At 47.6% G+C, this 576,716-nt stretch overlaps 2 protein-coding genes across 12 annotated transcripts; both read right to left on the bottom strand.

Moving 5' to 3' along the window:
• Positions 1 to 19,521: 19,521 nt before the first annotated feature.
• Positions 19,522 to 86,104, bottom strand: LOC140388082 (troponin T, slow skeletal muscle-like). 3 transcript variants are annotated; one of them, XM_072471702.1, is made up of 16 exons: positions 85,901 to 86,104; positions 80,554 to 80,609; positions 80,446 to 80,459; positions 80,330 to 80,350; positions 75,594 to 75,632; positions 68,285 to 68,296; positions 67,507 to 67,524; positions 65,821 to 65,842; positions 60,565 to 60,622; positions 56,148 to 56,264; positions 53,002 to 53,079; positions 50,278 to 50,391; positions 47,969 to 48,081; positions 47,458 to 47,548; positions 41,102 to 41,145; positions 19,522 to 20,216 (listed from the first exon to the last, which is right to left on the bottom strand). In XM_072471702.1, exons 1-16 carry the CDS (start codon positions 86,087 to 86,089, stop codon positions 20,165 to 20,167), a joined length of 1,038 nt encoding a protein of 345 aa, XP_072327803.1. In that variant the 5' UTR covers positions 86,090 to 86,104; the 3' UTR covers positions 19,522 to 20,164. The 3 variants fall into 3 exon arrangements, with proteins under 3 accessions (XP_072327803.1, XP_072327805.1, XP_072327804.1); XM_072471704.1 differs by lacking the exon at positions 85,901 to 86,104 and adding an exon at positions 84,134 to 84,230; XM_072471703.1 differs by lacking the exon at positions 68,285 to 68,296.
• A 45,311-nt stretch (positions 86,105 to 131,415) lies between these two features.
• Positions 131,416 to 409,086, bottom strand: LOC140388081 (non-muscle caldesmon-like). Of its 9 annotated transcripts, none has more exons than XM_072471693.1 (15): positions 408,916 to 409,066; positions 342,416 to 342,528; positions 304,548 to 304,663; positions 235,017 to 235,145; positions 192,319 to 192,730; positions 186,291 to 186,421; positions 171,763 to 172,018; positions 169,002 to 169,142; positions 162,143 to 162,186; positions 161,970 to 162,051; positions 157,850 to 157,993; positions 155,743 to 155,838; positions 143,583 to 143,672; positions 139,669 to 139,729; positions 131,416 to 132,732 (listed from the first exon to the last, which is right to left on the bottom strand). In XM_072471693.1, exons 3-15 carry the CDS (start codon positions 304,622 to 304,624, stop codon positions 132,701 to 132,703), a joined length of 1,695 nt encoding a protein of 564 aa, XP_072327794.1. In that variant the 5' UTR covers positions 304,625 to 304,663; positions 342,416 to 342,528; positions 408,916 to 409,066; the 3' UTR covers positions 131,416 to 132,700. The 9 variants fall into 9 exon arrangements, 8 of the variants coding, with proteins under 8 accessions (XP_072327794.1, XP_072327798.1, XP_072327795.1 ...); XM_072471697.1 differs by having other exon boundaries at positions 131,416 to 132,729; XM_072471694.1 differs by lacking the exon at positions 342,416 to 342,528 and having other exon boundaries at positions 408,916 to 409,086.
• Positions 409,087 to 576,716: the final 167,630 nt, after the last annotated feature.

The following is a 576,716-nucleotide window of genomic DNA, read 5'->3' as shown; positions in this document are numbered from 1 at the left end:
AGTGAATTTTGGTAAATTATCACTAGTGCATTTGCAATTTCCCTAGCCATCTCTTTTAGCACTCTGGGATGCATTCCATCAGAGCCAGGAGACTTGTCTACCTTTAGCCCCATTAGCTTGCCCATCACTACCTCCTTGGTGATATCAACCCTCTCAAGGTCCTCACCTGTCATAGCCTCATTTCCATCAGTCACTGGCATGTTATTTGTGTCTTCCACTGTGAAGACCGACCCAAAAAACCTGTTCAGTTCCTCAGCCATTTCCTCATCTCCCATTATTAAATCTCCCTTCTCATCCTCTAAAGAACCAATATTTACCTTAGCCACTCTTTTTTGTTTTATGTATTTGTAGAATATACTCACTATACAAAAAAGTTACAAGACTCTGTTTTATGTATTATTGCTGGACAGCACACTGACCCATTCTGACTTGGAAGGAGGATGTCAAGCAGGATACCTTCTCTTTTCCTTCTTTGGAAGTGCACCATTTTTTCAACTATGTTCTGCCTCAGATTTTTGATGCAGCAAGAAAAATATTCTTTAAGAGGTGAGGAGTGCTGGATATTCCACCCTTCACTTCGGCCACTCAGTGGGAAGGAAGTCTAATCCAGGCTAGCAGATCATTCTGCCCGCATATCAGACTCAAGCGAGGACAAGGACCTGTATTTTCACTCTCATGTCGGGAGCTCGGAAAAATTCCTGACGCTGCAAGCCCAGCTCCCGAGAAACTGCTCCCAATGTTCAGATTTTAGTTTTGGATGGGAAGGTGGAGGCAGAGGGAGTGGAAGTGGGATCAATGAAAGACAACCCTCAGTGATCTCAGACTTGTAAGGAAATTAATAAAGCAAAGAGCAGACTGCTAACACCCATTGTGCCCTACACGTACACTCCCCATGCCACCTCTTGCCACCTCATGCCCCCATCCATTTCTCATGACACTCAGATCTCCGTATCAATCTGTGCCCCTCTACCCATCCCTACGGCCCTTTATAGCCACTATGCCAACTTCACCTCAATTCATGTCAACCCATGCCCCCAACTACGACCATTTTCTCTTACACCCTCCTGCCAACTCATCCAGTATCTACCATGGGCAGACCCCAGGAAACATGCTAAGATGAAATTAATTTATAAATCTATTGAAGACTTAATTAATTTTAAAAAACACTCATTCATAAGAATCTCTTCACTACATTTAAATCCCTTCAACTACTCATTCCCTTATGAAAGCAAACATTTCATTCAAATACTTAATCCCTTATAAAAACAAAGAAATGTATTCATAGCCCCAGACCAAAGACCAGGTAAGCACAGAACTGTCAATCCAATTGTGAACCAACAGGCACACGACTGTGATTCTCATAAGTTGAGAAATCAGTCATACAGCACAAATTATATAATTATAACCCTCATGTTTATGTCAGCAGACAGAGTGAAAGAGCAAGGATTGACTTTTTTAACTGATTTTTTTTTCAATTTAAAAGCCAGGAGATTTAAATGGTTTTAAAGCTAGACAGTTACAATCTGTTTATCCACTTTTTATGCACATTCTTGTCTAATTTTAACAATCCCAAAGGGCATTTGACCTCTTTCAAATGTGCCCCTGGGCCTAACGAAAAGGGTACCTTGCTCTGCTAAAAGGATACTCTCCCCACCTCCAAAGTAATGTGGTGAGTTTAAATCTTCTCTTGAAAAGTGTAAATCTCACAGTTCATGGCCAGGATTCTCCCCTACCCAGCGGGGCGGGGGTCCCGGCGGGATGGAGTGACGTGAACCACGGATCGGTGGGCCAGGCAACTGTGGGGGCACCTCCTGGGGCCAGATCGCCCTGCGCCAGGCAACTGTGGGGGCACCCTCTGGGGCCAGATCGCCCTGCGCACCCCCCCCCCAGGAGCTCGGAGCCCGCCCGCACCAGCAGTCCCACCGATAAGGTAGGTGGTTTGATTCACGTCGGCGGGACTTTCATGACAGCAGCGGGACTTCGGCCCATCGCGGGCCGGAGAATCGCCGGGGGCACGATTCCCGTCCCCTCCGAATTTTTGGTGCTGGGGAATTCGGCGGCCGGCGATTCTCCGTCCCGGCAGGGGGGGGCAGAGAATCCCGCCCATTTTTTAGACATCTCACTAACAAAGGATTGGATCTGTTGAAGGCAGCTGTACTTTTGCATGTGCAGCTGTCTATGTGAATCATGGATGTGCAAATTGTGACCCACCACCATTCCCCGCACCCATTCAGCACCAGAGAATCTGCCTCATTATGTGTTTGCGCAAAAAGGACAACTTTCTACTAATTCTGATGAAAGGTCATCAACTCTGCTTCTCCCTCCGCAAATTAATTCACTGTCCCCTAGTTCTGAACAGTCAAATGTTAAAGTGTTTATTTGAGAGAAAAAGAGGCCTTTCGTTTGTGTAAGTTACTGACCCCATGGGCGCAATTCTCCCATTGGGAGACTAAGTGCCGACGCCGGAGTGAAAACCGGAGTGTTTCACTCCGGCGTCGGAGGCCGCTCCCAGCCCCCTATTCTCCCGCCCCCGGGGGTCGAGGAGCAGCGCCGCGTCATTTACGCGCACCGGGCCTTGGCGCCGCATAAAAGCGGTGCCGCGTAAATAACGCGGCCGGCGTCATGTAAATGACATCATCTGTGCATGCGCAGGCTGACCGCACCAACCCGCGCATGCGCGGTTGCCGTCCTCCCCGCGGCCGCCCCGCAAGAAGATGTCGGATGGATCTTGCGGAGCGGCGGAGGAAAGGAGCTCCTCCTTCAGAGAGGCCGACCTGCCGATCGGTGGGCACCGATCGCGGGCCAGACCCCTTTTGAGGCCCCACCCCGGGGCAGGAACCTCCCTCCCTCCCCCACAGGCCGCCCCCCAGCGTTCCTGCGCTGTTCCCGCCGGCAGCGACCAGGTGTGGACGGCGCTGGCGGGAACCTGTCATGTTGAGCAGGCCGCTCGGGCCATCCCATCGCCCGTTGCAAACGGTGAGCGGCGATTCTCCCAGCGGCCAGCTGTGATTCTCGCCGCGCCGGCTTGGGGGGGGTGGGAGAATCGTGTGCGGGTGTCGGGGTGGTGTGGCGGGACTCGCGCGGCACCCGGGCGATTCTCCCTCCCGGTGTGGGGGGGGGAGAATTCCGCCCCATATTCCTTTTTTTATAAGAAATTTAGAGTACCCAATATTTTCCAATTAAGGGGAAAATTAGCGTGGCCAATCCACCTACTCTGCACAGCTTTGGGTTGTGGGGGCGAAACCCACGCAAACGCGGGGAGAATGTGCAAACTCCACACGGATAGTGGCCCAGAGCCGTGATCAAACCTGGGACCTTGGCGCCGTGAGGCAGCAGTGCTAACCACTGCACCACCGTGCTGCCCCAACCCCATATTTCTAACGGGGAATGGTACAAACAGTACAAGCATATGATGGAGAATTAGCACAGTTGTAGACCTGTCTCTGACCTTTGCTCCCTTTGAATGTGGCTTCATACTGGGAGTGTTAAATGTGCCTAGTATTCAAAACTATGAAATCTAAGGAAATAGCATTTCAGTGACTAGTTTTGGAAAATAGCTTCTGGATTAAATATTTAGAGAAATAGAAGGCATAATAAAGCAAATATTGTAGCAATCATTCAATCAACTTGATGTGGACCTGCTAAAATTCTACAAGTAAAGTGGCCTCATTTGCACTGGTTATAAAATATCACAGTTAATCTGTGTCCCAGCTGTTACCCATCTGAAAGTCCGAACAATACTTGACTTTTTCAGCATTAATAAATTGTGTTTTTAATACATACAGATCAGTAAAGTGAGGACAGGAAGCATTAATTTCATCTCTCCCCCAAATCCAATGAAAATATTTAAACAGCAGGCACTGTTTTGATTTCCATTTGTCTGACAGGCACGTTTTTAAAATGTGGAAGGGAAATACTTTTGTAAATAATTTACCCCTCCTTGGTCTCGCTTCTGTTCAAGAAACACTGGTAGATTGTTAGAACGATGGAATTTACAGTGTAGAAGGAGGCCATCTGTCCCATTAAGTCTGCAACGTTCCTTGGAAGGAGCCCCCTACCCAAGCTCACGCCTTCACCCTATCCCCTTAACCCAGTAACCCTACCTAACCTTTTTAGACACTAAGGGGAAATTTAGCACGGCCAATCCACCTAACCTGCACATCTTTGGGCTGTGGGAGGAAACCGGAGCACTGGAGGAAATCCACGCATACACAGTGCGAACGTATAAACTCCACACAGTCCCCGAGGCCGGAATTGAACCCGGGATGCTGGAGCTGTGAGGCAGCAGTGCGAACCACTGTGCCACCATGCCGCCCTACAAGTAGGCTAATATTAACACTGCATGAAGTTACTTTGAAAATCCCCAGGTCGCCACACTACAGCGCCTGTTGAGCTATTATATTTTGCCTGATCAGAGAATGCCAGCAATAAGAAAGTTTCCGTTACTGAGATGGATTTACTTCAGGCAGGTGCAGTTGTTCTATATTCAAATTAATATATCCTCACAAGATCACTCAGTAAAAGCAATTTTATTGTTGCTTTTGCTGTTATATACAAACTCTTGCTCAGGTGTGTAAATTAACCAGATTTTAAAATTGCTTATTCATCTTTATGACTGAAGTGTTCCAAACTACAGCCCTTCCAACTGGTCATTTAGGTTTCACAGGGAAGAAGGTAATTTGACCCATTGCATCTCTAGCGACTCTTTGGAAGTGTTAGTCATTTTCCATATGTTTACCCCATTTATCTTGTATGTTCTTCTCATTTAAATGCTATCCATTTGCTTTTTAAAAGCATTGTGAGTTCTGCATCCTCTCTTGTATAAGGTCGGGCACCTTCATTGTAAAAACCCTCCATGTGAAAATAATCTACTCTAGCTTCGCGCTCCATTTTACATTTATGCCCTCTAGCCATTAATTTCTTGACCTGTGGGGGTGTGGGGGGAATAAACGTACCTATTTTGAAAAAGCAAAGCTGTTACGAGAATGGCGTTTTGCTTTGGTAATTTTCCCTTTTACTTTGATAATTTTGCTGTTTATTAACTGAAGACTGATATGGGAAATAACTGGTGGAGTTTGCAGAATTAACTTCCTGTTATCATAATAAAAAGCAGAACATTCAAAGAAAGGAAGCATTTTCATGCCCCAGGATGTCTCAAAAGTGCTTTACAATCAATGACACAAAGTGTCAGCATTGTTGTTATGTAGCTTCACCATGGAGACCTTAAAGATCATTGGTTGATAGTGAAACTTAAGAATACGATTCATATGTGTTTGTTTCAATTTTTGATGGGCTAAGTCATGTGTCCATTCATTTATTATCATTCTACATCCAGCACAAGGAGCAGAATCACTTTTAGCTGGCAGCATTTGGTTGATAACCATCACTCCTTCTGGAGATTTCACCCTTATTTGCCAGCTGCTCTGATTATCATATTGCCAAACCTCCCAGCACTTGTGATGTTTTCAGAGTGACACACCAACTTTTGTCGAAAAAGGTGGATCATGTCACAGTTTTAGAAATGTGAGATTTAGAATCCGCTCTGTATGATTCAACACGTACTCGAGAGTTCTGAGTCAGCTTCTGAAAGGGCATCTTTTGATTGCCCTAATTAAGAGTCGCTGGTATCTTTACTTTCAACACATGAAATACATGGAGACCCAGAAGATTCAGGAAACAGCTGGTTTCCTGTGGATTATTTTTCATTCAGTGACTGAATTGGGCAGGGTTCTCGCCTCTGAGGTAGAAGGATGCGGATTCAAGATTCATTCCAGGATGTGAGCACAGAAATTGAGGCTGGCTGAGCGAGTCCTGCACTGCTGGAAGTTGTGTCTTTCAGATGAGACCTTAAACCAAAGCCCTGTCTGCCTTCTCCTGTGGATGTGTGGTAAACCACTGTTGCACCTGTATTAGGTGATGTACGGTAGGACCTGTACTACAGGTTCGCCGGTAGTCCCTGCTTGTATAAATATGCGTGTCCTCCAGCCAGCAGCCATTTCGCCAGCTGCTGTGGGAGGCCACACATCTGATAGCAATAAAGCCTCAGTTGGATTCAACTATTGTCTTTGTCCAATTGACCGTGCCTCAATTTATTGCTCTCTCATACGCCAGCGACTCCTAGAAGACCTCTCAGAGACTAAAACGCTAGAGCTCTCCATGACGGTCGCCCTGCGCAACGTCCAGTCCTACACCTCCAGCCGCGCGGCCCACCCCTCCTACGCTTCGTGGACCCCACAGACAGCCGCCCCAGCGGGGGCGCTGCCCACCCAATACGCCTGCGCTGCAAGCCAGCCAGCGAACCCCGGGGGCCCTCGATGCTATTTTTGCGGCCAACAGAAGCACCCCCACCACGCTGCCCGGCCCACGCTGCCCTTTGCAAAGCCTGTGGGAAGAAGGGCCACTTTGCTGCGGTGTGCCAGGCGCGCTCAATAGCCGCTATCGCCCCCACCCCCCTCGGTCACGGACAATGGGTGGCGCCATCCCCCCCAGACCACATATTGCCAAGGCCACAATGGACGCTGTAGATGAGACACTGCCCTTCCAAGTAGAAAGCGACGCATCAGACGTCGCTCTTGCCGCCACCCTCAATCAGGCAGGCAGGCCCGTGGCATTCTTTTCCCGCACCCTTCATGCCTCAGAAATTCGGCACTCATCCTTCGAAAAGGAGGCCCAGGCTCGTTGAAGCTGTGCGGCATTAGAGGCATTACCTGGCCGGTAAGAGATTCACCCTCCTCACTGACCAACGGTCGGTTGCCTTCATGTTCAACAACACACAGCGGGGCAAGATCAAAAATGATAAAATCTTGCGGGGAGAATCGAGCTCTCCACCTACAATTACGAGATTATGTATCGCCCCGGCAAACTCAACGAAACTCCAGACGGCCTATCACGAGGTACATGTGCCAGCGCACAGGTAGACCGACTCCGGGCCCTGCACGACAGCCTTTGTCACCCAGGAGTCGTGCCTTCATTAAGGCACGAAATCTGCCCTACTCCATCGAGGAAGTAAGGACAATCAACAGGGACTGCCAGGTCTGTGCGGAGTGCAAGCCGCACTTCTACCAGCTGGACCAGGCGTGCCTGGTGAAGGCCTCCCGCCCCTTTGAACGCCTCAGCGTGGACTTCAAAGGCCCCCTCCCCTCCACGATTAATTGGACAAAGACGGTAGTTGAATCCAACTGAGGCTTTATTGCTACCAGATGTGTGGCCTCCCACAGCAGCTAGCGAAATGGCTGCTGGCTGGAGGACACGCATATTTATACAGGCAGGGACTACCGGCGAACCGTCACACATATTTTCTCAGTCTGATCGACGAATACTCCAGATTCCCGTTTGCCATCCCATGCCCCGACATGATGTCTGCCGCCGTCATTAAAGCCCTCAACACAATCTTCACTCTGTTCGGTTTCTCCGCCTACATCCACAGTGACAGGGGATCCTCATTCATGAGTGATGAGCTGCGTCAGTTCCTGCTCAGCAGGGGTATCACCTCCAGCAGAACGACTAGCTATAACCCCCGGGAAACGGACAGGTAGAAAGGGAGAATGGGACGGTATGGAGGACCGTCCAGCTGGCCCTACGGTCCAGAAACCTCCTGGCCTCCCGCTGGCTGGAGGTCCTCCCTGATGCACTCCACTCCATTCGCTCATTACTCTGCACTGCCACGCCACGAACAATACACCCCATGAACGTCTTTTTGCCTTCCCCAGGAAGTCCACATCCGGGGTGTCGCTCCCGGCTTGGCTCGCAGCTCCGGGAACCGTGCTTCTCCGTAAGCACGCCCGACTCCACAAGGCAGACCCGTTGGTGGAGAGGGTGCACTTGCTCCACGCAAACCCCCAGTACGCCTACTTGGCATTCCCCGAATGCCGCCAGGAAACTGTCTCCCTCAGTGACCTGGCACCAGCAGGTTCCACCCCCACACCCCCTCCACCCCCTGCGCCACCCTCCCCTCTCCCATCGCTCCCAACAGCACCCCCCCAAGGACCATCTGTCCCCCCCGCCCACGCCCGATGATGAAGAGGATTTTGGCACGCTTCCAGAATCACCATCGACCAGATAAGCACCAACATCGCCGACACTACTGCGTCGCTCCCAGAGGAACATCAAGGCCCCCGACCGGCTAAACCTCTGACCGGTCCACCAGACATCAAAGGACATTTGTTTGCTCAAATCTTGTAAATATTAACTCATTGGTGTATATAGTTATCCACCACCCCTGCCGGACTCAATTTCTAACAGGGGGTGAATGTGGTAAACCACTGTTGCACCTGTATTAGGTGATGTATGGTAGGACCTGTACTACAGGTTCGCCGGTAGTCCCTGCCTGTATAAATATGTGTGTCCTCCAGCCAGCAGCCATTTCGCTAGCTGCTGTGGGAGGCCACACATCTGGTAGCAATAAAGCCTCAGTTGGATTCAACTATCGTCTTTGTCCAATTAATCGTGCCTCAGGATGTAAAAGAGCCTGTGTCACTATTTCGAAAATGAGCAAGGTGGTTATCGCGGGTGTCTTGGCCAACATTTATCCCCCAGCCACGATCTCTCTGAGGGCCGGATTCTTCTGCCCCGCCTGTCGCATGACTGCCACGGGCGGGATGCAGATCATGTAAAGGCCCATTGACCTCGGGCAGGAATTTCTGGTCGCCGGGCGGACACGGCCGGAGAATCCCGTCGTGAATACCTGGTCAAAATCACATTTCTATTTGTGGGAACTTGCTCTGAGCATGTTGGCTGTTGTGTCCCCTACATTATAACGACAGTTCAAAAAGACTTGATTGACTGTAAAGCTCTTTGAAAGGCCCGGTGCGAGTGAAGGGTGCGATGCAAATACAAGTTTAATTCTTTCTCATTTCAGCAAAAATTACAAGGGAAGCAAAACAAACCAGAACACAGAAATCAGAAATCATATTGGATTCAACCACTCATTTTCTATGATCCTTTCAGCCTACTCGAGGTGGCTATGTTCCTTTTACCAGTTTAACTCCATATGGTGTAAAGGAATAGAGGAATAATATGCTGTTCTCCAATAAAGTATATCTAAGGCTTTTTCCTGCTCTAAATCTAAATATCAGCCATGACACGAAAATAAAGGTAAGGATCACCAAGAGAAATGACAGCTGAATTGATCTGTTGCAGAATTCAGCCCATCCAGTATTCTTCCACCCTTTTGCATGACTCAGGCCATCGGGCTCTTGTTGCAGCTTCGCTCGCTCATGGTTACGCTGATCTAACTCATAATTTATTTTCTCATCAAGCTCATGATTTTTCCCACCTCGCTTCCCAAGTCGCCACAGCAGCAAATGATTCAGTCTACTTGGTGCACAATTTGACCAATCTAATTTCTTAGCTGTCCATCTGGCTCACAATTTGGTTCATCTAATGCAGAGGTTGTCTTGCTTTTGAAATCATTGTGCAGCCTTTTGGTCTAAAGTTCTTCCATTCTGTAACTTCTTTTTTCAAAACATCAAGGGCAGGATTTACCAAGCAACCCGTGGCCTGTTTTGCGGCGACAGGTGGCAGCCCGCCCACATTGGCTGGTGGTGGGATCTACTGGCCCTGCCGTTGTCAAAAGAGTTTCCCATTGAATGCGCCCCTCGAAACCCATGGCGGGGAGTGGGGATTGGGGGGGGGGGGGGGGTGGCAGGACTGTAAGACCCTACTGCCATGAATGGCCTGAAAATCTTGCCCAAATTTCTTATTATTTGCTTTTATCATGCCCATCAAGATTTGGGACAACAACACAATATACTTTTCTTGGTGCTCAGGACCAGCAATAATATACTAAGCTGAATATGAAGCTTCTTTCACTCTGCTTAGCTAGGTACCTGCATATAGCTGAGGGTGACACAGTGGCAATGTCACTGGACAGGTTATCCAGAGGCCTACGCTAATGCTCTGGGGATATGGGTTCAAATAAAGCTAATTTGGGGAATGGTGACCATGAAACCGCCATTGATTGTTGTAAAAAAAACATATATTTCACTAATATCCTCTAGGGAAGGAAATCTGCTGTCTTTACCTGGTCTGGCCTACATGTAACTCCTGATGCACAGCAATGTGGTTGACTCTTATGTCCTCTGAAAAGGCCTAGCATGCCATTCAGTTCAAGAGCAGTTAGGGAGAGGGTAACAAGTGCTGGCCTTGCCAGATATGCCCATATCCTATGAAAATACAGTGGCACAGTGGTGAGCACTGCTGCCTCACAGTACCAGGGACCCGGGTTCGATTCCAGTCTTGGGTGACTGAGTGGAGTTTGCACGTTCTCCACGTGTCAACCTGGTTTACTCTAGGTGCTCCAATTTCCTCCCACAGTCCAAAGATCTGCAGGTTGGATGGATTGGGTATGCTAAATTGTCCCTTAGTGTCCAAAGATGTGCAGGTTTGATGGATTAGCAGTGCAAGTGGCAAAGAGTGCAGAGCGATTTGAATATCGCATTCCCGGAGGGTGGCACTCGATCCCACTGCCTCGGGTACAGTCTGCGTGGGTCTCACTCCCACAACCGTAGTTGGATCAGCCATACTCTAAATTTATATTTAAAAAAAAGAAAACCAGCTTATACCAATATGTCCCATGGTCTCCTCAAGGAGCTTGTTCAGGACAGAATGAGATGTTTAATCTCCATTCCAGATGAAGCTAAACAGTCTGGTGCATGTTAGTGGCCACGATGAGGCAAAAGAAAGTTTGTTTCCGTCTGTGTGTTTGTGTGAAATTTGAAGAGTCAACTAACTAGTGAAGTATCCAAGATATTAACAAGGAAAGACAGGGTAGATAAAGATAAACTATTTCCACTGGTTGGAGATTCTAAAACTAAGGGGCACGGTCCAAAAATTAGGGCTAGACCATTCAGGAGAGATGTTCGGAAGGACTTCTTCACTCAAAGGGCGGTAGAGTTTGGAACTCTCTCCCACAAACAGCAGTTGAAGCTAGATCAGTTGTTAATTTTAAATTTGAAATAGATATATTTTTGTTGAGTAAAAATATTAAAGGATTCGGGCCAAAGGCAGGTGTATGAGGTTAGGTCACAGATCAGCCATGATCTCATTGAATGGTGGTACAGGCTTGAGGAGCTGAATGATCTACTTCTGTTCCTATGTTCCTATGGTGCCAGCTTCTGTTGCACCTGGACTTGGTGTCCATGGCCACTTTGCACCACCTTATCCTCCTGGTCCTGTCAGGTGCTGCCTGGTTCCTTCAGCAGGGTAGTAGCAGCTCCCAACATGGCCACTATCTGCCTTTGCTGTGAGCCAGACAAACAGCTCCCACCTCCTGGAGGCGTTCGGCACCTCCAATTTGGCAGCTTGTCTCCTGCCCAGCCAGGCCATTTACATTTGAAAATAGTGCCAAAGGAGCGATTCCATTCAAGCAAATCGAATGTTGGCCTTTAGTTCAAAAGGAATAGAATATAAAAATAGGGAAGTCTTGCTAAAACTATACCAGGCACCAGTTGGATCACACCTGGGAAACTGAACAGTTTTGACCCATTTATTTAAGGAAAGATATACTCGCATTAGAGGCAGTCCAGAGAAGGTTCACTAGATTGATCCTGATTATGGAGGGATTCACTTATGAGGACAAGTTGAGTAGGTTGGGCTTGTACTCATTGGAGTTTAGAAGAATGCGAGTTAGCCTTATCAGGACAAATAGCATTCTCAGCTAACTTGACAGGGTAGCTGCTGAGAGGTTGCTTTCCCTTGTGGGAGAGTCAGAGGGCATAATCTGAGAGCAAGGGGTCTCCATTAAAGCAGAGAGGAGGAGGAATTTCTTGTCTCACAGGGTAATGAATCTGTGGAATTCTTTACCACAGAGGGCTGTAAAGCTGGGTCGTTCAGTATATTCAAGGCTGAGATAGACAGATTGTAAATCAAGGGTTATGGGGATGCGGCAGGAAAGTGTAGTTGACGATTTGCATATCAGATATTTCATGATCTCATTGAATGACGGAGCAGAATCGATGGGCCGAATGGCATACCTCTGCTCCTAAGTCTTATGGTCTTAAAGCACAGAGTTGGGACCTCGCATTCATCCGATATCAGATTCTCAACTCAGTTTTGAAAAATCTGGCCTCTACTGTCATAACCACAACCACAATCTCAGTACACCCTGCTCGCATCAGATGCAATTCTATTTTTTTCCTTATGAGATGACATTTTACTGATGTGTACTCTTGTTGCAGTAATGGGATTGAAAATTGTGATCTCTGGGGCAAGAGAACAGCACACCTCAATCATTGCCTGAATGATTTTCCATCCTTTGAAAATTTTTGTAGCCTAAAAAAGAACCTGAATTTCTGATATTTGAAACTGCAAGAAGATCAAATGCTTGAAAAATTACTCTTAAGTAGTCATTGATATGGCATCTTGGAGTCCGATTCCTTATTCTTGTGAGGTTTTGCTAAGGATGGAGAATCGCCCATGGATCCTTGCACCCAAAGGTGAAGTCAAGGTGAATCAATCCGGGCTGGATTTCAATTAATTATTCCATCCAATCGTTTCCTTTGATTTTCTGAATTTATTTACTTGTTGTACTATTTTAATAATGATTTTTTATCCTCCATTTATTTATTTTAGTGTCATTGATTTAACCTTTTTTGCTTTATTGTTGAAGATAAAATTTTAAAAGCAAGATGTTTCTGCTTTGTTTCTACGTCATTCTTTTGCTTTGAATAATAATTTTAATTAACGGCAGATACAAAAAAAACCTCTCCCAATGCAGAACCTTGCGCATCATGCGGACATATTTGGAATTTGAGCATGGTGAACATAAGACCATAAGACATAGGAGTAGAATTAGGCCACTCGGCCCATTGAGTCTGCTCCGCCATTCAATCATGGCTGATATTTTTCACATCCCCATTCTCCTGCCTTCTCCCCATAACCCCTGATCCCCTTATTAATCAAGAACCTACCTATCTCTATCTTAAAGACACTCAGTCATTTGGCCACCACAGTCCTCTGGCTGACAACATTTTAAAGGATCGTCCCTTCAGTCTAAGGTGGTACCCTCTGGTTCTGTTTTTTTCTACTCGTGGAAATATCCTCTCCACGCCCACTCTATCCAGGACTCTCAGTATCTTGTCAGTTTCGATAAGATTCCCCCCTCATCCTTCTAAATTCCAACGAGTGCAGACCCAGAGTCCTCAACTATTCCTCATACGACAAGCTCTTCACTCATGGGACCATTCTTGTGAACCTCCTCTGGACCCTTCCCAGGCCAGCACATCCTTCCTTGAGTATGGGGCCCAAAACTGCTCATAATACTCCAAATGGGGTCTGACCAGAGCCTTATTCAGCCTCAGAAATACATCCCTGCTCTTGTATTCTAACCCTCTCGACATGAATGCTGACATTGCATTTGCCTTCCTAACTGCCAACTGAACCTGCACGTTAACCTTAAGAGAATCTTAAACTAGAAATCCTAAGTCCCATTGTGCTTCTGATTTCCTAAGTCTTTTTCCATGGCTTTTCCCATTTCGGTCTTTTGAATATTGTGCTGTTGCCAATTGCCACCAGAGTCACCAATAATGTTGCCAATTAATAATGATGCTCTTTAGAGTCGCCAGGTATCAAATGATACCACTACAAGGCTTTATCGGATATCGATCAAAGGACCACACAACCAGTTAGTCAGTTCAAGTTCAAAGGTGGTTTATTTACACACAAGGATTACTTCGACATGCAACACAAAACATTACAAGTTAAACTACACCTAACAACTACAATAACGTATACTTAACTTCAGGGTAACCGGCTCCATGCAGATGGTCAAGGCCTTTGTCCAGATCTTGCGTGGCTGGGTGGAAGACGTGGCTCTGTTTCTGCTGGGCTCATCCGTCTGGTAGCGATCGTTGGTCTTGAACTTGTCTGTCTGGTCGTTATGCTGCACTTGGGTTGGCATAGGCCGGATCCAAGAGAGATCGAGCACATGGCTGTGTCTCTTCTTATCCCTCTGGGATTTCACGCTATTTGGGGCAGTCCTTAACTTGCACCCAATAATTCGGCAGGCTTCGATCACTGCCTTCGAATTTGGCCAATAAAGGGGCGGGTGCCTTGATGGCTGGGTGTGTCCTGAGCGGTCATTGACCTTGGCTGTTTGGGCTCCCTGAGTAAAGGGAGTGGCGCCGATTAGTCTGTATCTGTATCGGTTACCTGAGTACAGTTCTTTTGTTCTGGGGAAATGGGCCATTAGAATGCAAACGAATGGAGGTTTCGATCGCATCTAGCTATCTGGGTTGCAAATACACACACAAGGTCTGAGTCCTGCGTTGGCCATAATTCCCATGGTCCTTTGCAGGTGGCCATCTAAGATGGCTACAGTGCCCAAATCCCTGATATAGAACTTGTATGCACCTTGTTCTGTATGCGAGTGCTAAATCAGATAATCAACCCCACGAACTGCAGTCTCATCCTCACCTGCTTCATTTAATATTACTCTAAATCAATGTGCTGAGTAACTATAACTGGAAAAAAATAGCTTTCAATTCTCTTTGTTGAAGACTTTCTATATTAGGTTATTGTGCTCAATGATAATTAAAATGTCATATTAAAAAAAAGCATGTGACACAATCTTAAACTGTATGTTGCTAAACGCACGTATATCTCCATTTTTGTTCATAGAATCCCTACAGTGCAGAGCACCTATCCTAGGCCCACTCCCCTGCCCTATCCCGGTAACCCTGCGCATTGTTCATGGCCAACCCACCTAACCTGCACATCTTTCGACTCTAAGGCTCAATTTAGCATGACCAATCCACCCAACATGCACATCTTTCACTTGACCAGTTATCAGAAGTTCACGTGTTTCCAATATTTTCTGCAATTTGTTCCAATTTCTTTATGAAATATTATTTATTATTTATAACAGATTAAACAGACATCAATACAGACAGAATCTGCATATTTTTCCTTGTCAAAGTCATCTAACTGAATGGAAGGCCAGGATGTCAAACTCACATTCTATATTTAACTCAAGCTAAAATAATCCAGAGAGAATTTGTACGTAAATCAAATTTAAAATGTATTAATTTGTTCTATTTTTGTTGGTTTTATTGACTCATCTCAAATTTCCCAAATCTTTCAAAATGTTTGAATTTGTAAAGTAAATGGAGAGAATTCTGTATTCTATATTCAAGAAAAGTTAGAACATATTTAATGTTGCATTTAATTATAAGGCTTGCATAATTGGATCTCACATTACTGGCCTGAATCTTCCGATGTCTAACGGTACAAAATCTGGATTTCAGTCTGTGTTTGCACATCGGAGCGCTGCAGAGGTCCTAGTACATATGCATGCGCTGTAAATGCCCAGGAAGTTTAGCTTTCCAAGGCTGCTCAGGATACTATCCTTACACTGGAAATGTTCAACTATTTAACCTCTGGTGTAACTGAGTGATGAGTCAACTTTACTGATCACCACACCAGACTCTCCCAATCACCATCTGGACCCAACCCAGCCACCCCAGCGATCTAAGCTAACCAGGCCTCCAACTGACTACCCTGCCAAACCCACCTGAGCCCACATTTCCCACCCACCCAGCAACCTGACTGCCCAATCACTACCCACACACACATCCACTCATCAACCCACTCACTCATCAAAAGACTTGAGATCTTTCAAAACTTAGCTGAATATGGCAGCCACTGTAGTAAATGGGAGGAAGCCCTCGAGTGATCCAAACCTGCCTCGGAGAGGCTGTGCTGGCTCATTTCCACTGCAGCAAGGATTGGAGGTCTGGCTGAAAATGTACAATATAGTCTGGGAGCAGAAAACTTGTGGGCAGCGACAATGCGCCCGGAATTATGGCTGAGTGGAAGCTCTGGGCCATTATTTATTGTGATTGTGACTAATGTGAGAACCATAGGAGGAGTCAATCAATACTGAGCCAAGGCTGTGGCAATAGAAAATAAAGGTAACACAAGTGAATCAAATGATGAGTTGATATTTGTATCATTGCAACAGTTCAGGTGTGGTAGTGGAGCAGAGCTGTTCAGCTCCAGTGAAATAATTTAAAAAGGTGTGTCAAATTGCATCAGTTTGAAACACTCTCACCTCCAAGTTGCAGGTCAGACTGTGCTTTAAGACAGAAATGCAGTCTAGCTGGCAACATTTGCAAATACTTGTTGGTAAGGTTGTCCTTTGGATGATATATTGAGCAAAGTCCATGTTTACCTGTTCAGGTAAATATATAAAATGGCATTGCACATAGAACACAATGGAAGTTTTCACTGCTTGTCAACATTTCTGTCTCAGCCAATACCAATACCAATTAGCTGGTCAATCATCTCATCTGATGGGTGCGAAGTTTACTGCAAAGGTAACAGTGATTTAAAAAAAAATTCATTTATGGGATGTTGGCATCACTGGTTAGGCCTGTATTTATTGCCCATCCCCAGTTGCCTTTGAGGACATTGTGGTGAGCTGGATTCTTAAACTGCTGCAGTCCCTGAGGTGTAGGTACGTCCATGGTGCTGTTAGGGAGGGAGTCCAGGAATTTGGCAGTGAAGCAATGGCAATATATTTCCAAATCAGGATGGTGAGTGACTTGGAGAGGAACTTCCAAGTTGTAGTGTTCCCAGGTATCTGCTGCTCTTGCCCTTCTAGATGATAGTGGTTGTGGGTTTGGAAGTTACTGCCTAAGGAGCCTTGGTGAGTTCCTGCAGTGTATTTTGCAGATGGTACATACTGTTCATTGATGGTGGAGGGAATGAATGTTTATGGAAGGGGTACCAATAAAACAAGCTGCTTTGTCTGGAATGAGGTTGTGCTTCTTGAGTGTTGTTGGAGCTGCACTCAACTAGGCAAGTGGGGAGTACTCCATCACACCTCCTGATTTGTGCCTTGTAGGTGGTGGACAGATTTTGAGGAGTCAGAAGGGGATACCCACCGCAGGATTCCTAGCCTCTGACCTGCTCTTTTAGCCACAGTATTTATACAGCTAATCCAGTTCAGTTTGTGGTCAATGGTAACTCCCAGGATGTTGATAGTGAGTGGTTCAATGATGGAAATGCCATTGAATGTCAAGGGCCAATGGTTTGATTCTCTCTTATTGGAGATGGTTATTGCCTTCCACTTATGTGGCACAAATGTGACTTGCCACTTGTCAGCAAAAATCTGGATATTGTTCAGGTCTTGCTGCATTTGCACGTGGACTGCTTCAGTATCTGAGGAATTGTGAACGGTGAACTTTGTGCAGTCATCAGTGAACATCCCCACATCTAGCCTTTTGTTGGAAGGAACATAGAACAGTACAGCACAGAACAGGCCCTTCGGCCCTCGATGTTGTGCCGAGCTTTGTCCGAAACCACGGTCAAACTATCCCACTCCGTCATTCTGGTGTGCTCCACGTGCCTGTCCAATAACCGCTCGAAAGTTCCTAAAGTGTCCGACTCCACTATCACAGCAGGCAGTCCATTCCACATTCTAACTACTCTCTGAGTAAAGAACCTACCTCGGACATCCCTCCTATATCTCCCACCCCGAACCTTAGTTATGTCACCTTGTAACAGCTACATCCACCTGAGGAAATAGTCTCTGAATGTCCACTCTATCTATCCCCCTCATCATCTTATAAACCTCTATTAAATCATCTCTCATCCTCCTTCGCTCCAATGAGAAAAGCCCTAGGAAGGTCATTGGTAAAGCAGCTGAAGATAATTGGACCCAGGACATTACCCTGAGGAACTCCGACAGTGATGTCCCAACACCGAGATGCCTTACCTCCAACAGCCACAACCATCTTCCTTTATGATAGGTATGACTCCCAACTAGTAGAGAGTGTTCCCCTTGAATCCCATTGACTCCAGTTTAGCTAGGGCTCCTTGATGCCATTCTCAGTCAAATGCTGTCTTGATATCAAGGGCAGCCACTCTCATCTCACCTCTGGAGTTCAGCTCTTTTGTCTATGTTTGAACCAAGGCTATAATGAGGTCAGGAGCTGTGTGACCCTAGCAGAAACTGGGTTTGAATTCCATCATGGCAGGTGGGTAGAATTTGAATTCAATAAAAACAAATCTGAAATTAAAAGTCTAATGATTACCATGAAACCATTGTTGTCAACGTCCATCTGGTTCACCAATGTCCTTTAGGGAAGGAAATCTGCTATTCTTACTTGGTTTAGCCTACATGTGACTACAGGCCCAATACAATGCAGTTGTCTTGGAATTATATCATGCCACCAACTTCTCAAGGGCAATTAGGGATGGGCAATAAAAGCTGGTCTTGCCAATGAAGCCCACATTCCTTGAATTAATATTTTTAAAAATTTCTTATGCACCATTTTACATTTAACGCTGGAAAATCAATTACCTAAGCAAAAGGATGGTGAGGATTGTTTGGATCCAGGAGATAGGTGTCAACACCCTGCAATTAGACACCTTTTCCTACAACTTTCACAACTCTCCAGAACCTTACTGCGAGGCCTTTGATCTCTCCTCTTTCCCCATCCCGAGGCCTCCAACCTTATCCTGGGCATATCAAGCCCTTGTCCAAATTCCCATTGTGCAATTGTGGCCAATATGAGCAGAAGGGTATTTATAGTGAACTGACCTGTCTGTCTAAATCGATGATATGCACTGCAAGTATGCAGAGTTTCAATTTGCAAAATTCATCCCATTATGTGCTGAGTGTTTAAGTAGGCATCTCAATTCATACCCTGTGTGTATTTGGTCAGTTCTTGTCATGTTAGATCATAGACACTGTCACACCTACAGCAGAACCATGCACAAATAACACTGATAATAATCCTCAAATGATCAAATTTTGAAAAAAAAATCATGATTACTAGTTTTAAAGGTGAAACTATTTGGAAGTAAAACAAAAGTGCAAATGCTCGAGGGAGGCATTTGCCCATTGACAGATCTTGCTCGCTTCCAAACTATTGGTGGGAGATCCAAGGTATTTCAAGCACTCAGCCTATGATACCATGCCAATGGTGAGCTGCATGCCTCAAACGGGTGTCTACTGCAAATCTCCAACCAAACGCTGAAAGTTGACCTGGTCAGCACTAAAGTAGGTCAATGGAAGGGGGTGAGGGCTGGAGCCTGGGGCTTTATTGGCCCATATTACTCTTGTGGAACAGCAGAGCACCCCTAGCTCCACAAAAATAATTTCAAGTTTTACCAATCTTTCCCTTGACTTAAGGATTTGACGCAGTGGACCATCCATTGTGCACAATCTGCTTATTAGTCTCTCACAGCACTCATTTCTTTTAGACAAATGTCTCAGACAGGCATCTGAGCCACAAATACTAAGCCAGAGTTAAAATGGAACAGGAACAGGCTGGCAAAGTTGATGGTCTTGATTATAAAAAAGCCACTGTCCCATTTCCATGGAGAGGAGCGAGTTTTTAAAAAAAAAACTCTGGTTAATTCTTTCACACAGTTCAAATAGTGAGCACAGGTTGTGGGCAACATGTTGATCTTGCCTCATAGCCTTTATGTAGATCCATTTACCAGAAGACTTGCAGTCTTTTATATGGTAGAATACTTTTAAAACAAATTTCTCATTGAATAGATTCTGCGCCATTGTAAATTTTGTAAATAATGTTTTAATGTGCACATTTACAATTTTTTTCCCCCACTGATATCAATGGGCTGGATTCTCCGCTGTTGGAATTCTCCACTGCGCTGGCAGCCCGGTGATTTGCTAACGGCGTGGGGCTGCCCACACTGGGAAACCCCATTGGCCAGCTGGCAGGAGAATCCCACCCATTATTTTCAAACATGGTGACTTTGAAATACATATTCAGGGAATCCATTCATATTTCTGGGGATAAAATGGGCAATTTTCTCCGGTTCCCCAGCTGCATGTTTCTGGGTCACGCGCTGGTGGCAGGATTCTACCTTCCCGCCACTTGTCAATGGGATTTCCCATTATAACTTGCCCAGGCCACCAGGAAACCTGCTGGCAGTGGTCATGCTGCCAGCGGGAAAAGTGAATCCTGACAAATAGAGAATTCCAGCCAATATTTTAGACACCACAGAGACCGAGATAAGTAATAATGAATGCAGTCAGACTATTATTTATTTAATTCTCCATATTAAAAAGTGAACTTTAGTATTTTGTGATTATTTTAATATTTAACATTTCTTTCCCCCTCAGATTCCAGTCTAGAAGTGGGAGATAACAGAAGATGGTGCTTCCTTTGTTGATGCGCCCAATCCATCATTACTTCCAACGACCACTCACCTTACCCTTGCCACGAGCTCCTTTTGCACTGCTGTAAGTTTGCAAACAAAAATATTGTTCATTAATATATAATTTAAAATATTTTTTGAAACATTATCTATTACCTAGTTCCCAATCGGTAACTCTCACAAACATGAAAAAGTAAGCCATTTTATCTATTTGTATTGTATTAAATATGATATAAATTAAATGTGCGATTGAAGATTAATAGCCCTGTTTACAGTTTCCTGCTGAGCAAGAATTTAACAGGCCTGCAGTAATTTGATGGAAACAGTCTAAAGACCATAGGGCTACACTAGCAGAGCAGCAAAAACACCACCTTGTAGCTGAATAGTTCATTATTCGACTTGAAACAATCTAATAATCTTGAATTAATATCACAAGTAGGCTTACATTAACACTGCAATGAAGTTAGTGAAAATCCCCTATTCGCCACATTTCGGCACCTGTTTGGGTACACTGAGAGAGACTTCAGGATTCCAAATGACCTAACAGCACCTATTTCGGAACTTGTGGGAGGAAATCGGAGCACCAGAGGGAACCCGCGCAGACATGGGGAGAACGTGCAGATGACTCCGCACACAGTGACCCAAACCGGGAATTGAAATTGGGACCCTGGGGCTATCAAGCAACAGTACGAGGGGGTGGGGGTTGGTTAACGATTGTTTTAAAGGCAAAAAACAAACAACTTGCAACCTTAAAAGGTGATCGGAGATTAAGGATACATGAAGAGGTCATGCTTATACTACTTTTTACATCTACATTATACTACATCTAACAGGTAAGAACTTGTCATATTGTAGATTGTGTGTTGCTTGTGGGACCATAAACAATACCAGCCCCTTGAGGCTGCTGTTTATTAGACATCGTTATTAGCAACAAGAGTTTTTCACTAGGTATATAGTAAATAAAGATAGCTGTTGGAACACAGCAAGTCCTCATGAGGACTTCTGTCACATTGGAATGTTTTATAGGCTGTTAACCTTTTATAGGATACAAACATTATTGCAGCTGAAAGTAAGAATTTCAATTATAAAACAGTGGAAAATAGAAGCTGAAAGATAGGATCTAGCAGTTGTTGGGTGGTAGAGAGCTGCACAATGTAAATGTCAATGACTGAGTCACCTGTTCATGTCCTGATCACCAATGAATAGTCAATGCTCCAGCTTCCCCTTTCCTAATTGGCCAGGATTTTCTGCTCCCGTTCGTGTCAGGCAACAGGAGAGGAATATATTGAGAGAAGTTGTGAGATCAATGTAAATGCATGATGTGATTGCCCCCTCCATCCCATCAGTGATGGGCCGCATTCAATGTCGGGAACATAATTTGGATAGATTACCTTATTATCAGGCCCCTATCTCAGAATCATTCCCCCGGTGTCATAAAATCCATGTATGGCGGCGTGATGACAGAACGGTGCGAATCACGACTGGTTTTCCAAAGTGTGTACCTGGTGAACAGACCTCCCGGGGAACACAAGTGAGTGCAGAGCTCTGGGAGCGAAGAGGATCATGCTGGTAAAAGGGGTGCCAGGATGAACTGCGGCTTTGCTTCCTCCGCGCTGGGACAGCCTTTAAAAATGGCACCCCAATCCTCAGCTTTCTAAGTTGCTGGAGGGGCAGACTAATCAGAGGCTGCCCCGCCAGCAATATGTCATGGCATCTGATTATTGAATGAATTTTTTCTCTCAAAATCCTGGACTATAGGCGGAGAAAGCCACCACTGCTGTCAGGATGGCTTCACCGTCCCATCAACCACTGCCACTTGCTGAGAAAATCCCAGTCCCTGAATTTTATGATCAGTAAAGATGCCATAAAGTTAAAAGAAATAAACTTGCATCAATTGTTAACCTACAATGACATTAGGACATCCCAACAACCAATGAAATACTTTTTGAAGTGCATTCGCTTTCACAATGTGAAATTGTAAACTTGGCAGCCAATTTGCCCACAGAAATAACTGGGTACATGGAGTGTTCTTGTTCAAATTGTGTCTTGGGTTTTTTTTCCATCACACTAAAAGGGCAGACGAGTTCTCAGTTTAAAGTCTTAGGCTGTACTTTGTGCATAGTTGTGAGTGCCAACGAGATTATATGCTCAAATTTCTGGCTTCAACCCATAACCTTCTGACTCCGAGACAAGAATGCCTACAGCAAATGATGGCATCTAGCAAGGTTTCATTTCAATTATTTCTGCTCCACTTTTGAAAATTCTTCAACCTATCTTCTCAACAGCACAATATAAAAACACTCCCACCATAATAAAATAAGAGACATCCACAAGCGAGGAGGAAGAAAGAACACCAGACATCAGGCTGCCATTTAACGCAGAGACACAAAATTCTCTTAAAACACAATTATAGCTCTGATCAATGGTGTTTAAGTGTATTGGCTTGCCCGAAACGTTTCCTGCATTAATTGCTGACTGCCAAACAAAGTTTGTTAATGGAATGTTTAATTAGATAAATATTTGAAACATATACGAGATGGAACAGGGAAAGTGAGTAACGTTGAGCATTAAATTCGTTCTTCTAGTGGTTTTATACAGGCCTACTTGCAGATTTGTAGTGTGGGAGGTGCTGATGGGTCGCTTCCCACATGCCCCATATCAAACCGTAATGCCTGTTGCTGAATGTGCATGATCATGTAATCAATGGGTTGATTTGATCAACACAATTAGTCAACAAATGTGCAAGGAATGCCTCCCTTATGCACTCCAGAAACAAGTGCAAGAAGAAAAATGGGTCCTGCTCTGGGGCTGATTGAAAAGGCCAACCAATTTAGGTACTTTTGACTGATGCAGAGATTAAATTGATGGAAGGACTATGTTGAGTTGCTGGAGGAATCTGGGCTTTTTTCTGATCAAAGAAAGCAGAAATTGATGTTACCTTGTGGCTGCAATGCCACTTACACTGCAGCATGAAGACAGGCAAAGGAGAGTGGACAAGGAGGGCTCTTCTCATAACATCCAAACCAGAGGTAGTCTTATAGATACACAACTCAAATTTTAATGAGCAAGGAATGCTGCCTCTGGAGGTTTTATTTCACTCTGGTGCCACCCACTCACTTTGGAGGCTTAGTTGGGAGGGCTTCCTGATCTCTGCCAGAAACGTGACCTCCTTTGTGGCTAGTACCTCGTCCATGGTAGCATCACTAAAGTGGAGAGTGCTGTAATATGCCTTTATGGGATAGCAGGATGACAATACCAGAAGGAAAATGTGTTTCTTATGTGATCAAGTCTTAGTTTCATTGTTGCTCTGTGCAAAGCAGACACACAGCTCTGATGTGGTAGTAGCTAGACGAAGTACAGATATAATGTGGTGAACAGCCTTAGGTCATGCAGCATGGCAAGAGACAACCAGTGTGTGAGTGTTGAAAACGCAGCATGGTGATTGTGAAGAAAAGCTTTGGAGATATCATACTCCAATAAAGCAAACAGGTCTCTCGGTGAGATTGCAGTACATATTTCTGTCCATTTTGAGAATGTGACAGCACATTAAAAAGGACTAGCGCTAGGTTAGCTCAGGCAGGAAAGGAAAGTGACCAGGGCATGAGCCAACTCGATAGTAGGGGGCAGTCAAGCAAAACAATACGTCATAAAAATCGGCCCAGAGAAGGTCGCGATTATGTCACGTGGCTTCATGAGTTGCTGACAAATAAATGGAATAAAAAACAAAAATCTCATTATTTCATGGTATTTCGGCCACAACTCATCTTTCATGGACAAAGCAGCTACTGTGACACTCAATGCAGGTACTACGAAAAAAGGAAAGTCAAAAGGAGATTGTTAAAATGTCCATAAAACTCCTCAGTTTGAATCAAGATGCAGCTGACCTACTCTCTTGAATTCAAAATGTTTAAACAGTGTGTCATGGTTCAGGTGTGTCTGAACCAGACAAACAAAACAAGCCCAAAAATCATAGAATTGAAGAGCTACTCAAGGATTGATACAAATGTGAAGCAATCCTCAAAGGTCAACAGCACGTAGAAGTCCAACATACAACCCTAATTGTTGATGCATCACTAGAACACCCAACCCTAGCTAGGCACGTGGAAAATTAGGCCTTCTGAATGTACCGGGGAAGTGTTCAGTTTTTCATCAATTTTGCCAGGCTTGTGGCAGAAAGGGTCATTGGCAGTGGAGGTGCACAGAGTAAAGGCGTATGTAGCTACAAAGAGCCATGCACTGATCCAAACAGATCGCACACAATGGGTAACTTCAAGCAAAAAAATGGCCAACTGGTGTCCCATCAGAAACATACACATGAGAGATGCACTATCAATTATCACGAGACGAGAATGGTGGAACAGTCGAGGCTTTATTGAGCAAGATGTTGTGCCTCCTGCAGCTGGAACCAGAATGGCTGCAGCATCGGAGAGCGCACACTTTTATACGCTGCCTGCTGGGTGGAGCCAGCAGGCAGGGCTTTATCGTTGTACCCTTATTATATGTATTACGGCACTGCCCGTATATTATGCCACTAGTGGTGACTACCACATTCAAAAGAGTCCAGCGGTGGTGGAAAACATTCTAAATTAAGTCTGTCGGGGGCCTTGACCCTCCTCTGTGATCGCCTCAGTCCTGGTGGTGATGTGGGCGCTGACTGGGTCACCTGCGACTCCGGGAGCGCGTTGTCCTCGTCTTCGTCACCCGAGTGGATCCAGTGGGAGGACGGATCCTGCTGGGGTGGGGGCTGCGGTGAGGTTCGCTGGAGGGAGGGCGAGGCAGGGGTGAATGAGGCAACCGGGGAGGGGCGGTGTCAGGTCGGTGGTCGTGGGTGGGGATCCAGCGGGTGCCAGGTCCCGGAGGGAGACTGTGCCTTGGCACCCGTCGGGGTGTGCCACGTAGGCGTACTGCGGGTTTGCATGCAAGAGGTGGACCTTTTCGACCAAGGGGTCCGACTTATGGGCCCGCACATGCTTCCAGAGGAGGATGGGTCCAGGAACTGTCAGCCATGTTGGGAGCGAGACCCCGGAGGTGGACTTCCTGGGGAAGGCAAACACACGTTCGTGAGGGGTCTCGTTAGTCGCGGTGCAGACTATTGGCTGGAGTGGAGCGCGTCGGGGTGGGGGGGGGGGGGGGGGGGAGAAAGAGAGAGACTGGGAGATTTGTAGACCGCAGGGCCAGCAGGACGGCCTTCCAGACCGTCCCGTTCTCTCTCTCCACCTGCCCGTTTCCCCGGGGGTCGTAGCTGGTCGTCCTGCTCGAGGAGATGCTCTTGCTGAGCAGGAACTGATGCAGCTCATCGCTCATGAATAGAGTGAAGATGCTTTTATTACCGTGGCAGAAGTTATATCGGGGCATGGGATGGCGAAAGGGAACCGGGAGTACTCAATCACGTTCAGAAAGTACGTGTTGCGGTCGGTGGAGGGGCCCTTTGAAGTCCATGCTGAGGGGCAGGAGGCCTTCACCAGGTGCACTCTATCTGGCCGGTAGAAGTGCGGCTTGCACTCCGCGCAGACTTGGCAGTCTCTGGTGACAGTCCTGACCTCCTCACTGGAGTAGGGCAGGTTGCGGGCCTTGATAAAATGGAAAAATTGGGTGACCCCCGGGTGGCAGAGGCCGTAGTGGAGAGCCTGGAGTCGGTCCATTTGTGCGCTGGCACATGTACCGCAGGATAGGGCATCAGGGGGTTCATTGAGCTTACCCGGGCGATACAAGATATCAATTATAGGTGAAGCTCGATCCTCCACCTCAAGATCTTGTCATTTTTGATCTTGCCCCGCTGTGTATTATTGAACATAAAGGCAACCGACTGTTGGTCAGTGAGGAGAGTGAATCTCTAATGGCCAGGCAATGCATCCAATGTCACACAGCTTCCACAATGGCTTGGGCCTCCTTTTCGATGAGGAGTGCCGAATTTCTGAGGCACGGAGGGTGCGGGAAAAGAAGGCCATGGGCCTGCCTGCCTTGTTGAGGGTGGCGGCCAGAGCTACGTCTGATGCATCGCTCGCTACCTGAAAGGAGGAGGCGTCGTCGACCGTGTGCATTGTGGCCTTGGCGATGTCTGCCTTGATGCAGTTGAAGGCCTGGCGGGCCTCAGCCGCCAGGGGGAAAACTGTGGACTGAATGAGTGGGCGGGCCTTGTCTGCATAATTAGGGACCCACAGGGCGTAGTTGGAGAAAAGCCCCAGGCCCTCGTTACAGGGCCTTGGGGCTGTGGAGGAGAGGGAGTTCCATGAGGGGGCGCATGCGGTCGGGGTCAGGCTCTAGGACTCCATTTTCCACGACATAGCCAAGGATGGCTAAGTGGTTGGTGCGGAACACGCATTTCTCCTTATTGTACGTGAGATTAAAGAGTTTGGCGGTCTGGAGGTCCTGCTGATTGTAGCCGCAGATTGTGACATTATCTAGGTACGGGAAGGTGGCCCACACTCCCTACCAGTCAACCATTCGGTCCATCTCTCACTGGAAGACCAAGACCCCATTAGTGACACCGAAGGGAACCCTAAGGAAATGATAGAGGCGGCCATCTGCTTCGAACGCAGTGTACTGGCGGTCCTCCGGACTGATGGGGAGCTGGGGGACTTCAGGTCCATTGTGGAAAAGACTCGATACTGCGCAATCTGATTGACCATGTCAGATATGTGCGGGAGGGGGTACGCGTCGAGCTGCGTGTACCGATTGATGGTCTGACTGTAGTCAATGACCATCCGGTGCTTCTCACCAGTCTTTACTACTACCACTTGAGCTCTCCAGAGGCTGTTGCTGGCCTCAATGACCCCTTCCCGCAGGAGCCGTTGGACCTCCGACCTGATTAAGGTCCTGTCCTGGGCACTGTACTGTCTGCTCCAAGTGGCGACGGGTTTGCAATCCGGGGTGAGGTTCGCAAACGGGGAAGGTGGATCGACCTTAAGAGTCGTGAGGCTGCAGACGGCGAGGGGAGGGTAGGGGTCCACTGAATTTAGGCTTTGGAGATGGCACTGAAAGTCCAGGCCGAGTAACAGGGCAGCACAGAGGTGGGGAGGACGTAGAGTCAGAAGTTGCTGAACTCTATGCCTTGGACGGTGAGGGTCGCGATGCAGTACCCCTGGATTTCCACGGAATGGGATCTGGAGGCCAGGGAGATTTTCTGGGTGATGGGGTGTACCGGGAGTGAGCAGCACCTTACCATAGTGGGGTGGATGAAGCTCTCGGTGCTCCCGGAGTCAAAGTAGCAGGTTGTCTCGTGCCCATCGATCTTCACCGTCGTCACCGCGGTCGCGAGGCCCGACTGGGCCTGGCAAACAGAAACAAAGTGTCCCTTCTTCCCACATCCGTTGTAGGTCGCGCTCCGCACCGGGCAGCGCTGCCTGGGGTGTTTGTTTTGCCCGCAAAAATAACACTTGGGGGCCCCCCAGAGTTGGCTGGCTGCCGCGCGGCGCAGGCTTGTGGTGAGCTGGAGTCGGCAGCTGGTAGGGCCCACGATGCCCAAGAGGGTACCACGCGGTCGGGGGCATAGGACTGAATGTTACAGGAGGCCACTTCGAACGAATTAGCGAGCTGCCTAGTTCCCGCAAGATCAAGCGTACCCCCTTCCAGTAGCCGCTGGCGGACGTACGCAGACTTCATGCCCGTGACACAAGCGTCTCGAATTAAAGGTTCGGCGTGCGGACTGCCGAAGCTGCCTGGCAGTCACAGTTCCTACCTAGGATGTGCAGGGCATGCCAGAAATCCCCCAGAGACTCCCCGGGGAATTGCTGTCTCATGGCCAGAAGGTGCCTGGCGTATACGTGGTTCACTGGTCGAACATAATGTCCCTTCAGGAGCTCCTTCGCTTCGGAGTAGGTGGGCGCATGCCGGATGAGGGGAAAAATGTCAGGGGTCACCCGTGAGTAGAGGACATGGGGCTTCTGCGAGTCCGAGGGTTCCTCAGCGGCGGTTCGGAGGTAGCTTTCGAAGCAGGCTAGCCAGTGGTTAAAGGCAGACGTAGCGTTGGCTGCTCGAGGGCGCAGCTGCAGGCCATCAGGCTTGATGCGGAGATCCAGCGTTTAAAAAAAATCTTGCTCAATAAATTGATGCACTATCAATTACCACAAAGGCAAGAATAGTGGAACAATCGAGGCTTTATTGAGCAAGATGTTGTGCCTCCTGCAGCTGGAACCAGAATGGCTGCAGCACCGGAGAGCACACACTTTTATACACCGCCTGCTGGGTGGAGCCAGCAGGCAGGGCTTTACCGTTGTACCCTTAATATACAGGCAGTGCCGTAATATATATAATATGCCACTAGTGGAGAGTACCACAATGAGCTGATGGACAAAGCAGAAAAGGACAGTGATGTCAACAAGAAGACCGGAGAATGCACATGTCATAGGGCGGTGCCACACCATCCAAAGTGGTTGCCAAAATTTGAATTATACACCAAAAAGTTGGCAACTCTGTTAAATTGCCTAGATTGACACTGCGGTAAGTGCCAATAAACTACCTCTGCAAATTTTTAAAAGACATGAATTCACAGATGCGTAAGACCATAGAGAAACCAACTACTGTGAAACTTTCAGTGCACATCCATACTCCTGATGTGCAAGTACAATCAATCTTCCAAGATGTCGCATCGATGTTCTACATTGTGAAAACGAATGCTCAGTGATTGAAGGTCTACAAGCATGTTGCGACCTCACACTAGTAACAATCCATGCATTCAGTAGATGTCATAAGGCAGATCAACCGCAGAAATTCCCTCCATCTCATCACCTCACACCAAAATATCCTGAACGTTGCAACAAATTTGTCAGTTTCAAGGAAACTACATTACAGCAGTAGAATGCATGTCTGTCAACTGATCCACCATGTTAAGTACAAGATCCATATATTGAAGATGAAACTAGACAAAATGGAGAAAGGGCATCATTAGAAGAGTACAAGAGCAGGCAGATAGCAGCAGCTCAATCGTGTCAGAAAGATGGATGGATCATTAAGAGCATGGCATGATCCATGACTTTTAAATACAGCTTTGAAACACTGTCCTTATAAAAGGACAGGGGGTAGCACGGTAGCATAGTGAATAGCACAATTGCTTCACAGCTCCAGGGTCCCAAGTTCGATTCCCGGCTTGGGTCACTGTGCGGAGTCCGCACATTCTCCCAGTGTCTGCGTGGGTTTCCTCCGGGTGCTTCGGTTTCCTCCCACAGACCAAAGATGTGCAGGTTAGGTGGATTGGCCATGCTAAATTGTCCTCAGTGAAGTGTTGGGCACTCTGCTACGCAGACGAACCAACATGATTGCGAATGGTACAACGCAGTTTTATTTCAAACATCTATTTACACTGGTAAACTGTTTACTGAGGTTTGATCATGACCCTTGATTCTGTCAACCTATTCCTAATTATATCTTGTAGTGGCACTCAGCGCATGGTGGATGTCTGAAGTGTCGTGTTCCCTGTTTTGTACTGTGTATGCTCTTGCCTGTGATTGGCTGTAGTGTTGTGTGTGTTGATTGGTCCGTTGATCTGTCCATCAGTATGTATGTATGTATGTATGTATGTGCTATGATGTTTACCTGAATATCATGACACTTAGTGTCCAAAATTGCCCTTAGTGTTCGGTGGGATTACTGGGTTATGGGGATGGGGTGGAGGTGTGGGCTTCGGCAGGGTGCTCTTTTCAAGAGCCGGTGCAGACTCGATGGGCCGAATGGCCTCCTTCTGCACTGTAAATTCTATGAAATCTATGAAAATACCCTCAATAGAAAAAGTTAAATCTGAGATTCACAGGTGCATATTTCTTCTTGAAGCTCGATGCCAAGTCTGGTTACTGGTCAATACATGTCATGGAGAAGTCCCAAGAGTCATTATATTCCGTATCCCATTTGGACGATATGGTTTTCAACTGCTTTCTTTCATACTATTACCCAGGATCTCTTTCAAGCCCACATGGACCACATTAAATGCATTGCACCAGCATGCATCTGTATCACAGATGATATAGCTGTTGCGAGAAGAACAATGCAAGAATATGACCATAATCTGCACTTATTGATGCAAGCGACAATGAAGGATTGGTGTTAAACAGTCTGAAATGCGACATCAACGTGCAATTTCTTCTGTTCTATTTATTCCAATGTTGGCATATGGCCCGATCCAAGTTAAAAAAATGGGATTTTAAAGTCCATGCCAATTCTTTGAAGGTGTCTAGGTCTCTTTTCTTGTCTCATATATTCCCAATTTCACTCAAAAATCCTCATTGCTCAGGAAATTATTGAGAAATGATATGCCTTTCCAGTGGCACAAAGACCATCAATACTTCTTCAAAGCACTGAAACACTCAGTCATTGCAATCATATGATCCTAGGGAGAAAAACACCCTGAAGATATATGCCTCTCAGACAAATCTGGTAGTGTGCATACCACAAAAAGGCAAGCCCAATGCATTTGCTTCAAAACCTCTGTCTGTAACACAATAAGCAGGAAACATTAGATTTTATATTTCGAATTATGCATCTTCATACCCTATCTATTTGGAAAATAGAGGTATTACGGTACCTTGTAATGCTGGAACAGCATTGGTAGATATTGTGCGTTTCCTATTGGTCAAGCTGTATGGTAGCTCCGCCCTGCAAGGCGGGGTATAAGAGCCCGTGCCGCCCCAGCAGCCTTCTTTCTGTACCTGAGCTGCTGGGGGAAACATCTAGCTTATTAAAGCCTTCAGTTGGACTACAACCTCACTTTAGTGGTCATTGATCGTGCACCAATTTAATAAGCTAGATTTAAAAGGATGGAGCTGCGAATCAAGCCGGCGTGTCTGCAACTCAGCCCCCATGCGGCGAACTCAGCGGCAACCTTCAAGCACTGGCTGGCATGTTTTAAAGGATATCTCGGAACGGCCGAAAACACACCCACAGGAGAATTGCAAGTCCTGCACTCAAGGATGAACCCGGAAATTTACACCATCATCGAGGATGCGGACAACTTTGATGCAGCAATGGTGCTGCTAAAAGGAGATTATATTCGCCCGGTGAATGCGGACAGCCACCACAAACCTCATCACAGTCCCCGTGCGGCCATCGGGCGCCGCCATCTTCCTCCTCCAGGGCCGCGTGCGGCCCCCGGGCGCCACCATCTTGTCCCGCGGACGCCACGTTCGATGGATGGGCGCCGCCATTTTGTGCGTCCCCAGCCATGTGTGACCAATGGGAGCCACCATCTTGGATGGACTCCCAGGACCCCAGCTCGGCTGATCGCACACGGCCCAAAGAGAACACTCAACTGCTTTGATTAGCCTCGGTGACCCTGGATCAGTCCCGGCCTCGAACACTCAACTGCTACAACAGTCCTAATCTAACGTCCTAGTAGACCAAAAGATCCGCACAATGAGTTCTCCAATTCTCAAATGTAGACAGACCAAGCAAGATCTACACATTGCAATATTACATCGGAGAGCGACATCTTTAAGTGCAACTATTCCATTACCGGCTGAACTAGTGTTTTATTACCCATTCCACTCCCTCAGAAACTAGAGAGAAATTCCCTTAAAGCTACAAGAGAAGATCACCAATGTGCACAATAAAAATACAAGTACAGAGTAGCTGGGTTTACAGTTGGGACAACAAGTTCACATCCAAGATCCCACATAAGGCAAACAGTTGAGGTGACTAGGGTTTGTTCAGAACCAATGGTCCTATGAAGTCCTTACACAGAATGGTGTAATAGTGAGACATAACCATGAACAAATCAGATCCATTCCAGCATATCATCACCGTATTGTCCTGGTACATCCAGGACAAGATCTCAAATGCAACCAGGAACAACATTCAAGAACGACAATGCCACAGATCACTGAACTATTAAAGAAACCTCCAGACAAGGCTATCAGTACAAGATTTGGATATACTAGCAGATTACTTTTACATTTTAGATTCTCACAGATTCATCAATTCTATGCAATTATGTAATGGTAATGAAACATGAATACGTATTTTAAATAATTATACTTTTTTGAAAAGGGAAGAGATTGTCTTTAAAAAAGGCGAGATGTTGTAATATGCCTTTATGGGTTAGCAGCACGGCATCAGCAGAATCATAGAATTTACAGTGCAGAAGGAGGCCATTCTGCCCATCGAGTCTGTACTGGCTCTTGGAAAGAGCACCCTACCCAATGCCACACCTCCCCCCTATTCCCATAACCCAGTAACCCCACCCAACACTAAGGACAATTTTGGACACTAAGGGCAATTTAGCATGGCCAATCTGCCTAACCTGCACATCTTTGGACTGTAGGAGGAAACCGGAGCACCTGGGGGAAACCCACGCACACACGGGGAGAACATGCAGACTCCGCACAGTGACCCAAGCCGGGAATCGAACCAGGGACCCTGGAGCGGTGAAGCAATTGTGCTAACCACTATGCTACATGTGATACAGTTTGACTTTGGCTTTGAGCAGAACACACGCACAGCTCCGATGTGTTCAAGCTTTAGACCGGTGCACATCTGTCCTCATGGCCATAGTTTATTAAAAGAATCCACAACATATTTACCCTATTTCAGATGAGGGATTGGTGCCTGGTTTCTAACATGACGGGGAGCCCTTTCCTTCCCCTGGTGTGTCAGAGCTTGGCCGTCAAGGGCAAATATAGATTATCCAGCAGCTTGCAGTGCTTTGCTGCAACTTTCCTTGCATAAGGAGTATTCCTTTTAAAAGGGAAGGCTACCCAGAACAATGTTACTGAATCCCCTGTAGTGTCCCGAGGGAGTCAGCAGAGAAAGAGTCTGGAGCTGCACTGGAGCTATTCCTGGCCATGCCACTACAAGGGGAATGTGGTGGGTAGATGAATTCTGAGTCTTTCCCACCTGATTGAGCAGATGTGGGCACCTCGTGAATTGTGAGCCACATGCCCAAACCTTGGGGTCAATGGATTTCATACCTATTGTGTTTTCTGGACTGAGAGTTATTACAATAGTATTAATAAAATAATATTCATGTGAAATCCAAGAAATATAGTCTGTTAGTCTAAAAGTTAGCATTGCCCAAGCAAACATCTACACAGGATCCACAGGAACCCCAAAAAACTTCTGTTATCCTGTGAACTTCTTCCAAACATAACTCAATGTCTTTGGAATCACAGTTCAAATGATATTCATCTCTGGATGCTTATCCGTGATAATGTTAAGGCAACTCTGAACTTGAACAACCTGCAGAAATACCTCTGCCTACATGGAAACCACAGGGTCAGGTTTAAGCACGAAAAAGATTAACACAGAGGACCAGTTGTAGGGTACTCGGTGCACACTAAAGTAAGTAAAGTCGCCATAGCCCCAGATGACCATTAAGCTGCTTTCCCCTTTGAAGGAGAGAGCGGACTGGTGGTGATTTAACCAGAGGATCACCACACCTCAGGCGAGGGGCAAGGTTGAGAAGACCTTCATGAATGACCTCAGCTGGGTATTGGACCCGTGTGCTGCTGGCCACGCTCTGCATCATAAATCAGCTGTCCAGTCAACTGAGCTAAACCGGCCCCCATGCATCTGTTTATTCAGGCTGTGAATTGTTGAATATTTTTTAAATGTCATTTAAAAAAATTCTTACTTTTCCTTTGCCTCTATTTTCCTTTTCTTATAATCAATCACTCATTCATTTCCTCCTTTTATTTCTCTTTCCTTTCCCAATTTGACTTTGAATTCACCAACTCTAATTTGCCTTGCTTCTTAGTCCTTCCTCTGTATATTTCTTAATGGTTTAAGGCAATCCACTATTGGTCCTGTTGTTCAGTAAGGATGGCCTGTTTCCCCCTTGCTGACGTTTTATCAGCTGCCACCTTACAGCAACACAAATGTAAAAATCTAAACATGCACAAACAAGTCTAACTGGGCACACTCCAGCAATAACTTTCCCAATTAATGGGTACACTCATATTATAATAATGGGATCTTTATTAGTTTCTTGAGAATACAACAATAGTGTCCTACATGCCTAGTGGTTTTGATTTAGTTTTTATTAAAAAAAGGTTGGAAAATTCAAACTTGTACTAACGTGTTAAGCTCTTCAAGAACACATGGTTAACTGGAAGCCAGCAGAATTTGCGCTTTGCTATTGCTTCCATTTAGAAAATGTTACATACCAATGAATATGCAGGTTAATACTGATCAAGATTTTTGATTTTCAACAAATATTATTTAACTTTAAACATATATTTCTCTGGGAACAGAGAAGAAAATGCATATAATAAAATAACAAAAGGATTCTTCATCGCTGGGTCAAAATCCTAAGCTCCCTTCCTAACAACACTGTGGGTGTACCTACACCATGTGGACTGCAGTGGTTCACCACCACATTCTCAAGGGCAATAGGAATAGACAATAAATGCTGGTTCCTGGTTACCTTACCCGCTCCTCTCTTCATTCGCAGTGTTACATTTCCTAACTTTCCAAACTTTGGGACTGTTCCAGAATGTAGGAAATTTTAGGCGGGGGAAAAAAAAATTAGAAACAGCACCTCCACTATTTTAGAAGCTATATTGTTAAGAGTCAGAGGATGATTTCAAGAAGTATGAAAATAGCAGCAATGCAGGTGGAATTGTTTTCTCTTTGGAGAACACGGATCTACAGCTGACACATCAGATTAATAGGATTATCAGAATTAACGGAGGTACTTTTTGAAAGCACACCATTTGCAAAATATAACACTCTAGTCCGAACTCTGTAGGAGTTCTTGATTATACCTCTGCTGATGTGGTCAGCTACATGGTCACCCATACCAATTGACTGGGATCTCACTTTTTCATAGTCATATTTTTACTCATCAGCATTGTTGAGCTGTTGGTTTATGTATTTTACACTGCTGTATTCACAATTACATGGATTTGTGCCATAATGGTGATGAGAAAATGATAATCACAAGGCAACCTATCTTAAAAGTTACATTTTCTACATGCGCCAAGTGTTAGGAAATAAGCGATAGTTTTAAGTACGATATATTTTTATTTGAGTGCTTGAGGAATAAGCTTAACGCCAAACTGCAGAAATATAAATGAAGAACTTTAGGTTTTAGTTTCACTTTAAAAAAGTTGTCTGCAAGTCTAAATTTGTTTACATGCCTGCATATTTAATGTGGCTTTCTGACATTTAAAGTAGGAAAACTATACTGTTGCCTAGCAACAAGAGAAATGCTGTATTCAGTTCATTTGGAAGCAGCATTCCACAGTAACTGCTGGAACAGACAGGAACATGCAAGAGGATAGAAAACACATCCCATACTAAAGAACAGAAACTTCCAAAACCAGGGAACAACAGGAAAAAGTCCCAACATGCCACTTAAGACAAAGAACAAGGGCAGAGATTGCAGACAGATCCTGTTCAGTGAAGATCAGAGTGAGGAGTAGAAGAAAAAAGGGTTCCAAGGTAAAAGGCTCGATCTAACCAAATTGCAACAAAATCCCATGACGAGCGTGTTTAGCTGGGTATTTCTGACACTTACCATGCTATCGGGACGTGGTTGCAATCCGGGGCCTTAGCGGGGAATGGCCCGCCGAAGCCACACTTCGTCCCGTTTCCCGCTGTAAGGAGCTCTGCTCGCCAGAAGACCTCAGCGCAGGAAGAGATCAGGATGCCATTTTTAAATGGCGTCCTGATCTCTGGGCCACCCCGATGTGACCACCTGTAAGGGGACCCTCGGGCCCTCCCGCACCCCACATGGGCAGGACACCCCCCACTCCCAATCCCCCGTGTGGGGAAAATGCCAGTATAGCACCTTGCCCCTGCCAGCTGGTAGTGCCAACTGAGCACCTTGGCATAGCCAGTGCCCAAAGGTGCCACCCTGCCAAGAGGGCAACCGCCTGGGGCCTCCGATCCCCTGGGAGACCCCCACCATATACCGTTCCATCTGGTCCCCATTTGTGGGGACCAGCACGGAACAGCGCTCACCTGAGGTCTCAGAGGCGAAGGGGTTATGGGGAGAAGGCAGGAAAATGGAGATGAGAAAAATATCAGCCATGATTGAATGGTAGAGCAGACTCGATGGGCTGAGTGGCCTATTTTTGCTCCTATGTCTTATGCTCTTATGGGTTAGATCCCAGGGCCTCGATAGATCAGGCGAGCTGTATTTCAGAGACTAGCTGTCTCGCTCCAAGATGTAGATTTGCCAGATAGTGATCACGCCCACAATCGGCAGGATTCAGATCACGATGTCTCGTGAGATCGTGTCAGGTCTCGCAAGGGCTCACCAAGCAGGCTAGATCCCAAGAGGGATCTCCCAGCAACATTCCACCAATGTTTGGGTGCAACGCTGCCAGTAGATAGTGTCCAAAGTTGCAGAAAGCAGATGTAAAGCAACATGGATCTCTGACTTTTCATGAGTCTAAGGAGAACCATGTGACCTATTACTATGGGTCTGTGAAGCAGTAATGTTCTGTTGGCATGGCTGGGCATCTGAGAGATTGTGTGGAAGGCAAAGCTTCAACATACGTGGAAATCGAGGGATGGGGAACATCAGAAGGAGAGGTTGAAACACTGGAGGTGGATCCTTGGTGAAGACAGTGAGAAATTGCTGTTTGGGAGACGACACCAACATGTTCCTGGAGAGAGAGATATTAAAAACTTCAATGTGAAAAGACAAGAGTGACAGTGATACCAGTTGGCTCTCAGTGTGACAAGTGTCTGGGGGAAATGGAGAAATCCATAGGAGTTGTTTTGGGTGACATCTGCCACTTGGCTTTGGAGTCTGGGGTGTCTGACCACATTTTGCCTATTTGTTGACATGGGCTATGTACTTACTGTGAACAATGGAGCAGAGATTTTCAAACTCAGGTCCATGACTCTCGGGTTTTCGGAGAGTTGCGCTGCTTGGTCGCGGCGTTCCTGATTGTGGACGGAGCATCCAACAGCTGTGACCAGCTTTTTAAAATGCTTGACACGACGGACTTTTGAGATTGCTGGCCAACCTCCAGTGGGGGGGGGGGGGATTTCCACCCACATTTGTCATGAGCGGAAATCTTGCGAGCTGCAAGAAGAGCTGGAAAACGAGGATCTCGCCGGCGAGGTCACATTTTCATATTCTCTCCCCCCCCACCCAACCACCATCAGTGACATAATGGGGTTCCCACCCAGGAAGTTCAGGGAACTAATAATACGGTACCATCTCATTAACAGGCTACAAAGAACAGTACAGCACAGGGACAGGCCCTTCGGCCCTCCAAGCCTGCGTCGACCATGCTGCCAGTCTAAACTAAAGTATTCTACACTTCAGAGGTCCGTATCCATTTATTCCCCTCCTATTTATTTGTCAAGATGCCCCTTAAACATCACTATCGTCCCTGCTTCCTTGAAACAGGCAAAGAGAACCTGGTAAGTATAGCCCCAGAGGTAAGAGGGACATGGCAGGCAATACCCTGGCACTGCCGTTCCAGGGAAGGGGGGCTTCAGTTCGGGGAGGTTCATGTGGAAGGTCCCAGTGTCCCGGGATGGTCCTGTGTGGGGAAGTGTGGTTCCATGAGAGAGTGAGCATGTGTTGGGGGTGTGGGGGGTATCTTTTAAAAAGGAAAATTGAGATCAGGGTGCCCTTGGCTGATGTTGCCGGCTCTATCAGAACACTATTCCGGTGCCGGGGAGCGGAGAATCCAGCGCAAGATCTATCAAGCCTAGTTCCACCCTTGGGTCTGACTGGGCCAGTGTTAACATCAGCTGGGAGCAATAGAATCAATAATACTTTAGGATCCTCTGTTAATCATAAAAAAGAAGCCACTGTATCATGACATAGTGGATAGTAGCAGGGTTAGCAATACTGATGTCATTTTATACAGAAATATGTTCTACTGCTCAAGATCATTCTTCTTGAATTACCATTAGAGTTATTAATATACTCCTTGGAATTATTGTTGTTCACAATTTACATAAATGATTTCGACTTGGGAAATTGAAGTATAATTTCAAAATTTGTGGGCCTTCTTTTCCTGCAAGAGGGGAGGCAGCATGTCAGTGATTGTGCTGTGTTGGGATGACGAATATACCACAGCTGAAGGTACTTGAAGCCAATGAGAGATGGGCGGGAGGTTTGCAGGCTTGATAAGTGTGTGTGATGGGGAAGTAGAGTAATTGGATGTTAGTCACGTATACCATTGAATAGAGCTGGGTGAGTGGTGGGGGTGCGGTGCATTGAGCAGCACGAGGTTATCCATGTGGTGTGCAGCTCATGTCATCTGAAGATTCATTCACTGACCTGGAGCACCCAAATGTAGTCATTGGGCTTCTTGTGGGATTACTGCAGGATCCTCAGATCCAGACTCTTGGAATTGAGCTCCACAGCCACCTCCACCCACTCCCTTCGGAGGGTGTTCATTGAGGGTCACTTGGCCTCCTGTGGAACCATGAAATTTCTTTCCCCCCCCCCCCTAATGGCTTCAGTACTGTGTCCGTCACCCCGAAACCCTATTTCTCTGTCCTCGTGTTCCATTTTCCAGGTTTTAAATGTGCTTTCAAAGGGCCAGAAAGCCTTTAAGATGAGCAGACTGGCTCTTAGGCACCCTGTTGAGCAAGGAGGCAGCTGGAAACATGATGAGGTAGATTACAGCCAGGAGGATATTCAGCCCCACACTACTGTCATGGAAATGAAGTGCGAGCACTAAACTTCCATGCTACTCCCGTCAAGGAAATTGTGAGCAGATCAGCATTGTGACCCAAAATATGGAACAAATGAATTTTTAGCCCATTATTAAATAAATTTGGTGCTCACCTGTGCAGTAAAAGGCACATATAGGGCAAAGGATTTAAAATAAATGAAAATTAGATTTAAAATAGGAAAATATTATCAAGAGGTCTAATGATAAAGAGAAGACTTGCCTTTACAACCTTTCACACCACTCCGATATCCAACAATACTTTATAGCTCAAAAAATAACTTTGGAAGTGTAGCCTCTGTCATAATGCAAGAAATAGAGCAGCCAATATGCACTTGGCAATATCACATTGTTACCTGTGAGATCATGACCAGATACACTGCGGTGTTAAGGGATAGATATTGGGCAGGTCAATAGTGACATGGGATCTGGTACATCAATTCCAGAGGACCAACAGTTTAAACATCTCGTCTGAATGGTGGCACCTCCCACAGTGAAGCACTTCCTCAGTACTGCACGCTGTTGTCAATCTTTATATTTTCTGAACAGATGTCTGGAGAGGGTCTTTAACCTGCAAGTTTCTGATGCAGAGGCATCAGTTACAGCTGACACTGAACTTATTATACATACAGAGTCATTATTTAAGTGGTGGCGATAGAATTGAGAGCAACTTTAAGAGGGGGTTTGTTCTGGTTGCTATGTAGTAACGGGAAGACAACAAGAACATAAAACATAGAAAAAGGAGGCCGTATGGCCCCTTGCATCGGCTCCAACATTCAATATGATGATTAATCTTCCATCTTAACTCCACTTTTCTACCCGATCACCATATCGCAATTCACAAAATCAATCCACCTCGAGTCTTGGACATATGCAGGTAGCATCACTCCACTGCTCTCTGCGATAGAGGATTCCAGCGATTCACAAAGTTCTGAGTGAAGAAATATCTCCTCACCTCAGAAATGGCCAACACCTTATCCTGAGACCTTGTTCTAGGGAGCCTAACCAGTGGAAATAGCCTCATAGCATTGATCCTTCAGGCCTTCTCAAAACTTTATATTTCCATAAACATAGATCATTCAAATGCATGCAAGGTGATTTCTTCCTGCTGATATTTCAGGCAAGATCACAAACACACTCACCTGCAATTCTTCCAAAATTCCAACCAATGGAAATCTTCACAATTCTATTTACAATGTCACCTTTATATACGAGTTTCAGCTATTCTCAAAGCAAGTTAAAGGGGACGGATATTAGGATGGCTGGGAATTGGAGGGGGTGGGCAGGGTGGTAAATCAATTCCAATATTAACAACTAGGGCAGAGATTTTGCAGCCATAATGGGATTTGCGCCTGCGCCAAACAAGGGCAGAAAATCGCACCGCCCCCTAGAATTTAATTTGCTTCAAATAACTGATTATAGTTTTGACCTGGCTAATTTGTGGGATTAACGGAGCTCATTTTTGATGATAAAGTCTGAACACTGGTGTACATTATTTAATACATCATCAGAATTGCATAACCATTGGAAATGCTTTTTTGTTTCAACTTTGGTATCTAAAGATAAATGATTTGATCTGCACTGTTATTTAAAAGAATCTAAACTCTCAAGTTAAAAAATTAGGTGATTTGAAACCTACTGGGTGGGATTTTCCAGCCCCATCTGCCATTGGGATCATCCAGTCCCACCAAAAAGATGGCACAGTGGCACAAGTGATTAGCACTGCTGCCTCACAGCGGCAGGGACTCTGGTTCGATTCTGGCCTAGTGTGGAGTTTGCACGCTCTCTGAGTGTCTGTGTGGATTACCTCCGGGTGCTCCAGTTTTCTCCCACAGTCCATATATGTGCAGGTTAGTTGGATTGGCTATACTAATTTGCCCCTTGGGTGTCCAAAGATGTGCAATTTAGATTGCAGGGTTATGGGGATAGGGAGGAATGGCCGGAGTGGACCTAGGCGGGCTACTCTTTCAGAGGGTCGCTGCAGACTCGATGGGCCGAATGGCCTCCTTCTGTACTGTAGGGATTCTATGTTTCTATGATCCAGTCCTGCCGAAAGTCAATGGACTTTTCGCTGTGCCACCAAATCTCCCGCAGCAGATGCCACCACAAAGGGGCAGATCTCTGCCACTGTGTTGTCTGTAAACAACACATATGGAAGTCAGATTCAGCAAATTTATGTACAAATGAGCACCTCCAGTCGATGGATAAAATAAGAGTCTATGTCCTGACTTATGTCCTCGCGGCAGGATTTCTACAGTTTTCAATTTGTTGCTGTTTATTGGGTCTTTTTATTAATAGGAATGACTCGTATTAATTCCCTGTATACAAAACAGAAAGGTACTGGACTGTGGTTCCTATGACAGAAGAAAATGTCTTAAAATTTTTTTACTTACAATTTTCCCATTTGCTCGTGGACTCGAATCTGCAGCAGGTTGATCTGGAAACAATAATATTTGTAGCAAGATTATTGTCCTGTCTGTAAATAAATAGTGAGTTTGAGACCGACTAAAGTGAACAGGTAAACTGCATCAAAAAACAACAAGCTGTATGCCTTAGTGTAGTCCTGCTTCTAACTTAACGACAGAATCTTCTATAAAGCCTAATACACTCCCAAAATGAACATTGCGCAGGGCTCGCTTCTGGTTATTTTTTTTCTCCCCAATTGTTAATCCACGAGATAAACAGGCACAGATCATTACCAGAATAGAAGAGAGAAAAAACTAATATGCCAAAATGAACTCATCAGCATCCCAATCGATATTCGAAAAGCTTGCATTTATGTAACACCTTCCCTAGCATCAGGATATCCCAAAGTGCTTCACAACCAATGAATACTTTTTGAAGTGCCCCAGAGGAAGGAAATGTGGCCAACCTGTACCCAGCAAGACCTCACAAATTGAGGAATAAATGGTCAGATCATTACTATAACCGGCAGCCATTTATGCTATTCTCAGAACATGATCCATAAATATAGTCAAATATCTTTATTTATTTCTTCCACAGTTTTCTTATGCAAATGGAGTGTGAAGGGACACGGTTTAGTGGTCTCCCATTTAAGACACAGATGAGGAGTATATTTTCCTCTTAGATGATCGTCAGCCTATGGAATTCTCTTCCCCAGTGAACAGTGGAGACTGGGTTGCCGAATATTTTTCAGGTCGAAGTGGATAGACCAGATCGAAGGGGTAGTTAGGAAAGTCGAGTTGAGGCCACCATCAAATGAGCCAAGGGACCGGATGACCTACTCTTGCTCCTAATTCATATACGAGCCAGCCATGGTCTCTCCACATTATCCAAGTTCACACTGCTGCTCTGCATATGCCGTTACAAAACATGCTCATTATGGGGAAAGATGCACAAATTATAATTTTTTTTCAATCCAGTTGACAAGAATGGGAAAAAAAATACTCTTGCTCAGTTCAATGCAGCTGATGCTGTAATGATTAGCTTTGAGTTGATAAAAGCTTGGACTGTGACCAGATGTCTAGTAAATATATAAAATAAACATCTGCCCCAGAATTTCTCACCCAGGGTTTATTAATTTCAAGTTGGAATCTATAATTTCCACCACAGCTCTTATTCAAAGTAACTCTTTTGGCTGGAGAATTCCTAGTGCGTACACAAATCTTTGACGGTGGCAGGGGAAAAGGAGGAGGTTGTTCCAGGAACCCCAGGAACTTGGGCTTAGAATAGAGGCACAAGAATGCAAAAGCAAAGACCTCCTGCTGAACCTTTATAAAATCACCTCAGCTAGAATTCATATAGGACCCTGGCATCAGGAAGGATGCCAAGTCCAGGACAAGGGTGCAGAGGTGATTTACCAATGAGTATTCCTTTTATTGGAATGTGAGCATTGCTGATAAGGCTATCCAACTGCCCTCGAATTATAACAATCATATCAGGAATATGAAGGCTTCCAGTTCAGTGGAGAGATTAGAAAAGCTGGAACTTTTCTTTGGGCAGAGAAAAATAAGGGGAGATTTAATCAAGGTGTTCAAAATATGCTGGGTCTTGGTGATGTTTTTTTTCTATTTTAATGTTTCTGTGGCAGAGGAATTGGATTCAAGGTAACTGGCAAGAGAAACAAAAGGGGAGACCAGAGGAATCGCATCTACACAGCAGGTTGTTACGAATTGAAATGCACTGCCAGAAAGGGTAGATGAAGCAGATTAATTCTGTAGTTCCTTACAAAAGGGAATTATATACACAAGCACAGCGATACATCTACTTGAAACAGAATAGTTTGCAGGGCTATAAGAGCAAATGACTAGAACTAATTGGATAACTCTTTCAAAGGATTGGCACATCCATGATTGGTTGAATGGTCTCTTTCCGTGTTGTATGATTCTAATGCTTCAATAATGCTCAGATTTAAATACTGAATAAAACTAGATTTTACATTTATCTAATAAGAAATCCATCTCACAGAACATTATCGATAGCAAATCTGCCACTGGAGGGCTAACAGCAACATAGTCAATGCTTCCTTCGCCAAAATATAATTCTCATTACATACTTAGCAGTTGCAGAAGTGATTATGTTGGAGAGACTGTACAATTAGCAGGGATTAGTTTGGTTAGTTAATGGAGCATGTAAGGTGGTCTATACCAGTGTAAAACAGGCTCAAATGGATCAGCTTGTATTTCCTTGTCTGTTATGTTCATACAATAGAGTGGTTGGGCGATTTAAGCTTCATTCAGTTACTCTACTAGACTTGAATCAGCGACTAAGGAACTGTGACGTGAATACAATACTATCTAAGCTGTGAATAGATAGGTTTTAAAAGTCAATCGAGCTGAATTCCAAATCGGTGTAAAAACTCCATAATCTGGTTGGATTGGCTAGCACCCAAAAGCATTTAACTTTTTTTCTTTGCTTTCCTGGCAGGCATATTATGATGCCACACAATGAGGGAAATACATAGTGCAGGCATTTTTGCCCTTGCCATAATGGGTCAAATGTGCCACTAGACTCTAGCATTGCCATGGGCTTCTGGGTGTGGGGGATTGTACTTTTCCAACAATTAATTAGCAACAGGAGGAAACTTCACAACTAACAAGACTGTAGCAAATTTCCTTTAGTTCCGTCAAATGAGGTAGGTGTCATGTTGGGTGCTCTGCTACATAGATGAACCAACATGGTTGCGGATGGTACAACTCAGTTTTCTCACTAACAATAACAACATCTGTAAACTGGTTACTGTGATTCGTTCATTACCCTCTAACCTGTGGACCTAGCCCTAACACTATCTTGGAGAAGCACTCAGCACATGGTGAATGTCTGAGTGGCTTGCTGTGAGCTCTGTGCCCTTAGATGTCGCCTGCTGGAATGAGCGGGAAGTGTCACGTTCCCCGTTTTATAGTGTGTATGCTCTTGCCTGTGATGTGTGTGTATTGATTGGTCCGTTGATCTGTCCAGTGTATATGTATGTTTGCACCATGATGTTTCTCTGAATATCATGCCATCCCCCTTTTTTACAAGAATATGTGCCTCTGTGGTAATAAATATAGATGTGTACTGAGCGCAGCTGAATGGGTGCGCGCAATATCTACAACATGTACATGAGGCTAAACTATATACATAGGAAGGTGTCAGGTGCAACATAGCAACAAGGTTGTACCATAAACAAAACACATGTAAACATCAAGCTCAAAACAAACTCCTGTAATGACAAAAAGAGAAACATATTAACATTGTGGCATAATACGTCAGTGAGTTCAATGTTCAAACAGGCTCATAAGTCCAGCCTAGTAGGTGGGCGACGAATTTGGGTTGACCGTTAGGGTGGCACACAATTCATCGCCCGGATTGACACTGTTCACTGGCATCGGCTGGTGGGTCCTGCTTGGAGACATCCGGTTCCTGTCAATGACCGCAACGCGGAAGGCTTCCCAGTCGTCTGTATCACCGGTTTGCATATCGTCCGGGTATGACTCGGAGTACAGAAGCTGAATGGTCCGCACGTCCCTGCGAGGCTGTCGGAATTGGGGAGCGTTGGCAGGTTGAGCTGCTCGACAGCAGGCAGCGTAGTGGCCCACCTTGCCACAGCGGAGGCATTGTCGGTTCTTTGCCGGACATTGCAGCTTTAAATATGCGGATCCACAGTTGCCGCACGACGTGACGTCATTGCGTTCGTTGCGCCATCGCGCATGCGCAGTTCGGTCCTGCGTAGAGCGCGCCTGTGCGTCACGTCCCTCTGCTTCAACGTCTCTTTTGACGCGTACAAGCGCGGGAGACCGCGGAAAGCGCGCAAAATGGCCGCCCTCATCCGGGCCGCGGGCCGGAGGAACTCGATCGCCTGGACCCGCTCGGCCTCGTAGGACCCCTGACTTGCCGATTCGGCCGCGTAGGACCCCTGCTGTGCCGATTCGGCCGCTTGGAATTGGGAGTAGCGGCTGGTCGCGTTTTCATGGAGGATCCAGGCTTCGATGGCGGTGGCTAGGGTGAGGCTTTAAATTTTGAGGAGCTGCTGGCGTAGGGTGCCCAAGGTGACCCCAAAAACAATCTGGTCCCGAATCATGGAATCGGAGGTGGCCTCATACCCGCAGGACTGCACGAGGATACAGAGGTGTGTTAGGAAAGATTGAAAGGGCTCATCCTTACCCTGCAGGCGCTGCTGGAAGGGATACCTCTCGAAACTCTCATTTACCTCGACGCTGAAGTGTTGCTCGAATTTGAGATAGACCGTCTTGTACTTCGTCTTGTCCTCACCTTCCGCGAACACCAGGGAGTTGTATATGTGGATGGCGTGTTGCCCTGCCGTGGAGGAGGAGGGCGATTTTCCTGGTGTCGGAAGCATTCTCCCCTTCTGTGGCTTCTAGGAAAAACTGGAAGCGCTGTTTAAACAGCTTCCAGTTGACGCCGAGTTTACCAGCGATTTGGAGCGGCTGCAGCGGGCTGATGGTGTCCATGGCACAGGATGGCGGATTCCTGAAGATGTGTAGGTAGGTCTCACAGTTACTGGGTTCCAATCCTGGTACTATGTCGTGTTGGGTGCTCTGCTACATAGACGAACCAACACGGTTGCGGATGGTACAACTCAGTTTTATCACTAACAATAACAACATCTGTGAACTGGTTACTGTGGTTCGTTCATTACCCTCAAACCTGTGGACCCAGCCCTAACACGGTCTTGGAGAAGCACTCAGCACATGGTGAATGTCTGAGTGGCTTGCTGTGAGCTCTGTGCCCCGAGCTGTCTCCTGCTGGAATGAGCAGGAAGTGTTGTGTTCCCCGTTTTATAGTGTGTATGCTCTTGCCTGTGATGTTTTGTGTGTATTGATTGGTCCGTTGATCTGTCCATCAGTGTGTATGTATGTTTGCACCATGATGTTTATCTGAATATCATGACAGTAGGGTCCCCAGTTGTGCCTGACAATAGAATACAAATGCCTGAAGGAAACTTCACAACTAACAAGACTGTAGCAAATTTCCTTTAGTTCTGTCAAATGAGGTAGGGTCCCCAGTTGTGCCTGACAATAGAATGCAAATGCCTGACCCTGGAATTTTGAATGGGTTCAAGGGTACAACTATGGAGTGGACAGAATTTCCAGCCAAGCTACACAAACCCAATCCACTGACAGAAAACGGCTTGCAGAATTTCTGGAGAACTATGGGCGTGATTTAACTAAATGGGGAAAAACGTCCCATAACGAGCGCGTCTAGCTGTGTGTTTTCAGGTGCTCGCAACGCTGAGAAACACCCTATTTAACACGCCCCCGGTTGGATCAGGGGCGTCAGCGGGGAACATGTAGCCTCGTTTTCAGCACAGAGGAGCTCCGCTCGCCGGAACTCCTCAGTGTAGAGAGAAAAAGAGAGCGCGCGAGAGAGCGCCCCAACAAGACCCAACTCGAGAGGAGGGAATCCCCGGCCCCCCCCACTGCACCCCCCGCAACACACCGGCCTACAGTGTCAACCTGGGAGTGCTAGACTGGCACCCACAAGGCACCAGTGCCAGGGTACCACCCTTCCCAGAGGGCATGCACCTGGGTGCCTCCGATCCCCTGGGAGAGCCCCCCCCCCACAAGTTCCATTCCGCCTGGTCCAATTTTGTGGCGGCAGTACCGAATGGCGTTCACCCGAGGTCTCCGAGGCGATGAGGATAGATCCCAACACCTCGGCTAACTGCATATTAGAGCGCGACTACCTGTCCTGCACTAATATGTAGATTTGCCAAAAGGTGATCCCACCCACAATGGGCAGGATTCTCATTGCAAATCTCGCGAGATCGCACGAGGCATTGAGAGCTGGGTAGATCCAGGAGCAGGGTCTCCAGGCTGCTATCGGCCATGTTGCGCAATGGTGTGCTGCTTTTCAGGTGCACGCCATTCGATCGCGGCCTACATCTTAAAAACCCACAACTGCAATTATTTCCTTGCAGCTTACTAGGATAGTACATTACTGCTCTTGTAATCATTCATTTTTAGGCAATGTATGCACTGTTTATGGGCAACAAGACAATTTATATTTGTGGATAGTGGTAGGGATATTAGGGAGATAGGTGGGCTGAATGATTCAAACCTAGGTATAATAGAGCAGCATTTTCACAACAACCAGAAATTGAGCTTATTTGCTCCTTCGATGACTCAAATAATTGGGCAAGAGATGTGTCAAATGGAATATTTTAAATGAGCACAATAATAGCTTTTTCTGAGATGCAGCATTGACAAAGTGGGATGAATCGCCTCCGACTGTGCTGTAAAATTCTGTGAATAGATATCAGAACAAAACATGTTAGAACTCTACATACTTCGTATTTCTGCTTCTTCAGTTTATCAGATAGATCAAACTTCTCTCCCTCGAGTTGCAACAGCCAATCTGCTAGTTCCTGTGCCTTCTCCCTAAATGTGACAGATAATGGAATAAGCACATCTGTCATATATTCTCATATTCCCACATAGACATACAAGTGTACATGTATCAATGCCCTAATTCAACAAATTGCTCCACATCTTTGCTCAGAACGGTTGTAAGAAATTCCTCAAAAAGGTTGTATTACAATAGCTTTTAGTTTGGAAGAAGGGGGACCATAAACATGTTATTCTTGTTGCTTGATATTAGATAGCTGATCCAAGTATATAATGTGTATACAGCTGGCAGTCTAAACATAGAGGGCCGAAGAACACATTAACAAGATCAACCCACATTTGTCACAGTTAACAAACTGATAAAAGGTTAGCGGGTCCTGGCAGCACTTGTACAATTTATCACCATGACAACTACTTTTGCAGCTACTGTAGATTTTACTTGCAAGCTCTTACTGGAGTTTATTGTCACCAAGGTGCTCTGTATTAAGAGGTTTGCGTCTGTCTGCAAGAATCTTCTTTTTCTTTTCTCTCTCAGTTTGCTTCTTGCCACCTCTACGGTTTTCAGTCTATCAAAACAACAATTTAGCTGCAAGTATTTTGCCATCACATCATACTCACTTCAGACTGCATAAATAAAATCTTTAATTATCTACCAAATTATAGAAAACAATGATTCACTTCAGCATAACTACATCCAAGCATATGAATCCATAGGATATGTACATCAATGAGATGTTGGGTAGAAAATACAATTGAGAACCAGGCTGAATACGGAAGGTTGGGGGGGGGGGGGGGTGAAAAGGCAAATAAGCAAAGACAGAACATGAAAAAGAGACAGGCAGTTGACATAAAATGCAATCTCAAAGTCTGCTATAGGCATATAAATAGTAAAAGGCTGGTAAGAGGAGTAGGGGTGATTAGAGAGAAAAAAAGCCATTTATGCATGTAGGCAGAGGACATAGTCAAGATGTCAACTGAATATTTTGTCCCCGTCTTTACTTATGAAGCCAATGCTACTCAGACCATAAATCATTAGGCAATTCAGAGACTAGGAAGTATTTGAAATTGGTAAGGAGGTGATGTTGGACAGGCTGCAATTCCTTGGATAAGGAGCCAGGACTGAATGAGAGGCATCCAAGGATACTGAGGGAACAGAGGGTGGAAATTGAGGAGGCATTGGCCATTATTTTTTAGTCTTCCTTAGACTTGCATTGGTGCCAGATTGAAAAATTGCAACAACAATATGGTGTAAAAGTCCAGCAACCACAGGCCAGTCAACTTTTAACTTCAGTCAGTGGTGGGTAAATTTCCAAAAACAATAATTTGGGACAATATTTATAATCACATTGAGAAATGCAAATCAATTAAAAGAATTCCAGCATTGCTTTCCAAAGGGAAAAACTGTGTTTAACTAATTTGGAGCTTTTTGAATAGGTAACAGAGGGCTGATGAGGGCAATGCAGTTGATGTGGTGTACATTGGCTTCCAAAAGGCATTTGTGCCACACAACAGACTTGTGGGTAAAGCTGTAGTTCACAGAATAAAAAGGGACTATAGCAGCTTGGATAGGGAATTGGCTGAGTGACAAGAAATGGGGTTGTGGGTGTATTTTTGGCTTGGAGGAAGGTTTTATAGTGGAATACCCCAGGGTCAGTCATTTGCTTTTTCTGATATAAATTCATAGACCTCGAGAAGGCACAATTTCAAAATTTTTAGATGATAGAAAACGTGGAAGGATTGTGAACTGTGAGGAGGATAGTGTCGAACTTAAAAAGGAAACAAGTTGGCGGAATGCTTGGATGGAAGGCAGATGGAGCTCAATGTGGAGAAATGGGAAACGATTCATTTTGGCAGGAATAATGTGAAGAAACAATATAATATAAAGGGTACAGCTCTAAAGTGGTGCAGGAGCAGAGGGACCTTGGTGTACATGTGCATAAATCACAAAGTGGCAGGACAGGTTGAGAGAGCAGTTAATAAAGAAGGCAGAAGCTTTACTAATAGTGGCCTAAAATACAAAGGGCTGGATTTCCTGGTCCTCCAGCCACTTGTTTCTCAACGACGAACCATTCACTGACAGCGGGATTCTCTCTTCCCACCGCTTGTCAATGCGATTTCCTATTGAAGCCACCCCATGCCGCGGGAACCCCGTGGGCAGGGGTGCATTGTCAACGGGAAGAGAGAATCCCGATGACTGTAGATTTCCGGCCAAGATCAAGGAGGATGTGTCAATCTGGTGTAGGATGCTAGCTTGGCCTCAATTGGAGAACTGCGTTCAGTTTTTGAGGGCCACCTTTGAAGGCATGGAGTGCAGAAAATATGCACAAGAATTGTTCTCATGATAAGGAATTTGGGTTATGAAGGTAAGATTGGACTGTTTTCCTTGGAGAAAAGGCTGAAGGGAGATTTTATAAAAAGTATTCAAAATCATGAGGGATCTGGAGAGAATAGACTGGGAGAAACTGTTCCCACTCTGGAATGATCGAGTACAAGAAACAGACTTAAAGCAACCTGTAAAAGAAGCAAAAGCAACAAGCGGGAAAACATTTACACGCAGTGAGTCGTTAAGGTGGAGGCAGGTTCAATCAAAGCATTTGAAAGGGAATCAGATAAATATCTAAAGAGGAGGGATGTGCAGGGTTATAGGGAAGAGTGCAGGAGTGTACCATTGAGCGAGTTGCTAGTTTGGAGTACCAGACAAACCTGGTGACCTCCTTCTGTCCTATAACAATTCTGTGATGAGTGTTAAGACACTGAAGTACCTTTTGTAGGTAGCCGCCATAGTGCTGTGACATATTAGACAGAACCTTTCTCTTCTTGACATCCTCTTCTACTTTTTTCCGAACTTCCTCCTCTTCTTTTCTTATCTTTTCCTCCTATGGAGGAGTCAATTTCAAATGTTAAAAAACATTGTGGGGTTAGATTTTGGTTGTTTCATTGCAGACCAGACAATTCCCGAAATGTGCTACCAGCGTATAAGGTTTTAGTCTGAAAATAGTTTGATTGTGTTGTGTGGTTTGAACTTACGACATCTGGCTTAGCAATAGAATACTATAACCACCAGGCTACCGTAGCTCCTATTGTCTGGAAACATTAAAGATGAAACTTTCCTGAGTAATCAACTTTTGCAATGCTCTTCCTTTGTTGGTTTTCAGTGTTAATATACTTCCAATTTCATTCATCATCCTATCACTTTTCTCAAATCAGAATTAGCACTGCACAAGATGGCCTGTTCTCCTCAGCTGCTCTTCATGGACCAAACCCATCCTCGGAGTTCCTTTGATGTTGTTTCTAATTTTTACATTGAGCTCACAATCTGAATCCATTGAGTACACATTGTACAGCCTCAAGAGTCTCAATAAATTAATTAGTACCCAACCATTCAGGGTTTGTTTACAGTGTAACATCGGACATTTTGGTTTTAAATTTTGTAATATGTAGAAACCTTGGTATGTACATATAGTAAGCCAGGACATGACAGTAAGGACCATATGTGTTACAACTGGTGAAAGTTTAAGAAAGTTTAAGGCAGAAGTCAGGAAGCATCTTTATGTACAAGAAGCAAGAAAAATCTTCAAAATGGTATTATTGATAGGGTAGAGAAGGAAGATTTGTTCAAAATAGTTAGACCAGGTTCTGGATAAGTATTTTTGACGATTAAAACATTTCTGGCCCCTATCCATTTATAATATCTATCTCACAAAATCATGAATTGTACAGCATTTATAGATACCCGAAGTAAATCATGATTTTGCCACTTCCTTCTTGTTTCTTTTCTCAAAATAGTGATTTTTCAGCATGAATTTGGAAGTGATAGAATACGGTTAGCGCCATTGGAATTTGGATGTTTTACGTTATGTTAAAAATTATTTGGGCTGCAATTTGCTTCTCATTCATGTATTGGTTGGAAAATTCTTCCTTGCAATCTTGGAGAGGTGCTACTTTCTCGCTTATATTTTTCAGCTGCCATTTTCATTAAATGGTTAAATATTAGGCAGTTCATCCGTATCCATTTCCAGTGTGGTTTCTTATTACTATCACAATTCCGTCCAAACTTCAGGGAGAAGATTTCGTCCTGGTACACACCAGGTGTGTGCAAGTTCAATATCCCCACAACAAAAAGGTGAAAAGCAAGGGAAGATTTATTGTCAAAAAGTTAAAAAATATAAAGTATTAATTAAATTTTAAGAATAATTTCAGTCTGATGTATTTTTGCTTTAAAATGATGAAAATACAATTGTTGCCATACAGATATTAAACTGCAATGATCTGCTAGACAAAAGCCAGAAACCTTGAAGATTGCAGGCAGGGGGTAGTAGAGCAAGGTTCAGAAATCTAATAACATTTATTTGCATTGAGCATAAATTTAAAAAAAGCTTTCCACATATTCCCCTTAGCTTCAAGCATCTAAAAGTTAATAAAGTAATTTGAGAGCAAAAAAGTGAACAAAATCTCTCAGAAAAACCTGAGAAGCCAGGGCTGCGAATATTTGTATAGAAATTCTGGGTGGTGAGATATGTCAAAGTAAATAAACATGTGGACTTAAACTGCATTGTTTGGAGGTAAATCTGATATATAAAATGTACACAAAACCCAGAGTACACTCCACTCATATGTGATTTCCAAATATTTAATGATGTATATAATTGTATAACGTGGCAATCCCTTCAATTTAGATTGATTTGTATTATCACAGGTACTTCAAGGTATATAGTTTGCATTATCAAACTTGGTATGGCTCCCCCACATTAGTCCTATTCCTCCAAGCCACTGTTTATTCTAGGGTACATCTCCTACAGAAAATTGCAAGGCTACAAGGGAAGAGTGGGAGTAAATTGATAGCTCTTCCATATAGGCCTCCTTCTGTAGATTCTATGATACTTCCCTCAAGTGGCCATGCCAGAGGATGATCAGCGAGTCATGTGCATAAGGCAGCCAACATATTAGTATAATACTGCTCTTCCAAAACATTCATCCAAGGGGCATCTTTCACAGCTTGCACCAAATGCTGATGAGTGAACATCAAGAACCTATGCCAAATGTTGCCGTTCCTTGCAATCGGACTGTGTTTTTAAGGTGAGACAACACATCAATAATTGAATCCAAGGCACCTGGTCTCTGTGCACTGATCCACATAACTTCCACACAGTTAGGGGGAGGTGGTGGTGTAGTGGCATTGCCACTGGACTAGTGATCTAGAGACCCAGAGTACTCTGGGGTCCCAGGTTCAAATCCTGCCACTGCAGATGGTGAAATTTGAATTCAATAAAAATCTAAAGTGGACCATGAAACCATTGTCAATTGTTGTAAAAATCCATCTGTTTCACTAATGTCCTTAAATCTGCCATCCTTACCTGGTCTGGCCTACATGTGACTCCAGATCCACAGCAAATGTGGTTGACTCTTAACTGCCCCTCAAGAGCAATTAGGGATGGGCAATAAATGCTGGAACAACCACGTCCCATGAACGAATAAAAAGTACTTACAGCCACTCGATTCAGTCGTTCCTTCTCCTTTTCAGCTCGAATTCTCTGTTGCTCAGACCTCTCCGCCCTACGCTTTTCCTGTGAAGATAGCAACAATGACAAAAAAAAAAGGATTGGGTACAAGGATGCTTCGTAAGTTGTAACATAGCAAAAGTATTTACTGGTCACCACAACAGTCACCGGATTTAATTAACTGGAAGTAGCAGAGGATGTGACTGGGTGCTACATGAATGCAAGTCTTTCCTTCTATAGAAGGACTGCCAATGAGATATGGAAAATATCTCCACAGGAGCTGTCAAGTAGCTTTAAGGGCACACCGCTGACATGGTTATCGGCACATGACTTTCTAATGTAGTCCGACACACTAGCTTCTGCAACAGGGTCCCAGACACCCCCAATTTGGTAATTCCTGGGAATTTATTGCCGCCATCTTGAAAATGCACACGCTCAGTGGAATCGCATGCATCCCCTTGTGCAGAGTTTGGCGATATGGGGGTGTGACATCATAGAAATGTTCAGTATACAAAGAGATTTTTTATAATATAAATTTAGCATACCCAATTCATTGTTTCCAATTAAGGGGCAATTTAGCGTGGCCAATCCACCTACCACGCACATTCTCTTTTAGGTTGTGGGGGTGAAACCCATGCATAAACGGGGAGAATGTGCAAACTCCACAGACAGTGACCCAGAGCCAGGATCAAACCTGGGACCCTAGTGCCGTGAGGCAGCAGTGCTACTCACTGCGCAGTATACAAAGAGTTAATGTCATGTTACAATTAACCACTAGACGGAGGACTATATAAAGCACTGACACAGACTTCTGGGAGAGAGAGTGAAAGCTGGAGTAGAGTGCATAAGAGAGAGCAAGAGAGGATAGAGTACAGTTAGAGTTAGGAGTCTAAAGACTAGTGTTCGTAGAGTGTAGATTACTATAATTATTGTTTACTATAGGAGTAAGTGGTCGAGTTTAATTTAAGTAGTGTAAATAAATGTTAGCCTTGTTAATGAACTTGGCTTCTGTGGTCTTTGTGAACACTAGGACATCCATCCTGAAAGGAGCATCACAAAGAACACCACACGGAGAATATTTCATCAGCTGGGAGGGTGGTGTAGGACTCCATAGTCTTTCCACCACCATCCTGATTAAGTCCAGGGAGGGAAGGCTTGTGTGCGACTTTTCCACCCCACCAACGGAGGCCCTTAAGTGAAAAATGTACGCTTACTCAAGGGCCTCATCCCACTACCCCTGGCAGCAGGCTGGGAAGAATGACAAGCAAAGCCCCGAGGGGCTGCTTTCAGGCTCTTGGTCTGACTGGCCAGCAGTTCTGTAGGCAGGGCTTCTCCCAGCAGCCCTTGAGCACAAGACAAATCCTGTTGCTGTCCTGTCAAGTGCCCGAGTGAAACAAGGTCCAGCAGGTCGGGTGGCACAGTGGATAGCATTGCTGCCTCATGGTGCCGAGGACCTGGGTGTGATCCTGGCCCCGGGTCACTGTCCGTGTGGAGTTTGCACATTCTCCCAGTGTCTGCGTGGGTCTCAGCCCCGCCCCACAACCCAAATGATGTGTAGGGTAGGTGGATTGGCTATGCTAAATTGTCCCTTAATTGGAAAAACTAAAAACGAAAGATCCAGCAGGTCTTCCCAAAGAGGGGACGAGGGGCTTCTATCATTCTCCAGGCAGCAGACGAGAACCCCCCCCCCCCCCATCTCCAAAAGACTCCACATCTAACGTTCTAGTTTCAAGAGTGAGTTGTCGATAATTGTTTTGTTTTTAAAACTGGTTGTAAAGTTTAACATTGATGAAAGTTGCTATTTTAACTCTGAGATACCCTGCATGTGCTCATCATTGTGCACAGTAGCTAATGAACATGTGTTTCGGAAACAAAGCACAGAGTTAGTTATTGATTAAATTACTGCTTATAAAATATACCAGAATGTTAACACAGATCGGTCAGGCAAGAATTGATTTATGTGAGGGTGGTTGACAAAGTTTCTGAAGCTTTTTTTTTTACATCTGGCACCTGCAATAGGAGAGTTGAGACTGCTGGCTAAAACATTCCTGTTTTACTCTATTTCAGGCACATTTTTTGGAGAGGAAATAAAGAGGACATTTCAACCCAGCTCTTTTAATAAGAGTGGGTCCACAGCACCAAACTGTGATGTAGTTTTGGATCTTCAGATAATGATTCATGCTGTTAGTACTGAGATTGCCAAGACATTTGTGAGAATGATCAAAAGCTAAACGCTGCTGCCATCTGCCTTAGCATGCTGTAGGTTTTCTTACAACCTAAAAAGTTGAATATAAAATACACTGTTTAAACCTTGCAAAAAAAAAAAAAAAAGTCTTACTTGATGGGTGCACCAGTCAGAGAATTGGACAGTGTCCAGGGTCTAGCGGTAGCCCCTTCACACTCAATTCTCTGATCTCTGCTGACACTGGGAAGACTCTGGAAATTAAGTTTCAGGTCTTTTAGACAAAACCAGGGCTTAAAACGGTGCACATTTAAATGACAACTTGAAATGTCACTCTGACTAATTCAGCATGCTCGAGTGTGACATTATGTAAAATGTCTAGTATATAAAGAGTTAATGTAATATCCTAATTGACCATTAGATGGAGCTATGTATAGAACTATACAAAGCACTGACTCTCGGGCTTCTGCAAGAGGGCTGCAGAGAGTGCAGAGGAAAAGTCTAGAGTGCAGAGTACAGTTATAGATGGTGTAGAGACTAGCGTTAGTAGAATGTAGAATAATAGATTATTGCTTGCTATAGGAGTAAGTGGTCGAGCTTTAATAAGTAGTGTAGAAAATGTTAGCTTTGTTATTGAACTTAGCTTCTGTGGTCTTTGTGAATATTACGACATCCATCCTGATAACAAGAATCACAAAGAACACCACATCGAGGACTGTTGTTCTTTGCAAACATACAAAAAATATATAGCAGCACAGTTATAGATTTCTAAACACGGAGGCACATCATAATTCCAAATTTTATGAGATAGCTGTTCTGAAATTTCTAGGAAACAGATATCATACAAGCTCAACACTTCAATAATTATATACACTTAGAGCAATAATTTCAAAAAGTAGCATTATTAGGCATTAGCTTTATTATAGATTCTATCCTTTGAACCAAACCGTACAATTCTCTCTTTTAAAGCAATGAGATCGTCTTCTTCCTTTTTTCTCCTCTCAAAATGAGCTTCAATGAGAGTTTGCAATTCCAATAGATCCTTTTCCATACGCTTTCTCTGAATGTCCTAGAGGTAAAACCAAAAGAGACATAACACTACTGATGGCGAAGAGTATGGATTTATTATATCAGCAATGCAAGTCATTTGTACCTTTATAGACTCTGGGCGTGGTCTAATGGAAAGGTGCAATTTCAGGCAGGTCTGGCTGGAGGTTTCTCCCCGACTCAACGGAGAGTTCCCCCCCCCCGCTATCTAACCTCACTTCGTCACTGTTTCTGGCACTGGGGAATTTCGCTCCGGGCTAGCCCACAATTGGGGCACAATCTAAAACAAATGGGAACTTTGTCCTATAGCGAGCACGTTCAGCTGCGTGTTTCCTGGTGCTTGCAGCACCGAGAAACAACGCTATCTAACTTGACTCTGATTAAATGCGGGGTCTCAGCATTCCCATTTCCTGCACGGAGGGGATCCGCTCGGCAAAACTCATCAGTGCAGGGAAAGATCAGGACAGCATTTAAAAATGGCGGCCCAATCACCGGCACGCAATCAAAAATGGCAGCTTGACAGGTGGCACTGCCAGGGGGCCAGCTGGTATTAGCAGTGCAAGGATACCAGCCTGTCCAAAGGGCATGCACCTGGGGGCCTTCAATCCCCTGGAAGACCCCCACGAGTGCTATTCCATCTGGTCCACATTGGTGGAGACCAGTATTGAACAGAACACGCCCAAGGTATTCATGGCGAAGTGGATAGATCCCAACACCTTGGTTAGATCACAGGAATGCATATGTGTGAGACTAGCTATCTCACTAATATGCAGATTTGCTAAAAAGTGATCCCGCCCACAATGGGTGGGCTTCACATTGTGACAATTAGCGGGATCATGCTAGATCTCACGAGTCATGGAAAGCCAGGTAGACCCTGGGATCAGGGTCTCCCAGCAGTTACTGGCCATGTTGCACCATGGTGTGCTGCTTTTTGAGTACAGCATGGCTGGTAGATCGCGCCCTTGGAATTTTATTCATCACTGGGGAGCTGAGATCACTGGCCAGACCGGCTCCTCAGAGAAAGGGTGCCCTGATCTCCAAGTGAGCTTGAGGGTCCCTCACAACACCCCCTCCCAAATTCTCTGGAGACCCCTTCACCCCCCCCCCCCCACCCTTCAGAGGGGCACCACAGTAGCAGTGGTTAGCACTGTGGCTTCTCAGCACCAGGGTCCCAGGTTAGATTCCCAGCTTGAGTCACTGCCTGTGCGTTCTCCCAGTGTCTGCATGGGTTTCCACCAGGTGCTCCGGTTTCCTCCCACAAGTCTTGAAAGACGTCCTGATTGGTAATTTGGACCTTCTGAATTTTCCCTCCATGTACCTGAACAGGTGCCGGAATGTGGTGACTAAGGGCTTTTCACAGGAACTTCATTGCAGTGTTAATGTATGCCTACTTGTGACAATAAAGATCATATCCCCCTCATCCCTCCTTTCATGGGCATGGCCCCCCCTCAGGCCTGACCTTTGGCAGTGCCATTCTGACACCCAGGCACTGCCAAGGTGCCCTGGAGAGAGCCAGGGAGCCACTCTGCCTTGTCCCCGATCACCTAATGGCCTGGGAGACCCACCAGGTGCCGTTCCACATTTGTGTGGACCAGTACTAATCGGTGCCCGGCTGGGGTCTCCCTGAAGAGGCCAGGAGGGGGTTGGTCTCGTGTCAGCACGGTTAAGTGGGTTCTCAAATCCACTTAGCCAAGCGAGTCTAGGTTCCACCCACATCATGATACCTCAAAATATGGATACATCTCGCAAAGTGCATTGGCCGTCCGGAAGCCTGGGGGAGGCCTCCCCCGGCTGCGCTGCGCCCCTGATCAGGCGGGATATGGCCGGTGGATCACGCCCCGTGTCTTGGTTGTGCATTATAGGGATAATTCTACAAAACGATGCACTGGAGTTATGCCCAACAAGAGGGCCTGTTGGTAACTGAGACACAACCGCAATGGATGGAAAATCATGGCCAAAACTCCTGCTAAGCGTTCCTAATGAGTTCAGAGTATGATTTTGTAAAGTTCTCTTTCAGATTCCTTTTCCAGCAAGAACAGATATGGTACAACATGACGTAATGTGGTTTTCTACCTAAAGCAACTGTCTCCATTAGAATTTATTCTTGTACGACTATTTGGATAGAAGGGAAACGAGAAAATGTGACATCAATTAATATGATGCCTTTTGCTGGCGATAGTTCTTTTGTTCCAAGGAAACTTGGTATTTTAGGCTATCTTTAAATTGCATTACCTAGTCATGAATCAAGGTACAAAATAGGTTCTGCTTTGAAATTAATGAGATTTAATTAAAGGTTTGGTCAAATTTGATGCAAACATGTGTTGCTAATTTAATTTGGTTTCTTTTATGCTCCTGGAAGAGAAGAATAATGTTACGACAGAAAGAAAATGCTGCAGATGCTAGAAATCTGAAACAAAAACAGAAAATGCAGGAAACATTTAGCTGATCTAGTGGCAACAGTGGAGAGGAACAGAGTTCCTATGTCGAATCTTACCATCTTAGTTTTCCCATCAGCAGTTGAGTCCATTTCCAGATGGTATTTAAGGACTGCCACTTGTATGTATGATCATACTGGAGGTGGCCACTTAACAGGCCATTGCCAGGGGCCCTGTCCAATTAAAGGACAGAGGATAGGCTCAATAGCGAAGAGGACCAATGGTAGAACCGGAGGTTGAGAGTGTTCAGCAGACCCACCAGGAAAGGCACTGCTGCTGTAGGAGGGAGACAGTGGGGGCACATCAAATTGAACACAACAAAATGTATAATAATAAATGCGGCTACATCTGCACACAAGACGGCCCGTGGTGGTTCCTGTGGCCTTCTGCCAAATGTGATTCTGGGGAGATGGGCAAGAGAGACATAACAAAATCCCTTTCTCTTTCTCACCCAAGGGCCATCTCCAGCTACGTGCCGGGCCTCAGCCACAGATGGGAGGATTTTTGTAGCATTGCCAATATGTCGACAAGAAGCCACTTAAATGCCACCAATTGGCAGCAGCAGGTAGTCATCAGCTGGACGGTGAAAGTCTGACCCTGCCTCTGGCGAGATTGCTTGGTGGAGAGTGTGTGTGTGTGTGTGTGTGTGTGTGTGTGTGTGTGTGTGTGTGTGGAGAATCGGATCTTGTTGGGTAGCCGACCTGATGCGTTACTTCATTAAATTCCTTCATCTTCAAAGCCGCTTCCATGCAGCTGATAAGAGTCTGTCCAATGATTCAGGTTGATGATCTCTTGTCAAAACTTCAAATTGTTAGATATGCCCCAGTTTTAAATAAAGACAGAGGTAGGGATAGAGGGGGAATGGGAAAAGAGCAAAGGCACGCTCTGTGATAGGATGCAAGACAGGGGACATTAATGACAAAAGGGATGAAGGCAAGGCAAAAGAAGATCGAGATGGAACAAGGAAAGAATAATGGTTCTAGAGCAGGTGTAACAGCACCTACAGAACTTTATTTGTGCTGCCAATTTGGTTCTGTTGGTAGCACTCATGCTTATGGAGCCCCAGTCCTAGAAAAAACCGTACCAGCGTGAGATTGTTGGATAAGAGATTTTTAGATAGCTCACAAATTCAAGTGTTCAGCATTTCTCCCACTCAAATAAAACACCAAAAAAGTTGCCAGTTGTTAATTTATCCATTCTGGTGTTTGAGACACTTTGCCAGGTACAATTAGTTGCCATAGCTGCAGACATAATGGCAAGATTGCATTCGAAAAGTCATTAATGTGGGTTTTTAAAATAATAATTTTTAGACACTCAAAAAGAAAGCCAGTGATCTACAAGTTATTTGTAAATGTTTAATTATACTATTTTTTAAAAGTATCTTTGAATGTTGCAGTTATAGGGCAGGATTCACCGGTTTTTCACACTGGCCGTATATTCCGTGAGTCCCACACTGGTGCACGGGTTTCCCGGCGGCAAGGGGTGCTGTCACGTTGACATCACCGGGACTGGTAGATCCCGCTAGCGGGCCTTATTCCTGCCAAAATACACGTGGCGGAATGGTTGGCAAATCCCATCCACTGTATTCAAAAATCTTAGTGATATCAGATTTAAAGATTAAAGCATAATACAACATCATTAGAGTAAATTATAAGTTCTTCCAGCTAAATCGGAGTCTCACTTGACCGGATTACAAGCTGAGGAATTAAGCGCAGAGGTTAGCACTCCCAATTCTCACCCAGACTGGAAAATTGGGAGCACTGGAATTCATCCAGACAGACACCAATGCTAAATTTTCCTGATCTATGCTCTTGGAAAAGGAAGAACCACACAGGCAATATCAATCGGAATATGTATCCACATGAATCAAGGAAGAAATATACTTGCATCAAAGTCAACTTTTTCACCATCAGGAATTTTGGGAGCAAGACTGGGTATAAATAACCTGAGAGAGAGAGAGAGAGAGAGAGAGAGAGAGAGAGAGAGAGAGAGAGAGAGAGAGAGAGAGAGAGAATTAAATATTGATTCTGAATTTCTGCATTAATAATATATTGGGAGCCATAAAAGATGTAATATGAAGGCGAGTCTGTCACTAATACTGCAATGCACAATGACTGCAACAGGCACTTCTATAGCATTTTTAACACTGCAAAACAATTAGTGTCATAACAAAAATGGACATTGAACCAAAGAAAGACAAATGCAAAACAAAATAAAAAAGAGAGATGGAGGGTACAATTTACCAGCCGCATACTGCTCGAATGGGGCAGGACGCAGCCGGTAGATCCCAGGAGAGGCCTCTCCCAGGATTCCCAATGGTGCTTACGCCTACGAGATCTCGCGGGACGTCGCAATCTGGATCCCAGCAATAATGGGTGGGACCCAGTCTCGCAGAGTTACATTAGTTTAGAAATCCACTTAACTCTGCTGACGCCGGAACGAACGGCCACCCGGCATCCACCGGCCTCCCTGAGGAGACCCCAACCTGGTGCCATTCAGCATTGGTTCCCACAAGCGGGGCCAGAAAGGGTGGTTCCCAGGTGATCAGAGGCCCCAAGTGGTTGTCCTCTGGGCATGGTGGCACCCTGGCATTGCTAGTGCCACATGAGCACATTCACATCCCCAGGGTGCCAGAATGGCATTTTGCCTGTGCCAGGGATCAGGCCCGGGGTTGCCCTGACCATGTGAGGTGGGGTGCGGGACAACACAGAGGGCCCCCTTATGGGTGAGTCAGGTGTTTGGGGAGGGGGGGGGGGGGGGGGGGGAAAGAGAAATCTGGGGGTTGAGAGATGGGGTGCCATTTAAAAATAGCCTCCCAATCTCTTGCTGCACGGAGGAGCTCTGCTTGTTGGAGTGCAGGTAATGATGCAAAGTGCAACCTGGGGTTGGTGGGCAGGGGGGGGGGGGGTGGCTTCCGCACGGGGCTCCTAAATAGCAACAGAGTGCCATTAAATAACAGGGTCATCCCGGGCACTACATGTGCAGAGAATAAACAATCTCGCTAATCCCGCCCAGGACGGACCAGATCGCACCCGGAGGAATTGAGACTTCTTGGAAAGTTGAACATTAAAGATACAGAGGGGTGAAGTCATGGAAGATTTGGATATGGGGATAAGAATTTTAAAATTACAGCCTTTGAAAATTGGAAACCAATGTTAACCAATGAGATCAGGGTGGGACTTGGTGGAGTTTCAACAAAAGATGGACTGAGGCAAAAGGTGAAGATGGATGAGAGAGTGGGCACTCTTTATTCTTTAATGGGATCTGGCAGTCGCTGGCAAGGCCAGCATTTATTGTCCATCCTAATTACCCTCGAGAAAGTGGTGGTTAGCCACCTTCTTGAACTGCTGCAACCCATGTGGCGCAAGGACACTCAAGGGACCTCCAGGATTTTGGCACCAACAGTAAAAGTGCAACAATACATTTCAAGTCAGGATGGTTGAGGGTTGGAGGAGGTGATGGTGTAACCATTTATCTGCTGCACATGAACTTCTAGGAGCCTTGGCAAGTTGCTACAATGCATCTTCTAGACAGTATACAATGCAGGTCTGTGGTGGAGGGAGTGAACGTTTAAGGTTGTGGAAGGACTGGCAATCAAGCGGGTTGTTTTGTCTTGGATCATGTTGAGCTTCTTGAGTGTTTTTGGAACTGCACTCATCCAAGCAAGTGAAGAGCATTCCAGACCACTCCTGAGTTGTGCCTTGTTGATGGTGGTCGGACTTTACTGACTCAGGAGGGGAATTATCTATCTCAGAATTACCAGCCTCGGTCATCCTTCCCACAGTAATTATAAGACTAGTCCAGTTCAGTTTCTGGTCAATTAAAATCCCCAGGATGTTGATAGTGGGGCATTCAGTGATGGTAATGCCATTGAAATGTCATATCTTAGTGATGGAGAGGATGAGTTCAGAATCTCAACTCAGGGTCAAATAGGATGCTGAGCTGTGAACACTGTCTGGTTCAGCCTGAAACAGTGGTCAGGCAGAGGGATAGAATTACTTGCGAGGGAATGTACCTTGAGACTGGGACTAAAGATAATGGGTGCAATCCAATGGTCAAGCTGCTAAGAAAAGCAGCTTGCTGCAGCACAGCGTGGCCAATGAAAGCCAGGAGACCTCGCTCCAGGGATCTACATGGCTCACCACACCTCGCGAGATCCAAGGTGATCTCATGAGGCGTTGCGATGTAAATGCTGCCAAATGTGGGCGGGATCACTTTTTGGCAAATCTGCATATTAGAGCAAGGCAGTAATCCTCACTCTAATTTGAAGCTTCCGGAGGCACCCAAGACTTTATTCATCCCCTTCGCCTCAGAGACCTTAGGCAAGCGCCGTTCAGCACTGGTCCCCACAAACAGGGACCAAACAGAACGGCAGTCGTGGGGGTCTCCCAGGGGATCGCCCTTTAGGCAGGATGGTGCCCTGGCACTGCTGGTGCTACCTGGGCACTTTGGCAATACCACCTGGGTGCCAGCCTGGCACTGCCAAGGCACTAAGCTGGCATTTGCTGCACGTGCAATCAGGCCGTGGACTCGCCTATAGTGCGTTCATCTGTAGGGGAGGGAGTGTTGGGGATCATTTTGGGGGCCTCAAATGGCGTCCCAATCTCTCGTTATACTGGGGAGTTAGTCGAGGGCGCTCCCTACTACACAAAACGGGGCTGTGTGCGGCATCGCCACGCATTCCCCGTTCAGGCCCCTTATACAACGCATCAGGAAACACGTGGCTAAACGTGCTTGCTAGGGGACATTGTTCTCTTTTGGGAGAATCACGTCCAATGTGTTTGAACTTCTCAGTTTGTGCGGAGGAATTTTTGGCTAAAGAGTATTGGATGTTGGATAAGCAGTCTGAAAACACAGGAGTAGCGGAGGATTCAATCATGAAATTTAAATGAATGTTATCAGGATACATGGACGAGTTTTTGAAAGACTTCATTGAGTGTCAACACATTGATGGGAAATGGGAGGGGATCAAGAACAGATCCTTGGAGGGGCAGCACGGTAGCATTGTGGATAACACAAATGCTTCACAGCTCCAGGGTCCCAGGTTCGATTCCGGATTGGGTCACTGTCTGTGCGGAGTCTGCACATCCTCCCAGTGTGTGCGTGGGTTTCCTCCGGGTGCTCCGGTTTCCTCCCACAGTCCAAAAGATGTGCGGGTTAGGTGGATTGACCATGCTAAATTGCCCATAGTGTCCAAAATTGCCCTTAGTGTTGGGTGGGGTTACTGGGTTATGGGGATAGGGTGGAGGTGTGGCCCTTGGGTAGGGTGCTCTTTCCAAGAGCCGGTGCAGACTCGATGGGCCGAATGGCCTCCTTCTGCACAGTAAATTCTATGAAATTCAGCAATAATCATATGGGATTGGGAGGAGAAGGCATTGCACATGATTCTCTGGCTACTACTGAATGGATAAGAGTGGAACCAGGTGAGAACACTCAGATGGACAATGGAGGAGATACATTGGAGGAGATGCTGTTATCAACTGTGCCAATGGGTTGCAGAGAAGTCTAGAAGGGATTGTTCACCACTATCACAGTCATGTGCAGATCCAATGTGTTTGACTCTTAACTGCCTTATGAAATCGTCTGGCAATTCTTACAAAGGGCAATAAAGGATGGGCCACATCTGCTGTCCCTGCTGGTGACACCCAAACCCCATTAAAGAATACATTTTTAAAAGCCAGCTCATAAAGATGTTGAGGATCATGTCGGCCTGCTGTATTAAATGGCACAGTGAAGGGACATTCATATGCAAGGACTAGAGGCAGCAACGTAGGCTACTTATCAGAGAATTATGTAAGGGAAGAGGAGGAGGACCCTCTACTCTCAGAGAGAGAGACCACTGAGGAGGAAGGTGACAAAGGAAGACATTCCAAGGAGCAGACTCGGATACTCATGACAAGATCCATACAGGACACCATTGCAGGACACTTACTTCCAAGAAGGTTCACCCAAGGAGGTTTGAAGATCTCACTTTATCTTCAGCACCAACTGCCTGGCACATCATTGACAGATAGCGAAATGTGCAAAACCATTAGCACACCACTTCTTCCAGGAGATCCCCATCTCCAATGAGGCAATGTCAAGCGCAGTTGTGGACAATTGTTGGTATTACAATAGCATAATCCCACACCATTAGCACCCCAGGTTAACCGGTGTTCAGGGATTGACCTTGAGATGCCCTGTGACAGAGGGAGCTGCAAGTGCACGTTGGGGTTGGCAATTACTCAAACAATACAACCTTAGGTCTAGCCAAAGCCTGCCCATTAGGTCAAGAATGCATCTGAGCAATGCAAGTTGAGATTTGCAGATAGGATTGCTGGGCCAACAAAAAGGCACTAACTCAACACCGTACACAGTAAAGTCGCACCAGAGATTTCCACACCATCCATCGGGTTTCAGTCAAATCACTGGTGCACAGTAACAACAGTGTGCCCCATTCACAACATGTGCTAATGATCTTTAGATAGCCTAGAAATATTCTGCTAATCTGATGACATTTGGTGTATTATACAGTTATATCAATAATAAGGGAATGCTACCTCAAAATCCAGATACCCGAAAATCAGACTTTAAAAAAAAATGGGCATAGAAGGATTTTGATTGCTATTAAATGAGTGAATAAAACGTACTGCCTTATTTAAGGAGTTGCTGCATCGACGTAGTGCCTTCTGAGCTTTGAACATCAGTTGTTTCCATGCTCAAGTGGTCAGAACAACTTGACCCCCATCTGACCTCGAAGGTGGAGTGGAGTTGCACCTCTCTGTACAACTTCCATCCAGAGCGTGTCTCTGGTGCTCCAGTGGCCCAAAATGAACAATGTTTGTTGCGGCCTCACCAAAGCAAATCCAGCTTCAGTGTGGCTAATGGTTAGACACGATCACTGTCAATCTTTATCTAATTACACTACTGGAACTGTGAAATGCCTCTGGACCTTTTCATGAAAACCAGCAGGATCTGAAATCTGGTATGGACTCGGTTTTGAGATCCTCTGAATTGTATTTTGAATCAGGACATTCAGATAACAAAGGGGTGGCTGGGCATTTACAATTCTCTGCCTGGACCAGCTTCCTTTCTGACAGATGTCACAGGACATTCTAATACTGTGTAGTTTATCTTCTATCAATAACCACATTTATGACTTACTTTGGTTTAGGCTTTGCCTCTTCTGTAACAAAGAAAGAAAAACAACATTAGAAAATGCACGATGATGGACGATCATAAAGAAAATCTAGGCTAGAATTCTCGGTTCCAGCTGGCAGCCCACCCTGCCCGCGGGTTTTCCGGCGGTGTGGGGTGGCTTCAATGGGAAGTCCCATTGACAAGCAGCAAGAGTGGAGTATCCCAGCAAACAGCACAGCAAGAAACACGCGGCTGGGGAACTGAAGAATCTAGCCCCTAGTTTTGGCAAATTCCAAATGTATGCAGAATTAGCCAACTACTTGATCTCAAAATTTTACGAAATCACAGATTTTAAATTTAGTGACATTAAATGCTAATTATTCAAAAATTATACACAGGTTATGATCATGTAGTGGTTAAATTGCAGGACTGGTTGTAATTCAGAAGTCTAGACTAATAATCCAGTGAACAACTTCAAATCCCGCCATGGTAGTCTGAGAATTTTTTAAACTCTGGAATTAAGTAGAAAACTGGAAATCAGTAGATTGTTGGAAAAACCCAACTCATTCCCCCTTTGGCCCTATTCATAGACCAGATGTTGACTTTTCTTTGTCAGAAGTCAAAGAAGCCATCAATTCTTTCTGCCAAATTATTTCCAAAAATGTGTGTTTTCCAGCTTCGCCTGCTGTCAGAATAGTCCTGTCCCACCCAAGTCAATGGAACATTGGGTGCCAGAACAAGTTGTAAATTTATATCCTTTGTCCTTAATTGCAATCTTAAAAGACAGGTTTAGGTTAGGTGGAAGGTTAAAGACTGAAAGGCAGACCCAAGCATACTTCTAATTCGCCAATTCCCAGCATCAACTGAGATCAGAAGGTGGATGGGTGACCAACCTGACTGGAGGGTGTGGTTTCAATAGGATAACGAGAATGCAAGCAACACTGTCATTCTGATTTGTGACTTTGGCTTTAGTTGACAGGGTCCCCCAAGCATTATAAAACCTGGCAACTTGACCAAGGTCTTTACAACTAGCTTCCAAACCTGGGCATCATTCAGAAGAGTTTCCCAGTAACCTTCCCACAAGGCTTCCAGTCCCATCATTAGGTCTCTGACCAGCACCCCCGCCCCCTTCCTGGCCCACCCACCAGGGCAAAATTGCGATTGCTCTATCATAAACCTCCAATCTCCCCATCCCCAGTCATCGGCCACCTGAAGACCCATGTTAAGTATAATTCAGATATGTATTAAGCATCCTTCTTTTCTGTGCAACAACACACCAACACACAACTCTCCAACTTCAAAAGTATCCCAATTACATTACATAATTTTTACAGTTTGTACTGTCGACGTATTTCACTCGGAATTGTTCAAAGCTATTTCATATGCGACCTCGGCACTCAGCAGACAGAGGAGGAATGTCCCCATCAGTATTAGCTGGATTTTCACTCAGGTTCTCGGTGGTGCCCAAACAAGTGTGTCACTCTGAAACAAACAAGTTTGTTCGACCAGATGAGGTTTAATGCTCAATTCCTAGATCATTCCTTCCATACTCTGCAGCCAAGTGAAAGCAAAAAATTTGGTTTGATTTTCATTTACAGAAGTCTTTCAATTGTCTACAACTACTTGTCACCTATAGGTCATTAAACAGGTGCCCACAGTCCATGCAAATGATGAAACAAAAAAAAAAAAAGTCATTAAAATTTAACATACCTTCTTCTGCTTCTCCTGCTGAAAGAGCGAGCCAGAGGAGAGAGAAAAAAAACAATTGGAAATCGGCAAAAATAATTGGGCAATCTCAAATTTTAATCATTGGGCAATTGGGAATTAGTTGCCAATTTTACACTGCTTCCCATTAAGTCAATGGAAAAGGTGATCGGGTGGGGTACAAAACGTCCACTAGATTTTCTACCACCCGACAATAACTTTAAAATTACCCCCATTGCATCCAGGACAGATGTACTAGGATTTTAAGTCTCCGCCAGCGGGTCCCCCCCACGGCGGATGCGGCGAGCCATTCAAATGTCCGATGACTTTGGTGACTCTAGGAATTTTTTGTCTGGTTGGAAAAATGACATTTTAACACCGAAAAACACAAATGGTAATATTGTTCCAAATTACCAGGCTTGGCAGATCCAAATGTTGCATGTAAATCAATTTTAGTAATAATTCTAAACATTATTATAATTTGCTACAACCCAGGAGGGAGCTGCACTCCAAAAGGGAGAATGGTTTGGTTTTAGCACTTCTGCACTATAACCCCGATCCTCCTAACCAGTTAACCACATCTTACTGGCAGTGAGAGAGGGCAATGTTCATCCTGCAATTTTCCAATTAACTATACAGCTGTAGTTAACCCATACATGGCTGGTTTTGCTGCTGAGGAACAGAGTTCCTGTGTGGTTTAAAAAAGATTGGATTATCCTGGTTCATTATTTGGGCCAAGCAGAAAGGTAATTAACTGGAATTCAGAAAATAAATAATAACCTACCTTGGGGAGCTTCTTCAAAGTGGATGAAAATTGAAGAATTAAAAGAAAAAAGAATGGAGTTAAACAAAGGCTACATCATAGTTTCTTAAAATTTAATTTATTGGATATGAGTATTGCTGGCTATACCAGCATTTATTGCCCATCCCCAGTTTCCCTTGAACTGAGCGGCTTACTCCATTTCCAGAGGGCATTTTAAGAGTTAACCACATTGCTGTGGATCTAGAGTCACATGTAGGCCAGGCCAGATAAGGGTGGCAGATTTCCTTCCCTAAAGGACAGTAGTGAAAATGGAAATGTGAATTTGTAGGGTGACTTCAATGCAAACACACTCCCACATGGAATCTCGCTTGCTAAAATTGCCCACATTTTCATCTAATCCTCGTCTAGGCTCCTGCTCCGAGCAAATTCCATACAGGATTTGACCTGACTGAATCTATTGTTCATGAGGGTCGAATAGTATTTTCTGCTGTGCTTAAAAAAAAAAAAAAAAAAAAAAAAAAAGAGTAAACATAAATGCGCTTGAAATTTGCTCATCAGGCTTTGTATGTAAAGTAATCTCAGTTTGCAGATTAAAATTACTGTTTGGAGATGCAATCAGAGCCCTGAGTTTTGAACTTGCAAGTCAGCAAATTTGAGGGCACGGTCCTCAAAATCCCATCTATGTAAAACTAAAAGGAAGGAATTAATGTATCAAGTGCTGCAACTTCAAGTATTCATGGTTGGCAGACAAGACCTCTTGCAAACTCTGCCAAAATGTGTGTTGCGGGCAGAGGGGTTGGAAATCGGCTCTGCAGAATTATAATAGTAGATAGATTTCAACCTAGGTATAATAGCCTATTAATAACCAAACATCCTAGGTTAACTAGGCCAAAAACGTGCAAGGTAATCAGAGCAGTTTGCGACATCCAAAATCCAGTTGTTGACAGCATCTTTAGAATCTTCTGTAAATTTCCCATAGGATATAGCAGGCCCCTTTTGCCACTCACATTTAAATTAAAAATTGTAGAGAAATATCTGAAAACCCAGTCTACCAGAAGGATGTGGAGGCTTTGGAGAGAGCGCAGAAAAGGTTTACCAGGATGTTGCCTGGATTGGAGGCTATTAGCTATGTGGAGAGATTGAATAAGCTGGGATTGTTCTCTCTAGAGAGAAGGAGGCTGAGGGACAACCTGATAGAAGTTTATAAAATTATTAGGGGTATAGATAGGGTGAACAGTTGGAGGCTTTTTACCAGGGCAAAAATTACAATTACAAGAGGGCACAGGTTCAAGGTGAAGGAGGAAAGGTTCAGTGGAGATGTGCAGGGGAAGTTTTTTTATTTGTTTTTGTTTTTTGTTTTTACACAGAGGGTGGTGGTGGCCTGGAATGCACTGCCAAGTGAACTGGTTGAAGGAGATATGTTAGCAACCTTTAAGACTTATCTGGATAGGCACATGAACAGACGGGTATAGAAGGATACAGGAGGTTGGTCTAGATAGGGCATGTGATCAGCGCGGGCTTGGAGGGCCGAAGGACCTGTTCCTGTGCTGTTTTGTTCTTTGGTACAGGTGGGGAGAGGCGCCGACCGGCGCCTTGGCCTTTTGACTCCCTGATAGCCCAGAGATGGATTTTGTTGTGTTGGCAGTGTGTTGATATGCCTGTGAATAATATTGTATATAGCTATCATTGCGACTTCCTACCAGCTGGTGGCGTCAGACGTCAGTCATGTGCCATCCGAGTCTCAGCAGTTGGTTGCAAGATGTACAACAGGACAGTCGCACATAGGGTAGTTTCAGGAGAGTTCACAAAACTCAAATAGTAACTTAGTCTGTATAGTATTCAGTTTGTTAACTTTCCACATGTTAATCAATAAATCATCATTCTAGTTCAAGTCACCAGCAGTTCTGTGTGAATGATTGCAACGACAAGGTCACAGAACACAACAGGTGGGATTCGCAGCTGCCGAAGATAGGGGTACGGGTGAGTGATTTGCAGAATTCTTCCATTTGGAAAAGATCCAAGTTCACAATTCGAGGGGTGGAGGAGGGATTCACCTCGAGATGGAAGCTGTTTATTGACTTCAAGGAATTGTGACAGTGAAGGTTAACAGGATGGAGAGCAGGAACGTCAACATATATAAAAATTTGTTCCTGGGTAATATGAGAAGGCTGAATGATTACAGAAGGGAGAGTAATGATGAGGTGGTGATTGCGGAAGAAGATGGGGAGAAACTTGGTAGGTAACGAGGAGCGGGTAGAAGGTGTTTTGATATGCTGACAAACCTCAAACTCACTTCGGAGGCTCTCAAGGTTGTTGCAGTTTATAAAACCTCCCAAGAATTCAATATGGAGGAGTCTTAGAAGGAGTGGGAGGAAACAATGGGCTGACCATGATGGCAAGTTTCTGTGGGCAGGAGTCACATCTGGACGTGCGTCAATGGCGGACTCCCTCCCCCACCATAGTAGCACCTAATGTATAGTACAATCATCCATCTAATTGATAGCTTTCAGCCTTCAATGTAATTGCCTGACCAATCTGGAGACGTTGGGTGCAATTTCTGGCTGTTGAATTCACAGGTCGTGGCCTGGAAAGACGAACCTGGCAGAGGACAATGTCAGGTGACCAAGCAATTTACTGCAGTCAAAAGCCAAAGAGGTTTTTGATTTCTGCAAGATTTTCAAACAATGTCTTGGGTCAATATTATTAAATAACAGAATAATGTTAATGTTAGAAATTCTGCAGGGGCTGTTTGAACACCTATGGCCTGCATCCTATCTATATAATGTCAAGATCTAATCTTGAGCAGCTGATCTCATTCCAACATGTTTTCCCCCATGGATGGTTGAAAGAAGAGCGAGTGGAAAGGGACCTGATAAGGTCCTGAATCATGCTGCATTTCATTGGCAACTGCCTGAGCCCTTCTCCCGGCTGTGTCCACCAGGCGTGAAGTCATAATGCCAGCAAACAGAAGAGACCTCCCTGAAGCAGCCGACTGCCAGGACTGAAGTTAGCACTGGTGCCTCAGAGCTGGAGGCATTGCAGGAAGATGCTAAATGACTGAGATGTGCAAAGGCAAGTCGTCAGCCTGTGTGTTGATGAACATGGAAAGTATAGAAAACAAGACAGCATTATGCACCAATTACATTACTCATTGCCCCGATGCCCTTGGAAGTGGGTGGCGATATGCCTTAGACTTCAGGAAAGGTACATAGTATGTTGGTTGCTGATCATTGTACAGATTATACATTCTCACGAGGCCTGGCATGGCGACAGGAATTGTACGGTTTATGCATTCAAAGGCTGGGAAGCTTCCAGTTTGAAACCGTGGGAGCTTAAGTGCTTTACTGTTGAAAGGTATCATATCTCAATCTAATTAGTGCCAAAGGTGTGGAATATAAAGGTCGTGAAAGGCCAATTAACATTGTCTTCAGTGTGTCCTACACAGGTGAACAATCTTTTGCTGACCGCACCTGCCCAGAGGGATGATATTTTTCCAGAATCGGGATGCCAACGGCAGAATTCTCTGTTCCTGAGACTAAGTGTTGATGCCAGGACAGGGTTGGTGGACGTCTATGACAGCAAAACTGGCGCCACACGGACTGATTCAGCTGCCATTGAGGGGCGAGCACCGGCACGTGGAACTCGATTCCAATGGAAAATGGTGCAGGATTTGCCGGGTCCGTGAATGTCAGGAGGCTGACAAGCTGCAGTTGCATACACATGTATGGGCAGCAGAGTAGCACAGTGGATAGCACTGTTGCTTCACAACGCCAGGGTCCCAGGTTCGGTTCCCGGCTTGGGTCACTGTTTATGCAAAGTCTGCATGCTCTCCCCGAGTGTGTGGGATTCTCCCAGGTGCTCCGGTTTCCTCCCACAACCCTCCCCTGTAGGTGCTAGGTTGTGCAGGGCCAATTGTGCAGATACCAACAATCCAGGATACATTCTGAGAATATTGGAAAACAAAGAATCTGAACCTCCATCCCTCGGAACAAAGGAGGAGGAGGCGGCTACGCTCCATGGCAGAACAGATCATGGCTGATCAATGTGCTGTTAGGTAATTTGGACATTCTGAATTCTCCCTCCGTGTACCCGAACAGGCACCAAAATGTGGTGACAAGGAGCTTTTTACAGTAACTTCATTGCAGTGTTAATGTAAGCCTACTTGTGACAATAAAGATTATGATTGCACTCCCCACACACTCATCCCAGCTAACAAGATGGCACTGGAGCATGCCCATCCCATTGATAGCTCAGCTGGGGCCAGAGGGCATCTAGGGAGGGGTGGCCTGCAAGGACACCCATATCACCCATGGACCCAAGTTCACAGTAGACAGACAGTGCTGTGCGCAGTTGCATGGCTGCCTTGCAGGCTGCAGCAATGGTGTTCTGCCTGTCCACCCCGATCCCACAGCCCACCTCCTGCCGCCCCCCCCCCCCCCCCACAAGACCCTGGCAGAAGCCCCCCGGCCAGCGGCACAACTGTCAGCAAACTATGGCAATGTTGGACACTTTCCGTATCCTCTCTCTCTCTCCCTAGTCAGCCCTTTGGCCCCAGAGCTCAAGTCTCAGAATAAAGCAACAGCGCATTTAGAACTGAGCCAAGAGGAAATTCCTTCACGGAGGGTGGTTAACCTTTTGAATGGTCTACTCCAGAGGGCTGTGAAAGATCAATTTTTGACCTTGTGTATGTTCAAGACAGAAATCATTAGCAAAGGATATGGGGAACATGTTTGATCAGCCATGATCTGTCCAAATGGCAAAGCGGGCAAAGAGCTCTTTGAGGCAGTACCAGATAGATGGTATACAGGCAGGAGCAGCAGAACACAATTAGGCTCAAAATTACCGCTCCATGCAGGATGAGAGCACTTTTGTCTCTGGGTCACCACTAGCATAAATCCAGATCCTTTGATATCTTTATCATGCCGAGACTTTGAGGTAACTTTGTAATTCACACATCAAGTGCCTCACCACCATGTGTTGCTGAGGTACAGCTGCTCAAGGTGCTCCAATGGCAGAGATCCCCCACAAGTCTCATTCCCAGGTGGCCTTAGCATTAGTGACTGTGACCCATCATTGTGGACACCCCAGCCATTGTCAACTTCTTTGCTTCAGGGATCCCGAGCTTCTGATGCTTCACCATGTATAGCCTCAGTTTGCAGCAGACCAGTTTTACCCACTCTTCCCTTGAACACCAAAACCTGATCCTTCAGTGATGCCCAATGCACATTGGCTGCAAGCCCTTTGTGAAGTCTACAGCCACGTTTTGACAAGGAGACCAGCAGGTCGAACAAATCACCTTGTGAATTCTGACAGAGGGCTGTGTAGTTGCCTGAAGCCACTAAATTCTGACACTCAAATCCCTCTTGTAGCCTAGGGTAACATGCCTGCTGCCTCCTTCCTTTCTGTTAGCTCAAAATTACAAATCACCAAGGGAGCCATTCACGACTGAATGTGCCCACCACAGCTTCCTCCAGACATCTGGAGCAACCTCCATCATCCTCTAGTTTTCTACTGTTGAGCCAACTGTGAAGAGCAGGCTTGTCCAACACACTGTCCAGATGTAGCTTGGAAAGTCATTTTAGGTGGGCCCCAGGGCCACTGTTTATGCCAGTAAGATGTGCAAGTGAAGTTGAAGGAGGGAACAGTGTGACTGGAGATGCAGCATACACCAGTGTGGAGACTATGCAGAGGAAAAATAGAGCACGAGCGTCTGCGAGACAGACAGAGGAAACAAGTCTGGCTCACTCCCCAGTCCGAGAATTCTTACTCAGCCTCACCACCTAACCCCCTAAACACACGCTACCCGTGGAAGACGGCAAATGAACAGCCCGAGCACCAGCTAGATGGTCATCTTTATTAATTACCCGTTGCAAAATTTGGCATCGCTTCCTTCCCCCCCAACCCACCCACACCAGTTGTTTTCCTCCATATCTCAACTTTTTGAAATTCATGTGTAATGTTACATTAAACCTCATCCTTTTGAAATTCGCTCCTTGGGCGAGAAAACAGTGGAAATGTCCCCTTCCACCCCCACAAAGATGATTGGGCAGGTCCCAGTGCAGAGCTCTTCTCAGCCTTGAAACAGCAGCATCTACAATGTTATTTGACACTGCAGATTCAACTCTCCATCTACCCACATCTCACAGCAGCAGATGATCTCAATTAACGCATTTTCAGAGATCACAAAATGGTGAGCTGCAAGTAATGGTTTGCATGACTCGTGGTCAGACAACTGACATTCAGCATAGAATTGACAGTGCTGAAGGAGGCCATTTGGCCCATCGAGACTGCACGGCCCTTAGAAAGAGCACCCTACCCAAGCCCACCCTATCCCCGTAACCCAGGAATCCCACTTAACCTTTTTTGGACACCAAGGGGTAATTTAGCATGGCCAATCCACCTAACCCATACATCTTTGGACTGTGGGAGGAAACCGGAGCATCTGGAGGAAACCCACGCACACACGGGGTGAACGTGCAGACTCTGCACAGACAGTGACCCAAGCTGGGAATCGAACCTGGGACCCTGGAGCATGAAGCAACTGTGCTAATCACTATGCTACCGTGCTGCCCTACTCAATAATCCCACATGTGCATGATTAATCACTATGTTGATAATATGGGACAGTTAAATATAAGGGAAGTTATCAGAATCCAATCAGAGAGGGGGGCCCGGTTCCAGACTAATGCCTGCAACTACTGAAGCAACATGGAATCCAGGAGACTGCCAAAACAGTGAAAGGGAACATATTATTTGCAAATTTCAAATCTACACGTATCGAGTGTACGTCCATGTTACCAGTGTGCTTTCATTATGTCTTATAATTTAAATGTTCCTATTTATATGTCTAGGTGCCAGTGCGACATTTGCAGTACAGGTGGAGGCAGCCTGCCGACTGCTATGCCGTGTTGACTGTGCAGACTTTGGCAGGCGTCCTCTGGTGGTCTGAGGTCCCACGATCCCTGGCCTGCTAAGGATCTCCTGATGTGCCCCCTCCTTGACATGACCAACTGCAGATGAGGAGGTCACTGGCAGCCATGGGGCCTTGAACATACTATAGGAAAAGGCTGACAAAGACCCTCATTTAATGCTGTATCTGTCAGAGATCACATCTGAAAATACAATACCCATTTCTGCATAAGGTTTGAGTAAAGGTTGCCACCAACTGAACCAAGTGGTGTTGGTGAGAACCAATTTTTAAAATCCACCAACCTGAGCCCAATGTTCCTGGTGGATAAGGTCCTGCACAGGAAGTACCCATGAGAAAGTTGACCTTATAAAGTAGAACAGACATAGATGGTGACCCCAAGAACGTAGACAGCAATATTACCTTCTTCCAATTTGACATCTTCCTTTACTTCTTCTTCATCTATGAGAAAAGTTTTAAATAGAAAGTTGAACAGCAACCACATTTTGATTTTGTGCAGAAATTCATGCAATGCCATCAATGAATCAGCTAGTCAACCCAGGTGCTTGGAAGGTCAGATAAACCTCAAAATTAGTACCTGGCCTGTGATGGCACAATTGCCCAATGCATCAATCACCTAGAAAAGGCAAAACCTTTTGTGCCTGTACACGATTTGATTAAACTTGGTGAGCTGTTGATGCTTCTTGTGCTGTTCACTGGCAAACTGTATAATTGTGGGGGTGGCGACAAACAATGTCATTTAAAGGCAGTTTGTAATTCTTAAACTCTTAACACACTGGTGCATCTTCCTGCCTCCCCTAAAGCCTGTCCACCATTTACAAGGCTGAAGTCAGGATTGTGATGAAATATTCACATCTGCATGGGGACGAGTATAGGTCCAACACAAGAAGCTTATCACCATCCAGGAAAATCCATATCCCAACCCACCACCATAAACATTCACCACCTCCTTCCATTACCAGCTCAGTGACAATGGCAAGATTCACTGCAGTAACTCACCAAGGCTCGATCACCAGCACCTTCCAAACCTATGCCTTCTGATGCATCGGAGCACCACCACATCCAAGGTCCTTCCAAACCACACACCATCCTGACTTTGAACTTGCTGGGTCAAAGTACTGCTCCCTCTCCAACAGTATTGAGGGTGTACCTACACTACCGGGGTCAAGGAGTCACCTTCTCAAGGTAATGAGTGATGAGCAATAAATGTTGGCCTGCCTAATGATGCTCACAATGGCACAGAGAAAGCATTGAAGCCCCAAACCGCAAGACTGTTTCAAAGGTTTCTGGTCAAGACGGAAGCACTCCTCCACAGCAAAGGAAAGAAAATTCTCCAGACTAGCTGCCTGACACCAAGGGGATGAAGGTTGACGATGGAAGCCAGTTGTAATGACAGAAGTAGTGTAAAGATCTGAGCATTGCTGTTGAGGCAAGTCTCCTAACTCGCATCATGCCCTTCTCCACTGAACCTGAAGCACCGGTACTCTTAATCTCCCAGTAATGGAAGATCAGGGAGGGAACAACTGCACAGAAGGGCAGAGCGATCGGACAACCCAGAAAGCAGCTTACCGGAAGGAGGTATCTGTCACCAAAACAGCTTGCAATGTCCCAAAAACATAGGATCCCAGCTCCAACTTGCAGAAGTCTTCACGTGTGGCACCAGAACTCTTCAGTCAACCATAGCAGTCAGATAAACAAACATTGCAGTGGGGCAACAACCAATGGAGGAAAACCACCAACAGGAATGAAAACTGCTGCTATATTAGCTTTGTGTTCATATATTTCCTCCATCTTTTAAAACCTGAATGTGTAAAATGCCTTCAGGAGGATCACATCATTGTTATGGTTTTCATGTAGAGCTGTGGGGAGTGCTGAGATCAGCAATGGCACCAAATGAATCAGGTACATGCAGCAACTCAGCATGACAGACACATGCTCCTCCCCCAGGCCCTCTGCACCATTGTTGGCTCCAGACATTCCCAAATAATGGCAAGCGGCAACAGAATGTCATCTCATCTCCTTGGAGGTCACCCACTGAGGGTGCCTCATGCACCCTAAGAACCACCTCATCAGAGCAACAGGACAGAGGCTGCAGCATTGGGCTTCCAATAGGCCGTGCTGATCTTTTCAGCACCTTTAGCTTGAAATTGGCCAACTACCATTAAAGATGGAGGAATTTTATGCACAAACTGAGTGTCTGCAGCTTTTTGCAGTCCTTTGATATAAACATGACAAATTAGAAACTAGTCCCATCCATACCATGGTGCCACTCCCATGCCAAATCAAACTGAGATTTTGCTAATTAATGTCAGTTTGTGCAACTTTGTGGAGGCTCTTAAAATTAAGGGGGTGGGGGGGGGGGGGGGGTGGGGGGAAACATAATAGACATTGATAATTGTTTTTGGCAAGAAACAGACTAAATGCATCCAATGTAACTGGCAAAATGATTCTGTACAATTTTAAAACCCTTTAATTTAAAAAAAATCTCGTTATTCTCAAGATAATGATTAAAAATTCTTGGGATAAAACATATTTACACCTGTATTAATAAACTGCTCAAGGTCACCACTCTTTAATATAACACATTTTTTAAAGTGTAAACGTTAATAAAAATACATTCTAAAACACTATCCAATGCATTGGTTCCCAGTAGTTTTTTTTTTAAGTTCAGCCATAAAAATTGGATTGTACCTAAAGAAAAATCTACAACCTTGCACAATTCAGTGCAATTCGCACCAATATTGCCGCTAAGTCCCGTGTGCAGAGACTTAGTCTCAGGTTTTGCATAAAAAGTGGTTCTTAATGTTCACTATGACATAGAAGTCTGATAAATCAAACGCGGCTAACCTTTTTCTTTACGTTATTCTTGGCATGAAATATTCTTCATAACTAAGAAAGCATACCCTTAGGCGGCATTCATGTGGGTGTGAAGATCTTGCTTTAGGGATTGCATAGTGGTAACAAAAATGTGGCAGCTGGTGGGTGGTGATAATCCTGCTTCTTCATTGGCACTCGGATTCCTGATCCTGCTACTGCCAACTCCACTTCTTCCTTCTACTGGGTCTACGGGTTAGTCCCTTCACAGTGCAGAATAATGGGAGTATGAAGCACAAAGGTAGACCCAGAGAATCTATTGGGATAGTAGTGAAGATCACCTTCAGACCGGCGCAGGCACTTGGGCGTATCGGCACCACGTGGACTACAGCAGTTTCAAATTAGCTCACCATCATCACCCTAGAGGGCAATTCAGGAAGGGCAAATAAATGCTGGCATAGCCCATTTCCCAGGAACCAATAAAAAAAAAAAAACAATCATTGTAGTTCTGCTTCAGAAGGCTGATGGTTTGTTTAGAGCCCCAGTAGAGTCATCACTGACTCAGTTCAGTGCTCAGGTTCCTGACAGGGGGCATGGGCCAGAGGGTTAAATAACAATAACAATCTTTATTATTGTTACAAGTAGGCTTACATTAACACTGCAATGAAGCTACTGTGAAAATCCCCTAGTCGCCACACCCTGAGATTACCCCTTGTCGCCAAGCAGTCCTGACACCCACTGTACTGGAAGAAGAGTGGGTGATTAAGGACTGGTGAAGGATAAAAGCATCATAACTACTGCCAGGAAAGCAGGCACAAATATGCATAATGCAGGACATGTTGTGCACATTCAGGGAGTGAATTCTTTGCTGTTAACATTTGTATATTCAGCACAGCCAGCGTGAAAAGGTAGTTATCCTTGGAAAATTCCCAGCGCTTTGTTACTTTGCTGCCTCAATTAGTGCTCGTGTCTCAATGACAACATCAGTTGTGAAACTGATGCACTATCCCTTAGTGAGGCTCAGATAGGACATGTGGTGCCTGAAAACCAGTATGGTGTGTGGCCCCTGTGCTGCCTTCTTTCACCATGTTTTAGGAGAATGGCCTGGTCTTTGCAGATATATTTCTTGAAGCTGTTCCTCCTCATCCTCAGGTACCAACTGGGTCCAGCATAACATAAAACTGTGCTGAAAGTATAGGAAACCTCCTAAACCATGAAGATTGATTCAGAAAAAAGTCAGTGCTGCTACTGTGGCCAGCCAACAAAGTCCGAAAAGAAAAGCCCACTCATGGTCCACAAAAATTTAACCAGAATCCTTTTAAATAATAGCACTGAAGGCTGTTTCTTGCCATTTGCTAGATGGGCTGAAGAAGGTAATGAATCAAGGAATGCTACAAAGCAATATCACAATTGAGAAGGAATTCCAATGCTTCTTGGGCTGCTCAAGGTTCACGCATACACAAACTTACGTAAATAAATATAGTCAAGTTCAACAAAACAGGACTAATTCAGTCTAAATCAGGAAAAGGGCACCAATTAGTTTGGGTTAACATAGTTTTGTAAACTCTTTGCATATCCCAGGCGGGCCGAAAATGTTGCCTAAAAACCATGCCGTCTGCTAATTGAGTGAATGTCCAGTAAAAGGGAGGCCTGCCTGAATTCCCAGCTCTCAGTGCCAGTGAGACCAATCTTGCCAACTGGTAAATAGGCTCTCATGCTCAAGAATGGTTACCATAGAAAACAAAAGGATATACAAAGTTAAATTAGTTTGCTCAATCAGCAAAAACCCTCAGTGGACAGGAGCTCAGGTTGGGGACACCATCACCAAATTCTGAATGTAAATTGGAGACAGGGCTTCAACATTAGTGCTCTGAGTGCATGCCTTTTCCCTGGGTGCACATGCCAGTGCATCAGCAATTCATATGAGCCTCGAGCCTGTTCTGCCATTCATTAAGATCATGGCTGATCTGTTTAAAAGAATGGAAACTCCTGGGTTACATGTTAGCGAATTCCCAATACATAGTCCAGTTTGCCTTCTCTGAACAGAGGCTTGATAAAGTGGAAGTAGTAGTAATCTTTTTTTCCCAATTGATTACTCCAGGAACTGGCAGTTCACTAGATATCACAAATTGCTCTTGCATCAGTGGCTGTCCAAAAATTGCAATCTATTTCGCCTGGCTTAATCCAAATACTTTTACACCCACACAATCAACATGCTGCATAACTTGGGAGTTTAAATGAACACCATCTCCAAGTAGAGACATTTTGTTTTATCACAAAATATTGTTAACAAAAAAAAATGTTGGAAAATATATATCTCGTACCTTCTATGGCTGGTGTTTCCTCTGTAGAAAAGAAAAAGTTGTAAAAAAAAAGTTGACAGTCTTTGAAATATCAAAGTAAATTTAAAAAATCTTCTGTAGCATCATGAATGTCTTACCTTCTACTTCCTCCCTGTTAGCAAGAGAAAAATTGCAAATTATATTCAAATGAACAAAGTAAACCCAGTATACTTGTATCTATTTTCTAACTGTTATGTTATACTTACTGCACCTCTTCCAAGACTTCTTCAACGTCTGCCATCACTGCACAATAGTGATGTATCTAGCAAAAATATAATGGGACATGTTTAAATTTATGATAGCTAAACCTTTCAAAAGAAAATCTGCTGCAGCCAAAGCCCATGTTTTACTGACAAGCTGGCAATAGCATTGTGTGTCCAAAAGGGCAATTTATTTCAGGACTCTGCTCTCCCCACAAAAACAGCAAAGATATTTTAAAAAATTATTTCATGGGATGTGAATGTTGCTGGCAAGCCAGCATTTATTGACCATTCCTAATTGCCCTGAAGATGCTGGTGAACTACCTTCTAGTGTGCTGCAGTCCCATCTAGTGCAGGTACACCCACATTGCTGTTAAGAAATGAGTTCCAAGGCTTTGACCCAATTACAGTGAAGGAACGGCGATATAGTTCCAAATCAGGCTTCTGTGGAGCTTGGGAGAGGTGGAGGAGTGCCCATGCATCTGCTGCCCTCGTCTTTAGAGATGGTAGATGTATGGCTATGTTATTGTGGGTTTTTTGTGTATGTTGGATCTTTGTTTAAAAGTGCTAAATATTATAAATGCTGTAATAAAATATTTTTTTTAAAAAAGAGATGATAAATGTCACAGGTTTGGAAGGTGCTGCCAAAGGAGCCTTGGTGAGTTGCTCCAATGCATCTGGGGCATCTGCTACATGGCACACAGTGGTAGCAGTGCACGCTGGTGGAGGAGGAAATTAATGTTAAAGTTGGTGCAGAAGATGCAAATCAAGTGCGCTGTTTTGTCCCGGTTGGTGTCAAGCTTCTGGAATGTTTTATTGGAGCTGCTCTCATCCAGGGAAGTGGGAGTATTTCAACACACTCCTGACTTGTATGCATACAAGGGGATAAGTTACTCAGCTTAGAATTCCTAGGCTCTGACCAACTCTTGAGCCATACAGTGTATGACTGGTCCAGTTCAGTAACACCCATTGATAGTAGGGACTCAGCAAAACAATGCCATTGAATGTAGAGAGTAGATGGTTAGATTCAGTCTGGTCCGAGATGGTTATTGTCTACCATGAATGCTATTTTCCATTAAATGTTACGCAGATCTTATCGCAAGTAGACACAATACTTCAGTATCTGAGAAGTTGCAAATGGTACTCAACATTGCTTATTTAGTAGATACCACCATATCAATCAGCATGCTTCTGATTTTTAGGCTACAAAGAAAAATACAATTAGGAAACTTACTTCTCCCACCTTCAAAGTAACAACTGGAAGAAATATGATAGAGCAAAAGATTTTTTTTAAAATAAAAGGATCAGAACTTTCAAGAAGTTGCAATCGCAGTCAAATTGATAAATTGTTTTTATGCCAACTGTTTTGCATTTCTGGCCAAGTTCAATTTCAAACCATTAAATCTCAAGTATAATAAATCTGCAAAGTCTTTAAATTTGATTCACTACATGCCATTTCCTCAACAAAGCAAAATATTGTACTTGGGATTTACTGAAGCTACAAACTAAATGCTGAAAACACTCAACAATATCTGAGGAGAGAATAAATCAATGTCCATAGCCAGGATTTGCCCAGCAGTTTCAGGACCCCAAGGTCAGGGCCAATAAGAGGCCTTCCAGCACTAAAGCAGCAGCAGGCTGACTTTTAAGGTAATTCCTGTATTCTTCCACATGGCTGTCTCTGGGTGTAGCTAAACCCAGACACAAGGGAGATTCTCAAAAGCTGCATTCCCCCCCCCCCCCCCCCCTTCGTCCATTGCATCTTGTTTGACACCATAAGGGCATCTCCGGGCAGCTAACAATGTACCCACAGCCTAGCGGCCAACTAGAAATTTCCAATTGGCATAGTGGCCTTTGAATTGTCTACATATACCACCTGCGCTACCTGCTACCCACTTCCTACCCACATCCATCCCACCTCAGGAAAATAACTCGGGGGTGATGGTACCAGAAAGCGAGCATGGCACCATGTGGCAGGAAATCATCCATCGCCATGCTCACTCCCCTCATTGGTCTAAAAATCCAAACCAAATGTTTTATTGCCAAAAAAGGTCACAGATCCGAATTAACCCCAAAATATGGGTGGGCTTTGTTCAGGGAGGAGGTTAAAAAATTCAAATATTAAAAACAGAAACCCAAACGGTCTTGAACCCATCCACTCCCAGCTTTAACAAAAATGTTTGGGTGGCGGGTCTGCAATCCACTTACAGAAGGCAAATCTGGCATTCAAAGCCTTTAAAAGGAGGCTGTGCCTTCATTTTAAGAATGTTCTATTTTTAACCACGGCCAGCCAGTCTAGGGGACCTTGGGAAAGTGATAAAAACTTTTGGGGAAGGAGGAGCTGAATGTTTCCACTCGGGCCCTGAACTTACTTCTAAAACCCCCAGCTACCCACGATCGGACCACAATCATATAACTTGTTCTCCACGAATTGTTTCCCCCTCACAAAGCAAGCCCTCGCCTGTTGCAATTGAACTTCACGTGATGAATATAGAAGTTTCAGATACATTGCAATATATGTATCTGGTGCAGTAGGGGTCAGTGTGTGACTGCTGCACTAATGTGTCTTTAAAAATCCTGGTTTCCAGAGAGTCAGGCTTTTTGGCAGAGGTGCAATTAAAACATTGTAAAAGTTGGGCTAATGGATTTGTTATATAATTGGCGAGTAGATAATTATATAATTGTGGAGTAGATAATTAGAGGCATTGAGTGTGCACAGTTCACGCAAAAAAGGACTAAGTGCCATTGTGGGAGAGTTTGGCGATGTGTTTCCTGCTGATGTTTTGGGCGAGAGCCTGATCTGGGTTTACCAACATTTAAGTTGTTTTTCTGAGCCTTGGGGAGTTTCTCCCCAGTCTAGCCCACATTTAAACATTTTCAGCGGTGGGGAGCTGAACTCACTGTTGAGACTTGCTCCTCAGAGATCAGGGTGCCATTATGAAAGGGTGTCCGCTCTCTCAATGAGCTTGTGGGCCCCCTACCCCCGGGCAGTGCCACCTCCACATTCATGGGCATTACCACCTGCCCCAAGTGAGGACACCCGCCATAGGGTCGCTGAGGTCCCGCCCTTCAGGGCCACCCACCCTCTCTTTCAAGACATCCCCCTTTAAGGATCCCCCCCTACCTTTATGAAGCCCATTCGTGCCCCCCCCTCATGGCCCACCTCAGGCCCCAACCGCTGGCAGTGTCAATCAGGCATCTCTACACTGTCAGGGTGCCCGGGAGCCAGGGTACTGCCCTTCCTTGTCCCAGACTACCTGTGGGGTTCTAATGGTCTCCAAGACCTCAGAGTAGCTATCACGCCTTGTCTCCATTTGTGGAGACCAGTACTAATCGGTGCCCGGGTTCGGCCTCACTGGTGCAGCCTGTGAATGTGGCCTCAACTAGGCTGTGCATATTTAAGTGAGCCTAATAGTCAATTTAAATAGGATTCTCTGGATCATTTCCAGCATGATCACATCAGGTGCTTGAGCGAGGTTTTGCACCTGGACCCAAGTCCAGTTTGGGCCTCCCCCATGGTGCACCCAGCGTTCCCAGATCAACACTGGCCACATCATAGTGGTAGAATCGTATCCATTGTGTTTACCTTTAGTAAGGTGATGTAGTCAATGGGAGGAACCAGCGGTTGATGCAATTGGTGTTGAGTCAGGTTTTGGAGTTCAGCTAAAGATTGCCTGTGAATATGCCTGTGAACAGGACAGGAGCAGTTTCTAAAAAGGCTGGCAGGTTAAACAATAGGATGACACAGACAAGCTGCAGCTGTTTCCTTAACTGATTTCTTCCCCTCTCCATAGTCTTTTAAAAAGGAACTTTATTCAATAGTACAGCAAGTACTCCTGGGTCTGCTAATATTTAAAAATGGATTTTGACCCAAGATGGGTTTTGCTTGTGGAGATAAAAGATAGTTAGGATTTTGTGTTTCATTTCATTGTTAAGCATTGTTCAATAGGTTATTGTAAGTTTTTATTTATGATGTTAAAGTTGTTTTAATCCTGTGTTAATATACACCATAGTTCTATTTGTGCACGGAATAACTCCTGGAGTGACGCGTCTTACAAATTAAATAAAGTATTGGGGTTTATGTCCAGTTTCCTAGCAACTGTTGGGGTCTGGTATAGGCTTGTAATACTACCACCTTACTCAATGCCAGTACTACCAGCTGCTCTCCTCCACCACAATATCTTCCCCTTCACCCTCACTAGAACCCCCAAGGGTCTCTCTTTAATGTTGCTCAGCTGTGTCCTTCTGGTGCAGGTTTGCTCCCCACAAAAGCTTTGTCAATCACACTGGCTATCCAGAACCCTAGAAAAACCTTTTTCAAAATACGCATAGCTTTTGGGAAACCTGCACTGTTGGCACTTTTAAAATTAAATATTTTACTGTTGTGTGAACAGGCGTGCAGGTGGAACTTTATTATGTGCCTTTTGGAAATCTAGGCAAACCATCTCAGTGCACTTGAATGGTCTCTCCTCCATAAGCAGTCCAAGAAGTTTGATAGTTGGGGTCTTACAATTCTGGAGCCATATCGACTTCGGTTTACAAGATTTGCCACCTTTTTAAAAAATTTGGGCAGGCATAGTAGCCTAACAACACCACCCCCCCACCCCCACCCAAATGATATTGTCACTACCTCACAAATCTCTTCTCTAATCTCCCTTACTCTATTGGCATAAAGGCCATCAACACCTGGGTTTTTATTAAAATTAGTTGAGGTCTTGAAGCCAACTTGGGACTTCCATCGTATCAAACATCAGGGGCAATGCTCCGAAAGCTAGTGTTTGAAACAAACCTGTTGGACTTTAACCCGATGTTGTAAGACTTCTTATTGTGCCCACCCAAGTCCAACGCCAGCATCCCCACATCATGTCAGTCATCACACCATGAGGCATTTGACCAATTTCATACTCAGGGTAGTCAATTTCAAAACATGTATCATCAACATGATCCCACAACAGGTGCTTGAACAATCAGTTGCTTATGGGAGAAAAGAAAACGGAAACATGCATTTAAAAAAAAAACTCCTCTACAAAAGAAAAATGAAAGTCATTAAATCTCAAGCTGACGTTTCGACTTGAACCTGCGATTATATGGCTGCAGGTTGCCCTGTCTCAACAGGGGCTCCCAATGACTGGCTGTATGCATCTATTAAAACTAGTCAGCCTGAATGAAGGCATGATGTGATGAATCATAAACGGTGCAGACATTTCCCTTTCAGGTAAAAAGTTGCAGAAAATGTCCTACATGCTTTTTCCTTCCACGCTGGCTTCATATTCTTACCGTTTCAACACATTTCAATAACGACACGCAGCACCTGAAAGTAGTCAGGCATGCAATGCAGATTTGGCTGTCTTACCTGAGCCGGGGCGGCTGCGGCTGCTAACTCTGCCGCTCTCGCCCGAACACCTGGCGAACTGCGCGCGCCCTCCGCGTGACCACATTTAGCGCGCGCCGGGGCGGCTCGTGACCGCGCCGCGGGTATCCCATTGGCTGAGAGGACATATCCTTGTGGAAAGGGGTGAGTGAAGTTGACCCCTTCTCCCATTCATTGATTTATGAGGAGAAGTTGGATGGTTGGAGATCTATTTGGGATCTATCATGTCGAATACTTTGCGTAGGAAGGCTGCATGAGCAGGTGTTAGTTTTATGATAGGGGGCGAGGGACTGTGGACAGTCATTGAGTTAAAGTTAGCTGGGAGGCAACTTGCACTTTGTGTTACATTCCAGATCTGATTTAAATTCCACTGGAAGTTAGCACCAGCTGTACTGTTATTTATACACTCAACCATACATGTTTATAGCACAGTAGGAGGCCATTCATTGCATTTTGTTTGTTTTTTACTCGAGGAATCAAAACTAATCCCACTGCTCTACACTCTCTCAACAGCCCAACATAGACTTCTGCTTCTAATTGGTCCCTGGCCCAACCACTCATTGAGAAACACCCACTCTTCAACAAGCTCCGATTTTCTTTAACCGTCTCACTCCCTATTTGAATTGATGATCACTGACCATCGATCACAGGGAAAGTCAGGATCGATAAAGATAAACTATTTCCATTGGTTGGAGATTTTAAAACTAGGGGGCATAGTCTACAACTTAGGGCTAGGCTGTTCAGGACAGATTTTAGGAAGCACTTCTTCACTCAGAGGGCGGTAAAGGTTTGGAACTCTCTTCCTCAAACAGCGGTTAAAGCTCAGTCAGTTGTTAATTTGAAATCTGAGATAGAAAGATCTTTGTTCAGCAAAGATCTTAAGGGATGTGGGCCAAAGGCAGATATATGGAGTTAGGTCACAGATCAGACATGATCTCATTGATTGGCGGAGCAGACTCGAGGGGCTGAATGGCCTACTCCTGTCCAATGATCACCTAACCAAAGCAAATGGTCTTTTCTTATTCATTTTTAGAAAATCCTCTGGACTTTCTCCATTACAGTGAAAGAAACTTAGGACAGTCTCTCACACTTGTAGTTGCCCATATCTGAAACAAGCTTGATGAATACAAAAGCTGTGCTTTAAGGTCCCATTTGTAAAATACAAAATTTTAACTTTTTAAATGCCTTTACCTTCCTGATCAAACACTTGTGGCCTTGAAATTGGTTGACACCAATCTTTTTGCAGATGCTTAAGCACCTTGTAACAGCAAGTACCACAGACAAAATCAGTCCACTGGGTTAAATAATTGCTGAGTTCTGTTTTTGACCTCACATTTGATTTTTAATATTTGCATGCTCCTATGGAACAACAATAATCAACGGGTGCAATAAGAATAATGGTGATAAGAATCATGTGACATGAGGGGCCGAACAATGTATCAATGCTGCAAAGATTTCAAACTAAATTCACCAATCCTCTGGTGAGAAAGGGCTAAAAAGGAGTGGTGCCAACCAATCGCTAGGCCACAGCTCTTTGGAAGTGTTAGCTCAGTTAAGTAAAGGCATCACACAAAGTTAATATTTTAATTAGGAACCTTAAGTACAGTTTTTATATTCATTAGGATTATGTCAGGCGTGAGCAACTTCAGTGATGAGGAGAGTCTGGCATTATTTTCACTGGAGTAGAGAAAGCTGAGAAGGAGGTTCAATTGAATTTTTTGAAATGATTCGGAAAATATGATTTCCTTTGGTTAGATGATCAACGGCGAGAATTATGTCCCCATAAACGGGATCCCTTGGTCAGAATTCAGAACTGGTGAATTTACCCTTTCATTTTTCAGTGCTTATATAATCTGATGCATCAATGAAAATGCTGAGATAACAGTGTTGTTTGAGGTGAGCATTTTCAATACCACTGAGGTTAAGGGGGAACGTTTATAATGGCTGCTTTGATGTGACCATAAGCCAGTGTTGCTCACTCAGCTAGGCCACAATCAGAACAAATGAGTTATTGGCCATTCGATACTCTCTAGCCAGTATCAACAAGAACTTAAAAAAAAGAACTACAAACCTACCACAGGAAATAAGCAGGAGATAACTATTTTTTAAAATGCAAACAATTAAGACTCTAATGAAGGAGAACAGAAGAAAAAAATACATAAAGTATTTGAATCACAAGCAGATCTATTGTGGGAGGTAAAGTAAAAACCTTAGAATCAATGTTTTTGGGAAAGCAAAGAATAAGGTGACTTACACGGTAAGCAAGTTTTGCAAGATGGGTAAATTAGTATTGTAAATGCAATATCTGCACACATTATGTTGTAAATATGTTATCAGTATGGCATTACTTTTATCTTGACTCATTCACACAATCTATTTCATCAACAAATATTCTGCACCTGTTGCTTTTGTTACAGCAGACCTACTATAGACATCAGAGCCGACACACTAGATCACAGGCTACCCATAAACAGCGTTATCAGGATTCTGCTAGAGGACTTAAAACAGTGCTGAAAAGGTGTTTATCTCAAAGCTAAATTTAAAGATAATTTGGCAAGTAAGCACCAACTGTATTATCAAATAACGGAAGAACATATTTTGCAGAATCCATCATGGATCCATCTCCTCTCTCATAAACCAGAAGACCTATGAAAAATTGACATTCAGGATGAATTTGCCAGTGAGTAAGCCCCCCGAAAGTCATGCAATTTACCATGAAACAGTTTGTGAACATAGATTAGCAATTGTTAACAGTGACATGTTGGAATATGTTTCTGAATTGGTTGAGAAAGTAACAATTAAGGCTGTTAAAAGGTAAGCACACCCAATTAAATGGAGCCAGCTTGCTTTTCCCAATTACTTAATGGGTTTACTATTGACATTGAGCTGAGCTCAGAACCGCAATTGACTGAAGACTTTGCCAAACCCAGAGAGAGGACAGCAATATTACAAGCCGAGAATATTGAAAGAGCTGCATGTAAAATGGTTGAGATTCCCCAGGGAGCCTATTAATGAAGTGTGGCAGACAATGCACAGGTGTTGAGCATGATAAGGTATGTTCCATCTGCGAAGGTCACAGCTGCGGTGAATCTTTTTACTAATTGTTTATTCCAGTTACCGGAGGAAGGGTGGTTGATTTTGCAGGCAAAGACCTGTATTCAGAAGCATTTAATGCATGCGTCACTATCTTATAGGCATTAAAGATTTATGCATTTCCACAAAAAGGAAGATAGCACATTTGCAAAAAGTACTTTAAAGAAATAAATCTTGTCATAGGAAAATGAGGGGGTGATTTCTGGTCATCTTATCGTTTATAAAAAGGTAACTTTTGCTCCCTGATTCTCACAGTTGATAGGAATGGCAGCACCAAGGATAAGGTTAACCTAATTCTTCTCTTCACGCATAAAGCCATGCTTTACATGCAAAGTTACTTTTTAAATGTATGGTGATGAATGACAAGAGACAGTGTGAAAAGGAAAGCTATCAATATCTCTAAATACTCTTGGAATATTGATTTTGACTTTGAAGAAAGCTGTCCACAAGATCTAGCAATCTCTGTGGCATTGATTTCCCCTTTCCTTATGTCAGTTTGCATCTGGCACTAAGGCCCGGGGATCTCCAGGCATCCAGCTGCAATGATTCCTGCATGCAGGATATGTAACGAATCACCTTGAAGTATTCTCATAGAAAGAAAGCTAGGAAGTAAAATGCACTTTTTTAAACTTTTAGTTTGAATTTTACAGAGAGACAGAGAAATAGATTGGGATGTATAGACATATACATGAGATTGAGAGACAAGCTGTATATAAGTAACATTATTTTTAATCATAATGTAGAAATTTGTCACTGCAGAAATGTAAGAGTTTTCAGGGCCACTGGGGCTGTTCAGTAATAATTATGAAGTTAGTGTTCTGTTAAAATACCATTACACCTCATTCATCAAATTGTAACTTTTTCATGGGTTCTTACCCAAAGGGCGCGATTCTCTGTAAAGATTTCAAATTGTGGCAGCGAGCGGGAACTGATGCGAGCGTCCGGGCGCTCGGCCTAGTGAGACCGGCAAAGCTATTCAATGTTAATTAGTCCACTTAACGAGGCCACACGGGCTTATTGCTGCAAATTAAGGCTCGCCAGCTGATTCACCAGGACCACGCTCGTCAGCCCCCCGCTAACAATGTCGAACAGCACTTAGGCTGTACTTGCTCAGCCAACCCCAGCCAGATCACAACAATGGCGCCGAGTAGACCGGCCCCAAGATTCGCGGATGCTGATCTGGGCAGGCTCCTGGATGCAGTGTAGGCCAGGAGAGATGTCCTGTTCCCCTGAGGGTCCCGGAGGCTGAGCCACAGGGCAGCAAGTGCTGCCTGGGACGAGCTGGTGGCAATGGTAAGCTCCAGGAGTGTGACCAGGAGGACTGTCCTCCAGTGCCAAAAAAGGGTCAATGACCTACACCGGGCAGCATTAATGAATAGACCCAACGCCCCCCCCCCCCCAACCAAAGAACTTTCCGATCCCACGCGAGCAACCACCTCCCCAACCCTCCCTTTAACCCCTTTCTCCCTTCAACCCTTCCTTCACACCACCCCATCACACCAATGTGAACCTCGCGTGTGGCTGATGATGCCCCCTCTGTGTCGCCTCAGGGAAAGCTCTCCCACAGCCTTCGGCAGAGGGCCCAGACTGGGGGAGCCGTGCAAAATATAAGAATCCTCACCTCCTTCGAGGGGCGGGCCCTGAAGGTTGTTGCCTTTGTCTCCGAGTAACAGAGTCACTTCTAATCAAGATCCCACCAGAGTCGCCAATAAATGTTGCCTTTGTATTTACCCTTTAGGTGAACCACAAGCTGTTTCTTATATTGACCAAATGACTACACAACCAGTATGTTAGCTCAGAGACACAGTTTATTATTAACACATGACTTGTATCTCTATGCAATAATACACACAGCTCCATTCTAAACTACACCTAACAACTAAGATGACCTTTACTTAACTTTAAGTGACCGGCACTGTGCGAGATAAGGCCTTTACCTGGGTCCACATGGTCGGTTGTAAGTTGTTGGGTTCATCTCAGCTGGGCTCATCCTTCAGAAATGGTCGCGGGTCCTTGAACCTGGTTGTTCTGCTACAGTTGGTCACGCACCGGCCAGTCCCAAAAGAGGCCGATCTCAATTGCACAGGGCTTTTTATCCTTTGTCTCTTTCGCGCCCTCTTGGGCAGTCCTTACTCCAGGTCTGTTGTCTTTTTTACCTACTATAAATAAAGCCATCAATAAGGTTGTCCTTCTTTCTTTGGATATCGATATTATATTGCTCAGAGTCGCCAGGTATCCAATGATACCATCACAAGGTTCAACCGGATATCGATCAAAGAGCCAAACACCAGTTAGTTAGTTCAAGATCAATGATACTTTATTTACACGCACAATTAATCATGCAACATAGACATTACTAGTTAAACTACACCTATCAACTATGACAACCTGTACTTAACTTCAGGCACCCGGCTTAGGTCAGAGGAACAGTGGCCATTGTTCGAATCTGGGTCTATCGGGTCTGTAGAAGTAACTGCTGCTCAGCTGGGCTCGTCCGTCTGGTAGCGGGCATTGAACTTAAACTTGTTTCTGGTGGTGCTGCAATTGGAAGTAGACTTTGCCGGAGCGCCAGGTCCAAGAGAGACCGAACACATGGTGGGCTCTCTTTTTATCCTTGGGGGTTTCTGCGCTTTTTTGGGCGGTCCTTCGGTTTGGACCCCACTAATTGAGTAACTCTTGATCACTGTGTTCGATTTGAGCCAATAAAGGGGCGGGTGCCTTGATGGCTGGGCGTGTCTTAAGCGATCATTGACCTTATTGTTTACGCTTCCTGAGTACAGGGAGTGGCGCCAAAATGTCTGGGATTGTATCGGCTGCTCAAGTATCAGTCTTTTGTCTGACAGAGATGGGCCATCAAAATTTTAATCGGTTGGGGGTTTTGATACCATCTGGATTCTTCGCTCACAAATATACATTCAGGCTTTGAGCGTGCTTGAAACTTGCATTGTCCATTTTTCAAGTTATGCTTTGCGACCGTCCATGTTCCTTATTATAAGTGGCCATCCCAGATCCCCTTGATCCTCAACGCAAAGCGTGAAGGATCACACTACTGAATCTTCTCCTGGTCTCTGACATGCCCTCAATCAAGGACAGGTTCTATCCTACTCTGCCCTGTGGGTCAAAACATTTACCTAAGTTTTCCCTAATACAACGCATATCTCTAAAGATTCTAAGGGGGCACTATAACATTCAAACATACATTTCAGTCTCTTTGCACAAAAAGGGGAACCTCTAACTGTCCTTAACTAAACTACACTCATGCTGCTATCTAATAACCAAAGAACTTATATTACAGTACAAAATAAACAATAGCAGCATCACATTCCTACTTAACACTAGTTTCAATTTACAGAGAAAGTAACTTTATTGAAAAAACCAAACTGTGGAATTTATTAGGGAGGAAAAGTTCAAAAAGAGTGTGGGGTTTGCTGGAATCCAAGGAAAGGGGCTCTGAGTGTGTATACTGGAGGGCGGGAGGCTCTCCTTCGACTTTTCCGAAGTCTGATCGTCTGGATGACACTGCAAAGTATAGCTAACCAATAGGGCTTCTACTGTGTGCGAAAGGGAGTACCATTTTATAATATTATCACACCATGTGGGGTATCAGTGGCTGTGTCTATGTGTGGTGTAGTGTCCGGGCTAGGGGTGTCTTGTTGGGTGGTCATATTTAGGGCCTGGGTGGTGATGGGTGTAGGGGCGGGTAACGCGCGCAACTGTATTGATCCAACAATGATCATGATGCAGATCATCAGGTTCGTCTTCATCTTGTCTGTATCTTCCTCTGTCTTGTGGTATATTTGTGTCTTCCTGGGGGTACAAGCATAATATCTGTTATCTTGTTGTTTAATATCTTGTTTGTCTGTCTGTTGCTCCTTAACATCAATTTCCCATTTAGAATCGTCACCATATGTGACTCCCTCATTTTTTTTTAAACAACCATTTGGGAGACAAGACATCCGAAAAATAATTCTGTCACAGTGCGAGCACTCTCGCAGCCTGTGTTTGATGGGCTGAGTGGGCGGACAATTTCCCCGTCCAGTGCAAATTTGTTTCAACCAAGTGTTTTAACATGTAAATAGCAGGTGGGGGATAGCAACCGAAGGGTCGTCGGAAAGGAAACAAAAGTTGTGGCAATGTGCATTCTTTAAACCACATTTTTCTAAAGGAACAGCAAAAGAGTTTCGAAAAGAATTTTCCGAATGGGGTGCGTATGAGCCACGGCAGGGCAAGAATGGGTGGAATCCCCGGGTAGGGTGGTGATCAGTGCCGTTGCTCCACTACCCGAGCTTGGCTGACCAAATACATAGGGGGTCCTCAGACAGGGCGGGGATCAGTGCCGTTACTCCACTGCCTGAGTGACCTTCTAAGAAGGGTAAGAATTTGAATATTTATGGACTTTCAGCAAACCTGTGCCTTTAACTGCCATGTAGCGTCAGAGGAGTAGTCATAACTGTATCAAGAAATGTGTCTGAGATCGACACACAAAGTCGTACAAGAGAGAGAACATTCAACATTAAAATTAAACTAAAGAAGAAAGCGGGCAGGTTCCATCAGGGAGTAGGACACCGTAAATCGCAATCGGTTCCTTTCTCTCATCATCTGGACACCTCAAGGTTCCATTCCAAAAAGGGTCTCAAAGGGGTTAGCATGGTGGGAGTCAGATTCTGAGTCATCACCATCTCCTGGGTGTCAAACCCATGCTTGGAGTTTCAATGCCAATGCGGCATGGGTCGATGTGGGATCCATCTCGTTGTTCCTTGTCAGAGGACAAGAATTGTCGCGGTGCCATTGTTTCGTATTCTGTAGGGCGGTAGGGGCAAGGGGGGGTATCGTTATCGTCGGGTGGTGGGTCAGGGTCTGATAATGGTAAATAAATTGTGTCTGAGGGGCCGAACATATCATGGTCGATGTCACTGGGGCGGTAGTGACTGGGGCCTGGTCTGTTTTTCCATTGGTCTGGAGTACCAAGGGTGTCAGTTGTGCTTTTGATGTCGCTATCGCTAGCGGCCGAATCAAGTGTGAGGGTGAAATTGGACTCTGGGGGCAGAGTCAAGGTCGTGTCTGTGGATGTGCTGTCCTGGCTGGGGGAGGGCTGGATTGGGTTGTCAGTAGGCGGGTCTTCGTTGTCTGCCATTGCCTGTGAGAGGTGGTGTGAGTGGCTGAACTGCAGTCCATAAACCTTAAGCTGGTTTATAAGGAACCATCCTGATTTCCCATTAGGATATGTGATCTTGTAAACTGAGGGGCTTACTTTATCGGAAATTGAGTAGGGTCCTGCAAATTTAGGGGAGAGGAATGAACTAGGATTGTACAGGGAGATACAGGGTTCCTGCATATTGTAAATTGTCGGCCAGAAACGTGTGCGTCTTTGTCCGTTTTACCGTAATGTCGCGTCCTTGTAGGAGTAGGGTCCAGCGCGCTGCTCGAATTTGGCTTACTGTGCCGTCTTTTAGTCTACCATCTAATAGTAGCTGTGTCGGGGTGTGCTCGGTCAGAATGGTTACGGGGTTGAGTCCTGTTATGTATGAGAAGTATTGTACAGTCCAAAAAACTGCGAGCAAGTGCCTTTCGTAGGCTGAAAATCCCTGCTCTACTGGATCTAAAACTCGTGAGGCATAGGCTACGGGTCCTAAACGATCGTGCCTTTCCTGTAGGAGTACGACCGAAAGGGTTCGGTCAGTGGTCGCTACCTCTATCACGTATGGGGAGTGTGGGTCTGGGGCCTGCAAAGCGGGGGCTGTGCTTAGGGCGCGTTTCAACGCATCTATGGCATCCGTGTGCTGTGGAAGCCATTTCCATGGGGCCTGTTTCTTAAGGAGCTTGGAAAGTGGGGCTGCTTTTGTGGCGAAACAGTCTATGTGGTTCCTGCAGTAACCGACCAGTCCTAAAAATGACCGGAGTGCTGAAACATTATGGGGCAAGGGCAATTTTACAATGGAATCAATCCGTTTCTGTTCTATCTCACGCTTACCATGCATGATGACCGTACCTAAATAAGTGACCGTTTCCTGGAGAATTTGTGCTTTTCTGGAGTTAATTTTGCATCCAATTTCTGTTAGGAGTCTTAATAGTTCCGAAAGAAGCGAAATGTGCTCTTCCTTGGTGTCAGTCTGTAGGAGCAAGTCGTCCACATACTGAATGAGGCATTAAGGTTGGGAAAAGTTTGCTAATCCATTCGTCAATTGTCTGTGAAAAATGGAGGGGGAGTTGTGGAAGCCTTGCGGAGGCATATCCACGTGTACTGCTGCCCCTGGAGAGTGAACGCAAATTTGTACTGGAAATGTGTGACTGAAGTCCCTGTTTTAACATGGTCTCGGGACTGGTGGCAACGGCGGGGTCTGCTAACTGAGTTACTTTGTTTAATTCCCTTTAATCGATGGTCAGTCGCCATGAACCATCTGGTTTTCTTACGGGCCAAATCGGGGCATTGTTCATTGAGGCTACGGGCCGAATTACTCCTTGGTCCAATAAACTCTGGATTACTTTACTTTGGCTATCTCTCCCTCGGCTTGCTTTGGAAAACCGTATTGTTTCTGGGGCTTAGGATCGGGACCTGTAATGTTGACTACTCCTGGGATTTTGCCGCAGTCGTGCTTTTGCTGGGCAAAATATGCTTTATGTCTCTTCAAGACTTCTCTAACTGTTTTGTCTGTGGTAATGGTTTGTGGATCAAACAGTACTCTCCCACCGAGCTAATCCTGTGTGCGTAGTCTCCTACTGTGAGCGTGGTGGGGGCTCTAGCTGCTCTAGCCATTTTACACACACATTTATTTACGGGATCGAAAGAAAGGTTGTGTGAGCTCATAAAATCCAATTCCAAGATGTGTTCTGCTGTCTGGGGTAAATCTACCAGAACGACTGAGTGCTTAGTTTTAATATTACCGATCTGGATATCCACAGGGGCTGTAATGTGTCCCTGCTGGAGGTGACCTGTAAAGCCACTAAGAGTAATGGTGTCTGTAGTGGGCCATATATCTCGCTGGTACATCGTGGAGGAGTTTAACGTGGTTCGGGACCCTCCTGTGTCCCAAAGGAACTCTACTGGGTGTCCCTGGACTGTGCCTGCAACTACCGGTCTTCTGGACTTATCCCAAAATGTGTCGCAGACCCAAGTTGGGGAGTCCGAACACCATCAATCGGTGCATTTATGGCCAAATTATCTGCCCGGGCGCTAACACTGTGGATGGGTCTGGCATTGTTCCTAGGGGGGGCATTTGTGGGCTGATTCCGTTGCTGTTTCGGGGGGGGGGCTTGGCATTCTCGGGTGTAATGTCCCTTCTGTCCAGAATTGTAGCATTTTCTGCACTTTAGGGCGCTGTGTGTTACTTCTGCCTTCATTTACCCATGCGGGGTCGTGGTGTGCCCTTACTGGATTCAGGCTGGCATCTACTCTTTCCTGGTCTGTCTTTTTCTGTAGGGACTGTTCCCAAGCTCTACATAATCGCTTCAGTTCCCACACTTTATTGTGTGCCGGGTCTGAGGGGTCGTAATTTGCGCAAGCCTTTTGTCCTGCCTCCGTGGCTTGGGAGACTAGAATACGGGTCCATATGGTCGTATTGTCTACAGATAAATGGGCACGGGCTAAATCACTGAATACTGCGGTGAAGTGGATCCAGAGGCATCCAGCAAATGCTATTGGATGTTCTCCCTTTTTCTGCCTACACCGGTTGAGTCCTTCTATGGGATCTCCTCTATTGTAGCCAATGGCATCTAAAATGGCTGTTTTGACCACCCAGTAGCTGTTTTCATATCTTGGAGGCTACCTCCTCCTACATTTTGTGGGTCGGGAAGGGCTGAACTAACCGACCGGTCAAGGCACATTACAATGAGCTTTACTTCTTCCTGCTTGTCCAGGCCGTACATGACGGTCTGTTGCCTAACTCGTTCGAAAAAGTGGTGTGGGTCTGACGTGGGGTGTACCAGCGAGATATATGGGGTGAAAAGTCTCAATTTTATCACCGACATCTCTTAACTGGGTGATGGTTAGTGGGGTGGTGTACGCAAAATTGGGTTGGTCATCTGTTGTTACCCTACGCTGCATGGTGATGGGATTCATTGGGTTGGGTGCTGCCTGTACAGTTGGTGGTGCGGGTGCTTTCCTTTTCGGGGCCTGTGGGGCTCTATTCTGACTTCTGTCTCGTTCACGTATCGTTGGGCCATTTCATTAAGTTCCTGCCAATCGGGGCCATCTTCCTGATCTAACTGTGGGCCAAAGATATCTCTGAAGCATCCAGCAGAGGGCAGTAGAGCGGAGATGCTGATTGGCTGTTGCAGGGAAAATTTGCCTGTGTCCGGTGCGGTCGCTCTAACTTGAAGGTGTACCTGTGCAAGATGCCCTAGCTGTTCAAGTGAAGACAAGCATCCAGCAGAGGGCAGTAGAGCGGAGCTGCTGATTAACTGTTGCGGGAAGATCTGCATACGCCCGGTGTGGTCACTCTAACTTGAAGGTGGTTTGTGGAGGAGCTGTTGTCAAGTGACACTTAAACCTGAAACACTTCTTCAGTGTTTCCCTCCCCCTCCTCTAACCAAAAAAAACTCAATCGCTGTAAAGAGCAAGAGGAAGGCTCGTGGGCACAGCCTGCAGGTAAGGGATTGGCTGGTGACTGGTAAGTAGTTTTTCTTTTATTTTCCCTCAGGTGTTATCGTGCAGGGTGCAGAGTTTGCTGAGTGAGTGCTTGCTGAGAAGGGAAGTGATAACAGGTAAGCTATTTCTTTCTTTTTCTTTTTTTATCTAGAGGGGATGGCAGGGAAGATAGTGCAATGTTCCTCCTGCAGAATGTTTGAGGTGAGGAATGCCGTCAGTGTCCCTGCTGATTTCATCTGTGGGAAGTGCACACATCTCCAGCTCCTCAGAAACCGCATGCTGGAGCTGGATGAACTTCGGATCATTCGTGAGGCAGAGGCTGTCATAGATAGAAGCTTCAGGGATGTAGTTACTCCGAAGAATAAAGATAGATGGGTGACAGTGAGAGGGGCTGGGAGGAAGTAGTCAGTACAGGGATCTCCAGTGGTCGTTCCCCTTAGTAACAAGTATACCGCTTTGGATACTGTTGGGGGGGGGGGGGGAATTACCAGGGGTAAGCCATGGGGTACAGGTCTCTGGCACAGAGTCTGTCCCTGTTGCTCAGAAGGGCAGGGGGGAGAGTAGCAAAGCATTAGTCATTGGAGACTCCATAGTTAGGGGGATAGATAGGATATTCTGTGGGAACGAGAGAGACTCACGGTTGGTGTGTTGCCTCCCAGGTGCCAGGGTCCGTGATGTCTCAGATCGTGTTTTCGGGATCCTTAAGGGGGAGGGGAAGTAGCCCCAAGTCGTGGTCCACATAGGTACCAACGACATCGGTAGGAAAAGAGATAGGGATGTAAGGCAGGAATTCAGGGAGCTAGGGTGGAAATTTAGATCTAGGACAAACAGAGTTATTATCTCTGGGTTGTTACCCGTGCCACGTGCTAGCGAGACGAGGAATAGGGAGAGAGAGGAGTTGAACGCGTGGCTACAGGGATGGTGCAGGAGGGAGGGGTTCAGATTTCTGGATAATTGGGGCTCATTCTGGGGTCGGTGAGACCTCTACAAACGGGATGGTCTACACCTGGACCAGAGGCGTACCAAAATCCTGGGGGGGAAATTTGCTAATGCTCTTCGGGAGGCTTTAAACTAGTTCAGCAGGGGCTTGGGAACCTGAATTGTAGCTCCAGTATACAGGAGGTTGAGAGTAGTGAGGTCATGAGTAAGGTTTCAAAGTTGCAGGAGTGTACCGGGTGCAGGCAGGAAGGTGGTTTAAAGTGTGTCTTCTTCAATGCCAGGAGCATCCGGAATAAGGTGGGTGAACCTGCGGCATGGGTTGGTACCTGGGACTTCGATGTTGTGGCCATTTCGGAGACATGGATAGAGCAGGGACAGGAATGGTTGTTGCAGATGCTGGGGTTTAGATATTTCAGTAAGCTCAGGGAAGGTGGCAAAAGAGGAGGAGGGGTGGCATTGTTAGTCAAGGACAGTATTACGGCGGCAGAAAGGACGTTTGATGAGGACTCGTCAATTGAGGTAGTATGGGCTGAGGTTAGAAACGGGAAAGGAGAGGTCACCCTGTTAGGGGTTTTCTATAGGCCTCCGAAAAGTTCCAGAGATGTAGAGGAAAGGATTGCAAAGATGCTTCTGGATAGGAGCGAAAGCAACAGGGTAGTTGTTATGGGGGACATTAACTTTCCAAATATTGACTGGAAACGCTATAGTTCGAGTACTTTAGATGGGTCCGTTTTTGTCCAATGTGTGCAGGAGGGTTTCCTGACACAGTATGTAGATAGGCCAACGAGAGGCGTGGCCAATTTGGATTTGGTACTGGGTAATGAACCAGAAGAGGTGTTAGATTTGGAGGTAGGTGAGCATTTTGGTGATAGTGACCACAATTCGATTACGTTTACTTTAGTGATGGAAAGGGATAGGTATATACCGCAGGATGGGGAACAGGCGATGAGGCAAGACTTAGGATGCATCGGATGGAGAGGAAAACTGCAGGGGATGGGCACAATGGAAATGTGGAGCTTGTTCAAGGAACAGCTACTGCGTGTCCTTGATAAGTATGTACCTGTCAGGCAGGGAGGAAGTGGTCAAGCAAGGGAACCGTGGTTTACTAAAGCAGTCGAAACACTTGTCAAGCGGAAGAAGGAGGCTTATGTAAAGATGAGACATGAAGTTTCAGTTAGGGCGCTCGAGAGTTACAAATTAGCTAGGAAGGACCTAAAGAGAGAGCTAAGAAGAGTCAGGAGGGGACGTGAGAAGTCTTTGGCAGGTAGGATCAAGGATAACCCTAAAGCTTTCTATAGATATGTTAGGAATAAAAGAATGACTAGGGTAAGAGTAGGGCCAGTCAAGGACAGTAGCGGGAAGTTGTGCGTGGAGTCCGAGGAGATAGGAGAGGTGCTAAATGAATATTTTTTGTCTGTATTCACACAGGAAAAAGATAATGTTGTCGAGGAGAATACTGAGATTCAGGCTACTAGACTAGAAGGGCTTGAGGTTCATAAGGTGGAGGTGTTAGCAATTCTGGAAAGTGTGAAAATAGATAAGTCCCCTGGGCCGGATGGGATTTATCCTAGGATTCTCTGGGAAGCTAGGGAGGAGATTGCTCAGCCTTTGGCTTTGATCTTTAAGTCATCTTTGTCTCCAGGAATAGTGCCAGAAGACTGGAGGATAGCAAATGTTGTCCCCTTGTTCAAGAAGGGAAGTAGAGACAACCCTGGTAACTATAGACCAGTGAGCCTTACTTCTGTTGTGGGCAAAATCTTGGAAAGGTTTATAAGAGATAGGATGTATAATCATCTGGAAAGGAATAATTTGATTAGAGATAGTCAACACAGTTTTGTGAAGGGTAGGTCGTGCCTCACAAACTTTATTGAGTTCTTTGAGAAGGCGACCAAACAGGTGGATGAGGGTAAAGCAGTTGAGGTGGTGTATATGGATTTCAGTAAAGCATTTGATAAGGTTCCCCATGGTAGGCTACTGAAGAAAATACGGAGGCATGGGATTCAGGGTGATTTAGCAATTTGGATCAGAAATTGGCTAGCTGGAAGAAGACAAAGGGTGGTGGTTGATGGGAAATGTTCAGACTGGAGTCCAGTTACTAGTGGTGTACCACAAGGATCTGTTTTGGGGCCACTGCTGTTTGTAATTTTTATAAATGACCTGGAGGAGGGCGTAGAAGGATGGGTGAGTGAATTTGCAGATGACACGAAAGTCGGTGGAGTTGTGGACAGTGCGGAAGGATGTTACAAGTTACAGAGGGACATAGATAAGCTGCAGCGCTGGGCTGAGAGGTGGCAAATGGAGTTTAATGCAGAAAAGTGTGAGGTGATTCATTTTGGAAGGAATAACAGGAAGACAGAGTACTGGGCTAATGGTAAGATTCTTGGCAGTGTGGATGAGCAGAGAGATCTCGGTGTACATAGATCCCTGAAAGTTGCCACCCAGATTGAGAGGGTTGTTAAGAAGGCGTATGGTGTGTTAACTTTTGTTGGCAGAGGGATTGAGTTTCGGAGCCATGAGGTCATGCTGCAGCTGTACAAAACTCTGGTGCGGCCGCATTTGGAGTATTGCGTGCAATTCTGGTCGCCGCATTATAGGAAGGATGTGGAAGCATTGGAAAGGGTGCAGAGGAGATTTACCAAAATGTTGCCTGGTATGGAGGGAAGATCTTATGAGGAAAGGCTGAGGGACTTGAGACTGTTTTCGTTAGAGAGAAGAAGGTTAAGAGGTGACTTAATTGAGGCATACACGATGATCAGAGGATTGTGTAGGGTGGACAATGAGAGCCTTTTTCCTCGGATGGTGATGTCCAGCATGAGGGGACATACCTTTAAATTGAGGGGAGATAGATATAGGACAGATGTCAGAGGTAGGTTCTTTACTCAGAGAGTAGTAAGGGCGTGGAATGCCCTGCCTGCAACAGTAGTGGACTCGCCAACACTAAGGGCATTCAAATCGTCATTGGATAGACATATGGATAAGGGAATAGTGTAAATGGGCTTTTGAGTGGTTTCACAGGTCGGCGCAACATCGAGGGCTGTAATGTTCTATTTTCTATGTTCTATGAATCCGTTCTGAACGGATAGCAGTGATTGCAATCTTGCAATTTGCTGCCTGAACTTGGCATGATCCACTGAACTCTGCCTCTGTTCCGTGGTGGAACTGTGGAGTGCTCGTAGGGCTGCCTTGAAATCATCGCATTGTTTTCTCAACTGTTCTGCTTGGTTTTCCGTTTCCTCTCTTACCAAAGCTCCACATTGCGTGTCCTGGTAGGCCTCATCGTATTGAATCTGAAAGTTACTTAGGTGAGCGAGACAAGATTGGTGTGCCCGTTTGACATCAGCCATCTCCTTGTCCTTCGCCGCAAGCTGCTCTCTCACACTCGCTAACATTTCTCCTGAAGCTGTCTACGGAGTGTCCTCATGACCTCCTCTGTGCCTCGCAATTGTGCCAAGCAGGACACGATTGCCATCGGCTTACAAACTCTACTCACATTCTTCTTGTGGATCTCAGTCAGGTTATCCCACCAAGTTTGTCCTATGCTACCAGGACCTGTTTCCTCATTCGCACAAACTTCAGACCATAGGGGCCATCCTTTAGGTATTTCCTAATCTCTTCTTCACATATTGGACACTGTTCTGCTCTGTTGGTCGCTGCGATCTCGGGCTCTTGTGGATGCATACGGCATTCCATTGCCTTCATTGCCATCTCTATGATTATCTCTGTTTCTACCGGGAATTTGGGACAAGGGGGAACAAAGCGGTGGTGCAAACATGGGTATGGCTCAAGCTATTTTCCGGTTTACGCAACTCCCGAAAGTTTCACGCAACAAAATCTATTGAGGTTAACTTATATCCCTTGTTAGTACGCATGCAAATTGCACTTCCGAATCTTGGAGGTTTGATCGATACTGGTCTTACGCTTGTGGTTTCTTTTACTTTGCCAATTTGGATTTCTAATTCAAACGTTTTTATGGGTTCTCTCTGAGTGACACGGTCACTTCTGGGTCGAATCCCGTCAGATGTCGCCAATAACTGTTGCCTTTTTTACCTACTATAAATAAAGCCATCAATAAGGTTGTCCTTCTTTCTTTGGATATCGATATTATATTGCTCAGAGTCGCCAGGTATCAAATGATACCATCACAAGGTTCAACCGGATATCGATCAAAGAGCCAAACACCAGTTAGTTAGTTCAAGATCAAGGGTACTTTATTTACACACACAATTAATCATGCAACTTAGACACTACTAGTTAAACTACACCTATCGACTATGACAATTGTACTTAAGTTCAGGCACCCGGCTTAGGTCAGAGGAACAGTGGCCATTGTTCGAATCTGGGTCTATCGGGTCTGTAGAAGTAACTGCTGCTCAGCTGGGCTCGTCCGTCTGGTAGTGGGCATTGAACTTGAACTTGTTTCTGGTGGTGCTGCAATTGGAAGTAGACGTTGCCGGAGCGCCAGGTCCAAGAGAGGCTGAACACGTGGTTCTTTTGGGTGGTCCTTCGGTTGGACCCCACTAATTTTAAAAAAATGCATATTTACTAAAGTTTCTTAACAGCACAATTTTTTCCCCTTACAAACAATAACCCCCCCCCTCGTAACAAAATAACACAAAATCGCACTGAGCAAAATATATACATGGCAAAATGGTATATTTACATAGCTTTATACACTGGCTCTCGCCCGCACGTGTCAGTTTCCCCCACCCTCCATGTTATCTGCTGCTCCTCCATCCCCTCAAACAATCTCTCGTTCCCCCCGCCCCCCCCCCCCCCCCGCCCCAGGGTTGCTACTGCTGCTGACCGACCTTCCTCTAACTCTCCGCGAGATAGTCTAGGAACGGTTGCCACCGCCTGTAGAACCCCTGCGCAGACCCTCTCAAGGCAAACTTAATCCTCTCCAGCTTTATGAACCCAGCCATGTCGTTTATCCAGGCCTCCAGGCTGGGGGGCTTCGCCTCCTTCCACAATAGCAAGATCCTTCGCCGGGCTACTAGGGACGCAAAGGCCAGAATTCTGGCCTCTTTCGCCTCCTGCACTCCCGGCTCATCCACTACTCCGAATATTGCTAGCCCCCAGCTTGGCTTGACCCGGACTTTCACCACCTGAGATATTGCTCCCGCCACTCCTCTCCAGAACCCCTCCAGTGCTGGGCATGACCAAAACATGTGAACATGGTTCGCCGGACTCCCTGAACACCTTCCACATCTGTCCTCTACCCCAAAGAACCTACTCAACCTCGCCCCCGTCAAGTGCGCTCTGTGAACCACCTTAAATTGTATCAGGCTGAGCCTGGCACATGAGGAGGAGGAATTAACCCTACCCAGGGCCTCAGCCCACAAACCTTCCTCGATCTCCTCCCCCAGCTCCTTCTCCCATTTACCCTTCAACTCTTCTGCTCGGGCTTCCCCCTCTTCTTTCATCTTTTGGTGTATTGCCGAAACCTTACCCTCCCCGACCCATACACCCGAGATCACCCTGTCCTGAATTTCTTGTGCCGGGAGCAACGGGAATTCCCTGACCTGTCGCCTCACAAAAGCCCTCACCTGCATATATCTAAATGCATTTCCCGGGGTAACTCAAACTTCTCCTCCAGTGCCCCTAGGCTCGCAAATGTCCCGTCAATGAACAGGTCCCCCATTCTTCTAATCCCCGCCCGATGCCAGCCCTGGAACCCCCCCGTCCATCTTCCCCGGGACAAACCGGTGGTTACCCCTGATCGGGGACCACACCTAGGCTCCCACTGCACCCCTGTGCCGTCTCCACTGGCCCCAGATCCTTAACGTTGCCGCCACCACCGGGCTCATGGTATACTTTGATGGCGAGAACGGCAGCGGTGCCATCACCAACGCCCCCAAGCTCGTTCCTTTACAGGACGCCATCTCCATCCTCTTACATGCCGCCCCCTCTCCCTCCATAACCCACTGTGGATCATCGCCACATTTGCTGCCCTGTAGTAGCTCCCTAGGTTTGGCAGCGCCAGCCCTCCTCGGTCCCTACTGCGTTCCAGGAACCCTCTCCTTACCCTCGGGGTCTTATTAGCCCACACAAACCCCATAATACTCCGACCTACTCTCTTGAAAAAGCCTTGGTGATCACGATGGGAAAGCACTGAAACACAAACAAAAACCTCGGAAGGACCACCATTTTGACCGAGTGCACGCTACCCGCCAACGAGAGCGGCAACATGTCCCATCTTTTGAAGTCCACCTCCATTTGGTCCACAAACCTCATCAGATTCAATTTGTGCAGGGCCCCCCAACTCCTGGCTATGTGTATCCCCAGATACTGAAAACTCCCCACCGCCCTCCTCAGCGGTAGGTCCCCCTAACCCTCTTTCTTGGTCCCCTGCCTGTAATACAAAAAGCTCACTCTTCCCTACATTGAGCTTATAGCCCGAGAACTCCCCAAACTCCCTCAGAGTCTGCATAACCTCCACCATCCCCTCCATTGGGTCCGCCACATACAGCAGCAGGTCATCCGCATATAGCGACACCCATTGCTCTTCTCCCCCGCGGACCACCCCCCTCCATTTATCAGACTCCCTCAGTGATATGGCCAAGGGTTCGATTGCCAATGCAAACAACAGGGGGGACAGGGGGCACCCCTGCCTCGTTCCTCGGTACAGCCGAAAGTACTCCGACCTCCGCCGGTTCGTCACCACACTCGCCATGGGGGCGCTGTAAAGGAGCTTAACCCAGCTAATAAACCCTCCCCCGAACCCAAACCTACGCAACACCTCCCAGAGGTACTCCCACTCTACTCGGTCAAAGGCCTTTTCCACGTCCATAGCTGCCACTATCTCCGCCTCTCCCTCCTCCGATGTCATCATTATCACGTTTAAGAGCCGCCACACATTAGTATTTAATTGCCTGCCCTTTACGAATCCCGTGTGGTCCACATGAAACACCCCGGGACACAGTCTTCAATCCTCGTGGCCAGCACTTTTGCCAATAACTTAGCGTCCACATTGAGGAGCGAAATCGGCCTGTACGATCCACATTCAGAATCGCTTTAGAATCAAGGAAATTGTCGCCTCCGACATTGTCGGGGGCAGGGTCCCCTCCTCTCATGCCTCGTTAAAGGTCCTCACTAGTAGCGGGACCAACAGGTCCATATACTTTCAATAGAACTCCACCGGGAACCCGTCCGGCCCTGGGACCTTTCCCGCCTGCATACTCCCCAAATCCTTACTCAGCTCCTCCAACCCGCTTGGTGCCCCCAAACCAGCCGCCTCTTGCTCCTCCACACTCGGGAACCGCAGTTGGCCTAGGAATCGTGTCATCCCCTCTTCCCCCCCAGGGGGCTGGGATCTGTACAGCTCTTCATAGAAGGCATTGAATACCTTGTTTATTTTCATTGCACTCTGAACCGTGGCTCCCCCTCCATCTTGGATTCCCCTATTTCCCTCGTTGCCGTCCACTTGCGGAGCTGGTGTGCCAGCATCCGACTGGCCTTTTCCCCATACTCGTAGGTCGCCCCCTGCGCCTTCCTCCACTGTGCCTCCGCCTTCCCCGTGGTCAACAGGTCAAACTCCGTCTGGGGCCGTCGCCTTTCCCCAAGTAATCTTTCCTCCGGGGCCTCTGCGTATCTCCTGTCCACTCGCAAAATCTCCCCAACTAACCTCTCCCTTTCCATGCCCTCTGTCTTCCCCCTGTGAGCCCTGATGGAGATTAGCTCTCCCCTGACCACCGCCTTCAACGTCTCCCATACCACTCACACTCGCACCTCCCCGTTGTCGTTGGCCTCCAAGTACCTTTCGATACACCCCCTCACCTTCCCACATACCACCTCATCTGCCAGCAGTCCCACATCCAGCCGCCACAGCGGGCGTTGGTCCCTCTCCTCTCCCAGCCCCATTTCCACCCAGTGCGGGGCATGGTCCGAAACGGCTATGGCCGAATACTCCGTCCCCTCCACCCTCGGAATGAGCGCCCTGCCCAGAACAAAGAAATCTATCCAGGAGTAGGCCTTGTGCACGTGGGAAAAGAAAGAAAATTCCCTGGCCTGCGGTCTTGCAAACCTTCATGCGTCCACTCCCCCCATCTGATCCATAAACCCCCTGAGCACCTTGGCCGCCGCCGGCCTCTTTCCCGTCCTTGATCTGGAGGGGTCCAGTGCTGGATCCAACACTGTATTGAAGTCCCCTCCCATTATCAGTCCTCCTATCTCCAGATCCGGAATGTGCCCCAACATGCGCTTCATGAATCCAGCATCATCCCAGTTTGGGGCGTATACATTTACCAACACCACCCACGTCCCTTGCAACCTACCACTCACCATCACTTATCTCCCTCCTTTATCCACTACGATACTCTTGGCCTCAAATGACACATGCTTTCCCAGCAGAATTGCCACCCCTCTATTTTTCGCGTCCAGTCCCGAGTGAAATACCTGTCCTACCCATCCCCTTCTTAACCTAACCTGGTCCGCCACCTTCAGGTGTGTCTCTTGGAGCATAGCCACGTCTTCCTTCAGTCCCTTCAAGTGCGCGAACACTTGAACCCTCTTCACCGGCCCATTCAGGCCCCTCACATTCCACGTTATTAGCCGGATTGGAGGGGCTCTCACACCCCCCCCCCCCCCCCCCCCGCCGCCGACTAGCCATCTCCTTTTCTGGGCCAATCCCGTGTCCGCGTCTCCCTCACCCTCCAGTTCCCCAGCCGGGGGACCTCCGTCCCGACCACCTCTTCTGTGTCCCATTCCCTTTCGACCAGTGCAGCAGCAACCCTTTTTCCCCCCCTTCCCCCCCCCCTGCTAGATCCCTGTCTAGCTTTTTTGCTCCCTCCATATCACTCCCGTAAGTCAGCTGACACCTGCTGACCCGGCTTGGACCCCACTAATTGAGTAACTCTTGATCACTGTGTTCGATTTGAGCCAATAATGGGGCGGGTGATTTGATGGCTGGGCATGTCTTAAGCGATCATTGATCTTGTTTTTTACACTTCCTAAGTACAGGGGGCACGATTCTCCACTCCCACGCCGGTTGGGAGAATCGCCTGGGCCGCCAAAATTTCCGGGGACGCTGGTCCGACGCCCTCCCGCGATTCTCCCAAGCGGCGGGAACGGCTCGGTCGAGTTCCGCGGGCCGCAGGCCGGAGAATCACCAGAGACACCCAAAATGGCGATTCTCCGGCACCTCCGCAATTCTGAGGCCCGGATGGGCCGAGCAGCCAGGCCAAAACGGCGGGTTCCCCCCGGCGCCGTCCACACCTGGTCGCTGCAGTCGTGGGCGGTGCGTGAACGCTGGGGGGGCGGCCTGTGGGGGGCGAAGGGGGATCCTGCACCGGGCTTCACCTGGAATGTGGGGTGGCCCGCGATTGGTGCCCACCGATCGTCGGGTCATCCTCTCTGAAGGAGGACCTCCTTCCTTCCGCGGACCCGCAAGATCCGTCCCCCATCTTCTTGCGGGGCGGATTTAGACAGGACAACCACGCGTGTGCAGGATGGCGCCGGCCTACCCGCGCATGCGCGGATGACGTCCGTTATGCGGCGCCGGCCGCGTCATCTATGCGGCGCCACTTTTACGCGGGCGACAAGGCCGGGGGCGTGTAGATGACTCGGCCCCGATACTGGCCCATTGTCAGGGCCTGAATCGGTCGGGACCGGGGCCGAGGTTCACGGCGGCGTTCACGACGGCGCGGCCACTTCGGCGTGGGAGTGGAGAATCCCGCCCAGGGAGTGGCGCCGAAATGTCTGGGATTGTATCGGTTGCTCAAGTATCAGTCTTTTGTCTGACGGAGATGGGCCATCAAAATGCTAATCAGTTGGTGGTTTCGATACCGTCTGGATTCTTCGCTCACAAATATACATTCAGGCTCTGAGCCTGCCTGAACCTTGCATTGTCCATTTTTCCCATTATGTTTTGCGACCGTCCATGTTCCTTATTGTAATTGGCCATCCCAGATGGCTACAGGTCCAATGGATCGATAGGGTTTCAATCACCTTCATCATTATTAGCCAATTAGGGGGCGGATGCCTCGATGGCTGGGCGGTCCTAGCTATCATTGTCCCAGGATGTGGAGATGCCGGCGCTGGACTGGGGTGAGCACAGTACGAAGTCTTACAACAGCAGGTTAAAGTCCAACAGGTTTGTTTCGATGTCACTAGCTTTCGGAGCGCTGCTCCTTCCTCAGGTGAACGAAGAGGTATGTTCCAGAAACACATATATAGACAAATTCAAAGATGCCAAACAATACTTGGAATGCGACCATTAGCAGGTGATTAAATCTTTACAGATCCAGAGATGGGGTAACCCCAGGTTAAAGAGGTGTGAATTGCATCAAGCCAGGACAGTTGGTAGGATTTCGCAGGCCAGATGGTGGGGGTTGAATGTAATGTGACATGAATCCCAGGTCCCGGTTGAGGCCGCACTCATATGTGCGGAACTTGGCTGTAAGTTTCTGGTCGGCGATTCTGCGTTGTCGCGCGTCCTGAAGGCCGCCTTGGAGAACGCTTACCCGGAGATCAGAGGCTGAATGCCCTTGACTGCTGAAGTGTCCTCCGACTGGAAGGGAACATTCCTGCCTGGTGATTGTTGCGCGATGTCCGTTCATTCGTTGTCGCAGCGTCTGCATGGTCTCGCCAATGTACCACGCTTCGGGACATCCTTTCCTGCAGCGTATGAGGTAGACAACGTTGGCCGAGTCGCACGAGTATGTACCGCGTACCTGGTGGGTGGTGTTCTCACGTATAATAGTGGTATCCATGTCGATGATCTGGCACGTCTTGCAGAGATTGCCATGGCAGGGTTGTGTGGTGTCGTGGTCACTGTTCTGAAGACTGGGTAGTTTGCTGCAAACAATGGTTCGTTTGAGGTTGCGCGGTTGTTTGAAGGCAAGTAGTGGGGGTGTGGGGATGACCTTGGCAAGATGTTCATCGTCATCAATGACGTGTTGAAGGCTGTGAAGAAGATGTCGTAGTTTCTCCGCTCCGGGGAAGTACTCGACGACGAAGGGTATTCTGTCGGTTGTGTCCCATGTTTGTCTTCTGAGGAGGTCGGTGCGGTTTTTCGCTGTGGCGCTTTGGAACTGTCGATCGATAAGTCGAGTGCCATATCCCGTTCGTACGAGGGCATCTTTCAACGTCTGTAGATGTCTGTTACGCTCCTCCTCGTCTGAGCAGATCCTGTGTATACGGAGCGCTTGTCCATAGGGGATGGCTTCTTTAATGTGTTTAGGGTGGAAGCTGGAGAAGTGGAGCATCATGAGGTTATCCGTGGGTTTGCGGTAAAGCGAAGTGCTGAGGTGACCGTCCTTGATGGAGACGAGTGTGTCCAAGAATGCAACTGATTTTGGAGAGTAGTCCATGGTGAGTCTGATGGTTGGATGGAACTTATTAATGTCATCGTGTAGTCGTTTCAGTGATTCTTCGCCGTGGGTCCAAAGGAAAAAAATGTCATCTATGTATCTGGTGTATAACGTCGGTTGAAAGTCCTGTGCGGTGAGTAGGTCCTGTTCAAACTTGTGCATGAAGATGTTGGCGTATTGGGGTGCGAATTTGGTCCCCATGGCTGTTCCGTGCGTCTGGATGAAGAACTTGTTGTCGAAGGTGAAGACGTTGTGATCCAGAATGAAGCGGATGAGTTGCAGAATTGCGTCTGGAGATTGGCAGTTGTCGGTGTTGAGTACTGAGGCTGTTGCAGCAATGCCGTCGTCATGGGGGATGCTGGTGTAGAGTGCCGAGACGTCCATTGTGACGAGGAATGTTCCTGGTTCAACTGGTCTATGGGTGCTGAGTTTCTGTAGGAAGTCCGTCGTGTCGCGACAGAAGCTGGGCGTACCTTGTACGATGGGTTTCAAGATGCCCTCGATGTAGCCAGAGAGGTTCTCACACAAAGTCCCATTGCCTGAAACGATAGGGCGGCCTGGTGTGTTGGCCTTATGTATTTTTGGGACCAGTGCCAATCTCCAGACGCAATTCTGCAACTCATCCGCTTCATTCTGGATCACAACGTCTTCACCTTCGACAACAAGTTCTTCATCCAGACGCACGGAACAGCCATGGGGACCAAATTCGCACCCCAATACGCCAACATCTTCATGCACAAGTTTGAACACGACCTACTCACCGCACAGGTCTTTCAACCGACGTTATACACCAGATACATCAATGACATTTTTTTCCTTTGGACCCACGGCGAAGAATCACTGAAACGACTACACGATGACATTAATAAGTTCCATCCAACCATCAGACTCACCATGGACTACTCTCCAAAATCAGTTGCATTCTTGGACACACTCGTCTCCATCAAGGACGGTCACCTCAGCACTTCGCTTTACCGCAAACCCACGGATAACCACATGATGCTCCACTTCTCCAGCTTCCACCCTAAACACATTAAAGAAGCCATCCCCTATGGACAAGCGCTCCGTATACACAGGATCTGCTCAGACGAGGAGGAGCGTAACAGACATCTACAGACGTTGAAAGATGCCCTCGTACGAACGGGATATGCCACTCAACTCATCGATCGACAGTTCCAAAGCGCCACAGCGAAAAACCGCACCGACCTCCTCAGAAGACAAACATGGGACACAACCGACAGAATACCCTTCGTCGTCGAGTACTTCCCCGGAGCGGAGAAACTACGACATCTTCTTTACAGCCTTCAACACGTCATTGATGACGATGAACATCTTGCCAAGGTCATCCCCACACCCCCACTACTTGCCTTCAAACAACCGCGCAACCTCAAACGAACCATTGTTTGCAGCAAACTACCCAGTCTTCAAAACAGTGACCACGACACCACACAACCCTGCCATGGCAATCTCTGCAAGACGTGCCAGATCATCGACATGGATACCACTATTACACGTGAGAACACCACCCACCAGGTACGCGGTACATACTCGTGCGACTCGGCCAACGTTGTCTACCTCATACGCTGCAGGAAAGGATGTCCCGAAGCGTGGTACATTGGCGAGACCATGCAGACGCTGCGACAACGAATGAACGGACATCGCGCAACAATCACCAGGCAGGAATGTTCCCTTCCAGTCGGAGAACACTTCAGCAGTCAAGGGCATTCAGCCTCTGATCTCCGGGTAAGCGTTCTCCAAGGCGGCCTTCAGGACGCGCGACAACGCAGAATCGCCGAGCAGAAACTTACAGCCAAGTTCCGCACACATGAGTGCGGCCTCAACCTGGACCTGGGATTCATGTCACATTACATTCATCCCCCACCATCTGGCCTGCAAAATCCTACCAACTGTCCTGGCTTGATGCAATTCACACCTCTTTAACCTAGGGTTACCCCATCTCTGGATCTGTAAAGATTTAATCACCTGCTAATGGTCACATTCCAAGCATTGTTTGGCATCTTTGAATTTGTCTATATATGTGTTTCTGGAACATACCTCTTCGTTCACCTGAGGAAGGAGCAGCGCTCCGAAAGCTAGTGACATCGAAACAAACCTGTTGGACTTTAACCCGGTGTTGTAAGACTTTGTACCGTGATCATTGTCCCAGGCAAGTAGGCATTTCCAAATAAGGGGGGGGGGGGGGGCGGGGGCACCGGTTAGTCTGCTATCGTTGATGGTCCTTAATGCGAATGCTATTGTCTTGGGGAAAATGGTGATCGATCTTTAATGAACTGGAGGTTTCTTACCAGGTCTGGTTTCTTTGCATAATACACAGAGACTATGTACCTGTCTGTGTCCCAAATTGACCATAATTCCCATAGTCCTTTGCAGGTGGCCATTTTAAATGGCTAAATTGTGACTGGGGTGGCCGACGACACAGTGATCACCTATGCGAGGTTAGCAGACGCTGCAGAGGTGAGGAACCACCGGGCCCCACCCGGAGGACCTGTCAAACATAAGTTGTTAGTGCCTTACTGACTGACCCATCCCTTCCATTAACCACATGTCCATTCTACAGCAGGTCCTTCAGACGACGGCACCGGCCAATCCCGGGTGGCCTCCTCTCCAGTCTCCCAGGAGAGCACCTTGGAGGGGAACTCTGAGGAAGACATGATCAAGGCGTTGCAGCTGCCATCCCCACCTTACACCAGTGCAGTTGCATGCACCATGGTGGGAAAGTTAGTGGTCAGGCTTCTGAGGCACAATCTGGTGAGCTCCACACAGCTGCTGATGTACATCAGGCGGAGGCAGGAACCCCCAGGCGAGACAGCAGTCTCAGGACCCAGCGGGGTCCCAGCCTGATGCTGAGCCTCTGGTACAGGGTTACCCAGAGCTGATGGAGACATTAGAATGCAGTCAGGACATTCAGAGGGAGATGTCAGCGACACTCCAACAGGTCCACAGCCGATTGGAGGAGTCCCAGAGGCTTCAGTTGCTGGAGATGTTGCCGGCAATGCATGGCACCGAGGCCAACACTGTTAGGGATGCGACTGCAGTGGAGCACCTGGTGCACGACATCAGCACCATTAGTGGAGGTGTCCAAGGCATTACACAGTTGGTGACAGCCATGGCTGAGGGCCTCGGCTGTATGACTGCCTCGCTGGGGGTTGTCACCCAGTACCAGGCTGACCTTGATGAGGTGCTGCGGGATATGTCCCGCTCTCAACTGGGAATGGATGAGGTGCTGCGGAGCTTGGCCCAGTCACAAGTGGGCATTGCTGAGGCGCTGCAGAGAATGGCACAATCACTGAGGTGCATCACCGAGGGCATCGTCATGATGATGCAGGCATCCGGGAGCCGCCAGGACTGGCAGAGCCAGATGATGCAGGGGCAGCCGGGGCTCGAACCAGCAGCCCATCCGTCCCAAGGTGAAACCCAGAGCCCAATGGGCACCGACCGGTAGAAGGGGCCGCTGGGTGCCATCCCATGGAGTGGCGACGGTGGCCACCAGCTCCTCTGAGTTCCACCCTTCTGATGAGGCCACATCTCACAGTCCGCACACAGAACAGGACGGCACGGCTGTGCATGTGCCACTAACAAATGCACCGGGGCCCTCCAGCCCCAGAGGGCGCCCCCCAGGGGCATCAAAAGCCATGGGACTAGGTAAACAGCTGGCTAACTCCTTTGATGTGTACCTCGTCATAGCGAAAGAGCTAGGAAGGCCAAGCATATTGAGGATCACTGAGGGGGGCACCGGGGGAGTCAGGTGTGGGTTGGGAGTGAGGAGGGAGTGGGCGGGGGGGGGGGGGGCAGCACCCTCAGGAGAGTGGGGAATTGTGTAACCCATTAAACACTCTTGAGCACAACCAGTATGAAGCCTCTTTCACTTTCTTCTGCAATGTGGGCTGACCTCCGAACACTTGGCCCCTATCTCCAGGCATCTCGCGAGAGCGAGAGCGTAACGAGGTTGGAGAATCACGCCCTAATCGTGTAAAATGGCAAGGTTATATCAGTTCAGTGACTTATATTTAATAGCACTCTGAGGAGATTTCAACAGCACCCCTAATGAGGAGAAATAGAATCACTGACAGAAACTTATGGATTTCTGTGTTTAACTGAGCACGTAAAAACTCAGAAGTTGCTGTCTTTTTCAGAGCAGCAATGAAAGCAGAATCTGACAGCTGCACTGTCGATACTAACATCAATCTGGGCCATCATTGTTATATTACCCTTGGTGGTAATATGTCGTTGTTCTTTGCCTTTTGATCCAGAATGGTCCGTTGAGTTGATGACAAAGAAATCGCCAATCATTAGATTGAAACAAATCTAATTTATTGGATAACCATTAATTAAATGAAGTTCGCACACACTACTGAGCTATAGTTAATAATAAAGTAATATTGAATCTGTCTAGCAGTAATCAATAATATAGTAATATCCTCGTGTTAACTCTCTCTAATCTAATCTACTCCTCGTGCTGTTCTCTTGCTTTCTCCTTTGCTAACTACTCAGCATTCCCTGAGGTCTGATACATATACTGAGAACTGGTGGTGCCCTCTAGTCCTTGAATTAAACTGAGATGTAATAATTAACCCTTCACTGGTTTGCCTATATACATATCATTGACAGGCACAGTAGGTCTTTCAAATTCAGTATGTGGTCTCCAAAATGCCAAATAGATGAGTAAATGTCCTCTTGCTCATTCGTGCAAAACGTACAATAGTGTATCGGCAGTCTGCTTTACACTTCGCTGGTTGATGTCAATGTGATTGAAAATTGAGGGAGGTACAGAGTGCAAGATGAGCTGATTCATTACCGCCTGTTCTGCATGAACCCCTACGAAGAATTAGTCCACAAGACTCTGAATGCATTGATTTCTAAATTGAAATCTAAATATTTTTCTCGGTGACATGTAATGATTTATTGTAATCATACAACTGAACTGGCATTAAAAGGCTCCAATACCGATTCCTGGTATACAGACAGCGTGCAATGTACACAATAGCTGAACATACTGGACAATCTCAACAGGTCTGACAGCATCTGTAGAGAGAGAAGGGAGCTAACATTTTGAGGCTGGATGACACTTTGTCAAAGCCCATAGACTTTGCCTATTCTTTGACAAAGGGTGCACGGTGAGTGTTTAGGATCTGGGATGCACTTCCTGAGGATCAATGATGGCTTTCAAAAGAGAATTAAACCAGAATCTGAAGAGAAAAAAGAATGAAGGGCTACTGAAAAGGGCTGGGGAGTGGGGCTAACTGATTTGCCCCTGCATCATGCTGACATGGACACACCTTACCAATGTCCTTCTCTGCTGTGACTAAATTCAGCGATTCTATATATGAACAGTTTAATTATGTTTCCAACTAAAAATGGTATTGGTTTTCTTACTTCAGTAGGAACCCCCCAGATGACCATAGGCTGCTTTCCCCTGTAAGGGGGAGAGCTGTCTGGTGGTGATTTAACCTGAGAATCATCACACCTCAGACGAGGGGAAAGTTTGAGAAGGCGGGGTCTTCATGAATGACCTCAGCCGGTACGGGAATTGAACCCACGCTGTTGGCCTCGCTCTGCATCGCGAACCAGCTGTCCAGCCAACTGAGCTAAACCGGCCCCCTATTTTGTTGGAACAAGGGGGAGTTGGTGGCGTAGTGGTCCTGTCACTGATTTAGTAATCTAAAGGCCCAGGCTAATATCCTGAGGGCATGGGTTCAAATCGCAACAGAGCATCCAGTGGAATTAAAGTTTAATGATTACATTTGAATTTATAGTGGTGATCAAGAAACTATCATTAGTTGTTGTAAAAACCTATCTGGTTCACTAATATCCTTAGGGAAGGGGATTTACCACCCTATGCGTAACTCCAGTGTCAAGTAATGTGATTGGCTTTTAACTGTCCTTTGAAATGGCCTAATAAGCCACTAATTTCTAGGACAATTAGTGATGGGAAACAAATGCTGGCCAAATCCCATGAAAGAATAAAGGAAGATGCACATTAAGAAAATAATTTTAATATGAAACTGTTATTGTGTGAGTACACAAAGGATAGTACGAGTGTTGGCTCTAACCTGAGGCATCTTGATTGTACATTCTCTTTGTGACGTATTCTGAATCTTAATAAAATGTAGATGTAATTTTTTGATAGAGTACTGCATGTTGTTTTGAAATAAGAACATTGGACCATTAGGAACATAAGCCCCTGTTTTCAATTCTTTAATCAATCTGTTTTTCACTCGCCATTGTCTCCCGCACCCCTACCTACTTGAGCCATCTGTTCCCTGTTCCTAGTTGTCCTTTGACGACTGCTTACCTTTGTTCTGCCATTAGCAAGTTCTGTGTTAAGTAATAGGTTAAGAGACATTGCAATTCGTTGTCTCATTTATGTTAAGTATCCATTAATTGACACTGATATGTTCAGGGGCTTCAGGTGGCCTCTGTCAGGTGATGTACAGTGAGAGTTTTGTGCAAAGGCTGTTGGAAGGAAATAAATGTGTGTTTGTGAAAAAGGAACAGAACTTTAGACTCTTCATATCACACCAACTAAAACGTCGAACAATTGGTAGCAGAGGATGGTTGCTGTGAAAATGTGAAGGGTTGAAAGATAGAACTTTGCCAAGGAGTGAGTGAGAAAAGAAAAAAAAAAAAGGTATATATGGCTGAACCAAGGATAAAGATGGCTGGATATGGCTATCCTCCCTTATTTTCTGAATAGGAATTGTACGGCCAATGGAGAAGTGCAGTAGTTATGTGGACTAAGGTAACTGCTTTGGGAAAGAGAAAACAAGGCATGGCATTGGCTTGTTCTCTACCATATGGAAGTAAAATCCGAAACAAAGTGCTTTCTGAGCTGGAATTGGAAGAGTTAGACTCAGAAGAAGGTCTGGAGACTTTATTACATTATATGGATAAGATTTATAAGAAAGATGACTTGTTAAGTGCGTATGAAGCATGGTCGGATTTTGATAAGTTCCGGAAAATGGAGGATATCTCCATGGAAGACTATGTAATGGAATTTGGCAGACTATATAAAAGACTGCAGAAACACAAACTGGAATTTCCACAGTCTGTGTTGGCCTTTAAATTACTTGACTGTGCTAAGAGTGAGCAACATTGATAGGCTCCTGGTTTTGACAGGAGTTCAGTTTACTGATAAGGATACCTTATTCGAACAGATGACAAAAGCTTTACAAAAGTTTCTGGGGAAACATTCGCTTCCGATGGCTCTGATGATCCAACTAGGTCAGCCTGCAATAAGGCAGAATATGAAAGACACACTACTAACAGGATGGCGAAATTGTATGGCTACGAACAGGGCTCAAGACTATAGAAGGAGACTGAGACAAGGAAATTATGAAGACAGAAACCCAGTTAGAACCTACAATAGGAAGATGAACCCCAGAAATGCACGGGGCATGATAAATCGATGTGACTCTCAATACCATTATGCTTTCTACTGTCCAATTCGTTATGATAGGAGAGTGTTTGAAGCGATACATGACACGGAAGAGTCAGAAGAGGAAAAAGATAGTGACCAGAAAGAAGGCATTGTCCTATTGACAAGCAGTTTTACGCCGGTAATGAGGGTGTTGGTTGCAGAATCCTTCAACTGTGCTGTATTGGACAGTGGCTGCACATCTACTGTGTGTGAAGTGACTGGTTAAAATGTTACCTGGACTCTTTGAGTGCTGAATATCGTAACAAGGTTAAGGAATTTGAAAGTTCCGTAAGTTTCAGGTTTGGGGATGATAATACTCTGAAGTCGCTGAAAAGAGTGGTGATCCCTTGCAATATTGCCGGAGTGAATCATTTCATTAGCACGGATGTTGTATCAAGTGAGATACCTTTGCTTCTGAGCAGACCGTCGATGAAGAAAGCACACATGAAACTGGATATGGAACACGATAAGGCAACAGTTTTTGGAAAGACGGTGGACTTACAATTTACACAGTCGGGACACTATTGTATTCCATTACTGACAAATAATATTTCAAGTAGAGTGGTTAAGGATGTGTTAATGGCAGTTGAAAATGGGACTTTAGCTGATAAAAAGCTTGTGGTATTAAAACTGCATAGGCAATTTGCACATCCGTCTCCTCGGAGGCTGAAAAATTTATTAAAGGATGCAGGAGTAAGGGATGACGACTATACTAAACTGATAGAACAGGTTAGTGACTGCTGTGAAGTTTGTAGGAAGTACAGAAGGACACCAGCACGACCGATAGTAACCCTACCTTTGGCCAGGGATTTTAACGACATTGTGGCCATGGACCTTAAGATCTGGGATAAAGCAAATAATATATTTATTTTGCATTTTGTAGATTTAGCAACCAGATTTAGTCAATCAACGATTGTAAAAAGTAAAGAAAAGAGAGTAATTCTGGATCAAATCGTGGAAAAATGGATAGGGACAGGAATGAGTCCACCGGCAAAATTCCTTACGGACAATGGCAGAGAATCTGCTAATGATGAGTTTAGGGATATGTGTGAAAACATGAGTATCAGAGTTATGAATACGGCTGCAGAAAGCCCATTTAGTAATGGTGTCTGTGAAAGAAATCATGCTGTCAGCGATGACATGCTTCAGAAGGTTTTGGCAGATCGACCAAATTGCAGGCTAAATTCAGCTTTAGCATGGGCAGTACATGCAAATAATTCATTGCAGATGGTTGGGGGCTATAGTCCTTATTAATTAGTGTTTGGTAGAAATCCTAAAATTCCGTCCATTTTGGATGACCAGCTTCCAGCTTGGGAGGGGACTACAATTAGCTCTGTTTTTGCTGAACATTTAAATGCATTACATCGCAGTAGAAAAGCTTTTTTGGAAGCAGAAGTCTCTGAAAGAATTCGCAGAGCTTTAAGACATAACGTACAGCCATCAGATGCCGTTTTTCAGCAAGGAGGCATGGTATACGATAAGAGAGACAATTCTAATGAATGGAAAGGCCCAGGTAAGATTATAGGCATAGATGGCAAAACAATTATTTTGCAACATGGTAATCAAACTTTAGGGTACATTCATCAAGGATAATGGGTACAGATTACAAATTTTCAAACTTAGAGCAGACAGACATGACGAGGAACGAGAGTCATCTGGTACGCATGTGTTACAGAACTATGAGGACCAGTTAACTGATATAGACAAGGGTTCACCAGGCGGTGGCAACCGTTCGTCGACTACCTCACAGAAAGATAGAGGGAATGGAAAAGAAGAAGACAACAGCAGCAACCCAGGGGGGAGGGAGGAATCGGATGGACTCTCAGGGATGTTATTGTATATGTATAGGCACTTGTTTTAAGTAATGTATATTGGACTGTTGGATTGTATCTTTGGAGAGTATTTATGTTTGACCAGGCAGTTGCCATTTAGTTTGGTTTTTGTTTCTGTTCATATATTATTTATTTATTTGTTTAAAACTGGCCACTGTTATTTATATTGCTTTATTGTTGTTTAAAAGAAACACTACGAACTGTTATGTTTGGCCAAAAAATCTTGAATAAAATATATATTTTTTTAAAAACTGATATAGCCAGGGTTTCTGTGGAGGAACACAAACACTTCTGATGAATTAGAACAGGCCATTTTTCCGAAAGGGCAACTGCCAAAAGTTGGTACAAAAGTGACATACTTGCCTGAAGGGTCTAGTCAATGGAAGGATGCAACTGTTATTAGTAGGGCAGGGAAGGCCACTGGAAAGTATAAATATTGGTCGAATGTACAGCATTCAGGGGAAGGAGTCAAGACAATGGATTGGGAAAACGAAGTTCGAAAATGGAGGGCACAGAAACGCAGTGCCAGTTCACATAGTACATCGGATAGTGAACAGGTCCACAGGAAAAGGTCGAGAACTATTGAAAGGACATCCCACAGCAGAAGGGAAAGATCAAGCAGTAGCAGTACAGAACGAGATACCAGGCGGGAGAGGGGACGTAGTTTATCAAGATCTCGGAACAGGAGTAAGACTACGAATACTAATAGGAGTAGAAGCCCACATGCACGTGAGATTTTGGTGGCTTCAAATAAATTAAATGAAAAAGTTATCAAAGAAGCTAAACAGCAAGTATTGCGTAGTTGGGAGTGAATTTGGGTTATACACGGAAGTACCGGATAGGGGACAAAGAGCTCTATCCCACAGATGGATTTGCACGGAAAAGGTTCTTCTGGATGGAACTTAAGGCAAAGGCCAGGCTTGTGGCAAGGGGATTTGAAGAAAACTTAGAAGATCAGGATTTAAGGGTAGATTCACCTACAGCAGGAAAGGTTATTTTAAAGATCTTCTTGGCTCTATTAGCCACAAAGGCATGGGAATGCAAATCTAAAGATATAAAAGCTGCCTTTTTGCAGGGGCATCAGCTCCAGAGAGACATTTTTCTCCGTCCTCCTAAAGCAGCAGCTAACACAGAAGGGGTACTCTGGAAGTTGAACAAATGTGTATATGGATTAAATGATGCATCTAGAGTCTGGTATTTTTTGGTAAGGTCAGTTTTGTTAAAGTTAGGCTGTTGCCAGTTGAAAGCAGATCCTGCAATGTTTTACTGGCACTGGCACGGTCAATAGAGAATTAAAGGTGCTATATTTAAATACGCGCAGTGTACGGAACAAGGTAGATGAGCTTGTGGCCCAGATTGTGACTGGCACGTATGATGTAGTAGGCATCATAGACGTGGATGCAGGGGGTTCAGGACTCGCATTCAAACATCCAGAGATTCACAACCTATCAAAAAGACAGAGAGATAGGCAGAGGGGGTGGGGTTGCCTTGTTAATTAGGAATGAAATTAAATCAATAGCATTAAACGACATAGGGTCAGATGATGTGGAGTCTGTGTGGGTAGAGTTGAGGAAAACCACAAAGGCAAAAAAACATAATGGGAGTTATGTACAGGCCTCCTAACAGTGGTCAGGACCAGGGGCACAAAATGCACCATGAAATAGAAAGTGCATGTCAGAAAGGCAAGGTCACAGTGATCATGGGGGACTTCAATATGCAGGTGGACTGGGTAAATAATGCTGCCAGTGGACCCAAGGAAAGGGAATTCATTGAATGTTTACAGGAGGGCTTTTTGGAACAGCTTGTGATGGAGCCCACGAGGGAACAGGCCATTCTGGACTTAGTGTTATGTAATGAGCCAGACTTGATTAAAGATCTTAAAGTAAGGGAACACTTAGGAGGCAGTGATCATAATATGGTAGAATTCAATCTGCAATTTGAAAGAAAGAAGGTAGAATCAGATGTAAAGGTGTTACAGTTAAATAAAGGTAACTACAGGGGCATGGGTGAGGAACTGACGAAAATCGACTGGGAGCAGAGCCTCCTGGGAAAGACAGTAGAACAGCAATGGCAGGAGTTTCTAGGAGTAATTGAGAACACAGTACAGAGGTTCATCCCAAAAAAAAGAAAGGTTATCAGAGGGGGGATTAGGCAGCCATGGCTGGCAAAGGAAGTTAAGGGATGCATCAAAGCAAAATAGAAAGCCTATAATGTGGCAAAGAGTAGTAGGAAGTCAGAAGATTGGGAAGGCTACAAAAACAAACAGAGGATAACAAAGAGAGAAATAAGGAAAGAGAGGATCAAATATGAAGGTAGGCTAGCCAGTAACATTAGGAATGACAGTAAAAGTTTCTTTAAAAACAAACGGGAGACAAAAGTAGACATTGGGCCGCTCCAAAATGACGCTGGTAATCTAGTGATGGGAGACAAGGAAATAGCTGAGGAACTAAATAAGTACTTTGCATCAGTCTTCATAGTAGAAAACATGAGTAATATCCCAACAATACAGGAGAGTCAGGGGGCAGAGTTGAATATGGTAGCCATCACAAAGGAGAAAGTGCTAGAGAAACTAAGAGGTCTAAAAATTGATCAATCTCCAGGCCCAAATGGGCTACATCCTAGAGTTCTAAAGGAGATAGCTGAAGAAATAGTGGAGGCGTTAGTTATGATCTTTCAAAAATCACTGGAGTCAGGGAAAGTCCCAGAGGATTGGAAAATCGCTGTTGTAACCCCCCTGTTCAAGAAGGGAACAAGGAAAAGATGGAAAATTATAGGCCAATTAGCCTAACCTTGGTTGTTGGCAAGATTCTAGAATCCATTGTTAAGGATGAGATTTCTAAATTCTTGGAAGTGCAGGGTCGGATTAGGACAAGTCAGCATGGATTTAGTAAGGGGAGGTCATGCCTGACAAACCTGTTTGAGTTCGTTGAAGAGATAACAAATAGGTTAGACCAAGGAGAGCCAATGGATGTTATCTATCTTGACTTCCAAAAGGCCTTTGATAAGGTGCCTCACGGGAGACTGTTGAGTAAAATAAGGGCCCATGGTATTCGAGGCAAGGTACTAACATGGATTGACGATTGGCTGTCAGGCAGAAGGCAGAGAGTTGGGATAAAAGGTTCTTTTTCGGAATGGCAACCGGTGACGAGTGGTGTCCCGCAGGGTTCAGTGTTGGGGCCACAGCTGTTCTCTTTATATATTAACGATCTAGATGACGGGACTGGGGGCATTCTGGCTAAGTTTGCCGATGATACAAAGATCGGTGGAGGGGCAGGTAGTATTGAGGAGGTGGGGAGGCTGCAGGAAGATTTAGACAGTTTAGGAGAGTGGTCCAAGAAATGGCTGATGAAATTCAACGTGGGCAAGTGCGAGGTCTTGCACTTTGGAAAAAAGAATAGAGGCATGGACTATTTTCTAAACGGTGACAAAATTCATAATGCTGAAGTGCAAAGGGACTCGGGAGTCCTAGTCCAGGATTCTCTAAACGTAAACTTGCAGGTTGAGTCCGTAATTAAGAAAGCAAATGCAATGTTGTCATTTATCTCAAGAGGCTTGGAATATAAAAGCAGGGATGTACTTCTGGAGCTTTATAAAGCATTAGTTAGGCCCCATTTAGAATACTGTGAGCAATTTTGGGCCCCACACCTCAGGAAGGACATACTGGCACTGGAGCGGGTCCAGCGGAGATTCACACGGATGATCCCAGAAATGGTAGGCCTAACATACGATGAACATCTGAGGATCCTGGGATTATATTCATTGGAGTTTAGGAGGTTGAGGGGAGATCTAATAGAAACTTACAAGATAATGAATGGCTTAGATAGGGTGGACGTAGGGAAGTTGTTTCCATTAGCAGGGGAGACTAGGACCCGGGGGTACAGCCTTAGAATAAAAGGGAGTCACTTTAGAACTGAGATGAGGAGAAATTTCTTCAGCCAGAGAGTGGTGGGTCTGTGGAATTCATTGCCACAGAGGGCGGTGGAGGCCGGGACGTTGAGTGTCTTTAAGACAGAAGTTGATAAATTCTTGATTTCTCGAGGAATTAAGGGCTATGGAGAGCGGGTAAACGGAGTTGAAATCAGCCATGATTGAATGGTGGAGTGGACTCGATGGGTCGAATGGCCTTACTTCCGCTCCTATGTCTTATGGTCTTATATGATGCATTTCGATGATTTTTTGTGGGGTGGGACTAGTGATTTTGAAGCTATTGTAATCTCTGGTTTGAGGAAAGAATTCAAGGTTGGAAGTCAGGCCTCCGGTGCATTTAAATATATTGGACTGGAAATTGGACAGACTAAGTTAGGGGCAACTTTACATCAGCAATCTTATTTGGAAAGCATCAACCCAATAGCAATTAGTCATGGCCGAGTTTCACAAAAAGGCGCAATGGTTTCAAAGATAGAAAAAGAGCAACTGCGAAGTTTAATTGAGCAACTGAACTGGTTAAGTAGACAGACTAGACCGGACGTGAGTTTTGATGTCTTAGAGTTGAGTACAAAAATGAATGATCCCAAAGTGGAAGACATAATAAGAGCAAATAAAGCGTTGGCCAAACTAAAAATGCAGGAGTGTGTTTTGAAGTTCCCAGTTTTAGGTGACCGTAGGCACTTGAAACTCATAGTTTATAGTGATGCGTCCTACCAAATTTATGTGATGGGGTTTCAAGCGCAGGAGGTTTTATAATTTTCCTTTTGGGGAACAATGGTAAATGTTGCCCACTTGTGTGGGAAACAAAGAAAATGAGAGTGGTAAAAAGCACTTTGGCTGCTGAGATATTCAGCCTTGTAGAGGTGGTGGATATGGCCTTTTATATAAGTATGATATTGACAGAAATTTTGGGATTAGGGGATTTGGGTAATATACCTATTTACTGTCACATTGACAATAAATCCCTGTGGGAAAATGTGCACTCTACAAAAAGTGTCAATGAAAAGAGGTTACGGATAGACATCGCAAGTTTGAAGCAGATGTTGGACAGAGGGGAAATAACAAAAATTAAATGGGTCAACAGGAACTATCAACTGTCAGACTGTTTTACGAAAAGAGAGGCGAGTTCACAGAAACTTTTGGATATTGTTAATGAAGGGCACTTGTTTCTGCGACTGTTTTTTTTTCTCTTTCTCGTCCAAACAAAAAAAAATAAAAAGGGGGGGGGGAAATCATGGGCGAAATTCTCCATCCCGCCGTGCCACATTTCTGCCCCGACCCGCCGGCGGGATGCTCCGTTACACCGGCCGGTCAATGGGGTTTCCCATTATGGGGCAGCCCAACACCGTCGGGAAACCCCCGGGCGCCGGCAAAACAGAGACTCCCGCCGGCGGAGAATGACGCCCCCGGTGTGTGTTTTTGAGTTTCTTGAAATTTTGTTTTCACCTAATTTTTTTTCTCCAAGGATGGGGAGACTGTTAAGTAATGGGTTAAGAGACATTGCAACTAGTTGTCTCATTTATGTTAAGTATCCAATAATTGACACTGATATGTAAAGGGGCTTCAGGTGGCCTCTGTCAGGTGATGTACAGTGAGAGTTTTGTGCAAAGGCTGTTGGAAGGAAATAAATGTGTGTTTGTGAAAAAGGAACAGAACTTTAGACTCTTCATATCACAGCAACTAAAATCTTTGCCCCTCTCCCTTTTTGAATAGTGGCGTCACATTAGCATGTTTCCAATCCACCGGGACCTTTCCAGAATCCAGGAAATTTTGAAATATCATAACCATGATATTGTTTGCTATCTAAACTCAACAGTTTACTATCTATTCAATGTGGAGGAGTACTGATTCATCAGCTAAGGGGGGTTGCGGTATGTGGTGATCAGAAAGGGGTTTCCTTGCCCATTTTTGACCTGATGCCATAAGACTTCATGTGGTCTGGAGTCAATATTAAGGACTCCCAGGTCAACTCTCTCCCAACTGTATACAACTCTGCTAGGGCTGTCTTGCTGGTGGGACAGGACATACCAGTTAACAGTGAGCTTTGCACATGAGCAGTGGAAGAAAACACTTCCTGAGTAAGACACAGCCAGAGTGAGTGTGGGTATTGGGAATTTGGAGCACAGTGGGAATTCAGTACAGAAGAGAAAGAGGTGCATTTTTTCTCTTTGCTTTCTAACTTTTAAATCTTCAGAGTGGTCTTGCCCTGCTGCAGCAGTCGAGGTTACAGGGGGAGAGCTGATTGGTAAGTAATGTGCAAGGGCAGGTAAGCATTTACACATTTTATCACTTATAGTCTGTATGGTCTTTTCTGGTTTATAGTTTGAAAGCGCTATATTCTACATTAGCAAGGACCAGGGAAGAAGGGCCCCAGAGAACTGGATATAATTTGATATTTAGCTTCTTCTAAAGGTTTAATTTTAAGGGGTAGATCATGGCAAGAGAGCTCCAAGCCATGGTGTACTCCTTGTCCTGCATGTGGAAGTTGGGAACATTTCCAGTTCACGGGGCCAGCATGTGTACAGGAAGTGTCTCCAGCTGCAGCTCCTGGAAGTCCTGGTTTTGGAACTGGAGCGGTGCCTGGGAACACTGTGGAGCATGTGCAAGACGGAGAGTATCATGGATAGTACGCATAGAGAGGTGGTCACGCCACAGGTTGAGTCCACAGACAGGGAGGAAATGGGTGACCACTAGGCAGAGCAAGAGGATTAGGCAGGCAGTGCAGGAATCACCTATGGCTATTCTCCTGCAAAACAGATATACCACTTTGGATACTGTTGGGGGGAATGGCCCCTCAGAAGAAAGCGGCAAGTCAATTTTGTTGGCTCTGTTCCCTAGAGGGGTAGGGGGAGTAAAAAGTGTGGGAATGCAATAGTTTCAGGGGATTCAATTGTAAGGGGAATAAATAGGCCTTTCTGTGGCCACAGATGAGACTCTAGGATGGCATGTTGCCGCCTTGGTCAAGGATGTCTCAAGAGCAGCTATAGGGCATTCTGGAGGGGGGAGGGTGAACAGCCAGTGGTCATGGTACATATCTGTACCAATGACAAAGGTTTAAAAAAAAAAGGGATAGGGCCCTAAAAGCCAAATATAGGGAGTTAGGAACCAAGTTGAAAAGTAGGATTTTAAAGGTGGTGATCTCGGGACTACTACCAGTGCCACATGCTGGTCAGAGTAGAAATAGCAGGTTATATCGGATGAATACGTGACTGGAAAGATGGCGCAAGGGGGAGGGTTTCAGGTTACTGGGATAAGTTCTGGGGAGGTGGGACCAGTACAAACTGGACAGGTTGCACCTAGGCAGGACTGGGACTGATGTCTTAGGAACCAGAAACCCTTAATGCACAAAGCATTCTGAATAAGGTTGATGGACAACATTCCAGGACACATCAAAACCAATTAAGGACTGCACCTTGATTAGAGGACATGACAGAACATTCTGGAAAATACCAGTAAGTTATATATTCTAGAAGCTGACCTTCAATCTCTCTCTCTCTCATTCATTCCATCGACCACGAAACCTACACCCAAGACTGAGGGACACTCTACCTAGAGTGTCGACTATGGTAGAGAGAGAGAGAGAGAGAGAACGAAACAAACTTCTACATCCTGCCAACTTTGCCAGAACCTTACAAGTTTGTGCACAACACGGGAAGTATTACTGGGAAGGTATTGGGCAGATAGGCAGAAGTATTGTCATCAATGTTAAATGATTTTACATTCTTTAGCTATTTGATTAATAAAGTTGCAACTGTTTCATCAGAATCCAGTGTGTGTGGTTTCTTGTTGATTTCAATATGGCAGAGTACTTGCATAAATGTCTTTAAGCAACACATCAGTGGAAGTGTGTGACTGCAGGCGTTTTGAAATGGTCTACACCCCCATAAATGAGTGTCCTGCTTGGAGGCCAGAGAGCAGTCCAGACAGAGACAGTGAAATAAATCACTGCTTTAAAACTCACCTGTGCCCTACACTTGCTGGCTCAGACAAGGAAACCAGAAGCTGTAAATTCTTAGAAAGCAAAAACCACAACTTAAACCCCCTCAGATCTTTGATCTGCAAGGTCTTCTTTCACATTAATGGGAAATTGCTTGTATTTGGCTGTGATTGACAGCTTGCACAGACAGCTGTCTGGATTGTTTAATTTCATGCCCATTCATGCTTGGATGGATCTCAAGCACCTTGCCATTTAACTAACCAATGGTTATAAACATCTAGCTATGATTGACAGCTCTTGACCACATCAAAAGCAGTAAATTACTTTCTGCCCAGAAAAAGAGTAAGAAAGAGTACTTTACTGTTTTTGATGTCCTCAAGAGCTGGTGCGCGTGGGGTAGGCAGGATTTACATTGTGGGTTTAAGGGGTGGCCTTCCGGTGGGTTTTGGTGGCAGCCACCTTGAAGACTTTCCCCCTTGGCCCACCACGAGGTGCACCGCACCAGGGCTATTCTGGGAAATAACTACACCAATCCATGCCCACTTGAATCCCAGCCTAGAGGGCCAGAAAATCACGGAGGCGAGAATCCAATGCCCAGTCCATTAATAGGATGCAAATGGGTCAATTTGACTTATTTGCATCCTCGCACTAGCACAGGACCTGAACCTCGATGCCACCACTGGCGTGGGATCAGAGCATCGGAAACTTCCGCCAATCCTGTTTCTTTCCCCAATGTTGGATTCTCCATATTGGGAACTCCGTTACCGGCGGTTGAGAATGCAGTCCATTATTTAATCGGAGGCAGTACAGATATCCCCGATACGGAGGAATTGTTAAATGAGCAAAGGTTAAACTGGTTGGGTCTCTTACTTACTAAAATTTAGGAGAATGAGAGGTGATCTCATTGAAACATATGGGATTCTTAAGGGGCTTGACAGGGTAAATACTGAAAGGATGTTTCCTCTCCTGGGAGCATAGTCTCAGAATAAAGGGGGGGGGGGAAATTTAAGACTGAGATGAAGAGGAATTTCTTCTCTGAGGGTTGTGAGTCTTTGGCACTCCTTGCCACAGAGAGCTGTCGGAGGCAGAGTCCGAGTGCATATTTAAGGCTGCAGCAGAAAAGATTCTCGGTCAGGAAGGGTATCAAGGGTAACTGGGAAAAGGCAGGAAAGTGGAGATGAGGAATGTTGTAAAAACCATGGCCGGGATTTTCCAAGCCCGCGCCGGTCGGAGAATCGCTGGGGGGGGGGGGGGCACGAGAATCCCGCCACACCGCTCTGCCGCCGATTCTTGGCGTTCTGGCTGCGGGGGCCATCCTGGTAAAGGGGGGGGGGGATGATCTGACGCCAAGGGGATCTGACTTGACTCCAGTGGGGCCTCCACAGTGGCCAGGCCTGCGATCGGGGGCTACCAATCAGTGGGCACACGCATTCCCGGGGGGCCTATGTTGCTCCGTGCCGGGTCCTTGTAGGAATGAAAACGGGCGGACCACCCAGAATCGACCAAGACGACGAGAGACCTGGCAGAGTTCTCCACCCCAACATCGAGGGGCCAAAATTGGAAGAGTTATCTCCGGACTAGTCAAGCAACAGCCTGATCTAGTCATACTTACAGAATCATACCTTATATGAGGCCCAGACACCACCATCACCACACTAGGTAGACCATAAGACTACAAGAAATAGGAACAGGAGTAGGACATTTGTTGAACATTGGAACCTGCTCCGCTATTCAATAGGATCATGGGCTGGGATTCTTATTGACTTGCTTGGCAATTTCAGAGGGCATTTAAGAATGAATCACATCACTATACATTGACAGGGTAAGGAGTAATGAACCAAAAGGGTTATTACGGCAATCAACAATAGTTTCAGGGTCATCATTAGACTTTTAATTCCAGATATTTATTTCATTCAAATTTGTCTACCTGCCATAGTGGAATTTGAACCCAGGCCCCCAGAGCATTACCCTGGGTCTCTGATTTCTAGTCCAGTGTCAATGCCACTATGCCACCACTTCCCCCAGAAGTACAGTGTATTCTTGTGGTTCATTTCATAGTTTTATGATATCTATCTTATTAAGCTAATAATTTTCTGTTCAGGGGAAGACTGGAATTGTACGTTTGTAAGCGTCTGCTTGCATGTAGCACACTCGATTACTGGAAGGAAATTGCTGCTCAGATATGCCACTGATTGACACTGTATAAATAAATAGATTTACAAACATGATACCAGAAATGTCAGGGTATATGCATCAGAAAAGATTTAACAGGCAGGGCCTCATTGCTCTTCAACTCCCACCCACGAGGAACTCCCATCCACGAGGAGACAGAGTTGCTGTGGCAATATGTACTACATCCCTGGAGATAGAGATAGTGAGCACAGAGGTCCTATATCTCTGACCAAGAATCTCTCCTGCTCATACCATCTGTCATTATTTTGGATTTACAAGTTTGATGCTCAACCTGTTTGCCCACGTCATGAACGCTGCTTCCTTGGCCAGCATGTCCTGGAGTGGGACTTGAACCTGGAGCTTCTGGCTCAGAGGCAGGGATGCTACTCACTGTACCACAAGACCTCCTTGGTGACCTAAATTTTTTAAAATTATGATAAATACATCCCCGCAGATTCTGGCTGACCGATTACCATTTTACATTAAAATGATTATTAATAGGCAGTAGGAGGGACTTCAGCCCCTCACTCGGAAGTGGACAGCTGCCCAATCTGATTGGTTGGCAGCAACAGCGCTGCTGTGGCCAGACGAGGAACTATACCAGTAGGCCTGAAACCAAATCTGGGAACTCAAGGAAGTGTCAGGTGTTCCAGGTGGGATGATCTTTGGGGGGGGGGGGGGGGGGAGAGGACAGGGAACGAGGTCTGGCGGTCATCGGGCCTTCGGGGAATTGACCACCCCTTAGTCAGAAGGATGTCTTCCCAACCCAGATCTAAGTTGGATTATTTCTGACCTTCCCCCATGGATCTTCAATCTGCTGGCCAGCCTAGAAATTGAGGCTAGTTGGCAAATAATTGGCCACTTCAGGGCCTCAATTTGGTCAATGGTGGTGAGGTCGAGCAGGCAGGCAGGAACCAGGAGGGGATCCCATCCCTGCAATTTCACACTCAATGTCCACCTAAAAACCCACCAGAGGGAGGGGGAGCGTAAAATCTTGGCTCATGATAACCAATGATTAATCTGAGGCATCGTGCAGTGTTAGTTGTGCAAAAATGAAACATATTGGTGCTGTGTAGCTGTCCTGCAAAACAAAAGGTTACACAGATATCACTTTAAAAAGTCTAAAAAGGGTTTAAAAATTTTTTTAAATTTAAAGTACCCAATTCTTTTTCCAATTAAGGGACAATTTAGCATGCCAATCCACCTACCCTGCACATCTTTTGGTTGTGGGGTTGGGAACCCACGCAGACACTGGGAGAATGTGCAAACTCCACATGGACAGTGACCCAGGCCAGGATCGAACCCGGTCCTCGGCACCATGAGGTAGCAGTGCTAACCATTGCTCCACCATGCTGCCCTGCCTAAAAAGGGTTTGGGTGTTTCAGAGTGTGTCAGGGGACAGATGCAGACTTATGTAGGAAAATGCTGTCCAGCACAACGTGGAAAGCTCAACTCAAAAAGCATTTATTGAACCTACTCGGACACAGTCACACCTTTCTGCAGCAGAGATGCTTGAAGAGCTGCTACCAAGATAGCACATTCTTACACATAGTTAGATAAAGCTCCAACATCTAACTGTTTCAGTCACCAGTTTGATCGTACCCTTCATAATCATCTTGGCCCTCCTCGACAAAGAACTGAGAGTTAATGGCTATCTCACCAGAGACAGAGAATTTCCCCATCATACCACCCGTTTTCCTGACATAATGCACAGATTGGTGCGGCTGTACATTTCGCTGTTCACAATAAGAAGGCAGTACCTCCATGCTCTGTGATGCATAACCATCTCCACAATTGTGTTCACAAAATACTTGCAAGAGATATGTTAATCTCATCACACAGATGTGTTTTTGGAACTAGGATGATCTCGAATCCCTTCCTAGCCAGTATCAGCATCCCCAGTCACGCTTCAATGCCTCTATAAAAGGGAAGCAAGCCAGTACAACCAGAACATCACAAGAGATAAGTACCTGTATTCCACACACTGCAACAAAAGATGAATACCCACTTGACCAGCTTTCTGTTTCCCATTCCAGAGTAATATTTATTTGTCTACTCCAACCTCTTTCAAGCATAGAATCCAACATGTTGAAACTATTTTTAGTCAGTTTAAAATGTACTTGTTTTCCAGCAAAGTCAGTTTATAGAAATATTCTATTTATTGTGAATTGCCACTTTCATAACACATCGTTTTAAACATTTTTAATGAAAAATACAGTTGCCTAAAACTATTTGTGGTGCTCACAAAATGGCAGAAAGCAGGCAATTTAAGATAAAAGTTGCATAGTTTTATTTCCAGACCTATACAATAATTGAGTGCATTTGCATTTCATGTTATATGTAAACCAAAAGAAATACAAAATGGTTAACGTTTTGTAGCGAAGCTGTTGTAGCATATCTTTGGATCGATTTTTCACCTTCGTTTAACTTTACGCAGAGATGACTAACGTACACAAGGAGTGATGAAAGCCTATTTTCCTATTCAATCCCAAAATTAAACTGCTCCAGTCTAACACGTATTCAAACTTTCAAGTTCCTTCAAAAATCAGGAATTCGAACTCTTTGTGTATTTGCCATGTATGCAGGTTAAGATGTGAATAAAAGTGCGATACATCAGAAGGTATGCGGTACAACTCCTGTGACATGCATAGTGGAAGTTCAGTGTTTTAGAGAACTCATAACCCTTTTTTAAAAATCTCCTAATACCACATCCTATTGTCCTATTTCCTTGCAGACACACACATCAACACAGACACACACTCGTTCACACCTTAAAATATATTGAGTTTTTTTTTAATAATTTTGAGGCAGATTCAGTATTTTTTTTGTTTGTTTGAGTACTCACTTTGAACATCTAAGGCCAGTTATGATGGAGCTAACTTTTATGAGAAAATGTGATTATTTCAAAAGCACTGTGATTTTGGCTGCTAACTGGTTTATTACGGAATAAATGATCTAGCATTTCAAGCTAGTTAAAAGCATTCTATCTTTAATCAAACTACAAAGCTAGAAGTTGTGAACGTTATCTGTGATAAACCACTATTGCTCCATTTTCTCCATTCAAAGCAAAATGAAACAATCATTAATCAGTACCAATATTACAAATCAAATTTTAAATCCATTTAAACATATTTAACAAAAATGTAAAAATTATAACATTATTAGGCAGAGCATTTTAAAGTGAGCAGAAAGTCATAATTCAAAATCTTAATGGTTTTTATCATTTAATCCATCAATGAATTCATGATCAAAATGTTCCTTTTGCTATATCTAATTTTATTCTATAGTAGATGACGTGTTATCAATATTCTAAATCTTCAAATTTCACAGCACATTTCTCTTTCAAAATAAGGGTCTCAGTGATCTGTAAAAAGGTGGTAAACCTGTGAAGATCAATTGCAAATGTGTGGATTTGTAATACAGTGCTAATACACAAGGCTTTGACTGGGATAATGTGAACCAATTTGTTAATAAAATATTATATAAATATTTAAAAAAAGCTCATCGAGGCATCTCAGAAACATATGGACTGGAATTCTGTGAAGATCTCTTTAGGGTTCGTTTTCATAATGTACCATCCCTGCTGATAAAAAGAGAGAGAAATTGAGTGAGTCCATGCAGATGAGTAAAGCAAGAAATAAAATAAACAAAATAATGTACACCATTTCTTTGTGTGGCAAAATATGTTGCATACGAGATGTGACTAATTTAGAATAAAATATGCCCTCTATTGCAGTGGGGTGTCACTTTAAAATGTCACATTATTCATTGAAATGTGTAAAGAAAATTAAAAATACCACAATGAGTTTTATGTTATTAGTATTAAGCATGCATCAGAATTAATGTTGCATGAGGCCGGGGGAAAAAAATCAATTTCATCAATCCAGCTGTCCAAAAAATGGAACACAACTGAAGTACCATGTCCAGCCCTGCCCCATTCACACAATCATTAAGGAAACACAGACAACAGTAGCCAATTTAGAGAGACTTTGGAGAGTTATTTTCCATCCCCACTAAAGTAATTAGGCAAAACTGCAGGAGGACAGCACGATAACCCATAAATCCTCTAGTCCCAGGTAACCCCAATTTACCCTCTATAACAATTTGAAAGGCATGCTTATCAAAAACAATGAACTATTAAAGTATGTACATGTGGCTCCGATTTAGTGGCTCTGATATAGTATTTAACTGATTATATGGGTTGGTAACATAAGCAACAGGCCCCTTATTTTCCTGATTAGAAAGTGGTAAGCTTAACGACTTGGTTGTCACTCAAATCTGCCGGCTGAATTTTCAATTTCCTGACCTGCAGCTGAATGACTCAGACATTCCTACCAAAAATCACAGACACATGCTAACCCCCTCCAGGACCACCATGAATCTAATGTATGTCTGTCCGTCTCACCAGACAAGCATGAATTCTACGGTAATTTCCTGTGGCCCCCTTTAAGAATTGGGACTGGAAACATCCCAAAAATGAAACAATTTACCATTTCCCTCATAATCTAACAAGTATTACATATATAATTGGTCCAAGGGATAAAAATGCAAAACATCTTTGGAATGAGAAACCCCCATTCCAGTCAATAGCGCTGACAGCAATGTACAAACAATGGCCACTTTGTGGATCTATAACTTAATGTCAAAAGTGAAGATTGTGCAAAATGCTTTAAAAAGTTTACAAAACCCCAAATGCCTGTCTACAACTCCATCCTTCCACTCTAGCCAGCTGCCATTAGTTTCTTCATCTTCACTTGTTCTTCATTTCCGCTTCTGTTCTTTTCCTGGCCTTTTGAAGGAATTAAATATGACATTGAAGACTCTGCATTGGAATGTCTATTCAGTAGTCACTAAGTCAATGAATAATTTCTTCCAATCTCTATTCTCATTCGAGACCTCCAAATATCCAAATTGCGTCCTTGAGTTCTGCACTCACCTTCTAAAATAGTCTCCGTGTGACTCCGCATTCTAAATTCTCATCTCTCACGTTTATTTCACCAATAAAAAGCAGTTGACTTTGGTGTCTTTTTCCCTCCTTGTGGAATCGTAAATCCAGCCATGACCAATGTTGCTGCTCTCTCGGGGGGGCGGGGGGATGCTGATTTACAACTGCTCTTCTGACAAACAAACTCCTCGTACCAGTCTCCCCGAACCGGCGCCGGAATGTGGCGACTAGGGGCTTTTCATAGTAACTTTATTTAAAGCCTACTTGTGACAATAAGCGATTTTCAATGGTAGTTGGATGGACACACAGCAATATAGGTGGACACCTGCACAACTGAATCCAAGGCTTATTAAATGGGTTTTTCAGAATGGATCCAAAGTAAGATAATATTGACAGATTAACATCAGAACGCAATGTGCACAACTCAAGAAACAAATTAAGGGACCTAGACACAAAAATTATCCTTAAAAGATATAATGCTCTGGACATCATTACATAAAAGGGCAGGATTAGAAGTGAAATATTCCAGTCCATTTGTTGTTCAAAGAATGCAGAGAACATGAAAAAGGAGTAGCAGTATAAAATAAAGAAGCAATTCCATCAGCAGAAATAAAGGATAACAGTAACAGCGTTCAGGCAGAGGAAACATTTTGGATAGCATCGAGGAACAGAAAAGAATGCAAGATTCTGATATACTGCTCAAACTGGGGTTCAGGCCCCTGGGTGTCTGTGGAGATTTTCCAAGAGGTCCACGGAAATGATATGAGAGTGCTGTTGTCAAGTGTAAGTAAACGCATGGGCAACCAGAGATGTGCTCCTGCTCCCCCCCGCCCCCCTCCACGCTCCAGTCTTCCCCACTGCGCTTGTATTTTCTCCATAATCTCCTGTCCCCATGATCCTGCTCTCTCCAAGTTCTGCTTCAGAACACCACCTGATATCTGGAAGTAATAACGGTTTTCTTAAAAGATTTATTACAGAATTTTTTTGCATACAGTGCTTTGATATTAGTATTGTATAATATAACCTGTATATTGGGGGGCGGGGGGGGGGTGATTACTTCCTACACTGAGTAGTTTTGGCTTCCTTGCTTCAGGAGGTACACTTGCTTTAGAAGCAGTTTAGAGAAGGTTCACTGTGTTGATTCCTGGAATGAAGGGGTTTGTTTTATGAGAAAGGACTGACCAGGTTAGGCCAATACTCATTGGAGTTTAGAGGGATGAGAGGTGATCTTATTGAAATATGTACGATTCTGAGAGTGTTTGACAGGGTCGATGCTGATGCTTCACCTCATGGGGAAAATCTAGGGGTGCGATTCTCTTGCCATGTTGCGCTTAAGCGAGAACACAACATGACAGGAGTATTCCGGGAGAGCCCTCGCTTGGGTCTCCCAACAGCCTCCGCGTCGCGTGGATTTACCCAAGTCCCGCAAGATGTCAGGGTCAGAATCCTGCCCAAAAGGAGGGACTAAAAGATGCTCACGGAAGTAGGTCTTAAACCTACCTGCCCGGGATCCACCGACCTCTCTCCCCGGGAGGCTGCATCCGGGCACCGTTCATCACTGGTTCACACAAACGTGAACCAGGCGTAACGCCACCCGGGGTCTCCCTGGCCATCGGAGACCCCTGGGTGGTCAGGGTCAGTGCAGGATGGCTCCCTCGTCCACCCCCTGGAACATGGCACCTTGGCACTGCCCAGCTGGCCCGAATGGCACTGCCAAGCTGGCAGGAGCACTGCTTAGGTGCCAGAGTGGCAGTGCAAGGGTGCCCTGGTGCCACGTCAGGGCCCGAGTGGGGGGACCATGTCCAGGAAAGGAGGGTGGAGGGAGGATTTGAAGGGTGGGGGTGTATAATACATAAAGTAGGGGCCGCCAGGAGGTTGGGGGGTGACGGGTGGGAGTCCTGGAAGCGAGGGGTGCTGTATGGGGGCTTGAAGAGGGGGGCCCCCAGGGACCACATAGTGGGGTCTCCTCACTTAGTGGTGTGGGGTAGTGCCTATGTATATGGGGGGTGACATTGCCCATGGGTGGGGGACCCACAAGCTCACTTAGAGATCGGGGCACCCTCTCAAAATGGGGGCTCGACTTCGGAGTTCAGCTTCCCATTGCTAAAAAAAATTCCAAGGGCGCGATCTTCCCAAAAGAGAACAAAGTCCCCAAACGAGTGTGTTTAGCCATGTGTTTCCCAGCACTCGCAGTGCCGAGAAACATATGGCTATTCAACGCGGCTCGCTTTGAATAAGGGGCTTGAACTGGTAACGCGCGGCCAAGGCCGCACATAGCCCCGTTTTTTTTACAATGGGGAGCTCTGCTCGTCGAAACTCTCCATTGTAGCGAGAGATCGGGACGGCATTTTTAAATGCCGTCCCGATCGGAGTCCCTGAAAAGAATTTCCAACCCTCCCACCATCCCGAAAGCAACATGGGAGGGTCCCCTGGCCCCCACAACACCCAAGGTGGCCAATCCTGGCCTGATCGTGCGTGCGCACAAAAAATGCAAGCTTGGCAATGCCAACCAGGGCACCTTGACAGTGCCAGGCTGGCACCCCGGTGGCACTGCCAGGGTACCCAGGTGGTACCAGCAATGCCCAGGTACCACCCTGCCCAAAGGGCATGCAGTTAGGGGCCTCAGATTCCCTTGGAGACGCCCACGAGCGCCGTTCCGTTTAGTCCCCGTTTGTGGGGACCAGTACCAAACAGCGCTCTCCTGAGGTCCCTGAGGTGAAGGGATTGAATCCCAAAGCCTCAAGCTACCTCGGGAATCTACACATTAGAGTAGAGCTTAATGCCTCGCTCTAATATGCAGATTTACTGAAATGTGATCCCACCCATTGTGAGCTGGATTCCCCTTGCAACGTCTCACAAGATTTTGTTGAATCTCGAGAGGCGCAGCGAGCTAGGTAAATCCCGGGAGCAGGGTCTCCTGGCTTTCACTGGTCATGCTGCACCGCGGCGAGATGCTTTTCCGGCACAGTGTGGTCGGACGATCGCGCCCTAAGTGTGGGCTAAGCCAGTGAGAAGCTCCCCAGGGCCCCCAAAAAATTACTACGTGTCATTGATTAGCGGTGGGAAACTCGCTGGCGGGAAACACCCTGAAAAGCCCGCTACACATGAACTTAGACATTTCTCCAGAGAATCGCACCCTAGAACTCGGGGACACAGTTTAAAAATGATGGGTCTCCCAATTAAGATGGAGGAAGAGGAGGAATTTCTTCTCTCAGAGGGTCGTGAGTCTGTGGAATTCTCTTCCCCAGAGAGCAGTAGAGGCTGGGTTATTGAATATATTCAGGGCTGACATATTCAGATTATTTGCTGAACAAGCAAGTCAAGAGTTACAGGGACAAGCAGGAAAGTGGAGTTAGGCCACAATAAGATCAGCCATGACCTTATAGGATGGTGGAGCAGGCTCGATGGGCTGAAAGGTCTACTCTTGCTCCTATTTCTTGTCATCTTATGATCTTAAGTCATTTGAAATGTGATCCTTCAATGGAAAAGATTTGAGAACCACCTCCTGATTATAGTGGTGCAGTATGTGTAAATATGGAAATTGGAAAAGCATTTAGTAAAGACACCATGGGCTGGATTCTCTGCACCCCGACGCCGAAATCGCGGCTGGCTCCACTGGGGAGTACGCCGCACCGCCGGTGGGCCATTGCCAGAGGCGCGCTCAGCAATCCTCCGCCCCCGACTGGCCGGGTTCCCGACGGCGTGGAACTAATCTGCTATTGGCGGTGGGGATGCGGACTCAGTCCGCGGCCGCCCTGGTCGGGGGCGGGCGGATCGGAGACCGGGGCGGGGCAGAGAATTAATGTGCGGGGTTTGAGGGTCGATCGGAGGGTCTCTTTCTTGGGTCTGGCTCCGCGGTCCGAGTCAGCCATGGAGCACGGCGCCATGGAGGCCGTCGCCATGCGCAGCCTCTGATGTGGAAGTGCAGTTTTCTGTCCATGGTTCTTTGCACTGCCTTCCATTCATCGGGCAGGACTAAGAGGTAGACCCAAGTCTACCTCAGCTGGAATGGGAATCGAGCCCACGACTGTTGGTTATTCTGAACCACACTCTACACACCCTTGCAACATAGAAACTGAGCTAATCAGTCCCTATCTTGGGAATACGGACTATAATATGATTGAGTTTTATACTTGATTTAAAAGGGCACAAACCAGGGTTCTAAATTTAATAAACATTTCTAAAGAATGAGGAATTAATTTCTGGGCTGAACTGTTGGTGAGTAAATGGGGAAAATAAACAATGGGAAAGGTTTGAAATATATGGTACAATACAAAACCAATGCATATCCCGAAACAGATTGGAAATATAACTCTTTCTTTCTCCAGGGATACTGCCAGATCTGCTGCAGAGTACACCCAGCATGTTATGGAGAGATGTGATGGCCAGTCAATTTTGAGTGTCATGCTTGAACCTTGATTAAAAACTGCTCGGCTGGAATTTTCTATCCCTCTCCCCGTTGCGGTGGGTATTCCCAAGCTGGAGGTGGCTCGCCATTGGCTGCCAGCAGGATCTTCAGCTTCCTCCAAAACCAATGGCAATTTGCATGGCTCGTCCGTCCTGCCGCCGGGGAATCCACGGCAGTGGGTCAACTTCGGCACGACTGGAAGATCCCGCGGGAAGGAAGAACAAGGAAGTTTTGCCGTAAGGTCTGGCATCGTTCACTCTGATGAAACGCCAGCGCCCCTGGAATATGGACTCAGTTTATCTCTCCACAGATGCTGCCTCACCTGTTGAGTATTTGTAGCACTTTGTGATTTTATTTAAAAATCTGTAGGCAAAACGTAGCCTGTAGTGACTTAGTTCATGTAGAATGAAAGTCAAATCTGTATCAAATTGTTAGCTTCAGGTTTTCTTTTGAACAGATCCCACAATGTGCCTTACTTAACACCCTTGCCATTCAAATTCAGATCAGCCCTGTCCGACTATCATGTGCCTGACAAGTTGTTAACCTTGCTTACTATGTACAATAACCAGGAATAATACCCAGCTGTTGTGAGGTAAAATGATCTGACTCGTGTTTCTCCTTGGTTTCCTTTGTTAAGGTATTTTTAAATCCCAGCGCTGCTAATGAGTGATTAATGGTCAAATCTAACATGCTCATTTTAACAGCACACAACCCAACGTGTGATGCAGCATGCATGGTTTAGATTCCTATGCCTATGTAAATTTAGACAATACGATGCAAACCAGCCATCTAACATTTTAAAACATTCTCAGCATGGAATAAACACATGATTTATCACTGTTTCTGTAAATATAGCGATTGGTAATTTAACAGGGACCTAAATGTTGAACAGACACATGGCTAGCCATTTATCACAATGACATTTTGCTAGTTTCCCCAAGAAGAGCAAGTGTACAGTTTGTTCTAAACTGTCACTTACTTAGTTTTATGGTTTTGCAGCCTCTCTGTTGACGCATGTTGAAGACATTTTAAAAATCGAGTGTTCAGCTGCTAGCATTCATTAGTAATAACTGTCTGTGAAGCTCGAAATAGTACAGTGAACAAGTCCAGAAGTATCTGGCCATAATGTTAATTTTCCATTTGAAGTGTTTCTGAAAGTCACTTACCATTAGCGTAACCACAGTGATCGCCTGCTGAGCCTGACTTGTACTTACTTCCAGCTGTAATCTAGGTGTAACAAAGGAAAGACGGTCATCATTTTTCTAGTGCTTAAATTATACTGTTCTGAGCCCAAATCCTCCTCCCAGGCAATACTACCCTTTTTGTTTAAATAATTCAATTATTTCTCTTCAGTTTGCCCATCAAACCTCTGCACCACATCTATGAAGGACTCGCACCAAAGAACAGATAGTAAGAAGTTACAAGCATCCATGCCAAACGTTGGCCAACAGCCTCAGAAATATTGGCACAATCTCAAAAGACTGGCGACTCAAGAAAGGTCCTGACATGTATCGGCAACCAGAATGTGTGTCCAGGATTTCTGTGCTTGCACTGGAGGGGAGAAAGAAGAAATACAAATCTGCAAGCTTCAAGAAGGAATCCAAACTTGGGAATACAACTTTGGAGTGTGTTTCATGCAAAAAGATAGAGGCATGGTCCTCTGGAAGATAAAAACCATCAGTGAACCATCATCACTGGGAGAACTGCAACAAGCAATCAAATGGATGAACAACAACAACAAAGCCTGATGGTATTCCAGCTGAGGTTTTCAAAGCTGGTGGGTTTTTGCTCACATCAGAATTCCATGCATTCGTTCTATAGATTTGAGAGGAAAAAGAACAATCCCTCCCCCACATCCTCTCGATTCAATCGGAGGACCATCCAGCAAACACTAGTGCTCTTCTGGAAGCTGTCTCCACAAGCATTCAGGCAAAACTCCTGCAAAACCAACTTCAATGGACTTGACACTGTGTCTCGATAGTCAAAAGGGCATCGCCCTTTGAGTCACGATGTCTTGACGATGAGGCAGATTGGCAGCAGAGAAGGAAAAAAAAGGAAGCAAATCTTGTACTCCAGATACCACAAGTGGGATGTCCTGCCCCATGTGCTCATAAATTTGCAGGTTTAGAATTAGCCTCTTCATGAAGACCCATGGCAGAAACTTGCAACCCTTAGGTGTTATCCTCGAAGCAAGGGACAGCTGATGATGAATCCAAACCTCCCTGCTTAGTTCCTATTGGCACTCTTAACTGATCTACAACTTCCCACCCTTTCAGAGGGACACTTGAGGTAGATGCTCCTCATCAGCATCAGGATCAAGTGCGAAGCAGGGTAGCAGCCCTTATTGCAAAATTGTGCATAAGCTTTTCAAGATGTAAGGAGTCAGGAGATGAGCTATTCATTGTAGAGTCACCTGTCTTTGCCTTGCTCTGGTCGTCATAGTATTGATCAGGCTGATCTAGTGACTTTTGGTCAATGGTGACTCTCAAGATACTGATGGTGGTAAATTCAGCACTCGTGGTGCCATTTAGGTCAGATGACATATCTTAGCATTTTCTAGTTGCAAAGAATGTACAAATGTTACCCTCCACAGTTAATCATCCAGGTTCCTCTAAGTTGGCATGGACTATTTCATAGAGGTGTGTGAATGGAGTTAAGTACTAGGCAATTATCAGTCGACTGCCCCTGTCCTGACCTTATGACAAATAGAAGGGAATTCAACCCAGTTGCGTGGATTACGTGGCTGCTGTTTATTTGTGAACAGAACATGAGAGAAATTTTCACATTGCCAGGTAAATGTGATCACCAGAATTGCACTAGAACAGCTGGACAGAGCTTTCTTCAGAAGTACAGGTTAGGACATCGTTAGGGCCTTTGTTTTATCCAATGTATTGAGTCCCTCAATACAACATAGAGGGAAACCAAATGGTTGGACTTTATTATTGTGAGGTCCTCCAGGAAAGCCAAGTAGGATTGTCCACTTGGCATTTTCTGCTGCACATGCACTGAGTCCCAGATGTTAGTAAAGAGGACTTTATGGAGTCAAGTGGGCTTAATTCTTTTTACCTGAGTTTTGTAAATTTCTTACAATAATGGCATTCTCGGCAATTACAGAAGATTTGCCAGTTTTCTTTGAATCGGTTAGGTTTTAATGTAGTCTGTAGTTTTAGTGGTCAATTTCCCAGGGGCTAACACACATTGCTCTGGTGAGATTTGACTTTGCTAGTTCATGCAATCACCATTGTGTTACAACACCCCTCGTATCCCCCCCCCAAACACTTCTCCTGTCTTCTCATCCACACACACCCTTGGCAAAAGGTCTGCTTCCAGTTTCTGCCACTTCATTACCATCTACATCCACTTCATTACTATCTACGTCCCCCTTCCCTCTATTGCCAGATGTTTCCCTCCACCTCCATTTACTTTTTCCTGTTACTGTGGATTCACATCTTCCTTCATTACCCTTTCCCGCTCTCCTCTCTTGCTTCATTTCCCCTTTTATTTTTCTATCATATGTTTCCTTTTTCTGCCAACCACTCTACTCAACCTATGCTAGGCAATCTACCCTAATTCCCTCCTGTTCATACATTCTGCTCTTTCCCATGCCAATCATTTCCTGCTTTTCTCCCTTTGCCACTCCATTTTCCCTTTCCCATGACAACAATTTTGTCCTTTCCTTTCGCAAGTAATTTCCTCTCACCTTTCCTAGCCAACCGTACCCCCCTCCCTCCTTTGTCATCAGTTCTGCCCACTCCCCTATTCAAATGCATCCTCCTCATTCCTTGCCAACATTTAATAATCTCGTTACCAATCACACCCAACCATTTACCTCCAATTTCACTGGTAACTGAGTTCAGTGGTTAATGAAATGAAATGAAAATTGCTTATTGTCACAAGTAGGCTTCAAATGAAGTTACTGTGAAAAGCCCCTAGTCGCCACATTCCGGCGCCTGTTCGGGGAGGCTGTTAAGGGAATGCTTCCCCTACAACAAACTCCCAACGCTCGTGGCAGATATTCCTTTATGTGCATGATGATGATGTACTTGGGAATTCCTGTTACCACAGTGATACAACCTATGATAACAATTGGGTCTTTTGCATTGGGAGTATGCTTACAGAAGAAGTGGGCTCATCCAGTGTGTAAATTGCAACTGGGTGGGTGGGAGTAGAAAGGAGTCAGATTGCATTAATTTGTGCCTGCAAAAGCTGACCACTGACAAATCCTTCAAAACTGCAAAATACTGATGGTTGGTAAGTAGGCATACAGTTGATGAAGAATTTACACAGCATGGTAGAGCATCAAAATGTAACGTAGACAGTGGCAGATGCTCATTTATATGATACTATTGGATCCCTGATCTCCGTCATATTCTGGGCAGAGCCCAGGCACAGTTCTCCAGAGCAAGGGAAGACTAAAGAGTAAGAAGTCCATCTCCAGGCTGCTCACTTGCACCTTGCATTAGTTGGAACTGAGCAGTGCAGGCTAGGAGTGGACTACAATCTTGGCCCAAGTCAGCAGGCGGCCTTAGAAAACTGGGTAGAAAGCAGAGGGCCGCGACCCTTTGAACGAATTGTGATTGTTTTGACCTAGAACACATTGCACTTAGTGCGATAGTAGTTCAGCGGAATGTGTTTTATGATTTGGCTGCTTTCAAACTAGTTGCACTCACCAATATAGAGCAGCCAAATTGAAGGAACAGTCAAAGGTGTGATTTCAATTCAGCTTCTCTGAATGAATCAGGTGTTCTAGAATTAATAGCAACACCAGTTTTAGTGAATGGAAATTTTAACTTTGGAAAATCCATTTTGATACCAATTTCTCTCCTGCTCTTTACTCTTTGACAACCAGGTTTCGCTTATTCATCTTAGACACTAACTACCAATCAGAATTTTGCATTTTTTGATAAGTTACAAGAACAGCATCAACAATTTCAGCATAGTATTTGGATATCAACTAATAACATTTAAATAGCTCCCTGGTGGATATTGCTGTTTCGTACAGTCACCCCGGGGATGTAACAGTTTATATCTGAACGTAATGTGTATGACTATAGATGTATGTCTCCTATCCAATGATGACCTTAGATGGGGTGGCTGACTTTCCATTGGAAGAATCAGTCTTATTCTCCCAGAGGTTCCGCTTGCTTGATACATCTCCTGGCTTCACATCCTGGAATTAGAAATATAAAGAAGTGTAAGGCGTTTTTAAAAAGAAAATTACAGATTAATTAAAATAATAAAGGAACCGAAACACTGTGCACTTTTTCAGTATTTGGTGATGGTGACTAGCATTCTGCTTACACTACCATTTTGCATTTAATGTGCATGTAAAGCAAGAGAAGAGAAAACAAGGTGAAGTGTGCTTCTATTAACCTGGCACCTTTATGAATTTGAGACCAGTCTCTTTAAACAAAAATCAGATAATTTGAAAGTAGTATTAAAATCCATCAATATATCAGAGTAACAATAGTATCTAATGGGAAACTTGCACAGATGTCAATGTCCCTCGAAATTCATTTTCTGCAATCTTCACGGTCTTATTGTGCGTATATATATTAAGAGGAGGGCGAATAAGTTCCAGCATCAAGGCAGTTTATTTCCTACAATGCTGTTTTGGATTTACTGCTACAACAGTAAATCAGTTCAGAGAGCTTAAACCTTGTTGTGAATCAGGTACCTTTTATGTTTAAATCAGTGGAAATGAAAACCAGACGATCTACAATGTTAGGCAGCAAGTTGAAAATCGATCTTGATGTTTTTTAAAATTAAAATGCACTAATAGGTAAAAGGACAGTCGGCAATTTAGGTTTTGCAATTGAAAACGTATGCAGATAAGAGAAATGCTCTTTATCAGAACCAGCTTCAAGGAATAGAAGTTAACGGGAAACGGTAGTGAACTTTCAGAAAGATATATACAAACATACATGTGAGGAGCAGTCTGCAATAGTGACTAAATTATACAGGACAGTCACTTTTTCTCATTTATGTATTACATAACACAGAAGGAAAACTAATTTCATTGGATTGTGTGTGTTTGCTACGAGTTTCATTAACGAACACACAATACCACATTTACAATGCTTCCTCCCTCCCCCCCCCAGAAGCTATCAGACTATTTACATATGTCAACCATGGTTCATTTGGTAACACCATGGGCGAGATTCTCCGACCCCCCCCCCCCCGCCAGGTCAGAGAATCGCCGGGGGCTGGCGTGAATCCCGCCCCCGACCGGTTGCCGCATTCTCCACCACCGGATATTCGGCGATGGCGGAAATCGTGCCGCGCCGGTTGGCGAGCCCCCCCCCCCCCCCCGCACGATTCTCCGGCCCGGATGGGCCGAAGTCCCGTCGCTAAAATGCCTGTCCCGCCGGCGTAGATTAAACTACCTACCTTACCGGTGGGACAAGGCGGCGCGGGCGGGCTCCGGGGGGGGGGGGGGGCGCGGGGCGATCTGGCCCCGTGGGGTGCCCCCACGGTGGCCTGGCCCGCGATCGGGGCCCACCGATCCGCGGGCGGGCCTGTGCCGTGGGGGCACTCTTTCCCTTCCGCCTTCGCCACGGTCTCCACCATGGCGAAGGGGGAAGAGACTCCCTCCACTGCGCATGCGCGGGAATGCCGTCAGCGATCGCTGACACTCCCGCGCATGCGCCGCCCGGCGATGTCATTTCCGCGCCAGCTGGTGGGGCACCAAAGGCCTTTTCCGCCAGCTGGCGGGGTGGAAATCTGTCCGGCGCAGGCCTAGTCCCTTAAGGCTGGGGCTCGGCCCCCAAAGATGCGGAGCATTCCGCACCTTTGGGGAGGCGCGATGCCCGACTGATTTGCGCCGTTTTGGGCGCCAGTCGGCGGACATCGCACCGTTTCCGGAGAATTTCGCCCCATGTCTCCCAGTCCGAAGGTTATGGGTTCAAGTGCTATGCCAGGACTTGGGCACTAAAATCAAGGCGGGTAGGCAGGCCAGTGAAACATGGAGCTCTGCACCATTGGAGGTGCTGTCTTTCAGATGAGATGTTAAACTGAGGTCTCATTTGCCCTCTCAGGTGGGTGTAAAATTCCCATGGCAATATTTCGAAGAGGAATAGGCAAACTGTCCTGGCCAATATTTATCTCTTAATCAATGTCACTAAAACAGATTAACTGGTCATTATCAGATTGCGCTTTGTGGGAGCTTGGTGTCTGCAAATTAGCTACCGCCTTTCCTACATTTCACCAGTGACGACATTGCAAAAGTACTTTGTTGTAAAGGGCTTTCGGATTGCTGTGAAAGGTGCAAGATAAATGCGAGTTTTTGTTTCTAAATCAGTGTACAGCATGATTTACGAGTGCACCAAAGTAGGTACTTACAGCCAAATGTCTCAAAAGGGCAAGCACTGTTACATCTGGAACCTATTTACCAATCACTTTATCCTTAAGAACGTCAAAAAGAACAATATGTGAATTGCAGGATTTCGATGTTATTGATTAAAAGGAAATCTCTTTTTCAAAAGAGATCAGGACTGGATGGGAAAGCAGATGGGCAACATTTTTCTTCCACCTCAGGGATCTTGCTTTAAACTTAGCTCTGGCTGACATGCTGAGGGTGGACTACAAAAGGTGATTTAGATTGGCTATCTTTAAGTTCCCATTTTACGTTTGTTTTTCTTCTCCCCTCTCCAGGATTCTCTTTCAGCACAGAATGTTCTCCAGGGCCGACAGGCGGGCCTCAGTTTTCAGGCCTCTGTTGTTACCCTCCCTGGGCTGCTCACTCGAAATCCAGGCTGAGGTGACTCTCACCTTTCTGATGTGGCCTGCTTGGTGAATACTGCTGACAAAGCAACTGACTTTCAATGTTTTACATAGTCAGACATTGCTATCCAATGGGACTGTAAGTGGATCATTAAAGTGCCACTCACCTTGATGCATTCTGTAGCTTGGGAGATTCTGGAGTGTTGGAAAAGATCACTAACTTATAGATTTTCTTATTTCTTTTTGTGTTAAGAGAAGTGCTGAAGAATAGAATTGTTTTGCATCCTACAGAACATTGGATTTTAATTGGAAGTACTTTACCCCAATCTATAGATTCAAAGATTCTCAGTAAAATGCAATTTACCTACATCAATTACGATGTCTCAGGGGCGATTTTTCCTACAGTGGTACAGCGTCAGTTGCATTTTGGCCAACACCAATTTATACAACTGGTTATGCAGCAGGGCATTTAGCTTTCATTCTGGCATCACGGTTGCTACGGGAGGATATCACAGCAAAACGGAAAGGGAGGCATCAATAGCTTCGGGTTCAGTTATTTAGAAGCAATGATGTGTTGCATGAACTTGTTTATGGCAAAAAAAATAAAATCACATTTTGTAGCACTCAATAAAATTGTAGCCCTGGATGAACGATAAAGCCATCAATGCAGGTTTACCTGATTGTTCACAAGATTCCCCTGACCTCCCGGAAGTAGAAGAAAGAAAGTAGAAGAAGCTACGCCAAGCCGAGAGAAATGAATGAAGGCATGAAGAAGGGAATTGGAGGAACCAACTAGTCAAGAGAACAGGAGAGGTCAATAGTTATTAACTTCACACAAACTGTTGGTGCTTTATATAAGTGTAACACTGTTGGAGATAAGAATGGAGATTTGTAAGGTAGATACATATGAAGCACAGAAACAAGGTTATAACCATGGAATTGGCCACAAGTAAGCATAAACCTTTAAGCTCCTCGCAAAGTCCAATTCACATTCCTTAGAGGGGTGTTGCCTCCCTCTTGTGGAGAATTCAATAACAACCTCTGGAACATGCATTATACGGACGTCCAGTCGTTTCAATGTTTGTTGTTTCATTATCCCCCAGTGTTACAGAAAAAAGCAGCACAAACTAAACATGCACAATTGGCCATGAGTAAGCATAAACCTTTAAGCTCCTCACAAAGTCAAATTCAAATTCCTTAGAGGTGTGTTGCCTCCCTCTTGTGGAGAATTCAATAACAACCTCTGGAACATGCATTATACTGACGTCCAGTCGTTTCAATGTTTGCTGTTTCATTATGCCCGTGTTACAGAAAAAAGCAGCACAAACTAAACATGCACAATTTCAAAACAAAAAGAGTTCCACGTTACAGCTCTCACATCCTTGTTCCACCACAGCGCTTATTCGAGATGAACAAATGAAATTCAGCTGAGCTCTTGACAACCTACAGGTCCATTTGAGTGGTTAATAATGCACTGACTTCTCCAAGACAGGACTGATTCTATGAGATTTTAACCCCCCCCCCCCACCGGCTTTCTCTCCAACGTTTTATCGCTGCCAATTGCGAACTGGAAAATCAGAGACAATTAGGACAGTTGAGTTTGAATCTCAGTTGAAGCTAGGATTCAAACTCCTGACCCCCTGATTTCAGTCTGAGTTGTTTTCTTCAGAGCTAAATGTCTCCTCCACCAGTTGCAACAAAAGATTGCACACACATAAGCTTCACATAGGTACTTTATAACCAAATTCAATTTAACCCCTTCTTTGACCAAAACTATTATACAATAATTTTTACTGTCACAAGTAGGCTTACGTTAACACTGCAATGAAGTTACTGTGAAAAGCCCCTAGTTGCCACATTCCGGCGCCTGTTCAGATACACTGAGGGAGAATTCAGAATGTCCAATTCACCTAACAGCACGTCTTTTGGGACTTGTGGGAGGAAATCGGAGCACCCGGAGAACACGCATGCAGACACAGGGAGAACTGGAATCGAACCTGGGACCCTGGCGCTGTGAAGCAACAGTGCTAACTACTGTGCTACCGTGCTTAGATAGAAGCAAAATACTGCAATGTTGGAAATCTGAAATAAAAACAGAAAATGCTGGATAAACTCAGCAAGACTGGCAGCATCTGTGGAGAGAGAAACAGTTAACTTTTCAAGTCCGTATGAACTTGCCGCACTTCATTCAAACCCGCCGACAAGTTATCTGGCTAACTGACCTTTATCTTGCACAGGCAGAGCGCCAGCTCTCAGACACTTCCTCCTACCAACCCTTGGACCATGACCCCACCGCCGAACATAAAAATTGTTTCCAAGACTGTCGCTGACTTCATCGCCGCTGGAGGACTTCCCTCATCAGCTTCCAACCTCAGTTCCCCAACCCTGTACTGGCCAATTCTATCTGCGTCCCAAAATCCACAAACAGGACTAACCAGGTGGACCCATTGTATCAGCCTGTTCCTACCCAATTGAACCAATTTCTTCCTATCTCAACTCCATTCTCACTCCTTGTCCAGTCCCTTCCTACCTACATTCGCTATTCCTCTGATGCCCTATGTCAAATCAATAATTTCCAGTTTCCTGGCCCTAACTACTTCCTCTTCACTATAGATGTCAATTCCCAAAACACAACCATCCCCCACCAGGAGGGTCTCACTTCTTCCTCAAGCAGCAGCCCGAACAATCCCCATACACCACTACTCTCCCCCGTCGAGCTGAACTCGTTCTCTCACTTAACAATTTCTCCTTCAACTTGGCTCACTTCCTGCAAATAAAAGATGTGGCTACAGGCACCCTCATGGGTCCCAGTTATGCCCGTCTTTTTGAGGGGTATGTGGAACATTCCATGTTCCAGTCTTACTCAGGCCCTCTCCCAGAACCTTTTCTGTTACATCGATGACTGTATCGGTGCCGCTTCATGCTCTCGATTGAGCCTGGAAAGATTTATTGGCGCGACTCAACAAACATAAAATAAAGTCTGCTTTTGGGCATGTTTGGCCGCACCGAGATTCACCCTGCTTTTCACCAACACTTTGCTGTTATTTTGGGCCTCACAACGTTTCTGAGGCTACACTTTAGTTGACTTCCTGCACGGAACCGGCTACACAGATCCAGACACCATTTTGACCAGCTGCCCCGATCTCTACACCCCCCTCCCCTTTTCAAGATCGTGGCCCCTGAAACCACCCCCTCTAAAGGGCAAGACCCCCCTTCCCCCAGTGTCTTACCCCTGGCAGTGCCAACATGGGTGGCAGTCAGGATGCCAAGGTGGCATTGCCATGTACAACCTATCCTGTCCCCGACCAACCTTGGGGGTCTCTTAATGCCCTGTGAATGCCCTGCCCCCCCCCCCCCCACCCCACCCCATACCTGATTGCGGAAACTAGTGCTAAGCGGCACCCGGTCGATGTCTTGCTGGCGCAGCCGTTGACTCCGTGAGTCCAGGTATTTTAACAAGCCTAATGTCTCATTTAAACATCATTATCTTGATCACGACCAGCCGACACTGACCGAGACCGGTATGACACAGACCGAGTTGGGGGACTCGCAATTGACCACCCGGTACCTGGCGTGGAGTCCGATTTGGGGCTCTCGCAGGATTCACCCGTTGTGCGTGGCTCCGCACCAGGCACAACACGGTGCCTGAATTGCGTCTACCGATTTTGCTTCCAATTTCCACCCCTCTCGTACCTTCACATAGTATATCTCTGACACTTTGCTTTCCTTCCTTGACCTCGGTCTCCATTTGTGGCGATAGACTGACCACCAATATTCATTACAAATCTATTGACTCCCAAAGCTACCACACCCAGCTCCCTGTGAGGATTTCATCCCATTCTCCCAGTTTCTCCATCTCCGTTGTATCTGTTCCGGTGACGCCCCTTCGATAACAGCGCTTCGGAAATGTCTGTCTTATTCCTCAATCGAGCACTCATCTGTTTTCTTATTAACACATTGTGCTAACCTACCTTTGCCACTAAAGATAAAAAGCAATTCTGTAGAAGGCTCATGCCGACTTGAAACATTAACTCTGTTTCTCTTTTCACAGATGCTGCCAGACCTGCTGGGTTTATCCAGCATTTTCTGTTTTTATTCATTATACTTGTATACTTAGTACAGTTGTACGCAAGACTGGTTATTTGGGACATAAACTATGTGCACATGCTGCATTTTTATTATTCCCTTGGAGTGAGTACTGCAGAAGACTAAGTGGCATGTAAAGGTCTTCACTATGGTCTGGTAACTAGTTTTCAAAGAATAAAATGAGCCAACCCCAGAACAAAGACTGCTCACTGCCATGTCAGAGCACCAGTCACTGCCTGCACAGAAACACTGAAGCCATTGTTCTTTTCATCGTTAAAATGGAGGTCAAAAGTCTAATGAATCCATTGACTGTAATCTTTAGAGATGTAAAGGTAAGCAGTACAGTCTTGAGAGTGCACTGTCTTCAGCTTCCATCAAGCATTTGGAAGCACTCTAGCGCACTTCTGGGACCTGAGAGCAATCCCTCAACTGTCATCAGTATTTCCTCTTGTGAAGCTGTTTGGCTGGCTGATGCCTCTGCTCTTTCCCTCCCTTCCCCTAGCACACCCAGACTCACACCATTCATTCTCCAATCTTCCTCTCCTATTTCTCGTCACACCCTCTCAAAGCTCATCTTATCCAAACAGTTGCTTGATAGTACAGAACTTGATGACTGCTGAAATAAGCGGCATGTGACCAAGAATTTTTGGCTTGCACTCCTCAGGACAAATGCAAGAATGCCAAATTTCAAAAGATCACAACAGTTTGTACTACAGGAGAAAAGTGTGCTGATTGGTTAGCTATTCGACTCTGGTTGACTGAGACGTTGCCATGGAAAAAGCAACAGAGAACTATAGGCTCCTCGAGCACCTGGGTGGTAAAAATGGTGCAAGGCTTGAACATACATGTTTTGCTTTCAGAGAATGGTTTCCTGCATATGGTCACTTGCCAACAAATCAACACCTTTTTCTCATGTAGTGTAAATTTTTGTGATCGTTTGAAATTTTGCATTGTTGCATTTGTCCTGATGTGTGGAAGGTATGGCAATATATCTCTCTCCTTTAAAATGCTCATCTTATCCATGGGACCTGGCCCCTTCTCCCTAGATCATATTACCCCACAGACTTCTGACAATCCAACAATCCTGCCACCGGCCCCTATGTTAAATGACGTTGTTAATGGTTTCCTTTTCTCAGTTACTGATCCACTCCCCTTCAACTTGGTTGTTATCAACCCCTCCATTAAAAAAAAACATCCTTTACCCCATTGTCATTGTAGAGTACCGCTTTATCTCCAACCTCCTTTTCCCCTCCAGAGTGTTTGAAAATGTTGCTGCCTCCAAAATCGGTGCCCATCTTTCCTGCAATTCCATTTCCTAATCCCTCAAATTAGGAAATGTTCCCCTTGCCACCGCAATACTGAAACACCTGTTATTAAAGTCTCAAATGATTTCTTGTGAAACGGTGAAAAAGGTTGATTATCCTTCTTTTTCGACCTGTCTGTAACCTTTGACATGGGTGATCACTTCTCCACCATCAAACAGCTGAGTGGGACTGTCCTTGCCTGGTTTAATTCTCATTTATTCAGTCACAATTGGAAGAATAACCTGCAATGGCTATCTTGCCGCATCCTCAGCAGGATCTCTGGGATCTATTCTCGGTTCCCTCCTATTTCTCATCCACATGCAACATCCAAAATCACAACATCAGTTTGCATATGTTTGATGCCCAAACTCAGTTCGACAACACCACCACCTTTCTTGATTTTGCTAGTGTCTTTTTTTTTTGTCAAGCTCTTTGTCCCGATATCCAGTACTGGATGAGCAGAAATTTCCTCCAATTAAGTATCAGGAAGATCAACCCCACTTTCTTTAGTTCCTGCCACAAACTCCTTCCCTAGCCACGGAATCTATCCCTCTCCCTGGAAATTGCTGGAGTCTTAATACACCAATTCACAACCTTGGTGTTGCATTTAACCCCGAGATGAACTCTGACCACGTGCACTTCAGCACCCAAGGCATTTGTAATCTCAACCCATTCTGCTCCGGCCTCAGCTCACTTGCTGCTGAAAAACCTCATTTTTGCCTTGATAAACTCTAGGCTTGACTGTTCCAACGATCTACTAGATGACCTCCCCCGTGAATTCATGAAAAACCGCTACCCATATCCTATTCACCCATTACCCTTTTTCTCCCAGGCCTCATTGGCACCCAGTCCCCAAATACCTCCATTTTTAATTATCACCTTGTCTTCAAATTCCTCCATAGCCTTGCACCTGTATCTTTAGCCTCCTCCCCTTATAACTCAGAACTGTGTTTTCCTCCATCTCTGGCCCGTGGTCAATTCCTTACTTCCCTAAATGTTATCATTGTTCTTCTGCATGTACCTGTATTTGATAAATTTGCAGTATAACATCATGATTGAGATTGGTGATAATTTTTCAATTGAAGTGGGAAGTTAAACCATGTAATTTTGGCTGTTAAATTGCCATGTTGAGAAAATCCTTGATTGTTACATTATTTACATTCTAAAACTGATATTCCTTCAACTGAGAACAAATAATGGAGACTCAGTTATGAATATATTATGTGTATGTACGAAAGCATAGCAGAGAGGAATGTCTAACACTAAAACAGTACATAATGATCATTGTTAAATTGGGAGAAAAATAAAATAATTTTGTTTTGCACAGTTCTGGATACCATTGAACTGCAGTATGCAGAAAGGAACATAATATGAATGTAATGTTATGGTTTCAACAAGCATTGGTATGGATAAGGTTGTAATTTAATCACAGAAATGCTTGATAATATTCACAGTCTCGCCACTACATGGTTGCTAATTTAACTATTGCCACCCCCCCCCCCCTCAAATCATATTAGTCAGAACTTGCCATTGTCCTAGGGTCTCGCCTGTTAAACAGAGACAGCCTATTATAGTAGGAGTTCATGAAAAGCATCAAAGCAGCATAAGGTAAATATCATGACTTGGCTCCCCCACCCCGGAGCTTTGCATGGCAGGAATGCATGCTAGCAAACGGCTGTCAAGGTCAGCAAGACTGAATCACAGTCCTTGCAGTTTTGAGTTTTTAAGTTAGATTTTCAATGGATGGGCATTCTTCAGGATTGAGAGTTGAGCACGTGCTTTATCCTACCATGCCTAGCTTCCTATTGGGAAAAAAAAGAGCAGGCCACTTAGCCCCTCAAACCTGATCTGCCAATCAATTAGATCGTGGTTGATTTGCATCATAATACCATTTTGCTCAGTGTGCCCAATTCATAGGCGGCATTACTCTCCGTCCACTAAGTAGTTGATTTGTGTACTTAGAATCGTGTGGGCTGCAATTCAGTCCACTGATCCTAGTACCCATTTCCCAGCATTTCATGAAACTCTGCCTGAGCACCTTCATTGACTGAATTCATTCCTGTCATTAAATACATCCGTCCGTTTACAGCTCTCTTTTAATGAGGTTCACACTTTTGCAGCAGTCGGGTTAAAGCTCAATATGTCATTTTGAAGGAAGTTCTTTACACAGAGAGCGGTGAGAATGGTGGAGCTCACTGCCAAATGGAATAGTTGAAGCAGGTGTGACTAGCACATTTAAAGGGAGAGAACACGAGGTTGAAAAGAGCAGGGTGATATGGGACAATGTGGGAAGATGTAATTCTCGTGGGAAGAGGCTTGTGTAGGATATAAACACTGGAGAGTTGAGTGACGAGCCTCAGTGCTGTGGAGTCGATTTGAATGTAATTGGGCTGCTCCAGAAACTGACCTTGTTGAAGTGCCACAGAATTCATCGGGCCCTGATCTCAGTTGTGAACTACTCAAATATTTGATAAAAAAGACCTATTATGTCAGCCTCCACAGGCTTGGGCTAACAAGGCTTGACTGTAAACTACTTAAAGTACAGTATTCTATACCATAATTGTATTGATTTCTATCTTTCATGAACAGATAGGCAGATCAAAGCATTGCTGGTTCTTTCAGTGATTGAGATGGGGGAGTTTAAGAGTAAAATACTTAATAGCCTTTGATATTCATTACAAAAATTGTTCTCTTTCATACTTTTTATACAAAACCATCAGACGTTTTGATTTAGGAACAGCTATTCATCAATCAGTTAACTAGCAACTTTTTTTAAAAGTCTATTCTTGTGGGCTGCTCTATCTCTACCAGTCATTTGGTTGATGTTTTATCTCAGTCTGAAGTCATTCACTTTCTTTGCTACAAACACTAACAAATATGTATACTATGTGTAAACTATGGATGTAAAGTTGTAAAGCAAAGAACATTTCTATTACACTTCAGTTTTGGATTATTCCAACTCCTCCACCAATTAAGTTAAATTTTCTTCACTTTCTCTGAACTGCTTGTGCTCTTTCCTGGACCATGTTTGTAACACGGTCAATGAGAATTATACAAGGCATGCTAAAGATAAAGGGCGGGATTCTCCGGCCACACCCGACCGGCGACCAGAAATTCACGCCTGATGTCAATGGAACTTTTCGTGGTGATCTTGCGGAGGGCGGGGCGGAAGAATCCAAGGTTTTACAAACACCATTTTTTTTAATGAAGTTACGTGAAAACCATAAACAACACATGCCACATCAAGTTCTGTTACGTATCACAGGTTAGTGTGCGCACAAAAAGGTCAGGTGGGCTTCGGTCTTGGTTGCATTAATGCAGTGCTTTGGAATTTGGCCATATATCTTTCGATGTTCTGATCAAAACAAAGCTGAAAATATGAAAATGGATATTTCAGAAAGGACCAAGTTAATTTTCATTCCTGAAGCGTGGTGTCAATCATCGAGGAAAACACAGGAATGTCTTGTCTACCTGTTCAATTCTGTCCACGCAACACAGACACTGCTATTGCATAAATATCATGCCGTTCATTTGGGAGGTTCTGTTCGAAATCCGTCTAAGTGTTTTGGAAAAATATACATTGGTGGTGAGTTTCAGCAAATTATATTCCATGCTATAGAAAGTCACTTTTATTTTATTATTTCTTAATCTAAAATGGACAGATGGAAAAGGAAATCAAGCACAAAAATTAGGATTTGTGTGCCTTTCAGTGAGACCAAGGCAGCTTATTAGGTACCAATGTTGTGAGTTACAAATATTCTCCTCTTTGCTTTTACCATGGTGTAGCCACTTCTTCAGGCAATGAAGGTTGAATAATGTAACCATGCACAATTGCAAACATGTTGTCAATGTTTGTTCATCTCCAGCAGACAATACTTACCTGGATTCATACTCAGATGACGTGGCCTGGGATCCGTATCCCCCATTCAGCCTTCTCCCCTTACCCAGATAGCTTGGCTGAGATGGGGAACAATTCTCCCTCTGGGACAAGCCCAGTTCATTTAGAGGACACGATTTAAGAGTTGGGCATCCTGGTTCAAAGTGGAACCCGCTGGTATCCTAGCTGCCAAGTTGCCCTGAGGTGAGAAGTTTTTTTTTGTAAAGCAGTGAAGAGGTGGGGCAACTTACTGAGGGTTTAGACGCAGGCGATTTGTTTGTTTCAGGCGTTTTGGTGAGCCATTGGTTGATGCGACCGGCAACGCCAACTTTCAGACCTGCTACCTCCTACAAGGACAGCCATAAACAGAATTGTGTGAAGCTTTTGTGTGATCGCATGCAAGTTTCAATAGAGATTTCAAAGCTTGTCACCACAACATTTAGCACACGGTGGAAGAATGACTTAGTTCTTTTCCTGAAATATTCCCTGCCCATTCCGAATTAGGTCAGGCTAAGGCCATAACTTTGATCTGACAAATTTATTTTTCAAATACTCCAATTAATACACCAATTTACTACAAATGCGTATCGCCCACTGCTATCAAATATTTCTTGTTCTGAGTTTGAAAGACTGCAGAAAAAATCCAAGATTACAACAAATGAGTAAAATGCTTTAATATTTTAATTGGAATTGTTTTATACTCGTCTCAAAAGTGTGATATGTCTGTTCCTTTGAAGCACTCCCAGAATATAATGAGTGCAGGAGTTTAGTTCTTAATATTGCTATCACCATAGATACTCCTAAATTACACAAAGTAATTCTGAACTAGAGGCCAGGCACTCCTGACAATGCATCTTGAAAGTGTCTAATATTTTACACCCAGGATTCTCTGAGCCTATCACACATTACCCTGGCAGTGGCACCTACTAGGTAGATTTTCAATTATCAGTTCACGGCCAGTAGTTTCAGGTACCCTGCTCACATGTGTGAGCTCGGAGTAGAAGGCTGTCTGCAGTTTGAACCATATTAGGGTCATAGTACTTTCACAGCACTCAGGATTCTATTGACTAGTTTGAAACTGGGACATTATATTGGTGATGTGTTCAGTGTCGGGCATCTTAAGATCCTGCTGGAAGGGAAGGGCTGGAGAATTCCACATTGTTTGAATGGGTGGTGGAGACAGATTTAATAGTAGTTTTCAAAAAGGAATGGATGAATACTTGAAAAAAAATAATGCAGGACTCTGAGGGGAAAAGGCACTGGGGGATAATTAATTAGACATTTTCAAATAGGCTGAATGGACACGTCTTGTGGGTTGTATTATTCTGTGACCCATTTTGGTGTTTTCTCTTTACTTTCTCTGATGTTTATTTTTTGAAAGGGCAAGTTCCTCTTGCTGTTGACATCTTTATTACTTCCAGGAGTGAACCTTCAAACTTGGACGTTCTGCTATCTGGGAAAATTTAGCTTTCCCTCCCAAATTTTGTTTACTCCTGCTAAACCCTGCTGGGGTAAAATTTCTGTGGGATACGTTTCATCACCTGCTGCAGTTTATCTGCCCTGCCAAATTTTTCTAATGAGAACTTCCACAGGTGTTTAAAAATACATCACGGCACAGTTATCAAGGTGCTTCCTAAGTGTGCAAGTATCAGCTCTGCTATCAAAATATTGTTTTAAATATTGCGATCAATAAATTAGGGATAAACCCTGGGGATTTCAGGCAGTATTGAGCGAATGCAATTCTTAATTTTTAAGCTGTGGTGGAGACAGCTTTTGAACTCTCCCCGTTTCACAGGATTGGGCAAATCCTTTCTTGTTAATCTGTGAGAGAAACAACATATACAATCCCCAATCTATCCAATAGACCGGTTTAATGTAGAATGACGCTGTGACATTAAGCAGGTTTTCAACTTTTAACTCTTTAACCCATAGATGTTGGTAGTATGAAAAAATATTTTCAGTCTTTATGTAGATGTATGTCTGTATCAGTATGTGAGCAATACTGCCAATAATGAAGACATGATGAAGACTGCAGAATCATATCTTTAAATTACTGCAGTTGAAACTTTATTCAACAACCAATCAAATTTCTCGGAGACGACTTGAAGAAACTCTTAGAAATACAAACATGCTCTCCACAGGTACAGTTCAGACAGCGTCAAAAACTATCCATGGGATAAAGAGTTAGAAACACAAGACTTGCATCGTATCAAGAACAAAATGCAGTAAATCTGTGAGCAATTTCATGCTAGTGTGAGCACAGTGATGAGACAAGGTTTATGTCACGCTGTTATCCTACCTACATTCTACTTCCGTATGATCTGATTTGGGCAGGAAGATCCCAAAGTGATACCTTACCTTGTTCGGTGTTCCCTTATTAGTTGGGGAAGCAGAACTATAGACATCACCAGTTTCCCACATGCTTTTTATGTTCCGCACTCCTTCGGCTGTCAATGGGAGATCTGAAGCTGATGATTTGCCTCCTTTCGCAGCTTTGGCACCCTAAATGTAAACAATAGTGATCTGAATCCTCTATTAAAAGAGTTAAGTAAGTAAATGTACAAGTAGTAATGTCAAGATAGATTGTATTGGTCATTACATTGTGGACAACAGCTTTAGAATTGATAGAAGTATTCAATACTGTGTATACGGTTTCCCCTGCAATTTATTGGAAATAAGTCTTTGGTAAGAGTTTAGGGATAATGTCCAAAGGAGGTTAATACACAAATGTGCACAAAGCTTCACTTGTGATAATGCCAGAGATTAAGCAATAAACTGTAGCCTAATCTCAGGTTTTAGATAATGTGGATGAGCCACTAATTCTGGAATTTTCATCAGTTAAATTATCAATTAAACCCCTGGATTTTATTGTGTTAATAGTCGAATGACTAAGCCTCAGTATTCATTGCCATTGGCACAGTCAGTAAATTATTTTGAAAATCATTATCCAAGATTCAATTACTGTGATTATTTGACTAGAAAATAAATGGAGAGCTTCTGGATCACCATTTCCTGTAATTTGACGCTATTTAGGAAGATTGAGATTTAGGATTTTCTTGGTATCACCGTATTAACAATTCTGTTAGTGCGGGGACAAGAGGAGGACAGATAGCAAGCAAGCTCCCAGGAGTCGTCCATAGTCGTCCGGACTTGAAACGTTAGCTTTATACTCTCTCCACAGATACTGTCTGACCCGCTAAGATTTTCCAGCATTTTATGGTTTTGTTCCAGAAGTTGGGTTGGCCGTCTTGGATTTAACCTGGACCATAATCTCCCATTTGTCTGCTGCCCCCGCACCCCGGACCAGTTTAAGGATAGATTCCACCACTCCTCCCACTCTCTGACGGAGTTGAGGATTCAAACCCACCATGCTCCCCTTAAACAGCAGTAGCTGACCTAACCTTTAGCTGCGGCCCCCTTTGGATTGCTGCCCGCCCAGCTTTCTGGTTTCCCAACAGAAAGGTCGCCTACATACCCAGTTCCACCCGTTTCAAGATTCAGCCCATTGTGCCTAAACTCTGCAGTGAGATAGAGATTACACAATGAGTGTCAGGGAAGTTGCAGAATAGTTTACAATCATATTTGCTTTACTTGTAGAATTGGCAGAGGCAGCCAGCAGAGACAACCTGAGAGACTGTGTGAGGGAACCAGGTGACAGACAGAGCAGAGAGAATTGGAAAGTGAATAAGAGTACAGACAGAATTAGTCAGTGAGGCAGGTGAGAGAGGATTAAAATAGCTCCAACAGGGCACTGATTCAAAATAGAGATAATGACAAAGGACCAAAACAGAGAATCATGACAGAAAAAGGTTAGCCAAGTGATCGATGCAGTCTTAGAAGAACGTAGCATGGCAGTCAGCACAGCGTTATGCATTAACATTGTAACATAATAATAAACCCGTACTGGGTACGGGTTTCTGCAACAACAACTGGTATTTTTGTAGCACCCTAATGTAGTGAAATATTTCAAGGTGCTTCACTTTATTATAATGGAGTGAAGCACCTTTGGGCTCATTATAAATTTAACAGCAAGCTATACAGTGAGACATTGGTCGAGATTTTCCACCTCCCGAGGTGTGTTTTCTGGCGGCAGAGACGGCTTGGCCATCGGCAGGATCTTCTGGCCCCATCAAGTCTGTGATATTTTGCGTCGCTCCCCTGTTCCGCCATCGAGGAACTCACCAAGGAGGGGTCATCTTCGGTGGGACCAAAAGATTCCTCCTGGGGGAAAGGACTGGAAAATCCCACCCATGGGAATAGATAATCAAAATCTTGGTCAAAGAGTTGGTGTTAAGGAGTGTCTTAAGGATGAAGGGAATTTCAAAATGTACAGTCTTGGCAGCTGAGGGGGTGGGCGCGATCTAGCAGCCTTGTTGTGCCTGACCTGGGACACAGCGAGGTCGGTAAATCTCGCGAGAGACCTCTCACAAGATTTGCTGGCCTCGTCACGCTTCGTGAGATAAAACAAGATCTTGCGAGGAGTCGTAATCTGGATCCCACCCATTGAGGTTGTGATCTGGATTTGCATATTCAAGTGAGTAGTTAATCTAACTTGAATATGTCTATGCCAGATCTACCCAGCGCCCAAGATATGATGGTCTCACCTTGGAGACCACAGGCAGGCGGCGTTTAGCACTGGTATCCACAAACATAGACCAGGCATACTGGCACTTGGTGGGGGCGATTTCCCAGGCGATTGGGAGCCTCTGGGTGGTCGGGCTCTGGCAGGGTGGTACCTGACACCCCCGATGCCACCCAGATGCCATGGCACTGTCAGGGCAAGCAGGTGGCATTGCAAGGCTGGCAGGGGCACTGCTAGGGAGTCAGGCTGGCAGCTCTAAGGAGTCCAGGCGACTCCTTACCCGTGCTGGGGATTGGGCCTGGGAGTGCCTTGCCCTTATTAGGTGGGGTGCAGTGGGCTCGATGACTCCCTAATTGGTGAGTTGGGGGGCAGGTCTGGAGGCTGCGGTGGGAAGTGAAGAGATCGGTGCGCCATTTTGAGCAGAACAGGAAGTGAGCTTAAGTGCGACCTCGGCAGGGCATTCCTTGCCTAGACCCAGAAAAGAAGCAGAGGCCAGTTTAATAGTGGGGCCGTTCTCAGTGCTACCAGCACTGGGAAACACCCGTGCCTTCCATTGGACTCTGTTTAATTTTTGTTTAAAAACACCCATGGTCTCCAAAGGTGGAATGATGCAAATCACAGGTGGGGGGCTGGATTCTCCGAGCCTCTGCTGCGAAATCGTGATTGGTTGGGGGGGGGGGGGGGGGGGCGGCGAATGGACGTTTACGCCAAAACTACGGAGCGCAGGTAGGGGGCCATTGACAGAGCCCCCCACTGCGGTTCTCTGAGGAAAACTGGCCGAGTTCCCAACGACGTAGTTCGACCCACCTATCGACCGTCGGGAACGGCCGGTGGCGGCTGCGGACACGGTCTGCAGCCGCCCTGGTGGGGGACAGGGGGTATCTATCACTGGGAGGGGGGGGTCCTCATGGACGGCCAGGGGGGCGATCGGGCATCATGGACCCGTGGGCGCGTGCGATCTCGGGGGGGGGGCCACATTCCTGGTGCCGCTCTGTGGGCTCAGTCCGCCATGTCGCACGGCCATGCGCATGCACGAACTCCTGACCCGAAGTGCAGGGCCCCGTATCCGCAGCCAGAGCTGCGAGAAGCACTCCGGGGCCCTGCAAGCCCCCTGCAGGTAGGGAGAATCATTCAGGACTTTCTTCAGGAAAGTCCAGAGTGATTCGGGACATAGCCCCATTATTGAAGAATCCCGCCCGAGGTTTTTGGATAAGCTCGTGTTTAAGGAGGGTGGCAAGGTGGAAGCCGGCCAGGTGAGCATTGGAATAGGTGAGCCTAGAGGTGACAAAAGAATGGATGGGTGTCTCAGGCAGGGCAGAGTCATGTAATGTTATGGAGGTGAAAATATTAAAATGATAGGATAGGGGATTATGCATTAACATTCTAAGAATGCAACATTTCAGACAATGGAGTGAATTCTCTGCCGTTGGGATTCTCCATTCCGCTGGCAGCGCACCTCCGCCCCTGGGTTTACCGGCAGCATGGGGTGCTGACAATGGGAAATTCCATTGGTCAGCAGCGGGAACAGAGAATCCCGCTGCCAACGCCGGCATGCTGCCGAGAAACATGGGCCTCGGGAGGTGGAGAATTCACCCCAATATTGATTGATAAACCAAGAAACTGATCTGCTATAACGACTTGCATTTATATAATTAAATTGAATAATTAGAATAATTCGGATTACTTACCAATGATTGAATGTCTGACACTAAATCAAGCGTTCTACTTTGTAGAGTTCAAAGTAAACTTTGAAACTTTATAGTCTTAAATAAAAATTGAGAAATTCTCCTGGATATTTAATTTTTTCAGGCAGAATTTAGAATCCCAGAACTAGTCTACTGTAACTGGTTGAGAAAAATTGCAAATATCATTTGGATAGTTGCTCTGTAGCCTCACCTCAATTGCACTGGTATACTGCTCCAATTTACTGTCAATCTTGGAGACACCCAATACTGGGCGTGAAGTCTTGGTGGTAGTGCTGTGAATACAAGTGAGTTTACAGTATTAATAGTCTTGATTAACAAGTGAGTACATTCAAATGATGAAAAGGCGTTGCATGAAGGTTTTACCTCTTCTTTGCTGATCTATTCAAAAAGTCTGCCCTTTCTCCAATCTGAAAATCCAATATGGAAAGAGAGGTTCGTATTAGCTCAGGCGATGACAAAGCTAAGCGGAGAATATTGGACATTATTAACTCACAAAAGTCACTGCATAAATTGGTAACAAGCTCACACACCTGATCAGAGTCTGCAGGAAAACAAACTTCAAGGAATTCCATGCCTAATCTTTCTGTATCCGGCACCGAATGAAAATGTCCTGACAGCTTCCCAATAACACTGCTAGCAAAGTGTAAAATGAACCTCCTTCCATTTTAATTTGCCAAAAATAGAAATGGAAACTCCATTCTCTGGATTGCAATTCTCTGGATGGGACAATCAGGAGAAAACCAATGTTTCAGAAGCCAGTTTTCTCAGGATTAAAGTGTTTGAAGAGGATAGTGTTGCAATCTCCTGTCCATTTCCAACTCTGATCAAATGCATTTTAAATGCCTTGAATTGAGGGGCCCAGGCTGGAATTCTTCGGCCATTGGAATTCTCTTTGCCTGCCGGCAGCGCACACCCGCCCGTGGGTTTCCCGGCGGCATGAGCTGGTTTCAAGGGGGAAAAGAGTGAAACCGGCCACCAGTGAACAGCGCACCGCAAGAAACTTGGGGCTGGGGGAACCGGAGAATCCCACCCCTGAAATAAGCTTCAGAGGAGTGAGTTAGCTACTGGTGCCAAGCTGAAAGGGTGAAAATGTCAAAAACATACTTACTGGAGGATAGTTTAATGCAAAAGAATTTAGGTGAAGTTCTGCACCATCAGTATTAAATCCACAAAGTTATCCCACCAAGGGGATCTCTATTTTTTTCAAACTTTCCATCAAGGAGTAATCCAGATCACAATTGAAAGTCCAGACACAAAGTAACATTTGCTATTCTGCTGTGTATGGTGTTCATATATGGACTACGTTTTCTCTGGTTTAATATGAATTCTTAGGAATGGTTCAGAGAAATATTAAAATGTTACGCTTTGGGCGGGATTCTCCGGTCCCCCAGCTGCATGTTTGCGGCGACGCACCGTTCACTGGCGGCAGAATTCTCTACTCCCGCCGCTTGACGATGGAATTTCACATGGAATACACCCAACACTACCAAGGAACCCGCATGCGGGGGTACGCTGCCGGCGTGAAAAAGGAATCCCAACTGCCGAAGAATTCCGGCCTTTGTTTGGCATCATCATTGAATGGAGATTTATTTCAGGAATTCCATCATGACCTCTCTTGGTTGGCGCTGCAGAAAGCTGTTCAGACTCGTGTGCCATTTCCAATTGTAATACAATTAGGTGGTCTGAGGAGCCATCTATTAGAACCTGCAACCCAAAGTCCAGTAAGCCTCATCGTCATCATGCTGTTCCTTTATAACATTTCTGTTTTTTGGCAGTCAGTTCTTTTTAGGGCAAACACAGAAAATACTGGACATCTCAACAGGTCTGACAGCATCTGTGGAGAAGGGAGCTAAAGTTGAGAGTCTGGATGACTCTTTGTGAAAGCTGAAGAGAACTGTTGTGGGGGGGGGGGGGGGGGGGGGTGGAGCGGTGGGGCTGGATAGAGGGGTGGCAAATGACAAAAATGTTATGGACAAAAAGACAAAAGGAATGTAAATGGGAGTGATTAAGGCTAATAAAGATGCTGATAGTGGCACATAAAGAGATTAGAATGTGTTCTTTTTGGGGCACATTTACCAATTCAAAGCTCCCAGCGGCAACTGGAGTTTGCAAATACAGATCTTAAGAGTCGGAGTTTTAACAGCATGGAAAGAAGTCCTTCGGCCCATTGTGTCCACGCTGGCCATCAAGCACCTACTTACTCCAATCCAATTTTCCAGCACTTGGCTTGTAGCCTTATATGCTGTGGCATTTCAGGTGCTCATCTAAAGTGCTCATCTTACCGCAATGTTTTAACCCAGCCTCCAACTTACACTCACTTTCAATGCATATCACAATTGGTGAATTTACTGTTATTGCCACAATTCAAGTTGCACATCAGGGGGGTGATTCTCCGAACCCCGCGCCGGGCCGGAGAATCGCCGCAACCGCGCCACGACACCCCGATGCCAGCGTGCGATTCTCCGAGGTGCGGAGAATCGGCGCCATTTGCGGCGGCACGTGGGCCGCTGGAATCGGCGGGGCCGCCGATTCTCCGGCCCGGATAGGCCGAGCAGATACGACAGAGTCCTGCCGGCGCCGTTCACCTCTGGTCACTGCCAGCGGGAACTTTGCGCCAAGGGTCAGGGGGGCAGCCTGTGGGGCGGAAAAAAGCGATCCTTCACTGGGGGGGGCTCCGATGGAGTCTGGCCCGCGATCGTCATGTTGAGTTGGGGCCGGCGCGCTGAAGAAGACCCCCACGCATGCGCAGGTTGGCGCGGCCCAACTGCGCATGTGTGGGTTGGCGCGGCGCCCATTTAGCGCCGGGGAAGGAGGCTGGAGCGGCGTGAACCGCTCCAGTGCCGTGCTGGCCCCCTGTGGGGGACAGAACCGGCCATACCCAGGTCCATTTCACGCCGACTGCGCGAACACTTGGTCTCCATTTTGGAGAATCGCCCCCCAGATTTAGGTATATTGTTAAAGCTGTTATTTTACTGAATGCCTGCAGATGGTGCCTCTGTGCTTAAAACCAGTTCTGCTCTCAGCAGTGCCACCAAAAGGCACTTAGTGCTACTGCACAATTTTGTAATGTGTGCATTTGTATTATACAGTCCTCGCTAATTCTAACTACTTTGCTACATTCAAGACAAGGCCACACAATGGGGCCCGAGCAAAAAAACTGTGGAAACAAAGGAATGTCTTTGTTCACATCACTTGACCCTTCAAAATGGTTCTCTTCCTCGACTGAAGAAGACATAGTAAAGCGTTCTGGAAATCCTATTGTTCACAACAGTTGCTGGTGCTCATGGCAGACTTAAAAGCATTTTTATTTATGCAGAATATTCCATTTGCTGACAGATTTAAATCCCCTATGGTAGCTTTATTATTCCTGGACTTTTGAGTGCAGACTGCTTTGGCGCTTATACTGTTCACAAACAACCCCTCGACCGAGTGAAAATAATGACTGTAACTTTGGGTGAGGGTAGCTGGAAGCTGTATGGTGTGAAAAAATTTAGACATTTATTTTTTAAGTCAAATTATAACAGACTAGAAAGACGAGACTTTGCTTCAGCCACTTCATTAGCCTTTTCACAACGTCAGGAATCCGGGTTCAATTCCGGCCTTGGGTGACTGTGTGGAGTTTGTACATTCTCCCCATGGCTGCGTGGGTTTCCTCCGGGTGCTCCGGTTTCCAACCACAGTCCAAAGATGTGCAGGTTAGGAGGATTGGCCACGGTCAATGTGCGGGGTTACGGGGATAGATTAGGGGAGTGGGCCGAGGTAGAGTGCTCTTTTGGAGAGGGGTCAGTCCATACTCGATGGACTGAATGGCCTCCTTCTGCACTGTAAGGATTCCATGGAATCATATTTCAATTTCTCTGAAGTGAGATGATAACTAGATACAATGAAAAATGGTCCATCAAGATTGAATCAGTATCAAATATGTCGAGCCATTATAAAGTACTGTGATACTATTTCTGTCATTAGGATTTGATGGGGAATGTTCGGTCAACTTAGCAGAAAACCGCCGACACAAATTAAGAAGAAAAATTGGTTCCTTTTTCAATAGAATTTGGATCATGGAGCAAGAGGCTGGTTTAGCACAGGGTTAAATCGCTGACTTTGAAAGCAGTCCAAGGCAGGCCAGCAGCACAGTTCAATTCCCGTACCAGCCTCCCCGAACAGGCGCCAGAATGTGGCAACTAGGGGCTTTTCACAGTAACTTCATTTGAAGCTTACTTGTGACAATAAGCGATTTTCATTCATTTCATTTTTCAGCTGACAGAACTATTCAAGGGTGAGACAGGATTAATGGAAGCAGACGACAAATTGACTTTTAATTTGTGTCTGTGTATCTTGCTCTCTGTCTGCGTAACTATAACGTGTGCTTTTGTGCATGACTGCATCTAACAGCCACTTTCAAATTGTGAATCTCCCATTTTCTGACCAATTATGAGACAGGAAGGTCAGGTCCTCCTGGGAAGCTGTTACGCTTTACCCCACAAAATTCTAATTTAAAAGTAAATGTCAAAGTAGGCCCTAACATTGGACTGTTCCTCTCAATTGAATAGAAGAATGTGTTTATCATTGGGTATGAATTCTGATATAGTTGTGAAAGGGTTAATGATGGCAGACTCCCAGCATGCACTCAACACAAAGAACTTGTTCAACAAAACAATCAATTCATGAAGCAGTCTGTCTTTTAGATTGTTACATCAAATCATCGGTGCACAGTATTCAAATTATAAAAGGAACAGAAGACAGGACACAGCAACTCGGCAAAATTAAAATGGGATCCTTAAAGGATTACTGTATATCAAATGGGCAGACACATACGGTAAACAGGATGCAGATATACCGGCAGATCTGAAACAGATTCCAGAAAGATCGAGATATGTAAATTAATGATGTTAAACGTTGTGGTGTCTTAGTCATCGAACTCAGGAAAGCATTGCTCAGTCAGAGGTAATCAGCCTGTTGTGTTCATACTGTTGCTGACTCTTCAACTGGGGCCAAAAACATCAATTCCAATTCACTGCCATTCCCCCAAATCTTTCCACGTTTTTCTTTCACTCATACTTGGCCAATTCCTGATAAACCGTATCAGAAAGGTTCCTTGTAATACAGTTGCAAAGTTGGCATTCTAATCTCTGTAGTGATTAGTAGTAAAGTGCCCCATGCTCCAATAACTCTTGTGTGTGAAAGATATTTCCTGTAATTTGCCGCTTCATTCTTCTGCTAATAATTCTCAGTCTATGACGCCTGAGTGCAGACAAGTAGAAATAAGGAATTTTGATTCTTCCTCAACTTTCTTTGTTTCAGTGCAAATGCTCAAGTCTTTCTATATAACTATAAACCTAATCTTTGATGAATTCTAGTGAACCATTGCTGTGTCCTTTTTATGGCTTTAGTATCCTATTATATTAACTGTAGTGATACTTCCTACTTTGTAAGTATAACGATACTGTGACAAGCAGTATGGATGAGAATATAGGTTTTTGAGTTACAGGCATGATTGTGAAAAACAAACAACTGAACTAGAAATTGTACGATTAAGATAATCATACTTTGTTAATGACAATTAAAACAAGTGTGTCCTATTGCTACTGCTGCTCACTATCAGTTAAATATAGTAAGACGTCCAACAACACTAGGTTGGACTTTAACCTGTTGGATTTTAACCTGGTGTTGTAAGATTTCTTACTGTGCCCACCCCAGTCCAACGCCGGCATCTCCACATCATGATTAAATATGGTGAATAATGACTTAAAATGTCAAGCCTTGCATAAAGATTTAAAATCTTCTCATTATAACATCAAACTTATTTTCCATAACTTTTGTTTGAACTACATTTGAATTAGACTCTGGAGATGTCCACGGTTATTTCAAAATCTGAGAGATTTTCAAAAGAGAAGGATTAGCATTTCCACAATTCCTCACCCTAACCCGAGGACATCCCAGAGTGCTTCATATCCAATGAATTGTTGCAAAATGCAGTTATTGTGTTAATGCCCACAAATGCTAAAATGAGATGAATGACTGGTTCGGCAGCACCCTTCCAAACCCACGACCACTACCATCTAGGAGGACAAGGTACATGGGAACACCACCATCTGGAGGTTCCCCGCCAAGTCACTCACCATCCTGACTTGGAAATATACCGCCGTTCCTTCACTGTCGCTGGGTCAACGTCCTGGCACTCCCACCCGACACATGGGCTGCAGTGGTTCAGGAAGGCAGCTCACCACCGCATTCTCAAGGGCAATTAGGGATGGATAGGCTTAGCCAGCGATAAAAAAATCTATTTTTTGGGCAGTTTTAGTTGAGTAAGGAATTTGGCCAATATCCTGGAAGAACAGCCTGCTCTTTCCCAGTGCTTAGGGATCTTTTACAAGCCAGAAAGGCACTGGTTCAGCCTCCCACCTCAAGCAATGCTGCACAGAGATATCAGCCAAATTATGTGCCTAAGTGAATTTACAACAAGCTGATTCAGGAGCATGAGTGCTACAAACTGAGCCCGGCTTACATTATCATTTATAATATTCTGTCATTTTTATGAATCGATAGGAGACACCATGCAAATCAAAATGGTTCAAGGAAACAGTTCAGCCCAGATTGCGAGTGCTTTGCTCAGAAAGCACGTGTCACCCTCGCCTCAGAAGGTTGTAGGTTCAAGTCCCAGTTGAGAGATTTGAGCACAAAATGTAGGCTGGGACTTCGATGCAGGACTGAGTGAGTGCTACACATTGCCGAGAAGCTAAACGGGGTCCTGTCTGACCATTTAGTGAGGTACCAGTGGGGTGTAGTCTGATGGCTTTTGGAACTGTAAACCATGAAGAAGGAGTCAACAACCTCTGGAGAAAGCAAAAGGGACAAAATTGCCTGGGGTAATTTGTGTCGAGATAACACACTAAAACTTTGTCTCAAGCTCAGCTGGCCAGTAGGTGGCAATGTTTTTTTCTTCTTAAAACCTGAGGGACAACTTTGTAAGACTGTGCTCAGGGCACGGAATCTTAATAGGCTCCAGTGTCAGAGACAGGAGGTTAACACAATGGGTCGGGTGCATTGTGCACGAGTGAAACCCTCCTCTCTGACAGTAGAGCCTCGCAACATTACCTCCACGGTGTTTCCTCTACACAATCTCCAATAATTAAATATTAATTAATATTTTAAAATTCATATATCTTTTTGTTCCCTGCCCCAGTAAGGAGGGTGATCATCCTATCGTTCACCAAGTGCGTACTTTTAAAGAGGAGCCACGGGGGCTCACACATTTGAAGGGCTCTTTATCATTGGTTGTTTCAATGTCTTCTGGCTTCTGCCGTTTCTCTGCTGCCTCTGCTCTTCGTCTCTCGATATCTTCCTTTAGCTTCCTCTTCTCCTCCTTAAAAACAAGATCAAATATTGAACTTGCAGCCAAAGGACTTCCAGGCACTTCATACAAAGTGAGTACTAATTGGCTTTTACTGTTTTCTCATTCCCAGCAAAACCATTAAGGTTTGATGGTAGCTGCATTGAGGGTATCAGATCAGTTATATAGATCTCAAATATTTAGATCTCAATTCAACTGCTTCTAATGTACTTTTCTACAAGTCTGCAAAAATAACCTGGGATGTTTAACAAAAATTGTGATAAAGTTGCACTAAATATATTAGGGACAGAGAGAGCTGGTCAGTCACCATAGAATCGCTACATTGAAGAGAGGCCATTCAGCCCATCGAATCCACATCGACGCTCCAAAAGATCATCCCACACAGGCCCACTCCCCACCCTGACATTTGGACACAAAGGGGCAATTTAGCATGGCCAATCCACCTGACCTGAACATATATTTGGACTGTGGGAGGAAACTGGTGCACTCGGGAAACCCACACAGACACAGGGAGAACGTGCGGCTCTACACAGACAGTCACCCAAGGTTGGAATTAAACTTGGGTCCCTGGTACCGTGCCACCGTGCCGCCGTGCTGCCCCATCTGTGGAGTGAACAAACAAGTTGATCTTTCAGGCTGGGGCTTTCTTCAGAACAGGTCCATGCAGAGTTTAATTGTGGTTTGTTCAGGGAGTTTTGCAGATCGGAAAACAATTGCCAGTTTCAGCCTGTAGCTCAGGAACACAGACTATTTAAAATGTTTGTGCTACCTTGTGTATCGTATATTTGTGTTACCATGTACCATAAAAAGGCTAATAAATGTGGCACTACCCATAGTAAATTAGATGATTTGTTGTTTTGTGAGGACATTATACCATGTAAAACATAAGAGTTGGTTTTTGCTCTGTTGAGCTTTTTTGGCACAATTTACCCCAAATCAGTGTAAAAGATCACGGAATTTTGAGTGCAAATTAGTTTCGGCAAAGTTTTGCAACAATTTAAAAGCACTGCATTGCAAGAGGAAGAGAGGCAGCAGCAGTAGGACTCAATAAAGCAACAACACTGAAATGTTCAGCAGGTGGAGGGAGATAACAGGAGTTTTGTACAAATGCGGCACAGGTATGGAAATGTCAGCTGCAATACTGAGACTTGGGGGAAAGGTTGGAGCAACAACACGATCCGCGTTGGCGATTCACGGGCTCAGTTAGGCAGGTCCCCATCCTCAAGCACAATCCAAGTTTCCCAACACTTTTAAAGATAAATAGCAATAGTCGCCTCCAAGTATCTCCAATCTTCTGTCAACAAAGACCCCAGGACGTTCCAGCCATATTCCCGCCAGTGGGGATCTTCCAGTCCTGCTGACAGCAAATCCCCACCGCGGGTTCTCCATTGGTTGGGGGGGGGGGTTGCATACATGCGAAACCCCATTTGACAGCGGTCGGACCGGAAGATCCTGGTGCCGGCCAATGGCAGGCTGCCTCCACTTCTGCGAAACGCGCCACTGGGGTGCGTGGACAAATCCTGCCCATGCAGTTTCTTCCATTTATGCAGACTTTCTTCTGATCTACTGTCCAAATTAGAACAGGAGTTTGGGGGTTGGAGGTGAAATCACCCTGAAGTTTTTTTCTATGCAGTTTGAGCTACCAGCGAAATATGTCCTGGCGCAGACTGCACGATTCAAAGTGCAATATTATGGTCGTGTGTGCAAAAGGCCAATGCAGTGCAGACCAATAATCAAACAGCAAACTTCAAACCACTCACTGAACCAGAAGGGGAATGCTTGTGTCTAGTGCCTCGTCCTTTGATTAAACAGAATTTACAGCATAGGAACAAGGCGTTATGAGGCTTCCATTTCACCGTTTGGCAAGAGGAATGCAGTTTTAAGGTTGTTTACGGATTAAGCGCAGAATTTCAAGCTGTGTGAATATTCACCTCCTTTCACGTTTGACCTGATTTCCTGAAATAGCGAGAAATCGTTTCGTTAAAGTGGAGTCAACAGTGTTGGTTGTGAGATGAGGTGCAATGGGATGCCAAAGAGGAAGGGTAAAGTGGACGGTTTGAGGTGAGGAGGAAGCAACCAGTGTGAGCAGAGAGTTTGAATGTGACATGAGAGTAGAGCTAGAATGGTCTAATGCCCTTCCACTAATGTTCCCTCTAATTTTTGTTTATACTGGGTGAACTACAAACTCCTCTGTGAGCTACTGTTTTGACGTGGCAGCTTTCCTTTTAAGAGTCGCTGAAATTTCATGAAGTTTTGAGTGGCCTCTTTACTTCAATGGCCGGTGCATTACAGATCACTGCAGCAGATTATTGCTATCTACTCACTGGTCCCATTCTCTCACTCTTTTCACTGGTCCCAACACAAGTCACCTCCAACAGATAACATTAAACTTCTACTTGAACACGTCCCAGTTCATCTCTCCCCTGGTGCTTTTATAGCGGGGTTGGATGGTCAAAACTGCATCACCACACCCCCACCACTCAAGCTTGCTGCTCTGAGCGACCTATTTTTTTCAATGCATGGTACATTCCAGATAGCTGCATAGCTATGCACATGTGCACCTTAGAGGCATCACTGCCTCCCACCATACCTCATTCCACCTGGTCAGCACATCCTTGAATTTGACGCTTACCTCTTCCTTTGCCTTTTTCTCCGTCTCATCCTGTTGCCGCTTTTGCTCTTCCTCTTCTCGTACCTTCCTGCGCCCTTCTCGCTTCTTCTTCAGCTCCTCCAGCTCCACTACAGCCTCTTGCTGTTTCTGTTTCATCTTTTCAAACTCTTCGCTCTCTTTCTCGTCCTGGCGGCGTTTCAGCTCTTCCAGCTTCCTCTCTGCCTCAAGTTTGGCAGCCGCTTCCTCTGCCTCTTGGGTCGACTTGGACTCTGAACGGCTGCACTCCCCCCACCAAAGGGAAAAAAACAGAATGTTATGAGGCAACACTTTGGTCTCGAGCTCTGCCCTTTTGAGTAGCTCTTCTTAATGCAGCCATTTTAATTAATGTACACCAAACTTGATGCAATCTGGGTGCTTTCTAAATGACTGAAACACGGAGCCCACCTTGCATTCATTTACAGTTCCTCCATTTTTGGTAATTTAATTTGACATTGCCAAAACAGTAATATTTAAGACAGAGGATGTCAAAAGGTACACTGCTTTCATCTCTTGCATTAAGTCAAGGAGAAAGCAACTTGTGTTTAGCGTTTAGTCAGGGTTAGTCTAGTTAAGATTTTCAACATATTCAAACACTGACCACCATAAGATGCAGGAGCAGAAGTCGGCCATTCAGCCCCTTGAGTCTGCTCCACTACTCAATGAGATCATTACTTCTTTTTAAAATTTAGATTTTACCAATTAAGGGGCAATTTAGGGTAGCCAATTCACCTACCCTGCACATCTTTTCGGATTGTGGGGGTGAGACCCACGCAGACATGGGGAGAATGTGCAAATTCCACATGGACAGTGCTCCAGTGCCGGGATTGAACCCGGGTCTTCAGCGCCGTGAGGCAGCAGTGCTAACCACTGCGCCACTGTACTGCCTAATGAGATCGTGACTGATCTGCTGTGAAAAATCTTCAACTCCACTTTCCCATCTTATACCCATAGCCTTTTTGATTCCCTTACTGATTGAAAATCTGTCTATCTCAGCCTTGAATATATTTAGTGACCTAGCCTCTACAGCCCTTTGCAGTATGGAATTCCACAGAGTCACTATCCTCTGAAGAAATCCTCTGTCGTAAATGAGGGACCCTTTATTCTGACATTATGCCCTCTGGTCCTAGTCTTTCCCATAAGGGGAAACAACCTCTCAGCATTTATCCTGTCAAGTCCTCTGCGAATCATATATATCTCAATAAGGTCACCTCTCATTCTTCTAAACTCCAATGAGTACAGGCCCAACCTACTCAACCTCTCCTCATAAGAAAATCCCTCCATATCCAGGATCAACCTAGTAAACCTTCTCTGGACTGCCTCCAATGCCAGTATATCTTTCCTCAAATAAGAGGATCAAAATTGTTCACGCTGCTAAGAGGTACATAGCATGGTGGGTGGTGGAAAGAGGGAGTGCAGGGTTACTCTGGATGTCCTTCCTCCTCCATAACGCTCTTATAATTAATTTTAGTTTAAAAAAATCTAAATATCCATTATCATGTCTTGGACCAGCCATTTAGATTTCTGCCCCAAAAGAAAGGATGATTTGTTTATGACAAAATCATTTACTTTGCTAAATTTCTTGACTCATATTCAACAAGGCTGGCAAATAGACATGGAATTGTGAATTTTGTTGATAGTTAAATATAAATGTCAGCATTCCTGCTGGAAAACCAGTTCCAAAGGAGAAATGGAAACCACAATGTTGTCCTCCAAGCTCTGATCCATGCTCCATTCAAGTTCAGCAACGCTCGTTGAAGAATGTGGCCTCTGTGTTTAACCAAATCATTCTGTGTATACTGTACTGCCTTTAGCATGACTCAGCCAAAAACATAGGCCGGAAAATACTGACAGAGGGATTCTCTGGTCCTGCCCACAGCGCACCCATGCCTGCGGGTTTCCCAGCAACGTGGGGTGGCTTCAACTGGAAAGACCACTGACAGCGGCGAGAGTAGAGATCCTGCCGCTACCAACGAACCGTGAACCGCCTCCCACTGCCGAAAAACACGTGGCTGGGAGGCCGGAGAATCCCATCCATAATGAAGTACTTTTAACATTTCGCAATAAGAAAATGTGGCAGTTTGCTAATAGCAAGGTCCCAAGTTGAGATAAAAGCACAGATAGCCGGTTTCAAAAGATGTTGGTTCAGAGTATAGGCCAGGACACAGGGAGGTCATCAGTGCTCTTCTTCGGAACGTGCTACTGGATTTTTTTACATCTATCTGCAAGGCAGTTGGCACGCTATCTGAAAGACAACAGCTGGGATTCTCCAATCCCACGGCCAAGTTCTGAAGCCGGCATGAAAAGCGGCGCCAACCACTCCGGCGTCAATGGTCCCCGATATTGAGGATATTGCTTCCCTTCCTAGGGGTCTAGGTTGGCACTGGAGTGGTCCCCGCAGCTCCAACCGGCGCAGAACGGCCGCCGCGAGTTCGCGCATGTGCGCTATGGCCGGCGTGATTCCAGGCATGCGCGGAACGGCCGGCGTGATTCCGTGCATGCGCGTGGGTTCCCATCTCCCCACCGGCCCCGGGCAATATGGCAGAGCCCTACAGGGGCCCGACACAGAACAACAGAGGCCCCCACGGAACCAGCCCACCCGCCGATCGGTAGGCCTCGATCACGGGCCAGGCCACCGTGGACCCCCCACCCCGGGGTCGGATCTCCCCACCTCCCCCTCCAGGATGGCCCCCGTAGACACACCTTCCAGGTCCCGCCGTGTGAGACCTGAGTAACCCACGCCGGCGGAACTCAGCCATCGGGGCCTGGAGAATCGCCGGGGTTGGGGGGGCGCTTTCCATAGCCCCCTACCAGCGCGGCGGCGATCCTGCGGGCACCCGAGAATCGGCGCTGGAGAATGGGTAAGCCGGCGTTGGGGCAGCGGGGCGGGTTTTCGCGTCCCCCGGGGATTCTCCGGGGTCGAAGAATCCCAGCCAGCATCTCTGATAGTGAAGTTCTCCCACAATACCACACTGATGTGCACAAGTCTCTTGAGCAGGATCTGAGCCCACAATCTTCTGACTCACGACACATGAGTGTTGTGATATGATGTGCATGTATCTTTAAGGAAGCGTATCTTGAACTACGGTCAATCAACACCACATTGACATGATATGAGGTATTAATTCCATGATTTGTAGGCAGTCGGCAAGCAGCAGGACTAGGCGTAAGATGCGTATTTAGTAGTCTCTGAGTGAAGATTGTACTTGTATAGTCTTATCTTCAAATAAACAACTCCAAATATTGCTTCGTCAATCATTGTGTATGATTGGTATGTTTACAACAAAAAAGGACACAAGATGGCGGCAGCAAGATTTTTGAAGATTTGACAGCAAAATATAGATACTTTAGCTCTTAAAATGCAACAGAAGCAAAGAGCTGGTGAGAAAGTGAAACAACCATCAAGATTCACCATCTGTAAGGATTCTGCTGTTTTACAGGGATTTGACACACATTGTACCTTCATTCTGGGATCATGCCTCAATCCAGCTGGCAGACATCAGGGGCGAGATTCTCCGACCTCCCGCCGGGTCGGAGAATCGCCGGGGGCTGGCGTGAATCCCACCCCCGCTGGTTGCCGAATTCTCCGTCACCGGATATTCGGCGGGGGCGGGAATCGCGCCGGTTGGCGGGCCCCCCCCCCCGCGATTCTCCGGCCCGGATGGGCCGAAGTCCCGCTGCTGGAATGCCTGTCCCGCCGGCGTGGATTAAACCACCTCTCTTACCGGCGGGACAAGGCGGCGTGGGCGGGGACTTCCGGGTGCGGCAATGCGGAGCTGAGCCGCACGATTCGGCAGCTCCTGCTACCACGGACTTTCGGGCTCGCTAGAAGAGCCCCAACGGAACTTTTTTTTTGCAACTAACCCATGGGGAAGGTAAGAGGGAGGTCCCCCTCCAACTTATATGAAACGGACTCGAAGCGTAATGGCCACAAAAGTGGCATTGAAGCAACAAGAAAAAACGGGGAAAAAAGACAAAATGGCAGCGGCCAGAGACAAAGGTGAGCTGCAGGAGCTGGAGCAGCCGAAGAACCGGGGAAGAAAGATAGAATGGCGGCGGCCAGAGACAAAGTGGAGCTGCAGGAGTTTATTAGGCACTGCTTCGAGGAGCATCGCGAGGAGATGCGTAAGGAAATGCTGGCGCCTATGCTTTCGGCAATCGAAGGACTAGGGGTCACCCAGAAGGCCCACGAGGTTCAGATCCAGGAGGTACAAAAAAGAGTTGGTCAGAACGAGGACGAGATCTCGGGCCTGGTGGTGAGAGTGGAGCAGAACGAGGCGCTACAACAAGAGGTGGGCGGGAAGACTCGAAGACCTGGAGAACAGGTCGAGGAGAAAGAATCTGCAGATCCTGGGTCTCCCTGAAGGAGCGGAGGGGGTCGATGCCGGGGCATACGCGAGCATGATGCTCGGGGCGATGATGGGCAAGGAGGCCCCTTCGAGACCGCTGGAGTTGGACGGGGCACACCGGGTGCTGGCGAGGAGGCCCGGGGCAAATGAGCTGCCAAGAGCAATGGTGGTGAGGTTCCACCGGTTCACGGACAGAGAGTGGGTCCTGAAATGGACCAAGAAGGAGCGGAGCAGCAAGTGGGACAATGCAGAGATCCGAATATACCCGGACTGGAGCACGGAGGTTGGAAAGCGGAGAGCGGGTTTCAACCAGGCCAAAGCGGCGTTGTACCGGAAAGAAGTGAAATTCGGAATGCTGCAGCCGGCGCGACTGTGGGTCACATACAAGGGCCAACACTACTACTTTGAAACGCCTGAAGAGGCGTGGACATTTATACAAACCGAAAAGTTGGACTCTAACTGAGGGTTTGTGAGGGTGGGGGGGATATTTGAGGTTTGATGTGTGATGGTTGTTGTACATAGGGGGTCAATCACACTCACGTGCAGGAAATGTTACATGGGCTGGGGGAGAGAGACAGGAGCTGTGCCAGAGGGGGCGGAGCGGGCTTTGGAAAGCGCGGGGTTTGGTTTTTCCCGCGTGCGGGAAGAAAGGTGGGAGGGAGAACTCCCACACGGGGAGGTCAATGGGCTAGCGGTGGTAGCCGGGGTCAGCAGGTGTCAGCTGACTTACGGGAGTGACATGGGGGGAGCAAAAAAGCTAGACAGGGGTCTAGCGGGGGGGAGGGAAGGGGGGGGGGGGAAAGGGTTGCTGCTGCACTGGCCGAAAGGGAATGGGACATAGAAGAGGTGGTCGGGACGGGGGTGAGGGAGGCGTAGACACAGGACTGGCCCAGAAAAGGAGATGGCTAGTCGGCGGGGGGGTGAGAGCCCCTCCAATCCGGCTGATAACGTGGAACGTGAGGGGGCTGAATGGGCCGGTGAAGAGGGCTCGAGTGTTCGCGCACTTAAAGGGACTGAAGGCGGACGTGGTCATGCTCCAAGAGGCCCACCTGAAGGTGGCGGACCAGGTCAGGTTAAGAAAGGGATGGGTAGGACAGGTATTCCACTCGGGACTGGACGCGAAGAATAGAGGGGTGGCAATATTAGTGGGAAAGCGGGTGTCATTTGAGGCCAAGACTATCGTAGCGGATAATGGAGGGAGATATGTAATGGTGAGCGGTAGGCTGCAGGGGGCGTGGGTGGTGTTGGTAAACGTGTACACCCCGAACTGGGATGATGCAGGATTCATGAAGCGCATGTTGGGGCGCATTCCGGACCTGGAGAAAGGAGGCCTGATAATGGGAGGGGACTTCAATACAGTGTTGGATCCAGCACTGGACCGCTCCAAATCAAGGACTGGAAAGAGGCCGGCGGCGGCCAAGGTACTTAGGGGGTTTATGGATCAGATGGGGGGAGTGGACCCATGGCGGTTTGCAAGGCCGCAGGCCAGGGAATTTTCTTTCTTTTCCCATGTACACAAAGCCTACTCCCAGATAGATTTTTGTGTTCTGGGCAGGGCGCTCATCCCGAGGGTGGAGGGGACGGAGTATTCGGCCATAGCCGTTTCGGACCATGCCCCGCATAGGGTGGAACTGGAGCTGGGAGAGGAGGGGGACCAACGCCCGCTGTGGCGGCTGGATGTGGGACTGCTGGCGGACGAGGTGGTATGTGGGAAGGTGAGGGGGTGTATCGAAAGGTACTTGGAGGCCAACGACAACGGGGAGGTGCGGGTAGGGGTGGTATGGGAGGCGTTGAAGGCGGTGGTCAGGGGAGAGCTAATCTCCATTAGGGCTCACAGGAAGAAGACAGAAAGCATGGAAAGGGAGAGGTTAGTGGGGGAGATTTTGAGAGTGGACAGGAGATACGCAGAGGCCCTGGAGGAAAGATTACTTGGGGAAAGACGATGGCTCCAGACGGAGTTTGACCTGTTGACCACAGGGGAGGCGGAGACACAGTGGAGGAAAGCGCAGGGGGCGACCTATGAGTATGGGGAAAAGGCTAGTCGGATGCTAGCACACCAGCTCCGTAAAAGGAAGGCAGCGAGGGAAACAGGGGGAGTCAAAGATGGAAGGGGAGCCACGGTTCGGAGTGCAACGAAAATAAACGAGGCATTTAAGGCCTTCTATGAAGAGCTGTACAGATCCCAGCCCCCAACGGGGGAAGAGGGTATGAGACGATTCCTAGACCAGCTGAGATTCCCGAGGGTAGAGGAGCAAGAAGTCGCTGGTTTGGGGGCACCAATTGGGTTGGAGGAGCTGAGCAAGGGTTTGGGGAGTGTGCAGGCGGGGAAGGCCCCAGGACCGGACGGGTTCCCGGTGGAGTTCTACAGGAAGTACATAGACCTGTTGGCCCCGCTACTAGTGAGGACCTTTAATGAGGCAAGAGAGGAGGGGATCCTACCTCCGAAAATGTCGGAAGCGACAATTTCTTTGATCCTAAAGCGGGACAAGGACCCACTGCAATGTGGATCGTACAGGCCGATCTCGCTCCTTAATGTGGATGCAAAGTTGCTGGCAAATGTGCTGGCCACGAGGATCGAGGACTGTGTTCCGGGGGTGATTCACGAGGACCACACAGGATTTGTAAAGGGTAGGCAGCTAAACACCAATGTGCGGCGGCTCTTAAACGTGATAATGATGCCATCGGTGGAGGGAGAAGCGGAGATAGTAGCAGCTATGGCCGCGGAGAAGGCCTTTGACCGAGTAGAGTGGGAGTACCTCTGGGAGGTGCTGCGTAGGTTTGGGTTCGGGGGAGGGTTTATCAGTTGGGTTAAGCTCCCTTACAGAGCCCCGGTGGCAAGTGTAGTGACGAACCGGCGGAGGTCGGAGTATTTTCGGCTGTACCGAGGAACAAGGCAGGGGTGCCCCCTGTTGTTCGCATTGGCGATCGAACCATTGGCCATGTCATTGAGGGAGTCTAATAAATGGAGGGGGGTGGTCTGAGGGGGGAGAAGAGCATCGGGTGTCGCTATATGCGGATGACCTGTTGCTGTACGTGGCGGATCCAATGGAGGGGATGGTGGAGGTCATGCAGACTCTAAGGGAGTTCGGGGAGTTTTGGGGCTATAAGCTCAATGTAGGGAAGAGTGAGCTCTTTGTATTACAGGCAGGGGACCAAGAAAGAGGGATAGGGGACCTACCGCTGAGGAGGGCGGAGGGGAGCTTTCGGTATCTGGAGATCCAGATAGCCAGGAGTTGGGGGGCCCTACGTGAACTGAATCCGACGAGGTTGGTGGAGCAAATGGAGGAGGATTTTAAAAGATGGGACATGCTACCGCTCTCGCTGCCGGGTAGAGTGCAATCGGTCAAAATGGTGGTCCTTCCGAGGTTTTTGTTTGTGTTTCAGTGCCTTCCCATCGTGATCACGAAGGCCTTTTTTAAGAGAGTAGGCAGGAGTATTATGGGGTTTGTGTAGGCGAATAAGACCCCGAGGGTAAGGAGAGGGTTCCTGGAACGCAGTAGGGAACGAGGAGGGTTGGTGCTGCCAAACCTGGGGAGCTACTACTGGGCAGCAAATGTGTCGATGATCCGCAAGTGGGTTATGGAGGGAGAGGGGGTGGCATGGAAGAGGATGGAGATGGCGTCCTGCAAAGAAACGAGTCTGGGGCGTTGGTGACGGCACCGCTGCCGCTCTCGCCGACAAAGTATACCACGAGCCCGGTGGTGGCAGCAACGCTAAGGATCTGGGGCCAGTGGAGATGGCACAGGGGTGCAATGGGAGCATCGGTGTAGTCCCCGATCAGGGGTAACCATCGGTTTGTCCCGGGGAAGATGGACGGGGGGTTCCAGAGCTGGCATCGGGCGGGGATCAGAAGAATGGGTGACCTGTTCATTGACGGAACGTTTGCGAACCTAGGGGCACTGGAGGAGAAGTTTGAGTTACCCCCGGGAAATGCCTTTAGATATATGCAGGTGAGGGCTTTTGTGAGGCGACAGGTGAGGGAATTCCCGTTGCTCCCGGCACATTAAATTCAAGACAGGGTGATCTCGGGCGCATGGGTCGGGGAGGGCAAGGTGTTGTCAATATGATGCCCTGGGTAGGGTTAATTCCTCCTCCTCGTGTGCCAGGCTCAGCCTGATACAATTTAAGGTGGTACACAGAGCTCACTTGACGGGAGCGAGGTTGAGCAGGTTCTTTGGGGTAGAGGACAGATGTGGAAGGTGCTCATGGGAGCCCGGCGAACCATGTCCATATGTTTTGGTCATGCCCGGCACTGCAGGGGTTCTGGAGAGGAGTGGCAGGAGCAATATCTCAGGTGGTGAAAGTCTGGGTCAAGCCAAGCTGGGGGCTAGCAATATTCGGAGTAGTGGACGAACCGGGAGTGCAGGAGGCGAAAGAGGCCGGAATTCTGGCCTTTGCGTCCCTAGTAGCCCGGCGAAGGATCTTGCTAATGTGGAAGGAGGCGAAGCCCCCCAGCGTGGAGGCCTGGATAAACGATATGGCTGGGTTCATAAAGTTGGAGAGGATTAAGTTCGCCTTGAGAGGGTCTGCGCAGGTGTTCTACAGGCGGTGGCAACCGTTCCTAGACTATCTCACGGAGCGTTAGAGGAAGGTCGGTCAGCAGCAGCAGCAACCTGGGGGGGGGGGGGGGGGGGGGCGGGGGGGGAGAGAAGGGGATGTCCGGGGAGGGGGAGCTGCCTGGCGGGGTGGATGAGCAAGAAATATTATGAAGAGTCGGGAAACTGGCACGTACGGGAGAGAGCCAGTGTACTAAGCTATGTAAATGTACAATTTTGCCATGTATATATCTTGCTCCGCGTGATTTCTTGTTTATTTCTTTTTGTTACGGGGGGGGGGGTTATTGTTTGTAAGGGAGAAAAATTGTGTTAAAAACTTTAATAAATATATATATATATTTCTTTTTAAAAAGGCGGCCTGGGCGGGCTCCGGGGTCCTGGGGGGTGGCCCATCTGGCCCCGGGGGGTGCCTCCACGGTGGCCTGGCCCGGGATCGGGGCCCACCGTTCCGCGGGCGGGCCTGTGCCGTGGGTGCACTCTATTCCTTCCGCCTTCGCCCCGGTCTCCACCATGGTGGAGGCGGAAGAGATTCCCTCCACTGCGCATGGATGCCGTGAGCAGCCGCTAACGCTCCCGCGCATGCGCCGCCCGGCTATGTCATTTCCGCGCCAGCTGGCGGGGTACCAAAGGCGGAAGTCAGTCCAGCGCGGGCCTAGCTCCTTAAGGTTAGGGCTCGGCCCCCCAAGATGCGGAGGATTCCGCACCTTTGGGGCGGCGCGATGCCGGACTGATTCGCGCCGTTTTTGCCGCCGGTCGGGGGACATCGCGCCGATACCGGAAAATTTTGCCCCAGGTCCTAATAGGATTGTTATATTTGGGAGAGTTTAATTAGTAAAAGTCTAACTGCTGCATAGTTTAAGCAGGGACAGAAATTGAACAGCAGACTGAAGGCAGTCTCACTTCAAGTAGAACTCATAGACAGGAGAGCGTCCATCGCTGTTGCTTACGGGGAAACAAATACTGTGGACTAGGCTGGGAAGGCCCTATTCAGTAACAACTCCCAGTAGCCAGAAGACTATAAAAAGATTTTTTCACTGATGGCAACTCCACTGCGGCAGTCACATACACTCTACCCAGGCTGCACCAAATACGATATATCTGAAATTCCTACATTCGTCACTACATCAGCAGAGTTAGTCAACAGAACAATCAAGCTCATGATAATATCTACCCCAATGAAGCATTCCAAAAAGACATCTTGGTCCAACCCAAAGGTTCTGCCATGCAAACTCCTACAAGTGCAAAGCCAGACTAGTGGGTAGACAGAGCCTACAGGCTATGTGTAATTTGTCCACCATTGGCACAATAGCCAATACCGGCTAGCCTGTAGTAAGCAATACATTTGATACCAGCAGACAGTAAAGGCGCCAATGCAGAAAGCAAAGGCCAACACAAGTTATTTGACATTGTGAGAAGTCACAACCTGAGGCCAGACACGTGCAGCATTCCATTCAACCAGGAGCGCAGTGTATCAAACAGAGTGAAGACAAGGTCCATAAAATGTCCAGCCAAGCTGAGGAAGAGGATGACCAGATCATCGAAGTGTGCATTCGGCACGGTGAACATCAAATAATGCATTGACACAATGGTACCAACTGAAGCCTTTGCTACCATCCAGATTAAAAGCCTATAGATGCAGGGTCAGCATAAGCCATTTGCAAAACTGGATACCCGTGCAAATAATCATATACTATGCACACTGAAAACTATCTACCCACAGAAGTGGAAATGATGATTTAATTAACCCATGCAAAACTCACCGCCTACAATGGCCCAGGAATTCAATCCCTGGGAACCTACGAAAGCTAACCCCAGATATTTTATATTGTGGACACCGCGAATCCAGTGATTGCAGGTCTACTGGTATGCAAGAACCTGTCCTTGGTCACCATCCATGGTATTATGAAGAGAACAACGGGAACGGCAGACAATAAGGATCACTATCAGACACTGTTTATACTGGGAGAAGATCACCGAACACTGTAACACAGATCATCAGCCAAGAGGCTACACAACACTGTTTGACCCAAATATGTATATCCCTTCCGAGCCTGCAAACTTCATAATGTAGAACCAACGTGGAATTACTATCTAGCAAATAAGTGTGGACAAACCTCCGCAGTCATTACTCACTGATACTCTCAAGAGATTATGATGTATTATTCAAAAAGCAAGGGAAAGATGAAAGATGCCCATCACCGGCATGCGGGAAATGGATCACCTAAACTGAACATCAGACAGAAAGTTTGAATAAAACACCCAATTGATGGTACGTGGAATGCAGCAGAAATCCTAAGTATCCGAATAATCCTCTTGTGAGTTGAACAAAGTCTAAAATGCAACATAACAAAGCACCCCTGACCAGCAGTCTGAAAATATACAGCAGTTGGCAGCAAATATCACTGTAACTAAGTCTGGATAGATAAGCAAAGCAGCAATGCGCTTCAGATTTGTAAATGTATTGTTTTGTATGATGGTATAATGATTATTTTGACATAATGTTAGTTTTTTTGCTTTCACATAAACAGTTTGATTCTTTAAAGGTAGATTTTTAGTTTAGAAAAAGGGGGATGTTGTGATATAATGTCCAAATACCTTTAAGGAATCATATCTTGAACTACTATCAATCAATTCTACATCAATAAGATGCGATGTATTAATCCCGTGATTTACAGGCAGTCGGCAAGTAGCAGGACCAGGAGTAAAATGTGTGCATAGCCGTATTCTAGTGAACATTATCTGTATATGTTCTTATAAAGAACCAACATTATTGTTTCACCAACACTTGTGTATGATTGGTACATATACTTTGAAAAATAATAACGAGTGCAATCGCTGACCCACAGCTGACACTATAAAAGAATTGCTATATTTTCAATGACGTAGTTAACAATGTCATGAATGTGAGGTTTTATCAGATGTTTATGTTTTAAACTGTTTCCTTTAATTCAATGTAAAATGGGATAGTGGAGAAGGACGTGTAACCTCCAACAAGTTTTGCTGAGCAATAAGCCCATGTGACCTCGTGGCCATGGACAGGGGCCCAGATCAGGTCCTACTGAAAGCAAGTACCAATTCTTAGCACCTGGAGATAAAGAAAAAGGCAGACAGCTTTACTACTACCAGACTAATGGACTTGGGACCCTGAATATGGAGGTACGAGTCCCAGCAAACCAGCAGCTGTTGTGAACAACAGAGTTAAAGGCTATTTTTTGTTAATACCAGGCAGGTTGCTGGTGGGAGCTCATACTCCGAGTTGAAGAGATGGGACCTGTGGAGATTTAAGAATGCTAGAAGATTCACCTTGTCGTGTCTGTGAGTAGGTGTCACAGGATCGGACCGGACTGCCGGAAGTCAGTTTGGAGATTTTCAGAAGCCTGAGAGAAATAACTTCTGGCAAACACTGGATGTTATGGCTCAGTGAAACAGGAGAAGTGAGCCTATTGGAAGCAGGGAGCAATTTTGGACTGGTTCCTGAAAATACTACAGGTGGGGTTCACCGACCCCGGGCCGGGCCGGCGAATCACCGGGGGGGGGGGGGGGCGCGATCCACGCAACTCCGGTCCGCCGATTCTCCGGTGACCGGAAAACCGGCGCCATTGGCGACGCTCTATGCGCCCCCCCCCCCCGCCGATTCTCCACGTGGGATGGGCCGAGTGGCCGCCGAGATAGGCCTAGTCCCGCTGGCGCCATTCACGTGTGGTCCTACCCGCCGGGACCTCGGTGTTCATCCTGCGGGCGGCGGCCTGGTGGGGCCGGCGGGGAGAAGGCTACTCATGCCCCTGTCCTGAAGCCGGTATCGGCAGCTGGAGCTGTGTGAGTCGCTCCAGTGCCGTGCCGGCCCCCTGTGTGGTGCAGGATCGTTGCTCCTAGGGGCCTACTGACGCCGTCATAAAACGCAACGGCATTTACGACGGCATCAACACTTAGCCTCAGGATCAGAGAATCCAGCCGTACAATTCTGCGGGGAATATCGTATTATGTATAAACACAGCATTTTGAATCATGTTAGGAAGTTAAAGGGGAGTTATTTTTTCAATAGTTTAGCATATTAGCTTCCTAATAGTCATAGTTTGGATGATCGTGATTTTAGTTTGTTGCAGTAAAAGTGTTAAAACATGAAATCTGGTCATGTTATCCTGTTGTGCAGCCACTACGAATTGAAATTGCATTTTCAAAGTTACAGGGATCATTACAATATCAATTCAATAAATAATTGTGTGCGCATTCAGTCTGTTTCCTGGACATCATTAGAGTAAGCTGGAGAGTCAGTGGGTTACACAATGTCAGTATCTTTGAATGGTCTCTAAAATAGAAATTATTCTAAATTTATCAATCTCAGCAACGAATTCTTCAAAATACTTCTGCAAACCTTGCCAGACGGTAGTGAAATAAAGAACACCAGCATTATTTGCTATCGCTGAGTCAATTTCGGGACTTTAAAATCTCAAAATGTTCGAAACATTTGGATAAAAAGGCTGGTGTGTGTAATCAGCAGATAATAGCATTTGCATATCACCGCTGGAAGGGATCAAGGCAAAGTGGGAGGAAGAGTTGGGAGAGGGATTCTGGTGTGAGGTACTCCAGAGGATGAACGCCTTCACCTCGTGTGCAAGGTTGGGGCTGATACAGCTGAAGGTGGTATATCGAGCACACCTTACAAGGGTGAGGATGAGCCGGCTCTTTGAGGGGGTACAAGATGTGTGTGAACGTTGCGGGGGGGGGGGGTGGCGCAAACCACATTCATATGTTCTGGTCCTGTCCAAAGCTGGAGGATTACTGGGAGGAGGTTTTGAGGTTAATCTCTAAAGTGGTGCACGTGAAACTGGACCCGGGCCCTTGGGAGGCCATATTCGGGGTGTCGGACCAGCCGGGGTGGGAAACGGGTGCGGAGGCAGATGTTGTAGCCTTCGCCTCGTTGATAGCCTGAAGGTAGATCCTGTTAGGGTGGAGATCAACCTCTCCACCCTGTGCCCTGGCATGGCGGGGGGACCTGTTGGAATTTTTGACACTTGAGAAGGTCAAATTTGAACTGAGGGGAAGGATGGAGGGGTTCTACAACTCATGGGCATTACTCATTATGCACTTTCGAGAATTGGATCACATTGGACATTGGAGGTGGGGGGGGGGGGGGGGGGGGGGGGGTTGTATGCGTTAATGGTGACTATGGGTGATTCCTGATTCCTTTTTGTCATTTGTTTATGTTAACATGCGGGCTAATGTTTGGGGGTTTGGTGGGAGGATGGGATAGTTGTTCTTGATATGGGGTTTGACATTACATTTGTTACTGATTATTGTTTATTGTTAGGTGTAAATCTGAGAGAAAATGTGAAAAAGGAGATTAAAAATATATATTTAAAAAAGATATATATTTTCATATGTTGACTAGTGTCACTCCATAACGTTATGAAAACACACCAGCCTGGCAATGCTACAGTGGGCTGCTTATTTCATTTTTACCACACATGCTGTTGTTTGTTAAACCAATAAAGAGCAGGAATTAAGGTGCGAGTCACTGGATTCAATCAATATGTCATTCGAGGTGCATCATCAGAAATCCTAGAGACAAGAAGTGAAAATGAAGGGAATATAATACTTCTGCTCTTACCTCAACACTCTTTCCATTTTTTTGTGTTTCTGTGCAATCTCTTCGTGGAGAGCCTCTCCGTTCTCTGGGCCTGCTTTCGATATCTTCTTTTCTGACCGCTCAACAATTTCTTCCTTCCATACTTGGCTTTTCTGCAATTTTTGTTTTTAAAAATAAAGACAAGGGGTTGAAACATCATTGAAATGTTGTGTAGATTTAGCTTTGATTAATTTTTGTTAGATTTAGTGTCCTTGAAACAATATCCGCCAATCACAGATCGTTAATGCCAGACCCCTGGCAAAACATTGCAAGGGCATGGTTTATTTTGCTTACTTCCAAGTAGCAAAGACAACTATCGGGCAAGGTGCTGTTACTTCATCAAGAATGTATTAGCAGGACACTCTCAGTCTCAAAGGAAAGTATTCCTTAAAGATAAATAACCTCCAGTATTAATGAGTGTCAACCTTTTACAGTTTCTAGATTGGTACAATGTTGTATCCCGCTTAGAAAACTGTTACAATGCCCAATATAGTCCTGCTTGTCTATAAATGCAAAGTGACTGAGGGGCCATCCTAACTCCTGACATCAGGTCGGCTATCTGATTCGCATCAGTACCTTGTTTTTAGTGTTAGATCATTGACACCATATCCTTCCTCTCATAACATTAAAAATTAACTGTTCTGGGAGTGCAACACTGCACATGTTTGATGTGAGCTCATTGTAACTCTGAGCTGACCATACAGTTCAAGCACGCCAGCTGCGCACTTCACTGTGCAGATATTGGTCACAAGTAGTGATATGATGGTATTCTTAGATGACGTTTTCTGAATATCGAGCTTATTAAAGTAAAAGCAAGGCTGCAGAACATTATTGATAGAATATTTGGTTTAACAATAAAATGTGTATATTTTCATAATCTTTATCATTATTGTACACAAATCATTGAGTTTTACCTTCAACCTTCCCCTTGTATACTCACTAATCTTCTTTATTTGTTCCATAATATGTATCGAAACACAGCTTACATAAGCAAACAAATTCTAAAAGCAAAATCTAAAAACTTAGCTGATGTTTAGAACTCTTGTTTCATAGTAAGAAGGTCATGGGTTTCAAAAGCGATATTTCAGAATTTAAACTGACACTTCAGTGTTGTCCTGTCAAAGTGCTACACTGTCAGAAGTGTTGCCCTTGGGGAAGGTATTAAACAGAAGCCATAAATTGTGATTATGATAATTAAGCAACACTAAAATCAAAAAGCTGATTGAATCAAGAAGGCGCATTCAGAAACAGAACCTAATAAAGGAGATTGTAGAATAAAGACGTACTCACTAGAAGGTTCTTTGTCCCCATAAAAGTACAGCCTTTACCACTACCCCAGGGATTACTTGTCACCTCTGTGCTGAGAGGAGTGGAAACGATGAGGATGGGCATGGGGAATGGAGAGTTTGCTGGGCCCCACCTCCTTGTCACAATTTCTGTACTCTTGTGATTTTCTTATTGGATTAAAATTATGTTGCACCAGATAAGTGACCCTCCTACTGTACTAAAGTAGTCTGCCCTAAGGGTTTTCATGATGTGGAGATGCTGGCGTTGGACTGGGGTGAGCACAGTCTTACAACATCAGGTTAAAGTCCAACAGGTTTATTTCGAATTCTGAGGAAGGAGCAGTGCTCCGAAAGCTAGTGATTCGAAACAAACCTGTTGGACTTTAACCTGGTGTTGTAAGACTTCTTGCGTGGAAGATTGAAATCATTGGAATATATCTAGACTGACAATAATGATGTTGAGTTTAACTGATAAGCATCTGTGAACATTGATGGAATAAAACTGCTGCTCATTTCTTTTCAGAAAGGGAGAAATTAGACTTCAGCAACATCAAAAGTGAAATTGTGTTTTTAAACTCGTGTTCTAAATGTGTTATTCAACAACATTCAACTAAAAATGTGAAGGAGGTTGGAAAATAAGAGCTAAGTGTATAATGTACCAAGTCACCATCGGTTGATTTGTTTCTCGTAAGGTTCCCAAGGTCCATAATTATTTATTTTAAGATTACTTCTTCTTGCAGTTATGAGCACATTTTCACTGGCGTCTAATATTTCTGCTGCTTGTTCCAGCAGAGCTCCAATTTTATGCTCTATTGATCTCCCATTCTCTCGGCCGCTCTCTGGCGATGATCCTGCCAGCAAGTTCAATTCCCTTCATTAAAAACAATATATTCAGAATGATCTTTTTAGATAAAAAGAAGAAACGTGCATTTATATTAAACCTTATCCCATCCTTAGGCCAAGTGAATCATGGCCAAGAAATTATGCTTGAAGTCATTGCTGTTTTGCTGGTAAAGGCAGCAACCAATTGCATACATCAAGATCCCACAATCCTTTCAACTGTTCTTGGCTGTGGAAGGGACATTGGCCCGGATACAGGAAGAACCCTCCTGGTCTTTGTCACAGTGCCGTAGGATCTTTCTCAGCAGTCGGGGCGAGAAGGCCTTGGTTTAATATCTCATCCTAAAGGCTGCATGAATGACACGGCGGCACTCCTTCAGTACGGCACTGGAGTATCAGCCTAGATTAGGTTTTCAAGTCCTGGAGTGGGACGTGAACCTGCAATCTTCTGACTTAGCGGTGGGAGTGCTAGCAACTGAGCCGAGTGGACCTACGGAAGCATTGCAACAAAAGGTTTACGGGTTCAAATTAAGGTTTACAGAAAGCGGAAAGGTTTGTAACAAAATAAGTTTTATAAAAAAATAGAGACATCCTTAATCAGAGCTTCTGCAAATTTTCTAGAAGAAAATGCACCGCTCAGGGTTTTATCCAGCTCAACTAAATACAGAAAGTAAATAAATATATGAATTAAGAGTAAGGAAATTATGCTGCAATTGCACTGTGCTTTAGTGAGCCCACTCCGGCACAATTTTAGTCTCCTTACCTAAGGGAAGAATATAAGGCCACTGAATTGATTCCTGGGAGGAGAGGGATGCCCTATGGTGAGAGCATAGGAATCTCATGGGGAAGAGAACACCTTGGAGGGCGAGAAGAGTTTTGCAAGAATGGTTCCAGAGATGAGTAACTTCAGTTATTAGGATATATTGGAGGGGATGGGACTGCTCCCTTTGGCGAGAATGAGGCTGAGAAGATATTTGATAGAGATGTTCAAAATCTGCATATAGAGGTTGGAGGTAGAAATTGTTCCGGCTCATAAAATGATCAAGGACAAGAGGGCATAGATTTAAAGTGATTTGCAAAAGAAGAAAATGCAATGTGAGAAAAAACTTCTTCACACAGCGACTGGTTCGGGTCTCGAATGAACTGCCTGGAACAGTGGAAGAGGCAGGTTCAATCAAGGCATTCAAGATGATTATTTGAATAGAAACAATGTGCAAGGGTATGGGGAAAAGGCAGTAGAATGGAACTAAGTCATAATGATCATTTGGAGAGTTGCTGCAGACACAATGTGCTAAGTAGTCTCCTTTTGCACTGTAATAATTCTGTGTAGAACTGAAATGCTGGCGCAGGCCTGCAGGGCCGAATAGCCTGTTTCTATGGTGTAAAATTCCATGTCATTCTTTGTAACTTGGAAAATGACTTGCATAATAAAGGGAACTACTGACTCCTGAATCTAAGGCGGAGCTCCAAACCATGAGGGTAGGCCTCAGACTAAAAGTGGAATTTTCTAAGTTTGCGTGAAATAAAACATTGTTCTTAATTGCTGTCTTTCCATTATTGAGGTTTTGAATCATTCCAATAGATTTTTAAATTAAGTTTATCGACAGCCGGGGCAGCATGACGGCGCAGTGGTTAGCACTGCGGCCTCACGGAGCCGAGGTCTCCCATTCGATCCCGGTTCTGGGTCACTGTCTGTGTGGAGTTTGCACATTCTCCCTGTGTTTGCGTGGGTTTGGCCCCCCGCAATCCCAAAAAATATGCAGGTTAGGTGGATTAGCCACACTAAATTGGCCCTTGGAAAAAAAAAATGAATTGGGTACCCCAAATTTTTTTTTTTTTTTAATTTTTAAGTTTATAGACAGCCCATCTACAGTTTCCTGTTGGCGAGCTAGCTAGCTGCCTGACATCTTTCGCATCACTCTTCCCAAAACACTATTGCTGATATCTTCACACCAAATGCAGACACATTGTAATTGTAATCTTATACGTAAAATGTACTTTCTCATAATCTCTCTCTCTAGTGGGCAGCACGGTAGCATTGTGGATAGCACAATTGCTTCACAGCTTCAGGGTCCCAGGTTCGATTCCGGCTTGGGTCACTGTCTGTGCGGAGTCTGCACATCCTCCCCGTGTGTGCGTGGATTTCCTCCGGGTGCCCCGGTTTCCTCCCACAGTCCAAAGATGTGCAGGTTAGGTGGATTGGCCATGATAAATTGCCCTTAGTGTTGGGTGGGGTTGCTGGGTTATGGGGATAGGGTGGAAGTGTTGACCTTGGGTAGGGTGCTCTTTCCAAGAGCCGGTGCAGACTCAATGGGCTGAATGGCCTCCTTCTGCACTGTAAATTCTATGATAATCCTGCTAACATTGATTCCGATCCCATGTTCTAGCCTAGTGCAAGAAGAATTAGTATTGACAAACCGTTCACCTGTGCTGGGGGTCTCTGCAGAGTCCAGTTCTCTTCTCACCAAGTGCCTTCTCATACACGGTGAAGATGGAATAACAATCAATAGCAACACCCCAACTATCTTCTTACCTTCCTCGATCCCGGGCCCCAGAGGCTCTAACAACCTAACTGCAGACTCAGCTGAGATTAGCTCCTCAATGGTCTAGTAGGGGAAAGCATTATAGCCATCTGGGCCAAAACAGAATAGATCCGACTCCTGTGTTTAGCTGATCTTATTTAGTAAGAAATCTACTTTGTGGTTCCCCAAGTTCAGACTGCCTAGGGACAGAGATGTGTCATGGGTGATAGTGAATGGGCAGCCCATTTTTCACCCAGCCCAGCTTTATGTCCAACGCTGCAGCTTGCTAATTTGTAGTCCCCAGTCTTACAATGCCTCCCCAGGTGAATGTTTCTACCCCACAGCTTCAACTTTGAGAGAAACCCGTCAAAATTCCAAAGCAGTCTTTAAATAAAATGATGTATTACAATTACAATGAATTCTCCTCCAGCACCAGCATTGCTCTTCTGTCCTGGAGCTCAGTTTGAAACTCATCCAGACAGACTGGATAAACATTCCTCTCACCCTTGCCCATTAATGGTTATAAGTGAATTGAGTTCTTTAACATTAATCTAATCGGCAGAAGACATGAGTCTGTGGACAAACTATCCAGAGTATGGCACTGAATATGGAAGCGTGCAGAGAACGGAAATATGCGCAGCCACTAACAAAGATCAGGCTGAAGCGTCGAGGCAAAGTTACAGGAATAAAATTGACTGCAGATTATTTCAGAGTCGATGTGTTGAGTTCATAGATACTTCAAAATTAAACAGCAAGCAGTTAACTAACTGAAAACAGATTGAAGTAAACTTTCCTGGTCCTGTGCCAGTGGGGGTTGGGAGGGGCCATTCGGCTCATCTTGTCCATGCCAACCCAGGTGACTTTTCTAATCCATCTTCTCTGCTTCCGCCATCGACTAAGGGAGCAAATTCCAGACACCCACCACCCTCTGCGAAAAAGGTTTTTCATGTCCCCTCTAATCCGGCTGCGGGTAGTGGGGGTGGGGGGAAGAAACACTACGTTGTCTGGGTGCAGCACACCGAGCAAAAAAGATGAAGGAAGTATACCCACTAGCTAGACACGATGGGCCAAATGGCCTCCTTCTGCACTGTAAATTCTATGATTGCTATGATAGCTTAGAAGGTGAAAAACTGAATGGCCTGTATTACAGATGTAGGGACTTCCCTGTGCAATTGTCCTTCATACACTCCACCAAGTGATCCAACTCACTCAGACACAGGAATCGGCACACCTGCCCTATCTTTATACCTGCACACGAGTTAAAATATAAATAAAATGATGCAGTAAGGACATGGGAGTTGAGGGAAAAAGATTAAAGTAATGGTTGACATTTTATTTGTAGAGATGCTCATTTTACTTTACCTTTTCAATTTGATATGGTTTTTCAATATTTTCTTCTACAATCTTCTCTTTTGCCATCACCTCCTCTTCTGGCTCTGGTTCTGGCTCTGGTTCTGGCTCTGGTTCTGGCTCTGGTTCTGGTTCTGGCTCTAGCTCAGCTTCTGGTTCTGGCTCAGGCTCTGGTTCCAGCTCTTGCCGCCACTTGTTCCGCTGGTTGTTTGCCTCCTCCTCCTCCCTCTCATTTCTACGGATTTCTTTTGAGGTATCTTGAGTTTCCTCTTTCGCTGTTATATCAATTTCCTGTTGACGCTCCATGGTCTCTTGAAGACGTTTCTGGCGTCGCTCCTCTCGTTTCTGCAGTCGCTCTGCAATATCATTGTCTTCATCCATCGTGATTTGAGTTCTCGAAACCTTGGTTTCTTCATCCAATGCACTGTGATGGAAGAGGATTTATTGTTATCATATTTTTATTACACACTTATGCTCATATTATTTCAAAGGACAAATATTACTTTTAGAAGTACCCCCACAATTTCTTAAATGTTTTCAGTGGACCAAACTCCACACTGGAATATTACCCTTTCAGTGAAAGTTTCTCACTGAGCCAATGCTGCTGCACCAATATGTAAAATTTAAAGGGTCATAACCTAATTAAATATGTTTTGAAAGCCATTTCAAACAAGTATCCTCCTTACTCCACGCATTAACCTCCATATCAACCTCCACCTCACCCATTTAACCTTTTCGTTGCAAAATCCTTTCCTGCTTCAGAGGATGAAGTGAAGCAAATTCAAAATTTGGTGGAAAATGCTGCAAAATCGGTGAGCCTGGTCACCCAAAGTTGATGCTTTGAGGGTGAAGAACCCTGCAATGACCTTGTCTCCCTCCATAAGGGTCTCACATACTTTTAGGCCTCAACCTCGGTCTTTACAGAAAATGGTACCGTTCCTTTTTTGCGCTGCTTCGTCCCTCTTTAAAAATTCCTGCCAGAGTTCTAGGGGCCTTACAGTAATGGACTCCCTCTTTTTGTGAGAAGGATCCTGTCATAAGTCTGTTCCGCACGGCAAATAAACCCAAACCCAGAAAAAAATGGGTCAGGGTTGCAGTGAAATCACAGCTTTGAGCGGAAATCCCACAAAGCCATTACCCTGCGAGGAACAGGAAAATGCACACTACTTCACCAACTTCACAATTTATCTCTATGAGTGACTGTCTCCCTTGATCGCAGTACCTTATTAAGCAGTTATCAGTGATAATAATTGAAAGGTGACCAAAACCAGCGACCATAAATATAAAACAGTCACCAAAAAAATCCAATGAAGAACTCAGGAGAAACTTCTTTATTGAGAAAATGGTGAGACAAGTTGGACTTGCTCTGGAGCAGTTAGGCTAAATGGCATAGGTGCATTTACGGAGGAGCTAGATAGGGACATTAAGGAGAAAGGAATAGAAGGATAAACTGAGAGAGAGCACAGAAGGGGGCCATTCGGCTCATCTTGTCCATGCCAACCCAGGTAACTTTTCTAATCCATCTTCTCTGCTTCCACCATCGACTAAGGGAGCAAATTCCAGACACCCACCACCCTCTGCGAAAAAGGTTTTTCATGACCCCTCTAATCCTTCTGCTACTTAGCTTGAATCTATGAGCCCTGGTTCTTGGACTCTCTGCCAAAGAAGGAAACAGGGGCGGGATTCTCCGACGCCCCGCGATCCGACGCCGGCTGCCGAATTCTCCGGCGCCGGTTTTCGGGCAGTGGCGGGGATCACGCCGCGCCGGTCGGAGGCCGCTGGCAGCAGCCCCCCGGCAATTCTCCGGGTCTCGATGGGCCGAGCGGCCACCCGTTTTTGGCCAGTCCCGCCGGCGTGAAATAGACATGGTCCATCCCGGCGGGACCTGGCTTGGAGGGCGGCTAGCGGAGTCCTCGGGGGGGGGGGGGGGGGAGATCAGGCCCCGGGGGGTCCCCCACTGTGGCCTGGCCCACGATCGGAGCCCACCGATCTGCGGGTGGGCCTGTGCCGTGGGGGCACTCTTTCTCTCTACGCCGGCCTCTGTAAGGGTCCGCCATAGCCGGCGTGGAGAAGAAACCCCCTGCGCATGTGCTGGAAACACGCCGGCGGTTCTGCGAATGCGCCAACTCGCGCTGGCCCACGGCGGCCCTTCGGCGCCGGTTGGCGCAGCACCAACCCTGCCGGCGCCAGCCTAGCCCCCGGAAGTGCAGAGGATTCCGCCACGTCCGGGCGGCCCGACGCCAGAGTGGTTTGCGCCGCTCTTGGCGCCGGCATCGGGCCGTCCCAATAATTGCGTGAGAATCCCGGCCCAAGTTCCTCCTGCCTGCTCTATCTCTACCCTTCACAATTTTGTACACCTCAATCATGGAACAGAGAAAGGAAAACAACCCCAACCTCTCCAATCTCTCATCTTAGCTTCAATTCTCCAGCCCTGGCAACATTCTTTCTCGAGCAATTACAAGCCTCCTGTAATGTGGTGACCAGAACTGCGCACACTACTCCAGTTGTGGCCTCACCAGTGTCTTGTACAGTTCCATCATTATATCCTTACTTTTGTATTCTATTCTTCTACAAATGAAAGAGAGCATTCCATATGCCTTCTTTACAATCTTATCTACCTGTACAGCTACCTTTAGGGACCTGTGCATTTACGTGCCAAGATCTCTCACTTCATCCATCCTTTTCAGTATATTTGCATTTATTGTGTATTCCCTTTTACTGTTTTGACCTCCCTAAATGCATTACCTCACACTTATCAGAGTTGAACTCCATCTGACACTTGCCTGCCTACTCCACCAACCCATCTGTAACATTTTGGAATTTACAGCTATCCTCTATAATATACAGTACATGGCTGACTTTTGTGAGGAGATTCTTGGAAAGCACAAACATCGGCACAGTACTGCTGCGACTGGGTGGAAATGGAGACGCCAAGTGAAAAAAAATGGCCTTGACGCTGTGCTGCCAGAAATCCTACACTCGTTTCTGCTTTCCCCAATTTTTCTGTGGGTGGGGCACCAGCGCGGGCCTCAAGCTTGCACCTATTAAGAGGCCAATTAACATGGTGTGGACTTATTAATAATGTGTCTCCTGAGGCTCCCCTGGGACATCATGATTCCCTGTGGTGCAGTGGCAGGCTTCGGCACAAATCCTCCCCCTCAAGACAACCAGTAGCCTCAATGGCCTTAACTAATTTCCCACCAGAGAGAGGTTTTGACACAAAAACAGACCTAGCTCCCATTTCACAACTATAAGGGAAAATCCAATCCAGGTGTTCCAAAACTGTTTCTGTATTACAAATTCAATGTAACTCTTTGTGATGATTTGACAGTCCAAGCTTACTTGATTAACTTTAGTGTCGTTATCTATGCATACAGTACTGAGCCATGATAATAAAGAATCATATTAACGTACGTGGATGTTAATAGATGCCAAGGCTATTGATAACAATGTCAGTAGCATCACTGATACGGGGTCAAACAATTTTGGGGAGTTTTGAAATTGGAAATATGCAAAGCATGCCCTGTAATAAGTTAAATGAGTATTATCATTCTCCGGTGAGATTATGGAGTAGTTCAGAACGGTTTAAAATATATTGTGGACCTGTGGGGTGTGCCAATAGTCATTCCCATCAATTTAGCATTGCATATTTTAAAATCACATGAACAGCAGGGCAAGATTCTCTGTTAGGGGGACTATGGGCTGAATTATTCCGCCCCGCCCACTATAAGATCGCCATGGGCGGGACATGGACCGTGTAAAGGTCCATTGACCATGGGTGTGAATTTCTGTTTGCTGGGCGGACGCGGCCGGAGAAACCCCGCCCTATGTTCTCTCGCCCGAGCTGAATTGCAACTGATTTCCGTTTCCACTGGGAGTGCAGATCAGGGGCGACATTCTCCGACCCCCCGCCGGGTCGGAGAATCGCCGGGGGCTGGCGTGAATCCCGCCCCTGCCGGTTGCCGAAGTCTCCGGCACCGGATATTCGGCGGGGGCGGGAATCGCGCCACGCCAGTTGGCGGGCCCCCCCCGCTCGATTCTCCGGCCCGGATGGGCCGAAGTCCCGCCGATAAATTGCCTGTCCCGCCGGCGTAAATTAAGTTACCAACCTTACCGGCGGGACAAGGCGGCGTGGGTGGGCTCCGGGGTCCTGGGGGGGGGGGGGGGGGGGGCGCGGGGCGATCTGACCCCGGGGGGTGCCCCCACGGTGGTCTGGCCCGTGATCGGGGCCCACCGATCCGTGGGCGGGCCTGTGCCGTGGGGGCACTCTTTCCCGTCCGCCTCCGCCACGGTCTCCACCATGGCGGAGGTGGAAGAGACTCCTCCACTGCGCATGCGTGGGAAACTGTCAGCGGCCGCTGACGCTTCCGTGCATGCGCCGCCCGGAGATGTCATTTCCGCGCCAGCTGGCGGGGCAACAAAGGCCGTTTCCGCCAGCTGGCGGGGCGGAAATTCCTCCGGCATCGGCCTAGCCCCTCAATGTTGGGGCTCGGCCCCCAAAGATGCGGAGCATTCCGCACCTTTGGGGCGGCGCGATGCCCGTCTGATTGGCGCCGTTTTGGGCGCCAGTCGACAGACATCGCGCCGTTTCCGGAGAATTTCGCCCCAGGAAGCAATTCCCAATCCTTCGGCACGCAGATTTATGCGTGGTAAAGACTGCGAGGGAATTCCGAGGGAATCCCGCTATCAGGCCGCCATTTTGAATGGGCGGTCCGATAGCGAGGTCCTGCGACTGGCCATCCCCAACCCTGCATCGCAACTCTGCCCCCCCACCCCAGATTATCTGGTTCCCCCTTTACCCAAGTACAGGGTGACCTGACCTGACCCGCCGCCCCAGCCCCACAGAGCATCCCCCCCCCCCCCCCCCACCAAGACCCCATACATAGCCACTCCCCCCAGAGAACCCTTGCATTGTGCAGGAGGTAGGGGTGTGTGGCCCATGGATGGACTTGGGGGTCAGCCCACCCCAGAAGTTACCCTCTTTGCCCACCCGAGGTCCATCACGCCAGGTACACATTTGTCCATGCCTGTAGTGATTCCTGCCCATGTGATTCCAGCCCAGTGGACCAGAGAATCATGTAGGCCCGGCGGATATGGTGCCCAGTCCGCTAAGTATGACCCATTTGCATCCTCCCGCTGGCAGGGACTGGAGCGACATAAAGGGTCGGTGCCTAGCGCTGACCTCATTTTTTTCACTAACGCGGGATTCTCCGCCTCAACAGGAAGTCCGGCGACATGAGGCGGAGAATCCAGCCCCAATTTCTTGAGGATGGGGTTTCTCTCTCTCATCTGCTGGCATAAAAGTGTGTTGACAGCATTTGCACAGTTTCCTTGGCTCTTCTGCAGACGTTGCAATAGAACTGTAGGAGAACATCTGAGGAAGCTTGTATCGAGTGCATGGCATTGTCTGCTGCCATGATTAAAAGGCTTTTTTCTCTTCTAAGCTCCAGCCAGCCAAGCCAAACTTGTGCTATCTCATGTCCACAAACACTTTCAAAACCTTTTGAAGAAACTTTTCTTTTGGCACGATTGCGAGATGGAATAAAAAGATAGGCTGTCATTCACATTCAACACTCGTTATTTAATGAACCTGCTGATAAAAATGAAAAGAAAGTCAAACCTTTAAAGGCCATTAGCGCCATGAACAGAATTCTGCAGATTTTGTTCAAGAAGCAAATACCAATGACTAATTCTTAGATTAGCTTATTTAGCTGCAGATACAAAACCCATGACAAACTCTCAGAAAATGGGATTGTCCATGCAAAATTACATTTTAACTCCAGGTGGCTTTCCCCACTGCTAAGCTATACAGAGCCAAAATATTGTTCATTACTCAAAATTAAAAGCTGTGTCATCCAGTTAACTTTCAGATTGTCCCTGCTGAGCATTCAGGGGTTGATGAGGTTAAGTGGAATCATACCCATTTATGGTTCGTTGTGAATTAAAATGAATGTTTTCTCAAGAATCTCAGATCAGGTCAGTAGTCGGTCAGGGGTCTATTCAGTGACTTAATATGAAGCCAATGTTTTTTTTAAGTAATACCAACATTCACACATGGATTTGAAGATCAATTCTCTAAATGGGCACAAACTATGCACAAATACCATAGAACCAGTTAATACCAAGTTTGTGGGTCTCACGTGTCTTCCATATATAGGAAGGCTATTATAAATGATCTAATTTCTCTTTATTTTCATTAACAGTGGAACCTTGTGTGTTGAGAGGACATGGCTTGGCTCTGCAAGTTACTATTAAATGAAATTTCTATTTTTAAACACGTGCCAACACATAATTTTGTTAGTACTTGCACCCAAATGAGGGACTCTGCATAATTCTTGGAATCTGAACCCAACCTAGGGTAGACCTGATGTCCTGCCAATATCCATTAATCTTACATGCAAAATATTCCAGTGACCAATATTAAGTTAATCTTAAACTCCTGGGGGCTATAATTCAAAGAACGCCACAAAACAAAAAAATTAGATGTTTTATGAACTGCCACTAAAGAATTGAGAAACTGATCAATACGTTTGAGTCAATCAGATGTCGCCCCAAATGCTGTGCATCTTTCTGGCCTTCTTTGATCACCAACAGCAAACAAGTAACAAGTGGGGTGGCACGGTGGCTAGCACTGGTGCCTCACAGCTCCAGGGAACCGGGTTCAATTCCGGCCTCGGGTGACTGTCTGTGTGGTGTTTGCACTTTCTCCCTGTGTCTGCGTGGGTTTCTTCCGGGTGCTCCGGTTTCCTCCCACAGTCCAAAGATGTGCAGGTTAGGTGGATTGGCCATGATCAATTGCCCCTTCAGTGTCCAAAACGGTTAAGTTGGGTTAATGGGTTGCGGGGATAGGGTGGAGGTGTGGGCTTCAGCAGGGTGTTCTTTCCAAAGACTAGTGCAGGCAGGATGGTCCGAATGGCCTCCTTCTGCATTGTAAATTGTATAAGTAGGTTTGCTTTAAATAGTTTCTTGCAGTACTTCCTGGAGCCTATGGTTTTAATTGTTTTCTATGGTCGTGTAACAATTCGTTTAAAGAAGTTGCTTCTGCAGCAAGGGAAATGTTTAATTCATCCCAATTTCCATTAATGGTCCAGTAGCTATGCATTGGCTCCTTTTGATTTGCCAGGTGGGGGAGTGGAATCTTTGTAATTGATGTTTTCAATGTTTTTGCTGAGTTAACACAAAGTTTAAGAGGCGTCTGTTTTCTGATATTCAGCTGCAATGATATACGCACCCAGCGGTGTATTATACTGTAGACTGGAAGCCAAATGGCAGCTCTAGTCCAGCAGTGCTTCTCTTAAACATCTTTCCCTCCTTTGTCCCAATATGTGTAGCAATGTCTTGAGCTGTTTAGGCTTCATATTTTGGAATGACCTCCCAAAGCCATTATCTTCTCTTCCTTCCTGAACTCTTTGCCCAACCATTCCATAAAACCCCTGTCCTCATCCTCCCGGTCATCCTATTTAAGTCGCACCTTGACTAAACATTTCCTTACTCCTCCTGTGGCTCAGTATCTTCTGATTGTGCGGCTGTGAAGCACTTCAGGACATTCTCCCACGCTACAGGTTTGTTATAGGGCAGATTTCTCTTGTTGTCCATTTCGACTGCACATTGTTTTTGCCCAATAGAGGAGCTCCACGGTGTCTCTCCCCAACAGCTACATTTAAATGTTTAGCCTGCGAAAGCAGGTGTATCTAAAACTCAACCTATTCATGTCACTGTTAATATGTTTCAGTAGGCGGCAGGGAACCACACAAAAATGTTTTGAATCAGGTTTGTTCCACAATGGGAAAACAATCGATGCGGTGCCAAACCCAAGAAGTGGGAGGCTCTCCCCTTCCCCTCTTGAAGTCTCACATTGCTGCGCTCCGTACTTTGTAATTAAACCGTGAGCTGCATTTCTAATACTGATGTTGTGTCCGTGTGCTGCAATTTCACTGTAAAATTAGTGTAAATTGGGCATGAATAAGCATCTAATCAATCCGTTTCGCCAAGCGTTGGACGACAGCTTAACCAGTACAGACTATGTGTGCTGAATGGCCTGTTTTAGTGATGGATATCCTTTGTAACCTCCCTCCCTCCCCATCTCCTTCCTAATTCTTTTCCATTTTAGCAATAGGTTTCAAATTTTGGTTGGTCTGCTTGAACTTCTAAGGTCTGGGTTCTGCTATGAAGTCCTACATCACAGATACATTTAAGAGGAAGCCAGGTAAGCACCTGAGGGGTAAAGAAATAGAAGGACATATTGATTAGACAAATGATGTAAGGGAGAAGAAAGCTTGTGTGGAGCATAAACAGCGACAGAGACGAAATGGTCTGTTTCTCTGTTGCAAATTCTATGTAAAAAGTAATGGCATGATTGCTCCCAAATCAACAACATACTATGAATAATGTACAGTGATTATGAGTAGAATTCAATTACTCGCTGACTTCAATCTAATGATAATCAAATTATTTCAAATGATGGGCAATTCAGCCGCGCCCCATTTCTTGTGCCTTGCATTGCTTGCAAGCCTCGTAACTGGAACAGTGATGCTATAACCCTTTCTCTCTGAGGGTATAACCCTGCTCCCATGTAACGAGACTCCAATCTGGGAACACAGCCCTGCTAAATGTTGTGTTTATGTGAACAGTGCACAAGGTCTGATAAAGGTCAGATGATGTGTTTCATTCCTGAGCATACAGTACATCAAGATGGCTAAGTAGAATTTTTACACATCACATTTCTTTGTTTATAATACAACAGGCCATCAGGACAGTGAAGAACAGTGTTATTAATTTCAATGTCTGCATGAAGTAACATAATTTAAGGTTAATTGCACCAAATCATCCACAAACTGAAAAGTGATTCCAATAACTCTAGCTCCAGTGAAAATCGTTTGAAAGCTTCTCAGATGACGAAGTGAGTACAGTGTACTCAGTAAGTAACTCACACAGAACAGGAAAGTCCCAAGCTTGATTGTCAGCCAGCGGCGAGATAAATTATCTCACCAGGTCAGTGATTTGGCCATCAGATAATGCTCCAGAGATTAGAAAACAGCCTGCTCTCCCACGATCTCTGCTGTAAATGTCTCTGTCTGTGGCGGACAGGATCAAGCTCCGCTGTAAGCATACATCTTTCAATTTAGTAGGCTGTATTCATTGATTATAATGCAGCCTGCTCTATATTGTAGTGACCAAACACAGATTGAGTAACCGCTTTGAAGAAGACCTCAATTCAGTCCACTTGTGTGACCCCCGAGGTTCCACTTGCCCATCATTTTAATTCTCCACCTTGCTCTCATGCTGACCTTAGTCTCTTGCAGTGTTCCACTGAAGCGCAACGAAAGCTCAAATAACAACACCTCACCTCTCGATAAGGTATCAACATTGAGTTCAATACACAAAGCCTACTCCCGGATAGATTTTTTTGTTCTGAGCAGGGCGCTGATCCCGAAAGTGGAGGGAATGGAGTATTCGGCCATAGCCATATCAGACCACGCCCCGCATTGGGTGGAACTGGAGTTGGGAGAGGAGAGGGACCAACGCCCGCTGTGGCGTTTGGATGTGGGATTACTGGCAGATGAGGTGGTGTGCGGGAGGGTACGGGGGTGCATTGAAAGGTATTTGGAGGCCAACGACAATGGGGAGGTGCAGGTGGGGGTAGTATGGGTGGCGCTGAAGGCGGTGGTCAGGGGAGAGTTAATCTCCATCAGGGCTCACAGGGAGGAGAGGGCAGGGAAAGGGAGAGGTTAGTGGGGGAGATCTTAAGGGTGGACAGGAGATATGCAGAGGCCCCTGAAGAGGGACTACTTAGGGAAAGGCGAAGTCTCCAGACGGAATTTGACCTGTTGACCACAGGGAAGGCAGAGGCACAGTGGAGGAAAGCACAGGGGGCGACGTACGAGTATGGGGAGAAGGCGAGCCGGATGCTGGCACATCAGCTCCGTAAGAGGATGGCAGTGAGGGAGATAGGTGGAGTCAAGGATGGCAGGGGAACTACGGTGCGGAGTGCGGTGAAAGTAAATGAGGCATTTAAGGCCTTTTATGAGGAGCTGTACATATCTCAGCCCCCAGTGGGGGAAGAGGGGATGCAACGATTTTTGGATCAACTGAGGTTCCCGAGGGTCGAGGGTGGCTGGTTTGGGGGCGCCAATTGGGTTGGAGGAGCTGATTAAAGGACTGGGGAGCATGCAGGCGGGGAAGGCCCCGGGACCAGATGGGTTCCCGGTTGAGTTTTACAGGAAGTATGCGGACCGGTTAGCCCCGTTGCTGGTGAGGACTTTAAATGAGGCAAGGGAGGGGGGGACCCTGCCCCCGACAATGTCCGGGGCGATGATTTCTTTGATCCTGAAGCGGGACAAGGACCCACTGCAAGGTGGGTCGTATAGGCCGATTTCGCTCCTTAATGTGGACGCTAAGTTGCTGGCAAATGTGCTGGCTACGAGGATTGAGGACTGTGTCACGGGGGTGATTCACGAGGACCAGACGGGATTTGTAAAGGGCAGGCAGCTAAACACCAATGTGCGGAAGCTCCTAAACCTGATTATGATGCCAGCGGTGGAGGGAGAGGCGGAGATAGTGGCAGCCATGGACGCGGAGAAGGCCTTTGACCGAGTGGAGTGGGAGTAGCTCTGGGAAGAGTTGCGGAGGTTTGGGTTTGGGGAGGGTTGAGCATCGTCGGCGATGCTCCTATATAGAGCCCCGGTTACGAGTGTGGTTACGAATCGGCGGAGTATTTTCGGAGTATTTTCGGCTGTATCGAGGGACGAGGCAGGGGTGCCCCCTGTCCCCCCTGTTGTTTGCATTAGCAATTGAGCCTTTGGCAATGGCATTAAGGGAGTCCAGGAAATGGAGGGGAGTGGTCCGAGGGGGAGAGGACCATCGGGTGTCACTGTATGCGGACGACCTGCTGCTGTATGTGGCAGATCCAGTGGAGGGGATGGTGGAGGTCATGCAGATCCTAAGGGAGTTTGGGGACTTCTCGGGCTATAAGCTCAATGGAGGGAAAAGTGAGCTCTTCGTGGTGCATCCAGGGGACCAGGGAAGAGGGATAGACGACCTACCGCTGAGGAGGGCGGAAAGGAGCTTTCGGTACTTGGGGATCCAGGTAGCTAGGAGTTGGGGGGCCCTGCACAAACTTAATTTGAAGCGGCTGGTGGAGCAGATGGAGGAGGACTTCAAACGATGGGATATGTTGCCACTCTCGCTAGCGGGCAGGGTACAGTCGATTAAAATGATGGTCCTCCCGAGGTTTCTTTTTGTGTTCCAGTGCCTTACTATTATGATCACCAAGGCCTTTTTTAAGAGGGTAGGCAGGAGCATCATGGGTTTTGTGTGGGCAAACAAGACCCCGAGGGTAAGGAGGGAGTTTCTGGAGCATGGTAGGGACAGAGGAGGGCTGGCGTTGCCGAATCTGGGTAGCTACTATTGGGCAGCCAACGTGGCGATGATCCGTAAGTGGGTGATGGAGGGAGAGGGGGCGGCATGGAAGAGGTTGGAGATGGCATCCTGCAAAGGAACGAGCCTGAGGGCACTGGTGACGGCACCGCTGCCGCTCTCGCCGACAAGGCACACCACGAGTCCGGTGGTGGCGGCAACGCTAAAGATCTGGGGGCAGTGGAGACGACACAGGGGTGCGATGGGAGCCTCCGTGTGGTCCCCGATCAGAGATAACCATCGGTTTGTCCCAGGAAGGATGGACGGGGGGTTTCAGAGCTGGCATCGGGCAGGGATTAGAAGAATGGGGGACTTGTTCATTGATGGGACATTTGCGAGACTCGGGGCGCTGGAGGAGAAGTTTGTGATACCCCCGGGAAATGAGTTCAGGTACATGCAGGTGAGGGCGTTTGTGAGGCGGCAGGTAAGGGAATTCCTGTTGCTCCCGGCACAAGGGATTCAGGACAGGGTGATTTTGGGTGTATGGGTCGGAGAGGGCAAGGTTTCGGCGATATATCAGGAGATGAAAGAGGAGGAGGCTTTGGTAGAGGAGCTGAAGGGCAAATGGGAAGAGAAGTTGGGGGAGGAGATTGAAGAGGGTCTGTGGGCTGATGCCCTGAGTAGGGTTAATTCCTCTTCCTCGTGTGCCAGGCTTAGCCTGATACAGTTTAAGGTTACTCACAGAGCGCATATGACAGGGGCGAGGCTGAGTAGGTTCTTTGGGGTGGAGGACAGATGTGGGAGGTGCTCAGGAAGCCCGGTGAATCACGCCCATATGTTCTGGTCGTGCCCGGCACTGGATGGGTTCTGGAGGGGTGTCACGAGGACAATGTCTAAGGTGGTGAAAGTCCAGGTCAAGCCAAGTTGGGGGCTGGCACTATTTGGGGTGATGGACGAGCCGGGAGTGCAGGAGGCAAAAGAGGCCGGTATCCTGGCCTTTGCGTCCCTGGTAGCCCGGCGGAGGATCTTGCTATTATGGAAAGACGCAAAGCCCCCCAGTGTGGAAGCCTGGATCAATGACATGGCAGGGTTCATCAAGCTGGAGAGGATAAAGTTTGCCTTGAGGGTCTGCGCAGGGGTTCTTCAGGCGGTGGCAACCGTTCCTAGACTATCTCGCGGAGCGTTAGATGGAGGTCGGTCAGCAGCAGCAGCAACCCAGGGAGGGGTCTCTTTCAGGGGGGGGGGGGGAGGGGGGGTTATATGGGTGGGCGGAGAAGGGGGATTTCCTAGGGGGACTTGAAAAACGAAAAACATAAACATATGGGAAAGTCAATATGTGCGGGAGGAACCCATTGTACAAGTTCTGTCTTATGTTGGATTGATATGTTTATGTTTTGTTCTGTTACTTCTCTTTTCTTGTTTGTTACGGGGGGGGGGGGGGGGGGTTTAAATGGTTGAAAATTTTTGTTGAAAAATTTTGAATAAACATTTTCAAAAAACCAAAAAAAACATTGAGTTCAATAGTTTCAGACTGTAATCTCTACACCCTCACGACCCCCCATTTATTTTCTTTTTTACATTGCAAGTTTTGGTTTTGTTCTGGTTTTCACCTTGTTTTCTATTTGCTTTTGGATGGCAGCTCTTCATGATTTTGCCATGCACATCTCCTCGAGATACCTCTTTTCATAGAATCAGGAAATCCTGGAGCATTCTGCCCATCGAGTCTGTACCGACCCTTCGAATTAATACTCTACCCATGCCCACTCCCCCCTATCCCCGTAACCACATAACCTAATCTGCACATCCCTGGACACTAAGGGGCTATTTTTGTTTTTAAGGCACCGGAGCACCCGGAGGAAACCCATGCAGACATGGAGAGAATGTGCAAACCCCATGCAGACAGTGACCCACGGTTGGAATCGAACCCGGATCCCTGACGCTGTGAGACAGCATTGCCGCCCTGACTTGTCCTGTGACCGCACCCGTTAGCCCTGCACCACCACTTCTTTTGTCATATAATCCCTCCTGTCTTGTAACCTACCAATGGCCTGCCTCTTTGTTCTTCCCTCACCTTCCCCATTTCCACTTGATTAAGGCCCATTTCAACGTTGTTTCTGATTTTTCCCAGTTCTGATGAAACATCATTAACCTGAAACATCAACTCTGGCCTTTCTCTCTCCACAGATGCTGCCTGGCCTTCAAACATGTCCAGCGTTTTCTGTTTTTATTTCACGTTTCCAGAATCTGCAGTCTTTTGCTTTTGTAAGGCTCAGCTAAGATGTCTCCTCACGTTGGGAGTAATGTGCTGACCCCCTGGTATCAAGGTGAAGATCGGCTGTTTTGGAAGTACAAGAGATGTCGGTTTCCCACGGAACCATATTTCAACAAGAAGTCAGCACCTTCAGAAAAAAGGAAGAAAGTCTTGTCCCGACTCCCTTCTCCAAAAAAACCCCCAGATATTTTACGTTATTGAACAGCCATCGGGAACCTCCCAGTCTAAACTAAGGTACCCATAGAAACATAGAAAAAATAGGGGCAGGATTAGGTCATTTGGCCCTTCAACCCTACTTCACCATTCATATGATAATTGGTGATTCTGTATCTCAACACCACAGGACCACTCTTTCCTCAAACCTCTTGATGGCACCTTTAGGGTCCAGTCAGGCTAATCTCAGCAGTTTTACTGCTGGTTAGCCGAGATCAACTCTTGTAACATGGGCTGAAAAACAAGCCAGCACAACCCATTATAAATTAGATTGGAGGATACAAAAATGTTTTGAGAACTCATTGTAATCTAACCTGCATTACTTCAAGTTCAGAGCTCCCTGTTACACTGCACAGGTGAAAGTCTCTCACTCTCCGCATGCATGTCAAAATACAATGGCCAGAATTCTCCGTTTGGGAGCCCATGGGAGGGGCTCCATCCTGCGCCAGATTTCTGGTGTGGCGCACCCCTGGGATTCTCCGTCTCACCAGTCGGCCCATGGGGTTTCCCATTGTGGCCAGTCCCACGCCATCGGGAAAGCCCAGGTTGCCGGCGCAGCAGAGAATCCCGACAGTGGAGAATCCAGTCCTATGTTTTTCCACTAGAGGTGACTTGGAACTGATGAAATTACGACCCAATTCAATATCCATTGCCATGCAAATTTATGCATGGCTATAAATATGAGGAATTTCCGAGGGAATCCTACTATCGGGCTGTCATTTTGAGCATGTGGCCCGATAGTAAGGGCCATGTCCCTCCCCCGCATTGCAAAACAGCCCCCCCAATCAGACCCCCACCCCTGGATTTTCTGGATTCCGCTGCCCTTCCTCCAAGTGAAGAGAGTTAAGTATTGTCAATTTCCATCTCAGCACTTCAAAATCATTCATAGAATCTACAGTGCAGAAGGAGGCCATTTGGCCCATCGAGTCTGCACCGGCCCTTGGAAAGAGCACCCTACTTAAGCCCATGCCTCCACTCTATCCCCGTAACCCAGTAACCCCACCTAACCTTTTGGACACTTAAGGCAATTTAGCATGGCCAATCCACCTAACCTGCACATCTTTGGACTGTGGGAGGAAACCGGAGCCCCCGGAGGAAGCCCACGCAGACACAGGGAGAAAGTACAAACTCCACACAGACAGTCACCAGAGGTCGGAATTGAGCCCGGGACCCTGGAGCTGTGAGGCAGCAGTGCTAACTAATGTGCCACCATGCCTCCCAAGCATGAAGGGCGTATTTGGAATGGACTTAACTCTCTTTGGAGTCGTTGATGTTTGTAAACATTGTGGTTGCATACTCATTCATGAAGGATGGCGAATGAAGCAAGGCTGACATCTGTTTATGGAAGTTCTCAATCACAGTCCACTGAGAAATGAATGAATTGCTTGCAGCTAAAGGATCTGAGGGTTTTTAAACACAGTTCACTGCTTTTATCTTTCTACGAATGGACACGTGGTGCTTCCTCTGTCTGAGCCAGCAGGTGTGTGCCCGGGTAAGTATTACAACAGTAACCATTTTCATTGCCCCAGTCTGGGTTGTTCTCTAGCTTACAGACAGGGGTCTCTTTTCTGCAGAGGTGTGTGTGTGGAGAGGAGGGGGGGGGGGGGGGGGGGGTTCCTCCTATTCAGGGAGTTTCTGGGTGTGTCCCTCTAGTTAGGGGGGTGTCTCTGTGGCGGGTCCCAATATTCAGGGGATCTCCCTATTTAGGGGTCTCGGGGAGCAGTGGGTGCTGGTAGCGGTGGGGTGGGCAGGTCGTGCATTGTGGAGAGGGGGAGGTGTAGTCTGCCCCTCCAAGGGACTTTGAGGGCAACTCCCTGATGGAATTACCCCCTTGGCCCACTGTGAAGTCCACAATGTCAGGTACACGTTTGGAAATATTTGTTGTGAATCCTGCTCACTTGATCCCCGGCTCAGAGGACCGAAGAATCACGGGGGCCCGGAGACTCTGGTGCCTGGCCCACTAAGTGGATACAAATCGCTCATTCGGACCCATTTGCATCCTGCCACTGGAGCGAAAAACCGGACCGACCTCCTCAGAAGACAAACATGGGACACAACTGACAGAATACCCTTCGTCGTCCAGTACTTCCCCGGAGCGGAGAAACTACGTCATCTTCTTCACAGCCTTCAACACGTCATTGATGACGATGAACATCTTGCCAAGGTCATCCCCACACCCCCACTACTTGCCTTCAAACAACCGCGCAACCTCAAACGAACCATTGTTTGCAGCAAACTACCCAGTCTTCAGAACAGTGACCACGACACCACACAACCCCGTCATGGTAATCTCTGCAAGACGTGCCAGATCATCGACATGGATACCACTATTACACGTGAGAACACCACCCACCAGGTACGCGGTACATACTCGTGCGACTCGGCCAACGTTGTTTACCTCATACGCTGCAGGAAAGGATGTCCCGAAGCGTGGTACATTGGCGAGACCATGCAGACGCTGCGACAACGAATGAACGGACATCGCGCAACAATCACCAGGCAGGAATGTTCCCTTCCAGTCGGGGAACACTTCAGCAGTCAAGGGCATTCAGCCTCTGATCTCTGGGTAAGCGTTCTCCAAGGCGGCCTTCAGGACCCGCGACAACGCAGAATCGCCGAGCAGAAACTTATAGCCAAGTTCCGCACACATGAGTGTGGCCTCAACCGGGACCTGGGATTCATGTCACATTACATTCATCCCCCACCATCTGGCCTGCGAAATCCTACCAACTGTCCTGGCTTGAGACAATTCACACCTCTTTAACCTGGGGTTACCCCATCTCTGGATCTGTAAAGATTTAATCACCTGCTAATGCTCGCATTCCTAGCATTGTTTGGCATCTTTGAATTTGTCTATATATGTGTTTCTGGAACAGACCTCTTCATTCACCTGAGGAAGGAGCAGCGCTCCGAAAGCTAGTGACATCGAAACAAACCTATTAATATGTGAATAAAGAGACAAAACATCCCTTTGCAAATGAAAAGTCGCTGGATTACTAACGTTCGTCCCTGTCGCCTGAGTATCCACAAAAAAAACAATCTGTCTTTTAAATCTTCCATTACATAATTTTTGATTGTCACATATCCATCTGATTGTCTAATGTAGGTGTATGCTCCACACTCTAGTGCCGTCTATGTTTGAGTTTGGATGTTCAGGAGGAAAGCTGCATAACTATGGCAGTTCCAGATTACAACCAAGCCTCTTTTGACAAATATAAACTTCATTGAATCATTGAATCATAGAAATTACAGTGCAGGAGGTGGCCATTCGGCCCATCAAGTCTGTAGCTCTTGGAAAGAGCACCCTGCTTAAGCCCACACCTTCACCCTATCCCTGTAACCCAGTAACCCCACCTAACCCAAGGGCAATTTAGCATGGCCAATCCATCTAACCTGCACATCTTTAGGCTGGGAGGAAACCAGAGCACCCGGAGGAAACTCACGCAGACACAGGGAGAACATGCAGACTCCACACAGACAGTGACCAAAGCCAGGACTTGGCCAAGAGGATCAGCTGAGACTAAAAGTGCAAGAGAACGGAATGACAGTCAAAAAGCAAAAATTGCACAGATGCTGGGGAAATCTGAAATCGAAACACAAAATTGCACAACATTTATCACCATTTGCAACTCCTCAGATACTGAAGTACTCTGTGCAGTAGGACCGGAACAACATTCAGACTTGTAAATGGCAAATTGCATTAATGCCATACAATTGTCAGGTAATAACCATTCCCAACAACAGAAAAAACAATAATTTCCATTTGACATTCAATTGCTGAATCCAACACCAACAACATTTTGGGGACTACCATAGACTAGAAATTCAACTGGATCAGCCATATAAATATAATGGCTACAAGAACAGCTCAGAGGCTTGGAAGTCTGCAGCAGGTAACTCATCTCTTGAGTGCCCAATGCCTGTCCACCGCTTACAAGCACAAGTCAGGAGAGTAATAGAATGCTCTCCACTTGCCCAGATGAGTGCGGCCAACAACACTCAAGAAGCTCGACACCATACAGGAGTAGTTCGCACAGATGGCACCCCATCCACTGCCTTCAATATTAAATTTTTCCACTACCAAAGTACATTACCAGCAGTGTGCACAATCTACAAGATGCACTGCAGCAACTCACCAAGGCTACTTTGACAGCACCTACCAAACCCACGGTCTTTACCACCTAGAAGGACATGAACAGCAGATGTGTGAAAACACCACCACCTGCAAATTCACCTCCATCTCACACTCCATTCTGACTTGGAAATACATCGCCGTTCCTTCACTGTTGCTGGGTGAGAATCCTAGAACTCCATTTCAAACACAACTGTGGGTGTATCTACCCCTCATGGCCGGAGGCGGCTCAAGAAGGCAGCTCATCACATGCTCAAGGGCAATGAGAGATGGACAATAAATGCTGGACCACGTGCTCAAGGGCAATGCGAGATGGACAATAAATGCTGGACCACATGCTCTAGGGCAATGAGAGATGGACAATAAATGCTGGACCACGTGCTCAAGGGCAATGAGAGATGGACAATAAATGCTGGCCAAGCCAGCAATGTCCAAATCCCCAGAAATAATTTTTTTTAAAGTACTGGAAGAGCTCAGCAGGTCAGGCAGAATCTGTGGAGAGAGGAAGGCCGGGTTATAACTTCAGGTCATGATCTTTCATCCTTTATCCACAAATGTTGCTGACCAACTGAATTACTGGTAGTGAATACAGTCATCGTCATCGGGTAGTTAAGATGATATCTTTTCAACTAAAAATGTTCAGCTACCGTGTGCGGTTTACCCCAGTCATTTTCAACTGTTTTTTTCACCATCATATTCAGTTTTGCAACACGATTATAACATGATTTCAGCGCAAGCTGGCAAAATTTGGTGTCTACCAAACATTGCACCTAATTAGTTTTTTAACCATTTTAAAACAACAGAATACTGCAATCTGAATCTTATGTTGTTTCTCAGTCTCCCTTGTAAAGCTCATGGGCTGAAATCCAGAACAAGTTCCCAAACTATTCCGGGAATCTTATCCGAGCGTTGGCTGGGTTAGCTGGCATCCAGCTGCTATCCAGAGACATCTGATTTTATTAACTTGGATTCTGCAGATGTTGTTTTAATTTAAAGTTTCAGCACCTTTTAAAAATGCTCTGGAAAGAGAGACTTTTGGGCAGGGCTATGATATTCGATGTCAGTGCTACCGAAGAGAGAAAAATCAGCATCAACCCTGAGTCGCCCCACTAGTCGTTTTAATATTCTGCAAAGTGGACCACGACAGTCCGAACGAAGCTGGAAGGACAATAAGAAGCTACCTCGTGTTGAGAGGCTGGTGAAGCCAAAGCGGTAGCGACCAACTATTAGCTGGGGCTTCTGACCAAAGAGATGAGCATACTGCCTGTTGGAAGGTGGGCTTAGCTCGTGCCCCAGTCCACTTAGCTCACAGTTCAGTCAAACCCATTGCGACCAAAATCACAATACACACTAATATTTAATTTTGATGCCTCGGATTTAGATTTTGTGTAAAGGAGATTGCTGCAGGGCGGCATGGTGGCACAGTGGTTAGCACTGCTGCCTCACGCCACTGAGGGCTTGGTCCCGGCACTGTCAGTGTGGAGTTTGCACATTCTCCCCGTGTCTGTGTGGGTCAAAGATGTGCACTGTAGGTGGATTGGCCACGCTAAATTTCCCCTTAATTGGAAAAATAAAAGAATTGGGTACTCTAAATTTAATTTAAAAATAGGAGATTCCTGCAATTTTAAAAGAAATATAAACTTTTAGTTCTTAGACTCAAAACAGATTAACGGTGGTTTAGATTTCTGCCAGGGTCGGGGCTGCACCATTCCCTAAATGCATTATTTTATTTACACAAATATTTTTAAAATGCACCTTTTAAAGGGGCAAAATGAAAGGATATTGTCCCATTTTGAAATGGTCTTAATTCCTTTCAACTTAAATTAATATTTTATGGTGCTCAATACGCTTTAAGTACTGTTCCCATTCATGTTGCACAAGAGATACAATTAAAGCTCTAGGGCAGGGTTTTACAAACTGTGGGTATTGACCTGCGGGTGGGTCGTGGGCAAGTGTCGGGAGGATAGCGGATCGATTGCCCACAGCGTTCCTGGTCGTGGGAGAAGCGCCCCAATGGCCGCGACCGGGTTTTAGGAATGCCGACCGCCTCATGCATGTGTGTCCCCTCAGGCGGAACCAGCAGTGTGCAGGCCTAGGTCTGAGGCCCTACTCCTCCTGTCTCTGTTCACCCGCTCAGCCATTTCGGTGCCTGCCCCAGCAGCCCGTTCAGGGTCCATCCTGGCCCCGCTCTCCGAGTTGCAGCTCCACTCATCATGGCTCCCATGCCTGTTCCTCCATAATCCAGAGAGTGGCCAGGAGCCCAGTGGGGCAGACTGTCTCCTCCTGACATCAGCACACTGTCCCAGTATCGCCTTCTCCTGAGTCAGTGGGCTGTCCTCGTGCCATATTTTTTTTTATATATAAAAAGGAATGCCGGCCACAACCAGCCTTACAAAAAATGGCGTCTTCCTGCCAAAAGTGGCAGCAGAGAGCAGGTTACGCACCCTGTACGCTCATGCTTTGGCCGCGAAATCGTGATCAAGAGATTCCTCCATCTTGTAGCTGCCAGCAAGCAATAGCACTTTGAAGAAGCTTGACTGCGGTATTTCCTCAGGGAGATGGGGCCACTTTTAGAACAAAAATAAATCAAAAAGTAATTCCAAATTAAAGTCCAAGGCAGGGGCTCCATGGATCATTTTGTAATAAGGAAGAGAGGGCCAGAGACCCAAACAGGCCAGGATCTCACAACTGAATTTGCTGGAGAGAGCTGCTCAGGAGAGTACACGGCAGGACAAACCAATGCTGTTGTGAGCTGTACACAGAGCTCCAGGGCCTATGGTGAACGCCCCATTATGAAGAAATTGACATTGGGAAGAAAGCAGTACAAAGATGATTTCTTGAGGTATGGCTTTGTGCCAATGCAAATCGGGATGCAAAGCCCATGTGTTTTACATGCAAGGAAATACTGGCAAATGAAAGTTTAAACCCCTCAAACGTCACGGCATTTGAAATCGAAGCATGGCGAGTTTGAGGACAACATGTTTGGTTTTTTTCCAAAGGATGTAACAGGAACTTAAATCGTCAGCTGAAGTCCTTAGCAGAAACATAACATTGAACAACAAAGCAAGTGAGATCATGAGGACCAAGCATCTGTCACATTAAAGGTAAACGAAAATAGTGTGCCACGAAGGTCGGCTGGTTGGTAAAAGTGGGTCCCGGGAAAAAAAAGTTTGAAAAACACTGATCCAAGGTAATCTGGAGAAAAGGTTGATCCCTAGTGTCAAAGGTGTGGATATTATGAGAAAAGACAGGAGATACTTGGGATTTTCAGCCTGGGAAGGACAATCTGGGAGGTAATAAAGTATAGGCATAGAAGATAAAGTTAAGTGAATATTAAAGGTAAATGGATCAGGAGGCACAGGTTCATCCCAGCAAAAAGAATATTCAGCATTGATGCCAAGAAATTCACCCTTGCATAAAGAGCGATGAAGGTGACAATCCTGGAATATTTCTTTTTTTTTTATTAAATATTTTATTGAAAATTTTTGGTCAACCAACACAGTACATTGTGCATCCTTTACACAATATTATAACAACACAAATAACAATGACCTATTTTATAAACAAAAAATGAATAAATAATAAATAACAAAAATGAAAACTAGCCCTAATTGGCAACTGCCTTGTCACAAGTAACACTCTCCAAAAATATAATTTAACAGTCCAATATATAATTATCTGTAGCAACGACCTATACATTCTATACAGTATATATTAACAACCCTGAGAGTCCTTCTGGTTCCTCCTCCCCCCCCCCCACCCCCACCCCTCCCCCCCCCACCCCTCCCCCCCCCACCCCTCCCCACCCCTCCCCCCGCCCCCCACCCCTCCCCCGCCCCCCACCCCTCCCCTCCCCCCACCCCCGCCCCCCACCCCTCCCCCCCCTCCCCCCCCTCCCCCCCCCCACCCCTCCCCCCGCCCCCCACCCCTCCCCCGCCCCCCACCCCTCCCCCCCCTCCCCCGCCCCCCACCCCCCACCCCTCCCCCCGCCCCCCACCCCTCCCCCGCCCCCCACCCCTCCCCCCCCCTCCCCCGCCCCCCACCCCTCCCCCCCCCCCCGCCCCCCACCCCTCCCCCCCCCCCCCGCCCCCCACCCCTCCCCCCCCCCCCTCTCTCCCCCCCCCGATCCTGGGCTGCTGCTGCTGCCTTCTTTTTCTCATTCCGTCTATCTTTCTGCGAGGTATTTGACGAACGGTTGCCACCGCCTGGTGAACCCTTGAGCCGACCCCCTTAGGACGAACTTAATTCGCTCTAGCTTTATAAACCCCGCAATGTCATTTATCCAGGTCTCCACCCCCGGGGGCTTGGCTTCTTTCCACATTAGCAATATCCTGCGCCGGGCTACTAGGGACGCAAAGGCCAAAACATCGGCCTCTCTCGCCTCCTGCACTCCCGGCTCTTGTGCAACCCCAAATATAGCCAACCCCCAGCTTGGTTCGACCCGGACTCCTACTACTTTTGAAAGCACCTTTGTCACCCCCATCCAAAACCCCTGTAGTGCCGGGCATGACCAAAACATATGGGTATGATTCGCTGGGCTTCTCGAGCACCTCGCACACCTATCCTCCACCCCAAAAAATTTACTGAGCCGTGCTCCAGTCATATGTGCCCTGTGTAATACCTTAAACTGAATCAGGCTTAGCCTGGCACACGAGGACGACGAGTTTACCCTGCTTAGGGCATCTGCCCACAGGCCCTCCTCGATCTCCTCCCCCAGCTCTTCTTCCCATTTCCCTTTTAGTTCATCTACCATAGTCTCCCCTTCGTCCCTCATTTCCCTATATATATCTGACACCTTACCATCCCCCACCCATGTCTTTGAGATCACTCTGTCCTGCACCTCTTGTGTCGGGAGCTGCGGGAATTCCCTCACCTGTTGCCTCGCAAAAGCCCTCAGTTGCATATACCTGAATGCATTCCCTTGGGGCAACCCATATTTCTCGGTCAGCGCTCCCAGACTCGCGAACTTCCCATCCACAAACAGATCTTTCAGTTGCGTTATTCCTGCTCTTTGCCACATTCCATATCCCCCATCCATTCCCCCCGGGGCAAACCTATGGTTGTTTCTTATCGGGGACCCCCCCCAAGGCTCCAGTCTTTCCCCTATGCCATCTCCACTGTCCCCAAATCTTCAGTGTAGTCACCACCACCGGGCTTGTGGTGTAGTTCCTCGGTGAGAACGGCAATGGGGCTGTCACCATAGCCTGTAGGCTAGTCCCCCTACAGGACGCCCTCTCTAATCTCTTCCACGCCGCTCCCTCCTCCTCTCCCATCCACTTACTCACCATTGAAATATTAGCGGCCCAATAATACTCACTTAGGCTCGGTAGTGCCAGCCCCCCCCCCTATCCCTGCTACGCTGTAAGAATCCCTTCCTCACTCTCGGGGTCTTCCCGGCCCACACAAAACCCATGATGCTCTTTTCAATCCTTTTAAAAAAAAGCCTTCGTGCTCACCACCGGGAGGCACTGAAAGACAAAGAGGAATCTCGGGAGGACCACCATCTTAACCGCCTGCACCCTCCCTGCCATTGACAGGGATACCATATCCCATCTCTTGAAATCCTCCTCCATCTGTTCCACCAACCGCGTTAAATTTAACCTATGCAATGTGCCCCAATTCTTAGCTATCTGGATCCCCAGGTAACGAAAGTCCCTTGTTAACCTCCTCAACGGTAGGTCCTCTATTTCTCTACTCTGCTCCCCTGGATGCACCACAAACAACTCACTTTTCCCCATGTTCAATTTATACCCTGAGAAATCCCCAAACACCCCAAGTATCCGCATTATTTCTGGCATCCCCTCCGCTGGGTCCGCCACGTATAGTAGCAAATCGTCCGCATACAAAGATACCCGGTGCTCTTCTCCTCCCCTAAGTACTCCCCTCCACTTCTTGGAACCCCTCAACGCTATCGCCAGGGGCTCAATCGCCAGTGCAAACAATAATGGGGACAGAGGGCATCCCTGCCTTGTCCCTCTATGGAGCCGAAAATATGCAGATCCCCGTCCATTCGTGACCACGCTCGCCACTGGGGCCCTATACAACAGCTGCACCCATCTAACATACCCCTCTCCAAAACCAAATCTCCTCAACACCTCCCACAAATAATCCCACTCCACTCTATCAAATGCTTTCTCGGCATCCATCGCCACTACTATCTCCGTTTCTCCCTCTGGTGGGGCCATCATCATTACCCCTAACAACCTCCGTATATTCGTGTTCAGCTGTCTCCCCTTCACAAACCCAGTTTGGTCCTCGTGGACCACCCCCGGGAAACATTCCTCTATTCTCATTGCCATTACCTTGGCCAGGACCTTGGCATCTACATTTAGGAGGGAAATAGGTCTATAGGACCCGCATTGTAGCGGGTCCTTTTCCTTCTTTAAGAGAAGCGATATCGTTGCTTCAGACATAGTCGGGGGCAGTTGTCCCCTTTCCTTTGCCTCATTAAAGGTCCTCGTCAGTACCGGGGCGAGCAAGTCCACATATTTTCTATAGAATTCGACTGGGAATCCATCCGGTCCCGGGGCCTTTCCCGCCTGCATGCTCCTAATTCCTTTCACCACTTCTTCTACCTCGATCTGTGCTCCCAGTCCCACCCTTTCCTGCTCTTCCACCTTGGGAAATTCCAGCCGATCCAAGAAGCCCATCATTCTCTCCCTCCCATCCGGGGGTTGAGCTTCATATAATTTTTTATAAAATGTCTTGAACACTCCATTCACTCTCTCCGCTCCCCGCTCCATCTCTCCTTCCTCATCCCTCACTCCCCTATTTCCCTCGCTGCTCCCCTTTTCCTCAATTGGTGTGCCAGCAACCTGCTCGCCTTCTCCCCATATTCGTACTGTACACCCTGTGCCTTCCTCCATTGTGCCTCTGCAGTGCCTGTAGTCAGCAAGTCAAATTCTACATGTAGCCTGTGCCTTTCCCTGTACAGTCCCTCCTCCGGTGCTTCCGCATATTGTCTGTCCACCCTCAAAAGTTCTTGCAGCAACCGCTCCCGTTCCTTACTCTCCTGCTTCCCTTTATGTGCCCTTATTAATATCAGCTCCCCTCTAACCACCGCCTTCAACGCCTCCCAGACCACTCCCACCTGGACCTCCCCATTATCATTGAGTTCCAAGTACTTTTCAATGCACCCCCTCACCCTTAGACACACCTCCTCATCTGCCATTAGTCCCATGTCCATTCTCCAGGGTGGGCGCCCTCCTGTTTCCTCCCCTATCTCCAAGTCCACCCAGTGTGGAGCGTGATCCGAAATGGCTATAGCCGTATACTCCGTTCCCCTCACCTTCGGGATCAATGCCCTACCCAGCACAAAAAAGTCTATTCGCGAGTAGACTTTATGGACATAGGAGAAAAACGAGAACTCCTTACTCCTAGGTCTGCTAAATCTCCACGGGTCTACACCTCCCATCTGCTCCATAAAATCTTTAAGTACCTTGGCTGCTGCCGGCCTCCTTCCAGTCCTGGACTTCGACCTATCCAGCCCTGGTTCCAACACCATATTAAAATCTCCCCCCATTATCAGCTTTCCCATCTCTAGGTCCGGAATGCGTCCTAGCATCCGCCTCATAAAATTGGCATCATCCCAGTTCGGGGCATATACGTTTACCAAAACCACCGTCTCCCCCTGTAGTTTGCCACTCACCATCACGTATCTGCCCCCGTTATCCGCCACTATAGTCTTTGCCTCGAACATTACCCGCTTCCCCACTAATATAGCCACCCCCCTGTTTTTCGCATCTAGCCCCGAATGGAACACCTGCCCCACCCATCCTTTGCGTAGCCTAACCTGGTCTATCAGTTTCAGGTGCGTTTCCTGTAACATAACCACATCTGCCTTAAGTTTCTTAAGGTGTGCGAGTACCCGTGCCCTCTTTATCGGCCCGTTCAGCCCTCTCACATCCCACGTGATCAGCCGAGTTGGTGGGCTTCCTACCCCCCCCCCCTTGTCGATTAGCCATCACCTTTTTCCAGCTCCTCACCCGGTTCCCACGCAGCTGTGTCTCCCCCAGGCGGTGCCCCCCCCGCCCATCCTCTCCCATACCAGCTCCCCCCTCTCCCCAGCAGCAGCAACCCAGTAATTCCCCCCTCCCACGCCCCCCCCCGCTAGATCCCCCGCTAGCGTAATTACTCGCCCCATGTTGCTCCCAGAAGTCAGCAAACTCTGGCTGACCTCGGCTTCCCCCCGTGACCTCGGCTCGCACCGTGCGACGCCCCCTCCTTCCTGCTTCTCTATTCCCGCCATGATTATCATAGCGCGGGAACCAAGCCCGCACTTCTCCCTTGGCCCCGCCCCCAATGGCCAACGCCCCATCTCCTCCACCTCCCCTCCTCCCCCATCACCACCTGTGGGAGAGAGAAAAGTTACCACATTGCAGGATTAGTACATAAAACCCCTCTTTGCCCCCCACATTCGCCCCACCACTTTGTTCGAACGTTCTTTTTAATAACCCGCTCATTCCAGTTTTTCTTCCACAATAAAAGTCCACGCTTCATCCGCCGTCTCAAAGTAGTGGTGCCTCCCTCGATATGTGACCCACAGTCTTGCCGGTTGCAGCATTCCAAATTTTATCTTCTTTTTATGAAGCACCGCCTTGGCCCGATTAAAGCTCGCCCTCCTTCTCGCCACCTCCGCACTCCAGTCTTGATAAACGCGGATCACCGCGTTCTCCCATTTACTGCTCCGAGTTTTCTTCCCCCATCTAAGGACCATTTCTCTATCCTTAAAACGGAGGAATCTCACCACTATGGCTCTGGGAATTTCTCCTGCTCTCGGTCCTCGCGCCATCACTCGGTATGCTCCCTCCACCTCCAACGGACCCGCCGGGGCCTCCGCTCCCATTAACGAGTGCAGCATCGTGCTCACATATGCCCCGACGTCTGCTCCCTCCACACCTTCAGGAAGACCAAGAATCCTCAGGTTGTTCCTCCTTGCGTTGTTTTCCAGTGCCTCCAACCTTTCCACACATCGTTTCTGATGTGCCTCCTGCGTCTCCGTCTTCACCACCAGGCCCTGTATATCGTCCTCATTCTCGGCTGCCTTTGCCTTCACGACCCGAAGCTCCCGCTCCTGGGTCTTTTGTTCCTCCTTTAGCCCTTCGATCGCCTGTAGTATCGGGGCCAACAGCTCTTTCTTCATTTCCTTTTTGATCTCTTCCACGCAGCATTTCAAGAACTCTTGTTGTTCAGGGCCCCATGTTAAACTGCCACCTTCCGACGCCATCTTGGTTTTTGCTTGCCTTCCTTGCCGCTGTTCTAAAGGATCCACTGCAATCTGGCCACTCTCTCCTCCTTTTTCCATCCGTATCCAGGGGGGATTCCCTTCTGGTTTACCGCACAGTGTTTTTAGCCGTCAAAATTGCCGTTGGGGCTCCTATCAAGAGCCCAAAAGTCCGTTTCACAGGGAGCTGCTGAAACGTGCGACTCAGCTGGTCATCGCCGCACCCGGAAGTGTCTCCTGGAATATTTCAAGGCACCATTGGATACTGGGACCTTCATGCTATTAAGACACCACATTTCAGATTTACATCAGTGGGCTGCAGGCCACCTTGTGCAATCATTTCAATTAGAATAAACCCCAGAGTACAAGACTGGGATTGATGCCCCCCAAAGGAAATGTGAACAGGTATATCATGGGAACGTTGCTTGTGAAATCCCTCCTTTTGAAAGGGAACAACAAGCTGCATGCTCACAGTTCCCCACACACACACCTTGATAACTACCCAAAAGTTAAAAAGGGAAAGGTAAGGCAAAATGGGAAACCCTCCGTAGCCAGCTCTGGCTACTGGACTTTCTCGTGCTACTTGGTGTGACAGTTGCCCACTTCCAATTTCCAGGGAAACCATTAAAATAGCATATATATTTTTTTTTTTTTCAGACTGCAGTAGCCATGCCAGACTTTATTTCATTGTGGTCGATTTTGTAATCATATTGGAAAAGACGGCTGATCCCAATCTTGAAATTTACCGCGCAGCCGGTGGCCACTCAGCCCCGGGTCTCTGTGCTGGCCCTAGGTCCCTGTGCTGGCCACTCAGCCCCGGGTCCCTGTGCTGGTCACTCAGCCCCGGGTCCCTGTGCTGGCCACTCGGCCCCGGGCCCCCGCGCTGGCCACTCGGCCCCGGGCCCCCGCGCTGGCCACTCGGCCCCGGGACCCCGCGCTGGCCACTCAGCCCCGGTTCCCCGCGCTGGCCACTCAGCCCCGGGCCCCCGCGCTGGCCACTCAGCCCCGGGCCCCCGCGCTGGCCACTCAGCCCCGGGCCCCCGCGCTGGCCACTCAGCCCCGGGCCCCCGCGCTGGCCACTCAGCCCCGGGCCCCCGCGCTGGCCACTCAGCCCCGGGCCCCCGCGCTGGCCACTCAGCCCCGGGCCCCCGCGCTGGCCACTCAGCCCCGGGCCCCCGCGCTGGCCACTCGGCCCCGGGCCCCCGCGCTGGCCACTCGGCCCCGGGCCCCCGCGCTGGCCACTCGGCCCCGGGCCCCCGCGCTGGCCACTCGGCCCCGGGCCCCCGCGCTGGCCACTCGGCCCCGGGCCCCCCGCGCTGGCCACTCGGCCCCGGGCCCCCGCGCTGGCCACTCGGCCCCGGGCCCCCGCGCTGGCCACTCGGCCCCGGGCCCCCGCGCTGGCCACTCGGCCCCGGGCCCCCGCGCTGGCCACTCGGCCCCGGGCCCCCGCGCTGGCCACTCGGCCCCGGGCCCCCGCGCTGGCCACTCGGCCCCGGGCCCCCGCGCTGGCCACTCGGCCCCGGGCCCCCGCGCTGGCCACTCGGCCCCGGGCCCCCGTGCTGGCCACTCGGCCCCGGGCCCCCGTGCTGGCCACTCAGCCCCGGGCCCCCGTGCTGGCCACTCAGCCCCGGGCCCCCGTGCTGGCCCCGGGTCCGTGCTGGCCACTCAGCCCCGGGTCCCCGTGCTGGCCACTCAGCCCCGGGTCCCCGTGCTGGCCACTCAGCCCCGGGTCCCCGTGCTGGCCACTCAGCCCCGGGTCCCCGTGCTGGCCACTCAGCCCCGGGTCCCCGTGCTGGCCACTCAGCCCTGGGCCCCCGTGCTGGCCACTCAGCCCCGGGCCCCCGTGCTGGCCCCGGGTCCGTGCTGGCCACTCAGCCCCGGGACCCCGTGCTGGCCATTCACTTCTGTTGAATGTTGAATTTTTGATCGGGGCTGCCTACTGAACTCCCACTTCTCTGATCTTGCCTGATATTCTTTTATAATCTTCTTTGGCAAATGCACTTCCAATTCCCTTTTGAATGAAAACACTGATACTTAATCCTCCCTGTAAATTCCTGACAGTTCAAAGGTCTTCTATTTGATTGCACTTTAGTGACTAATAAAACATTGGTTGTAGAAAAGGATATCCTTACTTTTTTTTTTGAACCATAAATTACGCTGGCACTATCGGACATTTACAGCACTCCCTTTATGATTTCAAGGCATCTTATAGTTCTGCTGGAAATAGTCAGTCTCTAACCACAATTTATGTGGCTGGCCAGCAACAGAACATGGAAAATCTATTAATGTCCCCTCAAAATAGGTGAGTGGAGAGGAAGCTCCGAGACTCAGTGGATCCTGCACATTGTAAAATCAAATCTGTTCCCCTCAATCCTGTCAAGAGTAGAGAAGTTGTAGCTTACATAACTGCCATTTTGTTAAATGTGTGCAATGCAAGACCCAATGTTTTCTGCATTCAGATGTCCTCTAACTGGTCCACAAATCAAAGGCCTTATACGGTTGTGATTTCCACCACACACAGTCAGCACTAACAGCTCGCAGGCAGCATAGGCTCAAAAAAGTAGTTCTTATATATACCAACTAAAAGACAATTAAGTTGAAGTGTTTGAAAGAGGAAGGTCCCATTTCCTCTGCAAGGGGTTACAGGTGCTGCTGCTGCACGGGGTTACAGGTGCTGCTGCTGCACGGGGTTACAGGTGCTGCTGCTGCACGGGGTTACAGGTGCTGCTGCTGCACGGGGTTACAGGTGCTGCTGCTGCACGGGGTTACAGGTGCTGCTGCTGCACGGGGTTACAGGTGCTGCTGCTGCACGGGGTTACAGGTACTGCTGCTGCACGGGGTTACAGGTACTGCTGCTGCACGGGGTTACAGGTGCTGCACGGGGTTACAGGTGCTGCACGGGGTTACAGGTGCTGCACGGGGTTACAGGTGCTGCTGCTGCACGGGGTTACAGGTGCTGCACAGCATTACAGGTGCTGCACGGGGTTACAGGTGCTGCTGCTGCACGGGGTTACAGGTGCTGCTGCTGCACGGGGTTACAGGTGCTGCACGGGGTTACAGGTGCTGCACGGGGTTACGGGTGCTGCTGCGACTGCTGTACGGGGTTCCAGGTGCGACTGCAGCACGGGGTTACGGGTGCTGCTGCGACTGCTGCACGGGGTTATGGGTGCTGCTGCGGGTGCTGCCCGGGGTTACGGGTGCTGCTGCGGGTGCTGCCCGGGGTTACGGGTGCTGCTGCACTGGGTTACGGCTGCTGCTGCACGGGGTTACGGCTGCTGCTGCACGGGGTTACGGCTGCTGCTGCGACTGCTGCACGGGGTTACGGGTGCTGCTGCGACTGCTGCACGGGGTTACGGGTGCTACTGCTGCACGGGGTTACGGCTGCTGCTGCGACTGCTGCACGGGGTTACGGGTGCTGCTGCGACTGCTGCACGGGGTTACGGGATGCTGCTGCGACTGCTGCACAGGGTTACGGGATGCTGCTGCGACTGCTGCACAGGGTTACGGGTGCTACTGCTGCACGGGGTTACGGCTGCTGCTGCGACTGCTGCACGGGGTTACGGGTGCTGCTGCTGCACGGGGTTACAGGATGCTGCTGCGACTGCTGCACGGGGTTACGGGATGCTGCTGCGACTGCTGCAAGGGGTTACGGGTGCTGCTGCACGGGGTTACAGGTGCTGCACGGCATTACAGGTGCTGCACGGGGTTACAGGTGCTGCACGGGGTTACAGGTGCTGCACGGGGTTACAGGTGCTGCACGGGGTTACAGGTGCTGCTGCTGCACGGGGTTACAGGTGCTGCACAGCATTACAGGTGCTGCACGGGGTTACAGGTGCTGCTGCTGCACGGGGTTACAGGTGCTGCTGCTGCACGGGGTTACAGGTGCTGCACGGCGTTGCAGGTGCTGCTGCGACTGCTGCATGGGGTTACAGGTGCTGCACGGGGTTACGGGTGCTGCTGCGACTGCTGTACGGGGTTCCAGGTGCGACTGCAGCACGGGGTTACGGGTGCTGCTGCGACTGCTGCACGGGGTTCCGGGTGCTGCTGCGGGTGCTGCCCGGGGTTACGGGTGCTGCTGCGGGTGCTGCCCGGGGTTACGGGTGCTGCTGCACTGGGTTACGGCTGCTGCTGCACGGGGTTACGGCTGCTGCTGCACGGGGTTCCGGCTGCTGCTGCGACTGCTGCACGGGGTTACGGGTGCTGCTGCGACTGCTGCACGGGGTTACGGGTGCTACTGCTGCACGGGGTTACGGGTGCTGCTGCGACTGCTGCACGGGGTTACGGGTGCTGCTGCGACTGCTGCACGGGGTTACGGGTGCTACTGCTGCACGGGGTTACGGCTGCTGCTGTGACTGCTGCACGGGGTTACGGGTGCTGCTGCGACTGCTGCACGGGGTTACGGGATGCTGCTGCGACTGCTGCACAGGGTTACGGGTGCTACTGCTGCACGGGGTTACGGCTGCTGCTGCGACTGCTGCACGGGGTTACGGGTGCTGCTGCTGCACGGGGTTACGGGATGCTGCTGCGACTGCTGCACGGGATTACGGGTGCTGCTGCTGCACGGGGTTACGGGATGCTGCTGCGACTGCTGCACGGGGTTACGGGTGCTGCTGCTGCACGGGGTTACGGGTGCTGCTGCTGCACGGGGTTACGGGTGCTGCTGCTGCACGGGGTTACGGGTGCTGCTGCTGCACGGGGTTACGGGTGCTGCTGCTGCACGGGGTTACGGGTGCTGCTGCTGCACGGGGTTACGGGTGCTGCTGCTGCACGGGGTTACGGGTGCTGCTGCTGCACGGGGTTACGGGTGCTGCTGCTGCACGGGGTTACGGGTGCTGCTGCTGCACGGGGTTACGGGTGCTGCTGCTGCACGGGGTTACGGGTGCTGCTGCTGCACGGGGTTACGAGTGCTGCTGCTGCACGGGGTTACGTGTGCTGCTGCTGCACGGGGTTACGGGTGCTGCTGCGAATGCTGCACGGGGTTACGGGTGCTGCTGCTGCATGGGGTTACGGGTGCTTGTGCGACTGCTGCACGGGGTTGCGGGTGCTGCTGCACGGGGTTACGGGTGCTGCTGCTGCATGGGGTTATGGGTGCTGCTGCTGCACGGGGATGTGAAAACAAAAATTAGTTGACAAGATGTCATCAACTTCCATATTTCAGCCCCAGTGCTCGTCATGGCCTCGAAATGTCTGGCCCATTAATTACCAGGACCCATAGGAGTGAGGCGTTGCAGCTGTGCCCATGTCCCTCTGGTTAACAACTACTGGTTTTGTTTATACGCCACCATCTCGTGCAAAAGAGAGGTCAATGTGTCAGTGAGTGTGGTCTAATGTGTTTCGGTGGTGTGGCTGCCATAGTTGAATAGCTGACAGTAATCAAGCAGTGAGATCTCAGTGTGTGGCTTCCAGAAGTGCCGAATGTGCGATGGTGTTGTGAAGCAGATGAAAGCTGGGTCTGAGTCCTGAATAATAGATTATTGCCAAGTGAGTGATGGGGCTGTAGCGAATTGAACAATGGCCGATGTTACTGGGGGTGGTTGGAAGGAGATAACATTTGAAGATGCCTTCACTGCCCTTGCACGAAGATATTGATTGTCTTGTGGTACTCCATCTAGGGGCTTGGGGCCTCGCTTCTGCCAACAATGTGCACAGAGATCAGCTCCCACCTGGCCCCCTGATAGAATGGGATATCTCCCCTGCTTTCCAGACCTACCAGCAAGACCGCAGTGCAGCGTTGGAAAAGCTTAAGAGCAGATTTCCTCCAAAGTTGTGCTGTCCTTTACTGTTTTCCTGCATGGCTGCCAGAGCCTGCTCCAGTCACACGGCCCTTCCAAGAGAGACCGAGAGATGCATGCTAGCTTTAAGTGGTGCCGGAAAGTTGTAATTTCAGGTGAATAGCATGGTGAGCACTGACTGAACGCATTAATCATTCAATCAAACAGACAGCACGAAGTTGGTGTATTGCCTACATTACACTGAATAGGCGATAGTTAACCGCACATCACCATCACTGCACCTGTTTTTTGGTGGCTATCCACATTAGCCCCCGTTGAGAACAAAGGGCAATAAACTGGACTCATGATACTTCTAACGTATCCAGAGAGGTTTTCCTGCTGTTACCTCCGGAGCTCGATGCCAAGTTTGACTATTAATTGCTCCTCCACAGGGTTCCACGTGACGGCAGTGCATTTCGGCCATGTGAGCAGATCCAACTCACAACAAGCAGGATTCAATGGATCGAAAATTGTGTGGGCCAGAGGTCAGGCACATCCATCGTAATTTAACTTTCCTAATATGCTTTCCCACCCCCGTATATTTTGTATTCAGGTGACGGCGTTGTTAATCTGTAAAACTGACACCATTTTAGGTAAAAGGCAGCAAAAGCCACTTGTAAATTGAACATATGAAATATAATGTGTCATAAGAGGATTAGGCGGCATATAAAATTTGGCAGCTGATGACTGACTCAGCGATAAATAAATGAATAATTGGAACCCTCTCTGCCTGGAACTGGCCTTTTATGAATGGATGGAGAACTCTATGCTAACGGCAGTGAATGGGAAATGATCTTGGACAAGTCTGGACTGACCTGAGCAGGTGCGTGTTTGTCGGATGAAAAAACTATACCATACCTCAGTTGTCGCATCGGAACCAGAAAATTATTTTTGCTGCCCAAGTTGTCACACTCCTTCAGCCCCAGGCTTAACATCAACCTTCGAGCCCCTAACCTGGAAATCACTACCCCCAGGCTCTCTACCTCTCTCTCATCCTTTAAGATGGTTGCTACATTCCGATCACTGTGAGCAAGTGATTGGTCACAATGTTTGTGACAATTTTTTGCTCTGGAGAAGCACCTTAGGATGTTTTACTTTGTTAAAGGCACTATAGAAATGCAAGTTATTGCTGTCTTGCCTGATAGGAAACTTAACTTTCAGAGAGCTGGCCTCACTGGCATACTTTAAACAGGCAGGGGAGTAAAGCATGGTGCTGGAGTGTGGGAAATGACAGGATAATATCTCTTGGGAATTGTTTGAACTGGGGTAATACCAAATGATGTCTGCATCTTTGGAATGCACAGGAAGTGAGGACATGGGTAATGTAAATATAAAATAGAGCAGTGAGAGATGTAGAGAGGAACCAAGAAAATGCAGGATTGAGTACAACAGGAAAGAGGATAGGAGGGAATGGAAATCATAGACAGAGATGCAGGACGAGTGCTGGAGGCGAGGCCTGAGCTGATGTGGAAAACACAAGGAGAATTACAATGAGCTTGAGCAGGATAGTAAGATCTTGAACTAAATGCCGGGACTAATTGTACAGGGAATAGGCATTGGTGAGGCCATACCTGGAGCACTGTGGGCAGTTTTCGTGTCCTTAGCTGAGGAAGGATGTTCTTGCTATGGAGGGAGTGCAGTGAAGGTTTACCAGGCTGATTCCTGGGATGGCGGGACTGTCATACAAGGAGAGACTAATTCGGTTAGGATTATATTCGTTGGAGCTTGGAAGAGCGAGAGGGGATCTCATAGAAACTTACAAAATTCTAACAGGATTAGATAGGGTAGATAATGTTCCCGATGGTGGGGGAAGTCCAGGACTAGGGGTCATAGTTTGAGGATAAGTGGTAAACCTTCTGGGACTGAGGTGAGGAGAAGTTTCTTCACCCGGAGAATGGTGAATCTGTGGAATTCGCTACCACAGAAAGTAGTTGAGGCCAAAACATTGTGTAATTTCAAGAAGGAATTAGATACAGCTCTTGGGGCTAAAGGGATCAAGGGATATAGGGGGAAGGTTAGATCAGGGTATTGAACTTGATGATCAGCCATGACCATAATGATTGGCGGAGCAAGCTCGAAGGGCCGCGTGGCCGTCTCCTGCTTCTATTTTCTATGTTCAATACTGGGCTAGGATTGTGCTTTGAAGTCGGCTGCGTCTCTGTAAGTGAACAATGGCAGCAAAGATTCCAATTCAGAGACTCTCCAGGACACAGCTGGTACGTGGCCACCGGGAAACCAGAGTGGAGGAGAAAGAATGCAGCAGAGATCCCGGAGTATTTGACAGCTTACCCCTGAATGTTGTAGTGTTGTAGAGAAGCCAAGTGCTGCACTTGAAGCAGAGCAACAAAAGCAGGACAACATCCAGAAAGGGAAACAGCCTTGATAACAAATCAGGGTTCAGGGAGCAAGCTGCAGGGGGAAAGGGAAAGATGGAGAGAAGGGTGTGAAGTGAGGGGGTGGATGAAGGGAGAGTGAGGGTGGATGAAGGGAGAGTGAGGGGGGCATGAAGGAGAGTGAGGGGGGAATGAAAGGAGAGTGAGGGGGGAATGAAAGGAGAGTGAGGGGGGAATGAAAGGAGAGTGGGGGGGGGATGAAGGGAGGGTGAGGGGGATGAAGAGAGAGTGAGCGAGGGGGGGGGAGGATGAAGGGAGAGTGAGCGAGGGGGGGGGATGGAGGGAGAGTGAGGTGGATGCAGATGGAGTGTGGTGGATAAGGGGAGGAAAAGGGAGAGGAGAGAAAGGAGAAACAAGGGGAGGTAGGGTGGAGTAAGAGGGAAGGAGAAAGAGAGAGGGGGAGGGAGAGAGAGAGAGGGGGAGGGAGAGAGAGAGAGGGGGAGGGAGAGAGAGAGAGAGGGGGAGGGAGAGCGCGAGGGGGGAGGGAGAGCGCGAGGGGGAGAGAGGGGGGGGAAGGGAGAGAGAGAGGGTGAAGGGAGAGAGAGAGGGGGAGGGAGGGAGAGAGAGGGGGGAAGGAGCAAGAGAAAGGAGGAGGGAGAGGGGGGAAGGGAGAGAGAGGGGAAGGGTATTACGGTACCCGAGAGGCTGAAGTACCATTGGTACAACCTATATGCTTGCTATTGGCTAGAGTGTACAATAGCTCCGCCCTGATAGGTGGGGTATAAGAACCCGTGCTGTCCCAGCAGCCCTCATTCTGATCCTGAGCTGCTGGGGGAAACATCTAGCCTATTAAAGCCTTCTACAACCTACTACAACCTCGTTTTAGTGGTCATTGATCGTGCATCAATTTAATAAGCTAGATTTTAAGAAGAAAGGATGGAACTCCGAATCAAGCCGGAGTGTCTGCAATTTAGCCCCCACGCGGCGAACTCAGCGGCAATCTTTAAGCACTGACTGGCATGTGAGAAAGGTTATCTCGAGACGGCAGAAAACGCACCCACGGGAGAGCTGAAACTGCACGTCCTGCACTCAAGGCTGAGCCCGGAGATCTACACACTCACCGAGGAAGCGGAAGGCTTCGATGCAGCAATCGAGCTGTTAAAAGGACACTATATTCGCCCGGTAAACCAGGTCTACGCCCGGCATCTGCTTGCAACAAGATGGCAAACCGCTGGGGAATCGGTGGAGGAATTCTACCGCGCACTCCTGGTGCTGGGCAGAAGCTGCAGCTGCCCTCAAGCTTCGGCGAGCGAACACACGGAACTCTTAGTCCGGGATGCTTTCGTGGCAGGTATGCTTTCATCACCAATCCGCCAGCACCTGTTAGAGAAAGACACCCTGGGTCTTAGGGAGGCACGGGCCTTTGCAGGCTTCCTGAACATGGCCTCCAGGAACGCCCGCGCCTACGTTCCTGACCGCGCGGCAGCCCCGTGTGTTAAGTAATGGGTTAAGAGACATTGCAATTAGTTGTCTCATTTATGTTAAGTGTCCATTAATTGACACTGATATGTAAAGGGGCTTCAGGTGGCCTCTGTAAGGTGAAGTATCGTGAGAGATTTGTATAAAGGCTGTTGGAAGGAAATGAATGTGTGTTTGTGAAAAAGGAACAGAACTTTAGACTCTTCATATCACAGCAACTAAAACGTCTAACACCCTGGGGGCAGCGTGGAACCCCGCACCGGCCAACCCAGAGACTTCCCCCGTTCTTCCGCAGGCCTGCGCTGCAAGGCAGCCTGCCAAACCCGAGGGGCCCCGCTGCTACTTTTGCGGGCAGGCCAAGCACCCCGCCAGCGCTGCCCGGCCCGCGCATCCAGCTGCAGGGGAAGCGGCAAAAAGGGCCATTTCGTGGGGGTATGTCAGGCCCGAGCAGTGGCCGTGGTCTCCAGCAGCGAATCTGGACCGCCACCACAAACTTCTCCACGGGCCCCATGTGGCCAGCGGTCGCCGCCACCCCATATCCCAGGGCCACGTGTGGACCCCGGGCGCCGCCATCTTGTTCCACGGAAGCCACGCTTGATGGATGGCGCCTCAATTTTGTGCACCCCCGGCCATGTGCGATCAATGGGAGACGCCATCTTGGATGGGCCCCCAGGACCCCAGCTCGGCCGACCACACACTGCCTGAACAGAATTCCCAACTACTGCGATTAGCCTCGGTGACTCTGGATCAATCTCGACCTCGAACACTCAACCACTACGACGGCCGTTTTCATCAACGAGCACGAGACGTCCTGCCTAATTGACTCTGGGAGCACAGAGGGCTTCATACACCCTGACACGGTAAGGCGCTGTTCCCACCTCATCCACCCTGTTAATCAAAAAATTTTACTGGCCGCCGGTTCCCACTCAGTGGAGATAAAGGGGTTTTGTTTAGCAAACCTCACAGTCCAGGGAAGGGAATTCAAAAATTTCCGTCTCTAGATCCTTCCCCACCTCTGCGCGGCTACACTCCTGGATTTAGACTTCCAGTGCAACCTTCAAAGTCTGACCTTCCAATTTAGCGGCACTATACCCCCCCCTTACTGTCTGCGGCCTCGCGACCCTTAAGGTCGACCCGCCTTCCCGGTTTGCGAACCTCACCCCGGATTGCAAACCCGTCGCCACCAGACGAGGGGCAGCGGCGAAGAGGGGCAGCGGCGATGGGGGGCAGCGGCGACGGGGGGGCAGCGGCGACGGGGGGGCAGCGGCGACGGGGGGCAGCGGCGACGGGGGGCAGCGGCGACGGGGGGCAGCGGCGACGGGGGGCAGCGGCGACGGGGGGCAGCGGCGACGGGGGGCAGCGGCGACGGGGGGCAGCGGCGACGAGGGGCGGCGGCGGCGAGGGGCGGCGGCGACGAGGGGCGGCGGCGACGAGGGGCGGCGGCGGCGAGGGGCAGCGGCGGCGAGGGGCAGCGGCGGCGAGGGGCAGCGGCGGCGAGGGGCAGCGGCGGCGAGGGGCAGCGGCGGCGAGGGGCAGCGGCGGACGAGGGGCCATATATAACCTGGCCACCTGCCGGTGGGACTCATCTGCACAGCCGACTCTGGCTAGGCAAGTTCACGACTAATAAATCCTTATGTTCACTCGCTCTCTCTGCCTCTTGGTGAATTGAAGGTATATCAATTTATTAGTCATCGACAGCACCATGGAAGCCACTCGCCAGACAGGCTCGAACTCGACGCCCGCGCGTCCGAAGCCAAGGAAATATTTGAACATTGGCTTCGATGCCTACACCGACTCCTCCACAACGGCTCCCTCGGAGACCCTCAAACTGCGACTCCTCCACGCTCGGGTGAGCCATCGAATCTCAGTAATGATTGAGAAAGCGGCTACGTACGAGGAGGCCGTTGCAACCCTTAAGGCGCACTTTGTGAAGCCCGTAAATGAGGTGTTCACCAGACACCCCCTCACTACTCGCAGTCAACGCGCCGGAGAATCACTGGATGAGTGTCTGGAAACCCTGACTCTACTCGCGAGGAACTGCAGCTATCGAGATGTGACAGCGGAGGAGTACATTAACTCACAGATCCGGGACACCTACGTGACTGGGGTCCGCGCAGCGGCGACGGGGGGCAGCGGCGGCGAGGGGCAGCGGCGGCGAGGGGCAGCGGCGGCGAGGGGCAGCGGCGGCGAGGGGCAGCGGCGGCGAGGGGCAGCGGCGGCGAGGGGCAGCGGCGGCGAGGGGCAGCGGCGGCGAGGGGGAGCGGAGGCGAGGGGGAGCGGCGACGAGGGGGTGCGGCGACGAGGGGGTGCGGCGACGAGGGGGTGCGGCGACGAGGGGGTGCGGCGACGAGGGGGAGCGGCGACGAGGGGGAGCGGCGACGAGGGGGAGCGGCGACGAGGGGGAGCGGCGACGAGGGGGAGCGGCGACGAGGGGGAGCGGCGACGAGGGGGAGCGGCGACGAGGGGGAGCGGCGACGAGGGGGAGCGGCGACGAGGGGGAGCGGCGACGAGGGGGAGCGGCGACGAGGGGGAGCGACGACGAGGGGCCATATATAACCTGGCCACCTGCCGGTGGGACTCATCTGCACAACCGACTCTGGCTAGGCAAGTTCACGACTAATAAATCCTTATGTTCACTCGCTCTCTCTGCCTCTTGGTGAATTGAAGGTATATCAATTTATTAGTCATCGACAGCACCATGGAAGCCACTCGCCAGACAGGCTCGAACTCGACGCCCGCGCGTCCGAAGCCAAGGAAATATTTGAACATTGGCTTCGATGCCTACACCGACTCCTCCACAACGGCTCCCTCGGAGACCCTCAAACTGCGACTCCTCCACGCTCGGGTGAGCCATCGAATCTCAGTAATGATTGAGAAAGCGGCTACGTACGAGGAGGCCGTTGCAACCCTTAAGGCGCACTTTGTGAAGCCCGTAAATGAGGTGTTCACCAGACACCCCCTCACTACTCGCCGTCAACGCGCCGGAGAATCACTGGATGAGTGTCTGGAAACCCTGACTCTACTCGCGAGGAACTGCAGCTATCGAGATGTGACAGCGGAGGAGTACATTAACTCACAGATCCGGGACACCTACGTGACTGGGGTCCGCGCAGCGGCGACGGGGGGCAGCGGCGACGGGGGGCAGCGGCGACGGGGGGCAGCGGCGGCGAGGGGCAGCGGCGGCGAGGGGCAGCGGCGGCGAGGGGCAGCGGCGGCGAGGGACTGCGGAGGCGAGGGACTGCAGAGGCGAGGGGGAGCGGAGGCGAGGGGGAGCGGAGGCGAGGGGGAGCGGCGACGAGGGGGTGCGGCGACGAGGGGGTGCGGCGACGAGGGGGAGCGGCGACGAGGGGGAGCGGCGACGAGGGGGAGCGGCGACGAGGGGGAGCGGCGACGAGGGGGAGCGGCGACGAGGGGGAGCGGCGACGAGGGGGAGCGGCGACGAGGGGGAGCGGCGACGAGGGGGAGCGGCGACGAGGGGGAGCGGCGACGAGGGGGAGCGGCGACGAGGGGGAGCGGCGACGAGGGGGAGCAGCGACGAGGGGGAGCGGCGACGAGGGGGAGCGGCGACGAGGGGGAGCGGCGACGAGGGGGAGCGGCGACGAGGGGGAGCGACGACGAGGGGCCATATATAACCTGGCCACCTGCCGGTGGGACTCATCTGCACAACCGACTCTGGCTAGGCAAGTTCACGACTAATAAATCCTTATGTTCACTCGCTCTCTCTGCCTCTTGGTGAATTGAAGGTATATCAATTTATTAGTCATCGACAGCACCATGGAAGCCACTCGCCAGACAGGCTCGAACTCGACGCCCGCGCGTCCGAAGCCAAGGAAATATTTGAACATTGGCTTCGATGCCTACACCGACTCCTCCACAACGGCTCCCTCGGAGACCCTCAAACTGCGACTCCTCCACGCTCGGGTGAGCCATCGAATCTCAGTAATGATTGAGAAAGCGGCTACGTACGAGGAGGCCGTTGCAACCCTTAAGGCGCACTTTGTGAAGCCCGTAAATGAGGTGTTCACCAGACACCCCCTCACTACTCGCCGTCAACGCGCCGGAGAATCACTGGATGAGTGTCTGGAAACCCTGACTCTACTCGCGAGGAACTGCAGCTATCGAGATGTGACAGCGGAGGAGTACATTAACTCACAGATCCGGGACACCTACGTGACTGGGGTCCGCTCAAACTATATCAGGCAGCGTCTGCTGGAAAACAGGACCTCCGACCTGCGGGACACGGTAAAGCTAGCTACCTTGCTAGAGGTGGCCTACCAGAACCTTAGCGCGTTCCCCGTGGGCCCGACGAACCCCTCATGGACACTATCGTCGAGGTCCCCATCAGACCCGCCTATGTCGCAGGCCTGCGCCGTGCGTCTGCCAGCCCAGCCCGGAGAACCGCAATGCTACTTCTGTAGGCAGGGCCAATACCGCCGGCAGCGTTGCCCAGCCCGCCCAGCGACATGCAGCGACTGCGGAAAAAAGGGGCACTATGCGAGAGTCTCTCTGGGCCGACCGAAGGCCCAGAAATGGAAAACGCACCAGGCCCACAGACCCCGCAATGTGGCTGCGTGCCTGCGCCCCCTCCAGATGTGTCATCGGTATTGTGCGAATCGTGAGGGCCGCCATCTTTGCCGCCGGCCCCAACACCGACCGACACGTGCGACCGATGGGGGCCGCCATCTTGTGACTCCACCGACCACACAGGCTATCCGCAACTGGGCGCGGTGAACCTCGACCAGTCGAAGCCGAAACCGCGAAAGAACTCCATGATGGTCGTCCGAACAGGCACGAGGCCCCCTGCCTTTTCGACTCCGGGAGCACGGAGAGCTTTGTCCACCCCGACACGGAAGTCTATCTCCAGGGTCTCGCTTCCACCTTGGCTGTCAACTCCGGGACCGGTCCTTCTCCGGATGCACATGACGAGCCATAAGACCAACCCGCTGTACGAGAGGGTCCAGCTGCTCCACGCCAACCCCCATTACACCTACATCGCGCACCAGGACGGACGGCAAGATACGCTCTCCGTACGAGACCTAGCACCAGCGGGTACCCCTGCCAATGCGCCCCCCCCCCACGCCTCCCTGGGTTTCCTGTACTGTCCCGCACTGACACTGCCGCCACCCACCACCCCCTGTCTACCCCCACACCCCAACCGTCTCCGACTCGCCGGACTGAGGCTCCAGCTCCAGAAACAACGCCCCTGGAGTCACCACCTACAACAACCATGCCCGCCGCACCGCCAGAGCTGAGGAGGTGGAAGAGAACGATCCGGCCTCCATAGAGACTGAACATGTAATGACCCTACGTCACCCCCGCTGGACTTGATTTTTTTAACAGTGGGTGAATGTGGTGAGCATGTATTCACCATAATGCATGACACTGTAACCATTTTATCCACCTAATGTAACATTTGACCTGGAAGTGGTGATACAAGCTGCTTCCAGGTACTGTACTGTAACCCCGGTGGCCCGGGGTGGCATATAACCTGGCCACCTGGCTAGGCAAGTTCATGACTAATAAAGCCTTATGTTCACTCGCTCTCTCGGCCTCTTGGTGAATTGAATGTATATCACAAACAAAATAAACTGGACCAATACAGGAAAAATATCAAGAAAATTAGAGGGTCTTATCATCTGTAATCTTGCCTTTCCAAAGAATTATATGACTGCGAGTCAGTGGGGTGCACTGGGGCTGTGAAACCTCATTGCCACATGGCTGAACGGGAGAGCCTGAATGTTGAAAAGATTGTTATTTTCTGGCCGTATAGATGTGATCTGCTGGATAGCTAAAAATGCAAATAACAACCTGATGAAGCACAGAAAGAAGGTCAATTGGCGCGGTGTGCCTATGTCAGCTCTTTAAAGATTTAGCCAATTAGTCCCACTGTCCATTCTTCCCCCATAGCCCATTCAATCATGCGCCTCTCTACCTGTTCTGGGAATTGAATTCCAGAGTGTCCGGGCTGAGTGCAGAATCCCTCAGTCGGTCCTGACGAGCTTTGCGACGGCGTTCTTTAGCAAGTTCTTCTTCATCGTTATCTGTCCACTGAGTGGTCATTCTGAAGACACAAGAGAATTCATTGTTCACGTTCATTGTTATAGTTAATGTTCAGTCTCTCATAACAACCACTGCTGGGCCAAATCAACTTGGTTTAAAGATTCCATTCCCCCACACACGGCTTCGCATTCAATACAAAAGCTTCTGAATAATATGTTTTTGATGAAGAATCATTCTGGGAAGTGATTGGGAGTCCTATATAAAACATATAGAGTGAAGAGGAAGTAACAGGGTGTGGTGCTGTACTTGGTCTTGCTATTATTGTCGGAATAATTCCTATAATCAGAAGCTCGTTGTCATGATATTCAGATAAACATCATGGTGCAAACACACATACACACTGATGGACAGATCAACGGACCAATCAACAAACACGCAACATCACAGCCAATCACAAGCAAGGGCACATGTACTATAAAACGGGGAACACCACAGTTCCCGTTCATTCCAGCAGGAGACAGCTCAGGGCACAGAGCTCACAGCAAGCCACTCAGACATTCATCATGTGCTGAGTGCCTCTCCAAGATAGTGTCAAGGCTGGGTCCACAGGTTAAATGGTAATGAACGAACCACAGTTACAAGTTTACAGATGTTGTTATTGTTAGTATTAAAACTGAGTTGTACCATCTGCAACCGTGTTGGTGCGTCTGTGTAGCAGAGCACCCAACACGACATAGTACCAGGATTGGAACCCAGCAACTGTGAGACCTACCTACACATCTTCAGGGATCCGCCATCCTGCGCCAAGGACACCATCAGCCCGCCGCAGCCGCTCCAAATCGCTGGAAACCTCGGCGTCAACTGGAAGCTGTTTAAACAGCGCTTCCAGTTCTTCCTTGAAGCCACAGAAAGGGAGAATGCTTCGGACACCAGGAAAATCGCCCTCCTCCTCTCCACGGCAGGGCAACACGCCATCCACGTCTACAACTCCCTGGTGTTTGCGGAAGGTGAGGACAAGACAAAGTACAAGACGGTCCTCCTTAAACTCGAGCAACACTTCAGCGTTGAGGTAAATGAGAGCTTCGAGAGGTACCTCTTCCAGCAGCGCCTGCAGGGTAAGGATGAGCCTTTTCAATCTTTTTTGACACACCTCCGTATCCTCGCGCAGTCCTGCGGGTACGAGGCCACCTCCGATTCCATGATTCGGGACCAGATAGTTTTCGGGGTCACCTCGGGCACCCTTCGCCAACAGCTCCTCAAAATTAAAAGCCTCACCCTAGCCACCGCCATCGAAGCCTGCGTCCTTCATGAAAACGCGACCAGCCTCTACTCCCAATTCCAGGCGGCCGAATCGGCACGGCAGGGGTCCTATGCGGCCGAATCGGCAAGGCAGGGGTCCTACGAGGCCGAGCGGGTCCAGGCGATCGAATTCCTCCCAGCCCGCGGCCCGGATGAGGGCGGCCATTTCGCGCGCTTTCGCCTTGTACGCGCCAAAAGAGATGTCGACGCAGAGGGACGCAGGACCGAACTGCGCATGCGCGATTGCGCAATGAACGCCATGACGTCACGACGTGTGGCAACTGCACATTTAAAGCGGCAATGTCCAGCAAAGAACCGGCAATGCCTCCGCTGTGGCAAGATGGGCCACTACGCTGCCTGCTGTCGAGCAGCTCAACCTGCCAACGCTCCCCAATTCCGCCAGCCTCGCAGGGACGTGCGGACCATTCAGCCTCCATACACCGAGTCATACCCTGACGATATACAGACCGGTGATACAGACGACCGGGAAGTCTTCCGTGTTGCGGTCATTGACAGGAACCGGATGTCCCCAAGCAGGACCCACCAGCCGATGCCAGTGAACAGTGTCAATCCGGGTGATGAATGGTGTGCCACCCTAACAGTCAACCGATCACCAATCACATTCCGTTTAGACACTGGTGCCTCCGCCAACCTAATAGCATGGTCAGCCTTCTACGCCTTGAAGGTCAGACTACCGATTCAGCCATCCCGTTGTAAGATGGTCGACTACAACGGAAACGTTATCCCGGCCAGGAGATCCTGCCAGCTCCAGGTGACACACAATGCATACACAGCCACACTGTCCTTTGAGAGTGTTGGATCATCGAAGGATTCCCTGCTAGGCGCACAGGCGTGCAAGGTTCTCCACCTCGTTCAGCGGGTACACGCTCTGTCTCCAGAAGGCACATCAGACTTCCCGGATGCAGAATTTAGGACACAGCTCCACTCGCTCCTCGCCCACAACCAGCAGGCATTCGAGGGTATGGGCACACTGCCCTACACTTACAGAATACGGCTCAAACCGGACGCCACACCGGTCATTCACACACCTCGTAGAGTCCCAGCACCACTCAAAGACCGCCTCAAGCAGCAGCTGCAGGATCTCCAGGACCAAGGAGTGCTATCTCGGGTCACGGAGCCCACGCCATGGGTCAGCTCCATGTTGTGCGTTAAAAAGCCCTCTGGCGAACTCCGGATCTGCATCGACCCGAAAGACCTAAACAACAGCATCATGAGGGAACACTACCCCATACCCAAACGGGAAGAGATCATGAGCGAAATGGCCTGGGCCAAAATTTTTACAAAGCTTGATGCCTCGAAGGGTTTTTGGCAGATTCAACTGGATCAGTTCAGCAGGAAGCTGCGCACCTTCAACACTCCTTTCGGCAGGTACTGCTACAACAGAATGCCGTTTGGCATCATCTCGGCATCCGAGGTATTTCACAGAATCATGGAACAGATGATGGAGGGCATCGAAGGGGTGCGCGTCTATGTTGACAACGTCATCATCTGGGTCCACCACACCACAGGAGCACATCAGGTATCTCCAGCGTGTCTTTGCTCGGATACGAGAACACGGCCTGCGCCTCAACCGAGCCAAGTATTCTTTTGGCCAAACTGAGCTAAAGTTTCTGGGGGACCACATATCCCGGTCAGGAGTGCGTCTGGATGCAGACAAAGTGAGCGCCATTACAGCCATGCCGCAGCCGGCAGACAAGAAGGCAGTGCGACGCTTTCTCGGGATGGTGAACTTCCTGGGGAAGTTCATTCCCAACATTGCCTCCCACACAACGGCTCTTCGCCACCTAGTGAAGAAGACCATGGAGTTCCAGTGGCTGCCCGCACACCAAAAGGAATGGGAAGAGCTCAGAATTAAGCTCACAACGTCCCCCCTGGGCGAAGGTGGGTGTGAAACAGCCCCGGTATTGGCGTTCTTCGACACCTCTCGAAATACGAAGATCTCGACTGATGCCAGCCAGTCCGGCATTGTGGCGGTACTCCTGCAACGGGATGACACTGCATCATGGGCCCCGGTCGCCTATGCCTTGCGGGCCATGACCCCCACAGAACAGCACTATGCGCAGATCGAGAAGGAGTGCCTGGGTTTGTTAACCGGCATGGATAAGTTCCACGACTACGTGTATGGTCTCCCTCAGTTCACCGTGGAAACCGACCATCGCCCCCTGGTCAGCATCATACAAAAGGACCTGAACGAGATGACCCCTCGCCTCCAGCGCATTCTGCTCAAGCTCTGGAGGTACGACTTCCAACTGGTCTACACCCCGGGAAAGGACCTCATCATCGCGGATGCCCTATCCAGAGCAGTGAGCACACCGCCCGATTCGGAGGGGTTCGTCTGTCAGGTCGAAGCGCATGTGGCCTTCACATCGGCCAATCTGCCAGCTGATGATTCAAGTCTGGCCCGTATTCGCCGGGAGACAGCGGCTGACCCCCTTCTACAACGTGTGATGCGCCACATGACGGGAGGGTGGCTCAAAGGACAGTGCCCACAATTCTACAATGTCCGGGACGACTTGGCCGTCATGGACAGTGTCCTCCTAATGTTGGACCGGATTGTGATTCCACACAGCATGCACAGGCTGGTCCTCGAACAACTGCACGAAGGCCATCTTGGAGTTGAGAAGTGTAGGCGGAGGGCCCGAGAAGCTGTATACTGGCCGGGCATCAGCGACGACATTGCCAACATGGTGCTCAACTGCCCCACCTGCCAAAGGTTTCAGCCGGCGCAGCCCCCTGAGACGCTTCAGCCCCATGAGTTGGTGACGTTCCCCTGGGCGAAGGTGGGTGTGGATCTTTTTCATGCGCTTGGCAGGGACTACGTCATCATGATAGATTACTTTTCGAATTATCCAGAGGTCATACGCCTGCACGATTTGACATCGTCCGCTGTCATCAGGGCATGCAAAGAGACCTTCGCTCGCCATGGCATTCCGCTTACCGTCACGTCTGACAATGGGCCCTGTTTTGCAAGCCAAGAATGGTCGTCTTTTGCTGCTTAGCATGGCTTCACACACGTGACGTCCAGCCCTCTGCATCCCCAGTCCAATGGCAAGGTGGAAAAGGGCGTTCATATAGTCAAGCGGCTCCTCTGCAAGGCTGCTGATGCCGGATCTGACTTCTGTTTAGCCCTGCTGGCCTATCGCTCGGCCCCACTATCCACTGGCCTCTCACCAGCCCAGCTGTTGATGGGTCGTGCCTCAGGACCACTGTGCCATCCATTCTTGTTCCTACACCCGACTATGCTCCAGTACTGCAAAGGATGCAACAGCAGTGTGCTCAGCAGAAGGTGGCACATGACACCCGGGCAACTGATCTTCCTGCCTTGGCGCCTGGAGACAACGTCCACATCCACCTAACAGGCTGACTGGTCGGCAACTGCCGAAGTTCTCCGACGCGTGGCTCCCCGCTCGTTCCTGGTTCGCATGCCTGATGGCTCCATTCGCCTGCTCAATCGGCGGGCTCTTCGCCTGCTTCCGCGCTCGCTGCGTGATCATACACCGGTGCCACGCCATCCTGTTGTTCTTGATGTCGACTTCGAGGAGCTTCCTGCCACCATGCCCATTCCTCTGTCGCCTGTGGCCAGGCCCATTCCTCAGCCGGTGGATCCTGACCCACCCTTGAGGCGGTCAACCCAAATTCGTCACCCACCTACTAGGCTGGACTTATGAGCCTGCTTGAACATTGGACTCACTAAAGTTTTATGCCACAATGTTAATATGTTTCTCTTTTTGTCGTTACAGGAGTTCGTTTTGATGCTTGATGTTTACACTTGTTTTGTTTATGGTACAACCTCGTTGCTATGTTGCACCTGACACCTTCCTATGTATATAGTTTAGCCTCATGTACATGTTGTAGATATTGCACACACACATTCAGCTGCGCTCAGTACACATCTATGTTTATTAACACATAGGCACATATTTTTGTAAAAAAAGGGGGGATGTCATGATATTCAGATAAACATCATGGTGCAAACTCACATACACACTGATGGACAGATCAACGGACCAATCAACACACATGCAACATCACAGCCAATCACAAGCAAGGGCACACGCACTATAAAACGGGGAACACCACAGTTCCCACTCATTCCAGCAGGAGACAGCTCAGGGCACAGAGCTCACAGCAAGCCACTCAGACATTCACCATGTGCTGAGTGCCTCTCCAAGATAGTGTTAGGGCTGGGTCCACAGATTAAAGGGTAATGAACGAACCACAGGTACAAGTTTACAGATGTTGTTATTGTTAGTAATAAAACAGAGTTGTACCATCTGCAACTGTGTTGGCTCGTCTGTGTAGCAGAGCACCCAACACGACACTCATAACACAAAATATTAACAGGCAGCAAATCTCAAAATAATCATTTTGATTGACCAATAAGGGCGACACCAAGGCCCCAATGTCATCTAACAAGAGTCAGCACAAGTGTCCATTTAAGGAAACCACCAGTATAACATGTATTTGGTCTAACCAAACTGTTCCTCTTCCAGGTACCATACCTGATGGCCATGAACTTCCATTAGATTGGACCATGATTGTGCTTGACAAAGTGTTGCAGGGGTTTGCCTTTAACAGTTTGGCTAACCAGGAAACTTTCCCACTCATCAGGTGTATTGGAAGGATTTACAGGTTGATAATCAACTTGTTTGGCCACCTTCTCAAGGACAATTAGGGATTGTCGATAAATGCTAGCCTAGCCAGCGACACCCACTTCCCATGAAGGATTAGAAAAAAGAATTACAAACACGTCTTTCGTATCCTGAAGTGGGACTTGAACCGGACGATTCTGGCTCAGAGGTAGGGACGCCACCGCTGCACCACAAGACTCCCTACCTAATCAAACTACCAAATTTGATTAAAGCAAAGTAAGCCAAAAGTAACAATCAATTATTACTGGTTTCTCAAATGTCCTCTATTCCGGGGATCGTCTCTTTTCCGCAGCGCATTCTAATGAGCCCGACAGCCATGTCTGGAGTCCAAGCTCCTGGTAGGGCTCCTCATGGTGGTAAGGTTGGGGGGAGGGGTGTGGTGCGGCTGACCAGGCGGAAGATAGCTGCAATAGGGAAGCAGTCCCAATCACCATGGTCCGCCATGCCACTGAATCCACCCACCAACTGCCAAGACTCTGTGAAGCCCAGCTGGAGACCCCACACTAACCAACATCACACCAGGGCCTCCATCAGGCAAAATAAACATTCCTGTGGCGATGGAATATTGGCGACAGGGGTAGGGCTGTGATACCTGGAGGCCCCCAGTCATAAATCCATACACCGATGGGAGGTGCGTGGTGGTCAGGACAGGAGTGCCCTTTGGCAACTGCATCCGCTCGTGAGCAGGTCTCTTTAGGATGCCTTTTGTTCACGTCAAATGGGGAGGGGGGTTAGAAAAGATTACCCAAAATTATGCTGTTCCATTTCTCCTGGCTGGGAAACCACACCAAACAAGCAGATTGGCAGCAGCAGAGGAAGAAGCCAACTCGGGGATGCGAATTCTACTCCCTGGCGCAAAAACATGTCCCCCCAACCCCACGCAGGAGAACGTGAGGATCCAGAATTGGGCTCCTCGATCATCCGAAGACTCATCAAGCTTGACGGATGTCATTCTCGATTTCGATGGACCGCCGACAATATCGCCAATTGTGGATGTAGAATTATCAAAGTCCTGTTGGAAACTCACGGGTAATGTGCTAGTGATGAGCACCTGAGAGGCAACAATCCCCAATGGGAGTGCCTGATTACTCAGAAATTGCATTCTATCAGCAGATTCTTCCCGGCTGAAGCTAGTGATAGGAGTCTCCTGCCAACAGTAGAAGCCATTGGAAGTATTCCGAGATAAAACTCAAATGGGTTAAAATAAAGTCAGTCAGAAAATCCAGGGCCAACCATCCAAAACCGTTTGAAGTCTGATCAGTTAATCATCCCTGACTGACAACACAATGGTAAAAGGGCAATGAACTTTGTGTTGATGAACACATATTCATACATCAGCCAGCTCTCATAACACTGGCCCTGTATCACACTGACCCAATAGAAGCTCACCCAGAACAAAGCTTCTGTAATGTCAGCTGATTGAACATGGACTCATCCCGTACGGACAATTTGACATTTTATATTTTGGCAAGCAAAGCAACAAAAACAAATTGCATTCATATAGTGTCGGTCACAACCTCAGGACGTATCCTAAAATCTTTTATCACCAGTGAATTACTTTTGAGGTGTAACCACTGCTGTGACGTAGTACAGCAGCCAGCCTTTGCACACCAAGCTCCCACCAGCAGCAATGAAATAAATGACTAGGCAAGTGGTAGTTGAGATGTAAACGTCGACCAATATACGGGGGAAACATGCCTGTCTTTTCTCAGGTAGCGCCATGGGATCTCCTATGTCCACCTGAGAGGGCAGGCAGAGTCTCAATTTAACATTTCAACTGACAATGCAGCACTCCCTCAGTACCGTATTGAAGTGTCAGGATGAGTATGTGCCCAAGCAGCTGGTGTAGATCAAGAAGGGAAAGACAGCTTGCATTTTAATTCCAATAATTTCAGAGCTGAAGATAAAGCCCAGGAAACTCCCTAACCCTGCCTCAGCTAGTTGCATTTTATTTTGCCATACACATTATTTAAACTTTAGTCGGTTTGTGATGGTACATTTAGTGGCATCCAGGGTAGCAGGATGTACATTCATAAACCAGACTGGTCAATGCAGTGAGCCCAAATTTGAAGTGGGCATTCGGAGATAGAATGGGGACATATCTCCTCTGTGCGTGAAACAAAACAGCAGCGATGACTTGTGTTGTTCAAGTAGGCTGCTTGTCAGCCGGTTTCGGAGCAGGACTTAGTAAACTAAAACTTGTTGCTGAATTTCCCCTCACACAGTCCAGGCTAAATTGGGAAACGGCACAAAGAAATTAGCCATTTTAACAAGACAGGTCGATGCCAAGGTATTATTGGACCGCAGTCAAGAGACTGAACCTTTAGAAATAAAAACATAAAATGTTCTGTGGAAGGATCGTATGGACTCTAAACGTAACTCTCATTTCTCTCTCCACAGATGCTGCCAGACATGCTGAGTTTATCCAGCATTTTCTGTTATATCAGATTTCCTGCATGGCAGTAATTTGCTTTACTTACCTTTAGACACTGTCTAAGAAATAATTTGTCAACCTATGATGCCTTTCATGCTGGCCCAAATTTCTTTAAAACCAATTCACTACTTTTTAAAATATATATATATATATATATATAAATAATATATATAGTCAGTGTTGTAACAAGCATAGCAGTCAATTGGTGCACAGCAATGTTATAATGGCCAGATATTTGTTTTAGTGACTTTAATGGTTCAGGCGCAAATATAAGCCAGGTTCATCTCTCCTGATCTTCAACAAATAGTGGCATATGTGTCTACCTGCGAGGACAAACGTCTCATCCAAAGGGTAGTACCTCTGATAGTGTAGCACGCTTGAGATATGTCTTTCTTTTCTTGATTCACTCCAGAGGCTTGAGCACATAGAACAAAGAACAAAGAAATGTACAGCACAGGAACAGGCCCTTCGGCCCTCCAAGCCCGTGCCGACCATGCTGCCCGACTAAACTACAATCTTCTACACTTCCTGGGTCCGTATCCCTCTATTCCCATCCTATTCATGTATTTGTCAAGATGCCCCTTAAATTTCACGATCGTCCCTGCTTCCACCACCTCCTCCGGCAGTGAGTTCCAGGCACCCACTACCCTCTGTGTAAAAAAACTTGCCTCGTACATCTACTCTAAACCTTGCACCTCGCACCTTAAACCTATGCCCCCGAGTAATTGACCCCTCTAACCTCGGGAAAAGCCTCTGACTATCCACTCTGTCCATGCCCCTCATAATAACATAGTCAAACCTGACACTTCATTACAGTGAATTTCTACACCTTGCATCTTGTAGATGGTACACACTGCTGCCACTGTGTGTCAGTGGTGGAGGGAGTGAATGTTTTTGGACGGGGTAGCAATCAAATGGGCTTCTTTGTCCCAGATGGTGTTGAGCTTCATGAGTGTTGTTGGAGCTGTAACTCATCCAGGCAAGTGGAGAGTATTTCCATCACACTCCTGGCTTGTAAAGATGTAGCACCAATATTCAGCAAACGAGATGCATGTGTAAAACACGGTAATATAAATTATTTAGTAATGAATTATTTAGTAATCGCTAACATGTTAACCCATATTTCTCTTTCCATTTGCTTTTTTGACAACCCTAAGGAAAACTCCTGTTAATGTTCGAGTATTACCCTGGAGTCTTAATTTCCAGGAGTGAATAACCCAGAAGAAAAAATGCAAATTGTGGGCATGGAAACAAATTGTGTTACTTTTTTTATTTTCACTGAACTCTTTAATTTGTAAAAATATATTAAAGTATTGAAGATGGAGAAAAAAAACTACCCCTCACAAATAGGCAAAATTAATCCAATCAGTTAACAGCTGAATTTTTCTGAGGAAGTTAAAGTACAGTCACTGGGGTGTGAAAGTGGGAGTCCACACCACTCCATCTCTGAGGCAGCATTTTGTCACCAGTGGGCAATCAGTAGGCCGATGCCAGGGCATCGTACAATTATGGATGGTAGTCTTCCCCCAAGCCCGGCAGGCCCAATTGGAGGGCCAGGAGCCAAGCAGCCTCAGCAGCACCAGTGCTAACTGTGGCCAGTGCTGAGGCTACGGTTCAGGGAAAGGTCACCTCAATACTAAGGTGCTGAAACAGTCTTTGGGGTATGGTGTTGGCTTCATGGGCACGGTCCAGTTGTGGGGACATCTGTGGGCCACGATGTGCCCATTAAAGGAGTATCACCCTGCAAATCTGCTGGGAGGCTGCTAGGCTTTACCTGGCAAAATCCCATGTGGCAGCACACCCCAGGAGGAACAGGAAGTGACCCCTAATTAGGCCCATAAGTGACTCCATTCACAAGCAGCTGTGTCACTGCACGATACACAGTGGTTATCACTTTTGCTTCACAGTGCCAGGGTCCCAGGTTCGATTTTCTGCTTGGGTCACTGTCTGTGCGGATTCTGCATGTTCTCCCTGTGTGTGCGTGGGTTTCCTCCGGGTGCTCCGGTTTCCTCCCACAAGTCCCGAAAGACGTACTGTTAGGTGAATTGGACATTCTGAATTCTCCCTCAGTGTACCCGAACAGGCGCAGGAATGTGGTGACTAGGGGTTTTTCGCAGCAACTCCATTGCAGTGTTAATGCAAGCCTACTTGTGACAATAAAGATTATTAAAAGATTATTATATATGCCATTGTTGCAAGTCAACAATGGTCTCTCTTCTCCACACCTTCTCCAGCAATATTGCCATGTTTCCCATTTCCCAGCCTGTCTCCATGGATGGGAAAATTCAACCCAGTGAGTGTATTTGCTTTCCAATTGTGCAAGAATGAGTAAGGGGCTGTCAGTGGCAGGGCACCATGTAATGTAACCTCCAGAAATACACCCAATCAGGCAAAGCAACCCTATTTTCTAACTAATTCTATATTAATTATTGAAAACATCATTGAATCTTCTTCTGTTTATGTTTCTCCAAGAAAGATAAATGCCTAAATTGACAAATACAGGCCACTTGCTCTCAACACATACTGGACAATCACTGGTGCATTATGCACAGTTTTCCCATGTGCGGTACTGGTGAGTGGGGTCCCCACTTCAGCCATTTAATCAGAACGTTTAGGCAAAATTGTCTGAACAATGTCTGAGAGGTGACCTGGTAGAGATCTTTAAGATTATAGAAGGGTTTGATGGGGAAATATGGGGAGGGTTCCCCAAACCCTTCCCGTCTGTGGGAGCTTCCAGTGTCACTGAAAGCGATGCTCCAGGGTGGGATGGTGAACCACGCAAAATGCCATGGACGTCGGCTAGATTGGAAGATCCTGCCGGCGTCCAATGAAGATCCGGTTCTGCCACCACATCTTCGAACTTGTGAGATGAAAGGAACGGAGGGTTATATTGATCGGATTTGATGAGGAGGAGAGGAAGGGTTCATGTGGAAGATGACCAGTTGGACCAACTAGCCTGTTTCTGAGCTGATTGATACAATTATTATTGGACAACTTTTCCAGCTTAGCAAATGTTGCCCTGACCCAAATGTGGAAAACATAATTTGTTCTTCATTAAGAACCAGTCAAGATTGCCAGCAAAATGAAAATAAAGGCTCATTGTCCTTCATAAAGCAAGGGCAGTTGCTATAGAGAATATGATCTTGACGTAACTATAAAACCTACCAGACCACATGAAAATTAGACCACCTATGGAATCAAAACACAGTTGGAACACTGCTAAAGATGTTTTTAAAATTGCATACAGTAGTTCTACTGTACTGCGATGAAACATCTGAGCTTGTAGGAGTGACAAGCCAAATTAACTTCAGTCGGCGGGCTGGTAATGAATTTAAATTGGGTGCGTCAGACAAGGGTTGACGTGCTGTCGTTTCAGTAGTTTTAATGCGAAACCTCAGCTATAAAACTACCCAGAACCATTCCATTGCTGCGAGCTTAATTCAAAAGGTCGACATACCTGGAATAACTGCAGCAGCCTCTGAATGAATGTGCTTTTTGGGGATTTGAACAAAAGTGACTGTGATGATTAAGAACAAGCACTGTATCAAATTGATAAACCCCCAGCATTTCTTCCTAAAAATGTGACTCCTAGCCAGGTGGCCCACTTTGGAAAAGATTCACTTCCAAAAGCACATAGCATGATGCCATGCAAACCAAATGGGATAAAGACCAAGATGATGTCAATTCACAAATCTGCCAGAGCTCAAATTGTCAGGGTGGATGAGCTTCTGCCATTGGCATGTGTCTTTTCTTTAATGGTTACTTTTAAAAATAACTCTCGAGTGGTAGGGTTTTTTTCTCTCATAAATTTAGAGTCACAATTAAGGGGCAATTTCATGTGGCCAATCCACCTACCCTGCACATCTTTGGGCTGCGGGGGCGAAACCCACGCAAACACGGGGAGAATGTACAAACTCCACACGGACAGTGACCCAGAGCTCGGATCGAACCTGGGACCTCGGCGCCGTGATGCAGCAGTGCTAACCACTGTGCCACCGTGCTACCCCGAGTGGTAAGAATGAGGCATCTGTTTTCAGGACAGGGGTGAGTGACAGTGGTCACTGTCTTTACTCTCCAGTCAAGGTTTTCTGCTGGTTAATCTCTATAGATAATAAAACTATTGCTGACATCTGAGTAGTCATTAGTAAAGAAAGAAAGGGCTTGCATTGAGATAATGCCAATGCAATTTTATATATGCAATTTTTACAAGTAGCTCTATTGTATTCCAACTATTTGTATTGGCAGTACAGCTCAATTAATATTTTATTTGATCATCCTCTCCAATGTAACTTCCTAATTTCCAGTTCAATTTTAAATTCTCTGTTATTGTAAACAGCCATGTCAATGCTTTTCATCTCATTCTTGGAGGGGACATCTATTTGGAGACAATGGGGGCGATTCTTCGCTCCACGGACCAAGTGCCCGCGCCATTGTGAATGCCGTCGCGTTTCACGATGGCACGAACAGGGCCCGGGCACAACCTATTCTGGCCCCCACAGGGCCAGAGAGGCCGGCCCGCCGATCGGTGGGCCCCGATCACGGGCCTGATCCCTTCGGAGACCCCCCCCACAGACCATCCCCCCAGCGTTCCCGCAGAGTTCCCGCCGGCAGCGACCAGGGATGGACGGTGCCAGCGGGACCGTCGTGTCGGAGCGGCCGCTCGGCCCATCCGGGCCGGAGAATCGCCACTCGCCGTTTGCGGCGATTCTCCGAGCGTCCCGACGCAATTCGCGCGCCGCTGGTTTCGGGGGGGGGGGGGGGGGGTGAGAGAATCGCGTGCCGGGGTCGGGGCGGTGTGGCGCGATTAGCGTGGCGCCCCGACGATTCTCCCACCCGGCGCGGGGGGGAAATACCGCCCAATATCTTCCTTCAACATTAAGGGCTCATAAAATTCAGACATTTGAACGGAATTAAACTAGTATATTCAGCTGCAGAGAAGTTGTGTGGTGCAGTGGCTACTATCCCTTCATCTGTGCCAGAAGCCTGGATTCCAGTCCCTTATCCAGGACTTTGTGGTCACAGAGGATGCAGTCAGAATTTAAAGATTTGAAATGAAAGAAGCAAAATGTGGGATGGAACCTTACCACATTTTTTCAAAATGTCAGTCTCAGGCTGAAAACCGCATGTAGCTCTCCAGTTGCACAGACCAGTTTTGTCTCCATATCTTAGGCCTCTCGAAAGAAACAAAAGAGTGGGCGGGATTTATGCCATCACTCAGGCGAGGTGAGGCCTGAAAGAGCCAACAGAGGTATGGGATGCCATCTTTAAAGGGTCCCCACATCAGAACAGAAGTATAACTCCCCCCCACATGGAGGTATCAGGGGCTTGCCTCCCCCCAGCCACCGCTAATCATTGGGGCTCAACCTCCATGGAAGTATTGCCGGCGTTTCGCCCCCCCACCACACACACAATTTATCACTCCCCCTCACCGTGCCTGCGAGTTTACCCCTCAGCACGCTCTCCCCCTCCCCCCACCAACACACATAAATGGAACCCCCCACACAAATAGGGTTCCCACGAGGGCCTGCGCTGGCACTCTTCACCCCCAGCACAGGATGTCACTGCCAGGGTGACATTGCCAACCTGTGCCAGGGAAGTACCCTAGACCAAATCCAGTTTTTAAAAAAGCTGTTGTAAACCTCACCAACATGATGTCACGTCAGTGAGGTATGAATATTTAATAAGGGGAAATCATGTGGCAGGGAGTCCGTTCATATTATTAAAAATTATAATCCATTTTGCAAGGGCCCTTCCTGTTGATTCCCTTAGTTCCTATTTCTTTTATTTTGTCTTCATCATTTTTGGATCATGGATTATTAATGGAGACATACCTTTAAGTCGAGCAAAAGAAGTCAGGAATGCCAAGTGTCAAAATAGTACACTGTGATAAAGTTTTGTATTTTGGGCAAAAGATACCAGACTGTATGGCACCCAAGAGGTTGGAGGGGTATATTTCAATTGGTTAGTGGCCAATGGTTTGGCCTGGGACAGTATTCTGCTCGGCAACCAACAGTGATTAGTTCCTCTCAGGTGAGTCTTTTTTGGACAGAACCCAGGGGAGGCCACTTAAGGAACCTTAAGGTGGAAGCAACTCTCTCTCTCGCTCTCTCTCTGCTGTCTTCAGGCTCAAAGGGCCCAAAGACCTCCTCCTGCTCCTATTTTCTACTGTTTGAAGGCAGAAGCTTCTAGACCCTGAAAGAAGAAGCTGTCTCTCTCTCTCGCACATGCCTGCTATTTCTGTGAGTCTACAGTGAAGCCTCATAACATCCATCTAAAATTTTGGACTGAAGAAGAAACTAACTGGAACACAACTCGTAATGCTCATTTGAAGTGTCGTGCAGACCTGGGGCGGGATTCTCCGAAATGGAGGCAGAGTGTTTGCGCGGTCGTGAACGCCGTGGAGGTTCACGACGGCGCGAAACGGCCCCTATCCCGACCAATTCAGGGCCCGATAATGGGCCAGGAGTGGCGCCGCGTCATTTACTCTCCGAGTCCGCCTCGCAAGAAGATGTCAGACGGATCTTGCGGGGCTGTGGAAGAAAGGAGGTCCTCCTTCAGAGAGGACAGCCCGACAATCGGTGGGCACCGATCGCGGGCCACACCCCATTTGAGATCCCCCCCCCTGCGCTGTTCCCACCGGCAGCGACCAGGTGTGGACGGCGCCGGGGGGAACCCGCCGTTTTGGGCTGGCCGCTCAGCCCATCCGGGCCCGAGAATAGCAGGGGTGCCGGAGAATCGCCATTTTGGGTGTCTCGGGCGATTCTCCGGTCTGCGCCACGCGGAACTCGACGGGGCCGTTCTCGCCGCTTGGGAGAATCGCAGGAGGGCGTCGGACCGGCATCGCGGGAAAATCTGGCGACGCAGGCGATTCTCCCAACCGCCGCGGGAGTGGAGAATCGCGCCCATGATGTGCCAAATGGCTTCCTTCTGAGCAATCGCAGCTTTGTGATTCTGTGATGATGTGACCAAAACAGATTGATTATCAACCTGTAAATCCTTTCAATACACCTAATGTAGGTGTATGAATGGGAAAGTCATGGGAAAACCCCTCAGTATGAGAGCTATGAAATATTTAGCAGTTGTTGGGAAGTGCAATAGGTGTGGGAAAGTGGCGCAATAGGATGGACAACCTGTTTCACGATTCAACTTATTTACTCTTCCATTCAGATTCAAAATATGTGTCATGGCAGAGGGATCCGGGTGTTTTTGTTCATGAAACGCAGAAAGTCAGTATGCATGTACAGCATGTAAGGAAAAAGGAAAATGGAATTTTAGCGTTTATTGTCTGCTACAGTATAGAAGTAGATAAGTGTTGTTGCAATTGTATAGGGTGTTGTTGAGACCACATCTGGATTATTGTGTCCAGTTGTGGTCTCCTTATTTGAGGAAGGAAGTGGTGGCAGTGGAGACAGTTCAGAGGTGGTTCACCAGATTGATTCGGGGATGAAAGGGTTGATGTATGAGAAGAGATTAAACAATTTGTGCTTATATTCGGTGGAGTTTAGAAGATCGAGAGGGAATCTGATATAGGTATATGAAATACTAAGGGGATTGAAAAAGTAAATGTAGATCAAATGTTCCCCCTTGTGGGGCAATCTAGAACAAGGGGCAAAGATATAGGTTCAGAGGTGGTAGATTTAAAACTGAGATGAGGAACATAGAACATACAGTGCAGATGGAGGCCATTCGGCCCATCGAGTCTGCACTGACCCACTTAAGCCCTCACTTCCACCCTATGCCCGTAACCCAATAACCCCTTCTCATCTTTTTGGTCACGAAGGGCAATTTATCATGGCCGATCCACCTAACCTGCCCATCTTTGGACTGTGGGAAGAAACTGGAGCACCCGGAGGAAACCCACACAGACACAGGGAGAACGTGCAGACTCCGCACAGACAGTGACCCAGCGGGGAATCGAACCTGGGACCCTGGTGCTGTGAAACCACAGTGCTATCCACTTGTGCTACCGTGCTGCCCTACTTAAGGGCCTTAACAGGGGCATGGCCGGGCTTCCCATCCAAGGCCTTGTCCACCTCCCATGACATTGCAGCTGGATCAGAGCGGGTGAGATCCCAGAGGGATTGCCGTCCATGCAATTGTACCTCAATAGGAGGAACTATTTCTCACAGAGGGTGGTGAATTTGCAGAGTCTGAATCATTAAATGGTTTCAAGAAGGAGAAAGATATATTTCGGTTTTTAAAAACTTGTTAAAGGGATATGGGGAACAGGTGGGGAGGTGGATTTGAGACCAGGAAGAGATCAGCCATGATCTGATTGAATGGCGGAGCAGGCTCGAGGGGCCGAATTGCCTACTTCTGCTTCTAATTCCTAAGTACCTATGTAGGCTTATGTGGTGTCACCCATCTCGTGCTATAACCCAAGAGGAATTACCCCATTCCAGCATTTGGGATGTTAGATTACAAGGGGTTGCCTTAACGTTTATTGTTGGGCAAAAAGCAAGTAATAGTGAATCGGTTGTTCCTTTAGCATCTTGCTGTATTTACTCATCTCCAAAAATAGTAGCATGCTGTTAACAGACATGGTTTCAGAGTACAAACTTACTTTTTTCTCTCAAGTTGAAACTGTATTCTTCCTGGTGGTGGTTTCTGGATATCCTGTCAGTCCAAAAACTGAGGCTGGGTGAGAAAAGGCCCTTAGATGGACATTAAGTGGCTACTTAAGGGGTTTCCCGTTCAAGGCCCTGTCCACCTACCATGACATTGCATCTGGATCAAAGCGTTGCCGTCCATGCAATTGTACGCTCTCCCACCCCCCTCCCCTCCTTAGAACCCGTCTGGAGGTTGTGTGGGGGGGGGGGGGGGGGGGGGGTAGGGAGAGCATAAAAGTCTGGCCAAAGTCTCCCACCATTGAAAAAATATTCTGCTTTTCTATTTTTCCTGTCGAAGTAGATAAATACACACTTCTCCTCGTTTTTTCCTGTCTGTCATGTTCTTGCACACTCATTTAATCTGTCTGCATTCTATTTCCGCCAAACTTTGATACAAAGCACTCATCCAAGTCACTAATATAGCTTGTAAACAGCTGAGGCCTAAGCACTTACCTGTGCGTTACCCCACTAGATACAGCCTGTCAACCTGAAAATGAGCCATTTATTTCTGCTTTGTGATTTCTGTCCATTTAGCTATCTTCAACCCTGCTTATTACCCCCAATCCCACGAGTGTAATTTCCTATAATCACCACTTGTGTGGTAACGTATTGAGTAGGCTTTGAAAGTGCACACACACCACACCTACTGGTTATCCCTGATTTAGCCTGCTAGTTATAACTTCAAAAACTCCAACAGATTTGTCCTTTTCAGAAATTTGTGTTGACTTAACCAATTGTAATGACCTTCTAAGTGCCCAGTTTCATCGTCCCTGATTTTCACTACTACTGAAGTCAGGAAAATTAGGTTATTTTCTCTCTCTCTCCTTTCTTGAATAGCAGGGTTAGGTTTGCTACTTTCCAAACCGCAGAGAATGATTTTAAAATCTGGAATATTTTCTAAGGATAGAAAGCAATGGATCCACTGGGCGTGATCCAATGGCCAAGGCTGCACCCGAAAAACTGATCGCCGAGAGGGAGCATGGGCAATGAGAACTGGGAGGCCCTGTTTCCGGGAGCTAGCTGGCTCGCAATGCTTCGCGAGATCTAATGCGATCTCACGAGATGTTGCGATGTAAATCCTGGCCATTGTGGGTGGGATCATGTTTTGGCAAATATGTTTATTAGAGCTAGACAGCTAGTCTCACTCTAATGAGCAGATTCCTGAGGTACCCGAGGTGTAGGGTTCATCCTCTTCACCTCGGAGACCTCGGGCAAGTGCCGTTCAGCACTGGTCTCCAGAAGTAGGGATCAGACGGAACGCCTGGGGGTCTCCCGGGGGATCGGAGGCCCCAGCTGCAAGCCCTTCAGGGACCCCTCATAGAGAGTTGGGGCTTGGGTGGGATTTGGGGGTTGTGTAGGTGGCTCCAGAGATTGGCATGCCGTTTAAAAATGACGTCCCGATCTCTCGCTACACCGGTGAACGGAGCTCCTCAGTGCTGTAAACGGGGCTAAGTGCGACCTCAGCCGCGCGTTCCTCATTGAGGCTCCGTATCTAACCTGAGTGACTTGTGATAGCCGTCGTGTTTCCTGGCACTGCGAGCGCCGGGAAACAAGCGACTAAACGCGCTCGATATGGAACTTTGCTCCCATTTAGTTAAATCGCGCCCTCTCTCTCGCCTTATGTGACTCTATATCAATTCCTGTTCCTGTGAAGCATTTTGGAGTGTTTTACTATGTAAAGGGCTTATGCAAATTACTTTGTAGATGTTTTGCTTTCCACAGGTGAAGAATGTTCACATTTCAGATTTGCAGTTCCAGGTCAGCCACAGAAGATTGCGTTTTACTTGGACCTGACGCTTCATTTGAACCTCTGAAAGGTAATTCAGACATCAGCTATCCTTGGAGCCTTTCAGAGTGAAATTGTGAATTTAGTTCCAAGTGCAGCAAATACCTGTGGGCCCAATTTCACCAGTGGCTGTGTCAGAAATGTCTTAGCTAATTTCACATTGGGCCTGAACTTCTGCCAAGTGGCAATCAGAGTCGGATTGCCACCCGGCTCCTTCTATTGTACCTGGAAATCTCCTCAATCCTGTCTTGCCTGACCTGCTGACTTATGCCGGACAGGAACTGGATAGGGCAGTGCTCACCTAAGGCTGTCAGTCGAACGCTGCAGAATCAAATGGAAGAAGGCCACATCTGTTTTTTTATGGCACTGGCAATCGGACATTCAAGGAGGCTGGGTGTGGGGCGAAGACAGTCATGGGGGGAGGGATACTCCAGTGACTTGGGGCAAGGGGGCTGTCGGAGGGTGGGGCGGTCGGTGTAGATCTGTCAAGTTACCCAGAAGCTAGAACTGGTTTTAATTTTTAAAAACTTTTTCTATTGGTGTAAAACAGCTGGAACAATCCGGAGTTTGCGATTTAAATCACAGTTTTGAATAGATCCCAGTGCAGAGCAATTGCCCAGCAAAAGTTTGCATTTCTGGGCAACTTAAATTGCCATACAATCTTTATCTGGGAAATTCCCAGGATGGGTGGGGGAGTTCCCTAGATCACCTTTGGGGTCTCCCCCCACCCCCCCTGCCCAGATACAGTGCCCTGGAGAGTTCGGACATTACATGCCATCAGTGGAGCTGGCTGCAAACTAAGGACCGATTTAATCTGTGCAAGTGACAAACTCACATGCTGAGATGCAGAGAAACTTTCCTTCCCAGACTTTACCTCTTTATTGAAGCAAACAAAATCACTGGAGATCTGTGGGAATGCGGTCTCTAGCGGCCAACTACATGGCTAGGTTGGGTGGGGGTCAGAGGTGATCGGAGGAAGAGGTTGAGCCTGGGGATAGGGAGGCGTGGGGTTTACTTGTGCAGCCCAGAGAAGTACAGTTACACATCCTGGTCTGGTCCAGGATGCTGTTTCTGACAGGTATGGCCTCATGAAGATGTCACTTCCAGTTCTCTGCTCAAGGTCTTGGGCTAAAATCACAAATCAGGCACAGATGGCATCATCAGAGCCCGATGTGAATATTTGCAGAGGACCCAAGTGGCTTGGGATGGGTGTCCCCACCACTTGGAATTTAAAATTGCAGTTAGTCAAAACAGTGCAGGAAGGGAATGGGCGAGTCCTCCGGCACTCTGTGAGGAGGTCACCTGCGCAGCTCGCAGTCAAGGAGTGAGTAGGGCTTGCTGTGTTGCCATTTCTTAATTACAGAGATAAAAATGGATGGAAAACGTACAGGCTGAAAGTACACATTCCAAGCGTGGCACACCCAGTGTGTGCCAGGAACGCAAAAAAACAAAATTTCCACTCCCGGCTGAAATAAATATTGCAATTAACTCACGGCAAGATCATGTTGGCATTGGTGCCACGATTCAAAACTTGGCAATTTGAACGAACCTTTGTTTGCCATTTACTCATCAAAAAGCTAATTGGTCATCACAGCATCACTCATTGCTGAGTATGCTCCTTTAGTGCAGCTTTACATGTGCCCTGATTTTTACTAATTTCATGCCAATAATGACCCGATAGTGTAACTTTCATTAATAATACCTTGAACATCAGGCAGTGCGGAGGTAAACAATGACTTGTTTGTGTGCGTGCGTTTCATTTCTGAATGGTTTTCAACTCCTGTCCACCGAAAGCCAACAACTACTGTCTGGCATCACACGGGCAGGCAGGCATGTTGAGCACGGTTCTCGACTGGGCAGTGCATCAATTGAATCCTCACCATGACAAGATTCTGACCTCAACTACAGCTTAATTGTCTGTAATTCTGCTTTCTTACAACCCAGTGGTGCCTATCAAAGTGAGCAGCACACGTATTGAAAGCCCTTAGTGGATTAGCGAAGACAGGATGCACAAAGTAAGACTTTGTCATGTGCTGTCTTTGTTGGGGAGGTAGAACAATTAACAACATGAGCTGAAACCTAATCTGCCCATTTTAAGGAAAAGGAAGCAATAGCAGGGCGGGGGGGGGGGGGGGGGGGGGGGGCGGTGGAAATCCTCAAAAGAACATTGGCTTCTCTTTCCACTAAACACTGGGTTTTTGCTGTCTTTCTGTCTTATGCATGTTTCGACCGTGTTTGTACAAAGCTCAGTATTACACACCAGACACTCTTTCAATGGTTACTTACTGGGAGAAAGCTGACCAGTGCTGTTTGCTTTGTGCTCTGCTGGCCATCACTGAAAGAGCAGATTCCTCCTGCAGGCTCTGCCCGGACTTCTTTCTTCTACTGTCGACTGAGCCGCTCTTAAGCACAGCTGAATTATTTGACAGAGTGAAACATTACCTTTAAATGGCCCTGACTTTCTCTTTCAAGATGGCACTGTGCTACATTCAACTCGCATGCAGATGTACCGTATGCATCCACAGCTCTCCTGTGCCTGAATCATAATTTGGGGGAGAGGCTGTAATTACGTTCTGTAGTCGGATCAGGGGTCACATGATCCTAGCCTTCTATGGTATTGCCTGTAATAGAAGCCCCCGAGTAATTTAGTTGAATTACTGCTGATGAGATTCCCCTTCATTTAAATTTGAACTAACTACCTGTGTGTGTGTGTGTGTGTGTGTGGGGGGGGGGGGGGGGAGAGAGACTGCAAGTATTTGTGGTGTCCTATGAGATTAATACCGTGCCCAAACATTTTCTCATGGATTTATACAACAACAACAACTTGCATTTATATGGTGCGATCAATGTAGTCAAATGTCTGAAGGCATTTCACAGAAGAAAAGGGCGTGATCTACCAGATATGTTGCACTCTAACATGAGCGCAACGTGACCGGTAGATGCCAGGTGAATCCTCCTGCGGGCTTCCTGGCATCAGGAGCCGCCCATAATGGGCGTAGCCAAGCCGCACTCGCTCAGGTCGGGTTTTAAACTGACTTCAGCGTGCTCACCTGGGATCTACCGGCCTCCCAGGGAGTCCCCAGCCAGGCGCCATTCAATATTGGTTCACACAAATGTGGACCAGGCGGCCAGAGGTAGTGCAGAGTGGTTCCCCTGACCCTTCCCCTGGAATGTGGGCACCGTGGCACTTTAAGGCTGGCACCTTACACTGCCTCCCTGGCACTAAGGTGCCTGGGTGGCACTACAAAGCCGAGAGGAGCACTTCCAGGGTGGTAGTGCCAGGGTGCCCATGTGCCACGGGTCAGGGCCCTAGAGTGGCCATGCCAATGAAAGGAGTGTGGAGGAGGGTATGAAGGGAGGTGGGGGCACAGGACAGGTAAATAGGAATCTGGGAGGTTGGTGGGGGTAAAAGGCGTTCAGGGACCCCATAGACAGATGTTCTCACTTGGGGGGGGGGGGGGGGGGGGGGGGATAATGCCCATATGTGTGTGGGGGGACATTACTCATGTGGGAGGGTGTGGGGACCATCAAGCTCACTTAGAGATCTGGACACCCTTTCAAAATAGCACCCCAATCTCGGAGGAGCTGGTCCGGACAACAAGTTCAGCGCCCCAGTGATGAAAATAATTAGATGGACACGATTTTTAGTGGAAAAGTTTCTAAGTGTAGCCACGAGTTTCCCAATGGTCAACCCGGCTAGGCAGTCACCAGTTTCAAACATTAATGGTCCACTTCACGAGTCCTCATGGCTACAAATGATTGTCCCGCCAACTGATTCACCGGGACTGCGCCCACCAGATCCCAAGCGCGAACAGCACTTAAACCGATCCCACAGAGCACCCCACACAGCCCGCAGCCATGCCACTGTGGAGACTAGCCCCACGATTCAGGGATTTAGACCTGGCCAGATTGCTGGATGCGGTCGAGTGCAGACGGGATGCTCTGTTTCCCCGAGGAGCTCGGAGGATCAGTCACAGGGCAGCCAGTGTCGCCTGGGAGGAAGTGGCAGCGGACGTCAGCTCGGGAAGCGTGACCAGGAGGACCAGCACCCAGTGCCACAAGATGATCAACGACCTCCACCGGGCCGCACGGGTGAGTTGCACCAGCACCCTGGCACTGGCTGCCACCGCCCACCTCTCCCAACGACCCACCTCTCCCAACGACCGTGCACCCAGCACCACCCCCACCCAGCACCTTGCCATGCCTCGGCCCTCCCATGTCCAGCAGTGCTTTCAAACCTGCCATCCCAACCCCCCTTCCCCACGATGCATGACACCTGAGGCCACACAGGAGAAGCTGGCCCACAACAGATGGGAGAGGGCTCAGATGGGCGAATGGGTGCCAGACATCAGAGTCCTCATCCCATATGAGGGGTGGCCAAGGACAGATCTGTCACCAAAGTAGAGGTTGACGCACGGCGCAGAGGTGAGGACCCATCAGCCACACCCAGATGAGCTGTCACACATGAATTGTTAATGTCAACATGATGATCTTTCTCTCCCATTGACCCATGTCCATTCCCCCGCAGGATCACCAACGGATGGTGCTGGCCTATCCGGGGTGGTCCTCAATCCCATCTGCCAAGAGAACATCTCGGAGGGGAGCCCCAAGGAGATCATCATAGATGCGTCACAGCTGTCAACCCCACCCTCCACCATCGGAGAGACACACAACTTGGTGGGCAATAGTGGACAGGCTTCTGGGGCATAATCTGGTGAGCATCACACAGTTGCAGATAAACATCAGGTGGAGGCAGGAACATCCAGTGGAGACAACAGTCAGAGGTCTGAGACGCTGGACCAGGTTTACTAGGAGCTGATGCAGTCGAAAGGGTGCGGCCATGAAATTCAAAGGGGAATGTCAGCGATACTTCAGCAGGTCCATAGCCGATTGGAGGAGTCCCAAAGGCTTCTCTCGCAGGAGATGGCACCAGCAACGCGTGGCATCGAGGCCAACACTGCTCGGATGGTGACTGCAGTGGAGAGCCTGGTGCTCAATGTTGAAAGTATGAGTGGAGGTGTCCAAGGCGTAGCTCAGTCAGTGAGGGCCATGGCTGAGGGCCTCGGCAGCATGTCTGAGTCGCTGGGGGATGTGTCCCAGTCTCAGATGTACATGGTCGAGACACTCCACAGCATGTCCCAGTCACTGAGGAGCATCGCTAAGGGAGTTGACGCCATGGTGCAGACATTGGGGAGCCGCCAGAGCTGGCAGAGCCAGGTGAAGCAGGGGCATCCAAAGATTAATCCAGCTGCCCCTCCATTCGAGGTGACCCCCAGGGCCCAATGGGCACCAATCGGGAGGAGGGGCAACCAGCTCCCGCGAGATCCTCCCCTCTGACAATGACTCGTCTCGTAGTCAGCCTCCAGAACAGAGTGGCACAATGAGACATGTGCCACTGACAAATGACCCGGGGGGCCTCCCCCTCCAGGACCTTCAGAGGATGCCCGCCAGGGGCATCAAAGGCAACGGGATACAATAAGTAGCAGGCTGCCTCCACCTCTGATGTGCATCCTGGGGACACACAATAGTTGCAGAGTTAGAGCACGGAAGGCTAAGCAATTTAAGAATCACTGGTTAAACCAGTGATAAACTCCCCAGGGCCCAAAAAAGTGACTAAGTGTGTTTAGATAGTGATGGGGAACTCGCCGACGAGCCGTCAGGAAACTCCCAGCAAAACCTGCCACAAATGACACTTGAAATTTTTCTGTTAGATCACACCCAAAGAAACAAAGATTTTACACCAATCACAGAGTTGGGAGGTCAGGTGACCAAAAGCTTGGTAAATGAGCTAGGTTTAAAAGACCATTTTAAAGGAAGGGGGAAAGTTTTCCACCTTACACAAATACACCAATCAAAGCGGTTCAGAAACTCAGTTAGGTGGGTTCTTTCATTTGTAGAGATGGAACTATATGCAACAACGTCCGGTCTCTAGGATTGCTCCCGTCATCTGCCTAACCGGTACTTGAATATATACGTTGTATCTTGTTTGGTGATGCACAGCAGGTTTAGTTAGTTCCCCCCCACCCCACCCCAACCACACACACACACTACCCCGCTGTCTTAAAGTTATACCACAACAAAAGTTAGACAGGTGGAGAAGTTTAGGGACGAAATTTAGGGCTGAGACAACTAAAAGCATGGCCGCAAAGGATGGTGCGATAAAATTCAGAGATGGGAAAGAAGCCAGAATTGGAGGATATACATTCAGCACAAAAGGGGATAATTTAGTCCAATATCTCAGTGCCAACGAGAGTGGGACTGTCTGTTCTGATTGTATTTTCTCACCCTTTTGCCACAATTTAGAAAGTATAAATATAAAATGTTATATATTTGATGGATGGATTTTCCTCTTTAGTACTTGAGAATAGACAATTTATTTGAAAAAGTGCAGACAGGAAAATCGGATATGATCCATTATGGACCTGTTATCTTCCTTGTTCAATTTCCCTCTTTACTCTCTGCCCAGGTGAAACTTTACACTCAAGTGCCTAAGAGTAAAATCTACCTCAATATCTAGAAGCAGAAGGAACAAATTCCAACAAGATCCAGCAAAACACGGGAGAATTAATTCCATGATTCTGGTGAGGGGGCTAGTTCCCTTAGTGCTTGTTCCTGACATGCAGCCTCACCCACCATGAGTGCATAATGAACTCTTGCAGGCTAGCCCTCCGCTTAAAAGTGGAAGTATTTACTTTCTTTTTACCATTTTAGTATACGTTGACAGTGAAAACCTAAAAGAAATGCACAGAAAATTTTGGGAGTGCGATTACGATATCCTGACTTGTGTTCCTGATGGATGAGACGAAACACTGATGGAAAACACATCCAGAAGATTGTTCTTTCAGTCTCTTAACGGGCAAACAAAACCAACAGACAACAGTTTGGGAAGACCAAAAGAGTCATTTTACCCAATGGTCATATTCATTGGATTACTCCCGCCTACCTATGTTACCCATTTCCCTTAATCTTTGCTCTTTCCAGAAACACCTCACAGAAGAAGAAACTAATGGGACTATCTCAGGTGGATCAAGGGAAGAAGCACTGTTTATCTGCTAGTCTTTGACATATCAAAATCCTTGACTGTTACTAGTTAAACCAGTGGTGGGAAACCTGTGGCCTAGGGGCACATGCAGCCCATCTGGGTTCTGAGTGCAACCCACAAGACATTTTGTTGACCGTAGTGCAGGGTTGCCACAGTCCACTGTGCAATAACCCTCACGATGCCCATGGGGATTCCCTAATCGATCGCCCCGTGGGACTCGTGCAATACAAGCTTCCTCGCTAGTGGGCAGAGGCCCATCCAGATGGGGCTTGTAATTGAAGTGTATAAAACACTCAATAGGTGGTATTGTAGACAGTGAGGAAGTTTATCAAAAATTGTAGCAGGATCTTAATCAGCTGGAGAAGTGGGCCGAGAAATGGCAAATGGAGTTCAAATGGCAAATGGAGTTCAATGCAGACAAGTGTGAGGTGTTGCATTTTGGAAAGTCAAATCAAGGTAGGACTTTCATTGTGAATGGTAGGATCTTAGGGAGTATCGTGAAACAGAGAGACCTTGGAGTTCAGGTGCATGATTCTCTAAAGGCGGAGTTACAGGTAGATAGGGCAGTGTAGAAGGCTTTCGGCATGCTGGCCTTCATCAGTCAGGGCATTGAGTATAGAAGTTGGGAAGTTATGATGCAGTTGCACAGGACGTTGGTGAGGCCGCACCTGGAGTATTGTGTTCAGTTTTGGTCACCTTTCTAGATGTTATGAAACTGGAGAGAGTGCAGAAATGATTTACAAGGATATTGCCAGGACTCAAGGGACAGAGTTATAGGGAATGATTGGACAGGCTAGCCTTTTTTCTTTGGAGCGTAGGGCACTGAGTGGTGATCTTATAGAGGTGTATAAGATCATGAGGGGCATGGATAGGGTGAATGCACTCAGTCTTTTTCCCAGGGTTGGGGAATCGAGAACTAGAGGGTATGGTTTATGTTAAGGGGGCAATGAACTAATGGGAACCTGAGGAGCAACTTTTTTTTTTTTTTTATACACAGAGGGTGGTACGTATGTGGAATGAGCTGCCAGGAAGAACTGGTTGAGGCAGGGACACTCGCAACATTTAAAAGTCATTTGGACAGATACATGGATAGGAAAGGTGTGGAGGAATATAGGCAAATGGGGTTAGCTTAGGTGGGCTTTTTGGTTAGCATGGATCAGTTTGGGCCGAAGGGCTTGTCGCCATGCCATAGATTCTATGAAAAGCCGGCCCAGGCAGGGACTGGTATCCTGGTAGTCCGAACTGGGATTTATAGTGTGCATCTATGCTGCAGTAGCGGCTGTTTCCTTTGACCTTGAATAAACCACTGTTTACTCAGCTACTCAGTCTTCTGGCTCTTCATATACTGGTTTCTGTCCACGTGGATTTTTTCCTACTGGTATGACTGAAGTGAAGCGCACATAAAGCAAGAGCAAGTGAAATGAGTTACATGCTGATTGCTCTCAGCACTGTCAATGACTGGCTCCCTCTGTTTCCAAAGTATAAGTATTTATAAGTACCGTAGGCAGCACGGTAGCCTTGTGGATAGCACAATTGCTTCACAGCTCCAGGGTCCCAGGTTCGATTCTGGCTTGGGTCACTATCTGTGCGGAGTCTGCACATCCTCCCCGTGTGTGCGTGGGTTTCCTCCGGGTGCTCCGGTTTCCTCCCACAGTCCAAAGATGTGCGGGTTAGGTGGACTGGCCATGATAAATTGCCCTTAGTGTCCAAAATTGCCCTTAGTGTCCAAAATTGCCCTTAGTGTTGGGTGGGGTTACTGGGTTATGGGGATAGGGTGGCGGTGTTGACCTTGGGTAGGGTGCTCTTTCCAAGAGCCGGTGCAGACTCGATGGGCTGAATGACCTCCTTCTGCTCTGTAAATTCTATGATTTTGTTTTTACCATTTGAAGTTGATGGCAGCTCTATTAATGTATGAATGATTAAGCATTTTCTACAACTCGTTATGAAATATTTGGCGTCTATTATAGAGCTGTAGTTAATCAACAAGCCTGACTTCAATCTTGCGGCTCACTGAGATGAAGGAGTCCCACTCATGTGGCCCACTCACTAACCTAGGTTGCCCATTACAGAGTTAAACCATCGAGTGTGAAGTGCTTTGGGATGAAATTGAGAAATGTGAGAAGGCGAATATTAATACATCATCAATTCTTCAAATAAAAACTGTCAAAATTAAATTCACAATGTTTCATTTACCATTATAAAATAAAAATATGTTTTGTGTAACTCTCAGCAAAGTTAAAATTCTTTATGGGACAGCTAATGCAGAGCATTAAGTGTTCTGTATCATGGAAGGAAGGTTCTTCCTTCCCATGGAAGTCCCCCAGTTAGTCACAGCCAACCACAGCACCCACCTACAAACCTCGTTTCTCCATCCCATCAGCAGCAGCCATGTCTTCAGTTCAGCCCTAACCTCTGGAATTTCCTCCCTAAATCTCTGACCGGAGTTATCCGGCAGATGGGATCCTCTGTTCCCTCCAGCAATGCTGCGTGGGGTGTGGGGTGGGTGTCTTCAATAGGAAATCCATTGACAAGCGGAGGGAGCAGAGAATCCCACCACCAGTGAACGCGCACTGCCGAGAATCACGCGGCTGGGGGAAATGGTGAATACCACCCCTGTCTCCTCCTTTGAAGCTTCTTAAAACCTACTTATTTGAACCGCCCGCTGACTCTTTGTCTGGTTGTGCTCCTGTGAAGCACAATGGGTTGTTTTACTATGTTGAAGGCACTATGTCAATGCAAATTGTTGCTGCCAGCTTGCCACCGACAGAGAGGCTACGTACAGGTTTGGTTAAACGTTGGGAGAATTTGTCTGACCTCTAGGACTAAATGATCATGGCTGCCACTCTGAATGCAATGCACAATGTGATTTACAGCTGGTTCTTGACTGTTGTAACTGCAATAGAATTTTTCCTTACACTTCAAAAATGAAACTAAAAATATCTCCCAACTGTGTCACAATCTTGGCTAACTCATCGCCTCTTCCTGTGAAGCGTTCCTACTTTAAAAATCAAATGAAGTGTGAATACTCTGTTCACTGCAAAATGAGGCCCTGCACAGAAATATGTACCCTGGTGGCCTCACACTGTCTAGGAAAGTTCCCTTTATTGAGACTTCTGTATTTTTAAAAGCTTTGTAAGTGGATATAGGGGTTTTCTTTGTCAAAAACGGAGCTGGAATTTTTTAAGGTTTTGTGATGATTTATATTAATCACATGTAGCGGCACCACACCATTGTGTAGCTTTCTGATTAATATTTCTTCTTGCTTAATATGAAGTGCAAGATTTTCTGTGAAACAGCAAGGACCCGATCTAGCCAAATGGGAAAGAATCCCATAGTGAGCACATTTAGCCGCATGTTTCCAGGCACTCGCAACACCAGGAAACACCCCATCTAACGGCCATCCGGTTAGGTAGGGGGTGGTCTCAGCTGGGAACGCACACCCGAGGCTGCACTCAGCCCCTTTTACTGGACTGAGGAGCTCTGCTCGCTGGAACTCCTCAGTGCAGCAAGAGATAGGGACACCATTTTTAAATGGCTTCCCGATCTCTCGACGCAACTCTGAGCCTCCCCCCCCCCCCCCCCCCCAAAGCCCCAACTCACTATAAGGGGCCAGGCCTCCACACCTCTCCCACACACCCGTACCCCCCCCCCCCACCCCCCACCCCCGGTCACCGCTGAGTGAAAAATGCCAGCTTGGCACTGCCACGAGCTAGCAGAGCCTGGGATTAGTGAGAGTTGCAAGAAACAGAAGGTGAAATGATGAATGGGGTACTACTTTGAACAAAACATGTTGTCCAAGACTTTTCTTCCCCCTACTGAACTACCAGCGGTATTGAAGAAATCAGTTAGGGTAAGGTTTTTCAGCTGCACCAACAACCTCATAGAACCAACAAAAAGAAATGCATCATTTCTGCCTTCCCAGCTCATCTACTTTCCAATCCTACCCTCAAACATTCACCTACTCATCCCTTTAAAAGATGAAATGGCCTTTGCCTCTGATTACTTTCAAACCATCCTGCAATCCAACACTCCCTGTGTAAAAACATTTTCACCTTAACCCTCTCCGCGCCATCTCACAGATAATTTTGAATGGATGACCTTTCTTTAATGCTTCTCCCAGTTGGTGATGGCATGGTGGCATTGGCACTGGACTAGTAATCCAGAGAGCCAGGTTCCAGGGATCCAGGTTTGAACCCCACCACTATGACAGATGGTGAATTTGAATTCGATAAAAACAAATCTGGGTTTAAAAACCCAATGATGATCATAAAGCTATTGTCGATTTGTCATAAAAACCCATCTGGTTCACTAATGTCCTTTAGGGCAGGAAAACTGCCATCCTTAGCTGGTCTGGCAAACATGTGACTCCAAATTCACAGCAGTGTGCTTCACTCTTAAACACCCTCTGAAATGGCCAAGCAAGCCACTCAGTTCAAGGGCAATTAGAGATTAGCAACAAATGCTGTCCCAGCCAGTGATATCTACAATCGCCTGCAGGGAGATGCCAGAGGCTTGAAAAAAAATCATTGAGTGAATGAACAATACAAACGCAGAAAGGTTCTTTTACTGTAAGTGCAAATCATTTGCTGAGAGTTACATGCTTTCACTTTAAATTATTTGCAGCTATTTGATGCGATTTTACAACAGATTTTACACAATTGGAATTCAATTGTGCCACTCCCCACGAGTCTAGGATCTGCCTTTTCCAGTTTGTCCGTTCATGTGGAGAGCTGGCACTGTCCGCTTTCAAATGAAAATCGCTTATTGTCACAAGTAGGCTTCAATGAAGTTACTGTGAAAAGCCCCTAGTCGCCACATTCCGGCGCCTGTTCGGGGAGGCTGTTACGGGAATTGAACCATGCTGCTGGCCTGCCTTGGTCTGCTTTCAAAGCCAGCGATTTAGCCCAGTGTGCTAAACAGCCCCTTCAATACATCTCTTCACGTTGCTGCTTGTTACAGGGGCACCAAGACGACAAATTCCCTTCAACCTTCCGTTACTGATGCTACAATAATATTGATTTAAATGGATGAAGCATCACAGGCAACCACATCAATGACTTGAAAATGAAAATCGTTTATTGTCACAAGTAGGCTTCAATGAAGTTACTGTGAAAAGCCCCTAGTCGCCACATTCCGGCGCCTGTTCGGGGAGGCTGGTACGGGAATTGAACCGTGCTGCTGGCCTGCTTTAAAAGCCAGCGATTTAGCCCAGTGTGATTGGACCAAGTTTGCATATGCAAGTGAGCAGTTAGTCTCACTTGAATATGTCTACGCTGAATCTGCCCAGTGCCAGGTGGGCACCATTTAGCACTGATTGCCACAAACGTGGACCAGCACTTGGGGGGGGGGTCTCTCAGACGATTAGCAGGGCACTCCTTGCTGTGGCCCAGAAAATAAGCAGAGTCCTGTTTAATAGCAGGGTCCTTCTCAGCGCTTCCAGCACCACGAAACACCTGGCTAAACACGGGACCCTGATTCATTTCCGTTAAATTGCGCCCCAATTGTGTGTTTTCCTAATTATGGACAGGGATTTCCTCCTGTTACCGTGCATTAGTAACATCCTAAACACAGATAGAAAATTTCCTGTATGCTACCAACATGGTTATTCGATGTTTTCCAATGCATGAAGCAAAGAATGTTGACAGTGAAAATTTCTCCCCATGTTTTTATGAACTCACTTGTTGATTCAATGTTTATAGAACTTAAACCAACTTGTCTCCCACTTTTTCCAAATCAGGGATTAAACCTTTTGAATGTTATTTTAATTGCTAAACTTTGGGCAAGGTGCAGAACTCCTGCGAGTTTCATTAATGACAGTGCTAAACTATAATAAATTGTGATTGACTACTATTGTTCTTTCACAAGCTGTAAGTGTAAATACCCAAAATTATAATCAATGCAGTTGAAGAATGAGCAATTTTTAAATAAAATTCCAGTGACCAAACACTTCTAGTTACCAGATCCTACAAATGCTAGTGAATTGCATAATTGAGACCATTATTTCGGTGTGAAGGACAAGCTTCAAATGTAATACTCAGGCACGAAGGAAGACAAAATAGAATTGCACAGAATTATAGAATGTGCAAAAAACTGATCGATGCTAACATCTATATTCTCCACGAGTCTTTCCACCCCTCTTCATCTCACCCAATCAGTATAATTCCCTTCTCCTTCATGTTGCTAATCTAGCTTCTCCCTAAATACATTTATTCTTATTACTTCAGCTACTCTTTGTAGTGATAAGCTCCACATTCCAACAGCATGCTGGGTTAAAAAAAAAGAATTTCTCCTTGTGATACCCCTCACGAGGACTACAAAGAATCACTCATCGATCACACCATGGAGCATGAGCCCCTATGGTAACAAATCCTCACTGGGAGGGCCTCCGCCCATTACCATGGGAATCCCTGCTACTCGGGCGGCAAGGGAAGATGGAGGAGTGATTCCTCGTGGTCTTTGTCAGGGTTATCACACTCCTGAGTTCCCTATTTGTTTCAGCTGACATTCGTGGCCCCTTTTTCTGGTCCTGCTCACAAATGGAAACATCTTTTCTGAACGCCCCCCCCCCCCCCCCCCTCTTCTTCTTCAGTTCCCTGCCCGAAGGCAGATCCGACCCACTGCAGCACAACCTCCACCACCGGTAGGGCGAGGACATAGATCCCGAACCCACCCTAGCCTGAATGGGATGGATCTGATTGGCACCAATCGGATCAACACCATCCAACCAACCAACTGATCCTCCAAGGAGTCCAAGTTGCTATGGCAACATACACGTTTACATGCATGCTCTAGCCTGGGATATGAATAGGGATGGTGGAGGCTGCCATTTTCTTTCCATTACACGGCTGACCAGGACTCTGTCCCATTCTTACTGCGTATGATGGAACAATTTACAAGTTGATACTCAGTCTGTTTTGCCACATTATGAATGCACCTTCCTTGGACATCAAGTCCTGGAAAATGCTGACAGAGCTCGGCAGGTTTGGCAGCATTTATGGAGAGAGAAGAGTCATACGGACTTGAAATGTTAACTCCGTTTCCCTTTCCACAGGTGCTGTCAGATCTGCTGAGTTCTTCCAGAATTTTTCTGTTTTGACTTCAGATTTCCAGCATGCGCAGTATTTTGCTGTTACTTTCGAGTCCAAGAGCGGGCCTTGAACCCAGAACGTCTGACTCAGAGGTTACACACTGCAACACAGGAACTCCTATACCTACTCCATCAAACCATTCTTAAAAGGTCTCCGTCAGGCCATCTCCCAGTCTTCTCTTTTCTAGAGCAAAGAGACGCAACCTGTTCACACGTTCCCGATATGTATAGCCTCTCAGTTCTGGTATCGTCCGTGCAAACATGTGGCAAGGAATTTGAACTGCTGGCAACTATTTGTAAGATCTAATGGAAGGCCCTTAAAAATACTGCAGGATCCAGAGAACATAAAAGGTAAGGCAAGTATGTGTCTACAATGCAGTAGAAGGTATGTATAGGGCTACTGTGGTTGCTAAAGACATAGGTAAAAATAACACTGTACTGGCACACAGAAACACAGTGAAGCCAAAATAAACAAGGATATAAAAGTGAAATGGTGTAGCAGGATAATGCAAATTGCATTGCGCATGTCTTGATGGCAAAAAGAATTTACTGCAGGAAGGAATTTCCATGGGTCAAGTCATTCTGTCTCAACACACAGTGCTCTTTTGTTTTAAGACAAAATTGGCACACGACCACAGGGCACAGTTAAAAAAAAAGTATGTAGTGGAAAGAAATTCAAGGCATATGAGGACATACTTATGCAAGAGACACTGGAAGATGCTGTGACTGTGGAGATTTGAGTAGCACAGATGAACTGCTGTGTGGTAAATCAATCACGTGTCACACATATTCTATAATGTGCACAATGTTACAATACCATGTTCAGGCAAACATAATCCTGCATGCAAGAACAAGACTACTCAATGATTAAGTATGTTCATGTACTCTTGAAGGGCAAATTTTATGATGTGGGACTTCCAATACCAAGCTTTGTGCACCACGTATGTTAAATCAAAATATCACATAAGGCATACCCTGCTTCTACCTGCCGGATTTCAAGGAAAATCAGGTAGGCTTGCAGAGCAGGTGCTTCAGCCTTCTCATGCAATGTTCTGCTGGGCCTCTCGGCAAACAGTGCATCACACTGTAATATACAGCCCCAGAATGTCCATCCAGTGTTCCCTCTCAGCTGCATGGATGTGTAGCAATCAGGAATGTGCTGTGGAGGGGATAAATGGGCTGCACGCAAACAGTGGTCCCTTAAAGATACGCAAGTGTGTGGCCATCTTAAAGGGACCACCCAGTACAATAAATGGGCTGCGGACAGTGAGGGGGTATTAAAGGGAACAATAATCCTGCCTTAATTTTCCAATGAACCGGGGAACAACACCAGGGCTGGCATTCTCAGACCGTTGGGATTCTCTGGACGGGGTTCTCTCAGCAAGGGGCCGGCCGGAGAATCCCCGCGACCGGCGCGAATCACGCCACGCCGCCCCGATGCCGGCATGCGATTCCCCACAGAGCGGAGGATTGGCGCCATTGGCGCTGTGCCTGGCGGGGGCCACTCTACGCGGCCGGCCCGCCGATTCTCCCCGCCTGGGATGGGCCGAGCGACCGTCGTAAAAAAGTCGGGTCCCACCGGCGCCATCCACATCTGCTCTCAGCCGGCGGGAACTATCCGTGTAAGGGTCGGGGGGGTGACCTGTGGGGGCGGAGGGGGGTCCGACCCGGGGGAGGGGGGTCCGACCCGGGGGGGGGGGGGGGCCTCTGATGTGACCTGGCCCGCGATCGGGGCCCACCGATCGCCACCCACCGATCGGCGGGCCGGCCGCTCTGGCTGGGGACCTCCTTTCGTCCGCGCCGACCCCTGTAGCCCTGTGCCATGTTGCACAAGGTAGAAACACGTAGTGTAATGATGTGGTAATAATGATGAAGATTGAGAGAAACTACAGATTTAATGCAGAAATCCAGATTTTGAGGGCCCCTTGAGTTGAGTAGTGATACAGTCCTTAACCGGCCTACTCTCCAATGGCAGAAGTTAGAACATTAGACCATCTGGTCTATGTTAGAAGCCACTTGCTTCCATGCAAACAGTAGCAGAAGGTGGTATGGTTAGATTGGAACAACAGTTGCTTGTCACGAAGCATGAAGCAAAATCAGCGAATCATTAATGAGGCAGGACTCGAGCACTCTTTTATAAATCCATACATTTTTGGGTTTCAGTGAACAAAATCCAAAAGGCTACCACAACTACAACCAATTTGGTTGGAATGGGGGAGCAGGAAAGGATGAGGGAGAGATTCCAAAACCTAAAATGCCCAGCATTTTATGTGCTCCTAGATCAGCAAGAACAACCAGTTCTCACGCTTTTTGAGTTCTGTGTCATCACACACCTTTGCATGATAACAGTAAATTCTGGCTTTGACAACAGCAGAAGTTCACTGGTTTTGACACAAGCTCATCAGGGTTAGGCACAGACACAGACAACGGGGGCAAAATTCTCCCCAAACGGCGCGATGTCCGCCGACTGGCGCCCAAAACGGCGCCAATCAGACGGGCATCGCACCGCCCCAAAGGTGTGGAATGCTCCGCATCTTTGGGGGCCGAGCCCCAACATTGAGGGACTAGGCCGGCGCCGAAGGGATTTCCGCCCCGCCAACTGGCGGAAATGGCGTTTGTTGCCCCGCCAGCTGGCGCGGAAATGACATGTCGGGCGGCGCATGCGCGGGAGCGTCAGCAGCCGCTGACAGTTTCTCGCGCATGCGCAGTGGGGAGAGTCTCTTCTGCCTCCGCCATGGTGGAGACCGTTGCGGAGGCGGAAGGGAAAGAGTGCCCCCAAGGCACAGGCCCGCCCGCGGATTGGTGGGCCCCGATCGCGGGCCAGGCCACCGTAGGGTCACCCCCCGGGGTCAGATCGCCCCGCGCCCCCCCCCCCCCCCCCCCCCCAGGACCCCGGAGCCCGCCCACGCCGCCTTGTCCCGCCGGTAAATACCTACTTTAATTTAAGCCGGCGGGACAGGCAATTTCTCGGCGGGACTTCGGCCCATCCGGGCCGGAGAATTGAGGGGGGGGGCCCGCCAACCGGCGCAGCCCGATTCCCGCCCCCACCCAATCTCCGGTACCAGAGACTTCGGCAACCGGCGGGGCGGGATTCACGGCGGCCAACGGCCATTCTCCGACCCGCTGGGGGGGTGAGAGAATGACGCCCCGGGTCTTCTGTTTTGCTTACAGTTTTCCAAAAAGCTACGCAGGGATCCACTGGTGTTATTCTCTTAGTAGCTAATAGTGAAGTGCTGGACAGCTGTTTTGTGATGCAGAGCGAGGCCAACAGCATGGGTGATGTGACCATCAATTCACACAAAACAAGGAGTAGAAGTAAACTGTGGCTTTAATCGACTAGAAAAGTGCCTGCCTGTGACTGCTCTGCTACTGGGAGCCACCTACAGGACTACTGCTCTTTATACCTCCCCTCAAGGGGAGGAGCCAGGGGCGAAGCCCACAAAGGCACCAACATGATACATCACAGGTAATACCTTACAATGGTCCATAGGTGGAGCCCTCATGGGCAACAGCGTGATACAGTTACATACATGGTGAATGGTTAATGCAATACATTCACCACAATGGGTTCAATTCCCATACTGGTCGAGGTCATTCATGAAGGCCCCACCTTCCCAACCTTGCCCCTTGCCTGAGGTGTGGCGATTCTCAGGTTAAATCACCACCAATCATCCCTCCCCTCAAAGGGGAAAACAGCCTATGGTCATCTGGGATTATGGCAACGTTACCTTACCTTTAGTAAAGTACACAGGGTAGAAGGACACATGCACCAACAAAACGGATTAAAAGCTAGACTCCAAGCACTAAAATATTTGTCAAGACTTCAACATTCTCTTTTAATGTATCTTGCAACCTGCTTGTCCTTCATTGCGCAGAGGTTAATGTCCTCAGTTGATTAAAAAAACATTACCCCAACGATGAAATTTGTGCCGTGTCAAAACAAATGGCTCCACGATTGTAATTGAAGAATTAGTTCCCAAATGCAAGTAGAAAAATGGGAATGAAACACACTGAAGTGGCAGTATGTAACATCTCTGGGCTGGTTTACCATGTACATGTTCCTCAACCAGGTCCATGTTCATGCCATATAATAGAGCACCTAACTTACGAAGACAGTGTAATTTTACAGGCCTTTTTTTGTATTAGGTCCTGACTAGCCCCTCCCCAGGCCTCTACCCTAAACAAAACAGGCATCTAAATCGCTGCTTCAAATGCCTGTTCAGGAAGGCTCCTGGTTTGCTCATGCATTTCAGTAAATTTGTTCTCTAGCCAGGCATGGAGATCGCAGGCCTGTCATCAGCCATGGTTACACGGCTTTTCTGAGACATCAGGAATCATTTTTTCCTTCTCCTTCAAAGAGCTGAAACATTTCACTGCCTTATAATGTAAGTGCTTTATTAATCACCTCATAAACCTTGCTTTACGAACATTCTTTCCACCCCCCCAGGTGTTGGCGGAAAATAGTCTGTCCATTCACAGTTGTTAGTAGGCACACAAATGGCGGCACTCATACAGTAAATGATTCTCTTTCACCTTGGGACAGCCCCCAATTTGAAATCGGTCACGTCTGCTTGTGCTACTGGTTACTGGTATATCAGGATGTGCGATGATACAATCCATACCTTCAGTTAAGAAAAGAGACTTACAGGTGATCTATCAGATGTCTTTCAAATTATAAAGCATTTTACAAACATATGAATTAGAGCAAGAGTAGGCCCCTCGAACCTGCTCTACCATTCAATAAGATCAAGGCTGACAGGATCGTTAAAGAGGTGTTTCCCAGACTAAAACTAGGGTTCATAAATAAGATAATCATGAATAAATAATAATTAATAATCACTAATAACTTGTCTTTTATTACAAAGGGAATGGAATATAAAAGTAGGGAAATTTAGCTAGAATTGCACAGGGCATGAGTAAAATACCATCTGGAGTACTATGTACAGTTGTGATCTCCTTACCTGAGAAACAATGGATGCGATTTAATGGAAATGAAACAGAGTGCCATGTCGAGTGCGTTTAGCTGGGTGTTTCCTGGCACTCGCAACACTGAGAAAGACTACGCAATCAAACGTGACTCTGTTACATTTCGGGGCCTCAGTGGGGAACGCCCTGCCGAGGTCGCACTTAGTCCCATTTCCTGCACTGAGAAACTCCACTCGCCAGTGCCGGAAGAGATCGGGGCGCCTTTAGTGTCCAGTCCTCCCATCGCAGCCTCCGAACCTATAAAGGGGTTGCTACGACACTCTGGGCTAATGCACGGTCAATTCCAGCCCTACAGGCCCCAGAGTCCCAACGCAATTGAATTAACCAATAATTTGTCTAAAGTTCCTGAGATCTTTGGGGCTGGATTCTCCGTCGGGGGGATCCTTCGCTTCGCTGGCAGCACACTCATGCCCACTGATTCCCGACAGTATGGGGGTGCCCATAATGGGAACACCCCCCCCCCCTCCCCACACACACCCCACCTAATAAGGGCAGTACATCTCTGGGCCCTATTCCCACCCTGGGCAAAATGCCATCTGGACACCTTGGCACCCCCTGCCAGCACCACCTGGGCACACTGTCAGTGTGAGGATGGCATCCAGGTGGCACTGTCATGGTGACAGGATACCACACTGCCCAGAGCCCAAGCACCCAGGGGCGCCTGAACTGGCCCTCAAGTGCTGGTATGCCTCGTACCCATTTGTGGAGACCAGTTCAAATCACCTGGGGTCTCAGAGGCACGGAGGTTAGATCCCGCACCTCGGGTAACTCTGGCGAGTGCATATCAAAGTGCTGCTTACTGCAGTACTGCAGATTAACCAGATCCCGTTAGATCTCGCGAGGTGTGACAAGCCGGGTAAATCACATGAGAGGCTTCACATGAGATTTATCGGCTGCCTCGCACCTAGTCGGACGTGGCGTGCCCGTTAGATCGCGCCCGATACAACTGCATTAGAAGCAGTTCTTCAGAGAAGATACACTTTACTGATTCCTGGGATGAAGGGATTATCTTATGGGCAAAGTTTGGGCTTGTATCTATTAGAGTTTAGAAGAACGAGCAGTGATAGGCCAGAATTCTCCATCCATTTGCTGGTGGCAGGTTTCTCTGGTTCTGCCGGCAACGCAAACCTGCCCGTGTGTTTCCCGGTGGCGTGAGGAGTCTTGAATTGGAAATCTCATTGACAGTGGCGGGAGCAGAGAATCCCGCCGCCAGCAAACAGTGCGCCGCCGAGAAACATGTGGCTGGGGAAACCGGCGAATCCAGAGGGAACTTGGCAGGGTGGATGTTGAGAGGATATTTCCCCTTTTGGGGCAGACTAGACCTAGGAGACACAGTTTAGAAATAAGGGGTTTTCCATTTAAGATGGCAATGATGAGAAATGTTTCTCTCAGTCAGTCAGTGATCTGTGGAATTTTCTTCCCCAAAGATCACTGGAGCCAGGATAGTTGAATATGGTTGGGTTAAATAGATTCTTGATTGAGAAAGGAAGTCAAAGGATATAGGGAGTAGATACGATTGTGGAGTTGGAGCCACAATCAGATCAGCCATGATAGTAACAAATGTTGGGGTAGGCTTGAGGGGGTGAATGGCCTACCCCTGCTCCTCATTCGAATGTTTGTAAATCCATGAATTCACTAACATATGAAGGCTGAGTCAAACAGTGTTGACGCATTTAAGGGAAGCCAGATAAAGATGTGAGACATACTAATAGACAGTAATACTGGTAGGACTAGAAGAAGAGGGATGGGAGGAAGGCTCGTGTCAAGCTTAACTCTTGGCATGGTCCAGTTAAGCTGAATGCCTTGGTTGTCTGCGATACAGGTACATCATTTAAGGCATTATATTACAGCGTTGTACATGCTAAAACATCGATTCTGGAGATGTTTCCTCAAGAGTGCTTGGAAGGAAGCTTTGAAAACAAAATGAGAAGAGAGTGATGATCTTTACTGCCTCTGGTAATGCAACACCAATAACTGACGGTCATCTGCTTACATGACCTGCAGGGACAAACTATCAGTTACGAGGACCAGCTGAGTCTGAGCCTACTCTTGACGTTAGCAGGACAGCCCGAGAGTACTTCAGCATTTTCAAATACCAGGGCACTCCCTTTCTTCTTCAATACATTTTGTCACGAACATTATTGAAAAGACAAAAATATGGCCCACAGAAAATTAGGGGCTAATTATTTACTGTTCCTATCATAGAGCTTCAAACACCAACAAAGTATATTTAGAGTTTAGGCTTGAGGTCCAGCATGTGTGTTTGTAAGCTGCCCGATTACCTGCCCTTTAAAATTAATGACTGTAAGAGCGTTAGGGCCACGTATTCAGTGTGCTGACCTCTTGACTCGCACTACTCGCATCACCTGAAGCTAGATGCTGAGAGCCCTTAAAAAATCATAGGGAGAAAAATGTCTGTCATGCAACCCAAAATCTGGGGGTGGTGAAGAATTGCAATATGTTGTGATGTTACACATTAAACTGACCTTTTAGAAAGGATTTGAGATTTTCCACCATGTAAAACGGGTGAAGAAATAGAAATGTGAATTTAATCCCACGCGTCTACAATTAAAAGGTTTTATTTGCAAATGTAGAATGGGATGTAGAACCTCTAAATATTCCGCAGATGTGCAAAAATGGCAATATGCCAATAAGGATTATGAGTATCATATGAAGAAAATAAATCTTGATATGGTTTTCATAAAATATTAATAGGGTACATTTCCCGGTACGAGTGCCAGAGCAGTGGGACCTTGGAGCACGGAACTTCGTTCTTAGCGACATGGTACAGGATTTCCTGATTTTAGCTTACTTAACCATGCATAACGAATTTCCAGAGCCGGTTGGGCCTGCTCAAGGGATCTGTTTTGCCAGTGGGGGGTGGGGAGCAATACGTAACTGGAATTCATAAAGGCTGTAGTACTATTTAAAAGAGGCTACATCTGTTGTTGTGCATTTAAGCAGAAGTCATTGGTCTTTGTCCAACTTCCCAGGCATGTTTGGAGGTTGTTGCAGATAAAGTACTTGCAAAGTTATTTCCGAAGAAATATCCAGGGTGGTTGGCAAAGGGTGGACCCCAGAGACAACAAAGTCTGAAACATCTATATGTAAGGAAATAGACTATCAGCCTCAGGCAGGGCTATGTTGCAAGAGGCCACTGATCTGTCCATGTGTTTGAAGTGCCGCTCAACATGCCTACAGAGTGTCCAATGAAGCTCTTGGGGACTACTTAGGCGTCATTATATCAGTGCATTGCAGCTGTTTATAATTATGTCGGAGCATTGAACCAAGAATGAGAATTTTAAAATCGAGATGCTGCTTGATGGGGAGCCAATGTAAGCCAGTGTGCAACAGGGTTGAACAGGACTCTTTGCAAGCTAAGACACAGGCGCAGAGTTTTGGATGACTTTATGAGTTAACAGAGGGTGGGATGGCGGGGTGAGTGTGCGGTTGTCGGCGTGCAGGATTGGTGAAGACCAACCAGGAGAATCCTGGAATAGTAAAGTTAAGAGGTAATTAAGACATGGATGGAGAACTTCAGCAGCAGACGCATTGGGCAGAGGTGGAGATAGGAGATGCTACGGAAGTGGAAATAGGTGGTCTTTGTGATTGCATGGATGTGGTTGGAAGCTCATTTCATGACCAAATATTATACCTATGTTGCAACAGTTTTGTTCAACTTCAGGCAGGGAGAGGGATGGAGTCAATAATGAGGAAGTGAAGTTTGGAGGGGGAAGGGAGACAATGGTTTTAATCGTCCCAATGGTTAATTGGAGGAAATTTCCGCTCAATCGGCACTGGCTGTTGAACATGCAGGCTGACAATTTGGAAACGGTGGAGGAGTTGAGAGAAATGGTAGTGAGGTAGAGCTGGGTGCCATCAGCTACATGTTGATAAGCAAATGTAATTTCATAATGCATCTGTTTTAGGAATATAATTTTTAGTTTGGCGATTGAATTTCTTAAATGCAGGATAAATTAAAACAACAGTTAAGAAGGTGGAAACAGACTTCCGGGTGCGGTGATGACCAGCTAGGTCGCACGTTTCGGCAGCTCCCGGTGGAACGGACTTTTGGGCTCTTAATAGGAGCCCCAACGGCAATTTTAACGGCAAAAAACACTGTGCTGTAATCCAGAAGGGAATCCCCCCTGGACACGGATGGAAAAAAGAGAGGAAAGTGGCCGGATTGCGGTGGATCCTCTAGAGCAGCAGCCAGGAAGGCAGGCACAAAGCAAGATGGCGTCGGAAGGAGGCAGTTTAATATGGGGCCCTGACCAACAAGAGTTCCTGCGGCGTTGCGTGGAAGAACTCAAAAAGGAGATGAAGAAGGAGCTGTTGGCCCCGATATTACAAGCGATTGAGGGGCTAAAGGAGGAGCAAAAGACCCAGGAACAGGAGCTTCGGGTCGTGAAGGCAAAGGCTGCTGAGAATGAGGACGACATACAGGGCCTGGTGGTGAAAACGGAGACGCACGAGGCACAACACAAAAGGTGTGTGGAAAGGCTGGAGGTGCTGGAGAATAATGCGAGGAGGAAGAATTTAAGGATTCTTGGTCTTCCCGAAGGTGTAGAAGGGGCGGACGTCGGGGCATATGTGAGCACGATGCCGCACTCGTTAATGGGATCGGAGGCCCCGACGGGTCCGCTGGAGGTGGAGGGAGCCTATCGAGTTATGGCGCAAAGACCGAGGGCTGGAGGAATTCCTCGAGCCATAGTGGTGAGATTTCTCCGATATAAGGACAGAATGATGGTCCTCAGATGGGCAAAGAAAACTCGGAGCAGTAGGTGGGAGAACGTGGTGATCCGCGTATATCAAGATTGGAGTGCGGAGGTGGCGAGAAGGAGGGCAAGCTTTAATCGGGCCAAGGCGGTGCTGCACAAACGGAAGATTAAATTTGGAATGCTGCAACCGGCAAGACTGTGGGTCACACATCAAGGGAAACACCACTACTTCGAAACGGCAGATGAGGCGTGGACATTTATTGTCGAGGAGAAACTGGAGTGAGCGGGCCATAAAAAGAACGTTTGGGACAAAGTGGGGGGGGTGAATATGTGGGATGAAGGGGGGGAAAAGAGGGAAGAAATGACTTCCCAAGTTGTTAACCCTGCGACCCTGTAACTTTTCTCTCTTCCCCATGTCGTGGGGGAGGGGGGGGAGGGAGGATGAAGAGTTGAGGGTGCCGGCCATTGGGGGCGGGGCCAAAAGGGAAGCGCGGGCTTTGTTCCCGTGCTATGGTAATCACGGCGGGAACAGGGAAGCAGGAAGGAGGGGGCCTCGCACAATGTGAGCCGAGGTCACGGGGGGGGGGGGGGAGAAGCCGAGGTCGGCCAGAGTTTGCTGACTTCTGGGAGCAACATGGGGGTGCAATTACGCTAGTTTGAGATCTAGCGGGGGGGGGGGGGTTAACTGGGTTGCTGCTGCTGGGGAGAAGGGGGAGATGGTATGGGGGGGGGGGGGGTGGTCGGGGCGGGGGGGGGGGGCGCCGCTTGGGGGAGATACGGCTACGTGGGAACCGGGTGAGGAGCTGGATTGAAAAAGGAGATGGCTAGTCGTCAAGGGGCGGGGGTAAAGAGCCCCCCAACCCGGTTGATCACGTGGAATGTGAGAGGGCTGAACGGGCCGATTAAGAGGGCACGGGTACTCACACACCTAAAGAAACTTAAGGCAGATGTGGTTATGCTTCAGGAGACGCATCTGAAGCTGATAGACCAGGTCAGACTACGCAAAGGATGGGTGGGGCAGGTGTTTCATTCGGGGCTAGACGCAAAAAACAGGGGGGTGGCCATACGAGTGGGGAAGCGGATAATGTTTGAGGCAAGGTCTATAGTGGCGGCAGATAGGTGATGGTGAGTGGCAAATTGCAAGGGGAGGCGGTGGTATTAGTGAACGTGTATGCCCTGAACTGGGATGATGCCAACTTTATGAGGCGTATGTTAGGACGAATCCCGGACCTAGAAGTGGGGAAGTTGGTAATGGGTGGAGATTTTAATACGGTGCTGGACCCAGGGCTAGACAGATCGAGGTCCAGGACCGGAAGGAGGCCGGCTGCAGCTAGGGTGCTTAAGGACTTTATGGAGCAGATGGGAGGAGTAGACCCCTGGAGATTTAGTACACCTAGGAGTAAGGAGTTTTCGTTTTTCTCCTATGTCCACAAAGTTTATTCACAAATAGATTTTTTTGTTTTGGGAAGGGCACTGATCCCAAAGGTGACGGGGACGGAGTACACGGCTACAGCCATTTCGGATCATGCTCCACATTGGGTGGACCTGGAGATAGGGGAAGAAAAACAACAGCGTCCACCCTGGAGAATGGACATGGGATTATTGGCAGATGAGGGGGTGTGTTTAAGGGTGAGGGGGTGTATTGAAAGGTACTTGGAACTCAATGATAATGGGGAGGTACAGGTGGGAGTGGTCTGGGAGGCGCTGAAGGCAGTGGTTAGAGGGGAGCTGATATCTATTAGGGCACATAAAGGAAAGCAGGAGGGTAGGGAAAGGGAGCGGTTGTTGAAAGAATTTCTGAGGGTGGACAGACAATATGCGGAGGCACCGGAGGAGGGACTGTACAGGGAAAGGCAAAGGCTACATGCAGAATTTGACTTGTTGACTACGGGTAATGCAGAGGCACAATGGAGGAAGGCACAGGGTGTACAGTACAAATACGGGGAGAAGGCGAGCAGGTTGCTGGCCCACCAATGGAGGAAAAGAGGAGCAGCGAGGGAGATAGGGGGGGTGAGAGATGAGGAGGGAGAGATGGAGTGGGGAGCGGAGAGAGTGAATGGAGTGTTCAAGGCATTTTACGAAAGATTATATGAAGCTCAGCCCCCGGATGGGAAGGAGAGAATGATGTGCTTTCTGGATCAGCTGGAATTTCCTAAGGTGGAGGAGCAGGAGAGGGTGGGACTGGGAGCACAGATTGAGACGGAGGAAGTGGTGAAAGGGATTGGGAGCATGCAGGCGGGGAAGGCCCCGGGACCAGACGGATTCCCAGTTGAAATCAATAGGAAATATATGGACATGCTGGCCCCGCTAATGATGAGAACCTTTAATGAGGCGAGGGAAAGGGGGCAGCTGCCCCCGACTATGTCAGAGGCAACGATATCGCTCCTCCTAAAGAAGGAAAAAGACCCGCTGCAATGCGGGTCCTACAGGCCCATTTCCCTCCTGAATGTGGACGCTAAGATTCTGGCCAAGGTAATGGCAATGAGGATAGAGGATTGTGTCCCGGAGGTGGTTCATGAGGACCAAACTGGGTTTGTGAAGGGGAGACAGCTGAATACAAATATACGGAGGCTGCTAGGGGTAATGATGATGCCCCCACCAGAGGGGGAAGCGGAGATAGTGGTGGCGATGGATGCCGAGAAAGCATTTGATAGAGTGGAGTGGGATTATTTGTGGGAGGTGCTGAGGAGATTTGGTTTTGGGGATGGGTATATCAGGCGGGTACAGTTGCTGTATAGGGCCCCGATGGCGAGCGTGGTCACGAATGGACGGGGGTCTGACTATTTTCGGCTCCATAGAGGGACGAGGCAGGGATGTCCTCTGTCCCCGTTATTGTTTGCACTGGCGATTGAACCCCTGGCCATAGCATTGAGGGGTTCCAGGAAGTGGAGGGGAGTACTCAGGGGGGGAGAAGAACACCGGGTATCTCTGTATGCGGATGATTTGTTGCTATATGTGGCGGACCCGGCGGAGGGGATGCCAGAGATAATGCGGATACTTGGGGAGTTTGGGGATTTTTCAGGGTATAAACTGAACATGGGGAAAAGTGAGTTGTTTGTGGTGCATCCAGGGGAGCAGAGCAGAAAGATAGAGGATTTACCGTTGAGGAAGGTAACAAGGGACTTCCGGTACTTGGGGATCCAGATAGCCAAGAATTGGGGTACATTACACAGGCTTAATTTAACGCGGTTGGTGGACAGATGGAGGAGGACTTTAAGAGATGGGACATGGTGTCCCTGTCATTGGCAGGTAGGGTGCAGGCGGTTAAAATGGTGGTCCTCCCGAGATTCATTTTTGTGTTTCAGTGCCTCCCGGTGGTGATCACGAAGGCTTTTTTCAAAAGAATCGAGAAGAGTATTATGAGTTTTGTGGGGGCTGGGAAGGCCCAGAGAGTGAGGAGGGGATTCTTGCAGCGTAGTAGGGACAGGGGGGGCTGGCACTAGCGAGCCTAAGTGAGTACTACTGGGCCGCCAATGTTTCAATGGTGTGTAAGTGGATGGGAGAAGGGGCGGGTGCGGCGTGGAAGAGATTGGAGAGGGCGTCCTGCAGGGGGACTAGCCTACAAGCAATGGTGACGGCACCATTGCCGTTCTCACCAAAGAAATACACCACAAGTCCAGTGGTGGTGGCTACATTGAAAATTTGGGGGCAGTGGAGACGGCATAAGGGAAGGACGGGAGCTTCTGTGCGGTCCCCGATAAGAAACAATCATAGGTTCGTTCCGGGGAGAATGGATGGGGGATTTGGAGCATGGCAAAGAGCTGGGGTAGTACAACTGAGAGATCTGTTTGTAGATGGGATGTTTGCGAGTCTGGGAGCGCTGACGGAAAAATATGGGTTGCCCCAAGGGAATGCATTTCCGTACATGCAATTGAGGGCTTTTGCGAGGCAACAGTTGAGGGAATTCCCGCAGCTCCCGACGCAGGAGGTGCAGGATAGAGTGATCTCAGAGACATGGGTGGGGGATGGTAAGGTGTCGGACATATACAGGGAAATGAGGGACGAGGGGGAGATCATGGTAGATGAGCTGAAAGGGAAATGGGAAGAAGAACTGGGGGAGGAGATTGAGGAGGGGCTGTGGGCTGATGCCCTATGTAGGGTAAACTCATCGTCCTCGTGTGCCAGACTAAGCCTAATACAATTTAAGGTGTTACACAGGGCGCATATGACTGGAGCACGGCTTAGTAAATTTTTTGGGGTAGAGGATAGGTGTGCGAGATGCTCGAGAGGCCCAGCGAATCACACCCACATGTTCTGGTCATGCCCGGCACTACAGGGGTTCTGGGTGGGGGTGGCAAAGGTGCTTTTGAAGGTGGTGGGGGTCCGGGTCGAACCAAGCTGGGGGTTGGCTATATTTGGGGTTGCAGAAGAGCCGGGAGTGCAGGAGGCGAGAGAGGCTGACGTGTTGGCCTTTGCGTCCCTAGTAGCCCGGCGCAGGATATTGTTAATGTGGAAGGAAGCCAAACCCCCGGGTGTGGAGACCTGGATAAACGACATGGCAGGGTTTATAAAGTTAGAACGGATTAAGTTCATGTTAAGGGGTTCGGCTCAGGGGTTCACCAGGCGGTGGCAACCGTTCGTCGATTACCTCACTGAAAGATAGAGGGAATGGAAAAGAGGTAGACAACAGCAGCAACCCAGGGGGGAGGGGGGAGGAATCGAACGGACTCTCAGAGATGTTATTGTATATGTATAATATGTAAAGGTAGTTGTTATAGGTAATTGTATATTGGATTGTTGGATTGTATTTTTGGAGAGTATTTATTTTGGACAAGGCAGTTGCCATTCAGTTTTGTTTTTGTTTTTGTTTCTATATTATTTATTTATTTGTTTAAAACTGGCCACTGTTATTTATATTGCTTTATTGGTGTGTAAAAGAAACACTATGTACTGTTATGTTTGGCCAAAAATCTTGAATAAAATATATATATTTTTTTAAAAGGTGGAAACATACCAATTTAAAGGATGGCCTATGTTTATTTAATAAGATCAGAGTTGGAAGTGGGAGCACACCAAACAATGGGTTTCTCGGGCTTCGTGATGGAGACAGAGAGTTTACAGCTGTCTCACTAAGGGACTATTCATACAGTTAACCAAAACAAAGGAAAGGTCTGCGAGTTGGAAATAATTCATGTAAATTTCTATCTGGAGCATCCCTGGTTTGCCATGCTGCTACAGAAATAGGTTATGCACGGAGGTCTCTTTTACATTTGAATTTATCTCTGTGATTGCTCACAGACAGTTTGGTTGGTGCTTCTAATCTTCTTGAGCCCATCAGGAATCAAGAGTGTTTTCCAATTTAAAGCCACTGCGCAACAATGAAGTGAGACCCTTGCTTGAGATGGGGAGTCCACAATCGTGAAGTGTTGAAGTGGAGTAGGAGGATTTACCTAGCTGTATATTGCTGGAAGGACGACAGGATATTTCATATCTTAAAGAGTAGTGGGTACACGGAGGAGAATCAAACTGAATTCCTGAGAGCTGCGGCACACCTTTGTTTGGCCTCATGATAAGTGAATGAACACATAGGATCCTGTAAAGCATAGGGGGACATTTGGGTGGTTAAAATAAAACAAGAATAGTAATGTTGGGGTTTTGGCCTTCAAGAATAAGTGTTTACAAAATATAGTGTAAACTTAGTAATACTTACTTAGTTTAACACTTGCATGGTGAAAGTTTTGTTTAAAGCATGAAATCTCATGATGTAATTCTTTCAGTTATTAAAGGAGAAGTTCAAATTTTATTTTATATATCATTTTATAAAAATGTGAAAAGTATGCTTTATTTTTGGTTGATGTCACCAATGTAGATGAGAAATAGGAACAGATCAATATATTCAGGGGACACTGGAGATAATGGTGCAGAGGAAAGAAGAGAAGCCAGTAATACATTGGCTATGACTGGATAGGGAAGAATGGAAAGGTGTGCGCAGTCCCATCCAGATGGATGATAGTAGAGAGGCATTGGTGGAGGATGGTGTCACCAGTCATGTCAAAGTTTGCAGGCAGGCTTTGTGACTTGATAAGACTCTTTATACTCTTTTTGAGTATAAGAATTGGCAAGTCATGTTGCAGCTGTATAGAACCTTAGTTAGGCCACACTTGGAGTATAGTGTTCAATTCTGGTCGCCACACTACCAGAAGGATGTGGAGGCTTTAGAGAGGGTGCAGAAGAGATTTACCAGAATGTTGCCTGGTATGGAGGGCAATAGCTATGAGGAGCGGTTGAATAAACTCGGTTTGTTCTCACTGGAACGAAGGAGGTTGAGGGGAGACCTGATAGAGGTATACAAAATTATGAGGGGCATAGACGGAGTGGATAGTCAGAGGCTTTTCCCCGGGGTAGAGGGGTCAATTACTAGGGGGCATAGGTTTAAGGTGAGAGGGGCAAGGTTTAGAGTAGATGTACGAGGCAAGTTTTTTACGCAGAGGGTAGTGGGTGCCTGGAACTCGCTACCGGAGGAGGTGGTGGAAGCAGGGACGATAGTGACATTTAAGGGGCATCTTGACAAATACATGAATAGGATGGGAATAGAGGGATACGGACCCAGGAAGTGTAGAAGATTGTAGTTTAGTCGGGCAGCATGGTCGGCACGGGCTTGGAGGGCCGAAGGGCCTGTTCCTGTGCTGTACATTTCTTTGTTCTTTGTTCTTTGACTTCTTTAAATTCTTCGGTAACGTGCATAAGTTGGAGGGTTCCAAACATGGAGTTGTAGAAAATGGATTTGGGCGGTGGCTTTGGAGAGGAAAGGGAATTTGGAGATGGGGCAGTGGTTTGAGAGGAGAGAGTGGTAAAGCATATGATTGTAGAAGGGTAGGGTGATATTTGTGAATTTGAAGAGGTGGGAGGAAGTATCTGAGGAGAGGGAACCCGGGCTGTTTAGCACAGGGCTAAATTGCTGGCTTTGAAAGCAGACCAAGGCAGGCCGGCAGCACGGTTCAATTCCTGTAACAGCCTCCCTGAACAGGCGCCGGAATGTGGCGACTAGGGGCTTTTCACAGTAACTTCATTTGAAGCCTACTTGTGACAATAAGCGATTTTCATTTTTCATTTCATAAGGTCAATTAACATTGGGGCCATGAATGAAAGTTGGCAAAATCAAAGAGTCATCCAGAGTCGAAACATTAGTAACGTTCTCTCTCCACAGATGCTGTCAGACCCGAGATTGTGCAGCACTTTCTGTTTTGGTTTCATATTCCAGCATCCGCAATGATTTGCTTTTATCTTAATGAAATTGAGCAGTCAGCAGTTTGGAGGAAATGGGATAAAGATGACAGGGGGTGGGCCTCATGGACAAGATGAGCTCACGAGGGGAGACGAAAGAGAAATGAGAGAAAGATTGAGAATTCAGGCAGGGGAGCTTTCCGCATGTTTGGTTTGGTGAACTGGGGAAAGAGAGGGAAGTAGCAAAGGCCGCTGAATAGGTGGTCTCAAAGTCCATGAGCTCCACACACTTGTCAATTTAATGACTCATACTGAGAGAGCTTCCTGTGGCAATTTGGGATGAACTAGATACATAGAAGTCAGAGACACTTAAGTGCTGCGCTTCAATGGCAGAGTTTGATTGGAGGCTGGGTTTTAGGAGCGAACAATCTTGCCACTATTTCCTTTGTGAACAGAAACCTGAAAAAAATAGTTTCCTTTATATATTCTGTAGTTCTGCTTGTAGACATCACTTCCGAAGGTGGGCAAGGGCAACCACCTCAGATGGAATCTGACCTGACCTGCATCCTTTCACCCACTTTTCATTCTCCAAATAACAGGGAAAAATTAGGAATCCCGATTGGAATTCCGGTTTTTCAAACGGGGCTGTGGCAACAAACCAAAAAAAAAAAAAATGTATCGAGCCAAAACTCTAGGAGAAAATGTAAAAAGAAAACAGGCAAAAATGTTCTCCCAACACATCAAATTATTTGTGGCTCACGTACTATGTTGGAGTATTCTCAAAACATGGTGTGTCCTTTTAGAAATGCTGACTTCCTGTCAATTCAGAATATGCCTGCTTCCCATTACTCATTTCCTGGCGATGAACTCAGCACACAGAAAGATCCGGGCTAGAATCTCAGGAAATTAATTATGTGCCAGTTTACATCCATTGAAATATATTTAATTAACATTAGACTTTCACGTTCTTTTGCTCAGGACCTTCCTTGGTCTGAAATTAAGTTCACAGGCTACACAGAACAATTTAATCAGTGCAACATACTGATTGGAAAGTTTTTAAAAATTGCTGTATATTTTTACTTGGATTTGTTTTCCTGGTCACTGTTACTGCTGGTATCAAAGCACAACAGGTCAGGAGGAGCTGGAAAATTCTGTACAGCTAGGGCGTGATTTTGAATAAACAGAGGTAGTTTAGATGTATTTTGTGTTCAGCAATATAAAGTATATAATTGTGAAAGAGCTTGCAGTTATATAGCTTTGTTCACACCATCAGGAAATCTCAAAGTTCCTCATAACTACTGAATTGAAGACACTGCTGGGGAACCCACCCTGGGGAGCTGCCTGTAGCGGGGCCAGGCGATCCTGCTGGCAGGAAGGGCCAGAAAATCTCATCCAAAGTGTCACTCCTGTGAAGTAAATGTTGCTTTTCTGAGGGTAGAGCTGGGATACAGTAGAGCATGGGTTCACAAGTCATGGGGGTCCATGAAGGATCCCTAGGGTTTCTCGGAACTGGCGCCTGCCATGTGACCGGCAAACGTCTTTTCAAAAGAACCAACCAATCAATTTAAAAAATACTAACAGCATATCTTTTTATTAAAACAGTAAAAAATATATACACGGCCAAATGCTAATTTTGTGTTGGAGAAACAGGGTACCCTCCCCTCAGTACCAACGTACGGGGAGGGGGGTAGGATACTCTGATTATTAAAACAGTTCACAACAGTTGTACTAAAAAACAAATGGTACACGCACTAAACTTTGCGCTGGAGGGACCAGATACCCTCGCCTCTGTACCAACAGCAATCAAATAGGTGTCAATCAGTGCAAGGCCTCTTGGAGCAAGCCTATCAGCATCCAGTGATCAGAGAGGCCATTCTTTGATTGACCCATTTGGCTTATTCCATCTTGTTGTTGCTGGACAGAAAAGCCCAGGGTGGGGGTGGGGTTCAGGCCTCAAAGAGATGCTTGTAAGAGTTGGGGATGAGTGTGCATATGAGAGAGTTGGGGGTAACTATGTGTGTGAGAGGAGGTGAGTGTCTGCGTTTGTGTGTGAGAGAAAGGGGTTGAGTGTGTATTGAGTGGGGCAGCACGGTAGCATTATGGATAGCACAATTGCTTCACAGCTCCAGGGTCCCAGGTTCAATTCCGGCGTGGGTCACTGTCTATGCGGAGTCTGCGCATCCTCCCAGTGTGTGCGTGGGTTTCCTCCGGGTGCTCCGGTTTCTTCCCACAGTCCAAAGATGTGCAGGTTCGGTGGATTGGCCATGATAAATTGCCCTTAGTGTCCAAAATTGCCCTTAGTGGTGGGTGGGGTTACTGGGTTATGGGGATCGGGTGGAGGTGTTGACCTTGGGTAGGGTGCTCTTTCCAAGAGCTGGTGCAGTCTCGATGGGCCAAATGGCCTCCTTTTGCACTGTAAATTCTATGTTGATCTATGTTAAGAGAGCGGGGGTTGCGTGTGTATAAGAGAGGGTGAGTGTGTGTGATGGGGGGGGGGGGGAAAGAGTGTGTGTGACAGGCTTCTGAGCATGTGCGTTAGAGAGGGGGAGTGTATGTGTGTGGAGGGGGGGGTGAGTGCATGTGTGTGAGGGGGATTGAATGTGTGTGAGAGAGGGGATTTGTGTGTGTATGAGAGGAGGTGAATGAGTGTATGTGGGGGGGGGGGGGAAAGAGTGTGTGTGCAAGGCGTGTGAGCATGTGTGTTGGGGGTAGTATATGTGTGAGAGAGGGCGAGTGTGTGTGAGAGAGGAGGATGAGTGTGTGTGAGAGAGGGTGAGTGTGTGTGAGAGAGGGTGAGTGTGTGTGAGAGAGGGTGAGTGTGTGTGAGAGAGGGTGAGTGTGTGTGAGAGAGGGTGAGTGTGTGAGAGAGGAGGGTGAGTGTGTGTGAGAGAGGGGGTGAATGTGTGCGAGAGAGGGGGTGAATGTGTGCGAGAGAGGGGGTGAATGTGTGCGAGAGAGGGGGTGAATGTGTGCGAGAGAGGGGGTGAATGTGTGCGAGAGAGGGGGTGAATGTGTGCGAGAGAGGGGGTGAATGTGTGCGAGAGAGGGGGTGAATGTGTGCGAGAGAGGGGGTGAATGTGTGCGAGAGAGGGGGTGAATGTGTGCGAGAGAGGGGTGAATGTGTGCGAGAGAGGGGTGAGTGTGTGTGTGAGAGAGAGAGAGAGAGAGGGAGTTGAGTAAGGGAGAAACACAAATTTGTCTTATGAGTTTTCCAACATCATTCCTCCTATTAAAAATAAAGAAAGGTCAGAGACCCAAGTATTTTTTTTAATAGGAGAATTTTAAAATGATTATCAGATTACCCACTCCTAAAGTAGTTAATGTTTTGGGACCTTAGGATGGCTTGGCCTGGGGTTAACGTGAGGGGGGCATGTAGGTGGCAAATGTATTTGTGACTGTGAGCCTTTTTCTAATTCCTAATACAGGCACAGATATAGCCAGAAAATACTTGTTTACATTTGATTTCTGCGTATGCACCTATTTTGAGGTAAAAGTGGCGTCGATATTATAACGCTTGGGGTTCCCTGATGCTCTTGGGAGGTCACTAGGGGTCCGCTGCTCAAAACGTTTTGGAAACACTGCTGTAGACATCTTTCACTCTGGGTTTACGACATGGAGAGCTAACAATGGGGTCTGAACTTTCAATCAGGGGACTGGAACCCAACACCCAGGTCATTTCCAGAGCCTGGTTCAGCACCTTGTCAACATCAGTGATGCGATACCACTTTTAAATGCCAAGACCCCAAATGGGCCGGAGGGGACTACGGCATCCAGTTGGTTGGGTTGCATGTTGCCGGAAAGCAAGAACTAGTTCTGGAGGGGATTGTCAAAGGCAGATGGCAACCATGACTGTGTTTGTCGATGTCGTGCAAATTGGAGCAGGCCGGAGGTCACAGGACCAGCAGCCTCACGGTTAAGTGCCCAAATGCTCATTCATCAGGTACTTAATCCGCTCTGCTCAAGTGAGAGCAAATTTGTCCCACCGCATGAGGCCTCAGTTTGGCCTTCCTTTTTATTTAATGATTTGTCATCAGCAGCCACTATCCAAAATGGCTCCCCATTGTGATCCCGACAGCTGTGCGTCAACGGGTCCCAGACAGTTAGCTCTTCTCCTTCTTAGCATGACGGCGCGAACACTCTGCCTCCATTTCGGAGAATCCCGCCCCTTATCTCGGACTCCAACGGTAATCTTTTACCCTCGCCCAGAGTAATCTACTAGCCACATGCTGAGAGATCACTTTCCCCTTCTACCTCGATGTGTGATTCCGACTTTTGAAAAGGATTTATCAGAATTAAACGAGTGCGGGAAAAAAGCCATGTAACGATGATGTGCAGACAAACACAGAAACGCAAAATACGATTCATAGCCACTCAGCTCAGCATGAGTTAAAGTAATCTTTGTTCCACTTTTCTGTTGCCTGGATCTTTACATGACCATTCAATACCAGTTTGCTCTTAAAACGGTCATTTTTAGCCAATTGAAGATCCTGGCAATGCTGTAATGGGCTAGTGCAGAGAGGGGGCATTTCCTTGGGAGTATAAAATTTGCTGGCTTTCTGTTGCTGTTCCACAAGCATTAGTTCCATGTGTTGCAGAAATAAAGCATTCATTCAATACAAAAATTTGTGCTGACAGCTCAGTACGATATCTAGTTTACAGACCGATATCCCCAAGAAACCTGCAGGATTCCCAATAGATTGTAAAGTGCCACGGTTAGCATTTTCTAACCAAGCACTACATTCAAGCAGACTCACTATAACCTTGAACATTACAAGAATTGGACAAAAAAAGCAATGCTAGGAGTGGGAGAATTAGTATCTGAAGAATTTCCTATCATAAACATTATGTGCAGTTAAAAATACCCTCTCTAGAGATTATCACAAACACAAATACTAAGTTACTATTTATATCAGGCTTTGCACAGACCCCAACGAATTCTCGAACAAAGGACCTGTGTGAATCAGAGTTTTTTTCTCAAGATTCCAGAACAAAAATGGAAAATCAGACTGGATCGTATTACTGACTACTAGACGGTATTTATATAATGAGACAGCTACCATTGAGAAATCAGAGTTTCAAAGAAAGAAATGCAGTTGTTAACACCACAGTCGCTGGTTCTACTGATGGCTCCATTGTTATTTTAAAAGCGAGTCTTTACATTAATACCCATTACTCATGGAAGATCCTACAATGAATCAGCAGGTAGTGTTGGGGGGGGGGGGGGGTGATGACAGTGGGGCAACTAGGAAGTGAAGGCAGAAGTATCAACCAGGGGCTTTGTTAAATGGTTTAATCCAGGACTATCTTTAGCTGACGCTTAAGTGTCGATCGCTTTTTTGACTGAGATGGCGGACACATCACTTTCCAAAATTCAGATGTCCAAAGTGTTGCCTTCAAAGGCCATCAAATGAAAAATACATATTGCGTAGTATTTACAGCACAAAACAGACCATTCAGCCCAACAGGTCTTGAACGTTATTCCTCCCCCCTCCATTTTTGTTTATCTAACTTCCCTTCCAATGTATCTCTGTTTCTTTATAAATTTAGAGTAACCAAGTATTTTCTTTTCCCAATTAAGGGGCAATTTAGTGTGGCCAATCCACCTAACCTGCACATCTTTGGGTTGTGGGGGTGAAGCCCACGCAGACACAGGGAGAATGTACAACTCCACACGGACAGTGACCCAGCGCCAGAATTTGAACCCGGGTCCTCAGCGCCACAGTCCTAGTGCTAACCACTGCTCCATGTGCTGCCCGTATCTCTGCTCTTTGCTTCAACCACCCCATGTGACAGCAATTCCACATTCTAAACATTCTCTGGGTAAAGGTGTCCCTGGTGACTGTCTGCACGTTCTCCCTGTATCTGTGTGAGTTTCCTCCGGATGCTCCGGTTTCCTCCCACAAGTCCCGAAAGACATGCTTGTTAGGTGAATTGGACATTCTGAATTCTCCCTCAGTGTACCCTAACTGGCACCAGAGGGTGGCGACTGGGACTTTTCACAGTAACTTCATTGCAGTGTTAATGTAAGCCTACTTGTGACAATAATAAAGATTATTATTACATTTCTAGCCTTGGTTTTGGACTTCCACGTGTAGAAACAGCTTTTCTACAACTGTTGATGATTGAGAGACGATTATATTTGCATCTCCATTCATTTCTTGATGATTTTGATGGTTTTCTTTCAGCCAATAGCATGACCCTTTGTGCTACTTTATCACACTTGATTTGTTCTTTTTGCCCCCAGCTTGACAGTAATGAGTTTCCCCAATGGGAACTGCCTTAGCTCAGGTGTTTGAAGGAAGAAGAGGGCATGTACAGAGATTCCAAACTGGCTGCGGGAGAGATGCTCTGTGCCTCCCAGCAGGTAATCCCTTACCCACGCGTGCAGATAAAAGTGAACCTCCCTCCATTTTCAAAGCAATTAGTTTACTCCGAAAGCAAACAGACACACCAATGGCATCACAGGTATACGTGCCTTTTGATTCATCCAAGAACCTTTTTGTTGTGAATGGTTCTTTTCAGGTCAAAGAGAAAAGCGGTTTGAGCTGCAATCATTTGAACATTAGGTATTAATGCTGCTCTACTGATGAATGGCAAGCAGAGGCAAACATGTTCAGTCGCCATAAGAAACTGCACTGTAAAAACACAAGAAATAAGAGTAGTAGTAGACCATCTGGCCCTTGCACCATTTAATACGGTCATAGCTGATCTCTGCCTCAACTCCAATTTCCCACCTCCTCCTCATATCCCTTGATTTCCTGAGGTCCCCCCCACCCCAATGTTCTAGATTTCCCAGACAGGGAAATCAACCTCTCAGCGCTTAGCCTGTCAAAACACTTTGCAGTTTTCCATGTTTCAATGAGATCAGCATGGCCAGGGATCAAGATGTGCAGGTTAGGTGGTTTGGCCAGGCTAAATTGTCCCTAAGTGTCCAAATGGTTAGGTGGGGTTACAAGGAAAGAGTGGGGGGAAGGGGCTCTTTCAGAGGGTTGGTGCAGATTCGCTGGGCCGAATGGCCTCCTCCTTCACTGTAGTGATTCTATTAAATTCTATTCTAAAGAGGCTATTGTGGACTTCCGGTGGCGGCCATGGTGTGAGCAGTCGCACATTTGGCAGCTCCCGCTCGAGGCTGGTTTTTTCGAACCTTTTCGCCGTTCGGAGGTTGGATGTGTGGCTGAAGACAGTGTAGGGCTTACCAGAGGGAAGTCTGACTCCATTGGTGGGACTGGTGGATGAATCCACGGACCAGAAGTGGATCGAGAAGAAGGGAGCAGCTGGAGCAGGAGAATCTTCGTGCGCCACAGCTTAAGATGGCGGAGGGTAAAGGGCCTGGCTGCCGACCCAATGGTCGATGAATCATCTGGTGGACTTCTTAAACGAGAAGTTCAGCCAGCATGGGAGAGAGGCCCAACAGTACCTAGCCAAGGCAGTAGATCTGAAGTGGATCTGAATCGATCAAGTGGAGCAGAGGCCGGAGTCACAGGGTCAGGCCATCCGAAAAGTGGAGGAGGCAGTGGGGGAGCACGAGGAGCAGTTGGTTTCATTGGCGGCCGAGATAGGAGTAATGAGGGAGACCCAGAAGTGGCAACAGAAGGGAGAGGACCTTGAGACCCGCTCCCGGATGCAGAACTTGAGAATTGTTGGGATGCCTGAAGGCATCGAGGGAGCGGACGCTGCCACGCATGTGGCCAGAATGCTGGAAAAGCTGATGGGAGAGGGGGCCTTTGACCGGCCCCTGAGCAACAAATATAGCCATGGTATGAAGTCGGTTGTGGGGAGGGGTCGATATGGGATTGGATGGAGGCAGCTTCTTGTTAGGGCACTAGCCTGGAGGCACTGTTGATGCCACCTCTGCCATTCTCCTCAGCTAGGTACTCCACAAGTCCGGTGGTGGTGGCGGCCCTGACGGTATGGGGATAATGGCAGCAGCACCTGAGGCAAGAGGGGGCTTTGGTTTGGACTCCAATCTGAAGGAATCACTGGTTCGCTCTGAGGGCTGGACGCGGGGTTTCAGGGTTGGCAGCAGGCGGGGATCGAGTGGTTTGTGGATCTATTCGTGGGGGGCTGCTTCCTGAGCTTGTAGGGACTGGTAGAGGAATAAGAGTTGGAGGCTGAGTTATGGGAGGAGGCTCTGAGGACGGTGAATGCATCCTCTTCGGAAGACCAGTGAGTCCAGGGGCGAGAGAGGCCGACGTTCTGGTCTTTGCCTCTCTGGTAGCCCGGAGACAGTTCCTGTTGGGGTGGAGGGACTCGGAGCCACCGAAACCGGGGGAGGGGGGTGGATGAGTGACCTTGCACATTTCCTTAGGCTGGAGAAAATTAGGTTCGCCTTGAGGGGATTGGTGGAAGGGTTTGCCCGGAATGGAAACAGTTTATAGACTTCTTCCAGGACAGCTGAGTCAGTAGGGATCGTGTGGGGGCGGCGGAGGGGGGCGGCGGCCTCTGGAGTTAATAAGAAACGGTGGAAGCAGAGAGGGTGGGGGGAACTAATAGAGAAGGTTGGTTACTTATTTGGATATTATGTTATGTTATTTGAGTAACATAAGTCGCTACTAACCGTAGACAATGTTTAAAGATACTCCAGTCCTCGAAGTGAGTTGAAAGTTTTTTTTTAAACAAACAATCTTATTGAGGTATTCTTTGGCATTGTAAACAGTTCCAGATAACAGAAATGTGCAAACATCAATATAAAACCAATACTTCAATCAAACCATACTGCACATGCCCGCTCCTCTCCCCTAGACACGACCCGCCTATTTATCCCTCCTACTCTACTCCAATCTCCCCCCCCCCCCCCCCCCCCCCCCCAGCCCTGCTGACGTTCACTCTCCCGCGAAGAAGTCGATGAATGGTTGCCACCTTCAGGCGAACCCCAGTACAGATCCCCTCAAGGCAAACTTAATTTTTTCCATACCCAGAAAACTTGACATGTCCGAAAGCCATAGTTCGGTCTTCGGGGGTTTTGAGTCCCTCCATGCCAGCAGTATTCGCCACCGGGCTATTAGGGAAGCAAAGGCCAGAACATCTGCCTCTTTCTGCCCCTGGACTCCCGGGTCTTCCGAAACCCTGAAAATTGCCACCCCTGGACTCATCACCACCCTTGTTTTCAGCACCCGGGACATGAACCCCGCAAATCCCTCCCAGTACCCCCTAAGCTTTGGACATGTGAACATGGTTCGCTGGTCCTCCCGCGCATCTAGCGCACTTGTCCTCTACCCCAAAGAATTTGCTCATCCGAGTTACCGTCATGTGGGCCCGGTGAACGACCTTAAATTGAATCAGGCCGAGCCTGGCACCTGTTGCGGTTGAGTTTACCCTACTCAGGGCTTCCGCCCACAGCCCGTCCTCCATCTCCCCGCCAAACACCTCCTCCCAGTTGCTTTTAGATACCAGCATCCACAGTAATTTGCTTTTATTTTGGAAAGCGTTATTGTGCTGACTGCAGAAAATGGTTGAGTCCGTGTTTTGTATCAAACTATATATTTTTTAACCTAAGCAACCTCAACATTCTCATCGATATCCCCATTAAAAAGTCCACACAAAAATGTCCCTCTATGATTTCACGGATGGATACCATTGAAGGCATTGGGCCTCCCCACCAGCTGTGCATATTGAAATCACTGACGCTCGCCCATGAAAACTCAATGAAGAGAGCCAGTATGTGAGGCAGTGCACACTCATAAACCAACTCCCCACTATGCATGACATCCCCGATCAAATGGTTAACTGGCAATGTCTGACTGGATTTGCACTCTGTACATGTAGTTTTTAATGTGTGGTGAAATATTTCCCAGAATGGATTTAGTTAGGCACAGGACAAATGAAAGAGCTCAGCACTTCCAATGATGAAGGTACTTAACACGAGGGCAGATGCACATGCGATTTGCCTACTCAAATTTTGATGGGTGAAAACTTAGGCTGGTCAAGCTTAAATTCCTGTGCGCATTCTCATTCGGCAATACTCAAGTTACCCCAGTTAAACTGTTCCTGCAATATACCTAAAGAAAATCAATTATTCAGAGAGAAGGGGCATTTCTCCTCTTTCTCCTGCCCAGCATTTATCCTTAAACTGACATCACCTGGCCATTATCTCATTGCTGTTGGGTGGGATCTGGCTGTGCATGAATGGATTGTTGAGTTCTCTATGTTACAACAGTGACTGCTCTTGAAGGCAATTACTTCAATGGCTGAAGAGGAGTGCTTTGGGACACCCTGAGGTTGTGGAAAGTCTTGCATTCATGTAGCACCTATATTTTTGAGAACTTAATCAGAAGCACAGTATTTGCTTTTGCCATCAAATAGTTTTTGCAATGTATCTAAAAATAAATCAAAACACTGCGACAGTCCTAAATCCTATTCTTCTCTCCCAGGTAAAGTCAAGCTTGCCAAACGAAGAACATGCAAATTATATCGTTTTGCTCAACTTCAATAGTTGGCGAAGAATCCGATTCATCGCAGATTTTCCATCAAAGCACCACATGGAATGGAAACATGTGTATTCACCACTGGCAATCTAATCCATGTCCAAGCATGGACAATCACTCAGTTGGCTCATTTTAAGCTGAAGGCTTCTGGAGAACTGTAACAGTAGACTGCCCCGTGTCCCCATAGCCCAGGAGCCAGGCAGATCAGGTGCACTCAAACACATTCCTCCTGAAGTGGTCTGAATCATTCGCATGGCCCATCTCTTTCCCCTGGTACAGATCCACTGCTGATAGGGTAGACTGTTTTGGGTGAAGGAAGAAAAATCAGCCGATGGCTTGAAGTTGCCAGAATGGCTTTCCAGTTATGGTTTAGGAAAACTATTCAAAATGCCCCACAGCGAGGGCAGCACGGTGGTGCAGTGGGTCAGCCCTGCTGCCTCACAGCGCCGAGGTCCCAGGTTCGATCCTGGCTCTGGGTCACTGTCAGTGTGGAGTTTGCACATTCTCCCCGTGTTTGCGTGGGTTTCGCCCCCACAACCTAAAGATATGCAAGGTAGGTGGATTGAACACGCTAAATTGGCCCTTAATCGTAAAAAATGAATTGGGTACTCTAAATTTTTTATTTATTTTTTATTTTTTAATGCCCCACAGCTCTGGTGTTTCTATCCTGGGACATGAAAGGGATCTATCTGGTTCCTTTTGTCAAAAATAAAGTTGCTGGTAGGTCTAATCCCTTCTTTCTCTGGGCACTACTCAAATTGGGCCTCTGGGTGGTGAGCCAAGAGGAACATGACATGGAAAGGGTGCAGAAGAGGTTTGAAAGAATGGTTTCGGAGATGAGAAACTTCAGTTGTGAGGATAGATTGGAGAGTTTGGTACAGTTCTCCTCCTGGAGAAGAAGGCTAAGAGGAGATTTGATAGAGGTGTTCAAAGCCATGAGGGGGCTGGACAGAGTAACTGGGGAGAAATTAGGCGCGCGCGATTCTCCACTCCCGCGGCAGTTTGGAGAATCGCCTGGGTCGCCACATTTTCCCGCGACGCCGGTCCGACGCCCACCCGCGATTCACGGAAGCGGGCAGATCGGCACAATCGCGCTTTGCGCGGCGCGGTCCAGTGAATCGCCCGAGAAAGCCAAAATGGCGATTCACCAGTATCCCCGGGATTCTCAGTGCCGGATGGGCCGAACGGCCTGCCCAAAACGGCGGGTTCCTCCCGGCGCCGTCCACACCTGGTCGCTGCCGGCGGGAACAGCATGGGACCGCTGGGGGGGGGGCCTGCTGGAGGGCGAGGGGGGATCATACACCGAGGGGGGCCTCAAATGGGGTCTGGCCCACGATCGATGCTCACCCATCGTCGGGCCGTCCTCTCTTAAGGAGGACCTCCTTTCTTCCGTAGCCCCGCAAGATCCATCGGACATCTTCTTGCGGGGCGGACTCGGGGAGGACGGCAACCACGCATGCGCGGGTGACGCCAGTTATGCGGCGCCGGCCGTGTCATGTATGCGACACCGCCTTTACGCGGCGCCAAGGCCTGGCGCGCGTAAATAACGCGGCGTCGCTCCTAGCCCATTTTCGGGCCCTGAATCGGTCGGGATAGGGGCCGTTTCGCGCCGTCGTGAACCTCTACGGCGTTCACGACGGCGCGAACACTCTGTCTCCATTTCAGAGAATCGCGCCCATTGTTCCCACATAAAAGGATTAATAACAAGAGTGCGCAGATTTAAAGTAATTTGCAAAAGAAGCAAATGTGATGTGAGTAAAAGCTTTTTCACACAGAGTGGTTCAGGTCTAAAATGCACTGCCTGGAAGTCATAGAGTATAAGAGTTTTTACGACATGTAAATAGGCCTATCGTGCATCATGTCCATGCTGCCCATCGAGCACCTATCTACTCTAATCCAAGTTTCTAGCCCTTGGCCCGTAGCCTTGTATGCTTTAGCATTTCAAAAGCTCATCTAAATGCTTCTTAAATGTTGTGAGGGTTCCCGCCTCTACCACCCTTTCAGACAGTGAGTTCCAGATTCTCACCACCCTCTGGGCGATATATTCCCCCTCATATCCCCCATAAACCTCCTGCCCCTTACCTTAAGTCTATGCCCCTGGTTATTGGCCCCTCCGCTAAAGGTGAAAAGTTACTTTTTATTCACCTTATCTATGCCTTTCATAATTTTGCACACCTCAATCAGGTCCCCCCTAGCTTTCTCTGCTCGAAGGAAAACAACCCTATCCTAACAAGTCTCTCTGGATAGTTGAAACGCTCCAGCCCAGGCAAAATCCTGGTGAGTCTCCTCTGCACCCTCTCTCATGCAATCTATCATTCCTATAGCGGGGCGACCAGAACTGTACTCCAGCTGTGGCCTAACCAGCGTTTTATACAGCTCCAGCATAACCTTCCTGGTCTTATATTCTATGCCTCAGTTAGCAAAGTCAAGCATCCCATATGCCACCTTCACCACCTTATCTAACTGTTCTGCTGTCTTCAGGAATCTATGGACATGCGCACCAAGGTCTCTCTGATCCTCTGTACTTCCTAGGCTCCTACCATTCATTATATATTCCCTTGCCTTGTTAGTCCTCCCAAAATGCATTACCTCACAGTTAACAGGATTAAATTCCATTTGCCACCAATGTCCCCATCTAATCAGACTGTCTATATAGTACTGTAATCTAAGGCTTTCCTCCTCATTAATTACCGCGCCACCAATTTTTGTATCATCTGCAAACTTACTGATCATACCTCATATTTTGCATCCAGATCGTTAATATATACTACAAACAGCAAGGGACCCAGCACCGATCCCTGGGGAACACCATTGGACACAGGCTTGCAGTCACAAAAACTATCACCCTCTGCCTCCTGCCACTAAGCCAACTTTGGATCCAATTTGCCAAATTGCCCTGGAACCCATGTGCTCTTACATTCTTGACCAGTCTCCTATGTGAGACTTTGTTAAAAGCCTTACTGAAGTCCATGCAGACTACATCAACTTCACTACCCTCATCTGCACACCTAGTCCACTCCTCAGAAAGTCCAAACAAATTTTCAAGACTTGATTCCTTTTGACAAAGCTATGCTTTATATCCTTGATTAATCCTTGCCTCCCCAAGTGGAGATTAATTATGTCCCTCAGAATCTTTTCCAATAGTTTCTCTACCACGGACGTTAGACTCACTTGCCTATAATTTCCTGGTTTTTCCCTACTTCCCTTCTTGAATAATGGTACATGAGCTGTCCGCCAGTACTCTGGCATGAGAAGATTTGAAATTTATTGTCAGAGCCTCTGAAATCTCCTCCCTTGTCTTCCACAGCAGCCTGGGATACATTTCATCTAGGCCTGGGGATTTATCCACTTTTAAGCCTGTGAGAACCGTGAATACCTCCACCCTCTCAACGTTGATTTGTTCAAATACATCACAGTCTCCCTCCCCTTGGCAGGTGTGGCGGTGGCAGGTTCAATCGAGGCATTCAAGAGGGCATTAATTTGAATAGAAACAAGGTGCAGGGGTATGGGGAAAAGAGAGGAATGGCACTAAATCATTCATTTGGAGAGTTAGCGCAGACATGATGGGCCAAATGACGTCCTTCTACACCATAACAATTCTCAGATTCTGTAAAAGCAGGGAAAAGTTGCTTTATCTCATGGACATGGTTTCCTCTAGGTGGGAAAAGCTATGAGGCTATTCCAGGTGGGACCGTATAGATGTGAAGGCCTAATCTATATGTGTCTATCCCTTTATCTTGTGTTTTTTGCTTGGGGAATAAATATTTCTAGTCAGTGTTACAAGAAAACTGGTTCTATAATTATCTACATTTTTGCAATACAGTATAGAATCCCGTTAATCCCGTGGAGTTGAGAGCTGTATGTTCTGCTGCTTTATAGGAAATTGTGTGTTAGGTTTAAGAGATACACAGAAGCTGTTCTTGTTCGGTTTGACATTTAAAATATTAAATATTGTTTTTCTTTTGTTTTAATAAAGTTTTGTTCATAAAAAAATAACCAAGCCTTATTTCTTATGCAATCACTCCTGGTGCAAATCGATCTTTCCACAGTCTTAAAAATATAAAGAATGTTACGGTTCTGGTCCAGTATCTTTGAAACACTATTCAAAGAAGTGTATGGGCTGGATTCTCTCACCCCGGGGCCGGGTCGGAGAATCGCAGGGCCGGGCACGATTCGCGCGATGCCGCCCTGACGCTGGTCCGCCGATTCTCCGATCACCAATGGCGCCGGCGCCATTGGCTCTATGCGGCCCGATGGGCCGAGTGGCCTCCAAGAAAACCCAAGTCCCGCAGGCGCCGTTCACATGTGGTCTTGCCTGGCGGGACATCGGCGCCCATCCTGCGGGGGGGCAGCCTGGTGTTGGGGGATGGGGGTGGGTGGGAAAGAGGGGGAATCCGACCCTTGGGGGGGGGGGCTCCACCGTGGCCTGGCCCGTGATCGGGGCCTACTGATCGGCGGGCCGGCCTCTCCTAGTGGGGGCCTCTTTGACTCCGCGCCGACCCCTGTAGCCCTACGCCATGTTGCATCGGGCCAGCGCGGTGAAGGAACCTACCGCACATGCGTGAGTTAGCGCCGGTCGCAGTGCGCATTCTTGCCAGCCATGGCACACGTTTGACGCCGGTATCAGCAGCTGGAACGGCGTGCTGGCCCCCTGTGCGGCAGAGGATCACTACACATAGCGGTCCGATGGCGCCGTCGTTAAACTGTCCGGTTTTTATGACGGCGTCAACACTCTGCCGTCAGAAGGGAGAATCCCGCCCTATGGAGTTTTCCTCTCTCAATCTAGCTTCAGTGACAAGTCAATCATCCCAATTACTGATTTGGAATCTTCCCAAGCATGAATTTGCTGCCATGTTTGGTAATGTAACATTGTGATGTTCTGATCAGGATGTTATGAGATATTTCAAATACAGCTTCTCGCACTGGTAATCCTACAGTTGAGTGAAATGACCATGATGTGAATCCTTCATTCATAAGTTGAAGGATTCTCCCCTCTAACTCTCTTTGCATTCCCTCCCATAATTTGAAAAACAAAATGATAGAAATGTTTCTTCTGCATTGAACAAAATATTTTGTTGATGGGTTTGAAATGCAGACTGTTATTTTGGGCGTGTTTGTGTATCAACCCATGTCAAACCCAAACAAAAATAATTGCTTTAAATAAGAAATTGTGGGTGGAAAAACCTGAAGGACAATGGGACAATTCTGCAATCCCACCAGGAAATCTGTGGATTGGAGGTTGGTTCGCAACGTTGCAGCCTTATCTCCAACCAATGCTCCCAATCTTCTCCACTGGGAGTGTCGGATCGCAGAATTATCCCTCTACTCCATGCCAATTACAGCTAAATAAAGACGATTGCACTAACTCAAAAATATAAATAGGGCCCAATGAATCATAGGAAACAGATGTAAGCCTTCATCCTTGAGCTTTTGGATAGAGATTCATGCGTTTCACTGTATAAAAATAAAGGAAAAAGGAACAACTAATCCAAGTGGAACCAAATTGCTATTTCTTATTCAGCAGTTATCCATCACATGATTAACTTCTGCTTTATGCCCACTCATAAACTGACAGCTTCTGCCTCACCGGAGACTTGGTGATGGTCTCCGTTGAGCCAAAACCTCTGACTGTGCAGCCCCCAACCAAGATTGCCAGTCCATTCAATATCACCATGTCAAAAATCATAGCGCACTCAATTTGCCATGTAATGTACCTCACAATATCTCATCAGGGCCGGAATTCTTCAGCTGTTGGGATCCTCTGTGCCTGCCGACAGCGCACTGCCGCCCGCGGGTTTCCCAGCAGCTTGGGTGGCTCAATGGGAAATCCGATTGACAATAGGCTGGAGTAGAGAATCCCACCACCAGCGAATGGCACACCGCCAGGAAACATGCTGCGGGGGGACGAGAGGACCCCCACCCCGCCCCCCCCCACACACACACACCACCCCACAGTTTTTGCCAAATAGGTCCCGCATAGTGAACACATTGGCACAATTCTCTGGCTGGTGGGATTCTCTGTTCCCAACGACAGCGCATCCCTTGGGATGGCTTCAATGGGAAATCCCATTGAGAAGCGGCGGGAGTAGAGAATCATGTTGTCAGCGAACTGCACGCTGACGACAAACACGCGGCTTGGGCACTTGCAAATCCAGCCCATCAAGTACCTGTCTCAAGTCTGTTCTTCATTGCTTGCAAGTGGGTTTTGGACTCATTTCTATTTCCAACCAAATAGAAATGCTCCATCCAATATCTTGGTCTTTATTTCTGTTATTGTCCTTTTAGCAGCACCCTGCAGATCAAGGGCTGACCTGTCGAGGCCCCTAGGAGGTTGGGACCAGGGGCAGCAGAGCCCAAAAGTTATCAGGTTAGCCAGGGTGCCGGTTTCCCTAATCCTTTCCCAATGTCAGCATTTTGATGGATGTGGGTTTCGAGCCTGGCAAGGCCGCCTGCTCCCACAAGGTGAGCAGGCAATTCAACTTGTTGAGAACCTCGAGAAGGGAATTTCCAGTTGCAGTCCAGTTTGCCAATGTGATGGGCGCCATTTTAATTCCCTGGAGGCGAGCGGCCAGTAGCAGGCCAGGGTGCCAGAAGCTCTGCCAAGCCTAGAGGCCCTCCCTACCTCCTCTGTCCTTCTTGTTGAAGTGCCCTGTCAGTTACTTAACTTTTACTGCAGTCAGGTGCTCCTCTGAAGCTGGCAGGCTTCTGATTGGCTCACCAGCCTGCCCACTGCCCTTACTCAGCGAACCAATCGCCAAGCCAATGAAGGAGCACCATAGTCAAAATTCCAGGTCAGTGACCGTTTCTGCCTGGGGTGGGTTTGGGACCCAGAAACAGCCCTGGCTCCTGTTTCCTGCTCCCCACCGTGAAAGTTCTGCCCCAAGAATTATTGAAAAGAATTAAATGCCAGCAGTTAGCTCAACACTGCCACCATGCTACTAAAAAGCGCTGGAAGTCTGGAATTCGCTCCTTCCCAGTCTAACCCCCGATTCAACCGCTCCCCCAACCAGACCAGTCCACCCACCACCACCACCCAGCTACCCATGCTGACCAGATACCACTAGCTCCCTGACCTGACCCAGCTACACTTTATGATAATGCAGCCATCTACTCCCTTCCATGTGACAAACCCAACCAAACCAATTAACTGCCCCAACCCAACTAACACCCCCCCCCCCCCCTCAGCACCCAACCCATCTGCCCCCTTCACCACCCAGTTCCCCGCCCCAACCTGATCACTCCTCCCGAGCCAACCAGGCTACCACCCAACCTACCACCATACCCACTTACCACCTCACCAACTTGACCCACCTACCTCACCTACCCTGCCCACTTATCCACCTCATCTACCTACCACCCTACACCCAACTCTTGCATCTACTCAGCTTTTCACTAACGTTCACACTTGACCTTTAAAGTTACCATAGGGTAGCTAGTGCCCTAAAAAGTGGGGGTGTCCTGTCTTCCCCCAACTCTACTCTACTTTGATGGAGTTCTGGGAGGGATGCTGTGTTCTGCATTTCTGGAAAGGTTTAGGCTCAAAAGATCCTGGAAGAAATGCGGAGCAGTTGCAAGTTGGGAATTCTTGTGTGGAGCGTTAATTTGATGAGGATCGTCTCTCAGAATATCCAGTTGCTATGGTTAAAAATCTATTTGTTTGCATTTTCATAAAGAGCTGAGATGATAGAGGAACCTTAAATTTCTTTAAACATTGTTGCACACATATGACCTGTGGACTATCAGATCTTTTGTTTTTACCTACAAGTGGTTTCCAACTTTGGGGCCGAAGAACTATTTAAAATGCAGAACATTTTCAATGTTTTAAATACTAATATTGGACCATGGTATCAATGGACTCTTGGTGTGCGCCATAAAATTGATCAGTTTGAACCAACAACAGTTTTTCCAAACTTTCCTATTCTTAATTTGTTCTTTACTCTTGCCCATACTACTCTTAAATTACAAAACAGGAACTTGCACTTATATAGCACCTTTAACATTGCACATCATTGGAGCATCAGACAAAATTTGACATTTGGCAAGTATACCGATATATTGTATGATCTAAATTAATGAATTATTTAAGAAGCCTTTTTCCACTGTGGCAAAATCCAAAACTTTTTGGACTAGATGCAGCATTAAATGCAGTACTGTCGGAGTGCTGCATTGCCAGAGATGCAGAGATCCTGCCTGTTTGTCTGGTTCAGAGAGACATTAAAATTCCAGAGTGATAATCAGTGTCCAGAGTGCTGGCCAACACTGCTCTCTAAAACAACGCAAATGAAAAAAAGCCAGATTAACTGGTCTGCCATTTCATTTGTTGTTTGTGGAATCCTCCGACCACATTTCCCTGCTCGACAGCAGAGATTGTATTTAAAAAGCTTAATTTGTTGAACATGCAACACTGGTGAGATACTCTACAAAGCAAATTATTTTTCTCTTTACCATAATGCATCGTAGCAATATTGCAAAGTTAGAATTGGGATCTGTTTAGAATTGCACAAGTTTCTCCAGGTTGAATGAAGCAAGCAAAAAACTGCAGATTAACACATTTCTTAATCGTTGATTACAAATACTCCCAGATATACCTGGTATCTATAAAATACTTTTAAATAATATAGATTTACAATTGCACCTGCTCAATGGAGGATTTTACAAGTTTGTGATCAGAGGTAAATTTATACAGAGCACAAGTCTTCCAGCAACGAGAGTGCACATCAGGAATTCAGAGGGGGGCTCGAACACCAGGAGCTGGATTTTCCGGTCCCCCAGCTGTGTGTTTCTCAGTGATGCACCATGCGCAAGCAGCGGGATTCTCTACTCCTGCCGCTTGTCAACGGGACCTCCCATTGAAACCATTCTACTCTGGCAGGACACCTGCTGGCAGGAGTGCATTGCAGGCGGGAACAACAAAGCCCAACGGCTGGAGATTTCCTGCCCTGATCCATGACTTGCAGTATTTTATAGGCACTGCAATGTGCATCACACAGGACAAGAGTGTCCTACCTCCACGCCCAACATCCGAATTAAGCATCTCCATCATGCATCAGAAATATTGAATCAGAAGCCGCGATTTTCCGATCCTTCCGTGGTGGGACCCGCTCCGGGTGATGCAGCGGGCCAGCCAAAACTCCACTGATTTTCTGTGGGACCAGAATATCCCGGTGGTAGTGGGGCCGCAAAATTCTGGCCATAGAATTTACTAATGAAGTACAAAAGTGCATGAACCATTCATTACCTTTCCACCTCACGGCGCATTTCGTCACGCTTTTTCCTGCGTTCCTCCCGACGGCGCTCAAATTCATCCATATCCATGGTTTACAGACAAATGTTCTCCTGTGCCTTAGCAAAAATCTGAAAAGAATAAATTATGAAAAGAATGACTAAAACACTGCAAGAGGGTTCATGCATGCGCATAGACTTCTGCAAATATGTGTATCTATACTCACAATTCTAGAACTCTTACCACACCAAGTTTCTAATGAAAAAAGTCTGCTCTTTTGATTTTGTCAATCTGGATTAATTCAACAAGCAGAACCGTTCATATCTATCAGCATCATATGCAGATGTTAAACAAATGTAGGAAAGATTTTCAGAGAAAACAAGGAGCATGTTTAAAATGTATAATTCTGCGGATTGTCACCATCCATCCAGTAGTAATGAGCCTAACAGCAGGCCTTTGGTCTGTTAAATGCATAACAATCAATTTGTCACTTAAAAGCTCACCATTCCAAATGTTAACACCCTTTTGTTCAAGTTGCACTGTGTGACATAAAATGTTGCAACAAAACCCCGCATATAGCGTGCTGCAAATATTCAGAACTCTTGTCTTACCAGTAACAAATGTTTCCAATTGAATAGACTAACGAGAAATAGAAGCAAGTGTGCGTTGTATCCCTGGGACCACCCAGGAGTCTCGGTGCTTAATTCCTTCCACGAATCAGACCTTCTCAGACAGGCCAATCCCTGAGGTTTAATCAAAGTATATCTTTTCCTGATATCTTTTAGTCCACCAAATGCTAATACCTGTTGGTAATCACCGTCGTAAGTTCCCCAGCACCACGAGACAGCCCTTCATTTTACAGTGATTGCAGTCCGTGTCTCGGTATGGCTGCTAGAAAAGGGAAAGCTGCCCTCACTTTCTTTGTTTACAGAGCTGTCAGTGGTTAGCAAAACTCTGAAGGGAATCTGGCGTTTAAGGCCAACTCTTTGATTGTTTCCTGTACAATGCTGGAGGCCTCCCCTTCCTTAGGAATCTTAGCTTAGAAAGTCAGTGAGCGCTGAAACATTTTGCAAGTTGTGTGCAGAGAGGGGCAGCCTGAATATTGCGGTTTGTGTGCTTCCTGAGGGTCAGCTGACCTTGGCTTCAAATAATTTTACTTGATTTCACCCTCGTCAGGAGATTGAGAATAATAGCAGTAAACGAGGATACTTAACTGATGAGTATTTAGATCTTTACACAAACATCTGTTATGATATGAACTTTTCCGTCTGTCCCAGTTTTAGGCTTTGATTCTTCACAGAGTACTCGTGCGTTTAGCTGTCACCTTAAGTATGTAGGTAGGTTATACAATGTACCAGGTTTGGGGGTATACCATGACATCATGCCACATATAAAGTTTACATAGAACATACAGTGCAAAAGGAGGCCATTCGGTCCATCGAGTCTGCACCGACCCACTTAAGCCCTCACTTCCACCCTATCCCCATAACCCAATAGCCCCTCCTAACCTTTTTGGACACTAACAGCAATTTAGCATGGCCAATCCACTTAACCTGCACGTCTTTGGACTGTGGAAGGAAACGGGGCCACCCGGAGGAAACCCACGCAGACACGGGGAGAACGTGCAGACTCTGCGCAGACAGTGACCCAGCAGGAATCGAACCCGAGACCCTGGCGCTGTAAAGCCACATTGCTATCCACTTGTGCTACCGTGCTGCCCATAAACATTTACATCCCGTTTTCGGTGATTTTCATACATCCTAGTTGACTTTACTGACCGATTTTGGTGCTCTGGGTCAGGGTTTATCCAACTACATATCAACATTCCTAAAAAGGTATTTCAAAATTTACCAAGCCCACGAACATAAATAGAGCAAACGAGAAAATAGGACTCAGTGGCAGAGTGTGCGGTCAGATGTTGATATCCCTTCACCAAGATGAGGCAGTGGTGTAGTGATATTGTCATTGGACTAGTAATCCAGGGTAATCTTTTGGTAATCTGGGCTTGACTTCCACCATGAAATTAAAAGTCTAATGATGATCATGAAACCTATGTTGATTGTCATAAAAATCCATTAGCAATCTGCGAAAGCATTTCCTCAGCATCATCATCAGGTGGTCCATTTGGATCAATGTCGCGCACCATGTCACGCAGCCTTGTTGCTTCAAACTGGATAGCTTTCTGGACTCATTCGTCCCCGAGCCCGGTATTCCAGGACCCGGGTGTCTAAAAAAATAATTGTCCTACTTTACGGCTACAGAAAAGGAAGGAAATAGCTACAGCAGCCTCCAGGTATTTGCAAACACAAGCAGCAGCAAGCAGCAAAAAACAAACTGCTGCAGCATCGCGATTTCCGCTAAATAACCGGCACACCCAGATCCACGCCAGGCACAACACGGTGGTTAAATCAACCTTATGTTGCATTTGTGAAGAATATAAGCTGCTTTGTGGAGACACAGAGTCTATGAAGCTCTGAGAGAACGATCTCATGATCCTGTGTAAAAGAGATACTGGATTTTTTGATAATCAAAGAGCTTGCCACAAGATCAATACCCTTACCCCTTCTCTATTTCTTCTGAAACCGTTTATCCAAGATGAGTTGTTTATGATTTGAAAAACCCACCAGAATACCTTATTACTGCAAACTGAGAGTTCTTAAAGGAGAATTCTGAATCTCCAGTGAGATACCCCAAGAGCCAGCAGCTATTATGCACTGGGACCCTTCAACTGTAAACAAATATCTGGACACCCCATGAATATTTTTTTTCTGACTTTACTTGTTACTTGGCCATGCTGATTCCCACTTACTGGATTATTTTTCTGAAGGTCATTCTCACCTTTACTCTTAATGACAGATCTTTTGGCCAATTACTATTGAAAGACTGAAGGGTCTATAGTTATCCAGGTTTGTTTTATCGTCATTCTTAATAATAAGACCATGTTGGTTTGTTTCTAATCCATTGGGATATCCTCTATTCACTGATGCCCTCAAGATAATAATGAGCTCTTCATGGAACCAATGAGATGGCAAAAGCTGATGATGTCCATTTATTTTTGTAAAAAGCAATTGGATGACAACAGTGTGCCATAAATAACTGTAATAAAACTAACCAGCTGCACAATAAAACATGAATGTAGTGATTCAAAGGGACAAACCGGAAAAAAGCTTCTCATGTACTCATCTGTGTTCTAAAATACATTCATTTAGAAGCAAACTCTACTTTCCTTTTGAATTTCTACAAGAGGCAGAGATACAAGCAATGAAATAGGTAGGCAGGAGTGCTGTGTTATCTGTTGGTATCTAGGTTCTCTGAATTTGGTACAGGATGCGCATGTATAGTTCCAGTAACACTGGCACAACTGAACTGATTGAAACATCAGTGAAACACAGCAAGTTGCCTCAAAGACCTTGAATGTTAAGGGAACATAATGTCAAGTTACAATCTCCTAATTTGAGGCCACTGAATTATCCATTTGAATGTTTCACACATTTGTATATAATGTTGCTGTTGTTTCACTTCCCGCACCTCGAGGCGCACAAGGCAGACAGCACTTCCATAGCTCGTAATTCCTGGAGCACGCCATTAGCCCTTTGCCAGAGGCTTACAGCTTGAGAGGCACTGCTCCATATCAACTGTGGCTGACAAGGAGTCTCTCCTGCTCTTACCACCAACCACTGACAGTTTGGAAGGATTTTGCAGATTGATAATCTGTTTGAATATAAGAACTAGGAGCAGGAGTAGGCAATTCAGCCCCTCAAGCCTACTCCGCCATTCAATACAATCATGGCTGATCTCATCTCGGCCTCAACGCCAGTATCTTGCCCGTTCTCAATAACGCTTAAACCCATTACTAATTTGGAATCTGTCGATCCCCTGCTTAAATTTACTCAATGTCCCGGCATCTACCTCACTCTGGGGTAGTGAATTCCACAGATTCACGACCCTTTGAGAGAAGTAATTTCTCCTCATTTCGGTTTTAAATCTGCTAGCCCTTACCTTAAAGCTCTGACCTCTTGTTTGAGATTACCCCACAAGAGAATGCATCTGCTCTACATCTACTTTGTCAATACCTTTTATCATCTTATGTACCTCAATTAGATCTCCTCTCATCCTTCAAAACTGCTCAATCTCTCTTCATAAGACAAATACTTAATTTCTGGAATCAATCTAGTGAATCTCCTCTGAACTGCCTCCAATATAACTATATCCCTCCAAAGTAAGGGGACCAAAACTCTACACAGTACTCCAGCTGTGGTCTCACCAATGCCTTGTGTAATTGCAGCAACACGCCCCTACTTTTATACTCTATTTCTTTATAACTATAAATGCCAAAATTCCATTTGTCTTCCTTAATGCACCTTTCTTGGCCATCAAGTCCAGGGTGTGACCTGAACACGGCGCTTCTGGTTCAGAGGCAGGGACATTACCCATTACACCACCAAGGCCGCCTTGTATCTAATAACACTCCCCTTTTTGCTGGACTGGTATTTGTGTGGAAGGTAGTTGAATCCTGACATTTACAAAATACCATAAGGTCCAGCATCTTAACTCTGCAGCCACTCTGGATTTTGTGAGGAATAAAGTGAAGCAGTGTTTGGAATGTTATCTAAGGTTGTGGGGTGGAGGTCAGGCCAGACCCAATGGTGGCGATCTGTGGGGTATCGGAAGTGCCAGACCCACTGGAGAAGGATCTTGTCAAATTGGATGTCGGATACGCCGCCGGGCGAGGCGGCCTGGCTGAGGGACTTGGACGATTTTCTCCGGCTGGAAAAGATTACATTTGAGTTGAGGGCTTCGTGACATGGTGGGGTTGTTCATGACAATGTTTGAGGAACTGTTTGTTGTGAGGGTAGGGGATGGGGGTGGAGAGGGTAAAAAGAGGAGAAATTCTACAAACTGTGAACTGTGGAGTGCATTTGTGCATATCCTGCTGTTTTTTTACACATGTTTGGAATAAAATACATTTTAAAAAGATAGAGGAGCTGTCTAGCTATAGCAGCTTTTCCTCCAGAAATGGTCGAGGCAAGGGACGGAGGGGAGGAGAAAGGAAGAAGGGCAAAAGCAGCCCTGAGGTTTGGTGAAAAATCCCTCCGCGCTCTCCTCTGGGGTGTGTGCAACAGATGTGAGCAACTGATGCCAGCTGACGGGAAGAAGAGATTGGTGTGACAAGCAGCCTGGCAGGAGGTTGAAGCAGCGTGGAGCTAGTGCCTCGTACATGGCTCAATAACCTCTTGAGGTTGGCCAGGGCGAGTAAATCCTCAGTATGTGTCTTCTTGTGCCAGGTAGCTGCAGGGCAGCCTCAAAAATGCTGGAGGCTTGTGAGGTGCTCGGAGGGTCAAGTCAGCATTATGTAGCAATCGCATTGATCTTTGTGCCGACACTTCTGTGGACCTGTCATTGTGGCTCTGAAGGGGAGAAGGGTGCAGAACCTGTACACACGAAGGGTATACATGGTCTTGGTTCTGGGCCAAGAATTGTATTGATCATACATTTACCTGTCACCTCGGAAGCAGGATGACATCAATCAACCTAACAGTGTTAGTTATTGCAATGTTACACCAATTTTCAGAAGCTTGCGCACAGTGCCCAGGGGAGAGGTAGAACTGTAGGTGGTTTCCCTGAACTGGCCATCCTGACACTGCACAAGGAGGAGGTCCTCCCATTCTCCTCAGCTGATTCTTTAAGGTAGATTGGCACAAGTGATATTGGAGGACGGTGTGGGTCCAGTGAGATAACAAGTGGGTGAAACCTGTACACAGGGGGAAAGGGTAAATGGGAGGGAGTCTGAGGTTTGGGCATGACTAAACGCATAGGAAGATTGCTGTCCCTGTGTTCAAAGGTGGGGAAGCTTCTGCGTGGAAAGCTTGTGATGTTGGTGCAGTGTGATTATAATGACTGCAATCGTGCTGAGCATTATGATCTCGCACAGTCGTTGAAAGGTTTCCAATGCCAACTAACACCCTTTCTTTTTGTGTCTCCTGTGCGGGCGAAGCCTCTTCTGCAGGTGGCGATTATCAATGCCAGCCTGGCCATTCCCTCCAATGATGAAGAAGCACCCTTAGGGAAGCACCATCACATCCTCTCTCCACACCAAACACCAGCACAGATACTGACACCTCAACAGGGTATAACGCATCGGGACACGGGCATGTACATACTGGTGAGGTCACTTCACAGTCGGAGGAGTTCCTGAGGTGATCGAGTCAGATAATGAGCCTCCAGAGTTGTCAGTAAGGCAGCAGATCAAGAGCAAGGTGTGTGGAGATTTGATGGGTGTATCAGAGAGGCTGCGTGCTTTGGCATGAACTGTAGAGGTGTCCACGCCGGATCATGTGCACTGCGATCAGCTAGTCTTCAGAGCACCAAGTTTCCTCCATGGACAGACTGGCAATTGTCCTCCAGGAGAAAAATTAGCATGTTGCAGACATGATCGTGGGTAAGTGCGCCAACCCGTACACCATCAATGCTGATCTGAGTTCAGAGGCCCAAACCCAGGGTGACAGCCAGACTGAGACGGAAGACTGATTCAGCTCTGGGACCCCATGGGTGGCAGGGAGGGCCAGGTGGTCCTCGTGGCAGAGGGCGAGCTGCTGCTGCCACCATCTGGAAGCACCTCTCAGGGAACCTCTGATGTGGGCAGCCTTTCCCCGTCCATTTGCCATGGTAACAGAAACTCCTACGGTTCTTGTAATGTGACGGGGCCCTGAAGACTTCAGCTGCACAGGGGATACCCACGAATGCCATCCAGGCGTTGCAGATCAGGAGCCTCTCTCCAGTGCAGCATCAAGCAAGGGTTAGCACTGTGCCAGAGCACGAGAAAATACGTAAAGAATGTTACACAATAGTCACAAATAGGTCACATGGATGCATTTAGCCTGCTGGTTCATGATATGTCTCATCTTGCTGATGTGAATAAATGCTCAACTTTACTAGCCCTCATACAGAGATTATTTCAATATGGCACTGTCATTGAACTTCTTTTGCGAGACAACCATGAACTTTAACAATTGGCGGTGGGGCTGGATGCCTTGATTGTCAAGGACTGCACATGATGTTCCGGTTGCGGCTATGCGGAGCTAAGCCGCATGTTCGGCAGCTCCCGCTTGGAACGGACTTTTGGGCTCTTTTCAGGGCCCCGAACAGAACTTTTTCGACGTTTCCCGCTGTGGGAAGGAGTCTACAACAGCTCCCCGTCAGTGTATGGCTTCAACCAGGAGCGGGGCACAAAAAAGGTGGTGGTGGACCCGAAGAAGGTGCGAGGGAAGGACAAATTGGCGGCGGGTGGAGACCAGGCAGCGTGGATGCAGTGGGCGGAGGAGCAGCAGGAGGTTATCCAGCGCTGCTTCAGAGAGATTAAAACGGACTTGTTAGAGCCGATGAAGGCTTCTATTGATAAGCTGCTGGAGACATAGTGACGGCCCAGGGGATGGCGATCCGTGAGGCTCGACAAAAGATCTCTGACAATGACGATGAGATCTTAGGCCTGGCGGTAAAGGTGGAGGCGCACGAGGTGCTCCACAAGAAATGGCAGGAGCGGTTCGAGGAGATGGAGAATCGGTCGAGGCGGAAGAATCTGCGGATTCTGGGCCTCCCGGAGGGGCCGGATGTGGGGGCCTATGTGGTCACCATGTTGAACTCGCTGATGGGAGCGGGGTCCTTCCAGGGGCCCCTGGAGCTGGAAGGGGCCCATAGAGTGCTGGCGAGGGGGCCCAAGGCTAACGAGCCTCCGCGGGCGGCGCTGGTGAGGTTCCATCGGTTCATCGATCGGGAGTGTGTGCTCAGGTGGGCCAAGAAGGAGAGGAGCAGCAGGTGAGAGAACACGGAGGTTCCAATATACCAGGACTGGAGTGCGGAGGTGGCGAAGAGGAGGGCTGGGTACAATCGAGCGAAGGCGGCGCTGCACAGGAAGGGGGTGAAGTTTGGCATGTTGCAGCCGGCGCAACTGTGGGTTACATACAAAGACCGGCACCATTATTTTGAGTCTCCGGAGGAGGCGTGGGCCTTTGTTCAGGCCGAGAAGTTGGACACAGATTGAGGGTCGGGATGGACGATTGGGGACTGCGGTTGATATGTTATGTTTAAATTTTTTTATTTATTTTTTTCCCCTCGAGTGGGGGGGGGGGGGGGCATTTGTATTGCTTTGGGTTTCTTTTTCTCTGTGTTTTTCTCTTTCGGGTTGGTGAGGGTGGCTGGGCACGGTTTTGGTTGGGTTGGTCGGATGGGCTCTTGGAGGGGGGTAGGTAAACGGAACAGGGGTGGTGGCCGGCGGTGAAATGGGGCCCCGCGGAGGAGGGAGAGGCCCGAGTCAGGGGGGAGGGGACTGGGCCTGCAAAAGGAGCTGCGTCAGAGATGGCGGGGCCGGGTAGGTGCAAAGCGCGGGCTTTTTACTGCGCTGAAGACTGGAGGGGGCGGGGCAGCGAGGGTTGTTTTCCGCGCTTAGGACGGAAGGGGGAGGAGGGAAAGCCTATGGATGGGGAACGAAGAGGAGGGTGTGCCACACAATGGGAGGAGTCGAAGGAGAGGGGAGAGCGGCCCGGGTCAGCAGGAGTCAGCTGACTTGCGGAAGTGCAATGGGGGGAGTAAATCAGCTAGGATGGGTCCTAGCCCGGGGGGGGGGGAATCGATTTGCTGCTGCTATGGTCAAGGAGGAGCTGGAGCGAGTAGGGGGGTCGAGACGGGGGTATGCCGCTGTGGGGAACGGGCCGTGTGTGGGGTGCGGGCGCGTGGCTGGCTGAGGGGGTCATGGCTAGTCAGCGGGGGAGGGGGGCGGGTAGCCTCCTGATCCAGCTGATAACCTGGAATGTAAGGGGACTGAATGGGCAGGTTAAGCGGGTCCGCGTGTTCGCGCACCTGAAGGGGCTCAAGGCAGATGTGGTTATGCTTCAGGAGACACACCTGAAGGTGGCAGACCAGGTAAGATTGAGGAAAGGGTGGGTAGGTCAGGTGTTTCACTCGGGGCTAGATGCCATAAATCGATGGGTGGCAATCTTGGTGGGAAATAAGGTGTCATTCGAGGCATCGAGCATTGTGGCAGATAATGGCGGTAGGTACATAATGGTAAGTGGTAAGTTGCAGGGAGAGAGGGTGGTACTGGTCAATGTGTATGCCCCGAACTGGGACGATGCGGGTTTTATGCGGCGTATGTTGGGTCGGATCCCAGACTTGGAAGTGGGTGGCCTGATAATGGGGGGAGACTTTAACACGGTGCTGGATCCGGCACTGGATCGCTCCAGGTCGAGGACGGGTAGGAAGCCGGCGGCAGCTAGAGTGCTGAGAGGGTTTATGGACCAGATGGGAGGGGTGGACCCTTGGAGATTTGCAAGGCCGGGGGCTAGGGAATTTTCATTCTTCTCACATGTCCATAAGGCTTATTCCCGAATCGACTTTTCCGTTTTGAGTAGGGCGCTGATAGGGAGAGTAGAGGATACTGAGTATTTGGCAATAGCCATTTCGGACCACGCCCCACATTGGGTGGACTTGGAGATGGGGGAGGAGAGGGACCAGCGACCGCTGTGGCGCTTGGAGGTGGGGCTGTTGGCGGACGAGGAGGTGAGCGAGCGGGTCCGAGGAAGTATAGAGAGGTACTTTGAGTCCAACGACAACGGGGAGGTCCGAGTGGGGATGGTATGGGAGGCACTGAAGGTGATGGTGAGGAGAGAGCTGATTTCCATTAGGGCCCACAAGGAGCGGAGGGAGTGGGGGGGAGAGGGAGAGGCTGGTGGGGGAGATGGTGAGGGTAGACAGGAGGTATGCGGAGGAGCCCGAGGAAGGATTGTTGAGGAAGAGGCGTAGCCTCCAGGCCGAATTCGACATGGTGACCACCAGGAAGGCGGAGGTGCAGTGGAGGAAGGCCCAGGGGGCGATTACGAGTATGGGGAAAAGGCAAGCCGGATGCTGGTGCATCAGCTTCGGAAGCGGGACGCAGTTAGGGAGATCGGGGGAGTTAAGGACGGGGAGGGAATGTGGTGCGGAGTGGGGTTGGCATCAGTGGGGTCTTCAGGGACTTTTTCGAGGAATTGTACCGATCTGAGCCCCCACGGGCGGAGGGATGGGCCACTTCCTGGAGCAATTGAGGTTTCCAAAGGTGGAAGAGGGACTGGTGGCGGGATTGGGGGCCCCGATTGGGCTGGAGGAGCTGATCAAAGGGATAGGAAGCATGCAGGCGGGGAAGGCACCTGGGCCGGATGGTTTCCCGGTCGAATTCTATAAAAAATATATGGACCTGTTGGGCCCGCTGTTAGTCAAGACCTTTAATGAGGCAAGGGAGGGGGGGGGCTTTGCCCCCAACGATGTCCCGGGCACTGATCTCCTTGATCCTGAAGCGGGACAAGGATCCCGTGGGCAGCACGGTAGCCTTGTTTGATAGCACAATTGCTTCACAGCTCCAGGGTCCCAGGTTCGATTCCGGCTTGGGTCACTGTCTGTGCGGAGTCTGCACATCCTCCCCGTGTGTGCGTGGGTTTCCTCCGGGTGCTCCGCTTTCCTCCCACAGTCCAAAGATGTGCAGGTTAGGTGGATTGGCCATGATAAATTTTTCTTAGTGTCCAAAATTGCCCTTAGTGTTGTGTGGGGTTACTGGGTTATGGGGATAGGGTGGCGGTGTTGACCTTGGGTAGGGTGCTCTTTCCAAGAGCCGGTGCAGACTCGATGGGCCGAATGGCCTCCTTCTGCACTGTAAATTCTATGATAATCCCCTGCAATGTGGGTCTTACAGACCGATTTCCTTGCTAAATGTAGATGCCAAGGTGCTGGCGAAGGTCTTAGCCACGAGGATTGAGGACTGTGTGCCGCAGATCATCCATGAAGACCAGACGGGGTTTGTGAAGGGGAGACAGTTGAACGCGAATGTGCGGAGGCTTTTGAACGTTATCATAATGCCGGCGAGGGAGGGGGAGATAGTGGTGGCGATGGACGCTGAGAAAGCCTTCGATAGGGTAGAGTGGGGGTACCTGTGGGGGGTGCTGAAAAGGTTCGGGTTTGGGGAGGGGTTTGTCAGGCTGTTGTATGAGATCCCGATGGCGAGTGCGGCCACAAACAGGAGGAGTTCCGAGTACTTTCTGTTGCACCGAGGGACGAGACAGGGGTGTCCCCTGTCCCCCCTGCTCTTCGCACTGGCGATTGAACCCCTGGCTATGGCATTGAGGGAGTCCAGGAACTGGAGGGGGTTGGTGCAGGGTGGGGAGGAGCATAGGGTGTCACTTTATGCGGACAACCTGCTGCTGTATGTGGCGGACCCGGTGGGAGGAATGCCGGAGGTAATGAGGATTCTTAGGGAATTCGGGGACTTTTCGGGGCACAAACTCAACACGGGGAAGAGCGAGCTGTTCGTAGTTCATCTAGGGGACCAGGAGAGGGGGACTGGCGAGCTCCCACTAAAAAGGGCAGAGAGGAGCTTCAGGTATTTGGGGGTCCAGGTGGCCAGGAGCTGGGGGGCCCTGCATAGGCTTAACTTTACAAGGCTGGTGGAGCAAATGGAGGAGAAGTTCAAGAGGTGGGACGCGTTGCCGCTGTCCTTGGCGGGTAGGGTGCAGTCAATCAAAATGACGGTGCGTCCAAGGTTTTTGTTCCTGTTCCAGTGTCTCCCCGTGTTTATCCCGAAGGCTTTTTTCAGGCGGGTTAACAGGAGTATAATGGGGTTTGTGTGGGCGCAAGGGACTCCAAGGGTGAGAAGGGTGTTCCTGGAGCGGAGTAGAGATGGGGGGGGGGGGGGGGACTGGCGTTGCCCAACCTCTGTGGGTACTACTGGGCCGCCAATGCGACGATGATGCGCAAGTGGGTGATGGAGGGGGAGGGGGCCGCATGGAAGAGGCTGGAGACGGCGTCTTGTGTGGGTACGAGTCTGGGGGCAACGGCGCCGCTGCCGCTCCCTCCAAGGAGGTATAGCACGAGCCCGGTGGTGGTGGCTGCCCTCAAAATTTGGGGGCAGTGAAGGCGGCACGGGGGGGGGGGGGGGGGGGGGGGGGGGGGGGGGGGGGGGGGAGTTGGGGCCTCGGTGTGGACCCCATTACGGGGGAACCACCGGTTCGCCCCAGGAAGAACAAGTGGAGGGTTTGCGGGGTGGCACAGGGCAGGAATACAAAGGTTGGGGGACCTGTTTGTGGACGGGAAGTTCGCGAGCCTGGGTGAGCTGGAGGAGAAGTACAGGCTCCCCCCGGGGAACACCTTCAGGTACTTACAGGTAAAGGTGTTTGCCAGACGGCAAGTGGTGGAATTCCCGCAGCTGCTGCAACACACAGTACAGGACAGGGTGCTCTCGGGGGGGTGGGTGGGAGTGGAGAAGATCTCGGAAACCTACCAGGTGATGCAGGAGGAGGAGGAGGCCTCGGCGGTGGAGGTAAAAGGTAAGTGGGAGGAGGAGTTGGGAGAGGAAATTGAGGAAGGGATGTGGGCAGATGCCCTGGGGAGAGTGAACTCTTCCTCATCGTGCGTGAGGCTCAGCCTCATACAGTTTAAGGTGCTGCACAAGGAACACATGACCGGGACAAGGATGAGCCGGTTTTTTTGGGGTGAGGACAGGTGTGTTAGGTGCTCAGGGAGCCCAGCAAACCACACCCATATGTTCTGGGCATGCCCAGCGCTGGAGGAGTTTTGGAAGGGCGTAGCGAGGACGGTGTCGAGGGTGGTAGGATCCAGGGTCAAACCGGGCTGGGGGCTCGCAATATTTGGGGTGGCAGAGGAGTGCAGGAGACCAGAATTCTGGCCTTTGCCCTGGTAGCCCAGCGAAGGACTCTTAGTCAGTGAAAAGATGCGAGGCCCCCAAGCGTGGAATCCTGGAACAGTGATATGGCAGGGTTCATTAAGTTGGAGGGTGAAACTCGCCTTGAGAGGGTCGGTACAAGGGTTCTTTAGGCGGTGGCAACCGTAGACTTCCTGGCAGAACGATAGACATTGGTCAATGGCAGCAGCAGCTCCGGGGGGGGGGGTTTACTTTATTTTTGTTTTTGTTATTTAGGCTGAAGGGTCTGAGGGGGTGAGGGGGTGTATATACCTGTTGTGTTTTAGTCGGGGTGTTAATGTTAATTTATTATTTATTTACAGGGGGGGAAGGGGGTATGGGGGGTTGCTTTTCTAGATTGTGTTTTGTACTTAACCCTGTTGGGTTCTTTTTTTTTCATTTTGTTATTGATATTTTATGAAAACCTTTACTAAAAATTTTTTTTTTTTTTTTTTTTTTTTAAAAGGACTGCACATGGTAAGAAGGCTGACAGGACGGTGACATGAATCTCACATTCCACATGGAATAAAGTTGAGACACATGCAGTGATGCACGATCAATTGCACAAAGACTAAAGTTGGGTACAACTGTGGCTTTATTACAGTCAGATGCGAGGCCTCCTGCTGCAGCTGGCAAAATGGCAGGGCACTGGAGGTCATGCATATTTATACAGTTCTCCCTGGGAGGAGCCAGCCGGCAGGAGCTACCGGCGAACCTGTAGTGCAGGTCCTACCTTACATCTCCTATTACAGTCGATCACCACATGCAGTGCACACACCGGAGGCTGAGACTTCTTTTTTTTTAAGTTTCCAATTTAGCGTGGCCAATCCAACTACCTAGTACATCTTTGAGTTGTGGGGAGAGACCACGCAGACACGGAGAGAATGTGCAAACTCCACACGGACAGTGACCCGGGCCCTTGGCGCTGTCCACGGCGCCACCGTGCCGCCCAGCTGGGACTTCACATCCTATTAGGCCCTTAATACTCCTACCTCTGAATACGAGGTGACTGTGGCTATTAGGGAGCTTCAATCGGGCAAGGCCCCAGGGCCATATGGTCCTGGGTGTGAGTTTTATAGGGAGTTTAAAGATCTGCTGATGGAACCATTGTAGGGTGTGTACTGTCACTCATTTGAGGCAAGGCTGTTGTCCCCGACACTTCGGGAGGCAAACATCTGCCTGATTGTAAAGACAGGTAAAGATACGGAGCAATGTGCCTCTTACAGGCCAATCTCTCTTTTGAATGTTGACTTGAAGTTGTTGTCAAAGATACTGGCGAAACAGCTGGAGAGTATCCTTCTGACAATTATTCAGGAAGATCAGACAGTTTATTAAGGGCAGGTTCTCTGGTAATAATGTGAGGAGATTGTCGAACATGAATCAGGCCTTTCAGAAGCAGGCCCTGGACAAACTGTTAATCTCCTTGGATGCAGAGAAAGCCTATGGTGGGATGAGTGGAACTATCTGGTGCATACGTTGCAGAGGTTTGGGCTGGGTGAGGACTATGTTAATTGGATTCAGGCCTGTCGCGGTGGTGCTCACAAATGATTTTAGGTCGGAGAATTTTGGGCTCCAGAGGGGGATCAGGCAGGGTGCCCCCTATCTCCCTGGTTATTTGCACTGGCCGTGGCTCCTTTGGCTGAGGCTATCAGGCAGGAGTGCTAATATCAGGGCTGGAACGTGCAGATAACCAGCACAAGATTACGCTTTATGCCAACAATGTGCTGCTGCCTGTGTCGAAGCCAGCCATCTCGGTTCCCCCTATCATTAACGTGGTGGATAGATTTAGTGTCTTCTCCAGCTATTAGATCAATTTTACAAAGGCAGAGGAATGCTGGTGGGATAGCTGATGGGTAGACATCCTCACCTTTACTAATATCACCTTTTCAAAAAGAGATATTTTATTCCAAGCACACGCAACAAAATAACTCAAGCTTACGCCCAAAGTATACAGTTTTCCCCTTTTAATTCCCCCCTTCCCCGCCACTCACCCATCCCACCCCCTCCCCGCGAACAGCTCCTCAAATATAGCCAGCCTTTCACTGTACCTCAGAACCCTCCTCTGACCCCCTTAAAGCAAATTTAATTTTCTCCAACCTGAGAAACTCTTACAGATTCCCCAGCCATGCCGCGACCCCCGGTGGTGTAGCCGACCTCAAATTCAAAAGTATCCATTGCTGGGCAATCAGAGAGGCGAAGGCCATGACATCGGTGCCCTTACCCTCCAGTAACTCCGGCACCTCCGACAACCCAAAGATCGCCACCTTGGGTCTGGCTTCACCTCAATCCCTACAATCCTTAATAGGGTACCGAACATCGCCTCCCAAAAGTTCTCCAGCTCCTCACCCCCCCCCAGAACATATAATCATGATTCGCCTGCCCCCTCCCACACTTCGCAGATCCGTCTGCTATCCCCGGAAAAAAAACTCTCATCCGAGCTCAACTCTAATGCCCTCTTAAAAGCCCCTATCGAACCTGCTTCCACCACACTCCCAGGCAATGCATTCCAGATCCAAAGTGAAACGTTTTCTTTCTCACATCACAGTTGCTTCTTTTGTAAATCACTCTCAATCTGTGCCCTCTTGTTCTTTATCCTTTTACAAGTGGAACAGTTTCTACCCATCAACTCTGTCCAGCCCCTTCAGGATTTTGAACTTCCCTATAAAATCCAATATATTTAATACATATTTTAATAAAGTTAGATCTCTATGATAGAGTAATTTTATTTATTGTTATTATTCATACATAATTTTTAACCTGCTAGCAATGAACCAAAAATAAATTACTGTACAGACTTAAAGTGGAAACTGAACTGGATTATTTGTGATTGTATCCACTGTTTCAGCTGCATTCATGTCTAAAAGTAGAAAGCCATCTCTGATGCTGGGACAACATCCGTTTACGGGCAATGATAAAGATTACATCCTTGGATTACCTTAACATTGGGCTGGATTTTCATCTCCTGATGCAGATCGGAATGGGGTCTGGAAGGCTGAAATCTTGAGGTTTTAAACTGTCAAATGCATCTCCACTCCTTCCCTCGCACCAACCTATCTGGCCGCCACTATTTTCACGATTTTTGTAAATGCGGAATGGGGGCACAGTAGTTGGCACTGCTGCCTCAGAGCAGCAAAGACCTGGATTCAATTTCAACCTCGGGCGATTGTCTGTGTGGAGTTTGAACTTTCTCCCAGTGTCTGCATGGGTTTTCTCCTAGTATTCCGATTTCCTCCCAGTCAAAAGATGTGCAGGTTAGGTGGATTGGCCATGCTAAATTGCCCCGAGGTGGGATTATGGGGATAGGGTGGGGATTGGGCCTAGGTAGGATGCTCTTTCAGAGGATTGGTGCAGACTCACTGAGCTGAATGGCCTCCTTCTACACCATAGAGATGTTATGATTCTTATAAAAAAGAAACACTTCATTTGAGAGTTTCTGAAGACTGGAAGAAACCTGCTGTGCAATCAGGAACATTTCTACAGGTTTGTATTAAATGTTTGACATCTTAAAATGTTTTTAATATATACTGTATTGTAACATAGACCTCTTCTAACTGCAATGATTCATCATAGGGTTGTGTCCTGAAGTGGTAACTTGACCATTACTTGATCAGCATTGTTTAAGTGTGGAGATGCATTCAAGTACTTTTCCCATGGAGAAAAGGCAATAATGCATTCAAAACTGTTGAAAAAGGTGATGAAATATTTCTTGTTATATTTTGGACTGTAATTTAAATGTCAAGAGATCTTTAGATTTGAAAAATATTATCCTGCCATTTAAAGTTTAAAAAAAGCAAGCCCACTTTATTGAATGACAAGCAATCTGCTTTGAAATGGAAATGAACATCTCTGAAATTTAAAAACGGCTATGTTTTTTTCTGTTTCAATAAGCTCCATTTGTTTAGACTTCCCATGTTTTATTATTAGGGCTGAGCCTATTTTTTTTATTGGGTATCAGGATGTGGGCATCGCAGGCTGGGCCAACATTTATTGCCTATCCCAAATTTCCCTAGGACTAAGTGTTTTGCTAGACCATTTCAGAGGGCATTTAAGAATCAACCACATTGCTGTGGGTCTGGAGCAGGTACGACTTGCTTCCCTAAAAGATATTAGTGAACCAGATGTTTTTTTTCTGATAATCGACAATGGTTTCACAGTCATCATTAGACTTGTAATTCCAGATTTTTATTGAATTCTCTGCCATGGTGAGAATACTACAATGCCACCACCTCCCCCTCAGCGTGCTTAATTGAATTTCAAAAGCTCCAGAATCACTTATCTCAGCAGGGGACTATGTTCACATTTTGATGAACAGTTTTACGATATTGTCAAATAATTAACGGTCTTCAATGTGGAGTTTGAGAAGATTTACATTTATGAATGGATTTTATGAATGAGTGTTTTTGCAGTATGAAGTATTTTTGAATTACAGATCGAGTAGATTTTTTAGAAGTTTATTTTTCCTAATGTCCAGTTCAAAGATATCCTGAGGTCTGCCCATTGTGGATAAGGACTGAGTGGCGATGGAGGATACATGGGTGTATGGGTGACATGGGATATTGGGGCTTGGAAGCTGGAGGTTGAGGGGTTAGTTTTAGTTGGCATAAGAAAAAAATTGAGCTGTGCTTCTGTCCCTGGAAATTGACGTTGTCCTTCTAAACAATCCAAACTTCTGCATTGTATTGCGGATCGCACAACCTGTGCCCTCCCTGCCCACATTTTGCGGAGACAAAGCTATGGCAGGAATGGCTTTCGGGCATGGGCTCCAATTTCGGAAGCCGTAAAATAAACCCCTCCCCTTTCCCCTGTATTTTCCTGGCTGGCGATGGAAATTCAGGCCATTATGTAGATCAACATATGTTTTAAAATCTGGGGCTGGATTCTCCGCACCCCGAAGCCGAAATTGGGTCCAGCGCTGGGGCGGAGAATCCAGTTTGACGCATGGAATCTGGACTGGCGCCAGTTCTTCGATTTTCCAGCCCCTGAAAAGCGGCGTACTCGGGGAGTATCCGTATTGCAGTATCCCCATTGCCAGAGGCCCGCCCCGCTATTCTCCGGCCCCGACCGGCCAAAGTCCCGAAGGCGTGGACCACACATGGGTCTTGCAATTCAGGAAACTCGCGAGGCGGCTGCGGACTCTGTCCATGGCCACCATGGTCTGGGCAGGCCAATCAGAGGGCAGAAGGGGCCTCATACCAGATTGGGGTATGTTTGAGCGGGCGGTCCAGGTCGGGCACCCAGCCGGTAGGGGACACTATTTGCACGGTCCAGCTCCGCAGTCTGAGTCCACCATGGAGCACGGCATGTCCGCTGGAGGCTGCCGCCATGCGCATGCACGGCCTCTGACCCAGAAGTGCAGGGGTGGAGTATATCTGTAGCTGGAGCAGCGAGACTCATGACGGCTCCCTACTAGCCCCACTGCAGGGCTGTGAATATGTGGCCTTTTGACGCCAGTTTTTCTGGAGTGAAAGGCCACAGTTTTCACGATGGCATGGGGTCATAGTCCCTGAAAAGGAGAATCCAGCCCCTGATCTTTGTTTCAGTTCTTGCACAAAGTGAAATTTGAATATTCTTGGCATGAACTCAAACACAAACCGCTCCACTAAACCTGCTACTGTGTTTGGCTCCTATTTGCCGAGTCAGCCTGATGCAGGAAGGCCGTGGATGTTGTCTATATGGACTTCAGTAAGGCCTTTGACAAGGTCCCTCATGGTAGACTAGTACAAAAGGTGAAGTCACACGGGATCAGGGGTGAGCTGGCAAGGTGGATACAGAACTGGCTAGGTCATAGAAGTCAGAGTAGCAGCAATGGAAGGATGCTTTTCTACTTGGAGGGCTGTGACTAGTGGTGTTCCGCAGGGATCAGTGCTGGGACCTTTGCTGTTTGTAGTATATATAAATGATTTGGAGGAAAATGTAACTGGTCTGATTAGTAAGTTTGCAGACGACACAAAGGTTGGTGGAATTGCGGATAGCGATGAGGACTATCAGAGGATACAGCAGGATTTAGATTGTTTGGAGACTTGGGCGGAGAGATGGCAGATGGAGTTTAATCCGAACAAATGTGAGGTAATGCATTTTGGAAGGTCTAATGCAGGTAGGGAATATACAGTGAATGGTAGAACCCTCAAGAGTATTGAAAGTCAGAGAGATCTAGGTGTACAGGTCCACAGGTCACTGAAAGGGGCAACACAGGTGGAGAAGGTAGTCAAGAAGGCATACGGCATGCTTGCCTTCATTGGCCAGGGCATTGAGTATAAGAATTGGCAAGTCATGTTGCAGCTGTATAGAACCTTAGTTAGGCCACATTTGGAGTATAGTGTTCAATTCTGGTCACCACACTACCAGAAGGATGTGGAGGCTTTAGAGAGGGTGCAGAAGAGATTTACCAGAATGTTTCCTGGTATGGAGGGCATTAGCTATGAGGAGCGGTTGAATAAACTCGGTTTGTTCTCACTGGAACAACGGAGGTTGAGAGGCGACCTGATAGAGGTCTACAAATTTATGAGGGGAATAGACAAAGTGGATAGTCAGAGGCTTTTCCCGAGGTTAGAGGGGTCAATTACTAGGGGGCATAGGTTTAAGGTGAGAGGGGCAAGGTTTAGAGTAGATGTACGAGGCAAGTTTTTTACGCAGAGGGTAGTGGGTGCCTGGAACTCGCTACCGGAGGAGGTGGTGGAAGCAGGGACGATAGTGACATTTAAGGGGCATCTTGACAAATACATGAATAGAATGGGAATAGAGGGATACGGACCCAGGAAGTGTAGAAGATTGTAGTTTTGTCGGGCAGCATGGTCGGCACGGGCTTGGAGGGCCGAAGGGCCTGTTCCTGTGCTGTACTGTTCTTTGTTCAGTGTGGAGATGCTGTCTCTAATATTGTGGTCAAGAGACTTTCATGAAGCTTATTAGAAGGAATATTAAGCAGGTTTCATAAAAGAGTTTTTAGTGACATTCTAGATATTTGACAAAGATAGAAAGTGGAGATAGGTGCAAAGAAGGGAACCGCCAACACATTATTAGCAATTCCCATTAACATACTCAATAGATCCTTACTTTTTGTGCCAAGGGTACAACATGATTGAAAATAAACTCGAGTTTCTATTTGTGCGTATCAAAGAATATTTTTAAGTCCACGGCTGCAATGGTTTTTGTAAATTTGGCAGAAGCTGAACACTGAACTTATGTACTGAGCTTTCTCATTGTTAAACCCATTTTTAGCAATGACTCCACTGGGAAATTGTGTACAGTGTGCATTAGGTCATTTCAGTTTAACAGTTAGCTTATCCAATTTTACCTTGGCAGGTTTCATGAGATTTAAGTCTTTAATGTTACTGGCACTAAGACCGAAGTAGGAGGAACAATTTTCCAGGTAAGTGATTGGTAAGTAGGGTGGAATTGCCTGTAATTGTCCATCCATTGAAAATGAAATGATGGTTCCAATGTATGAAGCTTCCCTTTTGTCTCTTGTCCATAGTAAATAAGGCCTTTAAATGGTATGAAATATATTCTTATAGTTGTCTGGGAGGCACGGGGGAGAGGGTGGTGATCAGAGGTTTTTTGGGGGGGGGGGGAGTGGAGGGTTAGGGTGAGATAGGAAAAGCGTTTGGCCAGGTGTCTGAACATGGGGGCTTAGCATTTACCTCCTAGATCTAACAGTCCACACCTCCCTGTAGCTGCCAGATCTCCCAAGCTCAGGAAACCCAACCAACCAGAGTTAAATTCAAAAGCTTCATTATAATATTTAAAGTACCAACCCGCCTCTTGGGGAGTAGGTTGGCCCCTCTCTCCACCACCCTGCCTCTGTTGAAATCAGAAGTGGGCGGATTCGGGGATCAGGATTTCAACATCGCTACAAGTTACTCTTTAATTTTTGTTTCTGTATGACTGATTATTTAATAATAAATAAGAACTATTATTTTTAAATGTTGTAATTACTGGGAGCATAATTCAAGATCATCTGAAATATAAGAAGAAGTTATGAGACATTTAATAACCAACCAATCTCCGCGTCGAATCACATTTTCACCAAGAGGAGAGAGACATTAAGTTTTTCAGATGAAAATGCATAACTTTCCTTTGGAAAAGTCATTATGACACTGATTGATTAAATTTCAGAAACTTTGAACAGGCAAATAAAATATAAATTATGAACAACGTCTATATAAGTTTCTATCTTTGAGGATTTAAAGTGACATTATTTGAGATGAAATATTAACATATATTTTACTGTTGGCATTTAGCCATTTTAATGTTTAAAAAATGACAAAGGAAGGGAGGACTTGAGTCAGTCCCAATCTTTAATTCCTTTCCCTTATACTAGCTTCTCAAACGACCGTTTAAACCGATTAGGCTGTTCAACACTTCATCATCCCATGATGACCCTAGCACTGGCTCAAAAGTTATGATTTTGCTGGGCTATCCTTCAACCTTATAATTATATCCTTGCGCTTTTTCATTGGGCCCTCTGACTGTTCTCAGTATCATTGATCCCCTGGGGGTTAAACAACAATAGGTTCTTTTCCAGCTCAAACATAATATGAAAGAATTTGTTTGACTGAAAAACCTTAAAACTTCCAGCAGAAACAAAGTAAATATTCTCCAACATCTACCATTAATTGTTTGAACATAAGAAAACAACAGAAATAAAAACATTCAAGTATGTTCCTCCTGCAGAGTGTGCATCATAGATACTATCATGACGTCCATCTCTCACAATTAATCGGAGGGAAATCGAGAGGGCTAATTTACCAACCTCACTCTCCCATGAGGAGTCTCATATACTGGCAACATGTGCTTGAAACTCAGGTACAACTCGGTATGGTTTTCCAATCATAGGAATCTAATTCATATTTCTAATCAGAAAATCAAAGATGTTATCTAGATTCCAATGTAAATTTCTGGCAGCCAAGGCTCTCCTAAAAGTGCAAAAGATAAACTTTGAAATAATCTCTGACCTTAAAAGTAACAGAGCAAACCTTGAGAACACTCATCCATCCCCAAGATTGAAGTCTGATCTGCTACCTTCCGCAGAGAGCATACTCTCTGATCCAATGGCACAAGATCCATCACATGATGTGAAATATTTGATTTTCCAAGTCAATATTTATTCCTAGAACCATTAGTAATGTATCCAGATACTTAACATTTTCCATTAGAAGTTGTGAAGGGTTCAGAGTCAATGGGATTTACACTGGAGTAATTACAGAATCCGAGAGGGCTCTTGTGGGGCAGCGCATAGTAGGGTCCCTGCCTTTGAGCCACAAGCTCTGGGTTTGAGTCCCATCCCAGGACTTGATGGCCAAGGAAGGTGTGTTCATAATGGGGTCACACAGGTTGAGTGTCAACCTGTAAATTCTTCCAAACACGGCAATGGCTGGTGGTTAAGAGCGAGAGAGACTCCTGCTCAGCCACGCTTGATGTGGAGTCCTTGGCAACGGACTTGTGACCTGTTCCATGAATTACTAACTATGGAAACAGACAAATGTCTGCCTTTGTGCACCACTGGATGCGGGAAGAGATTTGGAATTACAGCATCTTGATGCCAATGGCTACCATTTCTTCTAAATCAGAATCATGGTAATCTGAGGCAGTTATCTTTCATTTACCCTGCCAGGTAAGTCCCAGACGACTATAGGCTGCTTTCCCCTTTGAGGGGAAGAGCTGATTGGCGGTGGTTTAACCTGAGGATCACCACACCTCAGGCGAGATGAGAGGTTGAGAAGGCGGTGCTTTCATGAACAACCTGGATGAATGAACCGTGGCAGGATTATTTGCACTCATGCTCCCTTTTGCTCATTTTTCCATTTGAAAATTTGAGGGCTCGAGAGGTTTGGAAAAGGCTGATCTTAAAGCTGTCGCCTTATTGGCAGGTAAATCCCAAGTCAGAACAGCACAGTCTGTCTGATGAAGCAAGCTGGGGCAAATGGAAATGATCAGAAAGACGAGATAATCCTTACCTCACCCCTGGAATTCCAAAGTATGCACCAAAGCAGACCTGTGAAGCCAAAGGTTTGGAGGTCTGTGGCTGGCTCATAATAGTTATTCCAATTTACCAGTGTAAATGTAGCAATCAGGTGGCCATTGATAGTTTGGAAGCTCATTCAGTAAAATGTAGCTCTTTGTAAAATGAGATTGGCTACACAGAAGAGGGATGATGACAAGCTCTGCCCTTGCTCCGATAAGTATCTCATTCGAGAAAGTAATCTCTGGCATTGGTAAGTCATATTCCTACAACTGTAGAGATATCATGTTCCAATGTTGTGATCTCATTCATTTCGCCTGACAAATGTATGCCAGCATCCATGGACATTGGTTTCAATCCACACGAGAAACTACACACACTACACACAAATTCTATTGCAATGCTCACTATATGGATATTCTTGTTCACGGTATTTTTTTTATTAATCATTGAATTCTGACTCTTGATAAATAATACCTTCCGGTTTTATTTATTTCAGATTTTGCTGGAGGATTGTGAATGAACCAAACATTAATTTGAATCTGAAACAAGTGTAGCGCAAGCTAATCATGAATGGGTATTAAATTTGGGGAAGGTGTAACGAGAGGCTGTGATGCTTGTGGAACACTCATCCAGTTTCAGCGTTCACCCTCAAGAGAAAGGGATACAGGGTAGTAGCGGAGGCTCTTATGTTCTTTTTCTGGGATGAATGGGAGGGGGAATGGATTTGGGAACATGAGCTTCCCAAACCAACAGAACTGCTTCAAAAAGTTTATTTTTCATGTAAGAATTTCTCAATAAGGTTCAATTAGAATGTAGGAACATTGGAGCAGGAGGAGGCCATTCAGCTCATTGAGCATGCTCCACCATTCAATAAGATCATGGCTGATCATCCACGCAATGCCTTTTTCCCCACACTATCGCCATATTCCTTTACATTATTGCCATTTTGTCAATTATTATTTCCATTAATTCAACAATTCAAATATGATAGCTTAAAGATAAAATAGTCTTGTCGGACATAGCACAAAGTCCAAGTACCAGTAATGTGACGCGAGGCTATTAATCATTTTGTTCATATTATTGCAGTATCCCAATGAGCATTTCGAAACTCAAGCTCGACTCATCGGTTTTCATTGTTCGAAGAGTTGCCCTCGAACATTTTCTTTGTTTCTGTCAAAAGATCTGAAGCTCGCTCATTTGAAAGAAGCGGTCCCATTTAAAATGTTTTACTGCAATTTCAGAAGGTGTTTGAACACCCTCCTTGCTTACATTACAACACTGGTAAAGAATAGGAAAATTGGGGAAAAGAATACAAACACATTTACAAACAAATCAGCCAATCTCACTCAGATCAGTCATAACATTGCCTGTCCTGTGAATAGGACTGCCGTGTCAACGTTGCTTGTTATCCCAAAGCAGAGTAAAACTGGTTTGTAACTTTTTAAGATTGAGTATGGGAATTAAAGGGTACCCAGTGTTCCCTGAGGGATTGCTGCACTTAAAAGGCGAACAATTTGAAGATCAGGTTACAACCATTTTGGTCCATTTCACTGGCCAGTTTTCTCAGAGAGCGTGGCTCCTTACCAGGAGCACAGAAACACAGAATCAGTTCTTAAGGGCTCATCATACAGCATCTCCCTTTAAACTTTAAACAAAAAACCTCAAGTTTACAGTACTCCTTTGTGGAGGCCTGATTGCATCCATCTGTTGAAATAATAAATGAAAAGAAGCACAGGATTAATGTACTTGTACATCAAGACAAATCCCTTGCACTATGTCCGGTGAACAGTGTTTAGGGAGATCAAGACTTACAATCTTGTTAGCAAACATCACAGAGCATTCCTTTGTAATTCATTTCTGGTTTCTGACAAGTATTTACTAACACTCATTGAGCACAAAACAAACTGGCTCACAATCACCAAAGAGAAGAGTATGTGAACGGTAATTCTAATGCTGTCTATATGGATATTCTTGTTCACTTGGCACTTCAGTAAATTGATAAAGACCCACCAAGGAGTAATCTAAAAGTAAAATAAATAGAACCAAGCCACATATGATGTTTGTTAAGTATTTTCCTGTCACAGTATTTAGTTACATCCCCTTCGAGAAGCTTTATCATTGTAACAAGCTGCCTGTTATCAGATGTAAATTTTGATTGCAAGGATTATTTGACCATAGCGGGAATTGAAGAATTTGACAAAGATCCAGCTACCATAAAATTGTTGGTGACCCTCATACCCCTCACCAACCTGTGTTCCTATCAAGTGAGATTCATGCCAGGAGCAGAGCCTCACCAAATGCTTCCGACTATGTAAACTGCAAGATGTGTTAGATGATAACGGTACATTTGTACAGATGCAATAGGCCCTATGGCCTACTTTTGTGTCGTAACAATTTGGTTCCATTCTTATTAATATGGTACAGATCTATGTTGCGTCGTGGTGGTGGGTGGGGGGGGGGAGAGGAGGAGGGCCTCATCCCATTGGAAGGAAAATTGGCTAGTGAATGATTGCAACCAGGATGGTCTATTGCTGTGACAATAGCATGAGTAGATGCCCAGGGCAGGGGCCCAGATGGGTCAGTGGTTGATATTTGTGGTGTTCTCCTGCTCTTCGGGACCTTCATTTAGGCCTTTCAATGCCTGGAGAAATATAACTGACCTGTGTCCTCCATTACTCCTTTAAAATTGTAATTAATTTCCTGCAACAGGCATAAGAACCAACTTACTTTGTTTAATTTATTTGCACGAGAGCAGTTTCATGCCCATTTTGGGCGGGTGTGTAAGGGGCCAATCAAAGGCCTGTTGGACAATTGATTCAGCCGAATAAATGAGCAGGAAAGGACCACATCAGATTTCATTGCTCACCTATTTTTCGGGCACGTAACTGGCAGTCCTTAGTTGAAAGTCTCCCCCATAATGTCTGATTCCCTGTTCTCTTGGGTCTATAAGCTCTTACCACAAATGAGCATAAAATAAACATAACCAACTAAAGCTATTACCACATTTTTTATTTGCTCATGGGATGTGAGCATTGTTGGCTAGGTCAGCATTTGTTGGCTATCTCTAGTTGCTCTTGAGAAGGTGCTGGTGGGCCGCTGTCCTGTACTGTAGTCCATGCGGGGTAGGTCCACCCACAGTGCTGTTCAGAAGTGAGAGCCCAAGTGTTTGACCCAGTGACAATGAAGGAACGGTGGTTTAATTCCAAGTAAGGATGGTGTATGTTTTGGAGGGCAACTTGCAGGTAATGGCATTTCCGTACATCTGCTGCCCTTGTTCTTCTGGTCGGTAGAGGTTGCGGGTTTGGAATGAGCTTTTAAAGGAGCACTGTGTAATCATCAGCAAACATTCCCACTTGTGACCTTATGGTGGAGGGTGGGGGTGTTGTCATTGATGAAGCAGCTGATAATGGTTGGTCCAGACCTGAAGAGCTTCTGCCGAAATATCCTGAGAATGGGATGATTAGCTTCCAACAACCACAACTATCTTCCTTTGTGCTAGGCATGACTCCAACCAATGGAAATCTTTGCAAATGATTCCCATTGACTTCAGTTTTGCTGGGGCTCCTGGATGTCATACCCAGTCAAATGCTGCCTTGGTGACAAGGGCAGTGTCTCTACTTCACCTCTGGAATTCAATTATTTTGTCCATGTTTGGAGCAACGGAGCTGAGCTCCTCTGGCAGTACCCAGGTGTTGTATTTAACACAACATATTATACATCTTTAGAGAAACTGTTAATTTGGAGTGACAGGTTTCTTTTTAATGGAAGGCTGCCCATATTTTTCCCCATGATTAGCAGCCAGCGAATGGAACTGCATTCTCTGAAGTCCCACAAGTTACCGCTAACTTTATTTCTCATCATTACTTCGGAAGAAAAAGAGGTCTCCTGTTTGTTGCATGAGGAATTTCAGGCCTCTCAGTATTTGACTGAAGGCTAAATTACCTATTTACATTGCGGAATCTCTTCAGAAGGTGGTGCCATAAAAATGCCTGGTGGGGCCAGGTGCTGATTAAGCCATCTTACTGATAGCGCAGTACACAGTGCTGAAACAAAACCATAAACAAGAATGCCCCCGCAAGCTTGCATGCATCTACTTGTGTCTAAACCATGCTGGTGACTGAGCCATGAAAATTAGTGGCTGTTACTGCCAAACGCAGCTCTTATAATGGCATCAAATTCAGGGTTATCGCCGGCGATAAAGGAAAAATCTCTTTGAATGGATCTTGGAGCCAGCAATTCCATGTTAGTGCCAAGGTTTAGATTGCTCACACCTCAGGTAAATGCTCTCTGAATGTATTAGAGATAGTCATCTGTAATATGGTTCGCTGACCTATCATGTTCAGAAAATAAACAATGTGCAGTAGATAAGGGTTACTCACTTTATCAAACTCCCATCTGATATGTGGCATGTCTGCAGAGTACAGTGACTATGATGGTGGATTTTTTTCACCCTGCTTGTCGGAGAGAATATGTTTGCAATTTGTCTGTTTCTACAATTGTGCCCATGTCCTGTGGGTACTGCACATCATGTTTGCAATGATTCTCCACCTCTTGGCATGCATGTTGTTCTGCTGTACTACAGGGAAAGCATCCTGGCACTTGTGTGGCACAAATATTACTTACCACTTATCAGTCCAAGACTGAATGTTATCCAGGTCTTGCTGTATGTGGGCAAGGGCTGCTTCAGTGTCTGAGGAATTGCACATGGTGCTGTGCAGTCATAAGTGAATAAAGTCACCATAGTCCCAGATGACTGTAGGCCGCTTTCCCCTTTACGGGGGAGAGCTGAATGGCGGTGATTTCAGCTGACAATCATCACACCTCAGGTGAGGGGCAAGGTTAAGAAGACAGTCCTTCATGAATAACCTCCGCCGGTACGGGTATTGAACCCGTGCTGTTGTCCTCGACTCTGCATCGCGAACCTGCTGTCCAGCCAACGGAGCTAAACCGGCCAAACCTCGCCCAGCAACACCACCAGTTATACAGCCACCAAAAAGGGAACATGAGTGTTGTGCAGCTCACTTAGTCCACTTTTGGAAACACTGCAGTGTATTCATGAAATCTTTACAACCATCGTAGAAGCTGCAACTACCCTTAAAGTAACAATATCCGGGATTTTTTGGGGAGTGGCAGGCCAAATAAAAGCCCAGTGATTTTCCGTGAGACCAGGTAATCACAGTAGCGGGCAAGGCCAGAAAATTCCATGCCATAGCTCTACAAACTTTTGCTGTTGTCCTTTACAGGGCTGTTAATACATATAGGCTGGAATTCTCCAGCCATTGGGATTCTCTTTTCCCACCGGCAGCACGCCTCCGCCCGCGGGTTTCCCAGCAGCGTGGACTGGCTTCAATGGGAAATCCCATTGACATGCAGCGGGAGTAGAAAATTCTGCCACCAGCGAATAGCGCGCCCCCAAAAAACATGCGGCTCAGGACCAGAGAATCCCGCCCATAATTTCTTACCCCCTCTGTTACGGCGCACTTCTAGAGACAGGCTGAAGTTGAGCCAAGAGCTCCAGGGGATAATTCATTAGCGATGATCCAAAAATTCTGGAAAGTTGCTTGGTACTGGATAAGCATTCTCCTAACATTGATGCACGGCACTATATCAATGAGAACAATTTTACAGTAGGTTGCATGTATTGTACCAAGAATATGTTAAGAAGTTTGGTCACTCCTCAAATTATGCATTATTATACTGATGTTGGATAATTAACAAGTACAGAAAGCTCTGAGTAGTTACCCGAATATTATCTGTTATTCAAGTACTACTGTTGGATTGATGTGGAGAAACTATACACTCACCTTGCAGTTGATGATTTGATTCAGCTTGTTTTGTGCTAAAATTACTAAAATATTTCACGGAATGCAAATCAAATTTTCTCTAAATTGATGAATTGTTGTTTATAAATGTGGAGCTGCCACTCAAAATCAGCTATCACCCATACTCTCAGAACACAATTTTTAACGCTACATTTGTACTCAGGTCATGGTGGAATGGTGTGTCTGATAACTACCAAGGTTGGAGGACCCTGATACAATTGTAGATGAGATATTTGAGATCTGAGAAGATCCACGGTAACTACTTTGAATCACTGGCCAAACTCAGCATTTTCCCTCACCAACACCCAACATAGTGGCCAGGATTCCCCAACAACGCCCCCCCCCCCGGTTGGACAATCCCCCCCCGGGGGGGGGGCGAATCCCCGTGCCGCCGGCTGCCATTTCTCGGAAGGCGGCAGGGTTTCCGCCACGACAATCGGGGGCCGCTGATTCTCTGGGCCTCGATGGGCCGAGCGGCCGTCCATTTTTAGCCAGTCCCGCTGGCGTGAATTAATCACCTCACGCACGACGGGACCTGGCAGGTAAGTGTGCGGGGACAGTCCTCAGGATGCGCGGGGGGGATCCGACCCTTGGGGGGCCCTCCACAGTGGGCTGGCCTGCGATCAGCCCCTACCGATCTGCGGGCGGGCTGGTTCCGTGGGGGGCCTTCTTTCCTCCGTGCCGGGCCCCTGTAGGACATAGCCCCATTTTCAGAGAATCCTGCCCATTGTGTGCGGATTAGGTACTTATATTTATATTTAGGTACTTATATTTTACTGCTGAAAATATAAATTGGGAAATTGGGAGTGTGTCATGGGCGCAATAGTTACATTTATTTTGTTGAAGTGCCAACGAGCGTAACAGAGTGGCACTATGCAGGTTTTTAAAAAAATGTATTTTGCTACAAAAATGCATCAAAACAGGTTACAACACATAAACACCCCTGGAAACATACTTCGCAGCAATCAACGAGATAGTCTGTACAAATCCCCCCCCCCCCGCAAACCACCATGTAGTTCTGTGCACGTGATACCCGAGCTGGGGAGTTACTGGTCTCTGCCATATCACCTTAGGAAAACACCAAATGGAGAACATTGCCATTGGAAATTGGAAGAGAATTGTGAACATTAGCTTGAACAGTAAAGAAATAAAAGGTTACGGTGAGCGGGTAAGTGGTGCTCAGTCCACAAAAAGATGTGCCATGATCTTACTGAATTGCGGAGCAGGCTCGAGGGGCCAGATGGTCTACTCCTGCTCCTAATCATTATGTTTATGTGGAGGAGAAATGTGTTCATGTCATGCTCCTTCAGAGTGTAAAGGCCCTTCCTGCTTGTTCCTGTTTATTCCCTTATTTTCCTTTTATTTTGCTGTTACATTTCTGATCCATGGTTGTTTAATGGACCTGTGACTTTAAGGCAAAGCAGCAGCCTGCACCTTTATTTCAAACAGGAAGATCCAGAAGGCTGTGCTATTTGAAACTGACATCAGTGATGACTCGGATTGATTGACATTTCTGGTGGCCAATGAAGTAGCCTAAAAGGTGGTGCTCTCTCCGGTAACAGGTGGTGATTGGAACTGATCCCACTGATACGTTTTTCAGAGGCACAAGGCTTGTGTTTGATTTCACTTTTGATTCTGCAGTCTGGGTGGAGGATTCAAACTATTTCTCTCCCAAACAATCCAGCTAAACTCTCTCCACACAGCCACCGTGAGTACTCTCTCCCCAGTAGGTCGGGGTACTATTCTCTTGGAACTGCAAAGGCCGGAGGTCAAACCAGGTGCTGAAGGCAAGGTTTGATATGAGATAAAGTGTTTCAAGAAAGAAAGAGGCCTGGAAATAAACCACAAACTAAAAGCAAAGTCTGATATGAAGCCAAGGGGTCTCGCCAAGAAACGCCGTGAGTAATACATTTCTAAACTACAGTAAGATCATTACAGGCTGCAAACCAGAGGCCTTGATCATCAACCAGAATGCTGAGATAAGCCTGCTGCAGAACCACCATTGGAGGCAAAGACTCTTATCTCTTGACTTTTATCCTTATTATTTTCACCGCCTTCCCCACCCACTCCTTGTATTTGTCGGTCTTGTGTGTGTGTGGGGGTGGGGGTTAGACAGCGGGACAGTTAAATAGGGCAGTGGGTTAATTTGTTGTTATTCAGTTGCATTTACTGCATATTTCATAATTATCCTTTTGTAAATAAACTAATTGTGTTTCAACTTACAAACCCAGTGACTGTAATTATTGGGCAGCCAATGGCCAAGGATTTCGGGAATTTTTAGAAGAATTATTGGTTAATTCACTTGTGTTGAGACTCTGGGGCACGTGGGGCTGGAATTTCCCAGGGTGTCGTAACTAAAGTGATATATTCCTTTCCCGACTACCCCAATCAATGCATGTCTGTGTCGTCCCTCTAAAAGTACTAAATGCAAATGAACTTCTCCCCGTAGAGGCACAGTTAACCTGGGCTATTCTCACAAATCTTCCAACTGCTGGTTTTAAATTGGAATTAGGATCTGGCATAATGCAGGGAGGTTCCAGGAAGGAATTTCCCGTTGCCCTTCATGCACGGATTATAACATTTTTAATTTTTGTCTGCTAGATTGATAAATCTTTCTTTTGGAGCACTCCTTTTACAAACCCAGATCCTAGTATATTTCTAATCAGGCAGTCTGAGGGTTTTTTAGTGGCTGCACTATCTATATTCACTTCTAAACCCTGTATTAATCCACATCTGGGGTGAGAATCAAAGCCAAGGCAACAAAACAAAAACATGTATAATGGACTCAATTCATTTAATTATAAGTTAATCCTTCCATGACTTTTTTTAAACCAAACAATGCGCTGAATTTTCCAAGCCAGTGATGGCAGGTTTGGGGACAATGCGATGGCTCCCCAACACATTCCGGCCGCACGGACAATTTCCCGTGGGTAGGCGGGGATTTGGGTCGGCTGTCAGCACCACAGAGGGAAGCCGATTTAAGTTGATTACGGTCCCAATTAGGGTGGACTTTGCAGCCTCACTGCTCCTCCCTAACAATAGAGTAACCCCAGCATATGAGGAGGCCATCGGCACCTTGGAGGAGGTCTCCTTGTGGCAGGCCAGGAGGCCAGCCTCAAGTCCTAATAACGAGACCAGGAAAAGGAAAGGGCCCAAACTATTCCTCCAGAGGAGTTTCCCCTCAGCTCTGAGCAGCCTAATAGCTTTGGCCTTCATCATTTTGCTTACGAACCATACCTCTTGAGGGCAAGTCCATGTTGAGATGAAAACGGTTCTCATCAAGTACAGAGGCGGGGCGAGGGGGGAAAAGAAGAAAACGTAAGTTCTGTGATAGGCTGGAAGGCAAGAGAGATTAAATGACAAAATCGTTGATGGTTCAAGGCCAAAAGAATCATAGACTCCCTACAGTGTAGAAGGAAGCCATTCGGCCCATCGAGTCTACACCGACCTTCTGAACGAGCACCCCGTCAAGGCCCACTCCCCCACTCTATCCCTGCAACCCCACCTAACCTTCTGGACATTACGGACAATTTATCATGGCCAATCCACCTAACCTGCACATCTTTGGACTGTGGGAGGAAACTGGAGCACCCGGAGGAAACCCACATAGAAATGGGGAGAAAGTGCAAACTCCACACAGACAGTCACCCAAGGCTGGAATTGAACCTGGGTCCCTGGCGCTGTGAGACGACAGTGCTAACCACTGTGCCACCGTGCCGCCAAGATGGCAATGGAACAAGTAACAAAATAAAAGATGGATGTAAAGGAGCGGTAAATGGGCAAATCATCACAGCTGTCATCTAAAAATGAACTGAGGGAAGAGGTTACGATCTGAAATTGTTGCACTTAAAGTAGAGTCCAGGAGACTATTAAGTGCCTAATCAAAAGGTGAGGTGCTATTCCTCAAGCCTTTTGCTGGAAAAGTGTATGAGCCGTGGAAGAGATTCAGATTGGGAGTGGGGTGGGAAATTAAAATGGCAGACAATTGAAACCCAGGGTCACGCTTTCTGACTGAGGAGATGTTCCGCAAACATGGTCAACTAATCTGCATTTGGTCTCCTCAATATATAAGGAAACTGAACTGTTAGCAGTGAATACAGAATATATACATGTACATTTATTAGATATATACAGTATATTGAATTGAAAAAAGTGCAAGAAAACAGCTATTTTTAACTGGAATGAAGGGAAGAGGTAAAAGGTTAGGTGTTGCATCTACTTTGCTCAAAAGGAAAGGCACCATGAAAAGCGGAAGGCGTGATCAAGGAATGGACCAAAGAGTGTCATGGGGGGAACAATCCCTTTAGAATTGTGAAAGGAGAGAGGGGAAATGCGTCTGGTGGTGCACCATGCTGGCCTGCTAGAAATTGCAGAGGATGATCTATTGAATATTGTTGCTGGTGGCATAAGGTGACAATTAGGGGAACCCTAACGGGAGGGAGGGGAAAGGGATGAGCGCAGAATGGACAGAGCCGAGGGCCTTGGTGACCATGGCTACTAGTGCCCCTGATAAACGCTAATTGTTTTGGCCTCCTCGGAACACAATGGTTTGGAATACAGCCTCATAACATTCTTCTTCAGTCTATTTATCTTTTTATCCTGCCTTTTTAAAAAATGTTCTGAGACCTTAGAAATACCATCAATATGCCGGTCTGAGATTAATCCTATTAAGGTATATCTGACAAAAACAGAGGTGTCCGATTTCTCTCAGCACAGCTGGAACCCATTTTACTTGTTCTGCCATAAAAGTTGAAAACTATCAAGAACAGACTTTACAGAATAATGATTATATAATTTTTCAATATCACAGCAGCAAAACTACTGATGCCGCAGGTGATATATATTCAGAATATCAGTCAGAAATTCTGTTACATTCACCTTGCTAAGTGACACATTACAATCACCATTTCCGGAAGTCCACCATGACAGAATTTAATGGGCAATGGCAAGGATTGGATGGCGACTGGTGAAAACTATTGGTTCGAAGCCATTACCTGAGCTTTGCATTGAAAATTGGTGACTGTTGTGTATTATGTATCTCAGATCTATGCAGAGATGACAATAGTTTCTACGTCTGCACAGGTTTTTTTCCGTGCTCTGAAATGTCCACTCCGTGCTCTATCTCGTTCTACAGTTTGTCTACCTCTCCTGGAACTCAAAACCAGGCTTAGTCAATCGAGCATAATGAGCAGCAATAGTAACAGACTCGTAAAATCAAACGAGCAATTATACACAAGGGACATCGACCTAAAGCCTTGGATTGTGTATCTCACCCTGGCCAATCTTTTACGGACAAATTTACAATTATGGGGGATGCTGGTTGATCAAAGTTTTTTGATTAATGTCATTGATGTGGAAAGTTAGGGGTGTCAGTAAACCATATAAGGTTATGAGCTTATTTTAGTTTTGTACGCAAAACAAGGTTTCTTTTAATTTTGCTTCCAGCATCATCAAAAATTCCTAACGATATTTATATGACTCTTGATGTGCTTAATATGTTAAGTAAAGGCCTCCAACACGAGACAAGAGATACACATTCCCGAAACATACTATATAATTCCAGATAGTCCCTTCCGTCAAGAAATTTAATATGAAATATAATATCCTTGGTGGTGTTTATTTAAAACCCTGCTGGTTGCTCTTACTTTCTCCAAGTTTCTATAATGCTTCAGGTTTCTTTGTAAAGACCCACTGTCCTTTCTTTATCAGATAGTTCATACTCTGTTCAAGGCTTCCAGGTTCTTTACTTTTCGTCTGAAGAGCCTACTCAAAGGTAGTCTAGGTTTATCTTGAATATTCTCAGCTTGCTCCAGGCTCTTGAGGCTTGTATCAATATTTCAGCTTTACCTGAAAAAAAACCTCAGCTCCCAATGTTGACTCATCTTCATAAAGAGCACTCCTGGCCAAGCAAAACCACCCACACGGTCATCCATCCTTTCCATCTGACAGCATGACTTTATCAACTTCATAGGATTCTTGATGTCAACTCGGAACACTGAGACACTAGTTAGCACAAAAAAACCATGAACTCTCAAGTAGTTTTACTGAAGGGGTCATTAACAGCTGCTCTTTTAAAGGTTTATTTTTGGGTAAGGTCCTTGCAAATCTGGGAATAGTCTCTTTACAAAACTTAGCTTCAACGTCATTACGTTAGTACTGTACCAAGGCTTTGAAAATATCAACTCCCACAGCCCAAAGTAACCTAAAAAGTTATTTCCCACAAATAAGGATGATGATACAGAAAGCAGTAGTCATTTCTTCTGTGCAAATTAATTTAGTCATAAAGTCATAGGTTTTACAGCACAGAAAGAGGCCTTTTGGCCCATTGTGTCTGTGCCGGCCATCAAGCATCTATCTATTCTCATCCCATTTTGCAATACTTGGTCCGTAGCCTTGTATACAATGGTTTTTCCAAGTACTCATCTAAATGTTTCTTAAATGTGCGGGTTCCTGTACCGCTCCAGCACTGGCATATACCCAGCAATGTGGAAAATTGCCCAGGTATGTCCTGTAAACTATCAGTCTACTCTCAATCATCAGGAAAACAAAGGACGGGGTCATTAACAGTGCTACCAAGCGACACTTAGTCAACAATAACCTGCTCATGGATGCTAGGTTTTGGTTTTGCTCGGGTCACTCAGCTCCTGACCTCTTTACAGCCTTGGTTCAAACATAGATCAGAAGAATTAAATGCCAGAGGTGAGATGAGAGTGACTGCCCTTGACATCAAGGAGCCCTAGCAAAACTAGAGTCACTGGGAATCAGGGGGAAAATCCTCTGCTGGCTGGAGTCATACCTGACACAAAGGAAGATTGTTATAATGGTCGGAGGTCAATCATCTCAACTCCAGGACATCACTGCTCAGGGTAGCATCCTAGGCCCAACCATCTTCAGTTGCTTCATCAATGGCCTTCTTTCCATCACAAAGTCAGAAGTGGTGTTGTTTGTGGATGACTGCACAATGTTCAGCACCATTCAATAGCCACATTCAAAAGAGGTGGGAATTATGCAGTAAATGGTAGATCTCTTAGGAGTACTGACAGACAGAGATCTGGGCATACAGGTCCACAGGTCATTGAAAGGGGCAACACAGGTGGAGAAGGTAGTCAAGAAGGCATACGGCATGCTTGCCTTCATTGGCCGGGGCATTGAGTATAAAAATTGGCAAGTCATGTTGCATCTGTACAGAACCTTAGTTAGGCCACATTTGGAATATTGCGTACACTTCTGGTCGCCACACTTATCAGGAGGATGTGGCTCCTTTGGAAAGGGTACAGATGAGGTTTACCAGGATGTTGCCTGGTCTGGAGGGTATTAGCTATGAGGAGAGGTTGGATAAACTCGGATTGTTTTCATTGGAACAATTAAGATTGAGGGGCAAACTGATAGAGGTTTACAAAATTCTGAGTGGCATGGACAGAGTGGATAGTCAGATGCTTTTTCCCAGGGTGCAAAAGTCAATTGCTAGGTGACATAAGTTTTAGGTGCGAGGGGGAAAGTTTAGAGGAGATGTGCGAGACAAATATTTTACACAGAAGGCGGTGAGTGCCTGGAATGCACTGCCGGGAGAGGTGGTGAAAGCAAATACCACAGTAACATTTAAGAGGCACCTTGATGAATACATGAATAGGGGGATATGGACCCTGGAAGTGCAGAAGGTTTTAGTTTAGGCAGGCATCATTATCGGTACAGGCTTGAACACCGAAGGGCCTGTTTCTGTGCTGTCGTGTTCTTTCTTCTTTGTTCATTTGCGGCTCCTCAGAGATTGAAGTAGTCCATGTCCAAATGCAGCAAGAATGGACAATATCCAGGCTTGGACTGACAAGTGGCAAGTAACATTCACCCCACACAAATGACAGGCAATGACTATCTCCGGCAAGAGAGATCTAATCATAGACTCTTGACTTTTAGTGACATTCCCAATGTTGAATCCACCACTATCAATGTCCTGGGGGTTTACCATTGACCAGAAACTGAACTGGATCAACCATATAATATTTTTTAAATTTACTTACTTCCGTTAACATTCCCTGTTTCTGACCTCTATTTCCTTTGCAATTTTATTGAACTGGGAGCAAGGCTCCTTCATTTCTTCCGGATTTCATTTAATTCATTATTGAGATACGAGAGTTGCAAGGCGAGCATTTATTGCCTGTCCCTCACTGCTCTTGAGAAGGTGGTGATGAGCCAGTTTTTTCCTGAATCTCTGCAGTTCATGTGCTGAAGGTACTTGCACAATGCTGCTAGGTAAGGAATTCCAATATCCATGCCAAACAAGTGCCAGACAATGGCCATCTCCAACAAAAGAGAACTTAACCATTGCCCCTTGATATTCAATATTCAATGGCATTACCATCGCTGAATTCCCCACTATCAACATTCTGGGGATTACCATTGATCAGAAACTGAATTGGACTGGCCATATAAATAGTGTAGCTACCAGAGCTGGTCAAAGGTTAGAAATCCAGTAACCCACATCCTGACTCCCCAAAGTCTGTGCACCATCTACAAAGCACAAGTCAGTCAGGAGTGTAATGGAATACTCTCCACTTGCCTGTATGAATGCAACTCCAACAATACTCCAGAAGCTCAGCACCATCCAGGACAAAGCAGTCCATTTGATGCACTGCAGGAGCTCACCAAGATTCTTTAGGCAGCACCTTCCAAACCCACGACCATTACCATCTCGGACAAGAACAGCTGATATCTGGGAACACCATCACCTGGAGGTTCCCCTCCACATCACTCACCACCCTGACTCACCACCGTTCCTTCACTGTCGCTGGGTCAAAATCCTAGAGCTCCCTCTCTAACAGCACTGTGTATGTACCCATACCTCGGGGACTGCAGCAGTTCAAGAAGGCAGCTCACCGCCACCCCCTCAAGAGCAATAAAAATGGTGGTCTAGCCAGCGACACCCACATCCCGTTAAATTAATTTTTTAAAAGTACTCAGGCAGTACCACCAAGAAGCAAATTGTCTGGCCAATCATTCTTTTTGTTAATTAAAGCAATATTTTTTGTCAAAATTAGCTGCTGTATTTGTTTTCATAACAATAATGACATTTCAAAAGTGAACAAGTTGTGCACTACTTCGAGCTTATATTAGTGCCAGGATTATAAAATTAATGTAACTTATTTATTGCAGATCCCTACAGTGTTAACCAGCTGCAGTGTTTCCCCAAAGCTAAAAACGCCTAAATATTAAATATAAAAATAATGTAGTGTTAACATGCAACCAGGGCTGAAGCAAGATTGAGAATGGTAATTGCAAAGATTAATGCAGAGATGTCAAGATTATGTAGAGAAATGAGCATGTCAAGTCAACAAGAGGTTGCAAAGACAGTGTCAAATTAATTATATTTAACTCTAACTATACTCACAGACAGGTAGTTAGATTGTCAACACCGCTTCTGTTGATTGAGAGCTAGCCCTACTGTCCCACTATAGGGCTGAATATACGTTTGCGTACAATACACTGGCTGTTTTGTTGTATCTGTGGGAAAAGGATGCAGAGATCAATCAAAGAAAATGTTCACTAAATATGGTTGAAACTGGTCAGAGATATTGCACCATATATATGTGCTCCTCTTATGCCCTTCAAAAAACCTAACACAACCTAAAATCAATAGGAGGCAATTGCAAAGTAACAAAGCACATCAACACTATGAAGAGAATCAAAATCCCAACAAAATGTGGTCTGAAATAGTCAATCAAATTAGCTTATTGGTAACATGCTAGAAAAGAGACAAATGACAGGACCTTCCTGCTACAAACACGACAACACTATAGGTCCGTTTAGCTCAAGTTTCTGACACTTTTCTCATGATCTACAACAGATTTGTGTGAGAAATAGGTTGATTAACAGGAGACCAAGGGTGACTCTGCAGTCCAGCATTACTAATGAAGATTATGACCCTGATTTCCCATGATGCACTCCCTTGAGTCAGAAATTACAACTGCCCTCTGATTGTTCTCAGGCTACACTTACCTGGGTTTTCTAATTCACACCAATTCCCCACAGGAAGGACTTGAGCATACACCCTCTAAACTCTGATATTTTCCACGTCACAGAATGCTATATCCTTTATCTTTAGAACCAGAGAGGCTTATGACACAAAAAGCGGCCTGTTGCCTGTGTTGGCTCTTGGTGAGAGCAAACCAAAACTATTACCATGACCTTGTTCTCTCATGATAGTGCTGTATGTTCCTTTACTTTGATTGTTTATCTATTTTTCACAGAAAAGATGTCCTCCCTCAATTACTTCCTCTGCCAAAGCATTCCATATATTAGTTGTTTTTTTCTAGTACAAACAAAGCTCTAATGCAGGACATTATTTAGTTAACTTGATTGCAATTAAAGCATCCTACGATCATTTGAATGGAAGGACTTTGGGAAATGAGCCGCACCTGGGACTTTTTTTAAGCTATGAAACATATCCATGACCGAGTCAGCATCTGCAAAGGCATAGGAATGTCCTGTTGCTGCATTTGTGGTAAACCGTTGTAGCACTATAATATACGTTATTCTAGACTAAAGCAGGATGTGGTGACAGCAACATGCCAGAGGATTATCCTGGAGAGAAAACTATTTAAATGAACATTATTCTTTTTAAACAAGAATATTTAATCACTTAATGATATACGGTATAAGTTGATGGGTCACTTTTCTATTTATCAGAAGTACAACTGGGAAATCTATGGTTATTGGAAAAGGATGACTTACAATTCAGATGTAGCTGCCCTTAGTCATCCTGTTACTTTTCTCCTAAATGTAATTTATTGTATCGCAATACATTTATGGGCACACTTTATGATATGGCTTAGTCTGTGTGGTTAATAAGGTGAAGCGTTAATGTTTATGTATAAACATTATCCCTTTCAAAACCATTGCTACTTACAAAGACTGCTGCATACTCCTTAATCTGCTGCCTGTTTGAGATGCAATGACTGTCCACTATATCAAGCAGGCAACGCAAAAACTGGAGTTCAGAGTCCTGTCAATGAATATCCCAAACGTTTGGCAAACCTGTTCAGCCGTTTGCCCACAGGATAGCGATAATGTAAGGAATTAATGGCAGTCGTGTAATTTAGTTCCATTGCTCACCCAGGACAATTCCGTTTTGAAGATCTTAATCCATGTGACGCAGCGAACGGACAAAATATATGACAGTGGCAGCTTACCAGTCCTGTACACTAATTTGCTCAAAGTATCATGAAATGGTTACAGCACAGATGGAGGCCATTCAGCCTGTCATGTCTGTGTTGGCTCTCTGAAGGAGCAATTTGCCGAGTGCCGCCTTCTCCCTGTAGCCCTGCACATTCTTCCAGGTCAAATAATTATCCAATTCCTCTTGAATACCTTAACGGATCCTACCTCCATCACACTCTCAAGACAGTGCATTCCATATCATAACCACTTGCTGTGTAAAAAACAAAAATCCAATCCTCATGTTACCATTGCTACTTTTGCCAATGACCTTAAATCTGTGCCCCCTGGTTCTTGAACCTTCCACCAATCGGAACAACCTCTCTCCATCTAGTCTGCCCCAACCCTTCAAACATTTTAAATACCTCGATTAAATCTCCTCTTAAACTTCTCTTCTCAAAGGAGAACAGTCCCAGCTTTTCCAATTTATCTATGTCGCTCAAGTTCCTCACAGCTGGGATCTCATGAATCTTTTTTGCACTCCTTCTTATTCCTTCACAACCTTCCTAACATGTGGTGCCCAGATTTGGACACAATATTCCAGCTGAAGCAGTGTTTTATACAAGTTTAACGTAACTTCCCTGCTTCAGGGACAGGCAGGAATGTGTAGCTGAGGTCACAATTAGATCAGCCATGATCTTAGTGGAGCAGGCTGGAGGGGCTGAGTGGCCTACTTTTAATCCTAATTCGGATGTTTATATGTACTCAATGCCCCTATTGATAAACCCCAGGATGCCCTATGCTTTATTAACCACTCTCTCAACCTGCCCTGCCACCTTCAATTATTTATGTACACCCAGGTTCCTCTGCTTCTGCACCTAATTTGAAATTGTGCCACATTGGTGTGCTAACTTTTGGTTGGCTCTTAAATGTTGCTCGTTGTGTCTTTACTTAATTTGCTCTGTTTCTATAACCTTTGCTCTAGAGTCGCCAAGTATCTTTATGACACCGTCACGAGGTTCAAGTTCAAGTGCTGATCAATAACTCAATACACCAGTTAGTAAGTTTCAAATCAAAACACATTTATTATACACAGTCAATCACTACTCATGCATAAAACTCTACTTACTAGACTATCTCTATCACCAAAAGGCCTATATTTAGCTTCGGAACTGGCCCACCAGGTATGGGGAACAAATGACCTTTCGTTCGATTCTGAGTCTGTAGGAGTCAAAGCTGGTATAGACTGGTTGCTAGGAGCGCCTATCTTGTAGTGTGCGTTGACTGGAGACTTACTTGGTTGGTGTGGCAGCAAGGCAGGTCACTGTCAAAGGTTGTTTCGAGCTGCTGAGTGACCCTGCCAAGGACGAATTGAACTTGGGGACTCTACCTTATAGTCCCCAGGGGCTTCGCGACGTTCAGGGCGGATCCTGTATCTGGTTCCAAGTGATTGGACTATGTTCTGATCACTTGGATCGATTTCTCCAATACTGGAGCTGTTCCCTGATCGCTGGGCGGTTCCCAAGTGTCCGTTGGCCTTCCTTTGTCTTGGCTCCTGCTAGCGCCGAGGAGTCTAGCTTGGCCTTATTTACCTTAAATGTTTCCAATTGTTCCCGGGGATCGCTCATTAATATGCAGATGGCTGTTAGTTTCAGTGCTGTCTGGGTTTCTGCAAGTTCGAATACACAGGAAACTTTGCACCTGCTTGTTTTTCCTGGCTTGACTGAATTTCCCTGTATTCTTTGCGGATCTCCATTTTAAGTCGGGAAGTGGCCAACCCAGGTGGCTAAATTGGGGCAATTCTCCAAGCCCCGCACCGGGCCGGAGAATCGCCGCAACAGCGCCATGATGCCCCGATGCCGGCGCGCAATTCTCCGAGGTGCGGAGAATCAGCGGCATTTGTGCCGGCGCGTTTGGCGTGGCACCGGCCGCGGGCCGCTGGAATCGGCGGGGCGCGCCGATTCTCCAGCCCGGATGGGCTGAGCGGCCGCGCCGATACGACAGAGTCCCGCCGGCGCCGTTCACCCCTGCCGGCGGGAACTCTACAGGAACGGTCGAGGGGAGCGGCCTGTGCGGGGGGGGGGGGGGGGGGGGGGCTCCTTCACCAGGGGAGGCCTCCAATGGGATCTGGCCCACCGATCGGCAGGCCGGCCTCTCTTTCACACACACACACACCCCCCCCCGGCCTACTTTCTGACACGCCGGCCCCTGGACAATGACTTAATCTTGAGTTGAGCCGACACGCTAAAGAAGTCCCCCGCGCATGCGCAGGTTGGCGTGGCCCAACTGCGCATGTGCGGGTTGGCGTGGCACCAAGGAGGCTGTAGCGGCGTGAACCGCTACAGCGCCATGCTGGCCCCGTGGGGGCCAGAATCGGTCGTACCAGGGCCCGGTTCGCGCCGTCATGAAACGCGACGCCGTTCACGACGGCGCAAACAGTTGGGCTCCATGTCGGAGAATCGCGCCCCCCAGTCTCTCCGCATTCTTCCTACAAAAATTAAGCACTTTGCCCTTCTACATTAAATTTCATCTGCCATTTATCCGCCAATTCCACCAACTGGTCCATATCTTTTTAAAGTGCTACGCTATCCTCCTCACAATTCACAATACATCCAAGACTTTTTCATCTGCAAATTTCAAAATCGTGCTCTGAACTCCAAGGTCTAGGACATGAATACATATTAACACATTTTCTAACACCAGCTCCTTGTGAACTCCTTTATAAACCTTCCTTCAGTCAGGAAAACAACTATTAACCACTACTTTCCTGTCACTCAGCCAATTTTGTATCTATGTTGCTACTCTCCATTTTATTTCATGAGCTATAGCTCTGCTCACAAGTTTTATGTGCAGCACTTTTTCCGACTGCTTTCTGGAAGTCCATTTACAACAAATCGACAGCCTTCATCAACCCATCTGTTTCCTTGTCAAAAAAACTCAAGCAAGTCAGTTAAACACAATTTACCCTTAACAAATCATGCTGGCTTTCCTTAATTAACCCGCGATTGCCCAAGTGACTGGTAACTTTGTACCAAATGATCATTTCTCGAAGCTTCTCCACAACCAGTGAAGTTAAACTGACTGGCCTGTAGTTTCTGAGCTTATCTTGACACCTGTTTCTGATGAAGGGCATAGTGCTTGCAATTCCCCAGTCCGCTGACACCACGTCGAATCTAACTGAAAAAAACTGAAAAATTATGGCCCATGCCGCAATTTCCACTCCCTCATCCCTCAGTATCCTTGGTTGCATTTCATCCGGTACCAGAGCCGTGTCAAATTTAAATATAGACAGCCTATCCAAATACCTCCTCTTCATCAGTTTTAAACCTTTCAAGTGTTTGAACTACCTCCTCTTTCACCATGACTTGCTTGGCATCTTATTTCTTGGTAAAGACAGAAACAAAGTATTAATTTAATACCACAGCCATGCCCCTGCCTCCATGTGTGGTCTCTAATCAACCCCATTCCTCCTTTAAACACCCTTTTATTACTTATATGACGCTAGAAAACTTTTAGATTTCCTTTTATGTTAGCTGCCACACTCTTTTCACACACTGTCTTTTCTTCTCTCATTTGCTTTTTTCAATTCTCCTCTGAGCCTTCTATATTCAGCCTGGTTCCAAACTGTATTATCCATCTGATATTGGTCGTAAGTATACTTTTTCTGGGGTGGCATGTGGCGCATTGGGACTGCAGCGCTGAGGACCTGGGTTTGAATCCCGGCCCTGGGTCACTGTCCGTGTGGAGTTTGCGCATTCTCCCCGCGTCTGCGTGGGTTTCACCCACCCCCACAACCCAAAGATGTGCAGGTTAGGTGGATTGCCCACGCTAAATTGCCCCTAAAATTGGGGGGGGGGAAAAATAATTGGGTACTCTGAATTTATTTTTAAAAATAATACTTTTTCTTCTTTAATCTCTTGGTGGGATCGACCGGAGAATCCCACCAGGGTCAATGGGCTTTTCCATTGTCCACGTCTCACTTGTGGCGATCTTGCGGCGGGCGGGGTGGAAGAATCCAGCCTCTGTCTTTTTAGTCATCCAAGGACCTCTGGATTTGTTTGCAACACCTTTCCCCTTTGTGGGAATATACCTGGACTGTTCCAGAGCTATCTCTTCTTTGAAGGTAGTCCATTCTTCAGTTACAGTCATGCCTGCCAATCTTTACTTCCAATTTATCTACATCAGATCCATTCACACTTTTGAGTGGTTTATCGCATTGTTCTTACTCTGGATTGTCCCTTGTCCTTTTCCACAGCCGACCTAAACCTTATGATACAATGATCACTGGCCCCTTGACATCCTCCTACTGAGACTTGACTCACTTACCCCATCTGATGCCCAAGAACTATGTCTGGCAGTGCTGATTTTCTCATTGGACTGCAAACATACTGCTGTAGAAAATTCTGTCTAGGAACTTTCACTCTTCTCTGTCATTTACACTACTCCTCTTCCAGTTTCTATTTCGATAACTGAAGTCCTGCTTTATAACTACACTATAATTCTCAGCAATTTCTTCGCAAATGTGTCCCTCGATATCGGAGTCACTGAATATGCCTTCATGCTGTCATTAGCATATGGAAATGCGAGGGGAGTGCCAAACAGAGTTTTTGCCTTTTGCTTGTTGGGGAAAAGGGAGCGACTTTCAGGATAAATTATTCTAGTGGCTCTCACCTATTATCAAAATATCTGAACAGGGTGATCACTAAATAAATTCCTGTGTTATGGGCGAGGTGTTTTCAGAACCCCAAAATGTATCATGGTGTTCAACCAACCTCTCCCTTTAATGGTACTGTTGCTTTTTCTAGCACACGGCTTTTTCCCTAGGTGTGGGATTACAATTATGGACACGTGGGTTTTTAAACACAAAACACTGTTTATTCCATGAACTCAACTTAACATCTTCAATAAACATTGAATCTCTTAACACCCCTTTCTTCAAAGATAACTCAGAAAATATGCAACAGTAAATAACCCCTTAAAATGTTCCTTCAAACTTCCAAGAGACTTAACACCTTTAAACAGTATCACATCAGGTTAAAGGATATATATATTTTCTGTAGAATGGCAGAGATATATTAGCTTGGTTGATTTCAGCTCCAGCACCTTGTTTTCTTCCTGCAACTCTCTGGACCCACACAGAGACACACACAAACTGCTTTTTCCAACTGCAAAATCAAACTGCAAAATCTGCAGCTCTCTGGAAACCCACAGACACACACAAGCTGTTTTTCCAAAACTGCAAAACTAAACTTCCAAAATGATTGACCTGAGCTCAGCCCCACCCACTCTCTGACATCACTGTTTTCTTAAAGGTACATCGCTTAAACATCCATGTCTTAAAGGTACTCTCACATGACACCTGGAAGAAGCTAAATTTGGGAGGGTGGAAAGAGAAAACAATTAAAAATAGAATGACAATCATTTAAACATTGGGAATTATTTTTAAAAGGCTACTTTTAACTACAAAAAACATATTAATCTGCATGAGTGAATGGATTTCATATGAGCAATACTTTTTTTCCTGCAAGGTTCAAGTCAAGGTAAAACTAGTTGTCAGCCCTTAAAACCCACAAAAAGCCTTGTAATACCTCGCTATTAGGATATTTTCTTCACACACGTATAGCATTCCCATTTTCTGCCCGACAGAGGAAAGGGAATCATGCAAAGGGGCAGGAATTATTTTGCCTGTTAGGTTTCACTGTGGTCCTGCCAGTTTAAATTGCTCAGCCAACTTGCTCACAACTGTTCTAACTTCCACCAAAACTACTTGAAGGAAATCTGACATTAGGGTGGAGGCCCAGTGGTATTTTCATCAGGCTGGAATCTGGAGATCCAGGGTAATGCTCGGGGATTCTGGGTCGAAATCCCACCATGCTGGTGGTGAAATTTGAATTCAAAAAAATGTTGGAATTAAAAGCCTAATGATGACCATGAAACCATTGCCGATTGTTATAAAAATATATCTGGTTCACTAATATCCTTCAGGGAAGGAAATCTGCCATCTTTAACTGGTGTGGCCTCACATGTGGCTCCAGATCCACAGTCTTTGACTCTTAAATGCCTTCTGAAAAGCCTAGCAAGCCACTCAGTGCAAGGGCAGTGGGCAATAAATGATGGTCCAGCCAGCGACACCCACATCCCACGAATGGATAAAAGAAAACCTTGTGTGCCACATCTGAAATGTCAAACTCTTTTATTTTCCCCCTCAAATAAACAATTAACACTTCATGCAATAACTCTTCAGTCCGATTTGAAGGCACTGATGTAGGTATTATAAAGTCTCTTTGAAGTGGAATTCTACCCCCAGGAGGTCAAATTGAGGTCACTAAATTGTATTTTTCCAAGGATTGGTGCCTTGTGCAGTCACTTTCTTGTGCCGTGTAATCTCAATCTCTCCAAATTTATCTCAAATTACCTCGTGTTATATGATGATTGCAACTGCAAGACTAGTATTAAAAGATCAAATTTGTGCATACAATTAAAAAATAGTGGGTGGGCGGCACGCTGGCACAGTGGTTAGCACTGTTGCCTCATGGTGCTGTGGACCCGGGTTCGATCCCAGCTCCAGGTCACTGTCCGTGTGGAGTTTGCACATTCTCCCAATGTCCGTGTGGGTCCCACCTCCATGACCCAAAGAGATGTGTAGTGTAGGTGGATTGGGCACGCTAAAATTACCCCTTAATTGGAAAAAGATAATTGGGTACTCTAAATTTTTTAATATATATATATATATATTGTGGGTGGGGTACCAGAACTAGGCCACAAGTCAACTAGAAAGGGCGTCCAACGAAAGGGTCACACATGATATCAAGAGTGTCCAAGACTTTCACGGATAGATTTCGCAAATTCATAGCTTCACACCATGCATGTGCAGGTCAAGAATTCAGGAATGGAGACGTGTGAAAAGTCCTGTCAGACCCACTCACCACCACACTCAGGTTTCTGGTGTACATGCTTAGGAGGATTAAAATCTACCCCTTTGTCTTCCGGGGTCTCAAAGTGTGCACCATAACGCTCAACAGGGGCCGCCCAGAATGTTCAAATCCGTGTTCCCATTTATTGGCGTATTTTGTAATTTGCTGGCTCTAGTAGAAGGTAGTGTTCTGATACAGGATTTACCCACCACAGAGGCAACAACATTACCAAAGCGCCCTTTCCAAACCTAAGGACACACCCACAAAATTCAAATCAAAATAAATCCACAAATGATGAGTTTGCATTTCAGCTACATTTGTGAAATTGGTAGCTGTTGGTTAAGTTACAGCCAGGCACTGTCTGAAAGGTTACACTGTTTCACCGCTGCCTGAACTTTAGATGCTGTGTTGGGAAAACACTACATTTCTGGGTAGGTGCAAGGCAAAGCTGACTCTCTCAACAGTTAGAAATGTAAATGTTTGAGTGCAGGACAGGTAATTATTTAGACTGAGGTTAGATGGGTTTACATTGTACCCAGAAAGTTCAACAGATTCAGATGAGCACTTAGAAATGAAATGAAAACCAGGGCTTTTGATGTGTGCCAGCCAGCCATATGGTAGGAGAGCATGCCTGTAGCTTCCAGTGCTTCATGCCAAGCTAGGTCAAGCCCAGGCTCCAGGAAGAGGTTTTAACTTTCAGCAAATTTTCTGTAGGAAGCTGCTGGTTTCAGTTAATTTAACACCTGCTTGCGGCAGTGTGAAGCCATGGTGATCTTAATTTCATCAGCTGGTCCACAACCTGCACAAGTGGGTCCAAAATGGACACTGACCACTGGGAAATTGGGTGGCCAAAGACTGCCTGCCAACTCCTCAGGTAAGTGTGGGGGAGAAGGATGGGCTTCAGAGCAGGGGAGGCATTCACTTTCCATAAGAGGTCCAATAGAATACTCAACCTGGCCCAGAGATGCAAAGCTACCTGGAGCATATTGTCACCTTCACAGACTGCCTTCACCTGTCTGGAACTGGGCTGCTCTGCTCGGGTGAAAGTTAAAATCGATGTTGGAGACTGATTGCATTGCGACCCTGATTGGCATAATGTGAATTAAGATCCTTTTGGATTTGCGAAGATGTATTAATGAGCCGACTGGTCTCCTTCTGCACTGTGATAATTCTGTGATTCCAATTCTGTGATTATCTGCATCTTTGGAAGTGTCTGTTAAAATTGGAAATAGCAGAAACTGGGGAACTCTCTGGCAGGTAAGTAACCCAGGAAGCCTTAACAGTATCTTTGTTCAGTTTCTACGAGGCAGATTTGATTACAATGCTCTTCCTTTTGTCATGTGAGAGTACCTTTAAGACATGGATGTTTAAGCAATGTACCTTTAAGGAATGAAGTGGATCATATTACTGAAGTGATGTCACGGGGGGGGGGTGAGCTCACTTCTGCTTTTTGTTTCAGTTTTGCTGAGAGCAGCTGAAAAGTGCCTGGCTGGTTTTGCTGAGAGCAGTTTAAAAGTGCCTGGCTGTTTTGCTGTTAGCTGCTTAAAAGGAGAAAGCCAGTTTGAGACAGCAGCTTGAGAAGTTCTGGTTTGCTGTGAGTTGCTTGAAGGGAGAAAGCCAGTTTGCAAAAGCAACTTGGGTGTGTCTGTATGTTTCCAGAGAGCTACAGGAAGAAAAGCAAGGTGCTGGAGCTGAAGTGAACCAAGCTGATATATCTCTGCCATCAAACAGAAAATATATATATTCTGTGACCCAGTGTGTTACTGTTTTGAAGGTTTGAAGCCTTTTGGATGTTTGAAGGAACATTTTGAGGGATTATTTAGTGTTGTATTATTTTCGGGGTTATCTTTGAAGTAAGGGGTGTTAAGAGATCCAATGTTTATTTAATAGGTTAATTTGAGTTCATGGAATAAACATTGTTTTGTTTTAAAAACCACGTGTCCATAATTGTAATATCACACCTGGGTAACAAGCCGTGTGCTTCAAAAGCAACAATCCATTGAAAGGGAGAGGTTGGTTGAACACCATGATACATTTTGGGGTTCTGAAAACGCCTCGCCCATAACACTTTAGCCCTTCAGAAGTCATTTCACACCGACACTAAACCCTTGTGCACCCTATGAAGGAAGTGAGTTTCTTGGCCCAAAAGCTCGAGCTGCATGTGGCCCAGGGGTTACAGTTCAGACACTCATTAGAGGACAACATATTAGAGGTTCTTCCTACAAGGGCAGCTTCTTTTTTCTCTCTACAATTTTATGTTTTACACGCATATATATTATTTTTGAACCTCATTGGTCCTAAGAGCACTGGCAAAAGACAATGCAGCAGGCAAGATCAGAAGTGAGCTATTATCAAACACAGCCTTCCACGTATGTCATTGCAACAGTGTTCTTGTTAAACAGTAAGAACTGTTCTATGCAGAGCTCTTTGAAAAGTTGAGTAGACATTAATAAAACTGATTTCATTTAGCAGATCTTTTTGGAAGAGCTGTTCTAAATAACTGGATGCCAGGTATTGCAAAACGTCTGTGTGCGTGTGTTGCGTCAGGCTTCTGTGGCTGGTTTGGCCTATTTCCACCTCACCAAATATGGATATGATGCTTACTCTGGAATGAAAACATTTTGTAGACTCCGTGGCCAAACACCATAGCTTTTATTAAATTAAACACAGTTTCACAATTCAAGTGCATAAATCATTAGTCACTGTAACTTAATTATATGAAGTTAAACCTGGTAACAGCCCACTGGGATCTTGTCAGAGACACCAAAAATGGCTAAGATTTGACTCTGAATGCAACAAGAGGGGGGGCGTAAGATTTTTTTTAGTGGCAGTGACATCGACGTTTTATGTTTTGACCTTCACTTCAAGTAAAGGACATGTGGAAACAGTGTAGTCTGGTTCAAGGCTGCTGAAACCTTCTTAAAGCTGCTCTCAAAATATTGTTGCAATAGATTGGTACCTAATGCTCAAGTTAAGGACACAGCAATGGTTGCTTGTTTGAATTTTGCTGCTATCATTTAAACCAATGTCGCGACAACTGCTGTACAGGAGAGGGATGGTACTTTGAGTTTTATTGTGATTTATTGTTTCGGCGCTGTGGTTTAGAAACTTGAAGGCTACGCATCAGAAAATGCTATCCGATATGCTTGTATCATTTGCAAACACATGGGAGGGCGATTCTACAAAATGGAGCCCAAGTGTTCGTGCCGTAATGAACGCCGGCGTGAAATGCGACGGCGCAAAACGGGCACGGGGACGACCGATTCTGTCCCCCACAGGGGGCCAGAACGGCGCTGGAGCGGTTCATGCCGCCCCAGCCTCCCTTCCCGGCGCCCACCAACCCGCACATGCGCAGTTGGGCCGCGCCAACCTGCGCATGCGTGAGGGACTTCTTCAGCGCGCCGGCCCCGACTCAACATGGCGTCGGTGTTCAGAGGCCGGCCGCGCAGAAAAGTAGGCCCGGGGGGGGGGGGGGAAGGTGGGTGGGGGGGGGGGGGGGGGGGGGGGGAGGGAGGCCGGCCCGCCGATTGGTGGGCCGTGATCGCAGGCCAGGCCCCATCGGAGCCCCCCACTCCCCTCACACAGACGCTTCACGCAGAGTTCCCGCCGGCAGCGACCAAGGGTGAACGGCGCCGGCGGGACTCTGCCATGTCCGCGCAGCCCGTTCGGGCCGGAGAATAGATTCCAGCGGCCCGTGGCCGGCGCCACGTCAAACGCGCCAGCGCAAATGCCGCCGATTCTCCGCACCTCGGAGAATCACGCGCCGGCATCATGGCTCAGTAGCGGCGATTCTCCGGCCCAGCGCAGGGTTCGGAGAATCGCCCCCATGGAGTTATAGTTCTCCGGGTCGAATTTCTACGCAGATCTGAGACCCTGAGCATTAATTAGAAAGGAGGTCTAGCGGGTTGACAATCATAGAATCGCTACAGTGCAGAAGGAGGCCATTCAGCCCATCGAGTCTGCACCGACCCTTTGAAAGAGGCCCATTCCCCTCACCCTAACCCAATAACCCTTTAACTAACCTACATATCTTTGGAAACTAAGGGGCAACTTAGCATGGCCAATCCACCTAACCTACACATCTTTGGGCTGTGGGAGGATACCGGAGCACCTGACACTGGGAGAAATGTGCAAACTTAACACAAACAGTCACCCAAGATCAGGATCAAAAGCAGGTCCCTGCGCTGTGAGGCAGTGGTGCTTGCCACCATCCTGCCCCGAAGGGGCATGCAAAGCTCTCTACCATATTGCCCTTTCTGTCCATGTGATGAGCAATGCCTAGGCAAAACTCTATTTCAGAAATCTTGTTAGATATGGAATCTTCATACCTTAGAATACCCAAGTTTCCAGAATGCACTATGTCAGTAATTTTAAAATCTATACTAAAGCCATGAGTGGTGAGCAGCTGAATTTCTGAACTGAATGCTCACTTGGTGGGAGCACAAAGTCAGATAATTGACTCTTTTTTGCTCCACCTATGCTGCAATTTGTGCATTAAAATGGCTCAACCAGCCCAAATCTGGGGCAGGATTCTCCTCTACCCGGCGGGGCGGGGGGTTCCGGCATAATGGAGTGGTGGGAACCACTCCGGCGTCGGGCCGCCCCAAAGGTGCGGAAGTCTCCACACCTTTAGGGGCCAAGCCCTCACCTTGAGGGGCTATGCCCGCGCCGGAGTGGTTTGCGCTCCGCCGGCTGGCGGGAAAGGCCTATGGCGCCACGCCAGCCGGGGCTGAAAGGTCTTCGTCGGGCGACGCATGCACGGGAGCGTCAGCGGCTGCTGACGTCATCCCCGCACATGCGCAGGGGAGGGGGTCTCTTCCACCTCTGCCATAGTGAAGACCATGGTGAAGGCGGAAGAAAAAGAGTGCCCCCACAGCACAGGCCCGCCCGCGGATCGGTGGGCCCCGATCGCGGGCCAGGCCACCGTGGGGCACCCCCCGGGGCCAGATCGCTCCCCCCCCCCCCCCCAGGTCCCCAAAGCCTGCCCACGCCGCCTTGTCCCGCCATTCAAAAGGTGGTTTAATCCACGCTGGCGGGACTGGCATTCCAGCAGCGGGACTTTGGCCCATCGCGGGCCATAGAATCGGCGGGGGTGAGCCCGCCGACCAGCGCGCCGCGATTCCCGCCCCCGCCAAATCTCTGGTGGCAGAGACTTCGGGACACGGCGGGGGCGGGATTCACGCCAGCCCCCGGCGATTCTCCGACCCGGCGTGGGGGGTCGGAGAGTCCCGCCCAATTCCTAACGTGGTTCCATTTAGCAAAGCTCCACTTCAGCATTTCACTCCTTATAAGTGCATTGAGGTTGACTTAATCATCAAGGTTCAATATAACCCGGGTGTGGAAGGGTGGGAAAAAAGGAAGTTAGCAAGAACAACAACATATGGCAAAGACTGCTGACAGAAAATGCAACGTAAAACCTTGTGGAGGAGCAACTCTCAGCACCATTCTCCATCGCTGGTTTATAAAGGATTAGATACATCTTGGGAGAGTAGAAAATGAATGAATGTATAGCATGAAAGTAACAGTTTTCCTTTTCTCCATTTGGGTTCATGAGAATGAAATATGAAACCGCTTTGGGAAACTTGATGCGTGGGTGTTGCTGTGTGGCTATCTTGATTGTGCAATGCAACATATCTCCCAGGCCATATATGGTTTTTTTTTTTGTCAAACTGATGGACATTGCATTTTCTGTTATATTGCAGCAGCTGGGTTTCTTAAAGATTACAGTTGAAGTTAGCTCTGACACCAGCATTTGATAACCGTAACTGGATCAAATCAAACCATTCATTCTTGATTTGCTTCTAATCCAAATTAAATTGGATATTAATTTAGTTCAGATAAGCCTGATTTTAAAAAGAAGATACAAGATCTGACACTGAATATATTTTTGTTCTGTGGCGCACTTGCCCTCCTTACCATTGAAAAGCCTGATTTCACATGCAAAACGGATTAATTAAATACTCTTGCAACACCTACCTTTGCCTATTTTAAGAAAAAAATTAATTCACTGTAAAATGAAGAAAAAAACGTTACATTCTTTATGTTCAAAGGTTCCAAACCCTGGCCAGGAAGAAGTAGGTCACTTTTTTAAAACTCTCTGACAATGATGCTCCCTAAACAGAACATAATGGTGGTCAAGGCAAGTCGCTATTTCTTGGAGAGGTGGGGAAGAGGCATCTCCGACCTGCTCAGCATCACGCTGACACCAGCTTAAGCTCATCATACAGAAAATCGGACTCATGGTACATTAATCATGACCATGTCATACCACATCGCTACTCTTTAGCACTGCTCCACGCCTTGAGGAACAGATTATTGCAAAATAAGCACCTCTGAGTGGCATAAGTTAACAAAAAAGGTTTATGATCATCTCCCAGCATTCCCATCCACAAGACATTCTAATGCTTTGCGCCACCATTGAATTGCTTTAAATTCTCTACACCTGTTATGTCAAATTTTCACACAGCTGTGTTCCACATATGCCAAATGTGATTTATTGCCATTTGCTTCATCATGATGGCGTTGGTTAAGGGTGCAATGTTGGTCAGGGTACCAGGATAAATCCTTCCCCTTTGGGGTGGCACGGTGGCTAGCATTGCTGCCTCACAGCGCCAAGGATCTGGGTTCAATTTCGGCCTTGGGTAATTGTCTGTGTGGAGTTTGCACTTTCTTCCCAGGTCCTTGTGGGTTTCCTCTGGGTTCCTCCCACAGTCCAAAGATGTGCAGGTTAGGTGATTGCCCCTAAATTTCCCCTTGGTGGCCAAAGATGTGCAAGTCAGGTTAAGGGGTTCTCAGGATAGGCCGGGGGAATGGACTTGGGTGGTGTGCTCTTTTAGAGGGTCAGTGCAGACTTAATGGGCCAAATGGCCTCCTCCTGCACTGTAGGGATTCTATGATAGTGCATTGAAATCTTTCATGTGTTGCATAAGACTTCATGGGCGTGATTCACCGTTGCCCGATGGCGATATCGTAATTGGCGATTGGGCGGAGAATCCCTTCTGATGCCCAAATCGGGGGCGGCGCTGGTTTGACGTCGGTCTTCTATCCTCCGCCCCCTTCAAAATGGCGTCATCGCATTGCGCGCCGCACGCGGTTGGAACGACGTTGGCACGTCACATGAAGGCCCACCCCGATGCTCCGCCCCAATGGCCCGAGTTCCTGACCGCGCGGGAGACGTGTGGTCTCAGCAGTCGGTAACCCAGTGTGGCGGCTGTGGACTGTGCCCAGCGCCACCACAGTCGGCCGGGAACCGCGCTGGTTGCTGGGGCGGCTTCCGCGAGGGCTGGGGGGACTGGTGGGGGATGGCCACGGGGGGGGGGGGCACTATTTGGCAGGTCGGGTCCGTGCACAGCCGGCGGCATGTTTTACGGTGCGACATCTGCAGGTCAACGCTGTGCGCATACGCGGCCACGGAGCTGGTCATTCTCCAACCACTTTTGTAGTACAGCCGGGTGTTTTACCCAGCGTGGCTGCTGCCCCTCACTGGTCACAAGATCGGTGAGGGTTCAGCGCCAATTTTGGCGTCGCAAAACGTCACCGTTCCCACACCGGCGTCAGCAATTAGCCTCAAAAAACAGTGAATCCAGCCTCATGTGTTTCATTGAAATGGTGGAACCTTCAATAATTGTGGTGCTTTCTAAGTATTGTAGTTTAAAACCAGCTTTTGATTGTGAGTTAGTCCAGCAGCATTGTTTGGGTGGCATAACCTTTTGACTGTGAGGTAACACATTCCAATATTCCCCACTCCCAGTAAAAAAAGCTCACAACCCTATCCAGAAGCTTGGGCGAAATTCTCCCCCAACGGCGGGATGCCCGCCGACTGGCGCCAAAGCTGGCGCAAATCAGACGGGCATCGCGCCGGCAAAAAGGTGCGGAAGTCTCCGCATCTTTGGCGGCCTAGCCCCAACATTGAGGGGCTAGGCCGACGCCGGAGGGATTTCCGCCCCGCCAGCTGGCGGAAATGGCGTTTGTTGCCCCGCCAGCTGGCGCGGAAATGCGGCGCATGCGCGGGAGCGTCAGCGGCCGCTGTCAGTTTCTCCGCGCATGCGCGGGAGCGTCAGCGGCCGCCGAAAGTTTCCCGCGCATGCGCAGTGGGGAGAGTCTCTTCCGCCTCCGCCATGGTGGAGGCCGTAGCGGAGGCGGAAGGGAAAGAGTGCCCCCACGGCACAGGCCCGCCCGCGGATCGGTGGGCCCCGATCGCGGGCCAGGCCACCGTGGGGGCACCCCCCGGGGTCAGATCGCCCCGCGCCCCCCCCCAGGACCCCGGAGCCCGCCCACGCCGCCTGGTCCCGCCGGTAAATACCAGGTTTGATTTACGCCGGCGGGACAGGCAGTTTCTGGGCGGGACTTCGGCCCATCCGGGCCGGAGAATCCAGCGGGGGGTCCCGCCAACCGGCGCGGCTGGATTCCCGCCCCCGCCCAATCTCCGGGAGCGGAGACTTCGGCGGGGGCGGGGGCGGGATTCACGGCGGCCAACGGCCATTCTCCGACCCGGCGGGGGGTCGGAGAATGACGCCCCTTTTCTCAGATGCTATGTTCTAAAGTTAATAAGAGGTGAAGAATACAAAAGTGATGCAATAATAATAATCTTTATTGTCACAAGTAGGCTAACATTAACATTGCAATGACGTTACTGGGAAAATCCCCTAGTCGCAACATTCCAGCGCCTGTTCGGGTACACAGAGGGAGAATTCAGAATCTCCAATTCACCCAACAGCACGTCTTTCGGGACTTTTCGGAGGAAACCGGAGCACCCGGAGGAAACCCACGGAGGCATGGGGAGAACGTGCAGACTCCACACAGACAGTGACCCAAGCCGAGAATCGAACATGGGACCCTGGAGCTGTGAAGCTACAGTGCTACCCACTGTGCTACCATGCTTTTATTACTTTAATCCAAAATGTGAAATGAATTTTGGGCTGTGCTTTGTTGCATCCCAACAACAGTTTGCATCTCTATCGTGCTCAGTGTTCTGGAAGGCATTTCTGAGTGCCCTCTGGTATGGAGGCTGGACCAAGCACTGGGAAAAGGAGGGGAAGTCGATGGAAAACTGAAGGCATGGTCAAAGTTGATTTTTTTAAATGCAGGTCAGGTAACAAGGCAGATGAGGCTAGACAATTCAGCTTTCATGGTAGTCATCAAGTTTGTCTCGTTATTTATTGGCCATTAGTGAACTAAATGATTTTTTTGAAACAATCAACAATGGTCTCACATCATCGTTGGATTATTAGTTCCAGATTTTTATTGAATTCAAATTTAGTCATCTGCTGTGGTGGGATTTGAACCCATACACCTGGGCTTCTGGGGTATCAGACCAATGCTCATACCATTACTCCACCACCTCCCCTTGAATTAGAAAATGAACACTTACAGGTCAAAGATAACTAGCTCAGGAAATGTCTCTGGACAGAATCATGATTTTTGGACTGGAGTGACACATTTTGGAGGGATTAGGAAATTCTACAAGCCTGCTCATTTCTTCCCTATCACCTCACCCCGCACCCACCCCTCCAAACACAACTCAACCAACTCCTTTACTTATTTCTATTATCATTTCATTAATGTTTGAATGGAACTTTGCCCACATCAGAACCAAGGACTATTGTCCACTTCTTGTAGCATTACAGAAATTAGCACACTTTTTAACTTGAATGTTCTGGTGGGTCCAGTGAACAAAAATGTCAGACAAATAACAGTTCTAATAGCTGAAGCTCTTGATTTAAATTGTAAAGAAAAAAAGTAAACTGCAGACTACAGAGTTATGAGACTCTGTAAACAAGCTGTCATACACCACTTTAAATACCACATGTCCTCAATGTGTTTTTGCCATACATGTATGTTGGTGGAGTCACAATATGGGAAAGGGTATGTTTATTTTCCCCTGGCAATTATATATTTAGCATTTTGAGTTCTAAGCTTTTTATATCTCCAGTTGAAGGTAAAATTTTGTAACGTAAAAACCAATGTAATCTACTCTCAATAATTCAGAGTACAGCGGAGCCTGGGTAACTAGCTGGTACAAACATAGTCATTATCCAAATATGGAGTTCCAGGGTATCATTCATGTTCACTCCAATTATGGAGTGTATTAGGGTTTATCCTGTTCTCCGTAATTAATGTTGGATATACCGATTGTCAAGGACACTTTCAAGAATTTGATTTCTGTATCAGATGGCATGACGGGATTTAACTTGAATCAACTTTGACCTAAACATCTTTAAAGCTGATAGTTTGGAATGAAGATAAGACTTGGGGAAACTGCACTGGAAACCTATGCGTAAATGGAGACTTCCTTGCACCTTAGTGTGCACTTCAAGAACCCTGGTACAGAAGTCCAACTCCAGACAACATCATCTGCAATTTCTGTAGGTTCATTTATAAGCAGGAGCCTGGCCATTGAGAGTCAAAATCAGAAGCCATGGGTAGTGCACAGACAGGTAATAGAACAACCTTAACCCTTCATTCCATCCTAGCCTCTCTGATGCCATGGGCGGGATTCTCCGACCCCCCCGCCGTGTCGGAGAATCACCGGGGGGCACAGCGTGAATCCCACCCCCGCTGGCCGCTGAATTCTACCGGCACCGGAGATTCGGCGGGGGCAGGAATCGCGGCGCGCCGGTCGGCAGACCCCCCCCCCCCCCCCGGCGATTCTCTGGCCTGCGATGGGCCGAAGTCCTGCTGCTGTAATGCCGGTCCCGCCGGCGTGAATTAAACCACCTCCCTTACCGGCGGGACCAGGCGGCGTGAGCGGGCCTCGGGGTCCAGGGCGATCTGGCCATGGGGGGTGCCCCCACGATTGGGGCCCACCGATCCGCGGGCGGGCCTCTGCCATGGGGGCACTCTTTTACTACGCGTCAGCCATGTAGGTCTCCACAATGGCCGCGTGTAGGTGACCTCCCCCCAGCGCATGCGCGGGGATGATGTCAGCAGCCGCTGACGCTCCCGCGCATGCGCGGACTTCCGCCGGCCGGCGAAGTCCCTTCGGCCTGGCTGGCGTGGCACCAAAGGCCTTCCACGCCAGCCGGCGGGACGGCAACCATTCCGGCACGGGCGTCGCCCCTAAGGGTGAGGGCTTGGCCCCTAAAAGTGCGGAGAAATCCGCACCTTTGGGGCGGCCGGCGCTGGAGTGGTTCACGCCACTCCATCCCGCCGGGAACCCCCACCCCGCCGGGTAGGGGAGAATCCCGCCCCATGAGTTGAGAATAAACAACTGAAGAATGTAGCAAGTTCCATAGAATTCCTACAGTGCAGCAGGAGGCTACTCGGCCCATTGAGTCTGCACCAACCCTCTGAAAGAGCACCCTAACTATGCCCACTCCCCTGCCTTGCCCCCATTACCCCACCTAACCTACCTGTAGGTCCCTGGACATTAAGGGGCAATTTAGCAATGTCATACCACCTAACCTGCACATCTTTGGATTGTGGGAGGAAACCCACGCAGACACAGGAAGAACGTGCAAACTCCACACAAGAGTCACTCAAAGCCGGAACTGAACCCGGTCCCTGGTGCTGTGAGGCAGCAGTGCCAACTACTGTGTCCTACATTCACAAATGCTGTAACATTTATTTCTAAGAGCCCACACCATATCCTATGGATGCAATTACAAATCATGCAATTATATGTTATTTGAAGTATAGAGCCATGTATTAATGTTATGAATCATGCATTTTTGTCACGCTACGTTATTCTAGAATTAGACTATTATTTACATATTCGTACTGAAATAGGAAAACTATTGATCAAAGAGTGACATTTCTTGGCAAATGACCTATCCAGATTCAACCTTACACAAAAGTCAAACATTGAAATCTGGGTCAGAAAGGGTTCTGGTATGCAATTTCCCCACAGTCTTTTGAATTCTTGATTGCAACTGCCTCACTAGGGAAAGCAAGCAAGCAAAAGGTACTTCCTTTCCTCATAGCAAAAAAGAGATATTCAGGGAAGAATTGCTTTCCACATCTTCTATTGGTCAGTGCAGAGTTTGCTGGTAGCAGGCCACCATGTATCTTTCAGATGCGATATTAATTTGAGGTCACCTGTGTCTATAGGTGAAGCATAAAAAATTCTGCAGCACTATATCCTGCTGTCTCTACCAATTCCTCTGTCAACTCCGACACCACTATTAACAGATTAACTGCACTTGTTGATGTCCTTGCTTGTCCTTGCTACCTGTAGGCTGACTGCCATTTTCATCATCAGAGCAACTGTGAGTCCATTGTAGAAGCATTTTGTTGTTTGAGAAACCTCGAGAATGGTAAAGGTGCTACATAAATGCAGGATTGTTCTTTCGATCTTGATTGCCAAACATGAAATGAATTAAAAGAATATCGGAGACCCAAGTAGTAAAATTAGGAACCGTCTCCTTGCTTGCTTCTACGCAAGGCTCTGTCCAACATTACACTGACCCCTAGATGTTATCTTTCATCACTCTGTGGGTGGTACTGTACTCAGTCCCTCATTAACACTTCATATGCCATATCCTCAGACTACAGGCAATGAGTACATTGTGGTCACATGACAGAAACTGACTCGTAATGGGAAATACCTTATTAATTCACAGGGACAATTCGGAACAGGCTGTCTGGGACGAGGAACACTGAGTAGATCCATCTTGCCTAGAAAACATTCCTCACCTAGAACCTCACCCATGGGTACAGAAGTGGGGCAAATTCATTTTACCTACAGAATTATAACTTCACTACATGTGCTCAGCCTCAACCGAAAGTCAGAAACCTGCCAGAAATGTGTTGTGAATAAGCCACTAGGAGTGAGTCGTGTGTAGGAAACATGGTAGTCAGTTTGTAGTCAGCAAAGGTCCCACAAAGAGCAATGTGACTGGCCAATCTGCTTTAATGATATTGGTAAAGGAATACATGTTGGCCTGGACATTGAGTGTGGAGAGGGTAGTGGTGAGTCACCTACAACCTCCATTCTTTTGCACGAACCAAGAGAGAAACCTCAGCCGTGGAACATTTCCAATCACCATCTCGAGGACTGACTTCTTTATTCTTTTAGTAATCCAAGTACATGCTACATCTCTGACTCTGTAAGAGACCAGAGGGGAAATTTCTTCACACAGAGGGTGGTGAGCATCTGGAACGATTTTGTCTTTTAAAAAAACAGTCAAGACAGTTACAAGGGCAGGGTGGGAGAGGGATATGGGCCAAATGCGGGCGAGTGGAACTAGCTTAATGATAGAAACTGGGTGGCAAGGACAAGCTAGGCCGAAGGGCCTGTTTCCATGCTGTAAACATCTATGGCTCTACATCTTTTGCAACAATTTTTCTTATATTTGTGGGTGTGACGGAGCGAGTGGATGCTGTTGGGTTTACAGCTCAAGTATTGAAAAAGACATTTAGTTCTGTCAGTTCTTGAAAAATCACAGCATTCAAGAGGTTAAAAAACGTCTTCAAAACACATCTTGTTGCGGTTAGTCACGAGGTGGGGAAAGGAGAGATTATCCCGCATTTCTCTCGCCCTTAACATGTTGCATTTCCTGTTACTTCATATTTTAGCGGTCGCACTTTAGACATTATTCATTAGTGTACTCTCTGACTCACCATGGGCCATGGTGTTGGTCAATGCTGCAATTTAACAGAAAATTAAATGCCCATGAGCACAAGTGATTGAGTAATGCTATAAAATTCTTGTCATTCCCTTTTCTTTCTGTGCACAGTATAATTTAATCAATATTATCTTGCAGAAGTTAAATGCTAAAAAAAAAAAGGTTTGTGTTCTGAAAAGTAGAATATTAGTACTCAAAATGTGACATGTAACAGTAATTAGATGGCCTCTTTCTTCTGCAGATCAATGCTCAGAATATCATGACTAGCTAACAGTTTGATATGAATCTCTGGAATGCTTCTTCCTATAATTACAATCATTCATGGGGTCATGAACAGACTTGAGAGACTGAAATGTAAGATGAGACTGATGTGTAAGCATTACGATAGACATGATTTACATCAGTATAATTTTAAATGCAAATTTATCACTGAAACCCACAATTGTAAAAGTAATTCCTCGTTTTGTAGGTTTCCAAACACAATGGGCAGAATTTTCTGATATTTTGTCAGGGTGACAGGCTCTGACTGAAACCTGGCGTCTCGCTTTCCAGCTGCACAGCCGGGTTTTTAGCCCATATTTTGAGCCAGTCTGAAAAAAAATCAGTGAGCGCGGTTTACACTGTCACTGTGACCGGGCCTGATAGAACCGGAAAGGCCGGCTCCAGAGATCGGGGTGCCATCATTAAAGGGCGCCCCGATAAGCACAGAGAGGAACAAATCCTCCCAATCACCCCCACCCCATCCACAAGTATGAGGGCTTTCGCCCGACCTCCACCACAAACATCAGCATCAGGCCGCTCTCCCCCCAACAAAGAGAACAAGAGCCCAGCCCCAAGTGGGGTTCCCCAGACAGTCCGCCCCGGCACTGCTGTCTTACACAAGGTGACTGTGGTAAAGCACTGTGTTCCTAGATTAAGGGTTGTACAGTAGAACCTGCACGACAGGTTCACCTGGGCCCCTGCATGCTCGCTCCGCCCAGGAGCCGGGTTATAAATATGCGTGGCCTTCAGCTCGCAGCCATTTCGTCAGCTGCTGTAGGAGGACACACTTCAGACACTAATAAAGCCTCAGTTTGAATTCAACTTCGTCTCCAGCCAAATTGATCGTGCCTCAGTGACATTGGCAGGCAACCTGGCAATGCCAACCTGTGCCAGTGGGTAGCGCAAGGGGACAGTCCCAGAGCACAGGCAGACATGCTCCTCCGCCATGGGGCTGGTTTAGCACATGGGGCCAAATAGCTGGCTTGCAGTGCAGAACAATGCCAGCAGCGCAGGTTCAATTCCCGTACCGGCCTCCCCGAACAGGCGCCAAAATGTGGCGACTAGAGGCTTTTCACAGTAACTTCGTTGAAACCTACTTGTGACAATAAGTGATTATTAATATATATATATTTGCACCCTCAGGGATATCCCTTTGACTGAATAGTTTTTCAAAATCTGTTGTAAACCTCGCCAATGTGACGCCACTTGGCGAGTTTGAATATTCAGTGATCATGTGGTGGAGGTGAGGCTTGCTAATTATGTAAAGGAATTAAAATGCCGTTCTCGCCCTTTGGGAACATGAACCGCATTACGTCACCGGCGAGTGGCGTCGAAAATTGGGGAGAAAAGATCTCACTTGTGAAAATCTCTTAACCCGATTTTCACGAGATTCTGCGCCCACATCGCCATTTGCACTGACAGCGGAACCAAAATCACTCCCAATAATTTTGATTTTTATCATGGGTAGAAATGGTCAGACTGTCTTTTTTTGCAATTAGATGTTCTAAACCATTTTCAGTGTAATTCTACTTTATTTGTCTGAACTCACTGCAAACTGTTCCGTCCCTTTCTTTCAATGAGTTAGCAGGCTAGTAAATACGTCAAGCCTTTTACAGCTCATATAAAGAACTGGATTACCTCAGTTTCCAACTGGTGTCAGCCATTCCTCAGTGGCAGCACTCTTAAACGCCTCAGAGTCAAGAAATTATTGGACATAAAATCCCACTTCAGAGGCTTGAATGTAAAATCCGGGCGGACATTACAATACCAGCACATGACGCAGTGCCTTTTTTCAGCTGAAATGTCAAACCAAGCCATTATCTGCACATTCAGGTACACCCATGACACCATATTGAAAAAGAGCACTGGAGATCTCCTACCATCACAGCTGAGAAATTTAAATTTAGTTATAAATAATGAACAAAATCTTTGGAACCTAACCAGTGGATTGTTGAAAAAAATCTTGTCACTAATATCCTTTAGGGTGCAATGTCTGCTGTCCTTACATTGTTTGGCCTGTTTGTGTCTCCAGTCCAACAGCAATACCCTACTCATTGGCAGCTGAAATGGCCTGGCAATTCCCTGCTGTCAAGAATCCAAGTCCAAAGATACGCAGGTTAGGTGGATTGGCCTTGCTAAATTGCCCCTTAAGTGTCCAAAAGGTTAGGTGGGGTTACAGGGATAGAATGGAGATATGGGTTTAACTAGGGCGCCCTTTCCAAGGGCCGGTGCAGACTCGATGGGCTGAATGGCCTCCTTCTGCACTGTAAATTCTATGATCTACGATCTAACAAGGTGGCCACCACCTTCTCTGCACCCACTGAAAGTGTCCAGGCCAACATGTATTCCTTTTCCAATGTCACTAAAGCAGATTATTAGTCGCATTGCTGTTTATAGGACCTTGCTGACCACAAACTGATGACCATGTTTCCCACAGGGTATGTCAGAGTGTTACAGTGAGGGCTGTGGGTATATCAGAGTGTTACAGCCAGCAGTGACTAAATTTTTTAAGTATTTAACTCACTGTAAAGCACTTTGAGATGGCCTGAAGTGGTGGACAGTGCCATGCAAAATCAAGTTATTTATTTCTTGATGCAAACATATGGCATTGCTTTAAATAATTAGTGATTAGAAACACGGTCAAAGTGAGTTAAGTTTCAGATTTATATTTTTAACATGAGTGATGATGAGAGTAGCAAAAATCCTTGATGACTACATTTCAGAGAAGCAGTGAATGAGGGAATAGAGAATAAGTAATCTCTAATCAAGCCTCAGGATCTTCAGATTTAAATGCATGTGCAAGGCAAGCCAGACAATCAGGCTGTGGAATGTGCACTGTCTTCTGATCAAACAATGAGGGTCAGTCTTTCTGAAGCAATCGGGCTTTCCTTTCCCCAAATCAGAAAGCGATCATTATTGGAGCATCCACTCAGGAGGTGGAATTGGGTGGGGTAGCTGGTTTAATTCGAAGTTCCTACAGCCCAATGATAAGTGCTGGATACTTGGCCTCTGAACCCCCTGAGATGAAACAAAAGAGGGGCGGGTTTGTCAATGGGACTCCCATTGAAGCCACCACACACCGCTGGAAAACCCATGGGGGGGGGGTCCACTGCCGGCAGGAATAGAGAATTCCAGCCCACATATCTTAAGTCATTTCCAAAATGGCTCCTCGGAGTCGCAGGGAGGAGCCCATCTCACTTATGGTTTCAAGGACTGTCCCAAGAATTACCCCTTATCTCTGTATTAGTGTTGGACGTGCTCAGGGAAAAGGCTACAATCTCTGAGATGCAGGACAAATCAGTTTGTGAACTTATCCTTTTCGATGAGAATGTTGAACAAGGAGTTTGATGTGTGGATAAGGATGTGCACTCAGGGTGGGACTCAACGACATTACTTGAATGCACTGGAATAGTTTTTAATACGTACTTTTTTAAAACATACGAGTAATGCACCCAAATGAGTTTCTGTATGGACAATAAAATTAAATTGAATGAATGAAAGTCAATGTTTAGCATGCGAATAGGGCCAGTACGGTGTATTAAGTTTTTCTTAAAATTAGAAACGGTACAGAATCAAGTTATTTTTGATGAGATTAGTTGCTTCAAATATTTATCTAATTCATTCACTTGCCAATTGAGTCTCATCTCATTTACTGGAAAATCAGTTCATCTTCCAGAAGACAGCAGCAACACATTTGAGAACTTAAGAGGACAATCTCACTATCTAAATCATGTACGAGGTGACTGGTCACTCTATAATACAAACCGAATGTATGAATGTTATTGGGTAATAAAGTAAACCTCCGATTTTAAGCAAATGGTGGTTTGCTGAAAGAATGGTCAGGCCCCACAAAACCTTGAGAGACTATCTGGGGGAAGACCTGACATTTGTGAAATTGACACCGACCCTACACGCTACATCACTTCTTATTAAGCCTTTCTATAATTTTGTTTAAAAGTTTGTCATTTTGTTTCACTGTAAAGAGCAGTAATTCCTAGCTGTATAATGGTGGTCTGTGTTTAATTCTCTTGTGGTCTAAGAGCGGGTATGCAGCTGAATGTCTGGCACTTTGCAGGTTGGTAGACGTCCAAACTGCTGAATAGTTTACTGGAGATGTCTGTTTGTGCTTCTTGGCCGTTTGAGATGCCTTGTGGTTTTCGGGGTTTTATTCAAATTCAAAACTTAGAATTTTCAAAAAAAAAGCTGAGTCCTCATTTCCATGTTTCTTTGAGAAAGGAGGGCCCGACAGAATTTACAGGAGTGGACACACTCCGATATAAGGCCAGTCCAGTAGCTATTCAGCCCAGGAATAAACAACAGCAACATTGTGCATTTACATAGTGGCTTCAGCATAGTAAAATGCCACGAGGGAACTTCACAGGAACATCTTATCAAATTTGACACCGAGCCACGTAAGGAGATATTAGGACAAAAGCAAAGTACTGCGGATGCTGGAAATCTGGGGGAAACAAATGCTATAAATATTCATCAAGTCATTCAGCATCTGTGCAGAAAGGAACATTTAGTTAATGAGCTGGATAATACACCCACTTCCCACCAGTCATATTTTTGGCTGGCATGTTGGTAAAATATATGTCAGGTGTCAAAGCCCCACCACTTACCTGCCTTCCTGACCCACCTCCTAAGCTGATGCCTCCCAAAATTGGTTGCCATCCTTAAATAAAGAATTATAGACCGGGTAGGCTTGTTAATACAGGTGCCGTGGGCAGGCTGTTTTTCGTGGCCTAGATGAAACACAACAGCACTCACCTTTTTGCGGCAACCCTTCGTGCTCCATCCCAAACCCGACAGCGACCACAACTGAGCTCTGGCGTCTGCGGCACTGCCAGCTTGTGAGGGTGGGGCCACCTCCTGCTGAGGGGCAAAAGATCCACTCTCCGCAATAGGAGATGACTCAGTTAAGACAGAGATGAAGAGAATATCTTTTCTCTCAGAGGGTCATGAATCTTGGGAACTCTTCCTCAAAAGGCAGAGTTTTTTTAGTATTTTAAAAGCAGGACCTGGGCGGCATGGTAGCACAGTGGTTAGCACTGTTGCCTCACAGTGCCAGGGACCCGGGTTCGATTCCCAGCTTGGTCATTGTCTGTGCGGAGTCTGCACGTTCTCCCCGTGTCTGAGTGCGTTTCCATCTCCGGGTGCTCCGGTTTCCTCCCACAATTCCCAAAAGACTGTTTGTTAGTTGAATTGGACATTCTGAATTCTCCCACAGTGTACCCGAACAGGAGCTGTAGTGTGGTGAGTAAGGGCTTTTCACAGTAACTTCATTGCAGTGTTAATGTAAGCCTACTTGTGACACTAATAAAGATTCTTGATAACAAGGAATTGAAAGTTTATCGTAGGGTAGGCAGGAATGTGGGGTTGAGTTTGCAATCTGATCAGCCATCATCCTATTGAATTATGGAGCAGGCCTGAGGGGCTGAGTAACCATCTCCTGCTCATAATGCGTTTGTTTGTATATAGTTTAGCCCGATTCCCAACATGTTTTGGCTTCGAGGCAAGTTTCTTCCCGGCATGGCGATTGTTAACCAACCTCCCAACTGGGGGTTGGGGGGGTTGTGTGTTCCAGGTCGAGATTCACCCCTGGGCCGGGTTGGGGGTGGAGGGGGGGGGGGGGGTGCTTTGCGTCTTCACGCCATTTTTAAATATTGTGGATACCCATCAAGAGCAACTACAGCTGCTGTCTGTCTGTCCTACCAAACAAGTCCAGGACAGAGCCCTGTTCTTGGTTAAATGCTGACGGTCACTTTACTCCTCAGGTTGTATTTTCTGCTTTTGGCTGAAGATGCCTGGATCTGGAAAGAAAAACAATTTTTTCTAAGATACCTGGGTGCTGAAACACCAGGCTCAGGGGGATGAGTCCAGAAGACATTCCGGTTTGAAGCAAGAAGCTGCTCCAGGACCTGGTACATGACTGGATTCACCTGACGATGCTGCTGAAGAAATGCTTTTGCAGATTGTTGATGCTTTTGTTGCTGGTGTGGTGAGTGCTGTATGTAACTGACTTATCACCGCAGGTTAAACACGCTGGAAGCCAAGGAAGCTCCACTGCACCTCAAGTGCCAGTGGAATATGTGAATAGCAGGATTTGGTTCCGGTGAGATTGGGCCGTAAAGGAGGACCTGCACAGCTGCGGTTCCTGGACAGAGAATGGCCTTCTGGCTCATTTTTGAACTTATAAGTCTGCAGTTCTGCTGCACTTGAATGTGAAGCAGTACTCTTGCATAACAATCGTCCAGTTGGTCTCTGAACCATATCTGGAAAAATTAATACAAGTAATATAAGCTGCATGTTTGGCATTGGCACACTGGAAACCTCTGCCATGGAGATGTACCAATAAGTGGACTGGAGTATTCCACCGAAAGGACGCAGGCAAGCTCTGTCCTGCCTGCAATAGTAGGAACCTTCCATAAAATGGCACGTGCTTCTCTTTGGCCTTTGTCACATGACAATGGTGCAAACCTTGGCCCCGACTGAAGTTTCTTTGGCTCCATTGCCTAACTTACATTCGGTATTCCAAAGGCGCAATGTGTTTTTCATGCAAATAAATCTATCCACATATATGGGAGGTGTGAGGGGGGGGTCATGCCAGCAGAGGTGGGAGGAGCGCACTGATTCAGGAACTCAGTGGTGACAAATATCAACGGTGAAAGGAGGCAGAATGTGTGAGACTTCAGTTTCACATTAGTTTGGCTACCAAGCAAATCCAAGTTTAGCATACCAAACTCAAAGATCAGTCAATAATATGACCTGCTGTGGTTCATGTAATGTTCTTGTTGGATGGCCTGATTTATATTACAAGGACACTTGTAGCTAAAGCTAAAAATGACTTATTATCATTAACCATGGGTCAAATATATTCAAAACAACAGATGAATAACAGTATAATCATGCACAAACTACTATCTCTCTTTCAGCTCCCGAGTCAGCCTGAGGTCACCTGACTCTAACATTCACTTATATACTAATGAGACACCTAGTGGTCAGTCGGTGAATTTCAACACAACCATGATATCACCACCTTCATTTTGTGATTAAGCTGCTGTAAATTTTCTAGCAAAAGCTGAACATTAACAGCTACTGACATAATAACAGCCGATCCTTTTGCATTGGTCGGTTTTAAATAATGTAAATCATGTTAGAATGATGATGTCCCATTAGGCACACAATCTCTGCCCATCAATGCGCGCCGAACATTTGACAACTTCTGATGTCGTCTTGGGTGCCTGCAGGGAGCTCATTTATTGGTGGGACCAGGGAATCGCTCATAGGTGAAAATAAATGGCATGTGGACAATTAAACAAAGGTAGAATATCAGAAAAGAACTTACAACCCTTCCAACCCTTTTCCCCCGTTCTGCCATTCAATTGGATCATTGTTGTAACCCCCACGAGGTCCATGGGCACAACCCAATTAATCTCCCCCGGAGCTTCGTGGAGTACAAGCTCACCTGCTGAGGGGCGGAAGCTCAGCGGGCTAGTTAACTCAGGATGTTAAAACGCCTGCCCAGGTAGGAGCCAACCGCAGAGAAGTCCCGGCTGGGACTGGATTTTTATGCTTTTCTTTGGCAATAAACCATCTGTTTAACTTTCCTTTGCAGACACCTCTGTCAGTACTAAAATCATGATCTGTGGTAAGTTGTATATACAAAAGGGGCATTAGCTCTTACAACATTTGGGACGTTCCAATTCATTAGCAGTTGTTGCCAAGCCTGAAGGAGAATAAGGAGGTCAGAATTGTTTTTTTTTTTAATTTAATGCTCTTCGGATGTAGGTGGCAGGATCAGCATTTAGTGGCCATCATGAGGAATGCTTCAGAGAACAGTTAAGAATAAACTACGTTGGTGAAGGGACTCATGTCATTTTAAAGGCCAGGTTTTGTTAACAAGTTGTATTTTTACAACAATCCGAAAGCTTGCTGGTCGCAAAAAACGGAATTCAAATTCTCCGACTGCCATGATGGCACTTAAAACTCACATTCATTAGATTGTTAGTCCCGGGCTCTGGCATCAGTAGAACTACACAAGAAAGTCAGCGTGACTCCAGTGAAAAAATCTTATCCTTTTTAACGATATAGTCTATCCTCTACTGAAGCTCATATTATTGTCACCTTTAGCGTCTGGAACATTTTGAACTTGTTCCAAGCCCTGTCTGCTATGCTGCATAATTACCTACATTTCCATAACTATTTCATTTGCAAATACAGATGCATTTTTCTATAAACAAGCATACAATCTTGGCTTGCCCTCTGCAAGTCTGGTTAAAGACTGCAAGTTCCCACATTTGATATCGTTGTGCTGTCGTTGGACTAAAATTAGAGCTAGTCCTTTCAATAAATAAACAATTGTAGTCATATTTGGTGGAAAGTCATAATTTTTGGAAAGGAAAAATAGAATGGACGCACTCTCAAATATGTTTGTCCTCCTGATTCAACTTACTATTTTTAACTTGACAGTCTAAATATGTTAAATATATTTCCAATATAGAACCAGATGTAGATAACCCCATTTCTAGGGCAGGGATGTAAATATATGAATTATGAGCAGGAGTAGTGTTATGGGCCAGGGTTGAAAGAACCCCAAAGTGTAGCATGGAGATCACCTGACCCACAACTTTTAATATATTGTGGTTATGGGGAGCACACAGGCCTACTTTACAGGTGTGATGCAACAGAAATCTACAGTACTTTTAAATTAAAACAATGTTTATTTATGAAACCAGTTAACACTTTATAAACCCACAGTAAACATCTTAACAACTATCTACACCAATAAATCCCCCAAAGAATACAATACTGTATAAATAACTCTTAATTTTTCCTTGCAACATCCATAAGACAAAATAAACCCTTTTTACAGAAATACGTCAGGTTTAACTTCTCTACATAAATAGGTATTATTTTTTAAATCACCAAAGGATCTGGAGACAGTCTTTAGATTGTAGAGAGAGAGACTAATACATCTTCTTGCTGTGACTGTAGCTATCCAGCCTTCAAAACAAAACAAAAATGCAGCTGCCTGCTCAAAAACAAAAGTGAAAGACAGACAGCCCAGCTCCACCCACACTCTGACATCACTGCAGTCATCCAATAAACACCCATTTCTTAAAGGTACACCCACTACAGCTATCTGGTAAACACCTATTTCTTAAAGGTACTCTCACATGACAGTAGGCAGCTTGGCTCCTCAAGCCTGTCCCGCCATTTAATAAGATCTGATTGTAACCTCAAACCCACATTCCCACCTACCCCAATAACCTTTCACCCCCTTGCTTACTAATTCTCCCATAAAAATATTGAAAGACTCTCCTTCCACACCTTTTGTGGAAGAGAGAGTTCCAACGACGCACGATGCTCAAGAGAATTAAAATTCTCATCACCTTGGTCTTAAATGGGCGATCTTTTTTTTTTTTTTAAAACAGTGACCCCTAGATCTAGATTCTCCAACAAGAGAAAACATCCTCTTCACATCCACCCTGTCAAGACCCCTCAGCATCTTATATGTTCCAATCAAGTTGCCTCTTACTTTTAAACTCCCCAGCAGATACAAGTCTGGTCTGTCTAACCTTTCCAGACAAGACAACCCTCCCATTCCAGGTATTTGTCTGGTGAATCTTCTCTGAAGTGCTTCCAAAGCATTTACATCCTTCCTTAAATAAGGAGTCCAATACTGTACACAATACCCCTGATGTTTTTTTTTAAGTTTGATATAAATTGGTGAGCAGTAGATATTAGGATTCAAATTTTCTCCAAAAACCTTTCTCATGCCCAACACAAAAGCATTCCCATAGTCAAGACCTGGACATCCTACAGGTTGAGAGGCGATCCTTTATGGGAAGTAATCTTAGATTGCAGATTTCAAGGCAAATAATTAAGCTTTTTTTAAAAATATATCGTACGTGGCATATGGGCTCTCCTACTCATTTTATTCCACTAACGGACAAATGACATTGATGGACAGATGCATTTCAGGTGAAAAACTATAATGAGTTTGTTAGGAAATCAGGTTAACGGCAGCAATATTAAAACAATCAGCATAACAGCCGGTGTTATGTAGTTACATTGTGTACCTGGTGTTGCCCTATTATGTATTTTCTTTTATTTCCTTTTCTTTTCATGTTCTTAATGATCTGTTGAGCTGCTGGCAGAAAAATACTTTTCACTGTACCTCGGTACACGTGACAGTAAACAAAATCCAATCCAATCCAAATCCAATTTTTGACTAGTTTATAATGGCCAGTTAGCTCAATTGGCTAGGGGCCAGTGCGTGGATCAAATTAACACCATGGTGTTTGATTCCTGTTCTGGCTGAAGCAGATTCAGAGTCTGTCTCCTAGCCTCACCTGTAGTACAAATACCATTTCACTTTGCCATGGTATTGTGAATAATCACTAAGGACCAGCCTTCAGGCAGAGAACTCGATAAGAATTAGCTAAAAGCTTGTGGAGCCCAGAGTAAGTATCTATCACAACAATAAATGTTAAGAAGCTTAACTAACTCTCTGCACTATTTTAAAGAACTGTCCCAAGAAAATACTTTTACACAGTAACTCGCAGGTTGAGGTTTTTATCTCATTACCTTCCTGAGGCCTGCCTAATTTTATTTTTGGAGAGGGCTTGATTTCGGTGGCCCACCGGAAATAAATAGGAAACTCATTAAATTATTGTCCTTAATGCAACTTTGATCTTCCACTGGTCCCTTAGCATCCCCATGCCCCCACCCACCCGAGTCTGGGATCCTTTCTTCCCCTTAAGTGACACATTTTCAGCTCTACTCTGTAGATGAGCCCTCTTGACTACCCAACCTAACATTCAGCGAAGTGCCCCTCGGTGTTTGTTCAGTCCTGGCAGTTGCCATGCACATTAGAACGAGGTCGGACTCTAAAAATAAATCACGCTCGCTGCCCAATTCATCAAGCGGGTTGAGCAGATACACCACTCATCTGATTAATGTCAGGTTTGCAAAACTGTCCCCACAGATTCCACAGCTAACCCTTGTCCTCGTAGCAGTAGAGATTAAATGGAATGGTAAACGACACTTTCACAATTAAACAGGCTGGCAATCAAAGGAGAGTTTTAAACATCAGCTGTCCCAGAAATCAAATCCACAAAACAGCCATCTTTCATGAGTTGGTCAACAACCCCCTGATGGAGCAAGGGTGTAATGACCTCCAATTGGCATTATTGGTTGGCCAATTGGAGTATGAGCTCCCTCAATGATAGCTCATTGAGGGGGCCCATATAAGCACCTGTGTAGGCTTTGTGAACCAGTCTGAAGTTGACTGGAATGCTAGCAGCACTGTTTGGAGCTGCTCTTGGATATAGTTATTGCAAATAAATACTGGTGTAGTGACAGTACCCCTGCCTCCTCTGGATTATTACAAAGTGCAATGATTAATTTTTTTCAAAATATTTTTATTCACATTTTCTCAAATTTACACCCAACAATAAACAATAATCAGTAACGAATGTAATGTCAATCCCCAAATCAATAACAACGATCCCATCCTCCCACCAAACCCCAGACATTAGCCCGCATGTTAACATAAACAAATGACAAAAAGGAATCGGGTATCACCCATAGTCACCATTAACACATAGTTCCTCTCCCCCCAACCCTACCAGCCCCCCAGCCCCCCCCCCCCTAAATTTCGATGTAATCCAATTCTTGAAAGTGCATAATGAATAACGCCCATGAATTGTAGAACCCCTCCATCCTTCCCCTCAGTTCAAATTTGACCTTTTCAAGCGTCGAGAATTCCAGCAGGTCCCCCCACCATGCCAGGGCACAGGGTGGAGGTTGATCTCCACCCTAACAGGATCCGCCTTCGGGCGATCAATGAGGCGAAGACGACAACATCTGCCTCCGCGCCCGTTTCCAACCCCACACCCAGAATATGGCCTCCCGAGGGCCCGGGTCCAGTTTCACGTGCACCACTTTGGATATTACCCTAAAAACCTCCTTCCAGTAATCCTACAGCTTTGGACAGGACCAAAACATATGAACGTGGTTTGCGGGACACCCCCCCGCAACATTCACACACATCTTCTACCCCCTGAAAGAGCCGGCTCATCCTCGCCCTTGTAAGGTGTGCTCTATACACCACCTTCAGCTGCATCAGCCCCAAACTCGCACACGAGGTGGAGGTGTTCACCCTCTGGAGCACCTCACACCAGAACCCCTCCTCCATACCCTCTCACAACTCTTCCTCCCACTTTGCCTTGATCCCTTCTAGCGGCACCTTCTCCTCCTCCAAAATAGCCCCGTAAACCGCCGATACTACCCCCTTCTCCATTCCCCCTGTCGTCAACACCTCGTCCAGCAATGTGGAAGCTGGCTCGACTGGGAAGCTCTGTATCTCCTTTCTGGCAAAGTCTCGAATCTGCATGTAAAGTGAAATGATTCATGATAAACCATTACATTTGTAGCAAGTGGCTTAATGAAGAACGATGCGTGTTTCAGATCATAATCATAGAAACAGGAGCAGATGACATGACCATTTGGCCCTTCAAGCCTGCTCTGCCATGACTGATCATCAAATTCAATACTCTGATCCCGCCTTCCCCCCCGCCCCCATATCCCTCGATTCCTTTAGGCCCAAGAGCCATATCTAATTCCTTCTTGAAATTACACAGTTTTAGCTTCAACTACTTTCTGTGGTTACAGGTTCCACAGATTCACCACTCTCCAAGTGAAGAAATTTCTCCTCACCTCATTCTAAAAGGTTTACCCCTTATTCTCTATAACCCCCTAGTTTCTGGACTCCTCCACCTTGGGAACATTCTTTCTGAATCTACACTGTCTAATCCTGCTAGAGTTTTATAAGTTTCTATGAGATCCCCTCTCACTCTTCTAAATTCCAAGGAATGTAATCCTAACCAACTTGGTCTCTCCTCACATGACAGTCCCACCATCCCAGGAATCAGCCTGGTAAATCTTCGCTGCACTGCTTCCATAGCAAGAACATCCTTCCTCAGATAAGGACACCAAAACTGCACACAATACACCAGGAATAGCCTCACCAACGGCCTATTCAATTGCAGTAAAACATCTCTATTCCTGTGCTCAAATCCTCTCGTTATGAAGGTCAACATACCATTAGGGGCTGGTTTAGCTCACTGGGCTAAATAGCTGGCTTTTAAAGCAGACCAAGGCAGGCCAGCAGCACGGTTCAATTCCCGTACCAGCCTCCCCGAACAGGCGCCGGAATGTGGTGACTAGGGGCTTTTCACAGTAACTTCATTGAAGCCTACTCGTGACAATAAGCGATTTTCATTTCATTTTCATTTCATTTCTTCATTTGTCTTCTTTACTGTCTGTTGTACCTGTGCGCTTACTTTCAGCGACTGATGCACTAGGACACCAAGGTCTCGCTGAGTATTCACCTCTCTCAATTTACACCCATTCAAATAATAATCCGCCTTCCTATTTTTGCTACTCAAGCGGATAACCTCACATTTATCCACATTATACCACACCTGCCATGCATGCGCCCACTCCCTCGGCCTGTCTAAATCCCTCTGAAGCATCTCTGCATCCTCCTTACAGCTCACACTCCTACCAACTCTATCTGGAAATTTGGAGATAGGCATGCCATATTGTAGTTCAAATTGATTGTTTTGACTCTGGAGAACTGAAAACATGCCACCCCCAAAGACTCCCAAATCTGATGATGACCAGCAATTCCATGATAATGAATGCATGGATGGTGCAAGCACTGATCACAAACATAAATTCAGAGATGATAGGTTAATTTGTTGCACACCCGAGCGTAAGGAACATGTATTATGGTCATTTTATTTGAACATTGCACGCGAGTACTGGCAGAAGTTCTTCTTTCCCTGCATCTTTGCATTGGGGGTGGTAGTGTCAGTGCTTAGTTCTGGCAAATCAAGTCTTCTCTTATGGTTGCACTGCAGTGCAGTTTTCTTTAAACCAATGACAGACATTTCTCATGAAGGCTTTGACTCACTGTCTAGATGTTAATCTTCATCATACTGCCTTCCCTCAACAGCAGGAATACCTGAAGTGCTGACATTTGGCCATGTAATATGTCATTTGATCACTGGACATTGAATTCTTTTGGAGTTGGTCAGATCACGGTAGAATTGTAGTGAACCAATGGTTCTAAAGTAATTGGATTAATTTCAGATCAAGGGCCTGGTTTGACATGTGTTACAAAATCAGAGCAGAAGTAAACCATTCGGACCCTCGAATGCTCCACATTTGAAGGTTTTGTGCAATTTCAAATAGCAAAATATATTTCCCAGCCTTTCTCCTTGATGGACCCCCACAAAAATAGCAGCAGAAGGAATGAACTGTGCGGGAAACAATCTTGTGCTCAGTGACTGGAGATGGAAGTGTTAGAGGGTCTTGGTCGTAACAGCCTTCATCGATAAAATGTTTCTGTTGTGACAATTACGTATGCAGTAATTTAAATTCAGAAATATGCACCATGCGTTCAATGTATACTGTAACATCATATTGTTAAAATAATTTTTAAAACAGCACAAATATTACTTGTCAGAGATGGTGCAGCAATTAGTGAACAAATATACTGCTATCTCCTTCTGTGCCTATTAAAACAACTGCAACTACTTCCGGTTGCGGCTATGTGGAGCCAAGTCTTACGTTCGGCAGCTCCCGCTAGAAACGGACTTTTGGGCAGCAGCTACCTGATCCGGCTGATAACCTGGAATGTAAGAGGTCTGAACGTGCCGGTCAAACGGGCCCGTGTGTTCGCGCACCTGAAGGGGCTGAAGGCAGGTGTGGTCATGTTCCAGGAAACCCATCTGCGGGTGGCAGATCAGGTAAGGCTAAAAAAGGGGTGGCTAGGGCAGGTGTTCCATTCGGGGTTGGATGCAAACAAATCGGGGGGGGGGGGGGGGCGATTTTGGTGGGGAAGCGGGTGTCATTTGAGGCGTTGAGCATCGTGGCAGACAATGGAGGTAGGTATGTGATGGTGAGTGGTAAGCTGCAGGGGGTGTGGGAGGTCTTGGTAAATGTATACGCCCCGAATTGGGACGATGCGGGGTTCATGCGGCGCATGTTGGGTCGGATCCCGGACTTGGAGACAGGGGGCTTGATAATGGGGGGGGGGGGGGCTTCAACACGGTGCTGGATCCGGCATTGGATCGCTCTGGGTCTAGGACGGGCAGGAGGCCGGTGGCGGCCAAGGTGCTGAGAGGGTTTATGGACCAGATGGGGGTGGAGGTTTGCGAGGCTGGGGGTCAGGGAATTCTCATTCTTCTCCCATGTTCATAAGGCCTACTCTCGGATTGACTTTTTTGTAATGAGCAGGGCGCTGATTCCGAGGGTGGAGGACACGGGGTATTCGGCGATAGCCATCTCTGACCATGCCCCGCATTGGGTGGACTTCGAGCTGGGGGAGGAGAGGGACCAGCACCCGCTGTGGCACTTGGAGGTGGGGTTCTTGGCGGACGAGGAGGTGAGCGGGCGGGACCGGGGGTGTATAGAAAGGTACCTGGAGGCCAATGATAATGGTGAGGTGAGGGAAGGGATGGTCTGGGAGGCGCTGAAGGCGGCGATCAGGGATGAGTTGATCTCCATTAGGGCCCACAGAGAGGGGAAGGAGAGGAGAGAGAGGGAGAGGCTAGTGGGGGAGATGGTAAGGGTGGATAGGAGGTATTCAGAGGCCCCTGAGCAGGGACTACTCAAGGAGCGACGGAGCCTCCAGGCCGAGTTCGACCTGTTGACAACCAGGAAAGCGGAGGTGCAGTGGAGGAAGGCGCAAGGGTGTACGAGTACGGAGAGAAGGCTAGCCGGATGCTGGCACACCAGTTTCGGAAGTGGGAGGCAGCAAGGGAGATCGGGGGAGTTAGGGATGGAGGGGGGAGCACGGTGCGAAGTGCAGTGGGTATTAATGGGGTCTTCAGGGACTTTTACGAGGGACTGTATCGGTCTGAGCCCCCATCGGAGGAGAGGGGGATGGGTCGCTTTCTGGACCGGCTGAAGTTCCCGAGGGTAAAGGAGGGGAAGGTGGTGGGGCTGGGGGCGCCGGTTGGGTTGGAGGAACTGGTCAAGGGACTGGGGAGTATGCAGGTGGGGAAGGCACCGGGGCCAGATGGGTTCCCGGTGGAATTCTATAGGAAGTACGTGGACTTGTTGGGCCCACTAGACGATGTCTAGGGTGCTGAATTCTTTCATTCTGAAGCGGGACAAGGGCCCTGTACAGTGCAGATCGTACAAGCCGATTTCACTCCTTAATGTGGATGCGAAACTGCTAGCAAAGGTATTGGCCATGAGGATTGAAGACTATGTTCCGGGGTCATACACGAGGATCAGACGGGTTTTGTGAAAGGGAGGCAGTTGAATACCAACGTACGTAGGCTCCTGAATGTAATTATGATGCCTGCGGCGGAGGGGGAGGCGGAGATAGTGGTGGCTATGGACGTGGAGAAGCCCTTTGATAGGGTGGAGTGGGGGTACCTGTGGGAGGTGTTGAGGAAGTTTGGATTCGGGGAGGGGTTCGTCAGCTGGGTGAGGTTGCTGTACGAGGCCCCGGTGGCGAGTGTGGCCACGAAGGGGAGGAGGTCGGAATATTTCCGGCTATACTGAGGGACGAGGCAGGGGTGTCCTCTATCCCCCCCCTGCTCTTTGCGCTGGCAATTGAGCCCCTGGCCATGGCTTTGAGGGAGTCTAGAAACTGGAGGGGATTGGTGCGGGGGGGGGAGGAACACCGGGTATCGTTGTATGCGGATGATCTATTGTATATGTGGCGGACCCGGTGGGGGGAATGCCGGAGGTGATGCGGATCCTTTGGGAGTTTGGGGATTTCTCCGGGTATAAGCTCAACAGGGGGAAGAGCGAGCTGTTTGTGGTGCACCCGGGGAGACCAGGAAAGGGGGATTGGTGAGCTTCTGCTAAAGAGGGCAGAAAGCAATTTTAGATACCTGGGAGTTCAGGTGGCAAGGAGCTGGAGGGCCCTGCATAAGCTCAACTTAAGGAGGCTGGTGGAGCAAATGGAGGAGGAGTTCAAAAGGTGGGATATGCTGCCGCTCTCCCTGGCGGGTAGGGTGCAGTCGGTTAAAATGACGGTGCTCCCGAGGTTTTTGTTTTTGGTTCAGTGCCTCCCCATCCTGATCCCCAAGGCCTTCTTTAAGCGGGTTAACAGGAGTATTATGGGGTTTGTATGGGCGAAGAAGAGCCCGAGGGCGAGAAGGGTGTTCTTGGAGCAGAGCGTTGCCAAACTTATGTGGATACTATTGGGCTGCCAACGTGGCAATGATATGTCAGTGGGTAATGGAGGGGGAGGGGGCGGCGTGGAAGAGACTGGAGATGGCGTCCTGTGTGGGCACAAGCCTGGGGGCGTTGGTGACGGCACCGCTGCCACTTCCTCCGACGAGGTACACCACGAGCCCGGTGGTAGCGGCGACCCTCAAAATCTGGGGGCAATGGAGACGCCACAGGGGGGAGGTGGGGGCTTCAGTGTGGTCCCCGATATGGGAGAACCATAGGTTTGTCCCGGGGACAATGGTTGGGGGTTCCTGAGTTGGCACAGGGCAGGTATTAGGAGGATGGGGGACCTTTTCATAGACCGGACGTTTGCGAGCCTTGGGGAGCTGGAGGAGAAATTCAGGCTCCTCCCTGGAAATGCTTTCAGATATATGCAGGTAAGGGCGTTTGTTAGGCGACAGGTGGTGGGAGTTTCCGCTGCTGTGTGGGTTGGAGAGGGTAGGATCTCGGCAACCTATCAGGTGATGCAGGAGGAGGAGGAGGCCTCGGCGGAGGAGTTAAAAGGTAAGTAGGAGGAGGAACTGCCTGAGGAGATAGACGAGGGTATGTGGGTGGATGCCCTGGGAAGGGTAAACTCTTCCTCCTCTTGCGCGAGGCTCAGCCTGATACAATTTAAGGTACTGCACAAGGCGGAAATGACCGGGGCAAGGCTAAGCCGTTTTTTTGGGAGTGAGGACAGATGTGCGAGATGTTCGGGGAGCCCAGCAAACCACACCCACATGTTCTGGGCATGTCCAGCGTTGGAGGGGTTCTGGAGGGGCATAGCGAGGACAGTGTCAAGGGTAGTGAATTCCAGGGTTAGGCCTAGCTGGGGGCTCGAAATGTTTGGGGTGTCGAACGAGCCGAGAGTGCAGGAGGCGAAAGAGGCCGGTATTCTGGCCTTTACGTCCCTGGTAGCCCGAAGAAGGATTCTGCTTCAGTGGAAGGATGCGAGGCCCCCAAGCGTGGAATCCTGGATTAATGACATGGCAGGGTTTATTAAATTGGAGAAGGTGAAATTTGCCTTAAGGGGTGAATGGATTTTATGTGGGGGCTATGGGAGAGTGTGGGCGTCAGTGTTGGAGGGGCAGGGCCCCACGGAGGAAGAGGGGGAGTGGAGGCGCAGGGATGGGGAGTTGGGGTAAGGCCGCAAAAAGGAGCTGCGCCAGAGGGGGCGGGGCCGGCTCAGGAAAGCGCGGGCTTTTCCCACGGTAGGGAAGGGCGGTGCTGGAGAGGAGCGCGCACTGACTGCCAAGGGATGGGGGGGGATTCTCACACTGGGGGGTCGATGGAATGGTGGGAGAGGCCGGGGTCAGCAGGAGTCAGCTGACTTATGGGAGTGTCATGGGGGGAGCAAAATGGCTAGATGTGGATCTAGCGGGGGGAGGGGGGGGAAACAGGGTTGCTGCTGCATTGGCCAAAAGGGAGCTGGAAGTAGGAGAGGTAGTCAGGGCGGGGGTCTGCCGTCTGGGGGACTGGAGGGTGCGGGAGGCATGGGCACATGGCTGGCCTAGAAAAGGAGATGGCTAGTCGGCAGCGGCGGCGGCGGGGGGGGGGTAGCCCCCCAATCCGGCTGATAACTTGCAATGTGAGGGGCCTGAGCGGGCCGGTCAAGAGGGCCTGGGTGTTCGCGCACTTAAAGGGACTGAAGGCAGACGTGGTTATGCTCCAGGAGACGCATCTGAAGGTGGCAGATCAGGTTAGGCTGAGAAAGGGATGGGCAGGGCAGGTCTTTCATTCAGGGCTGGATGCGAACAACAGAGGGGTTGCAATACTGGTGGGGAAGCGGGTGTCGTTTGAGGCAATGAATATTGTAGTGGATAACGGAGGTTGATATGTGATGGTGAGCGGTAGGTTGCAGGGGGTGCGGGTGGTACTGGTGAACGTATATGCCCCAAATTGGGATGATGCCGGATTTATGAAGCGCATGCTGGGTCGGATTCCGGATCTGGAGGTAGGAAGTTTGATAATTGGGGGGGGGGGGGGGGGGGGAAGAGAAAGAGAGAGAGAGAGAGAGAGAGAGAGAGAGAGAGAGAGAGAGAGAGAGAGAGAGAGAGAGAGGGGGGAAGAGAGAGAGACTTCAACATGGTGCTGGACCCAGCACTGGACCGGTCTAGGTCCAGGACAGGTAAGAGCAGGGACAGGGAGGGCTGGCACTGCCAAATTTGTGCGGCTATTACTGGGCAGCCAATGTGGCGATGATCCGTAAGTGGGTAATGGAGTGAGAGGGGGCGGCGTGGAAGAGGTTAGAGATGGCGCCCTGTGTGGGCACCAGCCTGAGGGCGCTGGTGATGGCACCGCTGCCGCTCTCGCCGACAAGGTACACCACGAGTCCGGTGGTGGCGGCGACGTTGAAGATCTGGGGGCAGTGGAGGCGACACAGGGGCGAGGTGGGAGCCTCGGTTTGGTCCCCAATTCGGGAGAATCATCGGTTCGTCCCGGGAAGGATGGATGGGGGGTTTCGGAGCTGGCATCGGGCAGGGATTAGAAGAATGGGGGACCTGTTCATCGATGGGATGTTTGCAAGCCTAGGGGCGCTGGAGGAGAAGTTTGGGTTACCCCCGGGAAACGCTTTCAGGTACATGCAAGTGAAGGCGTTTGTAAGGCGGCAGGTGAGGGAATTCCCGCTGCTTCCGGCACAGGGGATTCAGGACAGGGTGATTTCGGGTTGGAGAAGGCAAAGTTTCGGCGATTTACCAGGAGCTGAAGGAAGAGGAGGAGGCCTCAGTGGAGGAGTTAAAGGGCAAGTGGGAGGAGGAGCTGGGGGAGTAGATGAGGGTCTGTGGGCCGATGCCCTGAGTAGGGATAATTCTTCCTCCGCTTGCGCCAGGCTCAGCCTAATACAGTTCAAAGTTACTCACAGAGCGCATATGACAGGGGCGAGGTAGAGTAGGTTCTTTGGGGTGGAGGACAGATGTGGGAGGTGCTCGGGAAGTCCAGCAAATCACGTCCATATGTTCTGGTCGTGCCCAGCACTGGATGGGTTTTGGAGGGGTTTTGCGAGGACTATGTCCAAGGTGGTGAAAGCCCGGGTCAAGCTGAGCTGGGGGTTGGCACTATTTGGGGTAACGGACGAGCCGGGAGTGCAGGAGGCGAAAGAGGCCGGTATTCTGGCCTTTGCGTCCCTGGTAGCCCAGCAGAGGATTTTGCTCTTAAGGAAAGATGCAAAGCCCCCTAGTGTGGAAGCTTGGATCAATGACATGGCAGGGTTCATCAAGCTGGAGAGGATAAAGTTTGCCTTGCGAGGGTCTGTGCAGGGGTTCCTAGACTATCTCGCGGAGCGTTAGGAGGTCAGCAGCAGCAGCAGCCCAGGGGCGGGGGGGGGGGGCTTCCCTATTGGTGCTTTTAAATGTCATATGGGGGTTATTGTATATGGGGGAAATCCAATGTATAATTTTTGATTGTTGTGTTTTTGTTTCTTTTTGTTGGGGGGGGGGGGGGGGTTGTTGAAAATCTGTTGAAAAATTTGAATATATATATATATATATATATATTTTTTTTTTTTTAAATTTGCCCTAAGGGGATCTGTGCAAGGGTTCTTCAGGCGGTGGCAGTTGTTCCTAGATTTCCTGGCGGAGCGTTAGGAGATGGTCAGCAGCAACACAGGGGGGGGGGGTGGGGGGTTGTAAGTTTGTGTCTGGTAGGGGAGGCACTATTGTTTACTGTTTAACGTTTATTTGTTTATTTATGCACTTTTGTTCTTGTTGTTTATTATTTTTCTGTTGTGATAATCTGTGAAAAATGTTGAATTAATTTTTTTTTTTTTAAATTGCAACATCGAACATATAAAAGGAGAAAGGGGAGACAAGACCTGGGGACTCAACTACTGCTGCTGTAATCTATTAGATGGTGTAACATGTGCAACCACACTCCCACTCTTCAAATGCGAGTAATGACAAATTACCTGTGAGACAAAAAAGTCCCAACTGATCAACAGGGGCCAATTTATTGGAAAAACTCTGGGAAGTTACTCCCCACTTCCCAAGGCAACTAAGCAGACTTTGGAAGACCATGTTAAGCCATAAGGCATCATTAGAAATACTTGGACTAAACCTGAGTCCCCATTACCGATCTATCTCGGTTTCCTGAAAGAGAAGCCGTTGCAGGATTAGCATTGGCCATCTCCATCCATCAGAGACCTTCTGGCTTCTTATCCCATGTTACCTCTGATATTTTAGTAGACAGTGCTATTTAAGGGTAAAATGTTTATATCAACTTAAGATTCCTAACATCTTTCTTTCTATTACTTCCCTGAGTAAGCTATTTCACATGGATAGATTTGATTAAAAGAAACATGGACAATTTGACATAGCCAGGTTGAAAATAAACCCTTGGTATCCAGATGCAATTGTGTCATAAGTGCATGGATTGATGGTAATGTGGGTCTTAGCCTTGACCTTGGGGGTCTTTCTTTTTGGAATAGTTATTTTGTCTTTTTTTATGCAGTTCACTTCAACTGAACTCTACATGATCAGAGAATTTTGTTTTTTTTATGGCAATGTTCCAGATACTGTGGAGATATTTACTAAGTGATACATCATGAATAGTCAGGAATCATATTCCCTTCAGAGACCAATGACAGTAATGGAAAGATTTTATGATAAACTTTTATTAAATGTCAGCCTGTGTTATTATTGTAATTAAAAACATTGCATGTAATTAAAACTATGATATGTCTCATTACAGATACCATCCTTTATAAGGTTGATAGTTTTGAATAAGCTCATGAAAAGCCCTTTGGGTCTCTTTATGATCACAGAAATTACCCCAACATTTTTCCCTGTTGTACTTGGGGCAATATACTGTGTGCCAGAGGCTGATAAATCTGCCATGATCTCATATTTGAAGACATGTTTGGTTAGGATTAAATGACTTCGGCCAATAAAAAGGGCAAAACCTTGGGTGGGTCGATTCCTACATCAAATTAACGTCACCAACAGCAGACAACTGACTGCTGTAACTATTTTGCAGCTGGTTCTGACTAATATATCACAAACTGCTTGAAGTTGGACCTTAATTTTGCTTTATTCATAACTTATCTATTGCCATTATCCAAAGCTCTCTTGGACCACAAGTCATAATAATACAAAGAATGTTGCGGACAAAATAGAATTTGCAAATAAGCTAAGGCATATCAGGTGGGACAATGCTGTATAACCAGGGCATATTTAGGGAGACGGTGCATTTACACAACAAAATTTGTGTTGATATGGAGTTGATTTAGTTTCAAAACTGACTGAGTGAATATGTGACACACTTTCTGACAAATAAAAAGAGTGCAAGCTTTTGTTTTGTGCTTCGCTTCATATAAACACATGTTTGTATCATTACCTTTCATTTGGCATATTATCCTTGCGGGCATTCTGTGAGTAATTTACAAGAAAGAGAGAGATTTTTGCAAGACTTTCCAGAATAATTCAGAATTAACGCAATTTGTGCACTTATGACACACTTGCATCTGGGTACCAAGTATTTATGTGGAACTGCTAACAAATAGCAAATTTCTTTTCATTGGCAGTGTGGCTCTGCTAGTTGATCATTCCAGCACTCTTCTCGAAGACTGATTTCTATTTCAGTACTAGTCTCTGATACTCTGTCCTATTTCAGTACTATTCGCGGCTACTCGATTCTACTCCAGCGCTACTTGATTCTACTCCAGCGCTACTCTCTATTATTTATTTTGTTCACTTCATCAAATATGGGCATTGCTGGCAAAGCCAGCATTTGCTGACATCCCAAATTGCTTGAGAAGGTGATGGTGAGCCTCCTTGAACTCCGGCGGTCGGTGTACTGTTTGCTCACACACTGCTGCTAGGGAGGTCCTCTTGGCACACACACTGCTGTTTGGGAATTCCACGATTTTGATCCTGTGACAGTGAACCAACACCAATGTATTTCATGTCAGGATTGTGTGGAGCTTGTGGGGGGGGGAAACCGACCAGGTGGGTACTTTCCATTTGCTGCCCTTGTTTGTCTCCAGTTTTGATTGAAGTTTGGGGACTTGTTGCAGTGCATCGTATATCTGGTACACGTTGCTGTCACAATGCACCGGTAGGAGGGAGTGAATGTTTCAGCTAGTAGAACATGTGTCAATTGAATGGGTTGGTTTGTCTTGGATGGTGTTGGGATTCTTGCGTACTAGTGCTGCACTTCTATCCTAATCTCGGCATTGTTTTTCCATCAAGCACTCCTACACTGTCAATGCACAAAACGTGTGCCTCCGTCCTAACCCTCAATTTATCCATTATGGGTGGGATATTCCAGTTCCGCTGAAAGTCAGTGGAATTTTGGCTGGGCCACCAAATCTCCCACAGCAGGTACCGCCACAATGGGGATGGAAAATCCCACCCTACATCTTTAGTCATTAATCGAATCCCACTAGTGGTTACTTTGTTCTTTTTTGTGGAATATATTTTTACTGCACTCTTGTCGAACACCATTTTAAATGTTTTGCATTGTTGGTCTATATCTTTCTTTGCCAATATAGCTGCCCAATTTATTTTCCCAATTTCTATTCTCAGCCTCTCAATCAAATTTGTTTCCAATCTATTACCTTGATTTTCATTTCATGATCTCTTTTCTCTTATCATATCAAAGCATATTATAAGGTCACGATTACCTAGGTTACCTTTCGCTTCTCATATCTGCTCTGACTCATTCCCCATTACTAAATCCATTAGTGAATGTTCCCTTTGGCCTGTATTCTCCAGCTGTTCGCTGGCAGCTGGAATCCCCTATCCCACCGACAACACGCCCCCTAATTGCACCTTCCCCAGCAGCGTGGGATGATTTCAATGGGAATTCCCTTTGACCATGGCTGGAACGGAGAATCCCGCCGCCAGCGAAAGGCCTGCCGTCTCCCGCTGCCAAGAAACACGTGGCTGGGAGTCCAGAGAATCCAGCCCATTGAGCTAAAGGGTGTGCAGGTACAGAGAGAGCTGGGGTTCATATGCCTAGATAATTAAGATGACTGGTATGACATATTGGTTGGCCGAGGTAGGGTTCTCTTTCAGAGTGTCAGTGCAGACTCGATGGGCCGAAGACCATCCTTCTGCACTGTAGGGATGCTATGGTTCCAGGGATGAGGCTTTTTAGCAGCAAGGTTATGCTGAAGATGCTGGGATTGTTCCCTTTGGAATAAAGGTGATGGAGGGGCAAATTGATAGTGGTGTACAAGTTTGTAACAGGATTATATAAGAAAGACAAAGGAAAACTATTGCCATTAGCTAATTAGGTTTGCACTGAGTGCTGAATTTGGTGCTTTTTGAGTGCGATAGTGAGAGTTTGGTGACCGAGGGAGTATAAGGCTTCATTTTTATCTAAAGTTTAGTCTTTCTTTTATTTAGTTAATTAACTTAAAAGTTGCTGTTTGGTTTAGAAGAAGGTGAATTTTCAATCAGCTTTAAACAGGCTTCTACTTCCAGGCACTTGCAGCTGGAGCTTGTTAATTAGTTAATTGGATTAGGCCAGTTTTTCAGAGGCTAGATTCACAGTATAAAAGTGATCCCCTACAGTGCAGACTTTGTTTGCACTGAGTGCTGAATTTGGTGCTTTTTGAGTGCGATAGTGAGAGTTTGGTGACCGAGGGAGTGCTGAATTTGGTGCTTTTTGAGTGCGATAGTGAGAGTTTGGTGACCGAGGGAGTGCTGAATTTGGCGCTTTTTGAGTGTGATAGTGAGAGTTTGGTGACCGAGGGAGTTGGGTGAGGAGGGAGTAAGGTGCTCCTTTCATTTTGTTTCCGACATTTCCGCAAAGAGTGTGAAGAGAGCCAGGAGTTTACAGGAAGTGTAGCTGACTGGGAGCAGAGTCGAAGGGCGGAGATCTAGTTAGTCCACACAGCAGCTATATTCTTTAAGGTAAGAGGGGATGGAGGCTAGGCCAGTTACATGCTCCTCCTGTAGGATGTGGGTGGTGAGGGATACCACCGGTGTCCCCGCTGACTATACCTGCGGGAAGTGCACCCAACTTCAGCTCCTCAAAGACCGTGTTAGGGAACTGGAGCTGAAGCTGGATGAACTTCGGATCATCCGGGAGGCAGAGGGGGTGATTGAGAAGAGTTACAGGGAGGTAACCACACCCAAGGTACAGGACAAGAATAGCTGGGTTACAGTCAGGGGGAAAAAAACAAACAGGCAGACAGTGCAGGGATCCCTCGTGGCCGTTCCCCTTCAAAACAAGTATACCGTTTTGGATGCTGTTGGGGGGATGACCTACCGGGGGAAGGCCCTAGCGGTCAGGTCTCTGGCACGGAGTCTGGCTCTGGGGCTCAGAAGGGAAGGGGGGAGAATAGAAAAGCAATAGTTGTAGGAGATTCAATGGTTAGGGGAATAGATAGGAGATTCTGTGGTCGCGAGCGAGACTCCCGGAAGGTATGTTGCCTCCCGGGTGCCAGGGCCAGGGATGTCTCGGATCGTGTCTTCAGGATCCTTAAGGGGGAGGGGGAGCAGCCAGAAGTCGTGGTGCACATTGGTACCAACGACATAGGTAGGAAAAGGGGTGTGGAGGTAATAAACAAGTTTAGGGAGTTAGGCTGGAAGTTGAAAGCCAGGACAGAGAGAGTTGTCATCTCTGGTTTGTTGCCGGTGCCACGTGATAGCGAGGCTAGGAATAGGGAGAGAGTGCAGTTGAACACGTGGCTGCAGGAATGGTGTAGGAGGGAGGGCTTCAGGTATTTGGATAATTGGAGCGCATTCTGGGGAAGGTGGGACCTGTACAAGCAGGACGGGTTGCATCTGAACCAGAGGGGCACCAATATCCTGGGAGGGAGGTTTGCTAGTACTCTTCGGGAGGGTTTAAACTAATTTGGCAGGGGAATGGGAACCGGATTTGTAGTCCAGCAACTAAGGTAGCCGATATTCAGGACGCCAAAGCATGTAATGAGGCAGTGGGGAAGGGAACACTGACAAAGGAGAGTATTTGCAGGCACGGAGATGGGTTGAAGTGTGTATACTTCAACGCAAGAAGCATCAGGAATAAGGTGGGTGAACTTAAGGCATGGATCGGTACTTGGGACTACGATGTGGTGGCCATCACGGAAACTTGGATAGAAGAGGGGCAGAAATGGTTGTTGGAGGTCCCTGGTTATAGATGTTTCAATAAGATTAGGGAGGGTGGTAAAAGAGGTGGGGGGTGGCATTATTAATTAGAGATAGTATAACAGCTGCAGAAAGGCAGTTCAAGGAGTATCACCCTATTGAGGTAGTATGGGTTGAAGTCAGAAATAGGAAAGGAGCAGTCACCTTGTTAGGAGTTTTCTATAGGCCCCCCAATAGTAACAGAGATGTGGAGGAACAGATTGGGAAACAGATTTTGGAAAGGTGCAGAAGTCATAGGGTAGTAGTCATGGGCGACTTTAACTTCCCAAATATTGAGTGGAAACTCTTTAGATCAAATAGTTTGGATGGGGTGGTGTTTGTGCAGTGTGTCCAGGAAGCTTTTCTAACACAGTATGTAGATTGTCCGACCAGAGGAGGGGCAATATTGGATTTAGTACTGGGTAATGAACCAGGACAAGTGATAGATTTGTTAGTGGGGGAGCATTTTGGAGATAGTGACCACAATTCTGTGACTTTCACTTTAGTAATGGAGAGGGATAGGTACGTGCAACAGGGCAAGGTTTACAATTGGGGGAAGGGTAAATACGATGTTGTCAGACAAGAATTGAAGTGCATAAGTTGGGAACATAGGCTGGCAGGGAAGGACACAAGTGAAATGTGGAACTTGTTCAAGGAACAGGTGCTACGTGTCCTTGATATGTATGTCCCTGTCAGGCAGGGAAGAGATGGTCGAGTGAGGGAACCATGGTTGACAAGAGAGGTTGAATGTCTTGTTAAGAGGAAAAAGGTGACTTATGTAAGGCTGAGGAAACAAGGTTCAGACAGGGCATTGGAGGGATACAAGATAGCCAGGAGGGAACTGAAGAAAGGGATTAGGAGAGCTAAGAGAGGACATGAACAATCTTTGGCGGGCAGGATCAAGGAAAACCCCAAGGCCTTTTACACATATGTGAGAAATATGAGAATGACTAGAGCGAGGGTAGGTCCGATCAAGGACAGTAGTGGGAGATTGTATATTGAGTCTGAAGAGATAGGAGAGGCCTTGAATGAGTATTTTTCTTCTGTATTTACAAATGAGAGGGGCGATATTGTTGGAGAGGACAGTGTGAAACAGATTGGTAAGCTAGAGGAAATACTTGTCAGGAAGGAAGATGTGTTGGGCATTTTGAAAAACTCGAGGATAGACAAGTCCCCCGGGCCTGACGGGATATATCCAAGGATTCTATGGGAAGCAAGAGATGAAATTGCAGAGCCGTTGGCAATGATCTTTTCGTCCTCACTGTCAACAGGGGTGGTACCAGGGGATTGGAGAGTGGCGAATGTCGTGCCCCTGTTCAAAAAAGGAACTAGGGATAACCCTGGGAATTACAGGCCAGTTAGTCTTACTTCGGTGGTAGGCAAAGTAATGGAAAGGGTACTGAAGGATAGGATTTCTGAGCATCTGGAAAGACACTGCTTGATTAGGGATAGTCAGCACGGATTTGTGAGGGGTAGGTCTTGCCTTACAAATCTTATTGAATTCTTTGAGGAGGTGACCAAGCATGTGGATGAAGGTAAAGCAGTGGATGTAGTGTACATGGATTTTAGTAAGGCATTTGATAAAGTTCCCCATGGTAGGCTTATGCAGAAAGTAAGGAGGCATGGGATAGTGGGAAATTTGGCCAGTTGGATAACGAACTGGCTAACCGATAGAAGTCAGAGAGTGGTGGTGGATGGCAAATATTCAGCCTGGATCCCAGTTACCAGTGGCGTACCGCAGGGATCAGTTCTGGGTCCTCTGCTGTTTGTGATTTTCATTAATGACTTGGATGAGGGAGTTGAAGGGTGGGTCAGTAAATTTGCAGACGATACGAAGATTGGTGGAGTTGTGGATAGTAAGGAGGGCTGTTGTCGGCTGCAAAGAGACATAGATAGGATGCAGAGCTGGGCTGAGAAGTGGCAGATGGAGTTTAACCCTGAAAAGTGTGAGGTTGTCCATTTTGGAAGGACAAATATGAATGCGGAATATAGGGTTAACGGTAGAGTCCTTGGCAATGTGGAGGAGCAGAGAGATCTTGGGGTCTATGTTCATACATCTTTGAAAGTTGCCACTCAAGTGGATAGAGCTGTGAAGAAGGCCTATGGTGTGCTCGCGTTCATTAACAGAGGGATTGAATTTAAGAGCCGTGAGGTGATGATGCAGCTGTACAAAACTTTGGTAAGGCCACATTTGGAGTACTGTGTACAGTTCTGGTCGCCTCATTTTAGGAAGGATGTGGAAGCTCTGGAAAAGGTGCAAAGAAGATTTACCAGGATGTTGCCTGGAATGGAGAGTAGGTCTTACGAGGAAAGGTTGAGGGTGCTAGGCCTTTTCTCATTAGAGCGGAGAAGGATGAGGGGCGACTTGATAGAGGTTTATAAGATGATCAGGGGAATAGATAGAATAGACAGTCAGAGACTTTTTCCCCGGGTGGAACACACCATTACAAGGGGACATAAATTTAAGGTGAAAGGTGGAAGATATAGGAGGGATATCAGAGGTAGGTTCTTTACCCAGAGAGTAGTGGGGGCATGGAATGCACTGCCTGTGGAAGTAGTTGAGTCGGAAACATTAGGGACCTTCAAGCAGCTATTGGATAGGCACATGGATGACGGTAAAATGATATAGTGTAGATTTATTTGTTCTTAAGGGCAGCACGGTAGCATTGTGGATAGCGCAATTGCTTCACAGCTCCATGGTCCCAAGTTCGATTCCGGCTTGGGTCATTGTCTGTGCGGAGTCTGCACGTCCTCCCCGTGTCTGCGTGGGTTTCCTCCGGGTGCTCCGGTTTCCTCCCACAGTCCAAAGATGTGCGGGTTAGGTGAATTGGCCAATGATAAATTGCCCTTAATGTCCAAATTGCCCTTGGTGTTGGGTGGAGGTGTTGAGTTTGGGTATGGTGCTCTTTCCAAGAGCCGGTGCAGACTCAAAGGGCCGAATGGCCTCCTTCTGCTCTGTAAATTCAATGATAATCTATGATTAATCTAGGACAAAGGTTCGGCACAACATCGTGGGCCGAAGGGCCTGTTCTGTGCTGTATTTTTCTATGTTCTATGTTCTATGTTCTAATCGTACAAGAACTAGAGGACAGAAATGCATTTTTCTACACTATTCCATTCCAGTTTGCCCCTCTGATAATTCCATTCTAGTAAAATTCTCTGATATTCTGTTCCACCGCAGTTCTACTCAATTCCAATGCTGCATTATTCTCCAATATCATTGGGCAAATGTCCGAGGCTGGGGGGGCAGGTTTGGAGGCAGCATGGGCATGAAAATCAGGGAAAATGCTATCGGAAAGGTTTCTCACCTTGTTCCCATCTTCTCCTGTTTTTCGGTGGGTGGGTTGAGTGTTATGTTGGCCATCCTAGCAAAGGCCAGAATTTCTTGGAACGGGGAAGTCTGTTCAATGGCAGCGAAAAAAATATAGCTTATTCCATTGGCACTCCAGCCTTAAATTTGAGTCAGGTGTCAGCTTGAATCTAGTGTATACTTGTCATGGGTACATTTTATGAGGTAATATTTTAATAAATCTTTTCAAGTATAGGCAGGAAATTACCATTTGTGATGCAGGTTTGATGAGCTTGTGTGATACTGTTTTAATCTTCATTAAAGAATCCCAACAGTGCAGAAGGAGGTCATTCGACCCATCGAGTCTGCACCAGCCGATGGAAAGAGCACCCTATGCCCACTCCTCCATCCCATCCCCGTAACCCTACCTAACCTTTTGGACACCAAGGTGCAATTTAGCATGGCCAATCCACCTAACCTGCATATCTTTGGACTTTGGGAGGAAACCGGAGGACCCAGAGGAAACCCATGCAGACACGGGGAGAAAGTGCAAACTCCACAGACAGTCACCCAAGGCCGGAATTGAACCCGGATCCCTGGAGCTGTGAGGCAGCAGTGCTAACCACTGTGCCACCGTGCCGTCTCATGTCAATAACAGGAAGCATTTAATGCCTGCCTTAAAATAGCAAACAGAGAAATATTTTGTGCAAAGGTTATCATAAAAAAGTAATTTCTAGACTCATATTTAATATTTCGAAGGGGGAAGCTTTTTAGTGGGAAGGTATCTTTGAAAGCAACTTGGTCCTAAAGACAGAAAAGTATAACTTCAATAAGCTAAGATTAACCAAAGTTACAATTGCTGTGTTATTCCTAAAGCCTAGTTGGATTGAAAGGCACACTGTAATGTTTCTCATACTCTTCAATGCATTTTTCGTTTCAAACGATCACTTCGGACAAGTGTGAGCTTGCAATTCTAATCATGTTCCCATCCTTTCCTACAGCGTGAGGCAGACTCACTGAAAAACCCAGAAAGGCAACATACATTACCAGCTGACTGTGCTTTAAATAAGTCTGTACTTGGTCTTGGGCTCACTTCACATCCATCTAAGGAGTTTGGTCAGAGCCACTTGGCAAAACTCCTCCCTCCCACTAGATCTTTCCATAGCTGCCTCGCACAAAAATGCCTGTTCACATTTGATAGGCATTTAAAGTTTCCAACTTTGATCTGTCAAAAGAATTTGAGTGAAAGCCTAATGAAGAATGTTAATACAATATAATGTTACTTCATAAATATCTGCAAACCATTAATTGCATATTTTTAAATACTGTATCAGGGTAACTTCTGCCGTTGCTATTCTGTGACTCAATATTTTTGGAATGTTCGAAGTAAGTTACCTTGAACATCACCAGAAGGCGGTTTGGCGATACGTCTTATGCAGTGAAGGAGAACAGAACACAGTGTACCTCTGGCCCTTGTTGGTGAGGGAAAGTTCATTACCAGTTATGGAAACTGAGTAATTGTTGCTCTTTATACATTTAAACATGCGTTACAGCACTAATCATTCAAAATTTATTCCTGTGAATTTGCTCCAGAGGTGTAACTATTAGGCAATATTGGGAAGAAGGAATGGAATAGCTGTTGTGAAATACTGTCACTTTGACTTGCAAATCTACAGCAGCAACAAATCTTCTCGTCTGGAATTCAGGAATCTGGAATTGCAGATAAATTATAAAATGTGGCTTTCCAACAGTTTAGAACAGTGGTCCCCAACTAGCATGCTGTTGCACATTGGTGTGCTGTGAAGACCCCCCCCCCGCCCACCCCAAACTATAAAAGATTTGACATGATTCCAAATTCATGCAATTAAATTAAAACTAATCTTCGTCTTCAGCTCTATAGTTGGCATCTCCAAAACCCAACAAATCTTGGGCCTTCTGCGCCTGCAAAGGCTGGGTAAGAGCCACCATCCACCTGACCAACAGGACTTGTAGCTGAAGACTTAACAGTTCCATGCACCCACACAAACTCAACAAGAGCACAAAATCCACAGGAGAAACGAGAGAGGACAGGAAGAAGTTAAAATCAAAGTTCACAGTAAGGGAAGGCAGAGAAAAAAGGTGTCTCACAAAATGTTTTTATGGTAGAAGTGTGCCATGACATATAAACCAGTGGTTCCCAACCTTTTATAAGTATATCAGATTGGTAGCTTTGAATGGAGCCAACACTCCGATGCAACAGCGACTTGGAATTTTTTTTCTATTTGGAGGCAGGTGAAACGTCTTCTATCTGGACGCACTTTGCCTCACAAGTGGTCGGTGTCAACAGGTTACAAATGCCTACCTGACTGGAGTGGAGCATGGCTCATTAGACATCAGAAAATTGTGGGTTAAACTGTCACTCCAAAGAATTGAGTACAAAAAATCTAAGTTGATACTCCAGTACAGTACTGAGGACCTGCTGTGCTGTTGAAGATGCTGCCTTTTGGACAAAAAAAATCATGAGGCAAAATGTTGCAAAAAACTGAAATTCACCCAAATGTCCAGGCCAAGTTTTATTGCTCGATCCACATGATTAAATCAGATCATCATCTGTTTATTATTTCAATGCTGTTTGTGGGGACTTCATGCGTGCAAATTGACTTCCATGTATTCTACATTACAACTGCAACTACGCTTCAAAATAACTTAACTGAAGGCATTCGAGGACACCCTGAGGTTGTGAAAAGTGAGAATCAAATGCAAGCTCATTCACCCTATTGGAACATCATCACCTCCAAATCATATGCCATCTCAACTTTGCAAAAATGTCTAGCAGCATTGTGCAAGTATCTTCACCACATGAATTCAGAGATTCAGGAAAAAGCTGGCTCATCACCACCTTCTGAAGAGCAGTCAGGGATGGGCAATAAATGCTCGCCTTGCAACACAGAAATTGAGAAGCCTTGCTCAGAGTTCAATGAAGATGCAAAGGAAAAAGAGGGAATGTTAATGTAAGTAAGTAAATTTTTAAAAGTGGAAAAAAAACTTTTTCTAAGCTCCTTACAAGTTAAGAGTGACTGATACTTGTTCTATTCACTAACAATAGTTGAAAAAAGTGAGTGAACAAGTCACAGACTTAAAACCAGCAGTGAAAGTAGTGTGAAAAGTTCAGAAATGTGAAACAGAAATTGTCTTTCCCTTCTCAAACTTTTTGTTTGACATTTCTAACTTTTATTACCCAGAGAGCAAAATGTAACATCTAAGTATGCAGATGATACCAAGTTGGGTGGGAGGGTGAACTGTGATGCGGATGCAGAGATCTACAGCATGATCTGGACAGGTTGGGCGAGTGGGCAAATCAATGGCAGATGCAGTATAATTTGGATAAGTGTAAGGTTATTCACTTTGGAAGCAAAAGCAGGAAGGCAGATTGCTACCTGAATGGTTGTAAATTGGGAGAGAGGAGTGTGCAGCGGGACCTGCGTGTCCCTGTGCACCAGTCGCTGAAGGTAAGCATGCAGGTTCAGCAGGCAGTAAAGAAAGCTAATGGTATGTTGGCCTTCATTGCGAGAGATTGAGAGTACAGGAGCAGGGATGCATTGCTGCAATTAAACAGGGCCTTGAGGAGGCTACATATAGAATATTGAGTGCAGTTTTGGTCTCCTTTTCTAAGGAAGGATGTTCTTCCTCTTGAGGGAGTACAACGAAGGTTTACCAGACTGATTCCAGGGATGGCGGGATTGTCATATGAGGAGAGATCGACTAGGTTAGGATTGTTCTCGCTGGAGTTCAGAAGAATGAGGGGGACTTCATGGAGACTTATAAAATTCTAACAGGACTAGACAGGGTAGATTCCGAGAAAATGTTTCCGATGGTGGGTGTGTCCAGAACCAGGGGTCACAGCCTGAGGATTCAGGTTAAACCATTTTGGACAGAGATGAGGAGACATTTCTTCACCCAAAGAGTGGTGAGCCTTCATTACCACAGGAAGTAGTTGATGCTAAAACATTGAATATATTCACGAGGTGGCTAGATATAGCACCTGGGGCGAATGGGATCAAAGGTTATGGGGAGAAAGCAAGATTAGGCTACTGAGTTGGATGATCAGCCATGGTTGTGATAAATGGCGGAGCCAAAAGGCCTCCTCCTGCTCGTATCTTCTATGTAAGTATCTATGAGCTAATGAATTCTTTTTCAAAACCAGACATATTTACTAGCACTTACAATTATTTTGATTCATTCATGGGATGTGGGTGGCACTGGCAATGCCATTTAATGTCCATCCCTAATTGCCATTGATAAGGAGGTGTTGCGCTGTCTTCTTGAACTGCTGCAGTCCAAGTGGTGTAGGTACATCCTATCTCTGTTAGCGACAGAGTTCCAGGAATTTTACCAAGTGACAGTGAAGGAACAGCGATATATTTCCTAGTCAGGATGGGGGTTGACTTGGAGGGCAATTTCCAGGTTGTGGTCTTTCCGTGTATCTCCTGCACTTGTCCTTCCGGGTGGTAATAATCCTGGGTTTGGAAGGTACTGCCCAAGGAAGACTGAGTTCCTGCAGAGCACCTTATAGATGGCACACACTGCTGCCACTGTGCTTTGGTGGTGGAGGGAGTGAATGTTTGAGGAAGGGATGCCAATGAAGTCGGCTGCTTTGCCCTGAATGGTGTTGAGCTTCTTGAGCATTGTTGCAACTGCACACATCCAGGCAAGTGGAGAGCATTCCATCACATTCCAGACTTGTGCCTTATTGATGGTGGACAGGCTTTGGAGAGTTAGGAGGTGAATTACTCACCGAAGAATTCCTAGTTTCTGACCTGCCCTTATTGCCATGGTATTTATATGGCTGATCCAGTTCAGTTTCTGGTCAATGGTAACCCCCAAGATATTGATGGTGGTGGATTCAACATTGGGAATGTCATTAAAAGTCAAGAGGTGGTGATTCAAATCTCTTTTGCTGGAGATGGTCATTGCCTGGAACTTGTGTGGCACGAATGTTATTTGCAACTTGTCAGGCCAAGTCTGGGTATTGTCCAGGTCGCACTGCATTCAGACATGGACTGTTTCAATGGACTTCCTGACATAAACAATGGTTAATCTTCTATTATCCAACTGTTGCCATAGGTCATGATTTCATTTACCTTGAAATACACATGGCTCAACTCTTAAAACAGAATCTCTTAACTATTGAAGGATCAATGTCCATGTTGGTGTCATTTGTTTCAGGACAGCAGTGCCATCTACGTAATTCCTGATTGCTCCCCAACTTGACTTGTCTCAGCTTTTCACTCAGCCAAAGAACATTCACCCATGATTCCATTGCTTAACTATATGGTCACCTCAGCTTTCAGAAAAATTGTTAGCAGCAATATATAAAGTGCCAATTTTTGACTTGCAGCACTGCACCTGATCTGGTTATCATTATTGGTGGTATTCAATGTTTAGTGATCCGGTTAAGAACATAGGAACAGGATCAGGCCATTCAGCCCGCCAAACCTGTTCCACCATTTAATATGATCATGGCTGATTGGACACTTCCGTGCCTTTTATACCCACCACTGGGATGGTTATTCAGACACAGCAATGCAACAGACTGCAAACGAGGATATAATATTCCAGTAACATTCCAGCTGATTGCTCGTGGTTGACAATAGGAAGCAATAAAATTTAAAGAGGACTGAATGTTTCAAGTAAAAAAAAGACTGAGTGGAACAAAATAATGTCAAGATGAGCAGATTGGGTGGGGAGGGCAGCGGCTGAAGTTGTACTGAGGAGTAATAAAGTAGAAAAAGAATTGAACACTTCCTTTAGGATGTAGAATGTGCGGGGGAATGTGGGAGACTGTGCGAGTGATAAAATATAAACCAATTTAAAAATAAAGCTGGTGAATTACAGGAATCAGCTGCAGTAGCTGTATCCTTATCAGAGTATGGGAGACTTAACACATTACAGCGCAGTACAGGCCCTTCGGCCCCCGATGTTGCGCCGACCTGTGAAACCACTCTAAAGCCCATCTACACTATTCCCTTATCGTCCATATGTCTAGCCAATGACCATTTGAATGCCCTTAGTGTTGGCGAGTCCACTACTGTTGCAGGCAGGGCATTCCACGCCCTTACTACTCTGAGTAAAGAACCTACCTCTGACATCTGTCCTATATCTATCTCCCCTCAATTTAAAGCTATGTCACTCGTGCTAGACATCACCATCCAAGGAAAAAGGCTCTCACTGTCCACCTTATCTAATCCTCTGATCATCTTGTATGCCTCAATTAAATTACCTCTTAACTTTCTTCTCTCTAACGAAAACAGCCTCAAGTCCCTCAGCCTTTCCTCATAAGATCTTCCCTCCATACCAGGCAACATTCTGGTAAATCTCCTCTGCACCCTTTCCAATGCTTCCACATCCTTCCTATAATGCGGCGACCAGAATTGCACGCAATACTCCAAATGCGGCCGCACCAGAGTTTTGTACAGCTGCAACATGACCTCATGGCTCCGAAACTCAATCCCTCTACCAATAAAAGCTAACACACCATACGCCTTCTTAACAACCCTCTCAACCTGGGTGGCAACTTTCAGGGATCTATGTACATGGACACCGGCGGTAGATCTCTCTGCTCATCCACACTGCCAAGAATCTTACCATCATCAGCCCAGTACTCTGTCTTCCTGTTATTCCTTCCAAAATGAATCACCTCACTTTCTGCATTAAACTCCATTTGCCACCTCTCAGCCCAGCGCTGTAGCTTATCTATGTCCCTCTGTAAATTGGAACAACCTTCCGCACTATCCACAACTCCATCGACTTTAATGTCATCTGCAAATTTACTCACCCATCCTTCTACGCCCTCCTCCAGGTCATTTATAAAAATGACAAACAGCAGTGGCCCCAAAACAGATCCTTGTGGCACACCACTAGTAACTGGACTCCAGTCTGAACATTTCCCATCAACCACCACCCTTTGTCTTCTTCCAGCTAGCCAATTTCTGATCCAAACTGCTAAATCACCCTGAATCCCATGCCTCCGTATTTTCTGCAGTAGCCTACCGTGGGGAATCTTATCAAACGCTTTACTGAAATCCATATACACCACATCAACTGCTTTACCCTCATCCACCTGTTTGGTCACCTTCTCAAAGAACTCAATAAGGTTTGTGAGGCACGACCTACCCTTCATAAAACCGTGTTGACTATCTCTAATCAAATTATTCCTTTCCAGATAATTATACATCCTATCTCTTATAAACCTTTCCAAGATTTTGCCCACAACAGAGTAAGGCTCACTGGTCTATAGTTACCGGGGTTGAAATTCTGATTGTAATGAAAGCTCATTACAAAGAAAAAAATGTTTTTAAAATTTAAACATGTGCATATTTGATCAGCACTGAACAAAGGGATACCATTCTGAAAAATAAGAAATAAGCAGTAGTTTGGGATTCCAATTTTGTCTATATTTAAAGGTGTACAGGTGTCGAGCATCAAGTTCGAGGGAACAGAAGCTCATGGCTCTATGCATATGGGTTAGCTAGATTCTTTGTTATGTATGCTGAGAGACAATGTGTGTTCACAGCAATCTTTCATTAGTTCATCCATTTATTGTCTTGCGCCATAGAGCAGGTCTTGACTCAAGTCCCATGTGCAAGAGTTTTGAGCCACTTAACTAGGGAAGATAAGATCCTTCCTCACAGTTTTCAACTTTTCCATCTGTGGATAATCATACAGCTACTAATGATTCCTGGAATGAAGAGCTTGTTGTATGAGGCACAGTTGAGGACGCTGGGTCTGTACTCGTTGAGAGTTTAGAAGAATGAGGGGGGATCTTATTGAAACTTGCAGGATACTGCGAGGCCTGGATAGAGTGGACGTGGAGAGGATGTTTCCACTTGTAGGAAAAACTAGAAGTAGACAATCTCAGACTAAAGGGACGATCCTTTAAAACCGAGATGAGGAGGAATTTCTTCAGCCAGCGGGTGGCTGATCTGTGGAACGCTTTGCCACAGAAGGCTGTGGAGGCCAAATCACTGGAGTGTTTTTAAGACAGAGATAGATGATAGGTTCTTGATTAATAAGGGGATCAGGGGTTATAGGGGGAGGGGAAGGCAGAACAGAGATGAGAAAAATATCAGCCATGATTGAATGGCGGAGCAGACTCAATGGGCCGAGTGGCCTAATTCTGCTCTGTAATTCACCAGCTTCATTTTAAATTGACCTCTCGGGGTGCTTTCTCATCGTCAAGATACAAACAAGGCTGGTTAAGTCTCAATTAGAGTGAAATGCCCCCCACCCCGGCGGAGTCAGCTCACCATCGGCTGCTGGCGGGACCTTCCGGTCCCATTGATGTCGACGGCATTTTGCATGGCTTGCTTGTCCCGCCTCTGACGAATCCGCCATGGGAAGAGGTGCCTACAGCAGGACTGGAAGATCCCACCAGCGGGAAGGGCCAGAAAATCCCGCCCTTAGGTGGAAATCTTCCAGTTCCACGGATGGGACGGAGAATTTGACAGACAAGATAAAAATCCATTGATCTCGGGTGAGAACCTCCGGTCCCGGGGCAGGCGTGACCAGCAAGTCCCACCCTTAGTCTACGATGGGAGAGAATGACCTATTAGATTATGAGTGGCTTTGCTGGGCAACAATTCAGTTCACACTTGTTAAGGCCGTCTGGAGGGGGGCTTGAATCCAACCCTTCTGCCTCAGAAGTGGGAATTCTATCCTTAAGCCAATGGCCACTCCATCTTTGTATTAGTGCTGATGTACTATTAATACTGATGCAAAGTTCCAAAGAAGAGTCATATTGGACTCAAAACATTAACACAGTTGTCTCTCTCTGCAGATGCTGGCAGACCTGCTGAGACTCTCTTTGTATTTCAGATTTCCAGCACACGCAGTACTTTGCCTTCATATTAGTACTGATGTACTGCAGGCACGTTTGTCTAAAAACACACGTGCCAAAAAATTCCAGATAATTACTTCAGCTAAATTCCCCTTGCTGAAGCAGTGTGGTGGTGGAGGTATCAGGATTAGCACTGGAGGGGGACTGCGAGGAAAAGGAAGATATCAGTTTGTCACCGTTGCTTCACTGCCATTGGGTCAAAATCCTGGAACTTCCTTCCAAACAGCATTGTGGGCGTACCCACACAACATGGGCTGCAGCACCTTAAGAAAGCAGCTCACCACCACCTTCTCTTATTGCTCACATTATTGTGACACCCACATCCCCTGAAAGAATAAAAGTTGTGAACGTTCTCTTATCAGGTCATCATTGTCAAGTAAGGAGTTGCTACTGGGTCATTGGTGCTCAGTACTCTGTATTTCTCCACACTGGATTATGAGTGTCAGTCAGGAACACCACCATCTGTTGTCGTGCAGCTTAGATGTTCCAAAAAATAATCCATCTGAAAAAGCCCCACTTTTTCACTAATTTGGGACGATTTGATTAATTCCTATAGAGTGGCACAGATAAATTTGACTTTTTCTAGTTCTGCATCCAACATTACCAAAGGAAATCTAAGTCACATGAGCAAACATATCGATGACATGGAGTACACTGTTCAGTTGGCACCATTATGCCAATGTTCAATGGCAGTGTTGTCCGTTTTATTACACCAAGAAACTGGCTTGATTATGCACCCCAGATCTAACCAAAGAAGAATCTTATGCACCGCTAATCTCTGGCTACTTTGCACTCATCTCTCAAATGAAACAATGTTATTAAATTTCCTTGGCCCTTCCACCAAACTTCCGCTGTAACTCTGGATGTGCTGGCCCCAAACTGACATTGAGACTTTGCTCAGGGGAGAGCCTTTAGCCACCCCTTAAAAGCCAGTGATTCGTTGGAGCTGGGTTAGAGGAGGAATCCTTACTCTGGTTGATCCCGTTTCCCTGGCCCTAAGGGACTGGTGGCCTGTGAGATAAAGTGTATCGGCATCTAGAAGGGTGAAAATGGGAAGCGACAGAGGATGCCCATGCCCACCAAGTGGTCTGGACCACTGAAACTGGTCACTCTTCTTCCAAAATTTTCATTATTAGCACCCTTTTAGCGGAAACCAAAAGGATAATTAAATGGGGTCTCTGAAACACATTCCCAACAGGTACCAGAGTATATGATAGTGAGGGGCAGGGAAACACCCAAAATGTGTCTGTATATAGCGTGATGGCCATGGAAATGAGGTGCCCTTCAAATGAAACCACAAATTGCAACACAGCTAGTACTAGTGGATAGCACCAGCAGGCGTAATCCTGGTGTAACCACAGCACGGATGGATGTTTGGTACACATTTATTGTAACCTATTGCTGTTTTTGAGCCTTGAAGGCTTCCACATTTAAAGTACTTGCTGTATGTTCGGTCTCAAAGCCAACGTTCCCATCCTTCTCATTTAAGATGCTGGTACAGCCCTTTCAAATCCTCAGTTCCCCACCTGCAGATTGCAGAGGTGCCGTGCTTGGCGAGGTACCCTGCGTTTTATGTCTTTTACCTCACCAACCACTCGATAATCAGTACCCTCAACCAAAATCATCCAGATTCTCTGTTGGCGTCTCCTGGCAGGCACAGAACATGTCCCACCCTGCCTCTGCCGCACATGGAAATGTAGCTCTTCTCACAACAAAGTGCCTGCAAAGGAATGTCAATTGAATTTTTTGAAAGAAAGATAAGGCTGCTCCTTGCTATAAAGCAATGAATGGAATTTCTTGAAGAATTAAAGTAGGGCACAAGGCTACGATGCTTGATGAGTTCATCCTGTTGTCTGTTTTCTACTGGAATCACTTCTGTTTTACAACTTCCAGCTTTAACCCAAAATATTTAATACATTTTAATGATTGATGTCTCTATCCAAAAACGTGCCTATAAATACTGAGAGAATGCAACGCAAGCTCTATTTTAAAGATGTAATTTTTGGGCTTGAATAAGAATTCCTCGAATCATAAGCTCCAGTATGACCTTTCAATATATTGAAACAATTCTCATAGAAATTCTTTTGCAGGTTTAATAATATAATCAAAACTCACTAGAAATCAGTGGCATGCAATGTTCATCCTTTTTTTTGTTTTCCTGATGTACAGTCCTTTGTTTGGCACGCCCAACTCTGGAGCCGAATTCTCCCAAAGCATTTTGCGGTCGATTCCTCCCAGGTGGTCGGGCGCGATTCACATCTCAATCCACCCACACTTAGAAATTATTTCAGAAGGTGGGGGGAGAGTTTTGTTCCTGCAGTGAGAGAGGTGGGTCTTCAACACACCAGCAACATGGATTCAAAGAAATCGGGCAGACGTTGAAAAGGGCACCCTGATTGCTCAGTCAGCCAAGGGGTCCCCACAATATTGCCAGCACAGGGCCTCAATGCTCCCCGCCACCATCTTCCCCGGTGGTGGAGACCTGCAGCGATTCCCGCTGACGGCGATTGGGGATCTTGGCCTGCAGTTGGAAAGCAAGCAAAAACCCCATTTCGCCTCTTTCTGGAAAAGTCTACTAATCACGTGCTGTTCAGACACTTGACAGGCCAGCAGTGGATGGGCTGTGCCCCAGGGTCAAGGATATTGATGGGACTGAAGTCCCATCTACTGAGAGCTGCCAGCTAATCAGAGACCAGCTGCTACTTGGAACAGCAGCGCCACTGAGGAGGCAGTGGCCACTGGCGTTTGAGGCCTAGCATCATCACTGCATCCCAGGCCACAGCTGAGTAACAGTTGGGATGGGAGTTCAGCAGCATAGGCAGAGAATGCTGCGCAGCTGCCACTCCCACGACATTCCTTGATCAAGCATTAAACGAGGGACCTCCCCTGGGAACCGCAAGCGTCCTCACACAGGTTTGCTTATAGTGCTCCCCACACAATGAACCTTCTGCATGCCACTGGGTTAGTGGTAGCTGCAGTGGGATGGGGCCCTTAAGTGAAAATGGCAGTGGAGCAGGAAAGCTGACCACAGGCCTTCCTACCATGGAATCGGTGTGGAGACTGGAAGATGGCAAGGTCCCCACTGCTTCCCCCCCCCCCCGTTAATCAAATGTCTTCCTTGCCTTGGAACCTGCCACTGGGGAGGGCAGAAGATTTCAGCCTAGGTGAAGCCATGCTTGCATGAGTGCGCACCTGGAAGTCAAGCCTTCGACCCCTAGTGTGAGTACTAGGCCTCCATACTATTTAGTCCAACACAAAATAGTTTTTAATAAGAACAGCCAGGAAATTACAACCACATATGCACCCTACAGGTTTAGCATTGGGGCAAAGCAGTGCTGGCTTCACGGAGATGTTGAACTTATGTATGTAATCAGTTAATGCTTAACTGTGAAGTAGAGTAAGTATCAAGAAGTCCCAATCTCTTTCACTCCTGTGTCATGTTGGGTCAGGCTACGCTTGCAATACAATTGTAGTGTTCATGCAAGGTGGAAGCTGCTTCACACCAATGCTTTGGTTGTGGTTTAAACTAACCCTTAATTAGAAGCTGTCAAAGGGCACGGGTGATTCCTTTACTCTTTTTACAGCCCAAGCCTTTCACATAATTAGGGTTCCCCAGTTCAGGTTCTCAAATCAGTTGCAATGTTTCAGTAGCAGCTCCCTCGAGTGAAAGCCCAGACATCTATGCAATCCTGACTACCATCACTATCAGACAGATCTAATGAGGCTGGGCCATTTTGCAGTCTCTGGTTTTCACTGGAATATTTTCAGCTACCTGAATCCAGAGAGTCCCAAAGTCCAGTGGAAAATACAAATCATAAATCAAAGAATGCTTTCAACCTGTCTAATCAAGGGTTTAATTAACAAAGAGACAGATTTTTAAAAGTCAGCTATTTATACAGTGTTCTAAGTAAGGCAAGGCTGCTGTTTCATTTGATAAAAAGGAGTCATTATACATTTCCAGACAGTTTCAATTCTTATTATTAAATGATTGGATTTTTGAATCTCCCCTCCAATTATGTATTCAGAACTATTAAATAGCAAAATCAAAGAATAACAAAGCATGATTATACAGATAACTAATTAGATCAGAATCTAAGCAGCAACCATTTTATAGGCCTTGCAAATATGTACAGCTCAAAGTTAGCAATAACACAATGCTTAATCATGCAATGCAGACTATAGTATAGTCACAGATGCTTGCAATGAACAGGAAGATGTAATGCATTATAGACAACAAATAAACTACACTTCTTTTTCTGCTTGTGCATGTAAAAAAATCCCACAGAACTTTTTCAAATGCATACTTACATTCCATAGGTCAAATCCATCGTCTGTCACCAAGCTAAATATACTCCTTATAAGGCCTATGCATTGAGTGCATTCCCTTCATTTTTTCCTAACATGGATGCCTTATCAGATGTGGTTTCACAGAAGGCCAACAAATATTTAGCTAACCTCTTTACTTTTCAAAATACTGGCACGCTGCCAACCTTCCCAAGCAAATTAAGCAAAGGAGCTCACTGGAGCAGACAATTCTCAAGTATGCATCTTAAATCGTCTCATTTTTGCTTTGCACTCAGAACTTCCACCCCTTCCCCAACTCGCCCCCTTCCCTCCCCCCCCCCCCCCCCCCCCCCAATACAATAGGAGCTTCACCCAACATGAGAATCTCTCAGGAACATCAGCAGTCTATTCAGATGTACAATTACAGAAATGATTGAGAAAAAAACGTTCTTTTAAAAAAATAGTCTGAGGATATGGAAGAGGATATGGGGCGCTGGGATGTTGAACTGTGTTTGGGGGGGGGGGGGGGGGGGGGTAGGGAGCGAGAAAGCGACTTTAAAGAGCCAGTTAGTCCACAGGACAGAAAACGCTACAACATTCCTGCAGTGATGATGAACAGATTGAAGCAACGCCGAGACTGGGATCAGATATTAACTTCAGCAACAATTTCAATCGTCGGAATATGCCCAAATTGATTAGAATAAAACGTTTGCCCTCAACTTTGGGCAGGGGGGGGTCGACACACTGGACGGCCGGTTGCTAATCCCAGAATGTCCGAATTACCTTTCTCCGTTTAAGATGAAAACACGATAGGCAGCATTTCTTACAGGCGAAAAAAGAAGGCTGGCCCGCACTCGTCTGCAAATTGCTCTTGTGAGGAAAAGTTTACAATTGCGCCCCGAGTTTTACTTGAAAGCCAAGTGACTTCATTCCCTTTTTTTTATAATTGCAGATGGCACAAACTAAACATTTCGATTACTTCAGCGTTTCAACAAATGAATATCGAACCCGCCCTCCCGGTTTCCCCTTGAAAGAAGTCTTCACTGCCTGTGCGCAAATCAGGCCGGTTCTTCCCATCTTCACTTGGATCGATTTTTTAAAAAAGTTTAACCGGCTCCAAAACCAGTTTAGACATTCATCCTAAACCTGTTTCTCCGCAAATCTCTTATTTCCTTTGAAGTAATGCCCTACTGGAAGGAATACCAGCAGTGCCATGCCTTACCTCTTGTTCGGTTCAACGCTGGCCGGCTTTCAAAGCACACAAGCTACACACTGCGGGGAAGTACAGGCAGTCAAAACACACACGCACAGTTCTATTCAACAAAACTCCAGTCATGGCGCAGGCCCCTCCCAACGTCAATGCCAAGTGAACACATCTCCCCTCTGTTTACAGCTGACAGCCACTAGCATTGCGCTGTCTGTTGGCTTGTTTCTGATTAGGAGCCAATCGCAAGTGTCCAAGGCCAGGCTGAGCCCAACCCAGCCCCCCCTCTCCCCCCCCCAGGAATGCCTGTCATTCCCCAGGCATGCTCAGGAAGCCACTCATCAAGAAACAAGACTTTTTATAAAACCCCTGAAAACTGTTGCCTGCTGCCAAAAATGTCTTGCTACATGGCCTTTTTTGGTTATCCTTTGCAGGGCCTCTGAAAGTAAATAGCCTGTCATGTATAATCATATAAGATGCTAATGCCAGGGAACATGCATCCATTGGAGCCTTCCCTTGGCTCGCTAAAGAAAAAAATTAAAAAAGAAGCAGAGAGACTTCAGCATTTGGAGCAATTATACACACTCTTTTAGCACGGGGAAAGGACGCGAGCCCTGAATTTTACCTCAGTGTGCAGTCCTCATTTTCTGCAGCTTATTGAAAACACATGTAGGGACTGAAAAATCCCATGCAAAACACCCTGGCGCAAATGTACTGTGAACAAATTTTTTTTTTAAAAAGCTCACCAAATACAACACATTCTGGATGCCAGTGCGTTCTTCCTGCACTTTAATCGTGCTATCTGTGCAATAATGATAGAAAATAAGGATGATGTGCAGTTTCATCTATGAGCTGAGTTTGATCAGTTTAGGTTCCTGAGGAACACAGTTTTGCAGTAACTCTTTAGGCCCCAGTGTCTGTTCTAAAAAGGTCAACAAAACATCTGGAACCTCTTAGTTCATTATTGGACATTTGATGTTCCCACTGCAGCCCCTTGGCCTTGGAGAGATGGATGTGTCATTATTCCGGCTGTTTAGGGCAGTTGAGGGCTGCAGTAACATAATTACAAGAATGGTGTGTATTGAAGGAGTTAATAAGAATCGGCTTTGTGTGTATCTTGTATTTGATATATTGATGGAGCATGTTATTTTGCAAAGTATCTGCCAAGTATTTCAAAAATAAATGATTGGTGAAAAAAATAAAATCTTGCATTCAGATGGGGCCAATCATGAAACTTTGGAGCCAACAAAATATTTTTGAAGGGACATTATCATAGAATTTACAGTGCAGAAGGAGGCCATTCGGCCCATCGAGTCTGCACCGGCTCCTGGAAAGAGCACCCCACCCAAGGTCAACACCTCCACCCCATCCCCACAACCCAGCAACCCCACCCAACACTATGCGCAATTTTGGACACTAGGGGCAATTTATCATGGCCAATCCACCTAACCCGCACATCTTTGGGCTGTGGGAGGAAGCCGGAGCACCCGGAGGAAACCCACGCACACACGGTGAGGATGTGCAGACTCCGCACAGACAGTGACCCAAGCCGGAATCAAACCTGGGACCCTGGAGCTGTGAAGCAATTGTGCTATCCACAATGCTACCGTGCTGCCCTAAACATGACCGTTATACACAGCAAGATCCCACAAATAGTGGTGAGATAAATGTCCAGGTAATCTGTGTTTTAAGGATGCTAGCTGAGACATTAACATTAGCCATGATACTCAGGAACAATCTCCTCTTTGCTTCAAAATAGTGCAATGGGATCTTTTATGTCTCACAACTTGTATGCAGTAAGACGTGGACAATATACAGGCTTGGGCTGATAAGCAGTAAGTAACATTCATGCCAAAAAAGTGCCAGGCAGTGACCATCTCCAACAAGAGAGAATCTAACCATCTCCCCTTGATGTTTAATGGCATTCCCATCACTGAATCCCCCACATCCTGGGTGTTAGTAATCACCAGAAACCTAACTGGACCAGCCAAAGAAACTCTATGGCTACAAGAGTAGGTAATTGGCTGCAAATTCTGTGGCAAGAAATGCAATGTCTGAGTCCTAAAAGCCTGGTTGCCATACACAAGGTGCAAGTCAGGATTGTGATGGAATATTTGCCTGGATGAATGTTGCTCCAATAACACTTAAGAAGCTCAATACTATCAGGACAAAACAGTCACCTTGATTGGCACCACATTAACTATCTTAAACATTTATTGCATCCTCCACCAGTGCAGAGTGTCAGCAGTGTGCACCATCCACAAGATGCACTGCAGCAAGCCTCCTCCTCCTACATAAAGCTTCCAAGCTCCCGATCTCTGCCACCTAGAAAAACAAGGCAGCAGACACATTGGAACACCACCACCTGCAGGTTCCCCTCCAAGTCGCACACCATCCTGACTTGGAACTATATAGCTGTTCCTTCATTGTTGTTGGGTCAAAATCATGGAATCCCCCATTAACAACACTGTGGGTGGACCTACATCACATAGATTGCAGCAGCTCAGGAAGATGGCTCACCACCACCACAGAGAAATTAGTGATGGCAACAAATGCTGCCTTTGCTAGCAAAGCTCATGTCCCATGAATGATTAAAAAGAGTCTCCAATCTGTCCATGACGACTGATGGCAACAATGAAAAGAGTTTCCCTCTTTTTGGTGAATACATTAGAATTTTAGTCCAAAAGATTAATGAACAAATATTAGTTGGACATTCTGAATTCTCCCTCCGCGTACCTGAACAGGTGCCGGAATGTGGCGACTAGGATTTTTTCACAGTAACTTCATTGCAGTGTTAATGTAAGTCTACTTGTGGCAATAAAAACAAGATTCCTTTGTCCTCTTCTTCTTCAGGACTCTGACATCCTGAGCACATGGACAGCTCAATGGAGTTAGTTTCAGATGATCATGGCCTCGATACTGGTGTTCTTGGCTCCTTCAAAGACACTGATGTTAGTCCCCCTGTCCTCACAGCTGATGCGGAGAATCCATCTCAGACAACGTTGATGGTACCTCTCCAGTGCCTTGAGGTGGCGTCTGACTGTAGTCCAAGTTTCTGAGACATATAAAAGAGGTGGGAGAATGACCACCTTGTATATGAGGATCTTGGTGTCAGCATGGGAGTCACGATCATTAAAGACTCTCGTCCTTAGATGTCCAAAGGAGGCGTTTGCGAATTGGATACGATGTTGGATCTCTGCATCAATGTCAGCCTTAGAGGGAAGGAGAATAGGTTTATGAATGTACAAACAAATATGGACAGGATAATAGTTCCCTGGTCCATCAAACCTGGCCCACCTAATTGTGATATCTTATGAATCACAATAAATATACTCTCCACTGTTGCTCTTTTTAACCTTAGTCTATTTGCTCTGTTTACGTCACCTTTGCTCATGAGTCGCCAGGTATCTTTATGGTACCGCCACGTGGTTCAAGTTCAGGTTATGATTAATAATACAGCACACCGCTTAGTAAGGATTAAAACAACGGTCATTTATTATATACAACAAGCAATATTAATACCCTAATACTACTATTTATATAATAAACCTATCACTACTGGCCAATACTTAACCTAGGAAGAGCCCACCAGGTCAGGGAAACGTATGGCTTGTCCAATCAAATCTGGCCCGCGGGATTCAAAAGGCTGCTACAGGTCGGTGGCTAGGTGTCTCTACCGGGTAGCGATCGCTGGATTCAAACTTACTATTGCCGGTGGCTGGTCTTGCGAAGGTCTCGAGCAGGCGAAGATGAGAGAGAGAGATCTGAACTTGGACCCTCACTTTTATAGGGCCCAGGGGCTTCCCGCCTCCCGGGGCGGCCCTTGACCCTGAGTCCCAAGTGATTGGATCTGTCCCCAATCTCTGGGGTCGATGTGTCCAATGGTGAGGCGATTCCTCGATCGGGGGGTGGTCGGTCACCTGTCTTTGTTTCGGCCACTGCAGGCGCCGACAGGTCTGGCCCAGTATTCAATTGCTAATATGTTGCAATTGTTCCCGGGGATAGCCGATTTAACTGTGGATGTCTGAATAGATGGGCTGCAAACAGTCCTGAATGCAACTGCGAATACCTGGGTTGATGGGCTGTTGATAGCCCTGAGTATCGATCTGGGCTACCTTCCCAGAGCCGAATATGCAAAACTGTCTGCAGCTGCCTGCTTGTGTCTTCTTGGCTGCTTTTCCCAGCAGTCTTTCGGGTTTGCCGTTTTAAACTGGGTTTTGGCCAGATTAATCGGAACACAGCCATTTTACATGGCTACACCACTTCACACAAAATCGATCTCCTGGGACAGGCAAAAGACTTTGGGCCAATCTGGGGGAATATAAATCTCAGATATCCCTAGGGAATTGAAACCAATCCAGCTGGGTTACTCTGGCCCTGAATTCCCTGTAGTACCTACATTTTGTAAGAGGTGACGTCCCAGTCAGAACTAGGTCCAACTCTCACAAAGAACAAAGAACAAAGAAATGTACAGCACAGGAACAGGCCCTTCGGCCCTCCAAGCCAGTGCCGACCATGCTGCCCGACTAAACTACAATCTTCTACACTTCCTGGGTCCGAATCCCTCTATTCCCATCCTATTCATGTATTTGTCAAGATGCCCCTTAAATGTCACTATCGTCCCTGCTTCCACCACCTCCTCCGGTAGTGAGTTCCAGGCACCCACTACCCTCTGTGTAAAAAACTTGCCTCGTACATCTACTCTAAACCTTGCCCCTCTCACCTTAAACCTATGCCCCCTAGTAATTGACCCCTCTACCCTGGGGAAAAGCCTCTGACTATCCACTCTGTCTATGCCCCTCATAATTTTGTATACCTCTATCAGGTCTCCCCTCAACCTCCTTCGTTCCAGTGAGAACAAACCGAGTTTATTCAGCCGCTCCTCATAGCTAATGCCCTCCATACCAGGCAACATTCTGGTAAATCTCTTCTGCACCCTCTCTAAAGCTTCCACATCCTTCTGGTAGTGTGGCGACCAGAATTGAACACTATACTCCAAGTGTGGCCTAACTAAGGTTCTATACAGCTGCAACATGACTTGCCAATTCTTATACTCAATGCCCCGGCCAATGAAGGCAAGCATGCTGTATGCCTTCTTGACTACCTTCTCCACCTGTGTTGCCCCTTTCAATGACCTGTGGACCTGTACTCCTAGATCTCTTTGACTTTCAATACTCTTGAGGGTTCTACCATTCACTGTATATTCCCTACCTGCATTAGACCTTCCAAAATGCATTACCTCACATTTGTCCGGATTAAACTCCATCTGCCATCTCTCCGCCCAAGTCTCCAAACAATCTAAATCCTGCTGTATCCTCCGACAGTCCTCATCGCTATCCGCAATTCCACCAACCTTTGTGTCGTCTGCCAACTTACTAATCAGACCAGTTACATTTTCCTCCAAATCATTTATATATACTACAAAGAGCAAAGGTCCCAGCACTGATCCCTGTGGAACACCACTGGTCACAGCCCTCCAATTAGCAAAGCATCCTTACATTGCTACTCTCTGCCTTCTATGGCCTAGCCAGTTCTGTATCCGCCTTGCCAGTTCACCCCTGATCCCGTGTGACTTCACCTTTTGTAGTAGTCTACCATGAGGGACCTTGTCAAAGGCCTTACTGAAGTCCATATAGACAACATCCACTGCCCTACCTGCATCAATCATCTTAGTGACCTCCTCGAAAAACTCTATCAAGTTAGTGAGACACGACCTTCCCTTCACAAAACCGTGCTGCCTCTCACTAACACGTCCATTTGCTTCCAAATGGGAGTAGATCCTGTCTCAAAGAATTCTCTCCAGTAATTTCCCTGCCACTGAAGTAAGGCTCACCGGCCTGTAGTTCCCGGGATTATCCTTGCTACCCTTCTTAAACAGAGGAACAACATTGGCTATTCTCCAGTCCTCCGGGACATCCCCTGAAGACAGCGAGGATCCAAAGATTTCTGTCAAGGCCTCAGCAATTTCCTCTCCAGCCTCCTTCAGTATTCTGGGGTAGATCCCATCAGGCCCTGGGGACTTATCTACCTTAATATTTTTTAAGACACCCAACACCTCGTCTTTTTGGATCTCCATGTGACCCAGGCTATCTACACACCCTTCTCCAGACTCAACATCTACCAATTTCTTCTCTTTGGTGAATACTGATGCAAAGTATTCATTTAGTACCTCGCCCATTTCCTCTGGCTCCACACATAGATTTGCTTGCCTATCCTTCAGTGGGCCAACCCTTTCCCTGGCTACCCTCTTGCTTTTTATGTACGTGTAAAAAGCCTTGGGATTTTCCTTAACCCTATTTGCCAATGACTTTTCGTGACCCCTTCTAGCCCTCCTGACTCCTTGCTTAAGTTCCTTCCTACTTTCCTTATATTCCACGCAGGCTTCGTCTGTTCCCAGCCTTTTAACCCTGACAAATGCCTCCTTTTTCTTTTTGACGAGGCCTACAATATCTCTCGTCATCCAAGGTTCCCGAAAATTGCCGTATTTATCCTTCTTCCTCACAGGAACATGCCGGTCCTGAATTCCTTTCAACTGCCACTTGAAAGCCTCCCACATGTCAGATGTTGATTTGCCCTCAAACATCCGCCCCCAATCTATGTTCTTCAGTTCCCGCCTAATATTGTTATAATTAGCCTTCCCCCAATTTCGCACATTCATCCTAGGACCACTCTTATCCTTGTCCACCAGTACTTTAAAACTTACTGAATTGTGGTCACTGTTACCGAAATGCTCCCCTACTGAAACATCTACCACCTGGCCGGGCTCATTCCCCAATACCAGGTCCAGTACCGCCCCTTCCCTAGTTGGACTGTCTACATATTGTTTTAAGAAGCCCTCCTGGATGCTCCTTACAAATTCCGCCCCGTCTAAGCCCCTGGCACTAAGTGAGTCCCAGTCAATATTGGGGAAGTTGAAGTCTCCCATCACCACAACCCTGTTGTTTTTACTCTTTTCCAAAATCTGTCTACCTATCTGCTCCTCTATCTCCCGCTGGCTGTTGGGAGGCCTGTAGTAAACCCCCAACATTGTGACTGCATCCTTCTTATTCCTCACGTAACAGCATTCACTACATGAGATGCTAGCCTGTTCCTTGGGTCAATTATTCTCTGGGAAAAGAAGCACTTCTGCCATCTAACCTAGATCTGGCCTTATATGACTTAACACTGTTAACAGGGCTTACTCTTACCAAACAGGTCTTGATTATATACCCTGAATTCCAGGACTCGATATCTAGAATTCTTCTCCTTATTTGAATAATGACACAGTCGTCCCAGGTTTCCTGTCTTGTAGTTAACCCTCTTTGTGCTGATTTTGCTTTTGACTTTTCCCTCCAAGATCCATTTAACTGGCCCTAAACAAATGGCAAGATAAACTGCAAGATTTCAAGTGTAAAGGTTAGTTTGTCACCTTTTCAATACTTATGTGTGAGAGCAGCTAATTGACGATAGATTGGGATTAAACCTCGGGCCCTCCGCTAACCCTTGCCAGAACAAGCTGAGTCATTAGAGGAGTGAAATCTTTACTAACTGAAGTGGAAGAGTTATTTTTATAAAACTAAACAAGTGCAGTCCACTGCTTGTTTATTGTACATTTAAGGTAATTGTAACTCTTTTTTTGCCACACAAGTGGCAGGAAATGACTATCTCCAACAAGAGAGAATCCAACCATCTCCCAATTGACATTCAATTGCATTACCATCGCTGGTTCCCCCTATCAAAACCCTAGGGGTGACTATGAACCGAAAACTGAAATGGAAAAGCTGGGAATTCTACAGAAATTAACTTATTCCCTGACTCCCCAAAGCATGTCCACCATCTACAAGGCACTAATCAGGAGTGTGATGGAATATTTTCCACTTGCCTGGATGGGTGCAGTTCCTTTCTTTAAAAATGTATTTTATTACAAACATGTATCAAAACAGGTTACACCAAATAAACACCCCGGGAAACATACTTCCCAACAATCAACTGTACAGTCTACACAGATTTTTCCCCTTTTTCACCCTCCTCCGCTCCCCCCTCCCCCCCTGCGACAAACAGCCCCTCAAACACGGTCACAAACATCCCCTACCTTTTCTCAAACCCCCTGCAGAGCCCCTTAACTCACACTTTATCTTCCCTAACCGCAGGACGTCGTACAGGTCACCCAACCAAGCCACTAACCCCGGTGGTGGAATGAGTGCAGTTTCAACAACATTCAGGAAGCTCAACACCATCCAGGAGAAAGTGGCCTGCTTGACTGGCACTCCATCCAACAGCTTCAACATCCACTTCCTCCACCGTCGCAGGGTAGGACGAGTGTTTGTACCATCTACAAGTTGCACTGCAGCAATTCGACAAGTCTTCTTTGAACAACTCACCAAGGCTATAAACCCACAAGCTCCAGCACCTTGAAAGACAAGGGCAGCAAGATGTATGGGAACACCACCACCTGCGAGTTCCCCTCCAAGCTACACACCATTCTGACTTGGAAATACATCACTGTTCCATCACTACCACTGGGTCAAAATGCTGGAACATCCTCCCTAACAGCACTGCAGGTGTACCTATGCCACATGGGCTGCAGCAGTTCAAGGGAGTGGTTCGCCCCCACCTTCCCAAGGGCAATTAGGAATGGGCAAAAATACTGGCATAGCCAGCAACACTCGCATACCGCGAACAAATAAAAAAAAGATTTAATTCTTGTGAAGTGCAGCTGCATAAGAAGTGAAATAAGCTGAAAATGATGTCACTGTCTCAGTGATACTACATGTTTGGATTATCAGGGCATTGTGTGGGATGATCAAAATAGGTGAAAAGGGTTGATTTTGACCCTGGTGCAACATTTTCCTGGGTGTGTAGTGGATTTCAATGTATGACCTCCAGATTCCCACATGAGTCTTCATATGCACAAGTGCAAATTCAGTCCAACTCTTAAAACTGAATATAGCCCTGCAAAATGTCCTAGTGACAAAAAGTGGAATCCAGTATTAACTATGAAATCTAAATATTGAACCCAAGCAGTGAATATGCTGTGAAGATCAAAGGGTTACACCTCATGCCTCTTAAGAAAGCTGCTCTCACTTTGAGTTAGTAACATTGTGAATAAAATGTGAAGATTTGTTCCCTCGGTGGGGCGGGGGGGGGGGGGGGGGGGGGGGGGGGGGGGGGGGGGGAGAGAGGGGGGGCGCAGCAGCAGCCAAATTCACGGCACCATAGGTGGCTCTGCTGCTCAGACGGATGGAGAAAAACGAGTGGCAGGGCTAAAGTGATCGGGGATTCAATAGTTAGGGGCACAGACGGTCTCTTCTGTGGCCGCAAATGTGAATCAAGGATGGTGTTGCACTATCAATTACGACGAGACGAGAATAGAATGTAATCGAGGCTTTATTACACAGAGATGTGTGTCTTCCTACAGCAGCTTACAAAATGGCTGCTGTTCGGAGAGCACACACATTTATACTCCGCCTCCTGGGCGGAGCCAGCAGGCAGGGATCTACCCCCCTACCTGTAGTACAGGGGCCTTACCGTAATACCCATATATACAATATAATACAACAGTAGTGACTACCACAGATGGTATGTTGCCTCCCGAGTTGTCACGGAGCGGCTGCAGGGCATTCTAGAGAGGGAAGGTGAACAGCCAGTGGTCATGGTACACATTGGTATCAACAACATAGGTAAATTAAGGGGTGAGGAAGCCGGGTTGTACGAATGTCCTGCACCCCAGTTGCCTTCAAAAACGGGGAGAACTCCTCACTTGTGAAAGGAGTGCTGTCATCAGTGACTAGTACTTCAGAGAGGCCGTGCAAAACGATAAATGCAATTTCTGAATAGTTGCCCTGGACGTAGCTCCCGTCATCTTGTGCACTTTGAGCCACTTTGAATGGTTGTCAATCAACAAGAGGAACATGAACCCCTGAATGAAATAGACCGGTAAAGTCAGCATTGAACCGCGCCCACGGCCAGCTTAGCCATTTCCAATGATGCAGGGGCATGGTTGGCGGGTTCTTCTGATGCTCCTGGCAAATGGAGCATTGTTTGGGCATCTTCTCAACGTCCGCATCGAGGTCTGGCCACCATACCTAACTGCATGCAAGCATTTTCATCTTGGACATACTTGGATGACTGTTGTAGAGGTAATTTAAGATCAACTCCTGCCCTTTTTCTTGGGCGACTACACACATACCCCACAGCAGCATACCATCCTTTACACTGAACTTAGACAGCTTGGAGGAAAATACCCTAAACTCCTCTGGGAGCTGTCCATGCTGTCCACTGTATAGGACCACATGCCGAACATTTGATAGGATTGGCTCCATCTGGGTCCGCGCATGGTTCTGCGACACCATGACAGGTAAAGTATCCATGAAGTTCAGAGTTGCGACGACCTCGACTGTCCTGGGGTTCGATAAGGGCCAGTCGACAAAGGCAACCGGCTGAATGCGTCGGCATTCACAATTAGTGTCTCCAGCCTATGTTCAAAAGACTACTCAAAGGCAGCTAGTAACAAAGTCCAGCATTGGATTGACGTGGAGGCAATGGGTGGAATTGTCATATCACCCTTGAAAAGCCCAAGAAAAGGTTTATGATCCATAATGATAGTGAAGTGGTTGCAAGGTTCGAGAGAAACATCCTGTAATAGTTAATGAGACCTAGGAAAGAGCGGACTTCTGAGCATCTATCGGGGTAGGGGCCTGCTGGATGGCACGCACTTTCTCCACGATGGGATGCAAAGCTTTACGGTCCACCCAATAACTGAGGTAGACCACTTCTCTCACGTGAAATATGCATTTCGCTCAACGGAAGCAGACACCAGCCACAGAGATCCGCTTTAATGCAGCCTCCAAGTTGTCCAAGTGTTCCTGTTCAGAGGCTCCCGTGACTAGCACGTCATCTAAATAAACAGCCAGAAGTGACAGCCCTTGCAGGATGTTCTTAATTATGCACTGAAATGTAGCACAGGAGGAGGACACTCCGAAAGGCAGCCGTGTATATTCATACAGGCCCCTGTGCATATTGATAGTAGCCATGATGTGGAGATGCTGGTGTTGGACGGGGGTGAGCACAGTAAGAAGTCTTACAACACCAGGTTAAAGTCCAACAGGTTTGGTTTCGAATCACTAGCTTTCGGAGCACAGCTCTTTCCTCAGGTGAATCAACTGAGGAAGGAACTGTGCTCCGAAAGCTAGTGATTCAAAACAAACCTTTTGGACTTTAACCTAGTGTTGTAAGACATATTGATGGTAACATACTTGCAGGAGGCAGGATCCAACTCAAACTGAAGTAAGTGTGGCTCATACCGAGCTTCGTGAATGAGCCCGCCCACAAGCTTCGCGTAAATATCCTCCATGCGGTCTAACTGGGAAGCCGGGTTTATCATCAATTTGTAGTCCCCACATAAACAAACCTTTTTATCTGGCTTCATTACCGGTACCACCGGTGCTGCTCTCTCCACCTTTTTCAGCAAGAGATAGGGAACCGGGTGCACCTGGTCGAGCCTCCAGGTTGACCTGTGTGCAGGCTAGGCCCCTTTTATCATCCCAATCCGGGTTGGAATGGGATATTTTCTGCACACTTCACCCAAATATCCGGAATCCATCTGGAGCATGTGCTGCCAGTGCAGGTGTAGATGGCACAACCAGAGGCTGGGCTTGTAGCCCTTTACCACAATAAGCGGAAGGGGCACCAACTGGTGCCCGTAAACCACCTGGGTGATAGTAGTAGCCGCAATATCTTGTCCCTTTTAATCTTTTTATTCTTCTCATTTTCAACATTTTCATCATAAGCAACCAAAGAAAAAACGAACAAATACAATAACAATCCTCCACACACAAACCGCACCCCATTCAATATACAGAACAAAACATCCACCCGTGCATTCCAGGTAAAGAAAACACAAATTAACAATCAATCCATAAACAGTGTAACCAAAGACAATAATACCGACCCCCCCCCCCCCCCCCCCCCCCTTCTCCCACCTAATGTACAATGGCAACCAATTCTCGGAATTGCATAATAAACAATCCCCATGAATTGTGAAACCCTTCCTTCATCCCCTTCAGTTGAGACTTTACCTTCCCAAGAGTCAAAGGAATTCAAGTAGGTCCCCCCACCAAGCCATGTAACAGGATGGAGAAGCTGACCTCTACCCCAACAGGACCCGCCTCCAGGCAATCAGCGAGGCGAAGGTTAACAACATCTGCCCCTGCACCCGCCCACCACCCGGACCAGTCCAACCCCCCCAAAAATGCCTTCATGGGGCCCTGGTTCCAAGTTCACGAACACTACCCTCGAGGTGACACTGAAAACCTTCCCCCAGCAAACCCTCACATTCCCCGTACCTATGCAGTCGTCCGGCTCATCTAAATGGAAAGTACAAGCCCTGGATTGACATCGGCCTCCAACAGGACGTCTGGTCTGCTGATTCATTCATGGCCTCCATTCATGCTGGGGTCGGTGACCACAAGCCCCCCATCGACCCGTCTGCAGACTCTGGCGAAGCCTCTCGTTGGGAAGGCTCTTCCTTCGGCCAACATGTCAGGCCGAAACGGCATTTGGCCCAGGAAGGGCGGCGTTTCGGGGAGAGGCCTCTTGACGGGAGGGAGCACACCCCTAGGGTGTTCACTTTCATTCTGTGCATCTCTTGCATCCCTCGATCTGCACTATTCCGGGACAGCGTAACTTGGATGCCCTATTGCAAGGTCAGGGAAGGCTCGGCCAACAGTTTCTTCTGTTTCTGGGAGGCTGCATTGATCATGCTGCAAACCAAGAGGTCACCTAGCATTTCAGATAGGGCAGCACCATATTCACAGAATTCTGCGATTTTACCACAAAAATACGGTGACGGACTCACCCGGGCTCCGTTCGGCGGTATTAAACAGTACCACTGTACAATAACAGACAGGGTCATGTTAAAATGTTACCCACTAAAACCGCAAGTTCATCGAAAGTTCTAGTGTCTGAGGCCTCTGGGTACGTAAGGCCCCGTATCACTCTGAACATATGTGCACCGCAGGCAGCTAGCAAGATGACTACCTGGCGGTCATTCTCAGCAACATTGTTGGCCCGGAAAAAGTAACTTGTCCTCTGTGCGTACTGATTCCAATCTTCCAGTCCAGCATCAAACACGTCCAAACGTTCAAAAAGAAGAAGAATTAAAACAAATTTCAAACCCAAGAGGGAGGAGGCTCAGCAGCCCGATAGCTATCCAGTTTTTACCCTCATTGCCAGTTTTGAAAGGGCAACAAAGAGTCCACACCGAGTTTCGTCGAAACAAAAACTTACTTTATTTTACAATAACTATTATGTACAACTCCAACAGATCCCTATTGGGAATTCTCTAGTCAGTTACTTTATTTATACATCTGAAGATTGTTAACAGTCCCCGTCCCCTTTTCGGGGGAGCTCATATTCCGCAAGATCCACGGAGGAGTTAATCAACCCTACCCCGTAAAACCTATGTGGGTTATAACATTATTCTAATCCCATGTTCCAGCACTTGGCCCATAGTCTTATATGCCTTGGCATCGCCTAAATACTTCTTAAATGTTTTGAGAGTCTCTGTCTCCACCACCTTTTCAGGCAATGAATTCCAGACTCTCCCATCACCTCCTGGGTGAAAACATTTGACCTCACATCCCTTCTAAACCTCTTGCCCCTTACCTTAAATTTATGCCCCTGGTCATTGACCCTGCCACCAAGGGGAAAAGTTTTTTCTTATCTACCTATGCCCCTCATAATTTCATACATCTCCATCATGTCCCCTCACAGTCTCCTCTGCTCAAGTGCATCACCTCACACTTGCGTGTATTTAATTCCATTTTCCACTGGTCAGCCCATCTCACCAGCCTATCTGTATCCTCCTGTAATCCAAGGCTATCCTCCTCACTATTTCACACCCCACCAATTTTCGTATCATCCACAAACTTACTGATTAATGCCGCCCCCCCCTCCCCCCCCCCCCCGCGCCGCCTACATTCATGTATAAGTCATGTATATAAACCACAAAATGCAAGGGTCCCAATAATGATGCCTGTGGACTGCACAGGACACAGGCTTCCAGTCAGAAAAACATCCCTTGGCCGTCACCCTCTGCTTCCTGCCACTCAGTCAATTCTGGATCTAATATGTCAAAATTCCTTGGATCCCATGGGCTCTTACCTTTGCTATCAGTCTCCCATGTGGGACCTTATCAAAAGCCTTGCTGAAGATCAAGTAGGCAACATGAAATGCATTCCCCTCATCTACACACCTGGTCACCTCTTTGGAAAATTCATTCCAGTTGGCCAGATATTACCTCCCTTTAACAAAACCATGCTGACTGTTCCTGATTAATCCCTGATTTTCCAAATACAGATTAATTCTGTCTCTCAGCATTGCTTCCAATAGTTTCCCCGCACTGAGGTTAGACTGACTGGCCTGTAATTTCCTGGTTCATCCTTACCTCCCCTCGGATTGCTCTTTTTGGGAAATCATAAACATATTTTCAGTAAGCAATTCTGAAATTCCACAATTGAAGGCAAATCACAGAGAGTGCATGCTCAACGTTCTGCTCAGAAATAAGCAAGAGCCTATCCAGTACTGTGACTTTGCAATGCATGCATGCCCCAATTACAGCAGGGTCAACTTTGTAGGTGAAACTGAATGATCTCATTACACTCCCACTCGTAATTTTGGAAACTGTGGCCCTGGACGGTGTTGCAGGATGAGGTGAAATGCCAGCTGTCACATCTTCTGTACTTGCATGGGACGGTGTTGGGAGAAGAAGAGCAGATATTAGGGGTAATGAAGGAGCAGACCAGGGTTTCACAGAGGCAATTCCCCTCTGGAATATTGGAAAGGGAGAGGAAGAGAAAATGTGTCTAGTTTGAGATTGCATTGAAGGCGATGGAAACAACTGAGGAGGAATGTGGAGTCTGGTGAGGTGGAAAGTGAGGACAATGGGGATCCATCATGTTATGGGAGAGAGAAAAGAAAATGGAAGAAGAAATGGAACAGAAACTGTCATGGGATCGAGCAGCAATGGAACTGGAGAACAACTCAGATCAAATCGGAGGGGGCGACGCCAGCCCACATCCCATAAGTGAACAAAGAAAACTGTGACAGATGTTACAGATGCTGAAAAGCAGCCCCCAACATGGTAGTAATTTGACAAAAATGTCCGTAGCCAGAAATTTCAATCACCCAAAATACTTCATCAAAGTAATGTTGAGTGGTGTCCTCCTATAGGTTAAATGATCTAAAGTACATTACAAAACATCTTCACATTTTGTTTCATTTGCTCTCAAAGTCACACTTATTGCCAATATGTTGGGAGCTGTTAAATGCTGTTGAATAGGAAATTTAAGTATTTTGAATCAGCAATGAAGAGGAAATAGTACATAGAACATAGAACATAGAACGATACAGCGCAGTACAGGCCCTTCGGCCCACGATGTTGCACCGACATGGGAAGTCAAAAAACAAAAGCCATCTAACCTACACTATGCCATTATCATCCATATACTTATCCAATAAACTTTTAAATGCCCTCAATGTTGGCGAGTTCACTACTATTGCAGGTAGGGCATTCCACGGCCTCACCGCTCTTTGCGTAAAGAACCTACCTCTGACCTCTGTCCTATATCTATTACCCCTCAGTTTAAGGCTATGTCCCCTCGTGCTAGCCATTTCCATCCACGGGAGAAGGCTCTCACTGTCCACCCTATCTAACCCTCTGATCATTTTGTATGCCTCTATTAAGTCTCCTCTTAACCTTCTTCTCTCTAACGAAACAACCTCAAGTCCATCAGCCTTTCCTCATAAGATTTTCCCTCCATACCAAGCAACATCCTGGTAAATCTCCTGTGCACCCGTTCCAAAGCTTCCGCGTCCTTCCTATAATGAGGTGACCAGAACTGTACGCAATACTCCAAATGCGGCCGTACCAGAGTTTTGTACAGCTGCAACATGACCTCATGACTCCGGAACTCAATCCCTCTACCAATAAAGGCCAACACACCATAGGCCTTCTTCACAACCCTATCAACCTGGGTGGCAACTTTCAGGGATCCATGTACATGGACACCGAGATCCCTCTGCTCATCCACACTTCCAAGAACTTTACCATTAGCCAAATATTCCGCATTCCTGTTATTCCTTCCAAAGTGAATCACCTCACACTTCTCTACATTAAACTCCATTTGCCACCTCTCAGCCCAGCTCTGCAGCTTATCTATGTCCCTCTGTAACCTGCAACATCCTTCCGCACTGTCGACATCACCACCGACTTTAGTGTCGTCTGCAAATTTACTCACCCACCCTTCTGCGCCCTCCTCTAGGTCATTTATAAAAATTACAAACAACAACGGCCCCAGAACAGATCCTTGTGGTACGCCACTTGTAACTGAACTCCATTCTGAACATTTCCCATCAACCACCACCCTCTGTCTTCTTTCAGCTAGCCAATTTCTGACCCACATCTCTAAATCACCCTCAATCCCCAGCCTCCGTATTTTCTGCAATAGCCTACTGTGGGGAACCTTATCAAACGCTTTACTGAAATCCATATACACCACATCAACTGCTCTACCCTCGTCTACCTGTTCAGTCACCTTCTCAAAGAACTCGATAAGGTTTGTGAGGCATGACCTCCCCTTCACAAAGCCATGCTGACTATCCCTAATCATATTATTCCTATCTAGATGATTATAAATCTTGTCTCTTATAATCCCCTCCAAGACTTTACCCACAACAGACGTGAGGCTCACCGGTCTATAGTTGCCGGGGTTGTCTCTACTCCCCTTCTTGAACAAAGGGACCACATTTGCTATCCTCCAGTCCTCTGGCACTATTCCTGTAGCCAATGATGACATAAAAATCAAAGCCAAAGGCTCAGCAATCTCTTCCCTGGCTTCCCAGAGAATCCTAGGATAAATCCCATCAGGCCCCGGGGACGTATCTATTTTCAGCCTGTCCAGAATTGCCAACACCTCTTCCCTACGTACCTCAATGCCGTCTATTCTAATAGCCTGGGTCTCAGCATTCTCCTCCACAACATTCTCTTTTTCCTGAGTGAATACTGACGAAAAATATTCATTTAGTATCTCGCCTATGTCTTCAGACTCCACACACAACTTCCCATCCCTGTCCTTGACTGGCCCTACTCTTACCCTAGTCATTCGCTTATTCCTGACATACCTATAGAAAGCTTTTGGGTTTTCCTTGATCCTACCTGCCAAATACTTCTCATGTCCCCTCCTTGCTCGTCTTAGCTCTCTCTTTAGAGCCTTCCTCGCTACCTTGTAACTATCAAGCGCCCCAACTGAAACTTCACACCTCATCTTCACATAGGCCTCCTTCTTCCTCGTAACAAGAGATTCCACTTCTTTGGCAAACCACGGTTCCCTCGCTTGACGCCTTCCTCCCTGCCTGATCGGAACGTACTTATCAAGAACACACAGTAGCTGTTCCTTGAACAAGCTCCACATATGCAGCGTGCCCAACACTTGCAGCCTACTTCTCCAACCTACCCCTCCCAAGTCATGTCTAATGGCATCATAATTGCCCTTCCCCCAGCTATAACTCTTGCCCTGCGGGGTATACTTATCCCTTTCCATCACTAACGTAAACGTCACCGAATTGTGGTCACTGTCCCCAAAGTGCTCACCTACCTCCAAATCTAACACCTGGCCTGGTTCATTACCCAAAACCAAATCCAATGTGGCCTCGCCTCTTGTTGGCCTGTCAACATATTGTGTCAGGTAATAAGTGCAAAGGTGCTGATATTCCCATAATATTGTTTCTCTTGATGGTAGAAGTCAGAGGTCCAGAAGGTCGGGCAGCATGGTCGGCACGGGCTTGGAGGGCCGAAGGGCCTGTTCCTGTGCTGTACATTTCTTTGTTCTTTGTTCTTTGTTAAGGTGACCCTGTCATCACAGAAATACATATGATGGTCTAGTTCAGTGCATCCTGTACATCCTGCCCAGATCTGTGACTTTGGAATGCGCACATGCCCTAATTGCAGCAGGATCAACTTTGTAGGTGAAACTGAATGATGTTATGCAGAGAGTCAAAAAGCAGAAGCTGTTAATACAAACCAGAAAGGCAAGCAGTAGAGCAATATTCAAATGAAAGAGATAGTAGGATCAGACAGTTTTCCTGACTCCACTGCCAAGATATTATTGAGACACTGTCCCCCACCTTCTTTAATATATTAATCCCATTCCACCATTGCTCCCCCTGATGTTTCTTATCATAAGACCATAAGGTATAGGAGCAGAATTAGGCCATTCAACCCATTGAGTCTGCTCCACCTTTCGATCATGGCTGATATGGTAGCACAATGGTTATCACTGTTGCTTCACAGCTCCAGGGACCCAGGTTCGATTCCTGGCTTGGGTCACTATCTGTGTGGAGTCTGCATGTTCTCCTTTGTCTGCGTGGGTTTCCTCCAGGTGCTCCAGTTTCCTCCCACAATCCCGGAAGACGTGCTGTTAGGTAATTTGGACATGCTGAATTCTCCCTCTGTGACCCGAACAGGCGCCGGAATGTGGCAACTAGGGGCTTTTCACAGTAACTTAATTGCAGTGTTAATGTAAGCCTATTTGTGACAATAAAGATTATTATTCTTATTATATGTTTCTCATTCCCATTCTCCTGCCTTCCCCCCATAACTCCTGGTCCCCTTATTAATCAAGAACCTATCTATCTAAAGACACTCAGTGACTTGGCCTCCACAGCCTTCTGCAGCAATGAGTTCCAATGAGTTACAATGCATCCTTTGTAATAATCAGGGTTTGGCTGATTCCTAAACTTCACATTACAACAGGATCTACTATATTCTGAAAGTGAATTTACAGACAGTTAAAGGCCAGTTAGAGTGGGAAAGGGTTAGGTACACAGACCGCTGTGTTCATTCAGTTGAATTAGAGAATTGCTAATGTTTCCATGCATTGTGCTTTTTAATACTGCCTGTGAGTCTAATGGATAGGAGAAATGGGAATAGTCATAAAATCCAATGGGAATATTTTATTTTTACTGGCCTTGACTCATCTGCACATACAAATTCTTCTAACTACAATAAACAAGTTGGATATGTGTTATAAATTACAACTGACTTTGTATCGTAAACTTTCCATTACATTTGACCTTTCTTGTGCGTCCCATTTAAAAACAATTTAAGGTGCAACAAAAGGTGAGGGTGCCATTGCCAGGTCTTACTGGGAACAAAGAGCAAGGGCAAAGTGCTTTGGGATGTGACATCAATGGGACGGAGAAATTAGAAAACTTTTCACCGGAATGGTAATGATTTTAGCAAATCAATAAATTACGTTTGTAAGTGTTGAGTTACTCAAAGAGGTTGAAACTCCTTTGATTTCAAAACAATTTCCTGAAGGGAGGACTTTATGCCAATATTTTCCATTAGATCTTCAACTCCAAGGTCGGATGTGTATTATGCTGGGGCCAACATTGCATTCCCAGCATGGTGGCTGACCCTTGCTCTCCACAGAAGCCAGTAGTGTAGCCAACAAAACCTCTTCTGGTGTATTAGGCCATACACAAACTCAGTTTATTTATTCCTGGGATTCCTGGGCACAATGATCATTGGTGGCCCATTCAGAGCCCCATGCCCATCAGCCCCCACCATACAACCCCTCCCACCCTTCCCCATCCTTGAAAACACTCTTCTGACTGTACCTTAAAATGTTAGAATATTTTGATCCCGTGGCTGTAACTAGTGTATCTGCTTTCCAGTAGGTTTAATTGGGAGGGAGGCTCTTAATTCACTTTTAGAATGCACTCAATCCTGTTATAATGTGATATTTAGGAATCGGCCAAATCCTGAATTATTACTGTAACAAACATCAGGGAGAGCAATAATGAAATGGCATTAATATATTAAAGGAGGTAGGGACAGTGTCTCAATAATGTCTTGATCCCACTATCTCTGTATATCCACTTTGGGTTTCAGAAGAAAAGAATTATCACTCTACAGTCATTTAAAATGGTCAGATATGCTTCCCCATCAGTGCCATTTCACAAGTGGTGTGATATGGTGGCACAGAGGTTAGCACTGTTGCCTCATGGCACCAGGGTCCTGGGTTCAACTGCGGCCTTGGGTGACTGCCTGTGCGGAGTTGGCACGTTATCCCTGTGTCTGCATGGGTTTCCTCCGGGTGCTCCGATTTCCTCCCACAGTCCAATGGTATGCAGGTTAGGTGGATTTGGCCATGCTAAATTGCCCATTAGTGTCCAAAGGTTGGGTGGGGTTAAGGAGATAATGTGGGGAAGTGGGTCTAGGTAGGGTGCTCTTCCAGAGGGCCTGTGCAGACCTAATGGGCCGAATGGCCTCCGACTGCACTGTAGGGATTCTATGAAGGGCGGAAGCGTTAGTCTCTTCTCTCGCTCGCCAGTGCTGTTAGTGGAAGGGATTCTTATCTCAATTTCTGGGCAGGAGTACTCACAAGAACAGGAGTTCCCATTTTCAGTATGATATATTCCTTCTTTTAGCAGCAGTGTCTGTGGAGCAGTAATAAGAGAGACCCCATCTCTTTGGTGCACATGGGGTTGGTGCTGGGAGAGAGACTGATCCATTAGGGCAGAGTACTGGGAAAGCAGCTGTTCTATAGGATCAGCAACACTGGTGTAAGGTGGTATTGAGGGAGAAAATTCATGATAAGGAGGATGTGCGGGAAGGGAAAAAATAAATCCCGATGAAGGAGCCAGGGAATGGAACAAAAGCTAGGAGTAGTGTTGTGAAGAGAGAGGAATCATCTTAACACCTCCCTGAGGGAATAGGTTGGAGACCAGCATAAACACAGGGTTGGAGAAGGGAAGAGAGCACCAGGGCGGCACGGTGGCATAGTGGCTGGCACTGCGGCTTCACAGCGCCAGGGACCCGAGTTTGATTCCGGCCTCGGGTGACTGTCTGTGTGGAGTTTACACTTTCTCCCCGTGCCTGTGTTGGTTTCCTCCGGGTGCTCCGGTTTCCTCCCACAATCCAAAGATATGCTGGTTAGGTAAATTGGCCATGGTAATATTGCCTAAAACGTTAGGTGGGGTTATGGGGATAGGAGCAGAGGATTGGGCCTAGCTAGGGTGCTCTATTGAAGCAAGGGTCGGTGCAGACTCGATGGGCCAAATGGCCTCCTTCTGCACTTTAGGGATTGTATGATTCTATGATTACAGTGGAAGAAAAGTTCCAAGAGTTGAAGGGAGAAATATGTTGAATTTTGGGAACAAGAGAAAAGTACAGTCTGTGGGATTCTCCGTTGGCGGGATCCTCCACTTCGCCGGCAGTGCACCCACGCTCGCAGGTTTCCCAACGGCGTGGGATGACCACAATGGGAAACCCCATTGGCTGGCTGCCAGAACAGAAGATCCCACTGCCAGCGGGGGTGTGCCACGCCAGAAAACAGGGCTGGTGGAATGGAGAATCCCGCCCAGTATGCCTGAAAAACATTCTTGGTGATGGAATGAAGAATTGAATGAATTACAAAGTCCATTTGAACAGGGAAGAGGAGGAGAAACAGGTGCGAGAGAGTGCATCTTGAGGTTACCTGTGTGATGGCGTATTAAAGATCCAAACAGCACCTTATATTCCTTTTTAATTTAAATTAAAGTAGAATGCATCATTTTTCAAGTCAACATTTAGAATTTTTCAAGATTGCATGTCCTTAAGGTTACACCGCCAATCTTGTAACTACATAATTTGGATTCTCCCGTCCCCCTGCCTCGTGTTTCTTGGAGGCGCGCCTTCCACTGGAGGCGGGATTCCCTAATCCCGCCCCTTGCCAATGGAATTTATCATTGAAGAGTCCCCACGCTGCCGGGTTACCCATGGGTGGTTGTGCACTGCCAGCGAGGAAAGAGAATCCCAACGGTCGGAGAATTCCGGCCTACGTATTTTGATTCACTGTAAAACAATGAAAAGTTGCAAAGCTTATTTGTTAGGACATTATGTTTGGGGTCGCATCTGAGTTCTAAGCTTTTTGTTGGCTTCATCAACTTTTTCTTTAAATTAACCTTAATAATCTTTATTGTCACAAGTAAGCTTACATTAACACTGCAATGAAGTTACTGTGAGAAGCCCTTAGTTGCCACATTCCGGCACCTGTTCGGGTGGGAGAATTCACAATGTTCAAATTACCTAAAAGCACGTCTTTCGGGAGTTGTGGGAGGAAACTGAAGTGTTGGGTACTCTGCTACACAGACAAACCAACATGGTTGCGAATGGTACAACGCAGTTTTATTTCAAACATCTATTTACACTGGTAAACTGTTTACTGAGGTTCAATCATGACCCTTGATTCTGTGGACCTATTCCTAATTCTATCGTGTAGTGGCACTCAGTACATGGTGGATGTCTGAGTGGCTTGTAATGAGCTCTGTGCCCTGAGCCGTCTCCTGCTCGAGTGCCCAGGAAGTGTTGTGTTCCCTGTTTTGTACTGTGTATGCTCTTGCCTGTGATTGGCTGTTGTGTTGTGTGTGTTGGTTGGTCCGTTGATCTGTCCATCAGTATGTATGTATGTATGTGCTATGATGTTTACCTGAATATCATGACATCCTCCCTTTTTTACAAGAACATGTGCCTACGTGGTCATAAATAGAGATGTGTACTGAGTATAGCTAAATGTGTGTGTGTGCAATATTTACAGCATGTACATGGGGCTAAACTATATACAAGGGGCGATGTCGGGTGCGACATAACAACGAGGTTGTACCATAAACAAAGAACGGGGAAATGTTGAACGACAAAACAAATTCCTGTAACGATAAGAACAGAAACATATTAACACAGTGGTAGTATGAGTTCAATGTACAAGCAGTCTCATAAGACCAGTCTAGTAGGTGGGTGACGAATTTGGGTTGACCGCCTCAAGGGTAGGTCTGGAACTACCGGCTGAGAAATGGGCCTGGCCACGGGCGACGACGGAAGGGGCATGGTGGCAGGCAGCTCCACAAAGTCGATATCAGGAACAACAGGAGGGCGCGGTGTCGGTGTAAGGTCACGTAGCGAGCGTGGAAGTAGGCGAAGAGCCCGGCGATTGCGCCTACGAATGGATCCATCAGGCATGCGAACCAGGAACGAGCGGGGAGCCACGCATCGGAGAACTTCAGCAGGTGCTGACCAGCCACCTTCTGGTAGCTGGATGCGGACTTCGTCTCCAGGGGCCAGGGCGGGAAGATCAGTTGCCCGTGTGTCATATGCCCTCTTCTGGCGACCGCGCTGCTGTTGCATTCTGTGTAGTACCAGAGCATGGTTGGTTGTGGGTGCCAGAATGGAAGGCACAGTGGTCCTGAGGGCGCGCCCCATCAACAACTGGGCTGGTGAGAGGCCAGTGGCTAGTCGCGTTTTTGTGCAGGACACAGGCTTCGATTGCGGAGGCTAAGGTGAGGCCTTTTATTTTTAAGAGCTGCTGGCGTAGGGTGCCCGAGGTGACCCCAAAAACGATCTGGTCCCGAATCATGGAATCGGAAGTGGTGTCGTAACCGCAGGACTGCGCGAGGATGTGGAGATGCGTAAGGAATGACTGAAAGGGCTCATCATTACCTTGCAGGCGCTGCTGGAAGAGATACCTCTCGAAGCTCTCGTTGACCTCGACGTTGAAGTATTGGTCGAGCTTGAGAAGGACCGTCTTGTATTTGGTCTTGTCCTCGCCTTCCGCGAACACCAGGGAGTTGTAGACATGGATGGCGTGTTGACGTGCCGTGGTGAGGAGGATGGCGAACTTTCTGGTGTCCGAGGCGCTTTCCTTTTCGTTGGCTTCCAGAAAGAGCTGGAAGCACTGTTTGAACAGCTTCCAATTAACACCGAGGTTTCCAGCGACTTGCAGCGGCTGCGGTGTGTTGACGGTGTCCATGGTGCAGGATGGCATTTCCGGAGGATTTGTAGCAGGTACCAAAGTCACTCCTGGTACTATGAAGTGTTGGGTACTCTGCTACACAGACGAACCAACATGGTTGCGAATGGTACAACGCAGTTTTATTTCAAACATCTATTTACACTGGTAAACTGTTTACTGAGGTTCGATCATGGCCCTTGATTCTGTGGACCTATTCCTAATTCTATCGTGTAGTGGCACTCAGCACATGGTGGATGTCTGAGTGGCTTGTAATGAGCTCTGTGCCCTGAGCCGTCTCCTGCTCGAGTGCCCAGGAAGTGTCGTGTTCCCTGTTTTGTACTGTGTATGCTCTTGCCTGTGATTGGCTGTCGTGTTGTGTGTGTTGATTGGTCCGTTGATCTGTCCATCAGTATGTATGTATGTATGTGCTATGATGTTTACCTGAATATCATGGCAGAAACCGCAGCACCCGGAGGAAACCTATGCAGACACGGGGAGAACGTGCAGACTCCGCACGTACAGGGACCCTGGCGTGTGAAGCAACTGTGCTAACCACTGTGCTACCATGCAGTCAGGCATCTGCCAGCTTTCAAAACTGGCATTCATCCCATTTGGAAATGCCAGCTTTTAAATCAATAGTGGGTGGCGTGTTTCAACTTGTGCCATATGCAGTAGGCCTGGGAGACATTCCATGTCAGTTCTGCAGGCTTTAACAATGCTGGGTTCAGTTCACAGGGTGGCAAGTCATGCAGAATTTGATGTGTTTTTTAGTACACTCACTCGGACAATTGTCACTACAGAATGACACACATTCTGCTACACAATGTTCGCATCACCTCATTCTGTGTCAGCTCCACACCATCAGCATCAATCAGGTGGTTGCAATGTGGCAGTATTCCGTCACCGAGCCACCAACTCCATTTCCTGACTCTCCCACATTCATTTGGCTAAATATTGTTTTTTTCTAAGCATTCGTGTTGCCCAAGCAACCTTTTGCAAAGGCATTTAAAAAAAATATCTTTGCAATTGCTATGAACATTTCTTATGTGGCCATTTAGTTTTAAAGGGCCATTGCCCTTTAAATTTGCCCTGCTCCCACCCCTGCCCCCACCCCCCACTTAATGGCAGCCCTTTAAGGACTGCTTCAGGACAACCTGGGGTAGCACAAGTGGATAGCACTGTGGCTTCACAGCTCCAGGGTCCCAGGTTCGATTCCCCGCTGGGTCACTGTCTGTGCGGAGTCTGCACCTTCTCCCCGTGTCTGCGTGGGCTTCCTCCGGGTGCTCCGGTTTCCTCCCACAGTACAAAGCCGTGCAAGTTAGGTGGATTGGCCATGATAATTTGCCCTTAGGGACCAAAAAGGTTAGGAGGGGTTATTGGGTTACGGGGATAGGGTGGAAGTGGGGGCTTAAGTGGGTCGGTGCAGTCTTGATGGGTCAAATGGCCTCCTTCTGCACTGTATGTTCTATGTTCTATGTTATGTTCAAACCTCCAGGATCCTTCTGGCAAATCCCCAATTCCAGTCATACGCCGTGCCAGGAACCTCTCTCACTATGTAAATGAGACTATCACACAATCAGATAAGCTCAGCGCACTGTCAGGCAGGTGCTCGTTACATGCTGTTTAACTAATGTTTATTTGGATGCCTGATCAGATAATCCACCCCAATGATTCTAACTTATAATCATTCTGCGCCAATGCAAAATACACCGATACAACTGCTCCAGTAATTCTCTTAATTACATTGAAAGATTGGATCATGTTGATCTGCCATTGAACATACCATTAACCTCTTCATCAACGTATAAATTACAAAGCAAATTATTATCCTGTGCCATCCGTGTTCCCTGTACCCAGGGAAGAGGCAGAAAAAAGGATAAAAACCTCTTACATCAGGTCCCCTTCACCTGTACACTGACCCAGGAGTGTCTGTGATTTACATTGAGATGCACCACAGTAAGTGTATGTTCACACGATCCATTCCAATGAAGTAGGAAGGGACATACATACCTGATTGTCCAGGAACAATGTTTGTTGGGTACCCAGCAGAGGGGTGTATCTAAAAAGGCTGACACCAGAGCCTACCTCTGTAACCCATCGATTGGAGGATCCAGTGATTCCTGGGGTGACGGGTTAACAAATTGTCAGGCTAGTACCAAACTGGCAGTTAACAAACACCCTCCAGGAGGGCGGCAAACACTTGGGATCTTCAAGCTGTTGTTATCAGGGTATCATTGGCCCAGGCCCAAACCTACTGCTGCACTCACATTCCTTCCATGTCGTCAAGGGCCTGTGCCCTAGCTGGAGACAGGCCTGCACCTGGAGTCAGCTAGGACCAGCCAGATGGATCTCGGGAGGAATAAATAGGGGCAACCACAAGAGTAGGAAACCTGAAATGTACTGAGTCTACCGCACACTGACAGAGGACAATCCCTTCTCCCAATTCCCATCAGACATTTGCCGATTCAAGATGACTCGGGAAATCATTTAAAAAGGGTGGGTGCGATTCCTGGATTTCCAACGCAATCCAAGTTTTGGAAATTTCCGCTGGTACAGATAAAGGCTGCAGGTAGCAAGCCCAATGGGGGGCATGAGGGGTGGCGGAGGGGGTGGATAGTTCAAACTCTTCTAACCAGCCCACCTTGGCACTTGGACACCCACCCCCTATGGCTGCCTAGACTTTGCTTCCAGGATCAGCAAGCCTGACTCCATCCCACACTTACACCCTCAAGCTAACTCCCTCAGTGGCGAAAATCCAGGCCACAGGCTCAGAAACCACTTATCTAAAATTGTCTGTCCTCATTTTCAGTGGGATTTCGGCACTAAAAACAAATAGTTCACAAAAAACACTTGTCCATGGAATTATCTGTGTGCTGTTGGAAATCTGACCACTATGTTTTGCTGCCACAAGCCTATTCTTTCTCCGAGATGTAGGATGTGAGTTATGTTCCTTTCCTGGAGCTTGTTTTCATCTGTTGAACTTTTCCCTTTGGTCCCTCTCCATGTAGACCCATAATGCCCAGCAACATCAGTGCAGCCCTTCAGTGGGTCATTCCAATTTCTTGCACCCAAACAGGTTGTACATATAAGTGATCACCTCACACACACACCCACAATTATTTCTGGGCTCGACCAGCTCCCTCTCAAACCAGGTCCACCCTTAAAGTTTGTTCCAACTCCAAGGCTCATCGACCCTCCTCATTCCCTTTCTGTTCTTCCAATTCTTTCATCATCTGTCCCAAAATGAGTAAGTCAATCAAATTTCCATCTATTATTGCATTCTCAAGCCTACGTAAACTCCACTCTAACACTTTCCCAAAGTCTACCAGTTGTTACTCTCAGACTTTGCCTTGCAATCTTGAAAGTTATTTATGTAGCCACCTAAATTGGCCAACTCCCGATTTAAAATGGCGAACGGCAAAGGCTGATGGGAAAGTCAGCCAACATAGACAGAAACATAGAACATAGAACATAGAAAAATACAGCACAGAACAGGCCCTTCGGCCCACGATGTTGTGCCGAACCTTTGTCCTAGATTAATCATAGATTATCATTGAATTTACAGTGCAGAAGGAGGCCATTCGGCCCTTTGAGTCTGCACCGGCTCTTGGAAAGAGCACCATACCCAAACTCAACACCTCCACCCAACACCAAGGGCAATTTGGACATTAAGGGCAATTTATCATTGGCCAATTCACCTAACCCGCACATCTTTGGACTGTGGGAGGAAACCGGAGCACCCGGAGGAAACCCACGCAGACACTGGGAGGACGTGCAGACTCCGCACAGACAATGACCCAAGCCGGAATCGAACTTGGGACCATGGAGCTGTGAAGCAATTGCGCTATCCACAATGCTACCGTGCTGCCCTTAAGAACAAATAAATCTACACTATATCATTTTACCGTCATCCATGTGCCTATCCAATAGCTGCTTGAAGGTTCCTAATGTTTCCGACTCAACTACTTCCACAGGCAGTGCATTCCATGCCCCCACTACTCTCTGGGTAAAGAACCTACCTCTGATATCCCTCCGATATCTTCCACCTTTCACCTTAAATTTATGTCCCCTTGTAATGGTGTGTTCCACCCGGGGAAAAAGTCTCTGACTATCTACTCTATCTATTCCCCTGATCATCTTATAAACCTCTATCAAGTCGCCCCTCATCCTTCTCCGCTCTAATGAGAAAAGGCCTAGCACCCTCAACCTTTCCTCGTAAAACCTACTCTCCATTCCAGGCAACATCCTGGTAAATCTTCTTTGCACCTTTTCCAGAGTTTCCACATCCTTCCTAAAATGAGGCGACCAGAACTGTACACAGTACTCCAAATGTGGCCTTACCAAAGTTTTGTACAGCTGCATCATCACCTCACGGCTCTTAAATTCAATCCCTCTGTTAATGAACGCGAGCACACCATAGGCCTTCTTCACAGCTCTATCCACTTGAGTGGCAACTTTCAAAGATGTATGAACATAGACCCCAAGATCTCTCTGCTCCTCCACATTGCCAAGAACTCTACCGTTAACCCTATATTCCGCATTCATATTTGTCCTTCCAAAATGGACAACCTCACACTTTTCAGGGTTAAACTCCATCTGCCACTTCTCAGCCCAGCTCTGCATCCTATCTATGTCTCTTTGCAGCCGACAACAGCCCTCCTTACTATCCACAACTCCACCAATCTTCGTATCGTCTGCAAATTTACTGACCCACCCTTCAACTTCCTCATCCAAGTCATTAATGAAAATCACAAACAGCAGAGGACCCAGAACTGATCCCTGCGGTACGCCACTGGTAACTGGGATCCAGGCTGAATATTTGCCATCCACCACCACTCTCTGACTTCTATCGGTTAGCCAGTTCGTTATCCAACTGGCCAAATTTCCCACTATCCCATGCCTCCTTACTTTCTGCATAAGCCTACCATGGGGAACTTTATCAAATGCCTTACTAAAATCCATGTACACTACATCCACTGCTTTACCTTCATCCACATGCTTGGTCACCTCCTCAAAGAATTCAATAAGATTTGTAAGGCAAGACCTACCCCTCACAAATCCGTGCTGACTATCCCTAATCAAGCAGTGTCTTTCCAGATGCTCAGAAATCCTATCCTTCAGTACCCTTTCCATTACTTTGCCTACCACTGAAGTAAGACTAACTGGCCTGTAATTCCCAGGGTTATCCCTAGTCCCTTTTTTGAACAGGGGCACGATATTCGCCACTCTCCAATCCCCTGGTACCACCCCTGTTGACAGTGAGGACGAAAAGATCATTGCCAACGGCTCTGCAATTTCATCTCTTGCTTCCCATAGAATCCTTGGATATATCCCGTCAGGCCCGGGGGACTTGTCTATCCTCAAGTTTTTCAAAATGCCCAACACATCTTCCTTCCTGACAAGTATTTCCTCGAGCTTACCAATCTGTTTCACACTGTCCTCTCCAACAGTATCGCCCCTCTCATTTGTAAATACAGAAGAAAAATACTCATTCAAGGCCTCTCCTATCTCTTCAGACTCAATACACAATCTCCCGCTACTGTCCTTGATCGGACCTACCCTCGCTCTAGTCATTCTCATATTTCTCACATATGTGTAAAAGGCCTTGGGGTTTTCCTTGATCCTACCCGCCAAAGATTGTTCATGCCCTCTCTTAGCTCTCCTAATCGCTTTCTTCAGTTCCCTCCTGGCTATCTTGTATCCCTCCAATGCCCTGTCTGAACCTTGTTTCCTCAGCCTTACATAAGTCACCTTTTTCCTCTTAACAAGACATTCAACCTCTCTTGTCAACCATGGTTCCCTCACTCGACCATCTCTTCCCTGCCTGACAGGGACATACATATCAAGCACACGTAGCACCTGTTCCTTGAACAAGTTCCACATTTCACTTGTGTCCTTCCCTGCCAGCCTATGTTCCCAACTTATGCACTTCAATTCTTGTCTGACAACATCGTATTTACCCTTCCCCCAATTGTAAACCTTGCCCTGTTGCACGTACCTATCCCTCTCCATTACTAAAGTGAAAGTCACAGAATTGTGGTCACTATCTCCAAAATGCTCCCCCACTAACAAATCTATCACTTGCCCTGGTTCATTACCCAGTACTAAATCCAATATTGCCCCTCCTCTGGTCGGACAATCTACATACTGTGTTAGAAAAGCTTCCTGGACACACTGCACAAACACCACCCCATCCAAACTATTTGATCTAAAGAGTTTCCACTCAATATTTGGGAAGTTAAAGTCGCCCATGACTACTACCCTATGACTTCTGCACCTTTCCAAAATCTGTTTCCCAATCTGTTCCTCCACATCTCTGTTACTATTGGGGGGCCTATAGAAAACTCCTAACAAGGTGACTGCTCCTTTCCTATTTCTGACTTCAACCCATACTACCTCAATAGGGTGATACTCCTCGAACTGCCTTTCTGCAGCTGTTATACTATCTCTAATTAATAATGCCACCCCCCCACCTCTTTTACCACCCTCCCTAATCTTATTGAAACATCTATAACCAGGGACCTCCAACAACCATTTCTGCCCCTCTTCTATCCAAGTTTCCGTGATGGCCACCACATCGTAGTCCCAAGTACCGATCCATGCCTTAAGTTCACCCACCTTATTCCTGATGCTTCTTGCGTTGAAGTATACACACTTCAACCCATCTCCGTGCCTGCAAATACTCTCCTTTGTCAGTGTTCCCTTCCCCACTGCCTCATTACATGCTTTGGCGTCCTGAATATCGGCTACCTTAGTTGCTGGACTACAAATCCGGTTCCCATTCCCCTGCCAAATGAGTTTAAACCCTCCCGAAGAGTACTAGCAAACCTCCCTCCCAGGATATTGGTGCCCCTCTGGTTCAGATGCAACCCGTCCTGCTTGTACAGGTCCCACCTTCCCCAGAATGCGCTCCAATTATCCAAATACCTGAAGCCCTCCCTCCTACACCATTCCTGCAGCCACGTGTTCAACTGCACTCTCTCCCTATTCCTAGCCTCGCTATCACGTGGCACCGGCAACAAACCAGAGATGACAACTCTGTCTGTCCTGGCTTTCAACTTCCAGCCTAACTCCCTAAACTTGTTTATTACCTCCACACCCCTTTTCCTACCTATGTCGTTGGTACCAATGTGCACCACGACTTCTGGCTGCTCACCCTCCCCCTTAAGGATCCTGAAGACACGATCCGAGACATCCCTGGCCCTGGCACCCGGGAGGCAACATACCTTCCGGGAGTCTCGCTCGCGACCACAGAATCTCCTATCTATTCCCCTAACCATTGAATCTCCTACAACTATTGCTTTTCTATTCTCCCCCCTTTCCTTCTGAGCCCCAGAGCCAGACTCCGTGCCAGAGACCTGACCGCTAGGGCCTTCCCCCGGTAGGTCATCCCCCCCAACAGCATCCAAAACGGTATACTTGTTTTGAAGGGGAACGGCCACGAGGGATCCCTGCACTGTCTGCCTGTTTGTTTTTTTCCCCCTGACTGTAACCCAGCTATTCTTGTCCTGTACCTTGGGTGTGGTTACCTCCCTGTAACTCTTCTCAAAACCAGCAGCTGCAGGTTTTTTTTTTTTAATTCTCCTCCTTTTTCACATTTACACCCATCAACAATAAACAATAGTCAGTAAGATATGACAATCCCCATAATAACAACGATCCCATCCGCCCACCAACCCACAAACCTCAGGCCACATGTTTACATAAACAAATGACAAAAAGGAATCAGGGATTACCCATAGTCACCCTTAATCTACACAGCCCCCCTCCCCCCCACCCCACCCCCCACCCCCACCCACCCCCCCAACTAATGTTCGATGTTATCCAGTTTTTGAAAGTGCATAATAAATAGTGCCCATGACTTGTAGAACCCCTCCGAGCTTCCCCTCAGTTCGAACTTAACCTTCTCAAGGGTCAAGTATTCCAACAGGTCGCCCCGCCACGCCAGGGCACTGGGTGGAGAGGCTGCTCTCCATCCCAGCAGGATCCGCCTTCGGGCGATCAACGAGGCAAAGGCTATGATATCTGCCTCTGGTCCGACACCCCGAATATGGCCTCCTGGGGACCCGGGTCCAGTTTCACACGCACCACCTTGGAAATTACCCTAAACACCTTCTTCCAGTACTCCCCTAGCTTTGGACAGGACCAAAACATATGAACGTGATTCGCGGCCCCCCCCCCCCCCCCCCCAACCCCCGCAACGCTCACACACATCCTCTACTCCTTCAACAAATCGGCTCATCCTCGCCCTCGTGAGGTGCGCTCTATATACCACCTTCAGCTGTATCAGCCCCAACCTCGCATATGAGGTGGAGGCATTCACTCTCCGGAGCACCTCGCACCAGACCCCCTCCTCTATAACCTCTCCCAACTCTTCCTCCCACTTTGCTTTGATCCCTTCCAGCGGTGCCTTATCCTCTTCCAGAATAGCTTCGTAAACCGCTGACACTGCCCCCTTCTCCAGTCCCCTTGTCGTCAACACCTCCTCCAGCAATGTGGAGGCCGGTTCCTCTGGGAAGCTCTGTATCTCCTTCCTGGTAAAATCCCGAACCTGCATATACCTAAACCCTTCTCCCTGCTCCAGCCCATACTTCGCTTACAGCTCCCTCAATCCTGCAAACCGACCCCGAAGAAACAAATCTTTTAGCGTCTTAATCCCCTTCTCTTCCCATTTCCGAAAACTTCCATCCCACCTCCCTGGCTCAAATCTGTGGTTCCCCCGAATCGGCATTTCCCTTGACCCTAAACCCAACCCGAAGTGTTGGCGAAACTGCCTCCAGATTTTCAATGAAGCTATTATTACCGGACTCCCTGAATATTTCCCCGGAGCTATCGGGAGCGGCGCAGTTGCAAGTGCCTTCAGCCCCGACCCCCTGCACAAACTCTCCTCCATTCTGACCCACTGAGAATCCACCCCTCTGACCCAGCTCCGCACTTTCTCCACATTCGCCGCCCAGTAGTAGTACAACAAGTCCGGGAGACCCAAACCCCCTGCCTGCCTTCCCCTCTGTAGCAGCACCTTTCTCACTCTGGCCACCTTCCCTCCCCATATGAATGAGGTAATCCTTCCCTCAATCTCCCTGAAAAAAGACTTTGGCAGGAAAATCGGTAGGCATTGAAAAATAAACAGGAATCGCGGCAACACATTCATTTTAACCGCCTGTACCCGACCTGCCAGTGACAGAGGTAGGCCGTCCCACCTTGCCAGATCGGCTTTCACTCTCCCCACCAAACTAGTGATGTTGTAACTGCGAAGCCTCCCCCACTCCCGGGCAAACTGCACCCCCAGATACCTAAAATGAGTCCCTGCTCTACGGAATGGCAGCCCCCCCACCCCTGCCCCCACCCCCAGCCAAGACAACACAAAGTACTCACTCTTGTCCAGGTTCAACTTGTACCCCAAGAAAGACCCAAATACCCGCAGTAGCTCCAATATTCCTCCTATCGGCGCACCCGGCTCCGACACATACAGCAGCAAGTCGTCGGCATATAAGGACACCCTATGCTCTATCCCCCCCCGCCCCGCACTATTGCTTTCCATGCTCCCGAACTTCTCAATGCGATGGCCAACGGCTCAATTGCAAGTGCAAACAGCAGGGGGGACATAGGACATCCCTGCCTCGTCCCACGGTGGAGAGAGAAATATCTCGAACTGATATTATTTGTGCGGACACTTGCCTTCGGTTCCTTATATAATAGCTTTACCCAGTTTACAAATCTTGGTCCAATCCCAAACCGCTCCAGCACTGCCATCAGGTACCCCCATTCTACCCGATCAAACGCCTTCTCGGCGTCCAATGCCACAACTACCTCTGTTTCCTTTCTTTCCGCCGGTGCCATAGCAACGTTCAAAACCCTCTTAATGTTCGAAAACAGCTGCCTCCCTTTCACGAACCCCGTCTGATCCTCCCCTATCACCTTCGGGAGGCACTCCTCCAGCCTACCCGCCAGTACCTTCGCCAACACTTTTACGTCCACATTCAGAAGTGATGTGGGCCGATACGACCCACACTCCGTCGGATCCTTATCTTTTTTTAGCAACAGTGAAATCAATGCCTGCCCCAAGGTTTGCGGCAACACCCCCTTCCCTATCGCCTCCTCAAACATCCCCACCATCAGGGGTGCCAACCTATCCTTAAATTTTTTATAATATTCCACCGGAAACCCATCCGGCCCTGCCACCTTCCATGACTGCATCCTCCCAATCGCATCCTTTATCTCCTGCTCCACTATTGCTCCTTCTAATGTAGCCCTGTCCCCCTCCCCTAGCCTCGGGTACTCCAACCCATCGAGAAATTCCTGCACCTCACGGTCTCCTCCGAGTGGCTCTGACTTGTACAACCTCTCATAAAACTCCTTAAAAACCTTGTTAATCAGCACTGGGGTCACCACCAACTTCCCTGCCCTATCCTTCACCTGACCTGCTCCATCTCCATGTTCATAAACTGCACCCCTTGCTCGTCTCATTTGGCGCACCGCCTTCCTGGTGGACAGTCGGTTGAAGCTCGCCTGTAGTTCCTTCCTCTTTTCCAGCTTTGCCAGGTCCCCATCCTCTGCATACCTCCTATCTACATCCAACATCTCATCTATCACCCTCTGCCGCTCCAACCTCTCCTCCTTATCCACCCTGGCCTTAAACAAAATTACCTCACCTCTCACCACCGCCTTTAGAGCCTCCCAGATGACTGCCTTCGACATCTCACCCGTACAATTGAAACCTACATATTCCTTAATTACCGTTTCAATTTTCTCACAGAATACTTGGTTCCCCAAAAGCCCCACATCCAGTTTCCACCCCGGTCTCTGCGCTGCCCCCTTCTCTAGCACCATATCCACCCAATGTGGAGCGTGATCTGACACTGCAATTGCAGAGTATTCCGACCCCTTGACTCCAGCCAGCAAAGCCTACCCCACCACAAAAAAGTCGATCCACGAGTATACCTTATGGATCGCTGAGAAAAACGAATACTCCCGTTCCCTTGGGTGCAGGAACCTCCAAGGGTCCACCCCTCCCATTTCCACCATTAGCCCAGCCGGCGCCTTCGCTCCCCCTGATGGGACCAGCGAGCGCGGCCGTGATCTGTCCAACCTTGGCTCCTGCACCAGGTTCCAGTCCCCCCCCACAATCAGCTCATGCGTGTCTAAGTCGGGAATAGCCCCAAACACCTTCCTCGTGAATCCCACATCATCCCAATTGGGAACGTATACACTTAACAGCGCCACTAATCTCCCCTCCAATGCCCCTGTCACAATCACATATCTACCCCCCTGACCTGCCACCACCTTCTCCATCTGGAAGCGTACCCTTTTGCTGACCAGCACCGCTACCCCTTGAGCCCTTCCATCAAATCCGGAGTGAAACACTTGGCTAACCCAGCCCTTTTTAAGTCTCACCTGGTCCTTCACCCTCAAGTGAGTCTCCTGCAGCATTGCTACATCGGCTTTCAAACTTTTAAGATGTGCAAGCACCCTTGACCTCTTGACCTGACTCCTAGCCCTCTCACGTTCCACGTGATTATCCTTACTGGGGGTCTCTCACCCCCCCTACCTTTCTTATCCACCATCACCATACCACCGGGCCCTGCCCCATAAGCCTGACCCACCCCTGTCCATTGTTAACATCGAACCCCTTCCCCCCCTCCCAAGAACCCCCCCTACAAAAACATCCCCCAACATCCCTCCCTCCACCCTCTCTTGCTCGCCTCGTAGGCCCATTGAAGCCTCCTATCTAGGCTCCAACGTCTGCAGTCCTCCTCTCACCTCACCCCCGTTCACTAACTGACTCTAGTTAGCTAGCGCGAGTGGCTCCCCCCCCGCCAATACCTCTCGCCCCCTTCCGCCCAGTCCCAGAGAAAGAAACACCAAAACAAACCCAACAATCCAACCCCTACAATTCACTAACATAACATTTAACCGTCGCAACACAGAACGCCATTAACTTGAACTCTGTAACAATGCAAAGAGAAGTAAATTTAAATACAAATCAGTAAAAAGAAAGTTGTAACATTTGTACATTTTCCAGCCGCTCAAACACAGTCCATAGTCTCTCTTCCAGTTCCGCTCTTCACGTCTGTCCCAAGCCTTCTGCCCTCACCAACGCCTCAGCCGTCTCCGCTGTCTCAAACTAAAAGTCTTTGGCTTTATATGTTACTCTCAACTTCGCCGGGTACACCGCACCAAATCGCACCCCCTTCTTGTACAAAGCCGCCTTCACTCACCCAAACGCCGCTCGTCTTTTTGCCAACTCCACCGTCCAGTCCTGGTAGATCCGAACCGCAGTACCATCCCACAGCACCTCGCGCTTCTGCTTCGCCCAGCTTAATATTTTCTCCTTCATGCAAAACTTATGGAAGCAGATAATTACTGCCCTTGGTGGCTTGTTCTCTTTGGGCTTCGGCCTTAATGACCGATGAGCTCGGTCTAGCTCGTACAGGGTGGGGTTCTCACCCTCCCCCATCAGCTCCGCCAACTTCTTAGCGAAGTATTGCGTTGGCCTTGGGCACTCTGTCCCTTCGGGCAAGCCCACAATTCTCAAATTGTGCCGCCTTGAGCGGTTTTCCAAGTCGTCCAGCTTTGCTCGGAGCCCTCTGTTAACCTCCACCACCCTCCGCAGCTCGTCCCCCATCTAGGTGACCTGGTCGCTGTGTCGTGTCACGGCCTCCTCCACCTCCTTCATCTTCTCGCCCTGCTCTCTCACCTCGGCCAATGCCTTTGCCACCTCCACCCTGATTGGGCCGATTGCCTCCTCCAACAATGACCTCACCACGACCACCATCTCTTTCCTCAGGATCTCCATGTGCCTCACCAAACGTTTTTCCAGCTCCATCACCATCACCTCGGTCATCTTCTCCACCGTAAGTAGTGCGGCCCCGCCTTGCAGTTCGACTTCCGCCATCCTGTCACCGCTTTTGCTTTTGTTCATCTTCTCCTTCGGCGGCGAACCCGCGTTTCCTCCTTTCTTTGACGCTGCTTTTCGCATCTTTTAGCGGCTTATTGTTTTTTTATCTTCTTTCCTTTCTCTTCTCTCCCCCTTCACCCTCCTGCCCTTCATCAATCTGACAGCAGCTGCAGGTTTGCTGTGTATTTACCTCTGCAAAGGCCAGACAACATCGATACCAGTGACTATCAGCATAACAATGTAGCAGCCATCTGCATACTGATGAGCAATCCCCGGGAACAATAAGTAACATTTTGGACACACAAAGCAAAGCCAAACTCCTCGGCGCCAGCAGGAGCCAACACAAAGGAGGTGAACAAGCACCTCAAGACCGTCCATCGATCAGGGAACCGCTCCAGTATTGGAGAAATCGAACCAAGCGATTGGGACAAAGTCCAATTACTTGGGACCAGGTACAGGTTCCGCCCCGAAAGGCGGGAAGCCCCTGGGGACTATAAGAGTTAAGCCCCAAGTTCAAATCGCGCTCTCTTCAGCTCTCTTCACCTCTGCGTTCTGCCCGGGTCACCCAGCAACACGACCCAACATTGACCGTGACCGGTGCAGTGATCGTCGACTGACGTAAGTCTTAATTCAACGCTCGCTACGAGATAGGCGCTCCTAGCTACCAATCCGTACCAACTTTGAATCCCGCAGACTCAGAATCCGAACAAAAGGCCATTTGTTCCCCTGACCTAGTGGGCCAGTCCGAAGTTAAGTATAGGCCTGTTAATTGTAGAAGTAGCTTAGATGTAAAATTTGTGCATGAGTAGCGATTACTGTGTATAATAAATGTGCTTTGATTTGAATCTTACTAATCGGTGTATTGGGTTATTGATCATTACTCGGACTTGAACCTCGTAGCGGTATCATAAAGATACCTGGCGACTCGAGAGCAAAGGTAATAAAACAGAGCAATTGAACCAAGGAGAAAGTTAGCAACATTTATGTTACATGTCTTCTTGTTACAGAAATGAATGCAAAAGCTATCAGAACTCATTTTTTCTGCAATATTGATGCATGATGTTGTTTCAGAGAGAGTGGACGCGATTCAACCAAACATTTCTAAATGTCATTTTGGGCGCATTTCGCAGGATGTTCAACAGCTGCTCTGGCGAGATCACAGCCCATCTTCATCAGCACTCAGTGCTACAAATTAGCCCCAATGCATTTCTCGCCATTACTGGCTGTCTCGCTGACTGAAGGGGGAGCTGCTTTTAAACGCTCCCTCACCACTCACTTCCAGTCAATGCACAAGCATGGTAGCAGGCAGACCTGCTCCTCACTTTGGGGTGCTGACCTGGCCAGGCCTCTTGACACTATGAATGAGAGGTGGGACATCCTGTTCCCCGATTGGGTCAGAGGACCAGCAGCAGGGTCAGCAATACCATCTGAGAGGAAGTGGCTGTCAGTGCGGGCAGCATGACCAGGAGGGTTGCCGTACAATATCAGAAGAAGACCAATGACCTCCACCAAGCTGCAGGCTAAGTTACCACCTCTCTCCGGGCATTAGTTCCGCCTGCTGCTCCTCAAATTCCCAAATCCTCCACAAATCATTAGTTGACACCTTCACCTTCCCCACATCCGATCTTCATGTTTATTCCTCAGAACCCTCTGGCACCCACCAACACAACCCCTTCATGTTCAGGTGTGGTGCCCACACATACCAACTGCTATAGATCCCCCAAACTTGCGGTTCACAATGCCCTTTCTTTGTCCCCGCAGAAGAAGATAGCCCGTAGTAAGTGGGAAAGGGCGGAATGCCAGAAATCCGAGTCCTCACGCCCTATGAGGATCAGGCCCTGGAGATCGCGGGGTTTACTGAAGAGAGAGCAGTCACTGACAGTGAGGTTGGCCTGAACCACAGAGATGAGGATCCACTAACCCAATTTTACCAACAAGCCAACCTCCAGGACCCCATGCCGGCTGACTGTCGCAACCCATGCTGGCTGACCATCGCGACCCTTGCGCGCCGATCTTCGTGGCCCACCATTTTCTCTTACCTTAATGTGACAGATGAGCCTGCTTGGTCCTCATGATCTCACTTGCTTTGTCATTTAATGTTACATTTCTGTATGGGTTGTTCATCCGAGGCCCTGGAGCTCACTCCACCACTGCTTCATCCTATTGTGGATTCTCGTGAACCCCTCTCGCCAGCAGGTTTAGTTGTGAGATCCTGGCCTGTTAGTGCCTCTGGCCCTCTCTTCCTTATTACAAACGAACCATTAAAAATTTTACAGTCCTGTTGCTGACAAAATGGAGGAATCACAATCACGCCCATAGCACATGACGACAGCGTTCAGGGCGCGTGACCTGTTCTCTGTCGTCGCTACAGGCAGGAAGACTGAATTGAATTAAAAAATCTTCTCCTGGGTCAGCGCGCTGATGTCAGGAGGAGGCGGTGTTTCTTGCTGGACTCCGGGCATGCGCATTGATGAGCAGGCACGCATTCTGAAAGCCAGTCGCGGCCATCATTTTTAAACCCATTGAAGCCGGCATTTGTAAAAGCCGGATGTTCCGGCCGTAGCTCATTAGTTCCTGCAATCAGGAACGATGCAATGGAGGGCTCCGCGACCCTCCCGACATCCGCCTGCGACTCCGACTTTGAAAATGATCCTTCCCTTTCGCTGACCACATGTCAATTGTCTTGCAGGATTTCTATCTGATGAGCTAGGACCACCCAGAATTGCCCTCCACCCCCCCCTCCACGCCCCCCACGCAAGAAAACTTCTTGGAGGGCAACTCCGAGGAGACCACAGTCACAGCTATGTGTCACAGCTATCGCCCCACCAGCGTAGAGCCACACATCTCGATGGGCGACATTAGTGGTCAGGCTTGTAGAGCACAATTTGGCGAGCACCACACAGTTGCTGATGCACATCAGGTGAAGGCAGGTCATCCACGGGAGTCAGCAGTCGGAGGTCTGCTGGATTCCAGGTCTCAGCTGGATCCCAGTTAGATGTTGAGTCTCTGGATAAGGTTCTCCCAGAGCTAATGCAGATGATTGGACATAGCCGTGACATTCAGGAGGGGATGTCAGCAACATTCCAGTGAGTGCTGCTGACTGGAGGAGTCGCATAGGTTTCAGGCGCAGGAGATGGTGCCAAAAATGCATGGCACTGAGGCCAACATTGTTATGTGGTGACCACAGTGCAAGGTCTGAAGCACGATGTCCATGTCTTGAGTGGTGATGTTCAAGGCATGGCTCAGTCTGTGACGACCAAGGCTGAGGGCCTCAACATCATGCCCCAGTCACTGAGGGACAAGTCAGGTGGACATTACTGAAGCACTCCAGAGTATGGCCCAGTCACTGAGGAGCATCACTGAGGGCATCAACACCATGGTGCAGACAATGGGGGGCCGCCAGGACTGGCAGAACCAGATGACTCAGAGACTTCTGGAGCTCACTCCAGCTGCTCCTCCATTACATGGAGTCCCCCCATGTCCTAGAGCACCATCAGGTGGGAGGAGGTGCTGGAGGCCAACCCGGCAGTCTCCAGTTCTTCCGAACGGCCCCTTCTGACACTGGCACAGCTTAAAGGCAGCGGGCAGAATAGGGCGGCACGGCAATGCCTGTGACACCAGTAAGTCGGCTGGGACCCTCCGGCTCCAGGCCCTCCAGAGGAGGTCCACCAAGGGCATCAAAAGCCAGAGGCGCGCGGAAAGCAGCAGGCCGCCTCCACCCCTGATGTGCAACCCGGGGCGATACCTAGACATAGCAGTTCACCACGAAAGATTAAGAAGATTGTGGAGCACTGAGTAGACATTGGGGTGGGTCACTGTCTGTAGCTAGAAGGAATGGAAATGCAAAATGTTCACTGTCAAAGCATGTTACGCCTGATACATGTGAAGCCTCTGTCACATTAATCTTCACAGAGGGCCTGATTGCACCCCCACCGCCTATTGTCCTCCGCTCCCTCAGCCCCGTCCCACCCCGGGCACAGTGGTCCAAGATCAAACACCCGCAATGCAAACCCAAATCAGAGGGTGGGTGTGAGCACGCTGTCAGCAGAAAGACAGGAGTCAGACTTCTACACAACTGAGGAGCACCACAGCTTTCCACACAGCGAGTTATCATCATCCTCCTGCTTTGTATACTGACCCGCTGTCAGTGCCAACATAGGCCCATCACCCTGCAGTGATCCCTTGGGGGGGAGAACAACGGGGTGGTTGGGGAGGGGGTGGTGTGATGGATGGGTGGAGAATGAGGGGGCAGGGGGAGGGGGTATTGGAGGAAGGGGGAAATGTGGAAGGGGGAAGGAAGCACTGGAGGGAGGGAGGGAAATTGTGGTGGGGTGAGCTGACGGACACAGCCTTGTCCTAGGAGAATCTGGTGAGGATGAAGGTTTCCCTAGTCCTTCGGCTGTGTTGGCGCCTGTCATAGGCATAGACATAGAATTTACGGTGAAGAAGGAGGCCATTCGGCCCATCGCGTCTGCACTGACACTTGTAAAGAACACCCCACACCTCCACCCTATCCCTTATCCCCGTAACCCAGTAACCCTACCTAACTTTTTTGCGCACTAAGGGCAACTTAGCGTGGCCAATCCACCTAACCTGCACACCTTTGGACTGTGTGAGGAAACCGGAGCACCCGGAGGAAACCCACGCAGACACGGGAAGAACATGCCGACTCCGCACAGTCACCCGAGCCGGGAATCGAACCTGGGACCCTGGAGCTGTGAAGCAACTGTGCTAACCACTGTGCTACTGTGCTGTTCTCCATCTTCCAGCTCCTTCTCTGGAGTGGAACCCCCTTCCTTTTAATAAGGGGCATTCCCTGACGCCCTAATGCTTGCAGGACGACATGCGTGCCATCGATTGCCCCCTGGACCTAGGGTATCCTGGCGATGGCAGCAAATCCTGAAACCTGGGCATTTTGGTGGGCCTGGTATAGCTCAAAGGTGATAAAGTCTGATGCCACGGCATACAGACCGCCCGGATGCACTTGTGGGCTGTAGAATGTAAAATGCCACACAGATCCCCACTTGAGCCCTGGAATGAATTGGTGGCATAAACGTTGAAGGCTGTGGTGGACTTCACGGCCACCAGGAGCGGCTGTCCTCCTCCTCCTCAAGGTACCAGGTCTGTGAGGACGTGGCAAAGGTGCTGCATTGTCAATTTGTTGAGACGCAGTTTTCTGCGGTACATGCTGTCCATTATTTCATTGAAAGACGAACAATGGCTGTACAGCCTCTTGGGCCATCACTGCTCCCCCTCTGGGTTCCTCCTCAGCCTGATGGGTGGCTGGTTCTTCAGGGTGTGCAGCGGTCCCCTGCATATGGGGTGCTGCCTCCAGCCTACGTCGTCGCTGCTGCTCTGTCCGGTGTCCGTTCACCTGGGCTGCCACAAGCAATATGAGGGCAGCCGCTGCAGGACCGATACCATCAACCATTTTGGTACCATTTTGGAAAAGGAGATAGACAGACAATCAGGGTTTCCATCCCAAGAACCTCAGATCCCCCACCCTTTTGTCTCCCATTTTCTCTCAGAGTGCCATCCAGCATGCTAGTTGTTCTGGTAAACCTCGCTCTCCACGCTCATCCCCGGCCATATCAGGTGCCCCTAGACCCCAGACCTCTGCCGGGAACATTAGGGAGACCCTGCTCAGATCCGCTCTCCTGATCCACACACTTAGCCTTTGGCCGGGAGAGGATCTCCCTTGCTGAAGCCAAGCTTTTTAATGTTTGATTGTTGACATCTTCCTCTATGGTGCTTACGTTCCAATAGTTCAGGCACACTGTTATGACTTTAAAGGCTGCTTGAAATGCAATGCACCAACCATCCTCTGAGACATGGCACATGTGCCCTCGACAAGGCACTTGAGATATGAGAAGTGTGAACTGCTCTCACAACTGACAAGGTTAATTCTTCATTTGCAATAGCCATCAGTTATGAAGCTAGAGGCTGCTCACAGTTAAAGGCAGTGAAATTGACTGTCACCATAGAAGGCACAGCAGGGCTCAGTCCTGGCAGTGTTTGGAGGACAGACAGGCTGCAGGTGTGGTTGCCCTTGTTATAGGTCTCCGAAATATTTAAAGATGACTGAAGGCCTCACAGACGCAAAGCCGCTCAACCCCCCAGCCCAGCGGCGTCCCCCGAGCTGGAATGCTTCAGCCGCACCCCCCAGCCCAGCCCAATCCCCCTGAGGGGTACCACACCCCCTCCAAGCACTGGGTCAGTAGTTCCAGTGTCCTGGAGCTGCATACCCGGAAAATGGAAATGGCTACTCAGCCGTCAGGCCCCCTCAGCAGACAATGCCCCAACTTCACGTTTTTGAAAAGGAGTACTGAATTATACTCCCTGGGGTGTTGGATAATTCCCAGGAAGCCGCTGCATTTATTTTCAGTCTTGCCAATGAAATTGAAATGAATGCAAATGAGGGTTAATGATATGCTCACCATTTTTGCTCGAGATCTGGAACTCACCATTGGGAACAGGTCAGGTGAATTGCAAACAGATTTGCGCTCGGTACGAATCTCGACTTTGGCCTTTCCCGCTATTCATCTGGCACGCCCAGAACCACACCAGGTGCAACGCGATGGTTAAAGAGCGTCCCTACACTTTGCATTCAAATGATTAATAATTAATAATATTATTCTCTAAATTTCATCATCATCCTGAATGGCATAATTAATAACTCAATGATTAATTTTCATAATAAATTCACTTAGCTGCTTCTTCTAGTAAGTATAGGTATGTTGGCTGCATTGTACACTTCATCGTAGTACTCGCTACATTCAAAATGCCAATTGATTGAAGATCATTTTAAAATGAATTGTAGCCATCTGGGGTGGCCACTCACAACAAGAAACATGGACGTTCGCAAAGCCTAAAGGGAAATGTGGACAATGTAAGATTCAGGCAGGCACAGAGCCTGAATGTATATTTGTGAGCAGAGAATCCAGACAGCATTGAAACCCCAACCGATTAGCGTATTAATGGCCCATCCCTGTAAGACAAAGGATTGATACTCAGGTAACCGATACAAGTCCAGACATTTCGGTACCACTCCCTCTACTCAGGAAGCATCAACAACAGGGTCAATGACCGCTTAGCACACGCCCAGCCATCAAGGCACCCGCCCCTTTATTGGCTCAGATCGAAGTGTGTGATCGGGAACTGCCCAATTAATTGGGTCCAAACCTGAGGACCGCCCAAAAGAGCACGAAAACCCCCAAGGATAAAGAGAGACACTGCCATGTGTTCGATTTCTTTTGGACCTGGCGCTCCGGCAACATCCATCTCCAATTGCAGCGCCAACTGAAGCAAGTTCAAGTTCAATGCTCGCTACCAGACAGACGAGTCCAGCTGAGCAGCAGTTACTTCCCCAGACCCAGTAGATCCAGATTCGAACAAAGGCCACTGTTCCTCTGACCTAAGCTGGGCGCCTGAAGTTAAGTGCAGGTTGTCATAATTGTTAGGTGTAGTTTAACTAGTAGTGTTTAAGTTGCATGTGTAAGTTAATCTTGTGTGTAAATAAAGTACCATTGATCTTGAACTAACTAACTGGTTGTTTGGCTCTTTGATCGATACCCGGTTGAACCTTGTGGCGGTATCATTTGATACCTGACGACTCTGAGAGCATTTCATATCACTATCTAGATAAAAGAAGGGCAACCTTATTGACTGCCATATTTATACCAAGCAAAAAAAGGCAACAGAATTAGGGATAGATTTTAGAAATGAACATTCCTGGCACACAGCTTCACACCGCTGGGGCACATTTGCGAAATTCACACAAGGAGTCAGTACATTGTGTAGAATTTTTCACCCATTTATTTGGCCGTCCTTGTTCTTGATCTTGGCACCCATATTCTAATATGAAATTCAGCTATGCAAAAGCTCTGCTCCCACGATGCTATTGCGTAACTTCCAGGGTTCCCCAAATGCCTTGCTGTAGTCCATTACAGTCATTCAGGGTGAGAAGCAGGACTTATCCAGGTGCTGAATAAACAGCGCACACTCTCGTGAGGGTGGTAGCAGGATATAGCCCTCATTTCCTTATTCTCAAGGGCCAGCAGTCTCAAAACCAGAGGAATGTTGCCGGTTCTAAGAAAGGACAAAAGTTGTCAGGTTCTGACGCTGGCCAAACTCTTCTGGAAAGCCCAGGAGAGGTTAGCAATGGGTAGCAGCTGGGGGATTTAATGTGGAGCCAGGACGAGCGCTCATGTACTTTGCATTTCCACAATAATGCACGTTACTGATTAGAACAGATCTTTAGGAACTGCGGATTTAGTTTGCCCAATCTGTGAATATATAGACCATTGCATGCACAACACTGCAGTCAATCATTAATGAATATCTCAAATGGGCAACAATCAAGGTTTAAGTCCCCCATTTACATATGCAAAGAGTCTAGCAATTGTTTTAAACATTTCAACTTTTGAGGGACTACTCTATCACAGATCTGTGGGCACAGGAGACAGGACATCTCACAAGATAGTGGTGTCCCGAGTGCAGGATTTGCTTTCTTTTCTTTCGTTCTTGGCCACAGCTCTGCCTCATCATTAAGGTGTTGGGACTCACAGTGTGATGAAAATTGATGGACATGTTGTCATAACTCTGAACGATTGGTAGAAAGTTCCTCCCAATCTTTGAAGTCAATGCATCAAGGAGAGCTTCAGTATGCCTTTGAAGCATTTTATTTGTCCTCCCCAGAATGCTAGCCCTTTGAGCTTTGAGAGAACATGACCTGGCAGAGATACCCAGACACAGTGTCCGGTCCATCAAAGTTGATTTTGCAGTTTTGCTTTAATGCTTGTGGACCTGGATTCGGACAGTAGCATTTGTTTAACGGTCCTCCCACTGAATCTGGAAAGCAATGCTGGGGTATTGCTGATGGTATTTCTCTAGTGCTCTTATGTGTCACTGAAACGTTTCCCAGGTCTCACTGTAGTACAAGAGAGTGGTAATGACAACATCTCTGTTTGATAGGACTGCTATTGACTTGGAGAGGTCTTTGCTGTTAAAGACTCGCTGTCGGAATTTGTAGAAAGCTAGGCTTAGTACAGCTGGTCCAGGTTAGATGTCCTCGTCAAAGTTGTCTTAGACAAACAACCTGGTATGATTATACAGGTTCACTTGCTAATATAGTAGTCAGCCCTAATGTTTCCCACCACTTTGGATCCTTGTGCCCCTGTTTGGAATCTGTAAAATCAGTGTGGTGTGAAACAATTTCTAGGACTAGGTTTCTAAACTGAGATGTCAATGGAAGTAAAAGCAGCAGAAGAAGCTCATGGAACAAACTCAACATCTCACATCTGACACTACTGAACAAACTCAAGATTTACCCGGACTCCTTTATCACTAACCAAAACAATCGCAGAGTCATGCTTGCAATATGTTGACCACTGCAGAATTCCACGGGGTATCACACTTCCTTCCTGTAATATTTTCCGTCACATTGTGTTGTTCACACTGATTTCATGTTTTGAAAGCAGTGCATTCTCCAACTCACTATGTGGAATAGCACAAGAGATTCACTGGCATAGTGCATTGCAAGGCACAATACCCCAGTCTTCTTCAGTTCCACAAACCTTCTGACATGAGATTCACAATGGGTTTGGAATTCTGAAATAAAGAACTTCATAATTAAAATTTCAAATGAGCTCCATTCAATAACCTTGATTCGCTATTTAATGTAATTGAACATTACATCAACCACCTTGATGCTTGTCCTATGTTGAACATTGATGTATTGGACTCGACTGGTAATAAATATGGCTGGTGACGGAGGTAGAGTTGAAACTGGATGGGAAGCAGAGATCTGCCAAAGCTTTCGTATTCCTGGAATGCGTCTACCCAGTTCTCCAGAGAGTTAACTAAAGCATTCAACAACATAGAGCCCTATTTCAGATGGGGAGCACAAAGCCAGCAGTCATGGACAAACCTATGACTAGAGGTGTAATATATTCTGCTGCCAAGGAAAATTAAATAGCTTTGGGGAAAATAGTGCAAAAAAGAGCAGCTGGCAAAGGTAATGTTTCGAGCATTTCCTCATTAGGGAAGATTCCTTTTCAGGTACTTTAATAGTAATTATGAAGATGAGGAGAAGAATATGTATTTTTCCCACCCTAAATACCACAATTGGTTGATTTACTTCTGGTCTAGAATCCAAATTGCTTTTGTAGATTAGAGTGGGCAATGTGGAGAAATCTACAAGCAGTCAAGAACCAGGCCCTGAAAATCCAGGAACCTGCTCCACTGTCATAACAATATGGAGAGCAGGATTCCCATCTCATAGTCCAAGGTTCCCCTGACTTTAAATTCTGGGGCTCAAAAGAATTTCCATCAATTGGTTGATGGGCAGAGCAATAGCAGTTTCCCTGGCTGAATTCATTAGATGGGATGGGGAAAGTGGAATGGCAGGCTGAAAAGTGTGGAGGTGACTCGGAGGGAGAACACTTTCAGCTGTGATCAGCACCGGGGAAAAGAAATCGGATAAGGAGGACAAAGTGGGCTGGCAGATCAGATTAAGGTTGTTTTTGTACAAAAACTGGACCTTTTCCAGAAATTGTGACTAAGTAGCTGTAAGGAAGTCATCCTGTCAGTATGCCATGGGCTCCACTTACCCTCGGATACTCTCCTGGCTGCACACTTGCTTCATGCAGTTGTACAATCCACTAGTGACAAGAAATGCAACCATCTCAAGATCTTCCCAACAAGCCTTATCAACCTCTTTGAAGAAGCCACAACCCATGTGGACTGTGAGGAACTTATTTGCTGCACTTAAGATATATAAAAGGCATTTGGCAAAGTTATACGTAAAATCCGACCAGTTAAGCTCAAGGGCTTTAGAGATTCAGGGTAGCTCTTAGAAATAGATAAGAGCAAAGATAGAAAACATTGGGGGTTTGTTAGAGGGGTTAGGTCAAGGTTGGGGAAATTATGGGGTGAGGTGCCATAGGGCTCAGTCTTAGGACCACTGCTGTTTCTATTTTGCTTCAACTCAGAATTTCAATGCAAATTGGTCGAACTTGCGGATGATATCAAATTAGGAGCAACAATGGAATTGAAGGAGGCAACCTCAGTAAAATGCAGAACATGAAAGGCTTTGGACGGCAGCATGGCGGCACAGTGGTTAGCACAGTTGCTTCACCGCTCCAGGGTCCTAGGTTAGATTCCCAGCTTGGGTCACTGTCTGTGCGGAGTCTGCACGTTCTCCCCGTGTCTGCGTGGGTTTCCTCCGGGTGCTCCAGTTTCCTCCTGCAGTCCAAAGATGAGCAGGTTAGGTGGATTGGCCATGTTAAATTGCCCTTAGGTTTGGTGGGGTTACTGGTTTACGGGGATAGGGGGAGTTGTGGGCTTAAGTGGGGTACTCTTTCCAAGAGCCGTGCAGACTCGATGGGCCAAATGGCCTCATTCTGCACTATAAATTCAATGATTCTATAATTATGTGAACAAAATAAAAGGCAGATAAAATTTCCTGTTCTAAAATGGAAGGAAAATAAGCAACACATGTATTCATGAATGGTGTTGAAATTGCTAAGCAATAAGTGTAAAGAATGTGAGCAGTTTTAGTAGAGCTGATAGTCAACATAGTGAAAACAGAAATAAACAGCTGCAACTAATGAAGCCAAACATTAGAATATCTGTCCAAGGAAGTGATCAATCTATACCATGCTCTGGTCAGACCATATTGTGAGTTCTGTGTCCAGGTTAGTTTATTGAAACAAATGATAGGACCTCTTGGTCTAGGCAAGGAACTGGTAAGAGGACACAAGGCTAAGAAGAGCAGCACCACCCATTGGAGGGCCTCTAGCAAGGTGCTCATGACTACCCTTTGACTCACATTACAGTACAGTACTTACCTCTTGGAGATGAAATTCTCTGGAATAATTGTGCTGGTGAAGCCTTAACATAGTGTCCCAGGAAGCCCAGGAGATCCTGCGCACAACTCCAGCAGCAATGATCGTGAAATAGGAAGTATTGCTTAAAGTGGTGAGTGGCACTTGAAATTGACGTCAATACCCTATTTGTTCTCAAACAGTTGGTCATCATTAGGAGAGGGCATTAGTTGAAATGCTACGCACCAAAATACCATGCAGCGTCTTTAAGGAGCACTAGCTGACAATTAAGGTATCAATCAACCACCGGGCAATTGTTCCAAGATGGCACCTTGCATCAAGTATGAGTAAAATCACAGCCCGACCGAGCCCCCCCCGCAACCCCGCACGGCGGAACGTGGGTGGCAGAAGAGAAGCGGCAGCCCGGACCGCGAAGCCAGAGACTCGAGCACTCGAGAGCTGGACCCACGAGCAGAAAAGAGAGAGAGGGCCCCCCCCCACAACGGACCGGCAGCGACCACGAGGTGAGCCCAAGACAAAGAGGAACTCCGGTCCGCACCAGGAAACGTCTCTCCCAAACCCTCCTGACCCAGTGAGAGGGAAGGGGGAAAAAAAAGAGAAGAAGGGGGAAAAATAAAAGTAAATAAATAAATAAAGCGACAAGGAAAGAGAGAAAGGAAGGGAGGAAGGTAACCAACCACAACCCCCCCCCCCCGCCCCCAACAATAAAAAAGGGAAACCCGAAGCCCGAGGCAGACCCAGTGAGAGCAGAGGAGATGGGGAAGTGAGAGCAACCCCAGGGTAAGGAACAGCAGCGAGGAAAGAAAGAGAGACAGACAGGTGGCTGGAGGAAAGAGAAACACCAAGGTGAAGGGACAGCGAGACGCAAGCAGCAGCAGCAGCGAGGGAAAGGCACATGAGCGGTGGACGTGCAGCCAGGCGGCCCCACAAGACCAGACGGAGGTACAGGCGAGCCTGAAAGGAAAAGCGATGGTGGACCAAGCAGCGGAGCGTGAGCAGGACGCAGCGACCAGCATAAAGGAGGCGCTCTGGTCGGAGATCCAAACAATGGTGAAGGAGACGACGCACAAAATGCAGCAGACCATCGAAGGCCTGGAAAGGGAAGTGAAGGAGCAGAAAAAACCAATTCTGGAGTTGGAGAGGGCCGCCTCGGACCAGAGCGACAGGGTGATAACCCTAGAAGCCGAGGTCAAAAGGTTAGTAACACTTCCGGTTGCGGCGATGACCAGCTAAGCTGCACGTTTCGGCACCTCCCGTTTCAACGGACTTTTGGGCTCTTATCGGGAGCCCCAACAGAAATTTTCTGCGGCCAAACCCAGTGTGAGGTGACAAAGGAAGGAGTCCCCCTGGGTGTGGATGGAAAGGAGCAACAGTAGTGGCCAGATACGGAGGATCCTTTGGAGCAGCGGCAGAGAAGAGAAGGGAGAAGCAAGATGGCGGCCGAGGGAGCCCAGATGGTATGGGGCCCGGACCAGCAGGAATTCCTCTGACGATGTGTGGAGGAGCTCAAGAAAGAGGTGCTGGCGCCGATGTTACTGCCAATCGAGGGACTAAAGGAAATACAAAAGGTCCAGGCGATGGAGCTCTGTGGAGTGAAGGCTAAGGCAGCTGAGAACGAAGACGAGATACAGGGCCTGGTGGTAAAAACGGAGACGCACGAGGCACTACACAAGAGGTGCATAGAAAGGTTGGAAGCCCTGGAGAACAGCTGGAGGAGGAAGAACCTACGGAATTTAGGTCTCCCCGAAGGAACAGAGGGATCTGATGCTGGGGCGTATGTGAGTACGATGCTCCATACTCTAATGGGAGCTGAGGCCCCAACGGGCCCCCTGGAAGTGGAGGGAGCGTACCGGGTCCTCGTGAGAAGACCAAAGGCAGGGGAAACACCAAGAGCAATGATGGTGAAGTTCCATCGCTACAGGGACGGGGAGATGGTTCTGAGCTGGGCTAAGAAGACACGGAGTAGCAAGTGGGAGAACGCGGTGATACGCGTGTATCAAGACTGGAGTGCGGAGGTGGCGAGAAGGAGGGCGAGTTTCAACCGGGCCACGGCCGTGCTCCATAGGAAGAAGGTCAAATTCGGGATGCTGCAGCCGGCGAGATTGTGGGTCACACATCAGGGCAAACACCACTACTTTGAGACGGCAGAAGAGGCATGGACATTCATTCAGGAAGAGAAATTGGATTAGACTTGAGAAATTGATGCCCGGAGAGGGGTAGCGAGGTGGTGGCACGGAAATGTAAAGTGGGGAGAGGGGAGGGCTAATGTATAATAATGTTGGACGGGGAATTTTTCTCCCCCCGATGTGGGGGACATGAAGAAATGTGGGCCCCGGTGGAAAAGGGGACAGGGAAGGGGAATGAGTGAACTGCGCCATTAGGGGCGGGGCCGAGAGGAAGGCGCGGGTATTCTCCCGCGCTATGGAAACTATGGCTGGAAAAAGGGCGCCGGAAGGAAGGGAGCCTCACACGCAGGGAGGTCAAAGGATGAACAGGGGAAGCCGAGGTCAGCTAGAGTTAGCTGACTACCGGAAGCAATATGGGGGGAGTAATCAAGCTAGAGGGGGATCTAGGGGGGGGGGGGGGGGATTAACTGGGTTGCTGCTGCTGAGAGTAAGGGGGAGCTGATACGAGACGAGGTGGTCGGGACGGGAGGGCGCCGTCTGGGGGACAGATGGGTGCGTGAGACCTGGGTGAGGAGATGGTTTAAAAAAGGGGATGGCTAGCCGACGGGGGGGGGGGGGTAAATGGCCCCCCAACCCGGCTGATTACATGGAATGTGAGAGGTTTAAATGGGCCGATTAAGAAGGCAAGAGTGTTTGCGCACTTAAAGAGACTGAAGGCGGACGTAGTTATGCTCCAGGAGACGCACCTGAAGTTGGCGGATCAGGTTAGAATAAGGAAAGGAAAGGTGGGACAGATATTCCACTCAGGGTTGGATGCGAAAAACAGAGGGGTGGCAATACTGGTGGGGAAACGTTCGAGGCTAAGACCATAGTGGTGGATAGTGGGGGCAGGTATGTGATGGTGAGTGGCAGATTGCAGGGTGAGGCGGTTGTGCTGGTGAACTTATATGCCCCGAACTGGGATGACGCGGGATTCATGAAGCGAATGCTGGGACGTATCCCGGACCTGGAGGTGGGACACTTGTTAATGGGGGGGGGGAACTTTAACACAGTGCTTGACCCAGGGCTGGACCGGACAAGATCCAGGACCGGGAGAAGGCCAGCAGCGGCCAAGGTGCTTAAGGGATTCATGGAGCAAATGGGGGGAGTAGGTCCGTGGAGATTCACCAGACCGATGGGTAAAGAGTTTTCCTTTTTCTCCCATGTCCACAAGGTATATTCCCGGATAGACTTTTTTGTTTTGGGAAGGGCACTGATCCCGAAAGTGGCAGGAACGGAGTACTCGGCCATAGCCATTTCAGATCACGCCCCGCATTGGGTGGAGCTGGAACTAGGAGAGGAAAGGGACCAGCGCCCACTCTGGCGATTAGACATGGGACTTCTGGCAGACGAGGGGGTATGCAGAAGGGTGAGGGGATGTATCGAAAGATACCTGGAGGTCAATGACGATGGGGAGGTCCAGGTGGGAGTAGTATGGGAAGCGCTGAAGGCGGTGGTTAGAGGAGAGCTGATTTCCATCAGAGCCCACAAGGGGAAACAAGAGGGTAAAGAAAGAGAGAGATTAGTAGGGGAAACTTTGAGGGTGGATAGGAAGTATGCGGAGGCCCCAGACGAAGGGCTATACAGGGAAAGACGAAGATTACAGACAGAGTTTGACCTGCTGACCACGGGAAAGGCAGAGACACAGTGGAGGAAGGCACAGGGGATACAATATGAATATGGGGAAAAGGCGAGCCGGCTGCTGGCCCAACAACTTCGGAAGAGGGGGGCGGCAAGAGAGATTGGAGGAGTTAGGGACGAAACGGGAAAGATGGAGCAGAGAGCAGGGAAAGTGAACGAGGTGTTCAAGACATTCTATGAGAGGCTGTACAAGTCCCAACCCCCGGAGGGGAAAGAGGGAATGATACACTTTTTGGACCAGCTAGAGTTCCCGAGGGTGGAGGGGCAGTAGGTGGCAGGTCTGGGGGCGCAGATTGAGGTGGATGAGGTGATCAAAGGAATTGGGAACATGCAAGCAGGGAAGGCCCCGGGACCAGATGGGTTCCCGGTGGAATTTTATAGGAAGTATATGGACCTGTTGGCCCCGCTTTTGGCGAGAACCTTTAATGAGGCTAAGGAAAGGGGGACATTACCCCCGACAATGTCGGAGGCGACGATATCGCTAATTCTGAAACGAGACAAAGACCCGCTGCAGTGCGGGTCATACAGGCCCATCTCCCTCCTAAACGTAGACGCCAAACTGCTGGCCAAAGTGATGGCGACAAGGATAGAGGATTGTGTCCCAGGGGTGATACATGACGACCAGACAGGGCTTGTTAAGGGGAGACAATTGAATGCCAATGTACGAAGGTTGCTGGGGGTGATGATGATGCCCCCACCGGAGGGGGAGGCAGAGATAGTGGTGGCGATGGATGCAGAGAAGGCATTCGATAGGGTGGAGTGGGACTATTTGTGGGAGGTGCTGAAGAGATTTGGGTTCGGGGAGGGGTTCATTAGTGGGTTAGACTCTTGTACGCGGCCCCGGTGGCAAGCGTCGTTACAAACAGGCAAAGATCGGGATACTTTCGATTACATAGGGGTACAAGACAAGGGTGCCCCCTGTCCCCGTTACTGTTCGCGTTGGCAATTGAACCATTGGCCATAGCGCTGAGGGACTCTAAGAAGTGGAGGGGGTTGCTTAGAGAGGGAGAGGAGCATCGAGTGTCACTATATGCCGACGATTTGCTGCTACATGTGGCGGACCCGGTAGAGGGGATGCCAGAGGTGATGCAGATACTCAGGGAGTTTGGAGAGTTCTCGGGGTACAAATTAAATATGGGAAAGAGCGAACTTTTTGTGATGCACCCCGGGGAACAGGGCAGGGGGATAGATGCTCTGCCACTGAGGAGAGTAGCAAGGAATTTTCGATACCTGGGGATTCAGGTGGCCAGGAACTGGGGAACCCTACATAAACTTAACCTGACGCGATTGGTAGAGCAGATGGAGGAGGACTTTAAGAGGTGGGATATGGTGCTCCTGTCATTGGCGGGCAGAGTACAGGCGGTTAAAATGGTGGTCCTCCCGAGGTTCCTTTTCGTGTTTCAGTGCCTCCCCATCCTGATTACAACGGCCTTCTTCAAAAAAATGGACAGGAGCATTATGAGCTTCGTGTGGGCGGGAAAGACCCCGAGGGTAAAGGGGGGTTCCTGCAGCGCAGTAGGGACAGAGGGGGATTGGCACTGCCGAGTCTGAGTGACTACTATTGGGCCGCCAATGTGTCGATGGTCTGTAAGTGGATGAGGGAAGAAGAAGGTGCGGCGTGGAAAAGGTTGGAGATGGCGTCCTGTAAGGGACGAGCCTAAAAGCGCTGGCGGGGGGGGGAATATTCCGTGTTCTTGTTTTTTCTTAGTTCGTTGTTGATATTGGCTTTTTGTTTATTTCTTTTTCCATCTGTTGTTAGTTTAATATATTATTTAAATAACGTTTAATGTATATTCCTTTATTAAGTTGTAAAAACGGAAAATCTTTGTTTGAAAAACTTCAATAAAATATATATATTTTTAAAAGGTTAGTAATGGCCCAGGGGAGCCTAAGAGGGAAAGTGGAGGACCAGGAAAATAGGTCCAGACGACAGAACATTAAAGTAGTGGGTCTGCCAGAGGGGATAGAGGGCAGAGACCCAACAGGCTACATCACCCAAATGATGGGCAAGCTAGTGGGAAAGGAGGTATTCCCAAACCCATCGGAAATAGACAGGCCGCACAGGTCGCTCCGACCCAAGCCCAAAGCCGGGGACCAGGCCAGAGCAATTATTGCGAAGCTGCACCGGTTCCAAGACCGGGAGAGAATCCTAAAGTGGGCCCGGCAAACGAAACAGAGCAAGTGGGAAGGGAAGACCATAAGGGTGTATCAGCACATTGGGGCGGACCTGGCCAAACAAAAGGCTAAATTCAACAAGACGAAATCAGCGCTGCACAAAAGCAAGGTAAAATTTAGGATGTTATTCCCGGCCAAACTCTGGGTAACATTTGAGGGGAAAGAGCTGTATTTTAACACCTCAGCGGCGGCTGATGGGTTCGTTGGAGCGAACAAACTGGGGGAGGAGCACACGCAACCGCAATGAAAGACATGGGGATGGTAAAGGAAGGGAAAACCAGAACCAAGAGCGGAGGATAGACTGCAAACAAGGACAATGGACTCATGAACTGTGCACATGTGTGTTATGCCTTGCGCGGGACTGTGCTGTCTTGTTTCAGAGCTTGTCTCCTCTCTCAATGCAATGGGGGGGAGTGGGGGGGGGGGAGTGGAGCGAGGGAAATGAGGGTGAGGAAAGCAAACAGGAGGGTGAGAAAAGGGCCAGTAGGAGAAAGGTTAAACAGGGCCAGAACTGGGCGAATACTGGGAGGAGGGCCAGCCACGGGAGAGCAGGAAGGAAGGAGGGCCACCTCGCCCCTCTCAAGGGAGGGGGAGCGCCTGCCACAAGGAGGGAAGGGGGGGGAGAACGCGGGGGGGACGGACAAATGTACAGGGGCTAGGCGGGGGAGAGGAGTGTGGGGCAGAACGCAGAACAAAAGAGAAGCAAAGAGAAGGGTGAGTTCGTGAAGCAGTACGGACATAGGCTTCGGCGAGCATGGAGCAGGACGATGAATCAAGAGGGAGCCACAAACAGCCACTCGAGAGGGCAGCAGGGCGGAGGGAGACCCCGGAGCACAGGGGCGCATCCGTGTGGCGTACACACAGCTGGTGGCCACATTGGGTGCCCCCTGGGCAAAGGGAAACCCCTGAGCGCTGGGGCCCGACCCCATGGTGAGAGCGGTGACCCTGGCCATTTTGGACGGCCCCCTAGCAAAAGGAAACCCCGGAGTGCAGGGGCGTGGCCACCAGGTAAGTCTGGATGATCCCACAGGATCGGGGGGTCAGAAACCCCCCACCAGGATTGTTACCTGGAATGTCAGGGGACTCAACGGCCCAGTGAAAAGATCCAGAGTTTCGCCCACCTAAGAAGCCTAAAAGCAGACATAATCTACCTATAAGAGACGCACCTGAGGGAGAAGGACCGACTACTGGTAAGGAAGGGCTGGGTGGGACAGACGTACCACTCATGCTATGGGACGAGGGCTAGGGGGATAGCAATATTAATTAGGAAAAGGTCGAGGTTTACGGGAACCAAAAAGTTACGGACCCAGGGGGACGGTACATCATGGTCAGTGGTGGCCTGGAAGGGGCACCTGTCGTACTGGTAAATGTGTACGCTCCCAACTATGATGACTCAGAATTCATAAAGAAGACCATGGCGGAAATCCCCGACCTTGACATACACCGACTGATTATGTGGGGCAACTTTAACTGTGTGCTGGACCCACTGACCGACTGATCAAACCCCAGAACGGGGAAAACGTCTGGTATGGCTAGGGAGCTAGGGGCCTTCATGGAACAGATGGGGGTGGTGGACCCATGGAGGTTCCTGCACCCGGGAGAAAAGGACTTCTTGTTCTTTTCGCAGGTGCACAAGGTATACACCCGTATCGACTTCTTTGCAGTGGGGAAACCGGTGCTTCCAGGGATCACGGGAACGGACTACTCTGCGATCGTTATCGCCGACCACGCTCCACATTATATGGATGTGAGGTTGGAGACAGGCCGGGCCTAGTGCCCCACATGGAGGCTGGGCACAGACCTCCTGGCTGACAAGGCTTTCTGCCAAAAAATATCGCAGGCCATAGGCGATTACGTTAGTAACAACCAAAACGGGGAAGTCTCACCCTCCACGTTTTAGGAGGCACTGAAGGCTGTGATCAGAGGAGAGATCATAGCCTACAAGGCAAGTAAAGATAGGGATGTGAGGGTGGCCAGGCAACAACTGGTGGACTCCATCCTGGAAGTCGACAGAAAATACTCCGAGGCCCCGACCGTAGGGCTGCTGGCGGAGAGGAAACAGCTGCAAATGGACTTTAACCTGCTATCCACTAGGAAAGCAGTGAACCAACTCCGCCAGACACGGGGGACCTTCTACAAACACAGAGACAAGGCTGGCCGCCTATTGGCTCACCAGCTGAGAAATCAGGCAGCCACGAGGTAAATAGCGCAGGTTAAGGATAGCAAAGGCAGATTGGTAACAGAGCCAAAGGAGGTCAATCGGGCATTCGAGACTTCTACCGGAGACTGTACACCTCCGAGCCCCCCGACGGGGATGCGGGAATGAAACAGTTCCTGGACAGACTGGAACTACCAATGGTGGGGGAAGACAGACGGGGGGAGCTGGAAGCACCAATCGACTTGGGAGAACTCATGGAGAGCATCAGCTCCATGCAGGTGGGGAAGGCACTGGGACCCGACGGGTTCCGGCAGACTTGTACAAACAATTTGCACCAGTCCTGGCCGCACACCTAAGGTACATGTTCGCGGACTCACTGGCAGAGGACACCTTGCCCCCAATGCTAGCGCAGGCCACAATCTCACTAATACCTAAAAAAGATAAAGACCTGACGGAATGTGGATCAGACAGACCCATTTCACTGCTGAACGTGGATGCGAAAATACTCGCAAAGGTCCTGGCCAAAAGGCTGGAGGGCTGCGTACCAGAGGCAGTCGCAGAGGACTAAACGGGCTTTGTCAAGGGTAGGCAGCTCACAGCGAACATCAGGTGGTTGCTGAATGTGATAATGACTCTCCCCGGGGAGAGAACACCAGAGATGATCGTCTCCCTGGACACAGAAAAGACCTTTGACAGAGTCGAATGGAACTACCTCCTCGGGGTACTGGAACGGTTTAGGCTAGGAGCGGGATTCACCGCCTGGGTGCGGCTCCTTTACAACCCTCCCAAAGCGAGTGTCCGAACTAACACCACCAGCTCTGAATACTTGCAGCTACAGAGAGGAACAAGACAGGGCTTCCCCCTGTCCCCACTCCTGTTCGCGCGAGCGATCGAACCCCTGGCGATAGCGCTGTGGGACGCAGAAAGCTGGAAGGGAATCCAGAGAGGAGACAGAGAACACAGAATCTCATCTATGCAGATGACCTGCTCCTCTATGTCTCAAAGCCACAGGAGAGACTGAAGGCAATGCTGCAAATACTGAAAGAGTTTGGCACTTTCTCGGGCTACAAACCTAACCTGGGCAAAAGCGAGATATTCCCAGTGAACCCAAAAGGGGGAGGGACAGAGCTGAAGGGGCTCCCGTTCAAAACGGCCCAGAACAGATTCCGTTACCTGGGGATCCAAATAGCCAGAGACTGGACACAGATCCACAAGTGGAACCTGACCAGCCTGGTAGAGGAAGTAAGAAAAGGCCTTCAACGGTGGGGCTCACTCCCACTTTCCCTGGTGGACAGAGTGCAGACGATCAAGATGAACGTACTGCCAAGGTTCCTCTTCCTGTTTAGATCCATCGCGATCTTCATCCCCAAGGCCGTTTTCCTAAACATAGACAGGCTAATCATGGCATTTGTGTGGGGGGGCAAGAACCCGAGAATTCCCAAACTGACACCGCAAAGAGGGAAAGTCAGAGGGAGCCTGGTTCTACCGAACCTACAATACTACCACTGGGCAGCAACGGCAAAAAAAGTGAGGGGATGTGTACAAGAACCCGACACAGATTGGGTAGAAATGGAGGAGGCATCCTGTAAAGGAACGACCCTCCGGGCCCTGGCCACAGCAGCACTCCCATCCGCCTCAACAAGGTACACAACGAGCCCAGCGGTAGCGGCCACGCTGAGAACGTGGACCCAGTTGAGACAGCACTTCGGGATAACCAAACTGTCCCTTATGGCCCCCATCTGCGGCAATCACAGATTCCCCCCCAGCCATGATAGATACCACCTTCAAATGATGGAGGCGGGACGGGGGCATACTGACGGCCGGAGACTTCTACGTACGGCACAGACTGGTGACACTGGACGAACTGACGAGGAAGTGGAAACTAGCAAGAGGACAGGAATTGAGCCACCTTCAACTAAAGCACTTCCTCCGCAATGAGACAGTAGGGTACCCCGGGAAAAATGGGGAAACCACAGGAGAAGAGGAAGGGTGCTGAGACCAATGGGGGGGGGGAGGAAGGGGGGTTATCATAGACCGATCAAGAGGGCAGTAAAAGTACGTATAGTTAGTCAAATGAAGGACAAAACAAACCTCTCTGTAAAATAAAGCAAATTAGCGAGGGCAAGAAAAATGTAATGTATATAATAACAACTGTTTATCAATATGAGAAAAGCCAATAAAAAGATTTTCAGAAAGAATGTGAGTAAAACCAGCAATTCAGCTTAAAGCCCCATCTTGACCATCTCTTTACCTCTTCAGCAGCTAAGATATTCAGTGAAAATTTTCCCCTTTGGGTTGTCAGGGAACACAGGGGTCATGTGATAATTGATTTTATGGAAACAGATAAAACCGTAGTCTTAGAATGGTTACAACACCGAAGGGGGCCATTTAGCCTATCATGTTCATGCAGGTTCTCTGCAAGAGCAACTCAGCCACCCCCATTCTCTTGTCTTTTCATTTAATCCTGCAAATTATTTTCCTTAAGATCATTATGTAATTCCTTGATGAATGTGGTGATTAAAACTGTCTCCAGCACAGTCTAACACTTCCAGATCCTGACCACTCGCTGCGTAAGAAGGTCTTCCTCATGTTACCTCTAGGTCCATTGCCAATCACTTTAAATCTGCGTCCTCTGAATCTTGCTCCTTCTCACAAATGGATCAGTTTCTCACTATTTACCCGATCTAGACCCCTCCCAATTTTCAACGCCTCTATCAAATCTCTTCCCAAACTTCTCTTCACGAAGAACAACAAATCCAGTTTCTCCAATCTATCCTCGTAACTGAAATCTTTCCTTCCTGGAACCATTCTCATAAATCTTTTCTGCACTTTCTCCAATGACTTCACGTCCTTCCTAACATGTTGTGCTCAGAATTGGACACGATACTCGAGTTAAGGCCAAACCAGGTTTAATAAAGTTTGACCACAGCTTCCATACTCTATGCCTCTATTTACAAAGCCAGGATCCCTTACTGACCCTCAACATGAAAGGTGAATTCAGGCTTCAGTTTAAACATTGATCCAAAAGACAGAACCTCTATTACTTCAGCATGCCCTCAGCAGCCAGTGAAGCATCAGTCTAGACGTTGTGCTGAAGTCACTGGAGTGAGACTTGAACCTACAACCTGTGATTTAGGGGCAAGAGTGTTCCCATTGAGCCACAGCTGACATTTGATATAACTGTAAGTTTTAAAATGATAGAATAATTTATGCAATTCTGAAGACCAGTTGAAATGTTTAGTTTGACTTGACTGAGTACCTTCCGTCTACTAAGGATGTTGTGACAAATGGAGGCTTTTAGGAATATTGGATTCTAAACACTTGGCCATTTAAGGGTTAAAAGCCTGGGGTTATGGTGTGTTTGACTGCAGCGGTCATGTTTTTTAGAAAATAATTTTGATTTGCAGGGCATGGAAGCTCTTAGGAGGCAGAAGGTGAAATTGACCAGAGGAATGTACTTTTCAGTTTGGGCTAATGCACTGTGGTTTGACTGGGGAATGTACCTGGGGAGTTAATGTGCTTTCAGCCTGGATAGTTCATTTGTTTTTCAGCTTGGGGAGATGATGTCATTGCTGGGTGGAGCTAAGGGATTCAGAGAGATTTTGAGAAAGCTTTGTAGAGGAGTTGAAGTCAGATCTGGCAACCCTTGTTTTGACCACAAGTAAAAGTAGTTTTCTCTCATGGTAGGATAGGTGGAAAAAGAGGAACAATATTCAAAGCAGAGCAGTCTTTTCTGAGGACAAGGAAGAAGCTGAAACATGCCAAGTGAACCAGCTTTTTGAAGATATTTAGCCAGAGTCTTATGGGGTTCTAACAGGATCCAAATCTGTTTGAATATCATAGAATTCCAAACAGTGCAGAAGGAGGCCATTCAGCCCATCGAGTCTGCATTGACCATCTGAATGAGTACTCTACCTAGGCCAACTCCCCCACCTAACATACACATTTTTGGACATTAAGGGACAATTTTCTGTATGGCCAATTCACCCAATTTGTACCGGAGAATCCCGCCCAGGGAGTGTGCATGGAATGATTGCACTTTTTCAGGTTTTGAAATTTAAATAGCGAGCGACTGGAGATGGTTGTTCCAGTTGCAAAAGGTCTCCTAGGTGTGGAAGAGATTACTTGGGATGGTTTACAAAGGGAGACTAAAGCAAAACTTTGGGTTTGGTGTAGAAATTGCAGTTAATAATAATAATAATAATAATCACTTATTGTCACAAGTAGGCTTTAATGAAGTTACTGTGAAAAGCCCCTAGTCTCCACATTCTGGCACCTGTTCGGGGAGGCTGGTATGGGAATTGAACCCACACTGCTAGCATTGTTCTGCATTACAAGCCAGCTGTTTAGTCCACTGTGCTAAATCTTATCTAAAGGGATGAGGACGGTAGAGATAATACAAGCCATAGCTCAATATTTAAAACTTTCCAGAGACACAGCCTGAATCATTAGAATTATCTAGGATGCAATTACAAATAGAAGTGAAGAAACTGGAAATAGCAGCAAAGGAAAAGAAGAGATTGGCAATGGCAGAGGAAAGGGACAAGGAGAGATTGGCAATGGCGGAAGAAAATGAAAAAAGGGAGGGCTTTTGAAAAGGAAATTGAAAGGAGAAGATTGAGGTGGAAATGAAAGGATTAGCAAAGGAAGAAAATGATAAGGAAAGAGAGAGAATTTGAACATCGGAAACTGGCACTGCAAGGAGAACATTAACTTAAAGGTTGCAGTTAAAGGCAGAAGCTGAGGCTCGTCTAGAGGAAGAAGAAATACTTTCTAGTCAAACGTTTAGTAGAGATATGTTTAAATATATTTAAGCATTTTGAAGATTTGATGAGAAAGGTGCGGAAGCCTTTTTCATCTCATTTGAGAAAGTGGCTAAACAATTGAATTGACCAAAGTCCACGTAGGTAGTGTTGGTTCAAACAAAGTTGATATGTAGAGCTAGTGAACTGTTTGCATCACAATCAGAGGAGATACCTCGGGATTATGATGAGTTGAGAAAAGCCATATTAAGTGCAAATGAACCAATGCCAGAAGCCTGCAAACAAAAGTTTAGAAATCTAAGGAAGCAACCAAATCAGGCATATATAGAATTCAAAAGAATTAAACAAAATAACGTTGATTGGTGGATAAGAGCATTAAAAATAGACCAAACGTATGACGCTCTTAGGGAGACAATTATTTTGGAGGGATTTAAAGATTCACTTTCACAATAGTGGGAACTCATATGGAAGAGCAAAGCGTTAAAACTGCTAGACTGGCAGCAGAAATGGCAGACGATTTTGAATTGATTCACAAAGCAAACTTTGGTTTTCAACATCAATTTCAATCTGTGAAGGATAGAAACTGGGAAAATGAGAAATTCACAGGTGCTCAATTCCAAGGAGGTTTAGTTGATGATGTTAAGAAGATTGTGCCTCCGAGTGAAAAGGAAACCTATGCTAGTGGAAGAGAGACAAGTAATATAGTTGAATATATGACGTTGCAGTGTTGGTAGGCTTAAGAAAAATACTGGGAAAACAGACTCGGTAAAACAGAATAAGCTAGTGGGGTTTATTAAAGTGGAAAAATCATTGTCCCAGTGGAAGAGATGCAACAGAGTGTACAACCTGTTCAGAGGTTGATGGATAAGCAGTCTCCAAGGGGTCAAAAAAATAGAAGGGGGCAGGAGCAAATGCAGGCTGTGTTGGTAGCAGTTATTTAGCATTTGGTAAGGGTTTCATTTGGAGTTTTGTGAGCATCCACACTGCTCTCTTTGGAGGTCTGTGCATCTAGTCTGGAACTTTCAGGAGATTGCAGTCTCGTCATGCCTGAGAATTGCAATCCATTGACACTTTCCGTGCATGAGTCAACTCCATTTGCACCTCTGCAGACAGCACCTCCTCCTCTGAGGAAGAGGAGGACAGGGGACAAAGAAAGAGGAGGTCAGATGGTTGTAGGCATCACTTAAGAGCAGAGTCGCAGGCACAGGGTGTTCATGGCCAGCAGGAAGGGCAAGTAGAACATCCCCGGAGGAGAGGCACTACCCAGCTGCCAGGGTGTACAGGCAGCAATCCATCTGTCTTAATGTGATAGCGGTCCAGTGCCCACAGGCACTCTGGCTTTTAAAGGAAGTGCATATGCCAGATGATTGATAGCTTCCAATTCTGTGGGTGGACAGCAAATGCTCCTCAATCTCAAGGTCACTGTGACACCAAACCTATATGCCTCCGTTTCTTTCTCGGGGTCAGTAGGTGATCTTTGCGGAGGCTCCCAGTCTGCTGCACACAGTTGTGTCATACTGACAACTGACGTGCCAGTATCTGTGCTGGTGCTTCATGCAGGGAGAGGTTGTGCCCTGGGTGGACCTGCCATCTGCACCTGCTCTGGTGTCAATGGAGGGTCTTCGGCTTCCTGGCTGGCTCATCTGAGGGATGAAACCAATCAGTCATTATTATTAATCATATCACATATAGTCAATGTCCATAATATGCAACCTAATGCGAGTGATATCAATGGCATCACAGTGGCTCAGTGATTGGTGCATCACTGAAGTCCTTATGAGGGATGAGGTGCCCAAAAATTCTTTCCACTTTCCATCTGTTTGCTTCAGCCCACTAGGTTCCTACCTTCCTCAGAGACGCCAGCCTCTCTTCGACCTGAGGACCTCCTTTCCCGCTCGCACTCGAGTCCAAGGCTTCCAGCTCAAGGCTGATGAGGAATATTCTTTTATTAATTTACGGGATGTGGGCATCACTGGTTAGACCAGCTTTTATTGCCCATCCTTAGTTGCCCTTCAGAAAGTGCTGGCGAGTTGCCTTCTAATTGGGCTGCACGGTAGCACAGTGGTTAGCACTGATGCTTCACAGCTCCAGGGTCCCAGGTTCGATTCCCGGCTTGGGTCACTGTCTGTGTGGAATCCGCACGTTCTCCCTGTGCCTGCATGGGGTTCCCTTGGGTACTCCTGTTTCCTCCCACAAGTCCCGAAAGACGTGCTGTTAGGTGTATTGGACATTCTGAATTCTCCCTCTGTGTACCCGAAAAGGCGCAGGAATGTGGCAACTAGGGGTTTTTCACAGTAGCTTCATTAGAGTGTTAATGTAAGCCTACTTGTGACAATAAAGATAAAGATTTAAGATTAAAGATTAAACTGCTGCAGTCCCTGAGGTGTAGATACACCCACTATTAGAGAGAGAGTTCCAGGATGTTGCCCTAACGATTAGGTTCTATTAGGGAGAGAGTTCCAGGATGTTGCCCAAGCGATTGCCAGGTTAGCTACTCCATCACTAGACATCTCTCAGCGTCATTATGACTACATTTCTCCTGTAAGTAAGTGCAGAGCCCCATTGAATACTCACCCCTTCACCTTAAGTGCTATACCATGCTGTCCCCCACTCCTCTACAATCCCACGAGGAAGAGGTGGATTCTGAGACTCACTCATTCCTACACTTTTGAGTGCAACAAGGGACAGTATTAATCATTTGCTGGATGCATTAATGAATGTTAATGTAACGTCGAGCTATAAAATACAAGAGAAAATGAGGAAATAAGGAAACAAGTCAAGAGAGAGATAGGAATGAAAGGAGTAAGTACGGGGAAAGAATCTCAAAATTGTATTGTATCAGGAAAAAGACAATTGTTAATAATTACATCCATGTTTCCAAAACAAAAAGATATTGGGGCATGGAGGTAAATCCTGAACTGATTAAAAACAAGATGAGAGACAATAAATAAAATGATAACATTAGAGCAGTAAGAGGACTTAGTACTGAGGCCTGATAGGGACTATTTTCTCACATTTTATACTACCCACCTGACCACTTGAGACCTAAATTATGTTCCAGTCACAAATTAATTAGGATTCATCCTAATTGGTCAGTTGCACTAATTTACAGGAGGTTTTATTTTCAGGGTTATGTTACTTGGTTTGCATTGAAATTTGGCTGCGATTTCACTTCAGCCAGTCAAGCACAGTGCTGGGTGCATTCTGGGCACGACCTGTCAAATGCACTTTTGGAGGACTTGTTCTTGTACTAGAGGATGATAGGCATCACTGCAGCAAGGTATCAAATTAGCTGACTCACTCTGGTGTTCAGCTTCCTTTCTCCATCGTAAGGCGTGATACATTTTCTACATATCTTGAGAGGTGGAGAGGCCAAGCGAACCCTACTCTGATTCCAAATCCAGACATTCTCCTCTCTTGTGGTGAAGGGGATCAAAGGATATAGGGGAAGCCAGGATCAGGTGATTGAGTTGGATGATCTGCCATAATCATAATGAATGACAGAGCAGGCTCTAAGGGCCAAATGACCTACTCCTGCTCCTTGTTTCTATGTTTCTAGCCACAGCTCAAGCGATTGAATTATGTAACCACTGACTGTAGAGTAAAGCACTCGTAAGACTATAGCTGGAGTGCTGTATTTAGTTCCGGTCACTGCAGTACCGGAAAGACATAACTGCACTAGAGAGTATGCGGGAGAAATTAACAAAGGTGGTGCTTGGATCAGAAAATATATGTTCTGTGGAGAGATTGAATAGGCTGGGATTATAGTCTTTGAAACAAAGAAGGCTAAGCAAAGGCATAACTGAAGTGTAAAAAATTGTGCGGGGGCCCAGATAGAGTGGAGTGTAAGAGCTTTTTCCCTATCGTTCAGGTCCATTACCAGAAGGTCGTTGATTCACAGTAGGAGGTCGGAGGTTTAGAGGGGTTTCAAAGGGAAATGATTCAGTCCAGAGCTTGTTGGATTCTCAGCCTGAAGGGGTGATAGAGGCAGGAACCCTTCCAAGATTTAAGAATGGGCCAAAGGTTGGAAAGGTTAGGTTGCGTGGCTACTTGTCAGCTGGCATGGACACCATGACTTCCTTCCATGTTGTAAATTTCTCAAAAGAGTTGCTAAGAAATTAGTATTGTTCGAATTTGCGCACTTCTGCAAGGCAGGATTATCAATAGCTTTCAGCAATTGTTTCTTAATTTGCAATAAGTTCAGTCCTGGTGATCAATCCGCCACATATAGGGCGCGATTCTCCGATGCCGCGCCGTTTGGGAGAATCGCCTGGCGCGCCATTTTTTCACACGGGCACCACACAGCACCCCCCCCCCCGCCCCGCCCCGCCCCGTGTTGACGGCACCAATTCCACATCACCTTACCATTGCGGCACTGCGGGATTGCACAGCATTGATGATTGGGTAAGCGGGTGTGAATAGTGCCATATTGAATGATGACAGCACGCTCTGCGATGAGCTGTGTGCTCAGGTTCGCCAGCCGAGGTCTGACTCATGGCTTTGGCTGAACCATGAACTCCGGTGGTCAGTGCCTTCGTGACGGATATTTCATCACATGCCCGTGTGGGGTGGCTGGCGTCGGTGTGCCGAGGACTACGGTGTCCGATTATGAGAGGCAGGGTGGGAAAGGGTCAGCACATCCGGAACCGACCTTGAACCGCTCATCTACCACTACGCCAATCGGGCGCCCTCACGAGCCCCCTGGCACCGGACACAGCACAGAGTCTTACAAGTCAAATTCAACAGTGAGTTTATTTGTGAGATTAACGTACAGATGCCCTACCCACTACAACTAAACTGTGCCCTGCACCCGTGCCAACTTATTATGTGCCTAACTTCTTTGCCTTACGGGCCCTACCACTACGTCTAGGTGTGTTCCCAGATGGTACAGCAGGAGTGGAGGTGGACTGCTGTGAATCACGCCCTGCGACATGGCTCCCCGTCGGCACGCGTTTCCTGGGGCGGCCCGGCGTCGATGGGCCAGGCTGCTCGGCAGGCATGCTGGATGGCATTGTGCCACCCTGACCTGCCCGCTGCCCACCAGATGCGCCAGGGACGGAACGGGGGGAGTCCGAGTGTTCCGAGACGTCCCTTGCTGGAGGTACCGGGACGGGCCCCAGAACCTCCTCCTCCCTCGGGGAGCCCGGTGGCCCCCGGGCCTCACTGTGTGACGGAGATGCGAGCGGAGACATGCCCCGTCGCACCACCGACACCTGGCGCTGCCAGTCCTGGAGGCCTGCAGCGGTATCGACCACAGCCCGAATGTTCACAGAGACGGAGCCCAGGGAGTGCAACATTCCTGCCAGGGACTGTGCTATCTCGACCTGTGAGTGCGCGACGCCATCCATCACGTGCGCCAGGCGGTCAATGCTCTCCGCGACTGACTGCTGGGACTGTGCCATCGCTTGCTGGGACCAGGCCATGGCATGGTGAGACTCAGCCAGGGCCCCGAGAGCGACGGCAATGTCGTGTTGGCTCTGGCGCATGGCTACCTGTGAGAGGGCAGCCCTCTCCTGGGCCATGGATGACGCGTGCACGTGAAGCCCAACGCCTTGCAGAACCTGACCCATGGCCGAAACCGTTTCACCCATTGACTCCACCGCGGACGCCACCCGTGCGGTGTCAGCCTGGGTGGCTGCGATGAGCGGCACCACTCCCTGCTCCTGAACGCGGATGGACTCCTCCAACTGCGTGTGCAGGTCCTGGAAGATGGCCCTCATCCCGTTATTCAGTCCCTCGGTGTCCTCATGCATAGGTTGTCCGGGTGGATCAAGTTCATCCAGGAACCCGGGAACCGTCTGGGCGGCAGCTGTTTGCTGGGCCTGGGCTGCCCTCTGATCGTCCAGCCCCTCGGCTGCTCCAAACTCCAACTGCTGTACAGGGTCGGATGTGGGGTGCGCACCAGACCGTGACCCGGGAGCCTCATCACTTATATGCCCAATCGAGGTGAGTGTCTCTGCGATGGTGGATGGTGTGGGAGACAGCAGTGCCGGTAGCTCGAGGTCATCGTCCGTTAGGAAGTCTTGTGCGTACTGCTCCCCCTCATGGCCCAGCGCAAGCTGCATGCGGGCCATGTCGTGTCGACCTCCAGGTGAATCCACCGAGTGTGTGGCCGTGATGTGTGCGTCTTCATCACTGTCTGCCCTGTGCCCCTCAGTATTGTCTCTGTCTGTGGTCTGAGCGTCCCCGTCCTGTGTCCCATACTGAGAGGATGGCCCTCCTGTCCGACCGACTGCCACCCTCTGGCGTGCGTCCCTGGGTGTGCTTGAGGTTGGAGATGGTCGACTGTCTCTTGGCCGAGACGTCCCTGAACGTTTGGCGGCTGGCCCTGGGGAACATAAAGATTCGGGGTTCGTTAGACACAGTGGGCCAGGTGTATGGTGGTGGTGGGGGCACAGTGTGAGGGGGGGACGGGAGCGAGGGTACAGTGGCATGAGTGTGAGGGGGGATGGGATCGAGGGTGCAGTGGGCAAAGTGTGAGGGGGGCGATGATGGGTTTTGGGGGGGGGGTGAGGACATGCAGGGTTGTCTCACTTGCTTCTGCGCCTCTGACCTGGCATGGCGCGATCTCCCGGGTGGCGGAGCCCCCAGCGAGGTCCAGGGCCCTCTGCTCGTGAACATTTAGCGGGTGCAGCACAGGGGAACCCCCTCCGGTTCTCAAGCGTTCGAGTTGGTTGTGAGCTGTCTTGTCCTGAGGGGGGGGGTTGGATAAAGCATCACAATTAGGCGGGTATCATCAGGGCGTGCAGATATAAACTACATTTATGCTGGTTCAGGAGACAGTTGGAGCCACGCCATGGCATCGCTCCAGGGGGGGTCCCCGGGGCTCATGTGGGTCGAGTAAATCGTTGTGCACCCTGACCCCCCCTTACCCTCCCTGCGCCCCCACCCCCCCAGCCCACCCCACCTCCCCCCCTCGTGCCCGGGTTGGGGGGGGCACCCTCATGGCACTTACCCAGCTTCTTTCGACACTGCTCCCCGGTCCGGGGGGTCTGCCCCACAGCACTGACAGCGGTGCCAACATCACGCCAACCGCGCCTCACCGCGCTGGATGGCTGGCGATGCCCACGTCTTGGGCAGAGGGTGGCCCTTCTGTTCTCCACCTCGTCCAGCAGGGTGTCCAGGTCCGTATCCCGGAACCTCGGTGAGGCTCGTCGGGGCTCAGTCTTCTCTACAGTCTTCTCCTACTCCGGGTCCTGCCGTGCGCGGCACGCCCCCCGAGTTTCTCGCGGCCCCGATCCTCGCCCATTTTCGGGCCCTGAATCGGTCGAGATCGGGGCCGTTTCGCGCCGTCGTGAACCTCGACGGCGTTCACGACGGCGTGGGCACTTAGTCGCGGGAGCGGAGAATCGCGCCCATAGTCAGACGTGGTCAACTTCTTTCACCGCCTGTCACTTTGGCCTCAATAAATTAATAAGATATGCCTTACTTTTTTGCACAGTCATCCGCCACCTTTTACCCTTTATTGGTAAAAAATCATATCAATTATAAGTTTGAATTTTTTCAAAATTTGTTCTTGGGATGTGGGCAATGCTGGCTGGGCCAGCATGTGTTGCTCATCCCTAATTGCCCTTGAATGGAGTGGCCTTGCTAGGTCATTTCAGTGGGGGCAGTTAAAAGTCAACCGCATTGCTGTATGGGTCTGGAGTCACATATAGGCCAGACCGGGTAAGGACAACAGATTTTCTTCCCTGAAGGACATTAGTGAACCAGGTAGATTTTCACGACAATCGGCAATGGTTTCATGGTCATCGTTAGACTTTTAATTCCGGATTTTTATTGAATTCAAATCTCACGATCTGCCATGCTGGGATTCGAACTTGGGACCTCACAGTGTTACCCTCGGTCTCTGAATTACCAGCCCAGTGGCAATACCACTATGCCACCACCGCCTCCCCTTGAATCAACTTCCTGAGACTTTTTCCATAGACTGTGGTAATATCTACTTCTTTAAACTGCACGCACACACTATAATGCGCCATACAAAGAATTCTGAACTTAATAGCCAACCTATTATTATGTTCTTTCGTGCATCGTGTTTACATTTGGTCTGTATTTGCATTTTCCATTGTAAATGTGGGCTAGTCACCAACAGTCATTCAGCTTCACCCAGAGGCTGTACACAGATTCAGACGAATGTGTACGTGGGGATTTGCAAGTTCACTGCACTTCTGAGGACAGCTATTTCCCACTGAACCCTTCCTGATTTCTTCGTTATTTTTGATATTGATTTCAAATTGCTATGGAAACAAAAGGTACCAGCCCACAAATGAGTTAACATCACGCCACTGAGAGACAGTCAGCCAATTGTTTACAATGTGTGCTAATTAAGTGTTCCGCTGTTGAATGTTTAGTTAATTTCCTCATTTTCAGTTTGAAAAGTAGTTACTTAACATGTATTAAAGTCTCAGACCACTTACAAACTTTTAAAAGTTACCTGTGAAAAAGGAATGAAATCCAATAAACTATTATCTGACAAAGAATGACCTTTCGATGGGCCATTGCTTCACCTTTACTAGTTGCCAAGCACTGTGAATTCCAAAACCAGCCTCTAGAAATTTTTAAGGATTTGACTAAGGTTAATGAAAGGCAGTATAAATGCAAGAAGACTAATGTATAAAAAGTGCGCACATTTATGTATTGTGTTTACAGGTTAGCTTTGTAACATAATTTAATAATTACAAAGTAATTTTCAACCTTGGGTTGTGAAAGGAACTATAATAAATCCAAATCCACTCCCTTCATGTCTTTGATTACCAACGTAATGAGAAAAAAAAATCAAGAATTCTTAACAGTTAAAGTGGCTCCAGGGATTGCAGTGGAGTGAAAAAGATTTCAAAGTTTGGAGATTACTTGACGTTATTGAATTGTGTTGTAACTATCCTCTTGCATTAACACACGTAACTTTAGCCATATCAGTTTGAGGGACCTACACATAGGTAATGGTCACTTGGGCATAGCATTGGAGAACAGCCAAACTGGTTTAAACTTTTAGCCCATGACTTTAGGAAAGAAGAGAAAAGTATATTTTTCTGATCTTCTGAAGTATTTTGGTTCGACCACAGTTGAACATTACTTGTAAACTCTTTCCCACCCATTAGAATGCAAGAAAGTCTAATTTTGTTTGTGTCTTATGTGTTCCCTGGAGCTGCTTTAAGTGCAAAGATTTTTTCATTCAATGCATCACCTTGTTGATCAAGGACATGAAAGGAACAGTCTTACATTATGTAGCACCTTTCAGAACCCCAGAACATCCCAAAACACTTTATAGCAAAATAAATACATTTTAAAATGTAGTCATTGTCACGTACAGAATGTATGGGCACGATCTAACTTTAAAAACACAGACCGTTTTGGGTGGAATTAACTGGGTTGTTACTGGCGCTGTTACAGCAGTGCCAGGACCCCACTCTGCCCAGAGGCCAACTGCCGGGGAGCCTCTGATCACCTGAGAGGTCCCCCCATGTACTCTTCCGCCTGGTTCCCAAACTCAAAGAAGAACTGCTAACGGCACTTTATTTTATTTTAGTGGCGCGCTGGGAAACGCACCCACCCCTCCCCCGAGGCTGCACTCAACATCATTTCCTGCACTGAGGAGCTCCAGCGAGCTGAACCCCTCCACGCATGAAGAGATCAGGACGCCATGTTTACATGGTGCCCCGATCTCTCAACCACCTGACGCAACCCTTGGACCCCTCCCACAACACACCAACTCACCAATATTGGGGTCATCGAACCCCCCCCGCTCCCCACCTCATACAGGCAGGGCCCAATCCCACCTTGGGAAAAATGCCAGCATGACACTTTAGCACGGTCAGCCTGGCAGCGACACCTGGGAACCCTGGAAGTACCAGGTCAGCACCGGGTGGCACTTGTAGGGTGTCAGGCTGGCAGTGCCAAGGTGCCCAGATGGCATCAGCAGTGCCAGGATCCCACTCTGCCCAGAGGCCAACTGCCTGGGAGCCTCTGATCACCTGAGAGGTCCCCCCATGTACTCTTCCGCCTGGTTCCCAAACTCAAAGAAGAACAAAAAACAAAGAAAATTACAGCACAGGACAGGCCCTTCGGCCCTCCCAGCCTGCACCGATCCAGATCCTTTATCTAAACCTGTCTTCGATTTTCCAAGGATCTACTTCCCATCTGTTCCCCGCCCGTTCATATATCTGTCTAGATGCATCTTAAATGATGCTAACGTGCCCGCCTCTACCACCTCCGCTGGCAAAGCGTTCCAGGCATCCACCACCCTCTGCATAAAAAACTTTCCACGCACATCTCCCTTAAACTTTCCCCCTCTCACCTTGAAATTGTGACCCCTTGTAATTGACACCCCCACTCTTGGAAAAAGCTTGTTGCTATCCACCCTGTCCATACCTCTCATAATTTTGTAGACTCACTTAGCTGTGTGAGACTGGATCCCGCCCATTGTGGGAATCCCGTAGGAGGCCTCTTCCTGGGTCTACTGGCTGCGTTTTGCTCACGTTCCGGCGGGATACAGCCCGTAGATCATGCTCTATGTGTTTCTTTTTACTGCCCATGATCACTATGTTGGTATGTAAAAATTGTGTGCCAGAGTTGACCTTCACCATGGGTTCCCTGGCAGTGGGATGGGCGGCACTGTGGCACTGTGGCACTGCTGCTTCACAGCTCCAGGGTCCCGGGTTCAATTGCAGCCTCAGGTGACTGTCTGTGTGGAGTTTGCACTTTCTTCCATGTCTTGGGTTTCCTCCGGGTGCTCCACTTTCCTCTAACAGTCCAAAGATGTGCAGGTTAGGAGGACTGGCCATGCTAAATTGCCCCTTAGTGTCCAAAAGGTTAGGTGGGGTTATTGGGTGACGCGATAGGGTGGAGGCGTGGGCTTAAGTAAGGTGCTCTTTCCAAGGGCCGGTGCAGACTCGATGGGCCGAATGGCCTCCTTCTACACTGTAAATTTTATGAGTCTATGATTCTATGAACCATGCAAATTGCCATTGACTTCGGCGGGACTGGAATTAAAAATCTAATGATGACCATGAGACCATTGTAGAGTTTCGTAAACTACCATCTGGGTCAGTAATGTCCTTTAGGGAAGGAAATCTGCCGCCCGAGGCACCTGAGGCATTGGGATCTATCCCCTTTGCCTTGGAGACCTTGGGCGAGCGCTGTACAGTACGGGTCTCCACAAACAGGGATCCGATGGAATGGCATTGGTGGGGATCTCCCAGCGGATCAGAGGCCCTCAACTGAATGCCCTCTGGGCAGCTTGGTACCCTGGCACTGCTGGTGACAACCTGGGCACCTGGCACTGCCACCTGGCTGTCAGCCCAGCAGTGCCACCTGGGTGCCAGTCTGGCACTATCAAGGTGCCCAGGTGGCACTGTCAGATAATGGGGCGCTGACAGGGTTCCAGGTTGGCACTGCCAAAGTGCCAAGCTGTTATTTTTCACACTGTGGCGATTGGGCCAGGGGATTTGGGGGGTTGCGGGGAGCCGTTGGACACCCCCTCATAGTGAGTTGGGGCTTGGGGTGGAAAGTGGCAGTGACCTAACCAAAGTGGATCGTCCACCAGGGAAAAGAAATAATTTCTAATTAAACCAATGTTACTGATTCATTACTAAACCTTTATCAATGGCTTCTCTATACAATTTGATATAGTTTGGAGGAAGAACACAGGACAAAGAAGAAAGCAGGATACACTTCTATTTAAACACGTGCTATCATGAAAGTCTATCAAATGGTTTGCAATCATATGAGCATTGCATCTATATGAAAAGGAGGAAAACTCTCACATGTTACTACCTCCTCTGTTTTTGGCATCCTTTTAGGAGGCTTCCTGGATAGTTGGTCTGCATCGGGTTAATACCAGTTAGGTCAGGGTTTTTCATGCTGTGGGTTGTGACCGGGTGGGGGTCAGGAGGGTCGTAGAGCGATCAGTCACGGCATTCCCAATCGCAGAAGAAGGGTCCAACTGCCACGACCGGCCTTTAAGTTGAGAATGCCGGTAGTGACCAGGCAGGTAGTGATCAGTCTTTGAATGTGAACGATGCAGTCTTCCTGCCAGAAGTGGCGGCAGTGAGCAGGTCATGTTATCGGAACTTATACTGACGCATGCACCCTGTATGTCCGTACTTCTGGCGCAAAGTCAGAGAGGAGAGATTCCTTCATTTGCTAACTGGAAGCAAGCAAGCAACAGGACTGTGAAGAACTGAAGATGGATCATTTTGTCATAAGGAAGAGGGGGTCAGAGACACAAACAAACCTGGATCTCACAACTGAATCTACTGGTGAGAGCTGCACAGGAGAGTCCACGGTAGGACAAAGCAATGCTAGTGTGAGCTGCTCAAGAGAGTCCACAGCGGGACAAAGCAGTGCTAGTGTGAGCTGTACACAGAGCTTCAGGGCCTCTGGTGACCAGCTTATTAAGAAGAAGCAGAAATCATGAACAAAGTAGTATAAATATGATTTATTGAGGGATGGCTTTGTTAATTATGCCAATGAAAATCAGGATGCAAAGCCCATATGTGTTGTATGCAGGGAAGTACTGGAATATGAAAGTTTAAATCCCTCAAAACTTAAAAGGCATTTGAAGACTAAGCATGGTGAGTTTGAGGACATACCTCTTGATTCTTTTCAAAGGATGCAGTGAGAACTTAAATCATCAGCTGAAGTCCTTAGCAGAAATGTAACATTGAATGACAAAGTACATTTAGTCTCTTATATGATAACTTTTGCCATGTAGCTAAAGATAAAATGGCCCACACTTTGGTCGAGAGATTAATTCTCCCTGCAGTATTAGACATGGCTTGTATGGTCCTAGATGAGAGGTCAGCTGTAAAAATGAAATGCATCACACTTATTGATAACACAGTGTCTTGCCAAATTTATGATATTGCTGAGAATTTAGAATCTCAGCATATATCTCAATTAAAGTCGGCACATGAATTCTCAATACAACTGGATGAAAGTACAGACATTTCAGATTGTGCAACCTTGCTAATTTATGTGAGGTATGTTTGGCACAGTGAATTTGTTGAGAATTTGCTATGCTGCCTGACATTACCAATCAGCATGACTGACGCAGAGGTATTTGAAGCATTGAATAGTGTGAGGTTGGAAAGTATGGGCTCGACTGGGTTCACTGCAAAAGAATCACAAGCAAGGAAAAACAGCAGAGTTGTAATAAGGATTGAAGAGGCAGCTGGGTCAGGACATTGTTTGGAATCATTCTTTTGTTCACTGTGAGGCATTGGCATCAAAAGGAATGCCATCCGATCTTGAAGTGGTGTTGAAAGAAATTGTGAAAGCTGTGAATTTTATTAAACGCAGTGCACTCGATACCAGGCTTTTTGAGGCTTTGCGTTCTGATATGGGGCTGAGCATACACATTTATTGTTCCACACAGAAGTACATTGGCTGTCAAGGGTTTGGGTGCTTATCAGATTGTATGAACTGAGATATGAAATTCATGCTTTCCTCCTTGAGAAATCGTCCCCTCTGGCTGATTTGTTTGGTGATGAAACTTGGATGTTAACTCTGTCTTGCAGATGTCTTTACAATTCTAAATTAACTGAAACTCAAATTGCAAGGGAAGGATGATGATTGCTTTTAGCACTGTGAAGAAATCAAAGCTTTCCAAAAGTCATTAAAAAGTTGGTAAATGCGAGTACAAAGCCAAAACTACGACATGTTCCCCAAACGGCTACGGCACATCGAAGAAAACAGTGTTAGTAAGGGAACTGTCTACAGACTGGCAAACCTTATTCAGTCACATCTGGTTGCACTAATCAACAGCTTTTTTCGCTACTTTCTAGAGGAGAAATTTCAGATTTTTAAAAATAAATTTAGAGTACCCACTTATATTTTTTTCCAATTAAGGGGCAATTTAGCGTGGCCAATCCACCTAACCTACACGTCTTTGGGGGTGAAACCCAAGCAGACACGGGCAGACACGCCACAAGTCCCCGAGGCTGTCAGCATTCTGGATAACTTCTCCAAGGTCCATCATGTTGCCTTTGCCCTTCACAACAACCTACATGTGAGAGGTTGGATTTTCTGTCCTCACAACGATGACGACAGCACAAAGGATATGCGCAGAGCCCTCTTCTCCTGTGAACTTTATTGGAGTGAGATTGTGAGGACCAAGCAGACTCACCTGTCGTATTAAAGGTAAGTGAAAATGGAGTGTTACGTAGGTCGGGCTCATAGGTCGCGGTGTTCGGTTGGCGTGGGTCGCGAAGGTCGGTACATTGGTAAAAGTGGGTCCTGGAAAAACAAGTTTTAAAAATAATGAGTTAAGTCATGTCATTGCAGACTGCGAGATATTGCACCACATCAGTGGCAACTCTTTCTTTGATTCAGAAAATAAATGAATTGTAAGTTGACGCACTCTGGAAATGGGGCTTCAAATTGCAGCACCAGCAATAGGATTTATAATAGATGTCACCATCGGGTGAAACTTTCATTGATACATTTTGCTATTATTTACAACACTGTCCTAAGTCAGGAACAGGCTAATAACCTTGTTCCCCACTGCCTCACAAACCTTTCACACTTATTAAAATTATAGGCACAAGATGTCAATTAAGTTAGGACAGCAAGATTCATGATTTGCAAGTTAACTGTGGCAGTTTGACAGTTGTGCTATCCCGGCTGAGGAGAACAATCCTAAAAGACAAGTTCACAAAATAAATAGTTGTAAGTGAGTCCAGGCGTCCTTGCATCTGCCTGTATGACCAGTGCCCCCAGGATAGGTCACCAAAATAGGAGCCCTTTTACAGGTGTCCTTCAGTGCTCCAAAGTGATTATTCAGCAGTTCCACCAGTGCATTTTTGTAACTTCCCTTTGACAGGGAGAGCACTGTGAAAAAGGGAAGGCTGCTTGGAGCTGATGGCTAATTCGGAACACTATTTGCCCTCCTGGTGGTCCGCAGCGTATGACGGCAGAATTAAGGACCAGTTCAGCACCAACTCCGGAGCCATTTTGGGCCAAGTTGTAACCATGGAGTTGAGGTACGCACATGAATTTTATAAGTTACCCACATTGTTTTCCAACCATTTCAGGCAGAGCGTAAATCGTGGTCCCTGCACTCAAAATGTGGGGCAAACACGTTTCTAGCCCCATACTTCAGATTTGAAAAGCAGATAACACACAGTCCACAATGATATTGTCTAAATGCCTCATGAATGATTCTGCAGGTTTTGCCTCCATTGAAGTACAGAGGTCTTTCCAGGTATGAATCACTTGAGAGCTGACAAGCTACAGGATTGATGGCCTGGCTGATGTGCCTGCCCAGGTTTACTGGCACTAACCCACCAGAGTCTGGGGAAGTTCTGGAAATTAAATTGCCAGAGAGGAGCTCATTTTCTTGAGGCACATTCTGAGGAGCTGCCCATTAAAGGAGGCTAGGATAGCTGACAGAATCTGCCAGATCCAAGAGAGCCGGTGCTAAGTCACTCAAAAGGAAATAGAGACAATCGCCTTGGCATTATTTGAAAGGGGGCCCATAAATATGATTTGTCTTTTGTCCAAAGATGTGCAGATGAGGTTGTCATGCTAAACTGCTCCTTAGTGTCTAAAAAGGTTTGGTGGGGTTACCGGGAGAGGGTGGAGTGTGGGCCTATGTAGGGTGCTCATTCAGATGGTTGGTGTAGACTTGATGGGCCTCATTCTGCAGTATTGGAATCCTATAATGATACAATTATTCAGGGGTCCAGGTGTGACCCAGGACCGGATTCCCAATGTAGGCTCCGATTGCACCAGCAGTCAGCATACAGATTGTATGAGCTGTCAGGCCCATGAATCCTCACCTCTACAGTCATGCTGTCTTCAAAACTGGTACAATGGGTGGTCTTGTCCCACAAAAGCTCCAGAGAAAACACCAGGATTTAGTGTATTCATGTTTTGGTCTAAGTACTGGCTACCTTTCATTTTTTATTCATTCATGGGATGTGGGATGTGCTGGAAATACCAGAATTCATGGCCCATCCCTAAATGGCCTTGGGAATTTGGTGGCGAGCTACCTCCTTGAAAACTGCAGTCATCTGACCTAGATACCCCCCCCCCCCCCCCCCCCCCCGGGAGCAAGTTCCAGAATTTGATCCTGTGGCAGTGATAGAACGATGATATATTTCCAGGTCAGGATGGTGTGTGACTTGGAGGGATTGTGTTGGTGGTGGTGATCCAAGGGGCTTGTTGCTCAGCCCTTCCAGTTCATGAGATTGGAACGAACTGCTGAAAGAGCCTTGGTGAGTTGCTGCAATGCATCGGCAGGGGCAGCACGGTAGCATTGTGGATAGCACAATTGCTTCACAGCTCCAGGGTCCCAGGTTCGATTCCGGCTTGGGTCACTGTCTGTGCGGAGTCTGCACATCCTCCCCGTGTGTGCGTGGGTTTCCTCCGGGTGCTCCGGTTTCCTCCCACAGTCCAAAGATGTGCAAGTTAGGTGGATTGGCCATGATAAATTGCCCTTAGTGTCCAAAATTGCCCTTAGTGTTGGGTGGGGTTACTGGGTTATGGGGATAGGGTGGAGGTGTTGACCTTGGGTAGGGTGCTCTTTCCAAGAGCCGATGCAGACTCGATGGGCCGAATGGCCTCCTTCTGCACTGTAAATTCTATGATAATCTATGATAATCTTGCAGATAGTATGCACTGCTGCCACCATGCATTGGTGGTGGAAGGTGCTGAACGAGGTGCCAATCAAGTAGACTGCTTTGTCCTGGATAGTGTGGAGGTTTTGAGTGTCTTGAGAGCTGTACTCATCCAGGCAGGTGGATACTATTCCCTCATACTCCTTGTTGTGCCATGTGGGTGGCAGAAAGACATTGGGACATCAGGCGGTGAGTCCTCTTTGCGGAATACCCAACCTCTGACTTGCTTTTGTAGATGCTGTATATTTATGGCTAGTCCAGTTCAGTTTCTGAACAATGGTGATTCCAAAATGCTGGTGTAGGGGGTATGATAATAGTAATCTTATTGAATGAGGGAAGCTGGTTAGCCTCTCCCTTGCTGGAGATAGACAGTGTCTGGCACTTGTGTGTAGCAAATCCACCTGTATGTTCCTGGCCAATTTTCCACTTTGTCGGGTAGGTGCCAATGTGGCTGCATGTACAGGAACAGTTTGGTTATAGGCGCAGCTAATTTTGGAGCAGCCGTCTTCAGTCAGTTTGATGCTGTATTCAGTAGGCACAGCTGTTGCATAATATTGAGTGATATTTTTGAAATCATTCCTGTTTCTGCCCTCATCACAATACTGAAATAGCTCTTAATGACACTCCATGTGACTGTGAAAGAGGTAAACTATCCTCCTTCATCCTTCTTGATCTGCCTTTCCACTGTTGTCCAATTGGGTGGAACTGCTCTCACCTGTTTCAATTCTGATCTTCCTAATCGTAGCCAAACCTGTAATGGTTTCTCTTCCTGCCCCTGCACTGCCCCTTCTGCTGTTCTCCAAAGGTCTATCCCTGGCCACCTACTATTTCTCATCTGCATGCTGCCCCTCAGCAATGTCACATGAAAACACACCATATGGAAGGCACTGCTGCCTCACAGCACCAGGGACCTGGGCTTGATTACAGCCTTGGATGCCTGTCTGTGTGGAGTTTGCACATTCTCCCCAAGTCTGCGTGGGTTTCCTCCGGGTGCTCAGCTTTCCTCCCACCGCCCAAAGGTATGCAATTTAGGTGGATTGCCATGCTAAATTGTCCCTTAGTGTCCAAAGATGTGTAGGGTGGGTGGAGTTACAGGATTGCGGGGATAGGCAGGAGAATGGGCCTGGGTAGGGTGTTCTTTCAGAGGGTCGGTCAGATTCAATGGGCTGAATGGCTTCCTTCTGCACTGTAGGGATTCTATGATTAATTTCCGGCTTGACAACACTTAGCTCGACCTCATCACCACTTTTGTTGACGCCTCCACTGTTGCGAAATTATTGGACTGCTTATCCGACATCCAGTACTGGAGGAGCAGAAATTTCCTGCAATTAAGTATTGGGAAGACTGAAGCAATGGTCCCAATTTTGAACTCTGATCCCCAGTGACTGACTCCATTGCTCTCCCTAGCAACTGCCTGAGGTCAAACCAGTCTGTCCAATACCTGGGAGTCATATTAGACACAAAGAAAAAGACAAATACAAAACATCAGAGAGCTCTACACAGAACAATTACTCAACACATTGAACGGATATCCAGGCCATGATAACAACAGTTTATGTTTTATAGCACCTTTAACATAGTAACACGTTCCAAGGCGTTTGACAGGAGAATTATAAAACAAAATTTGACACCACGGAACCTAAAGAGATATTATGTCAGACAACCAAAAGCTTGGTCAAACAGTAGATTTTAAGAAGCGACTGAAAGGAGGAACACTCAGTAAAGAAGTGGAGAAGTGTAGAGAGGAAATTCCAGAGCTTGGAGGCCCAGGCAGTTGAAGGCACAACCACCAATAGAACATAGAACATATACAGTGCAGAAGAAGACCATTCGGCCCATTGAGTCTGCACCAACCCACTTAAGCCCTCACTTCCACCCTATCCCCGTATCCCAATAATCCCTCCTAAACGTTTTGGTCATTAAGGGCAATTTATCATGGCCAATCCGCCTAACCTGCACATCTTTTGACTGTGGGAGGAAACCGGAGCACCCGGAGAAAACCCACGCAGCCACGGGGAGAACGTGCAGACTCCGCACAGACAGTAACCCAGCGGGGAATCGAACCTGGGACCCTGGAGCTGTGAAGCCACAGTGCTAGCCACTTGTGCTGCCATGCTACCGTGCTACGGGTATAGTGGAGGAATTTTTTAAATCAGGATTTAGACGAGAGCAAGATATCTCGGAGGGTTGTCAAGCTGGAGGAAATTAGAGAAAAAGAGGGGTGAGGCCATGAAGGAATTTGAAAACAGGGATGAGAATTTTAAAAATCAGGATTGTATGTGATCCCCAACCCAAACTCTGGCACTTCGCTATCAACTCCATGCCTCTCTCTGGCAACTGCCTGAGACGAAACCAGGTCCATGACCTTGCTGTCATATTTTACCCCAAGATGAGATTCCTGCCATATCTACTCCATTACTAAGACTACTCATCTTCACCTCAATAACATAAGAGTCATAGAGTCATAAAGGTCTACAGCACAGCAAAGGCCCTTCAGCCCATCGCGTCGCTACCGGTCACAAACAACCACCTAACTATTCTAATCCCATTTTCCAGCAGTTGGTGCATAGCCTTCTATGCCTTTGCATCACGTGTGCACATCTAAATACTGCTTGAATCATAGAATTTACAGTGCAGAAGGAGGCCATTCGGCCCATCAAGACTGCACCGGCCCTTGGAAAGAGAACCCTACTGAAACCCACCCTAACCCCGTAACCCAATAACCCAACTTAACCTTTTTGGACACTAAGGGCAATTTAGCATTGCCAATCCACCTAACCCGCACATCTTTGGACTGTGGGAGCACCCGGAGGAAACCCACGCAAACACAGGGAGAACGTGCAGATTCCGCACAGGCAGTGACCCAAGCCGGGAATTGACCGTTGGACCCTGGAGCTGTGAAGCTACTGTGCTAACCACCGTGCTACCATGCTGCCGTGTTATGAGGGTCTCTGCCTCCACCCACCCTTTCAGGCAGTGAGTTCCAGACTTCCATCGCCCTCTTGGTGTAAAGGTTTTTCCTCACATCCCCTCTAAATCTCCTGCTGCTTACCTTAAATCTATGCTCCCTGGTCATTGATCCCTCCACCAAGGGGAAAGGTTTCTTCCTGTCTACTCGACCAATGCACCTCATAATTTTATACATCTCCATCATGTTCCCTCTCCTCTGCTCCAAGAAAAACAACCCCAGTTTATCCAATCTCTCTTCACAGCTAAAACTCTCCAGCCCAGGCAACATCTTGGTAAATCTCCTCTGCATCCTTTTCCAGTGCTATCACTTCCCTCCTATAATATGGATTCCAGAACTGTACACAATATTCTAGCCCAAATTTGCCCTTGTTAGCTCATCTGCCTTTGTAACTCTCATTCATACTTTTGTCACCCTAGACTTAATTATTTCAATGCACTCCCAGCTGGCCTTCTGTAATCCACCATCTGTAAACTGGGCATCATCCAAAACTCTGCTGCCCTTGTCCTAAATCGTACCAAGTCCTGTTCACTTATCACTCCCCGTACTTGCTGAACTACATTGGTTCCAAGTCAAGCAAAAACTTGATCAAATTTTCTTTTATAATGCTCTTGCAAAGCACCTTGGACTATGTTATTCTGCTAAAGGTGCTATATAAATAAAGGTGTCGTTGTTACACCGAGATATCCATTCAATGTATTGAGCACTGGCTCTGTGTAGAACTCTTTGACCTCCATTCTGTATTTGCCTTTTTCTAGTTTGAGCCTGTGCCTTCCAGTCCTCTTGTAAACTAGTTCGAAGAAATATCCCAGGCTCACTTCTTTCATGGGTTTCTTAACTTCAGTTCAATAGAATCACCTCCCACAAGAGCACAACAAATTTGATCACAGATATTATTATCGATTTCACAGTACCAAATAAATTCAAAATCCAGTTCATCAGATTGCAGTTGGTTCTCATTATTTGAACAATGCAGATGAGGGAAATAAAATATTCCCTTTTGCATTAATCTTCATAAAATAATGTGTACACCTGGCCAGTGTTACTAAATTTAGACTCTCGATTAGCTGTCTATTTTCTGGCATTCCTTAAACAAAATTGCAGCAGTTTTTCCACTCTACTTATTAATGGAATTATTTGCTAAGGTAAACTCTCACAGGCAAAATGGCACTGATTACAAAACATGATTGTTTACAAATCATTTCTCTGAATGGAAAGTGGTCTAAATTTAGATGTTCAGACATACTTTAGAAAGTTGCCATATGACAGAGTTGCCATGACTCCAGGCACTGATAGCAGTCCAACCAAAGTGGAATGTAAATGTGAGGGAGCCTATGCATGATTAAGGAAATGGTTTAGTTAAGCCACACTCTATATGGCAAAGTCTGGAATCAATATGCTTGCACAATAAGCCATAAACCATATGTCTGCAATCTTTTATTTCTCTTGGAAGGGCCTGTGTCTACCAAATTCTCAGTCAGATATGTTCCTAAATACCATGTTAGCATTTGCAATTATAGTACCCCCCTTCCAGTATCAAATGTGAAAAAAGATGAAGTTATTTTCATAAAATTGCTAAGAATATTTTGTCAAATATAAATTTTCAAATGGAGGCCTGGGGGCACAGTGTGTAGGACACTGACCTTTCACCTCTGAGTGTTGCCTTTAAGTGTTCTTTATAAAATGGGCTTGTGAAATTCGAAGCAAGTTCCTAGTAGATGTGGGTGCACAATATCTCACTCTCAACTCCCGTTAAACTGACAATCTTTCTGAGAGAGGCCATAGGGTGGCTGCTCCAGGATTTCAAAAAAGGCCTACACATTTATGATGTGGCACTCTTCTGATGCTGGGGTTGAGGCATATATAAGGGCTGGTTTAGCTCAGTGGACTAGATAGCTGGTGTGAAATGCACAACTAGGCCAGCAGCGCGGGTTCAATTCCTGTACCGGCTTACCCGAGCAGGCGCAGAATGTGGCGACTAGGGGCTTTTCATAGTAACTTCATACTTGTGACAATAAAAGATTATTATTACTGGGGAGGCAGAAAATTTATACTGAACTGTGGTATATTTGATTGGGAGTGCTTCAATCTAGCATTGGATACCCGAAGGTAAAAGAAAGCCTAATTTCCCGGAACGGTAGAAGAGCCATACGGACTTGAAATGTTAACCGTGTTTCTCTCGCCACAGATGCTGGCAGGACTGCGCCTTTTGAATTTGTCCAGAATTGTCTGTTTTTATTTCAGGTATTTTGCATTGATCTTCACTGCAGAGGAGGCAGGCAACATCCCAGAAATAGTTGTAAATCAGGAAATGGAAGGGAGGGAGGAACTCAGGAAAATAAAATCACCAATGAAATGGCATTGAATAAATTGTTGGAGCTACGGGTGGACAAGTGCCCGGGTCCTGATGGACTTCATCTTAGGATCTTAAAAGAAGTGGCTAGTGAGATAGTTAATGCACTGGTTTTAATTTTCTAAAATTGTCTAGATTCGGGGAAGGTCCCATTAGAATGGAAAATCACAAATGTAACTTCTTTATCCGAAAAGGGAGGGAGGCAGAACGCAGGAAATTATATGGCAGTTGGCTTAACATCTGTCATAAGAGAAAATGTTAGGAGTTATTATTGAAGATGTTATAGCAGGGCATTTGGAAAGACTCAAGGCAATCAGTCAGAGGGCAGCACGGTAGCATTGTGGATAGCACAATTGCTTCACAGCTCCAGGGTCCCAGGTTCGATTCCAGCTTGGGTCACTGTCTGTGCGGAGTCTGCACATCCTCCCCGTGTGTGCGTGGGTTTCCTCCGGGTGCTCCGGTTTCCTCCCACAGTCCAAAAATGTGCAGGTTAGGTGGATTGGCCATGATAAATTGCCCTTAGTGTCCAAAATTAACCATAGTGTTTGGTGGGGTTACTGGGTTATGGGGATAGGGTGGAGGTGTTGGCCTTGGGTAGGGTGCTCTTTCCAAGAGCCGGTGCAGACTCGTTGGGCCGAATGGCCTCCTTCTGCACTGTAAATTCTATGAAATCTATGAACATGGTTTTGTAAAAGGGAAATCCTGTTTAACCAATTTATTGGAGTCTCTGGTTTGATATGCCTGTTGGGTTGAATCAGATCAGTTATGATATTACTGAATGGTGGAGCAGGCTCGAAAGGTTGAATGGCCTATTCCTGCTCCTAATTCATATGCTTGTTTATATGTAAATGTATTGAATAGGCATTTTGTCATGAGTGTTTTTTTATTATAGTGAAGTCTGTAATTGATACTTGGAATTTTATTTTATTTTCAGCATGGGTCATGAGGTCTGTCCGTAGTGGATACTGGGTGAGTTGGCATTGAGGATGTTAAGGCAAAGGGTGGTGGGTGTGGGGGAATGGGTTGGTATGAGTTGGAATAGGGGCTCTAAAGGGTTAGAGGTTTCAGTGGTGGTAATGGGTTACGATGAGTTGGCAGTAAGTTGGCATATGGGGTGTAAAAGACCATGGGTGTGGGTAAAGAAGCATTGATTGGCATGTAGGATGTTAGGGACCATGAGGGTTGGTTGAGGAGCATTAGTTGGAATTTAGGGTGAGATGGATCATGGAGGGTGGGTAGAGGGGCATGAAGTGGCATGAGTTTCCATAGATTTAGCATGGGAAGTGTGTGGGCGGAATGAAGGGTGTCAGCTAGAGGGCAGTTTTTTTGTTTTAACACAATGGAGACAGAGTTCCAGGGTGCTAAGATAGGCCTTTTAACCAGTCCTCTTTGGCACCTGGCAGTCGCTGTGGTTGCCTTCCTCCATTTCTGTAGGTATCTGTGGTATCAGGCCCAACTCTTGTTAGCATCCACCTCCAAACACAATGAATATCCAACCATTTGGGCATTTTTTCCCCAGTCAGGACATTTTCCATCTCAGGAGAAAGTACCCCGAATGGCTGGAAGTTCCGCCTCTGAAGAACCCAATTCTGGACTGATATTTCAACTCTATGTGTCTGATCAGTGCTGGACCCTTAAACCTGCTAAACAATGCATAAATGTCACAGGAATCTTGGAGAAATGTGCCAGAGGTGTGGAGAAATTAAGGTTGGACAGAATGGCAAGAGGTCGAGGAACATTGATTTAAAAGCTTTGAATAGTTTCAAAGATAATAACACATCCTTATCATATAGAGAGGCATTATCACAGAATAGGAGAATCGAGGGAGTCCTCAGGATGTACAGTCAATTGAAGAACCAAACATTATGATATCAGAGGCAAAGGATGTTTTGAAATTGATGAGTCCAGACATAGATGAGGTAATAGCAGAACATCTAAAAGTCCTTGCAGAAACAGAATTAGAAGTAATAAGAAGAAATTGTGATGATACATTCCAAGTGACTTGCGTCATTCATTATTCATTAAGTTGACTTCCGGTTGCGGCTATGCGGAGCTAAGTCGCACATTCGGCGGCTCCCTCAAAAACGGACTTTTGGGCTCTTTTCAGGGCCCCCAACGGCACTTTTTCAACGTTTCCCGGTGTGGGAAGAAGATTACAACAATTCCCCGATAGTATATGGCTTTTACCAGGAGCGGGGCGACTAAAAAGGTGGTGGTGGCCACAAAGAAGGTGCGAGGGAAGAAGGACCAAATGACGGCGGGCGGAGACCAGGCAGCGTGCATGCAGTGGGCGCAGGAGCAACAGGAGGTTATCCAGCGCTGCCTCAGAGAGATCAAAGCGGTCCTGCTTGAGCCGATGAAGGCTTCTATTGATAAGCTGCTGGAGACACAGACAGCCCAGGGGGTGGCGATCCGCGAGGCCCGACAAAAGATCTCCGACAACGAGGACGAGATCGTAGGCCTGGCGGTAAAGGTGGAGGCGCACGAGGCGCTCCACAAGAAATGGCAGGAGCGGTTCGAGGAGATGGAGAATCGGTCGAGGCGGAAGAATCTGCAGATTCTGGGCCTCCCGGAGGGGCTGGAGGGGCCGGATGTGGGCGCCTATGTGGTCACCATGTTGAACTCGCTGATGGGAGCGGGGTCCTTCCAGGGGCCCCTGGAGCTGGAAGGGGCCCATAGAGTGCTGGCGAGGAGGCCCAAGGCTAACGAGCCTCTGCGGGTGGTGCTGGTGCGGTTTCATCGGTTCGCTGACCGGGAGTGTGTGCTCAGGTGGGCCAAGAAAGAGAAGAGCAGCAGGTGGGAGAATGCGGAGGTTCGAATATACCAGGACTGGAGTGCGGAGGTGGCGAAGAGGAGGGCCGGGTACAATCGAGCGAAGGTGGTGCTGCACAGGAGGGGGGGGTGAAGTTTGGCATGCTGCAGCCGGCGCGACTGTGGGTCACCTACAAGGACCGGCACCATTATTTTGAGTCTACGGAGGAGGCGTGGGCCTTTGTTCAGGGCGAGAAGTTGGACACAGATTGAGGGTCGGGATGGGTGTTTGGGGACTGCGGTTGATATGTTACTTTTTGAGGGGGGGTCCCTTGCTCTTGGTTTCTTTTTTTTTGTGTTTTTCTCTTTCTGGTCGGTGAGGCTGGTTAGGGAGGGTTGGGCACTGTTTTGGTTGGGTTGGCCGTGGGGGCTCTTGGAGGGGGGGTAAGCAAGTGGAACAGGGGTGGATGGCTGGCGGTGAGATGGGGCCCCGCGGGGGGGTGGGGGGCTGGGGCGGGGGGGGGGGGGGGAGTCGGGGGTGAGGGGACTGAGCCTGTAAAAGGAGCTGCGCCAGAGGTGGCGGGGCCGGGTAGGTGGAAAGCGCGGGCTTTTTCCCACGCTGACGACTGGAGGGGCCAGAGCGGGGAAGCGAGGGTTGTTTCCCACGCATAGGATGGAAGTGGGAGGGGGAGAGCATGCGGATGGGGAACGGAAGAGGAGGGTGTGTCACACAATGGGAGGAGTCGGAGAGGCGGGAGTGGCCGTGGTCAGCAGGAGTCAGCTGACTTGCGGAAGTGGGCCCTAGCCGGGGGGCGGGGGGGAGGGGAGGGGGAGGGGGTTGGGGGGGGTGGGGGGGGGGAATCGAGTTGCTGCTGCTATGGTCAAGGGGGAGCTGGAGCGAGTGGGGGGGGGGTTGAGGGGGGGGGGTCTGCCGCCGTGGGGAACGGGCCGGGCGTGGGGTGCGGGCGTGTGGTTGGCCGAGGAGGGGTTATGGCTCGTCGGCGGGGAAGGGGGGGGCGGGTAGCCCCCTGATCCGGCTGATAACCTGGAATGTAAGGGGACTGAATGGGCCGGTCAAGCGGGCCCGCGTGTTCGCGCACCTGAAGGGGCTGAAGGCGGATGTTGTTATGCTCCAAGAGACACACCTGAAGGTGGCAGACCAGGTAAGATTGAGGAAAGGGTGGGTAGGTCAGGTGTTTCATTCGGGGCTGGATGCCAAAAATCGAGGGGTGGCGATCTTGGTGGGAAAGAAGGTGTCATTCTAGGCGTCGAGCATTGTGGCAGACAATGGCGGTAGGTACGTAATGGTAAGTGGTAAGCTGCAGGGAGAGAGGGTGGTACTGGTCAATGTGTATGCTCCGAACTGGGACGATGCGGGTTTTATGCGGCGCATGTTGGGTCGGATCCCAGACTTGGAAGTGGGGGGCCTGATAATGGGAGGAGCATAGGGTGTCGCTCTATGCGGACGACTTACTGCTATATGTGGTGGACCCGGTGGGGGGAATGCCGGAGGTAATGAGGATCCTTAGGGAATTCGGGGATTTCTCGGGGTACAAGCTCAACATGGGGAAGAGCGAGCTGTTCGTGGTTCACCCATGGGACCAGGAGAGGAGGATTGGCGAGCTCCCACTAAAAAGGGCGGAGAGGAGCTTCAGGTATTTGGGGGTCCAGGTGGCCAGGAGCTGGGGGGCCCTGCATAGGCTTAATTTCACAAGGCTGGTGGAGCAAATGGAGGAGGAGTTCAAGAGGTGGGATGCGTTGCCGCTGTCCTTGGCGGGTAGGGTGCGGTCAGTCAAAATGACGGTGCTCCCAAGGTTTTTGTTCCTGTTCCAGTGCCTCCCCGTGTTTATCCCGAAAGCCTTGTTTAGGCAGGTCAACGGGAGTATAATGGGGTTTGTGTGGGCGCGAGGGACTCCGAGGGTGAGAAGGGTGTTCCTGGAGCGGAGTAGAAATAGGGGGGGGGGCTGGCGCTGTCCAACCTCTGTGGCCAATGCGACGATGGTGCGCAAGTGGGTGATGGAGGGGGAGGGGGCTGCATGGAAGAGGCTGTAGACGGCGTCTTGCGTGGGTACGAGTCTGGGGGCGCTGGCAACGGCGCCGCTGCCGTTCCCTCCAAGGAGGTATACCACAAGCCCGGTGGTGGCGGCTGCCCTCAAAATCTGGGGGCAGTGGAGGCAGCATAGGGGGGAAGTTGGGGCCTCGGCGTGGACCCCAATATGGGGGAACCGCCGGTTCGTCCCAGGGAGAACAGATGGAGGGTTTTCGGGGTGGCACATGGCGGGGATACGAAGGTTGGGGGACCTGTTTGTGGACGGGAAGTTCACGAGCCTGGTTGAGCTGAAGGAGACATACGGGGTCCCCCCGGGGAATACCTTCAGGTACTTACAGGTAAGGGCGTTTGCCAGGCGGCAGGTGGTGGAATTCCCGTGGCTGCTGCCACACACAGTACAGGACAGGGTGCTCTCAGGGGGGTGGGTGGGAGTGGGGAAGATCTCGGAAACTTACCAGGTGATGCAGGAGGAGGAGGAGGCCTCGGTGGTGGAGGTGAAAGGTAAGTGGGAGGAGGAGTTGGGAGAGGAGATTGAGGAAGGGACGTGGGCAGCCTTCCTAGGGAGGGTGAACTCTTCCTCATCGTGCGCGAGGCTCAGCCTCATACAGTTTAAGGTGCTGCACAGGGCACACATGACCGGGACAAGGATGAGCCGGATTTTTGGGGGTGAGGACAGGTGTGTTAGGTGCTCAGGGAGCCCAGCAAATCACACCCATATGTTCTGGGCATGCCCAGCGCTGGAGGAATTTTGGAAGGGTGTAGCGAGGACGGTGTCGAGGGTGGTAGGATCCAGGGTCAAACCGGGCTGGGGGCTCGCAATATTTGGGGTGGCAGAGGAGCCGAGAGTGCAGGAGGCGAAAGAGGCCGGTATTCTGGCCTTTGTGTCCCTGGTAGCCCGGCAAAGGATTCTTCTTCAGTGGAAGGATGCGAGGCCCCAAAGCGTGGAATCCTGGATCAACGATATGGCGGGGTTTATTAAGTTGGAGAGGGTGAAATTCACCTTGAGAGGGTCGGTACAAGGGTTCTTTAGGCGGTGGCAACCGTTCTTAGACTTCCTGGCAGAACGGTAGACATTGGTCAATGGCAGCAGCAACTCGGGGGGGGGGGGGGGGGGGGGGGATTACTTTATTTTTCTTTTTTTTTTAAACTGGAGGGTCTGAGAGGGTGTATATACCTGTTGTGTTAAGTCGGGGTTTTAATGTTAATTTATTTTTTATGTACAGGGGGGAGGGGGGTATGGAGGGTTGCTTTTCTAGACTGTGTTTTGTACTTAACCCTGTTGGGTTCCTTTTTCATTTTGTTCTTGATATTTTATGAAAATCTTAAGAAATTTTAAAAAAAAAATTATTCATTAAGTTATCGAAGAAACCTAAAGCAATGGAACACAAAACAATTTAGAATAATAAGCTTAATGAGTCATCTCATTAAAGTGATCTTGAAAGTCATAATAGATTGAAATAATAACATATTTGAAGTAGAAATTGGTAAAATGCCATCTGAATTTCTGGAGTAGGATCAAGAGAAAGAATATTTAACCCAAGAACAATTTTCAATAAATATCGAGAAGTAAACAAAAACATGTATGCATGCTTCAAATACTATGAAAAAACATTTGATTGCGTTTAGCACAAAAGTTAACAGATGTGCCACTCAAAATGTGACATTGACAGTAATGATGTGAGATTTATCCAGAGTCTATAATGTGACCAAAAAGCAAGCATCAGGCTAGTTTGGTGATTGAGGTTAGATGTTTCAAGTGACGAGAGGAGTACGACAAGACTGTGTACTATCAGCAAAAATATTCAGTATACAGAACAAATATTCAGAGAATTAGATATACTTCCAGAGATATAAATTGAAAGCAAGAACATAGCAAACTTGCGGTATGTTGACGAGACAGCACTACTTGCACAATTAGGAGAGGCCCTACAAAATATCAGAGTTGTTTAGAATAGAACCCAAAATCATAAAAGTAATGACAGTAATAAGGAATACATTTGAAGAAACTAGAAAAAGATTGAAGTGGATGCTGTCACATTGGAACAAGTAGATACATTTGTATATTGAGGACAATTGATAACAGAAGATAGCAGGTGTGATGCTGAAGTTAGAAGAAGGATAGAAACAGCCACAAGTAATTTTGTGAAGGTGAAGATGTATTAACAACAAGAAAACTCAAACTTGTAACAGAGAAAAAAACTCGTAAGATGTTATATTCTATCCACTTCCCTGTACGCCTCAGAAACCTGGATAATAAGTAAAGGTATGTGGAAGAAAATAGAGGCCTTTGAAATGTGGTTGATAAAAATTCCATTTACAGACCATAAAACTAATGAAGTGGTACATGAAATAGCAAGAGTGAAAAAAACTCTAAAAAGTGATATCCAGAAACGAAAATATCAGTATTTCGGCTATTTAATCAGAGCTGAGATCTCTTCAAGGAGACAAATGATGAGCAGCAGTAAAAGGCATCAATCAAGGCGTGTTTGGATGATGAATGTTACAGAGTGGTTGCAGATTAACGACATGTCGTGGGTGTGTAAGGATGGTGCAAGACAAGAATAGCAGGTGGCACAGTGGTTAGCACTGCTGCATCACAATGCCAAAGTCACAGGTTCGATCAAGGCTCTGGGTCACTGTCCGTGTGGAATTTGCACATTCTCCCTGTGTTTGCATGGGTTTCGCCCCCACAGTCCAAAGATGTGCAGGGTAGGTGGACTGGCCACGCTAAATTGCCCCTTAATTGGAAAAAATGAATTGGGTACTCTAAATTTATATTTTAAAAAAGACCAGAATAGCTATGGACAGCATTAGCAGCAGGCCTCAGGCCTGCAGGACTGTGCATTATCTGTGTCAACTCTTGCCATTATCCTACAGATGAGCATTATCTCAATAGGTCCAATGTGCCTTGTGTTTTAGTGTGCTTAATCTGGTCCTTAAGAATGCTGAAACCAGACAAGTAATAGTATTGTATATTGGAGATAGCCTCAGTCAAAGCATTTTCTTTGAGAAAATTAGGACCTTTATCACTAGGGACTCACCTTCATATGGATCACACGCATCAAACTCTGGCCTCCAGCCCCAGAGGTTTCGGGTAGACTCTTCATTGTCAGCCAATGGAAAAGGTCACTCCATTTTGCTGTTATTCTGAATTATTGTATGTGACTTTTTCTTGCATGTCCAACATATGTTGAAATGTCAGAGATGATAGCACCCATCTGCACAGTCAATTTATGGTGCCCAAGAGCATGCAAGTGACTTCTGTTGCCAGTGTGCTTGGTGTGTGCAACTTGCCAGATTTATGTACAATATTAGTAGCATATTGGTACCATTAAGACAATTTACATACATGGCTGAGTACTTTGCATATTGCCTCAGTGATGCTGCGCCAGGTCGAGGGAGATTATGCATCCTCCTTACACTTAAAGTAGGCAAATGCAAATTCTGAATATTCTTTTATACAAGAGATCTCTTCAAGGAGACAAATGATGAGCAGCAGTAAAAGGCATCAATCAAGGCGTGTTTGGATGATGAATGTTACAGAGTGGTTGTAGATTAACGACATGTCATGGGTGTGTAAGGATGGCGCAAGACAAGAATAGCAGGTGGCATAGTGGTTAGCACTGCTGCATCACAATGCCAAAGTCACAGGTTCGATCAAGGCTCTGGGTCACTGTCCGTGAAACAAGTAAACTTGACTTCAAAGTCTTTTTTCACATTTCCTCCCATTTCCTCCCATGACCTGTGCATGTGTAAGATTGAATTCACTTGTTCAGCCACCTACACTCGGGCATTTTAAACATTATTTCTGATAGTGAGCCTTCCTTAACTATGAAGAGATGAACCCTGCTTCATTGCAGAAACTGTCACAATACTTCAAGGGCAACCCTGATAAATGGGACACTCCTGCACTATCTCTGCATCTGTATTCTTCTCTAACCTGAAGTTTTATTGTAGCCAATGAGGATCCCCAAAAAAGTAAGCCAAAAGAAGTTTATTTCGTACTCACAGTTAGGAAATACAGCAACTAAGTAAAACTCCAAGTCCCAGCCGGGATCATCCTGAGATGATGGCTCCCTCTTAGGCTGACTTTTATCTCAGGAAATTAATGAGTCCCGCTGTTGCAACTCCCCCCCCCCTCATCAGGGGAGCTCATATTTCACAACCCCCATGAGAAGATCGATCGGGTCATCTCCGCAGGTCTCATGGGGATTATTACAAGTTTATTATCCAAACTTTAGAACAGTTTGTAAAATCTAAACAACAACTCTTTAAGAGCTGCTGAGTTGGCAGCAGTGGCATGTGTGTGAAGGAGATGGAGAGCTGTTTTATATTTGTTTACAGGGTGTGGGGATCATTGGCTAGGCCAACAGTTATTGCCCATTCCTAAATGCCCTTGCTGGTGTTCTGCCTTCTTGAACTGCTGCAGGCCATGTGTTGTAGGTACACCCACAGTGCTGTTAGAAAGGGAATTCCATGGGTTTAATCCAGTGACTGTAAAAGAACGTTAATATGTTTCCACATCAGGGTTGTTGCTAATTGTGTTTCTCTCTTTATTTGGCTCTGAATATGGTGGTCAATATGGTCGCCTTCCTAAATTCTAATGACGTTTTGCTCTAGAGTCGCCAGGTATCTTTCAATACCGCCACAAGGTTCAAACCGAATACTGGTCAAAGACTCGATACACCAGTTAGTTAGTTCAAAGTCAAATGCTTATTTATTTACACACACAGTTAAATATACTCATGCACAAATACTACAGACTAAACTGTCACTACTGCTAAAGCCTATACTTAGCTTCGGGCGCCCACTCAGTCAGGGAAACAATGGCCGTTGTTCGGTTCTGAGGCTGCTGGGGTCGAAGTGGTGAAGGGGAACAGCTAAGGTTGTCTGTCTGGTAGCGTGCGTTGACCTTGTACTGACTTGTTCTGGTGCAGTTGTTGGACAGGTCTCTCCTTGGTGAGAGCCGGAGCCAAGGGAACGATTCTCTCTTGGGGGTTCCTTCTTATACCCAAAGGGCCTTCGCGCACTTTTGGGTGGGCCTTGAACTTGGCCACAATTAATTGGGCCGTTTCTCGATTGTTCCTATCGATTTCCTCCAATAAAGGGGTGGGTGCCTGATGGCTGGGCGTGTCCTAGGTGGCCGTTGGCCTGCTTTGTTCTGGTCTCCTCTGGCGCCGGGGTGTCTGCCTTAGTATCGGTTACTCAAATGTTACTCTTTTGTCCCCGGAGATGGGCCTTTAGTTTGCTAATGGGTTTGCAGTTTTGGTCTTGTCTGGGAGCTACGGCTCCAATATGCAGACAAACCCTGAACCTGCTTGTTTTCTCAGTATTGTCCATTTTCCCTGTGTGGTATTATCAGGTATTGCAGTACCCGAGAGGCTGTAGTCCATTGGGTAAACCTAGGAGTTTATCATTGGCTGTTTGGTATGTAGCTCTGCCCTGACAGGCGGGGTATAAGAACCGGTGCCGTCCCAGCAGCCCTCATTCTGTACCAAAGCTGCTGGGGAACAGATCTAGTCTATTAAAGCCTTCAGTTATGATACAACCTCGTCTTGAGTTTAATTGATCGTGCATCAATTTAATAGACTATTCTTAAGCTGAAAGAATGGATCTCCGAATCAAGCCAGAGTGTCTACAACTCAGCCCCCACGCGGAGAACTCGACGGCGATATTTAAGCACTGGCTGGCATGCTTTCAAGGCTACCTCGAAACGGCCGGAGGCACACCCTCAGGAGAACAGAAACTGCATCTCCTGCACTCGAGAGTAAGCCCTGGAATCTTCACCCTCATCGAGGAGGAAGAGAACTATGATGATGCGATTGAACTGTTAAAAGGACATTATATACGCCCTGTAAACCAGGTCTACGCACGTCACCTGCTTGCAATTAGACGGCAAAGTCCCGGGGAATCGCTGGAGGACTTCTACCGTGCGCTACTGGTGCTGGGCAGAAACTGTGGCTGCCCGCAAGTTTCGGGCAGCGAGCACACGGAACTTCTAATCGGGGTGCCTTCGTAGCAGGTATGAGCTCCTCAGAGATCCGCCAAAGACTCTTGGAAAAGGACACCCTGGGACTGAAAGAGGCACAAGTCCTGGCAGGGTCCATGGATGTTGCCTCCAGAAACGCGCAGTCCTATGCGCCCGACCGCGCGGCGGCCCCCTGGGCTGCGTGGCATCCCGCAGCGGCTGCCCCACCGACCTTCCCCGTGTCCCCGCAGGCCTGTGCTGTAAGACGGCCCGCTAACTCCGTCGGGCCCCGCTGTTTCTTCTGCGGGCAGGCGAAGCATCCCCGCCAGCGCTGCCCGGCCCGCACCTCCACCTGCAAAGGGTGCGGCAAGAAGGGCCATTTTGTGGGGGTCTGCCAAGCACGAGCCGTGGCCGCGGTCTCCAGCGACTCCGGACCGCCGCAGCAACCTTCCCTTCGGGCCCCAGGCGGCTAGCACTCACCGCCACCCCTATCTTAGGGCCACGTCCGACCCACGGGCGCGGCCATCTTGCCCCTCGGACACCACGCTGGACGGATGGGCCCCGCCATTTTGTCCATCCCCGCCACCATTTTGTCCATCCCCGACCACCATGTGCGATCCATGGGAGACGCCATCTTGGATGGGGCCCCAGGCCCCCAGCACAGCCGACTACACGATGCCCGATCACAACCCGCAACTGCTCCATCTGGCCTCGGTGACGCTGGACCAAAATCGACCTCGGACACTCGCAACTGCAACGACGACGGTGTTCATCAACGGCCACGAGTCGTTTTGCCTGATCGACTCTGGGAGCACGGAGAGCTTTATACACCCCGACACGGTAAGGCGCTGTTCACTTGTTACCCACCCTGTAAACCAAAGAATCTCCCTGGCCTCCGGGTCACACTCAGTGGAGATAAAGGGGTTCTGCCTAGCAGACCTCACTGTCCAAGGCAGGAAATTCAACAATTTCCGCCTTTATGTCCTGCAGCACTTCTGCACGGCTACACTCCTGGGTTTGGACTTCCACTGTAACTTGCAAAGCCTGAGTTTTAAATTTGGCCGCCCTATACCCCCCCTTACTGTCTGCAGCCTTAAGGTCGACCCGCCTTCCCTGTTTGCGAATCTAACCCCCAGATTGCAAACCCGTCGCCACCAGGAGCAGACGGTACAGTGCCCAGGACCGGACCTTCATCAGGTCAGAGATCCAAAGGCTACTGAGGGAAGGGGTCACTGAAGCTAGCAACAGTCCCTGGAGAGCTCAAGTAGTGGTGGTGAAGACCGGGGAGAAACATAGGATGGTCATTGACATAGACATAGACATAGAATTTACAGTGCAGAAGGAGGCCATTCGGCCCATCGAGTCTGCACCGGCTCTTGGAAAGAGCACCCTACCGAGGCCCACACCACCCAATCCCCATAACCCAGTAACCCCATTCAACCATCCCTAAGGCCAATTTTGGACACTAAGGGCAATTTAACATGGCCAATCCACTTAACCTGCACATCTTTGGACTGTGGGAGGAAACCGGAGCACCCGGAGGAAACCCACGCACACACGGGGAGAACGTGCAGACTCCGCACAGACAGTGACCCAAGCCGGGAATCGAACCTGGGACCCTGGAGCTATGAAGCAATTATGCTATAAACTATGCTACCGTGCTGCCCTATTGACTATAGTCAGACCATCAACAGGTTTACGCAGCTGGATGCGTACCCTCTCCCCCACATATCCGACCTGGTGAACAGGATCGCGCAATACAAGGTCTTCTCCACGGTGGATCTCAAGTCTGCTTACCATCAGCTACCCCTCTGCACTAGTGACCGCAAGTACACTGCCTTCGAAGCAGATGGGCGGCTCTACCAATTTTTAAGCGTTCCCTTTGGTGTCGCTAATGTGGTCTCGGTCTTCCAACGCGAGATGGACCGAATGGTTGACCCATACGGCTTACGCGCAATGTTCCCGTATCTGGATAACGTCACCATCTGCGGCCATGACCAGCAGGACCATGACACCAACCTCCAGAAATTTCTCCAGACCGCGAAAATCCTTAACTTAACGTACAATAAGGATAAATGCCTATTTAGCACCGACTGCCTAGCCATTCTCGGTTACGTAGTGCGAAATGGAGTTATAGGCCCCGACCCTGAACGCATGCGCCCCCTTATGGATTTCCCCCTCCCTCACTGCCCAAGGCCCTGAAGCGCTGCCTCGGGTTTTTCAGTTATTACGCACAGTGGGTCCCCAACTACGCAGACAAAGCCCGACCCCTGATCCAGTCCACAACCTTCCCCCTGTCAACGGAGGCCCGCCAGGCCTCCTGCCGCATCAAAGCAGACATTGCAAAGGCCATGATGCACGCCATTGACGAGTCCCTCCCCTTCCAGGTCGAGAGCGATGCATCCGACGTAGCTCTGGCCGCCACCCTCAACCAAGCAGGCAGACCCATGGCCTTCTTCTCCCGTACCCTCCATGCTTCCGAAATTCGCCATTCCTCGGTCGAAAAAGAGGCGCAAGCCATAGTAGAAGCTGTGCGACATTGGAGGCATTACCTGGCCGGCAGGAGATTCACTCTCCTCACTGACCAACGGTCGGTGGCGTTCATGTTTGATAATGCACAGCGGGGCAAGATAAAGAACGACAAGGTCTTACGGTGGAGGATAGAACTCTCCACCTACAACTACGAGATCTTGTACCGTCCTGGGAAGCTCAACGAGCCTTCCGATGCCCTGTCCCGCGGCACGTGTGCCACCGCACAAGTGGACCACCTCCGAGCCCTCCACGAGGACCTCTGCCACCCGGGGGTCACTCGTTTTTTCCACTTCATTAAGACCTGCAACCTGCCCTACTCCATCGAGGAGGTCAGGACAGTCACCAGGGACTGCCAAATCTGCGCGGAGTGCAAACCGCACTTCTACCGGCCAGAGAGGGTGCACCTGAGTTGATTGGCCTCCTTTGTGCTAGGCATGACTCCAACTAGTGCACAGTTTTCCCCCTAATTTCTGTTGACTTCAATTTTGCTCAGGTTCCTTGATGTCCCAAATGGTCAAATTCTGTCTTGATGTCAAGGGCAGTCACTGCCACATCAACTCTTGGAGTTCAGCTCTTTTGCCCATGTTTGGACCAAAGTTGTAATGAGGTCCAGAGTGATTGGCTCTGGTGGAACGTAAACTGAGTGTCAGTGGGCAAATTCTTATTCAATAAGTGCAACTTGATAACACTGTTAAGGTCTGTTTTCATTACTTTGTTGATGATCGAGAGTAGGCTGATCGGGCAGTAGTTGGCTGGGTTGGATTTTTCTTGCTTTTGGGGCGACATGGTGGCACAGTGGTTAGCACTTCGGCCTCACAGCTCTGGGGACCCAGGTTCAATTCTGGCCTTGGGTGTCTGCCTATGTGGAGGTTGCACTTCCTCTCCGTGTCTTCGTGGGTTTCCTCCTGGTGCTCCAGTTTCCTCCCACAGTCCAAAGCTTTGCAGGTTAGGTGGATTGGCCATGTTAAATTGTCCCTTAGTGTACAAAAGATTAGGTGGGGTTAGTGGGTTACGGGGATAGGGTGGATGCATAGGCTTAAGTAGGGTGCTCTTTCCAAGGGCCGGTGCAGACTCTATGGGCCGAATGGCCTCCTTCTGCACTGTAAATTCTATGATTCTAGAACATACCTGAGCAATTTCCCACATTTCTGTACTGGAACAGCTTGGTTAGAGACGCAGCAAGTTTTGGAACACAAGTCTTCAGTACTAGGTCCGGAAAGTTGTCAAGGCCCTATAGCCTTTGCTGTATCAAGTGCCTTCAGCCATTCCTTAATAACACATGGAGTAAACCCATTTGGTTGAAGGCTGGCATTTGTGATGCTGGGAACCTCAGGAGGAGGCCCAGATGGGTCATTCACTTGGCACTTCTGGCTGAAGATGGAGTGATCCTTCTCACTGGCTCACTATGAGGCTTCTATCCTGCTTGTGACATTATCATAAATGTACAGAACTGAAAGGATTAATGTTATGTCCAAATCAACCACTAGAGGGAGCAAGATGTAGAACTATATAAGACATCGATGCTAAGCCTTGTGGATGAGAGGTTGAAGAGAAAGCTAGAGGACAGACTGTAGGAAAGATAGTGTGACTGAGACCAGATCATAGTTATTGTATCAATGTAGAGATTAGTAGTAGATGAGTGTAGATTGTATGTTTATTGTCAACTGTTGGTTATATAGGAGTAAGCGTCGAATCCAGTTAAGTAGTGTAAATAAATCTGTAGCTTTGTTCAATATAAAAGCTATTTTTGGTCTTTGTGAACACTACGCCAACCATCCTAGAATTAGCAACACAAAGAACACCACACTGCTGTTACCCCTGCACCCCCCCCCCCACCCACACCTAACTGTACATATAAGAAACACTGCCCATGCCAATGAACTTCACAGTTGTCCAACAGCTATGCTGTGATGCCACGGCGCCAGTAGAGGAATACCATTTTCACTGCTACATTAGTAAAGGCAGATTTTGTGTTGTGCATTTGAAAATGAGTGGTTGGAGATAGGTGTTCACATCACAGTGGCGATTCTCCGAGCCCCACGTCGGGCCGGAGAATCCCGCCACGACATCCCGACACCGGCGCGCGATTCTCTGAAGTGCAGAGAATCGGTGCCATTTGCGCCGGCACGTTTGGTGCAGAGCCGGCCGCAGGCCGCTGGAATCGGCGGGGCTGCCGATTCTCCGGACAAGGTGGGCCGAGCGGCTGCGCGGATATGGCAGAGTCCCGCCGGCGCCGTTCACCCCTGGTCGCTGTCGGCGGGAACTCTGTGCAAACGGTCGGGGGGCGGCCTGTGGGGGGGGGGGGGGGGGAGGGAGCTCCTTCACCCGGGGGGGGGGGGTGGGGGGGGGGCTCCGATGGGGTCTGGCTTGCGATCGGGACCCACCGATCGGCAGGCCGGCATCTCCCCCCCCGGGCCTACTTCCCTGCGCAGCCGGCCCCTGAACACCGACGCCATGTTGAGTCGGGGCTGGCGTGCTAAGGAAATCCCCCGCGCATGCGCAGGTTGGCGCGGCCCAACTGCTCATGCGCGGGTTGGCGCGGTGCCCATTTGGCGCTGAAAAAGGAGGCTGGAGTGGCGTGACCCGCTCCAGCGTCGTGCTGGCCCTCTGTGGGGGACAGAATAGGTTGAACCCGGGCTCGGTTCGCGCCGTTGTGAAACGCAACGGCGTTTACATTTGGGCTCCATTTGGGAGAATCGCCCCCCCCACATGTGGAGACCAACCTATATGCTACCCTCACCTGACTTGGCCTGAAAACCAATATTCAACTCCAAGCAGGTACGTGGAGCCACAGGTAAGAGCTGTGCGAGTGTTGAGGACTACATATAGTTATCCACACAGCTATGAAGTAGGATGTGGCTGACAACTGCAAAAAGGACTCCTCTGTCAATCCCACACACCAACTAATGCCCACTTAAGGGCCTTATCCCACTGCTGTTTGTATTTAGCCAGTTCACTTGTGGGCCTCCTCTTCAAATGTGCTCCCATATCCTGGGAAGCATGTGCTAGCCAGTTAAATGCCCTAATATGTGTACTTAACTCAATTGGCCCTTCCCCAAAGGATGCGAAACAGGGCTTCCTCTTAGTTCTCCAGATGACCCCCATCACCGTCACATGATTGGATAATCAATCCTTACATATATTGGACACTCACGGAAATGCACCTTTTTTCTTACAGTAGCTGAGCCATTCCTAAGAACTGGGTTATTGTGGCATGTCTCTTTCTTCATCCATACTCTTTTTTTTAAGCTGAATCTTGATATCATGTTTTACTTCCATGTTTCAATATTTTCACCATCTAATTCAAAACTTTCCCTTTGTCTACTCTGGGACTCTCTCCAGCAAAATCTACTTAACTCCCGAGGAGTCACGTTACAAATCTTGGTGTCTTGATAATGATAAAGAGTAGGCCGGACATGCAATTTTATTGGCCTTATATCCGACAGGGTCCTTATTGTCTATCTGAACCAGTTAGTGCAGCCTAACCAACACCAGTAACTCACAAGGAAATGGCTAAATAGAGACCTGTGCCTTTGCCACTCAACAGATATCAAAGCTTCCTACCCTGCATATAACCTCTGTACCGATTATAATTTTAGAACATACAGTGCAGAAGGAGGCCATTCGGCCCATCGAGTCTGCACCGACCCACTTAAGCCCTCACTTCCACCCTATCCCAGTAACCCAATCACCCCTCCTAACCTTTTTGGTCACTAAAGGGCAATTTATCATGGCCAATCCACCTAGCCTGCACGTCTTTGGACTGTGGGAGGAAACCGGTGCACCCGGAGGAAACCCACGCAGACACGGGGAGAACGTGCAGACTCCGCACAGACAGTGACCCAGCGGGGAATCGAACCTGTGACCCTGGTGCTGTGAAGCCACAGTGCTATCCGCTTGTGCTACCGGGCTGCCCTCACAATATTGTACACTGTACCTTTCCAAAGAAAAAATAATCACCAGATATTAACAAAAGGTTACACACACAATGTAAAGAAAGAAAAATAACACTCCCAACAGTAATACAGAACCCTTCTAGCTTTGATTTTGGCTTCAATGCTCACCCATCTTGTTCTAATTGTGACTACTGGCACCACTCTTCTAATTTGTAATTGGTAAACAATACAAAAGGAAATGGCGACTCTTCAAAAATAGGATCGTTCAAAATTGCTTTATAAAGTGTTTTGGTTCCGAAGCAACTGTAGGAAAGAATTTGAAGCCACTGATTTAGAGAGCTGATGTTGCAACCCTGACAAAATGAACCAAGGAATGACTGCTGCCAGCGGAAAGCTAGCCAGAAGCACAAGGAACTGGCTGCCTGTGGTTTTCTGTGGTCAGCTCACTCGAATAGTTAGGATGTGCACAGCTTTGTGCCGGCGCCAGGACCTCGTTTACTGGGCATGTGGAAAATCTGGCCAGAGGCTCAAATGTAAATGACCACGCCCAAATTAAAGTAATTGTGTGAGCATGGGGTCAACTTTATCTTCAAAAGCTCAAAATGGATTTCAATGATGCGTCGCGTCATTGTTTGCCAAGACGGTTTGAGCTAGGCGTAAATAAAATGAGAGAAAACCCGATGGGAAGACGTGAAATGGAGTCTGGATCAGTGACAATGTGGTACTGCACTCCAAATCTCTATTTGTTTGTTGGCAAATGGATTTGGATAAGGGGAATCAAGAAGAATTTATTTCTTTGATACCACACTCTCCCAAAACGACAGCCAGAATATTATGCTTGTCGGGAGATGGCTGTATTGTATGCATTGAATCTGAGAATAGAAGTTCAAGAAGGCAGTACATTCTAAGGAACACCAAAGGCGAGACAACTCCAGGCCTGTTGCCTGTCAATTTGCTCCACATTTGCCACTGGCCAATGGGATAACCATCACACAATCACCCAGCTTCATATATAAAGACCAGTATGAGTCTGGAAGATCAGTCTCACAGCTTTGTCAGTGGACTTGGACAAGACACCACCTCTCACTGATGTTTTCAAGCATAACATAGCCACGCATGCTTTCTTCTTTCTTAGGCAGTCCCTTAGGACTGAGGATGACTTTTTTCCACTCCGGGGTTGTGGATCCTGAGAAGATTAAAAAGTCCAATGCTGAATCCGCTCACTCCGCCACAGCTGTTTGTTGTGGTTTTTGAGGTGGGTGAGTGAGATGCTCGGATTTTGGTCAGCTCTTTCCACTGTTTGCGTTTGGTCTCCACCTGGGTCTGACGATGATGCTCAAAATGGTTGCCACCTTTGTGGATTTTTCTTCTCCAGTTTGGGCGATCTCGATCGAGAGATTCCCACAGATCGGTGGCGATGTCGCATTTTTGCAGGGAGGCTTTGAGGATGTCCCTGAATTATTTCCTCTTGCCTCCTGGTAACCCCTTGTTGTAACAAAGCACAAGTCGGATGGACATTGTTTTATGTGTCTTGAGTCAGGCATGAGGACGATGTGGCCCACCCAACATTGCAGATTAACTATAACCAGTGCCTCGATTCTGGGGTTATTAACCTGAACGAGTACACTGACATTGGAGAGTCTATCCTGCCATTGAATTTGTCGGACGTTGTGGAGGCATCGCTGATGACATTTCTGCAGGGATTTATAGTGTCTGCTGTACATTGTCCAGCAGGTAGCACTGTAGCCTTGTAGACCATGAACTTGGTGCCAGGTTCCAGGACTTATTCACCAAGAACTCTTTTCTTCAGACAGCCGAAGGCTGCATTGGCACATTGGAGCTCACTTTGAGTTTCATCATCGATGTCTTCCCTCACTGGGAAGGAGGCTCCCAACGTATGAGAAATGATTCACGTTGTTCAATGGATCGCCATGGATTTTGGCAGTGGTAGTGCTGGCCGTAGGAGCAGGCTGGTAGAAGATCTGTGTCTTCCAGATGTTCAACCAAAGACACATTCTTTTGTACGCCTCCGTGAATGCGTCGACGATAGTTTGGAATTTGGCCTCTGAGTGTACGCAATCGCAACCGTCATCAGCATACTGCAGCTTGATGACGGAGGTTGGAGTGATTTTGGTTCGGAAATGCAACCGGAGAAGTTTGAATAGCTTCCCTTACATTCTGTAGAGTAGTTCCACTATGGCGGGGAGCTTCAGGGAGATGGGATGGAGTGTTGCAGCAAGGAAGATGAAAAAGAGTGTTGGTGAGATGACGCAGCATTGCTTGACTCTAATGTGCACTCGTATTGGATCTGTGGCAGATCAAGATAGAGCTGTTCAGTAAAATATGATTAGTACTCATTAAAGGAGAGTGTACAGTTTAGGCAGAGAAAGTAGTGTGACAGAGTGGGAGAGGAACCAGTTGACCAGATACATACATGGGTGCCATTTATAATGGTCCACACTCATGGGAAGTCTAACTAGAAAAGGTTCAGTGTTCTGTGGAACTGGAAGCCCCTTTCCACAGAGAAGGGAATCAACAGGTGTCCCCTTGAAACAAAGGCCTGAAATGTTAGGCCCAATGGAGGCAGGCATAGTGGTGGATGGGTGCAGTTTTCCATGTCATCCCATCCCCAGGCCATTTTCCTGGATCCAGGGTGGGAAAAGGGCATGGGAGGGCTGCTCACCTGCAAATGGCTGGTAACTAATTCTGCTGATCAATGGCTTATTCAGGCCTCCAAGTTCCACGGATGTGCCTAGGAAAAAGGGAAGCTGCTGGGAGGCAGTCTCACAGTGGCAGAATAAGGGCAGGCTGCTCGGCCCCGGACCGCAAGAAACTTCAGAGAGTCATGAACACAGCCCAGTCCATCACACGAACCTTCCTCCCATCCATTGACTCCATCTACACCCACCCGCTGCCTGGGGAACGCGGGCAGCATAATCAAAGCCCCCTGCCACCCGACTTACTCACTCTTCCAACGTCTTCCATTGGGAGGAAATACAGAAGTCTGAGAACACGCACTAACAGACTCACAAACAGCTTCTTCCCCGCTGTTACCAGACTCCTAAATGACCCTCCTATGGACTGACCTCATTAACACTACACCCTGTATGCTTCATCCGATGCTGGTGCTTATGTGAGTTACATTGTATGCCTTGTGTTGCCCTATTATGTATTTTCTTTTCTTCTCTTTTCTTCCCATGTACTTAATGATCTGTTGAGCTGCTCGCAGCAAAATATTTTTCACTGTACCTCGGTACACGTGACAATAAACAAATCCAACCATAGTAATTACTTGAATTCCAAAACGTTTACACTGACAATCCCGACTAAAATCAGAACTATGTTTGATCTAACCTACAGAATTTCTCAGAATTACATCAGTTTTACATCTGAATTACATCCCGTACCAGCCTCCCCGAACAGGCGCCGGAATGTGGCGACCAGGGGCTTTTCAAAGTAACTTCATTTGAAGCCTACTTGTTGCAATAAGCGATTTTCATTTTCATTTTTCAGTTACATTCTTGTAGATGACAGGCAATCACAGCAGGCACTTGAAAACAAAATAAGCAATGATTACTGTAGATGCAATCAAGAACATGATTAAATAATTTTATATTCTCAGGAGTAGCTGCCAAAAACATGCTTGATCATGACCCAGAATAAAAAACAGGCAAATTCACATTCACCCAGTTTGCTGGATTCATAGACTAACTTCTTGACTCTGATATTTGAGCTAATATAGCATTTTTACAGCATTGCAATTGTTGATAGTCTAATTAGTGTGGAATTACGTGGCATGGTATTACAATGAAATGCCAAAATATACAAGCGATTTCTTCTTCACATTACAAAACTGCTAAGTTCCACATTTCATTCAATTCATTGCATATATGCGTGCAATTAATTATAATGTTAGACTCTACGTAACACTGGGGGTTTGTTCTGGAAGCGGTGGTCATTTTGATGGGCAGTATGGGGGTACAGCAGGCTGTTTCACGATCATCAAGTGCTTTGATGATTTAGAATGTGGCTTAATTTCCAGGAAGGCAAGTTTCTGCTCTCAGTTGCCAGGAGAAGGAATCAACAAACAAATGTTAGGGGGTAGAAATTTATCTCAGCTGGTGGTATTGGATCCAGCACTCTACACAGCGCCTGCTATTTAATTCCATTGACTGCAAAGGAACTATATATCAGATGCTGTCTAAAACAGGCGGCTGATCCAGTGTCACCCATTTTGCAAGACTTCCCAAGACAGATTACGACAAGATGGAAGGCAAAATGGAGAATAGGTTGACTTGTGAATACTGACCAGTTACAAATCACCATTGGTGCAGACAAAAGAACCACTGGCTAAGTGAATAGATCTCCAAGTAGTTTGAAGATAACTTAAAACAAAACTGACTTAATTTGTAAACTCTACATGACAACAATATTTAAATAAACTTAAAAATGTATTTAAAGGAGGCAGAAACTTCTTTGTCATTAAGAACAAGACCATCAATTTAGCTGCATCTTCAACAACTCTCCATCCTCTTTGCCCATCAAGCCGGGCTTCCTCCAATGCAGCCCCTGACCTACATCTGAACTTGCATCTTTCTCTTGTTCCTCTCCTATATGGTCTCTCCATTTTGAAGCAAATAAGCAGGGTGTCGGATTGTGTGTTTGCGGACATAATTTAATTAAGCTGGGGACTGGGTGCGGGCATCAAAGGGGTCTAGGTTTAAAAGGCAGGTACCCACGCAAATATGACTATGTTGAATATTATTAAAGCAGACATGGGTAGAAATTTGCATGAGGAGATAATGAAGGTTTGTTGCGTTTAGTTGTTAAATTTCAAATGGAGTAAAAAGGGCTTACATCTTCGGAGAGGACATAAACAAATAAATGAGGTTATTCTATTCTATTTGACGTGAAAGTGGTGCCAACAGGGGAAAAAGTTTTAACAATTATATTCTGAGAAAGGTAAATTTGAAAGAAGGATAAAGACAATGGAATCAAGATGAAAGGGGGGGGTGTACAGCAGGAGGGATGATGAGAGCTCAGGGAGTTGACCATGTAATGCCCCTTGGAGTGTTACTTTGTGCTGGGAACAAATTGTGAAGAAGCAAAGTGAGGCAGTCTCCAAGCAAATAGTCTCTGTTTTCCAGAAACCAGTTTTAAATCTGTTACCCAAATAACCCAGAAAGGGCTTCGGGCTGCAAACAGCAAAGTGTCTGAAGTTTGAGGTTCAACAGCAGAGTGGAAGAGAGGAGTGATATATCATGTGGTATACCTCATTTAAGTGATAGTAGCTTTGCCTTGAGGGTATTGTTACTTGATTTTAAAGTTTAAATATTTATAAGGGTTTTTGCCTAAAGAGGTGTTTATTTGTGAGTCTAACAAAGTAGAAAATCTTTTGGGGGAAATGTTCTGTAAGTCTAATTATAACGGTAATAATGTAATCATGTGCATTTAGGTTTTCTTTTATTTTGTGAATAAATATTTTAATTTAATAGTTAAAATTCCAAAAAGAGTTAATGGAATTTGTGGCTTCTGACTTCAGTACACCTGTCTTCTCATGCTAAAACATAAAAAGAGTTGTGATAGCTTGCCAAGTTTCCCTTTGGGACTTGGTTTGCATGGCACTTACCACCTGTCAGATCATAACACCATTCTCATCTTGTCCTTGAAACCCATCTGCTTCTCTTTCGACTCAATTACCACCAACGCGCCTTACTGACCCTCCTTGCGAGCCCAGATATTGTAATTAGATTCATTCCACTCAGTTAATATTCTGCTCCCTTTACAATTTCCTCTCATCAGGAAAAGACCCTTGAACCCTTTGTCCTTTTCAAACTACCACTCCAACTCCAACCTCTCCCACATCCTTAAAATTACTGTTTCCTCCCCAGTCTGTGTCTAGAGTTCTTGCAATATAAATGTTTGGATCCCTCCAATCAGGTATCCATCTTTGCCACGGCACTGAAACACCCCCAGTTGAAGTTACAAATGACGCTCATTGTGTCTGTGACCATGGGAAACCATCCTTTTTCATCTTTTTTGACCCTTCTGCAACATTTTATTATGGTATACCATCTCCACCAACCCCTCTTCTTCATTGTTTAAGTTAATGGGACTGCCTGACTCCATTTTATAAACAGAGAAACACTTAAAGTGATTTCCCTTCCTCTACTGCACTGTTACCTCTGAAGTCTCCCAATAATCAATCATTGGCCTCCTCCCAGATCCTATCAGCATACTGCCTCTTAATCATCATCCACATCTAAACATGTCACCAGGTTCCACAAGTACACTGACAATACCCAGCTCCACGTCTTCACCAGTTCTCTCACCACCTGTTTGTCTGACCAGTCCAGACACAAACATCATTCTCTATGGCTACACAAATGATCTCATCTGAGGGAGCTTGACAGGGTAGATGCTTAGAGGATGCTTCCCTTGTGGAAGGACCAGAGGGCATAATCTCAGAGTCGCCAATTTAAGGCAGAGATAAGGAGGAATTTCTTCTCTCAGAGAGTAGTGAATCTGTGGAATTATTTACCACAGAGAGCTGTAGTGGCTGGGTGGTTAAGTATATTCAAGGCTGAGATAGACAGATTGTTAAATAGTATGGGAATCGTATTGGGGATAAGGCAGGAAAGTGAAGTTGAGGACTATCATGCCAGATCAACCATGATCTCATTGAATGGCGGAGCAGACCGATGGGCCAATGGCCTACTCCTGCACCCACGTCTTATGGCTCCAAACATCCTTCATCTGCAAATCAGGGTAGTTACATTGGGAACCTGCTCATTAATGTCCTTCGGCTTGCTATAGTTGGAGCACTATGGAGGTATGAGTTTACATGGTGCTGACTTGTATCTGTGTCTGCACATGCACATCTCAGGTCCTTGTCAGTCAGTTCCCAACAGAACCTTTGGTGCTTGGCTACAATCAGACTGCAATTCCTCCCAATGCCTTCCGAACATCAGATTTCATTGGATGTCCTGTGAACTTAACATCCAGCATGTTTTGGCCCGAGAGTGTCAGCGCATCTTTCTCCATATCCTTACGCATATATTAGTTAAGCCTCTGCTTGAAACAGGATGCAAAACCAGCAATATTTTAAAGAAATAGATTTTATTAAATCTGTAGCCCTTCTCATTTGTCAATTCAAGGTGATAAGAAGATGGAAATTCCCCCCAATAATTCCTGCAAGAAATAAATGGTTCCATGCAGTCTGGATCTTGCTGGCTCCATGTAGAAGTAGAAAAAGCCTCCGAGCAAAGAAATAAATGAAGAGAAATATGGGTAATGATTAACTGCTTGACTTCTAGGGTGTAATTTGTCTTTCATGCCCCCAGACGGCTGCACAGGACACATTAATTATACAAACCAGCTACTAATTAAACCTATGTTTACCAGCATGTTGTCACATTTGGAGACAAATCAACAGCCATGTTATTCATCATTGTTTTATGCACATAACCATACTTACCAGCACTGGACTTCTGACACAATGCAAGCTTTGATAAGTTCAGACCAATTTTAACAATAACTCAGTGTTAAACACATATTATTGCCAGGGTAGTGACTTTCAAGTGAATTTGATTGAAATGCCTATATATATATAAATATATATATTTATTTATGTACACATACATATATAATATATATATTAATATATTGTGTATATATACATATAATATACACACACACATATATATATACATATATAGCCTGTCAACTGCACTAATGCAAAAAGGTACGTGATCATAATTTTGTTTTTCCTGCTCTATAATGTTTTAAATTACCACAAAATGTACCATTTAATCATTTCCACTAATTCTATAAAATCCCCTGAAAGTTCCAGAAATACAGTTGATAGAAACTCTCTTTTCTCTTTCTTCCCCATTAATTGAAATGTTTGGTGAAATGGAATCACATTAAAATATAGCACCCGAGATTCCTTTTTCCATCATACCACAGTAATATTAAATTTGATCAAAGTTCTTTGGCTGGGTGTACAGACAGTTTCCTTCCTTTGACACTGTAATGTAATTGTGGGAACATAAACTCCCATAAACCCCACCCTGAACTACAGAGAGAGAGGAACCAGAACAATTGTATCCACTCCTGCTAAACAAATAACACTTTTCAGAAATGTCTGGCAGACTATGAAAATGCCATTTCATTTAACTATGGAACACCACAAACAGTTTTATTGTAAATAACATCCCACATAAAATCAGTAAAATTTACTAAATTGATTCAATACTGGAGGCCTCATTGTTACTCCCCCTCAAGCAGAGAAACTTAAGAGAAGATTTAATGAGGTGCTCCAAATCATGAAAGGTCTTGGTGACACAAATAAGACAAAATATTTCCAGTGGTCAAAGGGTCAGCAACCAGAGGCTAAAGATTTTTAAAATTGACTGGTGGCTAAATGAGATGTTGTTTTACTCAATAGAACACTGCCTGAAAGAGTGGTGAAAGAAAATGTAATTATTACAGTCTAAAGGGAATTGGATAACTACTTGAATGGGGGTGGGGTGGGGAGGTGGGGGGGGGGGGGGGGGGGGGGATTTGCCAGGCTAATTGGAAGGGGCAGGGCTATTAGCTAGCTCTTTCAGAGAGTCAGTATAGGCAGATGGGTGAAAAGTCTCCTTCCGTGCTGTAATACTCTATCAATCTAAGCCTCAGCTTTATTCCCACTCCATTCTCCATGAGATGACAGATATAGCCACGCTGTCACAACTAAAATGTTATAAACTTCACGGGTCTCATGGGGTAGGGCTGATCCACTACCACATGGAGCTTGCAGAATAGGAGCTCCCCGATAACGGTACGGGGGACCCTTAAGACAGTTAATGTGCCTTTGTATCAATAGAGTCGACCAGTCTGACACCAACGCTAGAAGACCCGGTAGGGAACTACTGGCGCTGTACATAATAGTTAATGCGTTGAGTAAAATAAATTTTGCTTTTATCTACAACTCAGTGTGGACTCCTTTCGTTGCCCCTTACAAAACAGGAAGAATAGCAAAGCTGGTAACAAGTGTCAACGCCATTAACAAAAGCAAATTCCTGTGAATGTGTGCACCCTGAAATAAAAACAAAAAATCCTAGAAATACTCAGCATATCAGGCAGCATCTGTGGAGAGAGAAACAGAGTTCTCTGGTCCCCCAGCCACATGTTTCGCAGCGGTTCGATGGCAGCAGGATTCTCTCTTCCCGCCACTTGTCAATGGGATTTCCCATTGAAGCTGCCGGGAAACCCAAGGGTGGGGGTGCGCTCCCAGTGGGAAAAGGGAATCCCAACAGCTGGAGAATTCCAGCAAACATTTTTGATCAATGACTTTGCATCAGAATTGGAAGAAGTTTAAAGATTTTAACAGTTTACAAGCAAATGTAGAACCAGGGGAAAGGTGAGGTGAGGTGCAAAAAAATAACAAAAGGAAACATTTTTCCTGGGGTGGGGGCTGGAAGGATTAAGGGCAAAAGCAGATAGTAAACATAGTGGGGAGGAAATTGAACAGCTGATGAGGTGACACACAAGATCTTACTGAACAATAAAGAATTTCAAAATGCACAAAAGAAATCCTGAAACTTGTTCAGTTGGCAGGTATAAGGATAAGGATTAAGTGAGACAGTAGGCACGATCCAACGGCCACGCTGCTCCCGAAAAGCAGCTTGTTGTTGCCTAGCGTGGCTGATATCGACTATCAACCTTGTCACTTGCTGGTGGGCCAACATTCGCTTTGCTCACTCTTTCCCTTTTTAAATACCCGCAGAAACCCTACTCTCCATTTTTACATTACTAGCTAGCTTCCTCTAATACTCTAAATTTTTTCTCCTGATTATCCATTTAGTCATTCTCTGCCATTTTTCTATATTGCAATCCAACATCTGACCTGTCACTCATCTTTCTGCAGTTGCATATGTTTTTTCCTTAAGTTTGATCCTTTCCTTAACTTCTTTAGTTAATCACAGATGGTGGGACCTTCCCTTAGAATTTGTCTTCAGAGTAGGAATATATGTGTTGTGAATATTTTGAAATATCCCCTTAAATGTCTGCCACAGTTTCTCTAGGGATGTAACCCCTAGCCTGGTGTCCAAGTTCACTTCAGCTAGCTCAGCTATCATGCTATAGTTGCCCTTATTTAGGTTTAAAATATTAGTCATAGACCCACTCTTTTCCCTTTCGAACTGAATGGAAAATTCAATCATATCAGGGGTGTTTAAATTATGCAGTCATTAATTAATCTTGCCACATTACACAATAGCAAGTCTAATACAATTTGCTCTTTGGTTGCTCCCAGAACGTGCATCTTGAAGAAACTATCTCAATAGCATTCTATGAACTCCTTGTGCAGGCCAGTTTCCCAGTTTCTATGCAGGTTATGGGGGCAGCACGGTAGCATAGTGGTTAGCACAATTGCTTCACAGCTTCAGGGTCCCAGGTTCGATTCCCGGCTTGGGTCACTGTCTGTGCGGAGTCTGCATGTTCTCCCCGTGTGCGTGGGTTTCCTCCAGGTGCTCCGGTTTCCTCCCACAGTCCAAAGATGTGCAGGTTAGGTGGATTGGCCATGATAAATTGCCCTTAGTGTTGGGTGGGGTTACTGGGCTATGGGGATAGGGTGGAGATGTGGGCCTGGGGAGGGTGCTCTTTCCACGAGCTAGTGCAGACTCGATAGGCCGAATGGCCTCCTTCTGTACTGTAAATTCTATGATTACAATCACCCTTGTTTATTGCTGTCTCTTTATCACAAGCACTCATTATTTCTTCTTGTATACTTAGTCCCACATTGTGGTTACTGTTAGGGGGTCTGAGATAAAAGCAAATTACCGCAGATGCTGAAATCTGAAACAAACACATTAGTTCCCTTCTCTCTCCACAGATGCTGTCAGACCTGTTGAGATTGTCCAGTATTTTCTGTTTTTGTTCATTACCTTGAGGTTCTGCTTCTTAATTTGGTACCTAGCTCTTCATGTTGACTATACATAACCTCTTTCCTTGTCCTGTCTATGTTAACAATGCCTACATGGACCACGACAACTGGATCCTCCTCCTCCCATTTCAAATTCCTCTCCAGTCCTCAGCAGCTGACCCAAACTATGGCACTGGGCAGGCAACACAGTCTTCTGGACCCTTGCTCTTTGCTGCCGGAGGCATATCATCTTGGTCCCCCACACGAGCCTTGAGCTATTCATTTGTTCTGGAAAATAGTCAACCCATCAGATGATTGCAAGATCACTGTTTCCCATCCAGCTAAAGAGAAGGCCTGACCCTTTCCAACAAGGGAAGCATGTTTAAGAACAATGCTTACTGATGCCAAATAAAAACAATATTGTCAGAACCATCTGAAGTTTGCGATTTAAATCACATTTTTTGGATGGTTGCCAATGCAGGGAGATTGCCATGAAATTCTTACCTGAGAACTTGGTCAGAGAATCGCTGGGTGTCGGTATGAATCCCACCCCCGCCATCCTCCTAAATCTCCGGCCCCCCAAACATCGCACGGCGTGAGTCCCGCCGCCCGCCTCGGAGAATGGCGGGGTCCGGCGCGACTCAATGGGCGCCGAGGCTGCCCGAATTCTCCGGCCCGCGATGGGCCGAAGTCCCGCCCGTCTTTTGCCAGTCCTGCCGGCATAAATTGGAGTCGGTCCCTTACCGGCGGGACTTGGCGGGCTCCGGGGTTCTTGGGAGGGCGCGGGGGGATCTGGCCCCGGGAGGTGCCCCCACGGTGGCCTGACCCGCGATTGGGACCCAGCGATCCGCGGGCGGGCCTGTGCCGTGGGTCACTCTATCCTTCCGCACCGGAGGCTGTACCGGCCCGCCATTCCCAGTGCGGAAACGAAGCCCTCTGCACACGCACGGGGATGACGTCAGCACGCGCTGGCGCTCCCGCGCATGCGGCAACTCGCGCCAGCCGGCGGAGGCCCCGGTTAGTGTGGCGCGAAGCCCCTGTCCCGCCAGCCGGTGGGGCGCAAACCACTCCGGGGCGGGCCGAGCCCCTGAAGGTGCGGAGGATTCCGCACCTTTGGGGCAGCCCAACTCCGGAGTGGTTCATGCCACTCCGTCCCGCTGGGACCCCCCGCCCAGCCACGAAGGGGAGAATCCCGCTTGGTGTCTTTTCTGCCTCACTATACTCTCCCCTACAATGACTACATTTCCTGTTGCTCCCCCTGCTTGACTGGCTTCCTGTAGCATAGCGCCATGGCTACTCTGTTTATCCACCCTGCACCCAAGCTTTCATTACACAGATTGTGAGCACCTCAAACCTGTTTGGTAATTGCAAAGTCTGAGGCTCCACCACTACTGTCTGCTCTGTCCCTTTAATTTCCTCACTCACGATCACATTCTCCTGTCCCTCAGTGCCGACTAAAACAAAGACCTCCATAGCCCGACACCAAAATCATGTTCGGCGATCAGGTAGAGAATGGATTTACACACCGAAATCGGGGCCGGCGCCGGTTTGACGCTGGTCCATCAATTCTCCGCCCCCTCTAAACTGGGGTCATTGTGACACGCGCCATTTCAACAGCATTAGCGCGTGGCCAGGGGGTGGCTCGGGTGTGGGCTGTGGGTCGCATACGGTAGATTGTGTTTGCGCACAGCTGGCGCCATGCTGTACGGCGCGACCACTGCAGGTCCTCAGACAGGCACATGCGTGGCCCGGAACCCGGCCATTCTCAGCGCAGGTGGCGGGAGTTTCAGTCGCCGCCGGTGCTAGCCCCTCACCAGTGCTGGAATCGGTGAGAGTTTCATGCAAATTTTCCGCTGCCACCAGCATTTAGCCACTTTAACGGAGAATCCAGCCCCTTATTACAAGAGGCGTGACTGTCTTCTAGAACAAAGTGTCCAGGTATTTCTCCCCCTCCCTTATGTTGTGCAAGGTCTGCAGTTCAGCTTCTCGATCAATAATCCTGATCTGGAAGTCCTCTAGCTTCTTACACTTCCTGCAGACGTGTTAGCAATGGATCACCTTGGTGTCTAAAAACCTCTACATTCCACAGCTGCAACATAACACCTGCCCTGCCATTGTAATTTACGTTTTTTAACTAACTTAATTTAGTTACTTGATTTGTTTTGAACCCATATTAAAGGAAATGATCATGGCAGCTCACCTCTCCCACAACCTGGCCGCTCTCCTCCCCGCCATCTCTGCTGCTCCTGAACCCAATCTCCCAACCTTGACCATGAAAAATACTTGAAACACCCCAGAACCAATCCTCTCATTTTTCCCTACTGTTCATGGCCTGGTTGTTACACCCTCACTGATTTCATTATAATGAGGCCCAAAGCCCCAGATTTCAGAAGCTTGGAGGCTAGTAATTCAGGCAAAGGGAATGAACCCCACTATCGCACACACCTACGTTTATGTGCCTATGAGCCCAGTATAGTTGCGGTAATAAGGATTGATTAATAAAGGGTACAGAAGGGAATGCCCATAGTTTACTCCAATTAAGACATGGGATTGAAAGTGGGAAACCATGGGGCGGGATTCTCCAATCCCGCGGCAGAGTGTGTCCACGCCATCGTAGACGCCATCGTCTAATTCTGGCACCCCCAGGGGGCCAGCATGGCATTGGAGCGGTTCGCGCTGCTCCAGCTGCAGGTCCCGGTGCGAACTGTGTGCCGCGGGATCCACGCATGCGCAGTTGTACCGGCGCCAACGAGGACATGCGCAGGGCCACAGGGGCTGGCGCGTAGGAAAGGAGGCCCCCCGCCACAGAGGCCGGCCCGCTGATCGGTGGGTCCCAATCACAGGATAGGCCACATTGGAGGACTCCCTTGGGGTCGGACCCCCCCCCCCCCCCCCCCCCCCCCCACATGCCACCACCCGACCCTTACACGCTGAGGTCCCGCAAGCCCAGAGCAGGTTAGAACGGCGCCGGCGGGACTCGGCTCTTTTCCTACAGCTGCTCGAGCCAGCCGCGTAGAGTGGCCCGCGGCCGGTGCCGCGCCGACCACCCCGGCGCCAATGGCACCCATTCTCCGCACTGTGGAGAATCGCGTGCCGGCGTCGGGGCGGCGTGGCCCGTTCGCGGGGATTCTCCGGCCTGGCGCAGGGCTGGGAGAATCCCACCCCATGAGTTTGCTAATGAGAAACTGATCAGCCCTCAGTTAGTCCGTTGTGTCCAATTCTGGGCACCACACTTTAGAAAGCTGTCAATTAGGCCTTGTTGGAGGTGGTGCAGACGAGGTGTATTAGAAATGGGAACAGGGATGAGCAACTTCAGCTATGTGCAGAGACTAGAAAAACTGAGATGGTTCTTGTCATGATATTCAAACACACACATCATGATGGACACACTAACAGGCAAATCAGAGTACACAACACCACAACCAATCACAGACAAGAACACCAACCACATAAAAAGCACGAGCACGACACCTGGAGGTCAGTAGGTCTGGGGAGAAGGAAGCATGAAAGAGCTGTTGAAACACCACAAGCAGGGAGCCCCCCACGTGCAGAGTGCAAAGACCAAGTTGTAAATAGCAAGTTTAAATAAACAAGTGTTGTACCATATGCAACTGTGTTGGCTCTTCTGTGTGTTAGAACACCCAACACCACATGGTACAGGAGTGGATCGATACCTGCCTACCAACCTGCCATTCTGGACATGGACCACACCGGCAAACCGCAGCCGATGCAAGTCACGGGGAACCTAGGCACCAACTGGAAGCTCTACAGGCAGCGATTTGACCTGTACATCCGTGCCACCGAAAAACAGAATGTCTCGGATGATTCGAAGATTGCAATGCTCCTCTTCTACGCAGGCCCCCACCCAAATGATGTCTTTAATTCACTGGTGTTCGAGGAAGGCGAAAACCAGGCCAAATATGACACGGTCATCCTCAAAATGGACCAGCACTTTCAAACTGAAGTAAACGAAACTTTCGAAAGATACATCTTTCAGCAACGCCTGCAAGGTAAGGAGGAGCTTTTTCAACCCTTTTTGACGCACCTCCGGATTCTAGCGCAGTCCTGCGGTTACGGCACCACCACAGAGTCCATGATCAGGGACCAGATTGTTTTTGGCGTTGCCTCCAGTGGCCTACGCCAGCAGCTTCTTAAAATAAAGAGCCTCACCTTAGCGTCTGCTGTGGAAGCCTGTGTCCTCCATGAAAATGCGACCTGCCGTTTTGCCCGATTTCAGGCGTCCGAGTTGGCACGGAGGGGGTCCCCAGCCGTCGAATCGGCAAGCCAGGCCGCCCACGACGTTGAACGCATCCAGGCCGTCGATTTCTTCCCGCCCCACGGCCCGGACGACAGCGGCCGCTTCCCGCGCTTTTCGCGGTCTCCCGCGCAGGTGCGCGCCAAGAATAACGGCCACAACGAGGGACGCACTGCGCAGGCGCGCCCACCGCAAGATCGCACTGCGCATGCGCAGTGGCGCAACGAACGCCGTGACGTCATGACGTGCAGCAAGTGTGGAGGTCTACACTTAAAAGGGCAATGTCCTGCAAAATACCAACAGTGCAACAGATGTGCCATGATAGGCCACTACGCAGCCCGCTGTCGTGCGGCTCAACCCATGGATCCGGCGCATCCTCGACAACCTCGCACACGAGTCAGGACCGTCCAGCCCACGCATCAAGACTTCCAGTTAAGTGATGCAGATGACCAGGATGACTTCAGAGTTGCCGTCATTGATGTCAACAAGGTCAATGCCATCAATCCAGACGATGAGTGGTGTGCCACCCTGACGGTCAACCGATCGCGCGTCGCCTTCCGTCTGGACACCGGCGCATCCGCCAACCTGATTGCTTACTCTGCAGTCCAGGCCATGAAGGTCAAACCACTCATCACACCATCCCGGCTTAAGATGGTTGACTATAACGGGAACGTTATCCCGTCCGTAGGATCTTGCCAGCTACAGGTGACTCACAAGAGGTACACGGCCACACTCCCCTTCGAAGTTGTGGGCTCATCAAAGGACTCGTTACTGGGCGCACAAGCGTGTAAGGTCCTTCACCTGGTACAGCGCATCATGTCTCTCTCTCCAGATGAGATATCCGACTTCCCGGATGCTGAGTTCCACGCGAATCTCCATTCCCTCCTCGCTCACAACCAGGAGGTTTTTGAAGGCATGGGGACATTGCCACACACGTACAAGATTCGACTCAGACCGGACGCCATCCCTGTCGTTCACGCACCTCGCAGGGTTCCTGCGCCTCTCAAAGACCGCCTCAAGGCACAACTGCAGATTCTTCAGGACCAAGGGGTCCTATCCAAGGTCACGGAGCCCACGCCATGGGTCAGCTCCATGGTCTGTGTAAAGAAGCCCTCTGGCGAGCTCCGTATATGTATAGATCCAAAAGATCTGAACAACAACATCATGCGGGAACACTATCCCATCCCAAAACGAGAAGACCTCACCAGCGAGATGGCGCGAGCCAACATATTCACTAAATTGGATGCGTCCAAAGGATTCTGGCAGATCCAACTGGACCCGGCCAGCCGAAGACTATGCACATTCAACACCCCTTTTGGCAGATTCTGCTACAACCGGATGCCATTCGGCATCATTTCGGCATCTGAAGTATTCCACCGCATTATGGAGCAGATGATGGAAGGCATCGAAGGGGTACGTGTATATGTGGACGATATCATCATTTGGTCCACCACTCCGCAGGAACACATGCATCGTCTTCGACGTGTCTTCACCCGCATACGGCAAAATGGCCTGCGTCTCAACCGTGCGAAGTGTGCTTTCGGCCAGACGGAGCTGAAATTCCTCGGGGACCACATCTCAAGGTCCGGGGTCCGTCCCGATGCAGACAAGGTTAGCGCCATCACAGCCATGCCACGACCGGCTGACAAGAAGGCTGTCTTAAGATTCCTGGGCATGGTCAACTTCCTTGGGAAGTTCATTCCCAACCTGGCTTCTCATACAACAAACATGCGCCATCTCGTAAAAAAATCGACGGAATTCAACTGGCACCAGTCGCATCAGCAGGAATGGGAGGAGCTCAAGCACAAACTGGTCACGGCACCAGTGCTGGCCTTCTTTGACGCGACTCGCCCTACAAAGATCTCAACAGACGCCAGCCAATCTGGTATTGGAGCGGTACTCCTGCAAAAAGACAGCACGTCATCATGGGCCCCGGTTGCGTATGCCTCACGAGCCATGACCCCTACCGAACAGCGCTACGCGCAAATCGAAAAAGAATGCCTGGGCTTGTTAACTGGACTGGACAAGTTCCACGACTATGTGTATGGCCTGCCACGATTCACGGTCGAAACTGACCACCGCCCCCTGGTCAACATCATTAACAAAGACCTGAACGACATGACTCCTCGCCTCCAGCGCATCTTACTCAAACTCAGGAGGTACGATTTTGAACTGATCTACACTCCGGGGAAGGAACTCATAGTGGCGGACACTCTTTCCCGAGCAGTGAGCACACCACCAGATGCGGAGGGGTTCGTGCGTCAAATTGAGGCACACGTGACTCTGACAGCAGCAAATATGCCAGCTGATGATCCTTGTCTGGCCCACATACGCGCAGAGACGGCGACTGACCCTCTGCTGCAGCGAGTGATGCGCCACATGACGGAAGGGTGGCTAAAAGGGCAGTGCCCCCAGTTTTACAATGTGCGAGATGATCTCACCAATATAGACGGGGTCCTTATGAAATCGCATAGGATCGTCATTCCACACAGTGTGCGCCAGATGATTCTTCGTCAACTACACGAAGGCCACTTGGGTGTCGAAAAATGCAGACGAAGGGCCCGGGCGGCGGTATATTGGCCGGGTATTAATGAAGACATAGCCAACATGGTGCTCAACTGCACAACCTGTCAGAGGTTTCAGCCGGCGCAACCTCCGGAAACACTTCTACCACACGAGATGGTGACGTCCCCCTGGGCGAAGGTGGGTGTTGACCTATTTCACGCGCTCGGCAGAGATTACATTGTTATTATAGACTACTTCTCAAACTACCCGGAAGTCATGCCTCTCCATGATCTGACGTCGTCCGCAGTCATTGGGGCCTGCAAGGAAACGTTTGCTCGCCATGGCATTCCAAGGACTGTCATGTCAGACAATGGACCTTGTTTTGCCAGCCGTGAATGGTCGTCCTTTGCCGCAGCATATGGTTTCACTCATGTGACATCCAGCCCTCTGCATCCACAATCGAACGGGAAGGCTGAAAAGGGTGTCCACATCGCAAAGCGGCTCCTGTGCAAGGCGGCTGATGCCGGATCGGACTTTAACCTTGCCTTGCTGGCCTATCGATCGGCCCCGTTATCCACGGGCCTCTCGCCAGCGCAGCTACTAATGGGTCGCTCCCTCAGGACGACGGTACCTTCCGTCCTGGCACCGACAACAGACCATGAGGCGGTTCTTCGGGACATGCAACTGCAGCGTGATCGCCAGAAAGGTCGGTACGACACACGAGCGACGGACCTGCCCCCCCTGTCCTCCGGAGACAAAGTACGCGTCCATCAACCGTATGGTGGCTGGTCAGCACCGGCCGAAGTCCTCCGACAAGTGGCTCCCCGCTCGTTCCTGGTTCGCATGCCGGATGGTTCCGTGCGTCGCCGCAATCGGCGCGCCCTTCGCCGACTTCCACGTTCACAGCCACACAACACGCCAGATCCTCAACAGGCTTCCGAGGATGACTTTGTGGAGCTGCCGCACATCACGCCCTTTCCATCGCCACCCATGGCCATGCCTGCACAGCAGCCGGTGGTTCTTGATCCACCCTTAAGGCGGTCAACCCGAATTCGTCGCAAACCCATTAGAATGGACTTATAATACAGTTCATATGTTTAATAAGTTGGACAATTTTACATGATAACCTGTTGTTGTTTATCGTTCCAGATGTCGTCTGACTGGACAACTGTTCAAAATTTTTTTTCTTCTTCTCTCGTTCGCATTTCTGTTATGTTATGGTACAACTGGATTCATGTGACGCACTCGACATCGCCCCATGTACATAGTTCCGTCATAGACACATGCTGCACACGACACACACACACTCTTAGATGCACTCACGTCACGATCATATTTATTACCACGTAGGCACATATCTTTGTAAAAAGGGGGGATGTCATGATATTCAAACACACACATCATGATGGACACACTAACAGGCAAATCAGAGTACACAACACCACAACCAATCACAGACAAGAACACCAACCACATAAAAAGCACGAGCACGACACCTGGAGGTCAGTAGGTCTGGGGAGAAGGAAGCATGAAAGAGCTGTTGAAACACCACAAGCAGGGAGCCCCCCACGTGCAGAGTGCAAAGACCAAGTTGTAAATAGCAAGTTTAAATAAACAAGTGTTGTACCATATGCAACTGTGTTGGCTCTTCTGTGTGTTAGAACACCCAACACCACAGTTCTCAACAGCAGCAAAGAGTAAAGGGATAATAGAAGTGTTCAAACTAATGGGTTTGATAAATTAGGTCAGGAGAAATTGCTTCCACTAGCAGGAGGGTCAGTAAGCAGAGGATACAGATATGAGTTAGTTGGCAAAATATCCTGGAGAGAAATGAGGAGAAATGTTTTTAACAAAACAAGTTGTTATCAGCTGGAATGCAAAGTTTGACAGAGGGAGAAAGCAGATTCAATATTAACTTCCAAAAGGGAATTGGTTAAATACTTGAATAGAAGATGTTTAGAGGCCAATGGGGAAAGATCAGAGGAGTGGGATTCATTGGACCAGCATAGGCACAATGAGATCAATGGTCACCTTCTGTGCTGTGAATGCGCTTCTGGAGAATGGGGTTAACGTTACCATGTTTGGGTTGAGGAATGATCTGATGAGGATGTATGAACTTGAAGACTCCTTTTACAAACATGATGACATGGGAAGAGCCCTTTCATTTGGCAAGATACATGGAAATATGGAACAGCTGCTACATATACTCAGAAAAACTGGGCCACAGGCCAGGATCCTGCAGAATATTCATTGTCACAGAACTCTAACATGGTATGGAATCCTTTTCATAGCCTTTGCATCAAAAAGCCCGAAGTCTTTTCAATTTGTTTTTGCAGGCAGCACTTGCCGGAGGCATATCATCTTGGTCCCCCACACGAGCCTTGAGCTATTCATTTGTTCTGGAAAATAGTCAACCCATCAGATGATTGCAAGATCACTGTTTCCCATCCAGCTATAGAGAAAGCCTGACCCTTTCCAACAAGGGAAACATGTTTAAGAACAATGCTTACTGATGCCAAATAAAAACAATATTGTCAGAACTACCTGAAGTTTGCGATTTAAATCACATTTTTTGGATGGTTGCCAATGCAGGGAGATTGCCATGAAATTCTTACCTGAGAACTTGGAAGTAGGGGTTCCCCAGGTGCTCCATTGAAGAACCGTTCAGATACACTGCTTCTGAGCTAAGGTCCATTAAGCCTCATTGCTTTCTGCTCCCAGTTTGATTCTGGATTTATGAAGCAATAATAAACTGGAGTAATGCATATCGGGAATCCAAAGGTTTTCTACAGGCATATTACCAGTAAAAGGATTGTCAGAGCAGCAGTGGGTCTGCTGTGGGATCAAAATAGTTGTCTGTTATTGCAGGCATGGCTGAGGTATTGAACTTGAATTTGAATTGTTTTTTGGAGCAAGCAAGAAGATGGATTAGGGGCTTGCCCTGTCCACTCTGCGTAATGGCGTTGTAACTCTGAGAAAGGAATACACTGTGTTCACAAAGGAAAAGAACATTGCCAAAGTTAGAGTAAACAAGGAGGTTGCCAAGATATTGGATGAGATAAAAATAGTTAAAGAGGAGGTACCGGAAACACTGGCAGTGCTTAAAGTGGATGAGCCACTCTGTCGGATGGCATGCATCTTATATTGCCGAGGGGAGTAAGGGTGATTGCGGGGTAATTGCGGAGGTGCTGGTCACAGTCTCCCCATCCTCTTAAGATACAGGGGTGTTGTCAGAAAACTGGAGGATTGCAATTAGTTCCTCTCTTGTTCAAGGAAGAAAAGGATAAACCTTGCAAGTACAGGCCAGCCGTTTAATGTTTGTAGTGAGGAAGATTTTTGATACAATAAGCCAGGAGAAAATCAAGAACAGCTTAGACAACCATGGAGTAATGAAAGAGATCCAGCACAGATTTATTTTAAGAGCAAATCATATATGACTAATTTGACCTGCAATAATGTTGCTCAAGATTCAGTACTGGGCACACCGTCATTTTGGAGAGACATTTATGACTTGATTTTGAGCGTACAGGGGAAATAATTCAAAATGTGCAGATGTGACAAAACTTGGAAATGCAGTAATCAGTGAGGCAGATAGTAAGACCTCAAGAGGTTATAAAGAATGCGATGGAATTGGTGACACATGGAGGCTGAAATTCAATGCAGAAAGGGTGAGGTGATATGTTCTTGTAGGAAGAGGGAGGAGAGGAAATACTATCTATAAGACGCGATTATGAAAGGGTGCAAGAAGAGAGAGACCTAGCAGTGTTTGTGCACATCAATGGCAAGACAGATTAACAAAGGAGTTAATAAAGATTGTGGGACCATGGACTTTGTAAATAGAGGCCAAGATGTTAAAAGTTAGAACGCTATGCTAAATAGAAATGAATCACTATTTCAGCTCCGGCTGGAGGATTGTGTCCAATTCTTGGCACAATACCTTAGGAAGAACATGAAGGTTTTGGACGTGGTACAGAAAAATTATTAAAATGGTTCCAGGAATGAGAGATTAAAATTACTGGACAGATTTGGGCAGCAGGGGCTCTTCTCCTTGAAGGAGGAAAGAGAAATGATTGGATAGAAATGTTCAAAATCGTGAAGAGTTTAGGCAGAGTGAATAAAAAGAAGCTGTTTACAGAGACTGAAGGGTCAATAGCCAGAGGCTACAAAATTAAGATGATTTAAGATTAAGAATAACTAGAGGGAGTAAGAATAACTAGAGGGAGATTTTTTTAACGCAACACGTGGATTAAGATTTGGAATGCACTGGACTGATGGGGTGCTGGATTCAGATTCATTAGTAGCCATCAAGAGTTAATTTGATAAATGCTTGAAGGGAAAAAAATACAGGGTTTTAAGGAAAGAGTAGGGAAGTGGGACAATCTGAATTGATCCATGACAGAGCCGACACATACTCGATGGCCTGAATAGCATCCTTTTATGCTATGCTATCCGTTTTCCTAAAATGGAAATCTGTTGTTCCGGGACCTGGAGTAGAGACTTCTGAGCGTTGAGCTGTCACCTGGCATAAGGGGATCGGCCTGATCAGTCTGCTTCTCCACAATATCATATGTGGATAGTTTCTTTGTTGTATTCAAAAAATGTCTGAGTAACTTAAAGAGATCTTGGGGAACGTTTCATGCCCCCGAGTCAGTCAGTGCAAAAAACAGAAAATCAAGCCATTCTTTCAATCTTGTGGATTATTTGTGTGAGAGTTCTGAGAAAGCAAGACTGTGCTAAGCCCCTCTAGAACGGATCAAAAATCTTTGATTCATTTTCAGTTCAATGCATTGGGAATGAGGCCAAGAAAGTCAGCACCGTTAATTCTGGGTATACTGGAGAAGTATCTCTAGGCTATTCCTCAGAACGTGCTTATTTTAGGCCCAGCTTTCTCTTCTTTCATTAAGTCACTGCTTCAGGCTGCATCATGAGCCCACAGCTGTCGGCCATCTTAAAGGTACCTTGCTGACTGACCACATGTAAGACAACAGACTCATGGATTTCTAGGTTGTTTCTCAGCCCGGGTATCCATTAGAGTCCTAAAATACCTTAGCCCCATGGGGATAAAGTTTGGGCTACTGTACCCGCCATGTCTGTGGGTGACCTACGAAGGCTGGGAATTGTACTTTTGTCTCGACGGAGGAGGCGGTAGAATTTGGCGGAGAAAATGAACTGGCAGGAGAAGGAGGACATTGAACTTTGGTGGAGATACTGTGATGTTGCTGCTTGGGGCCATTTCTTTCTTTACCAGCTTCAGGTTTGTTCTTTGTCCTTTGTTAAGAGATGGGGGGTTGCTCTGTTTGTTTGGGCTTGGGGAGGAGTTGTTTTTGGTTTGTTTGCACTAATGTATGAGCGGGGGGGAGGATGAGAATCATGCTAGGCACCATGGGTGGGGCTGCCAGGCTAGCTGGGCGGGCTAGTTCACGGAAGTGCAATGAGGAGTGAATGGGAGATCAGTGGGGGGACAGGGGCAGGGGTTGTTGCTGGGGGTGGGGGAGTACTGCTGACAGGGGAAGAGTATTTAAAGTGTAAGGGGAAGAGGATCGAGTATGGTGGGTGCCCAAGGGCGGGCCTGGGGAGGTGCGGGTCATGGGCAGGAGGCTAGCCCAAGAGGGACTATGGTTGATCGGCGTGGGGGGCGGGGGCAGGGTGCCCTCCGACCAGGCTGGTCACGTGGAACGTGCGAGGATTGAATCAGCCGGTCAAGAGGGCCCATGTCTTCGCACATTTAAAGCGATTGAAGGCGGATGTGGCCATGTTACAAGAGACGCACCTGAAGGTGTGGGACCAGATTAGGCTGAGGAAGGGATGGGTTAGGCAAGTATTTCATTAAGGGTTGGATTTTAAAACGAAGGGGGTAGCAATTTTGGTCAATAAGCGGGTGGCGTTCGAGGTGGGAAATATAGTGGCGGACTCTGGAGGGAGGTATGTTCTTGAAGTGGGAAAATGTATGGGATGCCGGTAGTGTTAGTCAACATCTGTGCCCCAAACTGGGAAGATGTGGAATTTATGAGGCGGGTGCTGGAGAAGATTCCAGACCTGGACTCTCATCGGCTGATTATGGGGGAGGGAAACTCTAACAAGGTTTTGGATCCGAGACTGGACTGGTTGAGCTCGAGGTCAGGGAGGGTGTCGGCGACAGCCAAGGAGCTTTGGGGGTTCATGGAGCACATGGAGGGATAGGTCCATGGAGATTTGGGAGGCCAAGGGCAAAATAATTTTTGTTTTATTCCCATGTGCACAAGGTGTACTCCCGAATAGACGTCTTCGTGGTTGATAAGATGTTGTTGGCAGGGGTGGTAGATGCCGAGTATTCGGCAATTGTGGTGTCGGATCATGCCTCGCACTGGGTGGATTTACGAATGAACATGGGTGGGTGGGGTGGGGGAGGGGGGGGGGTAGCACCCGCAATGGAGGCTGGATGTGGGAGTTAGTGGGGGAAGAGGTGTGTGAGCGGGTGAGGAAGGCCATCCAGGGGTATGTTGAGATTAATGACACGGGGGAGGTTTTGGCAGGTACAGTTTGGGAGGCACTGAAAGCAGTGGTCAGGGGGGAGTTTATTTTGATTTGGGCACACAGGGAGAAGACGGAGCGGGTGGAGATAGAAAGGGTAGTGGAGGAAATCCTACAAGTGGACAGGTGGTATACAGAGGCCCTGGAGGAAGGGTTGCTAAAGGAACGGCAGAGGCTGCAAATGGAATTTGGGTTGTTATCCATGGGTAAGGCGGGAGGGCAGTTGCGAAGGTGGAGAGGGGCGATATATGAGTATGGGGAGAAAGCGAGCAGGATGTTAGAGCCAGTTGAGGAAGCAGGAAGCAAGAGAAATGGGGAAAGTGAAGGACAATGGTGGGAAGACGGTCTTGGACCCGGCAGGGGTGAATGAGGTGTTTAGGGAGTTTTATAGCAAATTGTATAAGTCAGACCCCCCCAGCCGGGGAAGAGGCGGTTTCTGGGAGGGTTTGAGTTTGCGAAGATTGATGACGAGCTGGTGGAGGGTCTGGGGCCCCAAATGGGCTTGTAGAAGTAGCAGAGGGGTTGGAGGCGATGCAATCGGATAAGGCCTGGGACCGAACAGATAGCCGGTGGAATTTTATAAGAAGTTCTCGGGGGTGTTGGGACCACAGTTGGCAAGGGCCTTCGATGCAACAAAAGGAGTTGGGAGTGCTCGCCCCGATGTTGACACAGGTGTCGATCGCCCTAATTTTAAAATGGGCTAAGGATCTGGAAAACTGCGGGTTGTAAAGGCCGATCGCCCTATTAAATGTGGATGCCAAACTATTGACAAAGATCCTGGCCAAAAGGATCAAGGACTGCATCCCAGGGGGAATGGGGAGGACCAGACAGGGTTCGTTAAGGGGCGACACTTGGAGACCAACATTAGGAAGTTGCTTAATGTAATTATGATGCCTCCAGAGGGGCGTGAGGTCGAGGTGGTGGTGGCCATGGACGCAGAGAAGGCCTTTGATCAGATGGACTGGGAATATTTATAGAAGGTCCTGGGGCGGTTTGGGTTTGGGCAGAGATTTGTGGATTGGGTCTGGTTGCTGTACCAGGCACCAGTGGCGAGTGTGCGGATGAACCGGGTGAGATCAGATTACTTCACGTTACACCAGGGGAAGAGGCATGGATGTCCACTTCCCCCACAGTTGTTTGCCTTGGCTATAGAGCCTTTGGCATTGGCATTGAGAGTGTCGAGGGTCTGGCAGGGGATAGTACGGGGTGGGGGGGGGGTGGAACACAGGGTCTAGCTCTACGCAGACGATCTGCTTCTGTAAATATCGGACCCACTAGGGGGAATTGAAGGGATTATGAAGATATTAGAGGAATTCGGCCGGTGTTCAGGATACAAATTGAATATGGGTGAGAGTGAGGACTTTGCGATCCAGGAGAGGGGGCAGGAAAAGAGATTGGGTGAGATGCCGTTCAAGGGGGTGGGAGTGAGCTTTTGATATTTGGGTGTCCGGGTGGCGCGGGAGTGGGAGCAGCTGCATGAAGTAAATTTGGTTTGGTTGGTAGAACAGATGAGGGGGGACTTTCGGAGGTAGGATGCGCTCCTGTTGTCATTGGCGGGGCGGGTTCAGACAGTGAAAATGACAGTTCTCCTGAGATTTTTGTTTGTTTTCCAGAGCCTTCCAATTTTTATCCCCAAGGCGTTCTTCAAAAAGGTGAATGCAGAGATCTCAGGATTTGTTTGGGCGGGTAAAACCACGCGGTGAGAAAGGTGCTGCTGGAGCGGAGGCGTGGGAGTGGGAGTGGGGGTGGGGCAACTGGCCCTCCCGCATTTCATTAAATACTACTGGGCGGCGAATATTGCAATGGTCAGGAAGTGGGTAGTGGGGGAGGGGACGGTATGGGAGCGGATGGAGGCGGCATCATGTAAGGATGTGAGTTTGGGGGTACTGTTAACGGCACCTCTGCAGTTCTCGCTGGCTCGGTAATCCATAAGCCCGGTAATAGTCCTGAGGGTGTGGGGACAGTGAAGGCAGCACATGGGGTTAGAGGGGGATCAGTGTGGGCACCGATATGTGATAACCACCGGTTCGCTCCAGGGGGGACTGGATAGGGGGTTTCGAAGGTGACAGCGGGAGGCGATCAAGAGATTTGGGGATCTCTTTATTGAAGAGGGTTCCCCGAGCTTGGAGGAGCTGGCGGAAGAGTTTGAGTTGCCGGGGTGAATGGGTTCCGATATCTGCAGGTGAGGGATTTTGTGCAGAGAAAGGTTTCCACCTTCCCGCATCTGCCTCCCATATCCCCAGGATAAGGTGGTGGTGAGAATAGGAATGGGAGAGGGGAAAGTCTCAGAGATCTATAAGGAGCTGATGGAGTGGAGAGCCCTAACAGGGGAGGTGAAGAGAAAGTGGGAACAATAGCTGGGTGGGGAGTTGGAGGCCGGGTTATGGGAGGAGGCCCTGAGGAGAGTTAATGCATCCTTGTCATGTGCCAGATTAAGGTGGTCCACAGGGCACACATGACTGTGGCCCGGATGAGCAGGTATTTTAAGGAGGTGGAGGATAGGTGTAGGCGCTGTGCGGGGGGGTCCTGCGAACTATGTCCATATGTTTTGGGCATGTCCGAGGCTGAGGGGTTTTTGGCAGGGGTTTGCTGATGTCATGTCAGAAGTATTAAAAGTGAGGGTGGTTCCGAGTCCAGAGGTGGCGATCTTTAGTGTGTTGGAAGACCAGGGAGCCCAGTGGGTGTGAGGCCCGTGTCCTGGTCTTTGCCTTCCTGGTGGGCCAGAGATGGATCTTACTCGGATGGAGGGACTTGGAGCCCTCAAAGTCAGGGGTGTGGGTTAGCAACATGGCGGGGTTTCTCAGACTCGATAAAATTAAATTTGCTATGTGGTGTTTGTTGTAGGGGTTTGCTCGGAGGTGGCAGCCATTCATCAACTTCTTTGAGAAGAATTAAGCTGTCAGCAGGGGGAGGGGGGAAAGGGGAGGCATGGGAGAGATGAGAAAGGATAGGAGAACCAACGGAGGGGTGGTTTGGGAAGGTGACATCGTCTGTGTACGCCATGTTGGCTGGGGTGCCAAAAACGGCGCAAATCAGTCCAGCATTGCACCGCCCCAAAGGTGCGGAATCCTCCACATCTTGGGGGGCCGAGCCATAACCTTGAGGGGCTAGGCCCGTGCCGGACTGATTTCCGCCCCGCCAGCTGGCGGAAAAGGCCTTTGGTGCCCCGCCAGCTGGCGCGGAAATGACATTGCCGGGCGGCGCATGTGCGGGAGCGTTAGCGGCCGCTCAAGGCATCCACGCGCATGAGCTGTGGAGAGACTCTCTTCCGCCTCCGCCATGGTGGAGACCGTGGCGAAGGCGGAAGGAAAAGAGTGCCCCCACGGTACAGGCCCGCCCGCAGATCGGTGGGCCCCGATTGCGGGCCAGGCCACCGTGGGGGCACCCCCCGGGGCCAGGTTGCCCCGCACCCCCCCAGGACCCCGGAGCCCGCCCGTGCCGCCTTGTCCCGCCGGTAAGAGAGGTGGTTTAATCCACGCCGGCGGGGCAGGCATTCTAGCAGCGGCACTTCGGCCCATCCGGGCCGGAGAATCGCGGGGGGGGGGGGGCCGCCAACCGGCGCGGCGCGATTCCCGCCCCCACCGAATCTCCGGTGCCGGTGAATTCGGCAACCGGCGGGGGCGGGATTCACGCCAGCCCCCGGCGATACTCCGACCCGGCGGGGGGTCGGAGAATCTCGCCCCTGATCTCTTCAGTCAATTTCACAATTTTAAGAGGTTTTGAGTACTTGTAGTTTCAGCTATTGATACTGTAAAGCGTCTGGATGATTCATACTTTTATTTCCCAGAAGCAAAATGATTTATTTTTTAATGTCAAGGAAATTTCTGAATGAATGACTTTTTAAAAAGCTTCTTAAATTCCCCTATTGCCTTCATCGGGTCCATTGTTTCTTTTTTTTTTTAATAAATATTTTATTGAAAATTTTTGGTCAACCAACACAGTACATTGTGCATCCTTTACACAATATTATAACAGCACAAATAACAATGACCTATTTTTTTATAAACAATAAACAAAAAATGAATGAATATTAAATAACAAGAATGAAAACTAGCCCTAATTGGCAACTGCCTTGTCACAAGTTACACCCCCCCGCCCACCCCCCCCCCCCCCCACCCCTCCCCCCCCCCCCAAATCCTGGGCCGCTGCTGCTGCCTTCTTTTTCCCCTTCCATCTATCTATCCGCAAGGTATTCGACGAACGGTTGCCACCGCCTGGTGAACCCTTGAGCCGACCCCCTTAGGACGAACTTAATCCGCTCTAGCTTTATAAACCCCGCCATGTCATTTATCCAGGTCTCCACCCCCGGGGGCTTGGCTTCCTTCCACATTAGCAATATCCTGCGCCGGGCTACTAGGGACGCAAAGGCCAAAACATCGGCCTCTCTCGCCTCCTGCACTCCCGGCTCTTGTGCAACCCCAAATATAGCCAACCCCCAGCTTGGTTCGACCCGGACCCCCACTACTTTTGAAAGCACCTTTGTCACCCCCATCCAAAACCCCCGTAGTGCCGGGCATGACCAAAACATATGGGTATGATTCGCTGGGCTTCTCGAGCACCTCGCACACCTATCCTCCACCCCAAAAAATTTACTGAGCCGCGCTCCAGTCATATGCGCCCTGTGTAATACCTTAAACTGAATCAGGCTTAGCCTGGCACACGAGGACGACGAGTTTACCCTACTTAGGGCATCCGCCCACAGCCCCTCCTCGATCTCCTCCCCCAGCTCTTCTTCCCATTTCCCTTTTAGTTCATCTACCATAGTCTCCCCTTCGTCCCTCATTTCCCTATATATATCTGACACCTTACCATCCCCCACCCATGTCTTTGAGATCACTCTGTCCTGCACCTCTTGTGTCGGGAGCTGCGGAAAATCCCTCACCTGTTGCCTCGCAAAAGCCCTCAGTTGCATATACCTGAATGCATTCCCTTGGGGCAACCCATATTTCTCGGTCAGCGCTCCCAGACTCGCAAACTTCCCATCCACAAATAGATCTTTCAGTTGCGTTATTCCTGCTCTTTGCCACATTCCATATCCCCCATCCATTCCCCCCGGGGCAAACCTATGGTTGTTTCTTATCGGGGACCCCCCCAAAGCTCCAGTCTTTCCCCTATGCCGTCTCCACTGTCCCCAAATCTTCAGTGTAGCTACCACCACCGGGCTTGTGGTGTAATTCCTCGGTGAGAACGGCAATGGGGCTGTCACCATAGCCTGCAGGCTAGTCCCCCTACAGGACGCCCTCTCTAATCTCTTCCACGCCGCTCCCTCCTCCTCTCCCATCCACTTACTCACCATTGAAATATTAGCGGCCCAATAGTACTCACTTAGGCTCGGTAGTGCCAGCCCCCCCCTATCCCTGCTACGCTGTAAGAATCCCTTCCTCACTCTCGGGGTCTTCCCGGCCCAAACAAAACCCATGATGCTCTTTTCAATCCTTTTAAAAAAAGCCTTCGTGATCACCACCGGGAGGCACTGAAACACAAAGAGGAATCTCGGGAGGACCACCATCTTAACCGCCTGCACCCTCCCTGCCATTGACAGGGCTACCATATCCCATCTCTTGAAATCTTCCTCCATCTGTTCCACCAACCGCGTTAAATTTAACCTGTGCAGCGTGCCCCAATTCTTAGCTATCTGGATCCCCAGGTAACGAAAGTTTCTTGTTACCTTCCTCAACGGTAGGTCCTCTATTTCTCTACTCTGCTCCCCTGGATGCACCACAAACAGCTCACTCTTCCCCATGTTCAATTTATACCCTGAAAAATCCCCAAACTCCCCAAGTATCCGCATTATTTCTGGCATCCCCTCCGCCGGATCCGCCACATATAGTAGCAAATCGTCCGCATACAAAGATACCCGGTGTTCTTCTCCTCCCCTAAGTACTCCCCTCCACTTCTTGGAACCCCTCAGCGCTATCGCCAGGGGCTCAATCGCCAGTGCAAACAGTAATGGGGACAGAGGGCATCCCTGCCTTGTCCCTCTATGGAGCCGAAAATATGCCGATCCCCATCCATTCGTGACCACACTCGCCACTGGGGCCCTACACAATAGCTGCACCCATCTAACATACCCCTCTCCAAAACCAAATCTCCTCAACACCTCCCACAAATAATCCCATTCCACTCTATCAAATGCTTTCTCGGCATCCATCGCCACTACTATCTCTGTTTCACCCTCTGGTGGGGCCATCATCATTACCCCTAACAGCCTCCGTATATTCGTGTTCAGCTGTCTCCCCTTCACAAACCCAGTTTGGTCCTCGTGAACCACCCCCGGGACACATTCCTCTATTCTCATTGCCATTACCTTGGCCAGGACCTTGGCATCCACATTTAGGAGGGAAATTGGTCTGTAGGACCCGCATTGTAGCGGGTCCTTTTCCTTCTTTAAGAGAAGCGATATCGTTGCTTCCGACATAGTCGGGGGCAGTTGTCCCCTTTCCTTTGCCTCATTAAAGGTCCTCGTCAGTACCGGGGCGAGCAAGTCCAAATATTTTCTATAAAATTCGACTGGGAATCCGTCCGGTCCCGGGGCCTTTCCCGTCTGCATGCTCCTAATTCCTTTCACCACTTCTTCTACCTCGATCTGTGCTCCCAGTCCCACCCTTTCCTGCTCTTTCACCTTCGGAATTTCCAGCCGATCCAAAAAGTCCATCATTCTCTCCCTCCCATCCGGGGTTTGAGCTTCATATAATTTTTTATAAAATGTCTTGAACACTTCATTCACTCTCTCCGCTCCCCGCTCCATCTCTCCTTCCTCGTCCCTCACTCCCCCTATTTCCCTCGCTGCTCCCCTTTTCCTCAATTGGTGTGCCAGCAACCTGCTCGCCTTCTCCCCATATTCATACTGTACACCCTGTGCCTTCCTCCATTGTGCCTCTGCAGTGCCTGTAGTCAGCAAGTCAAATTCCACATGCAGCCTTTGCCTTTCCCTGTACAATCCCTCCTCCGGTGCTTCCGCATATTGTCTGTCCACCATCAAAAGTTCTTGCAGCAACCGCTCCCGTTCCTTACTCTCCTGCTTCCCTTTATGTGCCCTTATTGATATCAGCTCCCCCCTAACCACCGCCTTCAACGCCTCCCAGACCACTCCCACCTGGACCTCCCCATTGTCATTGAGTTCCAAGTACTTTTCAATACATCCCCTCACCCTTAGACACACCCCCTCATCCGCCATTAGTCCCATGTCCATTCTCCAGGGTGGGCGCCCTCCTGTTTCCTCCCCTATCTCCAAGTCCACCCAGTGTGGGGCGTGATCCGAAATGGCTATAGCCGTATACTCCGTTCCCCTCACCTTCGGGATCAATGCCCTACCCAGCACGAAAAAGTCTATGCGCGAATAGACTTTATGGACATATGAGAAAAACGAGAACTCCTTACTCCTAGGTCTACTGAATCTCCACGGGTCCACACCTCCCATCTGCTCCATAAAATCTTTAAGCACCTTGGCTGCTGCCGGCCTCCTTCCAGTCCTGGACTTCGACCTATCCAGCCCTGGTTCCAACACCGTGTTAAAGTCTCCCCCCATTATCAGCTTTCCCGTCTCCAGGTCCGGGATGCGTCCTAGCATCCGCCTCATAAAATTGGCATCATCCCAGTTCGGGGCATACACGTTTACCAAAACCACCGTCTCTCCCTGTAGTTTGCCACTCACCATCACGTATCTGCCCCCGTTATCCGCCACTATAGTCTTTGCCTCGAACATTACCCGCTTCCCCACTAATATAGCCACCCCCCTGTTTTTCGCATCTAGCCCCGAATGGAACACCTGCCCCACCCATCCTTTGCGCAGCCTAACCTGGTCTATCAGTTTCAGGTGCGTTTCCTGTAACATAACCACATCTGCTTTAAGTTTCTTAAGGTGTGCGAGTACCCGTGCCCTCTTTATCGGCCCGTTGAGCCCTCTCACGTTCCACGTGATCAGCCGAGTTGGGGGGCTTCCCACCCCCCCCCCCTTGCCGATTAGCCATCATCTTTTTCCAGCTTCTCACCCAGTTCCCACGCAGCTGTATCTCCCCCAGGCGGCGCCCCCCCGCCCATCCTCTCCCGTACCCGCTCCCCCCTTTCCCCAGCAGCAGCAACCCAGTAATTCCCCCCTCCCACCCCCCCCCGCTAGACCCCCCGCTAGCGTAATTACTCCCCCCATGTTGCTCCCAGAAGTCAGCAAACTCTGGCTGACCTCGGCTTCCCCCCGTGACCACGGCTCGCACCGTGCGACGCCCCCTCCTTCCTGCTTCTCTGTTCCCGCCATAATTATCATAGCGCGGGAGCCAAGCCCGCGCTTCTCCCTTGGCCCCGCCCCCCATGGCCAACGCCCCATCTCCTCTCCCTCCCCACCTCCCCTCATCACCCCCTGTGGGAGAGAGAAAAGTTACCACACCGCAGGATTAGAACATAAAACCCCTCTTCGCCCCCCACATTCGCCCCACCACTTTGTCCAAACGTTCTTTTTAATAATCCACTCATTCCAGTTTTTCTTCTACAATAAAAGTCCACGCTTCATCCGCCGTCTCAAAGTAGTGGTGCCTCCCTTGATATGTGACCCACAGTCTTGCCGGTTGCAGCATTCCAAATTTTATCTTCCTTTTATGAAGCACCGCCTTGGCCCGATTAAAGCTCGCCCTCCTTCTCGCCACCTCCGCACTCCAGTCTTGATAAACGCGGATCACCGCGTTCTCCCATTTACTGCTCCGAGTTTTCTTCGCCCATCTAAGGACCATTTCTCTATCCTTAAAACGGAGGAATCTCACCACTATGGCTCTGGGAGTTTCTCCTGCTCTCGGTCCTCGCGCCATAACTCGGTATGCTCCCTCCACCTCCAACGGACCCGCCGGGGCCTCCGCTCCCATTAACGAGTGCAGCATCGTGCTCACATATGCCCCGACGTCCGCACCCTCCACACCTTCAGGAAGACCAAGAATCCTCAGGTTGTTCCTCCTTACGTTGTTTTCCAGTGCCTCCAACCTCTCCACACATCGTTTCTGATGTGCCTCCTGTATCTCTGTCTTCACCACCAGGCCCTGTATATCGTCCTCATTCTCGGCTGCCTTCGCCTTCACGACCCGAAGCTCCCGCTCCTGGGTCTTTTGTTCCTCCTTTTGCCCTTCAATCGCCTGTAGTATCGGGGCCAACAGCTCTTTCTTCATTTCCTTTTTTATCTCTTCCACGCAGCATTTCAAGAACTCTTGTTGTTCAGGGCCCCATGTGAAACTGCCACCTTCCGACGCCATCTTGGTTTTTGCTTGCCTTCCTTGCCGCTGTTCTAAAGGATCCACTGCAATCTGGCCACTCTCTCCTCCTTTTTCCATCCGTATCCAGGGGGGATTCCCTTCTGGTTTACCGCACAGTGTTTTTAGCCGTCAAAATTGCCGTTGGGGCTCCTATCAAGAGCCCAAAAGTCCGTTTCACAGGGAGCTGCCGAAACGTGCGACTCAGCTGGTCATCGCCGCACCCGGAAGTGGGGTCCATTGTTTCTAAACAGTATATCATGAGTCATTGGGCATGGAAGTGCACTGCTTGATATAGAAGGCATGAGGGGCAATTACGTCGGTGAGGATTAGCATAGGGGGCATGAGGGGCCATGGGATCCTTGGCATGGGGGGGCATGAGGGATCGTTGTAGCTGTTGACGGGCATGCAATGGTGTGAAATACACGAGGGGCCAAAAGGGATGTTTGGAGGCATACCATGATATGGGGCATGAAGGGCCAGGGGTTCCTTTTTGGGGGTACAGGCATCTTTTTGCATGGGAGGAGCACATCTTCAAAAGATGCCCTCATGGTCCACGAAACCTCTGAGATGCTGTGAACTATAACTCGTTGAAGTGCTGACCCGTCTCCTTGAAAAATTGTGGAGGATTTTGCCCATCTTCACAATGGAGCTGGCCAAGTCGGCAGTGCTGAGTGTGGGCTTTTGTTCTTTTAGTCGCGGTCAACCCAATATTTGAAGTTCTGCATTGAAGGGTGCAGTTCATCATGGGTGACAACCTGTAGTCAGTTAGCAAACCATAGCCAATAATGCTGAAGACAACACCAAGGCCACAATAAAATCAAATGCATGTTCACTGGATGACTAACAGTCAATTTTCTTGTGTTAATTATCACAAATAAGGAAATACATTTGTGCCATAAACCGTGTTACTGCCCTCTCCTATTAACCTGATGTGCCTGTCATAAAAGATTGAATATGGAATGAATAATGCCACGGGGAAGTCCTGGTATGAAAGGGAAATGGACAAAGCATGGACATTGATCTCTACAACCCTAGTGATATTAAAGTGGGTCTTTCCCTCACAACTCCCTTAATCATTAACTCACTGATCATTTTCCTGAATCCGCTTTCACCCTATTCTGTTCTGAAGTCTTTTGGATGAGATGTTAAACCAACACCCCAAGTGTTTGCTTGGGTGGGTGCAAAAGATCCCAAGGCATTGCTCAGAAGAAGAGCAGAAGAGTTCTCCCAGGTGTCCTGGCCGCTATTTATCCATCAATCAACAGCACAAAAAATAGATTTTTCGATTTAAATTGGAATGGATTTGTTTTATTCTCATGTGTACCGAGGTACAGTGAAAAGTATTGTTCTGTGTGCAGTCCAAACAGATCATTCCATACATGAAAAGTACATAGGACATACATAAATACACAATGTAAATACATAGACACAGGCAATGGATGAGCATACAGACTGCAGTACTACTCAGTAGAGTAGATGGGTGAAGAGATCAGATCAGTCCATAAGAGAGTCACTCAGGAGTCTTGTAACAGCGGAGAAAAAGCAGTACTCGATTAGGTTGGTCGCTGAGTTCTGTCCACTGACTCCAAGCAGTCACGTAGGAGCTCTTCTATTGTCTCGGACCAGCATTTCATGATCTTCTTAACCGGATTCTCCTGCTTAAGTTTAGTCATTACCATATTGCTGTTTGTGGGATCTTGCTGCGTACAAATTAGCAACTGTATTTCCTACTTGACAGCAGTAACTACACTTTTTAAAAAAGCACTTCATTGACAGTAAAGCACTTTGAAACATCGATGGTTGAGAAAAGCACGATATAAATGCAAGTCTACTTTGCTTCATCATATTGAGGTGGGTACCCAGGATATCTTAAGTGGCTGTCTGACCCTTATTTGACTGAAAACCCTGCCCATCTTGATTGCATTAGCTCTGCTGTAAGCAGTACCACCCAACAGAAGGTACGCACTGACCACACACCACTTCCTGAACATTGACACTAATTTTTCACATGGACACATCTGCATTTAGATGCCAGGAACAACTCCCGATCAACCATCTGCACACCCCTGCCCATGGCAAACTTGTGGATATCACTTGCATCTCACCTCAGCGAATGACTACAGAAATACAGGTGGCGAGATCCCAGTTGATTTTTCCTTTCTCTTTTGTGACTTTGTATTTTACGAAGCACTTCACAAAGCTCACAGCAGACTCATTTCAGTCAAACAGCACTGCGCCCAATTGCAGCTGGTTTCGGGCTGAAACCAGCTTCTAGGGAGGTTCCGTCAGAAAACAATGAAGAGAAATCCTGAAGTGATTAGCAGCCAATTAGCTCATATCACTGGTGCTCCAAATCTGGCAACTGTTGAAGATGCTGCATAATCCTAAAACACAGAAGGCGGCTATCCATCCCATAATGTGTCTGCCAGCTCTTTGAGAACACTATCCAATTAATACCTCTGCCCTTCTATTTCCCCATTGTAGCCACCTAAATTGGCCAACTCCCGATTTAAAATGGCGAACGGCAAAGGCTGATGAGAAAGTCAGCCAACAAGACAGAAACCAGCAGCTGCAAGTTTGCTGTGTATTTACCTCTGCAAAGGCCAGACAACTTCGATACCAGCGGCCATCAGCATAACAAAGTAGCAGCCATCTGCATTCTGATGAGCAATCCCCGGGAACAATAAGTAACATTTTGGACACACAAAGCAAAGCCAGACTCCTCGGCGCCAGCAGGAGCCAACACAAAGGAGGTGAACAAGCACCTCAAGACTGCCCATCGATCAGGGAACCGCTCCAGTATTGGAGAAAATCGAACCAAGCGATTGGGACAAAGTCCAATCACTTGGGACCAGGTACAGGGTCCGCCCCGAAAGGCGGGAAGCCCCTGGGGACTATAAGAGTTGAGCCCCAAGTTCAAATCGCGCTCTTCAGCTCTCTTTTTCCTGCCCGGGTCACCCAGCAACACGAATCAACACTGACCGTGACCGGTGCAGTGATCGTCGACTGACGTAAGTCTTAATTCAACGCTCGCTACGAGATAGGCGCTCCTAGCTACCAATCCGTACCAACTTTGAATCCCGCAGACTCAGAATCCGAACAAAAGGCCATTTGTTCCCCTGACCTGGTGGGCCAGTCCGAAGTTAAGTATAGGCCTGTTAGTTGTAGAAGTAGCTTAGATGTAAAATTTGTGCATGAGTAGCGATTACTGTGTATAATAAATGTGCTTTGATTTGAATCTTACTAATCGGTGTATTGGGTTATTGATCATTACTCGGACTTGAACCTCGTGGCGGTATCATAAAGATACCTGGCGACTCGAGAGCAAAGGTAATAAAACAGAGCAATTGAACCAAGGAGAAAATCAGCAACACCATACACTTGTAAACTAGATGAAGGGAAAATATTACACCTTGCGCCTGTTTTTATTTCAATTTTGGGATGTGAGCAAGACTGGTATTGCAATATTTATTGTCCATTCCTAGTTTCCGTGAGATTATTTAGAACTTAACCCTACAGTGTGCTACTATATGCGGCACAGTAGCATTGTGATTAGCATTGCTGCCTCACAGCGCCAGGGACGCAGGTTCAGTTCCAACCTTGGGTGACTGTCTGTGTGGAGTTGGCATGCTCCCCCAATGCCTATGTGGGTTGTCATGATATTCAGCTAAACGTCATGGTGCAAACATACATACATACTGATGGACAGATCAACGGACCAATCAATACACACACAACACCACAGCCAATCACAGGCAAGAGCATACACACTATAAAACGGGGAACACGACACTTCCCGGGCATTCCAGCAGGAGACAGCTCAGGGCACAGAGCTCACAGCAAGCCACTCAGACATCCACCATGTGCTGAGTGCAACTCCAAGATAGTGTTAGGAATAGGTCCACAGATTCAAGGGTTATGATCGAACCACAGTAACCAGTTTACCATTGTAAAAATATGTCAGTAATAAAACTGAGTTGTACCATCCGCAACCGTGTTGGTTCGTCTGTGTAGCAGAGCACCCAACGTGACATAGTACCAGGATTGGAACCCGGTAACTGTGGGACCTACCTACGAATCCTCAGGAATCTTCCTTCCTACGCCATGGACACCGTCAGCACGCAGCAGCCGCTACAAATCGCTGGAAACCTCGGCGTCAATTGGAAGCTGTTCAAACAGCGCTTCGAGCTCTTCCTGGAAGCCAACGAAAGGGAGGAGCTCAAAATTAAGCTCACCACAGCCCCGGTATTGGCGTTTTTCGACACATCTCGCGACACTAAAATTTTGACTGATGCCAGCCAGTCCGGCATTGGGGCGGTACTCCTACAGCGGGATGACACTGCGTCATGGGCCCCGGTCGCCTATGCCTCGCGGGCCATGACCCCCACAGAACAGCGCTACGCGCAGATCGAAAAGGAGTGTCTGGGTTTGCTAACCGGGATAGACAAGTTCCATGACTACGTGTATGGTCTCCCCCAGTTTACCGTTGAGACTGACCATCACCCCCTGGTTAGCAACATACATAAGGACCTGAACAAAATGATCCCTCGCCTCCAGCGCATCCTACTCAAACTCAGGAGGTACGACTTCCAACTGGTCTACACCCCGGGAAAGGACCTTATCATTGTGGATGCCCTATCTAGAGCAGTGAGCATACGCCCGACTCGGAGGGGTTCGTTTGTCAGGTCGAAGCGCAGGTGGCCTTCACATCGGCAAATCTGCCAGCTGATGACTCCAGTCTGGCCCGTATTCACCGGGAGACTGCAGTTGACCCCCTTCTACAATGTGTGATGCACCACATGACGGGAGGGTGGCTCAAAGGACAGTGCTTGCAGTTGTACAATGTCCGGGACGACTTGGCTGTCATTGATGGTGTCCTCCTAAAGCTGGACCGGATTGTGATTTCGCACAGCATGCACAAGCTGGTCCTTGACCAACTACACAAAGGCCATCTGGGGGTCGAGAAGTGCAGACGGAGGGCCCGAGAGGCGGTGTACTGGCCGGGCATCAGTGATGACATTGCCAATATGGTGCTCAACTGCCCCACCTGCCAAAGGGTTCAGCCGGCACAACCTCCTGAGACGCTTCAGCCCCATGAGCTGGTGACGTCCCCCTGGGCGAAGGTGGGTGTGGACCTTTTTCACGCGCTCGGCAGGGACTATGTATTCGTCATTTATTATTTTTCAAACTATCCAGAGGTCATACGCCTGCACGATTTGACATCGTCCGCTGTCATAAGGGCCTGCAAAGACACCTTCGCTCGCCACGGCACTCCCATTACTGTCATGTCGGACAATGGGCCCTGTTTCGCCAGCCAGGAATGGTCATCCTTTGCTGCTTCGTATGGCTTCACACACGTGATGTCCAGCCCTCTGCATCCCCAGTCCAATGGAAAGACGGAGAAGGGCATTCACATCGTCAAGTGGCTCCTCTGCAAGGCTGCTGCTGCCGGATCGGATTTCTGCCGAGCCCTGCTAGCCTATCGCTCGGCCCCACTAGCCACTGGCCTCTCTGTTGATGGGTCGCGCCCTCAGGACCACTGTGCCATCCATTCTGGTCCCCACAACCAACCATGCTCCGGTACTGCACAGGATGCAACAGCAGATGGCATATGACACACGGGCAACTGATCTTCCCGCCCTGGCACCTGGAGATGACGTCCGCATCCACCGACCAGAAGGTGGCTGGTCAGCACCTGCCGAAGTTCTCCGACGCGTGGCTCCCCGCTCGTTCCTGGTTCGCATGCCTGATGGCTCCATTCGCAGGCACAATCGCCGAGCTCTTCGCCTGCTTCCACGCTCGCTACGGGAACTTACACCGGTACCACGCCCTCCTGTTGTTCCTGATGTCGACTTTGTGGAGCTTCCTGCCACCATGCCCATTCCGTCGTCGCCCGTGGCCAGGACCATTCCTCCGCCGGTGGATCCTGACCCACTGTTGAGGCGGTCAACCCGAATTCGTCGCCCACATACTAGACTGGACTTATGAGCCTGTTTGAACATTGAACTCACTGTGTTAATATGTTTCTATTTTTCCTTGTCGTTACAGGAGTTCATTTTGACGTTCAACATTTCCCTGTCTTTTGTTTATGGTACAACCTCATTGCTATGTTGCACCTGACATCGCCCCTTGTATATAGTTTAGCCTCATGTACATGCTGTAGATATTGCACACACACACATTCAGCTGCACTCAGTACACATCTCTATTTATAACCACATAGGCACATGTCCTTGTACAAAAGGGGGGATGTCATGATATTCAGGTAAACATCATGGTGCAAACAAACATACATACTGATGGACAGATCAACGGATCAATCAATACATACACAACACCACAGCCAATCACAGGCAAGAGCATACACACTATAAAACGGGGAACACAACACTTCCCGGGCATTCCAGCAGGAGACAGCTCAGGGCACAGAGCTCACAGCAAGCCACTCAGACATCCACCATGTGCTGAGTGCAACTCCAAGATAGTGTTAGGAATAGGTCCACAGATTCAAGGGTTATGATCGAACCACAGTAACCAGTTTACCATTGTAAATATATGTTAGTAATAAAGCTGAGTTGTACCATCCGCAACCGTGTTGGTTCGTCTGTGTAGCAGAGCACCCAACACATCATGGGTTTCCTCCGGGAGCTTCAGTTTCCTCCCACAGTCCAGGTTAAGTGGAATGGCCATGCTAGATTGCCCTCTTGAGTCCAAAGATATGCAAGTTAGGTGGGGTTATGGGGTTACAGCGAGTAGGGTGGAGGGAGTGGGCCTAGCTAGGATGTTCTTTTGGAGGACCGGTGCAGACACAATGGGCCGAATGGCCTCCTTCTGCACTGTAGGGATTCTATGGAGACACATGTAGGTGAGACCAGGTGGGAGTGGCAGATTGCCTTCTCTAAGAGATGCAGTGAAGCAGTTTGGATTTTACAACAATCCAGCAGATTTCAATGATCTCTAGATAGGTCACTGAACACAATTTCAAAACTTGTCATGGACGATTGTGAATTCACAAACTCTGGGTTGCTGCTCCAATACTGTAATCACTCGGTAACTTGAATGTTTGCTCCCAATGCAGAGCACACATTTGGTAATTCCGACCGCAGTCCTTACAATCTATGGGTGGAAAACCACAAGGAATGTTCCTGGCATGCACAAACTCAAAACGATTATTGTTATATTTCCAACCCAAAAGTATTCTCTTAATTTTTGGTGGCTAGAAAGAAAAAAAACAGAAATCTTGGAAATGACTGGTACCTGTGCAAACTGGTCCAAAATGTATACCTGCGTATGGGCCTCCAGTAGTACTGGTTCCGGTAGTACTAGTTTTTGATCATTTTGAACAGTTTTTTTCCTTCTGGGAAGGGGCGAGAAAAGTGATATTGGACTCTAGCTGGGGTTTACCTCGCCTGTGGCATGGCAGAGGTATCATCGGTTGAAGGGCTAGCATTGGCTCAGGCAGAATGGAACAAATGTTTTTTTTTCTGAAATGTTTGTGATTCTATAAATCTTGGCCGGTAACTTCCTCAGAGTGCCAATCTCTGGCGGATTGCCACTCTCGGTGGATTTACCCAAGCGGGGATTCGAAGCCCCTGTGCTGCCCAACCTTCCTCACACAGGCTGGGTGGGACAGGAGCAGCGAAGTAACTGGGGCTCGGAGAGGTAAAACACCCTCTTTTTATGACATTAATGTTAAAAGGAGCAATTACAAGGTAAGTGGTTCAGGCAATAGTGTGGTGGGGTGGGGCGGTGTTGTACCAGAAAGAGGGGGGAGGGATTGGGGGGTGTCAAACCAGAGAGGAGGGAATTCAGGCTGGAGAGCGGTGGGGGTAGACCAGATAGGAGGGATGGACAGAGGGGTACCAAAGACGGGAGAGGGTCGGACCGGGGAGGTGAGAGGGGTCGGACCAGGAACCCGGGGGGGGGGTTAGGTTAGATCGAATGAGGGAGGGGGATCATGTCAGATCAGAGAGAGTGGTGGGTCGGACCGGAGTGGGGAGGTGGGGACGGGGGGGGGGGGGACGGGAGGGGGGGGGGGGTCCATAAGACCATAAGGTGTAGGAGCACAAATTGGTCATTCTGCCCATCGAATCAGCTCTGCCATCCAATGAGACCATGGCCGATCTGATAGAACACTCAAACAGCCCACCTTATTCCCATTTCCCTTGATTCCCTAACGGATTAAAAATCTGTCTATCTCAGCCTGGAACACACTTAATGACCCAACATCTACAGCTCCCTGCGATAAACAATTCCCCATATTCTCTACTCTCTGAGAGAAGAAATTCCTCCTCATCTCTGTCTTAAATGGGTGACCCCTTACTCTGAGATTCTGTCCTTTGGTCGTTGATTCGCCCACAAGGGGAAACAACCTCTCAGCACCTACCCTGTCAAGCCCCCTGAGAATCCTATATATGTCAGTAAGGTTGCTTCTCATTCTTCTAAACTCCGATGAGCACAGGCGTAATCCACTTAACCTCGCCTTTAAGGAATTCGCTCCATACCTGGGATCAACCTAGTGAACCTTCTCTGGACAGTCTCCAATGCCAGTAAATCTTTCCTTAGATAAGGGAACCAAAACTGTTCACAGTATTCCAGGTGTGGTCCAACTAGTGCCTTGTATAGAGTTTTAAATATTTATTTTCAGGACATTTTCCATTTTACTATGTGCACGACGCTCATCAAACTTTATACAATGTTCATAATAAACAAACAACCCACCAACTCACCCCATATGTCTGTTTTTGTGCAGCCCTCCCCACCCAACCCTATCTACCCTCCCTCTATTTGCTGAAGACTATGAATTCTTAAAGGAGATAAACAGCCTCCACCTCGAAGAGAACACCTTGTCCGACCCCTGAATGGTGTATTTTATTCTCTCCAGATGTAAGAACTCTGTTAGATGCCCCATCCACGCCATCGCCCTCGGCGACTCCAGTGTCCGCCATCCTAGCAGAATCCTCCCCTAGGCTATCAGGGAGGCAAAGGCCAATACATCAGCCCTTTCTCCCTCCTGCAGCTCTGGTTCATCCGATACCCCAAAGATCACCACCCATGGGCGTGGCTCCAACTTAATCCCCCAAATCTCTGACATAGTCTCAAAGAAAGACTCCCAGAATTTCCTTAATTTAGGGCAGTGAGGCACGATCAATTGAACAAAGACTAGAGTTGGATACAACTGAGGCTTTATTGCTCTAAGATGTGTGGCCTCCCACAGCAGCTGGCGAAATGGCTGCTGAATGAAGGACACGCATATTTATACTCCTTCTACTGGGCGTAGCCAGCAGGCAGGGGCTACCGGCGAACCTGTAGTACAGGTCCTACCATACATCACCTAAAACAGGTGCAACAGTGGTTTACCACATTCACCTCCTGTTAAAATTGAGTCCGGCGGGGGTGGTGGAGAACTATATACAACAATGAATTTATATTTACAGTATTTGATCAGAAAAAAAAAATGTCTTTTGAAGTCCGGTGTCAGTTAGAGATTTAACCGGTCTGGTGCCTTGATGTTCCGCTGGGAGCAGCGTAGTGGTGGCGTCAATGTCGATGCTGGCCTGATGTTCGGTGACTCCGGGAGCGTGCTGAAATCCTCTTCATCCTCGGGCTTGGGCAGGGGAAGGACGGATGGTCCTGGTGGGGTTAATGCTGGGAGCGCCGGGGGAGGGGAGGGTGACGCATGGGCCGGAGAGGTGTGTGTGTGTGGAACCTGCTTGTGCCAGGTCCCTGAGGGAGACAGTATCTTGGCGGCCATCGGGGTACGCCACATAGGCATACTGGGAGTTGGCATGGAGCAATTTCACCCTTTCCACCAACGGGTCTGCCTTGTGGGGGCGGTCGTGCCTACGGAGCAGGACTGGTCCTGGAGCTGTGAGCCAAGTCGGGAGCAACACCCTGGATGTGGACTTCCTGGGGAAGGCAAAAATACGTTCATGGGGTGTGTTGTTAGTAGCGGTGCACAGTAGTGACCGGATGGAGTGGAGTGCATCAGGGAGGACCTCCTGCCAGCGAGAGGCTGGGAGGTTCCTGGACCGTAGGGCCAGTTGGACGGCCCTCCATACTGTCCCGTTCTCCCTCTCTACCTGCCCGTTTCCCCGGGGGTTATAGCTGGTCGTCCTGCTGGAGGTGATACCCCTGCTGAGCAGGAACTGACGCAGCTCATCACTCATGAATGAGGATCCCCTGTCACTGTGCATATAGGCGGGGAAACCGAACAGAGCGAAGATAGTGTTTAGGGCTTTGATGATGGTGGCAGACGTCATGTCGGGGCATGGGATGGCGAAGGGGAACCTGGGGTGCTCATCGACCACACTGAGAATATACATGTTTCGGTCGGTGGAGGGAGGGGCCTTTTGAAATCCACGCTGAGGCGTTCAAAGGGGCGGGAGGCCTTCACCAGGCGCGCACGGTCCGGCCGGTAGAAATGCGGCTTGCACTCCGCACAGACCTGGCAGTCCCTGGTGATTGTCCGTACTTCCTCGACGGAGTAGGGCAGGTTGCGGGCCTTTATGAAATGGTACAACCGTGTGACACCTGGGTGAGAAAGGCTGTCATGCATGGTCCGGAGTCGGTCTACTTGTGCACTGGCACATGTACCTCGGGATAGGGCATCTGGGGACTCGTTGAGTTTGCCGGGGCGATCCAAAATCTCGGAATTATAGGTGGAGAGCTCGATTCTCCACCGCAAGATTTTATCATTTTTGATCTTGCCCCGCTGTTTGTTATTGAACATGAAAGCTACCGACCATTGGTCAGTGAGGAGAGTGAATCTCCTGCCGACCAGGTAATGCCTCCAATGCCGCACATCTTCAACAATAGCTTGGGCCTCTTTTTCGACGGATGAGTGCTGAATTTCTGAGGCATGAAGGGTGCGGGAAAAGAATGCCACGGGTCTGCCTGCCTGATTGAGGGTGGCAGCTAGGGCGACATCCGATGCATCGCTCTCTACTTGAAAGGGCAGTGTCTCATCGACTGCGTGCATCCCGGCCTTGGTGATATCGGCTCTGATACAGGCGAAGGCCTGCTGTGCCTCGGCCGTCAGGGGAAAATGGGAGGACTGAATGAGTGGGCGGGCCTTGTCAGCATAGTTTGGGACCCACTGGGCGTAGTACGAGAAGAACCCCAGGCAGCGTTTGAGGGTCTTGGGGCAGTGGGGGAGGGGAAGCTCCATGAGGGGGCGCATGCATTCGGGTTTGGGCCCCAGAACTCCGTTCTGGACCACATAGCCGAGTATGGCTAAGCGGGTCGTGCTAAACACGCACTTCTCCTTGTTGTAGGTGAGGTTGAGGAGAGTGGCGGTGTGGAGAAATTTGGCAATGTTGGCATCGTGGTCCTGCTGGTCATGGCCGCAGATGGTGACGTTGTCTAGATACGGGAAGGTGGCCCACAAACCGTACCGGTCGACCATTTACGAATGGGGAGCTGGTGGTCGGCGGATTTGAGGTCTACCGTTGAGAAGACCCGGTACTGTGCAATCTGATTGACCATATCAGATATGCGTGGGAGGGGGTACGCGTCGAGCTGCGTGTACCGATTGATGGTCTGGCTGTAGTCCACGACCATTCTGTGTTTCTCCCCAGTTTTACCGACTACCACTTGGGCTCTCCAGGGACTGTTGCTGGCTTTGATAATGCTCTCCCGAAGCAGCCGCTGGACCTCGGACCTGATGAACGTCCTGTCCTGGGTGCTGTACCGTCTGCTCCTGGTGGCGACGGGTTTGCAATCTAGGGTTAGATTGGTGAAGAGGGAAGGCGGATCGACCTTTAGTGTCACGAGGCCACACACAGTGAGGGGTGGTAGGGGCCCGCCAAATTTGAGGGTTAGGCTCTGGAGGTTACACTGGAAGTCCAGGCCGAGTAGTAAGGCAGCGCAGAGGTTAGGGAGGACGTAGAGGTGGAAGCCGCTGAATTCTACGCCCTGGACTGTGAGTGTGACCGTGCAGAACCCCCGGATCGTGACGGAATGGGATCCGGAGGCCAGGGAAATTCTTTGGTTGGCGGGGTGTACCGTGAGGGAGCAGCGCCTTACCGTATCCGGGTGTATTAAGCTTTCGGTGCTCCCGGAGTCCAGCAGGCAAGAGGTCACGTGGCCGTTGATTTTCCCACTGGTCGATGCGGTGGCCAGGTTGTGCGGATGTGACTGGTCGATCGTCACTGAGGCGAGTCGTGGTGGGTCGTCGCTGACGTTGGATGATGGGGAGCCTGGGGGGCCCAGGTCCTGGAATGCTGTCGGTGTCCATGTCCCGTGGGGGAGACAAGATGGCGGCGCCTGAAGATCCTGCGGGGGACAAGATGGCGGCACCCATGGGCCGCACGTGGACTGAGGGGGAGAAGATGGCAGCGCCCACTGGCCGCGCGTGGCCCCAGGAGGTGAGGATGGCGGCGCCCACTGCCCACGCGTGGTCCGGGGAGGTGAAGATGGCGGCACCAACTGGCCGCGTGTGGCCCGGGAGGTGAATATGGCGGCGCCCACTGGCCGCGCATGGTCCGGGGAGATGAAGGTGGCGGCGCCCATTGTGTGTAGGCTAGGGGGGTGGGGGCGATAGCGGCGACTGCGCGGGCCTGGCACACCGCGGCAAAGTGCCCCTTTTTGCCGCAAGCCTTGCAAAGGGCAGCGCGGGCTGGGCAGCATTGGCGAGGGGGCTCCTGCTGGCCGCAGAAGTAACATCGGGGACCCCCAGGGTGCGCGGGATGGCGTGTGGCGCAGCCGTACTGGCTGGGTAAGGCCCCCACTGGGGCGGCCATCTGTGGGGTCCACGAGGGGTAGGAGGGGTGGGCCACGCGGCTGGGGGCGGTAGGCCTGAATGTTACGTGAGTCAACTGTCATGGAGAGTGCTAGCTTCTTTGTCTCAGCTAGGTCGAGTGTGGCCCCTTCTAACAGTCTTTGGCGTATGAGGTCCGACCCAATCCCCGTTACGAACGCGTCCCGCATAAGAAGGTTGGAATGTTCGGTGGCCGTAACGGCCTGACAGTCACAGTCCTGGACGAGTCGGATTCGGGCCCGCCAGAAGTCTTCAATGGACTCACCAGGGAGTTGAGAGCGAGTGGCGAGTACATGCTGGCGAAGAGCGTGTTCGTTTTCTGTGCGTAGTTTTCTTTGAGAAACGCCATGGCGTCGGCGTAGTTCGGGGCGTCCTGGATCAGCGGAAACATGTTGGAGCTCAACCTTGAGTACAGGATCTGTATCTTCTGAGTGTCCGGAACAGGGGTGGTCGCTGAGTTGATGTACGCCTCGAAGCAAGCTAGCCAGTGATTAAAGTCCTTTTTGGCATCGCTTGATTGTGGATCCAGCTGCAGGCGATCTGATTTGATTTGGAGGTCCATCTTTTAGAAAATCTTAGCGCAATAAATTGAGGCACGATCAATTGAACAAAGACTAGAGTTGGATACAACTGAGGCTGTATTGGTCTAAGATGTGTGGCCTCCCACAGCAGCTGGCAAAATGGCTGCTGAATAGAGGACACACATATTTATACTCCGCCTACTGGGTGGAGCCAGCAGGCAGGGACTATCGGCGAACCTATAGTACAGGTCCTACCTTACATCACCTAGTACAGGTGCAACAGTGGTTTACCACAGGCAGGAACCAAAACATGTCCCAGTGGTTAGCCAGCTCCCTTAAACAACGCTCACATCTGTCCTCCATCTCCATAAAGAACCCATTCATGCGTGTTTTAATCATGTGCGCTCTGTGCGCCACTTTAGCCTGTATTAGGCTGTGTCTCACATACCAAGAGGTAGAGTTTATCCTATATAGGGCCTCACTCCACACACACCCTCCCCTCAAATGAACACCCAACTCTTCCTGCATTTTCTCTTTATCTCCTCCAGCGAAGCCCTCTCTGTCTCCAGAACTGCCCATAAATATCAAAGATCTTCCATTCCCCTATCTCATCCAAAGACACAGGACGGGATTCTCCATTGACTGCCGCTGAAATCGCAAAACGGTGGAGAATAGGTTTGGACACCAAAATCGCAGCGTCTGCCGATTTGACGGCAAATTAAATTCTCCGTCACCTCGACAGCTGCGACAATGCGTTCCGGAACCCATGTACAGTAAACACCGTTTGCATGTCATTAGCGGGCCCAACCTGGTATTCTCCAGGGCCTCCGCGATTCTCCGCCTTCAATGGGCCGAGTTCCCAACGGCGCGGTTCACTTGTGCTTTTAAAAAACGTTAAACCGATGTTGGGGTTGATGAGGGAGAGAGAGGAGGTAAGACACAGAGAACCGTGACAGTGGGCTGCCGGGAGTGGAGGGGGGGTGGGGGGGGGGGGGGTCCCTGCCAGGACAGGGGAGCGGGAGTGGTGGGGGATCAGGCCGTTCGGCCGGTGTGACCCTCCACTGGACTGGGGGGGGGGGGCGGGGGGGTCCAAGCATGGACTGCCATTATTGTAGCCAGCAAGGCAGCCATCTTGCTGCGCACTCCGCTGACCACCCGCCTTGGCCCCTGGTTCTGCAGAATGAAACTGTCCGTATGGGTGGCCCAACCCCCCAAACCGCACCCCACCCTCTGCCATACCATCCTGCACCCAGTTGGCCGCCACCCACCGGCGGGGCATCAGGCAGCCCATCCAGGGCAATGCCCACTGTGGCCCCTACAGGGGCATGGAGTGTACTGGTGGTAAGGGCAGTACCAGCCAACGGTGACCCTGGCATCAGGAACAGGCACCAGAGCCAGATGCCCCCATGGTGCCAGCCACAATGGAGCCAGGTGTGCGGCTACGGGAGGAGGAGCAACATGCGGGGGCAGAACCGGCAGTGCCAACCGGGGCCACTATGCACCCGTTGAACCTGGTTGGGCACAGGGTTATGCACCATGCTAACATGTCAGCCTTTCACTCCCTGCAGACAATGGATATTGGAATTCAACCAGCAATGGTGGCCTTCCTCCTGTGGGGGGCTGTACGACTGGCACTGCTCGAGGAGGAGGAAGCTGCAGCAGCTGAGCGTGCAGCAGCGGAGAGGGCAGCAGTGGAGCGTGCCGCAGAAGAACAGGAGGCCACCGCACAGGGTGGAGAGCCGGCCGCCCAACAGGTTGAGGAGAAGGAGATGCCAAGGAGGTGCCGCATGAGGCCTCGTGTGTACCGGCAGCGCCTGTCATTTGAGGACCTGCCGGACCGGACATGCCGTTGAAGACTCCAGGTGAGTTGGGAGACATGGCACCCCGGGGTTGTGGGGGAGGACACCCCCTCCCAGTGGCTGTCAAGATGATGGTCGTCCTGAACTTTTATGTGACGGGGTCCTTCCAGGCACTGACCATTGGTGGCTGGCACCATGGGGGCATCTGGCCCTGGTGCCTGTCCCTGATCTCACAGACCTCTGTGCACAGGTGCATCCATGCCGTCACGGACACCCTATATGCCCAGGCAGATCAATACATCCACTTCAATGTGGACCGAACCCACCAGGATGCCCGGCAGAGGGGTTATCCGCCATCGATGGGATGCCCAGGGCCCTTCTTATCACAACTCTCTGTCTTCTGTTATGTAGCCAATCCTCTATCCATACTAATATACTACCCTCAACACCATGGACTCTTATCTGATTAAGTAGCCTTTAGTGTGCTCCCTTATCGAACACTTTTTTCAAAACCATTATATTACATCTGCTGGTTCCAGAAACAAAGTCAAAGATGCAATACGATACTTTGAATGCAAGACTTTGCAGGTAATTAAGTCAACAGGTCCAGGCAGAGCAACTGGAGAGAGGGATAATCACAGATTAAAGAGGTGTGAATTGTCTCAAGGCAGGACAGTTGGTATGATTTCGCAAGCCCAGGCCAGATTGCGGGGGCGGGGTAAATGTAATGCGACATGAATCCAAGGTCCCGGTTGAGGCCGTATTCTTGTGTGCGGAACTTGGCTATAAATTTCTTTTCGGCGATTCTGCGTTGTCGCGCGTCCTGAAGGCCACCTTGGAGAACGCTTACCTGCAGATCAGAGGCTGAATGTGAGTCCGCTGGGGGAGTTGTGTGTGTGGGGGGAATCCCATGCAAGGCTGTGTCTGGGTTCTTTAAATAGTTACACTGGAGATGGAAGCAATTTTTTCCCTCTAATTCTTTCAGAGTAACAATCTAACCATCACCCTTTGACATTCAATGGCATTACCATCGCTGAATCCACTACAACCAACATCCTGGGGTTACTTTGGATCAGTAACTGAACATATTAATACTGCGGCTACCAGAGCAGGTTAAAGGCTAGGAATCCTATGGTGATTAACTCACTTCTTGAGACCCCCCCCCGCAAGTCTGTTCACCATAATCTTGTCAGTATTACGTTGCTGTTTATGGATGGTTGCTATGTGCAAATTGGTTGCAACATTTTCTACATTACAATAGTGACAAGACTTCAAAACTACTTAATTGCTTGGAAAGCACTTTGGATCATCCCAAGGCTGCGGTAAATACGATATAAATTCAAGACTTGTATTTTTTTGTTTAAGTGGACAGTAATGAAAATATGCCAACCTACACATAAGTGTTAGCACACCATCCAGAAACTTACTGTTACATGGCCATTCTCTACAAATTTCAGTTAAAGTGTGAGTTTGTGATTACTCCCTGTTCCCTGTACAAGCAGGCAGTTATGACTAATTATGCAAATAAGGTGACCTCTACAAAATTGCCAGCAGTCAGCTCACAGCACAAGCTGGCTTTGCACCAACAACTGTGCATTCCAACCCTAAATATAGCCTGGACCACAAAGTCAGCCATACTGTTCTCATCAAGGAAAAGTAATACCTTAAAGTAGCTGAAAAAACAAGATTATTAAAAAGGCTAGAGAGAATGTGAGCAGAGTGCTTTACCACAAATCACTATTAAGGTTGGACAAATCTTTCAGATAGGTTAACTGGAATCTGGAAATGCATGATCACAAGTAGGAGACTAGAACCGAGGCTATAACATTGGCCTGAATTTTACAACCAACAGGTTGATACTGGCAGGCGAGAAGGGGTGCTGGAGAGCGTGAAATTGCAGTGATGGGATTCCCGCCAGGTTCCCAACCAACCAAACCACACAGTGATCTTGTGCTGACACAAGCAAGGCCTTAGATAGGAAGGGCAGGCTTGCCCAAATTGTGGTCCTTATGAGCCCAACTGATAGCCACGAAAGGGCCGATTCCCACTCAGTCTCAATTTTCAGGATTGCGGGACCTTTGATCCACCGTGGGAGAAGGCCAGGAAGAATCAAAGTTAGATCTCAGCGAGATGTGTAGGGTGGGGAGGGGCTCTTTCTAAGTTCCTGTTCTGACTGGGGCACCCTCCCCTTAAGCCTCAGTGACCTTCAAGCATGCCATACACCCAACATCTGTGACCCCTGCCCCAGACCCTAAACGACCTTTGCTACTACCCGGACTTTCCCTAACCACTCCACCCTGGGTCCCATTGCACTTACCGTCCTCTGGCACTTTGGCTCAGGCAAGTTGGTGCAGTTCCTCTTCTGTCCACTGCAGCGCTGTCACTGCAGGGGCTGGAGAGCCGCCGGCCAATCTGACTACCTCTTGAGTGAAGGGTGGAAGTCCTGCCTGCAGCTCATCAACATTTATTGGAATGTTGATTGGCTGTGGGATAGTTGGAGTTGGCAGGTGTAATAAACCTCACGAGACCCACGATGACACTCCAATTGATCTCCCAGTGGGACTTGTGGAATACGAGCTCCCCCACTGGTGGACGGAGGCCCACCCAGCTCGGGGTTGTACAAATCGCCTTATAAAAGGCAGCCCAGATTGGGACAGGCATGATCGAGTCCTTTGGACTGTAAGCCACATTATGGCTATTGCTCTTGTTGTTGAATTAACTTTGTTTGAATTTACCTTTGTTTGAATTTACCTTCTTGGGCCTCGTGAGCTTTTATACTGGTAACAGGGAAAACATTGAGCGCGCTGCTCCGTCCCGCTGCGCAGATTCCTGGTTCAGCACTCCGTCGCGATTCTCCATTTCGCCAGCTGATCAATGGGGTTTCCCGTTGTGGGGCAGCCCCATGCCGTCGGGAAACCCCTGGGCTGCCGGCAAAACTGAGCATCCCGACGGCGGAGAATTCAGCCCAAAGTCTGCGACTCTGGACGTCCTGACCACACCGTCCCCAGCACGAGAGCGAGGTTGGCGAGACTTTTAAAATGGTGCTTTTCAGGAGGTTAGAGGCCTTCGACACAGTTGTAGGAGACTGAGCCCAGCATACCGAATGGATGCTGTATTTCTTCCAAGCAAATGGTATTGTTGAAGCTGGCTGACAAAAGGTAATCTCCTGACAGCGTGTGAGCCCTAACATTCAGCATAATCAAGAGCCTCATCTACCAGGCAGCCCCAGACTCAGGAACCTTTAGCGAATTTGTGGAACTAGTCACAAATCATTACGACCCTAAGCCATCGGTAATAATGCAGAGATACCATTTTAATACAGACGGGGCGAACCCCTAGGTAATCAGTTATGGGATTTCTGATGCACCTTCCCAAGATGAAAGAGCATTGTAACTTTGGCCCATCACTCCCTGAGATATTGGGAGATTGTTTGGCGTGGGGCATTAACAATATGGTGATTCATACGAAGCTGTAAGCGGAACTGGCCTTGGATCTAAAAAGGGCCATAGAACTGTCGCTCTCCTGCAAGAATGTGGAAAACGGGTTCCTGGAGCTCCAGGGTTCCGTGGATTTAGACGTACAGAGCGTAGGCCAGGCCCCATTCCGACAAGCATTGCCCCCCACCCCCCAACGATAGAGATTACTTGACCCAGCCACCACCAAAACACCATCATGGTCAGACCCGATGGCCGTGAGCCACCATGGGCCGATGGGACATCTCCCATTGAACAATGAGGAGTACCCGCAAAAGTGCCGCACTTGAGGTTACAGGAATCCTGGCGGTCGAGGCTACCAGAATCAACAGTTAACACGTCACCATCGCCAAGTGACACAAGCGCCCCAAACCAAGGCTTTGCACATTGCTCCTCTCAAGGAAGATGATTTCACTGCATCACAGTCCCCAAAGTAGCCCCAATAAGAATACTGCTCCAAGTTAATGGTCACCCCTTTGGCATGGAAATCTATACAGGGACTACTGTTTCAATTATCAGACAATAAACCATCCATAAGCATCGTTTGGGAATCCGAGACCTGGGCTTGAAGAATACCAAGGCCCAACTGACAACATACACCGGGGAACTATTGACCATCATTGCGACCACGGTGACCCCGGTTATCCTCAGAAAACAGTCAGTCCTGCTACCACTGCTACTGGTACAAGGACCTGGAGCCAGCCTCCTCGACTGTGATTAGTTACAAAGGTTCTGCCTGGACTGTCAACAAATTTTCCAGATGGGTACTGGTCGTCTGTACGAAGTCCTCGGAAAGTACCTGGAAGTTTTCCAGTAAGGCCTGGGAAAAATAAAGGGGGCCAAGACAAAAATCTATGCTGATCTGGAGGCCCAACTCAAATATTTTAGGATCCGACTGGTCCCATTCACCCTGTTTATGAAAATGAATGACGAACGGAACTGGCTGGAGAACTGGGGCATCATATGTCCAGTCCAGTTCACAGAGTGGGCAGCACCAGTGGTCCCAGTGCTGAAGCCAGACAAATCTATTCACTTGTGTGACGATTACAGGATGACAGTCGACAGGGTCTCCCACTTGGACAGGTACCCCATGCCACACGTAGGACAGGTACCCCATGCCACACGTAGAAACCTATACGCGAAGTTGGCCAGGGATCACCCATTCACAAAGCTGGACATGAGCCATGCATACCTCCAGTTGGATTGAGACACAGCATCTAGAAAATACGTCACCATCAACACCCACAGGGAGCTCTATGAGTATACCTGGCTTACATTCGGGGTGTCATCAGCATGTGCGATTTTCTAGCGAGTGATGGAAAACATCCTCCAAGAGCTTCCCAGGGTGGCTGTCTACCTGGACGATGTACTCATTACAGGAGCCATCAAGAAGGTACACCTGGGTAACCTAGAAGAGGTCCTCCAAAGTTTTTCTGACATGGGGGTCCGCTTGAAGAGGGGCAAGTACATCTTCCAGGTGAAAGAGTTTGCATACCTTGGATATCGCATTGATAAGGACGGTTGTACCTGGTGGAGGAAGATGTCCGGGCATGAAGGGATCCCCAACACCTGAGAACACGACAGAACTGAGGTCGTTCCCAGGGCTCATCAATTATTACGGAACGTTCATCCCAAACTGGCTGCCACCATACACGTGCTTTAAAAGAAGAACCAGAAATGGGTTTGGAAGCGACGCAAGTGGAAAGCATTCACCAGAGTGAAGCGCTAACTATTATCTTCCAAACTCTTGGCACACTACGATCCATCAAAGCCTCTCATCCTCACATGTGATGCCACTTACCTGGCATTGGCGCAGTGTTGCCCATCGGTGGGACGATTGGACAGAAAACTTCCAGAACGCGACCCGAAGTCTGGGCATCACAGAGCGCCGCTATGTGCAGATTGAAAAGGAAGCACAGACCACAATTTTTGCAGTTCAGAAATTCCATCAGTATGTTTCTGATGTCATTTTATGGTAATCCCAGACCATAAGACCTTACTTGGCCTTTTTAAGGAAGATAAAATGATACCGGCAATAGCATTCTCCAGGATCCAATGGTGACATTGTCGTTGGTGGCATATGAATACACATTGAATATCGTTGAGGTGCACTAGGGAGCTAGTTTAGCACAGGGGCTAGTTTAACTCAGTGGGCTAGACAGCTGGTTTGTGATGCAGAACAAGGCCAGCAGCATGGGTTCAATTCCCGCACCAGCTGAGAATTCTGCATTCTCCCTCTGTGTACCCGAACAGGTGCCAGAGTTTGGCAACTAGGGGCTTTTCACAGTAACTTCATTGCTGTGTTAAAGTAAGTCTACTTGTGACAATAAAGGTCATTTATTTATTTATTTCACAGGCGGATGCACTCAGTTGGTTCCCGCTGCCTGTACGCCTCCAGTCACTGCCAGTACGCCTCCAGTCACTGCCAGTAGTGGATAACATGATGTGGAGATGCTGGCATTGGACTGGGGTGAGCACAGTAAGAAGTCTTACAACACCAGGTTAAAGTCCAAGAGGTTTGTTTCAAATCACTAGCTTTCGGAGCACTGCTCCTGAGATGAGCAGAGAGATCTCGGTTGCCCGATGACATCCGGGCAACAGTAAGGGATGACATCGGTGCTATGGAGGATAAGGTTGAATCCATTTGGGTGGAAATCAGGAATAGTAAGGCGAAAAAGTCACTGATAGGAGTAATCTATAGGCCACCAAATAGTAACATCATGGTGGGGCAGGCAATAAACAAAGAAATAACAGATGCATGTAGAAATGGTACAGCAGTTATCATGGGGGATTTTAATCTACATGTTGATTGGTTTAACCAGGTCGGTCAAGGCAGCCTTGAGGAGGAGTTTATAGAATGTATTCGCGATAGTTTCCTCAAACAGTATGTAATGGAACCTACGAGGGAACAAGCGGTCCTAGATCTGGTCCTGTGTAATGAGACAGGATTGATTCAGGATCTCATAGTTAGGGATCCTCTCGGAAGGAGCGATCACAATATGGTGGAATTTAAAATACAGATGGAGGGTGAGAAGGTAAAATCAAGCACGAGTGTTTTGTGCTTAAACAAAGGAGATTACAATGGGATGAGAGAAGAACTAGCTAAGGTAGACTGGGAGCAAAGACTTTATGGTGAAACAGTTGAGGAACAGTGGCGAACCTTCCAAGTGATTTTTCACAGTGCCCAGCAAAGGTTTATACCAACAAAAAGGAAGGACGGAAATAAGGGAGAGTATCAAATTGAAGGAAAAAACATACAAAGTAGCAAAGATCAGTGGGAGACTAGAGGACTGGAAAATCTTTAGGGGGCAACAGAAAGCTACTAAAAAAGCTATAAAGAAGAGTAAGATAGATTATGAGAGTAAACTTGCTCAGAATATAAAAACAGATAGTAAAAGTTTCTACAAATACATAAAACAAAAAAGAGTGGCTAAGGTAAATATTGGTCCTTTAGAGGATGAGAAGGGAGATTTAATAATGGGAGATGAGGAAATGGCTGAGGAACTGAACAGGTTTTTTGGGTCGGTCTTCACAGTGGAAGACACAAATAACATGCCAGTGACTGATGGAAATGAGGCTATGACAGGTGAGGACCTTGAGAGGATTGATATCACCAAGGAGGTAGTGATGGGCAAGCTAATGGGGCTAAAGGTAGACAAGTCTCCTGGCCCTGATGGAATGCATCCCAGAGTGCTAAAAGAGATGGCTAGGGAAATTGCAAATGCACTAGTGATAATTTACCAAAATTCACTAGACTCTGGGGTAGTCCCGGCGGATTGGAAATTAGCAAACGTGACACCACTGTTTAAAAAAGGAGGTAGGCAGAAAGTGGGTAATTATAGGCCAGTGAGCTTAACTTCGGTAGTAGGGAAGATGCTGGAATCTATCATCAAGGAAGAAATTGCGAGGCATCTGGATGGAAATTGTCCCATTGGACAGACGCAGCATGGGTTCATAAAGGGCAGGTCGTGCCTAACTAATTGTGTGGAATTTTTTGAGGACATTAACAGTGCGGTAGATAACGGGGAGCCAATGGATGTGGTATATCTGGATTTCCAGAAAGCCTTTGACAAGGTGCCACACAAAAGGTTGTTGCATAAGATAAAGATGCATGGCATTAAGGGGAAAGTAGTAGCATGGATAGAGGATTGGTTAATTAATAGAAAGCAAAGAGTGGGGATTAATGGGTGTTTCTCTGGTTGGCAATCAGTAGCTAGTGGTGTCCCTCAGGGATCAGTGTTGGGCCCACAACTGTTCACAATTTACATAGATGATTTGGAGTTGGGGACCAAGGGCAATGTGTCCAAGTTTGCAGACGCTACTAAGCTAAGTGGTAAAGCAAAAAGTGCAGAGGATACTGGAAGTCTGCAGAGGGATTTGGATAGGTTAAGTGAATGGGCTAGGGTCTGGCAGATGGAATACAATGTTGACAAATGTGAGGTTATCCATTTTGGTAGGAATAACAGCAAAAGGGATTATTATTTAAATGATAAAATATTAAAACATGCTGCTGTGCAGAGAGACCTGGGTGTGCTAGTGCATGAGTCGCAGAAAGTTGGTTTTCAGGTGCAACAGGTGATTAAGAAGGCAAATGGAATTTTGTCCTTCATTGCTAGAGGGATGGAGTTTAAGACTAGGGAGGTTATGCTGCAATTGTATAAGGTGTTAGTGAGGCCACACCTGGAGTATTGTGTTCAGTTTTGGTCTCCTTACTTGAGAAAGGACGTACTGGCGCTGGAGGGTGTGCAGAGGAGATTCACTAGGTTAATCCCAGAGTTGAAGGGGTTGGATTACGAGGAGAGGTTGAGTAGACTGGGACTGTACTCGTTGGAATTTAGAAGGATGAGGGGGATCTTATAGAAACATATAAAATTATGAAGGGAATAGATAGGATAGATAAGGGCAGGTTGTTTCCACTGGCGGGTGAAAGCAGAACTAGGGGGCATAGCCTCAAAATAAGGGGAAGTAGATTTAGGACTGAGTTTAGGAGGAACTTCTTCACCCAAAGGGTTGTGAATCTATGGAATTCCTTGCCCAGTGAAGCAGTAGAGGCTCCTTCATTAAATGTTTTTAAGATAAAGATAGATAGTTTTTTGAAGAATAAAGGGATTAAGGGTTATGGTGTTCGGGCCGGAAAGTGGATCTGAGTCCACAAAAGATCAGCCATGATCTCATTGAATGGTGGAGGAGGCTCGAGGGGCCAGATGGCCTACTCCTGCTCCTAGTTCTTATGTTCTTATGTTCTTATGTACATAGATCCCTGAAAGTTGCCACTCAGGTTGAGAAGGCGTACGGTGTGTTAGCTTTTATTGGTAGAGGGATTGAGTTTTGGAGCGATGAGGTCATGTTGCAGCTGTACAAAACTCTGGTGCGGCCGCATTTGGAGTATTGCGTGCAATTCTGGTCGCCGCATTATAGGAAGGTGTGAAAGCATTGGAAAGGGTGCAGAGGTGATTTACCAGAATGTTGCCTGGTATGGAGGGAAGATCTTATGAGGAAAGGCTGAGGGACTTGAGGCTGTTTTCGTTAGAGAGAAGAAGGTTAAGAGGTGACTTAATTGAGGCATACAAGATGATCAGAGGATTAGATAGGGTAGACAGTGAGAGCCTTTTTCCTCGGATGGTGATGTCTAGCACGAGGGGACATAGCTTCAAATTGAGGGGAGATAGATATAGGACAGATGTCAGAGGTAGGTTCTTTACTCAGAGAGTAGTGAGGGCGTGGAATGCCCTGCCTGCAACAGTAGTGGACTCGCCAACACTAAGGGCATTCAAATGGTCATTGGATAGACATGTGGACGATAAGGGAATAGTGTAGATGGGCTTTAGAGTGGTTTCACAGGTCGGCGCAACATCGAGGGCCGAAGGGCCTGTACTGCGCTGTAATGTTCGATGTTCTATGTTCCTCAGTTGATTCACCTGAGGAAGGAGCAGTGCCCCAAAAGCTAGTGGTTTGAAACAAACCCGTTGGACTTTAACCTGATGTTGTAAGACTTCTTAGTAGTGGATGAGGTCATTTTGGCATTAAACTTTATGGACACAGTCGGAACGGATGTGCAAACTTGCACATAGACCCAAAAGGACCCGACATGGCGGACTACAAAGGAAACTCCCATAGGAAATGTGGGCCTATCTGACTAAACAACAGGATCTCAGCGTGGAGGACAGCATTCTCCTGTTGGGAGCGCGCGTGCTTATCCCGCAGCCAGGTCAGTAAAACATCTTGCAGGACTTGCATAGCAGATATCTGGGGGTTTCTAAGGTGAAGACGCTCGCTAGGAGTTACGTGTGGTGGCGAGAGCTCGACGATGACATTGAACGAATGTTACAGCAATGTGCACCTTGCCAGGAACACTGGACGTTCCCTCCATCAGCCTCCCTCCAACCTTGGGAGTGGCCGGGACGCCGACTTCGCCAGGACCTTGATGGGGGTCAATGATTCTGCTCCTGATTGACGCCCCCTCAAAGTGGATGGACATGCACCGGATGTCTTCCACCATGTTGCGAGTCACCATGAAGTAGTTATGTCAGTCCTTCAGCACCCATGGGATTCGAGAGAAGCCTGTCACTGACAATGGTACCCCCTTCACCAGCGAGAACTTTCAGTGGTATATGCACACTAATGGGGTGAACCACACCCAAACTGGCCCATATCACCCATCTACAAATGTTCTAGCTGAATGGGCAGTCCAGACATTTTAACAGGGCATAAAGAAACAGATGACACGTTCCATTGAAATGAAGCTGACACGGTTTGTATTTAATTAGCGAATATCCACATATTACAACCGGGATAGCACTAGCAAAATTGCTGATGGGCCAACTCCTCCGGACCTGCCTATGTTTAATTTTCCCGAACCTTGGCGGGAAGGTTAAAAAGAAGCAGGATGTCCAGAAGATGTATCACGATCACTGAACAGGTGACAGAGGTTTTATACCCGGGGACGCTGTCTACTTTGGGAATTTCGGGAAAAGCACCCAGTGGATCCCAGGGACTGGAATCATAGAATCCCTGCCGTGCAGAAGGAGGCCAAATAGCCCATTGAATATGCACTGACCTTCTGAAACAGCACCCACCTAGGCCCAATCTCCCATCCTATGCCCAACTATGGGAGGAAACCGGAGCACCCGGAGGAAACTCACGCAGACACTGGGCGTAAGTGCAAACTCCACACAGTCACCCGGGGCGTCATTCTCCGCCGGCGGGAGTCTCCGTTTTGCCGGCGCCCGGGGGTTTCCCGACGGCGTGGGGCTGCCCCACAATGGGAAACCCCGTTGACCGGCCGGTGTTACGGAGACTCCCGCCGGCCGGTCGGGGCAGAAATGTGGCGGGGCGGGTAGGAGAATTTCGCCCCCGAAGTCGGATTTGAATCCGAGTCCTTGGAGCTGTGATGCAGCAGTGCTAACCACTGTGCCACCGTACCGCCCATAACTATAATGGAGAGAACAAGGTCGGTTTCATATGTGGTCAAGGCTAGAGGGCGGACCGTGCAAAAATACGTGCACCACCTCAAGTGCAGGGAGCACGCCCCAGAGCAACATCAGATGAATCAGTCTCTCATACCCCTGATTGCCTCCCTTTAGCCAAAAAACATTTCCCACCGAGGACCTCAGCCCAGGCCAGCAGGAAGTGGACGACTCGACATCAGATATGGACAGTGTCGGTGCTCTCGGAGAACATTGGGTCAGAGACAGACCTCCCAGAGAGCCCCTTGGTATTCAACATTAGAAAGGCGCATCCGATGGGCAGCACGGTGGCCTAGTGGTTAGCACAGCTGCCTCACAGCGCTGAGGTCCCAGGTTTGATCCCGGCTCTGGGTCACTGTCCATGTGGAGTTTGCACATTCTCCCCGTGTCTGCGTGGGTTTCGCCCCCACAACCAAAAAAGAAATGTGCAGAGTAGGTGGATTGGCCACGTTAAATTGCCCCTTAATTGGAATAAATAATTGGGTAATCTAAATATATTCTAAAAAAGAAAAAAAAAGAAAGGCGCATCCTGACATGATACTGCACCACCCCCTCCCCCCCCCCCCCCCCCCCCCAACGACCCGGCCTCACAGCTGCTGGAAGGACAGCCACAGGCAAAGCGAAGAAAGACACCCCCCTCTGCAACTGGCTACACGGGGATACCCCAATTGATCGCTCCATGGGACTTGTGGAATACAATCTGCCGCGCCAGTGGATGGAGGCCCATCAACTGGGACTCAGCAAAATTGCCTGATAAAATCCGGCCTAGATGGGATTGACGTGATCAGTAATACCGGTTGGGACCTTTGGACTGGAGCCTCGTTGCAGCCTTTGTCTTTTGTTGTTGAATTAAACTTCATTTCGACTTACCTTCTTGGGCCTTTTGAGCTTTTATCGTAGGGATGTGTTCCCCATTGACTCTTCGAATGGCAGGAGGCGACCGCCTGCTATCTGGAAAATTCAGGTCATTGTTTAAAGATGGCACACATATTTAAATGAATAATATGGGGAAAGAATATTCTAATGGGATTAGAATACTCAGCTTCAGTTACAGTTGAGCTAGTAACTCGAGTATAGTGAGCTGAATGGTCTCCAGTGTGACAATGCAGTGTTCCATCACGTTTGCCGGATTAAATCCTGGAACTCCCTTCCTGCCAGCACTGAGCGGGAGCGAGCGCCCACAATCCCGTCACCTCACACGACCCGGCCTCCATCTTTACCCAACCTGACTCCGGATCCCTCCACCAACCCAACACCTTCGCTGCATTCGCCGCCCAATACGAGGAAATCAGGTTCAGCAGCCCCAACCCCCCCTGACTGCCAGTGGAGCACTCTTCAGATCCTCGGATCCTTTCCTGCCAATATAAACGACATAATCGTGCTTTCCACGCCTACAAAGGTCGCCTTTGGTAGAAACACTGGCAGACATTGAAACAGGAACAAGAACCGTGGCAAGATATTAATCCTCACCGTTTGCACTCGCCCAGCTAACGACAGAGTCAGACTATCCCATCTCTGTAGGTCTGCGTTCACCCTGCTCACCAAGCTTTTAAAATTTAGCTTCTAAAGCTGCTGCCAATCCCTTGCCACCTGTACCCCTAAGTACCTGAAATGCGAGTCCGTCAGCCTGAATGGCAACACCCCCAAATTAGTTCTCCTCATTGGTGGGGTACTGGAAAACATTCACTTTTACCCAATTCAGTTTATACCCGGAAAAAGCTCTCAACCCCTTTGGTATCCCCATTATGTCCCCCATTGTCGGGACCGGATCCGTGACGGACAGAAACAGGTCGTGGGCATACAGACACACACTATGCTCCCCCTGCACTTTGTAAAATGCCTCAAACACTCTATTCACCTTCTGTATCTGAATGATTTCCTGGGATACCACCTGCCACCTCAGCTGGCAAGCCAGCAGCCTGCTGGTCCATGCCCCATACTCATTAACTGCCCCCCTCACCCGTCTTAAATGCCGCACCGCCTTATCCACGGACACCAGGCCAAACTGGCCCTGCAGCAACTTCCTGTTCGCCATAGGCTCTGGGGTAGGTTCCTCCAAATACTTCCCATCCACCCAAAGACATGCAGGGTAGGTGAATTTGCCTCCCTAAATTGCCCCTTAATTGGAAAATAAATTGTTTTTAAATTTAAAAAAAAGAACAGCTGGGCAAACAAAAACATACAAATTTATCAAAATATTAGACCCGACCAGCCACGACCAGCCCCAACCCAGCACCAACACCAGTGTCTCTCGTCCACCACGATCAGCCAAGTCCCAGTCTTTCTGTTTGAAAGAACACATCCGCCTCCTCCGCCATCTCGAAATAATGGTCGCTCTCATTGCGCAGGACCCTCAACTTCGCCGGGTATACCATCCCGAAGCACAATCCACTTTTATATAGCACCGCCTTTGCTTTATTGAAGGATGGTCTCCTTCTCGCCAAAGCCACCGTGAGAACCTGGTAGATTTGAATCACAGTCCCTTCCTACTTTGTCTCCCACATCTGCTTGGCCCAGCTCAATGCCTTCTCCTTTGCTTGGTAGCTTTGAAAGCACATGATCACCGCCCTTGGCGACTTGTTCACTCGCGGCTTCGGCCGGATGAATCGATGGATCCTATCCAACTTCATTGTATGGGGGGGGGCATTTTCCTCTTCTCCCAGCAACTTCCTCAGTATTTCTCTGTTGGCCTCGGTTCCTCCAAATCGTCCGGCAGCCCCAAAATCTGCACGTTCCCCCTCCGAGGCCGGTTCTGAATGTCCTCCACCTTTGCTCGAAGGCCCCTATTCCAATCTTCCATCTTGGCCATTTCAGCTTTAGACAAGGCGAGGTGGTCACTTGACAGTGCCTCCTCCACCCCTTTCAATGCCTTGCCCTGCTCCCGCACTGTCTTCGACGTTCTTCCAAGCATCCCCTTTATCGGGGCAGCAAGTCTTCCACCGAAGACTTGAGGGATTCCAGCATCTCCCTCCCTTGCCTCTCACAGTGTTAATTGAACTGTCGTTCGAACTCCACTGTCGTCACCTCCGTCAATGTATCCACAGTTATATAGGCGGCTCTTCCCGGCCCACTCACCTTCGCCATCTTCCCTCCCACGTGCCCTTCCATTGTGATGGAATTTCCTGGTGGACTTGTGTTTGAATCCTTCCACCCCTGATTTTTCTGCAAGTTCTTGGCATCCTCCACCAACTACTCTCGACGGGGATAATTTTTCATGCCATTTTCCTCACACAAAACGGGTGAAAAGGGCCTAAAACTCAGGACTGTAGTGGAAGCATCTCAACGTGCGACCTCTTCCTACATGCCGCCAGCAGAAGTTCCTGATTTTTCTTTTTTCTTAACTTCTCTGGGAGTCTGCCAGCGTGTGCTGACCTCCTCATTGCCAAAATTCTTTGTGGCATTTTTAAAGGATAGGCTTGCAGATCACGAAGATACAAACAAACAAGACCTTTATTGGAAAGGTGTTTACTCGACAGGATGATGACATCATCGATATGTCATGTGACCAGGACTCTTAAAGTGACGTTGTTACAACTAGGAACAAACATGAATACACAGCACAAAGTGCCAGCAAACCATATTCACAGGAGAATCTTAAGAAAAAACATATGGATTCAAGATGAACATTTGCACAGAATAATTTGAAAAATGTGTTACTTTGAACACTACTGCAACTACAGCATTATTATAAATTATACTGGCAACTTTGTAAATTAAATGTAAATAGTCCATTACATAAAACGAATAAGATCAACAGAGTGAAATCATTATCGAAACTTGTAGAAAAACATATTACAGCAAGCTTTCAATTTCAGAAATTTGCAGTGATTGGCCAAAAGACTCAAACTAGTTTTGGCATCAACAAGCTCCTGTGACACTTCTGAGGAATAAGTTTGACTAAATAATAACAGGACCTTTGAATAAACAGCCCTTCTACATACAAGGACGTTCAAACTGGCATGATCCAACTTCTTGCCAAAACCATGAAAGTTCAAGGTGCTTCAGGCAAAAGCAAATTGAATATGGGTGGAGTTGCATCAGCTAGTTCATTGAATGTGTCCCATTCAGACATGTTGCAATGGACACAACCCTCAGTACTCCATACCCACTACCAACCATGCATCCAGCTTACTTTTCATGTAACCATCCAGGGTAAAGTGGAGGCCATCGTGTTTCTTGGAGACTTTGGAATGGGCTGTTCAGTATTCTTGGTTACATTAAGAGGTGGCTGATAGCATTCTTCATGTAAAAGTAACGGTTTTGCGGTGAAATATAACAGCTAGTCACTGAAACCAGTTGTCTCAGAAAGAGCTACTTATTTTATCCATTGTTGCAACCAAGGTTCGCTTCACATGCTCCCTGACACCTTTCACACAGTTGACCACTCCACTCTCCTCCAAAGTCCATTTAATGGCACACCACTCTTTTGGTCCCACTCAAAACTATGCCACTGTGGTCACTAATCTTTTCAAACAATTTATTTTCCTGTGCTAGCAAGAGTTGTTCCTCCGGTGTACCTTGAATCGTCATTGTTGGTTGATTCTGATCCATTATTGATGTATTGTTTCTTTGTGACATTATCTTCAAGCATGGGACTAGCTCCCATATGCTGATGAAATTCAACTCTATCTTTCTGCCTCCATCATCAACTCCAGGGCTACTTCTATTCTTATAAGGGCTGATTTCTCTGGCTATGTCCTGGATCAGTAAGAGTGGTAGGACCAGGAAAGTGTAGGATAGCTGCACGATTCTTTGCATACCTTTGCAAATGCACGTGCGCAGCAATATGAGGCCTGAAAGGTCACTGCTCCCCTCATTAAAATGGATCGTTTCGGCCTACTTCGGATGAAGAAGCAGCTCCACCTGCCCTCAGTGGAAGTTCCCTAAAAAGTCGAAGAAGAATGCTCAGCCCCTTTTCTCTGATCACTGTGCCAGCGGAGCTGAGCAAGGCGAGTACAATCAGCTCTGTAAGCTCCATGCCGAACATTATATTCTTTGTGAATCAAAATTTCCCTGAATTCAACCTTCACAAAATGCATGTGTTTGGCAAATTCCCATGTTACCATCCAAGCGTAAATCTGCCTGTGAACAGTCTTGGTGACCTGATTGGTCTCCAGCTCAACTCCTTTAGTCTGTTGCCCTTCACGCACTTCAGCTAATTCAGAAATTTGTCACTCTGGTACCACATGTCTGTCATGCCCATTCATTCCTAATTCCACTGAATCCATGTGCGCCATACAATTGACTACAAGTTCCGTCCTCATCTTCAAATCAGTCCACTGCGTCGTTCGACTCCATCTGAATGGTCTGTTCCTGCCATGTATCCTACCCAGTCCTCTCCGCCAGGATTATTGCTCATTACTTATCCCTTCCATTTCATGAAAGGCAAACCTTTCAGTCAATAAGTACTTGCCTCCCTCTCAAAAAAGTAATCCTTCTACCCAAGTGTTTTGGTGCAATTCTTTCTTACACCATTAAGGATTCTGAGCATTGATGATTAGAGTAGTGGCTGAGAAGGTATAATGGTCCCGCATTCAGATATTGTCCCCCCCCCCCCCCCCACCCCACCCCCCACCCCACCCTCACCCCCAACCTGGAGCTTGCTGACTCCCTATGAGTCTAGGGTTATGGAGAAAAAAACTATAGATTGGTGCTCCTGATTGGTTATCCAAAGTATTGTCCCACCTACGTTTGTTGAAGGATAGCAAATCGACCTGGAGCTATGTTTAAAATTAGCTTTTCTGTGGATTTCAACCACAATTTGCACATAGAGCACATAGAAAACAATGGGTGCCTCTCAGAGGGGTAATCAACTAAATTAAGTGAAGAGATATAAAGAGGGGGACCAAAGCGGGAAGTTTTAAGGGAGGAAAGGGAGGTGGGAAAACAACGGCTTTTGAGGGAGAAGTCGACAACATGGGTCCCAGATGACTAGAGGCAAGGGCACCAATAGTGGGATGATGGGGAGAATGTGCTAAAGGCCAGAATCAGAGGAACAGATGATGGGGGGGGGGTGGCTGGGGGGAGGGGTGGGGTTGGGGGGTTGGGGGGAGGAGTTGGGGGGGGCTGAGGATGACTGAAAGGTTGGGAGAGAGTACAGAGATAAGGAGAGGCAGGGTCATGAAGATATTTAAACTCAAAGATGAGAATTAAGGCTGATTTTCTGTTCTTAATAAATATTACCACTAGTTGCCAGTTTTTTGATACTCTTCTAATGGAGCCAACAATGTTATTTGGCACATTACCCATTCATCTAGGCAACACTGACACAATCTGCAATGAACTGTGTATCCAACTGTTAAACATTAATGCATTAATAGAGGATGGAGGAACTTAACTTAATAGATGCTACTTCAAATTAGAGACATTCAAAAATCATTACTGTAGACTGTACACATTACATCTGCTAGAGTTAACATCCTCGATTGATTAACTTTGCACAGGGAATATAAGTAAAGTCACTCTGGTTCCAGATGACCAAAGGCTGCTTTGGTCGTGGACTGGTCGTGATTTAACCTGAGGATCACCACATCTCAGGCATTCTCAGCCTTCATGAATAACCTCAGCCACTACAGGAATTGAACCCGCGTTGCTGGCCTTGCTCTGCATCACGAACCAGCTATCCAGCCAAGTGAGATGACCAACCCCTGGACTAACCGGGAATATACTGACTTCCTGCCATTGTGTTTCAGGCACACTTATTTATTTGAAATGTCACTCACTGAAGTACAGTTGCCAGGATACAAAACAATGATAAATACATAAACATATAAAAATGTGAAAATTACTGTGCAGATTCCCTATGCTTTTCAATTGTTCAATTCATTCAGGTGACAATGGGGTAAATGGTATCTCCTCAAGCTCCCAAGGCAGTGCTTCAGAAAATAGGACCATGTATTGGGAATTCTGCTGTGGAGGTCAGAGTGCCTGATTCAAGACCCACACAGCCCAGAACAGGCTTGCCCAACCGGAAGCCTGCTGCCTGGAACCCGGCCTACCACTTCTCTGTGTCCACCCCAGGAGTGGGGCTAAGGCGAGATGTGCATCCAGAGCCAAGGCTGGAAACAGAGCCATGGCCTGGAGCAAGAGTGTGGTTTGGAGTGGGAGCATATCCTGGAGTGGAATCATGAACGGGACCCGGAGCAGGAACAGGGTCGGTGTTCGGAGAGTGAAGCTGCACTCCAGGAAGCTGGAGAAAGGTGGAGGAGGTACGAGGCAAAACAGGCCCCTGGCTAAGTAAGAGTGAGCGTGTATGTGAGTGTGTGAAAAACAGAGAGATAGTAGACTGTGTGTGTGAGAGCATTTGACTCACTCCTTGTCTCAGGGTTCTCATTGACACTCACTACCACCCCCTCCCCCCCACACACCACCACATACTCACAGCCACTAGCGGAGTGGGTGAGGGTGAGTGAGTGAGCATCCTGAGACTGGAAGTGAGCCATATACACACACACTCACGCTTTAATCATCATCTTTAGTTCTTACTCATAATTAAAATTATTAATTTAACTTTGTTTCTTTTTGCTCAGCAAGTTGCTTCTTTTCATATCTCTGTTTTTATATTAACTCATGTTTAATATTCTGTCGGACTTTCCTAGATTTGCTCATCGATCCCTTGAGTGCGAAAAAAGTTGGAAATAGAACCATAGAATTCCTACATTGTAGAAGGAGGCCATTCAGCCCATCGAGTCTGCACCAACTCTCTGAAAGAGCACTCCACCCAGACCCAACTCGCCCATAACCTCACTCAGCCTGCACATCTTTGGACACTACAGGGAAATTTAGCATGGTCAATCCA

Source organism: Scyliorhinus torazame, chromosome 13, assembly GCF_047496885.1.
Source record: "Scyliorhinus torazame isolate Kashiwa2021f chromosome 13, sScyTor2.1, whole genome shotgun sequence".
NCBI classification, from domain to species: Eukaryota; Metazoa; Chordata; class Chondrichthyes; order Carcharhiniformes; family Scyliorhinidae; genus Scyliorhinus; species Scyliorhinus torazame.
The sequence above is the reverse complement of the archived record's forward strand: the minus strand, read 5'-3'. Positions and strand labels throughout refer to the sequence as shown.

Coding starts and splice junctions, on each gene's coding strand:
- LOC140388082 (XM_072471702.1), bottom strand. CDS start 86,089: ATGGGAGAAGGGGTCAACTTCACTCACCCCTTTCCACAAGGATATGTC. Junction 80,610..85,900: donor CCGCAGCCGCCCCGGCTCAG/GTAAGACAGCCA, acceptor TATTTTTGCTAG/ATACATCACTATTGTGCAGT. Junction 48,082..50,277: donor ATGGCGGCTACCTACAAAAG/GTACTTCAGTGT, acceptor TTGTTTTGATAG/ACTGAAAACCGTAGAGGTGG.
- LOC140388081 (XM_072471694.1), bottom strand. CDS start 304,624: ATGGATATGGATGAATTTGAGCGCCGTCGGGAGGAACGCAGGAAAAAG. Junction 172,019..186,290: donor AAAATGGAAAGAGTGTTGAG/GTAAGAGCAGAA, acceptor GGGGGAGTGCAG/CCGTTCAGAGTCCAAGTCGA. Junction 155,839..157,849: donor ATAAGGGAACACCGAACAAG/GTAAGGTATCAC, acceptor CTGTCCTTGTAG/GAGGTAGCAGGTCTGAAAGT.